This window comes from Phascolarctos cinereus, unplaced genomic scaffold (genome assembly GCF_003287225.1).
Source record: "Phascolarctos cinereus isolate Bilbo 61053 unplaced genomic scaffold, phaCin_HiC Scaffold_1;HRSCAF=81, whole genome shotgun sequence".
NCBI classification, from domain to species: Eukaryota; Metazoa; Chordata; class Mammalia; order Diprotodontia; family Phascolarctidae; genus Phascolarctos; species Phascolarctos cinereus.
Genome location: NW_027555514.1, coordinates 13244291 through 13752895, shown reverse-complemented (window position 1 = coordinate 13752895; position 508605 = coordinate 13244291). Strand labels below are relative to the sequence as shown.

At 43.8% G+C, this 508605-nt stretch overlaps 3 protein-coding genes across 4 annotated transcripts; 1 reads left to right on the top strand and 2 right to left on the bottom strand.

The window, feature by feature from the left end:
* The first annotated feature begins 21385 nt into the window (after positions 1-21385).
* CDCA7L (cell division cycle associated 7 like) lies at positions 21386-55519 on the top strand. The gene is made up of 10 exons (XM_020993275.2): positions 21386-21559; positions 36187-36318; positions 41672-41800; positions 45386-45781; positions 46995-47066; positions 47174-47341; positions 48135-48257; positions 49318-49467; positions 53555-53691; positions 54028-55519. Exons 1-10 carry the CDS (start codon positions 21536-21538, stop codon positions 54056-54058), a joined length of 1362 nt encoding a protein of 453 aa, XP_020848934.1. The 5' UTR covers positions 21386-21535; the 3' UTR covers positions 54059-55519.
* On the bottom strand, positions 55156-375346 carry DNAH11 (dynein axonemal heavy chain 11). The gene is made up of 82 exons (XM_078150757.1): positions 374265-375346; positions 370552-370695; positions 359510-359706; positions 358440-358629; positions 351349-351448; positions 342062-342273; positions 336209-336442; positions 335428-335595; positions 327647-327763; positions 321352-321489; positions 320656-320780; positions 319498-319693; positions 316944-317048; positions 316165-316560; positions 308719-309051; positions 307866-308120; positions 307600-307769; positions 306255-306477; positions 299329-299445; positions 298890-298976; positions 294751-294909; positions 293105-293203; positions 288297-288455; positions 284750-284872; positions 283344-283466; positions 282783-283007; positions 280940-281031; positions 278580-278706; positions 268061-268210; positions 261408-261641; positions 245185-245316; positions 241056-241216; positions 237379-237535; positions 237138-237283; positions 235047-235163; positions 233780-233918; positions 231678-231770; positions 229282-229476; positions 226014-226091; positions 222004-222147; positions 218968-219111; positions 216255-216403; positions 211708-211858; positions 201065-201196; positions 193095-193268; positions 190129-190333; positions 189865-190030; positions 188618-188720; positions 187643-187885; positions 182689-182850; positions 182317-182510; positions 178540-178702; positions 174909-175032; positions 174141-174283; positions 155006-155167; positions 142594-142827; positions 138939-139085; positions 130896-131009; positions 128878-129021; positions 127540-127722; positions 125871-125972; positions 124983-125117; positions 118705-118878; positions 111664-111899; positions 109182-109304; positions 95663-95867; positions 94669-94833; positions 91666-91806; positions 90288-90458; positions 87536-87658; positions 86299-86492; positions 84941-85089; positions 83483-83610; positions 80249-80476; positions 76091-76282; positions 71652-71771; positions 63660-63902; positions 60612-60794; positions 60410-60525; positions 57686-57798; positions 57317-57457; positions 55156-55403 (listed from the first exon to the last, which is right to left on the bottom strand). The coding sequence occupies exons 1-82, from the start codon at positions 374553-374555 to the stop codon at positions 55156-55158; spliced, it is 13518 nt and encodes a 4505-aa protein (XP_078006883.1). The 5' UTR covers positions 374556-375346.
* Positions 375347-388606: 13260 nt separating this feature from the next.
* Positions 388607-445103, bottom strand: SP4 (Sp4 transcription factor). 2 transcript variants are annotated; one of them, XM_020993255.2, is made up of 6 exons: positions 445017-445102; positions 444145-444287; positions 442052-443618; positions 401761-401983; positions 401011-401210; positions 388607-392016 (listed from the first exon to the last, which is right to left on the bottom strand). In XM_020993255.2, exons 1-6 carry the CDS (start codon positions 445021-445023, stop codon positions 391769-391771), a joined length of 2388 nt encoding a protein of 795 aa, XP_020848914.1. In that variant the 5' UTR covers positions 445024-445102; the 3' UTR covers positions 388607-391768. The 2 variants fall into 2 exon arrangements, with proteins under 2 accessions (XP_020848914.1, XP_020848915.1); XM_020993256.2 differs by lacking the exon at positions 388607-392016 and adding an exon at positions 392024-396323 and having other exon boundaries at positions 445017-445103.
* Positions 445104-508605: the final 63502 nt, after the last annotated feature.

Below are 508605 nucleotides of genomic sequence, written 5' to 3'. Positions count from 1 at the left end.
TATTTTAAATAAGCAACAGATGAAATGCTTCCAGTTGCTACTACTGTTTCTGTTGCCACCACCCCAAATGGCTTTTTATTAACATTTCATTGGAATATATTTTGTATTGCTTTCTGTGGGTGCATGTCTATTTCCCCAATAGAATGTAAGCTCCCTGTGGGAAGGTGTCTCTCTCCCCAGCTCCTGGTCCAGTCCATGACTAATTGGGGAGAAAAGCCGCATCATGAGAAGGCCCAGTCATGATGCTCACTTCACTTCTGGCTCACTCTCTGGCCTGCTTCACCCCCATATCAACTTCCGGCCCCTCCAACGCAGATCCTCCTCCCCTCCTTACTCTCTTCTCCCCTTACCCCATTGTCCTGCTCCCCTTTATGTTTTGTCTTCACCCATTGGAAGGTAAGCTCCTTGAGCGTAGGGACCACCTTGTTTCTGTTTCCACGGTGCCTGGCATAAAAATAGCACTTAGTAAATGTTTTCTGTTTCTAATCTACCATTATCTAGTTAATACCTAAGAGGTAGATGAATTTTGGACCACATATTGGATCAAAGTGTTCCAGAATCTTAGAATTATAAATGACCTCATGACATCAGTGTAATGCTGTAGACAGAACATGAGCTTTGGAGTCAGAAGACCTGGCTTCAAATTATGCCCCTGACACTACCAATGTGACCTTGGAAAAATCACTTGCCCTCTCTGGGCCTCATTTCTTCAACTGTGAAAAGACTGGACAGCTTTTTATAGCTCCTTTTAGCTCCAGATCTGTGATCCCATGACCTTCCTTCCTTCTTGTACACACAAACCTTCAAGACGGAACCTCTAAATTGTGAAAATGGATGAGTATTTCATTCCTCAGTTGCCTAAGTGATTCATGCATGCAGTAATGGGATTAGAGCAATGCTCTGATTTTCTGGGTCTGTCCAAGTCCAATTCTAAACAAAAACTAAACTTAGGGGCTTTTACAAATGTTGATAAAGCATAACAGAGAATCTGGATGTGCCCCAGAGACCATCTTTCACAAAAATCCTCTTTGACAGGACCAATCTTAGGCTCTAAACACAACTAAGGGATAGAGGTGCTGATACTGGAGGAAAGAATATGGATTTCCAAAGCTCCTTTGTGGATCAGTGTGATTGCTGGCCACAAGTATGTGAAAGCTGTCAACCCCAGGAAGGGAAGGAGATTTTTAAATGGACCATAGGGTGTAACTAGCAGCAAGGGCATGAAGTGGAACAAGAGGATCCCTGCGGAACAAATTGTGTGCCTTATTAGGTCCATTCCTCCTCTCGAGCGGTTCAGGGCCTCATGGAGAGCACCGTTAACAAGAATATTTGCTTAATGGTATTCTTCATTTTTTTCCACTCCCTTCTCTTATTCTCAAAGCACAGACCAGCCCTTTGTGAAGTAGAGATCCGGCAAAGAGAAGCCATTATTTTCTTTGGGGGCAGTTGAGAAGGCAGATTAAATGAGAGGATTTTACAAGCCTGGTTGCTGAGCACAAGTTAATGAGCTCAGCATAAAAAAAAAAAAAAAGAAAAAAGAAAAAGAAAAAAAAACACAAAAGAAAACAAAAAAGCCACTCTGAAAAAAATGAGCCAGCTTCTGCCCCGGAACAGAAGTTGAAGCCGGAGAGTTGAGTGTTAGGATGTAATCCTGAGGAGTAACATAACCATCCTTGTTCGGAGGGACTGGATGCGGCAAACTGGGGAATGCTTCTAGGGATCAGGTAAAAATGCTTCCTTTTGTGATCTTAACTCATCCACAAAAATAAAGGGCTATGGCCACCTGGTATGTGGACTCCACCAGCTGCACCATTCCAAAAGGAGGTCACGATATGGTTATTTCTGGTCAGTGATAGATTGGCTCTTGGAATGGGTAGGCTGAGAAGAAGGGCTAACATCTGCTGCCTGAATATCCCTGTGGAATCCAATTTGGGTCTGGGCATCATGAAAAGCCTTCTGACAGAAGCATCCAAAGGACTGCCGGAGGAGACGGTGGGCTGCCGCTGCTGGAATGGTGGATGCCCACTTGTCAGGGATCTTGTAGGATTCAGCCCAGTGTCAGGTACTTAATACATGTGGATTGGTTGATTACCAGGGAGGACTCTTTTTCAGTACTTGGTTAGACCAGTTAGATGGCTAATCCAATTTAAATCTGAAATTTTCTGATCCCACGATTCTGTGGTTATGAAGGGTTTATTGCCACAGAATGCCAAAGATTGATCTCCATTCAGCCACGTCTCTGATTTTGGGAGGTGGCGGTGGTTCGTGATGATGTCATGACAAGGACACCAAATTGGCTTGGGGACACTTGGAGTTCAGTTGTAGCACAGCCACTAATTAGCGGTGTGACCTGGGCACGTACCTGGGCTTCCATTGCCTTGCTTGGATGAAATGACCTCTCGGCTGCTTTCCAGCTATACAAATCCATGATTCTCATACAGGACAGAAAGCGAACAGAATGTGAGGTTCATGAGGGCAGGGCCTCTGGTAGTTGGAGGGTTTTTCCTTTGGATTCCAGCCTTGTACAGAGCAGGCTCTTGGTTTCCAATCCATTTCAACAAATAAAAAACCATGCATGTCCAAACACGCAAAGAATGGATTGTGCTCACATCAAGTCATAGGGGTGATACTTTGTACAAGCTTTCTTGTCCACCAGGTTATCAAAAACAAACAAAAAACCTAGGACATAAAAGCCCTTTACTCATAAACAGTGTCAGCCCCCCCCCCCAAAAAAAAAGGAAAAGTCTCAGGCTGTTTATCTGCTGCCACAATAATCTTCCTCAAACATTAGGTCACACTCCTGCTCAAGAATCTTCAGAGGTGGGGCAGCTATGTGGTCAGGAGGACCTGAGTTCAAATCCTGCCTCCTACACTTGATGCTCACTAGCCATATGACCCTGGGTAAGTCACTTAACCCCAACTGGAAGGAAAAAAAAAGAATCTTCAGAGGCTCCCTGTTGCTGTTAATATAAAATGTGAACTCTTCAGTTTATCGCTGAAGGCCTTACGTGGTCTAGCTGAAGCCTATCTCTGCAGGTTCACTGTGCATTACTCCCCGTTGGGTATTTTGTATCACAGCTGAACCGCTCGAGGTCTCAAACATCATCTCCTCCCTGCTGCCCCACCCTCTTGCCCCAGCACAGGCAGAGAGAGTACATTCCAGGCACAGGGAACATTGTGGGTTTTTAGGAGTGAGAAAATGGGCGCAGGCGTCAGAAGCTAATGATAACTTTCAATGGGCTTCATTAAACATGAATGTTATACTCTTTCAAAACTGGGTTGGACTAGTCGGATGGCCAATCCAATGCAAATCTGGAATTCTCTGAGTGCAGTACCAGTGCTGGTGATACAAAGAAAAGCAAAAACATTGATAATTTAAAAAAAAAAGTATTTGGTATCGTTGCTTCTTCCAGATACCTTGGGAATGGAGGTCTCCAGATGGGCAGGCTCTGTTGTCAAGGATGGGGCTCTCTGTCAAAGGATCAGAAGTTTAAAGCAGAAGGGTATTCGGAAGGACAGCCTCATTTTCCAACTGGCAATACACACTGGGGCTCTTTGATTTCTCCACTGTGCCCTCACAGCAAGTGCCTTCCCACCTCTGCCCAAGGGGAGGAGCTGTCTTTCTTTTTCATATTCATATCCCCAGTGCTTAGAACAGTGTCTGGCACACAGCAGGCACTTAATAAATGTTTGTTGACTATTGGCATTTAGACCAACCCATTAATTTCTCATACGGGAAAACTAAAGCCCAGAGTGATCAAGTGAGTTGGCCAAGGTCACCCGTGTGATCAGTGGTAAAATCAGGAGATGAACCCGGGCCTTCCAAGTCCAATCTGGTTCTCATCCCACTCCTCCACGTTGTTGCCTTGTGAGAAGGAAAGAAGAGGCTGGTCCAGATGCTTAGATCAGGCCTCTGGTGTAGATAGTGTGAGCAGTAGAGCAACATTCACAAAAAGAGCCGCTGGAATTCCAGCAGCCCTCACGGGAAGCCTTTTCTAAGTGGAACCGCTGGAATCAGTGATGGCTGGAGCTTATCCGTCCTAGACTGGAGTGCCTCCCTCCCTTTGTCTACATGAGTGTAAAAACCCAGAGCCCCTAACATCTATGGGCCATTGCTGGAAGCCTGGTCATGCTACTGACTGTAAGCTCCAGGGACTTTGAACTTCTGTTTTCGTGTTCCTAGTGCCTAGCACATTATAGGAGCATATACGTCGTTCAGGGAGAACTAGCATTGGTGGGAGGGCTGCTTGCTCACCTTTGGTATCTACCTGTCCCCCAACTCTCACCTGCAGCTCCAAGAAGCTGTAGCGTGCGGCAGCCACACCCAGTGAGACTCAGCAGATGGGCTAAACCAGGTTGAGGGAACTGAGGGGATCTTCAACTGGTTGGTGAGTTATGAGGGGTATCTACTCCAAGCATGTGGAGAGTTCCCCAGCATATTTTTTTTTAATTTTATTTTTCTTTTTTGATGAGGCAATGGGGTTAAGTGACTTGCCCAGGGTCACACAGCTAGTGAGTGTTTTTTGTGTCTGAGGCTGGATTTGAACTTGGGTATTCTTGACTCCAAGGCCAGAGCTCTATCCACTGCATCACCAAGCTGCCCCTGAGAGTTCCCCAGCATAACGGGTGGATGAGAACAGTTTGCTCCAGGGGCCCTGAAGGCAGCTGAAGCAGGTGCTATGGAGTGCTTAGAGCTTGATCAGACATCGGAGGAGCCCAGGCCATCACCAATGGTCCTGACTTTCGTCTTGCCGCTGGACCGCTACGACTCAGGAAGAAAGAGGGAGGCTGATGACTTCTGGGGACTCTGCTTCACTTAAATCCAATCCCTGCATGAGTCAAGGTGTCACCTGTGGTGTCATCGGGCTCTTTTGAAAAGGCAGGATGAACAACAAATGCTTAACAAATCCTGGATGACTGAATGATGGATGACAGTGACATTTACATGGGGCGTTCAGGTTAAGAAGGCTTTAACACGTAGCCCAACGAGATAGTCATGGCGGTTTTCTGGTTTTTACAGATGAGGAGACTGAGGCTCTCAGAGGTTAAGTAACTTCCGCAGGGTCACACTGCTCATAAATATCAGAGGTGGGGGCAAGTGGCCTGGATTTTGGCTGTGAGTTATTACTTCACGTCCCCAACCAGGCCAAAGGGGGGACTCGGGATGGCAGTGAGTGAAGTGTATATATCTTGTACCTTTTGTGTTTGAGGGATGTGTGTGTTCTCAACACACCTGACAAGTAAACCAAGGGTGACGTTTTTGTATTTGTGAAAATCTTGAATCTACCACACCATGTGAATCTGTCAGCATGAGGAGAATGGGGCTCACTGACCTCGTTGTTCCACTGAAGGTATTTTATCCAGGTTCCTTCAGGTGCCCGGCTCAGGGCCTCTTCAGAAGCCTGTGACGCTGATTTTAATGTGACAGGAAGGCAGGGCCTGGGTCTGCAGTCACTCCCCTTCACCCAGGGTGGGAGTATTAATCGAATTGAACAGAAGAAATTGGCAATGGGGGGAGAGGGGGGCAACAGGCGAATTTCTCCTTTAACTCATGCAGATTTGCACTAGCTGAATATATCATCCACATTCTATGTTTGCTTGAAATTTGAAGCAAGAAAGCATTCTCTCGGCCTTCTCCAGTCTGAGGGAAAACATTTTTGGAAGTTTGAATAAATTCTCTTCTGCAAATGAATTATGGCAGACACGTAGAACACATTTCAACTTCCAGAATGAAGACAAGTTACCATCGTGGAGTTTGTACAGATAACACAGAGGCAGCAAGAGGATTGCACTTGGAGCTGGGAAAAAATGGTGTCCAGATCTTGCCCAAGACACTTATTAGCTGTATATCCACGGGCAAGTTACTCGACCTTGAGCCTCAGTTTCCTTATCTATAAAATGGGAAGAATAATCACTGCAGTTGCCACTACATAGAGATCTGGCTAAATGAGATTACCTGCGCAAAGTACTCGGTCACTTGTTATTGCTTAAATGATGAGGAAGGTCCAGACGGCTTTGTGTGCCTAGCAAAGAAATCTGACTTGTATAATCAAGGCAGAAATATTATAAATTGTAACGTGGCTTATGTACGCCTACAACACAGTCAGAAAGCCTCTCTGGGATTATGGGATTATAAAATTATGAAGTTATTTTATTGTTAATTAGTGTTTATTAAGCACCTACTATGTGCCAGGCACTGTGCTAAGCTCTAAGGATACAAAAAGAGGCAAAAGACGGTGCCTGTTGTCAAGGCGCTTACAATGTAATTGATTGTAAGGACTGTAATTGCTGTAACAATTTCTGTGCTGCTAATTCACTGCAGAGGTAAATGTACATCTCTGCTGTGCACACAGGCAGGTACGTGAGCGAGCACACACACACACACACACACACACACACACACACAAAGTCTTCTGCCTATATTCCTTCTTTCTCTCTTTCATTGAAGAAAAACTACATTTTAAAAACTGTTGCAGGTTTAAAAGGGGGCTCATTGTCCCATAACCACTAGCCCTGGGTCTTCCCTAAGTAGAAGGAGGATAGACTAGGCTTGGAAAGGATCTTGGAGGATATCTAATCCAGCCCACTCATTTCTGAGGCCCATGGTAGGGAGGTGACTTTACCAAGGTCACATAGGTACAATAGTCTTCTGGCTCCTTCCATGGTCCCGTGGTATTTTACAATCTCTTTTCCAACCTTGTCCTTTTCACAGTCGATTTTGAGGAAAGGGTATCATTATTCTGCCTCAGAAAATCTGGTGCTAAAGCTATTCACTTCTTACGTAGGGCCCATTAAAGACAAATCTCTGGAGGCAGAGTGGATCTCCAGGGACCAGCTGCAAAGGATCTTGGGGAAAGTTGACTAATGTCTCAAAGAGTATGGTCTCCCAGTCCTGGGGAGAGAAGGAACTCTCATGCAGCTTAGATAGCAGGGCAGGGTTTTGCAAACTTGGGGAGTTTACCTGTGATGAATGATGGGGATTTGAAGACACACATTGATGGGTTGTGGGTAGAAAGGGAATTGTGTTGAGTGGGCCGAAGATCCACTGGGCGAGCCAGTGTCTGTCCTCAAGAAGCAGCCCAGAATGGGAGATAAGCTCAAAGGGAGTGAGTTTCCCCCCCCCTTCCCAGCCAGGCAGCTGCTGAATACCTTCTTCCTTTCCAATCTCCCCCTGCCATTTTCTGTCTGAAAGGACATTTAAATCCAAATTTCTCTCTTTGCTTTAAAGTTGTTCCTTACTTTTCCAACAGTACTTTAATTCTCGATTTCCTAGATAAAGAAAAGATCTGTTTGGTGGCTTACATGTGTATGTCTTTCATTACATTCGCAGATGCAAATGGAGAAGCCTTTTGCTGCTGGGCTACACAGAATTTAACTGGCAGGAAAGTTTCCTTCCTAGTTTGGTAGCCAGGTGTGGCCTGGGGAATGATAAGCCATTGTTTGCTATTTCTAAAATCCTATAAACTTCCCTTGGGAAGACCTTTAACCTGAATCTTGGGCTGCTGTTTACCTTTAGAAAAATGGCCCTATTGTTGGAATCAGGTGTGGCTGATTCCAACTCCAGGGAATAGGCAGGAGAGCTGGCATTCAGGCCCCTTTAGCCAAGATTCCAACCCTCACTGCCTTGGTGGGCAGAGGAGAAAAGCACCAGAAAGTCCTGTCTCTGAAGTGGCTCTAGGGAAGGAGATAGACATGGTCTGGAAGGAGGGAAGAGGACAGCCAACCCACTTTGTTCTCTGTAGACACACCTGGTTACAACTGGGGGATGGTTGAGCTTAATCTCTGATATTACTAGATCCTTACCAGAATGTTAGCCATCAATCCCTGCTCTCCTTCCACTCCATTCCTCCTATTCCAGCTATTATCCTGGAGATAGTTACTTGGGCTCAAAAATAAAAAGTATATGATAGTTCAGTTCTACCACTCAGCTGGTCAGAGCTGAAGGAGACTTTGCTAGTAAGCCCTAGTCCCTGTCCCACCCAAGTAACAGAGTGACATGCTCAAGGATGAAGATAATCAAAGTGGCTAATGTTCACACTGATTTGGAAAAGCTTCGGATTCTATGAAGTACTCCATGAAATCTTGATCTTTCTCACAGGGAATGTTTGCTTCCCTGTAATATACCTACGTCCTGGAATGGTCTAGTTCCCTGGCTTCAAGCTGCGAAGTTCAAGGTCATATCAAATTCCAGAATCTTGGAGGCGGAAGGGACCTCAGAGGTCCCCCAGTCCAGTCAGTTCTTAAACAGGAATGGTTCTACGCAATCCCTAGCGGATGTACATCCCGCTTTCTGGATTTCTGAAGTCTGACTCTGCAATATCTACTCACTGTTCTGCTCTCTGAAGCCAAACGGGTCTATTTTCCCTTCTACATGACAGTCTTTTGGATTTCTGAAAACAAGTATCATATGCCCCCTCCTCTCCCAAGTCTTCTTTAGGATAAACAACTCAGTTCCTTCAACCCATTCTCACATGACATGGTCTTGAGGCCATTTACCAACCTGTCCACTCTCCTCGGGAAGGGTTCTACCGTATCAACGTCCTTCCTAAACGTGGTGCCCAGAGGGAACCACAAAACTCTGGACATGGTAGGTCCACAGCAGCATACGGCAGAACTGCTATCTCCATTGTCATTCTGGGCCTATAGGAAATCAGTATCTGGGACTCTGGGCTGCTGGTGAGATGGGGTGCCTGCTTCACAGGGCTGAGAGCTTCTGGCAGGGCAAGAACTCTGTGTTCCGGAATATCCTGCTATCTACCGGCAAGGTACTCATATCTCATGGTTCAAGGGAACCCCCATCATTGTATCTGGGAACTCACCTAGAATTGACTTATTATAGGTTATCTATTTTGAGGATGTTACATTCAAAACAGGTACAAAAAGGGTGTGTCCATTTCTTGTGAAAATACGGACTTCTAGGGGCAGGTAGGTGGAGTAGTGGATAGAGCACCGGCCCTGGATTCAGGAGGACCTGAGTTCAAATCCGGCCTCAGACACATAACAGTTACTAGCTGTGTGACCCTGGGCAAGTCACTTAACCCCATTGCCTAGCCAAAAAAAGAAAAAAGAAAAAGAAAATAGGGACTTCTGTGTAGTAGGAAAGAATTGACCTGAGCTGGCCAAATGATAGGAGCAGTGATTACAGGTAAGAACCAGCCCCAGATTGGGCCAACTAGGCTAGTGTCTGAGACTAACGCCCAGCCCCCTGCCCCAACACACACTATCACAGCATCTACTGTTCAATCATCTCTGACTCTTCATGATCCCGTTAGGCATTTTCTCAGCAAAGATACTCAAGTGGCTGCCATTTTCTTCTTCAGCTCATTTTACAGATGAGGAAACTGAGGCAGATAGGGCTAAGTGACTTGCCCAGGGTCATACAGGTAGTAAGTGTCTGAGGGAAAATCTGAACTGAGGTCTTCCTGACTACAGGTACAGTGTTTTCTATCCACTGCACCACCTTGCCGCCTAACATCTCAACCAATTCTGACATGATATGCAATATTTCATAGCCATTGCCTCCCACCTCTTTGGAGAAGGAGGAAAGCTGCATTTTATTATCTCTGCTCTAGGGCTAAGTTTAGACATTGTAATTCCAAAACAGTAACTTTCATTCTGTGGGGACGGCTGGAACAGAGTGTATACCAAGGGAGATTCACTCTCAGTAAAAGGGCTGACCCATGAGCCCTTATAATGTTTAGTAAAAGGGAACCCTGGGAAGAAAACCCTGGTTTCTTCAATTTTGCTTTTTCTACTTAGAGGAAAGATATTTGACAGTACAAGAGAAATCATTTTGGGCTTCCCATTTCCTAAATCCTCCGAGGATTTGCAAAATAAGGAGGAGGTGATTTCAATCTTTCCTTGGGTAAAGAAATCTACCGTTAGCTAGTATCTCCTGAGAAGGGGGGAGCATGTAGGCTAATGTAGATGAAATACTTGGCAGTTCTGGAGAGGGGTTGTGGGAAGGAGGTGGGGAAGGAAGCTTCCTCTGTAATATGGGGGAAGGAACCAAACAGAGGAGTTGAGCAAAGATGAGTTTTCTGTTTTCTTGAAAGATAGCCTGGAGATCTCCTGTCTTGGTGTTTTAATTTATCCTGGTAAAGTCACAATGAGATCACATTCTCCCATTTAAAGGGCAGCCTGGCAAGGCTGTGCCCACATGGAGACATTCTATATACATTCCACGGCAGATGATTTCTTTCCAATTTAGAAGGATGTTTCAGAAATGTCTCGGGCCTGAGATTCCCAGCCTTCCAGGCCCAGTGCAGAATTTATGGCTATCAGTTTCATTACATAGTTTCATTTACTAGACCTTGAATTTTATACCATCAGAAATTCTGGTGCTGTACTGAGCAGCAAGCAAGGTCAGGGGCTATTGTGAACTCCAGAGCTCTGAAGAGGTCTACGGGGAATAAATAAAGCTGAGCTGCAAGGCTTGGCTTTTATCCAGCCACAGGAAGTATGGCATCAGTTTGGAGATGCTGGTAAATACCTAGAGGAAAGACAATGACAGAAACCCCTGGGCTTGGTGAAGAATTTGTGGGAAGAGAACAGAAGCTTGGCAAGAAAGCAAGAATACCTGTTAAAAAGACTCCCTGTAAAGCAAGAGATATTTCAGCTGGAGCTCAAGAAGGTGGAATCCCTCCTCATGGCTGTTAAATGGGAAAGAAGATGAAGAAGGAGAGACAGAGAGAGAAGGGTGAAAGATAGGGACAGAGAGTAGAGAGACAGAGATACAAACAGAGACAGAGTCAGAGGAGAAAGAAAGGAATAATGGCAGGAGGGAGAGAGACAGAGAAGAGAGGCACACATACAGACGAGAGAGAAGTAATGGTAAGAGAAAGATGGAGAGAGAGACAGAGAGAGAATGAAAACAAACCATGGGAAAGAGACAAGGAGAAAGACACAGAGATGGGAGAAAGAGAGAAGGAATCACTAGAGTGAAGGAGAGAGAGAGAGAGAGAGAGAGAGAGAGAGAGAGAGAGAGAGAGAGAGAATGAAAACCAACCATGGGAAAGAGATGAGGAGAAGGACACAGAGATGGGAGAAAGAGAGAAGGAACCAATAGAGTGAAGGAGAGAGACAGAGGTGAAAACACCTCCTCCAAGACACCTGGGCAGAGCAGTCCAAGTGTAACACCACACTTAAGACGACCTTCCTGGAAAGATTCAAAGCAAAGCTGTCTAAGCTCCATGTCAGAAAACAAAACAAAACAAAAAACCCAACACAACAGCCCACAAGCCTCCTCTCTTCCTTAGTCTTCCACAGCACCCAGAGATGCTTTAGAAGCTTTCTTTGTCCTTGCCTCATGTTTCTTTCCAGTCCCTCTCAGCCTGGCCAGAGTCTGTTTCTTTTCTACTGAAGTCAGCCGACTACACTAGAATTCGTTATAAAGCAGGTGTGTATCTTCTTCAAGGTCTAGATGAACTTATTCCCTAGCGGGAACACCCTCTGGGGACCCTGGTCTAGGAATGACCAGCTCATTCGGCATGGTTTTTCCTGGGTCTCCTTTCTTTTTCTCCTGGTTTGATTCTGTCCACTCTAACTAGGTGTTCACATTCATAAAGAGGACCTCGTTGGCCATGTAGTCCAACCCAGTCCAACCTGATCTGATAGAATTTCCTGAGAGAACTGTCTATCCATGTGGTGGATCTTTGGCTTTATCTGAGGGATTATAGCCAAGCAGTCTGTCAACTGTGTCCTCAGGAAAGGCAAACATCCAAACAGAATGTGGTGCTATTACGTGACCCAGCTTGACCCCAAAGAAAAGACAGCAAAGGTACTTGCCTCACTTCTTTGCAGAGGCAGGTGAGCACAGGAGTACCATGCTACATATAAAGTTAGGCTTCCCTCATGATTGGTCAGGTTTGCTGAACGGCTTTCTTATTTTTGATTATAAGAGATTGCCCTCTGGGAGGGGAAGGGGGAGGAATATGTTGGGAAACTAAAGTGATATAAAAGCAAAACTTTATCGATAATTTTTTTTTAAGAGAGGGGGAAACAAATGGGATCTTCAGAGAAGTCCTGCCACCACCTCCAGGAAGGTGCTCTCCCTTCTTTCCCTCTGCTCCCTAGTGTGCGGCAGAAGTCAGTCCAATGTCATATTGCCATGGCTTCAGGAGTCTTCTAGGAGTACTCCAGCATGCCAGTGATGACCGTGGGGAGATCAAGTGAGTGATGGGATCTGAATTGAGTTTCCCTTTGTCTTAAGGTTTAGATGCCCTGTGTGACAGGTTGGGGGTTTGAATAGTTTATATATAAAACCCAGAGGCAATGAAACTGAAGACCATGGGGGTGTGACTTGGAGTTTAGCCTGAGACTCAGTTTCCCCATCTTTAAAACAGGAATGATCATGCCGGTCCTACTTAGCTCTCAGAGTTGCTCCTGTGGTTAGTCGACATAAGGTGTTTTGTGCATCTTAGCATGCCGTCTAACCATGATTCCAGTGATACCGTCCATGCTGGGCCTTGTAAGCGGCTCTCTGAATGTATTGTAAATGCTTACGTCAGTATCTGATTAGAAATAGATTACCGTTTTCTTTTATAATATACACGTTCTTAGAAAGGTATGGTTATTGATTTCATCCATTTTCATTTCTATTTCCAAGGCTTGGAGAAAAATCATTTTTTATGTTTCCAGACCTGATTATTAACAACTTAACTATGCATTTTGTATAGACATATGAAGTATAGCTGAATTAATCATCTTTGTAACTCTACAACTTCTTCCAGTGAAGGCAGGCCAAAATGCTTTATTGCATCGCTACATTGATTCTCCCAACACCTTGCTCGTGGCAAATGTAATTTGACTATCAGAGAAACTAGGAGGCAGATGACGTGACCTTTCTGGGGTTCCTGAATATATCCACATGGAGTGGTTCCCTGGTCTCTGTAGGGCTGCCCAAATCCCCTTAGAATTTACCCCCTAGGAGGAAGAGAACATGCAGAGCATGGTATCTACTTTGTAGATGAGGAAATGCATACCATGAGTTAGCATATGTACACAGAGAGGCAGAGCAGGGTGTAAAGAGTGGTGTATTTCAAGTCAGAGGCTCTGGGTTCAAATCCTGGCTCTGCTACTTACCCGCTTCGTCTTCGGGGTAAGTTGCTTCACTGCTCTGGTGTTTCCTCATCTCTAAAATGAGGGGATTGATGACCCTTCAAACTCCAGATCTCAAATCCTAATTATGACCACCAGGACCTACTTAGATTTGACAGGTTTGGACATACATTTGACTTCAATGGCCCAATATCTTAAGACCACTTCCTTCCCCTGGACCTTTTCACTGCGTTCTCTTCAGAACGGTGGCCCCTTTTCCAGCTCCCACCCCTTGCTCTGATAATAGGAATCAAGTCAATGTGACAAACGCTTTTAGAAAGAGTGTGATGACCACTGTTTTACAACACTGGGACTCCCTAGGCCAAAACTCCCTTCTCTAGTCACTGCTCCCCTCTACCATTCTCTGTATTAGAAAGTAAGTTCCTTGAGGGCACAGACTGTCTCCCTTTAGAGTCTGTATGTACTTCAACTAGCACTATTAAGTAGGTACTTAAAAATGCTTATTGAATTACATCTAGTCCAACCATCTCATCATCATTTTACAGGTCAGGAAACTGAGGACCATCTAAAGAGAGTGACTTGACTAACGTCCCATAGATATCAACAAAACAGAGATAATAGTAATAAGCTAACATTTCTTTAGCGGTTTGTTATGTGCATTAATTACCTCATTTGATTCCCACAACAGCTCTGTGAGGTAGGGGCAATTATTATCCTCATTTTACAGATGAAGAAGCTAAGAAAAGTTAAGGGACATGACCAAGGTCACACAGTAATGTCTGAGGCAGCATTTGAACTCTGGTCTTCCCGACCCCAGGACCAGTACGCCATCCCTTGCACCACTTTGAAGAGACATGGTGACTCTAGCTCTTATGACAGCTTTATGAGAGTGATGGAGGCTCTCTTCCAACCAGATAGAATAGAATCTGATTATTGGTCTCTGCACTTCTGATCCATGCCCCTCCAACGGTTTTCCACCAGAGCTGCCCATTGAGTTGGGGGCCTTTCTCTAGGTCATTATCCATTCTGTGGATTCCAGTGTGGCCTGCAGGCTCCCTGTCGCTCCCACCGTGTGACCGGGTGCCTCCACACCCTGTCACACATTGTTTTTTCTATCACAAGAACACCACACCCAACAAGTCTCTGTACTACTCCACATGTGTTAAGCTTCTACCAGGGATACAAAGATGTGATGAACCATATAGTTCCTGTCCTCAGCATGCTTACTACCTAGTGGTAGAGCCCCAATGTGTACACAAAAAAGATAATATAAAACAGATTTTGACAACTTAGCAGGTGTGATGAACTTGGGGTTACTTAAGACCTGGGTTGGAATCCTGCGTTGGATATAAGCTACAAGAACAGAGCAAACCCCTTAACTTTTATGAGCTTTCATTTCCTCATCTGCAAAATGATATTAATAAACATCATGACTAATGTGAAAATATGTTCAATATAAATGCATAAGTTGAGCCTATATCAGATTGCATGTCATCTTGGGGAGGGGGGAGGAGAAGGAAAGGAAGAAAATTTAAAACTCAAAATGTTATGGAAGGGAATGTTGAAAACGAAAAATGAATAAATTATTTAAAATTACATTAATACAGTTATTAATATCATTTTAAAATAATTAATAATAACTGTAGCACCTACCACACAGGGATGTTGAGACTCAAATTCAATAATATCAATCAGTCAACAATAATAGAAAACAATGAATGCTTCTTGATTGAAATTCAGTTACAGACAAAAGTGCCTTGTATGTAAATTCATGTAAAGAAGTTGTTCCTATAAATGCATGAAAGATGTGTAATGGGCTTTATACTTTGGCCTTTGATGAATTCATTATCCAGAAGAGTCATCTAAGGCCAACTAGGGCCTTCCTTAAAGACAGACTGTATTTAAATCATCTAAAACTATTCCTAAAAAAAATCCCCATAGAAAGAGATTCTGTAACTTTCTTTATCAATCTGTTGGGAAGTTTTTCTTCGTGTTTAAACTAAATTTCTCCTGCTTTGCCTGAAACTCTCTTGTTTTTGTTCTGTCCCTAGTGCATTTTTTTTAAACCACAGCTGGCCAGTAATTTCCTTTTAATAACCTTTCATTTAATTAAAGACAGTTATTAAGTCACTCCTGAGCCTTCTTCAGACTAAATAATCCCTGTTCCTTTGACCTTCCTCCTGCCTATGTTCTTTGTTCTGACTCTCACCAGTTGCTCTCATTTCTCTGCAGCTTCCAGACTGGACTCGGGTCACCTTCTCTATCAATGGTCTACACTGGAGATGTGTGGTAGAACCCTGCTTTCTTTGGAAAATTAAGCTGGTGACAGGCCGTGGCTGCAGCTCTGCTGGGCTCTGGGCTCTTCCTCTGCCTCTCCTGATCCCATCGACAGCAGGGATTGAGGTGAGGGAACATTCCCAAGAAGCACTCCCTGGGTCTAGAAAAGTGGACGTTTATAAATCTTCTTTGTCAAGGTCAACTATGAGCAAGATCTGTTGGAGATGCAGATCTAAGAGAGTTCTACTTTCCTGGAGCTTACATTCTAGTGGTAGAGATGAGATAAATACTTATCATACTGATGATGATGATAGTATTTACCTAGCATTTAACGTTTGCAAAGTGCTTTATAATTCTTATCTCATCTGATCCTCATCATAACCCTACGAGGTAGATGCTATTATTATCCCCATTTTATAAATGAGAAAACTGAGGCAGACAGAGGTTAAGTGACTTGGCCGGGGTCATATAGCTAGTGAAGTCTAAGGCTGAATTTGAACTCTGGTCTTCATGACTCCAGGTTCAATCTCTATGCATTGTACTTGAATAGGAGCCCCCTTCAATTCAATTAACATTTATCAAGGGCCTGCTTTGTGCCCAGAACTGTGCTAAGTGCTTACAATCTAAAGGAGTCCATAAACCAACAAATAAGTGCAACGATGAACAGGAGATAATTAAAAGAGGAACAACACTGGCATTAAGGGGGCTGGGGAAGGCTTCCTGTAGAAGGTAAGAGGGCCTGCACCAGGGCAGGAGCCATGTTAGAGCAGAGAAGGAGGCACGCTGGGGAGAAGCTGCAGAGGTGGAGTCCTAGGCGTGAGGGTGAGAGGGTGAGAGGTAGGGGGGAGGCCGGGACGACTCCCAGGTTGGGAGCCTGACAGACTGGGAGGACCGTGGTGCCTTCTCCATCAACAGGGAAGGTAGGAGGGCGAGGTAGGGTTGAGGGGGAAAGATCGTGAGCTCTATTTTGGACGTATTGAGCTTAAGATGTCTATTGGACATCCAGTCTGAGATGTCTGAAAGGCAGTTGGAGATGGGAGATTGGAGGTCAGCAGAATATCTGATGTAAGTATCCATCCAGGGGCAGCTAGGTGGCCCCGTAGATAGAGCACTGGCCCTGAAGTCAGGTAGGACCTGAGTTCAAATTTGGCCTCACACCAAACACTTGACACAAGCTGAGTGACCCTGGGGAAGTCACTTAACTCCAAGTGCCTAAAAAATTTTTTTTAAAAGTATCCATCCAGTCTTTCCCTGCAGCCCTCCAATAACAGGTAACTCACTCCTTCCCAAGGCAGCCTAGTCTACTTTGGAACACCTCAGTGTAAGGTCCAGCTGGTTATCAAACCTAACTTTCCTTTGGAATGTCCTCTTCGCTTCTAGCTCCATCTCTTGGGGCCGAACCGACTATGTCAAGTTCCTCTTCAGTGTCCAATACTTAGAGGCAACCTGTGTCTTTACTCCTATGACAGGTGGACGTACTGGATGGCTTAAAATCCCTGAGTCTAAGGAAATGCCCAGTAAATGATGCTGGCTTTGGAGTCAAAAGGACTGGGTCCATATCCTGCTCCTGCAGCTTACTAGCTGGGCACCCTGAGGCACATCACTTAGGCTGCATGTAGTAGGCATTTAATAAATGCTTACTGACTGACAGAGCCTCAGTGTCTACATCTTTAAGTTTTACAAAGAACTTTACGAATATTATCTCATTGGATCCTCACAACTACCCTGGGAGGTAGGTGCTGTGAACAGCCTCATTTAACAGATGAGGAAACTAAGGCAGACAGCAGGTAAGTGACCTGCCTGGCTAATGAGTGTCTGAGGTTGGATTTGAACTTGGATCTTCCTGACTCCGGGTCTAGCACTCTATGTACTGTATTTGCCTATCATTATTTCTCCTCCTCCTCTTCTCCTTCTCTTCCTCTTCCATCTCCTCTTCCTCCTCCTCCTGTTCTTCTCCCCTCCCTGGCCAAGTCATTTAACCTCTGCCTGCCTCAGTTCACTGACATGTATAAATGAGGTTAATAACAGCACCTACTTCCCTGGGGAGTTAGGAGGATCAAATCAGATAACATTTGCAAAGTGCTTTGTGAATCATAAGGTGCTATATAGATGCTAGCTAATATTATTATAGTTGTTATTAACCCCACTTTTACTTACATTCCCTGAGAGTACACTTTAAAAAACAACCACAAAAGAGCTGTAAGTACAAAGTTTGTCATAGCAACTTTATGGGCAATCCCATGCAATTGTAAACAACCTGAATGTCTAAGGACAGGGGCGGAGTCAGATCGGACTACATAATGTAATAGAATCCTTTGGGTAAATAAGATGGCCGAGTATAAGGGACACAGCAGTTTGGGTCCCTCTATAATATTGTGCAAAGGTGGGGGGGGGAGCAGACCCAGAAGAATAGGATTCACACAAAGCAAATGCTAGCTCAAAAGAAGAAAAGTTAAGGAGAATGAATAGACAAATAGCCCAAGGAGGGCTTAGTGGGGGACTTTCTAATTTTGATTCATGCCTTGAAATGATTGAATTTAGATAGAAATAGGTGCTGGCCAATTTTATAATTGGCTGTATTGATGTATTTTTTATTAAAAACTGTCCTGAGATAAGTCACTCTCCTGCTATTATTTTTCGATGTTTAATGTTTGAAGAATAACTGCACAGATTGATAACTTGTTTGTGGTTGAATAAACCTGTGGTCAGCTCATTCTCCATAGGTTTATTCAAATTATCCTCTGTTCATCTCCAGCAGCAGACAGGACCACAGGGAAGACAGGTGTCTCTTCTTGGTCCCGTGACGTGGATTTCTTCAGCCAGATCTCTGTCTTTGAGTACAAGCCCTGGGAACTGACGAGAGAGCCGTCCCCTAAGCAACAGCCTACTAAAGGCTGGAGAAGCTCAGTGGCAGGTTGGCTCGGGAGGGATGGGTTTTCTGCCTGTAGCCAAACACAAGGCAGTGTAGAATGGCCGGAGCAATGGGCCTAGTGTCGAAGGACCTGGGTTTGAATTCTGGCACTGCCACTTACTGTTCTGGTCACTCTAGGCAAGTCACTTGGCCTCAACTGAGATAACATGTACAAAGCTTTGAAAATTATAAAATGCTATATAAATGCTAACCACCATTATCATTAATAATATTAATAAAATAGAGAATCGGACTAAATGGTCACTAATACCCCCTTCCAGCTCTTGATTGATGACATTAAAAATCTTTATGAAATCAATGATAACAATAAGGCAAAGTGGGGGGATTTGTGCTCTCAAAAACGCATTTCACGGCTGCTTTTAAATTTTATTTTAAGCAAACTTAAAGGCTTCATTCTTTTTAAAATACTAAAATCTCAGAAAGGGAAGATATGTCAGGGACCGGCCAGTCCCAGACCTCCCTGACCAGTAATACCCTCTACAACATCGCCGACAAGTGGCCACCCAGCCACATCTTGAGGGGGAAAGCCCTATACCTGAACAAAAACATCTTTCATGTCTTTGGTTACAAAATTTTAAAATCTTCATAGGAAAGCTGGTCCCATCCACCCACTCACTCCTCCACTGAGTTTACTTTTGATTCTGATGCTTTATTTTTTTGCCCATGGAACACAGACTGAGTCATACTTTCTTTCCTGGTCCTTTCCCATTAACTGTGATGTTTGGATCACTTAAAATCAAACATTAAAAAGGGCAGGATGGAACTTTTAATAACACCAAATAAAATGGTCTCATTAAATGTTTCAGTGAAAATGCGGTAAATTCTTTTCCAGATCCAGTTAGGAGGACTTACCCACTGATCAGGCAGGGGGTCTTGGGGCAGTGCTCCCACATAGGTTGGGTTTTAAAAAGCAACATTTGGACCTCCAGCAATGGTCAGTAATAAACACCCAGAAACTTGCAAGGCAAGTCCAGGACGGTTCTGAACAAAGTTGTTTCAAGAGAACTGACTTTGGCAGGAGCCCTAAACCTTCCCTCATTAGAAGATGGCAACAGTGTGTCCCTTGGGTAACTCAATGGAGGTTTCTGACTGTTTTTTTTCTCTTTTAGAATAAATGTAAATATTTTAATAAAAAATACGTCAATACAGCCAATTATAAAATTGGCCAGCACCTATTTCTATCTAAATTCAATCATTTCAAGGCATGAATCAAAATTAGAAAGTCCCCCACTAAGCCCTCCTTGGGCTATTTGTCTATTCATTCTCCTTAACTTTTCTTCTTTTGAGCTAGCATTTGCTTTGTGTGAATCCTATTCTTCTGGGTCTGCTCCCCCCTCCCACCTTTGCACAATATTATAGAGGGACCCAAACTGCTGTGTCCCTTATACTGGGCCATCTTATTTACCCAAAGGATTCTATTACATTATGTAGTCCGATCTGACTCCGCCCCTGTCCTTAGACATTCAGGTTGTTTACAATTGCATGGGATTGCCCATAAAGTTGCTATGACAAACTTTGTACTTACAGCTCTTTTGTGGTTGTTTTTTAAAGTGTACTCTCAGGGAATGTAAGTAAAAGTGGGGTTAATAACAACTATAATAATATTAGCTAGCATCTATATAGCACCTTATGATTCACAAAGCACTTTGCAAATGTTATCTGATTTGATCCTCCTAACTCCCCAGGGAAGTAGGTGCTGTTATTAACCTCATTTATACATGTCAGTGAACTGAGGCAGGCAGAGGTTAAATGACTTGGCCAGGGTCACACAGCTAGTAAGTGTCCAAGGCCAGATTTGAACTTGGGAATTAATGGATCAAAGGGCTTGTTTTTTGGTTAACTTTTACTGTGTATTGCCAGTATTGAGCCTCAGTTTCTTTGGCTGTAAAATGCCTTTTCTGTGAGCATTAGCTACTCACTAGAAGTGAGCAAAGTGCTTGAGAACCATTTCAGCATTTCAGCTACACAGCATGCTGCATTCATCTACTTTTACAGACAGGAAATTAGGGCCTATCAGGGTCGGATTAAGGGCAGTCATTCCCACTGGGGTCACTTTTGACTGCAGATCCCAAGAAGGGCAGCTGAGGACCTCACTGCTAGGATCCAATTGCATTATGAGAATTTTTTTCCTTTTGGACTCGGCCACAGTAAGTATAAAAATGTCGTCTTGTCACTAAACTGAAGACTTCATTCTAAAACTTCTCAGAAGCTTTCTTTCCCATCCACCACTGGAGGGAAAATTAAATTCGGAGCTGGGTCCTCCCACTTGCTCCTTCAACAATGAGTCCCATTCAAGCCAGGGGTTGGGCGCCCGCGGTGCCAGGGTTCCTTCTGAAGGGTGCAGAGGTGCTTGTGGCAACTTTGTAACTCAGGAAAGAACAGAGGTTGAACATTTCCACGTGATTAATTCTGAGCTTTTCCAAGCGCCATGCTTTGCAAAAGTGGACGGCTACGAGCAAGGACAGCCTTCCATGAGCGTACGCTGCCCCAAATCCTAGAGCTAAACCCTTGCCCGGATTGAGGCTGCGGCGGCCCTGGCCAGGCTTGCAAAGCCTTGGGCACATGGGCGTGCACTGGGAGCCAGCTTTCAACGCGCGCCCCTTCCTAAGTAAAGCCGACCAAAAGTGCAGAGCAGGCCAAAAAGCCCACCAGAAACACCAGCCCGGGGCGGATAGGGGGTACAAGGTCAACTGCCTTGATTGTCCTAAGGAAGGCTACGGGGGTCCTTCCATGCCCAGCCCGCGGCCCAGGTGGCTGCAATCCCGGGGCAGGCGGGCCTGTCAGTGGGGCAGAGCGGGACATCCCCCTAGCACTTCTCCCGCGCAGAAAGCTGATCGGACCGCTCCACTGCCGCCCCACACTACAGGGGGGAGGCCGCCACCTCGGCCCGGCCAGCCGCCGCCCGCGCGCGGCCGCGGCCCCTCCCTCGCGCCCCCGGCCAAGACGAGCGTGAAAGTCCACGGCTGTGAGGCCGGGCGCCACGCGCGGGGCTCGGGGCTGGCCCGCAGCGGGCCAGAGTTTGGCGGCCTCTCGGGCGTTTCCCCCCCACGGCTGGGAGATGAGTGCGATCGCTCTTTGCCCCGCGCCGTAGCCCGCCCGCCGCTCGGCGTTCTACATTCGAACGTCGGCGGACAGTCTGGGCTCCCTTTGATACTTTGTAGCCCGTGCGCCCGGGCCCGGACGTTCTAGAACGCCGCGCTGCGGCTCCGACTCTGCGGCGGTAGCGACTGAGGCGCGCGCCACAGCCCGGCCCGGGCTTTTAACGACATGGAGCTGGCGGCTGCCGCTAAGGTGAGGCTCTGGGCACTTGCAGCCTGAATACACACATGGCCCCGTGCTCCCTCCCTCCTTCCCTCTCTCCCTCCATGCCTTCTCCCGGTTTGCTCCTGGAGCTTGCCTTGCCACGAGCTTTCCCAACCGATGCAGATTTGTTTTTCACATTTTGCACTTTGGCCCGCGCGCGTTTGTGTCCGTGGGTAGGAACTTGCTTAATTGGAAGGCTCGCCCTTAGAGATAGTTCCCATGCTAGCAGCTCCTGGATTTAGAATTTAGAGCTGAAAGGAAGGGGCTTGGTCTCTGTGATTCCAGGGGGACCCTCCCCATCCGCCCAACTGTTGCTTAAGATTGCCTAGGAGAGATTTTGTTGCTTTGGGATCCTAGGGAGGTTTCTCAGATGCCTCCTTACGCTGGGATGGCGTCTCCGACTCTACCCGCTCTGTGGAACTCTATATTCTAGGAAGAAAAATGTAATTGGAAAAGAAAGGCGAGGAACCGAGCTAGCTCAAATGTGGTCCCGGAGGAGCGAAGCGATTGTTTGTAAACTTTTAAAAATTAAAAGGGCTGGAGCGGGAAGGAAGAGGTTGAGGGCTTGCTGTGTGACCCCAGGGATGCTTGGAGGAGGAGAGGAGGCTGTGGCGGGGCCGCACGGCTTGGGGCCCCTCGGACCTGCGAGCTCGGGTTTACCTTCCGACTTCGGATGTGTTTTCCCCCAGTTGCTATGTTATGGGCCCGGGAGCGGGGGAATGAGGAAGGTGGGGCACGGAATTGAGGTGCCCCAAGTTAGCACAGTGACCCAGTGTTGAGTGCTTGGAATGCTCAGCCAGTGTTGACTTTGCTGAAGTACTTCCCTGGCCGAACACCAAACCCCAACTTGGTGGGGTGGGGGTGGGGGTGGGGGGAAGATTCCAGTGGAATAGTTGCTGTTCGTGACATTATTTAATCAAACCGCCAGAAAGTTTATATTTTAACTCTGTGGGCAAGCATATCTTTTGAGGTGTATTTGGTGTTTTAGAAACTTTTTAAATGAGGGGAAGAAATAAAAACAAGAAAAATACATATTATTTGTCTCGGCTGGACGGAGGAAGCCAGAATTGCAAGTAGAGAGCTCCTTGTGTGAAACCTGGCTGCCGTAGTGATGCTTCTGGCCTGAGCTCCGTAGGGACATTCAAGGGGTCGGTGAGTCACTCAGGATCCTGCAGGCTTAGCAGGGGAAGGCACTGGAAGGGTCTTGCTCGGACCCTGAACCCCAGAGGGAGCTGGAAAGCTTTTGGGGCCAGGGGACCTGGCTTCTGATTTTTAGTCTGCATCTTTAGGTCTACCCCGCCTTTGACAAGTCTCTTCCCTCCCTCCTGTCTGTTTCCTCAGCCCCCCAAATGGAGGAGTTCATAGAATCACAAATATGGAGCTAAAGAGATGTTAGACGCCATCCACTCCAGCCCCTCCACTTCTCCGATGAGGAAATTGTGATGCAGCAAAGTGACCGAATGTGAGGGCTCTTCCTGCCCAGAATCTATGAATCTAACTGTGCGAGGAGTGTTTATTAATCTGTGGTGTGTCAGGGCTGAGCCAAGTTCTGAGGGCACACAGACATGATCATAGTACCTGCCCTCAAGGAGCTTGCCTTCTGGGTAAAACTAGACAGAAACATAGGCACACTGCTTGACCCAGCAAGCGTTTAATAATTTTATTTTAATTCATGAACTTATAATTCGCTTTTAGGCAAAACCTGGGAGTCACATTATCTGAAGATAGTATATAGTATACGGGGAAATAGGGGGGCAGCTGAATTGGAGATTGGATTGTACTCTAAGATAGTGAGAAAACCTGTAATCCTCCCTTTTTCTTCCCCTTTTTTTCTCCTCCTCCTCTTCTCCTCCCTTTCCCCCCTCTTCTTCCCTTCCCCTTCCTTTCCTCCCTCTTCCCTGTCGTTCCCCTTTCCCCTGTCCCCCATCCTCTCCATCCTTCCTCTCTCAAATATATCAAATAAACTTTTTGCTGTGTTGAGTTTGATGCACAGATCCCAGCCACATGCTCTTTACCAATTGGAACAAATGGCCATATTGTAAGATCAGGTGTTTTAAAGAACTAACGGGCAGCCCAGATTAAGGTGATTTTTCTAGTGGAAATGTGCCCTGCTTATTTTTTCAGTGAAAGCCACTTATGCTTTGCAATTTCAGTGAGTGGAGGATGGCTCAGGGGGCTGGGACAAAGATGGTAACCCTCAGGGACCGTGTCAGGAGGGGCGGCCAGTAGATGGGTGAAGCTCCTCCCCTCTGTACTCTAGTGCGACCTCAGTTTTCTTCTCTGTAAAATGAATGGACTTCAGGGTCCCTTCCAGCTGTGATTCAGATTCCTTTCCTGCATGGGTCAGGCTGGAGACCAGTGGTCACCCTTCCAACTCTCAAATTCGGTGATTGTATTTGAATAAAACTAGAATAAGATTTGTGGAAAGAAAGGTCAGTTACCACAGCCGGGCCAGCGCTGAGCTCAAGTGAGCCCGGGGTTTCTGTTTGGTGGAACATAAGCTCTGTGAGGGCATGGCAGCTTGTCATTTTTCACTTTGTCCTGAGGGCATAGTGCAGCCCTTCAGAGCTCATTCAAAAGAGGGAAGATGCAGCTTCCTACAGAATCAAAGAGCTGAGAGAAGAAAAACAGAGCTAGTTCTGGGGGTTGGGAAGAGGAAGGAGAAAACACTTCTGCCCTGGAATCCCACCAGTTAATGAGGGATTGGATTAGAAATCCATGGGATGGAGGATTGCTCTGCCCCAGCCCCCTCTGTGGTCTCTGCCCCCCGCCTTTATGGTATGATGGTGACCTTAGCGCAAGCCTCCCCAAAGGCAGCTGAGGTCCTGAGGGGAGAGATACCAGTTTGTAGGGCCTAGGACTTGGAGTTGGAAAGACCATAGAATGCTGGAGGCTGCTAGGTGGCTCAGTGGATAGAGCGCTGAGCCTGGAAGAAGGAAGCCCTGAGTTCAAATCCAGCGTCAGATGCTCACTAGCTATGTGACCTTGGGCAGGTCACTTCACTCTGTTTGCCTTAATCCACTGGAGGAGGAAATGCCAGACCACCCCTATATGTTTGCCAGGAAAACCCCACGGACAGTGTGGCCCCACGGGGCCACAGAGTTGGACACAGCTGGCCCACAACCTAGTGTCTTTCTGTCACCTGGCTGTTACTCTGCACACCTAATCTTAGAAGGTACCTGAGGAATTCATGCTTGTTTGGAATTCTGGACCTGTCTCCCTCCCAGGCGTGGGGATCTCTGGTTTTGACCTTGAGGCTTGTGGCTTCTCCTACGCAAAAGCACTGATAGGGTGAGGAATCCCCTAGGTACCACAAGTGACCCACATTTCACTTAGCCTGGGGACTGCTCCTGGCTCTCCGTGAACGCTACAGTTTTTATTGCTCCAGCTACAAATCTGGGTGAAGAAAGGAAGCAGCTTCTGGATTTAGAGAAACTGGTTTTGACTCTTCGTTCCACCACTTACGAATACCTCATGCACTTAAACAAGTCACTTACATTCTCTGTGCCTCAGTTGCCACATCTGTAAAATAAGAGGTTCAGACTAGACAACTCTAAGGGCCTTTCTTGCCCTAGGTAGAGTAAGATGAGTTGTGGACATTAGCCGCAGTTAGTGAAAGGAGAGCTTGGGGATGTGCCCAGAAGCTAGCACTGGCCTTGCCATCTTGGAGCTGCGTTTTCTAGAATTTTCTTTAAAATCTAATTTAGTTCCATTAGGCACCTGTCACGTGCCAGGCACTGGGCTAAGGGGCAGGGATGAAAAAGAAAAATACATTCTACTGGGGATTGTGGGGTTAGAGAATGTGTGTGCACAGGTCAGCAAATCTGGGGGAAAAACAGAAGCAGGTACACTACAGAAAGGGAGCAGTTGGGGATCAGGACACAGGACCTTCTGAGATGAAGATTGGAGGAACTCGGGGAGTCCAAGAGGAAATGACCTGGAGGTATGGGGGGCAGCCTGCACGTAGGCTAGGCACCAAGCTGAACGTGGGGCCAGTCTGGCTGGAAAGGGGAGTGATAGGAAAGAAGTCTGGAAGGGCAGGAGGGGTCGGGTGGCCCAGAACCATTCCCTCAGAGCTCAGGTTCAGGATTTGGCTTTCCAGGAATGTCAGGGGTAGTTTGTAACGGTGACTTCGCCTGTGGAACTTGGGAAACCCAGAGGAGGTGGTGATTTGTACCATTACCCTCCAAAGAAGTTTTTTTTTTTTAAAGAAAAGGCTGGAAGACCATCCTTTTTCTACCTGTTTTCTAAAGGCCAACCAAGTCCTGAGTTTATATCCAGCCTCAGACACTTCCTGGCTGTGTGACCTTGGGTAAGTCACTTCCTTGATGTTTGCCTCAGTTTCCTCATCTGTTAAATGGGGATAACAATACTACCTGTCTCTCAAGCTTGTTATGAGGATCAAATGAGATAATAATTGTAAATCGCTTAGCACAATGTAGGCACACAGTTCTTAGCACATAGTAGGTGCTACATAAATGCTTATTCCCTTCCTTTCCATTGGAAAAATATTTATTAAGGGCCTACAACGTTGTGCTAGGTACTGGGGATAGAATCAGACGTGCTCGCGAGGGGCTTACAAGTGTTTGTGAGGCCCTTCCTTTGGGCCAACAGCTTTTCTGAGGGTGCACAACCAGGAGACCACCCTGCTTTCAGCTGTTTGCTGCTGGGCCCCAGGCAAACAATGAAATCTCAGCATTCTTGGGTAAATGTTCCTCGAGCTTTGGGAGATGGCAGAGATTTTGTGTAGGATTTGAGGGATGTGGTAGTGACTGAGTTTCACTGACCAGCTAACAGTCACATCACCCTGAGAAGGTGTTTTTAAAGTAATAAACTCATCTTCCTGACTCCCAGATCCACTCTCTGTCCCCTTCACTACCTACTTGTGGCAGGTGGCTGAGGATACCCTGGATACATTCATTCTAAGATCATCTGTTTGGAGCTGAAGGGACCTTAGAGGATATCTCATCATTATTTTACAGGAGAGGAAACTGAGGCAGAGAGAGGTTAAAGTGAATTGTCTATGGCCATGCAGGTAGTACATAGCAGACCTGGGATTTGAACCCAGGTCCCGTGACTCCAAGTGTGATTTTGGACAAATCCCCTGAGCTCACCCAGCCTTACATGATGATGTTTGTAGCTCTGAGTGCTCTGTCTCTTTGTCTCTTTCTCTCTCTGTCTTCTTCCACTCCACTCTTACCATAATCTAAACCCTTAGTATCTCCTGCTGCTTGGGTCTCCTGACAGGTCTTCTCACCTGTCCTATCTTCCCACCCTCTGATGCCACTTTGTCCTATCATACCCTTATCTTCCTAAAGCACGTTTCTGGTAATGCTGTTCTATTAAGAAATTTCCGGAGGTCTTCTATTGCCTGTAGAACAAAGGACAGGCTCCTTCACCTGGAGTTAAGGCTCTTTATAGTCGGCTGCCATCCCTCCTCCTGTCCCCTCCTTTCTCTTTTCTGGTAACCTGAAGTGTAGGAGAAAAGGAGTGGATCTAGGTCAGGGCACCTGAGTTTGGTCCCAGCCTTGCTGCTGACTAGACCCCCTGGGTCACCTTGGGCAGGTCACTCCTCTCAGGGATATCCTTTCCTTGTCTATAAACTCAGTGGTTTGAGCCAGTGAGCTCTCAGAGCCCACTCAGATCTAAATAGGCCATCCTGTGAATATTCCCTGTCATCTAAATAATCCCTGTGCCTTCCTGCCTGTGCTCACACTTTTGCAGTGGCCTCCTTTTCCCTATTTAACCTGTGAATGCTGACCCATCCTTTAATGTCACCTCCTTAATGATCCCTGTCTTGATCTCATTGACTGGTAATGCTTTTCTTCATTTTGTCAAGTGTTTTCTAATTACATTTTAATCTAGCTCAGGGCACTCATGGCCTATTATATAATATAGTTATCTGGGTTTATACCTTATCCCCCCCCCATTAGACTGTAAACTCTTTGAGGCAAGGACTAGATTTTCCCCCTAAGTTCTTTGTCTTTCTCGGCATCTACCACAGTCCTCTTCCCACAGCAGATACTTAATACCTACTTACTGAGCCAGGTGGTAGGGTGCAGTTCTTGATTAAAAGTAAAAAGACCTGAGTTCAAATCCTAGTTCTGACATTTATTCTTTGTGTGACTTGGGACAATCACTTAATCTCCCTGAGCATCAGTTTCCTTACCTATACAATGAAGATACTATTGAAGGAGCCTTCCATCTCTAAATCTGTGCTCCTGGGGGGCTGTGAGACTAATTTTGAGTGCAGCTCTGGGCTTCTGGAAGAGACCATAAGCAGTGAAATGCCAACATTTTGATAATAATAATAATAATAATAATAATGATAATAGCTAGTATTTATATAGAGCTTTAAGGTTTGCAAAGCAGTGCTTTATAACTGACCTCGTTTTAGCTACATTTCCCAATTAGGAGCCACTTTTAAAGTCTATATTATGGCCCCATTCAGGGCTAGGACTGTGCAGAATATAGTGTCTTACACATTTTGTCATTGAATAAAGATTTGTTGAGTTGAATTGGACTTTTTTCCCCCTTAAAAGCATCTAGGAAAACTCAGATGAGTAAAAGAGATACTTTATAATTGTTAACTAGTTTAGTTTTCATCTTCTCTGACTTCTCAGCAAGGAGCTTATTAGCATCTTTACCAAAAAAGAAAAAAAAAAGCTTCTCAGAAGCTTCCATGCGAGTGTTTCAAGTGGATAACCTCTCATGCAGCTTTTCAAAAAAGGGTTTGAGAATCTGCCTTTTCACACCGCCAGCCAAAAGTACCTGGGGGAAGACTGCTTAGATGGCCTTAATAGACTTCTTTGTACAAAACAGTCTCCCTTGCTCCAGTCTATGAGTAGGATTAAAAAGTGGCCTATACACGGGGGGGGGTGGGGGGGGGGGGGGGGGGGGGGGGCGCACACTGTGTTAACAGGGGCCAGCAGCCAGGTGTCTTTAGCGACCTGGGCCCAGCAGGTGGGGGGGGGGGGCGGCCCTAAGGGCTGGATGTCTCCAGAGCATCCGTGGTCTTTGGCATGGCCATTTCCAAGGTCTCAAGCAGATCCGCTCCAGGAAAGTCTGCTGCTGGGACAAGACGTCAGTGTCCTTAGTCCTGGGGTCCAGGAGATTTATGTATTTGCTCTTCTTTTTCCCTTTTTCCCCTTAATGCCTTTCACAGTTGAACACACACATCTATGGAGTGTGTTCTTTGGCAGAGGGAGTGCAAAGGTGATCATCGGTGCCTGGATGATGGCCAGTGGTCCAGTCCCTGAGTGCTTTCTGTCTTGGGGAAGGGTGGAAGGGTCCTGGTGTCCTGTGGTGACCCCTTCCCCTGCCCCATCACCCCACTGGGGAAGGACATGGTGCTGGACAAGGGGCCAGCCCCTCCCTTCCGGTGTCTCACACTGGCTGCAAGTCGGTGACAAGGCATTTTAACCCCTTGGCCTTCTGTTTCCTCAGCTGTAAAATCAGGGGATGGCAGATTGAGCCATGGTTTTGGAGTCAGGAGAGACCCAGGGTCAAATCCTAGCTTCACCTCTTAGCAGCTGTCTTAGCCTCTCAGAACCCTGCTCATTCCTACGCAAGATGGGGGGGGAGGGGTAAAGGAAGTGCTGGGAATATGAAGAAAGGAAAAAAACAAACCAACCACAGCCCCTGTCCTCAAGAAGCTCACCATCTACTGGCTCCTTCCCTGCTGCCTACAAACACGCCCAGGTCTCCCCCGTCCTCAGAAAGCCCTCCCTTCACCCTCCCATACCTGCCAACTCTTGGTGCTCAACACTTGCCCATGGGAGACCTAGTTCATCCCCTTCTTCCTTTTCCCTTCTGAGCTCGGCTCACTGGGTCTCTTCAAAGCCAAGCCGTGATCCACGTGCTGATAGATGAACTCAGTGGCTGAGCGATCCAGCTGCATGTCAGGGTCAAGGCAGTGGAGCTTTTCATCTATTTTGTGTTTATTGTGTGGAGTGTTAGACCAGTCTCTCCTGCGGTGTATCAGAAGTCAGCTTGAAGAGTTTTCCAGATTTATCTTTTCTCAAAGCTTTTAATGTATTGTTTCCTGTGAGAGCCTTCCTCTTTCTTCCATCTATTCTGGACCCATCTTGTACGGGCCCTTTTATATACAGGCAGGATTTATGGAGGATGTCTGGGAAGAGCTTGGGTTGGACAGGATGACCCCTGAGTCTGCCCCTCTTTCCCACTAATCCCAGCTTTAATTAGGGATGACCTCGGGATGTTTAGTCTCCTGAAGAGAAAGTGACAACTATCTTCAGTATTTGAAGAGCCCTTAATCCCTGCTGGAGGGATTGGGTGTTGTGCCTGAGAGGGCAGGAGGTAGAATGATGGGTAAAAGTTGCAAAGAAGGGGGCAGCTAGGTGGCGCAGTGGATAGAGCACCGGCCCTGAAGTCAGGACGAGCTGAGTTCAAATCCGGCCTCAGACCAAACACTTGACACTTACTAGCTGTGTGACCCTGGGCAAGTCACTTAACCCCAATTGCCTTTAAAAAAAAAAGTTGCAAAGAAGAAATGCTTCCTAATACAGAGCTGTCCAGAAGCAGAGTGGGTCACCGCTTCATTGGGGGTTACTAGATCCTAGAATCCTAGGCAGACTTCCGCTTCACCACATACCCACATTTAGAGTTCTGAAATGCATCCCCAACTGGCCTTTGTGGGAAGACTTCCATGGAAAGGGGAGCCCTGAACCTCCTTAGTCAAGCCTGGATTTGTCCCTTTGTGATAGCCACCCCTATTGTTCCAGGCTGGCTGCCTGGGGTGGAGATGAACGGATTTAATCCCTCTTTAGGTGACAGTCAGTGCTTTCCTTCTGCTCTGTCCCTCCTCATAGAGCCTGAGGCCTGGCTGCCTTCCATGTTATCCTTAGCCTTCCTGAAATTGGGTACTCGTGTTAAATAAGGGAATGCCCACACAGACCAAATCAAACAGACTTCCATTGTTGATGTAATCATGTCTCCAAACTTACTGCTGTTGCCCAGAAGAAGGGATACATGATGGTTCTTCTGGGCATCCGAATTCGCTAGAGATGAGCATCGTTTATACACACTCGTGTATATACGTGAGTTTTTTTTTTTCCTGTGGATGAATTGTAAACCCTTTGAGGGCAAGGACTATTTAATTTTTGCCTTTCAAGGCATCTGTATAAGGGGTGTGGGTATGGTAGGCGTGTCTAGCCCCTGCCCAAAGCCCTGCAGTCTGGAGGAAGCCCCCATCACAGGGGATGGGCCATGCTACCCTGAATGCTCTGGTTATCAGGAATGACCATCTCCTCACAGTCAGCCTCGGTCTGTTTCTCTACAACCTCTGACCTTTCACTGCCCCCAATGGGGGGGGTGGACAACAAGAAGTACTCTCCTAGATTGTAAATCATAGGCTCATGAAAGGACACTGGTTTAACCTCAATTTAGAGATGAGGGAACAGGCAGAAAGATGAACTGGCCTGCCCAGGGTCCTGCAGCTCGTGGATGGGCATTTGGGCAGGTGTGTTCTGAAGGTGAATTAGATGTGTCAGGTATGATAAAGGGATGTTATCAAGTGTGGATTGGACCGTGTGATGGCCTGAGACCCCCTTGACCCCTGAGCTCATGTGACTGCGAAGACCCCTCGCTTTGGTCTCCACTGGACCACTGTCTTTCACAGAGGGGCTCCTTCCGTTGCATTGTCATCTGCGTGGCCTTGGGCATTCTGTGCCGCCGTGATTAGAAGAGCCCGGCCAACTCGTCCATCGGGAAACATGCTATCACGTTGCATATTCAGGGACTTCACTTAGAGTCTTTCCAAGCAGGCTCGGTCTTGGTATTTGTTTCCAAAGGGCTGGTGTGTGCTTTGGATTTCCTGACTCCGGATCCTTCCCAGAGCCTTCTCCACAGGCAGTCCTTGTGTATGTTTGTTCTTCAGTACTGAGAGGGCCGTATTTTGGGGCTTTCCAGCATGGAGAGAACTGACTCACTTCCTATACGTTGGAGCTGGCACATTCGGGGGGTATAGACAGAGACGGCATTTTTCATTTATGAGGGGATATATGCTATTAGTGGGGTACTTCTTTCCAGGATGCGTCAGGGGGAGCCTTTCATGAGAGACTTTTTGGCATTGGGGAGTTGATAAACAGTATTAATGACCTGTCCGGTTTCCAAGGTTCCTGGTCGCTCGTGCCTTAGTAATAACTTGAGGCCTTTTTATTCATCACTTATAGGCTGTGATTAAATGGGGGTGAGGCTTTTTAATGAAACATAATTTTTAAAGCCCCTTCTCTGCACCAGGCACTGCTTGGGGGTTGGAGAAACAGGCAAAAGATGAAAGGTGGCCCCCCCCCCCCCCCCCCCCCCCCCCCCCCCCCCCCCCGTCCTCAAGGAATGCATAGTCTGCTGTGGGAGAGAGGGGTGTGGCTTATACACAGACAGGTTATGGGATCATTAGGAGACAGCTGGGGGACCCCCAGGGGAAGCCTAGGGATTCTGAGAGGCCGAGCAGAGGCTGGACGAGCGCTTAGTGGTTGTCTTACAGAGGCGATGCCTTTCAGAACGAGTTGGCCATTGGGGTTTCTTCCAGCTCTCAAGTTCTTTGATTCTCTGGACGTGACCTTGGGCGGATCACTCCGTCTCAGTGTTTTCATCTCTCCACGGAGAAAGTTGGAGTAGATGACCACCGTCAAGGTCCTTTCCACCTCTTAAACTGAGTAATTATGAGATCATTCAAAAAGTGCTGGGAGTGATCAGAAGCTCAGCCGAGTTGGTGCTGGGGACCAGAGAGCGGAGCCCTGGATGGTAGCTGGATCTGGGTGTGAGCACCAGCAAGCCTTGCGGAATGTGGGATGAACTTCCCCATTCTTCCACATGCCAGAGAGAGGAGAGAATCTCACCACTGGGATCGTAGGCCTAGCTGAGGTGTGTACGTGGAATGGTCGTGGTTTGTAAAATGCCTTGCTAATTCATTCAAATCTCACAAAAGCTCTGTGGAGGTAGATTCTGCAAGGGAGTATTATCCCCATTTTACACATGGGGAAACTGAGGCAAAGAACTCAGATCTGAGAGGCAACATGGCTGTTGGAAAGGGCAGTGGCTATAGGGCTCGTCAGCAAGCATTTATTAAGTGCCGACTGTGTGCCAAGAACTGTGTTTAGGGATAAGGATACAAAGACAAAAGATAACAGGTCCTGCTCTCAGGGAGCTTGCATTCTAAGGGGGCGGAAGACACGTATGCCTGTGGGTATGTGGAGAGTACCTAACGACAGCTGGCAGGGGGAGGCACGGAAGGTTTCATGAGCAAGGAAGTGCTTGTGGGTAGTGCCCACGCTGGATGGGCAGGAGATGGAGCCTTCGTCTGGCGTGTGGAGTGTGGCTGGAGCACGGCGTGTGAGGAAGAAGTGGGGGCCATTGGGGTTTGTGGGAGGTGGAGGGAGAGAAGGGAAATTGCAGGTGTGCAATTGAGGACTGAGGTTCTGACTTCTTTGTGACCTTTCGTATCATGGACACTTTCTGGGCCTCAGTTTCCTCATCTGTAAAAGGAAAGGGTTAGTCTAGATGGCCTTCCAGCTCCAACAGTCTACTCTTCCTGACTCCAGTGGGTCAGTCCATGATGGCTGAATCCTTCAGCCCTGCTTGACCACGAATCCATTGAGCTCTGTGTCTAGACAGTTCATCAAGGCCTGGGAATGACTAAATCTAAACATCCTGCCCCAGGAGATGGGTGGGAGGGAACAGGACAGATCTCTGTGCCAAGAGCAGTGTGTGTTGTCCAACCAGGGGGTTGCGGGCGAGGACGTTAGCACAAGGTGTCTTATGTATGAGTCTTCTTTGAGCGTGTCTGTCTACCTTACACAAACCCTGCCTTCTTCTTTGCTTGTTAAATGAAGCCCTTTGCTTGACTGGGGTTGGGGGGGAGAGAGCCTTCTGAACATTTTAATGAGAGGCTTGAAAAAAAATAAGGCTGGAATGGGGGGGAGGCATCTCAAGCTCCCCTTTATTTTTTAAGGTCTTTTGAAGTTCCTTCACACAAGTTACTTTAATCAGAGCCCCTACCTACCCCAAGAATGCAAAGAGGTTTAAAAAAAATAAGCCTTCCACTGGGAAAGTATATTTTTTTCCCCTTTTGTTCCTAATCGGTAATTACACCCCCATAATGGCCCCTCTGGTGCAGATTCAGAAGTAATAGCCAGAGAAGGAGAAATTAGTTGGGCATACAGCAGTCACAGCAGTAGCGAGCTTATCTGCACAATGACCCGGGGGCTAATGCAGGGGTCCCTGGAAGAGCGGATGCATTCATAGAGCCGAGACTCACACAGCCCCTTGTATGCTCTTCCATTAAGTCATTAAAGCCGGGAATGTGCTGGTCTTAACCCTTTCTCCAGGGCTGGAAGGGGAAGATTTTCATCCTGGCAGCTCTGAAGACTCTCAGTCAAAGGAAAATGAAAAAGATTTGCCCTTTTCTTGCTGCTTCTGAGGTCATTGAGGGTCATAGCTGGAGAGCTGGAAGGGCCCTTCTGGGGGAATCATCAAGGTTTACTGCATCATTTTTGCCAGTGAGGAAACTGAGGCCCAGAAAAGCGACTTGCCCCAAGTCATAACTGTCAGAGCCGAGATTCAGATCTATGTCCTTTCATTCCAAATCCTGATTCATAGAATCACGGAATTTTGGAAGAGACCTCAGAAATCTCCTCATTCAACCTTTGCCAAGTCACTTAACTACCATGAGCCTGAGTTTCCTCCTTTATGGAATGAGGGAGACAGCCTAGATGTCCCTCTAAGGTCCTTTCCATTCTGAAGCTATGACCCTGCCACATGAACCACTCTGCTGTCATCCTCTTTGATTTAAAGACCCCCATGGAGGGGGATCCCACAGCTTCCTTGTTGTTATTCAGTCATGGCCGACTCTTTGTGACTCCATTGGGGGTTTTCTCAGCAGAGATATTGGAGTGGTTTGCCATTTCCTTCTCCAGTTCATTTTACAGATGAGGAAACTAAGGCAAACAGGGTGAAGTGACTCACCCAGGGTCAGTCACACAGCTCCTAAGTGTCTGAGGCCAGATTGGAACTCAGGAAGATGAGTCTTCCTAAAGCCGGGCCAGGCGCTCTATGCACTATGGCGCCCCCTAGCACCCATGGCTTCCAGAGGCAGCCCATTACACCTTGGACAGTTCTGAGTGTGTTGGCTGGGTGTTCTCCAAAGCAGCCTTCAGTCGTGGCCCCCCTGTCTCTCCTCTGAGTTCGAAGCTGAACCAGGTGACGGGATCGTCCGTCGAGGCTGGCAGGGACCCTGGAAGTCTTCTCCTGCAGCCCCTTCATTTTAAAGATGTGGAAACGGAGGCTCAGAGTTTAGTTGAGTCCAGGGTCACCCAGCCAGTGAGTCTCCGAAGGGATTTTGGGGTCCAGGTCCTCTGATTCTGACATTCCTGCCCTTCATAAAGGAAGGCTCCGCTGTTCCAGGGCCCCTTAGCGTTAGTTCTGGTACCTTGAGCAAGGGCTTCGTTCTTTTCAGATGGAAAATGATGGGGATTGTGCTATGGCTAGATCTAAATCATGACCCTGGATCTTAAGCTTGTCTGCTCTCTGATTTAGGCAGCTGGGTGGTTCAGTGGATAGAGTGGTAGGCTTGGAGTCAGGAAGACCTGAGTTCAAATCCTGTAGCTGTGTGACCCTGGGCAAGTCACTTAATCTCTTTTGCCTCAATTTTTTCAACTTAAAATGGGAATATAGCAGTTGTCCTTATGAAGATGAAATGAGATCCTGTTTGTAAAGCGCTAGGTACTATAGAAATGCTGCTTCCTCCCCTCCCTCCCCCGTGGTGGTGTTTTTAGTAAGGATTATTGGATTTGGGAAATCAATCCACAAGCATTTATTAAGACTTCATCCTTGCCCTAGGCATTTGGTTAAGCCTTGGAGGTCCAAAGATAAGAGTCTGTCCTCAGGGAACTTACGTTGGAAGGGGGAAGTTGTGTACCAGATAAAATCCCTGTACCTGTGGAGGAGAGATGTATTACGAGTTAGCCTTAGAGGGGAAGGCTCTAGCCTGAGGGGACTAGGCAACATCTGGTTGTCAAGACTTATCCCTTCTTTTTATAGGTGAGAAAACTGTTGCCCGGTGAGCAGGAAGGGTCACACAGGTAGAAAGAGCAGAGCCAGGATGGGAGGCCGGGCCCTCTGCCTTCCAGGCCAGGGTCTTCAGCACACACCCTTGGACTCCAGAGTCCTGGGGAAGATCATAGTTAAATTAGGTAGATCCCGTGAAAATCGGATTTCCAGAAACTGAGGCTTGTGTGTTTTGGGGGTGTCTTTTTTTAGCCTGCAAATGGAAAATTGCTTCTATAGAAAGATTGCCTCATCGTTTTGTGTGACAGTAAGAGGGACTGGTCTCTGGAATTTTACAAAAGTCTCCCCAGCTCCCTCTCTCTGCCCCATTGCACTGAGTAGGTGCCTGTGGGATATCAGATGTTACCCATCCCTCAGTCAGGGGAGTGGGGCTGTTCTTGGCGAATGTAAGAGTGAATGGCGTGTTGATGGGGCTGTGAAAGGGGGAGCTCGATTTCGTCTCGGGCCTTTCTCCCTCACCCACCGCCCCTCCACCCTATGGACCCCACCAGTCACTACTTTTATCATTCTGTCTCTTGAATCTCAAACAGATACCTGAAGAGGTGGCTGACATTTTCAACGCCCCCAGTGATGAGGAAGATTTTTTTGGGTTTGGAGATGATGTTCCGATGGAAACACTGTACCTGGAAGAGAGCTTTGACTCCCCAGAGCCAGGGAAAAAGGTAAGGAGCGTGCATCTCTGTCTGCGGCTTGGTTTACAAGTCACCTTGATTTCAGGGGCTGCTGCAGCTTAGGTGGAGGCTGCTAATTAATTAATTAATCGGCGGTTGTGGTCCTTGGTGCTTGAAGAGAACGGAGGAGGCCTCCCTACAGTGGGGTCAAGGTGCAGTGTGTCTGGCTGGCTGATCAGACCAGTGTGAGCTTGGAAGGTTCTACCACAAGTCGGGCACAGCCAGGCCATGGGGGACGTTTGGACTGGAAATGCCTTGAACTTTGTGGACCTCATGTTTCTGTGGAGCTGTTGCTTTATTGTAGAGTGAAAGGAAATGTGTTTGAATGAGCACACAAGACAGCCTTTCCTGGAGGTTTTGCTATTTGAATCCTTTTTTTTTGGGGGGGGGGTTCTTGATAAACTCTGCACCTCTCAGAGAATGACCTTACAGGATAAAGTCCATTCTCATTACTGCCTTAAGAGCTTGAACCTGCCTTGAGCTGTGATTTAGGTCCGGGAATCCCACATGGTCAAAGGAAAGGGCCCAGCCCTCCGTGGTGATTGCAGCCCAGCAGCTGTGCTGAGGCCCAGGTGAGCCAAGGAGGAGTTAGAGTGAGAGGAACGTATCTCTGGACGTGGTGACTCCTTTGAAGACTCATCTGTAGAACACAAGGGGAGGCCCCTGGAGGGTCAGAGCCCAATGTGGCTTCAGGGACGGTATTCTTTCCTCAGAGTTTGCTGTTGGGATAGCATAAGACTGTTTTCTCTTTCTTATTCCCCACCCTCTGCTGTAAATTAACACTTTCCTAGGCCTACCTGGATGGGATTATTAGTTACAGGTAAGCGGCATTGGCTGCCTGGTTTCTCTGAATTCTGTGTGTTAGAGAGAGGCCACTTGGGATAGCTGGTCCAAGGGCTAAACTTGGGAGTGCTGGCCTCCGGTCCTGCCCCTGGTACCAGTCAGTCTTTCTGGCTCCACAGCCTTGCCCACGGTGGGCACTTAATACGTCTTCACTGAACTGACTTTTTACATCTTACTTTCACTGTCTATAAAATGGCAGTAATAGCTCCTGTGGTACCCATCTCCCAAGGTAAGGCTCATCAAAGTGGAGGATCTTTCTAAAGTATATTAATGTTGTTTTCTGCCTTATTAAGCAGAATATCCTGCTACATGGGATCAGTCTTTATTTCCCGAGGATCCTGTCGGGCCTGCCATCATTTTAACCCTTGGTTCTAATTGGACATATTTCTGTTTCTATGGGATCATCTATTGGGGAAGTATTAGAACGTGTCTTGAACATGTCCTTCCCCTTTGCCCCAGGGTCACCCAGCTTTGGGGTACACTTGGAATCACATCAGGAAACAACGTTAATAGCTGCCTAAGTGGTAGCATCCCGGCTTCAGCGTTGAAAGGGTGATAGAAGACAGCCTGTCTGTTGTGTATTTGCCTTGAGTGACAGCTCCCCACCTTATGTGGAACAGTGGGGATTTTTCCTGGCAGCCTGCTGGGCCTGTCCTAATCCCAGACAGATGGTATTTCAGCAGGAGTGCCCCTCCCTAAGTCCTGGCCTGCCTCGTAGTCTTTCCTCAGCCCCCTTTGAGGCGCAGAGTGGAAGGCTTGGGACGTTGCCTGTGGCCAGCCTCCTGTTTGCCTTCGGCTACTGTGGTTCCTTGTGTAGAGTTTTGCTTGAGAGTTCCTTTTAGGGAATAATAACAATCTCTTTGCCAGGCCCTTCTGCAGAGCCTCAAACGGCTTTTATGTACGACGTGCCTAATATAACATTTGGCTTGAAAAAAAAAAGTCACTTATGCCCCATAAATTCAAGTTCCTCATTTCAGGGCCAGATCTTGACAGGTGAGTAAATGACTTTCTTGTGAATTGAGTTGCTCTGGAAAATACACCAACTGTTTCATGCCAGCTTGACGGGAACAGTAGTTAAATACGTTTTTGGACTAACCTCACCATTCATTGAGATGTCCAAGAAACCTTCCTCAAACACCAGCTTTGTCTAAGGCTTTGGGGGGAGGGCAGCAGGGAGTACTAAGGTTCGTGGGCCAAGGCCCCCATGCCCTTCAAGAGATTCACTTGGATGAGGGCCGCCATCTTGCCTTGGGTCATGACCTTGGGGAAGTTGCTTCCCATCTCTTATTCTCCTCATCCGTGAAAGGAGAGGGTTGTGTGAGATGGTTGTCCCCAACCCTCTATGTGGTGTGTTGAAGCAGAGTACGAGTTTTTGGGAGATGAATCAGTCAGTAAATAGTTATTGAATGCCAACCATGGGCCAGGCACTGAAGATCCAGAGATAGAAAGTCTTCCTTCAGGAAGCCTCCATCCTACTGGGGAGACAACGTGTACTTAGATAAGGGTGTACAAAACACATTCTGATATCAGCCCTTTCCTCCAGGTTATAATTTGAGAGATTTGCTTAAGTCACTGAGAGGGTCACCCAGCTAGCACGTGTCAGGGGCAGGATTTGAACCCAGGTCTCCCGGGCTCTGAGGCCAGCTCTCCATTACACTGTGCTGCCTCCCACAAAATAAATGGGGGGTCTGGGGCAGGCCAAGCCAACAGCTGTTTGGTTCCTCATTGACAATGGCTGGTTAATTGCCCATCTCCTGGGGCGCCCTCAGCACTTGGGACACTTCCTTGTCTTCCTGATTCTTCTCATTTGCGTAATCTTACATCGTTAGCATGCCTGCCGGTGTCTTGCTTCTTCAGCTGGGTCATAAGCCCTTTGAGGACGGGCAGGAACAGTACTTCACTCCTCACGTGACCCGAGGTGGACAGTCGGGCAGGATGTGGACCTGTCGTTGGGGAGTGACCGCTTCTGTCCAGATCACTCCCTTATACTGCTTGTGTTGGCTTCCAAACGAGTTGTGATTCATTCAGACACTGCTGCCCTCTCATCATGGGAGGTGTCAGGCTGCCCTATTGCCCTTTCCCTTGTTGGGGTCAGGAGGTGTGGAAGGGTTGGCTTTAATGGGGATATTGGGAATGGGGTTCCTCCTTGAGAGTGGCTGCAACTGATCATCGTGGTGCTGGCTTGGCTGCTCTGGGTGACTTTGCACCCAAGCTCTGGGGCTCAGTTTTAGACCAAGGTACTTCCAACTCAGTCTGTCCCATTTCCATTCCAGCCAATGGCTCTCTTCTGGCAATGAGTTTCAGTAACTGTCTAAATAGAGAGTTATCCCAGGGAAGGCAGAATGCATCTGCTTGTGAGGCAGTGTAGGGCAGTCCCGAGAGTGTCTGACCAAGGCCAGAGCCCCTGCCAGGCCTCTGGGCTTCCCTCTCGGCTCCGGCTGCCTTCTCAGGCCCCTTCTTGAATTCAGACCTTTTTGCTCAGTCTCTCCCCTAGGATGAATTACGGGAGGCAGGTGGGGGCCTCTCAGAGGGCCCAGCCGGCTGGTCAGCTGCCCAGAGGCAGTGAGGGTGGCATGTACAAGTTCTTTTGTTTGTGGAGAAAACCACCCTCTGGCCTCGGTGCCCCTCTGTGGCCTGGATGTTGGCTGCAGTCAGCCCCAGCAGCTGCCCGGAGCGTGGCCCTCATGCATCCTGGTGTCTTTCACCATGCGATGGACTGGGTCCACCCGAGCTCCCGTTCCCAGGCAGCGGCCCCAGCGGCCGGCAACACCAGCTAGTGAGCATTCTCATATGACTTCTTTTCTGTCAGCTGCACCACGGTTAACTATGGCCCAAGGAGTGGAGTAATTGAAGATGCCTTACAATTATGCACAGTAATTCATCCAGTCTGTTCTTAAGCTTAAAGAGACCCATGCTGAAAACATCCTCATTCGCCCCCACCTGCTTCTTTGGCAGGTTTTTTCCATCATTGCTTCTATTTTTCTCCAGTGATTATCTAAATATGAAATAATACATTATGACAGTTGGTGAAGGGCAGAATGCACAGGAGGGAAGGTGAAGATGCTGAGTCACGTGTGGCCGCCCAAGAGTCGTTTCTGCTTCTCCTGTGGATGAGAGAAACCAAAGACCTGCCTGGGCCCAGGACCTGGCTCTTGCCGCTTAGCCTTGGGCCAGTCAGTTTTCTCTCCTGTGACCTGAGGAAGCTGGGCTTAGCTAATCCTGAGGTCCCAGGTGTCTAGTGCCAAGATCTAGACTGTGGGAAAACGTAGGAAGCCAACTTTAGCCTGGGTGAAATGTGCCTGGCTTTGAGAAGGCAGCTGCACCCATCAGTCAGTCCAACACTCCAGGATCTGTGCAGAGGTGTCAGAGACAGGACAGAGATGGAACGGCGCCTGCCTTCAGAGAGCTTACACTCTAAGGTAACATGTACATACGAGAGTTTAGGTCAGCACCAGCAGCCCCCAGTGTAGGCCCTACGCCCCAGGGGGCACCCTGGCTGATCCACCTGGGACCCTTTGGGGTAATTAAAAGGGGGAGGCAGGTCAGAAAAGGCTGAGCCTCAGAAAGACTCTTAGTCCCTTTCCGTTTGAACTGGAATGGTTCTAGATTAGTCTAATTAGTCTAATCTAGTTAGCCTAATTCCACAGATGTGGAAATCGAGGCTCAAAAAGAACAAGGGACAATGGGCCACGGTCAATAGGTAGCAGGACTTGAGCTGTGAGGTCTTCTGATACCACCTTTCACTTTGCCATTGTCTGCCATTCCCCTCCTCACAAGAGGCGTCAATAAAGAAAAGTAGCGGAGCACAGACCCTGGAGTTAGGAGGACCTGAGTTCAAATCCTCAGACACTAGCTCTGTGATCCTGGGCAAGTCACTTAACCCCAATTGTCCTCACCAAAAAAAAAAAGAAAGAAAAGAAAAAGAAAATTAGATCTTTTTTTTTTTTTTTGAGGGGGGTGGGAATTCAGTCTCTGTGTTAGAAAGGTGCCATTTAGACCCAAAGGAGTGTAGCTTGCTGAAAGCTTCTCCCGGCATCTAAGAGAAATCTCTCTGAGGCCATGGAGGTGGTAGGCTTGAATTTTGCAGTGGCTTCCTTTTTCTAACCAGGAAGCCCTCGCCTTGGGTGGCAGCAGATGAAGAAGAAAATAAGTCATTTCTGACCTGCAATGTCTTGCCTGCGATAGTGCTCTTTTGTCTTGCGCTTTGGAGACAGGCTACCTTGAAGGGACAGCTTCCCAGAGGTGCCTGGGAGTGGGGGAGGGGTTGTCAGCCTCCAGATGGATTGAGCGTTTCTTCCTTTCCCTTGGGTTTTTCTGGTTCTGCATCTATGCTGATAAAATCAAATTCCGGTCTCTGACAGGACTGGCCTATTTCACTGGAAGCTGTAAATCTGCCAGGAAGTGAATCTGAATAAACTTTCTTGTTCTTGTTTTTAAATAAAACTCTCTGAATTTGGTGGGTTAACATCTTCCTTTTTCTTTCGTAATATGCTGGGTTTAGGACATTGGTTTCCATCCCAAGTACATCACAGATGAGCTGAGAAGGATTTTCACTGAAGAGACCGACTCAGAGACAGAAGATTTTGAAGGATTTACCCAGAGTGAGCTCAACAGTCACCCAGAGCTAATGGTAACTAAGCCATCCAGCACTTTCAGGATTTCTCAGTTATTTCCTGATGTTTTCCCCCCAGTGAAAATATTCTCTCTTTACAACTGGCTTTTAAATTCCTCCCCCTGTCCCTCAGATTTATTTTATCCGGTAACGTTCTGAAGGTAGAATGGTGCCTAGCAATGGGTGGCAGTGGGCTTTGGATTTGAAGGAGCCATATTCAAATCCCAGCTAAGCAGCTTGCTACCAGTGTGAACTCTCTTAACTCCCCTGGGCCTCAGTTTCCTCATCTGTAGAGTGTGGGGTTTCTATCAAACGCCCTCTGAGGTCCCTTCCAGATCTACACCTATGACGGTCAGTTCAGCCCAGTAGTCGTTTCTTTTCTGTTTTGTTGGAGTGTTTGCTCACAGAATCATAAGCCCAGAGCTGGCAAGGACCTTGGGGCCATTCCTACCATATGTGCAAGGTGCCAGGGACCTCAAAATAAAACATTTTCTGCCCTCAAGGAGCTTATGTGTTACCCCGTGCTTCCAGAGTGTCACCTTGCGGAATATGGGACTGTGGCCCCCCTTGGATGAGTGACTTTATCCATGTTTTTCTAACCCCTTTTGACCTATTTTTGTTTGTCTCTTATCCCAGCTTGGGTAAACAAGCCTCTTTGGTTCATTGCCATATGTATAAAGAGTTGTTGGACGGTTGGTGTGAAGTGGCTTGGTGTTTCCTTACCTGGACAGGCAGATGGGAACCACCTTCCCTGTCCAAGGAGAAATCCCCATGTGGGAAGGCTCCCAGTTGAACTCGACCTTTTGGTTCTGGTCTGAAGTGATACCCGTAACCACAAGTCCCATTTACAGGTAGCCTTTACGAAGGGGTTTCCTTTGGCCCATCACACCATCAGACCTCCCTCTCCATAACAAGACTCCCTTTCATACTCTCCACCCACCAGACCTCCCCTTGAACTTCTCCTGATGTTGAGACACCCACCCTTGGAAGTCTTCTGGTCCAGTGGTGGCCCAAAGAAGCTTTCCTACATGGAGATGAAATCTGCCTCCCTGGAATTTCCATCTTTAAATCCCTCTGAAACTTTAAAAATACATTTGACTTGAGGAGTGTGACAGAGTCTTAAAAACACTGAAGAGCTGGAGTTCCTGGGTTTGAATTTCTGCCTTAATCACACAAAGTCACCTAATCAATATAAGGTGGATTTATTTAAGTACAAGGCCCTAGGGCTATAAAGACTTAAGCCTCATCTTTCTCTGTTTGGACCTCTAACTTTTTTTTTTCCCAACCTTATACTGCCTAGTTATTTTATTTATTTTTTTAAATTAATTTATTTTGATTTATCAACAATCACTTCCATATGCTTTTGAGCTTAAAATTTTTCTCTCCCTCCCTCCCCACCACCCTCTCCAAGACGGCACACAATCTGATATAGGCTATATATTTACATTCTTATTAAACATATTTTTACATTAGTGATGTTGTAAGTAAGAATTAGAGCCAATAGGAGGAGCCACCAGAAAGAGGAAACAAAACACAACAGAAGAAAAAAAAATAGCAAATAGTATGCTTCTATCTGCATTTGAACTCCGTAGTTCTTTCTTTGGATGTGGATAGCATTTTCCATCACGAGGCCTTTGGAGATGTCTTAGATCCTTGTATTGCTGGGAAGGGTTAAGTTTATCAATATTAGTCATCGAACAACGTGACTGTTTTTGTGTACAACATTCTCCTGGTTCTGCTCACTTCACTCAGCATCAGACCATACGAGTCTTTCCAGGTTTTTCTGAAGTCAGCCTGCTCATCATTTCTTGTAGCACAATAGTATTCCATTACATTCATATACCACAACTTGTTCAGCCATTCCCCAGTTGATGGGCATCCCCTCAATTTCCAGTTCTTTGCCACCACAAAAACAGTTGCTATGAATATTTTTGTACAGTGGGTGCTTTTCACATTTGTATGATCTTTTTGGGATACAGACCTAGAGGTGCTATTACTGGGTCAAAAGGTATGCACATTTTGATAGCCCTTTGGGCATAATTCCAAATTGCTCTCCAGAATGGTTGATCAGTTCACAACTCTACCAACAATGTATTAGCGTTCCAGTTTTCCCACATCCTCTCCAACATTTATCATTTTCCTGTTTTGTCATGTTAGCCAATCTGATAGGTGTGATGTGGTACCTCAGAGTTGTTTTAATTTGCATTTGTCTAATCAATAGTGATTTAGAACATTTTTTCATATGACTATAGATGGCTTTAATTTCTTCATCTGAAAACTACCTATTCATATCCTTTGACCATTTATCAATTGGGGAATGGCTTGTGTTCTTATAAATTTGACTTAATTCTCTACATGTTTTAGAAATGAGGCCCTTATTGGAGAGACTGGTTGTAAAAATTCTTTCCCAGTTTTCTACCTCCCTTCTAATCTTGGTTGCATTGGCTTTGTTTGTGCCAAAACTTTTAAATTTAATGTAATCAGAGTTATCCATTTTGCTCTTTGTAATGTTCTCTATCTCCTGTTTGGTCATGAATTCTTCTGTTCTCCATAAATCTTGTAGACCAACTATTCCTTGCTCTCCCAGTTTGCTTACAGTATCAGCCTTTATATATAAATCATGAACCCATTTTGACTTTATTTTGGTATATGGTGTGAGATTTTGATCAGTGCCTAGTTTCTGCCATACTTTTTTCCAGTTTTCCCAGCAGTTTTTGTTAGAGTGGGTTCTTATCCCAGAAGCTGGGGTCTTTGGGTTTATCATGGACCTCTAACTTTTAATCAGAGGTGATAACCTCTGATTGTTAAAGTGAACTGTTCGGGCTCAGAAGGCCTTCTCTTACACAGGGATGAGCATTGTCAGTTCCTTCAAACATGATTTCCAAGACCTCTCATTATCCTGGCTGCCCTCCTGTGGTTGGCACCTTCTCTTTTCAAATTAGATTTGTAATTTGTAAAATTTGTAAAAAAACCGCAGTGCCTTGCGCTATAAAAATGCTTCTTCCTTCCCCCTCCTCCTCCCCCATCATCAATGAACATGCACTCTAGCTCAGGCCAGACCTGCAGCTACACAGTTAGCAGCCTTCCCTGCCCCCTTTCTGGTGCAGTCCACCCTCCCCCGATAAGACTTCAGCCTCATGAAGTTCTCTTCAGCCATTTTTTCTTTTCCAGCAATAAAATTTGCTGAAAACTCTTAATGATGATACCTGACATTTGCTCAGTGCTTTGTGTACATTAGGAGGCTTCTTGGTCTTTGGGAATGAGTTAGCATTTAGGTTATTCCTTCAATCTCACTAATTCCATCCACTGACCAATGCTAGGGTTTTCCTTCTGTTAATTATTTCCTGTATGTCTGGTGTAATAACTTGGTTTGTATGTATTTGTTCTGCACATTGTCTCCCTAGTTGGTTTGTAAGCTTCTCCAGGGTAGGGACTCGGCCTCTTCTTGTATTCCCAGTGCTTGGCACGTAGTAGGCACTTAATAAATGTTTAATGATAGATTATAGCAGGAATTTTTTTTTTACACCATTGAATCTTTCTAGAGGTGTGTTTGTTTTGTGTTGGTAAACAGTAGACCGGTTTTGTGTTCCTTACCTTTATTAGCTCACGGAGTCAGAAATGAGTGATGAAGATGCTGGAGACAGGCTTGTAGGTAGTGAAGAGGAGGAGGAGGAGGAGGAAGAAGAAGAGGAGGAAGAGGAGGCTAAAACGAAGACAGCCTCCAAAAGAAACAGCTTTGGTCTTCGGGTTGCCTTCCAGTTCCCCACAAAGAATAAAGCTGATATAAAAACCAGGTTTTCTGAGCCATCCTTTTCTAGCTTACATTTTGATGAGAGTGAAAAACCAAAGGCCTTGAGAAGAAAGAAAAATGGTAGACCAGGGAAGAAAGCCACGGAAGGGTCTACCTCCGAGTCTGAGGATGACTCCAGGGACGTGGGCCAGGCTGACTCGGACGCTCTGCTCAAAAGGGCCATGAACATTAAGGAAAACAAAGCCATGGTAAGAGACACCCCTCCCTGCACAGACTTGGTTTCCCTGGTGGTACTTTTGCCTTCATGGGTAGAGAAACCAAGCCTGCTGGGCTTTTCCCGGGTGGGCAAGGTCAAGTCCATTTTCATCATGGGGCCCTGGCAATGAATTACCTTGAGTACCCTAAGTTACAGAAGATCGAAGATTTTAGAGCCAAAAGCAACCTTAGAGGTCATCTGGTTCAGCACCCTCATTTTGCAGTGGAAAATGAGGCCATGAAAGAGGAGGCAATATGTCAAACTTGGAACCTTGACTCTTAACCTTCCAAATCTGCATTGATGGCGGGGAGCTATCTCACTAGGGATTCAGAAACCACTGGTTTGGTCACGCCATGCTCTCTCCCCAGTAAATAAATGAGTAAATATGTATGGGTCTATGTATGTATAGATACACATGCATATATGTATATGTGTGTGTATGTATATAGATATATGTATAATATATAACAGGTATACGATATAATTTATATATCTATACATGAGATGTGTGTATATATACATATACACACATACACACATACACATATATACATACACATATATACAAATGCGTGCATACATATATATGTATATGTGTGTACGTATATACATATGTCTATATCATGTATGTGTGTATAATACACCTCATATTCACGTATTATGTATACTGTATCATGTATATGATATGTATATGCATATAACTATATGTTTTGTACATGTGCATATATACAGATATGATAAAATACATACATATACACATATATAAACACTTAAGTAGCAAACAGCATTCAGACAAAAAGTCTGTAGTTTCTTTGGTGTGTTTACTCTCTGAAAGTTAGTCAAGCATGTCATTCCAGAAATTGGTTTGTGCAACATGAGGATCCTTTGTATTCCACTGACGTAGGAGAGGGTTAGCGTGCCACTTTCACTCGTGTGTAAATTTCAGGAATATGTCACTTTCATCCTGGGGATGAATACCTTTGGTATTGCGTTTGTCATTGGAATACTGTAAATAGATACATTGTCTTTGTTGGGGTTTGACACATGTGGCACCCTTTTCAGGTTATGTAAAGAAATAATTGCTAAAAAATCTGGGTGTTCTTAGATGTTTTGGGGGGCTGGGACATGGATCTGATCTTGAACAGAGCCCGCTTTGTGGGAAAGCAGACACAAGCAGTGACTGTTTTTCTTCTTTTCTGCCTTAGCTTGCTCAGCTGCTGGCAGAACTGCATTCTCTCCCAGAGCTATTCCCGGTACAGACACCGAGTCCAGCTTATGTAAGTGGAAATCTTGTTTTCTGTCCCCGGTTAACGGAATCAATTCCCAGCTTTTGAAGGGGTCTCAGAAGCAGTTTATTGGGAGCTCTTCTTTCCCTCCATTCCAGAAAAAGAAGCCAGTGAGGCGGGCTTTTTCAGAGGGACAGATAACTCGCCGTACCAACCCCACCCGCAGTGCCCGGCCTCCAGAGAAATTTGCTGTGGAAAACTTTACAGTGTCCACAAACTTTGAAGAAGACCTGTGTGCTTTCAGGAGACGGAAAAAGATGAGTGGGGTATGTTTCTTACTCCCGAGGTGCTTATCCCTGACATTGGTGGTTAGGCCATGAGCATAGTCTTTTATCTAAACTGAGCTGCTTGGAAAACGGAACGGACAGCTGAGAAGGAGGATGTGGAGTTTCCAAGACCTTGAGATCAACTCATTACTGGTGCACTTTGCATTAGCCAGAGGTCCAAGGCTAACGGTGCTTTGGAAATATAGGATTGAGTTGAGAGCTGAAAGGGACCTTAGATATCCTTTTTTTTTCCCAGCACTCTCATTTTATAGATCAGAAAACTGAGGCCCAGAGAAAGGCAATGTTTTGCTCAGGGTTACAAAGATTGTAAGCAGCAAAGTCAGGACTAAAGAAAATTAGCAAGCATTTCTATAGTGCTTTAAGATTTGCAAAGATCAGTACGTATATTACGTCATTTGATCACATAACCCATGAGGTAGGTACTGTTATCCCCATTTTGCAGGTGAGGTTAAGATTTGTCCAGTGTCACCCAGGTAGGAAATGTCGGAGGCTAGATTTGAGCTTGGCTCTTTATGACTCCACGCCCAGTGTTCTGTGTCATGTGGCTGCCTCAGGAAAAACGTCCTCTGGCTCCCAGTGCCCCATCCCTTTGGTTACTATGCCTGCTTCTGAGACCTGGGTGGACAGGTGGAAGGTAGAAGCGTTGCCGGTTTGTCTTCTAGCTCTGTCTGACTGTCTGTATATAGTGGATTACAACTGGCATAGGTTGTACTTTTCAAGCTCCTGCCTGCTTCTCTGTCAGAGAGGCCTAATGTGTCTGATTGTTTTCTAGGGTAAAGGCCGTGTGTATAGAAAACGGCGTCTATCGTCATTCCGGCGAGTGGATGAAATCACTGAAGATGACTTAGAAAATATCGCCATAACTGTTAGAGATAAAATCTATGATAAAGTTCTGGTAAGGACTTCGTTATCTGAAAATAATATTTAATATGAGATTCTTCCCCTACATTTGCCACACAGGGGAATTGGTATTTGGAATCCTCTTTTGCATGCTAACTTGCATCAGAGTCCAGAGAGTAGGTGTGAAACTGGGGGACAGATCATCCCTGACTCAAAATAAGGTGACTTTTTAGAGGAAGAGAAATGGGTCATGTATTCCTGTAGTCCTGACAAGTTTTCTGCTTTGGGAACTTGTGCTCTTGGCTTTTTTCAGTAAGAATGTATTAAACACCTGCTGTGTATCAGGCACTGTGCTTGGTGCTGAGGACACAAAAGAGAAATGCAAGATAGCTTCTGCCCTCAGGTGGCTTACCTGCCTGTTTGGTGGGAAAACATGTACACAGATAAAAGATGTATGCAGAGTTTTTAGTGGGACGCATGAACGATTTGTAAGAAGGTGGGGGGGGGGCCATCTGGGAGGTGGCATTTGAGCTAGGATTTAAAAGGGGCTAGAGATTCTATCAGGAAAAGCATCCATGCAGGACAGTAGCAATGAGCTCAGTGTGCTTGGGATGATAGATTTAGAAAGGGAAGGTACCTTGGCCACCGAGTTCACGCCTCCCTTTATTTTGCAGGTGATTAAACAGGGGCCCATAGAGGTGAATTGTCTTGTCTTAGTTAAGTACCAGAGGCAGATTTTGAATCCAGTCACCTGAATTTAGGGCCAGTGCCCTTTCCAAACTGCTTTCCTTGTCAGCTCACTTCATCTGCAAACGTGAAAGATGATTTCAGTCAATCATTAGACATTTATTAAGTACCTTATATGTGCCAGGTACTTTACCAAGTTCTGGGGATACAAGAAGAGGCGAAAGACAGTCTGTCTGCCTGGTTTTATTTGAGGGGGAAGAATGAGCTCAGTTGTGTATGAGAGGCACTTAGTGGGTGCTGGACAGGTTCAGGTGCTGGGTTCTTGATAAGAGGCTGGGGTGGCATAATAGATGTCATTGTATAAGCTATTCTGTCATGTAGAGGAATTGTCAAAATTTATCCCTTTATTGCCGTCTTCCACACTTTAGGGTAATACGTGCCATCAGTGCCGACAGAAGACTATTGATACTAAGACAGTGTGTCGGAACCTGGACTGTGGGGGAGTGAGAGGGCAGTTCTGCGGCCCATGCCTCCGTAATCGTTATGGGGAAGATGTAAGATCAGCTCTCTTGGACCCGGTAGGAAGTCACTTTTTTTAATATAAATTTCTTTGTTTTTAGTTTTCAACATTTACTTCCACAAGATTGAGTTCCAAATTTTCACCCCATCTCGCCCCTCCCGCCACCCCAAGATGGCATGCATTCTCAATACCCCTTCTCCTAGTCTGTCCTCTCTTCTATCTCTCCCCCCCTTGTCTTATCCCCTTCCCCTTCTATTTTCCTTGTAGGGCAGGATAGACTTCTGTACCCCATTTCCTGTATTTCTTATTTCCCAGTTGCATGTGAAAACATTTTTTTTTGAACATGTGTTTTTAAAACTTTGGGTTCCAAATTTTCTCCCTTCCTCCCTCCTCACCCACCCTCACTGAAAAGGCAAGCAACTCAACATAGGTTACACATGTGCAGTTATGCAAAACACTTCCATAGTAGACATGTTGTGAAAAACTAACTCTATTTCCCTTAATCCTATCCTGCCCCCCATTTATTCTATTCTTTCTTTTGACCCTGTCCCTCCTCAGAAGTATTTGCTTCTGATTACCCCTTTCCCAATCTGCCCTCCTCTCTATCATCCCCCTGCTCTCTTGTCCCCTTCTCCCCCTATTTTCCTGTAGGGTAAGACAGATTTCCATACCCAATTGAATGTTTATGTTATTCCCTCCTTAAGCCAAATCCTATGAGAATAAGATTCACTCATTCCCTCTCACCTTCCCCTGTTTCCCCTCCACTGTAAGAGCTTTTCTTTTCTGTTTTTTTTTTGTGAGATAATTTACCCCATTCTACCTCTCCTTTTCTTCTTCTTCTCCTAGTATAATCCTCTCTCATCCCTTAATTTTATTCTCCAGATACGACCCCTTAATCTTCAGTCACCCTGTGCCTGCCCTTTCTGTCTCTCTCTCTCTAATACATACATATAATTTTTCCTCCAACTACCCTAATACTGACAAGGTCTCATGAATTATAAATATCTTTCCATGCAGAAATGTAAATAGTTCAATCTTAATAAGTCTCTTATGATTTCTCTTTCCTGTTTACCTCTTCATGTTCCACTTGAGTCTGTATTTGAAAGTCAAATTTTCTATTCAGCTCTGGTCTTTTCATCAAGAATGTTTGAAAGTCCTCTATTTCACTGAATGACCATTTTTTCCCTGAAGGATTATACTCAGTTTTGCTGGGTAGGTGATTCTTGGTTGTAATCCTATCTCCTTTGCCCTCTGGAATATTATATTCCATGCCCTGCGGTCCTTTAATGTAGAAGCTGCTAAATCTTGTGTTATCCTGATTGTGTTTCCACAGTACTTGAATTGTTTCTTCTGGCAGCTTGTAATATTTTCTCCTTGACCTGGGAACTCTGGAATTTGGCTACAATATTCCTAGGAGTTTTCCTTTGGGGATCTCTTTCAGGAGGAGATCTGTGGATTCTTTCAATTTCTATTTTGCCCTCTGGTTCTACTATATCAGGGCAGTTTTCCTTGATAATTTCTTGAAAGATGATGTCTAGGCTCTTTTTTTGATCATGGCTTTCAGATAGTCCAATAATTTTTAAATTCTCTCTCCTGGATCTATTTTCCAGGTCAGTTGTTTTTCCAATGAGATATTTCACATTGTTTCTAATTTTTCATTCTTTTGGATTTGTTTTACAGTGTCTTGATTTCTCATAAAGTCACTATCTTCCAATTGCTCTATTCTAATTTTTAAGGAAGTATTTTCTTCAGTAATCTTTTGGACTTCCTTTTCCATTTGGCCAATTTTTCTTTTTAGGGCATTCTTCTCCTCATTGGCTTTTTGGACCTCTTTTGCCATTTGGGTTAGGGTATTTTTTAAGATGTTATTTTCTTCAGCATTTTTTTGGGTCTCGTTTAGCAAGCTGTTGACTTGTTTTTCATGATTTTCTTGCATCACTCTCAGTTTTTCCTGTACCTCTGTTACTTGCTTCTCAAAATCCCTTTTGAGCTCTTCCAAGGCCTGGGACTGATTCATATTTTCCTTGGAGGCTTTGGATGTAGGAGCTTTGACTTTGTTGTCTTCTTCTGGTTGTAAGTTTTGATCTTCTTTGTCACCAAAGTAAAATTCTATGGTCTGACTCTTTCTGTGCTGCTTGCTCATGATCCCGGCCAATTACTTGAGTTTTAAACTCTTTGTTAAGGTAAGAGTCTGCTTCCAATGTGGAGAATGTACTGTCCCAAGCTGTTTTCAGAGATACTTGTAGGGACCTGTAAATTTTCAGTTCTTGCAAGGTGGTATGATAAGGGACAAGGTGTTTACTCCTTTTCTGGCCTGTGCTCTAGTCTGTTAGTGACCACAAGTACTGCTTTCTGTCCTGGAACTGTGAGGAGGGTTTCCTCTCTACAGCCACTACGAGCTCTACCACACCAGTACTCCTCCTTACCCCAGGACCACCACCCAGAACTGTGACCCAGATCCAAGCACGGGCAAAGCAAGAGATTCCTGCATCAGCACTGGCAAAGAGATTCTTGCAGTCTCCCTCTGATCAGCCACTCGATTTCCCCCTCAGTCTGTGGACTGGAAGCTCAGGACGCAGCCACTGCCCAGGGACCCACGCTCAGTGCTCTGCACTCTGGGACTGGCTCTGAGACCTAGCTTCTCTCTCACCGCTGAAACAGACTTTTCCCACTGACCTTCTAAGTTGTCTTTGGCTTTCCTGGGTTGAGAAGTCTGGCATCTGCCATAGCTGCGTGTGATTTGTTCCTTTGAGGCCTGCTCCAGGTTCACTGTGGACTGTGCACCCACGCCACACTGCGCTCCTCTCCCAGCCTTACGCGACATACTTGGGCTGGAAATTTGCTTCACTCTGTGTTTTTGTGGGTTCTGCCGCTTCAGAATTATTTTAGAGCTGTTTTTTGTAGGTATTTGGAGGGGTTTGGGGGAGAGCTCAAGCAAGTCACTGCTTTCACTCCGCCATCTTGGCTCTGCCTCCTTTGTTGAGTTTAAAGGGCTTTAAAAATATAGTGAACTGTTAGAAGGAAATAATCTCTTGAAAAGCTGTGGGCAGAGCTCCCAACCAGCCGTTCATTCATCTTGTCAGATTTAGGTTTGATGTCAGGAAGCAAGCTGTGGCACATCCCAGAATGGAAGACCAGAGTAAGGAGCGGAGCTTGCCCAAGAAGTGAATGAGAGGGGGAAGGAGGCGGGCTCCTCCTCAGCTTATAGTGAGAGAGAAGTTAGGGGGAGTCAGAGCTCTCCACTGGTCTCCTTGGGGTGTCAGGAGAGAAAGCAGGGAAGGCTCCCAGCCTGATGGGTGAATGGCCCCTGTCCTTGGGAGGACAGGGACCGGGAGGAGGTTAGGGGAGGCTTTGTGACAGCAGCAGAAGAGGCTGCCCACACACAAGAGGCCTTGAATGAGAAGTTGGATGGCATTCCAGTAACAGGAATGATAATATCTGTGATTATTAATAATATTTTATTATTTGATATTCATCAATAGTGGTAGCTGACAGACACTGAGTAGCACAGTGGATAGAGCATTGGACCTGGAGTTAGAAAGACCTACGTTTGAATCTGGCCCCAGACACTTAGTAGATATGTGACCTTAGGCAAGTCACTAAACCGCTGTCTGCCTCAGTCTCCTCATCTGCAAAATGGAAACGATGATAGCATGTTCTTCTCAAGATTGTAATGTTAATAATCAGCATTTATGCAGCTCTTTAAGGCTTGCAAAGTGTTTTCTGAATATTTTCTCATTTGAGCTTCACAGCCATCCTGGGAGGTGGGTGCTGTTATCGTCCCTAGGAAACTGAGACCCACAGATGAGAAGCTGTGTGCCCAGGGTCTCTCAGGTGGGAAGTGGCAGGTTCAGGATTGGCACCCAGATTGGCTGTTCTGGGAGTCGCTGACCTGTTAGTAACTGTGGGCTTTAGCGCTCTTGCCCTGCGTCCTGTGTCGCCCCATGGATGTGGTGGGAGAGCCGTGCTCCTCTAGGCGTCCTTGCGTTCCGGCCCTCGCTGGCGTCAGTGGGCTGGCCTGGCTCTAGACCCCACCTCCACGCTGCAGGACCCTGGGCATGATAATGCCCATGGAATCCAGCTCACCCCTGGAAGATGGCCACATGGAACCCAAAAGTCAGTGATTACCCCTCTCTTTCTCCCAGGACTGGGTGTGCCCTCCCTGTCGTGGGATTTGCAATTGCAGTTACTGTCGGAGGCGTGACGGCCGCTGCGCTACTGGGATCCTCATCCACCTGGCCAAATTTTATGGCTACAACAATGTGAAAGAATACTTGGAAAGGTGAGGCCTGGCCAGGTTAAAAGCTGAGAAAGAAATCATGGGAAAGGGTAGGAAACCAGAGGAGTTAACTCAACAGAAAATGTGTGTGGGAGGTAGCAAGGAAGGGGAGGGTTGTGCTTTCTTGTCCTCTAGGGAATATACAGTGTGTCCCCAAAGTCTTAGTGCATTTGTAAGGTTGAATGCCCTAAGACTTTAGGGACACTTTCTGTATTACTCTGAGGAACTGTGCATGTAGCAGAGGGAGGTAAAATGTTGGGGGTAACTTTTATTTATAGTATAGATATGGTATAGATTTATAGTAAACAGCTGCATCTTTTTCCCATCTCTGTTTCTCAGCATACAGAAACAGCTGGTTGAAGACCATTAAGATGCAGGAGAAAGCAGCTGGCAAGACCCCCCCCCCCATTGGTGTTCCCAATGTGACCCATTGTTGGGATGGTTTATTTGTACAGGAAGCAGCTGTGGGGGGGAATGAAGCAGTTTCACGTCTTCCTGTGTGCGATTTGTGACGGTTTATTCCACGTTCATAAAAAAGTTTCTCAGGAAAGCAGTCATCTTAGTGAAGGGGTCTGTGTATTGTAGACACCCTATGATAGGCACCCTAGTACATTGAAGTCTTTAAAAAAAGCTTCTAATTGAAAAGCACAATGAGAATAATGGTGTAGTTATCTTTCAGGTTAAGTTTACAAGGAGGCGGCTTGGTGAGCTGCTCCCGCCCTGGGAAGGAAATGCTCAGGTATACATCGTGCCCCAAATAAAGCCCTGATCAGAATGACTGCCTGAGGCCTCAGGTTAGCCAAGCGTGTTTCCCCACAGACTCAGAGCATGGGGGTGTGACAGAGCTCCCAGCCTTAGTCTAAGATGCATTCGAGATGTAGAATCTGGGCTTTTGTTTTCTTTACCCTTTGTTACAAAGTGCAATTACTTGTAAGAACTTGAAAGCATAGAGTTTTATTTTCATCAGAGATCGAGTCCTAGTTTGCTTGTAGAAAAACCCGCCTGGCCGTTGCCCTGTTCCTGTAGGAAGGGAGCCGTAGTTAGGGTTCCCCATGTGAGAATTTTTACTTGGTGCTTAGTATCCGTAAGAGCAGAAATCCCACCGGGGGGATGGGATGCTTTCAGCCTTGTTTTTTTATTGATTTCGTTGGTGAATGTGTTAAGGGGGCACTGTACTTAATTTTTGTTGCTGGGGTTGGAGATGCTTTGTTTTAGCCATAACAGAGGTATGCTCAGAGGGGAGCTAGAAGCGGGGAGAGTGTGGCCTTTGGCTTGGGGGGTCCCACTTGTGTTTACTTGTATGTCTTTTCGTTTTCCTGGGGTTGGAGAAACGATACAGCCTTGGTAGTTTCTGTGTAAGATGTAAAAGTGAAGAAGCTTGAATATCATCCTCGGGGGAACAACTTCCTGAAAAGCCGAAGGATGCCAGATTCCTGTGCTGAGGAGAAGGCCCCCAGGTCTCACCTTTCACACAGACAACAGCAGGGCCACCCCAGCCAGCACCCACTTGGCCGTTTTCTCTTTGCTCTTTAGCCGGAAGGTCCACACGTAGGTGGGGCCCCTGGTTTGGGTTCTGTACACGGGGCACTCGTAGGTCTGCTTTGTTTCCTGTCTGTCCGCCGGAATGGCTTTGACAAAGATGACCGGCATCAGAGATGTCAACTCCTTGAGGCGGGCTTCCACAATGGTTCCAGCCTGGACATCCCATCGGGCGCCTAGGACAGAGAGCCGCACATGAGTCACTGCTGTATGGAACGCTTGGGTTGGGTGGCTAGTTTTCTCCAGCTACAGATCACACAGTTTGATGCAATAAAAGTTACAATTATCATCATTTCTTTTTTTAGCCCATTGATTTCTTTGAGGGAGAGGTGGGGAGGATACCCTTCATAAAATGGTAAGTGACTGAAATTAAGAGCAAAGGAGGGAAGGGTCTGCCCTCCTCTTTCGGCCTTGGTTTCCTCATCTGTAAAGAGGAGGAATTAGCTTAAATGGGGCCATGAGGTGTCTTTTAGTTCTGACAGTTTGCGTTTTCAGTGAAAGAGATGATAATCACCAGCAAGCTTGGGAGATAGAAGAAGCTCCCATTGGCTCTGAGAAGATTGAAACTCTAGAGGTGAGAACTCAAATTTCTGGGGTGCTTACGGGGTTACAGAGAACTCTCTTTGGTAGGAGGGCAAGTGAAAATACCCCATGAGAGCCAGGATTTGAACCAGGAGCTCCTCACTCCAAATCTTGCATTCCTGCTAGACACAGGGGAGTTGACGAGGCTAACATGAGGTGAGTTCTAGGCTTGCCTCGACATCTCCTGCATCTAGGGAAGGCTCAGAAAGCTGACTTTGAATGAGTGTTTTAAGCAGCCTAGGGAAGCCAGAGAGTGTTAGCTTCAGATCCTTGAAGAAGAGATGGACCCAGCCTCGTTTTATGCAGGAGAAACTGAGGAGGCCACGATACAGTCTCCTGACTTCAAACCCAGAGTTTTCTTTAGTGTTCACCACCCAGTCTCCTGCTTTACAGGTGGGGAAACTGAGGCATGAAGTGGTGCTCCCCAGAAATCCTGGACTCGGGGCCTGTTACCGAACTCTGTTGGGCCAGGATTCCATTCTGCTGCTCCTCAGATCTGCTACCATCTTTGGCCACGTTGCTGTGAATAAGCATGTCCACCAGGGGGTGGCCTTGGGCAGGAGAATCAGCTGGGAACCCAGAGAAAGCTGTCAGCACCTGAGCACTGGAGCACCCACAGAGGAGAGATGTCTGATGGCCACAGCATAAACTGCGCAGGAGTTTGGGGTGCAGAGCCCCAAGCTCTCCATTGTGTTACCTGCACAAGGATCGGGCTGCAGTGCATCTCCAAAGGATAGGGCCTGGGGCTTGGAGTGAGGCCTGCATTAAAATCCCTCCCCAGATAACCTTGTGGCCCTCAGTTTCCTCATCTGTAAAATGGGGGGGGTGGTTAGACTTAATGGCCTCCAAGGCTAAATTTATAATCCTGTGATTCCTTCTGGCTCAGTGGCAGATTCTCAGGGACTTTCCCAGAACAATGACTGTAAAGGCAGAAACTACATAGGATTAGAAAGGAAACCTTATGTTGGACATTGGTTAACATTTGATCAAAGGAGTTCATGGCCTCAGGTTAAGAAGCTTTTCTCTAGGTCAGTGATAAAAGGAAGCACAATGCTGTCATTCTGCAGTTGTATTCTAGAAAATCATTTTGGGTCTCGTCCTGTGATTTCACTGTTTCAGGAAACTCCTTCCCTTCCACAGGCACACAGCTGGTGGGGTTTGAGGCTGGACAACTAGTATGTGTCACAGCCGGCATTTGAACCCAGGTCTTCCTGATTCAAAGGGACACATGGAATAATTTGCACCAGTCCTTGGTTGTAGACCTTAGGAGGGCTTCTGGCTAGGTGTGCAGCATTGCTGGTGGGCCAGGGTCCAAGTGCAGTGTGCTCTGGGGGCTGTGTGTTATAGCAGAATGATTCCTTGACTCAGATTTGTGTTCAAATCCAGGCTTTGCCACTCAGCTACCTTGGAGACTCTTGAGCAAGTCACTTCCTTTCTATGGGCTTCAGTTTCCCCATCTGTAAAATGGGACCTAGCACCTGCTGTATAATCCTAGTGAGGCTCTTACCTTCTATGAAGAGCCCATGAATGTATGCTCCTTCCCTGGGGGGGTGGCCGTAATCCTCTTTGGTTTTCTTGGTCACATCAACGGTCAGGCACATTTTGTCCAGAGGCCACTCATTCTTCCGAGCCGTGCTCTGCATGACAGCTTCCGGAGGGGAGAACAAAGTGGATAAGAAAACTGTCTATAGGGAGCCGAGTTGGCCTTTGATCACAAGTGGGCACGTTGGGGAATGTCCCAGGCTTGGCTCCTTCCACTAATGAAGCCCTGTCTGCCTGCTGTCATTTTCTGGGGACCTTGGGAGGGAAGAGCTGAAAAGCCCGCTCCCTGCTGGTGTGAATATTGTGCAGCCGGGTGGGAGAGCCCTGCCCCTACCTGTCAGGAAGGACTGTGGGTTAAAGAACCCGGACAGCCATACGACAGCTGGCATGACCAAGTCCTGGGTCCAGGTGTCGAGCTGTCGGCACCTCATGAGGAGGTCGCTGAACCTGGGGGAAGATAAGGAGAAAATCCAATGGATTCTAACAGGTCCCAATTGGTCCTGGAGAGGTTTTGCAAACTCACAGGTGAATCTGGAGAGCAGGTGGAATGGAGCCAACCTCCACCTCCACCTCCTGCAGATTAATCTGGAGTTTAAGGTTAATTTGTTGGGAATTGGAGGTTTCCTCCTGAGACCACGCCCATAATTCCAAAAACCTGAGGGTTGTATAAATTGGCTTCTTCAGCCTTCTGCCTGGGAGATAAAAAGCAGCTTGGACTCTGGTTATCAGCCTGTCCTTCCAGAGAACAGCCATTTTCTCAGAGAATCACAATTCTAGAAGTGGGTGTGGGTGGTGAGGTTTTAGTTAAATAAAAAGACAAATACACAGTGAATTAGGGTGAGAGAGGCTAATGGCAAATAAGACCGCTGCTACTGGTCACAGTAGGAAAGAGCGGTCACTCTCAGGGGAATTGTGCTTCTAGTTACACTTCTGTTAGCAGAGTTATCTTCTTTAAGTATGTCCGGACTAATATACTGGGGGGTGTAAGTGGTGCGTTGGCTCCCAGGTGGGGCTGTAGTGTCCCTCCAAGATTTCCAAGGAGGCTCATTTTCCCTTTTAGTATAAAAATTGTTTAACTGGTAACTTTGGTCAGAGTTCTCTGTCGAGGTTGTTAGCCTGTCTACGGCCCATCTCCAGTGCCTGCTGTCTGTGGGACCTTGGGCAGGTCAACCTGCAACCTCAGTTTCCCTATCCACAAGGTGAGGAGGACTGCCGCTGATCCTGGAAACATTCTCTCTGTGGTTCCAGGAACTGACCCGTTTCTGCATCTGTTTAAAAACATCTGACAAAGCAGAGGTGTCCCCAAAGTCTTGGTGCAGTTTAATGCTTGAATAGCTTAAAGATAACTATCATAGAAATGCTTAAAAGCAGCACTGAGACTTTTGGGACACCCTCTGTCATGCCTGGCTCCTTGTAGGGCAGCCTCAGTGGGCAGCAGTAGGAATGAGGAGCAGTGGGGTTGTCTGTGTGAGGTGCTGAGCACAGCATCACTCAGCAGATCCCTTTCCTTCCCGCATTTCCAGTTTTAACCCTGGGTGGTAGGTGTTACAAATGCTGCTCTCCCCATTTCACATTGGAGCAAACTGAGGCTCAAAGGTTGTCACGCAACGGGCAAGCGTCGGAGGTAGGTTTCAAACAACAGTTATGAAGCACCTACTGTGCTCAGGATGCGACATGGAAACCTGCATGATCGTTTCAGGGTGGCGGGAGCCCTTCTGGACGTGCGCATTATCGAGCAGTAGTGATAGGTAGCATCTGTATAGGGCTTTGAGGTTTGCGAAGCATTCCAGTTGTGGGCTGTCCAGGCCTCCTGGAGGGGCCTCACTCACCCCGCAGGGGGAGGCTCAGGCTCTGCTTCCACTGACAGCCCACTTTCTGGGTGCAATCTGTGTCAACAAAGAGGCAGACCAGGGTCTGATCCACCTCTGACGGCAGTTAGCCATGTGACCGCAGGTGAGTCACTGCCTCTGAGGCTCAGTTTCCTCATCTGTAAGTTGGGGACAAGACTTTCAGTGCCCTCCTCACCAGGTCATTGTGAGGCCCATGTGAGGTCACAGAATATGACATCGGGGAGGGAGGAGCAGTGGCCACTGAATCCAGCTCCGAGGCCCCAGAGGACGGATGAAAAGCAGTTTAGATGTCAAGAGTTAACCTCTCCATCAAAGGATCACAGGTGTTAGGGCATTTAGAAAAGTGGGGACAGAGAGGTCTCTGGGAAAAGCCTCCAGCACAGAAAAGCTGGTGGTTAAACAGGCTAAGCACAGGAGTTAGAGCTGGGATTTGGGGCCTTCGAGATCTAAACCTTCCCCTCAGTGCCCATTTTATAGCTGAAGAAACCCAGGGCAGGGAAGCAGCCTCCCCAAGGTGACCCTGCAAAGGCAGGTGCTGGGATTTGAACTCGGACCCTGACACCATGCCCAAGGTGTCATCACATCAATGGAAGGAGGCCCAGATGGGGAATCTGAGTTCAAGTCTTCCGTCTGCCACCCATCTACCTGGGTGGCTTTGGCTAACTCTCAGCCTTTCTGGGCCCCTGTTTCCTCATCTTAAAAGATGAGAGGGTTGGTCGACATGGCTTCCAAAGTCTAGGCTGACCAGTGGGGGTCAGAGGAGAGACCATCAGGTCGACGTGGCTTCCAAAGTCCAGGCTGACCAGTGGGGGTCAGAGGAGAGACCATCAGAACGCCCTTATTTTTGCCAGTCGTGAAGGGAAGCCATCATGGTGGCCTGACAGTATCTGACCTGCTTCCTCCCAAGTTTAATCCACCAGTGTATCCTATATGTTTCTTTTCTTTAAAAAGTTGTAAGCATTGATTATCTCTCTTTTCCTTCCCCTTGACAACTGAATTAAAAAATAAAGAAAACAGCAAAGTCCCACAAAACAAACTCCCCCATGGGTCATGTCCAAAAAGGAGTGTTTTGGTCAGCATCTGAAGTGCATTGTCTTTCTGGTGGGAGTGAGGGGTATGCTTTATCTTCAGTACTCTGGGCTCACCCCTTGTAATTCTGAGTGGACAGGAAGGGGATTCAAAGCTCGGTGGACCCTGGGACCACTTACCACTGGGCAAGGCCGTAGGTGGAGGGATAGGACAGCCGGAGCCAGGTGTCGGGCACAGTGTCATAATTCAGTGCTGTCTGCTGGGCTTCCATGTCAGGGGACAGCGTGAGCTCGCCCTGCAGTGGGGGGAGAGAAGGGAATGGCCTACTGAGAGTGCCCCTCGATGGCCAGGCCCAGCCCAGACCCAGGCCCTTCTGCTCACCTTCAGGCCGAGGTCCAGCTGCTGCAGCGACCCCCGGATCTCCCTCAGGAGTAGATTCATCCGCTCGCACTCTTGGAAACACACGAGGACGTATGGGCTGCGCAGGGGGGTTTTGTGCGTGATCTCCGCCATGTCAAACTCTTCTGGAAGCTTCTCCAAGATGTCGTCCAGAATAGTCTTAACCTTAAGTCAGAAACATCAAGCGTTCCTGAGCGCACAGATTGATCTTTCCTGGGATCAGGGCCTGGTGGGGAGGGTAGTGAGCAGTCTAGCAGTCAGAGTGCTGAAGCAGGAAAGCCTGGGTTCAAATCTTACCTCTGACACTTGCTAGAATGCCTTTCTTTGTTGATTGGGAAGAGTCATGAATTACCATGGTGTGGAGCCCAGGAGTCTTTGTTCAGGGGTTTGCTAAATTCTAGGTTGAACCCTGCCTTCAGCATTTCTATGGTCTCCTATGTGGTGATATTGTCAGAAAATGGTGGGCCTGGCCTGACCGGGTCTTGAGGAAGCCGGCTCACTTTTGGGGACTCACCAATAAGCTATTATTAACGGTGCTCTGCTTCCCCACAGCTGCACATTTAAGCTTTTTATTCTCACTAACTCATTGTTAAGTTCTCATGGGCAAATGGTCATTCACCCTAGCGATGGCCCCACTTAAAATCTAATGGTTGGAAGGAGACAATGGTTACTAAGTCAGCATGGCCTCAGGAATAGAGACAGGCTATGACAGGCTCTCCTCATTTCCCTTTAGATGTTCTCACTCCATGAGAACCTGGGAAGATGCTACAGATCAGAGTTTACCCAGATCGGACAAAGTCTCCCAAACCATTCTGGTGGACAAAATGGAGACCGGGGTAGAGAAGAGCACATTTAGGTTTGCCCAGAAGTGGGCAAGTTGGGTGGTGCAGTAGATAGAGAACTGGGCCTGGAGTCAGAAAGACCAGAGTTTGAGTCTGACTTCACATACTTACTGCCTCTGTGATCCTGACCAGGTCATTTAACCCCTGCCTGCATAAAACTAGAACAGGAAATGGCAAACCTCTCCAGCGTCTTGGCCGAGAAAACCCCTTGGACGGTTGGTTCATGGGCTTACAGAGAGTCAGATGTGACTGAATGAGAACTGGCTGAACATCCAGACCCAAAGACAAGTCAGTGGTGGTTGGGTGTGGCCCTGGATTGGGGTCTCTGGTGGAGTGCCACAGACGCTGCTGCTCAGCCCTGTGCTGTTTAATATGTTTCTTAATTTGGATAAGAGCATCATTGATGCCAGTGGCACCAGAGAAGACATAGATCATCACTGGGTGAAAGAATTGGGACCCAAAGTCTCTTCACAGGCTAGAACGTGGGGACAGACCTAACATGCTGAAACTTGAGGGAGTCCAAAGTAAACTTTCACATTTGGGCTCAAAAAGTCAGCTTCACAAGCAGAACATGGCAGATCTCTCCCTAGAAAGCTGCTTGTCTGCCACAGATCCAGTGACTTCAACATACACTTCATTCAGTGTCTTATGGGCAGCCCCCAAATGAACCTTCATCTTCTTAGGTTGTGTTCAGTCTTGAGGAGGGCCCCGGACCAGGGAGGTGAGAGCACCGGTGGCCTCTGCCCTAGTCAGACCTCGTTTGGAGGATGGGAAGGAGGTTAATGAGATGGAGAACTCTGAGAAGACGGACGAGATGAGGCCCTGTGGGGCTGAAGGAGCTTAGGATCTCTAGCTGGAGAAAAGGAAGACTGCAGAGGGCCAGGAAAGCTATCTTGAGTATTTGAGGGCCTTCCAGGGGGGAGAGGGATCTCTGTATTTACTTAACCTACTTTAATTATTTACCTGATTGTTGTTCAGCCTGTTTCAGTGGTATCTAAGTCTTTGTGACCCCATCTGGGGTTTTCTTGGCAAAGATACTAGAGTGGTTTGCCATTTCCTTCTCCAGCTCATTTTACAGGTAAGGAAACAGACAAATAGGTGTGTGACCCTGGGCAAGTCACTGAACCAGGGATGTGTCTGAGGTCGAATCTGAACTCAGAAACATGGGTTTCCTTGACTCTGTGCAGTATGGCGCCACCTAGCTGCCTGTTTACCTAATACTGTGTTTAGTCCAAGATTACCAAGTTAGCAAAGGGTAGAAGTTTTAATCAGGCTAATTTCAACTTAATATTAGGAAAACTTCCTAGCAAAGAGTGCCTGGACATTTGTCGATAGGGCTAAAGATTGGATTCCTGTTCAGGGATGGGTTGAACTAGATGTCAGAGTGTCACAGGCTTATCAGTTTGGAATTGGGAAGGTCAGAGAGTCCACTCGCCTCATTTTACAGATGAGGAAACTGAGGCACAGAAAAGGAAAGGACATGCATAAACCCTCACAGATAGTGAATGGTAGAAGTGGGATTCTAACCCAGGTCTTCTGTTATGACCATTGTTTTCTTGTTCAGATTGTTACCAACCATTAGATATTAAGTATGGCTACTATCAGGGAAAGCGACCAGGGCTAACATTGAGTTAGCAACAACAGTCTGACCTGCGATGCTCTTTCCACTGAATAATAATGATTCCCGTAACATTTTAAGTTTGCCAAGTGCTTTACCAAAACTATCATTCATTAAAATTTAAATCATTAAAAATGATTGATTCTCTTAATCACCCAATCAGGTACTGTGATCATCCTTCAGGAGGAAATGGAGATGGAGTGGTTGCTTGCCTGGGGACGCAGCTAGCAAACACCTGAGGCAGAATTTGAACTCGTGTCTTCCCGACTGCAAGGCAGACACTCTATCCACTGTCCCGCCCAGCTCCGCAGAGCACTGAGCTCGGCCTGTGGCCAGTTGCTCAGACCATAGCCCACCTCTTTGGGCTATTACAGTTTTATATAAGTAACTATAACAGAGAAAGGGAAGTAATGGGGTGGGGGCAAAGTTAGTCGCCTATTGCAATTTAGAAATTTGCCACGTCCTCCTCAAAAGCAGGAAAAATTAAGTTGCACGTTTCTGCCTCGCAAGTAACAAGCTGAAAGCAGCAGGTTAAGCCCAGCCAAGAGGGTAGATCAATTCATGCTGCACCTTTTCCTCTGTGGACTGGGCCAGCTCTTCACTGATCAGAAGATTCCTGGGCTGCATCTCCAGCAGGACTCTGAAGAGCGTATTTGAGGTCACGGTCAGGAATCCGATTTCAGCGTTGGGATGGAGGCCGTACAACACCGGGCTTTCGGGAGGAAGCGCTTCTTCTATGTACTGGTGGTAGCCCACGTAGTCCAGGGTGAGTGGTGCTGGGAAGCCCGGGGCCAGCAGGAGCTCTCCTTCGAACTGTCGCCACAGGGAGAAAAGGGGTTATTCCGCCTCCCAGACAGTCTTTGCCCTTCCTCCTTCACTAGTGTCCTGCTCTGATTCCTGACTGTGGGGTGGGTGTGACCCTAAGCTCCCACTCATTCCCCACGTCCAGTCTGGGTAGCCCAGTGGATAGACAGCTGCCCCTGGAGTTGGAAAGACCAGTCTGAATACAAGCCATGTGACCCTGGACAAGTCACTTAACCTGTTTCCCTCAGTTTCCTCATCTGTAAAATGGGGATAATAATAGCCTCTACCTCCCAGGGTTGTTGTGAGGACAAAAATGAGATACCATTTGTAAAGTGCTTTGCAAACCTTAAAGCGTTATAGAAATGCCAGTGATTATTGTTATTAATTATTGTTAATGATAAGAATAACAATCAGTTGCTAAGTCTGGTTGATTCTACCTCTCGCATCTGTCCCCATCTCTCTCCCTTCTTCAGTCTATCCTTCATCAGGCGGCCAAAGCGTTTTTCTAACGTATAGGTCTGACCATGACACTCTCCTGCTCATGAAACTTCTGTGGCTCCCTCTTGCCTCTAGGATAAGATAAAAACCTCTCCATGAATAGTAATTATCATAGGAACATAGCAAGAAGATCATAGGAACAGAGCTGGAAGGGACCTTAAAGATTTAAAATTTTAATTTAAAATTTTAAAGTTAATTAAAATTTGAGTCCAATTCAATGAAATAATCAAATATTAATAACTCACATTTATGTGGTGCTTTTAGGTTTGCAGAATGCTTTACATACATTACTCCATTTGATTCAAGAGTAATTGAGGACTGGATGATAATGATAAGAGTAGCTAGCATTTCTCTAACATGTTAAGGTTTGCAAAATGCCTGACAAGTATTATCTCCTTTTATCCTCACTACAACCCTGGAAAGTAGGTGCTATTCTTATCCCCATTGTGGGGAAGTGACTTGCCCCGGGTCACACAGCTATTGAGTGAGGCCAGATCCCCACTCTGCTCTTCACGACTCCAGTTCCAGTGCTCTGGCCGTGGTCAGGGCAGCTGCCTCTGAGAGCCCAGTCCCTAGGCACAATGGCGTCTGCCTGTTGTCAGTGCACGGGCTTGACGAGCCTGCTTCCAGAAATGCGTGAAAGATGGAACCTTCCCCTCCCTGCTTCTGGCTCCTCTCGGATTGGCTCCTATCGGCTTACTGCGTGGGAATGAAACTTATTTTATTTTTTGATGAGGCAGTAGGGGTTAAGTGACTTGCCCAGGGTCACACAGCTAGTGAGTGTTATGTGTCTGAGGCCGGATCTGAACTCAGGTCCTCCTGACTCCAGGGCCGGTGCTCTATCCAGTGTGCTGCCTAGCTGCCCCAGGGAATGAAGCTTTTTAAGAAATGGGTTCTTGAGCTGGAACATAGAAAAGGCTTGAATGGATAGGCAAGCTATTTTCTCTGGGGAAGTTCAGGTCTTCTGCCCATTGCCCTGCTGGGCATCCTGTGGCCGTGAAGGCATCACATTTCCTGCCTTGTGGCTGTGCTTTCCTGATCCATGATGAATGCGTATCAGAAACGAAAGGGCCAGGGTGCGGCCCTGTGAGCTTGAACAGATCAGAGCCAACAAAGGTCCCCTCCACAGCTGAGTCTAATGAACGACCCACCCTGAGTGACCTCTTGTCCTAATAGTGAACTATCCTGCAAGGAGCCCTTGTGTCCTGCAAGCTAGGGAGTGATTCAACCATTGGCTATCCCACACTCAGCAGTGACCTTTTGATGGACTCCTTGAAGGCAGGAAAGGATTCTCCATAGAAGGAAGTACCCCTCCCCACATATTTTTTTTGGGGGTGGTTGTAGCAATCACTTAAGTTTGATTCTCCTCTCTCAGGGCCATGTGGGTATGTAGAGGGGGACGGTCCCTGGTTTAGGGGGATGTTGTACTTGGTCCTTGCTATACCTTTTTAGAAAATGCCTTTTGGAAAAGCAAATTGATGTTAATGGGTTAAATGATATTGGGTGAGCACACTAGATAGGGGCTCATCAGCCAGAGTACTGCATAATCATTTGTAGATCCTCTGGCTCACTCCTAGATCCATGAGGGGGGAAGGAGTAACTGTTCTCTGGACCCTCAACCTGTAAGTCCATTGTTGAGCTGGGAGAGAGCGAGCCCCAGAGCTGATGCTTCACGCAGCAAGTCAGGTTTAAGAAACATTTAGACATTTGGACGTTTGGAGGGGCAACAGTTGAAATCTTAAGAAGACGAACCAAAAATAGGTTAAAAATTCACTCTTGATTCTGCTAAGTTCTGTAAAGTAACAAAATTGAAGATTTAAATTCTCAGTTTCAGAGAGCTCTGTCAGGTAATTTCCAAATTAAACACACAAGGTCTAATTTCAACGTGACCATGGAAGACTCATATCTATGTGATTTTGTTTCAGCTTCAGTAGAAAGATTATTAAGCATGATGATATTAATTTCAAGAAGTTATCAAATGGGAATCCTTAACTCAAAAGGTTGGATAATTATCAAAGGTCCCTAAAATGCCATTAATTCAGACTCCACCCAATAGAATTTGTAATCATTTGAAGAAGTTTTAAAGGTTTGCCTTTCCTAGGAAAATCAATTCCTCTTATATCGTAATATTAAATTGTGCTAAAAAAGATCACAGTCTATAAAGCTTGAAATATTAAACAGACCTTTCTAAGTACTTTGGAAGCATCTCTTTACATGAAAAATTAATAAAACTAATTACAAATTTATCCTATTAATGAAAACAAGTTTCTTAGGACTCAGTGCATCTACTACCCACCGAGCAATGTGCTGGACACTGGACAGAGACTACGAAACCCCAACATTTCTTGCCTCCAAGAACATTACATTCTACCGTCCCTGCACTGTACAAATGAAGGAACTGGGCAGTCACCTGCCCATGATGACACAGAGGGATTAGGAGATACTTGTCTATAAGGCAGCATGGTGGAGTGGATAGAGTTTGGGCAGGAAGCTGATACATATAAACAAGTGTGATGCTGGGCAACTTCTATGAGTCTCAGTGTCCTCATCTGTAAAATGGGGTTAGCGCTCATAGAAACTTGAGGCCCAAATGATGTAGCGTACATGCAAACGTTAAAGCTCTCTGGAATTGCCAATTATTGTTCTGTCTTTTGTATTAGGCTTTCCAGAGGATGTCAAGAAACATAACCATGGTTCCTGCCCTCAGAGAGCTTGCCATCCATTTGAGGAGACAAAATCTAAGCAGGTATCACAGACTAGGAGAAAACAGAGTTGGAAGGACCTCAGTGGGCATCACTAGAACACGTCCAAGGAAGAGGAAGCCAGCACCCCTTCCTGTAGTTAGCAAGCAGACAGGGAGTGGGCTTGAAGCCCGTGTTGGGGGGGAGGGCATGAAGAAAGTCACAGACGCAGATGCAGGACTTCCTCTACGAGGAACAACGAATGTCTTTGGGCCTCAGATTTGTGCAGGGACTGAGGATGAGCTGAGGACCTCGGGGGCCACAGGTGGAAAGGGTCCACGGCAAATCACTACGCTTGTCTCTGAATCCTTCTGGCCCTTGACATAGAATGAATCCAAGTTCTTATCCACCCAAACCCAGGGTTGCTTTTTGTTTGTTTTGGCCGTCCAGTTGAATCCTTTCCTGAGTACTTAGCGCGTTAAAAATGTGATTAGTTGTTTGTGAACTTAGCCTTCAAGCTTGTGAGGATCAGAGGATTACAGCCTAGGAAGGGGCTTAGGGCTCAACTCCTCCAATGCAATAAATATTCAGATAAAGCAGGCCAAGTTAATGTCAGGCAAGATTCAAGATCAAATAAGATAATGGGGGACATGGGGGGATTTTAAGCACACACACCAGTTCAGAGCTAGACAGCGGCTCAGAGCCCAATTGAATGTAATCCAATTCAATCAATCAACCAGCTCTTTTTAGCTCCTACTGTATGCAAGTCAGGGTGCTGGTCAGCTGGGAGTTCTCTCTCTTTCTCTTTCTCTCTCTCTCTCTCTCTCTCTCTCTCTCTCTCTCTCTCTCTCTCTCTCTCTCTTAAGATAGACACAGGATTTCAGGAATATAAGGCATTACCTCAAGCAGTACAAATCAGCACTGGCTTGGCCATGCTTAGCTTCCTCAGGGCACTGCTCAGTTAAATGACCTGTCCAGGGTCACACCGAATCCAGGTCTTCCTGACTCCGAGGACAGCCTTCTCTCCCCTTCACCAGCTGCCCTTAGATGGTGAGTTCCCTGAGGCCAGGGACTGACCTTGCACCTCTTTGGTCCTCAACGCTCAGCACAACTAGTAGCCACTTAAGAAATGTTTATGAATTAGATGCCTCCCTTGAACTGGCGATACAATGAATGAACAACAGTTTATTAGGTGTTTGCTCTGCGTTAGGCACTGTACTCAGCTCTCAGGCTACAAATATGCTGAAGCAAGTGAGAGGGACTGCCTTCATAGCGCTCACACTCTAATTTGGAAGGCAGTGCATCGAGGCGCATGAGGTACATGGATACTGACTGCTTCTGAAATGCTGGAAAATGACATGGAAGCCAGATCAAGCCAGAGCTCACCTAGCAGAACTTTGGGTCTCTGGGGCAAAGTCTGGTTTACAGGGAAGAGTTAAGAAGGATGTCCAGAGTATAGCTGGCCTGGTTTGGAAATGGTAGCCTGAGGCCCAGTGAGGAATCTGGAGGTCAAAGCCTGCTCTGTCCTCTGACAGAGAAGCACCATCTCGAGTGACCCCTGCTGGGTGTGAGACACTGGCCTGAGGGGACTCGTGGGCTTCTGCACCCCACTGAAATCACACTTAATGTGCCAGACACTGAGGGAAAAAAAAATCCAAAGGAAGTCATCCTGTCCTAATTACAGCTCTGCACATATGTAAAAATGTTTGACAAACCACAGAACCCTAGGGCAATATCTGTGGCAGTGATCACCGACAAGTGACTAGGTGCTCTGACATCTTTCCTGCAAGTCAGTCCGCGTCTGGGGATCCTACGGAGGCCCAGCCTTTTGAGCATCACGAGGGTGTGGCCAGTCAGCACGGACACCTCCTGGGATCCGTCTGGGAGGCTGGGTCCCTGCATTTCTAAAGGGCATCCCCACACCAGCGATGCCCCTCCAGCTCCATCCCCCCCCCGCCACACTGGCAATCACTGGGATGCCAGTGAAGAGGCGGACAAAGGTTAATGGACCGTCTCGTTTGGCAGCCCTAATTCTCTACTTATCCACAGGCCAGAGAGGAGGACAAAACAGCCGTGTGAGCTTCTCCAGAGGCCCCCCTGACCTCCACCATCATTTGGAGAAATCAGCCTTGCTGGAGGTCAGACACACAGCCCTGTTTATCCTTCTCGTCTCTATGGCAACCTGCTCCCAGGCCCCTTCCGAGGAGTGATTTCCAATCAAGCTATATTGAAAGTGGCTTTCTGACATGTACAATCCTGTTCGTTAGGACTGAGCAAAGACTAAAAGATTGGGAGCTGGGGGCCGGCCCGCGACAGCAGTCAGAGGGGAGACAATAGCTTTTCTATACAGCCCCCACTAAGTGGTATTTAGCGCCATCAATTTTACTGAAGGAAAAAAATATGCATATGTGTGTATTGTTATATATAGTCTAAAATACATGGAAAATGGCTTCATTATCTCGTTCCAAGATGGTGGACTCTGGGTATGTGTCTGTGAAACACACGCACAGAGTCTCCTGTTTTGAAATGACATAATGGAGCCATTTTCATTTATTTTAAATTTTCAGATAGTTGTTGAGTATTTTGAACATTGTATTATTTATGGTTATGTTCCTTCAGAGAATAGAAGCTGCTTGGGGGCAGGTGCTGTGTTGTATTCTCAGTGCTAGCACAGTGCCAAGCACATAGTAGGTGGTTAAAAATATCCATGGGATTGTACTGGAGTTCTTGAATGTGACTTGCCAGGAGTTCAAGTTATAGTTGCTAAATGCATTTCTATCAGAACCTTTTTAGGAAAAGTAGGAAATTCTAGTCTGGCTGAAACAACAGAAATTGTGCAGCTGCTTTTCACACAATTAAAACCTTGAGAATGCTGAGCATTCATTCAGCAAACACTTATTAAGCTTCTAATTTGTAGACAGCATTTCGAGGTGCCTGGTGGAGGCAGAGGGCTGGACAAAGTATGGCCACTCCCTTTGAAGAGCTCTCTATGGAGGAGGGATTCTATTTGTCCTGGGGGTGACCCCGGGGGCTCAACAGAGAAATGGGTGAAAGCAGAAAAATGGCGATTTAGTTTTGAAGTCAAGAAAAACTTCAAGATAATGAAAGCTATCCTCTAACATTTTCTTCCTCCTTGCCACCTGCCAGGTAAACTATAGCAGGCATTCCTTCATATATAGATTGGACCAGATGCTTTTGGGAACCTGTTTCCACTTTATCCACAATTGTTCTCAAAGAACTTGTTTCATGGGGGGATGAAACAGAGACACAGATAATCACAACACACATTAATACATAACAGGCTGATGAGATAAAACAAAAGATTTCTACTGGGAGGGAGGTTTGTTAAATACCTGGGAGAATCATGGTGGTCCCCTGGCTCATGAACTGGGGTATATAGGGTACAAGCAGCTGGATAGCACTGAAAGGCAGGGGCTGTGAAGATTAGCTTGGAGGCAAAGAGCACCGACATAACTTTGGGTCTCCCAGAAGGGATGCCTTCCTAGACCTAGAAATGGCTGTAAAGGATCCTAACCTGGAGTTTTATGAGAGTCAGAGAGAGACAGAGAGCAGGGAATCTCTGTTCCTTTCAGCTTTCTTCTACCTAGAGGAAAACAAACATTCATGACTTGGTTTGGGGGCCCTTTGGCTAGGGAAGAAACCATTGTACAAATAAATATTCTACCGGTTCCAATTCAAGCTCATGCGCATTTGTTACATGCTTCTCACATACAAGGCAATGCATCCTAGCAGATAGAGAACCAGCCTCACAGCCAGGGAGATGAGTTCAAATCCAACCTCTGATACTTACTAGCTATGTAAATCGCTTATCAGCTGCCTCCCTTAGTTTCTTCATCTGTAAAATGGGGATAATAACAGCACCTACCTCCTAGGGTTGCTGGAGCAGCAAATGAGATAATAATGGTAAAGGGCTTAGCACAGTGCCTGGCACACAGCAGGTGCTTAGTAAACGCTTGGTCCTCTCGCCCCTTGCCTCTCTCCCCAAGCAGAGTAGGTGTCCACACAAAGTCCAGCATCAATATGGTGAGCTCCTAGGCAGCCTAAGGATCGATGGACCATCCCAGGTCAAAACCTCTGCACTATTGAGCAGCGGGCTTTGCCAGTGAGTGACTGCTACCCCAACAGCCTGGGTGGCATGGGGAGACTCTGTCTCAAAAAAGAATCCAATCCTGTCTTGGACACACACTTGCTGTGCAAATTGCTCAGTGCCCATAAACAATGGGGACCATGAATTTCGAAGTAGGTGTCAATCTGGACATGTGGAGGGCGTTCTCCACGCCAAGGAAATCACAGTTCCAAACCAATGTGCCAGGACTGAGGAGAAACACAAGAGAATAAAGGAAAAGACAGAACCAAAACCTGGGGAAGAGTGCCTGTCCCCAAGGGGCTTACCTTCTACCGAGGAACAGCGATACGACCCGTCAGCACAGGCATCCCCATGATAAATCAAGAAGTGAGAAACCACTGGGAACTTGAGGGCAGAAGCAAGCAAAGGCTTTGCACAAACTGGATTCTAGTTCAACGCCAGTCACCCGGGGAAATCTGAAGGCAGCCTTACCATGGAGGGGTTCATGAATTCTTCTAAGTAGGCCCGGCACAGCTTGCGATCCCAGTTGTCTGTGATGTGGCCCCCATACATGATCTCCCCAAAGAGATAACGTAGGTCTTCCCACGGGACCTGGGGCAAGCACAGAAAGGCAGGTGAGCCCCCAGCAAGGCCACAGGTAGAAGCAAATGCTCCCTGGCTCAGAAAGGACACGGCACACCTGGAGGTCTTAAAGCGTTCCAAGTTTGTAGCTAGAACCCCATGACAGGGAATTGTGGTGTGTCCTGAGAGAGCTAGGGTTTGGAGACCTCGCCCACACAAATGCTGGTGCTGTGTGAAAATGCCCTCAAAGCACCCTTTACATAAAGTAGAAGAATTGTGTGTATGCAGTACACATGTACTCGAAGTACGTGGGTGTGGTATCTTAATATGTGTACTCCCTTGAGAGGCAGTGTGGGGCAGTGGTTTGCCTCAGGCAGAGACAGCTGGACTTCAAATCTGTACCTGGTCCTTCTTAGTTATGTGACCATAGGTAAGTCACCTGAACCTTCTGAGTTTTTATTATAGGTATTAACTGTTATCGGTCTGTTGCAAGATGCTTCTGATGGAGGGACTCTCCCCTCTTGGAAGGGGGAGGCGCTGTGGCTGTGTAGAAAGGGCACCGGCTCTGGTCCTTCAGAGGACCTGGATTCCAATCCTGCCTCTGATACCTAATTCCTGTTTCACCACGGGATCATCATTCCCCTTCCCCTCAGGCTCAGTTTCTTCATCTGTAAAATGAGTTCTCCATTAAGGTCCTGTCCAACTTTAGACTGAAGACGCTTGGAGCTTACAAAATCCCCAAAGTGTTTACTCCCTCCCTCCACAAAGGGTTTGTGTGGCAGGATTGGAATTAAGAGCGTGCCTTCTGTAAAGGCTTTTCTCTGACCAAGAAGCTAGTGGCAGGCCCAGGCCTGATTCAGACCAGAGAGGCTGTATCTGAGTGGAATCATCTGTACTTCTCACTAGTGCTCTAAGAGGGAAGAGGCAGGGGAGGGTTCCCAAGCCCAGCCCGGCTTTGGATAGATTCTGCAGTCCGCTGTCTGAGAAGGGAAGATGCCCTCACTGCAGACTTCTCTGTGCCATGCCTTCCCGTTCATGACTGGACTATGTTTTACTCAAGCAATCACAGCATCCCCTCTGTATTTGGGTTGGTGGGATTGGAAGGCGTCCTCCTCCACCCTTCGGCTTCCCCCGGGTTTGCAAACCATGCCAGTTTGCAGTGAAGCTTTACCAGACAGAAGCCTTTCTACCCTTGGGGCCAATGGCGGCCTCCCAGCTGCGCACATAAAATTTAATTACAGCCTTCGTTTGGTATATGATGTGATGGAGCTGAACGGGCAGGAGCTTTATGACTACTGGGTTCTGGCATGTGCGCTGCAAGCGACCACAGACCTGAATCCACTGACCTCGAAGGCAGTTTTCCCTTTAAGCTGGCTTGCTCCGATTTCAGTAGATTTTCAGTTGTGTCCTACTCCTTGTGACCCCATTTGGGGTTATCTTGGCAGAGATATTGGAGTGTTTTGCCATGTTCTTCTCTAGCTCATTTTCCAGATGAGGAAACTGAGTTAAGTGGGGTTAAGTGACTTGCTCAGGCTCACACAGCTAGTGGCTTTCTGAGGCTGGATTTGAACTCATGAAGTCTTCCCGACTCCAGGCTCTATACACTATGGCGCCACCTGGCTGCCCCAGCTTGCTCCAGAGGAGCAAATTCTCATGCGGATGGTCAGAGGGACGGTCCTCATGTGCTAGAGCTCCCCAAAGGAATCACTTCTCTTTGACCTGAATGGCAAATAAAGTCCTCCAGTGACATCTGCTATGATATTATGCATCTGGTTGGAAACCTGGCTCTACCCCTCACTACGTGTATGGCAAGTCACCAGCCATCTGGGGGCCTCACTGGCCTCACGTGATTATCCCTGTCACTAAAACCAACACATCGTTTCTCATCCTGACAAACTGTCATCTAATTGATCATCATCAGGTTGACTTTTTGGACCCAGGTCTAAGACTTTACATTTACTCTTAGTGAATTTCATCTCATTCAAGGAAGGTCAATGTTTTAGCCTTTCGAGGTCTTTTGGAATCTGTCAGTCCCTCCTAGTTTCCTGTGACTCGCAAATCTGCTGACCTTCCCTTCCCTGCCCAGGCCTCTATTTTCTCATTGGCAAAAGGAGAGAAGACTTGATGAATTCCAAGGTCCCTCCTGGCCCTTCCGCTGTGATCCTATGCTCTACTGTCTAATGAGTGACCTTTCAATGCTAGTAATAAGCAGGAGGTCTGCTTTTTACGACTCCGGTTTTCTGCCGGCATTTTTCACAGAGATGAAGCCAACAAAAGGGAACTCTGTGCACATCCAGAAAGCCAGTACCCAAAGTGACAGAGGACTTTAAAGGACATCTAGTATTTACCTAAAATCTATGTTTTATGTTTACTTCTTTGTGTATATCATTCATTCAGTCAATCAATAAGCATTTATCAAATACCAACTGTATACATGAGATAAAATTGGTTAAGTACTTTGCAAACCTTAAGATACTATATAAATGCTAGTTTTTGTTGTTATTATTCATATTAGTCAGGCACTTTGTTACATGCCAGGGATGCGAAGCACAAAACAAAAACAAAAAAAAAGCCCATAACAGCTAAAACCCAAACCAGTTATTTTTCACAAGAAGGGTACGGTCTATTGGGGAACATATGTAAACAATGAGGTATATACAAGATAGGTGACACAGTGAATTTTGTTGGGCCTAGAGTCAGGAAGAGCTGAGTTCAAATTCAGCCTCTGATACTTCCTAGGTGGGATCTTGGACCAGCCTCTGTTTTCTCAACTGTAGAATGGACAGAATCATAGCACCTGCCTCCCAGGGTGGCTATGAGGTTCAAATAAGTTAGTATCAGAAGAGCACTTAGCACAGAGCCCAGCACATAGTAGGCTCTTCATTTGTGGTTCCCTTCTCCTACAGAGGAGATGGAAGGTAATTTTAGAGGGAAAAAAAAACAAGGAATAGTCCCTGCCCTCAGAAGGCTTAACTTCTACTGGCTTCCTTGAAGACTCAGGTCAGTGGTGACCTTCTACACAAGGCCTTTGCTGATGTGCCCGGCCAGGAAGCTACTTTCTCCCCACACTGCCTGGCTGCCCTCAGCTAAAGTCCCACCTTTTACAAGAAGACTCATTTGTAAACATACCCTGGGTACAGCTTGTTTGTACAGAGCCTTTGAATGTGTCTCCCCTGTTAGAATGTAAGCTCCTCGAGGGTAGGAACTGTTTTTTTTTTTTACCTTTCTTTGTATTCCTAGTGCTTAGCCCACTGCCTGGCACCTAGTAGGTGATTAATTAATGCTTGATGACTGACACTCTAGGAAGTCACTAGCTGCTGGTGGGTACTGGAGAAGGCCTCTTCTAGGAGGTGAGATGGGGGCTGAGTCTTTAGGAAAGTCAGAGAAATCAGGTAATTTGGGGAGAGAGTGTCCTGATCTGGCTGGGAAGGAAAGGCTTCATATAGAAGGTGGAACCTGGACTGACTCTTGCAGGAAACCTGCAAATTTATGCACCTTCCTTTTGTGGGGAGGGAGGCTGTTGTGACCCGAATGCAGCACTCTGCACATAGTGTGTGCTGAACAAATGCATTTTATGTGGGATCTAGTCCAACACTCCCATTTTACAGATGAGAAAACAGAGGCAAGACCTCCCTACAGTGGAATTTGAATCTATGTCGACCACCTCCAAACCCGGGGTTCTTGCTTCTTTTTATCCAGTTGGGTTTAGAGGAAGTGTTTCCTTGTATGTGATCTTGGTGAAAAATTTCCACCAACAGCCCTGACCCAGAAAGCATGACGCCACGTTGAACTAAAATCATTCCTTTACCTTTAACTCCAACTCAAGGGGAACATTCCTGAGAAAGTCATAGCAAGGTGGCCTCGTTAATACATAATAATGACACGTGCAGGAAATACACCATTATTTATGCATGTGACGTGCTGTAAATTGCTTCCATCATCAGAACTAATTGGAGTGATTATTAATGCAGGGTTATGGACTGTCAGGATTGCTGTCTGTAATTACATTTGTGCAAATGCTTCATTACCTGCCTAATGAATTTGGCATATATGCACATGTAAACCACTGTTTTTGTTAACATAATGAAGGACATTTTTTTCTCTTTTTTGCTTAGCTGCTTATGTGGAACTGGTCTGACCTAGATTCTGAAGTTCAAGGCTCCAGAACTGGAGAACCTTTGATCAGGTTGGTTTCCCCACCCACAGGGGCTGATATGTACTTCAATGGCTGCAAAAAAAAAAAAAGTAACTGCCTGTTGGGTGGACGTCCAGTGATTTCCAAGAAGCTCCAACGGCTCTCGCCCTTCCCTGCCTCTTCCCCAAAAGGGTTATTGACCAGTCCCTCCTACCGTAGGGTTAGCCTCCAAGTAGTTGTAGAGGATGTTGGCACAGATGTTGAGATCTCCCGTGTTGAAAGGGTAGCTCCTATTCCAGCCCTGGGGTCCAAACTTCAGTCTCCCGGCCACACAGGCGTGGAAATAGCACAGGGAGAAGAGGATGCTTTTAAATTCCTGGTCCTTGGAGCAGGATTCTAGGGTGTCCTAGCAGAAGGGAAAAGGAAAAGCTGGATTCAGGTCCCAAGAATTTCTCAACCTTGCAGCTAGGATTTGTTTCTGGGCTGGGGTGAAGCCAAGATAAAATCTCACTTCAGATACTTACTAGCCAAGTGACCCTGGGCAAGTCACTGAGACTCCCTCAGCCTGTTTCCTCATCTGCAAATTGGGGATCATAAAAGTTCTTCCCTCCCAGGGATGTTGTCAGGACACACACACATACACACACATACACACGTATAACAAACACACACACACACACACGGGACACACACAATACACACACACACATATATATATGTATATACGTACATGGCTTGGCACATTTTAAAACTCTGTAAATGCCATATCTACTCATAGAAAAAGGTGAGGAGCTCACCGATAAGCCTTTTTAAAGGATGTCTGGGGGCAGCTAGGTGGCACAGTGGATAGAGCTCTGGCCTTGGAGTCAGGAGGAGCTGAGTTCAAATCCGGCCTCGGACACTTGATATTTACTAGCTGGGTGGCCCTGGGCAAGTCACTTATAGGATGTCTGCCTTGAAACATAAGACAGTGGAGCAAGGGCTGAATTTTGAGCCTGGGGGGGCCTGAGTTCAAAACTCAGCCATTGCATTTACTCTGTCCTGTGACTGTGGGCCATGTAACCTCTTGAGTCTTGGGTGTGAATGTGCCACATGAGGAGGCTGGACGAGACAGTCTCTCTCGTGTTAAAGCTATGCTCTTAAGAGGGTAGTGATTATCTGAGTGAGTCAGGGGAATGTACTTAGTGTTTATCTGAGAAATTATCTGCCTCTGTCAACTGAAGTCAACAATCCTTTATTGAGTACCTACTGTACGCCAAGGAGCTGTGCTAGGGCTGGGGACACAAAATCATCTGTTTTCAAAGAGCTTATATTCTACTGGGGAGGGGAAGGGGGAGGGGGGGCAGGACAAGCAAATGAAAAATAATAACAAAATTCATCTGGAAGAACAAAAGGTCAAGAAGATCAGGGGAATTAATGAAAACAAATGCAATCTAAAACTGTTTTATAAAGCAGCCATCACCAAAACCATCTGGTACTGGCTGAGAAATAGAGTGGTGGGTCAGTGGAGTAGATTGGGTACGCAAGACGCAGTAGTCAGTGTCCATAGCAGTCTCATGTTTGATCAGTCCAACAATCCAAGCTTTGAGGACAAGAGCTCACTATCTGACAACAACCGCTGAAAACTGGAAAAGTTTGGCAGAAACTAGGCATAGACCAGCATCTCACACCATATGCCAAGATGAGGTCCAGATAGGTACATGATTTAAACACGAATGGTGATAGCATAAGCAAATGAGGAGAGCGTGGAATAGTTTGCCTGTCAGATCTATGGATAAGGGAAGGATTTATTACTAAACAAGAGACAGCATTATGGGATGTAAAATGGATGATTTTGATTACATTAAATTAAAAAGATTTGGCACAAACAAAATCAGTGTAGGCAAGGAAAAAAAGAAAGAAGGAAAACAAAACTGGGAAAAAATTGCAACAAATGTCTCTGATAAAGGCCTCATTTCTCAAATATATAGAGAACGGAGTCAAATTCATAAGAATCCAAGTCATTCTCCACTTGATAAATGGTCAAAGGATATGAACAGGCAGTTTTCAGAGGAAGTAATCAAAGCTATCCACAGTCATATGAAAAAAAAAATGCTCTAAATCACTGTTGATTAGAGAAATGCAAATGAAAACAACTCACACTTATTAAACCACCTCACACCTATCAGATTGGTTAATATGACAGAAAAGGAAAATGTTTAAATGCTGGAAAAATTGGGACACTAACGCACTGTTGGTGACGTTGTGAACTGATCCAACCATTCTGGAGAGTAATTTGGAACTATGCCCAAAGGGCTATAAATCCCTGTATACCCTTTCACCCAGCAATACCACTACTTGGTCTGTATCCCAAAGAGATTAAAAAAGGGAAAGGCCGTATGTGTACAAAAATATTTATGGAAGCTCTTTTTGTGGTGGCCAAGAATTGGAAATTGAGGGAATGCCCATCAATTGGAGAATGGCTGAACAAGTTGTGGTATATGATTGTGATGGAATACTATTGTGCTATAAGAAATGATGAGCGGGCTGATTTCAGAACAATCTGGAAAGACTTACATGAACTGATGCAAAGTGAAGTGAGTAGAACCAGGAGAACAACGTACACTGTAACAGCAACACAGTATGATGATCGGCTGTGAATGACTTAACTATTCTCAGCAATACAAGATCTAAGAAAACTCTAAAAGACTCATGGAAAATGCTATTCTCATTCAGAGAAAGAACTGAATGAAGAACAAAGAATATTATTTTTAAACTTCATTTTTCTTGGGTTTTGGGGGGCTTCTTTTGGTCTGTGTTTTCTTTCACAACATGACTAACATGGAAATATATTTTGCATGATTGTGTACCTATATCAACTTGCTTGCCTTCTAAATGAGCAAGGAGAGAGAAAGGAAGAGAATTAGGAACTCAAAACTTTCAAAAACAAATGTTAAAAATTTTTACATGTAATTGAAAAAAATAAAATATTGGAGTAAAATAAGGAATGAATTCAGTCCCTATAGTACCAACAGAATCCATACCGCATAGACAACACATGGCCAGTCGCATCAAACTCAAATAGAAATGGATCCTTACAAGCACACGTTGACTTGGAAAACTGCAAATTAGCATTATCGGTGTACTCCGTCCATGCCACCACCTAGTTGCCCATATCTTATTATAAATACCAAACTTCTTTGTTGTTTTTTTTTTCTGGCCTCGTCTCAGGACTAAAACCCACCATGATTATATTCACCTTTCATCCTCTTAAGTCCAAACAATCACTGTCAGGGACAAACATTTACAGGAAAGAAAAACTGGTATCCCAGCCATCCACAGACCAACAAGCAGTTTCCCTAGCTGACAGTGTCTTAGGAATACAAGCTAGACCTCGGAAGCAGACTGAGCAAGGCACACCTCATTCCTGAAAGGAGCCTCATCTGTCTCATGAATATGGCCCTGGCAGCAGCACATCCCCAGGGCCCCCGTGCTCAGCACCATCCGTTCTGCACGCACAATTACTTGTTCCTTTCTACATAAGTTTGTGGACAAAATCTATGCTCCTTTGGGGAAAACTGGGCCATCTGGGTGTGAGAAGAGCCAAAATATTAGGCCTTTCTGACAACTTTTAGAAGAAGCAGATGCAGGGGCTAAGGGGCATAGGATGTTGGCAACATCCTAGAAGAAATAGTTCTTTCCCTTTTGAACTAAGGGCAGAAAGAGAGAGGATGGTTTCATTTCTGTCTTTATATCTGAGGTGCCTAACAGAATGCCTAGCATATAGTAGGTACTTAATAAATGACTGTTGATTGATGGATTGATTATGGCATAAGGTAGAACCACAATTCTCAGGGGCTCAGGGACATGACTTCTTTTACCGACAATCAAGAAATCACTCTCAAAAAGTGAAGTATATACCTAGTTATTTAAATGTGGTTTTGGCCATCAGAACGCGAGCTCCTTGAGGGCAGAGATCATACTTTTTTGTTTGTTTGTTTTTTGCTTTTTGGTGAGGCAATTGGGGTTAAGTGACTTGCCCAGGCATCACACAGCTAGTAACTGTCAAGTGTTTGAGGTTGGATTTGAACTCAGTTGCCCCTGATTCCAAGGCTGGAGCTCTATCCACTGTGCCACCTAGCTGCCCCAGAGAACATACTTTTTGCCCTTTTTTTTTTATCCTGAAGGCTTAGCACAATGCCAGACACAACAAAGTGTTTGCGAAGTGGCTACACTCTTTTCTCAGCTCTCCGATGGGCTGACTTTGCTCACCTTTGGAAAAGGTGGAGCCAACCTGCTAAAAATAGCAAAATGCAAGGAGAGAGTCCAAGTTTAATCCATCCCTCTGCCAGGTCACAGGTGAGAGGCAGGCGGAATTGCCTGATGATCCTACCTGATCGAAATTGTAGAGGGCGGCGTGCAGGTTGGCGAGCATGCCTGTGGGGGGCTCGTTGGTGATTTTAATGGAGTTCTCCAGGAGGCCTTGAGGGATGATGTGCTCCTCAGCGGTAGGCGCTGGCTCCGCGCTCATGAAGACCCTGTAATCCCCGTGGCTTTCTTGGCCAAGCCGCTCCAGGAGCTCCTCCAGGGCTCCCAGCCACTTGGCCACCAAATGGACATTCTAGAAAATGAGGCAACACTCCCTCTTGGTGAGATGGAAATGTTTGCTAGAGAAGCACTGTGGTGTGGCAGAAAGGGCACTGGGTCTAGGGACAGAGGACCGGTGTTTGAATCCTGACTCTATCTCTGTGACTCTGAGCACACCGCTTGTGCCTCAGTCTCCCCATCTGTAAAATGAGAGGACTCAGCTCCATGATCTCTAAGGTTGTTTCCATTTTTCCCCTCAGAGGGCCAAGGGCCTTCAGAGGCCAGCTAGCCCAGCCTCTTCTGTCTACAGATGAGGAGAGATGAAGCTCTGCTAGGAGCTGCTTCTGCGATTTGGAGAAGTCGCTTTCATGCCTTTCCTCCACTGTGAAATGAGGGGTTTGGACTGAAGAGATTTTCTGAGGTGAAACCGTAGGGAGGCAACACTTCTGTTCCTCTAGAGCATTTATTAAGTGCTTACTGTATGCTAGGCTAAGTGCTCAGGCAGAAAATGCAAGGAAACAATGTATCCCTGCCCTCAAGGAGCCTCCATTCTAACGGTGGAAGAGGACATAAGGGAGAATGAGATAATGAGAGGAGTGCTTGTGGTGGGAGGTGAGAGACAAGAGATCAATAGCATTTAACCCAAGGTGCCACAGGCCGCCTTTGTAGAAACACAAAGTCATTCAGCAAACACCTGTCAAGTCCATGTCACGGTGGCAGGCCCCGCTCATGTCCCACTCTTGGAGACCCCATTTGGCAGAGAGACTGGTTTGCCATTTCCTTCTCCAGATCATTTTTATAGATGAGGAAACTGAGGCAAACAGGGTTAAGTGACTTGCCCAGGGTCACACAGCTAGTACGTCTCTGAGGCTTGATTTGAACTCAGGTCTTCCTGACTCCAAGTTCAGCAGTCTACACACCCCACCATCTCGTAGCCTCATTTATTAAATATCTACTTACACATGAGGCAAGAGGCTTTGTGGAATAGTGAATAGAGAGCCTTGGAGGACCTGGAATCAAATCCTACCTCGGACACTTAGCTGTGTGACCCTGGGAAAGTCCCTTAACCTCCATTTCCTCACTTTTAAAATGAGGGGATTGTACTTGATGACTCTTGAGGCCTTCTCTAGCCCTCGATCTATGATCTGCTTATCTCAATAAATAGATCTGGATTCGTCATTATCAATAGAATCAAAGGGCCAGATGGGGCCTCTCCACGTGGACCTTGAAACTATCAAAGTCTTCCAGGATTTCTTCCAGCAAAGCCGTCGGCTCTCATTCCGAGATGCAGCGTCCAGCCAGTTTGAAGCTGTGCTCATCTCATACAAGGGTGCAAGTCTGATTTTATGTGACTGCTTTTTTGGGGAGAGAGGAGATGCTCCCAGGCCTCTGGTGCCCAGCCGAGAGCTCACTAGAGAGCAGAAAGGGGGCACCTGGATTTTGCGATGCAGAGATGCTGTCAGTGTGAAAGACCTGGCTTCCCACCAGCCAGTAGGGGAGGGAGGCTGCCCACTGCTCCCACATTAAAGTCTCCTTTCAAGTGTCTTAAGGAAAAAAGGGGAGTTAGTAGTTCTACAGAAGATGGCAACACCATCTCTCCTCCAGTTACCGCCTTGTCTCCTCCCAGGGACGTTTCTTCTCTTACTCATCCTAGATTATATGCTCACTGAGGCAAAAGAAATCAGTCCTAGAGATGAGAGAACTGGGAAATCCTGGCCAAGTGGGATGGCCTGGTCTAGAATGCCTGAAGGATGCCAAGGCCCCCTCTGTAAGTATTGGTACCACCGTTTTACAGAGAAGGAGAACTGAGTCTCAGAGAAGATGAATGGCTTGTCTTACAGCCAGCGAATGTTGGAATCAGGACTCCAACCCAGGCTCAGCTCTGAGGCTTCCTCTGCCACAACATCAGATTAAACCTAAGGAAGAGCAGTGACTTTGGGTTAGGTCCAGACATATCTCCCAGAAGTCATGTACATAGTAAGTGGCAGAGCTGGGATTTGAACCTGGGTCCTCTGGCCCCCCATCCAGAAGCCCCTCTCCCACACTCCACCAATGAGCACCATGTTAGCAGCGCTCTGCCTGCGCACTCCTGGTCAGGGCCAGGTGCGTTCTTCATCTTGGTACACTCAGCACCTCGCCTAGTGCCTAGAACACAGTAGGTGCTTAATAACTGCTTGTTGATTGATTGGGTGATTGATAGGGACTTTCACAGCACAGCTCCAGTGCCCCCTCCTCCAACAGGCCTCCTCTGATCACCTCAGTGGTTAGCATTCCGGCCTCGTAAAAATTACTGAGCACACTTGGCATTGCTGTGTGTACCCATCATACCACCAAGGAGAATGTAAGCTCCTTGAGGGCAGGCAGGATTTTGCTTTCATCTTTGTAATCCCAGTTCTGGGGACACAGGGGTGGGGGCTGGGCCTATGGTTTCCTTAGTCTAAGAAACTCCTAGATGACCTCATTGCCTCTATCCAGGCAGTCTGGCACCTTCTCCACCACAGCCAGGCAGCGGAGTGGGCGTGGAGTCAGAAAGACCCGAGTTCAAATTTTGCACCCGATACTTATTAGCTATATGAACCTGAGCAAGTCATCTAATCACTTTCTGCCTCAGTTTCCTCAGCTGTAAAATGGGGACAATAATATGTCCCACCTCACAGGAGTGTTGTGAGGAACAAATAAAACGACCTATGGACAAACCTCAGAACGCTCCGGACGTGCTGGCTGCAGTTATTTATCATCATTATTATTAGTCTTATGGAGAGGTTAAGGTCGTCAGATCCCACCCAGCCAATGTCTGAGGAAGGACCCGAACCCAGGCCTGCCTTCCTAGCTCTCTCTGCAGCCCAGCCTCTACATAAGCGCGTTGTAGGGGCTTCACGAATACTTGTTAAACTGTTGCATTTATTAATGACGATGGCCACGAGGCAGCTGGGACCAGGGGCTGACATTCAGTTCAATCCCATGACCTCCTAGGACAGATGGCGCTCCTAGCACGAGAAGGACCCTCCCCTGGATGCCTTGATGCACTTCCCATACGTACTTGGAGAATGACCCAGTGTCCTTCCTTGGACGCTCTCTCCAAGGCCACTTCTGCGATGCTCTCCTGGCCTTGTCCTAAGGATATGTTATGGAACTTTCCCGAATCAATTGTAAAGCCCAATTTTCTGCCTGGGGGAGAAAGTGAGGAGGAGAGAGAGAGGTAGGAACAAAACCAGAGCGTGAGCCATCTAATTTCTCTCTGACTACGATGCTACTACAGTCTCCCAGGCCTTTATTTCCCCCCCTTTCTGAGGGATCCACATGAAATTCCTTACAATTTCAACAAGCGAATGCTGGGAGCTCCCCACGGTGGCCCCATTGCCATATTCAAAAGGCCTGTGGAAAGTGATGCCTTTGGTTTTGTGATAATGGGGAATTTGCCACTTTGAGAGACGGCGCATTGTTACCTAGCTTCACAAACTCTTCCAGGGGACCGAGCCTCGCCTCTCCTTTCCTTTTTTTTAAAGGATCAACATGTGGTGAATATCGCCACATTTTTGTAACTGATTGGTTCGGTGGGAAAATGCACCAGCCTCTCACCTCGTGAGGCCTGAGTTTAAATTGAGCACAGTTAGGTCACAGCTGTATTAACCTGGTATGCTCGGTACAGTCTGTGGGGAATAGTAATCCAGCGCACAAAACGAGCAGGCCCTGCACAATGGAGTACCCTGGCTATAATGACCATTATTTAGTCACAGGAGGAGGGGGCACAAGATTACATGAACATAGAGAAAATTGCCCTCTGGCCCTCCTGGAGTCAAAAGGTAGACAACAGCACAAAGCCCGGAACATTATGCCAAGCAGAGGAATGTGCCATCGGAAAATTTCTTCAGACCGCTGGGTGATTATCTTTGTACTCTCTGTATACCCAATTTACAATAAGCAGAAAAAGAGCAAAGGCAGATGCAGGGAGGGGTGGGGGGAGGGAGGGGGAGAGGGGGAGGGAAGGAGAGAAGGAGGAAGAGAAGGGGGAAGGTAGGGAGAGGAGAGAGACAGAACGGAGAGAGAAAGGGAGAGGGGGAGAGAGAGAGACAGACAGACAGACAGACGGACAGACAGACAGACGGGGAGAGAGAGAGCAGGAGGAAGGGAGGGAGAAAGAGGGAGAGGAGAGAGGGAGGGAGGGGGAGAAGGGGAGAGAGAGAGAGAGAGAGAGAGAGAGAGAGAGAGAGAGAGAGAGAGAGAGAGAGAGAGAGAGAGAGAGAGAGAGAGAGAGAGAGAGAAGACAGAGAGGAGAGATGGAGAGGAGAGATGAGACAGAGAAAGGAGAGAGACAGAGGGAGGGAGAGAGAGGAGAGAGAGAGAAAAACAGAAAGAGAGGAGGAGAGGAGACACATACGGACACATGACAGACTGACCTCAGCAGTGAGGGGAAAAGGGCCAGTGCCCAGCCCAGAGCCAGCACTGCCTAGTGACCGTGAATGTATGAGGGGGACACCCAAGCCCCCCAGAACCTCACCAAGGGCTTCCACATCCTTGAGAGCGTCGACCCCTGGGGACAGGATGAAGAACACGGGTGTGGCCGGGCTGCTCTCCTCATAGGACTTGCCTAGGTCCAGCCGAGGCCCTTCCACATACTTGGGGCCTAGCTTTTGCTCCACAAAATTCCTGTTTCCAAAGGAAAGGAAGGGCGTTAGTGCACAGGAGTCACATTATCATGGGTCACCAAAAGACTGGAGAATTGACGCTCTGTTGGCCGGAGGGAGGTGTCCTGCTTAATCCCCGAGGCGTTTTTGGTCCTAATCTGTGACTTATCAGTGAAAGAAACTCCCAGTGTGGAAGCTCCCTCCCAAGTACAGCTTGCAGTCTCTGGAATGCCTGGGGGCTCTGAGGGGTAGAGCTTTGCGGGTGGTCACACAGACCTTCTGAGTCACAGGCAGAACTCGGCTCTTCCAGTCCCTCCATCATTCCCCTTCACTCTCTGTTCCAGTCCTGCTGGCCTGCCAGCTACTTCTCGCACCTGAAGTTCCATTTTCTGACTCTGTACAGGTCCCCCCCCATGCCTGCTCCCTCTTCCTCTCTGCAGCAGAACCCCCAGGCTCCACCTCCTCCCTGAGGCCTGATCCTCGTCTTTAGCACTTTCTCCCTCTTGAAATCAGCCAGCCCATCTTTTGCATGTATGCTCGGGTCCACGTTGCATTTCCCTCTCCGCACATTCCACCCCTCCCCCCAGGAGACTGTTGGCTTCTTGAGGACAAGGACTGTTTCATCTTGGCTCCTGCGCCTCGAATACAGTAGGCACTTAATAACCACTTGCTGATCATTATGAAGGAAAAAGTGAAGCGTCCCTTAACAATCCACAAAGTTTTCTGGTTTTATTTTGCTATGGTGGAAAAAGCTGCAGCCTTCTGGGTTTCTCCACGAGGGAGACTCATCTTTTCCTTGACGTGCAACATCTTTAGAGGGGAACTGAGACACTGGAGTGACTGCTCAGATAGCATCCGCTCCTAACCTCTGACGACACTCGTCTTTCTTCCAAGTGGGCTTCCGGCTGTCTCCTCCCCGGCTTTCAGACTCCGGCTCCCCACGAGGATGGGGATTTTGTATAAGATTTTTTGTTTTACCCAGTTTCATAAGCACTCATATCAAGGCCCTATGTACGCAGTAAGTGCTTAATAAACTTAAGCATTTAATACAATTAATGCTTAATAAACTTAATTATTAATGCTTGATAAATGCCTAATGAATTTAAGCACTTTGCCGACTGCCTGATTTTACATCAATGTGGGCTTATCACAGCCTGGTCAGACTCAACCCCAGACCTTCCTGAGGGTCTGAGCTGCCTCTCTAGAGGGTGTTTCCAGGACCCTGTGATACCTGAGCGCGTAGGTCATCCGGTCAGGACGCATGGCTCTCAGGATGATCAGCTTTTGCAGAGGACTTTTATTCTTCCATTCCTGAGGGAACTTTTCTTTTTCTGGGCTTTCGGACTCTACCCACTTTTTCCATCTCTTGGCAGACCCTTCCACATCTCGGTCCAGCCCCCGGAATTCTTCCATTCGGGAAATTGCCTGTAGCAGACAAGGGATGGAGGGAAATGGAGACAAGGGATGGAGTGGTAGGAGTCTGGACATTTGATTTCATCAGTGTGGGGGCCTTCTGGTCAGGAAACTCTCTCCACTGATGCAATATGCAGCTCCTCTGTAACTTATCACCTTGGAAAGGTGACTGGGCACTGAGGGGGTGGGTCATTTGCATAGGGTCACCCGGCTGCTACAGTCAGAAGTGGAACTTGAGCCCAGCCCTCCCTGACTCCAATTTGAGCGCTCCCTCCACCGGGCGGCACTTCCCCTCATTTGAATGAACAGCCCTGTCCTCTTCATTATGTGGGGCTGTCTTGTTCATGGGTGTCCAATGCTCAGACACCTGACTTGTAATTTACAAATTTGAAACAATATTTGATTTTGACAATTATTTTTCCTTAGGAAACTCTAATAAGGTACTAAAAATCACTGAGGACTAATTAGGGTGACTTTAGCTTCCAAGAGCTCTTTCCTCCCTTTTTTTGCACGGATGAGAGCCATTTCCACATGGATCCCACCTGGTCCTTCCACCCAGTTCCAGTTGAATGAAAGCACCTTGAAGGCAGGGACTGTTATGACTTTGATTGTGTATCCTCAGCACCTGCATGCTGCCTGGCACACAGCCTGTGCTCATTAAATTATTGTAGAATTGGTATAACGGAAACAATGCTGACTTTAGAATCAGGGATCTGTGTTCAAATTCTGATTCTTCCACTTGCTCACTACATGACCCTGAGGAATTCACTTTGGATATAACTTTAGAGCTACAAGTGACCTCAGAAGCCACCTAACCCAGCCCCTCCATTATACATAAAAAGAAACTGAGGCTCAGCGTAGTAAAGTGACACTAAATTGCATTAGGGAGCAGAGCTGAAATCTGAACGGTGGGGGACTCGTGAGTCACAGCCATTTCTGCCGCTGAAATGGGGTCTGACAGCTTCATTGGCTCTCTTTGGGCTCCATCTACAAACCTAAGAGAACTGTGATTTGAAATAAGATTTGGAAATTACAAAACAATCTTCCTAACATACCTTAATAGCACTCCATGACGGCATCGTTAGGAAGTCGACAGGACTCTGGTAAGTGTGTTCTACTGTGTAGCGAAGCAGGAAATCCAATTCAAGGCCTTCTACCTCTTTATTTCGCAGCAGAATCTTGACAGTACACAAAATGGAAAAAAGGTCATTAGGTTTTCCTCCCAGTCACTTGTCCTTTTGAGCATTTGCCACTTAATCGGCGGGAGTGAAGAAGCAGGGCAAAGTGTGCTAATCAGAGAATTCTGCCAGCGGCACCACGAAAGGGGTTTCAATGGTGCCAATGTTTTTAAACCAGTAATGGAAATCTAATTTTAAAAAAAGCCATCGCTGATGAAGGCAGACCATTTCCACCCCTCTGGCACCTATTAGAAAAGGTTGGGGAATGATTCTCTACAGGCAGAACTAAATGAAAGGACTTATCTTAGAATGTGTGGTACCAAGGGCAAATATAGTCAGTGTCCCTTCAGAAGCAGGCTGACCCTGACGTGCTGGTCCTTTGGGCTGGGCATAGAAGATCAGCCTTAGTAGGGGGCTGAAAGCTAATGGGGGGGGTGGGGAGTTAGCAAAGCACTTGGGATGGGAGGATTGCAGGGCACAACTCACCTAGGATTAGGCAGCGTTCTGAGACCATGGGTTTGTTAGCTCTAGAAGGGACATGGAAAGTCATGTACTCTAACCTCCTCATTTTACAGATGAGGAAACTGAGGCCTGAGGAGGTCAAGGAATTTGACAAGATTGCACAGGTAATTGGTAGCTGAGCCCAGATTTGAACCCAGGTCTTTTGACCCTAAATTTAGTAGATAGGATAGTTGTGTTCAAGTGTATGATAGAGAGGTTAGCCTTGTCCTGCTTGGCACCAGAAGGCAAAATCATGAGCCATGGGTGGAAATTCCAGAAAGGCAGATTTAGGCTTGATGTCAGGAAGAATATCTAATGAGAACTGCCCAAGGATGGACTGGGCTGCGTTGGGAGATGGTGAGTTCTCCCTTGTTAGAAGATACCTCGGTATCATGGTGGGAGATTCCTTTGGGGGCATCAGTTGGACCAGACGGCTGCAGGTAAAACCTGGAATAAGCTTAGAACTTGAGTTCGGGACCACAAGAGTAATCATACATGGCTAATGTCCAGAGTAATACTTACTTTCTAGGGTTAAAATGGGGGGAATCACTATGCTCTCAACTTGATTTTGTAAAATGAATTACAAAACTGAATAAATGAATCTTAATTTATGGAAAAATATCCAGCCAAGCAATATATAAGCATTTATTAAAAGCTGACTCTCTACTAGACACTGTAGATGGTGCTAGGCTTTTGAGAAGTTTCCCTTCTAACACAGAAGACAACCTGCACAGAGAGGGATAAATAAAACCCAGACAAAACAGAGAGATGGTAACCCTGGGGATGGGGAGGGAGTCACTGGGAGGCTGGGGGCAGAGGAGGAGGAGGAGGAGGAAAAAAGGCCTTGTGGAGGTGGGACCTGATGTGAGTCCCGAAGGAAACAGGATTCCAAGAGGCAGAGAGGAGGAGAAAGTGTATTCCAGGCACGGATGATGACAGGCAGCCATGTGGTAGGGATGCCAAGGAGGCCAGGATCTCTGCACCAGAGAGTTTATGGAAGGGAATAGTTGGAAGAAGGAGGGGGTCAGACCGGGGATGGCCCAGGGTCCCACAGGCAGTAAATGGCAAAGCTCTGGCCCCAGAGTCCAAATTCCAGCCCCTCCCCATACTGCGCCATGACCTTCCTGTCTTAGGAGGTCTCATGGCTTCCTCTCCTTCCACTACCCATCCTCACTGAAGCTCCCTGAAGGAGCTAGGCTTTGACAGCTGAGATGATAAGAACTGGGCTTGAGGTTGGAATTTCCAGCAAGCTGCCATCTTACCAGTTACTTAGGTCAGTTCAGCTGTTTCCATTCAATATAGTTTGATGCTAGGTCATTTTTCAGTCACGTCCAACTCTTCATGACCCCTTTGGGGGTTTTCTTGGCAAAGATACTGGAGTGGTTGGCCATTTCCTTCTCCAGCTCATTTTACAGATGAGGAAACTGAGGCAAACAGGGTGAAGTGACTTGCTCAGGGTCATATAACTAGTAAGTGTTGTGTCAGAGGCTGGATTTGAACTCGGGAAGATGAGTCTTTCTGACTTCAGGCTGAGCACTCTATGCACTACGCCACTCGGCTACCCCATTTAATACAGACAAGATGATAAAATGCCGTGACCTGGTTAGGTGAGAGATCGCCTATTTTCTTTCTCATCATATAGCAATAGGACAACCAGAGAAACCTGGAAAGGTGAGTTGGCTGTGTGTTCTATATACCTTAAACCTCCAGAGCCTTGGAGATTGAGTCAGCTGGGGACCAATGTGGCTTGTGGCTTTGGACCAGAGTGAGCCTAATGACCATCCTGGTCAACTGTGGTGCAAGAGGCCTTCAGGAAATAGTGGCTTGTGAGCCTTCCCTGGAGTGCAGCTCCATTCTATGGTGGGCCCGGAATTCTTAGGCTTGGCCTAGAGGAAATTCCTCGATGGAGGAAGGTTTGTGGTAGGAACAGCTTAATAGACACCTTTCATCCATCCATCACCCCCTTCTCTAACCTAAACCCTTCAGCCTACAGCAGAACTTCAGGGAGTTAGCATCCCAAAATGATCAGACCCGTGATGCAGCCTCAGACTATGTCTCTGGATACAGCAGACCAGCCCCCACATTCACTTGATTATTTCAGGAACCTTGGCTGGACATTCTTTCCTACCTGAAAAGTCATCTGGGAGAGGAAGGTGAGCTTGTCCTTTTCAAACAGTGCCTGGCTGGTGCTAAGGAAAACAGAGTAGGTGATGCTCTCCATCAAGTTGGAGATGCGTTCCTGGGTGTCCTCGGCCTTTCCCGACTGCCCAATGGCTTTATGGAAGAGGGTGTTGAAAGCCTGTGGATGGGTGAAGGTTCTCTTAGGAGGTGGCACCTGTAGTGGCCAGCCCACGGCATTCAGGGCTGGGGATCAGGTATTTTATGGTGAGAAAAACAGCCAGACAGGATGAGAGAATTCTTGGCTCTTAGCCATATGGGTCCTAGCATATATCTCCTCTGTGATACTTGTCAAGTCTAGGCTATATCTGCATCGATTTCCCTCTCTTGCAAATGGGGACAGTAATGAATATGGGGTTTGTTTTGCTTGGCTATATACACTTGTTACAAGGGTTTTATTTGTTTTCTAATTATCGTAGAGGAAGATGGGAGGGAGAGAAAATAAATTCTTGTTAATTGAAAACAAAATTTTAAAAATCAGGCCAGTGCTGTCTCATGGGTACCCCAAATCTCAAGCACAGAATGGGGGTAGGGAGAAGAACTCCTGCCACAGGGTGGATGGTGGCTCTAACTGGTGGTGGTAGAAAAGACTTTGTCATGCCATGAACCACAAATGTCACCTGCCTTTTTCCCCCTGCCTCCTTCTCTCTCTCTGTCTCTGTTTCTCTGCCTCACCCCTAATCTTTTTGTGACTTTTCCCACCTTGTGGAGAGTACAATTTGATTCAACCCAATAAACATTTATTAAGTCAGACCACAGGCTTCTTCATGAGGATGGCAGCTCCTCGAGGCCAGGATTTTTCCACTTTTGCCTCTATCTACTCTACTCAGCACAGTGCTTGGCACATTTTGGCACTTACTAAACGCTCCTTGGTTATGGGCCCTCTGCGTGTGAGGCAGTGTGCCAGGTACTGGAAGACGAAAAACCCACCAAACAAACCAACAACCTCCTCTGCCCTCAAGGGGCCTCCTTCTGCTTTGTGAATTCCGCATAGGCACAGAAGAGTAAATGCCAAGTTCACAGAAAAATTAACAGAAAGTCAAGCCTCTGTTTTGGTATGCTGCAAAAACATACTGTTGTCATCCCTCGAGTGCAATCTTCTGACTTATTTTGTGGAAAATCAGAAACGTAAAACGGCGATGAGAGTTCTGAGCAGAAGTGGGGCAGGGCTGGGGCGGGGCAGGGCGGGGGCGGACAAACTGTTTCCACACCACACAGGGACCCTGCTAACAGCAGCCTCGGCTTTGTAGAAGAAAGCCATGGGCTCCCACGGGGGAGCTTGCTAACATGCCCAGCTTTTACAAGGGCTCTAGCAAATATGACCTTACCTTCAAAGAGAACTGATAAATGGGGTTGATCTTCCGGAGGTCATTCATGACGAAGTACAGAAGGGCTGCTCTGTCTGCCACTGGTCTGTAGCAGTCCCTGGCTTCGCTAATTCGGGCTTCGTTTTCTTTGCCTTCGTCCACCTGGGTTGGGACACATGTTAAACACCAATCAGATCACTCGGGGGCCTCCCGCTATGATCCGAGTGAGGAAGCGACATGTTTGACATGAGACGGCTCGTGGACCGAGTCCAGCAGCTGCAGCATCTTGCAGAAGCGTGGCTTCACAGTTTTAAACACACATTCTCATTGTTTTGTTGTTGTTTAAAACACACAGGGAGAGAGAATGGAGGGGAGGGCCGGCTGTTAGAAGTGGTGAGGGCAGGGCCCTGGGCACAGAACAAAGAACCAACGGGCTAGGGTCAGTTCTGGGATAAGCCGTCACTTGTACTCTGGAGCCCTGGCTTCCTCATTTGTGTAATGAAGGGGGTTGGATTAGGTGACTGTTTCTAGCTTTAGGAAATAATAAAAATGTAATAGCTATTAGCTCACTGTTGTGAGGTAGGTGCTATTATCCCCATTTTACAGTTGAAGAAACTGAGGCAATTAGAGGTTAAATGACTTGTCCAGGGTCTAAGGCAGAATCTGAGCTCAGGACTTCCTGGCTCCAAGCCCAACACTCTGTCCAGTATACCACTCTGTCCTGTAGGTCCATGAATTATCTTACATGATCTCATTTTGATTGTTTATATTGTCAAGTTGAGTTGTGGCAAACTTATGGAGATACACAAGGTGAGCAGGCATGGAGGGAGTGCAATCTTCATCACTGGAGGGAAGGCCCATGCTGGAAAGATCAAATCCAGTGGGGGTATTAAATTACAGAAAGGAGACAAGCTTGATTTTGTTACTACGGTTGTTTGCAATTTGCCATGGGAGGAGAGAGGGGTAGATTAAAGGGGCCTTGGACGTGGCCAGTCTTGGCCCATAAAAGCTTCCTTGGACCTAGGCATGCCTATTAAAATGCTGCTGGGTCAATTCAATGCCAACAACTTTATTGGCCAACAAGGTATTCTGGTCCAACCAAGGTGAACAGTAAATACATCTAATAACCACACTGGACTAAAAAAGAAAATAAAAACTTCTCTATCAATCCCGACTACGTCCTTTGGATTCAGTGGCCAAACTCCCAGAGAATTTTATTAAGACTACGCCTCTGGGTTAGCCTCTAGGCATATTCGGAGCTACCACAAAAGAGAAGCAAGCACATTCATTTCTGTTGGAGGAATGGAACATTCTCTTCTTTTCTTCAGGACTAGATTTTGATCACAGACATCATATTTTTCCAAGGCCTTCCCCTCCTCCTCCCCGAGCCTTTTCTGCAGATCTGCCTAATCCTGGGGGTGCCGGTGTGGGGGGGGTGGCGGAATACGGCGATGTACAATAGAGAGGGATGTCAGGAGCCTCCCAGAGGCAGGACAATGGAAGCGAATGACTCGGGGCTGGGGAACACGGGGGCTGCCCTCCCCGATCTGAAGGCCTGTCACTGGAGGAGGGATTAGTCTTGCTCCTCGTGGTCCCAGAGGGCAGCAGGACCAGGAGCCCTGCAAGGGTGCAGATTGAGGCTTTTATGTTAGGAAAAGTATCTAACAATCAGAGCCCTCCCCAGGGAGGGAGCTGCCTCAGGGCCCCCAAGAGCCCCCTCCCAGAGCAGTCTGGATGCGGCTCCAGAGGGATGTTGTAGCATAGGCTCTGTGGCCACTGAGGTGTCTTCTAACTCAGAAATTCTCTCATTTTTAAAATTAATTTCGAAGCTGGATCTTACTACCCTGAGCCTTCCTATGGAGACTGAGATAGGCGTGTCCAGGGGGCCTGCCTGGTTTCCAATTTCAGCGTTGGGATTCTTAAAAATTCAGTGTTCTTGAAAAATTTGTGTTTGACCTGTGAAACACATGGCAGCAGCTGGGCACTTGGGAGGCACTGCTGGGGGCGGGGGCTGGTGTGGGTCAGGGCCGAGGCGTCAGAGCCAGTGGCCTGTCTGTCTTCCATTGACAGTTCTCCTGTTGTTAGGACCGCTCTCCTTCCAGATCTTTGCTTCTCTTCTCCAAGGCCCAGGAAGCAAACCCAGGATACATTCTCCTGAACAATGCGCCATCATAGACTGACCTCGGAGGCGTTCGAGTCTGACTGGTACCAATCTGAAGCTCACCTTCCACCGTGAGAGCCGAAAGGGACCATAGAAGCCATCTGACCTCACCCACTTATGTTACAGATGAAGAAACTCAGGTTTAAATAAGTTAAGGGACACGCCCGAGGTATCATGGGCAGTAAATGTCAGAAGTGGATTTTAAATGCTACTCTCTCTTGTGCTTCTGTCTCTCTGCTCTTCTCTCTCCTTAGAAACTAAAGCCCAGAGGGGTGTGGGTATATACACACACACACAAACATAGATATGTATTATTGGAATTCAATACTCAAGATGAGAATGCTGATTTTCTCAATTTAAGCACTGAATTCAAATACACACGTGCTACATGTATGTACACACATGCCTGTGTCTACATACTAATATATACATGTATGTATATGCACTTGCATATGCTATTTGAATTCAGTACTAAAGATGAGAATTCCAATTATAAGATTATAAAATGGGGTAATTCTTGAAATTTCTCTGAATATGTATATGTATGGTGGTATATATACACATATGGTGACATGTGTGTATACATATTCTTACACACATATGCTCATTTCTATTTATATGGGCTGGACCTGTGATTTCATCAGCTTCAGGAGGGGCTGGTGAGGAAATTCCCTCTACCAACACAAGCCAGCACTTTGTATGTGATGAAAGCTGTGAGGACCTGTGTTCAAACCCCACTTCTGATGTTTGCCTCTCCGTGCCTCAGTTTACCCATGTGCACAGTGAAGGGGCTGGCCTTGGTGGCCGCTGGGCGCTGCAGCAGCTCTGGGTCCGTCCATGTCTACCATTCCCTGGGAGCCTACCTTGAGCTCTATTTCTGCCGCCATTGACTTGGTGGTTTCCAGTTTCTCCACCAGCTCCGTGTCATCCAGGAAGCTTCCCTCCGCTGTGGACAGGTGGAGGAGAAGATCATCTTCCAGATGCTTCAGCTGGATCTTAAAGTGATTCTGCTGCTTTGTCAGGACCGACTATCAAAAGTTCAGAAAGAAGAAAGGAGAGAAAAGAGGGGAGGCTCTCTTATCTGCCCTGGAGGGACAGGTCACTGGGATTTGGGTCAAAGATCCGATCAGGTCGTCCGTGTGACCACAGACCAGTCACCTGTCTGGTCTCATCGGTCACCATGTTTGATGACCTCTAAGCTCCTGATCTGCGATTTTAGAGTCTCCATGGTCCCTTCTGGCTCCCAGTTTATGACTGCACGTCACTGAGCCCCTCAGCCCTCATCACCCGCTTTACAAACTCCGCCCTGTCTGTACTGGCCAAGTGTCCATGTTCTACCTTCTTTGCTGGTCTGAGTATGGCCTGGCCTTCATCCAGACAGAGACCTCCCCTCTCCTCAGGGTCAGTTATCACAGTTATCCGGAATCATCCATCCTTCCTCTGGACAGTGCCCTCCCTTACACTCTCTAGGTTCCTCAGCACAGCTAGCGGTCCCAAGTGTCTAAACTGGTCCCCATGTCCCCACCTAGCGTGCAAGCTCCCAGAGGGCAGCTTCTCTGGGTCCTCACTACCTGGCACACGAGAGCAATGGGGAAATGGCCTACACCTGCGATCTCCTGGGATGGGGAACCTCTTTCTACCAACGCAGGTAGATACCTTCTTGTCCTGGAGAGCTGCCTGGGGCCCTGAGAGGTTGAGGGATTTGCCCTGCGTTACATAGCTCGTACGGGTTAGAGTCAGGACTTGAACCCAGGTCTTCCTGGCTCCCACACCTGCTCACTCCCCATCTACTAGGCCACGCTTTCTTTACACACTAGGTGCTTGAATAAATTGCTGTGGCCGGCTCTTGTTTCTTACCTTGAGTTTTTCCAGATCGGGCCTTTCCACACTGACCACGTCTGCCAGCAGCTGGGCTTCCAGACCATCCTTGGTGACAGTGAAGTTGAGCAGGGTGGTCTGAGCCTGGAGTTCGGGTTTGTAGTGAGGATTGGCCAGCTTGGTGTGCAGGAGGAGCCGGAAGTGTGGGTGGAACTCACATTCTCTGTCCCCGATCCTGATGAACCTGAGGGGGTGGGGGGGCACAGAGACAGAGGCTCAGAGGACGCAGACATCAGTCATCAGCCTTGACCTTTGGCCTTGTCCATGGCTTGCAATCAGACACCAAGAAGGCTTTACGGTCCTCATAGGACAGAGTTCTTCCCCCGCTTACCCCTAACCACCTAGTACTTGAGTCCCTGAGGTGGCACCACTGTGGATAGAGCACTGGCCTGGAGACAAGAAGCCCTGAGTTCAAATCCTGCCTCATACTTACTGCATGACCCTGGGCAAGTCACTTAACCTCCATTGCCTCAGTTTCCTCCTCTGTAAAATGGGAGTGTTGCGGATTTGGCCTCGGAGGTGCATTCAAGCTTGAATCTGTGAGCCTGTTTGGCACGTCAGCTCTTTCAAGACGGATGGCTTCGTATCAATCTTTGTGTACCCAGGGCTCAGAACAGTTCCTGGCACATGGTAAGTGCTTAAGAAATGTTTGTCGATTGGCTTAATGAGTACAGAAAACTTTTTATCTACAAATGAAGACCTGCACTCTCCAAATTCCCCCCAGATACCATTTTTGGGGTAGGTTGACAAAAGATCCACACTTTACCTAGCAAGGAGTGGCGATTTTGCGTATGGTATTTCAGGAAGGTCCTTGACAAGTTACAGTGCCTAGAAGAGGGCAGTCAGGCCACTAAAGGGCCATGAGTCCTAACCCTGTGAGGACTGTCTGAAGGAACTGGGGATGTTTCTCCTAGGGAAGTGAAGATTCATGGGGAATGTGAGAGTTACCTTCAATTGTCTGGAAGGGAATCAGGTTAAAGAAAGACACAGATTCACTCTTCTGCAAAGGGCAAGATCAGGGACAATGGGTAGAACTGGCAAAGAGCTTAGGCTTGAAATCAGAACAAACTTGCCAACCACAAGACCATCTCAAAAGAGAATGGGCTTCCTCCTGAAGAGGTAGGGAGCTCCCTATCACTGGAGGTATTCAAGCCAAGCCTGGATGACCAACTCTTGGGTAGGTTGTAGAGTGCACCCCAAAAGAGAATGGGCTTCCTCCCGAAGAGGTAGGGAGCTCCCCATCACTGGAGGTATTCAAGCCAAGGCTGGATGACCAACTCTTGGGTAGGTTGTAGAGTGCACCCCAAAAGAGAATGGGCTTCCTCCCGAAGAGGTAGGGAGCTCCCCATCACTGGAAGTATTCAAGCCAAGCCTGGATGACCAACTCTTGGGTAGGTTGCAAAGAGCTCTTTTTTTCTGGTGTGGGTTGGACTAGACCTAGATCATTGAGACCCCTTTCAACTCTGAGATTCTCCAGTTCTCTGAATAAGTCCCCAAACCCCAGAGAGTGAAACACACAGAGAGAGCACAGCTAGGAGGCGCCAGCCAGGGAGAGAGTGTCCTCTCCATCCTCAGACAGACACAGCAGCATTTCTCCTGAAATCAAGCCTGTGTTAGAGGAGGTGCAAAGGGCAGTCCGTCCTGTAAGGGGTCGGGTAGTACCAAGGGCCCAATGCTACCCGAATGAAAGAAGGGCGAGGTCTGGCTATACATCGACACTTTGAGGCTTGCTCTGAAACACTATTTCATAGTTTTGTGATTTTTAAAAAACATTTCCTGGGGATAATCAATTATCCTCAATTGGTATGTTTATGGTCTATGAAAGACAAAAAAATGCATAATGACTCAGTGGGTTTTATCATTACTGCTAGGTTAATTTTTTGTTAATTGCCAAGCTGGGAAAATTAAACGGACCAAGAACACTCTCTCATGATTTGGAGAATCTAAGCAACAACTGTGTTAACCAGAGGGGTGGGAAAAGGATAATAGAATCACGATGCTATTTCTGTGAAAGACATCTATCCAAAGGTTATAATGTCGACGACAGAAGGAGCAGCCACGGGGCTCAGAGGTTGGACAAAGTCAAAGGAGAGACGGGTAAGAAAAAGAAAGTAGGAACGTGGAATGGTCAGGCACATTCTCAAGGAGGAGGGATGCCTCTCGGGCTCTCTAGGAATGGATGGTAAATGACTTTGATCATCTCTAGGACAAATACCGTGGTGGGTTAGTGTATTAGATCGTGTTGTTAATGAGATCAAAGTCACACATTCTCTGCCCAGATTTTAGATCTGGAAGAGAATGTAGAGAGATTCCTTGGGAAAAGCGCTTCGTCTGGAGCCAGAGACCTGGGTTCAAATCCCAAGGGTACCATTCACTGTAAGTATGACCTTGGGTCAATGACTTCACTTCTCATATGTTTCCTCTTCTGTAAAATGAGGGGCCAGGACAAGATGAGCGCTGACTTCTGAGGTCCTTTCTATGACCCTGATCTAGTCATTGGATTGATTAGGAAGCATGGGCCCTAGAAGGTAGTGATCTAAGTCCCACCTCGAGTGGTGGGTGGTTGAGCTGGGACTAGTGCTCAAGGCCCCTGACTCCTGGTCCCAACGTCTGTCCACGATCCCAGGCCACCAGTGACCTTGGGTGCTCTTTCCTGACCATGAGTCCAGCGCCTCTAACTTTTATTAGCCTTACAGTTGGTCCTGAGGGGGACCACGTGAGAGAACCCGGAAGCTTTAACCCTAAGCTTTCTCCACTTGTGGAAAAACTACTCAGAGCACACAGCCTGTGGAGGGCAGGGCCATTAGGGCTGTGCACAAACATCGTAGACACAATGCCTTGCACGTCACAGGAGACAAATGTTTGCTGAACTGAGCCGATGCCACCCCTTCTTTAGGAGGGTTCATACATAACATTGACCTTTACACAGACTCGTAGAATCAGAGGAGGTGGAAGGGCCCCCAGGGGCCTAATCTAGTCTAACTGGTACCTGCGGCACCAAGTCAATGGCTTTGATTAAACACCTACATGTGCCAGGCACTGTGCCAAGCCTGACCCGTGGTCATCCGGCCTCTGCTAGAAGAGGAGCCCTCAGCCTCACCCACTTGGGGGTGACTCTCATCATTTCTTCCCTGTTGTTTCCATCAAGCCAAAATCTACCTCTTGGCAACATCCACCTGTTGTTTCTGGCTGACTTCTGTGATCAGGCAAAATGAAGATAACTCCTCCTCACACGCCTGCCCTGCAGATCCTCAGAGACACCTAGCACTTCTCCCCTGGGCTACCCCCCCCCCCAGTTCCCTCCATCCATCTCACAAGAATGGAGGTGGGGGCTCTTCACCATTGGGACCGCGCCGGCGTGTCTCAGCCCTTCCTAAAATGGCACCTAGGAGGGAAGACGGTACCTTGGAGCTGCCCTCTCCTCCCAGAGCATGATCTTGACAACACAGAGTGTTTAAAGCCCAGGCCTGCCCATCAGCTCTGCTGGCTCCAGACTGCCCCAGGACAAAGCCCACACCCCAGCGGCTGGCATTTAAAGCCACATGCGATCATGGCTCCGTGCCATCCTTCCTTACGTTCCAGCCCAAGGGACTTCCCTGCTGCTTCATCTCCTGCTTCTCTGTAGAAGCAATTTCTCTGGCCTGGAATTCATCCCTCCCTCTCCTCCAGCTCTCCTAAGGGGCTGCCTCCTCCAGGAAGCCTTTCTGGACCCCCAGCACATAAGACTCTAAGGGGCAGGATGGTTTTCTTTGTATACCCAAGACCCAGCCCGTGCCTCAAATGGTGGAGGTGCCCAATGAATACTTGTTAAATTGAGTTCTTCAATAATCAAACTCACACATCCTGCAAGCAGCTCCTTCCTTATGCAGACTTTCATTCAATAATGAACCTTCTCTCCTTCCCTCCCTCCCCCTGATGATTTTTGTGCCTCCACATTTTCCTAGAAGAAGGGCTATCAGAGCAAAGACACACCTCCCCAGGCAGGCCGCAGGGGCTCCATAGTGGGGGGGGGGGCACGCTGCCCAACTCACTACGAAAGCCCTTCCATGAGGCCTTTTCTGACTCACCTCCCCCCCCCCATTGGTACTGCCTCCACTCCAAAATGTGTTTGCATGCGTGTTAGGTTTTAAATGTATTGTTGTGTACCAATTGTTATCCATCAGTAAAATATAGCTAACACTAATAGCCAATTATTACATACTGCTTAGTATATGGCAAGCAAGAGAAGGAAAGGGAACAAGGATGTATTAAGCACTTACTGTATACCATGTGCTGTGCTTAACTCTTTATAATTACTGTCTCCTTTGATCCTCCTAACAGCCCTGGGAGGGGCATTCTCAGAGACACATGTATCCGTGTGAGAATGCCCAGAGAAGATGAGCAGGGGTCTTGAGATCAGATCACAGGAAGGTCAGTTAAGGAACTGAGACTTGCTTAGCCAGGAGAAGAAAAGATTCTTCTTATTTATTAGCTTAAATGAAGGGCTGGCCTGCTTGGCCCCAGAGGGCAGAGTGAGAAACGATGGGTGGGAAGTGTAAAGGCAGATGTAGACAGTAGCAGAACCTCTCAGCTCCCAGGGATCTCAAAGCACCAATACTGCGCTCGCCTGAAGCTGGACCAAAGTCCTCCCTACAGCGTACCCAGTGGTCGTTAAGCTTTGGAGGAAAGACTTTCAGTGAGGGCAGACCTTCTGCTTGAATGCCTCTCTCATCACTGGGAAGTTTGTCCTGATAGCCTGCCTCACTTTCCCTCTTTGCACCCCAGCTGCTTCTCAGACCTGCCCTCTTGTGCCTGCAGAACAGCCCCTCAAACATTTGAGGATGGCTCCGGGATCCTCGACAGTCTTCTCTGCCTCCTTCGGTCAAGTGTCATATGGCCGTAAGCTGAGTTCCTTCCCCAGTGGCTGCCCTCTACTTTCTCTTGTTCATTCTAAAACGTGGCCGCCCTGGAATGGAACGTTAGGCTCCAGCTGGGGTCGGATCAGGGCCCAGAACACCAGGACCGTCACCTCCCTGGTCTTAGACACCAGGATTCTGTTAGCAAAGCCCACGATTCCATAGGTTTCATATCACACTGTAGCTTACTGTAAGAAAAAACTTCCCAGCAAGGAAAATGATCCCAGCATGGCATGAGCTGTCTTAGAGAGGCAGCCGGCTCTGCATGGTTGGAGTCTTCATGAAGAGGCTGGAGGTCTTCATGACTACTTTCCAACCTCTCCGGTTTTTTTTTACAGATGAGGAAACTGAGGCCCAGAGGGTTAAAGTGACTCACCTCAGCTTCCCATCCATAGAAAACAGCCCTCGTCTATCTCTCCAATGATCAGAGAAGGGGACAGAGCCCCTCTGGAGCTGGAGAGGTTGGGATTCAACGACTATAGCAGAGAAGGCTTTGGACTTTGAGGCAGGAAGATGTGGGTTCGAGTCCCATCATAGACACTAAGTAGCTGTGAGGCCCTAGGTGAGCCACTTGACCTTTGGAGACTAAAGTTTCTCCCTCAGTAAAATGAGGCGGCTGGGCCTAATGGTCTCTAGGGTGTCTTTCAGCTCTAAACCCAATGATCTGAAGCCAGTGAAACTCAGCAGAAAAGGGCAGTGTGGTGCAGTGGATACAGCTTTGGGCTTGAGGTCCAGAAGACGTGGGTCTGAATCCTGTCTCAGATAATCCCTGTGTAACCCTAGGTGAGCCATATCGTCTCTGGACCTCAGTTTCCACATCTCTGAAAAGAATACCAGATGACCTTTATACGATTCCCTGATGGAAAACATGGCCCACACAGTCTGCCAATGCTTTTCAATGCATCTCTATATAGGTAAAAGGCAGGAGGGGGCTTCCTAGAAAATTCAATAAAACTCACCCAGCAGGGGTGGGAGCTACCTCCCCTCCCAAACACACATGCTCTCACACACAAAACTCACACAAGAAACTTTTCAATGGACCTCTAAAAGCCTTACGGCCAACCCTGCTGCTCCAAATTAAAGGGGTCTCCATTGGACTAGTGACCTCCAGCCGCTGGGGAGGGAGGGCAACAGAATGGATGTGGACAAGGGAAACAGAGGCGAGGGATGGTTACTTAGCAACCTCAGCAGGAGTGGCCTTGGTCAAGCCCAACTCGGGAAGAAAGGTTTTGGCAGAAAACGACCCAGCCGGCGGGGTACTCGGGGGCAGGAAATATTTCCTGAATAGAAAGGAGCCCACTGTCTTGCTGTTCCAAACAGGTAAGAACCAATGTGTTCCTCGTCATGGCAGAGAGGGCCCTCCAGTAGGGGAAGGGAAACACACACACAGACACACACACACACACATGCACACACGCATACACGCACACATGCACACGCACCATCTGTGTTCCCCAGGTGCTTTTGTATAGAAAACAAAGCCAAAGCTTAAAAAAACAAGTTAACGTCTCGAGCGATCATTTTCCTTTTAGGGTAGAGATATTCAGCAGTAAAACAAGGATGAAAACCACTGGTTCTGCCATTTTGTGCCTTATGGAGCAGCCCCTCCCTCCAAACAAACTTGTGAAAGTCCAACTACAATTATTCCCATTTTATAGATGACGAAGCAACTTGCCAAGTGTCACATGCACAGTAAGGTTTGGAGCTAGGATTCAAACTCAAGTCTTCTGATTGTCAGGTGAGAGCTCTTGGGTTAGAGACTCATAGGCTTCCTGGCTCACATCATATTTACTGGACATGTGGGTGTGGGTGTTTTACTTTGTCAGGGGCTTTTAAAAAACTCTATCAAAAGATAACTCCCCACAAGATAATTAAAAACAATGTAAATCAGTGCTGTCAGACCTATGGAGAAACATGTAGATGGACTAATGGATAAAACATTGGCACTGGAGTCAGGGAGACCTCAGTTCAAATCCAGCCTCAGACACTTACTAGCTGTGTGATCCTGGGCAAGTTATTTAACTTCTGTTTGCTTCAGTTTCCTCATCTTTAAAATGGGGACAATATCACACCTATGAGATTGGCCAACATGACAAAACAGGAAAATGATAAATGTTGGAGAAGATGTGGGAAAATTGGAACCCTAATGCATTGTTGGTGGAGTTGTGAACAGATCCAACCATTCTGGAGAGCAATTGGGAACTATGCCCAAAGGGCTATAAAAATGTGCATACCCTTTGACCCAGCAATAGCACTTCTAGGGCTGTATCCTAAAGAGATCCTACAAATGGGAAAAGAACCCACATGTGCAAAAAGACTTATAGCAGCTCTTTTTGTGGTGGCCAAGAATTGGAAATTGAGAGGATGCCCATCAATTGGGGAATGGCTGAGCAAGTTGTGGTACATAAATGTAATGGAATACTATTGTGCTATAAGAAATGATGAACAGGCTGACTTCAGAAAAACCTGGAAAGACTTACATGGTCTGATGCTGAGTGAAGTGAGCAGAACCAAGAGGACTTTGTACACAATAACAGCCATGCAATGACTTATATTGATAAACTGAACCCTTCCCAGCAATACAAGGGGATCTAAGACATCTCCAGAGGCATTGGGATGGAAAATGCTGTCCACATCCAAAGAAAGAACTATGGAAGTTGAATCACTATCACTTGTTTTTACCTTCTGTTGAGTTTTGTTTCCTCTTTCTGATGGTTCCTCCTATTGGTTTTAATTTTTACTTACAACTTCACTAATGTGAAAATATGTTTAATGGGTACTTAAATGTAAAGCCTATGTCAGATTATGCACCGTCTTGGGGAGGGTGGGGGGGAGGAAGGGGGAGAAAAATTTTCAACTCAAAAGCATATGGAAGTGATTGTTGATAAATCAAAATAAATTAATAAAATTTAAAAAAAAAGAAACACACTGGCTTCAAATGAAAAAAAAAAATAAAATGGGGACAATAATAATAGCCACCTCCCAGGTTGTTGTGAGGCAAAGGGAGACGTCGTGTTATGTGTGACATAAGTAAGGGGGGCCAGAATGGCTGGAAGGAGAATAAGGAACAGTAATGCCAGAAAGGTACGTTGGGTTGGGTCATGTAGAACTTCAAATGCCGAAGCAAGGAGTTTACAGAATGGAGGACATGACACGGTCACACCCACGCTTTAGGAAAATCACTGGTGACTGTGGAGAGAAAGGAATGGAGGCAGAGACCAACCGGGAGGCCCTGGCAACAGTCCAAGCAAGATGCACCAAGGCCCTGGGGTCCTAATTGTTTGAGTGGAGAAAAGGGGACCCCTGGGAGTGAGGTAGAGATGGAATGACAATGGAATGGAGTTCTACAAAGGACAAACACAAAGAAAAATGGAAAGACTTTTTTTTTTTTAGGCAATTGGGGTTAAGTGACTTGCCCAGGGTCACACAGCTAGTGTTATGTGTCTGAGGTCGCATTTGAACTCAGGTCCTCCTGACTTCAGGGCTGGTGCTCTGTCCACTGTGCCAGCTAGCTGCCCCTAGATTGAAAGGCTTTTAACACAAAACAAAAAACGGAGAATCTGAAGAGTATGAACTATGTGTTGGTAATGGTCATGGTGGTTGTTGTTATAAAAGGACTCGTCCCTGGATAGGGACGAAGACTCCTAATGACAACTTAGAGGGAGTGAACGAAAAGGCAGGCCATTTTATACCTTGAAATTCATCTATTTAAGACTAAATGGTTCTCTGAAAAAAGAGATCAGAAGCTCCAGAGTGAAAACACTGACACTTAATCATGCAAGGGTTGCACATGAGTCTCCTTCCTTGTGCTATGATGAGCTTCGAATGACCTATTCCAGTTTTACCCACAGACCATCTGTGTTTACTCTGAGATACATTCACAGAAACCAGATGTGTCTATGAGAAGACAGCCATCTTTGTTTGACCTCCTTGTTTGACCCTGGGCAAGTCATTTCACTGCTGCCGCCTCAGTTTCCTCATCTGTAAAATGAGGATAACAATAGCACCTACCTCCCAGTATTGTTGTGAGGATTAAATTAGATATTATTATCAGATATCATAACTTATGAAGTTTTAACCAGACCCAGGACAATTAGAGTCGGTTACCCAAGAAATTACTTTGTATACATTCTAAATTTAATTATCTATGTCCTTGTTGTTTCCCCCCAATAGAATGTAAGCTTTTCTAGGGCAGGGACTGTGTGACTTTTGTCTTTGTATCTAGCACAGTGCCTGGCCCCAGGAGGTGCTTAATAACTGCTTGTTGTATTGAACTGAACTGACCTTCCGTAAAACCTATCCACTGAACAGGAATTTAAAAAAAAAAAAAAGCTTGCTACTCACAGGGTATAGATGGCCTTGAACATATTTCCACAAAAAAGAAAATGTAGATGATGGTGATCAAAAATGACTGTTTCCATTAGTGAGGTTAGTGATTCATTTTAAGCACATGCTATTTTAATGAGCTCATTAAAAGGTACATTAAACAAAAGGGGAAAATTAGCTTTTCAAACCTAAGAAATTCCAAATATTCACTGCCCAAATTCAAGTTTAAACTGGTTTCCCAGGGATTCTGGAAAAAAGTACAACAGGTTCAACTGAAATATCAGAATGGCCTGATTAAGTGTTAGGGGTTAAGGGATGAGATAGTAGAAAGAATTACAGAAATGAAAATAATCCAATGAGATAATACAGGTACAGAGCTTAACATGATGTCTGGTACATAGTAGGCGCTACATAAATACTTCTTCCCTTCTGCAAACTCTCAGCTTGGCATTTGGCTGCAGCCTACTGTTCTAGACTGATATTACATCATTCCCTTTCACACTTGCTTTTCCCTGGAGTCAGTATCTCATTTCCAGCCTTTGTACAGGCATGTCTAGAACAGCTATGCCTACCTAGAACACTCTCTCTCTTCTCAGAGTCTCTGGATCCTTGATTTCATTCACGGCTCGACTGCTAAGCCACCTCCTCCCAGTTTCCAAAATTTGCTTGGCTACTTCTGCCTCATTAAATTCTTCTATATCTACTTAACATATTGCATGTCTCTTGCTACTTCACACTCTCCAGAAGAATGTAAGATCCTCGAGGGCAGGGCTGATTTATTTTTGAAACCCAAGCGCCTTCCATGAAGAAAGCACCTAACACAGTCTTGTCTTGTCAAATGGGACTCTTGGACTGAGTGAAGAAATAGAACATTTTGTTCTGTGAAGTAACTTCTTCAAGTCCTCACGTGTGAAATCCAGCAAATTTGCTTTGGAAAGAGGACATGTTGATAAATCTTCCCCGCCATGTTTTCTGTCGATTGACATCATAAAATATATTTTACTTAGAATTAGGATTGTCTGAAGCTCGGTGGATTTAATTATTTGTAATTACCCTGTTGTTGTTGGACTGTAGCTGCTTTATGACAGTGGTATCTACTGTGTGGGTCAGGTCCCACTGTATATCTTTTCAAATACAGAATTAATGTACTATTGATGAAACCATTACCAGAACCAAATGAAAGTCTGGGCTGATGGATTGGTCCTTGGGGAGCTGTCAGACATGAAAGGAGTAATTAGTATTCATTACTCCATACTCTACAACATTCCAATTATTCATGAACTTTAACTTTTGGACTATGCCTGTATCTATCTTTCCTGACTTGTGTTATTAGGAAGAAAAAAACCAATGTCAGCTTTCACAAAAACAACCACCAGTAACCAAAACTTAAAAAGGAGAAAAACAAGGGAAAACAAAGCTCCATCCGGGCACAGCCCCACTGACTTTGGAACATCAGCTGCAAGTCCCTGAGTGGGAGACACAAAGAATAACAATTGTTAGATTTACAACCCCATAGGAGAAGTGGACAGACAACCTTCTGCTCAGCTAAGGTCTGAGAGAAGAAGCAGAGTGTGTCATAATCAAAAAGGCTTTATTAAATGCCTACTCTCTGCTAGGATCTTGAGACCATAATAGAAGAGGAATAATTCCCACCCTCAAAGAGTTTACACTCGATTGGGGGAATTAACATGTAGAGGGGGGAATGTTCATTTGCTTGCTTTTCCTCCTGAATGGTTACCAAATACACCTATCTCCTACCTATGTGCCTTTGCACACACTTTCTCCAGTGCCTAGAGTGCTAGATTCAAAGTCACAGACTCAGAGTTCACATTTCACCTCTGTCATTTACTACCTACATGACCTTGAGCAAATAATTTCTCTTCTCTGAATCTTAGCTTTCTCATCTGTAAAATGAGGAGATTGGACTACATATTGCACCATTTGGGCTACCTTCCCAACCTTACACTCCTAGGCTTACGTATTGGATCCCCAGGGGTAGAACTTCTCTCAAGTTTCAACATACCTGTGAGTCCACATGCCTATAACTCTTGCTGATGGGCCCCCATCAGTGAGCTTATCTTTCATGATTAGCCAGTAGACACAATTAGTACAAAACAAAGGCATTTATGCCTCTGACTCTAACACTAACCCTAAACGAAACTATGACTCCCCAGAGTACTTCTCGATGTCTGCCCTGGCGGACTTCTCATGCTGACAATATCTTCACCCCATGGTCTCCTCTTCTAACTGGTGAGTCCTTTTCCAGAATTTCCATTTGAGGAAGTCCCTACACCAGCGATTCTTAGTCCAACGCCAGCCCAGCCTACGACTCGTTGGGATACTTCTTGACTTGGCCCCTGTGCAAAGTATTCCTCCTCTATTTTCAGGTCCCTAGTATTTGTTGTCTTTTCCAATTAGAATGTAAGCTTCTTCAGGGCAGGAACTATCTTTCTTTTTTGCTTGTATTTGCATTCCCAGCACTTAGCACAGTGCCTGGCACAGAATATGCGCTTAGGACATGCCCTATCTCTCTTTATTTATCTATTGGCTAAGACAGCATAGTTAGAACTGTAGCTATCAAACATTCCTATCTCAAACCTGGGGCACACTCTTCTACAAATACACACAGAAGCTAAGGGAAGACTTAGACTCTTATAGGAAGAACACACATGTCCAAGGCAACTCACTCTTCCCAGACCACTGAGAACCTGTGTCTCTTCTCTTCTCATGGTGTCCTCATGCGGCTGCCCCTGCTGATCTTTGTAAAGATCTTAAAATAATCTTAGCTCTTTCTGTCCCAATTACCCATTCTCCTGGGAGCCTCCATCTGGCCAAAACCCAAAGAAATCAGAGAAAAAGAGAAGAATCTGAGGTCCCCCTCCTCCAGTTGCGATCTTGAGGCTGAAGTCAAAGAATATGAGCTAAGGAGTGAGTGGATGCCACTGTTCCCCATCTTTGGTAGGGTCCATCAGAGCCTCCCCTCAAAAGCAAACCCTTCATCGGTTACTGCATACTGCAACAATATATTCTTAATACATCAGCAGTGCTTGCAATTCTGTTGACTTTAGGTTAAGGGATGCAGGATTTGTCAAATGGCTTATTAAGCTATTCTAAATTTATGTCTGAGTGCATGCTGGTTTATTAAACAATTATAGCTTGTCAGTCACTGCAAACAGATTGACTTTATGCATCGTGTACCTTTCACAATAAATAATTTACTAATCAGTTACAGGATCCTTAAGACAGAAGTGGTTACTCTTGTGTAAACCAACTAATGGAGCCATGCTTAAGTCAGTTTGTTTCCAATGAGGTTGACGGGATATTTTAAGAGACCTCTAAAGGAGATAGATACGTGTGTGTGTGTGTGTGTGTGTGTGTGTGTGTGTGTCCAAATACACGTAGGGTGAGAGAAAAGGAGGAAGAGATGGGGAAACAAGGGCAAATGAGGGAAAGGGAAGGGAGTATAATAATGAGCCCCATCTCCTATATGTTTCAAGTAATACTGATTTTCTGGCTGCAAGGTAAGAAGGAGACAAACGGGGGAAAGTGAATATAAGAGTTGGAGTCAAAGGACCCGAGTTCAAATATTGCAGTTGTTGCTGACTGCAATCTTGGGCACGTCCTCCCACTTACTAATATCTGTGGGACCTGTGTCTCTGAGCCTTGATTCTCTCCTCTGTAAAATGGAGGAGTTGGGCCAGATAACCCTGAAGGTTCTTCCACCTCTAAATCCATGATCTCTCTTGGCCCCAGAAGGCCAGATAAATTCAGAAGTTCCTGCCAGCTCCACATTTAGGCTTTCCTTGATACAAGACCTAGAATGTCCATCCCCACTGGTCCACTGGGGAGAATGCTCGAGGGAACGCGTGGTGCTCATGTGAGCCCTCGGGCATGAGAGTAGAATGGCCCTATGGGAAACCATTCCCTCTAGCTTGAGGTCTTTCCCTTTCCCCAAGGGACTCCTTACATGAACCAAGGAATGGGGCTATCTAGACATCTGACTTCTCAGTCAGAATTCTGGTAGAGTGTCCCAGAATCGCCCCCTAAAATATCTTTAAAATAATTTGGACTTCCTACATTTTCACCTCTTCCAGCATTTCAAATGCAGAGCAGAGCTTGAAGCTGTTTTGGTCTCTGGGCCAGTCATGGCATGGCTTTGGGGATTGTTGGTGTCATGAAATTGAAATCCCAGTGTAAAACTCAAATGGTTGTGTAAGACTCAGATGCAGACAAGTGGACTCAAATCTAGAATATTGGAGGAATACAAGGATACTCACTTCCCTCGTTTAACTGTGTTCCTCCCCAGCAGTGGATCCAGGACTGGATCAATCGTTTCATCCAGGTTTTCGATGAGCGTCACATCTCCAAAAGCCAAAGCATTTTCAATGGCATTCAAAAACCTGAGGATTCAGAAAGAATTGCAACTATGGACTGGGAGGGCTTATACTTCAAAATAAATGAAAAACTTGATCTACAATCCATCCTGCATTAAAGGAGAGGCATTTATAATGTGTTAACATCTATAACAAACTGAGAAAAAGCTATACTTTAATTTTAAGAGATCTTGCTACGGGTACAGATATGCCCTCTACTCAGACAGACTGCCATTGCTCTAACATTTGGTAGACTGTCAAGAGTGGTTACTTCCTGTGGCCAAGCTGGGGCTACATCTCTCTGCACTGAGCTAGGCCACTGCTCTATTGCCAGGCCCCCATTTGAAGCCCTTTAAACTTGCTTGGCCCTGGTAGACCCAATGTGGCATCACACTACAGTGGGGGATACAAAATTGTCCATGTTGGCCTTATAATTTTTAATGAAATTTTATTTTTCCAATGAACAAGCATTTATTTCTTCTCCCTCTCTCTCCACCTAAAGGGAGGGAAAGAGAGAAGAAAATCTTCATAACAAATTTTTTCATAATCAAGCAAAACAAATCCTCACACTGACCATAGCCAAACGTGTGTTTCATTCTTCATGCTAAGAATTTAGGCAAACATTATTGGAAACACTCAAGGCAGACTCCATTTATAAACGGCTAATGTAGACAGACTCTGGCACTAGAGCTAAGTGTTTTCAGAAATCCACTGGTGCTCATTATAGAGACAGGGCTGTGGTGACATCAGCGTTTCAGGCACTTGCCATGTGCCAAAGGGCCCCTTCTCACCACTGCCCAGGTGGAAACCTTGCTCCTTCTTAGCAGATCATCCCCAAGAACTGCTAAGACAGAAAAGGGTATCAATCTGAAGTTGGCTCTGAACTTAGCTGGGATGGACCTTGAATTTTGTTTAGGAGATAATTTAAATTAAGATACATCTTAATGGAGCAAAGGAGTCAATATATCAATAAAAAAATTTATCAAAAGGAGAAATTAAATTAAGAAAGATAGGCTAGAAGAGCCCTTTGCCTGGGTCCTGCGGGGGCCTGAATACTACATGACAAGATCAGATAGGTGGGAGGCATCAAAGGCTCCTTCAAGCTTGGGGATCCCACAAGCTGGTTCTTTAAACAAAATGTTTATTGGTAGCTTTGGATTCTGCACCACTTCCATTTAGCTTGGGCCAGGATGATCACCAGGACCATTGGAAGCCCTTCCTGCTTATACAGAGAGCCAGCCTCCAAGGCAGGAAGCCTTGGGTTCAGAGGCACATCTCTGGGACTCTGCTATTCTGAGAGTGCCCGCTCCAGGGCCAGTCCTTCTCTCTATCCTTATCCAGCACGGCAGGACCTGCCAGAGCATGTGCTCTGCTGGGAGCCCAGGGCTACCTCAGGGTCAGAATCGGGCCATCCTGCAGACAAGATCTTGATGTCTGGTGCAGGAGAGACAGTGTGCCATAGCAGAAAGAAGGCTGGCCTCAGTGTAAGAAGACCTGGTCCTAGCCCCATCTGTGACACATAGTGGCTAAGTGACCTTGGATAAATCACTTAACCTCTCAATGCTATAGGGAACTCGAAAAGGTAGCACAGGAGCTCACCTGCATCAGTGGAGCGACTTTCCTTACCGGGAGTTCTCTACACCCCCAAATCATAGGACTAGACCAAAACATGCATGCCACTTGGCTCCAATGTAAAATGCACAAGTCTAGTATTGATCTGAAGAAGGACCACCATGCTGCACCTTCCTGGCCTGGGTCTGAGAACACCTGTGCAGTCTTTGCTCCAACATCAACCTTACTTCACTGTCAGGGGACTGAAAGTGACAAGCTCTACATAAACTACCTTTCCAAGCACACGAGGACAAGGCTCACCTGGGACTTCACCGATGGAATGAACTCCCTCCACCCTTGCAGGTCAGGTGATGGCTGCAGCTTGTTGGCTTATTAAATTGTTGAATGGATGCTATCCTAGGTCCATGAAAGTATTGGAAAAGCATATCTTACTGAACTATGTGGAATGTATATAATGGATAGAATAAATCTATTAGATACACGTATGTACATTTTTATATATACATGTGCCTGCATGAGCATATATTCATACATACATGTATACATATACACATACATACACACACAGGGCTGCCTAGAGCTCTGTGAGGTTGTGACTTGTCCAGGGTCACACAGCCAGCACGTGTCAGAAGCAGGTCTTGAACTCCAAGCCCAGCTCTTTGTCCACATTGCCAAAAGAAGGCTCATTAATACATGGGATGCTGCTCTATTTCAAAGCTTCCATTGGCTCTAACAAATAGCGAGTCTCTAGAAGGAAGGGGGAGCCCCCCTCAAGGCACAAATGCAGGCAGTGTGGGTTTCCAAGTTCACATACCCTTTCTGGCCCAGATGGAGGATTCTAAGGTCAGCCCCATATTTATTCTTGATCCATTTAATCCCCTGCTGCTGTGGATCGATCATCAGGGGCCAGCGTTCGGCATGAGTGAGGATGGTGGCATTTTCAGTGGACGTCCGATCACTGGGCAGCCCCTCATTGTTCCAGGCAGCCACGGTGACATCGTCAGTGAACGTGGTGATTGGGTCCAGGCCCGCTGTTATGGGGATGGGAACCTTGAAAAGCAGAGTAACTTGTAATGAGTTGTCCAGGTTGTAGCATTAGAAGACAAGGCTTATTGCTGCAACGAGCCAAGAAACCCAAGCCAAGAGAGCATTACCATAGGGGAAGGAAAGTCTGTTCATCCAGTGGACCACTGAGCACAATGGAATTCTAACTAGGATAAGGCAATCAGGCCTTTGCCTGGGGGCATAACATTATGGGATACAACCAGTACTTGCACTCCAGCAGTATGGAAACAACAGAGCTTAGCATTTGGCAGCAAGAGTGGTCTGTTAAAATTAGAAGCTACCAGAGGCCAGGCTGGTTTGATCCCTTCCCTGTCCCCATCTCTTCTCCCTTCTTGCTTACTATGTAGTGACCTCCTTGGCAGTAGCCTTGTACTAGTATATAGGGGCTCCACGTCGCACTCCCCACCCCCTGTTCTCTGCCCAAGCCAAGGGGTGCTACATGCTTCAAATTCAAAAATTCCAAATTGTGATTCCAACCGATCCAGAAGTCCAGTGTGAGTCCAATAGGCTCTTACCCCAGACCTATGTCAGCAGTTACCACAACTGGATGATGTGGCCTGGGATAACAGCTGCTTCTTATGTGGTACTGGGTCACCACCAGCAGCAGCAGCAGCATCATTACTATCACTGTTATCATTACCACCACCACCACCACCACCACCATCATCACCAGCAGCAGCAGCAGCATCACCGTCACCACCACCACCACCACCACCATCATCCTTGTGCATTGTTTGAATTCATCACAGCCATAGACTTAGGGATGGAAGAGACCTCAGAGGCCATCTAGTCCAACCCCTCATTTGGTAAATGGGGAAACTGAGGCCCAAAGTATGTATGTGTGCATATAACCAAAGGACAGCTAGCATTTATATAATGCTTTAAGATTTGAAAAGCCCTTTACAAACATTATGTCCTTTTTTCCTTCACAACAATCCTAGGTTACAAGTATTATTATTATCCCCATTTTAATATAGAGAAACTGAGACAGAGAGTTTAAGTGATTGCCCAGGGCCCCATGGCTAGTAAGTGTCTGGGGCTGTGAGAAGAGGGATTTACCTGGCTTTGCTCAGCCCCAGATGACATAGTATCTTTCAAAGTGGAAGGTTTAGGCTGGTTGTAAAGAAAGACTTCTGAACAGTGAGAGCTATCCACAATGTATGCTGCCTCATGGAGTAGTGAGCTCCCCTCACTGGAAGTGTTCAGACAAAGCTTAGATGGCCACTGGTTGAGGATATTGTAGAGGGATCCTTGCTCAGATACAGGTTAGACTGGAGTTTCTTTGAGGACCTTTCCAACAGAGATGTTGTGATACTGGCTTACTTCTCTTCAAGCAGACAGACAAGAGTAGGGCATGGGGAAGAGAAATAGAGGAAACATAGAGGGGGCTGCCACATGGTCCAGTCTAGTGAGGATTCTTTTCATGTGTGTAGAATCCTCCAGACTCAAAATTGTATGAAACAGTCTCTGGGGCCATTGAGAATGTTTTCAATCAGGTTCATAACCACCAGGCAGGAAATCAGAAGTGATGAGGGTCACAATGATTCCACATGGACAGATGAGATGGACCCAGTGGTAGAAGTGAAGGATTTGGAGCTTCCTCTCTGGAAGTGTTACCTGGAAGGGGAAACTCCTTCTCCCATTTGGCTGACACACTTGCTTTGAGCATTAAAGTGAAATTGAACTCATGTATAGAAAAAAAATGTCTATTATCTCCATTTAAGGGCAAAACTCAAATATCCTCAGTTAGAGGTGTCATATATATGACCCACTGGGGCAGCAACACTCTTAAATTAGATGAAAATAGACCTGAGAAATATTCGACAAAATAAATAAAAATGCACTAGAACACAGATAATGTTAATAATATATGGCTTTCAAAGTCAATATGTAGCCTGCAGGGATTCTTATGTACAATTTAGTGGTCCCCATTTCTAACTAACCTAAGCCATCATCTTTCAAAAAACAAATGTATTGCCATAGTCTGCTTTTATCATCCACATTTCCTTATATCCCCTCCCAAATCAACATCTTTAAGTCTTCACCCTCATTCATGGTAGCAATGTTTCATGAACGTTGTTGCTGAATCTCCACATCTGGTACAGAGCGACCAAAAAGAAAGTAGATGAGCACGAGAACGGAAAAGGATGGTGGCATATGGATGTAACAGAAGATTGCCATGACGTAAGAAAGGAAGAGTACGTGGAATTCCAAGAAATATGGGAAGAGATGTACAAACTGATGTAGAGCGGAGGAAGCCGAGCCAGGACAACCACAACCACAATAACCGTGGTCGTGGAAATGAGATGGACGTCAGAAAGAAACCAAAGATGTTCTGTGTGGTCCTAATGCTTAGCACAGTGCCTGGCTCCCCTAGCAGATGCTTAATAAATGTTTGCTGGCTGGTTGATGAGTAATTGCAATGACCCATCTTGGTTCCATAGAACAGTCAGTAGAATATGCTGCCCTGAAGCAGCTGGGGGTGACACAGTGCACAGAGCCCCGAGTCTGGAGTTAGGAAGAAGTGAGCTGAAATCTGGTCTCAGACACTTAGGAGCCATATGATCCTAGGCCAGTCACTCAACTGCTGTTTGCCTCAGTTTCCTCAACCGTAAAACAAGGATAATGACAGTATCTACCTCCCATGGCTGTTGTGAGGATCAGATGAGATAATATTTATAAAGTGCTTAGCCTAGTGCCTGGTATACAGTAGGCTCCATATAAATGCTTATTCCCTTTCCTTCCCCCTTCTCCTTCCTCTTAGTAAAATGGGAGGGGACCACAGGGACAGTATATACTGTCAGATGTGGTTCCTGTAGCCATTGGTTTGATTTAGCTGTTTTTTCTTTGGTACAGAGGTGGGTGGGAAGGGAGGTCCCCAGTGGTGGGGGAGGGCGAATCTACCCCCAGAAGCTGCTGTGATGTACAAATGTGAAAGACAGCCAACAAACATTTACTGACGTCATGTGCCCGGCACTGTGTTATGTGCTGGGGGTAAAAGGAGGAAATGAGATTGCCCTGTCCTCAGGGAGCTTGTATCCTAATAGGAGTGATATCCGAGAATACTCACCAAAATAGAAAGGAAGAATTCATCTGGAAGGTTTCTGGCTTTGTTTTTAAATTAGGACTAAGTCATTTCCCATGACAACATGCATGGCTGCAGCTTCACCTCACTACCTCGGGGTTCTGGGGGGACACATCAATTCATCATTTCCAAATTTTAAAAGGTGGCTTTTTTTCCTCATAAGCCTAATAAGCTTAAGTAAGCACGAACTTCCGACGTCAGAGGGTGTGATGTCCTACCAGCATCAGAAAAATATGGGCAACCTGGCTTGAAAACGATGAGACGGTTTCCTAGTTCTCCAGATGGTGAAGCGTCATTGAAATCAGCGGGTGATGGGTGGCGTTTCACGTAAAGCCGTCTTCAGACAAGCGTGTTGCCCATGACAAAGAGAAGGACGCCAAAGGGGGAGAACCCAGAGACGAAGCTTCAAAACCATGGAGAGCGCAACCTTGCTCTCCCTCTCCATAGCATGACTGGACATGTTTCATTTTGGGAAGGAAAACATTCATCGTATGGGCGCCAGACTGAGAACCTCAGCTTGTCGAAAGAATGAGCCTGAGAACCACTGGGTATTTAGAGAACTGTCTTTGCCGCGGAATCTCCATCGCCTCATCACCTCCCGCTGGGCCAAGGATGCTCGGAATAAACTCTCCTTGCCTTTGCCTCTCCCAGTCCTTCCTTTGAGCTCACCTCAGGTGCCTCCTCTTCCATGAAGTCCTCCTGGCCTCTCCCAGATGTTGTCTTCCTCTGTACCTTTCCCACAGTGCTTTGTGCAGATCTCTCTCTTTTGTTCTCTGCATACGCTACCTTGTACTTAAGTCACCTATCTAAACATTTTATATTTTAGACTTGACTCTCCTTTAGGGTGGGAACTGAATCATTCCCCCCCCCCCATCTTTGCATCCATCGTTAGCATGTCATGCAGTGCCTGGGACAGAGGAAGAGCTTAAAAAGGTTTGGATTCAAATCAAGCATGTACCCCCTCCCCCTATGCCATTTCTTAAAGTACATGTTAATAAGAGCTAACATTTATGTGGCACTTTAAGGTTGGCCAAGCATTTCATGACTCGGCCATACATTTCTTTCATCTTAGGATGGTTTTTGTTCCTAGCCCATTGCAGGTGAGGTGCCATATATGGGCTGATTTACACCTACCATGCATCTCTCCAATGACCCTGGGGAGTTCCTCAGGAGGCTAGCCTTATAGCGGCATCAGATTATTGGTGCATAAAAGAGAGGCCTCTGTTTCAGGAAGAAGACTGGGGTCACTAAAGCACTTCCCCCCACCCCAGAGGGAGTCCAGCCTCCTTTCCTCTCCCTGCTCAATTCTGAGCCTGGCTCGCCATCTTTCCAGGGCACATCTACAACTCTGATCAACAAGCATGGTTTGTCCGGTGTGGATGAGTAAGCTTTAATATCCTGAGGGCTTGTGGCTCTCACTGAGGTGCTTCTGCAATTGGCACCACAATGTCAGCTGCAGATGGGAGCACCTGAAGGACTTCACCATCCATTGGGAACCTTGCTTTCATTTGAGTTTTGAGGTGGACTCTTCCATGACAACCGCAATCACCTTCCGTGAGCGTCCATCTCTCTGTTTCATGTCTCGCCTGATGCTAATAACATTATTCAACACATTTTATCACGTGGAAATATCTTGGTGTTAGAGATGTATTTTTTTCAAATTCAGATATTTCACTGGCTTTGCGATCTCAGGGATGCCAGCTGCAAGACATCCCCGCCTGCCCACCCTATGTTCTCCTTCCACGTCTGCCAATTAACTGACCATAAAGAGCCAACCTAACATGCTGGGGGCTTCCTTCATGTCTCCCAACATTGTGGTGCTGAATTTAAGTGTAGAGAGCAATTCTCTATCACCTGCCATTCTTGAGTGATAAAGATTCTGACACAAATTATATAATGTGGCAGTACTAAAGTGTGGTTTCATTGAGGCTGAGGGGATAGTCGGGGAGTCTCTGCAGCTGTTCCTGCTACGCTTGTTCTTGCATTCTGTGTGAGGGGCCAGATTACATGCATGCAGGCACATGTTCATGTATGTTCAGCCATGTAGCGACCTTCCTAACATGTAGATGACCGTTGTGTCAAGCGTGTTCCAGGTTTCATCTAGTAGACACCATCATTGACCCCAAGTGGAAGAATTTAGTTTTTCTATAAATCAATAAGCATTTATTCATTTTCTCTATCATCATTCATCTTCTTCATATTTCATCCCAAGGTTCTAGCCTGTTCAGAATGTCCTAGATCCCAGTGTGGTCCTCCATACCTTCTAAATTTTGTCACCCACAAATCTGATCGTCGTCCCCCCTCCTCGTTTTGTTAGGGAAGACCGTAAGGCCAGAGGAGGTGAGAGACAGTTGCTCCAACACAGGAGTGAAGAAGTGCATCAACAGAAAGAGAATGTGACGTGGGACAGACTTTGGCTGGAAGAAGCCGCTGAACGCAGAAAAGGTCGGTGGAGGGAGTCTGGATAATGACCGAGGACACGAGAAGGGAGTCCAACGGGGAGTCCGCTAAATGGAAGCGGGTAGGAGGGGGAGGCCACAAAAGATACGGGCCCCAGGGAACGGGTTTGAAGAAAATTGAATCAAAGAGAAAAGTGAAGAGATCATTTCTGGCTTTACATTTCTGATTCTGCTGCAGTAACGTGCATTATCAGTGCTCCAAAGAAGCAGCACAAACCATGCTGAGTCAACTCAGAGATTCATGAAGCGAACATAATAAAAGTGACTAAGACAAACTCCACTGTGCAGGAAGCCTCATTACTTCATATCACAATTTTGTTTCTTAAAGAACGCAGTCTGAACCTTTACATACCACCCCCCTTCCCCCATCAATTTTAGTGCCCTGGGTCAAAGCTCCAGTTGTCCTGCCCTAGTTATGCCTCTCCTGATTCCCCAGAGTCAGCAACATGCCATTTACAACTGCATCTCTAGAGAAGTTATGTGGAACAATAGGAAAGCATTTGGGACCTTGGTCTAGCAAAAGGCACAAAGGGCTTGTGTTCGAATCCCCACTCTGCCACTTAGAACTTTGGGCAAGTCAGGTCACTCCTTTGGGATTCCATTTCTTCATCTATAGAATGAAGGGCTGGATTTCATTATCTCTGCAGTCCCTTTTAGCTCCAAATGCCAGATACCTGATCTCCTAGAATACAGCAACCTGTACATATCCTGCCCTCAGACCCATACAATCCTTGAGCCACATGCAGCTCATTTAGCCAGTCTTTTTTTAAAAAATTATATTTTATTTATTTTGTTAAATATTTCCCAATTAGTTTAATTTTTTTAAACATTCACTTTGTAAAATTTTGAGCTCCCAATTCTCTTCCTTCCTGCCATCCCTGCCACACGATATTGATCATACACGTAGAGTCACGCAAAATCTGCCGTTCTGAGCCTCGGTTTCCTCAAATGTAAAATGGGAATAATAATGCCGATAGTCCCAACCTTGCAGGGTCCTTGAGAGGAAGCACTCTATCAACTCTAAGGCATTAATATGAGTCAATTATAATATCTCTACTTATTTCTACATATTACTTTTCCCCTCTTGAAACCTTGGACCTCAATGCAAGACCACCTGCTGGGAGCGGCTCCCATCCCTGTCTGGGACAAAGGGCCTCAGAAATCCTCAGCCCAGTGCAGACAGTAGAGCCTCGGCGGGATCAGAGTTCCCACTCAGAGTCTCCGCTTGGCCCCACAACAAAGGTACCTGTTGTGACTTCAGGAAAGGAATCCACTTGCATTCAACCAGCTCCCGCCGGTAACGTTTTGTGAAGTACCCGACATAGGACACGAAGGCCGCCATCAGGAGCACGTCCCCACACAACGTCTTCTCTTGGGCCTCAAAGGAGGCAATGGACTGACCCCAGCGGATCTTCTCAGACTGAGAGACAGAACAGAAGCCGATCAGATTCTGAGCCTGAATCCCCCCTTCCCCAGGCCCGCTTCTAACCAGCCAACCCTATATAGTATTTCATCCCTTTCTTTCTCTGAAAAGTGCTCTCTCTTGTTATCGACTCTCATTTACTGGGCTTTCTGAGGCCAAAATCCCCCTTCCCTTTCATTTTCCACCATTCTCCTCTCAATAGCTTTCCCGTTCATAAAGGGATCCAGAGCTCTGACCGAGGCTGCAGGAAAGGTACCCTGGCCTCTCCTCCAGCACGCCACCACCTTGTGTTTGGCAAATGATTATGAGACTTTCACCAGGGGCTGAGAAAGTGCAATGTAGGGGCAAGCATGCTGGCCTTGGAGTCAGGGGACCTGAATTCAAATTCTAGCTCTGACAATTCCGTGGGCAATTCCCTTCCCCTTTTCAGGGCTCCGCTTTGTCATCTGCATGATGAGCTGGACTGGATGTCCTCATAGGCCCCGTTCCAGATCTAAGCTTCGTTTGGGTGACAAGCAAGAGGAAGATGGAGTCCTGAGTCAAGGGGACAAATCTGACCTCTGAGGCAGCACTGAGAGCTGATGAGATGACACCTATAACTAAAATAGTTCTCCACATGGGCATAGCGTGTTAAAGAAAAAGTACAGGTAAAGGTAGGGGTGGGTAACAACATTGTGTATTAAGAAGGTATAATTAGGTGAGAAAATCTCTGAAGGAGAGTGGAGGGTACTTGGAGGGAGAAACACACAAGAGTGCCCCAGGGTTCTGCCCGGGGCCCTTCGCTGTTGAGTAATTTTTGTCAGTGACTTGGATAAAATGATACTACGGTCATCAAATCAGCTGAGGACAAAAAACTGGGGAGAGAGTTAACCCTGTGGAGGACAGAAGCAGGATCCCAAGGGATCTCGCCACACAAGAACACTGGATAAACTTAATAAGATAAATTCACTAGGGAATTAATGTACAAAAAAATCAACCTGGAGGTATAAAGGAGGAGAGACACAGCTAGACGGAATTTTTCTTCTACAAAAGTTATGGAGGTTTTAGGGAAATTCAGGCTTGGTATGAGTCAGCTGCATGAAGTGGTGGTCAAAACAAGCAGTGAGATATTGGGCTGAATTCATAGGGGAAGAGCTTGGGGCAATAAAGGGGTGATTATCCTGCTGTCCTCTGCCCTGGTCAGACGTCACCAGGCTGTGTTCAGTTCTGGGCACCACAGTGTAAGAAGGATACTTACAAACTGGGGATTGTCCAAAACAGGGCAACCAGGCCCTGAGCTATGCCATACAGGATTAGTTAGAGCAATTGCACATCATTAGCCTGGGGAAAAGACGACTCAGGGCACGTGGTAGTTACCTTCAAGTATTTGAAGAGCTGTCCTGCAGAAGAGGGGGACAGATTTGTTCTGTTTGCCCCCAGAGGGCAGAATAAGGAGCAGTTGGTGGAAGTTACAAAGAGGTAAACTGAGGCTCAAGGTCAGGGGAAAAAAGCATCCTAACAATGAGAGCTCTCCCCAAGCGTGAGTTCCCCCTCCTTGGGGGTCTGTGACCAAAGGCTGGACAATCCTTTGTTAATCACTTGGGGATTCCTTTCATCTATAGGTCAGAGTAGCTGACCCCTTCAGCTCCTCAAATTCTGTGATTCTTTGATGTTGTGAGATACGATCTGTGAGTGCATACTCTCTCCAGCTCCGGAGAAGCAGCTTAGTGGTCTGGGGGCTGGAACAGAGCCTGGGCTTGGAGCCAGGAAGCCCTGAGACTGGCCAGCTGCCACACTTCTGCTAGCCTTCATTGTCTCAGGTGTGAAAGGGGGGTGAGGATACTTGTAGACAGGATGGGAAGTGGGGGGTGGGGCTCAAATGAACCAATGTAGGTGAAGATCTTAAAAGCATTACATAAAAACATCAGTGATCATTATTATTTCATTCCTATCTTTATGTTCAATGGACTAAAGTGACATTTTATATGGGTTTGTGTATGTTAGTGAACTTCCCATTATACATATGGGTTAGCATATATATATATACATATATAATACGCGTATATGTTGTAATACAGATACTTACTATTTATACTGTATACAGCTGGCTTACTAGCTGTGTGACCCTGGACAAGTCACTTAACACTGTTTGCCTCAGTTTCCTCACCTGTAAAATGAGCTAGAAGAGGAAATGGCAAACTATTCCAGTACCTTTGCCAAGAAAATTCCAAATGGGGTCACAAAGAGTTGGACATGACTGAAACGACTTAGCCCATAGCTTTGTATATATTTGTTTGCATGCTGCCTCCTCCATTAGATTGTAAGCTCCTTGAGGGCAGGGACTGACTTTTGTCTCTTTCTACATTTAGTACAGCATCTGGTACACAGTGGGTGCTCAATAAATGTTCATTGATTGATTGAGACAGAAATGATCTTTGTTGTTACCTCACTATTCCTTCAGATTTAATGATTGAGAAATAATTGTACAAGTGCATCACCCATAACAACTATTATGATGGTAATAACAGGCAATGTGTCATAGTTAATTAAAAAAAAAACCCAACACTGGCCTCTCAGAGCCGAGAAGACCTGGGTTCAAGTTTGACCTCTGTCCCATACTTGCTATGTGACGCTGGCCAAGTCACCTCACCTCCTAGTGCCCCAGGTGACCCCCTAAGACTCTAAGTTATAAAGAAGGCACCAATTTGCATTGGTAGAGGGGATTTTCTTATCTGGGAGTTCCCTATATCAATGACCTCACAGGCCCAGTTTCTATATGACAATAATAATTGTTGTTGTCGTTGTTATTAATGTTATGAGCTATTAGGGAAGAACATCAGGTGCCTGTTGGTTCACGGTCTTTTCCTGATGCCATCACTAACTCATCAGTTGGCGACAGCCATGACCTGATAGAGAAAGATGGAGCTCATGTCCCTACTGCCCTCCTAAGACTTCCTTTGCTCTTCCTGGGACTGGTGCTCTCAGTGAGCATTTAATGTCACCCCATACGAAGCAACTGGCCACTAAGCCATCTTTGTTGTGCTTTACAAGGCAGCAAAGATAGTAGATTGACCATTGGACTGAGAATTGGAAAGACCCAGGTCTGAATCTCACCTTGAAAACATCTGATTAGGCCATCACCATGAGGTTTGCCAATGATACCTGGATGGAGGTTGGGGTGGGGTAATCTAGCTTGTTGAACTTGGCGCCAATCCATCACTCACTAAATACTATGTATTAGGTGCTAGGGATACATATGCAGAAGTGGGATAATCCCTGTCCTCAGGGAGCTTACATTCTACTTAAACCTAAGGAACGTTTTTCTCTGGTGAGGTACTGGTATAGTTATTAACTATGTGACCTTGGCCAAGTCATTTAGCATCTCTAGGCCTCACTTTACCCATATGTGAAATGGGAGGCCTGGGCTAGAAAGTCTAATCCACCTCTAGCTTTCATCTTCCCAAAGATGTCATTTTCCATGAACTCATCAAAAATATTTAACAACAACTTGGGCTTGTGAAACTGTCCAATTCCACGCTATTTAGGCTGTTGAATTATCACCACCCCCAGGATACACTGGAATCAGGGTTAGAATCAAAGTGTGAAGTTTTCTCAAGGGAAGCCCCTCTCTTTGCAGGACCAAATTCACACATAATTTGCCACTGAAGGATGTCAGACATTGCAGGATTCATCAGCCCCTTTCTTAAGTCGCCGACTGGAGCTTAGCAGGCAAGAAGCCATTAATTTGCCAGCCGGGTCTCTCATTAGTCCGTTCACCATCTCTGTTGTCTTTGGTTGGTGAATGGTAAATAATAAAGGGCACCCACCTCATTCTCCAAAACAGCTTTAACTCTGAAGATTTACTCAACGTAGAATGATGGTCCATTTCCATCTCCGATAATTCTGCAATCCCACCCAAGCCACATAAATCACCAGTGACTCTGGCTAACAAGGGTTTAGGAGTTGCAACATGAAGTGCGATAAATTTCCAGACAGTTAAAAATCACTATAATTTTATTCTAATGCATTATAGATTGCCCGTAATGTCATCCTGGCCGGGGTGACCCATTTCTAATTTTGAACAGCTGTTCAGCTTGGGAGTTAGTTAATGATTAAATATAAATTGCCTGATTTATTAGTCTGAATGTTTGAGCTTCCAGGTCAATGCTATATAGACAAAATCATCAGTCTTGATGCTTTTCAGAAGTTAACTGTCTCCTGCTCTAGTCAGAAAGAATTTATCCTCAAAGGAAAAGCTTTGGCATTCTCAATCAATCCTTTTAAATACCTCCTCCACCTTAGCACACATGCCATCCCACCCTTTCCTTCCCACTGAAAACCTCTAAGGAAAACCCTTGGAAGAGTCTGGATGGGCCTGGAGATGGCGAAGGGCCTCATTTTCTCTCAGTAACACATTCGGCAACAGGCACCAACATTAGAGGGGCTCACCTTCCACCATGAGTCAAGGGAAATGCATTTTCCTTCCCTGCAGGTAGCCAGGAATGCAAGCCTGGAAGGACTACTTGCTTGGTCTACTGGGTCAAGAGTGGTCTATCTGCTCAGAGACCCACTTCTTCAGAAAGTGGACCTGTAGTAGTAGGCGGTGAGTTTATTATCGACTCACCCTGAGAAATGTAAGTGGGACAAGGTCCAGGAGGAACTCCTGGCCAGGTTTGGAAATGATGTGACCTATCGCCTTCCTTGTTACAAGGAGGCTGTGACCAGGGAAGGCCTAGATTAAATGGGAGAATTTTCCTAAACACCCTGATGACAGAAGGCAAAGTGGGGGGGGGCAGGGAGCTGCTGATCCCATTAAGGAGCTAGATTTATCACAAAATCAATACTTCTCTGTCAGACATGGTGGCGTTTCTAGCATTACAGATAGGCCAGTGCCTCTGTCTGCTAATCTAGGGCACTGCCTACTGCAGCACACTGTTAGGAAGTTTATTGTTTTCCTTACGCCGAGTCTGAAAGTACCCCTTCTAATTGTGCCCACTGGCATCAAGCAGAATAAGCTTAGTCCCTCTCTACAAGGCAACTTTTCAAATTCCTGAAGAGATCAATTTTCTTACTTATAGGTTTTCTTATCAAATCTAAGTATCCCTAATTTTTTTTAACCAATCATTGCGTGGCGTGGTCCTGAGGCCTTTTAGCATCCAGCTTATCAATGCCCTCCCTAAAAGGTGGGGAACAGAACTGAACACAGCCTTCAGATGGGGCTCTGGCCCTCAGTATGCCTTTGGTGGCCTCCCATCTCCCCTGCCCTTTACATCACCCATCTCTGGTCATCAAATAATGGGACAGTAGAATCAGCCATCTACTTTAATCCTGAGTCATCCCAGAATAGAAGTCTTCAAAAAACACAGCAGGCAAATTAACTTACATTTTGGTGTTAAAACCTAGTTCTTTGAAAGGAACAGGAAAAATAACCTGAACAAATGTAGCATCCTCCAGGTAAATATAGCCCTAACGTTAATAGGTCCACTAGGAAGGAGTCAGAGCTTCCATCCAGGAAAAATCACATTCAACCTATTCAAGTGATCTGCCTCACCTTGGCATGCTTGGTTGACTCCAGCAGTAACTATGCATGGGAAAGAACGCTGGCTGAACCTCTTTTGATAGGGCAGTTATCTTTGTAATAACTACAGCATCCTCAGGTTCACCTCCCATCTTAGGGAAAACCCACTTTATTTTTATTTTTTTAATCATAATTTTGCAAAATGGAAAATTCACTGGAGATAACACACCCTTAGCTGGCAGTCTCCATCTGTTTGACCATGGATAACAGGGGTGGATAAACGGTGATGCTGCCCTGACCTTGGGAATCATTCAGTCCCTGTGCTCATTAACAGGAGACTGCCCCGGCTGTCAGAGTGTATGGCCATGGCCGGATACTAATGCCCTCAATTACTTAGGGTAAATTTTCCCCTCTGGGGAGCAAAGAAAGAGAAATAGGACTACGGTTTGTGATCCAAGAGAGACATATCAGGGGTCATACTTTCCTTTCCTTTTTCTTGTTCTTGTTAGTTAGTTACAGGGGGGTGTGGAAGAAGAGGGAACATGGAAAAAGAAACGGAATCCTTAGGCTTTGGTCCCCATTTTGGATGGAAAAGTCAACTTGCCTCGAGCTCCCTGACAAGTCTGTTGGCCAGCCCAATGGTCTTGTTGGTCTGGTTCACCTGGTCTTGACACCGGACCTTCTCAGCAATCGCCTTTTCAAAGGATGCTGTAAGATGGCTGAGATTGTCTCCCAGCTCCTACGGCACAGAGTCCAAATTTACTTTTGTCACAAACCATGATGTGCCTTAGTAACAGTGGCTACATCCCAATCCTCCTGGAAGGCACGTCTCTGTCCTTTTAGATTCCCACCCAACTCTGCTTTTGGACCACCCCCCTTGCAGCTGTCTCATCCTGGACTTTCCATGAAAGTCTCGCTGTCCCAAGAGGGAGTTTCTCCTGCAGCCTCCATTTTGTGGTGGGGTCTGGGACAGCCTTTCTCTGCCCACTGACTCTGCTTTGACTTTCCATACTTCAAAACCATTCCTCCCATGCCAAGTATCTTCACCTGCCTCTGAGAGCACCGCCCACTATCCCTTTCAGCTTCCTTTTGTGTAAATGTGATGTAATACTGAACCTTGCAGAAAACCTGAGTTTCTAAGTATGGAAGGAAGGGAAGGAGAACATTCCAGACATGGGGCACCATCTAGGCAAAGACATGGTGGTGAGAGATGAAATGCTACAGACAGGCAGTCAGTTTTGTTCTCCAATGAGTCACTAAAATGAATTGTTAAAAATCAGCAAAACCAGAGGAGGCATGGAGGTTCAAAGGCATAAGCCCCCTCTCTAGGATAACAGCCAACCAGGCTCTGCAATTTCCATCTGGGGGTTACCTGGTGTCTCAGGTAGGGCTTTGGTGTGACTCCGTCTGAAGGGGGATGCCAGAGCTGGCAGGCTATCCTCACTCTCCAGGGCGCTTCTGAGCCAGGCATTCCCTCCCACGTGAGACTTACCTTGAGCTTCCTCCGGATGGCCCCCAGCTTTTCCGTAGCTGCCTCCAGCTCCATGTTGGCTGCCGCGAGAGCCTGGCGCTTGGGCTCCACATCACAGTAGACCTGAGGGAAACCAGACGAAAGAAGGTGCTCAGGCCAAGCTCCTGTGCCCACCTCACCTCGGGCTCCCTGACCAGCCTGTCGGCAGGCCAATCGCCTCATTGGCTTGGTTGTACATTCTTCAGGTGAGAACCCAGCAGTTCATGCTGATATAACTGAAGGTTGCGAGATGTCCAGCTCAGGAAGCCTGCGATGGATTCTAGGTTGTCTGGGATCCTTTTAAAAAGGGGTCATGTTATCTAAAGGCAGGGAAATGGATACGATGAACTTCCAAGGTCCTGGATTATACAAACAGAAGGTCGTAGATTGAGCAAGAGTAGATGTTGGAGGCCATTAAGTCCTCCCTCTTCATTTTTCAGATGAGGAAACTGAGTCTGAGAAGCAAAGCCCCTGGGGCCACATAGAGTAATGGGCATAACTGCTATATTTTGAATACTTCCTACAAGTATATGAAGCATGCGTAGTCAGTTAACTAACACACATTTATTAAGCACCAGGCATTGGGGATGCAGGAAAGGGCAGAAACAGCCCCTGCCCATGTGGGTCTGAACATTCTAAAGACAGAAATAGCAGCATACAAGATCTATACACATTCTATATAGCTGTGGCCAGGAGAGAGGAGCCCCATTTAGAAGGTGGTGTTTGAGCCAACTCTAGAAGGAAGCCAGGGATTCTAAGGGGCAGAGGTGAGGAGGGAGGGCATTCCAAGTATGGGGGACAGCAAGGGCAAAGACGTAGAGGCTGGAGACGAAGCCACATCAGGTACCATCACAGCTAGAGGGGAGTAATGTGGAAGAGAACTGGAAAGGAAGGGGAAGAAGCAGATTTACAAAGACCTTGAAATGTCAAACAGGCAAATTTTTGATTTGATCTTGGAGGAAATGGAGAGTCAACTGAGTGGGGAAATAACATAGTTATGAGGCTCCGAGGGGCTAAGAGAGTGACCAGACCCCCTGAGGTCACTCAGAAATTAAGCAGCAGGGCTCAGATTTAATCCCAGGTCTTGACTCCATAACCAGACCTTTCCCCACTGGACCTCAGGGCTATTCCAAGATTAACCTCCATAAATAAGGGGGACTAGCCATTTGTTTCTTCCCTTGGCCAGGGCCTGCAGACAGGTGAGACCAGGGCATGCTCGACTTTGGACAAATAGCATTCACTCCACTGCATATAAATGAGGCTAACTGCTGTGTTTGGCTCAACAGCAGAAATACTTTTAATGTGAATGCAGACAATTCTCAGGTGTGATGCATATCATTAGTTGAAACCTTCTCTATGTAATAGTGTCATATTAAAATAAGATACCCCCTCCAGCATTTTGAATGTCTAAACAACCCACTCAATCCAACCAGCATTTATTAAGCACCTACTGTGTGCAGGATACTGTGGCAGGAGGTAGAGAAACAGGTCAAACTGAGAAATAGCCCTGCCTTGGAGAACTGCCATGCCCGTGCTCTGTTCTCTTTAGATATCTGTCCTTCTGCCCTCTTTCCCTTTCCCCCTCTTTCCACGCAGGATGCTGATCTGGCTGAGCCCACCCCTAACCTTCCCTGAGTGCCCGCAAGGCTACCTCATAGAACCTGACAATGTTGATGACCCAGGCGCAGAGACCAGCGGCCGCAAAGGACTTGGTGCGGATCAGGTTTGGGTTGAATTCGGGGTCCTTCAAATATTGCTCATTAACCACTCTTAGACAGTTCTCCGGAATGTGCTCTTTGTCGTAGTTAATTAGCGCCTGCAAAAAGTCATCGACCTGCAAAGTGAAGAGACGCATTGCCATGAAGCTGCCACCACTGCCGAGAAAATGCCAAGATCAAAAGTTAAAATCGGCTTTTAGGCCGAAAATCATGAAAGCAAAATTGGCAAGTGGCATTCCTCCTACTGTTTGGCTTTTTCAGGCTTTCCAGTGTGGAGTCAGCATTAGCAATGGACACTTTGAAAATCTCTCCTACCCCAGGGTAAAATATTCAGTCCCGACACAGGAGGCATTCCCATTTTGAAGAGAAGAAAAGCAAGATAGAAAAGAAAAATAATAATAATAAAAAAGCCCTATTGCTTCACCTGCATTTGCAAAATTTTTCCAGAACAAGAAATCCATGTAATTTTCTCCTGCCTACACTTGGCAGCCCTCATAATTGTGCAAATAATTAGTAACTTTCCAACTGACGCTCACGGCGCCTTGAATATGCCTCCCGAACTCTGCAAAGAAATACTTTGTGGTTGTGGGGCTCTCAGCCCTTCCTAGGGGCCTTCCCGCGGTGCACAGGTGACCCCATGTTCCTAAGGTGTAACGCAGAGGACAGCCTTCTGCCAAGCAAGACGGGCCTTAATTCCAGGTTAGCCTTGATATGTGTGGCAGGTCAGGTGACCTTTGATCTTTACAACAACTCTGGGAGGCGGGTGCTGGTTTTCTCCATTTTGTGGATGAGGAAACTGAAGACTGTGAGAAGGGAAGTGATAGAGCAAGGCTAATCAATCTCTTTCACCCAAATAAGTTTGAGGCACTTCACAGCGGCCACACCTTCCCTAGGGTAAACACACCCAGTGCCTTCAAGAGACCCGCACAGGGCAGCCCAAGACCCTTTGCTGGGGCTGCCCTCCTCCGCACATTCTCCAGCTCATTAGTGTCCACTCTTAGCTGTGATCCCCGCAACTGAACATGGTACCCCGAATGGTTTGACCAGGGCAGAGGCCAGAGGCAGAAACCACTACCTCATTTCCAAAGTGCTGCCACCCTAAATGGAGGCAGCCCCAAGATGTCAACCTTGACACGAGCATGTGGTAGGATCCATTGAACAGAGAAGGCTTCTTCTTCTGACAGAAGGTTCCCTTGACTACCCAGCTATGCTTCCTGCCATACTGAAAATCCATGAAAAAAACAACATGGAGTCTGGTAAGGGGCCACTACCTTTCCCATAAAGACTTTGGCAGCTTTCCAACTCCGGTCTTTGGGCACCCGACCCTGCGGAGCCAGCAGGACCATTACGGCTGCAGTGACGTTGGTGACTGCAATGGGTGGATTGGGGAAGGCTTTCAGCTCTGTGAGGTTCACCTAGGAAACAAGAGACACACTCAGGCAGAATCCACTCGGCATTGCCAGGAGCTAGGTCAGTCTTGGGTGCGAGAGGAAGATGGTTAAATGTGTCTTTGGTATCTTCCTTTTCTCTCGTCTCCCCCTCCTTTGTTCACATGGAATGCTCCAGTCAAGCCGCTTCTGGGCCTGGAATCCCTAGGCTTCATCTCCTACCGTCTCTGGTCTCTACCTCCGTTCCCTATCCTCCATCAAAGCTGACCTCTCTCGAGTCCCTCTCCTTCAAGGCCCTCCCCTCTGAGGCTCACCTACTCTGGTTATTGATGGATCTGACCCTTCCCAGGTTCCCTGTCTAGACTTTGACAGGGAGACATGATGTTTTTACTCAAAGGATTGCCTGGGATTGTACAGCTGTCAAGCATGGAGGGCAAGCGGGGGGTGAATATTGTGAGACAGGCATCAGCAGGCATAGATGTGGCTGGTACTGGACAAAAGAAAAATGCAACATATTTCATATGAGACAGAACTCTATGTATCATAGAACTATCATAACACATATCTAGTAGCTGGACAGGTAGGGGGGCATAATGGATAAAGGGTGGGCCTTGGAGAAAGGAAGACTGGGGTACGTGTCCTACCTCTGACGTATGGGGGTTGCGTGACCTTGGGCAAGTCACTTAACCTTGAAGGCAACTCTCTAAGACTAGAGGTTATAGATAAGTTTGTACCAGCATGGACAGCTTCCATGTGAGCGTTCCCTCCAGGGACAAAGTCACAGTCAAGACAAAGACAAAAAAAAACCAAACAAAAACCAGAGCACACGTCTTAGCCCGAAAACTCTGAGCCTCTGGTGGACATGACCCACAGAAGGTGGGAGGCTGGGGCTCTGTGTGTGTGTGTGTTTGGGGATGACACAGGTGTCTCATCCAAGTTCAGACTGGCAGGATGCCAGGGTCCGAATAAGAGGGAGGTGGAGGCAGGCTGTCCAGCCGAGGAAGAGACTGCCTCCCGAGGAGTGAGCTGCCCCTTCCTGGGAATGCTTGAGCCGGGACTGCAGAGTTGTGGAGGAGATTCCCGTCCTGGGAGGGAGGCCTGCCTGATGACCTCAAGGATCATTCCCAATGGGAAGAGGGTGTAAGGGGAGGGAACAAACATTCATTGAAGGCCTACCACGTGCCAGGCACTGTGCTAAGGGCTTCCCAAATATCTCATTAGTATCCCCATTTTGCAGAAGAGAGAACTGAGGCAGACAGAGGTTGAGGAACTTGCCCAAAGTCACATGACTAATAAGTGTCTGAAGCTGGATTTGAACTCTGGTCTTCTCCAGCCCAAGCCCAGCACTCTACCTGCTGTGCAAACTAGCTCTTCCTCCTCTTCCTTTCCCTGCTACTGCTCCTACTGCTGATGCACTGCTATTACCACCCCCACCATTACTAATAACAGTTTTGAGCCATTAAGCTTCAGTGCTAATTAGCACTTCTTTTGACCCTGAGGACCTGGGTTCAAAGTACAGCTCTGCCGCGTACTACCTTGGATGAGTCACTTTGCCAATTTTTTTTTTTGGTGAGGCAATTGTGGTTAAGTGACTTGCCCAGGGTCACACAGCTAGTGAGTGTTATGTGTCTGAGGCTGGATTTGAGCTCAGGTCCTCCTGACTCCAAGGCTGGTGCTCTATCCACTGCACCCCCTAGCTGCCCCTCCTCCTTTGCCATTCTTAAATCAGGTTTGTGCATCTTCCAAATGACAGGGTAGGATTAGATGTCTCCTAAGGCCTCTTTTAGCTCTGAATCGATGATCTTCAGTGATTTACCAGAGTCCAGTTATCCAAACCCCCACTTCTTTTCAGAATGACTTTTGAGGCAATTTACTAATCTGAGAAACTGGTTGACATGTACCCTGTTCAGCGTAACCAGTGCGTTTGTGGCCGCGACAAGGGCAGGCTCCGCTTTGGCCAGGTCAGCCTCACACTCTCTCTGTTTCTGGAATACTTCTGCCTGGATCGCAGCCACCTAAGTGCGAACACAAAACACACACACACACACACACACACACACACACACACACACACACGTGTTAGCATCTTCTCATGAAAGACACAGTTCTGAATGCAACTGTGAATTCCAACAAAATCCTATTTCATCTGTATTTTGAGCAGGTGGACAATGGTGGGCACAGAACCTGGCTCACACAGCAGGTGCCAGTTTGGGGACAGCAGCTTGGTGTAGATTCCCTCTCTGAAGGCAAAAGATACCTGCTGTGTGATCCTGGGTAAGTCACTTCACTGACCTTTTGGTTTCCTTATTTGTAAAATAGATGTTGTCAAACTTACAGCATTACTTATAAAGGAAGTTTTATGGAAAGAATTTTGTAATCACTCAGGCCGGATAGAAGGGTGAGTGAGGATCGTGACTTCAAACAAGAATCATCATGACTATGGGCTTGGGGCTTGAGGAGGCCACACCTTATGAGGAATTATCCAAAGTAACGCACAAGATGTCATCTGACAAACGTACGACTGGAAAAGAAAAGTGCAGAAAGACTGAAGGATAAACTCAGGACTGCTGTCCCACACAGCGCATCAGCATCCACGCAATGTCATGGGACCACAAGGGAGGTCCTAGGATGTTGACTGGACCCCTAGTAGATAGGAGCACACTGGTTCAGCAGGTAGGGATGGGTCATAATTAGCATTAATGAATGGAACACCCACATCTAAGATGAGATTCCAGATCCATCGGTGATAATAACTAATGTTTAAAGCATTTGAAGGTCTGCAAGGAACTTTACCCATAATATCTCATTTGATACTCATATAACAACCATGTACGATTAGTGCTATCATTACCCTATTTTCCAGATGAGGAAAGTGAGGCAGACAAAGGTTAGGTGACTTGTCCAGGGTTGCACAGTGTCTCAGGCAGGGTTGGCCCTCCACTCTCCCCGATTCCCTATTACCCTGACACTTTGCTGCCTCATTAGAGCATCAAAGTCTACTAGGAATAACAAATAACCATTCACTTTCTTATATGGCTCATATATTTGCAAAGCTTTCAATGCCCAACCACCCTCTGGCTCCCACCAGATCCCATATTAACAAACTCACAAAGCCTAACACCCAACGAGCCTTACCTCCCTCCTTACCAGCATTCAAGGCTTTCTACAATCTGCCTTGAACTCAACTGCCCTGCCTCTCTGGGGGATGACAATGACACTGTTTCCTATTGGGATGCTGCTGAATTACGCTCACTCTGCTAAAGCTCATTTCAAAAGCCCTCTCCTCCAACACATTGAGGATGACCCAGGTTGGTAATGACCTCCCCGTCCCAACCTCTCAATTTGTATCATAACTCTCTGCCTCATTTACCATGCCTTGCTATTTAGGACCTGAGTTCAAATGTGGCCTCTGACACTTACTAGCTGTGTGACCCTGGGCAAGTCACTTAATCCCATTTGTCTCAGTTTCCTCATCTGCAGAATGAGCTGGACAAGGAAATGGCCAACCACTCCAGTATCTCTGACAAGAAAATCCCAAAGTGGATCACAGAGTGTTGGACATGACTGAAGAGATTTGGGTAGTCCTCCTACCAACTGGCAGAGGAGAGGCAACTTAGCTAAGTCCTACAGGTCTGCCTCAGGCTCAGAGAGGATAAGGCAAGAGACCTGAGCCACACTTCAGAGATGGGATTGAACCCAGATCTTTGTGACTCCGGGTCAGGTCCCCAGGTCAGACGACCTTTCCTCCATATCATTGTGCATTACGGATTTAAGAGTTCTTGTCTTGTCCTCTTATTGGATTAGACTGTAAACTCCTTGTGGGAAGGAACTGAGGCTTATGGATTATTTTAATTAGAATATTTAATGTAATATTATTTATTTGAATGTATTATCTTTAAGTTGACCTGTCTTGTCCTTCTACTAGATTACTAGCTCCTTGAAGGAAGGGACTGGGTCCTATGTATATTTTGTACCATATCCCAGAAACTAGCACAGGGCTCTGCATATAGTAGGTACTTAAGAAATATTTGATGAATTATTAACTTAAATTGCATCATATGAGATAAACAGAATATGGGGACAGAGCTGGAAAGGAATAAAAACAACATGCATTTATTAAGCACCTGCTTTATACCTGACACTATGCTAAGCACCAAGGGGATTCGAAGAAAGGCAAAAAACGTGGTCCCTGCCCTCAAGACACTCTCCTTTGAACAGCAAGTCAACAACAACTGTGTCTGTAGAGCGGGAAGTGACCTCACTGGGAAGGGGGAGGGGGAGAACAGGAAAGAAATGGAGGCTGCCATTTTGCTGGCAGAAATAGGCAATCCCTGGGAGGAACCCTGGGGACTCATATTCACCTTCTTCTCAGGCTGCTGCCCAGAGGGAAGGGCTGGGGCCCATGGCCCTTGGAAAGGGAGGTCAGAAACCTGACTAGAAGTACATTACTTTCTATGGATTTGCAACAAATCAGGTTTAACTCTACCATAAAATTAGACCCAGCTCACAACAAATTACGTTGTCTACTACATCTTTATTAGCACTAATTACGTTTCCTTTGATTAACCACTATTTTGCTGCCTACTGTGTACTTTCCAAGCACGACTGTTAACTGGGTGGCTGGGTGGTTCCCCCTCCTCACTCCCCACCATGGGGCACCCTCCACCAACACTGCCAGAGGGCCCCTCCCACACACACTCGGGCACATACCCACACGCTGGGGGATAGGGCTTCTGAACCTCTGACATTTGGCAGTGAGAGAAGACTGCAAGTGTTTTTATTATACAAAATTATAAATAAAAATCTGTCCAGGTTAAAAAATCAGGACACTATTACATTTTTGTGTGTGCATATATATGTATATGTGTGTGCATATGTATATATGCAGATAGTGTAGCCATCCGGAGGGACTTCACAATTCTATGGCATTGTGGAAGGTCTGTGAACTGATGTGCATACATCATCTTGTGTGATTCTTATCAAACAATACCAACAAAAAGCCGCATTTGCTTTTGAAGCAGATGTTATTAAACCCATTTTATAGATGAAGGTAACTGAGGCTCAGAGAGGTCTAGTCACTTGCCCAGGGGTCACACAGGAAGGGGCACAGGCAAGATCCAGACCCAAATCTCCCTGGTTCCAAGAAGTTCTCTCCACTAGAATTTGCTGCTTCAAATACTGCCAGGCGCTTTGGTGGCTTCCTCTGTCTCTCTTTGGCATTTAACGCCCTCTGTGGGCTGGCTCTGACTCATAGCACATTGTTCCCCATTGTACATGGCACGCTCCTGCCCAACTGGGCTACTTCTTTTCCTCTCGGAGTCCCTAGCCCCCTTCAAACGTCAGCCCAAGTGCTCCTTCCTACAGGTGTCCCCTTCTGATTCCGCCGGGTGCCAAGGCTGTATGAAGTTTGGATCTAAACTCAGAATAGGACATTAGCATCGATATAGGCACAGTGGATGCTTGTCTGTTCTGTGAATGGTCTGTGAAAAGGACCAAATCACGAGGCTTTAAGAACTCATCGAGATAAAGAGGGAAAGTCTGGCACCATCCAGCCAACAATTCGTAGAAAGGGAATTTTTCCGTAACAAGGAAGGGAAAGCTTTTCAACAATGTAGGAAGGTGAATGGGGGTACTTGGGAGGTCAGAAGTTTCCCTTACTAGAGGTCTGCAAGCCAAGGCCAGAGGAACCCTTATTGGGTATAGAAGGAAGGAACATCAGAGATAACCCAATTCAACTTGTTCATCACAGAAGATGAAGCTGATGTCCAGAGGAGTCATGTGGCTTGCCCCAACACACACAGTGGCAGAGGATTTGAATCCAGGACCTCTGACTTTAAATCTAGTGCTTTCATTAATGTATAGGTTGGACTAGATGTTACTTGCCAGCTGTGACTTTGGGATATTAATACTATTTCATATTGTCCATGAGTCCAAATCTATCGGTTAGAAGCCCACCGTCTGTTAGTGTCTGAACAGTGTGAGCTGGGGGCTTTCACTACTGCAGAATCAACTCCAAATACCTATCCTTCCCTCAGTCTTTCTGAAGCAGAACCAAGCCCCACTTCCACCAGCAGCTTTCAGTTGGCCCAAAGGCAGAAAAATATTAGAGCCGTTCAAATTCAGCTGAAATATCAACCTCCGAATGAGGTCTGTTAGCAATGAAAACTGGAAGTGACCTTCCATCTGGGTAAATACAATCCACAAAACAATGGATGCCCATTAAAAGGAGGCCTTGCTCCAGTGAAGGACAAAGGCAGAAAAGGGCAGCCTAAACCAGCTGGGGGTGGCTGCTCATCCTGAAGAACTCAGAGTCCAGAATCCCAACCACGTGGCATGCCCAGAAATATTTCCCCATCTGATGATGATGAAGGAATTAGTCAATAAGTATTCATTAAGCATCTACTATATTCCAGGCACTCTGTGAGGTTGGAGTGCGAAGAATTTATAAATAAGGATTCACTCTTTTCAATTTTTTAAAATTTCTGATTTCAAATGATTATTTCCATATACAAAGAAGCACTGAAAAAGAGGGTGGCACGTGAAACTCTGAAGCTCTATGATGTAGAGAGTTTGCTCTCTCATTTCAGTTTAAAATAAATTCATAATGTAACTTTCACAGCTGTTCTGCTTGTGTGTGTTTCCTTGTGGGTATCTTACTCTTTTCTTTTGTGTATTTAAAGAAAATGTTTTTATAATTCTCTTTTCTTTCTGGCAACTCAATCACCAGCCCCTCTTTCCTTTATACTTCCCAATCCCCACCCCCAAGAAAAAAAACCCAAACCCTAGTAACAAATACACATAGTGAAGCAAAACAAATACCCGAGGTAGCCACCTCTGACAATCTCATTCTGCACGGAGTCCTTCATCTGTCTCTATCGGGAGGTGAACAGCACACTTCATCACTGGTCTTCTGGAGGCATTGGTCATTCATTTGATCTGAGTTCTTAAGTCTTTCAGAGTTATTTTTCCTTACAATGTTACTCTTCTAGCAGATTACTAACCCTAATTGTCATCCTGGTTCTGTTCCCTTCCGTCTGTATCAGTTCATCTAAGTCTTCCCAGGTTTTTCTGAAACTATCCCTTTTGTCATTCCTTAAGGTGCAATAATACTGCATTTCATACACCACGATTTCTCTGGCCATTCCCCAAGTACGGTCGCCTCCTTCGTTTCTAGTCCTTTGTCACTACAAAAAGAGCTGCTGAAATCTGTTTGTATACAACGCTGCCCTTTCTTCTTTCTCGATCTGTAGGACACAGACCCAGTAGCGGTGTTGCTGGGTCACAGAGCACATACTGTTTAGTAACTTTCTGTGTGTAATTCCAAGTTGCTTCCAAGAATGGTTAGACCACTTCATAATCCCACCAACTGGACACACGTGTGCTTGTTTGCCACAGCCCCTCCAACGACTGTCATTGCTTTTTTGGCCAACTTTGTCAACCTGACAGATGCAAGATACAACCTTATAATTGTTTTCCTTTGAATTTCTCTAATTATTAGTGACCACTGGAACGTGTTTTCTTCCTTGGAGAAGTGCCTATTAATACTCTTTGATCCTTTATCTTTTTAGGGAAATAGCTCAAATTAATAAACAAGTGTTTATTAAGCAACTGCAATTTGTCAGCTCCTGGTCTAGGCACTAAGGTCAGGGAGATGAAAGTGGAGTGATACGACTCTCAAAGCCAAGGAGCTGAAATTCTATCGGGGAGACATATCCATACATTTGTGCAAAATGCATCCAGAGTAACTACCAGGTAATTTTGGAGGAGGAGGCACTAGCAGCTGGGCATCCGGACACACATGTACACACACATGGCCACATGTAGCTTTTACAGTTACAAAGCACTTTACCTACATTATCTTTTTAAATTTTCACAGTAAATAACCTTATGAAGTAAGAAATATAAGTAACAATAATAATGATAGCTAATATGTATATAGTGGCTACTATGTGCCAGGCACTGTGCTAAATGTTTTACAATTATTATCTCATTTGAATCTCAGAACAACCATGGTGCTATTATTAGCCCCATGTTACAGCTGAATAAACTGAGGCAAACAGAAGTTAAGTAACTTGCCCAGGGTTACATAGCTTGTGTCTGAGATCACATTCGAACTCAGGTCTTCCTGACTTTAAGCCCTGTGTTCCACCTTGCTATCCCCTAGAAATCTGGCAATTTCTAAGGCCACACAGCATCCCCTCCCCAGATCTGACAATTCTAGGGTCTGTGCCTGCTCTGCTATGCCATGCTGCATTAAAAGGCTGAATATTCCAAGCCCTGACTGTTTCACAGGGAGGATTCTGATCCCCCAAACCAAGCTATATTTCTCCCTCTGTACCAAGCCTGTGATTGAAGAAGCAAGCAAGAAACAAGTGCTTATTAAGTATCTACTATGTACCAGACACTGGAGTGGTTTGCTATTTCCTTCTCCAGCTCATTTTACAGATGAGGAAACTGAAGCAGACAGGGTTAAGTGACACGCCCAGGATCACACATATCAAAAATAATTGGTATATAAAAACAAAAGACATCAGCACAATTTTTTAAAAAATGGTTGAATGAGTCTATGAGTTTTAGTTTTCATTAACATTAAATGTTTCAGATTTATATTTAAATGTGACAGAAGTAATTAATTCTTCCTACTTCATGGTAGAGTCTGTATGAGTCACAATAAACATTCAGGTATGCATATGTGTTGTTCTATTTATATTTGGAAAACGTTCCAAAGATTTACTGGCAGAGGTGACTTTTACTTTACCAACATCTTTGATCCCTTGTAAGATGATTATAATAACAATAATAGTTTCTACTCATATAGAACTTTAAGGCTTACAAAGCACTTCAAATATGTGATCTCATATGATTCTCACAGCAACCCTGTAAGGTAGGTGCTATTATCGGCTCCTTTTTTTTTGGCTAGGCAGTGGGGTTAAGTGACTTTCCCAGGGTCACACAGCTAGTAAGTATTATGTGTCTGAGGCTGGATTTGAACTCAGATCCTCCTGAATTCAAGGCCGGTGCTCTACCACTGTGCCACCCAGCTGCCCCTATCATCTCCTTTCTACAGATGAGGAAACTGAGGCTAAGGTGAAATGCTTTTCCCGGGGTCATGCAGTTGAGGCAGAGTGGACTTGGGGTCAGGAAGACCAGAGTTTGAATCCTATCTTGGATACATACTAGCTTTGTGGTCCTGGGTGATTCAATTAACCCCTCCCAGTCTCAGTTTCTTAATCTGTGAAATGTGGATGAAAATAGCACTTACTTCACAGGGCTGGTGGGAGGGTCACATGAAATAATCCATGTGAAGCCTTTTCAGACCTCAAAGCACTCGCTACATTAGCATCATCTTCTCAACTCAGCTCTGAGTTCAGAGCACTGACCATTGTCCCACCCAGCCTTCCCTTCAAGATGGTGCTTTGCCAGAAGTCTGAAAGCAAAGAGCTCCCCTGCTTCAGATTCAGTGTCCAGGGAAGCTATAGCTTGTCAGGCCAGGACCTGCTTGACCCTCCACAGAACTCTGGGGCCCCTCATAAAGACAAGAGTGGGCACAGACCACAGCTTGGGGGCTAGTCAAACGGGACCCCTAGCGAAGGCTCCGGAGCTCAGCTTGCCAGCCAATAGAACGGATCTGGTTAACCACTGAGTGGCTGCATTTGCCTCTTGGCCCCAGACCTTTGCAGCTCGGAGGTGACACCCTGACCTTTGCCGTACCACCTGCAGGCCTGCCGTTCAAGGTCCGAATCCATCAGCCACCTGAGTGAGCTCAGCACGATTGTTCCTCCATACTATCAAAGGTTGAGAAAATGCATTATGTACAGAAAGGTCAAGTGGTAATCCCGGCGCGGAGGCTGGCTCCTACGGGAGTAACGAGGAGCTCAGAAAGGCCCACCTGCCAAGGTTTATTTTGTGCTAAACAGAGGCCGGCCTCGAGGAGGGGGACTGACCTTTTGCTCTTCGCCGTCGGCAATGGCCCTCTCCTGGCTCACTTTCTCCGTCTGAAGGCCGATCTTGGTAATCAGAGCCTCAGAGTCCTGGCTTCGCAGGTGGAGCTCTACCTCTTGAGAGGCTAGCTTGCCTTTGAGGTCTGCTACCTGATGTGTCAGAGAGAAGGCGGTGGGTTATTTGGGCGCCGTTTGGGGTCCAGGGCAAAAACTCTGGGAGCAGCAGAAGCCAAGGGTCACCGCTATGAGGAGCTGGAGGGGGAGACTGTCGCCCGATTTCTCTTTGGATCCAGCCCCTGGCCACTTTCTGCCCACCAGCAATAAAAGGCCAGCTATGGTCTAATCTCCCAGAATCCCCAGTTTCCAAATTGTGCCACCATACCCAGGCAGGCTCCCTTATGGGCTGTCCTCCCTGGCCAGCCGCCAGCTCTTTGAGAACAGGGACCACCTTGCTTGCTTGTACTTGTATCCTCAGTGCCTGCTACACAGTAGGCGTTTAATAAATGCATTCTCTAACTGTCCATCCACCCACCTTGGCTCCTCCCCGCTCCTCTCTGCCACAAACATGGCCTTGTGGTAGGCTGGGGGGTTTGCTCCCACCATTCCATCTGGACTGCCCTTGCTAGAGGCTTCCCGACCATCACTCACTACACACTCTGTGACTTTGGGTCTTAGTGGGCTGTCTTAGGGTGCTGAGAAGGATGACTTGTCTAAGGTCACACTCTGGATCACTGATTTGGGGCTGGAAAGGACCTTAGAGGACACTGAATGCAGCCATCTAATTTACAGATTAGGAAAGGGAGGCACACAGAGGTTAAGTGACCTGCCCAGGAACACGCAGCTAGTAAGTATCTGAAGTGGCATTTGAACCCAAGGTTCTTCCTGCCTCCAAGTGTGGTATACTCTATCCTCTCCCCAATGCTGCCTCTCCCAAACAGGCAACTACTTCCCTATTCTCCTGTGGGAGCAACAAACAGCAGGTACACTGAGAGGTCAATACCAAGTAATTTGGGAGGAAGCGGGGGGACGCTCTGCTAAAGGTTCAGAGGAACAAGGTCTCCCTGCCCTTGGGATTTTATGTTCTTATAGGAGCTAGGGCTTAAGCTGAGCACTGAGAGGTTCCAGTGTGGAAGATGGAGGGGGACAGCCTGTGTAAGCAGCAGAACTGCCCCTTCCGGGAAAAGGCAAGTCATGCCCTTCGGCTGGGATGTAGTGTGCCTGAAGGGTGTTAGGTGAAGTCAGCCTACAGCTTAGCCAGAGCAAGACTGGGAGGGGCTGCCACGCCAGACAGATGACTGTCATTTCTATCCAAGAGGCAATAGGGAGCCGAGGAGTTTCTTGAGCAGAGGAGCGATGTGGTCAGAACTGTGTTTTAGGGCTATCACTTAGCTGTGTGGAGGATGGGGACCAGGGAGGAGTCTAGGCTTCATGAAGCAAGCTAGGGGGTAGGAGTAGACAGGAACTGGAAGGAAAGGCAGAGAAGGGACCAGCACTGAACAGAAAGAAGAGCCTGAACTCCACAAACTGCATCAGCCTCACAGCAGCGTCTCAGGTCGTCAGCTCTGATCCTTGCCCCAGCCCTCAGGTCTGTCCCTGGAGCATCTCTCTCACTGTTCCTGGGGTGGAGTTCACTCATTACCTGCTCAGCAGTCAGAGTATCCCAGTGAGACAGTGACTCCCCCAAGGACTCGCTCCTGGTGGAGGACCCCGAGTGAGGAGTCTGATGTCAGAGGCAGCATTCCAGGGATAGAGTGCTTGATTTGGAGTCAAGATCTTGCCTCTGGTGCCCATTAGCTGTGTGACCCTGTGCAAGTCACCTGACCTCTCAGAGCCTGTTTCCCCATCTGTAAAATGGGCAGGTAGATAGTGAAGGTGCCAAAAATCTCTTCTAGCTCTTACTCTGCGATGCCATGAACTTTGCTCTGGCTCCCCCAGACTTAGAGGACCAACAGGCACCCTGACCCTAGTACCTGGAGCCATCTCTAGCTATGGGCAGATGAGTGGTTCTGACCCCCCAGCAGCTGTGCTGGGGATGGGGTGGGGGAGGGGGGGAACAAAGGCTGTCCTGCTGCTTAGGGAAGAGTCTCAGAAAGCAAGAGGAAGAAAATAAGGGAGGAGTTTCCCTGCCCAGTCAGAACCCTCCAGCTGAGACCTCCAAGGATCAGAATAGGAAGTCAGAAGTTAGGAGATCTTCCAGCTCAATGCCATTATTTCACAGATGAGGCAACTGAGGTCCAGTAAAGGGAAGTGATTTAGCTCTCGATTTAGTGATTTAAGCAATTTTAAGATGACCTGAGAGGTCTAGTCCAGTGCCTTCATCTTACAAATGAGGAAACTGAGGCATGGGGAGTTTAAGTGACCTGCCTAATGTCAGCTATTAAAGGCAGAATTTGATCTCAGGTCCTGCGACTCCTAGTTCAGCCTTCTCTACCTCATCTGCCTCACCCAGGTTCTCCACTTCACCTCCCTCACCCTACACCCAGGGGAATAAGAGGCAGAAGTGGTAACTAGACCCTGATTTCTTAACCCCAGAGCCAGCCTGCCCCCACTATAGGGCACTGCCTGCATACCTGAAAACAAATAAGGGACAAAGCACACTTTCTTTGGTGACCCCAGTGCCCAGGGAGGAGCCGTGCCACCCACCTATCACGTACCCTGGTCACCCCAGCCAGGTTGCCCCAGACTTCTCCAGCTAAAGCACCTGGCCTGGACCACAGATAACCCTGCCATGGTTAGCCACTGGCTCCCACATGCTGGGTCTCCTACTCCAAGCACCTTCTGGTCCCACCGTGGCCTGAAGATCCCCACCCAAAGTCCCCGTCTCATCAACAATAGGGCCAGCTGCCTCTGAGGTGGGGAGTCACTGTTTGCTCCCCTTAGTGCCCCGTCTGGATCTCAGTTCACATATCAAAGAATCATTGGACTAAAGCTAGAAGGAGTCCCAAAGACCACCTCGTCTAGCCTCCTCATTTTACAGCCGAGGAAAAGGAGGCCTAGATGATTATGCAACTTGCCCACCATCCCACTAGCAGTCATCAGTTGGGTTGGGATTTGCATCCATGACCTCTGGCACCATAGCCTGTGCATGCCCTTTCTACTGCGTCACACTTTTGGTGTACATCGGGGAACAATCTAAGATCACTGAAAACGCTGTGTAATTTCCCTGAGGCAGTCCTGTCTACTCATTTCCCCAACTCAATTTGGAGGCAGTCCATCATCCATCCATCTCTGGTGCTTGGCCCAGATCAGTGTATGACTGGACCAACTTGAGGGCAGAGTTTTTGGGTAGACCCGGGCTGAAATCTTGGCTGGGCTATTTACTACCTGCATAAGGCAAGTCACTTAAAGTTCCCTTGCTGTAAAATGGGGGCAGGGATGGTGAATTCCATGGCCTTTGAGATCCCTTCTAGCTCAATGATTCTATGGTACACGGGTTCCATGAACATCCGGTCATATGTCAAATTCTAAGCAAATGTATTTTTCATCCACTTGGTGTTTCCTGTGTATATTGTCAGGCTAAGCAATAGACTCCTTAGAGAATGCTGAGTCATTGCTTTAAAAGGAAATAACTTTCTGAATTTGAAAATTATTCCCGGAGCTGTAGACATTTAGAATCCATGCACATATCTCTCCTAGAAAGAAGACAGTCAAATCTCACCTGGGCGGCTGTTGTCGCTAGCTTTTGGAGGCCATTCACCAAGTGTTCTTTCTTCTGGGACACTTCTTTTTGTTTCTTCTTCAGCAGCGTCTTATACAAAGAAATTTGCTCCAGAAAACTCTTGGGGGTGGTATAGTTGTACCTCCTCTCATTCTGGTAGTAGCGGGCGCTCATTTCTTTCACACTGGTGTGAGCGTAGGTCATGAAGGCACTAACAGAATCCTTTACACTGGGCTGGAAAGAGAAAAGGGGGCGATGGAGGGTAAGTCTAAGCAGCTTGGATTTCAGCCAATCATGGAAGGGCTGAGCTGGAAAAAACTCCAGGAACATCTAGCCCATACCATTATTTCACAGATAATAAAACAGTCAGAAGTCAGGTGACTTACCCAGGGTCACATGCCAGTAAGTAGCAGCAGCAAAATTAGAACTCAGAGCTTCTGACTGCAAGTTTAACTTTGAGCTTCAAAAATCAGATTTAACTTGGAAGATGACATTTATAAAGTATTTTAGTGTTTGCAAAGCAGTCTACATTTGTTATCTCATTCTCAAAGCCACATAACAATACCAGGGAAGTGTTATTACTATCATATCCCCACCCCACCCTTTCCTCTCTATCCCTTTATAGATGAGGAAATTGAGGCTTAGAAAGGAAGGGACTTGCTTAAGGTCACAAAGATACTAAGTAACAGAAGGCAGGACTTGAACCCAGGTCCCCCAACTCCTGGTTCGTCATTCAGCTCCACTCAATTGCGCTGAGGGGGGAGTGGATGGGAATGCAGATTTAGGCATCAATCAATCAACAAATACTTATAATTAAGTCCTCATCCTGTGCCAGGGGATGCTGAGTGATGAGTACACAGAGAAAAGCAAGGAATCTCTGTCCTCCAAGAGCTTTCACTTTCCTGGGGGATGGACAATGTGGGGTACTGTGGTACCATGGATAGGGCCTTGCCCTGGGAGCTAGGAAAATCACAGTGTGAACTGTGGTTTGGACACTTATTATCTGTGTGACCTTGGGTAGGTCTGAGCCTCAATCTCCCGATCTGTAATATAGGGATCATCACAGGCCATACCTCTAGGTGGTGTTGTATAGATCAAATGAGATAATATTTGGAATCAATCAATGAGCATTTATTCATCTACAGAGCCAGCATGTGTGATAGAGTTTCCCAGGTCCGATAAAAAAAAAATATACTGGGCAATGTAGATATGAAAACAAAAAATGAAAGAGTCCCTGCCCTCAAGGAGCTTACATTCTAGCAGGGGAAATAATAGGTACACGTAAGTAGCTACAGAAATATATATATATTATATATATACACACACACACATACTTATATATGAATATACATGTATATACAAAATGCTTTATAAACCTTAAATGTTGTTTATTAATATCAACTATTACGATAACCCTGATAACAGCTGATATGGAATGTGTTCCAAGTATGTAACAGCCTTGATCATATTTGAACCTGTCAGAGACTAGATTTGAACCTGTCAGGGACTAGATTTGAACCCAGGTCTTGCTGACTTCAACCCCAAAATTCTAGTCAGGACACCATGTTGACTGAAATCAGTTGTTTAATTCTGCCTTCCTGAAACACACCCAGGTTTGAGTAGCTCACAAGGCCCCCAGCCCCTCCATAACCCACCTTTCTCCCCAGAAGAGTGGAGGAAAGGGGACTGAAAGGGGGACTTTGCCCTGCCTGCCTTGCCCACCACCCAGAGGCCAGCTTTGTATTCTAGGGTGGAGCTAGAGCAATAGCCCTGTTGAGTCCCCACAGCCTGCAGCTGCCCGGCCTTCTCTTGGAGTGGGGCAGGGGGCGAAAAGCTCATTTCCTCTGCAATCCTATTTAAATACAAATCAGGCTGATGGGGCCAGAAAGGTCAATGAAAGGGGTGAAGTCTGGGATGGAAGAAGGATCTATTCAGAATTGGAGGGTTTCTATTTTCTTGGGAAAGCTTCGATAAATGCCCCTCCCCCTGAAAGCTTCCCGGAGAGCCAACCCAGCAGTACGGTCCTTCCAATTTGTCCTCGGTGACTTCTGAAGTAGTTAACTTTGTAATTTGTGAAGTCACATCTTCCTCCTTTTAATGGTTATTTATTGCATTCTGTACAAGATGAACCCAGTTCAATTAATCAAGGGAAGCCTAAAAATCAATTAATATGAATTAAATGAGCTACACCAACTCGGAGGAAAGTCACACATAATTTACCAAAGCGTTGTCAATAACGCTTCGGTATCTCTGGGCAAATTGCTCACGAGTGGCTGGCGATGCAGTTAAATGCTTCCACCCGGCCCCATTAATATTGCCGGCAGAGGACCGAGGACAGCCAGGGTGGAGGGGCGGGCTAGGGCTACACTTTGTAACGTGGTTTTCTTGTGTGTGTGTGTGCACGCGCGCACGCGCGCCTCTCTCTCTCTCTCTCTCTCTGTGTGTGTGTGTGTGTGTGTGTGTGTGTGTGTTTGTGTGTCAGTGAGTGAGAGAGAGATATTTAAAAAGCCATCAATGTCCCAATGGCAGAATATAAAAGCAACAGCTACATATAGAAGGGAGACTGATGGATTTGGAGTCAGAGAAACTGGATTTAAATTCCACCTCTGCTCTTTACTGCTTGGGGATCCCTGGGGACGACACTTCTTTCGGGGCTTTACTTTCCTTATCTGCAAAGTGAAAAAGGCTTTTATGATGGACGGTCTTCCAGCTCCAAATCCTGGATCCTAGGTAATCAATCCACAAACGTTTGTTAAGCACCAGCTCCAATGACCTCTTGGTATCCTGAAAAGGCTACCTGTGCACTGAGTCTCCTTCCTTTCTTCTTTCTCCTTCAGCTAATGAAGGAGCTGGAGAACGAGGGCTTTCTAAGGAGGCCAGACTTCTTCCTTCTCATTGGGCAAAAGCTGAAACACACTAACTGACCTCCTTAGAAACCCTGGGTAACAATTCCCCCAGCAGGCCCCCCACCTCCAGCCTCCGCTTAATTTGAAACATTGTTTCCTACTGAGTAGGGTGTGGCTCATTTGAAACATTGTTTCAAGCTAAATTCAAGGCTCTTCCTGTTCCTCTGGAAGCCGGGAGACCTCCAGCTAAGGGGCAAAGGCGGTCCCTGCCCAGCCTGGAGCCAGAGAAAAGGGTCTGGTGCCCTGGAAAGCACTTTTTAACAACAGTTTCATTTGTAAATTGGAGACGGGAGAAGTGGCTTCCGGAGCTCTGGAAGTGGCCAGAGACAACTTGCCTCACTGGGGTGAAATGACTATTGTTAGGAGGCCCTGCAGGGGGGATTTGGGGAGGGGCATGGGGGGCTGGAGCAGCTGGCCTGGGGTCGGACTGCCAGCGCAGCCTCTAATGGGCCACCAGGCTGAGCAGCGCTCACTGCTGATTGGTCTTCCCCACATTCTCCATTTGTCACTTTCTCTTATGATAAGGTCAGCAGTGACAGCGCTTCCTGACATTAGCAGCTGTGCCTTTTAAAAGGGGCATTGTGGGATTACTAATTGCAGTAATTTCATTAGCATAAATTATTTATTCTGCCATTCATTTATCTCCTTTTTGGGGAAGGGGGTGGCAGAATGGTAGTGGAAGGGCTGGTAATGTGACACTGTATTTTTTTTTTTCCAGTCTAGTCCCTTTCGGATATGGATGCAAACGCTGGGTTTATTGTGCATGGGGCCCTTGGACTGGTAGAAAGGCACCTGATCTGGCTTTGTCTTCCTTTGGCTTCCGATGGCTTGGAAATGGAAAGAAAAAGCAGAAGACTTCCCACTAATCCCCTAGCTCCACACCAGGGGTGTCCTCAAGAGACAGGAGCCCAGAAGCCCAGAATCTCAGAGCTGGGAGGCATCTCAGCTGCCTTCAAGTTCAACCCAGACTAGAACAGAAATGCCCTCTCCAACATCCTTGACAAGTGGTCAGGAATCTGCCCAGGCTGCTGGCAGGCTTCCCTCCAGGGAGGTGGGTCCCACTCCACGCCCAGAAATAGCCCATTTCACTTTTTGGAATCAAATGAGCTCGTAGACTTTGCAAACATCAGGTGCAGGCTGTATAAATGTTGGCTTGTTATTATTATTAGTATTGTTATTATTATTACTATTGCTATTATGATTACTATTATTACTGTTATTATTTGATGATTACTATTGTTATTATTACCACTATTACTATTATTGCTATTGATTTTATTATGATTACTATGATTACTGTTGTTGTTATTGTTATTATTTGACAAAGAAAACAACATTTCATCTGATGCATAATAAATGCAAAAAATGAAGGGTCTTTTCCTCCAGTAGAAGAAAAAACATTGACTTTTTGCTTCCTAGTCAGCTCACTTGTAAACACAGAAACAGAAAGAAACTGGTATGCGGAGTTGAGAGGGAAGGCCTCAAGTATGAGATCTTACTATGGAGACCAGAGTTCAATCACATTCTCTATCCTCCCCCAACCTCTGCACATACACACGCGCTCATACACGCACCCAAGCACACAGCACACATGGTTTGTTTGTAAGTTTATGACTACAGCACCCCCATTACTGGAGACATTGAAGGTTTTCACTTATATTATCTCACTGGAACTTTCCACCAGCCCTATGAACATGCTAGTAAAGAAATGAATTCTTTCCATTTCACAGATGAGGAAACTGAGGCTCAGAGGCAGCAAGTGTCAAAGGGGGAATTTGAACTCTGGGTTTTTTTTTTTTTGTTTTTTAACGATTCCAGGTCCAACACAGCTTCCATTGACTATACTGTTCTATCCTTTCTCTTTTACTTGGTTCTCCCAGGAAGTCTTTGTTTTGACATACTTGAGAACTTTACCATTTATTACTTGGTTTTAAAAGCTGGAAGGCTTAACAATGGGCACTTTACAGCTTTCTCTCATTCTAGAGAAATTCCCTTTTAAAAGGAGACATTCCTAAGTTACCTCTGAAAGGAAAACTGGTTTGTAAAATGTAGTTCTGAGTGACTTAACACACAAACATGAGTGCTCTCATATGTTAGCACTGCTAGAAAGTCCTTATAGCTATACAAGTCTGGGGCAGAACCAGCCTCGTGGATGGGTTAAAATCTGTAAGCGCATGGAGGACTTGCTAAACTTTTGGCTGAGGGACCAGAGAGAAGGGGGCAGAGCTGTTGAGTTAATGATTCCTGCAGGGCATCATTCCCTTTCCTTCCTTTCTGGTCAATGTCAAGGACCTGTGACCCAGGAGGAAAAAGCTGCCATCAATGAATGTAAAGGGGCACTGCGATAATAGTGGCTGGTCTCCAGGGCTTGAAGTCTGGAAATCCTGGGTCTCAATCCTGCCTCAGAAATTTAGTAGCTGTGTGACCTTGGTCAATTTACTTAATCAGTCAATTAATAAGCATTTATTAAAGGTTTGTTCTGTGCCAGGTACTGGACTGAGGCTGAGCTGGGAGATTATGGGGGCAAAAATGAAATGATTCCCCCCAGTGACCTTATGCTCTTTTTCATGCATACACACAGAAGTAAATTAAAGGGAATTTTATGGGGCAGATGTGCTAACAGCTGGAGGAATGTAGTTGAGATGGGGCTACAGCTGAGCTTTGAAGGAAATAACCTTCCTGTGCCTCCGTTTCCTCATGTGTAAAATGGAGATAACAATAGCCTCTACCTCTCAGAGCTGTTAGAAAGACCCAGGGAGACAACGTCTGTAAAATATTTTGTAAACCATGTAGCACAACGTATGGGAAGGTCTTCCTAATACAGATCACAGCCGGTCAGTAACTTCAAGAATGGCTGAAGGTACTGAGTCATTGCTCAGGGTCACAACGCTAATCTTGGGAGACGCCAGGTCTTCCTGCCTCCCAAGTCTAGCAGCCACTCCACTAGGACACGCTGCATCTCTTCCTTCCCTCCTAATATCATCAAAATAAAAGTCCAGCTGAGATAGGTGGGAGAGGTATGCCTGAAAGGACATAGGACCTAGAATCAGGAGAGACAAAGGTTTGAGTCCTGCTCCTGACATCTGTGAACTTTGGGATTCTGAACCATCCATAAAATAGGAATAGATAATAACATTTGCACAGGTGGGGGGATGAAGAAAGTGTTTTTTTTTAAACTTAAGTGCTAAAATGGTGTTACAATGTAATTTTCCATATTTCTTGCTCCCTTGATATCACAGAGGCATAAAATTAGAGTTGGAAAGACAACAAAGGTCATAGAACCCACTCTTCTCATTTTATAGGAGAGGAAGCTGGGACCTAGAAAGGTATCATAGGATTGTATTTTCCTCGATTTATAGATGAGGAAACTGAAGCACTGAAAAGTGAAGTGACCTCAGCTTGAATCCTGCCCTAGCCACTTACTAGCTGTGTGACCTTGGGCAAGTCACTTAACCTCTATCTGCCTCACTTTCCTCTTCTGTAAAATGGGGATAATAATAGCACCTATCTTTCAGGGTTGTTGTGAGGATGAACTGAGGCATATTGGTAAAGCAGTTTGTAAACCCTGAAGAGTTAAACAAATGCTAACTATTACTGCCAAAATTTCTTGGGCCTTTTCCTTAAGGTCATTCTGTGTTCCTGCACCTTTCTGGATGACTCCTTGAGATTTCCTTGTAATGCTTCCTCATACTTTGGGAACTGCTGTTTTCACAGGATGAGAATGTATACTGGAGCAGTATGTCTAGCCCTAATACCAGATTTCCCATGCCTCTAACTTTAGCATCATTTCTTAGCACATAGTAGGACTGAAGATCTAAGCATATGGGAGATCTCAGAAGCCATCTTGCCTAACCTCATTTTATTGATGAGAACACTGAAGACGAGGAAGTAAAGTGACTTGGTAAGGAGCAAGGATGGGATTTGAACCCAGGTCCCTGGATTCCAAAGCCAGTGTTCTTTGCTCCCCTCGCCCTCTGGTTCCCAGCCCACAAGTCCTCCTTTGTCCCTCCCCTGCACCATGACTGCCGAAATCCATCACCAAATCTACTGGGACAGCTTGTGCCAACCCACCCTGAGATAAATGCCTGGGGATATGAGAGTTAAATCGTTTTGGACATTTTGCCAACTGTCATTTATTTCAACATCTGATAAGAAATAGCAGAAATGTTTGTCAGCTGGAGTAGAGTCATTCCCTATTCCTATGGGGACCCAGTGTGGCAGGGATTGGAAATGATAGGTCCACATAAACACCTTCAGGGCAGCCCTTCTGTGGGGCGGGGGTAGGGAGAGGGGCTCACCTTGCATAATACAGCAAGCTCTACTCCAAAGGAGAAGGAGCTTGGGAATTCAGAGATAGTCAAATGGTCCCGAATTATCTTCTTAAAGGTCAGAGAGAGGATTTCAAAAGTGACCACGTTAAAGTCACTCGATTTCTCTTTTAAACCAGCACTACTTTTGGCCCTTGTGGAAAGGTAGGGGAGCCCATTGACTCATCACCACCCCTCTCAGGAGGCCAGTTGTAGGACCACAAAGGAGAGAACTGGGAGGGCTGGCCTAAGGGGCCGGCCACTGAAATGAAGCCAGCTGGTGCACTTGGTTAGAGCCGGCCAGCTCATTCTACTCCAGGGGATCTGGAGTTGTTTTACAGAGGCCCTCTGCTCTTAGATTCCTACAGGAGGCATCCCAGCACTGAGGGACAGGCCTGGCTCAGGGTTTGCTAAAGGAGAGCCCTCCTCGACTTCAGCTGGTGCAAGTCCTACTTCATCCAGCAGATGTCAACAGCTACTGGCAGATGGGACCTCTGCTGCAAGAGCGGCTTGCAAAGGCCAAGGGGGGGGGGGTGGCAGCAAAGATATCTAACACAAGCTTTGCTGTATACTAAGTATTCCCCAAAATGCGATTAAGGCCATTCTCACATTCTCTCTCCCCCCTCTTCCTCCTCCTTCTCTCTCTCTTCTCTTTTCTTCCTCCTCTTGTTTCTCTTTTCCTATCTTCTTTTCTCTTTTCCCCCTTTTCCTTCTACTTTCTATCCTCTTTCCCTTTTCTCCCTTCTCCCTCCTCTCTCTCTCTCTCTCTCTCTCTCTCTCTCTCTCTCTCTCTCTCTCTCTCTCTCTCTCTCCCCCCCCTTCCCCTCTCCCTCTCCCTCCCAGTACCTTTAGGAAGACAATTTCTTTCCTTTCTCATCCCTTTCCCCAAAATTGCAAGGAACAAATCAAAATTTAGGTTTTTTTTTTGTCACAGGCAGATAATGCATGTTCTCTCTCCCTCTTCCTCTTCCCATCTTCCCTTTTCTTTCTTTCCTGTTGCTCCTCCTTTTTTTTGAAAGTGTAAATAACTCAAAAGATAATAACAATTGTTAACATTTTTGTAATGCTTTAAGGTTTAAAAAGTATTTCACAGAATCATGAAATTTGAGAATTAGAAAGGATCATACCAACAGCCATCTAATCTAATCTATACATGAAAGGAAGCCCCTGTCCTGGACAAATGGTCATCTCGGCTCTGCTAGAAGATCTTCCAGGAGAGGGCGCTCTCCCACGGGGCAGTCTGCCCATTGTAGGACAGCGTTGTTGGTTTGGAAGGTTTTCTGGCATCAATTTGAGACTGGCTTCCTTTCAGTTTCTCCGTTGCTCCTGGTCCTGCCCCTGAACAAGTCTAACCTCCTCCTCCTACCCTGAAAGCCTTCCAGTTCCATGCCCTCTCTCCTGTGCTGTCCGAAGTCATCCTTTCTCTAGGCTGAAAATGACCAGGTCCTTAAATGACCTCTCAGAACCACTCCGTGAGGACAGTGTTATTATCTACACTTTACAGATGAGGGAAATGAGGATCAGAGAGGGAGTGTCTCACTCTGCGGCCACACAGCGAGTGAAAGAGCCAGACTTTGAACTGAATCTTCTCACCTTCCCCTTTATGGCAAGCTCCTTCACATCATAAATCCTTCCCCATTTTCTCCTTGGAGGCTTCTCTTCCACTTCTTCCCAATTCCTGGGACCAAGAAGGATCGGTCCATTGCCTGCTTCCCGCTGCTGCTTGGAACTTATCACTGAATCTTTCCTCTTTGCAATTTCAGGCAGTCCTTAATCCCACCCTTTTCTCATCCTTGTTTTTCTCATCTTGTTCACTCTTTTTTCAGTCATGTCTGACTCTTCATGACTCCATTTGGAGTTTTTTTGGCAGAAATACTAGAGTGGTTTGCTATTTCCTTCTCCAGTTCATTTTACAGATGAGGAAACTGAGGCAAGCAGCAAGATGTGACTTGCCCTGGGTTGCACAGCTAGTACATACATGCCTGAGTCCAGATTTGAATTTAGGAAGATGAGTCTTCCAGACTCCAAGTCTGGCGCTCTGTGCACTGTGGCGCCACCTAGCTGCCTTGTTGTCATCTACCATCTTGGCATCTGGTTCAGGGTTTTCCTTTCTACCTCCCCTGCTACCATCTTCAGAGACACTGGTGTTTAAGTTCATCGTCCCTCTAACATCTTGACTGCACAATTCTTCAAACTCTCCTACCCCAGCAGCTTCCTTTCTCTGGCCCCTTCTAGCCGTGAACCTTCAATGTCCTTTGGTACCTTAGACTCTATCAACCATTTGAAAAAAAAAGTGCTTTCTCCAAGATCAGGAACTTGGAAATTCCCTTGGTGACCGCAGCCTCCTCACCTTCCACCTTTCCTACTCCATCCCCCACACTAAACCTGCTTTTTGCCTTCCCTTTCAATCCCTCAATCCTCCCAATCCTTCTACCTCATCTCCCCCACTCTCTGACATCTCATCTCCATGGCCAGCTTTGACCCCCCGAGTCTGCCTCTGGCCACTACCCCAGAAACCCTTGCCTTCCTGATTTCAGATCATTCCCAGTCTGGGAAAGCCCCCTCATCCGATTTGTGGGCTTCTACATCTAGGTGGCTCCATAGTGCACAGAGCACTGGGCCTGGAGTCAGGAAGCCCCTGCCTCAGTGGGCAAATCATGTAACCCTGTTTGCCTCAGTTTCCACCTGTAAAATGAGCTGAAGAAGAAAAGGGCAAACCACTCTAATATCTCTGCCAAGAAAACCCCAAATGGGGTCACAAAGAGTCAGACACACTGAAACGACTGAACAACAAGGCTGAACATCATTGTGAAAACAAAACAGAAGCTCAAACCAAAACCCAACACAGAACTCAGCTGGCCTCAGTTTCCTGTGACCTCCCCGCCCAGGTTTCTTTGGCTTTCCCCTCATTTTCTCCTGGACTGCTCTGCCTCAGCTGACATTATAGACCACCCCCTCCCACTGGACTCCCTCTCCTCTTTGGCTTCCAGAACCATCTCAATCCTCCAGATCTCCTTTGCCTCTTACCAATTCTTCTCTGTCTCTTTTGTCCACTCCTTGACCTTTTCCTGATTCCCCACAGCATCTGCCTTCTCCCAACACAAGCTTTCGTGCAGAGCTCATTCGGGTTCACTTCTGCTTCGCCCAGCCTCTAGCTCCTGCCCCCAGACGTGCGTCTCTAACTGCCCAAGAGCCACGTCCACCTGGCGGTCCCTTCAGGACTCAGACTCAGTGTGCCCCAAATGCTTTATTCACCTTTCTCTCAAAGCTTGACCTTCTGCCTGGCGTTGCTGTTTCTGTCAGGGGCCTTGCCATCTATCCAGTGAGCATCTCATGTGTGAGACCTGTCAGCTTCTAACCTTGGGCTCTTTTCTCTCTGTCACCTCTCATAGCCACTAAATTGACAACCCTCATGTATTTGACTTCTACATTCTTCTCTCTTTTATTCACTTTTTTTCTGTTCTGAGGCAGCATGGTCTAAAGGGAATGCTAGACCACAATCAGGAGAGACCTGGGTGCAAATCCTATTGGCAACTCTTATTCACTGGGTGATAATCATGGGTGAATAACTCAATTTTCTGAACTGACTTTTGTCTTCTACAAAATGTGGATATTTCTAACACCTCCCTCATAGGTTGTTATAAGCACTCTGTAAATCTGTGTGTGTATATATATATATATATACACACATATGATATAAATGGCTATTACTATAATTGTCTGACTGCCCTGCCATGGCCCAAGCCCTCATCACCATCTTCCTGGGTCATCGCAGAAGCCTTTGGCAGGAAGTCTTCTTCCATCCTGTCGCTTCCATTTCCAATCCATCCTTCATATTGCTAACTGGCTAATCTGCCAAGTACACACATCTGGTTATATCCATCCTATGCTCCAGACCTCTCAGTGGCTTCCTGTTGGCCATGGGGTCAAGTCCTAACACCTTAACTTTATATTCTAACTCTCCACATTCCAGGCCCATCTCCTCTTTCCAGACTCGTCTCTTCCTACTCCTTTCCAAGTAATCTGTGCTCTAACCAATCGTTCATTCACCCAGTGATAATTTATTAAGCACCTCATACATGCTCAATTATCTAGGTGGAGTGCTGAAAGACACGAGGAAAGGCAAATCAGACCCTGCTCTCAAGGAACTTCCAACGAAGCTGGAAGAGTCTCCTCTGCGTATGCCGTTTCCCTCAATACCTTCCCATCCTTTGTTACTCTTGCCATGTCCTACCATAAATCTACCCAAAGCATTCTCCCAGCATGTGGGATTCCTTCCTCACCTGGCAAGAGAGGCTCTGAACACACACAACGGATGTGTAACAACCGCTCATTGAATCAAACTGTTGGATAACACAGGCCTGTGTGTTACTGTAGTCTACAAACCACCTCTTGGAGTGTGATGGGATAGGTTCTGGACATGTCGTCTCTCCCACCCAAACCAGAAACTCTACTGGGGCAGAGACTGTTGTCTTATCTCAGGTTGGAGTCTCCCCCATGGCCTTACACATGTTCATTGCTTTATAAGTATTCCTGGAATGGGAATTTGCTATGGACCTCCTGCTGTTGGCTTACATATATTAAATTATAATGTGCTTGCAGATGTAAGGAATTCACTGAGAGATCAGATACCAAAGCAGACAGATACCAGGAAGGGAAGAAAGTAAGAGGCTTTCCCCCCTCCTTTCTTTTTGTAGGATAATTTCTCACTGATTTAGTACAAGAGGGGGAATAAACCCCCTCCCAAAGCCTGAGGAAAGTGTCTAGAGAGCCTTCAGTCTTGTTTTCCTTCCTTCCTATTGTTTTTACTTTTCTGTTTTTACTTGTGTGCTTAAAGGACCAGGGGAATTCAGAAGGACCAGGACCCTGGACTTCTGCCTTCAGCCTTAGCAGCTGATGCATATGGAGGTGTTTTATTTTTCTCCTGAGGGAATCAGTTGCTAAACTTTGCTCTGGACACTGGCTCTCATGTTTCATTGAGAAGCAACTGACTTCAAGGGCTTTTGTCTTTGTAAAATTACATTGGTATCAGAAGGAAATTCTCTTGAGAGAGGGGTGGGTTACTGCTTTAAAAAGGAAATCAATCTCTCCAGAATTTTTAGGGTGTGTGTGTGTGTGTGTGTGTGTGTGTGTGTGTGTGTGTGTGTGTGTGTGTGTGTGTGTGTATGAATGCCTGAGAAGCTTACATAGCTTTCTTACCTCAATTCCCTGAGTTTCCTCCACAAACCTCCTGCTGACAGAGAGCAGCGCCTCCTGTGGCCACTCATGGAACCAGTCAATAGCTGTGCAGTTTACCAAAGCGGGAAACTTGCGAGATCTCATTCTCAGAGTGTGACCCACAGGAGAGAAGCACAAAATAACCTGCGGAGAGATGAGGGATGTGGAGAGAAATCAGGGGAAGGTGCAAATAATGATCTTTCTACTTAGAAAATGGAAGGGAGGAAGGGCTGGTCATGGCAATAAGGCCCCTGAGTAGTCATCCTGATGAAATCTCCCTTCATCCAATGAAGATGACCTTCCCTAATGAAGACCACATGCCCTTACCCAGAAATGGGTCTTTTCTATAGAACCCTGACTGCTTATTAGTGCCTTCCCCTCTGGAGTTACCTTTCCATCTACTCTGAATGTATTTTGAATGGACCTATTGATAAAAACCTGTTGTCTCTCTCACCCATTAGAATGTAAGCTCCATGAGGGTAGCTACTGTTTTTTTGTTTTGCTTTGTTTGTTTTTTCTTTATATTTCCAAGTCTTAGCACAATACCTCCCCCACCGGAGGCAGTTAATAAATGCTTGGTGATTAATTGATATAGGAGCAACAGTAAGTTTTTGCCTTAAAACACTGGCCCTCTCCTTCCCCCTTCCCCCTTTTTCTTTTTCACACATTTCTCAGGAGGGGTTCTCATCTGGATAGGTTTCAAAATCAGGAGGGCAATCACAAATGGGGATGCCCACCCAACAACATGAAAGTCAAGGAACTAGTCTGAAAGCTGGGATCAAAGACTCAGAGGCAGAAGGGGCCTTAGACCAGCCATTTCAATATAATTCCATTTAATTTAAAAAAAGAAACTACGTAGTCCATGCTTAGGGCACTGAATTTTCCCACTTGACTTGAAGTCCTGGACTCTTAGTTGAAACCTTGGCTCTGTCACTGACCACCTGTGTGACTGTGGACAAGTCACTTTCTCCCAGTTTCCCCAGATATAAAATGTAGGAGTTAAATTAGATCTAAAATTATGGCTCTAAAGGTGCAAGAGTCTCTGGGAGTCATGTGGTCTAACCCCCTCATTTTATAACTGAGGCTTGAAGAAGTCAAGTTACTTGCCTATAGTCACATAGAAAGTAGAGAGCAAAGATGTGATTTGAACTCAGGGCTTTTGATGCAAGAACTAATATTCTTTCCATGTGACCTTGATTTCTGGTGTTTCTTCCAGCCCTATACATTACTATAATACTATGATCTGAGGTGCCAGGCAACTCTTTTACTTTGCAGAAGAGGACAGAGAAGCAATTTGCCCAGTTTCACATAGGTTGTCAATGAGTCTCTGCTTCCAAATCAAGCATCTTTCCACACTTTGGAGTCAGGTTAAATAACATTGTTCCCCCAACGGACTTTTATTCTCTTGCATATTCCTAAAGTAATGAGGATTTCTACGAAAACACACTCCCATAGTGAACAAATCTAATTGAAAATATGTGTGCACACAGAAAGATAATTTCTGATTTAAGGTTTTAAGAAGACTGATTTATTTGCAATGGAAGGGAGTCTAGCTTTACCAGATCTTAAACTGTATTATAAAGCAGCAATCATCAAAACTGCTTGGTACTGGCTAAGAAACAGAGTGGTAGATCAGTGGAATAGGTTAGGTATACAAGACAATGACCACAGTAATCTGCTGTTTGATAAACCCGAAGACCTCAGCTTCTAGGATAAGAACTCACCACTTCACAAAAACTGCTGGGAAAACTGGAAAAGAGTATGGCAGAAACTAGGCATAGGCAAAAACCTCACACAACATACCAAAATAAAGTCAAAATGGGTACACAATTCAGATATAAAGTCTGATACTCTAAGCAAACTGGGAGAGCAAGGAATAGTTTACCAGTCAGATTTATGGAGAACAGAAGAAATTATGACCAAACAGGAGATGGAGAACATTATGAAATGTAAAATGGATAATTTTGATTACATTTAATTGAAAAGTTTTTGCACAAAGCCAATGAAACTAAGATTAGGAGTGAAGCAGAAAACTGGGAAAGAATTGTTACAACCAGTGTCTCTGACAAAGGCCTCATTTCTAAAATATATAGAGAACTAAGTCAAATTTATAAGAATATAAGTCATTCCCCAATTGATAAATGGTCAAAGGATATGAACAGGCAGTTTTCAGAGGAAGAAATTAAAGCTATCTACAGTCATCTGAAAAAAATGCTCTAAATCACTATTGATTAGAGAAATGCAAATCAAAACAACTCTGAGGTACCACATCACACCTATCAGATTGGCCAACATGACAAAACAGGACAATGATAAATGTTGGAGAAGATGTGGGAAAATTTAAACACAAATGCATTATTGGTGGAGTTGTGAACTGATCCAATCATTCTGGGGAGCAATTTGGAACTTTGCCCAAAGAGCTATAAAAATGTGCATACCCTTTGACCCAGCTTCTAGGTCTGTATCCCAAAGAGATCATAAAAATGGAAAAAGTATCCATGTACAAAAATATTTAGAGCTGCTCTTTTTGTGGTGGCAAAGAATTGGAAACTGAGAGGATGCCCATCAAGTGGGGAATGGCTGAAACCAGTTGTGGTGCGTGAACGAATGGAATACTGCTGTGTTATAAGAAATGATGAGCAGGCAGACTTCAGAAAGGCCTGGAAAGACTTACATGAACTGATTCTGAATGAAGTAAGGAGAACATTGTACATGGTAACAGCCACATTGTGCAATGACTAACTTTCATAGACTTCGGTTCTCTCAGCGATGCAAGGATCTAAGACAACTCCAAAAAACTCATGATGGAAAATGCTATCCACATCCAGAGAAAGAACTTTGGGGTGTGAATGCAGATTGAAGCATATTATTTAATCCCTTTTTTCTTGTTGTTTTGTTTTGTTTCTTCTTTATTGTGGTTCCTCCCATTCGTTCTAATACTTCTTTATGATGTGACTGATGGGAAAATATGTTTAATATGAATGTACATGTAGAGCCTATATCAGATTGCATGTTGTCTTGGGAGGGGGAGAAAATTGAAAACTCAAAAGCTTATGGAAGTGATTGTTGAAAATTAAAAATAAATTAATTAGTTTTGTTTTTTGTTTTTGTTTTTTTGGTGAGGCAATCAGGGTTAAGTGACTTGCCTAGGGTCACAGTAAGTATAATGTGTCTGAGGCCAGATTTGAACTCAGGTCCTCCTGACTCCTGGGTGGATGCTCTATCCACTGTGCCACCTAGCTGCCCCCAAAATAAATTAATTAGTTAAAAATAAAAATAGATTGATTTTTTTTATGTATCACAAGGCTTTACTGAATACTAGTGATAACAATAGCTCATATTTCTATTGCTCTTAAACATTTGAAAAGTGCTTTACATATGTTATCTCATTGGAGTCTCTCAACAAGCCTGAGGAGTAGGTGCTATTATTGTCCTCATTTACAGATGGGGAAACTGAGGCTCAGGGGTGAAATGACTTGATCACATGCTTTGTGAATTTTTGAGGCAAAGTTTGGATACAAGTCTTTATGACTCCAAGATCATCACTCTGGCCAATGTGTTTGTATCCGGGTGGGGAGGGAGACTCTCCTTAGATAACTGGAGATCAGAGGATGACAGAGTCATAGAACTCGACACATATGCCTTCACAGAATATCCAGGCCTGACCTGTTATAGGACCTTGGACAGCAACTGGACCATAGTAGGCACTCAATCAAGTGCAACGAGCTTTGAATTCAGAGCAGGAGGACTTGGATTCAGATCCTGATAGTATGACCTTGGACACACCATTTCACTTCTCCAGGACTTCCTTTCCTCAATGAAAAAAGAGGGGGTTGGATTTCAACTAACAGTTTCTACTGTCCCTTCTAGATCTAATTTTAGGCTTGCCTTCTGGCAGCTTAAAATCTAGGCAGGCTGTGTTTCCTCAGCAAGCCTATCCTCTCTGCTTCCCAGGGCTTAATCCAGACAAGGTCACACTTGTTCCCTGCTCTGAAATCTTTTAGGGTTAGCCAGGGCCAGGCCCATCTAGGGCCCCTTTCTTCACATGGTGAAGGAGGAGAAAGGGCCTCGTTTTCTGTATTTGTTAATAAAAAGGAGTCTTTGCTCTTTACTACCATGTGACTTTGGGTGAGTTGCTTAAATAGATTTCTGCCTCAGTTTCCCTATTTGTAAAGTAAGGAGATTTGGACTAGATGGAAGCTGAGCTCCCTTATCGCCCTAGATCTAAGATCTTATGAAAGTTTTGGGTTTTTGCCACTATATCACATGGCCTCCTTGTACTTATGAATGGAATGTTAACCAACAGAATATAGCATCTACAGTTTTATTTTTGCCAAGAGCTAACAACTAAGTTGGAAGGCTTCTAATTTGATGGCAAGCTGTTCAAGAGAAAGGTTCCTTGTCACCTACTCCTCTTTCACTCTTCATGGAAGCACATGAAGGTGCTCAACAGCCTTCCTTTTTAAACTCCAAACTGAAGGAAAGAGTGACAGATAACAGCAAAGATGGCGTTTATGCAGTGGTTACTGTACGATGGGCATTGGACAAAGCTCTAGGGATACAAATATGAGACAATACCTGCAGGGGACAGAATCATGTAGAGTATGGTTTGGAAATGGCTGGGAAGTGAGGAGGCCTGGATCTAGGCAAATCAGAGCCCAGGGACTCAACAGGGTCAGAACCTCAGTGATTCTGGTGGGAAGGGCATCCAGCCATTCTTCCAGACTCTATTTCCTGCCTCCAAATGTTTGCAGAAAGGCCCCAAACCGTGGAATAGCCTTCCTTCTTTTGTGATGCTGGGATCCGGAGGGCTATCTCCTTAGCCCAGCAGAGGCTGCCTTGGTAGCTACATGGTCTGAATGTAAGCCCTTCCCTGCCCTTCCCCCAGGAACCCAAGGACTACTCCAGAGAAACCACACAGGATGCTATGGAAACTCCCAGAGGGACCAATCAGTGCTTCAAATGTTTTCTTAGGGAATCCCTCCACGCTTCTGGGCTGATGGAGGCTTAACTGCTGAGTCCCCTGAAGAAGCCTGTCGGTGTTGTTTAGATTTTTTAAAGAGACAGGTGCTCTTTGGTTGTCTACCCTTAGCTCCTGGCAAATGAAGCTGGCACGGTGGGAATTAGCTGGAATGAACTGAGTCCTGTCCCCTTAAACATGTCTTCTGGCTCAAGAATTTTCCTTTGTATCTGGAATGATGGCATAGCCTGTGGAGCTGCCTCCAAATTCAAGTTGCAAAGAGCCCAGAAGAATTCTTGTTGAGATAGGAAAAATGTTGGTAGTCATTAAAATACAGGATCTGAGCTCTGGGAAACCCTGGGTCTTTGGAAAGCTTACATTAGCTTTACTCATTATTATTGTTACTGCTGTTGGTAGTCCAGTCCCCCAATTCAAAAGCTGAGGAAACTGAGCCCAGAATAGTAAAACAACTTACCCAAGGTCACACAGAGAGTTAATGAAAGAGGTGGGATTGGAACCTGGCTCCCATGCCTCAAGACCACATTCTTTGCCACTGAACTTGGAGTTATGAGACCTGTGTTTGAGAGCCAGTTTGACTATTATGACGGCGTGATGCTGAGATAATCACTTCCTTTCTCTGAATCTGTCTCCTCATCTATGAAATGAGGGGGCTGGATTCTGAGGACACTTCTGACTTTAAAGCTGTATGACCCACTATGTTCTTATGGCCAGTTCTTATCTCAATGGGAAACACAGGGAGTCTACCTGCTTACATAGGCAGTGTCCCTGGTCACCCAGGAAGTATGTGGGAGAACTGAACTTTGAACTCAGGTCTTTGGGCCCCAAGATCAGCTTCCTTAATGCATGTAGGTCATTAGTCCAACTCCCCTTCATTTTCCCAATGAGAAATATAGAAAGGAAGGGGTTAATTTTTAGAAGTTCACACTAAATGCACTTGGTTCTCAACAAATCAGGTAAAAAGGTGACATTGGGACCTAGATTGTCTGGATCATCACTTTCAACTGTTACCCAGCTTGTCCCTTGGTTTTGCCACAAAAATTGTGGTTGAGAACTTACCGAGAAGGCAGGCAGAGAGCTGCGCAAGGATGTGGGTGCTTTTGCACAGCGGCCCACAGTAATTAGTTACCATGTGGTCTAGGAAAGTGCATTAGTTTTTGCTGGGAATGCATGGGTTGACATGTAAGGAAGTTGGCCTTTGAGTGCATGTGCCATAGGCTAGAATGTGGCAAGGACGTGCAGAGGATAAAGAATTGTATCTGGTTTGAATGAGTGATGCCAAGAATGAGAAAGCTAGAAGCAGGAAAAGTGGTCATGAGAGGGGGAGGTTTGTGTGCAGGTTTCATTCCCAGGCAACGTGAGGTGGCCACAGGGGTCTTATAGGCTGGATCTCTGGAGAGTTGCTAGCTTCTTCCATCCCCTCCCCCCCCACCCCCCATCTTTATTAGAAAGTGTAGGACAGCAAGAATGAAAGCAGAGGGTGGAGGTGGTGGAACATTAAGGGATGAAACTGATTCTCACAGAGTGACTAACATCTGGGTCAGTGATAGTAAGCTCTAAAAGACGTGAAATTGTGAAGAGCAGAGCACTGGGTCCCTGGCCATTGGAGGATCACAGATTTGGAGCTAGAAAGGACCCGAGAGGCTATTCAATTCATCCTCCCTCATCATTCCACAGATGATGCAACTGAGCCTCAGAGAAGTCCGAGGGCTTCCTCAAAGTCAAGAGGAGAGCAAGCAGCAGAGTCAGGCTGATATTCAGACCTAGGTCCACCAACTCAAAACCCAGTATTCTCTACTCTGCACCATAATGCCTCAAGAAGAGGCTTCTGCCTGATCATGGATTTGAAACCTGGACTTTCAGATGAAAAGTCTGAGGCTGTGACTGAGATATCCAAGCTACTGATCAAACACATGATAAAAAGAGAGCAGGCTGAGAATGAGAGTGGGGTATACACAGATCCATCATGGTACCATCCAAGGGGGTCTGCAGTATGGTGCCAAGTGGGGGTGGGGTGATGGCAAAAGAAGCATCATACTGGTCTGATTCGTGCCTAGGTCAAATTTTCTCCCTGCTAGCCACCTATTCTTTCTTTCCTTCTCCTCCACAGTAATTCTAAGCTAACTTTATCTCCAATAATCACACTGGAACACAGGAAGGGGGAGGCATCTGACCTCTGAAATGACCTGTACACCAGGTCCTCTCTATTAATAGAGTAAAATAACGTTTATGATCACAGTCATTCGTTCACTTATTCAGCAAGCATGTATTAAATCTGACTACCTGCAAGATGTGGGAGATACAGAGACAACCCGCCCCCCCCCCCAATTCCTGCCTTCAAGCAGCTAACCATCAATAGCATTCCTTCCCGTTGCCCACACTGGGCACATCACTCTATAGTGCTTCCCATTCCATCTAATTATCCACTCCAGCTGCCTCCTTGATATCCATCTTGTTGCTGCTTTCTCTAGATTGGCATTTCTTAAACTGTGGGTTGTGACTTCATGAAGGTTTGAAAAATTTGTAATGGTCAAAAGTTTCTGAACACACAACGATCCAAAATTAATTAAAAATCAAATGCATAATGAATCTGAGGTGTTTCTGAAGGTGCTTGTCTGTAGCATCATGCAGCTTCACTGCAGCCTTGGTTCTGAACACAAAACACGGGCATTTTGCACCCCACACACCCTCAGGCCATGCAACAGCGGCAAATGCTGCTGAAAGGTGAAAAGGGGTCAGGATTGGAAAAAATTTAAGAAGCCTTATCTAGACCACTGGACCTCCAGAGGCCGCTCCCTGGGTGACAATCCACCCACCATGGAATCATTGCCCTCAGACCATGCTGTGCTCATCAGTGAAGACAAATGGTCAGCCATCCATGGCCCATTCTATCAGCGGGCTCCAGCTTCAAGACCATGCTTCAACCCCCTTCTCCTCCCTTCTGTATTTGTATCCTCAGTGCTAGCATACTGCTTGGCACACAGTAAATACTTCATATACCCTTTTGCTTCATTCATGTGAATAATCACCATGGACACTTCCAACTCAGAAAATCTCTCCTAAAAAATGGGTCTGAAGGTCCCAGGGAACATGAGAAGCAAAGTAAAAAGAAAGAAAAATAATGAAAGATAGGGATAGAAGACTGCTGAAACAATGAGGATAAGAAAGAAAGAAAGAAAGAAAGAAAGAAAGAAAGAAAGAAAGAAAGAAAGAAAGAAAGAAAGAAAGAAAAGAAAGAAAGAAGAAAGAAGAAAGAAGAAGGAAGGAAGGAAGGAAGAAAGAAAGAAAGAAAGAAAGAAAAGAAAGAAGAAAGAAAGAAAGAAAGAAAAGGAAGAAGAAAGAAAGAAAGAAAGAAAGGAAAAACACCTGTCAGTGGAGCGACATTCTTTCTTAAAAGCAAATATTCATATGTGAAAATGAACCCTTAAATGAGCCCCTATGTGCTTCCTGTGGCTGTAAATGCAGGGATGCCACAGCTTTGCTTTTGGAATCTGTACCATAGAATTTCTATTCTCGTCACCTTTTCTTATCCACGCAGGTATTCATTGTGACTCCTTTGTAATAGTCTCGTTTTCATTGTGTGTTGGACTGTATTCCAATGTTTTTGAGCTATGATCTCATCATGAGTATTTATTTCTTTGTGCCTCACCAACAGGACTCACTCTATTTCATCGGGTAATGGAAACGTCAATTGCCAAAGCTATCCCATTTCTCTTCCAGTTGATTGAGTTTGTTTTTAGACTGAAACAACACTTTCTTTCCTATTTACCTCATAAAGGTTTTACCTGGAAGTCCTGGGTGCATTTATCCTCAAAGGCTCTCAACAGTCTTCAGGAATAAGATGTGACCCAAGGACGAGTATGCCTGGAGGAGTCCTGGGGCCTTGATGAGAAACATTCCCAACATGTGAATGCTTTATCCTCTTAATATTGAGTCTTCCAAAATCCCCCTCCAGGTTTTCTTTGGATAGGCTTTCACCCGCTTCACTGATGCTATTACCTGTCCTTTTGACTGAGTCCAAGCTTGACAGAAGAAATCCTTTTATGAAGGGGATTTGTCTGTGAAGTTGGGATTCAGTCAAAGGACCGTCCTTGAGGACCCGGAGGGCCATGTGTAGCCACGAGGCTGCAGGTTCCCCACCCCTGTTTAGGCCTTTCTTTCCCAAGTAAAATAAGCCAGAAGAGCCAAACACAAACAGTGGGATAATTAAAGCTAAAACCTCCTATACTTGGACTTTTCTGGGTAGCGTAACATAAGGCAGGTGCAGGGACTTTCGCTTGTGTGACCAGAAGATACATGATGCAGTGAAAGAGGGATGGATTTGGAGTCAGAGGACATAGGTTCAAATCCTGACTCTCTGTGAATATGTATAACATGTATAACCTATATCAAATTGGTTGCCTTCTTAAGAAGAGGGGGATGAGCCAAAGGGAGGGAGAGAATTTAGCACTCAAAATTTTAAAAAAATGTTACATTTTTTACATGTAATTGGAAAAAATAAAATATTTGAAAAAATTATTCATGATATGACTTCACATATATAATCTATATCAAATTGCTTGTCTTGTCAAGGAAGGGGAAGGGAAAAGAAGGAGGGAAAGAATTTGGAACTCAATCTAAAAAAAGAAGGTAAACATTTTTGTTTACATGTATTTGAGAAAAAACAAACAAAATTTAAAAAATAAAAATAAAAACAGTGTATGGCATATAGTCAGGAGGCTTCTATATATCCTAGAAACTTTTATTTTATTAGATTTGGCCCAAACTTATGGCCTACTGAGACTTTTTTGGACCTTGACTCTACCACCTAAAGCAGCAGCTGTCACTCTTAGCTCTGTAATTTTGCTGAAGTCATTGATCAAAATTTCAAGCAGTCAAAAACCTCCTTAGGGCAGTCCAGAGCCAATGGACAGACACCTCCTTCCAAGCTTATGCTAAGCCATTAATGGCTCAGCCATCATTACTCGAGTCCAGACATTGAGCTGGTTCCAAATGTACCTAAATGGACTCTCCTAAGGAAAGCGTGAAGGGGTGATATTCCAAGTAGCTAGTTTTATGTAACTAGCATTTACATAGCACTTCATGGTTTAGGCCATGAATCTCATGAAATCTCAAATCCTCTCACACCCCTGGGAGGTCGATGCCATTATTATTCTCTACAGATGGGGAAACTGAGGAAGAGGTTAAGTGACTTGACCAGGCTCACGTAGCTAATAAGTGTCTGACTCAGTTTTTGACTCAGGACTTCCTGATTCCAAGTCTAATGCTCTATCCACTATGCCACTTAGCTGCTAAATATATTTCTTCACCCATCTTCATAAAGAACTGTAGATCAAGGTTTATAGAATGTCTTGCTCTCCCCAGATAGTCAGTTACAAAGTATTATTGTTCAACCAATTAATCAGTGAATCTTTATTGAAGGCCTACTATATTCAATGTGAGTTCAATACAAGGTAGGCTGGGAGGGAAGGCACTAGCATTTGGGTGCGGGGGGTCAGAAAAGGCTTCGTGGTGCTTGGGATGTTTCTACATGAGGCAGAGGTAAGGAGGAAATGCATTTCAGGCATGAACGATGGCCAGTGGAAAGATACAGGTATGGGAGATGGAGTGTCCTGTGAGAGGGACAGAGACGAAGAGAGTTTGGCTGGATTCCAAAGTGTGGGAGTAGGAGGGATATCCAAAGAGGCTGGAATTTTTGGGCTGGGGTCAGGTTGGGAAGGATTTTGCAAACTAATCAGAGAAGATGATATTTGATTCTAGAGATAATAGGGAACCACTGGAGTCGACTGAGGAGGAGAGTCAAATGGTCAGATTTGCGCTTAGAGAAAATTACTTTGGAAGCAGTTAGGAGGATGGACTAGAGAGGGGAAGGGCTTGATCTCTGGGTTCTGAGAGTTTCCTCATTTTTCTTACTAATCTACTCTCAGGGGTCCATAATTTCATCCATGTGGCTAGTCCCTCTTCCAACAGAAGTCATAACCTCCTCCATGTCTTATGATTTCAATGGCAGAAAAATGGCCATCGTCCAATAGTCCTCCTTCTGGCAATGAGCCTCTCTGAGCTTGGCCAGGCCTGTTGTCAGCTGGCAGGTACATTAGCTATTGTAGACATGAACTTAATGCCTTTCCAGTTTGGTAGAACATGCTGGGGCTTGAAGGCTTGCAGAACAACCCTTATGACCTCAAGGTCATTGTCATACCACGATGAGGGGTGGGAGCAGCTAAAAGTCTTTAAACTACAGCTGGTTTTTAAAAGTATAAATTTCCAAACTGAGCTCAAAGCTGAGAAAGACAGCTATCTTCATCTTGCATATCTCATATCTAGCCAAATTTCTCCTTTGTCACTCATGAAGGAATGACTTGTGCTTTTAAACGTGAACCAATAACTACTACTTTGTGATAGTAGCGACAGAGGGCACCCAGGGACTCTGAGCCAGGTTTTAGGGGGCAGAAGCAGGGACCAACCCACTGTTGCTTAAGTAAAGTAAGCTTCCTGGGCCCTGTGGCAATCAGCCAGAATCTAAACCAAGGCAGGCTGGAAGGTGGCTGCATCAAGGAAAGCCAATAAAAGAGAGATTACAAAGGGAAGCTCTCATTCTGCAAGGAAAAACACATGGGCACGTGGCCACAACTTTGAGATGATGTTTGGCACCCATCCATCAGCTCTGAATGGGAGCCGATGACAGACCGTCTGGATCATCCCGCAATGGGAGCTGCGCCATGGGGCTTGTGGGTCACTTCTCACTGTCCCTGAATTCCCACTGGGAATTGGTGTTCGGTGGTGAGCATGGCTAATGGGGTGGGAACTCCGCAGAACTCAGCTTGACCTGCCAGGTGGGCTCACTGGTCCTTGTCAGACAGTCAGCTTGCCTGGCTCAAAGGAGATGGAAGAAGGTTCCAAGTGAAAGAAAAGAAAAGAAAAAGGCATAGTCTTGGAGAAAAATTATTTTCAATGAGTCAGAGAGGACAAGCCATCTAAACCCAAGGCTGAATGAGGATGACATGAACTGACCCTGACATGTACCATGTCATACTGTAACATCATTGGTTCCCTCCTGCTGTACCAAAGCTGAGCATTTAGGGCTTTGCCCCAGGCACTAGCAGGTTCAGTCATTTGACAGCTGGTATTTGTGCCAGTCAGGATCTGAATCCAGATCTTGCTTCCTGTAAGGTTGGTCACCTACCTGTTATGCCATTCCAATCGTCACAACAAACCTTCAAGATGCAGAGGGGAAGTAGGAGCCTTATTCCAATTTTGCAGATGAGAAAACAGGTTTAGAGACAGTAAGTGATTGATTTTTAATAGAGACAGTAAGTGATTTGTCCAAGGTCACAGAGAATCACAGGATCTCAGGGTCGGAAGATACTTTCAAGGTTATCCATCTGGTCCAACCTGTCCCTAAATGAGCCAGTGGTATGTGAACTGAGCCTTGAGAAGATTCAGGGATCTCAAGAGGCAGAAATGCGGAAGACAGTGTTCCAGACACCGGGAGGGGACTGCCAGCCCACGAGGCAAAAGTCCAGAGACAAGAGATGGAACATCACGTGCAAGGAAAAGTGGAGTGGAATGGTTTGGCTGGATGAGAAATAGCATGGGAGGAGTGGGGTGGACAGACTGCAGAGGAATTGGCATTCTTCCTAGGGGCCCAAGCGGGTCCTGATGCTTTGTGCGCAGCGGAGCGACACATCAGTTTGGTAGCTGTGCAGCAGACGGATAGAGCAGGAAGAGGCCAGAGGCAAGGAGACCAATTATGAGGACATTAGCAGAGTCTAGCCAAGAGGTGATTGGGGCCTGAGCTAGGGTGTTGGCTGTGAGAGATGTGGAGACACTAATGATTGCCTTGTACAGGAAAGGAGCATCTCTCCTCACGTGTGAAGCAATGCCTCCTGTTATTGTTTCCAGAACTGTGAATTTACATACAAAGGGACCTACAGAATCATGTCAAGGTAGCAGGCTGGGGGGAAAGGAGAGGAAAGGGCGAATCCCTGACCCTTTTAGGCAGTAATGGATTCATGGGGATTATAGGGATAGAGGAGAAGGTCAGAGAGAAGAAAAATTAGACTTCCATTTCCAAGGACTTTATCCTTATTTGAAAATCACAGACAAACTGATTGCACAAAGACGGAAGCTGATACTCTGATGCTGCTGATTCATGTGGTGTTGCCTTGCCTTGGGTCCAGCAATCAATCGGGCCAAGGGTTTCATGGGTATGAAAGGGCATTTCTAAAGAGGTTGCAAGGTCTGTGATTAGGGAGGCTCCTCTACTCTGGGTTTGTCTATAACCTCCCAGTCAAATCATTTTCTCCTTTCTGTATTTGCTTTACAATAATGTATTGTTGCTTCAAACTGAGCTCTGATGGTGCCAGGATGGGCTCCAAGGTGTCCTCTTCTCCGTGTCCCATGAAGATATCCATGAAGATTCCAGGGTTCTCCTTAAGAAATTCTAGACACCAAATGCTTTAACTCTTCTGTGATCTCATACTCCCTCCAACCATATTTGCCTTTTTATACTAGACAACTCCTATCCATGTCCTTCTGTAAATTCTTCATGGGGAGATATTGGAAGGGAAGGTGCTGGTCTTTCTCAGGGTCTTGACATTACATAGGTAGTGATGGACCATAGACACGGTGCCATCTGTTATCTCTTGCTCTTACTACAGGATGGTCCCACATTTTCTTCCTGTCAGACCTGTCTGATACCCTTTATGTCATTACTTACAATTCCTTGTTGGCAATGTAACAGTCTGCTTGTACATGCCACGCATTTCTCCATTGCATGGATGACTTTGGATGACTTGCATCATGAATCTTTGGAAATTATGGTATTACAGTATGTAATTTGTAGCCATACAGCTTTGTTGGAAGAGTATTGCCGTTAAACAAAATGGGGTTTTTGTATGAGAGCTAAATTAGGGGTCATTAAAAGCACTAGATTCCCAAAGGCAATCTAGCCCATTTTCTGCCCATTCCATCAACCATCTGCAATATTTGTAGGTGTGCACGCAGACGGATGATTGCAATAGGCTGCCTATGTAACTTCACATAGCAAACTAAACGCATACCATTTTCATCCACTTGGTTGTTTTTGTGTGGATAGTTTGATAAAACGCCTCCAAAAAGGAAAACAATAGAATTCCAAGGGTTCTTGAAGCAGACAGTCAATTCTAGTAGGCAATCCGCGAATTTCAAAAAGGGACTTTGGTCCTAAAGTTCTCATAAGCCAAATTACTAGTAATTCACAACACATTTCCCTGAAGATATATTATAAATGATCTCCAACTTAGCCTGCAAAAACCTGTGAAACTCATTCACTTATTCACTTAACAAGCATTTATTAATATGTGTCAAGCACTGTGTCAGGTTCTAAGGATATAAAGACAAAAATTCTGCCCTCATGGAGCTTACATTCTACTGAAATACTAATATTCAGGAATATAGGAAGATATGAATTCAAACCTAGCCTTAGACATTTACTAGATTTGTGACCCTGGGCAACTCACTTAACTGTAATATGGGGATAATAACAGCACCTACCTCCTAGAGTTGTGAGGATCAATGAGATAATAATCATAAAGCACTCAGCACAATGCCTGGCACATAGTAAGTGCTATATAAATGTTAGGCATTATTATTATCATTATTGTTGCTATAGTATCTTGAAATACAAGGCTATCCTAACTGTTCTGTATAAACTGATCAGTGAATGAAGGCATCAACAAGCATTTAAATGCCTATCCCATGCCAGGCAGAGTACCAGCCGCTAGGTATTCAAAGACAAAAGTAAAAAAGCTTACAGTCTACTGAAGGAGACATCAGGTACGTATATAATTCTCCACAAAACATATGCAGATAAATACAGGGCAATGGAGAGGCAAGAGAAATGCAAGCCAGGGATCAGGAAAGGCACCATGGACAACACGCCATCTGAACTTGAAGAATGTTAGGGATTCCAAGAGGTACAGAATTGTGAGGAACCCCATGTGAAGAACATTTCCATGAGGATTTAATAAGTGCAGAGTTACAGTTTAGTGGAAGGGGTGCATCTCCCCCAAGCCCTGCAGTGAAAACTGACCCCTCCCCAAGTCCCATCTGCCACAGAGTAGAAGAGAAAGGGCATTCTCCTAGCACCAAGCCATTGGGGATATCTGCAGAGCCTATGGCAGTGTGTTGGCTAGGAAAGAGTGTAGGGTAAAGAAGGTGACTTTGATGGAATGAGGCAGAGGAACAGTGAAGAATTGGGACCCACTGCAGTTGGGCCTCCTGCTGGCATAGTCGGGGGAGCCCCCTTTCAGTTCTGGTTGACTCTATGCTCAGCCTCACCCACCTGTGCTTCTACAGGCTGAGACCCAGACCCACCATGCTTTACTCTCCTTACTTCAACTGCTTTCTCACTCCCCTCCTGAGGCTCCATTCTCCCATCGGTGAATTTCTCCCACAGCTTCCATTTTGCAGGAGTGTCCAGACCAGCTAGCCTTCAGTCCCTAGATTTCCCCACCATGCCCCAATGAGGGCACCTTCTCCCCACCGCCTTTTCAGCTTTACGTTGTCTTCCCTTGTTAGAAAGTGAGCTCCTTTGAGGGTAGGCACTGTCTTTTGCCTCTCTTTGCAGCTTCAGAGCTTAGCACAGTGCCTAGCACATAGTTCTTAAATACATGTTTACTTGAGAGATTACACTTCCTGATCTCCTTTTGACCACCACCACCCTTCTCTTCATTACTCCCACCCAAATCTCTGGCCCACTGTGGAGCAGATTCTGGCCTCTCAGCTTTATTTCTTCCTGTTCTTAAACCAAGCATACACAGCCCTTATTTGGATTTTATGAGGGTTTTTTTTTTAACTTGCTGAGAATGGAAATGGATCACTAAAACCCCCTCCTACCTGTCCCTCTTCTTTGCTCTATCCCAGAGAAAGTTGCTCTTTGCTGCTACTGGCTTATGGAGTCTTTGGGTATCTAGGCTAACTGGAGTAAGATTCCTCTTTCCTGGGTTTGGATCAACCTGGGTATTTTAGCACTGGAACTAAGGAGAGGTGTGAGGAAGAAGGGAGGGGGGCAGGTTGGGGCAGGGCTGAGCAGGTGGGAGGAAGCAAATTTAGGAGCCCTGCCAGACAAGCCCAGTGCTGGAATTGGTGGGGAGGGGAGAGAGAGGAGCAGCCTTAGAGGGGTGGGTACTTTCTCCTTTCTCACACTGTCAGCTGCCCCCTTGGGACTGACCCTTAAAGTGAGAACATTGGAACAGGTAGAAGTGAAGCAGAAGTCCCAGGAAACAGTGGGTTGGAAGGAAAGAGAGAGGAAGGGGAATTAGAGATAGGGTTTATACCGAGTAGCAGCATTGGAGAAAGAAGGAAAATTCCTGATTGTCTCAGGTACCTAGGCAGGATAGTTGTTTCACGAACAATGGCAGAATGGAAAAAGCCCTGCCTCTGAAGACAAAGGACCTGGGTTTAAATCCTGCCTCTGACACTTTACTGCCTGTGGTACCACATCATTTCACTTTTCTGGGCCTCAGTTTCCACACCTGTAAAAATGAAGGAGTTGGCCTAGCTGCCCCCTGAGACCCCACCCAGCTCTAAGCTGTGACCCATGAACCATTCTTGGATACAAGGGATGGACACGCGTCAGTTCCCAGGTAAGTGGGAAAGACTGCCTGCCAGGCTGCAGACAATACATCAGTCTCCATGCACATCTTTCCATTTCAACTATTATTCTAGGATTTTATTGGAAAGTACATTGCAGGTCAGGACAACCCAAAGCAGTGTGTTCTGCAGAAAGCACGAGGCACTTGGGAGGACAGGTACTCAGTGCTCTGAAAGGACACCCTTGGTTACTCAGTGGGGGCTGTAACTGCTGCATGATTTTATCTGCGCAGGTGGGAGGGACATGTCAATAGAGCTCCCTCCAATGGGCCGCAGGGCACGAAGCTTTGGTGTGGAGTGGAAGCTTGGCAGCACCTCAGCTCATGCTCACCCCTGAACGTGGTCACATGCACCGCACAGGTTAGGCAGCCTCCAGCTGTCATTCAGACAAACAGGCAGGGCAGACCCCTAAACGGGGAGGGCCCAGGAGACGCAGTGGCAAAGTGCTCTCAAGTTATGGCCACTTCACGACCTGTTCCTGTCCCCTCTAAGAAAACAAAAAAGCATTCACAAATGGCTCAAAGGAGAATTTTTTTTACATGTTACAATAATTTGATTATTTTGAAAAATGGAAAAACCATTCTTAGCTTGCGGGCTGTACAAAAGCAAGCGGCCAGCCAGATTTGGCCTGCGGACCATAGTTCACCAAGCCCTGTTCTGAGTAGTCAAGATCTTGGTGGATCCTGATTCCAAAATCCAATCTATTTCTCACAGCCTTGTGTCATCTGAAAATCTGGCCAGCATTCCATCTCTGCCTTTCAGATCACTGATAAAAATGTTAACTGATACAATATCAGGGGCTCTCTCCTAGGCACCTCCCTCCCAACTAAAATGAAGCATTTTTTAATGACGACTTTTGAGGTCTGCTCATCTAACCAGAATCCCAGAATTCCAGACCTGGAAGGAACTTCTGCAACCATTGAGTCCAGTTCATATCCTAAAAACCCTTCCCCACTAGAGCACGTGTGTAGGTGGTCGTCTAGCTGTTGGTGGAATATCTCAAGGGAGAGGACACGCCCTTACCTTGGGAGGCAGCCCAGCCCCCACTGGCACAGCTCTGCTTCTTAGGAAATGTCTAGCTTTGCCTCTTCTGCTGCTGTCCATGGTTCTGAGTTCTGTCCAAAGCCACCAAACCCTACTGTCATGTAGCCCGCCCATCTCTCTCCTTGTCCATAGGAATACCAGGAGAGATTGTGAAATGTTTATCACCACAGTTTAAGAAGAACATTGATAAACCAGCATGGTCGAGGGCCTAGAGTCTATATCACATAAGGACTGGCTGAAGTAATTTGGGATGTTAGGTCTGGAGAAGAAAAAACTCAGGGCACACCTGGGAGCCACCTTTCAGCACTCGAAGGCCTGCCCCATGATAGAGGGATTAGGCTTATTCAGCTTGACCTCAGAGAGCAGAACAAGAAGCAATAGGTAGAAGTTGCAAAGAGGTAAACTGAGGCAGCATGTCAGGAAAAAAAGCCTTCCTACAAATTAGAGTTGTTCTAAAGGGGATTGGGCTGTCTAGGGAAGTGGTGGGTTTCCCTTCTCAGGTCTTTAGGTAAAACTGGATGAACCTTGTCAGATATGAAGATTCCTTTGGAGTAGAGGTGGACCAGAGAGCCAACAGGGTCTCTTCAAGATGGAAATTCAGTGACTCATCTGAAGTAGTCTTGAACAACAGATTTTAGTTCACTAAAAATCCTTGGGGCCCAGGTTGGCCAACTTTCATCCTCTCACAGACGGACCTCTTCACCCTGGAGCCTTCTCAGTGCCTGAGGCCTCCTCACCCTGGACAACCCTTCATCATGCCAACCCACTTCTCTCTCTGGTGTGTTCCTCCTGGTGCCTCCATTTTAGTAGGGGCTGAGGCCAGCCAACCTTCATTCCCCTCCCTCATATGGGCACCTTCCTCCTGCCCCTTCAATTTTTAGGTCCCTTTTGTGTGCTGCCTTCCCTTATTAGAATGTAAGCTCCTTGAAGGCTTATTTCTTATTGCTTGTAGTGCCTGGCACATAGTAGGCACTTAAGAAATGTTTGTAGCCTGCCTTGCCTGCTTATCTGCCAGGGATCTGCTCCCACCCCAACCCCTCAAATAGGTGGAGTTGGTTGGGTTTCTTGCAACAAACTGGGATGACTGGAATCTAGTCACCTATTAACCTCTCTAAAATACTAATGCAACATGCAAGCTTTGTCCTTTTCCTGTTCCAAGTAGTTTATGTTTTGGTATAAGTTCTCATCCCAAAGGTGGTGGCATCCCAGGGCTGGGATGTGCCCTCTACTCTGCCCTCAGGACTGTCAGGCTACCAAGATGATCTGATGTCTTGGAACACATGGATGAGTGACTGGAGACACAAGCCAGACCCTGCCCTGGGAAACCCATGCATTCTTTCAACATGAACAGCTGACCTCTGAGTCCACATTCCCAGTCCTGAAACAGGACCTTCCCCTTTCCCCCAGCAACCCCCACGATGGCATTTTAACTGTCTTTCACAGAGGGTGCTGAATCCTTACTTTGAGCTGCCGCCGCACTCTGGCCAGAAAGAACTTCCAACGGTTTTCTCTTGTGTCTAGGATGCCTAGGTCACGGACCTCATTATGAACTCCAGAAATTATCTTGTCCACATCCTCATCACTGAAGAGATCTGGGATTTCCCCTGGTCCCAAGAGAGTAACAAGAATTAAGAGGCCATGTCATGTTTAGTAACAGAAGAATGTGAACAATTCAGGGGGTCACAGGGTCATAGGTTAGAGATGGAAAAGAGCTCCGAAGCCATGTAGGCCAGTCACCCATTTTTTAAAATGACAAAACTGAAACAGAATGGGGGAAGTAACTTTCTCAAAAACACACAGGCAGCAAGAAGCAGAGACAGGATTCTCTGACCCCAAATATCACACACTTCCCATTGTACCATAAATCCAACCTTCTGCCTTCTATAGCCTAGATTCTCTGAGTGCTGAGGAAGATATTAGGGAATTTAAAATGCCATTTTACTTTATAGAATGTGCAAAAACCTCATGGGGAGGATAGCCTGCAACTCATGTTCAACTTGCCCATTTGGAATGACATTGACCTCACTAAGCCTCCCTCCCAGAGGCTCAGCATCTGTGAGCAGCCTGAAAAATCAACACACCCCAAGTTGGCTGGATCAGTAGGGTTCTCCCCAAGGAGCGCCCCCAGGGAGCACAGCAAAGACAAATGATCTCTCCTTAAAGTTCACCAGCACCACAGATCATTTGTCATCAGGGAAGATCTTTCTGGGGACGTGTTGGCTTAATCACCTGATGCCAACAAGTCATTAATCAGTACGAGGAAGCGTTCATCCAGAACCTGGGCATCTGTCAGCAGAAACACAACGGGCACGTTCTTGGCTCCTGTCTTCATGTACAAATTGGCGAGATCTACCTGTAAGGAAAGGAGGCCATCGGTTATATTGGTTAAAAACTGGGACTGACACTGGGGTGACGGGAGCCAGCATGGCAATGACAATGATACCCTGGGCAAGTCACTAACCTCTCCGGACCTCAGTTTTCTTATCTGTAAAATATAATGCACAACAATGAAAACAACAGCACTCACCCCACAGGGTAGGTATGAGGATCAAACGAGATAATATTCATGAAGCATTTTGCAAACTTTAAAAATTCATTTTTTCAGTATTATTCTCCTCACTCACTTCTTTCTCTTCCATTAAGAGGAAGCAATTGCAAAGGAAGGTGGCCTAGCAATTCCAGATCTTAAATTCTATTATAAAGCAGCAATCATCAAAACTGCTTGGTACTGGCTAAGAAATAGAGTGGTGGAGTAGTGGAATAGGTTAGGTACGCAAGACACAGCAGTCAATGACTATAGTTATCTACTGTTTGATAAACCCAGAGATTCTGGCTTCTGGGATGAGAACTCACTATTTGACAAAAACTGCTGGGAAAACTGGAAAAGAGTATGGCAGAAACTAGGCATACATCAAACTCTTGTACCCTACACCAAAATAAAGTCAAAATGGGTACACCATTTAGATATAAAGGCTGATACTCTAAGCAAACTGGGAGAGCAAGGAATAGTTTATCTGTCAGATTTATGGAGAACAGAAGAATTCATGACCAAACAAGAGACAGAGTACATAATGAAATGCAAAATGGATAATATTGATCACATTACACTGAAAAGTTTTTGCACAAACAAAGTCAATGCAACTAAGATTAGGAGAAAAGAAGAAAACTGGCAAAGAATTTTTACAACCAGTGTCTCTGATAAAGGCCTCATTTCTAAAATATATAGAGAACTGAGTCAAATTTATAAGAATACAGGTCATTCTCCAATTGATAAATGATCAAAGGATATGAACAGACAGTTTTCAGAGGAAGAAATTAAAGCCATCTATAGTCATATGAAAAATGCTCTAAATCACTATTGATTAGAGAAGTACAAATCAAAACAACTCTGAGGTACCACATCACACCTATCAGATTGGCCAACATGACAAAATAAGACAAAGATAAATTCTGGAGAAGATGTGGGAAAATTGGAACACTAATGCATTGTTGGTGGGGCTGTGAGCTGATCTAACCATTCTGGAGAGCAACTTGGAACTATGGCCAAAGGGCTACCAAAATGTGCATACCCTTTGACCCAGCAATAACACTTCTAGGGCTGTATCCCAAAGAGATCATACAAATGGGAAAAGGACCCCCATGTACAAAAATATTTCTAGCAGCTCTTTTTGTGGTGGCAAGAATTGGAAATTGAAGGGATGTCCAATAGTTGGGGACGGGCTGAACAAGTTGTGGCATATGAATGGAATGGAATATTATTGTAGTATAAGAAATGAGGAGCAGGCAGACTTCAGAAAAATCTGGAAAGACCTAAATGAACTGATTCTGACAGATATGAGCAGAACCAGGAGAACTCTGTACACGGTAACAGCCACGTTATATGATGACTGACTTTGATAGACTTAGCTCTTCTCAGCAACAACCAAGACAACTCCAAAGGACTCATGATGGAAACTGCTATCCACATCCAGAAAAAGAACTATGGAGTTTGAATGCAGATTGAAGTACATTATTTGATATCTCTCTTTTTTCTTTTGTTTGTTTGTTTGTTTCTTCTTTCTTGTGGTTTCTCCCATTGGTTCGAATTCTTCTTTACAACATGACTAATGTGAAAATAGGTTCAATATGAATGTATATGTTGAGGCTATATCAGATTGCACGCTATCTTGGGGAGGGAAGAGGGGAGATAGGGGGGTAAATTTGGAACTCAAAATCTTATGGAAGTGAATGTTGAAAACTAAAACTAGAGGAAGCAGTGACATATTTAGCAGCCAGCATGCTGAGCTTGGGAGCCAGGAAGATCTGAGTTCAAATATTGCCTCAGATACTTACTAGCTCGGACCCTGGGCATGTCATTTCTGTCTTACTTTTCCCCACCTGTAAAATTGAGATAATAAGAACACCTACCCTTGCATGGTAGTTGTGAGAACCAAATGAGATAGTCTACGTAATGTATTTTGCTAACCTTAAAGCATTATATAAATATTACTTATTATTGTCTTCATCCACCTTTCTACATACATAGGCTTCTCTGAAGCTGAAGGTGCATGGTGTGCAGTAGCTAGGGCGCTGGGCATGGGTGCAGGAAGAGGCGGGTTAGAATCCTCCCTCTAACACTGGGCAAGTCACAACCTCTTTGAATGTCAAGTTACTCTTTAGAACTCTATTAAGTCCTGGAGTAGGGAACTATATTAGGGAGGGATTCCTCATCTCTCAGTGACCCACTGGAAAGCAAAAAAGCATCTCAACCTCAAGCACATAACTATTTATGATATAATGAAGTGATGAAGGTGTAGTGGGAATTGACACAGAGGCCCCTGGAACAAGGAAATCCCTGAAAGGAACACTGTCCTTGGTGCTGATCAGGCATCTCATAGACCTCAGGCTCCATCTACGGAGGTCCTAGAGACCATGCTTTCCATTTCTAACACTCCTAGTAAAATGCCCACCACTTTGGTGTTTATATACTCAATGAAGTCATTGAAATACATAACAATTTCTGCTTAAAAGGAAATACAAATGGAAACTAGTGTGATTTTCTTGAATTTGCTTATAGACCTGGGCCAGCTCTACCTCTACTAGACCATATTTCTGTAAAGTTAAAATAATAAAGGGCTTTCGTGGAAGCAAGGACATAGGGAAAAAAAATTAAGTCAAGCAAATGGGACAAGGGTTCATCTTGGTGGAAGACAACAGAAAAAGCAGCCAAATGAAAGCCATAATCACTTCTCTCCCCAGTAGCCTAAAAACAGCAATAATGAAGATGATAACAACAACAACAATATTGTTAATAGAATAGTGATATTAATGGATAAGGCCTGGACTTGTGATTACACTGGCACAGGTGACTCCCAGATGTGGAAATTCCTACTATCGACGCAAGTCAGCACCTTCTCTGTACCATGTGGTTTTAGAGAACCACCTAAAGTACTAAGAGGTTAAGTGACCAGTCCAGGGTCACACAGCCAATTCATGTCAGAGATGGGACTTGAATCCAGGTCTTCCTGACTCTATTCACAGATAACAACAGCAAGAAACAATAAACAAAGCCACAACAACAATGAACAGCTTCTATAGTGCTTTAAGGTTATTAATTTGTAATCTCCTTTGAGCCTGGTAACTGTCTTGTGAGTATAAGACTACAGGGTGTTATTATCCCCATTTTAGAGGTGAGGAAAGTGAGGTTCAGAAGTCAAGCAGCTTGACTATGATCACACAGCTATTTAGGGGCTGAATCGCAAGATGAATCAAAGTCTTCCCAACTCTGATCAAACTTTGAGAGGAGTGAGCCTGGACTTTGAGCTAAATCATCTTGGGTTTAGGGTCTTCTGACAGAACAATCAGAGAGTTCTGTACTTACCTTGAGGTCCTGGAGTCCATAGTCTTTCCTCAGAGTAATCTGGAAAACCTCAAAGGAGCTGATGTAAGCTGCGAGCCGAGACAAGCTCTGTTTGCCACTGCCTCCCACCCCAATCAGAAGAGAGGAACCCTGGGAGGTATGCAAGATTCTGCTGATGCGGCACCTGGGGGGGACAAAAGGCCTCAAGATCAGCTCCAATTAACCAATAGATCTGGATTAAGTGCATCCCATGTGCCAGGCACTGTGCTAATAGCTGGGGATACAAAGAAAGAGCACAGTGAACATAACTTGTTGTCTATGTAGAATTCAAATGTCTAGATATTTCTTTTTCGATATTTTAAATTTTAGCTTCCGAGAGATGGCATGATTTAAGGGGCTAGAGTGAGGGGAAGTTAGGATACCTGGGCTTGAATTTGACCTCCAAAGCTTATTAGGTAGCTAGGAGCACCAGAGTACAGAGATTGGAGTCAGGAAGACCTGAGTTCAAATCCTGTGTGACCTTGGGCACCTCTGTCTGCCTCAGTTTCCTCAATTGTAAAATGGGGTCATAATAACATCTATCTTTCAAAGTTGTTGTGAGGATAAAATGAGATACTATTTATCAAGTGCTTAGCACAGTGCTGGGCACACGGAAAGCCTTTAATAAATGCTTGTTCCACCCCATGTGACCATGGGCAAATCATTTAACTTTTTGTTGTTTTTTAAATTAAATTAAATTTGTTCCAATTATCAAAAATCTGTTTCCCTTCCCAACTCAATTGATAAAAAGGAAAGCCCAAACCAAACCTTTGTAATACATATGAAAAATCAAGGAAAACCAATTCCTGTCCAGCAACTGTGTCCAAAAAGTACAAGTTTCAATCTACATTCAAGTCTATCATTTTGTGGTTACTTTTCAAACTTCTAGGTTCCCCACCTCTAGAATGGGCACAGTGAAACCTGCACCAACCCATGTTACTGGGCTGTTCTCAGGAAAGCAACTCTCACCTTTGAAAGCCAAATGTGAGAAAATATCCTGGAGAGTGGACATTATTTATTTTGTTATCCGCATCCCCAGGGTTTCGCATCCAGCAGGCACTTAATAAATGTTTCTTGCATTGAGCTCAAGTTTACCTTTGTGGGCATGTCTTTGGTGTGCTCACATTTAACTGTCTAGTTTCCCTGGCTTTTCTATCCCAAGGCAGAAAAAGTGAGAATTTGGGCTCTTGAAGGGACCTGATGGATACTTTAATATTAATAGCTGGGACCTCGCTGGACCTTCTTTTCCTAAAGTTAACATGCTTTCTGTTCAAAGTAACTTCTAAGATCTCATAGCAAAAGAAGAGCTGAAGTCCGTCCAAAGTGACCAAAGTGAGAGCTTTTGGCTGTGAATGTCAAAGCCCAGGAGGCTTTTCCTGGGCTGGCTCCAGCTCTCAGAGGCCACATCCCTTCCCTTGCCTGTCTGGGGCAGCGAGTCATCTCTGCCACAGACTGGCAGGTGTTCCCCCATCCCTGATGGGAAAGATGCCATTTCCTCATGAGCCACAGGGAACTCCATTGTGTGCCCTGACTCTTGGTGGTCCTCTATCAAGGCAGTCATGGAAAGTCTTTGTACCCAAGTCATGACACAGGACATTTGGAGCATCCCTAGTGAGCTCAAGTCCATTTGAGTGGGACTATACCATTGAGGCCACGTGTAAAGGACAGATGACAGTCAGGGGCCATAGATTCAGAGCTAGAAGGAATCTCACAGACTATATAGCTCGAATCTCTCATTTTTACAGATAAATAAACTGAGATGCAGAAGGATCATAACTCTGGAGTGGAAAGGGACCTCAGGGGAAATCTAGTCCATCCCCCTCTACTTACAGATTAGAAAACTGAGGCCCAGGGAGTAGCTATATCACATAGGCTAATGAATGATAAATTAAAAAAAAAATTTTTAAGGTAATGAATGGTAGGGCCAAGATTTGAACCCAGGATGTTAGCACACATGGAACCAAAGCTGGAGAAAGGAACAGAATAATGATGGCCACTGCTGGCCGCAGGGCCACTGGGTCTCAGAACAAACATTTCAATCTCACAGACTAACCATTTTAAACAAAAGTCGGTGATTCTAAGGGCAAAGTTTCTGGTTGAAAGAACCTTCAGCTACCAGATCCCAGGAAGTGCTTATCTTTTTATTTTATTTTGTTCAATTGGCCATTTTATTAAAGTCCATTTCATTTCTCTAATTTCTCATCGCGATTTGAAGGTAAGCCTGAGTTCTTGAAGGCTGCACAAGCCCAGGAGGTCCTACCAAGCTGGAAGGGCTCCAGGTGTGGGCCCAATGATTGCCTGTATTGTCTCAGGATCAACCTAATCGAGTCTGGAGATGCACATTATAAGGATGACCATAGTGGGAGGAATTTTTCAGCCACAGCAAATCTTAAAGACCATCCAATGACTGAGTTACAGAGGGGTTGCAATTTGTGTGAGTGGAGGGAGTATCCACACAGAGAGATCAGGCTTCCTTGAAGTACTGATTATCTCACACAAGGTCCAGGTTTCAGTATGTCAAGGACCTGTGATTTAGCTGCTATAGGAATCTCATGTGTGGGAACTCCCTCCTCTCACACTGGCTGCAACCTGCTTACATCTCAGAGGGTTGTCTGAGGATCAGAGAGTGAAGTGACTTGTCCAAGGTGAGACATTTTGAAAGTGTCAGAGGTGGTATTTGAACGCAGATCTAATCAACTACAAATCCAGCCTGTCTACTACACCATGTGACGGGGTCAACAGCGCTAGCATTTACTAATGCTTTACAATTTACAAAATACTTTACATATATTATCTTATTTGATCCTAGCAGCCCAGTAAAGTGGATGTTATTATTGTCCCCATTTACAGATGAAGAAATTGAGACTAAGACAGGCACTGTGGCCTGGTCAGGTCACACAATTAGTAAATGTAGGAGGCAGCATTTGAACTTAGCTCTTTCTAACCCCAAGTCCAAGACTGTCCACTCTGTCTCCTGGCTGCTTGTAGAGCATTCAGATAAACAGAACCTAGTTCATTTAATATGAACTAAAAGCTAGAACTTTGCTAGAAATTATATTGATTCAATTAATTAATCGGTCAATTTACCAGGAAACCCACTCCAAAACAAACCAAAAAATGGGACTAATTTCTGTTCCTAATTACAGGCCCCCAGCTAAGTGAGGGCTCTAGGAGATGGCTAATTAGGAAAACGTTTTGTGTTTTTATGTCAGCAACTGCTCGAGATGTGATGGTCCAGGGGATTTGATGTGACTAAGTCTTCCCAAAGTGTTATCCCTTGGAAAAATTATGGAATCACAGGACCTCAGAGCAAGATGCGACTTCAGTGACTATCCAGTGAAACCCATTCTTGAAAAAGAATACCTCTCAGCATATACCTGGCGATTGATGCTCAACTCTGTGAGAAGACCTCTGATCATGGGGAAGCCACGACCTCCTGAGGCAGCCCAGGCCACCTTTGGACAGCTGCAACCCAGCTGGTCAAGCAGCTCCAATCACTAGGAAGCTTTTCTTGATATCATGTAGAAATTTGTCCCTTACAAGTTCGTCCACTACTCCTGATTCTACCCTTTGTGGTTAAACAGAACAAGATCTACATCCTTTCTAAAAATAGCCCTTCAAAGACTTAAAGATAGCTCCTGGGTCCCCCTGTGCTTTCTCTTCTGAAGGCTAAACACTCCCAGGTTCTCAGCCACTGAGACCACTTTTCCATAAGGTTCTTCTCATTTCAATGGAAGATGCCATCTTGCATCAACTTACACATGTTGCATGGCATCTTCAAAGAAGACCAGCGGCATGGCCGCATTCAGCTCATTGTAGGTGCTCAGGGTCTCTGTTAGCACTGCCTTCAGTGTCTCCCAGTCCTTCACGGGCATGTAACATGGGTCTCCCACACCACTGGCAAAGTGGCAATAGATGAGGGGTTGCTGGAGCAGAAGGGACTCTTCTGTGCCCTGCTGGATAGAGGGAGAGAAGCAGTGACTTCAGAGACCAGGGCCAATCAGAGGAAAGGGCTGCAGACCTCTCCTTTGGCCAAGCACAACCTCAGAAGGACAGCTCCCTCATAACCTCAGCTGATCTGCTTCTGCAATACTGCTGGTGGTGGGGAGGGCCCAATATTGACACACTTACCTCAAAGTATCTGTGAGTAGTTTCTAGCAGTTTCTTCTGAAACAAATCACAGTCTTTTTTGTCTATCAGCTTGTCTCCATATACTCGGGATGATTCGTGAAGCCAAAGGCGTATGAGATCCAGGGGTGCCTTTAAGCACTCAGGAGAGGCAAATAATATTCCCTACAAGAAAAAAAAAAGGCAGAAAAACAAGGCTAGGCCAGAGTTTGCTCTTTTAGTCATTAACATTTTCTTTTGTTTGGGAAGTTTAAATAAAAAATAAGAGAAATATACTATTTAGAATTTTACATACTTTAATGCCACATTCATATATATGTACGTACATAGTCATTAAATATTTCCCAATTACATGTAAAAATGCTTAATACCTATTAAAAAAATTGGTTCCAAATTCTCTTTCTACTTCCTGCTCCTCCCACACCCTCTAGGAAGGCAACCATATGATATTGATTATGCATATGAAGTCATGCAAAACATTTCTATACTAGCCATGTTGCAAAAGAAAACACACAGGCGAAAAAATCAAGAAAGCAAAAAAAAGGGCTTTAATTTGCATTCAGAATTCATTAGTCATCTCTGTAGAAGTAGAGAGCTTTTTGAATCACGGGGCCTTTGGAATTGTTTTGGATCACTGTCTTGATCAGATTGATAAGTCTTTCACAGCTGTTCATCATTCCAATATTGCTGTGCAACATTCCCCTAGCTCTGCTCCCTTCACTTTGTATCAATTCATATAAGACTTCCCAGGTTTTTCTGAAACCAGCCTGCTTATCATTTCTCATAGCACAATAATGTTCCATCACAATCATATACCACAACCTGTTTAGTCATTCCCCAACTGATGAGCATCCTCTTAAAGTCCAATTCTTTGCCATCATGAAAAGAACTACTAAAAATATTTCTGTACCCCTTTCTTTGATCTTTTTGGGATACAGACCTAGGAGTGGTATTTCTCTCTCTTTTTTTTAGGCAATTGGAGTTAAGTGACTTGCCCAGGGTCACACAGCTAGTAAGTGTCAAGTGTTTGGTCTAAGGTTGAATTTGAACTCATGTCCTCCTGATTTCAGGGCCAGTGTTCTATCCATTGCACCATCTAGCTGCTCCCTAGCAGTGGTATTTCTGAGTCAAAGAGTATGCACAGTTTTTTAGCTCTTTGGGCAAAGTTCCAAATTTTTCTCCAGAACACTTGGATTAGTTCGCAACTCTACCAACAGCGCATTAGTGTCTCAATTTTTCCACATTCCCACCAGCATTTGCAATTTTCCTCTTCTGTCATGTTAACTCCTCAGATAGGTGTGACGTGGCATCTCAGGGTTGTTTTAATGTGCATTTCTCTAATCAATAGTGATTTAGAGCATATTTTCACATGGCTAATGATAGCTCTGATTTCTTCTAAAAACTGCCTGTTTATATCCTTTGACCACTTATCTATTGAGGACTTTTAAATTTTTCCTTTATTTTGTATTTTATAAAGTTAGCTCACTTCGCTATATATTTGGGAAATGAGGCCTTTATCAGAGAAATTTGCTGTAATCTGCCTTCCCCCCAGGTTCATTTTCCTTCTAATTTTGCTGCATTCATGTTGTTTGTGCAAACCCTTTTTTAATTTCACATAATCAAAATTCTCAATTTTACCTCCTGTGACCTCTTTGTGTCTTTCCTTATTCATAGATCTGACCGGTATATTTTTCCATGCTCCCCTAATTTTCTTATGATATCACTCTTTATGTCCAAGTCATTTATCTATTTTGACCTCATTGGGTGTGAGATGTTGGTCTATGCCTAGTTTCCGCCAAACTGCTTTCAGTCAAGTGGTGAGTTTTTATCCCCAAAGCTTGGATCTTTGGGTTTATCAAACACTAGATTACTATGGTCATTTACCACTGTGTACTGTGTATCTAATTTGATTCCACTGATCCACCACTCTACTTCCTTCTTATCAGTACCAGATTGGTTTGATGATTACTACTTTGTAATGCAACTGGAGATCTGGTACTAAGGCACCTCCCTTTTTTCATTGATTCCCTTGATATTCTTGACCTTTTGCTCTTCCTGATAAAGTTTCTTGTTCTTTTTTTTTTCTAGCTCTATAAAGTAATTCTTTGGTAGTTTGATTGGTGTGAAACTGAATAAGTAAATTAACTTAAGTAGAATTATCATTTTTATTATGTTGGCTCAGCCTCCCCAGGAACAATTAACATTTCTCCAATTGTTTAGATCTGTAGTTATTTATGTGAAAATTATTTTGTAATTGTGTTCATATAATCTGGGTTTGTCTTGCAAGTAGACTCCCAAGTCTTTTATATCATCTGCAGTTATTTTAAATGCTATTTCTCTATCTCTTGCTGGGTTTTGTTGGTAGTATATAGAAATGCTGATGATATATGTGGATTTATTTTACGTCCTACAACTTTGCTAAAGTTGTTAATTGGTTCAACTAGTTTTTTAGTTGACTCCCCAGTGTTTTCTAGGTATACTATCATATCATCTGCAAAGAATAATAGTTTTGCTTCCTCATTGCCTATTTTTATTCCTTCAGTTTAACTTGACTGGGCCACACTTGAGACCTTTGCTGGGAGGCAAGCAGCTAGATAGCCATGATTCTGACACTTCCATTCTCATCAATCCCTTCCAGTCACCAATATCCACACACCTGTCTGCCAGGGTTCTACTCTGGGTCTTCCCATGCCCTAAACCCCAGGACGATGAATTTTGCAATCAGAGGTTCTCTTGAATAGCATCTATATGAACCTTTGCCCTTGACCCACTCAAAGGCTAGTGCCTTCCCTTCCTCCCAAACTGCTTTATATTTATTCATTACATATTTATGCATCTACTGGCATCTCTCCTGTTAAAATGTTAGGCTCTTTGAAAGTAATGGTTGTTTCATATATTCCTAGCATCTAGCACACTGCCTGGTATGTAGTGGGTGCTTAATAAATGCTTGATAATTGATTGATTACTCTACTAAGTCACTGAGAGAGCAAAACCTAGTGTCAACAGAAAGAATATCTGCACCAAAAAATCATGGTTGCTGGCAATATGGAAATATGAATATCAACATGACCATTTCATGGAAAGGTAAACAAGGCAGTAATTGTTTCTCAGACCTTCGTGGCAATTGAGTGACCAAAATAGAAACTAAACATAGCATCTGACCCCCAACATTTGTTGTGCTTTAGTCTCCCAAATGATTCATTTTAAATTTTGACGAAGCTTAAATGCTAAGCCATCTGTCCTTACCCTGGATGGAGGTAATCTGCTTTTTCTTTTTTTTGAGCTCTGTGATTCTGTAATTTTCTGGCACCCCCTTATTAAAATCTAGACGTGGTAAATATCTTCTGAGGAGGCCAGAGCAGAAAACGCCAGCAAGCCAAAGTACTTGAGCAAGCATCAGAAGCAGTGCTTCTTCTTGGAGCTAGTCATACGATAGGCACTTAACAAACATTTGTGGACTTCATCGCCACAAGGACAGGTGCTTGTTTTTAACCACACACAAAGGAACTGCACTGTTCCGCAAATCCCTGAAAGTCAGAAGGTCCTGGTTCTCCCACTCACTCTGCTGGGTGACCTTAAGTAAGTCACTGGATATGTGCAGCCTCAGTTTCCTGATCTACAAAATGGGAATAATAAGACCTTCGCTGCCCACCTTCTGGCTACGTCACATGCTGCAATGACGACTCAAGGGGCTGTGATTCTGGCTGCGGGCTCTCTCTCTGCTGATGCTGTGGAAAGCACACTCTTTGACCAATCATTTCCGTATTCTTTGAGGGAAGGGACTTTGTTTCAGTCTTTGCAACCACCACCACCACCACCACAGCAGCTGACCTTCACATAGCACTATACAGCTTGCGAAATGAGGTACGAACATGACCTCACTTAATTGCTACAACAACCCTCTGCTAGGCACTCTGGGTGTTGCCAGGATGCCTGGCTGGCACATTCGGTAGAGCACTGGAGCCAGTATCAGGAAGACCTTAGTTCAAACCCTTCCTGAGTGCCTCTTGACCTCAGTTTCCTCACTTGTAAAATGGGGATCATAATGGCATTTGCCTCTCAAGGTTGTTGCGAGGATCAGATGAGATCACATGTGTAAAACCTTAACATGCTATATGACTGCTCTATTACTATCATCACCATTTTACAGATGAGGAAACTGAGGCTGCAAATTTCATCGGTCTGTCCTTGGTCATATAGCTAATAAAATGTCTGAGGTGGGATTTGAATCCAGGTCTTAAGTCCCATGTTCTACCCATCCCCAACAACTAGCCTAGTGCTTTGAATATCGTAGGCACTTAAGATGCTCATTGAATTGAATTGAATGCAGATGATAACTTCTCTGCAACTGAGGCAGCTGGGGTGCACTGGATAGAGCCCCAGGCCTGATGTCAGAGAGACCAGAGTCAAATCCAGCTTTGGACAACTGACTAGCTGGGTGACCTTGGGCTAGTCACTTAACCTCCATCAGCCTCAGTTTGCTCATCTGTAAAATGGGGATTCCCAGGGCGGTTGTGAGGCTCCATGGGGATAATGATTGTGAAGCACCTAGCACAGTGCCTGGCACATAGTAAATGCTTTATAAATGTTAGCTACTGTTGGCAGACGGCTTTTGTGCCTTATTGTGGATAAAAATGTCATATTCCAGCGTGTGAAATTCCAAAAAGCTGACTCTCCCCCTGTAGGGCTGAGGCAGCAGATAGACTGCCTGGGGACTGGCCTCAAAGCCTTACTAATTAGTAGAACCCCCAATCCTCTGCTGTCGTCGCCTTTGAGGGCCCACCTTCCAAGCCCCAGCGAGGATTCAGGGCAGATTTCAGGGGCAGCCTGGTGGTGGGGAAGATTATTGAAAAGAAATGAAAGACACAGTTTTTTAAAAATCATGCTAAACTGTCCCAATGTAAGGGTTGGTTAACGTGGTTCTTCTCACATCCCCTACCCCCCACGCTCCAGGTACCTGGAAGACGTTGGAGAGGTCTCTCAGATTGAAGGTGTAGTGGAATTTCATAGCAGTCGGGAGGAAGTTGAGAATCATTGTCTGATGCAGGCCGATGGCTGCCTGGACCAGTGTCGGGCCTCCACGGAGAAGGAAGGAAGCGCTGAAGGCTTGATGCTGGAAATGCGAACTGAGCATCTGGCCATAGATGGTGGTGAGTGAGTCCAGAGAAGGGAAGTTGTAAGCAAACACTGAAAAGTGTCTCTGGAAGGGAAAACAAAGCCAGGATTTCCTCAGCAAAAAGACAAACAGGGCACAGAGCAGGCCTGTGGGCCTGGCCTAAAACGGTGATGTCTGTTCTCTATGATATCACATCAACAATCACCAATGATGAAGATGAAGATAATGACAGGCAGTATGGCATGGCAGACATGCCATATAGGTAGAGTTGAGAAGACCTGGGTTCAAATCTCGCCTACTAGTTAGGCTTTGTGACCTCTAACCTCACAGTGCCTGAACCACTACAAGGACAGTGGAGATCTGCATTGGTAAAGGACATTCCCTCACCTGGGAGCTCCCTATATAAATGAACTAAAAGTGCCTTATCCTTATGAAGCACATATGACCAAAACAACATTTATTATGTCTCTTTAAAGTCCACAAACATTATGGAAGTTTTTTCAGTTTGAGCTTTGCAACAATCCTGGGAGGTATACATATCATGCCCATTTTACAGAGGAGAAAACTAAGGCTTAGAGAAGCCAAGACTTCCTTGAGCTCTCACAGCTAACTAGAGGCATAACTGAGAGGATCTGAATCTTTTGGAGCATCTGCAACTGGCAGAAACACAAGCAAAAAGTCGCCTCCAAAGCCCGTAAGGGCAGAAGTGAACTGGTTACTGAGAAGCCGCCAGCCGCCAGCCCCCAGACCCTGAGTGAAAAGCTGCCCCTGTGGAGGTACGTTTGGATGGGAGAGCGGGCGGACCTTTGGCCATACCTGGAGGCGGGGACTGATGGCGAAGCTGCCAACCAGGGGGTTCATGCAGGCCACATACTGGCAGCTGTGAACTTCTTTTATCTCCACCTTCTGCCTGTCGTACCTGTGGGCAGAAATAGAACCTCGCATCTGACGCATGGGAAAGATGAACTTCAAAGCTGTGGCCCTACTGGCTGCACTGGGTCACTGGTGTGGCCTGCCATCTACATGGTCTGCTCTGGGACAGGCCTTTCTCCACCCTCGCCCCCGATATCCAAGGGCTACTGTAGAGCCAGCTCAAGTTGGCCCTCCTGGGACAGGGACACTGAGCTCCCCTCCCAGACTGGAACCCCCCTCCAGCCCCACAATGTCTCAGCGTCTGCTAAGCGTGGAGATGGAAGGCTGATTCCTCAGCCCTGAGGTCTAGAGGATGGTGACAGAAAATGGCAACAGCCATTCCAGAGAACCATCGCAATGCTGGCCCTCTGTACCCGGCGGGGCAAACACTCATGGCCCCCGAGGAGAGCCAACATCCCTCTTTTTTAAAAGGCTTAGTAGGATGTCAGCTTAATGCTGCCAGAAATGAGGATGACTGCGGAGTTCTATTCTAGCTTGTGACTTTATAGCTCCCTCATGCAGATTGTTCTAGAGGCGGGACTACTGCTAACTAATAATAATAATAATAATAATAATAATAATATCACAAAGCACTTTACAAATCTTATCTCACTCAAGCCTCACAATAACCCTGGGAGGCAGGTGCTATTATTATCCCCATTTTACAGATGAGGAAACTGCTGTAAAGAGATGTTAAATGACTTGCCCAGGGTCATACAAGTAATAAATGTTTGAGGCTAGATTTGACCTCAGATCTTTCTGTATTCTATCCACTGCACCAAGCAGTTCCTTGTATAGTGAGGAGGATTTCTTCTGGGGCGTGGGCATAGAGGGAGAGTCCAGACTATATGGAGAAGTTCCAGTGTGAAAAATCCTTCCAACGATGCAGATAGAAAACTCCTCTGTAGCTGGGTATTACAGCATTGCTTGAGGCACAGAGGTTAAAGTGGCTTACTTGTCTGGGGCCATACAGCCAGGATGCTTCAGACAAGAAACCTCTTCGATACAAAACAAACAGAGATTTTAGGTCATTTTTATAGTTTCATGAGAGATCATGTGAAATTCTTTGGCAAGGTCAGAGGGTTACCAAGAGATTGTTTCTGGTCATTATTGGCTTGGGGCAGAGTACAAAATCATGGAGATATGCTCACCAGTGTCCATAATCAATGTGCTGTCGAATCAATGTGTGAGGCTGGACTGTGCCATACACATCCACTTCAGGCATATTCATGTCATCAATGAAATAAATGAGTTTCTTGTTTCCTACTGGCCCATAGGTACGCCCTGCTTTTTTCTCTAGTGGTTTCTCGAGAATCCCTGAAACAAGGATGCCATCACTGGTCATCAGCACATCCTCAGTCAGTCGATCAATCATTCAACTTTTATTAAGTGGATTCCCTGGGCCAGGCACTTACTTTGCAGAACGGCTGACGTTGTATAGTAGTTGAAAGGAACCTTGGCCACCATGTAATCTTCGGAAAGGCCAGCAAGTGTGTCACTCACAAAGATGGTTTTCCCCACTCCTGCACCTCCAACAAGCATTAAGGGCTTCCCTTTTGCCAGCAGCAAATCGACAAAATAGCGGAGACGTGTTGTCTCCTGAGTGGGGACAAGGACTGTCTGGAGAAAAGTAGAAGAGAGAGGGCAATGGGAGGAGAGACAGAGCATTCTTTGGCTGGAGGGATCATCTCATCAAACTCACTCATCTTACAGGTAAGGAAATGGAGGCCTGAAGAGTGGAGGAGGGGCAGGCAGTGACTTCTGTCTATTCTGAAATTCTGCAAGATTTTTAGTTTAAACACAAGAAGAGCCTAACACAGGCAACACATGGAAAGCAGCAGAGATTGGGCATAATGGTACAAGCCAGCCAGGCACCACATTCTAGGCCAACAGGTAACAACTTGGGATAAAATGTGGGGTGATGGCATCATACTTGGCCTAGAGAAAGGAAGACCAGGGCTCCAGACCTGTCTCTGATTCTTGCCAGCAGTATGATTTCCAGTCAGGCCCTTTTCCTCCCAGAATCTCGATTTCCTCATCTTCAAAATGGTGATAACAAAACCCTTGAAAGGTTATATTAAGGAAAGTATTTTGCGAACCTGAGAGTGCTATCAAACTGGGTTACAGTTTTTCAGCTTGGGTACAGGTGTAACTACCATGTGTACCATGGTCAAAGCACTGAAGATTTAGAGCTGAAAGAGAGCTTAGAAAGCATCTAGTCAATCTCTCTATTTGTTGTTTTTTTATTTTTAATGTTTTAATGCATTTTTATCTTCTTAAATTTCTCCAAATTAAGTGTTAAAATTTTTTAACAATTGTTTTAAAAAAACTTAAGTTCCAAATTTTCTCCCTCCAGCCCATCCCCCCTCCTTGAGAAGGCAAGCAATTAGATATCAATTATACATGTGCAGTCATGCAAAACATATTTCCTTATTAGCCATATTGTAAAAGATAACACAGACAAAAAAACCCAAGGAGAAAAATTAAGAAAGTAAAAAAAAAATATGCTTCAATCTGCATTCAGAGTTAATTAGTTCTCTCTCTCTGGAAGTAGATAGCATTTTTCACCACGAGTTCTTTGGAATTTTCTTGGATTATTGTCTTGATCTTTTATTAAGGGGATTTGTTCTGTGAAGTTTGGATTCAGTCAAAGAGCCGCACTTGAGGACCTAGAGGGCCACACATGGCCTCGAGGCCACAGGTTCCCCACCCCTGAGATAGAGGCTGGATGGTCCCTGTATCAGAGAGCTTTGGTATCAAACTCATAGAAATGGAGGCCACTGAGCTGTCCATAAGGCTCCCCGCAGGCCACGTGTTGACTTAATTTTAAGTATGTATTATTTCTTTTTATTGCATTTTTATTCATTTTTTAATATTTCTCAACTACATTTTAATCTGGTTCAGCCACACTAGGGAGTGTTGTTGGCTTCATGGCCCGTGGGCTGCATGGTTGACACTTCTGGTGTCGAGAATGTCCTTGGCCATGTATGGTTTGGACTACGTGGTCACCAGGTGACTTGCGATGTGGTCACTTGCAACTCTGGGATTCTGGGGCTGATTCATGGAAATATTCTCCTGGACATAAGTTATATCTGTCACCTTCCAGGGTCTCTTTCACTCTTATACTGTTTTTGCAAGTTATTGTTTTTCCTCAAATATACATAAAGACTGCAAAAATTGGACTTGGTCAAAAGGCCGCACCCAAGGACCTAGAAGGCCACATGTGGCTTCAAGGCTGCAGGTTCCCCACCCCTGTGAATCTATCTGAAGACCTCCAGGGCTCCCTTTCTTATTTCCCAAGGTATTCCATGCCACTGCTGGACAGCTCCAAATGTTAGGACAGATATCTTGCCTTAAAACTACCAGACTATGCAAATGAAACATGTTTTTCTTTTTTTTTTAATTTGAGGAAGCATGGAAGGAAAGAGGGCTGGGGAAGGGTGGGTATATAATATACAAGAGTGACAGAAATTTTAAATGCTGGGGTCTTCAGAAAGAAAGTAGCAGCACCAGTCCTAGTGAAGCTCAAGATACTTTGAAGAAAACAGGCAAAAAGAGGTCATCACAGAATTAAGCTCTAAGGAGAAGATGTGCCCCAAACACAAAAGGACCTCATAATGAGAGGCCCTGCCTTCAGCAGAGATTCTTCACACTCAGGAAAGTTGCCCTTACTGTGGACATTAGAACAAGTTGGATGTTTCTTGTATACTGAAAATCCCTTGACACCTCAAAAAAAATTCTACTTTTAGGGTCCTCCAATAAGAAGAGCCCTGAGACTCCATGAAGTTCCCCTAGGGTGTCCTCACCAGGAGCTCATGAAGTTCTTAAAGCACTACTGTGACAGAAACTCACTACCACCCAAGGTACCCCATACAAATTCCATAAGCAGTGATTATTAAGGAATTTTCCTTTATATCAAATCTAAATATCAAATCAGTTCTCTGCAACTTCTCCCCATTCCTCCAAGTTCTGCCTTTAGGGACAACTGTCCATATGACACTTTCAAAAACCTGAAGAGCCTTATGGTGCTTCCTGAATCCATTGCCACATTTCTTCTTTTCTAAAGGCTGAACACCCCTACTTCCTTTAATGGACCCTCCTATTGCATGAGTTCAAGGTCCTTCATCATCCTATTTACCATTCTTGGGACCGTTCTAGCTTCTCAATATCTTTACTGAAACCTGATATCTAGAACTGAAAACAATACCCCAGCTGTGGTCTGAGTAACACAGTACACGAGGTCCTCTCTCTCATTCTGGATGCCATAATTGGTCAATGCATCAGAAGTTTGCACTCATTTTCCAGAATTCCAATTACAATAGAAATAATGACTCTAAATACAAAAATATACCTTGAAAGTTGACACATTTTATGCACTTACCTGTAAAGGTGTATCTGGATTCATAGTCAATTTGGGAACTTTATCAGCCCAAGGCAAAAACTTCCTGGTCTTGGGGTCAAGATAATAATCGAAAATTGTCCCCTGGGATGGAAACTTGACTGCTTTCATCTGTTTGAGCCACCACCGACTAAATTCAATTGGATAATCTGAAAGCTAAGAAGAATAAACACAAAGGGTCACTGGGTTGGCTAATGCGACATTATGACAGCCTAACGTGAATGAATGAATGATGTAGGCTTCAATTTCTCTGGACCCTTAAATCCTATTTGGCACCCAAAGTTTTTACAGAGTCAACCCACAATTACTGGTGAAACCTCTAGCATCAATCCCATTAATTCTCTATATGTATAGATTGGGGGGGGGGTACACGTCATGAAAAGACCATATGTAGGTGAGAGGGAGCAAGGTAACGTCTGTCAAGGAAATATTTCCCTGACTCAGAATCACAGAACTAAAAGTTGGAAGGGACACCAGAGGCCATCTAGCCCAAAGCAGAAATGCTCACGAGCTCTCTTTACAACATTCCAAATAAGGTGTCATCTCACATTTGCTTAAAGGCCTGGGGGCCCAGACCCAGTCTCTCCTGGAAGAGGGAATTCCCAGGGGGCATCATAGGCGTGTGACAAGGAGTTAGAGCTTGGAAATTTGGCTGCATGGTTGCCAGTGGCTATGAGGTATTTTCCCCCAGTCTGGAAATCAGAGCAGGTTGAGGTTGACAGTGCCCTGTGGCCACCTCTGACCAGAACATCTCATTATAACAGCTGGTGTTTGTAAAGCCCTCACATGAGCTTCCCAACACCCCTGTGAGGGAGGGACTATAGGTATAGGTATAGGTACATCCCCACTTTACAGGTAAGGAAAATAAGGCTCTGAATGGTGAGGTAGCCAGCTTATATTCATGTAGCTAGTGTCACAGGTGGAGTTCATACCAGCTCAGATCTCTTCTGACTCCAAGTCTGCATTGCCTCCTGCCAAATGAGGAAAAAAAGGAAGGAAGTGGAGAAAGGGAAAGAAAGGAGAGGGAAAGGGAGAGGGAGGGAGAGAGGAAGAGAGAGAGAAAGAAAGAAAAGGAGAAAGAAAGAAAGGAATGAAGGAAGGAAGGGAGAGAGAGAAGGAGGGAGGGAAGGAGGGAGGGAAGAAAGGGAAAAAGGAAGGAAGGAAGGAAGAAAGCAAGAAATCAAGCAAGCAAGAAAGAAAGAAAGAAAAGAAAGAGAAAGAAAGAAAGAAAGAAAGAAAGAAAGAAAGAAAGAAAGAAAGAAAGAAAGAAAGAAAGAAAGAAAGAAGAAAGAAAGGAAAAAAGAAAGGAAGGAAGGAAGGAAGGAAGGAAGGAAGGAAGGAAGGAAGGAAGAAAGAAAGAAAGAAAGAAAGAAAGGAAAAAAGGAAGGAAGGAAGGAAGGAAGGAAGGAAGAAAGGAAGAAAGAAAGAAAGAGAAAGAAAGAAAGAAAGAAAGAAAGAAAGAAAGAAAGAAAGAAAGAAGCCAATGCAACCAAGATTAGGAGTGAAGCAGAAAAGTGGGAAGGAATTTTTACAACCAGTGTCTGTGATAAGGGCCTCATTTCTAAAATATATGGTGAATCAAATCAAATTTATAAGAATACAAGTCGTTGCCCAACTGATAAATAGTCAAAGGATATGAACAGGCAGTTTTCAGAGGAAGAAATTACATCTATCTATAGTCATATGAAAAAATGCTCTAAATCACTATTGATTAGAGAAATGCAAATCAAAAGAACCCTGAGGTACCATAGCACACCTATCAGGTTGGCCAACATGACAAAACAGGAAAATGATAAATGCTAGAGAAGATGTGGGAAAATTGGAACACTAACGCATTCTTGGTGGAGTTGCGAACTGATTCAACCACTTTGGAGAGCAATTTGGAACTATGCCCAAAGGGCTATAAAAATGTGCATAACCTTTGACCCAGCAATACCACTTCTAGGGCTGTATCCCAAAGAGATCATAAAAATGGGAAAAGGACATGTACAAAAATATTTATAGCAGCTCTTTCTGTGGTGGCAAAGAATTGGAAATTGAGGAGATGTCCATCAATTGGGGAATGGCTGAACAAGTTGTGGTATATGAATGTAATGGAATACTATTGTGCTATAAGAAATGATGAGCAGGCTGACTTCAGAAAAACCTGGAAAGACTTGTATGGACTGATGCCGAGTGAAGTGAGCAGAACCAGGAGAATGCTGCACACAATAAAAACCACATTGTACAATGACTGACTTTGATAGACAGCCCTTCTCAGCAATGCAAGAATCTAAGACATCTCCAAAGGTCTCATGATGGAAAATGCTATCTACACCCAGAGAAAGAACTATGGAGCTACAATGCACATCTAAGCATACTATTTGTTCTTTTTTCTGTTTTGTTTTGTTTCTTCTTTCTTGTGGTTCCTCCATTGGTTCTAATTCTTCCTTACAACATGACTAATGTGAAAATACGTTTAATAGGAATGTATATGTAGAGCCTATATTAGATTGCATGCCATCTTGGGGAGGGAGGGGGAGAAAAATTTAAAACTCAAAAGCTTATGGAAGTGAATGTTGAAGACTAAAAATAAATTATAAAAAGAAAGAAAGAGAGAAAGAGAAAAAGAAGGAAAGAAGGCAGGCAGGCAGGCAGGCAGGCAGGCAGGCTGGCTTCTTAGCTTTCCCAGCTGTGTATCTTCTGGGGTCTTGCATTCTCACTTCCCTACCCCCAATCACCTGCTCTCCTTTTCATCAGGTCTCTTATGGTCTCCTTCTCTGCTTCTGGGTTAGACCACAGACATGACCATCATGTAGATCCACAGTAGGAATAAAAAGAAAGGATGCTGGATTTGGAGCCAGAGAAACTGGGTTCAAAGCCTGGCTCTGCCCCCTGGCATGTTACTTTGGGCAAGCAATTCAGCTATCTGTGCTTTAGTTACCTCATCTATAAAACAGAAGGAGTTGGACTGGCTGCCCTGTAAGGTTCTCTCACTAAATATCTTGTCCTATTAATGAATGAACAGAAAATTCAATTTAGCAAGATCTGATTAAATGCCTACTGCGTGTGAGGCACTGAGGATACAGAGACAAAGGTTGAACAGCCCCTGCCTTCAAGGACCTTAATGGAGAAGAGCAAAGTCTGGGCAGTGCCCGCCATCACTTTCCCAGCCTGCCACAGTTTGAGAGTCTGGACACAGAGACATTGGTCAGCTGTGAACAAGTCTGAGGCTCACATGCTAAGAAAGGGTGGTCGTGAGTTGGCCATCTCCACTCAAGCTGCTTCGGAGAATGTTTCATTCAGAGGAAGTTGGCCCCACGCTCCTGTCTCAGGCAGCGTCAATAGAGAACTCTCATCTCTTTGGGGGCTTGTGCCCTTGCCCTGGGAATCACCCAAATGCCAGGGCCTGCTCTGCCCTGAAGCCCCAGTAATGACATCCAGGCCTTCTCCCCTGCGGATCACACAGAAAGGCCCAGTTGTCAAGATCTTTCCTCATCCAATGTAAGTGAGCTAGAAGGTGTCATAGGTCATCTAGCCCATCCCTTCATTTTACAGAGGAGAAAAGTGAGGCCCAAAAAACATAAGTGGCCCCAAGGCCAAAGGGATTCTAATAAGAGTTAAAGAGTCTGATCTGGAAGCACCACAGTACCAACGTCTTGTGTAACCCCTCACTTAATAGAGGAGGAAAATGGGGCCAAAGATGGCAGTGGTCGTAAGTACCAGAGCCTGAATTGGCACCCAGACTGCTGCTCCGATAACGATTCTTTCCTCTGTGCCTTCCTCATCCCACTCTGAATGGACAAGACCCAAAAGCACAGGAAGAATCAATCGCTTGGTTGACAAGAAGCAATACTCTCTACCCAAAAGAGAATAAAGCAATTTTGTGCATGAGATTGTGGGAAGGAAACCACATATGGTACCCTGCTGGGAGACGATGATGGTCTCTACAGAAAGATGGCCACCCATGAAACCCACCTCCATCCCCAAGCTGTACAGAGGCCCTCTGTCAGTAAAACACTAGAGTGTCCCTGCAATCCAATCTGATCTGATCCAATCTGCATTTATTAATTGCCTCCTATGTGCAAAGCACCTGGGCCAGGCACTGGGGATCCAAAGAGAAGACAGCCGATGGCCGAATGAGAGACTGTCCCTTACTGTCAGTTTGGTTACCAGGAAGGGGCTCCCTGGGATTTGGGAGGACGGCTGCTAGAACCACGTTAATTATAGAACACAGCTCTGGTAACCTAGTGACAAGGAGAGCAGCCCCATGGGCATGAGTGACCTCATCGTGCTATTTTAGGCTCTTGCCTCATCCCAGCCAGAGCCAGCTTGGAACCAAGAGAAGAGAGCCTTCAAGGACAGATTCCTTTTCCTGCATCCTCTCCTGGGTTCTGGGGGTTCTAGGCAGGGAGGCCTGGAGACAGCATAGCTGCGATCAACTGGCAAGGACCTAATAATGGGAGGGGAGGGAGAAAGGCCATTTTACACAAACCCCATGACTGACTGGGAGGCAGCAAAGATATCCAATTATTCTGCAAATATCTCATACATACCTCTTTAGGAGCATACTGCCTCCACCATTAAAATGTAAGTTCCTTGAGGCCAGGGACTTAGCCTGGCACAGAGTAAGTACTTAAGAAAAGCTTGAAGGATTGCCAGCTAGGTAGCAGCATGGATGCAGTGCTGGGCTTGGAATCAAGGAGCACTGAGTTCTAATCCTCTCTCCTGCTTCCTAGTTGTCTGATCCAGGAAAAGTCCTTTTACTTCTCTCAGACTCAGTTTCCCCATCTGTAAAGCTGAGATTATATAGGCACCCAACCCACAGGGTCTTTGTAAGGATCAAATACTTAAGAGGCTTACAAATGTAAGAGCTTTCCAATCCTTAAGGAATCGTATAAACATTGACCATGATTATTATGATGATTACGTGTTCAGGATATAGCAAAGGTGCAGCTGAAGACACTGACTCTGGATTTGGGGTCAGGCTCGGGCCAATGCCCAGCACCAACCCCAACCCAATCACGACCTAGATGGAGCTTTGGCCATGCTGTTCCATCTCTTAGGGCCTCAACCTCTTCATCAAAAAGTGAACAGGAGGGTGAGAATTGTGTCCATGGGTCTACATAGTAAATACCAAAAGCAGGAGCTGAACCCAGGTCTCCTTTGGCACCACAATCCATTGTCTCTCCAATACGCCCCCTCTGTAGTAATGGAAAAAGGGGCAACGTGGCCTCAAAGGTGGTCACTGGACTTGGAGTAAGAAGCATCTGGGGTCATATACTGACTCAGACACTTGCTAGTTGACCCTGGGCAATGCTCTTAACCTCCCTGGTCCTCAGTTTCCCCATCTTTAAAATGAAAGGGTTGTTCTCTATGGACTCTCGGGTTCTTCCAGCTCAACATCTATGATCTTAGAGAATGATCACCAAACTGAGCCCCATAAAAGTGGGTGATGGAATTACAGCTCTAGGGTCAGAAGGGAGCTAGGAGGTCATCTGGTCCAACCACCTCATTGTCCAAATGAGGACCAGGCCCAGAGAGATTGTGACTTACAGAAGGTCACATAGGTAGTGACAGAATCAGGATTTGGACCTATACCCTCAGACTCCAGAACCAGGGCACTTTCCATTACACTACACTATCTTACAGCTTTGAATCAATGATTGGGAGTTTAGTGCCTTTTATCAGAAAAAAAGGCATAGTACAAAAAAAGAAGTGTGTGTGAAGAAGGAGGGAGAAGGAGGGAGGGAGAAGGGGAAGGAGGAGAAGAGGAAGAGACAAAGTGAGAGAGAGAGCGGGGAGACATAAGGAAGAAGGAGAGAAATTCATTTTGAAATAGTTTGGAAGTCCACCAGTGACTTCATCCTAGGGTCATGATACAGAAATACTGCTATAGGACTGGTCCCACTCCCCTGATCTCCCAATCTTCCTGAAAGCAGAGAAGTAGCCCATCTGCACAATGCCCTTCTCCCCTTTCCAACTCCAGCTGTCTAAGAAGAAGGGGGAAAGCAGGTGAAGCATGATTCAGATTCTTTCTCCCTCTGTCTACACGCTGAGAGCTCCCTGCTAATGCCATCAGCAACTTTGGCACCTCTCCATTTCTGTCCAAGCTTGGGCAGCAGCTGCCTTTCTGAAGGGCCAGGAAAGGGGACTCACAAAAAAGGCTTTCCTCTGTGTGTGTGTGTGTGTGTGTGTGTGTGTGTGTGTGTGTGTAAGACAGGGCAGTAGAGTGAAAAGTGATAGACTTGGAGATAGCACGGAGCTGAATTAGAATCTTGCTTCTGACACTGCAAAGCTGAACGACCACCAGCAAGTCCTTAACCCATCTGAGCCTCATTTTTCTCCTCTGAACAACGTGGATGGGGTAGCAAGCCCTGTACCTATACCTACCAGGGTTGTCAAGAGGATCAAGTGAGATTTTTGGTCTCACAAACCTTAGAGGGCTACCTGAGCATCATAATTTTGGAATTGGATCTCCCTATTTCCCCCAGGCTGAAAGTACGGCAGCCAACCAAGGACCCAATCCCACTGCTGATCATGACAGAAGCCTTAATTGGCTCCTTTTCCCAGCCTGAGCCCATTTGCTCCCCTCCTTAGGCAGTCTCTGCTCTGGAGGGTCGCCATATTGGCGTAAGGTTTTGTGAGGATACGTGATTGACTTTAGCCCTGCTCTAACTCAGAACTCTTGTACTCAAGCAATCTACCCACCTCAGTCTCTCCCAGACACGTGCTGCCATATAGCAGCCGTTATTATAGCTGGAAGGCAAGCTCACAGCTTTCATTTGTTTGTTTTATAAGCACAAAACTTCCTGGTGTCAATGCATGGGCACCAAGGAAGTCATGGACAACAAGAAAGGCCCTATAGACACCAAAATTCATAGCAGCCCTTTTTATGGTATTGAAGAATTTGGAAACAAAGTTAATGCATATTATTTGGGAATGGCTAAACAAGTTGTGGTACATGAATATATTACTGTATTGTAAGAAACAATGGATATGATGATTACAGAGAAGCCTGTGAAGACTTATATGAATTGCTGCAAAATAAAATGACAAGAGTCAGGAAAACACTGTATACAATGGCTGCAACAACGTGAAAAACCACCACCACAACATAATTGAAGCTGAATGTTGTGAAAGTTTGAATAAGGACATGGCCCAAAAGAAGAGAGATATGAGGACATCTGCCCTGACTCCTTGGCTGAGAGAGGGTAGGAGTTCATAGGTAAAACACTCAGTGTAACAGCAGGTTTTTTTTTCAATGTGTTAAACAATTTTGGTGAGGTTTTTTTCTCTTCCTCTTAGAAAAAAATTCTTGTAATAAGAGATACCTCTATGGAAGAAGTAGAATAAGGAATACAGGGGAAAATACATGTGGTATAAAAACAAAAAAAATTTATAAAATCTATTATTTTATTTTAAAAGGAATAGAACACTCTTTATCATCAGATTCTAAAACCACCTAGCTAAAGAACCAGCTAAGTCATCGTGGGGCTGAGCCCAATAGTTCTGGCCATAGAGTCACATCCCTATTCAGTTAGCCCAAGATGGCTCTCAGGGTGGGGGGTACAAACCCTTTTACTTAAACGGCCACAGAACATTATGAACAGACTGTACTTTCAGTGAGAGGTGGGAACCAGTCTAGAGTACCCCACATTCCAGGCTAAGGGGTTTATTTTGTCTCCTAGAGGCAATGAAAATAAACTAAAGCTTATTGAGGAGGGAACTGAAATTTTGGACTTTCGAATTATCACCCTGGCAGTTCTGGGCAGGACAGATTAGTGGTGGGAGACTGGAAGCAAGGAGGCCAATTAGGAGTCTGTCATAACAGCCAAGGTGAGAGGGGATGAAGGCCAGAACTACAGTGGTACCTGAGGGGAGAACCCATTTCAGGTGGTTTGCAAACCTGTACATCATAGTTTAATGCATCTCATGGTCTATTTCTATCACATTCGTTCCCCAACATGTACCTGATCTTGGAGCAGGGCTCCCCCAAAGGCCCAGATACATGCAAAGACAAAGTAGATCTCATAGACTTCCCGTGGGCTTTCTGGAGGCACATTTTCAGGGGTCAGCAAACAATCCAAAAGAGAGCAAAGAGTCTAAAAGAAAATTAGGAAAAAAAAGAAAGAGCTGTCATGAGATGGGACTTTAAGCTTGGAATCATAGGAGGATTTTTTAATATAAAATAATATAAACAATGCGCTGTGTGGCTGAGAAATGTTGCCACTTCGAAACATCACATTGGCAACCTCTGGAGAATCCAAATCGTGGCTAACCCAAGTGACCATGGAGAGTTACCTAGTGGGTGTGAATGGACAGCAGCATAACACTTTGGGGGTGCTCTAAGGTTTGCAAATCACTTTACATGCATTAGCTTGTTTGATCCTCAAAACAGTCTTGTGAGATAGGTGCTATCATTACAGCCATTTTACAAATAGTAGCAAGGTAGCACAGTGGATACAATGCTGGACCTGGTGTCAGGAAGTTCAAATCTAATCTTATATACTTACTAGCTGGATCACCCTGAGCAAGTCATTTAACCTGTCTGCCTGAGTTTCCTCACCTATAAAATGGAGTTAATAATAGCACCTATCTCCCAAGGTGGTCATGAGGATAAAATGTGATATTTGTACAGTATTTTGTAAACTTTAAAGTGTCACATATAGGCTAGCTATTGTGTTGACTATAATTTACAGTAATGGACTGGAGTCAGCATGGCTACTCAGCAGTTGTGTGATCTTGGACAAGGCATTTTCCTAGGCTTCTACTTGATCATAAGCTCATGATTTTTGTAAACTAAATTTACGATTTCATTAGTGTAGGGCTCTCCGGGTAAGGATTACTCTGCCTCCCTTCGCCTTCCACCAATGTAGATTGCTTGTTGTTCAGTCATTTTATAATGTCCAACTCTTCTTGGCCCCATTTGGGGTTTCCTTGGCAAAGATACTGGAATGGTTTGCCATTTCCTCATCCAGCTCACTTTACAGATGAAGAAACTGAGGCAAACAGTGAAGTGACTTGCCTAGGGTCACACAGCTAGTCAGTGTCTGAGGCTGTATTTGAACTCAGGAAGATGAGTCTTCCAGGCCCAGTGCTCTATGGTGCCACCTACCTGCCCCTAATGTGCCAACGCAGACTGGCATATATACTCAGTCTTAGAGTTACTCAAGACACCAAGATGGTAAATGATTTGCCTAGATTCTCTAAGATCATGACAGAAATACAGCTTTAGGGCTGGAGCTTACATCTTATCTAATCCAATTCTCTCATCTTGCAAATGAGGAAACTGAGTCTAAGAAAAGCTAAATGACTTGCTGAGGATCATACAGGTATGAAGTGACAGAAGTGAGATGACATCAAACACAGTCAGGCCGTCAACCCTCTTCATACCCACTATGGGCATCACTCATAAAAAGAGGTTTCTCATTTAACAAAACAAGGAAAAATACAATAAAACATAGATAATGTTAGCATGTGGTTTTGATATAATGTTTTACCTTATTTTGTTAAGTATTTCCCAATTATATGTAGAAATGTTTAATAACCATTTATTTGAGTTCCAAATTCCCTTTCTCCTTCTGGCATATGCCTCCTCCTTGAGAAGGCAAGCAATTTGATATCAATTACATACGTGGTCATGCAAAAATATTTCCATATTAGCTATGTTGCAAAGGGAGCTCAGACAAAAAATAAAACAAGAAAAATAAAGAGAGTCAAAAAAAAAGGTAAGCTTCAATCTGCGTTCAGATTTCATTAGTTTTTTTCTCTGGAGATGGATAGCATTTTTCATCATGGGTTCTTTGGAATTTTCTTGGATCACTGTCTTGATCATCCTTAAAATATTACTGTTACTATGTACACTGCTGGGTCAAAGGCTATGCACAGTTTTACAGTCCTTTGGGTGTAGTTCCAAATTTTACTCCAGAATGGTTGGACTAGTTTACAACTTCACCAACAGTGCATTAGTGTCCCAATTTTTCCATATCCCCTCCAATATTTGTCATTTTCCTTTTCTATCATGTTAGCCAACCTGATAGATGTTAGGTGGTACCTCATTTTACTTTCCATTTTTCTAATTGGTGGTGATTTAGAGCATTTTTATGTGACTCTAGCTAACTTTAATTTCATCTTCTGAAAACTGCTTGTTCAAATCTTTTGGCCATTTATCAACTGGAGAATAGCTCTTATTTTCACAAATTTGGGTCAATTCCCCATATAGTTGGTAAATGAGGCCTTTATCAGGAAAACTTGCTATAATCCCCCCCCCAGTTTCCCATTTTTCTTTTAATTTTGGCTGCATTTGTTTTGTTTGTGCAAAATATTTTCAATTTCATGTAATCAAAATTATCTATTTTACTTTTTGTGATCTTCTCTTTTGTTTGGTCATAAACTCTTCCCTTATGCATAGTTTATCCATAGTACTTATCCATAATTTTCTTATTATATTACCCTTTATGTCTAAATCATTTATCCATTTCAACCTTACCTTGGTATAGGGTATGAGATGTTGGTCTCTGTCTAGTTTCTACTATACTGCCTTTTTTTTTTTTGACAGATGAGGAGTTCAAAAGCTTGGATCTTTGGGTTTATAAAGAATTAAATTACTATTGGTCATTTACTAATGTGTATTGTGTACTTACTCTATTTCACTGAACCATGACTCTATTTTTTAGCTAGTACCAGATGGTTTTAATGATAATTATTTTGTAATATAATCTGAAATCTGGAACTATTAGGCCTGCTATTCTTTTTCATTGATTCCCTTGATATTCTTGACCTTTTGTTCTTCCAGATGAATTTTATTATTACTTTTTCTAGCTCTATAAAATTTTTGGCAGTTTGATGTGATGCAGAACAAGTAAGTTAATTTATGTAGAATCGTTATTTTTATTATATTGGTTTAGCTTACCCATGAGCAATTAATAGTTCTCCAATTGTTTAGATCTATCTTTATTTGTGTAAAGTGTTTTGTAACTGTGTTCATAAAATCCCTAGATGTCTCTTCATAGGAATACTCCTAAGTTATATTGTCATATGGCATTTCCCTTTTTTGGGGGGGATTTAAAAAAAATTTCATTTTTTAAAAATATGTGGAATAAAACAAGCATTTCCATTATATAGTATAGTAAAAAAAGATGGGTACACATGAAACTGCAAATCTATTATGTACAACTTTATTCCTTTTAAATATATAATAAGGTTATCACATACATTTTTTTCTCCCCTCTCCCCCTCAGAGATGGCTACCATTAGACACAAATATGTAGGGTTCTCTAAGTATACTATAATATCATCTGCAAAGAGTGATAGTTGTGTTTCCTTGTTGCCTATTTTTATTCCTTCAATTTCTTTTCCTTGTCTTATTTGTTGTTGTTGTTGTTGTTGTTGTTGTTGTTTTTGCTAGGCAATGGGGTTCAGTGACTTGCCCAGGATCACACAGCTAGTAAGTGTTATGTGTCTGAGGCTGGATTTGAACTCAGGTTCTGCTGAATCCAGAGCTGGGGCTCTACCCACTGCACCACCGAGCTGCCCTTTCCTTGTCTTATTGCTTTTGCTAGTATTTCTAATACAGTACTGAATAACAGTGATAATAACTGATATCCTGGCTTCACCCATGATCTTAGTGGGAAGGCTTCAGGTTTATTCCATCATAGAAAATGCTTGTTCTTAGTTTCAAAGAGATACTACCTATCATTTTAAAGAAAGGCTCCATTGATTCCTATGCTTTCTAGTGTTTTTTAACAGGAATGGGTGTTGTATTTTGTCAAAGGCTTTTTCTGCATCCATTGATATAACCATATGGTTTTTGTGGGTTTTGTTACTGATATGGTCAGTTATGCTAATAGTTTTCCTAATATTGAACCAGCCCTTCATTTCTGGTCATAGTGTACGACCTTTGTGATATATTGCTGTAATCTCCTTGTTAGTATTTTATTTAAATTTTTTGTATCACTTAAGGAAATTGGTCTATAATTTTCTTTCTGTTTTTGCTTTCTCTTGTTTAGGTGTCAAAACCATATTTGTGTCACAAAAAGGAATTTGGTAGGACTCCTTTACCTATTTTTTTTCAAATAGTTGATATAGTATTGAGATTAATTATTCCTTAAATGTTTGGTAGTATTTGCTTGTAAGTCTATCTGGTCCAGGGGATCTTTTTCCCTTATGGAGCTCATTTGTGATTTGTTCAATTTCTTTTTCTAAAATAAGGCTAAGTATGTTCTTCTTCTGGTAATCCAGGCAGTTTATAATTTTATAAATACTCATCCATTTCGCTTAGATTTTCAGTTTCACTGGCATATAATTAGGCAAAACAACTCCTAATAATTTTTTAAATTTTATCTTCATTGGCAATGACTTCACCCTTTTCATTTTTGATACTATCAATTTGGTTTTCTTCTTTAAAAATCAAATGAACCACTGGTTTATCTTTTTAATTGTTTTCTCCCCATAAAATCAGCTCCTAGTTTTATTAGTTCAATGGTTTTTGTACTTTCAAATTTATTAATCTCCCCTTTTGTTTTCAGGATTTCCATTTTTAATTGAGAATTTAAAACATGTTCTACTTTTTAAAAAAAGTATTGCATGCCCAATTCATTGAACCGCTCTTAGTGTCCTTTATTAATGTACTTGCTTAGAGATAGAAATTTTCCCCTAAGTACTGCTTTGGCTGCAACCCAAAATTTTTGAATGTTGTCTCATTGTTGTCTCTTTAACAAAATGATTGTTCCTATGATTTGTTCTTTGAGCCATTTATTCTTTAGGATTATTTTGTTTCCAATTGGTTTTTAATTTATGCCCCCATGGCCCTTTACTGAATGTAATTTTTATTGCATTATGGTCTGAAAAGGGTTCATTTAATTTTTCTGTATTTGGTTGTGAGGATTTTATGCACCAATACGTGGTCAATTCTTGCGATGGTACCATGTACAGCTGAAAAAAAAAGGTATACTTCTTTTCACTCTCATTCAGTTTCCTGCAAAGGTCTATCATATCTAATTTTTCTAAGATTTAATTCATCTCCTTTACTTCTTTCTTATTTATTTTGTGGTTAGATTTATCTAGCTCTGAAAGGGAAAAGTTGAATTCCCTAACAAGTATAGTTTTACCGTCTATTTCCTTCTGTAATTCATTTAACTTTTCCTTTAAGATTTTGGATGCTATTATATTTGGTGCCAATATGTTTAGTACTGATATTACCTCATTATCTATTCTATATTATAGCAAGATGTACTTTCCCAGTTTATCTCTTTTAATTTGGTGTATTTTTGTTTTTACTTTGTCTAACATCATGATTGCTAGCCCTGTGGTTTGTTTTCACTTCAGCTGAAGTGTAATAAATTCTCCAGTCCCTGCTTTTAACTCTGTGTGTCTCCCTGATTCTAGTGTGTTTCTTGCAAACAACATATTGTTGGTTCTTGTTTCTAATTTAGTCTGCTATTCATCCCATTCACAGTTATGATTACTACCTGTATATTTCCCTTCCTCCTATTTTCTTCTGTTTATCTTTCTCACTTTTTATCTTGTCTCTCCTCTTAAGCCTATTTTGATTTTATCTGCCTTCCCTTTTATCATCTCCTCCTTTCTTTTATTCCCTTCCCCTCTCACTTCCTTGTTGGGTAAGACAGATTCCTATTACCAATTGATTACATATACATATTTTCCCTCTTTGAGACAATCTAGATGGGAGATTCAAATATTTCTTGCTCTCGCACCATTTCCCTCTCTACTGTAAAATCTCTTCCTTGTGTATTTTTTTTTAATGTAAGATATGTTTTCTCTCTCTTCCTTTCCCTTTCTTTCAGGGCATCCCTCTTTCTAATCTATCCATTTTTTTTACACCATTCCAACATAATCAATTTGCTCACCTCCCTTCTTCCTATGCAGAATCCTTTTAAATGCCCTAATAATGATAAAGTTTTCACAAGTTACATGTATCATCTACCATATAGAAAGGTAAACAGTTTAACTGCATGATTTCTCTTTCATGTTTACTTTTTTATGCTTCCCTTTAGTCTTATATTTGAAAGATACATTTTCTATTCAGCTCTGGGTTTTTTTTTTTAAATCAGGAATGTTTGAAATTCTTCTATTTCATTAAATATCCATTTTTGCCCTTGAAGGATTATACTCTGTTTTGCTGGGTAAGCTTTCCTTGGTTCTAAATCCCAGCTCTTTTGTCTTCTAGTGCATCATATTCCAAGCTCTCTCATCCTGACTCCATTATATTTAAATGACTCCTGACTGCTGGTATACTTTCTCTTTGACCTGGGAGCTCTGGAATTTGGCTATAATATTCCCTGGAGTTCTCATTTTGGGATCCCTTTCAGGCGGTGATCAGTGGATTCTTAAATTTTCTATTTTACTTTCTGCTTCTAGGATATTGGGACAATTGTCCTTTATAATTTCTTGAGATGTGAGGTCTAGGCTCTTTCTTTGACCATGGCTTTTATGCATTCCAATAATTCTTAAAATGTATCTCCTCAATCTGTTTTCCAAGTCAATTGTTTTTCCAATGAGATAGTTCACATTTTTTTCTATTTTTTCATTCTTTTGACTTTGTTTTATTGTTTCTTGATGTCTCATGGAGCCATTAGCTTCCAGTCTCTCAATTCTAATTTTTAAGGAATGATTTTTTTCAGTGAGCTTTTGTATCATTTTCCCATTTGGCCAATTCTGCTTTTTAAGGAGTTATTTTCTTTAGTATTTTTGTGCCTCTCTTACTAAGTTGTTGTTTTTTTATAATTTTCTTCCTTTACTTTCATTTCTTTACTAAAGTTTTCCTTTACCATTCTTATTTGATTTTGAAAATCAATTTCTAGCTCTTTCAGGAATTCTTGTTGGACTTGTGTCTGACTCACACCTTTTCTTTGCAGTTTTTTTTGTAGTTGTTTTGACTTCATTGTCTTCTTCTAAGTTTGCCTTGTTCTTCCTGTCACCACAGTCATTTTTATTGTCAGCTTCTTTTGTTGTTGTTTGTTCTTTTTTCCCTCACATTAGTCCTTGATTTGGAACTTTATGTTCAAGTTGGACTCTGTTTCCAGTGTGGGTGGGGAGAGGTACGATCTCAAACTTCAGGTTTTTTTGCATTGTTGTTTCCAGAGCTAGGTCTAGGGGTTTGGAAGTTTTTGGTGGTTCCAAGGTGGTGTGATATAGGATGAGGTATGATCACTGCTCTCCTGGCCTGCACTCTGGTCCTTACCCAGGAAGGGCCTCTGATCCCTTGGAATTGCAATCAATACTGCTCCTCAGGGTCCCTGATCACTTGTGACTCAAAGCAATACTTCCTCTCAGGGCTTCCACTTCCTCTTGACTGGGTCACTTGAACGGTGACCCAGAAGGTATAGACAGTAGATATGTCAAACAGCATTTCACAGGTAGTCTCCTGTAATCTTTCTGACCAGTGGCCAGGTCCCCTTACTGTCTCTGGCTTGAGAGTTCCCGAAGCTACTTCTATTTCTATCACCACCACCTAGCCCTACCACTATTGTTTTGGCCTCCAGCCCCATGTCACAGATCTCTCTTCCTGAACTCCTAAGTTGTCTTGGGCCTGTCTGACCCTTTGTTGGTTCTGCTAGTTCAGAATTCGATTAGAGGCATTATTTTGAAGGTTTTGGAGAGGAATGTTATAAGAGTGACTGAGTGCTCTACTCCGCCATCTTTGCTTTGCCGGTAGAAGTGTAGTATGTGGTTTTCTAATGTAGTATGTGGTTTTCTAGGTCAACATGAGCCTACAGGGGTCCTTAAATACAACCCTGTTTGAGTTTGACACCACTGATCTAGCCCAAACCCACCATTACGGAAAATGGACATGACAGACTGGAAAGAGTGTGAGACTTGTGGTTGGTAAAGCCTTGGGTTAAAAGTCCAATGCTCCAACTTATTAGTTGTATGACCTTGAGCAAGCCACTGAACTCTGAGCCTTGGTTTCTCCATTTATAAAATATTTTGAATAATATCTGTAGTACCTGCCTCACAGGGCTATTAGGAGGAATATAGTTGTAATTTTTGTTTACACATACTAAGTATTGTTATTAACATTATTATAATAAATCATATGCTTGGGAGGGAAGTGTGAAGGGAGCCATGTGTTTTATTAAAGCCATTCTCTTTTCTACAAACTCTTTTTTAAAAATAATAATAATAATTTCTATAGCGCTTTAAAGTTTGCAAAAGTCTTTACATTTGTTAACTCTTTTGATTTCTTTACAACTGCCCTCAGGGAAGGCACCAGGCTTTGAAGTGGGGGAATGGTGGAAGCTCAATGAAACTCTCAGGAGCTCCAAGGGCACTAACTTGCTTACAAATACAGAGGAATTATAAAGCCAGAATCATCTTCCTTCCCACTGACCTACTTTCACACTACTCTTGAATGAAAAAGTTAACACCAGAAAGAATCACACAAGATACTAAGTCCACCCGAGAAAGAATGTCATCCTGCTTTTAACAAGTATGAAACCAGGAAGACTAATTAGATCAGCCCCATAATTAATGCATTATGAATAAATTCAGACCTGCATTCAACACTAAATTATACTTTGAATAATAACTGCTGAAGGCTGCTGTTGATTTAATTGGTGTGTGAAGTAGCCTAAACCTCTGAATTGGGGGTTAGGGTTTTATTTGGGGGGGGCTTGTATGAAATAATTTTCAATTTAACTTCATTGTAATTCAGTCAATCTCATAGTAACACTGGACTCATATCATGTTGACTAAATTGTGTGATTTCCAAGCCAAAAATGATACTTTTCCACTACTCACTGTATGATGGTTGAAATTTTACCATTCGAGCTTCTTTCCTTTAGCTTCAAACATTTATACTCTTTCCCCCTCCTCCTCCTCCTCTTTCTCCTCCCACTACTAGTTCTTTCCTTCTGAGATCTAGTCACACTGTATATATCTGGAGTGTGCATTTTATCCATCGTGCTCCCCATTAGGATGTGAACTCGAAGGCAGGTGCCGTATTTTTGCCTTTCTTTGTACCCTCGGCATTTGGCACAGAACGTGGCACATAGTGAATGTTTAATGTATGCTTGTCAACTTACAGATTTATCCTTAGTGCAGTGTAAGTACTCCCGGCTAACACACATACCAGGGGATATCTAGCCCAATGTGGGATTTTGACTTTTTTGTCTTTTACTGACCTAGAACTGGAAGTGACTTTCGAAGTCATCTAGTCTGACCACTTCCTTCCTTTGTGGAGCTAAGCTCCCAGGCAGGAGAGGATCTCGCTTAGGGTCACTCGAGTAATAAGTACTGGCTAGGATTTGAACTCAGATACTTCACCTCTGTGTATAGTACCCTTTCCCCAACCTCACCCTGCTTTCAGGGCACTATCAGTCAGAGGGCAAGTTGGCACTTTTGCATCAATAAAAAGCTGTCTGGGTGAAAACTTGCTCCAGCCTTGGCACAGTAACTGGCTGTGTGATCTTCGGGAAACTCTCTCATTTCCCTGAGCCTCCCTTTCCTAAGCTATAAAAACCAGGGCATTGGCCTAGATCAGGGGTAGGGAGCCTGCAGCCTCGAGGCCACACATGGCCTCCTAGGTCATTGGGTGCGGCCTTTTGACTGAGTCCAAGTTTTACAGAACAAATCCTTTTATTAAGAGGATTTGTTCTGTGAAGTTTGGACTCAGTCAAAGGGCGGCACTTGAGGACCAAGAGGGCTGCATGTGGCCTCGAGGCTGCAGGTTCCCCACTCCTGGCCTAGATTGTCTTTATGGTTTCTTTTAACTCTGAGATTCTGATTCTAAGGTGAAGGGCCAACAGCTATGGCTGGGGTCAGATGGAGGACCATGGATTGGGGAGGCCATACAGCATAGCGGAAGCAGCAGACTGGAGCAGAGAGAATGCTGCACTCAGAATCAGAAAAGGCTGGGTTCAAATCCTGTTCAGAGGCACCTAACCAGCTTCGTGAGTGACTCTGGGCAAGTAGCCCAAGATCTCTGCCTCATTTTCCTCCCTGTGTGAAATGAAGATAATAAAATCTAACAACGAATTTTGCTCCTAACTCTCTGGACTCTGACACTTTGGTCCCAGCAGCCTTCTCACCCTGTAGATGCCTCTGTCCTGTGGCTGCTTCCTCGGATCTGTGAGTTCTCTCCTGAAACCTCTGCCCTCTCTGCTCCTGATTCTCTAGACCTTTACCCCCTGCCCCAGGCATACCCCCTCATGAGCTCACTCATAAGTATTGCCCTTCCCCCTTAGAATGGAAGCTCCTTGAGGTCAGGGGGCATCTCTCTTTTTTGCCTGTATTTGTAACCCCAGTCCTTAGCACATAGTTAATGCTTAATGAATGCCTAGTCTGTGGCCCCTGTCTCACAAGGATGCTGTATTATTAAAAGAGGTAACATATATTAAACATAATGTAAAAGCCAATTACCATTAGTCATCCTTTTCTTAGAAAAGCATTTTTCAAATATTTTCTACAAACTTTCTTCAGCTGAATTGGAAAGAAAGCAGTTTAGAAAGGGGGCATTCTCTCCCTGAGTAAGAGGCTGAGACCAACCCAGGGAAAGACAGGGAAAACTGATAGTGGAGAAGGAGAGAAAGAGAGAGGTAGCCTGGACTGGAGAGAGAATTCTTTTTCATTATTACCAAGGTAAGACACAAACCTGAACCAGGCTGTTCTCTGGAATCAAAGTGATGGTTTTAAAACTCGTCCTCAATTTATCCAAGCATGGGGGAACATATTTATCAAAAAGGATTGTCAGATTGGCCTTTTCCGACTGATGGCTTCTCTTATCAATCCAGCTAGCCACATACCTGGAGGAGAGAAGAGGAGGAAGATTTGACTGAATCCTGGGTCTGTGAAGTCGGGTTTTATAAAGCAGACATAGCTTGGTACAAACATTTCAGAGACATGCTAGTGATCATGTTATGTTCCCCTTCTCTATTTGTAAACGTTTTTCCCCAACTTGGAGCATTTGCATTCTCTCTCTCCCCCTCTCTTCCTCTGTCCCTCTCTCTGTTTCTTTTCTCTCTTTCCTTCTCTCTCTGTCTCCTTCCTTTCCTCTCTAACTTCTCTCCCATAGTTATACTTTTTCAGGTATATACATACGTACATATACATACATAGAAAGATACTGAGATAAATAATCAGCATCAGAGTCATATTGTACAAGACAGAATGAAAAGAGAAGAGAAAAAAAGCAGTCCAGCCAAGCTAATGAAGTTATTCATCGTGTTTGATGGGGCTCCTCATGCCTAGGGTCCCACCTCTGAATAGAAGGGAGGGGTTGCCATTTTATTGGGGGGGACCTCAGATAATACTCAATCCCACTCTTACATGAATAACCTCTCCCGGTACTGCATTCCCAATAAGTTCCCACTTTGTCGCTGCTAAAAGGTCTCTCACCAGCTCCCGACAAGCCGCTTGTACTCTGACCCCAAGCTTCACTCTGCTTCTACATTTCTTGCTCCCAGTACTGCTCTCCAGGGCCAACAAAGGAGGTCTATTTTCCATACAAAATCCTTTCAAAGGGCAGAATTCACACTCAAACCCTCTGACTTCACATACAACACCTTTTCTATGGCACCTTCCCTTTCATTTCCCAAAAGGTTCAAACTCTTTTCTGTGACACGTGCCAAGTTTATGGAAATAACTCCAGAGTGCTTTTGGAGTGTTCTGACCCCAATTATTTTGAGATCTGAAATGAGGTTATTAATAAGTGTACCAGTATAACTCCTTGCAATGATCCTCTGATGACCAATGTTTTTTGGGGTAAAGAACCCAGAGCATGCTCACCAAAGGGCATAGAGACAAAGTTGCCTACTCATCATTCTCCATACAGAATATTCCATTTCCTGCCCACGAGCCTTTGTCCAGGCTGTGCCCCCTGCCTGGAATGCCCTCCTTCCTCAAATTTGTCTTTCAGAATCCCTCATCCTCCTTAAGGTGCAGCTGAAGCGCCAGCCCCGACAAGGCCTTTCCTGACTTTCCCAGCTGTGAGTTCCTCTCCCCCATTTTGTAGACGCTTCCACCCACCAATCAACGAGCATTTATTACGCGCTTCGTGTGGGTCAGGCACTGACTACAGAGAATGAAACAAGCCCCATGCTCCAGGGCCTTCTGTTCGACCAAGTCAGATATATACGTGTGTGTGTGTGTGTGTGCATGCATGAGTGTGTGTGTGCGTGTGCGTGTATGTATGCACATGTGTGTGTGTGTATACGTGTGTATATGTGTGCATGTGTGAGTGTGTGCGTGCACGTGTGTGAGCACCTGTTTGCGCATGCGCATGTATGTGCACACACATGAGTGTGTGCGTGTGCGTGTATGTATGTGCACATGTGTGCGTGTGCATGTGTGCACGTGTGTGCACGCATGCACGTGTGCGTGTGTGTGCACGTGTGTGTGCTTGTGCGTGTGAGTGCCTGTTTGTGCATGTGTATGTATGTGCACATACACACATGTGTGCGTGTGTGTGTGTGTGTGTGTGTGTGTGTGTGTCTGCACATGTGCTATTTCCACTTAGTAGAATGAAAGCCTGCAGGTGGGACCTGCTTCATTTCTCTTTTTATATCACTTGCGCATGCCACGGGCCTGGCACACAGTAGGTGTTTAATAAATGCTCGCTGAATTTTGCTTCACATTAACATGATGGGCAGAACGGTTAAATTAAAAGCAAAAACACAAACCACAACCACACCAACAAGAAGAAGCTTAATCAGGAAAGGCGAATCTTCTAGGAGGAGAGTCTGCAGGGGAAGACCAGGGTTACAAGAGCAGGGAGGCTCAGCCAGGTTCTGACTTTGCTGGCTGTGGGGGCAGAAACGTGTTCAGTCCGTCCACAGAACACGCTTCAGGAGGAATCATTCACACATCCTCACATGGAGATATCACCCACCTTCTTCCATCCCTCCTGAAAAGAGGCCAGTTATGATGGCGCTCTATTCTGTCCCTGTGAAGGCACACCTGTCCTGGAGTGCAGGGCACCAGTGCCGGGCCCATCCAGCTGCAGGGCGGCCTGCCAGCGCCACCGAGGACCTCCCTCTGGCCACGACAAGGCTGTGCCCACACCTGAGCAGTCCTCTGGCTCTGGTCTGAGGCATTTACAAAAAGGCCCCCCTGAAATCCGTGTGCCGCTCCTCCCTCAGACAAAAGGACCCCAGAGGTTCACTCTGGGAATGCTGGGCCGCCTCACACCCATCCCCAAAGCTGGCAGGTCTGGGTCGCTCTGCTGCAGAGGAACACAGCCAGCTGAGCTGGTCTATGATCCCGGGGGATGCTGCCTTGTGTCCAGCCCCCTGACCTCGTGGGGTCCTTTGCCTCTCAAGCTTCCCCATCGCTGCAGGAGGCAAATTCTCTGTCAATCACGATGATCCACATACAGAAGATGAAATCAGGAGGACCTGTGAACCAAAGAGCGGGGTGGCTACCGCCAATTTGTGTCTTCTACGGGAGAAGACAGAGAACCCCTGCCCCCAGCTGGAAGAGACAGCAGAGGGAGGGGGATGGGGCCAGCGGGAGGTGGCAGGAATGTGAAGTTTGACAGGGACAAGAGGAAGTCCCCAAGTTTTCCAAAGGAAAATTAAAAGGAAGAAAGATAGCACGCTGTGACGCTGGGAAGGAGTTCTCAAGCCTTATCCGCCAGCCGGCCCTGGGGGAGCCTCAGATTCCAAGGGCGCCCTGCTTGTCTCTGCTCTCAGACATCATCTGGTCGGCCTCATTTGACGCTAATGGCCATAAGAGCTGATGCTACATTGCCACCGCTTTCCCTTTGCACGTTTCTTTGGTATCTTGGTGCCAACTAATCTCCCCCCACCTCCTTTGTCTAACACTGATAGGATCACAGGAGCATAGATTTAGAGCTGGGAGAGCCTTGGAGGCCAACCACCTCATTTTACAGATTGGGAAACTGAGACAGAGTTTAAACCACTCACCCAGGGTCACACGGCCAGTACGGGGCAGAGGCAGAGAGCTGACTCAGGAGTGGGAGGCTGGCTCTCTGCCTGCTATTCCACTCATACATGTGTCCACAGGTGACCTCACAAGGCATCACCCAGGTAACCTGCCTCCCACCTTCACCTTCTCCAGCGCACACACCGTGCTGCCTTCTCCTGCTAGGCATCCTGCATTCTCCAGGCCGGCATCCTCCTGCTCCCGCCTGGCCCGAGGCGGGTCTCAAAGGACGTCCCGTCGTCACCTGCCTGTGGCATTCAAAGCCCTTCATGGCCGGCCCCCTCGCACCCCAACAGAATTCTGACACCTCACCCCCTCATCTGCTATTCAGTCATTTCAGTCGTATCTGATTTGTCATGACCCCATCTGAGGTTTTCTTGGCAAAGATACCAGAGCGGTTTGCCATTGCCTTCTCCAACTCATTTTGCAGATGAGGGAACTGAGGCCAAAGGGGTGAAGTGACTTGTCCAGGGTCACACAGCTAGGAAGTGTCTGAGGTCGAATTTGAACTTAGGTCTTCCTAACTCCGGAGCTGGCACTCTGTGCACTATGGTGCCATCTAGCAGCCTGCCATGCAGTGACACCGGCTTCCTGGCTCCTCCTCACACAAGACACCCCATTTCCCCACTTCGCCAGCCTGGGATGCCCTCTGTCCTCACCTCTGCTCCCTGGCTTCCGTGGCTTCCCTCAAGTTCTGCCTGGCACAGGAAGCCTTTCCCAACCTCTCCTTCCTCTGATTATCTCCATTTTGTCCATACAGACCGATTCTCCAGAGCCGTCTGTATGTTGGCTCCCTTAGCAGGTGGTGAGCACTTTGAGACCAGGGGCTGTTTTTTGCCTTTCTTCATTTAGCACAGTGCCTAGCACACAGTAGGTGCTTAATAAATGCTTCCTGGCTGACTGACCACCTCCTTCTCCATCACTAGAGTTGAGCTCAGGCCATAATGGGTAGAGCCCTGACTTAGGGTTTGAGGACCTTGGTGCAACTCTTGCTTATGTCCTAGACTTCTTAGTTAGCAAGGTTGCTAGACTGGTCAGTCAATAAACATTAAGTAAGCACCTACTATGTGCCAGGAACTGAGATAACGGAGGTAAATCACTTTACCGAGACTATGAAGCCTGACTGGTCAGTGCCGTTGTCCTTAGGTCACCAAAGCACAGTGACTTAGCCAAATGCTGCCAATGCCCCCCGAGTCTCTGCCTCTGCACATATGCTGTGAAGACTTTCCACATCGCACCTGAAGAAGGAATACTCACGGATTCCACCCCAAGTCCTGCGGGTTCACGTACAGAATCCCAGCTCTGGACACAGTCGCAGGGGTCGCCATCCGTAAGTGGCTGATCTCAAACAGGAGCCTCATGTGAGGGCTGAGGGCCACCCGCTCGTTACTGGCCAGCGTCAGGACCTGGACGAGAAAAGGCCACAGTCATTCCAGGGAGCAGGCTGGCGTTCGAAGACGCTGGAGACAAAGCAGGACAGTGTCCAACCTGTGGCACGAGACAGCTGGCCCTGCTCAGGTACCTAGTGGGGCGGGGTCTGGGGTCTGTGCCCACAGCCCTGGCCAGCATCGGTGCTGGGCTTTGATGGAATCCACCAATCCCTGGGATTTCATCAGTGGGAAACTCCCTTCACTGATGCAGATTGGCAACTTGTCTGTACCTTAGTCTAAAAAGAGTCTGCCACGTGGAGAAGTGGAATCAAATGCCTGGGGTTTCATGGTCAGTACGTGTTACAGGCAGGATTTGAACCCAGGTCTTCCTGACCCTAAGGCCCTCTATCTACTATAATATGCTTACACAGGAGGAATCATTCACATTCTCATATAGAGATATCATCATCCTGTGTCATCCAGAAAGTCAATTGTTTTCCCAGTTGTTAATCTTTTACTTCACCTGGACCAACTCCTCCATTTTACAGGTGGGGAAATGAAGGTCCAGAGCAGAAGTGACTTGCCCAGGGTCACACCTAGTGAGGGTCAGAGGCAGGATTTGAACTCAGATCCTCAGACTCCAGGTTCAGTGCTCTGTCCACGACTAGAGATTGACTTTGTGTTTTGCATTTCCTGAGCCAACAACAGATGCTTCTCGAGGGCAGAGATGCTTTTGTTTCTGCCTCTGTGTTCTCAGCACCTCACACAACACAGTAGAAGGAGGGAGGCCCTGAATTAATGCTAGTTTCATGGAGTAGCCCCTCCTAAATCAGTGCTCCTTAGCACAGCTCCCAGGCCGCCTTAGCCAGGCACATTAGGAGCTGCCAAGGTCAGAAAACCGTGGCCTGGTGGCTGACGGCAGCCCCTCTTCCTCCACGTCCCCACCCCTCCGCCTGGCCCTCAGACGGCAGGCACGTCCCAGCTCCACTGCCATGGTCAATTCAACTCTGTTAAATGTCAGCTCCGTGCCAGGCCTGGCTGCTGGGGATGCAGTGACAAAAGCACCAGGTGGCTGCCCCAAGGACCCTGCACTCTGTTCAGGGAAGACACCACGTACACCAGTCCATACATAGATTTTGGAGGGCACCAGGCTAATTGAATCTAATTTGATAAACTATGGGGAGCCAGGGAAGACTTTAGAGGAGGGGTGGGAGGTGATCAGAGCGGTCCATTCAGGGGAAGGCTTTGCAGCTGAGGGGAGGACAGATCAGAGAGGGACAGACTAGAGGTCCAGGCAGGGAGAGCCTCAAATAATGAGGAACTGAGAGGAGGGGGCAGGTGGGGGAGGCCTTGGCAGGAAGGGACAGTCCAAAGACCATGTGGAGGGATTGCAGGTGGGAGAGGGGAGTTGAGGAGCATGGCGGTTTGGAGCTTCCACAGGGACAGTGATGACGATGGAGATGATGCCAGCTGGTATCCATACTGTGCTTCAAGGTCTACAAGGTACTTTATAGATGTAGCTCATCTGAACATCACGGCCCCGTGAGGCAGATGCTGTGATCATTCTCACTTTACAGATAAAGAAACTGAGGGATTTGCCAGGGGGGTCACACAGCTACTAAGTGTCTGAGGCAAGATCTGAACTCAACACTCTATCCACTGTATCACTTGGCGGCTAATTAGATCACATCTATTGACTTGAGAAGCTTTGGCATTTGAGGTTATAAACCAGTTAATAGCTGGGTTCCTCCATTCTTATGGGGACAAAAGTACTTCATTCTTCCCGGGGAGAAAACAGTTATACATTTTCCTTATGAGACCTAAAGTCCAGAGGTGGAGCTCAAGCAATGTTCACCTGCTGATGCTGATTAGGCATAAGGGTGGGGAGGAGGCTCAGGCTCACCTTGTGGGGGAAGGCAGAGCACTCTGGGATGTCTAGAGGATTCTATTCGATTGTGGCTGCCAGTGGGAACAGGTGTCATGCAGTTGGGGATGGGGTTCAACAGGGAAACAGAGGAAGCAGTGGGCGAGGGCCAGGAGTGGGGTGGGCAATGGAGGAAGGACGCAGGTAGATTGGGCTACCATCAGGAACAGGGTAGACTCAGAAGGAAATGTCACTAGGAAGGTGCTGTCAGCTCCCTTCCAATGACCCATCCTGGAACAAAGACCAAAACGCCCTGCTCTAGTTCTGGTTTTCTCATGCTAAGAGGCTGTCTTGTGACACCCACAGTCTTTCTGCACTGTTTTCTTTGTTATGACGGAGAATGGGCATATTGGGGGCTGGAGAGAAGGGTGCTATATTGGGGCATCACTGGCGTGAAACAGCAAAAAGCATCAGTGAGCCTTCTTAAAAAGAGAGACAGGTTTCTAACTTCCATTCACATTAATAAGCATTACGTGAGTGCTGAAAGGTGTACAAACTGGCCCAAGCACAGATTAAGCAGAAGCAGCCCCAGAGTACCCCGAGTCATAACGGTGCCCCAGCAGCAACCCAGGGTCAAAGACGATGAAGTGAAACTGAGCTCAGTGAAGGAAAAGTGTTTCTTGAACAGAGAGGAGACTCCGACAAAAGCAAAAATCACCCAAGAAGGGCAGCTCACCTTGTTATCGTCCATCACTGTGTTGAGTGACTCAATCCACATCGGATCGATGTCTCCATCCAGAACTATCCATTTGGGCCCATTGTGCAGAATACTGGCTTGCTCTCTCAGCAGTGATGAAAAGAGCCCTACCAACAAAGAATGCTGAAAATTCTAAATTCATCTGTGGCAACAAAATGATTCAAAGTGATAAGTATCAAACTCGATTCTGAAGAACAGCCTCTCCCGGCTTCTTTGGAGGAGTGGGGATCTAGGGATGTGGAACACTGCACATAATGTCAACCTTTTTCCTTCCAGCCATCTTCACTGATTTCCCCCCATCCCTGGATCACTCTCCCTCTCCCTCCTCATCTCCCCCCTCCTGGCTTCTCTAACTCCTTGTACCGGCTAAAATCCTGCGTTCTGCAGGTCTGTCCTGGTCTTCCTTAATCCAGGAAACTAAGATTACCTCCAAGTTATCCTGTATATATATCTTGTTTGTAGGTGGTAGTTTGCTGGTTGTCTTCCCTATTAGACTGTGAGCACCTGGAGGGACTGTCTTTATCCCCAGTGCTTAGCGGTACTCAGCACTTCGGAGGTGCTTAATAAATGCTTGCTTATTGACTGACTTTTCTGATCTGCTGGTTAGTTTTGCTGATCCGTTTTCCCCCATTTTTATAAGAGCTAGCTTTTGAGGTAGGTGCAGATTAGGAAACGTAAGTGGTATAAAAACAGGAAATCAATAAAAATGTATTTCAGAAAAATTCAAATGTGCCATTTTTGCTATAAAATATTTTTATAAATAAATCATATGTACCTAGATTATTTCTTCTACATCCTCATTAAGGGAAACAGGTCACTGACAAAGTTTTGTTCAGCCAGGTTTGGTCAGGGGTATTGACAAATTGTGAGGTATTCCTGTCATGTATTTATATTTATGTAAATATATTTTTGTAGGATAAATGCATTTATATTAAAAATAGAGTATGTATTTCAAACCCGATTGTTTTAAAAGAAAGGTGAACAGAGAGGAAAAGAGGGAAATAACTTCTTTACTACTTTGTGGCACAAAGTCCTACTCTGATATTTCAATATAGTGGCAGCTCTGGGTCCTTGAAGGTCATGCCAGCAGAGTGGCTGGTCCTATCCTGCTGCAAGGGCTTAGAAGATTGTCCCAGCAACAGACTGGGTATGTTTCTCCAGGACCAGGTCAGCTAATTACACAGAGAGACTCATTCCCATTAGGCTCGCCACTGGGTAGTTACTTCCTTGGCCAAAACAACCCATGAAACAGTGAAATATACAAAATGGCCCTCCGTCCTGGGTGGCCCCTTTTTTGTCTCTGTGGTGGAAAAGGGAGTGGCTGAAAAGCACAGAGTTTTTAGACCATCTTTAAACTTCAACCTGGCTGTTGATACTTTACAGTGAGATCTTTGTCCGATGACCAATTAGTTGACCTTCTACTGGAGGGACTAAATCGTATCAGTCTTGGCATTTTCACTATCATCAAAACCAGAAGACAGAAGGAGGTTTTAGCTCAACAGGGAGACAACTCGGAGGTTCCCCTTGGAGATGTAAATGAAGGAATTGGTGGAGATGGAGTTAAAGGCAACATCATTCCTGAATGGTGTGTGTCAATCTACTCCTCTATGACCTAACTCACCATTCCACAAACTTCCCTCATCATCACTACCCTGTGTGAATTGTCAACCTCATTTGGATATAAACTCCTTGAGGGCAAGGCTTGTCTTTGCTTGTATATTTATTGTTCTTTTTTATTCTTGATGAGGCAGTCAGGGTTAAGTGACTTGCCCAGGCTCACACAGCTAGTGAGTGTCAAGTGGCTGAAGCTGAATTTGAACTCAGGTCCTCCTGACTCCAAGGCCAGAGCTCTACCCACTGTACCACCTAGCTTCCCCTGCTTTTATATTTATAATCTCCATATTCTTGACACATAGTAAGCACTTGGTAACTGCTTTTTTCATTCATTTATTCACTCATTCATTCCATAGGATTAGAGAGGTCACCAATTCCAATTCTCTTGATCTGGAAATTTTTCTCCAAGTTGTAGTGTTTTCTAGTCTTTACTCAGTCTTGATTTCTTTCCTCCCATCCTGCCCCTCTCCTCTTAAAATGATGTGTTCATTTAGTTGGGTCCAGACAAGTATCCTGATCACTGCTTAAAAGTGATTGGCTGGTACATGGAAGAATCAGCTGCACCCCAAAATCCTGTGTGACCACGGGCAAATTCCTCTTACAAAATCCTAAAATCCCCGGAGCTTGTGACTTTGTGATGCCTTTATGTCAACTCTGTATGTAATTCTCAGAGAAGAGTTTTGAGACAGCAATATTACTAGAACAAGAGTGTTGGTCCCAAAGGGACAACTCTGAAGTAGAACAATCTTTTGGAGAGAAAAGTTTGGGTCTATTGGGGGTTCTGTTAATCTTCCTTGTCATACTTCATGATCAGGAAGAGGTAAGGCTTGAGATAATGACAAATGAAAGGAAGGAGGGAAGATGGAGACCACCAAAGAAGGAATTTCAATAGGTTCTCTTTATTCCCTTAGAACTCAGACTTATCTGCTGGTCTCTGGGGAAGTGTGGTATGATATTTGTAAAATTCCATAAATGTCAATGAAATACACCAAATTTATTTTATCTTCACTTGAATTCAACCCAATGGGTCCCTACGAAGTACCTACTATGTGCATGGAATTGGGATATTCAAAGTCCAAAAGGAAAAATCCTCCCTGTCTTCAAGAAGCTTACATCATATTGGCGGGATACATCATGTAAATAAGCCAGCATATACATGACAATATGATGGGGGATATAGCCTTGACAACTGTAGGGGTGGGAAGTGGAATCAAGGAAGGCTTCCCATGGGAGGTGGCACTTCTACTAAACCTTGGAATAAGCTCAAGATGCTCAATCATAAAGATAAAGAGGGAGAACATTTCAGCCTTGGGGAACTGAGTGTTCAAAGAGATGGAAGTAGGATGCCCCCAGTGCAGAGAATGGGTGGGAGAGGGAAGGGACTGGGACATGAGAAAGGACCCGGGACTTGCCATCTTTCCATTCTCGAGTGGCGTGGTGGATGCAGCCAAAGAGCTCGTCCGTAGTCACAGCCTTGGGGTTTAAGTCATTCCAAATGGGTTTCTGTTTCATGTTAACATACGTTCGATTCAGAGTCCTTAAAATCTAGAGAGAAAAGGCAAGAGATGCAAGATAATTTATTTTTATTTTTCATATATCCTCACAAAAAGGAGTTGCCTTTATCAGTTTTTCCAAGTTTGAGTCTTAAAATACGGAATCAAAGGATAACCAATTTAGAGCTGGAAGGAACCTTGGAAGTCACTCAGAACACTCCCCTTATTTTACAGGTGAGGAAACTCAAAAATGTCTGTCTACAAGATGATACTGGAACCCAGGTCTTCCTGATCCCAAGTCCAGTGGTTCACCCACTCCACCCGGCTGCCTCTCAACGAACGTGACGTTCTGCCCTCGCAGGCACCCACCTCTCTGGCTTTACTTTCTGTTCTCCGTGACAGGTCATTGCATTTTACTCAAGTTCAGCCGCCTTCTAGCTTTGTTGCTTTTGCATGCTTAGTTATTGTGTAGACTATTCTCTCGGCTCTGCTATCTTTGCTTCACAATTGTTGTTTTCCAGTCATTTTTCAGTGGTGTCCAACGCTTTGTGACCCCATTTGGAGTTTTCTTTACCAAGATACTGGAGTGGTTTGCCACTTGCTTCTCCAGCTCATTTTACAGAGGAGGAAACTGAGGCAAACAGGGATAACTGACTTGCCTAGGGTCCTATAATAGTATGTGTTCGAGGCCAGATTTGAACTCATGAAGGTGAGTCTGATTCCAAGCCCTGTGCTCTGTCCACTACACCCCCTAACAATGAGTAAAGCCAAAGGGAAACAAAAATTGCTTAAACTGTTCTCTTTGTGACCCATCATATACCATGCTTTGTAGTATTCACTTCTGAAAGTAGAAAAAAAATAATCTTTGTATGACCATCATGAAAACATCTGTGCCCCACATGATCTCTTTTCTCCTTGGAGGAAAGTAAGAGGCAGAAGATCTGGTGATGAGTCCACAAGCCAAGGAGATGGTGCCGCATCAGACACTATGGTCAAGTGAAAAGCGCTCCGTTTAGAGTTCCTGGAGGACCTGGGTTCAAATCCAAGCTCTACTGCTTGGGGGACCTCCCGCAGAACCTTCCCCTTTCTAGGCTTCAATTTCCTCAGCAATTAATCAACAAGGCCATGGAGCTGTTTTGCCACGTAAGCAAAAGGAGTCACTTCATCTTTGATGGAATGGGGCCAAGCAGGGCTGAGGATTCAAGCAATTCCAGGGAAGGGGAAAAAACCTCACTGTGAAATTCAGATGACAGCTTCCCTCCTCACCCTGCCTGGCGTGCTCTCTGCCTCTGCTTCACTCTCTTCCCAGGCTGCACTGAGGGATGCAGGAATAACGCCCTGCTACTTTGGGTGAAATAAGGAACGAAATCATGGCTTCTTTACCTTGGTTGTATCTGGACCCCTTTGGCATTCATCGAGTCTGGGGAAGCCTTTGGGCGTCCTCTCAGAATCATGTTTTTAAATGTTTAAAAATCAAATAAACTGGATGGTGAAGGGAAACAATTATATTGAAATTATCACAATACTTTTTTTTAAAATCAAGTTCATGGACCTCTAGCTAAGAAGCCCCGAGCTAACTACTGGCAAGGCTCCCGGTGTGGCGTTCTGACTGCTCGCAGGAATGATGGTGAACAGAAGAGAAGTCACTTGGCTTCTGAAGGAGATATGAGGAGAATGCTTTTAGCAACTCCAAATCAGAGAAAAGCCATAGGACTTCATGTGTTTTCTTTCTTGGTTCACATCTGAAACTCACTCAGACACAATCATGGGCCTAGGAGAGAGCCCCTGGAGTGTTTCCTTCATATGGCTTTTTCCCATTAGAAGTGTCCCTTTGCAGACCTTCCCCTTTGCTGCAAGCATTAGGGAAAGATGCTCATGCTGGTGGCTGCCCACTCTCATCATTTTTAGTTGTTGGCCTCTAGATGTGTGCCAGCCTAATGCCCTGGAAATCCAAGCCATGTGATGGCACAAAGACTGTGTACTTTGGAGTGACAAGGAGTGAGTGCCCTGGCCTTGGAAGAAAGTAAAGCCTGGGAGGATGAGAGCTACAGAGGAACCGTGAAGATGCTGCTTTCTCCTTTATTTCTTTTGGGTTTGGGTTCCATTCACTTTCATCTAACACTTATTAAGTACCTACTGTATGCCAGTCACTATACGAGTTGTTGAGGACACAAAGACAAAAGAGAAAAGGTTCCTGCCCTCAAGGAGTGAATGTTCTATGGGGGAAGGGGGTGCAACAGACCCAGTATGTACACAGATAAAAGTAACACAAGGGAGACAGAGACTGGGTAAAAGACATCGTGCATTAGGAGCACTTGCCCTGTAGTTATGAACAAATACCAAATCATTCCTTCATTGGTCAATCAACCAACAGCCGTTTATTAAATGCCTACTGTGTGCTAATAGAAAGTATGGTAGAGAGCCAGCTTTGACTCCCGGAAGATCTAGGTTAGAGTCCCAGCTTTTGACACATTGGCTGTGTGACCTTGGGCCAGTCACTTGACTTCTAAGTTGCAGAGAGGATGCTGACCTGCATTGGTAGAGGGACTTTGATCACCAGGGTTCCCTATCATAAGTCTGGTCCCTATCTCTACCCAACCGTGGGCCAGACCCTGTGCTAGATGTCAGGACTACAGACAACACAAGGCAACAATCCCTGCTCTTAGGAGCTTCTTGCAGGTACCTTCCTAGCGCTCAAACAATCCTAGATGTGAAACTGGCAAGGAGCTCAGAGACCACTAGTTGGCCTTTAGGGTCCCTTCTCAATCTAAATTCATGATTCTCTGTTCATTTAGTGCGACCCCTGTCTTTATAAAACAATATGCCAAACATTATTAAATACCTTCTATGAGATTTTATATGTCTTGATTTACAAGTGAGGGTGCTGAAAGGCCCAGAACTGAGTGGCGTGAGCAGGGGCAGGACCCGAACCCAGGACCTGTGGCTCTAAATACCAATGCTCTTTCCATTATAATGTGTTCTGTCTCATAGGGAGAACAGAAATTGAGATGGAAAAAAGGAAAAGGAATAAGCATTTATATCACACCTACTATGTGCTGGGCATCGTGCTAAGCACTTTTCATAAATATTGCCTCATTGGATCCTGATTTGATTTGAGACGGCCAAGGGAGGTGAAGACTTGACAAAACAAGGCACAAATCAGATATTGGAGCCACACTTTTCTTTCCTAATAGCTTCTGAATGCTCTGTTCATCTTACACAAAAAATATCAAAAAACCTTAAAAAAATGAAGATGTATAAGACAAGGTGTCAAAGGCTAGCCATGGTCATTCTAGGTTTACTTTTTATTTACATTTTATTTTTTGCCAAGAAAGGAGTTGATGTTCAATTTTCCCCTCAGCCCACCAACTTTACTGCCAAAAGAGGGCCATGATCTTGGCAATTCATGAAAGAGAATTTTTGTGATCTTAATATGCAAATGCAACACAATAAATGAACGCAACCCAACGCGTCTCCAGTTCTGACACCACAAACTATGATCAAATCAAATCTGATGTTGTTCCTCGATGGGGTGTGTCAATCTACTCTCTAGGGCCCCACTCACCAGCCCAATCACAGTCACAACCAAAATCCCTCCCTAGTTGACCATTTGGGCAGGTATGTCTCTCTCCCTATGAGAATGTAAGCTTTTTGAGAACAGGGACCATTTTTGCTTTTGTATTTGCTTCTCCAACTAGAACTGTGGTTGACATATAGTAAGTGCTTGATAAGTGCTTTTTTGTTCATTCACATGAATTAAGAGGAAAAACTGTTATTTACATGGCAAAAAATAAAATAAAAAATCTTTGTGTAGCCATCATGAAAAAATCTGACCCCAATACAGTCGCCCTTCTCCTTAGAGCAGAGTAGGAAGAAGAAAAGGATCTTGTGAGTAGCCCACAAGACAGTTTGTCTCACCTTGCTCTTTCCTGTTCCTGCATTTCCTACCACAAAGACTGAGTGCCGCACAGCTAACAGCTCCTCTAGTTGAACAACCTGCAAAATCAAAATGCCAATCATTATTTTCTTTCAATGAGGTGATAAAGAAAAGATGATGGGCAAACATTTCTAACCACTGCTCCTCTAACCACTGAGCCTCCTCCATCCTCTTTGATCACCTATCCATCCCTCCAGGTTTTCATGCCCTTCCTCTCCTCCCTTTAGTGGTTCAAATCCTTGAAAAGTCCACCTCCAGGAGGTACACCCACTTCCTCTCATCTCTGCAGTCTGGCTGCTGATCTCATTATTCCACCAAAGCTGCTCTCTCCAAAGCAACAATAGGAACGTACATCTCTTGTTTGCCCAATCCAGTGGCCTTTGCTCAGCCCAGATTCTCCTTGGCCTCTCTGCAGCCTTTGACACTGTTGTTCACTCTCTTCTCTCTAGGTTTTAGAGGCACTATGTTTCCTGGTTCTCCTCCTACCTCTGTGACCACTCCTTCTCTATCTCCTTTGCTGGACCCTTCTCCAGATCCCACCCTCTAATCATGGGTGTCCCATGGGGCTCTCTCCTGGGTTCCCTTCTCTTCTCTCTCTAGACTGCTTCACTTGGTGACTTCACCAGCTCCCAGGGATTTAATGACCATCTCTATGCAGTTGATTCTAAAATCTACCTTTTCTGCCCCAACCTCTGTGCTGACTTCCAATCCTGGCATCTCCAGCTGCCCATTAGACATCTTGACTAACTTTCCCAAAGACATCATAAACTTAATGTATCCAAAGCAGGACTCAGTGTCCTTCCCCTCACATCATAGCAGCTTTTACCACAGAGGGCACCACCATCCTCCCGGTCCCTCGGGCTTCCCACCTTGGAGCCATCCTGGGCTCCTCATCTCTCTCACCCTCCAGATACAAGCTACTGTTGATCCCACTTTTGTAGCATCTTCTTTCTTGTGACACGGCCCCACCCTAGTGCAGGCCCTCATCCCCTCACACCTGGACCATTGCGATAGCTGTTGGGGACTTGGGCTGCTACCTCAAGTCTCTCCCCACTACGGTCCATCCTCCACCCAGACACTAAAGTGATTTTCCTAAAGCACAGGTCCTACCATGTTGCCTCTCCACACACACACTCAATAAACTCCTATCACCTCCAGGATCAAATATAAAATCTTGTTTAGCATCCAAGCCCTTTATAGCCTGCTACACGCACCCCCCCCATCCAGTCCTCTCATACCTTACTCCTCACCCCCACACCCCCCATTCTGTGATCCAGTGATGCTGGCCTTGTCATTATTCCTGACCCCAGGCATTTTCACTGGCTGCCCACGTGTCATCAATGTTCTTCCTCCTCATCCTCACCTCCTGGCTTCCTCTAAGTCCCAGCCCAAATCCCTCCAACAGGAAGCTCTTCCCATCCCTCCTTGACTCTAACAATTTCCTTCTATTGACGGTAACCCTCAATTTACCCTGCCTCTGTGCTGTTTGCACACAGCTGTCTGCATGTGGTCTACCCCATTAGACTGTGAACTCCTTGAGAAAAGATGCTGGATTTCGCCTTTCTTTGTATCTCTAGCATTTAGTGCCAGGCACACAGCAGGCACTTCATGAGTGCTTACCAATGGATTCTTTTCTCCTGATCTGAACAAATCACAAATAACGGGACATCTTATGTTTTCGCTCCCTCTTAGTTAGTAGAGTGCTTACGAACACGGAGTCTGCTGTGGAAAATCATCTGTGAAAGCTTCCCTGGACCTGGCTTTAAATGCTGATACTTACTGGAGGTATGACCCTAGGCAAGTCACCTAAACAGCCTCAGCCTCAGTTTCCTTAGCTACAGAATGCGCGTGATAATAGCGCCTACTTCACAGGGTCATGATGAGGATTGTGCAGTCAGAGATTCAGAGGTGGGAGGCCCCTGGAGGCCATTTAATCCAAACCCTTCATTTTATAGAGGCGACTGAGGCTCAGAGAGATTAAACGACTTGCTCAAAGTAGGACATAGAAGGAGCAGGATTTGAACCCAAGTCCTTAGCCTCTAAATGCACACACTTTCTACTCTGCACCAAGCTTTGAGGCTCTCCATGGATGTCAGCCCTTGTGACCTGCTATGGTGCAAGCTCAGATAATTCCCCCCCCCCCCAGCGTTCTCTCAAATCTGGACATTTGTTTCACATCAGAGGCATTAAAAATTCTCCCCATCTATTTCTAAAACAGAAGAGAGGCGGAGCAAAAGGGATGTCTCATGCCAAGAGAAATTGTCTGATGTCACCCACTAAACAAGGAGGTGACAAAGCACGGAAGGTGGGGCCCTTGCCTTTCCATGTCTCCAGCCATGAAGAGGATGTGGCTTCAGAAAAAAAATCAAGTTCCATCCCCTAAGCTTCCTGACCTAGGTAAGGGGATACCCCAGAGGAGCCCGGCCTGCAGGCCCTGTCAGGCTCCAGAGAGCATCAACTAAGCCTGGGGCCTAAAAATGACAACAATCACTCCCATTTCTACAGGTTTGCAAAGAGGCTCATTCAAGCCTCACAACCACCCCAGAAGCTCTTATCATCCCCATTTTACAGATGCCTGGCACAAAGTAAACAATCAATGCCTGTTGCCTGTCTACAGTTAAAGAACCTGAGACCAAAAGAGGTTAAGTGATTTGTTCAGGGTCACACAGCCAGTAAGTACCTGAAGGAGGATTCAAACCCAGGTCTTCCTGAACCCAAGAACAGCACTCTGTCCACTCTTCCTTCCTGCCTCTAAGTCACTAGAAAGTAGTTATTATTCTACAAAATCTAAAGGGATAGATTGATAAGCAAGGTGCACTGGAGCCAGCTCACAAAAGCCAGTTGTTAAATTCTCAGTGGGAGCATTCACACCTGGGAAATCAGCAAATGCGACAGATTAGGGCTAATGTTTTGTTGATCATCTAGACTGAAGAAAGTGGTGGAGAAAATCTTAGGCATGCAGATTAAAATTAAAAGGGTGTTGATTCTATTTTTATAGAGCTGATTGTTAAACATTTATTAACACACCACAGTAGTATATGTATTTATATTCTACAGTGATACATGCATAAATATTTAAAATATGTGTATATATAATCATCTTTACATATATGTACATGTGCACCTATACATATATGTACACATAATACATGTTAATGTTTAAATGTTTAACTTTTAAAACATGTATGTCTATGAATATGTTTGTATAGGTACATGCATATGTGTCTACGTGTATGCATATGTCATTACTTTGAGGATGAAGCTCTCTTCCGGCTGCAGGCAGAGCTCCAGGGTAGACTGGCGAACCATCTGCTCAAACTGTATTTCCCTCTTCCTGGGCACATCCAGGGCTGGAAAGAGGTCGCCAATGAGCCCCATGAACACGGGAACGTCGTCCGCCACCATCTTGGGCAGGTTGAAGTCCCTTAGCGCCCTCATCAGCACCTGGGGGAGGGGTCAAAGGCCCATGTGTCAAAAGCAGACCCAGCCACACCTGTCTGGTCTAAGACATTCATTTCAGACAGGAGAAGCTCTAGCTCCATTCTGGGCCAGGCTGGGGTGCTCTTTGTTTGGGGAATTTAAACACTGCTCAGCCCATCAGGAGAATCACTGCTCACAGCTGACAATACACATCAGTGGGAGAGAATGAACAGAGATGGCCCAAATGCCTCCTTCCTCTGCTGTCCCCAACCAGCTTTGGATCAAGGCCCAAGCCTCTATGTACCCATTTCTCAGCTTGTGAGGCAGGAGTGGTGGCTGATGTGGGCAGGTCATTTCAGGAAAGGACTTTGAGATCCACAGATGAAACAGGCTTCCTGGACACAGATCCTCCAGTGGAACTCTCCAGGGCCCCTGGTCAGGACACTTGAGGACCACAAAGTCCCTGGATTCTGAAAGCAGGGCCTCTGAATGGGCATGGGCTACTGTGGAAAGAACACTGACTTTGGCATTCGATGCTTGGATCTCCCTGAGTGCACTAGCCCTCTCTGGCCTCAGCCTCCTCATCTCTAAAATGAGGGTGTAGTGTGCTAAACACCTTTTGGGGTCCTTTCAAGCTTTAGCTGTCTGGTCAAATGGTGTCTTACACACTCAGATGAAGAGAAGGTGACACATGAGAAGTCTAGAAATAAACTAAAACCACGTCAGGAAATGGCCACCCAGGTCAGAGTGCACCCCATGGAAATAAAGAGCCATAGTGGCCGTTCTCAACGTTCACCCTGGAACATGGGAAACTCACGGTGGGCACCAACATTATTGGGGGAATCCCATAATGGGCGCCAGCATTACCATGGCAAGCCCATAGTGGCTGTTCTTGACATTCACCCTGGAACGTGGGTGCCAACATTGTAATGGCATAGAGAGGAAAAGAAGGCTTGTTCTCCAGCCATTTTGTATCACAGGGCAGAGGCCTGGTGGTGGGGGTGGAACACTTCATTTGTATCATCATTCAAGGCCACCTGGCCTACCTATGTGAGTCATGCAACATGAAGAAAATGAGATGAGATGAACAAGCAGGATCACAAAACCTGGAAGGAGCTTCAGAAACCCTCTGACTGAAGGATGCTGGGAGCATGGGGCCAGAGCAGGAAGCAACACAAAGACCACCCCTCTCATTTTGGGGATGAGCAGGTGGAGCTGAAGGGATTCGCTCACTTAAGTTCTCCGAGGCAGCGAGCGCCAGGCCAAGAATCTGAACTGGGGTCCTTGACTCTGGAGCTCTCTGTCTTACCATGGTGTCTCCTCCTTTGAATATTTCTAGGCCTGTTTCCTTACTGTGAATGAGGAGATTGGACCAGGTGATAATAACAAAACCTACCTCCCAGGGTTGTAGTGAAGAACGAATGAGCTGATGTTTGTAAAGTGCTTAGCCCAGCACCTGGTGCACGGTAGGTGCTTAATAAATGCTTGTTCCCTTCACATAAGATGACTTCAAGTTCCAAATCTATGACTCCATGAACCCAAATCTCAACCCCCACTACAACTGCTCTAAGAAGTTCTAATCCATCCTTGGCTTGAGCATCGATTTTTTAAACATATGATAAAAGCATTTATATTAGCACTTTATGGTTTACAAAGTGGTTAGAAAAAATAAGTAAATACTCTCATTAGATCCTCAGAACAATCCTATGAAGGTAAGTACTTTATTAATCCCATTTTACAGATGAGGAAACTGACACTGAGAGGTTATAATAAGTGTTTGAGGCAAGATTTGAACTCAGATCTTCTAGATTACAAGTCCCAGTGTTCCACCCACTATGCTACCTAATCAGTTTTCTTTAAGATTTCCCAAATACTTTTCAATTACAAAGCATTGCTAGACTCCAATTTCCTTTCCCCAAGCTATAGCCTTCATCTTAGAAGCCTTGGGACCTGTTTATCAAATACAAACCTCACTAGCCTTCCAAATACCCAAATACATTAAAAATATATGTGTGTGTGTATATATACACACACACACAAACATATATGTATATGCACGTGTACACACATACACACATATACATGTAGATACACATACATGTGCAACATATACAGTGTATTTTTAAAACCAAGCAAACTGTAGCCAGTTCAGGACCAGATGGGCTTCTGCATAGAGCACTTTGTGAAACTCACTCTCCAAATCCCTATCTTTGACAATGCAGTACCTGGTCCTCAGGCCGATTTTTGTCTCCTCGTTTCAGGGAGCCAGCTACAACCAAGACCGATTTCACTGCACGAAGTCCCCAGTCATAATGATCCTAAAACCAAACACAGAGAAGCTTTCTGAAAGATCTCATGAAGTAAAAACAACAAATAGGAAGGGCAAAGATCCAACTGGAATTACAAGAGAGATTATTATGCTTCCTTCTGTCAGGGACAAGTTCTCAGTTACAAAGATGCAAATTTTGGTAGGATGTGAAGAGAAACTTCCTAATAATCAGAGCTACTTAAGAAGGGAAGCTGCTGCCTCAGGAGAGAGTGTACTGCCCCCTCAACGCAAGCACAGGCTCAGGACCACTTGTCACTTGTCAAGCACGTGGCAGGAATTCTTTGCACAGTGTGGATTGGCTCAAATGGCCATTAAAGGTCATAGAATTAAGATTCTGAGCTGAAAAACATCTCAGATGCCTTCTAGTTCAATCTCTTTATTTTGCTGATTAGAAAACTGGTGCAGGAAAGTTAAATGACTTGGCAACAGGCATTGAGGTAATAAGTGTCAAAAGTGGGATTGGAACTCAGGTTTTCTGACTGTAGAACCCCTGCTCTTTCCATCTCTTATTCTATTGTATTCTATTCTGACCTTCACGAATTTACACTCTACTGTTTCCGCTCACCCTTTCGCTTTTCTTTGTATCCTTAGCACTTTAGCTCAGTGCTTAATGAATGTGACTGACTGACTAGGGATTCTAGAGGGTATTTTGTCCAACTACTAGCCTAGCATTCTGTCTCCTACATCATCCTGCCTCTTGAAGGTTCATCATCTCCTTCGCTTGGAATTATATGGAAAGGATGGAGAGAATTGGGGAGTCTCATCATCATTTGAACCCTAGTGCCTTCCCTGAATGCTATAACAGCCTTGTCCCTCTCCTACTGAAGCCAGAATCTGAAGGGTCAGCATCGATCGTGAAATTCTCATTTCCTTACCTAGTCCTGGTCTCTGTTCTTCACTTAAATCCTAGTTTAGCATAGAAAAACAAATGCTTCACAACAATTTCAAGAGCGTTTATAAAGATCAATGTTATTCCAATACATAAAGGATACAAAAAGGTCAGTATTTTTCCAATACATAAAGCATCTATAAGAACTCCCTTTCCAGGGAAGAAAACCCTCAATGTGGGAAATCCTTCCAAGAACACAATTTGCAACCCATGGATGACTTAGCAAGTAAGTCCCTCTCCCAGAAGTTATTTGAGGGATATAGAGATTAAGTGACAGCTAAAAAAGTGTCAGAGACAGGATTTGAATCCAGTTCTTTCTGACTGCAAATCACACTATTTACTGTGCTAATGTGACCTCTACAAATCAGCACCGAGGTTGTTTAGTCATTTTCAGCTGTGTTGAACTCTTTGTGACCCCTTTGTGGGATTTCTTTGTCAAAGATATTGGAGTCTTTGCCATTTCCTTCTCCTGCTGATTTTACAGATAAAGAAACGGAGGCAAACAGGATAAAATGACTTGCCCAGGGTCACACAGCTAGTAAGTGTCTGAGGTGCGATTGGAACTCAGGTCTTCCTGACTCCAGGCGTGGAACTCTATCCACTATGCCACCCAGCTGCCAGTCAGTATTGAGGACATATAAAGAAATGTACAGCCAAAGAAAAAGATGAGTGGAACATTTAATGAGAGCAAGTAACAGCTTGCACGCCTCCCTAGAGAAAGTAAGAAGGGCCCCTGTGTAGAGGCAGCCTCCCTCCACTGCAGAAATGGGAAAAGTGCTGGACAAGATTGGCGGGATGGACCACGCTGCGATCAGTACTGTTGAAGGACTCCCCATCCTGACGACAGGTCAATTGGAACAGTGATTAATACGGAACTTTTAAAATCCAAGACATGAAAGTGAGAGTAAACACACTATATAATAAAACCCAACGTTGTTTCATGGATTGCTTATTAAAAAATAGGAACTGGAAACATAGCTGAAGGCCATTCTTTTTCTCTTACTGACAGAGGGAATTCAAATGATTTGTTACTGAGCCTTGGCATTTCAAAATGGATTTCATTTACGGCAACAAACAAAGGCTTCCCAGGTCCCCCTCATGCCTCTCACCTGCTTGGAAAGCAGCTCCCGGCACAGAGTGTACAAGGTAATGAACTTGTGGGCCAAGAGGCGGGCGTCCACAAAGCCCTCGGCTACCAGCAGGATTTCACAGATCAGTTCAACGTCAGGGGCCACCATGGCACAAGGTCTGAGAAAGAAACACACAGAGCTGCCATTCTTAAATGGGAGAAGAAGGTGAGAAGGACAAATTACTTAAATCCAGTGATTAATTTGTACCAACATTCTAATGAGCTCTAAGAGTTGCCAATTGCAAGTGTCAATCAGACCTACTGAGAAAATCTTTACTTTGAATAAAAAATTCACAATTAGTCAGAAGCTGAGAAATGCAAATCCTTTGGAGTTGGACCCCATGGAAAACTCATAGCAACGTTCCTTAAAATTGTGGGATACACAGAAATGCTGTTATAGGATTAGAGCTTTAGAAATGGAAGTGTTCTTCAAGGCATGTAGTCTAACTCCCACATTTCGCAGCTGGCATAATGAGGCCTACAGAGGTCACACAGACAAGAGGCGGAAGCAATATTTGAACCCAGATCTAGAGACATACTATCACCCTCTTACAAGTAACCACAGTTTAAGGTCTTGTTTTGTTTTATTTTATTTTAGATGAAAATCTTCATGTAAAAGTATGGGATTAAAGAACGTTAATTGTTTTCTCCTTTATACATTGACCTCTTAGCCTTTCCTCTCTTGTTTATTTGTTTGTTTTTTAAGTCATTTATGGGACCTTTGGAAAATCTGTTTAGTTTTTCAGAGCTGGGAAAGGAAAGCAGGGAACAATCTTAGGAGAAAAGTGCAGTGTAATGGAAAGGATGCTAAGCTGGGAAAGGCTACCTGTGATTTCATCAATATCCCCATGAGGAAGCTCCCTGATGAAGGCAGGTAAGCACTTGTCTAGAATTTATAGCTGTAAAGATGTGCCTGGGGCACTGACGTGTCCACGGTCACATGGTCAGTATGCACCTTTGGCAAGACTTGAACCCAGTTCTTTCTGACTTTGAGGCCATGACATCAGGTTGACTCTTGGTGTCAGAAGAACTCTATTTTATTCCGAGCTCTGACTCATTAACTCTGTGACTTTAGGCAAATTGCTTCTCCTCTCTGGCTCTGCTTGTAACTCTCCCCATTTTTTTCTCACCATCTCCCACAGATTCCCTTCCCCATTGAGGGTGGCAGGGAAAGCACCCACAGAGGACAAGGAGCCAGCTCTAGAAGTGAAGGAGGGCAGCCCACGAGGCCACACGTGAGTGCTTGCCTGAAAAGGGCTTTGAGATTCTCAGGCAGCTCTGTTCGACCAGCATAACCGGGGTTCATGGTGATGAAGATGCCAACCGAGGGTTTGAGCTGGATGTCTTCACCCAGGAACATGAATCTACCAGGATAAAAACACAACACCGTATGAAAAACATGTGGACGCTGTTTCGTCTGTGTTTGGAGGGCTAAGCCCTAAATCCATGTCCTTCCTATGAAGGTAAAGTGGGTGACTAATTGGGAAGGGCGAGGCAGAGAGCAGAGAAGTCAAAGTGAGGCAAAAATTTTGAGGGAGGCCATTAGGAATTTGGGAAGTTTGAAGGGAATGGGAAGGTCATTTTACTTTTGCAAATATATTGTCACAACCTGAAGAGGGATATTGGAAAGGGAGCAGTCAACTGGACCTCGAGGCAGAAAGAGAAAGGAAGCAAAGGGAAAAAAAAGGAAGAAAGAGGAATAAGGAGATGGGAAAGGGGGAGGATGGAGAAGGAAGAAATAGAAAAGAAGAGGATGAAATAAAAAATGTTCATCCGAACCTTTTCTGCAATCTTAGCCTTAGACAGCTAGCTACCTGAAGGCTCTAATCTAGTGGTTCTCAAACATTTGTTTTAATCCCTAGACTTCTTTATATTCTTTTTTTTTTCCAAGGCAATCTGGGTTAAGCAACTTGCCCAGGATCACACAGCTGCAAAGTGTCAAGTGTCTGAGGCTGGATTTGAGCTCAGGTCTTCCTGACTCCAGGGCAGGTGTTCTATCCACTGTACCACCTAGCTGCCCTGACTTCTTTATACTCTTAAAAATCATTGAGGAACTACATGCACATGCACACACACACACACACACACACACACACACACGCACGCACATACGCTCATGCACACACATACTTGCTCTTTCCTTTATGTAGGTTATATCTATCAATATTCACTATATTAAAAATGAAAAACATCTTAGTTATTATTATGAAAATAATTTTGGCCACATTTTTTTATGGAACAAAATGGTTAAGGGAGTATAATATTTTCTGACTTTGGGAGTTTAAAATCCTTTAAGCTTTGTCAGAAGAGAGCTGCCCAGACAAATGTTCAAGTCTTCGGTTGAGGAGTGAATGGCAGTGGAGTGGACTTGGAATCAGAAAACCTGGATTCTAATCTTGGGTCAGACACTTACCAGCTGTGTGATCCAGAGCAAGACCCTGAACCTCTGCCTCAGTTTCCTCATCTGTAAAATGGGGATAATAATAACACCCAGCTCTCAGGTTTGTTGTGAAGATTGAATGAGATAATAATTGCAAGATACTTATATCAAGCACCATATAAATGTTAGTGACTGTTATTATTGTTATCCTGTGATTTACCCAGGATCTCACAGCTAGTATGTATCAAAAGGCAAGACCTGAACCCAAGCTATTATGACTGAGGCTGGCCCTTCCATCCATGCCATTATACTACTTCCTGGTAAAATGGAAGTCACCTAAGAAAATCATGATGGGAAAAGGAGACCAGCCAATAATGCAGAGAGAGTAAGGGTTAATGGCAAAGTCTGAGGTTGCTTAGGCACCCACCGAATGCTGATAGTGCGCCTGGGAGGAGGGCCCCAGGTGGGTCAGGGTATGACTCTAGCTGAGCATCTATGGCAAAGTGTGAATGAGAATCGCCCAGGATGAGAAGATGCCCGCAGGGTTTAATCAGCACCAAGGAGAGAGCACTCACATGAAAAATGCAATAAAACTGACTATTGAAGACGTGCCAAGGACCACCCTGGCCCTGCAAACACTGAAACAGGCTGAGCACCAGAGGACAGACAGAGAAGGCAGGGGGAGCATAGAATGCCAGAGCTGGAAGAGCCCTCGAAGGCCATCTTATAGAACAGATGAAATCCTAAAGGAAGCCAAGAGATTGATTTGTTGGAGGTCACACAGGGGGTAAAGGCAGAGTTGAGACTGAGTGCAGGTTCTCTGAGCTCAGCGCTGACATCTTTTCTGCTACCTTATCAGCAAGGAGAGGGAGGCTGACTTGTGCATCTCTCTCTCTTTGCATTTGGAATTACTGAGGGGAGGGGGAAGGAAACCACCATGAAAGGGTGACACACACACCTCTTCCTCTTGTTCCTGATGGCATCGTGTATCATCTTTACTTGTACGGCTACCACAGACAGAACCTCCACCGGGATCCGATTGAATTCGTCAAAACACCCCCAGGCTCCCGTCTGGACCAAGCCTTTGTAAATATTGCCTATGGACTGAATGACACAGTCAGAGCCTCGATGTGAAGCCTCCTCCTTTGAGGGGGATTTTTTCATACTCCTTCCCTCTTAGGGGACACTCCCCACTTTACCTTATAGTCCATCTGCTCGGAACAGTTGAAGACATAAACCATCATGCCAAGGGCATGTCCCAGGTCCTTGGTTGTCTCAGTCTTTCCTGTGCCAGCTGGACCGGCAGGAGCGCCACTCATGGTGAGATGGAGCGACTGGGTTAAGGTGATGTAACACCTTGAAACGAGAGAAGACAGCGCTATTATTAATAGATAACCAAGTGCGTCAACTGCTGAGACCTGCCAAAGCTGTGGACTTGAGCAAGAAGCTTCTCTCTAGCTCACTTTGTATGGATTTGTTTGCTTAGAGTATAAGCTCCTTGAGGGCAGGGACTATCTTTTGTCTTTCTTTGTATCCCCAGTGCTTAGCACACTGCCCAGCACATTGTAGGCACTTAATAAATATTTATTTATTGATTGATTCCAATCAGGCCAATGGCACAAAACCAGGGAGCCATTCTATTTTTGGCTGATGTGACTAGTAATTATGGTGCCCAAGGCAGCTAAGTCAAAAGCTCCCTCAAATCAACTTGTGAAAACAACATAAGAAGTCATAAAGACAAACTCAGTTGGGTGACAGGGGAATAAATTATCATGGTTACTAGATTTTACAGCCTCCAAATGTTTATTCTTTGGAGGAAAAGCCTTGGTAGGCCGACCCTAATCACCATGCTGATGTGATACTGAAATACTGCAGTAATCAACTTTCTTAAAAAAAAACAACCCAGAAGCTTTGAAAGATGATTGAGAGGCACGGGACGCTTCATTAACTCCACTCTGTCCTAAGAGCTGGGACTTTGGGTGCAGATATTTGGTTGATTTGATGCCTTTAGGAGCTAGCTCTTCCCTCCCAAAGTTCTTATATGATTAATTCACATATTCGTGTTCTGTGCACATCTATGAACACGCATGATTTTCTCCAGTCCATGTAAACCTCTCAAGGATGGAGATTCTAATTTTTATCTTTGTGTTTCCAATGCCTGACACACAGTAGTCACTTAATAAATGGTTCTTCAATCATTGGTTGGTTGACACCACTTGAAATATGTTCAAAATGTTCTCACATTCCCAAGAAAAGACTACAAATTAGCTGGCAATTCTTAAAACATTATTGTTTATAAGGAAAACTGAGACTGACATCTGGGTGATGAAATAAATAGCTAAGAGTTTACTTTGCCAAGTTGCTAATCCATTTAGACATTTAAAAATGCAACAAATCCATCACATGGGAGCAAGTTCAATTCAAATGGAATGTAGGACATCGGTTTACATAGGGCCTTGCATTTCATTGCATTACTGTAATGTTATTTCTGCAGGGCAAAATAGAAAGGATTTAGGACATGAGGGCACAGTAAGTCAGGAGAAAACAGAAGAAAAGGACATTGAACTTAGAGGTGAAGATGCTATTTGGAATTCTGTCTCTCCTACTTGCTACCTTGGAGGGAAGAGACCTTGGAAAAAAAAATTATCGTGTCAAGCCTCAATTTCCTTATCTGTAAACTGAAGAAGTTGGAATGGATCTTATCTCTAAGGTCTCTTCTAGTTCTGGTGCTCCTTGGGAGAGCCCTTAACATCTCTAGATCTTGATTTTCTTATCCATAAAATTGGGGGAAGTGCTGTAGTGCATAGAGCTCTGGGCCTGGAGTCAGGAAGACTCATCTTCCTAAGTTCAAAGCGGAGTGCCACAGAACTGCTGCTTTTGAACTATGCTCCTGGAGAAGATTTGTGAGAGTCCTTTGGACATCAAGAAGATTAAATTAGTCAACACTTAAAGAAATGAATTCAAACTATACACTGGAAGGACAAATACTGAAACTGAAGCTTAAACACTTTGGTCACATAATGAGAAGATGGGACTCATTGGAAAAAAAAACCTTGATATTGGGAAAGATGGAAGGCAAAAGGAGAAGGAGATGGCAGAGGGTGGATAGAGAGATAGTGTCATGGAAGCTATGAACATGAGCTTGGACAGATTTTGGGAGATAGTGGAGGGCAGAAGGCCTGTCATGTCCATGCGGTCATGAAGAGTTGGACACAACTGAATGACTGAACAACAGAATTAGGGGCTGGGATCAGAATATAACCTGTAAAACCCTGTCACATTCTGAGATTCTGATTCTTGTAGCATGAATTGCTTATTGGTGATGAATTATTGGTAATTCAGAGGCAGGAGGAGGCATGAGGAGGAAGAATGAGATCACTGGAGTCCTGCCTCCAGGAAAGCACCCATAGCCGTGATCTGGCGAGGCAGGGTGGCTTCTGGGTAAGACTTGCTGTCTGGCCAGCATCAGAGCCACATGGATGAATTTGCTCCATCCCTTTCATGGCTGGACTTCCTCAATTTAATTATTTCCATTTTTAAAGCTTTCTATAGATATTATTGGGCTTTTCTTTATCATTTTTCTTCATGTTTCTTTTACCCTAAAGGCATCTCCCCACACCCTGGGTAATTTTTTTTTCTTGCATTACTGTTACCCAATTTCTCTTTTTTCCTACTGATTTATCTTCCCAGATGTTTCTTTTATCAGAGCTGAAACTGGACAGGGCAGCTGGGGCTTTCTTCCCCGGGTAGGAGATTTAGAGGTCATATACATAACTCTGGTCTCCCACCACTATGACCCATCCCCAGGCCTATTTCATCCATTTTTAAAGTATAGAAACATCCCAGTATCTAAGAGCAGGCTTCTTCTCCCAGGGGTTACATGCTTAGCTTACCCTTTGAGGGGAACTGAGGGGATTAGGACAGCAACGGGCTAACTGTGGGAACTGAGTGAAACATACTGATGCCATCTTGTGACTCAATTCTGGAGTTAGCTCTGTTCCATTTCTATTCAATTATGGATCTAGTCCAAATTCTGCCTTGTGAGAAAATTTTATTCAATTGTGGAAAATGGGAGAAAACCGTATTGCATTGTTTGAACTTAGCCCTGTATGCTTGGGAAGCTGGACCACCTCTACCTGCTGCTCACAGACCCTTAACGAAGGACCTCAGTTATGCTGACCAGAAGGTCAGTCACATCCAAAGATTGACGCAAGGAGTTTTCTCACAACTGCACATCTCAAGCAACCCATGTGTCTTATCTGAGCCCTGGCCCCATACCGATCAATCAGTTATTTCCACGTTCCTTTGATTGTTCACAGACACTTGGGGGTAATGGGACACCTCTTTTTCTGAATTCAGGAAGTTGTATCTGTTCACTCTTTCCTCCCAACTTGGAAAGTCCCTAATATTTCATCTAATTTCCTTTTAATTAATTGGCCTTATTTTGTTGTTTTTTATTATATAAAAGTCTATCTTCCCCTGTATTTGGAGTCCAGGCTTAAGCTGAGGAGGTCTGGTCCTGCTTTGTTGTGTAATCGGCATGCTTTGCTTAATAAACTGATATGCTTAGAAGATCGCACCTTTGTTTCCTGAGTCATTTAATCTTTCACCCACCAGTTTTTGGTGAGCTGGCTAGCCAACCCTGGTAAGTCCTTCAGCAATGTAGACTGCTGAACTAGGAAGAGGGCTTTTCCTCCTCCAGGACCACACTCCAGGGAAGCTCCCCCAAGGCCCACCTTTAGCAACTGTTCCAGGCACAAAATTCATGAGTGACAGCTTAGCCCTCTGTCCCATTCACCATCCAGCCCAAACCACTGTCAAGGGACTTCCCACCCCTCCCCAGCTCTTCCCCATGATGAAAATGTAAAGCTATTACCTGTCTGTTAGAGGAGTAATGACGAGGCGAGGACTGTTTCCCAAGTATTCATAAAAGTATTGGAACTGAGCGTCGCAGATATTGACAAAACAGTGCTTCTGAGCATCATCCCATCGGTGCCGGAGTTGGGACAGCCATGCAAAAGCCTGGGAACTGACGACCTATGGACAAGGCACAGGGATTCTGGGCTTATGGGCAGTTGGAGGTGTTGTTTAAGGAAACAGGGACTTCAAAATTCAACTCTACTGACAGGCATGTCACAGGCACTCATCAATCAAAAGTTCAGAGTTATTGCAAATTAGAATCACAGTCAAAGAGATGACGACTGGCTCTGGACCAGGAATACCTGTGTTCTAGGCTTGCCTGGGTCACATACTGACTGTGTGACTGAGGACAAGTCATTTAACTTCTCAGGGAGCTAAGCAGTTAAGACTATAAATAGTACAGAGTCAACCAATCTATGTGCATTTATTAGTCACTCACTGTGTGCAAAGCACTGTGGTCAATGCTGAGACCGCAAAGAAAGGCAAATGCAGTCCTTCTCCTCCAGGAGCGCGCATCATAATGAAGGAGACAATGTGCAAAACAACTGTTTACGTACAAGATATGCACACCATAAATGGGAAGTAATCTTGGAGAGAAGGCAACCAGCATTAAGGGAACCAAGAAAGACCTTGTGATGAAGGTGAGATCACCCCCTTACGTTGGTACAGACAGTGTTCTCAACCGGGAGGTCCCAGTGCTGATGAATTCTCATGTCCAAATCTTTCCCCATTCCTACAGAGAGCTAAGCATGCAGGGGGAAGCCTTTATTTTAATAGCACTTTTAATTCCAGCACTCATCATCCATTTGTTCAGGCAATGTCTCCCATCTTCCTCTGATGACCCTCAAGCAATTTGACCATTGTGAAAAGCTTTTCTGGGGGACCTGAAGCCAGATGGGCTCAGTTGAGGTTACAGTTCGTCATGGCCCTGGATTAAGAGTCCTGGGAGGTCTAACATTCCTGTGTACTCAAGGCAGCAGACTCAGTGGGAAAGAGCCATACAACCCAACACCATTCATTAGACCTTAAAATGAGCCTAATGCTGCCTTGGCTAGAGAGCTTCATTCTTTATTAAAATGGATTAAAATAACTGATTAGAAAGATTTTGGCCGTCTCTCTTTTTATGAACAGATACCTTGGGTTCTGGCACCTTTCAGAAGCTGCTTGACCTCACTCACCAGAGTTATGGCCTATTATTACTTGAGAGAATGAAAAAAAAAACTATGAGGGCTTCCTAGGTCGGTAAAGTCTCAGGACTGAGGCCATATTTTAAAATAGGGAAGGAAGAAACCTGCAGATCATCCACTTGGCAATTTCACTGCTCTCTGTAAAGGGAGAGTGGGTGTAGCATGGTGGCTGGAGGACTGGCCTCAAGCTAGGAAGGAGCTACTCCGAGTCGTGCCCCTGACACGCCAGCTGGGTGATGACGGGCACATCATTCAATGCATTAATAGAAAGAGGTTCCTCATTAGAACCTCTCTATGCCAACACAATACAATTACAAGTCTGGAGGCAGCACATACACAAAAAATCAAGAGCATCTCACACCTGGAAAATAGTAGGTGCTTAATAAATGCTTTTCATGAAATCATTTGCTCATTTATCCCATAAAAAGGAAGCAAGCAGCATCCACAGTTATTGTGTATGTAAGGGCAGTTAGGGCTTGGGTATCTAGGGGTCTAGGTTTCTGGAATAGGCACTTTTTCCATTGGTGCAAATGGCCTGAGGCGACTTGTCCACAGTTTCCTATGTACTCTGCAGAGAGCCAATGACCACTCAGGAGCTTTCCCCAGTCCTCATGGTACACGCAGGCTGTCCTGTGACTGCTCCATTCTGCAGCATGAGTGGGTTGCCTTCCTTTCAGGGCCCACATAAATCATTGCTGGTCATAAGCTGCAGCATTTTTTGTGGCCTGCTATGCTGACTTGCATTGATGGAGGGAGTTTCTTCATCTGGGAATTCCCTAGACATGAAGACAGCCCATATTCCATCATTTACAGCAAGAGAGCATCCCTAGAATAACATTTGTGGTTAAAATAGACACCCTTTTGTTTCAGGGAGAAATCACGGAAAATGTGGTACAGTCTCATGGAACAAATTCAACCTTCTCTCTTCCTCCTATTCAATCCTCTAAGATGTACAAACTAGCCAACCAGCTTTACGGGCTCCCCATCTACTTGCAAGTCATAACCTGAACATCAGGTCTTCTTCCTCCTCTTTGTTTTTCCAGAGTGAATTGGTTGGAAGGCAAATCTCTTCTGATTAAACATGGAACTTACTCACAAGGCTCTGCAGCACTCTGGGGCTTGCTGAAATCCTCATGAACCCATCTCCAAACCTATGAGACCCTCTGAAGGACCTCACCACCCACAAAGGACGCTTTTTTGGTTTGGGCTGCACTAGACACTCTTAACACCAGTGGCCAGCACGTTTGACAACCAGGGGTCTGAACAACATCGTATCTGCTGTATCAGATATCAAGGCTCTTAGATGATTTTAACATATGCATGGGATTCACCCTGTTGGATAAGTCCCTTAGGGTGGTACTTTGCTCTACTGAATCCAATGCTTTTTTACAGTCAGCCAACAAAAAGCACAATGAGATCATTTATTCTCTGCACACTCCCAACACATGACTGTCAGGATGTGGCCTGCTGTACAATCACACTTGGAAAAGCCTGGCTGTTGCTCCAGCAGCCCTGGCTATTGTCTTTCTGCTTATTATCCAAAGCCCAGCCCAGTTGTATGCACACAGGCTTAACATCTGAGGTGTGCCAACAGGATGGTAGAAATTTTTGCCCACAGCAGCTCATGAAGATGGTCTGCTATGACGTGATGGTTGATGAGCTGCCCCATGGATTGAGGGCCTGCATGGAGGCCATGATGAGAAAATAGAAATTCTTTGAGGTAGAGGTAAGGAGGGAACATGAGGTAGGGACTAGGGGATGGTATAAGTCCCTAAGGGCTCTAAGAATTAGAATTTAAAAAAAAAGTGGTAACTGATTGGATGGAGGCAGTGTAAAGAAAGAGTCTCGAATGCCTCTAAGGTTGCAAACTAGGTATCTGGAAGGATGGTGGTATCCCCAGTAGAAATCAAGAACTCTGGAGGACAAAAAGATTTCAGAAAAAGAGATGATGAATTTCCTTCTGGACACGGTGAGTTTGGGATATTGATTGCCCTGAGGAAGACCGAAATGAGCCAAAGAGAAGAAGTTACTGATGTTAGAGTGGTTAATGAGAAGCAGAGTAGCACAATGGGTTAAGGACTGGCCTTGGAGCCAGGAAGCCTTGCGTTCAAGTCTTGCCTCTGACTCATATTGGCTGTGTGACTCCAGGCAAGTGACTGAACTTCTCAGTGCCTCCAGAGACTCCTTAAGACTAGAACACAGGTGCCAATTTGCTTTGGGGGAAGGTTTCCACCCTGGGAGTTCCCCATTTCCTTGAAATCACAAGCCCGTACAAAAAAAGTAAAAGAGTTTGTGGTTAAACACATTTGGCAACCTCTAATTATTGGGATGTTTGTCCTCAATGTAAGGAAAACTTCTTCACAATTAGAGCTACAGAAAAATGGAATGAGCTTCTTTGGAAGTGGTGAGCTCTTCCTCAGCTGAGATCTTCAACCAAAGCTAGGTGGCCAATAGCTATATTGGAGAAGAGATCCTGGCTGGTTGAACTGAATGGATGCTGAGGTTCTTTCCAGGTCTGACATAAATGTGTATCTTGGAATGAGGTCCAAGGAGATCTTGTGACACTACCCCCAAGGGCAAATCAATTGATGAGATGGCCTCTTTGGGTTCCAGATGTTTTTTTTTCCCTTTTTCTGGCAATTCATGAGTAAAGAGAATGGAGAACATTAAAAATGTACTCTGAATAGGAAAACTCCACAGACGATTACAATTTTGCAAACCCAAATATCAGAGCAAACATCTCAGGGCAGCTAAGATCTTCACACTTACACCTCCTGGAAATCAGAGGCTGACTCAATGTTTTTTGAGTCATTATTGAACTATTTTGAAAGGAGACAAGTACTCTGTGAAATGTACCCAGGACACATCTAGACCCCAAAAGCCCTTGAACATAATTACCTTCTGAGAAACCAGCTTGGCCACAACATCCCGGGCATGGACATCAATGGTACAGATGGTCATGATCTTCTGCCGATCTCCTGGGGTGAGCTCACCCAGCAGCAGGGCAATCAGTGCATTCAGTTGAGAGACCTCAACAGATAAAAAGAATTCTATTCAATACAACCATTTGACCAGCTCCATCTGCCCTGTCTCTCTGGCAGATGATTCATGTACCCCAGTTTACTACAGGAAATCACTTAAGAGGACAAAACAGAAAAGAGTGAAAGTGAAAAGAAAAGAAAGAAAGGATGATGCTCAACTTGAGCTGAGTCACCCTCTTGGATGAAACCAAAAAAGATTAATAATAGGAATTCCATGTGACGTTTCTATGATATCCTAAGCTTTGTAACTTGCTTTATTTATATTTCCTACTTGATCCTCACAATAATCCTGTGGGGTGGTACTATTATTATTCCCATGTTATATATGAGGAAACTGAGTCTCAGAGATGTAACACAGCTTGTCTGAAATAAAAAAAAACAGTAAATGTTAGACATGGGCATCAAACTCAGGCTTCACATAAATATATTTAGCCTTCCTTCTGCCATGCCTGAGGAAGCATTCATTCTATGGTACTTCATTCATTTATTTAATTCTATTTTTTTAAAAATTACATTTTGAGTTCTGTGTTTTCTTCTTCCCAGCCCCATGTTAGAGAGGACCGATATTTGATATAGACAAATGTGGAACCATACAATACATACTTCCATGCATCAGTTCTTTTTCTGGAGGTAGAGAGCATCTTCCTTCATGAGTCCTTCATAGATGATTTCAATGTTCTTATTACTTAGAATAGCTTAGTCATTCACACTGACTCTTTGAACAATACTGTGGTTACTGTATAGAACATTTTCTTGATTTTCCTTGTTTCATTCTGCATTATTTCAGGCAAGTCACTCCACGTTTTTCTAAAATCAGTCAGCCCATCATTTCTTCCAGCACAGCAGTATTCCATCACAATCATATATTACAACTTGTTTAGCCATTCCCCGAACCATGGGCATGCCCTCACTTTCCCGTTCTTTGCCAGCACAAAGAGAGCTGCTATAAATAGTTCAGAACATATAGTCAGGTCCTTCTCCTTCTTCCCTGATCACCTTGGGAAACAGACCTAATGGTGCATTGTTGGGTTAACTTTATAACTGGTTTATAACTTTTGGGGCATAACTCCAAATTGCTCTCCAAAATGGTTGGATCAATTCACAATTCTACCAATAGTGTATTAGTGTCCCAATTTTCCCACACCCCCTCCAACATTTGTAATTTCCCCCTTCTATCATTTAAATCAATTTGATAGGAGTGAGATAGTACCTCAAAGCTGTTTTATTTTGCATTTCTTTAACCAATAATCATTTAGAGCATTTTTCCATATAACTACATATAGCTTTGATTTCTTCCTGCCAAAACTGCCTGTCCATATCCTCTGACCACTTATCAATTGAGGAAAGGCTCATTCTTATAAATTTGACATAGTTCTCTACATATTTGAGATATGAGGCCTTTATTCAAGAAATTATCTATAAAAAATGTTTTCCCAATGTTTTTGCTTTCCTTCTAATCTTGGCTACATTGGTTTTATTTGTACAAAACCTCTTTAATTTAATGTATTAAAAAGTACCTATTTTATATCCCACAATGCTCTCTCTCTTTCGTGTATTCATAAATTTTTCTACTATCAATATGATAGGTAATATGTTTCATAATCTTCTAATTTACTTATGACATTGCCCTTTATGTCTAGGTCATGTATCCATTTTGACCTTATCTTGGTAAACAGTGTAAGATATTGATCTATAACTGGTTTCTGCCAGACTGCTTTCCAGTTTTCCCAGCAATTTTTATCAAATAATGAGCTCTTATCCCCAAAACTTAGGTCTTTACCTTTATCAAACATAAGGTTACTATAATCATTTACTGTACATTGCATAACTACTCTATCCTACTGATTCACCTTTCTATATCTTAACCAGTAGCAAATAGTTTTGATAATTATCACCTCATAACACAGTTTAAGATCACTGCTAAACCTCCTTCTTTTACATTTTTAAAACTAATTTTCTTTTGATATTCTTGACCTTTTATTCTTCCAAATAAATTTTATTATTTTTCTCTAGCTCAATAAATTAATTTTTGGTAATTTAATTGGGATGGCACTGATTGCATAGATTAGTTTAGGTAGAATTGTCATTTTTATTATATTGGCTTAATCTACCCATGAATAATTGATATTTCTTCAATTATTTAAATCTGACTTTATTTGCTTTATAATTATGTTCATAAAGATCTTGGATTTGTCTTAGCAGGTATATTCTCAGGTATTTTATATTGTGCATGGTTATTTTAAATGAAATATCTCTTACTATCTCTTCTTGCAGGGATTTATTGGTGATATACATAGAAATGCTGATGATATATGTGGGACTGTGGTATGTTATTAATAGACTATAAGAATAATTGATTCTGTCAAAAAATAAAAATGATGACTATTGGGAAAATCTGAATGATAGGGATCACACAAGATTTAGCAGCTGCCACATTAAAGGAAGAGAGGATTTGGAATATGATATTCCAGAAAGCAAAGGAGCTAGGATTTCAACCAAGAATAACCTACCCAGCAAAACTGAATATAATACTTAAGAGGAAAAGTGGATGTTTAATGAAATAGAGGACTTTCAAGCATTCCTGATGAAAAGAGCAGAGCTGAATAGAAAATTTGACATTCAAACACAAAACTCAAAAGAAATATAAAAAGATAAACGTGAAAGAGAAATCATAAGGGACTAAATGTGGTCAAACTGTTTACATTCCTATATGGGAAAATGACACTTTTGACTCCCAAGATCTTTATCATTATTAGGGCAGTTAGAAGGAGTAAACATAAACAGAGGGCATGGGTGTGAGTTGAATATTGTGGGATAATTTTTAAAAATTCAGGGATAAGAAAGAGGAATGAAATGAGAGAAGGGGGAAAGGAGAGGAAGAATGGGGAAAATTGTGTCACATAAAAGGTGCACAAAGAAGAGCTTTTACAGTGGAAAGAGAAATGGGGGGTGGCGGCAGACAATGCTTTGAGCTCGGCTTTCTTGGAATAATGACATATGCAATCAGTTGGGTATAGAAATATTTCTTACCCAACAGAGAAGTGGGAAGGGGATTGTAATATAAGATAGGAAAAATTAAGGGAGAAGCAAAATGGACTAAATGGGTAAAAGTGAGGAAGAGAAGGATAACAGAATACATAACAAGGAAGGAAAGACACAGTTAGAATCATAACTGTGAATGTAAATGAGATAAACTCACTTATAAAACAGAAGCAGATAGCATAATGGATTAGAAACCAGAATCCAACAATATGTTATTTATAAGAAACACACTTGATATACAGGGACACCACACAGAGTTAAAATAAGGGACTGGGGGCAGCGAGATGGTATGGTTGATAGAGTACCGGTCCTCGATTCAAGAGGACTGGAGTTCAAATCCAGCCTCAGGCATATAACATTTACTAGCTGTGTGGCAAGTCACTTAATCACATTGCCTAACTCAAAAAAAAAAAAAAAGAGATTGGAGCAAAACCTATTACACTTCAGCTCAAGTAAAAAAGACAGGCATAGCCATCATGAACTCAAACAAAGTAAAAGCAAAAATTGACCTAACTAAAAGGATAATAAAGAAAACAACATTTTGAGGGCAGCTAGGTGGTGCAGTGGATACAGAACCAGCCCTGAAGTCAGGAGGACCTGAGTTCAAATTCGGCCTCAGACCAAACACTTGACACTTACTAGCTGTGTGACCCTGGGTAAGTCACTTAACCCCAATTGCAAAAAAAAAAAACAACAACAAAAAACCCCCCAGCATTTTGCTAAAAGGTACCATAGACAAAGTAGTATCAATACTGAACATATATACACCAAAATGGCATAGCACCCAAATTCTTAAAGGAAAAGTTTAAATGAGTTACAAGAGGAAATACATAATAAAACTATACTAGAGAGAGACCTCAACTTTCCCCTCTCAGAACTAGATAAATCTAACCACAAAATAAAAAAGAATGAAGTTAAGGGGATGAATGGAATCTTAGAAAAGTTAGATATACTACTAGACCTCTGGAGAAAATTGAATTGGAAGAGAAAGGAGAATAGCTTTTTATCAGCACAAAAATTGACCATGTGTTAAACTTATAAATAAATGCAGAAAAGTAGAAATATCAAAAGCATTTCAAATCATAATGCAATAAAAATTACATTCAATAAAAGGCTGTGAAAGCACACATTAAATATTAATTGGAAGCTACATAATCTAATCCTAAAAAATGAGTGAGTCAAAGAACAAATCATAGAAACAATCAGTAATTTCATTAAAGAGGATGACAATAATGAAACAACATACTGACATTTGTAGGATGTGGCCAAAGCAACACTTAAGGGAAAAACTCATGTCTTTAAAATCTCTGAAATTTAAATCTCTAAATATCAATGTAAGAAAGAAAGCACAGATTAATGAATTGGGCATGCCACTAAAAAAAAAAATAGGAAAAAAAATAAATTCCCAATTAAAACACCAAAATAGAAACCCTGAAAATCAAAGGAGAGATTGACAACATTGAAAATACAAAAGCCACAAAAAACTAAGAGCTAATTTTGTGAAATGGAAAAAATCCTAATAAAAGAGATAAACTATTGATTGATTTCTATTTTTTTAAAAGAAAGAATAAAACCAAGTTACCAATATCAAAAATGAAAGGGGTGAATTCACCAATAATGAACAAGAAATTAAAGGAGCTATGTTGTCCAATTATATGCCAGTAAATCTGACAATCTAAGTTAAATGCATGACTACTTACAAAAACATAAATTGCCCAGATTAACAGAAGAAACAGAATACTCAAATAACCCTGAGTAAAAGAAATTGAAGAAGTCATAAATGAACTGCTTAAGAAAAAATCCCCAGGACCAGATGGATTCACAAGTGAATTCTATCAAACAATCAAAGAATAATTATTTTCAATACTATATAAACTATTTGGGGGAAATAGGCAAAGAAAGAATCCTAACAAATTCATTTTCTGACACAAATATGGTTCTGATTACCTAAACCAGGAAGAGTAAAAACAAAAAAAGAAAACTAGAGAACAGTTTCTCCAATGAATATTAATGTAAAAGCTTTAAATAAAATTCTAGCAAAGAGATTATAGCAACATATTACAAAGATGCTAGGACTAGGTGGGTTTTATTCCAGGAATGTAGGGCTGGTTCAATATTAGGAAAATTATCAGCATAATTGACAATATTATCAACAAAAACAACAAAAATCATATGATTATCTCAATAGATGCAGAAAAAGCTTCTAAACAAAATACAATATCCATTCCTATTAAAAATACTAGAAAGCATAGGAATAAAGGCAGTTTTCCTTAAAATGATAAGTAGTATATATCTAAAACCATCAGCAAGCATTATCTGCCATGGGGATAAAGCTAGAAACCCACCCAATAAGATTAGGGGTGAAACAAGGATTTCCATTATTACCACTATTGTTCAATATTGTATTAAAAATGCTAGCTAATAGCATTAAGAGAAGAAAAAGAAAGTGAAGGAATTAGTATCTGCAATGAGGAAACAAACCTATCACTCTTTGCAGACAATATGATGGTATACTTAGAGAACCTTAGAAAATAAACTAAAGACTGATTAAACTAATTAACAGGTTTAGCAAAGTTGCAGGATATAAAATAAACCCATTTAAATCATCAACATTTCTATATACTACCAACAAAACCCAGCAGCAAGAGATAGAAAGAGAAATTCCATTTAAAACAACTGCAGACAATATAAACTACTTGGGAGTCTATCTAAGAAGGCAAAGCTAGGAAATATATGAACGTAATTATAAAACACTTTTCATACAAATGAGGACTGATCTAAACAACTGGAGAAATACTAATTGCTCATGGGTAGGTTGAGCCAATATAATAAAAATGACAATTCTACCTAAATTAATTTACTTGTTCAGTGCCATACCACTCAAACTATCAAAAATATTTTATGAAGCTAAAAAAAGAATAACAATATTCATCAGGAAGAACAAAAGGTAAAAAAATGTCCAGGCAATCAATTTTTAAAATGTGAAGGAAGGCAGCCTAGCAGTACCAAATTTCAAAGTATATTACAAAATGGTAATCATTAAAACAAAACAAAACAAAACAAAACCAATCTGGTACTGGCTAGGAAATAGAATGGTGGATCAGTGGAATAGATTAGGCACACCACATACAGTAGTAAATGACCATAGTTGTCTAGTGTTAGTTAAACCCAAAGATCAAAGCTTTAGGGGTAAGAAATCACTATTAGACAAAAATTTCTGGGGAAAATGGGAAGCAGTTTGGGAGAAACAAGTGTAGATCAATACCTCACATTATATACCAAGAGAAGGTCAACATGGGCATATGATTTAGACATAATGGGTGACATAAACAAATTAGGGGAACATGGACAAGTTTACTTGTCAGATTTATGGATAAGGGAATAATTTATGAGCAGAGAAATGGAGCATTATGGGATATAAAATGAATAATTCTGATTATATTACATTAATTTTTTTTTGCACAAATAAAACTAATGCAGTCAAGATCAGAAGGAAAGCAGGAAACTAGGGGAAAAATTTATAACAAGTTTCTCTGATAAGGGCCTCATTTCTCAAAGATATAAGTAATTGAGTCAAATTTATAAAAAAAAAATGAGTCATTTCCCAAATGATAAATGGCCAAAGGATATGAACAGGCAATTTTCAGAAGCTTTCTATAGTCACATTAAAAAAAAACCTGCTCTACGTCATTACTGATTAGAGAAATGCAAATCAAAACAATTCTTAGGTTGGACTACCTCATATCTATCAGATTGACTAACATGATAGAAAGGAAAATGAGAAATGTTGGAGGAGATGTGGAAAAACTGGGACACTAATGCACTGTTGGTGGAGTTGTTAACTGATTGAACCAGTCTGGAGAACAATTTTGAACCATGCCTAAAGAGCTCTAAAACTGTGCATACCCTTTGACCCAGAAATACCATTATTAGGTCTTTATCACAAGGATGACAAAACAAAAGGAAACACACCTACATGTAAAAAAAATATAGTAGCTCTTTTTTTGTGGTGGCAAAGAATTGGAAATTGAGGGGATGCCTGTCAATTGGGGAATGGCTGGACAAGTTGTGGTATATGTGTAATAGAATATTACTGTACTACAAGAAATGATGAGCAAGATAGTTTCAGAAAAACCTGGGAAGACTTATGTGAAATGATGCACAGTGAAGTGAGCAAAAACAGAAGAACATTATACAAAGTAATAGCAATATTGTGTGACGAACACCTATGAATGACTGGGCTATTCTTAGCAATACAGTAATCCAAGACAATACCAAAGGACTTATGATGAAGAATGCTATCTGCCTCCAGAGAAAGAATTGAAGGAGTCTGAGTGAAGATCGAAATATAATCTTCTCACTTTATTTCTCTTCCCTTTTTTGCAACGTGGCTAATATGGAAATATGTTTCATATTATTTCGCGTGTATGATTGATATTACATTTCTTGCCTTCTCAATGGGTGAGGGAGGAACAGGAGGGAGAGAGAAAATTTGAAACTTAAAAGGAGAAAAACTGACGTTAAAATAAATAATTTTACTTTTAGAAAAATCTTAAGCATATTATCTCTTCCTAATGGAAGAGCTAGGTACCAAAGCTTCAGGACCTCCTGCTTCCAAGTAGATCATAAGACTATTACATGATAGAGACCACAAGTGGACACAACCGAAAAGAAGATGGTAAAATGGCTTCTCTTTTGTCATACTCTCCTACTATTTTCACATGGAATTTGTGAGATTTGAATGTATACCTCAGGAATGTGGTTGACCAGAGGCAATATGGCGCAATGGACAGTGCAGTGCATCTGTAGACATGGGGTCACAGATCTAGAGCCCAAAAGGATTGTAGAGGCCACCTATTCCTCCTCTCATTCTGCAGATAAGGAAATGAAGGCTCAGGGAATTTAAGTGACTTTCCTACAGTCATCCAGGCAGATGTCAGAAGCAGGACTTGAACCCAGATTACTGCCTCTGGATTAGAGACCTATTATTCCTATTCAGTTGTTTTTAAGTTGTGTCCAACTCTTCATGACCCCATTTGGGGTTTTCTTGGCAAAGATACTAGAGTAGGGTTTCCTATTTCCTTCTCCAGCTCATTTTACAGATGAGGAAATTGAAGCAAACAGGGCTGAGTGACTTGCCCAGTATCACACAGCTAATAAGTGTCCGAGGCCAGATCTGAACTCAGGAAAAGGAGTCTTCCTGACTCTCAGATCAGCACTGCACCATCTAGCTGCCTCAAGTTAGAGACCTAGCATTGCTCTTGTCTTATCTGTGTGATTTGGGGAAATCACTTCATCCTTTGGGGCTCAGTTCTTAAATCTCAATTCTGAGGTCCTATGGCTTACAAATTGGCATAAGACCATGAACCAATACCTGGTCACTCTCTCATTTCTAAACTATTTAGTCTTGAAATGGATCCCAATGTAGATATTTAAGCCTGGCAGAGTTTACTCCATCAGAAAGACCAGTGGCTCTTAAACTTTCCTCACCCCAAGTGATCCTTATCTGGGCACCAAGAATTCCTGCAGTACTTCTTACATGTTGCACAAAAGCCCTCATGAAATCAGCAGGGCACAAGGCTAATGTATGTACCATAGGGAGGTACTCAATGAGGGAGAGGGCTAGTGAGTGAAAGCATCTTTGGGGCTCATGGCAGATGAAGGTGAGGGCTGGGGGGCAGGGATCTGGAAGTCAATGCACTAGCCCAGGTGCTTGGCCCAGCAAACAGAACTGGGGACTATAGGTGGGAGTTGGAGAAAGACAACTTGAGTCTCAGTTCCAGGCCAAACTTCACAAGTGCTACCCAGAAGTGACATGGCTTGTCTTAAGAGGTGGTGGGTACTCATTGCTGGGCTTCAAGTAGAGGATGGATGGCCCCTTTGTGGGAAATATTGCAGAGAGGATTTAGTCAGGAATGGTTAGACATCCATTGGGGCAGCTGGGTGACACAGTGGATAGTGCCAGGCACTATGTGGAGTCAGAAAGACGCATCTTCTTGAGTTAAAATCTGCCTCAGATACTAGCTGTGTGACCCTGTGCAAGTCACTTAACCCTGTTTGCCTCAGTTTCCTCAACCGTAAAATGATCTGGAGAAGGAAATGGCAAACCCCTCCAATATCTCTGCCAACAAACCCCCAAATGGGGACATGAAGAGATGGACACAACTAGGGGAAAAACAGCTACACAACAAGATATCCACTGAGGTCTCTTTGAACTTTGAATTTCTGAGATGGCCCATTCATTCAACCTAACCCAATCCAACAAGCGCATTTCTTAAGCACCCTGAAACCTGAACAAGTCACTGTGCTCAGTACTGGGGCTACAAAGAAGAGAGAAGCACAGCTCGTACCCTCAGGGAACCTATGATATTCTATTCTCATAATCAAGAGAGGCTCTAGAACAAGAGAGAAGGTTTCTTATTCCCTAAACAAGCATCCTCTCTACAGCATCCCTGGCAAGTGGCCTTCTGTCTACCTTTTGCTAGAAGCCAGTGACTGTAAAGTTCCTGCCTCCCTCAGCTGCCCACAATACTGTGGATAACCTCAAACTCTTAGGAAGCTTCTCCTCATAGTAAGCTGGAACCTGTCTCTCTGAACCTCCCACTCCCCCTTCTTCCCCACAACAGCCCTTCAGATACTTAGACAGAGCTAGTGGGCCCCTCCACTCTGCGACCTTTTCCAGACTAAGCAGAACATCTCCAGGTCCTTCAGCCAATCCCTATTTGGTACAAACTCAAGACCCTTGGCCAGCCTGCCTGTCCTCTAGCTTGTTAATATCTTTCCTCAAAGGGGGAACCCAGGACAGAACACTTTGCTCCAGATGTAGTCCGACTGAGTGTGCAGACACATGGACAATTTACACAAACACACAAACGTGCACACATATACATATACATATACATATACATATACATATACATATACATATACATATACATATACATATACATATACATATACATATATACACAATTGAATATTTAAAATGAGGAAAACCACATAGGAGAGTTGAAACAGAGAAGTATCAGTTTAGGGAGGAAGGTTCTCCTTTGGCTAGGGTGGACCAGAGAAAGTCAGAACTGGGCAGTCACTTAGAGATGATTTAATACAGCTCTACTCCTCCACCCCAGAAGGCCTGGGAAGGGAAGTGATGTGCATCAAGTCACACAGATACCTAGCAGCAGGGGGGAGCTCAGTGCCCAGCACACAGTAGGCACTTAATTATTGTTATATTGATTCACTAGAACCCAGATCTCCTGACTTCTACCCCTTTGGGTCTTCTTTCCACTGCCTCATGATGCCCACGATGTTTGATAGGTCCCTGTGAATTCTATCATGTTGGGTCCTACCAAGCATGTTGTACAAATACAAACCTTCTTGTGTGAGAATAGGTACAGTTGAGTCTATCTGCCCATATCCAAAGCCCACAATCACACAAGAAACCACAAACATTGAAGCAAAGGATGTGAAGACCTGGACAGTGGTAGAAGACCTTCAATTTCAATAAAGTACAAGGCACTGTCCTTGGTGCTGGAGATAGATAGGAAGAAAATAAAGTAGTCTCTGCTTTGGAAGAGCCCTACATTCAGCTAAGTGGTGCAGTGGATAGAGCACTGGCCCTGGATTCAGGAGGACCTGAGTTCAAATCCGGCCTCAGACACATAAAACTTACTAGCTGTGTGACCCTGGGCAAGTCACTGAACCCCATTGCCTACCCGCAAAAAATAAAAAATAAAAAACAAAGAGCCCACATTCTCCTGGGAAATACAATATGTATACAGATATGTATATATCTCAATACAAAGGAAAGAAAATATGCTAAACAACTTTAAAAGGGAGAGACTTTTAACTATTAGGGGACTGGGAAAAACCTTTTGGAGATGTAGGCAGCTGAACTGTGCTCTAAAGGAAACTAGAGTCCATGCGGTATAGGTGAGGTGGGCAGTGCATCCCCCGACATGGAGGTGGGAAATGGAAGTTTTGTATGAGGAATGGAATCAATAAATGTGAGTTCATCCAACCCATGAATAAAAGGAATCCCAAGAATAGTAGATCACAACAATTTTCCTGGAATACCACACATGTGAAGGAAAGCTATAGGAAATCTAGGCGGAAAGGTGAGTCAATAAATATTTATTAAGTGCCTAATGCATGCCAAACACTGTGCTGTGTGCTGAGGTTACAAAGGACATCGGAGAGGGCTTTAAACGCTGGGTTCAACATTTTGTGTTTTTTCCTAAAGGCGATAGGGAGCCCCTGAGACGTTTGAGCAGGGCAGTAACACGGTCAAGTCCCACTAGCATAAAACATAAATGACCCAACCCCCACTCATTGGCCAGCATCAACTCAGAGAAGTTGATGAGATACGTATGCACTGGCACAATGGGTAGAATGTTTTTTTCTTCCTAAAATTGGATCCTCATAAGTCCAGGGACAAACAAGGCCCAGAACAATTTTCTTGGCTTAGTTCTTGTGCTACCAGCACATGTCAGAGACCTGGGGGGATGCAGGAGGGCGGGGTGAGGAAGGGCTGACTCTGATCTCACTTTCAATATTAAGCTTGTTTTTAAGGGTTAAAAGTCCATTAGAAAATAAAAACCCCAACATAAGTAAGAATGATGCTAATCAGAAAAGCCCTCTAGCAGCTGGTCCCTTTTCAAACCGAACAGCAGGTAACATCCACCTTCCCTGAACTCCACTGAAGGAGGCATCAAGCTGTGGGCTCCCACCTCCCCAGCAGACCAGTCTCAGGCAGGGGAGGCAGTCCTGATTTCAGGGTCTCTGCTGTGGCAGAGGTGTTACTGACAGACTGCCAGAAGAGAAGGCTTCACCCAGAGATGCGGATGGGGATCTGCATTCTACTAAGGGCTGAAATAGTTGGTAGCTGAGAAGGAGGAAGAGCCTATTACATGAGTCCCTATATCCAATGAGAGGGAGCCTCTATTTAACAAAGGGAATACTTTTTAAACAAAATACTTCATTCAAATGTTCAGAGAAGAAGGGGAAAACAAACAAACCTCCAGCCCAAGGCCACTTAAGGAAGCTGGAGTGAGCCACTGGAAAGAGTGTCTTTGGTCAGTCTTCTAAACCAGGAAAAGAGCTGAGCTCCCAGCCTCATCTTCCTTAGGTACTTCTCTGCTCAGAATCCTTTGATCCTTCCCCCCCTTTTACCTACTGAGTCCAGTTCAAACTCCTTAACTTGGTATTTCAGACCCTCTGGCCATCTGAAGCCATCCTATTTTTCCAGTCTAATCTCATATTACCGCCCTTGACACACTCTAGATTCCAGCCAAAGTGGACATCTTACTGTGCCTCTTAGAAAGCCACGTTTTCCTACATTGGAGGCTTTGTACATGCTGTGTTGTTCCTGGGCCAGCAACGCTCCTCTGTCTCCCTCCACATATTTGTTGAATCCTACCTGTTTTTATAATCCAATTAAAATGCAACCTCCTCCAGGAAGTCTTCCTGAATTTTCCTTAGGCACCAACATCCTTCCCCCAGCTATATCTATTCCCTACCCCTCCCCATAAACTTTCCTAATACTATTTTGCAGTAGAGTTATCCATGTACATCATAAGCCTGCTATACAGTCAACTCCATGAGTGGGGACTGAGTATTCTCTCAACATCTTGCCACCTCTATAACTTAGCTCATAGCTGATAGCAGAGTAGGCCCTTGATGAAGGTTCCTTAAATTGAATGCAATTTTAATTTCCAAAACAGTCAGTCTGTAGTTTATTAATAATGGTATAGCAAAGTTCCATCTGGCTCCACATATGGTAGAGAAAGCTGGCCTTGGGTCATAAGAACCTAGATTCAAATCCTGCCTCAGACATATACTGGCTAGTTGGTGATGCTGGGCAGGTGACTGTCCTGAGACTTGGCTCTCTTATTAGTCTTTAGTGCCCACCACGCAGGGCTGGTGGGAAAGCCTTGGTGAAGTTGTGTAGGTTAAGGGCTTCAGAAATCAAAAGTACCATGCAAATGTCAGTGACTCAGAGTGAGCAACAGAATGGATCCTGAGCCAGCCTGAGGCTGGAAGACCTGGGGATAAATCCTCCCTTGGACTCTGGAGCTGTGAGCAAATCACTTCATCTCTAGGTGCCAATCTCTAAGACCAGAGATTACAAAGCAGCTCCCAGTTTGCATTGGCAGAGGGAGTTTCCCCATTAGAAATGTCCTACCAGGTGTGGGGAATACAAACTTAAAAAAAAAAGACACTTTGCCTACTATCCAGAATATTATGTTACAGACTGGGGTTCAGAGGAGATGTAGGGAAGGCCTAGCACAAGGGCGAGGAACCTGTGGCCTCAAAACCACATGTGAAGCAAAACATTGGGGGGGGGAAGGAGAAAGAAAAGCATAAACAGAGGGAAAAAGGATGGAGAAAAAGACACAGATAGTAATCATAACTGCGAATGTCAATGCGATGAACTCTCCTATAAAATGGAAGCAGATAGCAGAGTAGATTAAAAACCAGAATCCTACAATATATTGTTTATAGGAAACACATTTGAAAAAGAGTGACACATACATGGTAAAGGTAAAAGGCTGGAGCAGAATATATTATGCTTCAGCCGAAGTAAAAAAAAAGCAGGGGTAGCAATCCTGATCTCAGACAAAGCAAAAGCAAAAATAGATCTTATCAAAAGAGATAAGGAAGGAAACTACATCCTGCTAAAAGGCACCATAGACAATAAAGTAATATCATTACTAAACACATATGGTATAGCATCCAAATTCTTAGAGGAGAAGTGCAGGGAGTTACAGGAAGAAATAGACAGCAAAACTATACTAGTGGGGGACCTCAACCTCCCCCTCTCTGAACTAGATAAATCTAACTACAAAATAAACAAGAAAGAAGTTAAGGAGGTGAATAGAACATTAGGAAACTTAGGTATGATAGACCTCTGGAGAAAACTGAATGGGGATAGAAAGGAATATACTTTTTTTTTTCAGTGGTTCATGGCACATACACAAAAATTGACCATGTACTAGGGCATAAAAACCTCACAATCCAATGCAGAAAGGCAGAAATATTAAATGCATCCTTTTCAGATGATGATGCAATAAAAATTATATGCAATAAAGGACATGGAAAGATAGACTAAAAAATAATTGGAAACTAAATAATCTAATCCTAAAAAATGATTTGGTCAAACAACAAATCATAGAAATAATCAATAATTTCATTCAACAGAATGACAATAATGAGACAACATACCAAAACTTATGGGATGCAGTGAAAGAAGTTCTTAGGGGAAGTTTTATATCTCTAGAGGCTTACATAAATAAAACAGAAAAAGAGGAGATCGATGAATTGGGCATACAACTAAAAAAACTAGAAAAAGAACAAATTAAAAATCCTCAATTAAACACCAAATTAGAAATATTGAAAACCAAAGGAAAAATTAATAAAATTGAAATTAAGAAAACTATTGAACTAATAAATAAAACTAAGAGCTGGTTTTATGGAAAAAAAACAATAAAATAGATAAACCTTTGGTTAATTTAATTTAAAAAAAGAAGAAAACCAAATTACTAGTATCAAGAATGAAAAGGGTGAAGCTACCACCAAGGAAGAGGAAATTCAAGCAATAATTAGGAATTATTTTGCCCAACTATATGCCAACAAATTTGACAATCTTAGTGAAATGGATACACATTTACAAAAACATAAATTGCCCAGATTAACAGAAGAGGAAGTAAAATACTTAAGTAACCCCATCTCTGAAAAAGAAATTAAACAAGCCATTGATGAAGTCCTTAGGAAAAAATCTCCAGTGCCAGATGGATTTACATGTGAATTCTATCAAACATTTAAAGAACAATTAATTCCAATACTATATAGACTATTTGGGAAAATAAGACCATATGCGGCCCTCTAGGTCCTCAAGTGCAGCTCTCTAACTGAATCCAAACTTCACAGGATAAATACCCTTAATAAAAGGATTTGTTCCGTAAAACTTGGACTCAATCAAAAGGCCACACCCAAGGACCTAGAAGGCCACAGGTGGCCTCCAGGCTGCAGGTTCCTAACCCCTGTGACCTATACCAATAGAATCATAGGTCTAGTTAAAAAAATAATATAATTACATGTTGTGTAATAATACAATTATTATATATAATGATGTAAGAATAATTATTATTACTATCAGGCAGCTGAATGGTGTAGTAGATAGTGCACTGCGCCTGGAGTCAGAAAGACCCAAGTTCAAATCCTGTCTCAGACACTTACTAGCTGAGGGACTCTGGACAAGTCATTTATCCTCTGCCTGCCTCAGTTTCCTCATCTATAAAACTGGGATAATCATAAGCACCTCTTTCTCAGGGTTTGTTGTGAGGATCAAATGAGAATATTTGTAAAGCATTTTACAAACCTTGAAGGGCTAAATAAATGCTAGTTGTTGTTATTAAAAGAGTTTTATGTTATGACCTCCATCTTTATAGGATAGAATACCATCTGCCTGGAGTAGTTATAGAATAGCTTCATTTATATTTGCACATCCTGACTCCTTTGATGGAATGTAACCTACTTGATAGCAAGAACTATTTAGTTTTCATTTCTGTAGCCCCAGCACCCAGTAGGTCCCAGACACACAATAGGTATATAATAAGTGCCTATGGGTTGAAAGGCTGGCAGAGAAGCAAGAGTTTAAGTGAGTTTCCCTCAAAGGTCTCTCCTGACCTATGATTTTATGACAATGAAATACAACAGTATTTAAAGGAGCTGGAATTTCCTTAGCATAGATATTCTCTTTACTGCCACAGACTATAAGCCTTCTGTGGTGCAGTGGATGGTCTCTGTGACTTAAAATGAAAGGAAAATGTGTCTCCCTTCAGCTTACTTGGTGTTGAGCTTCTTGGCTGGTCCTCGGGTGACAGACACTTACCTGGTCTGTTACCAGGTCATACTCAAAGTCTTTCTACCTTGGCAAGACCTTCATGAGCTTGCTTTCTACTGGATTAGACTTTGAGACCTCCAAGTACCATCTAGACAAACACGAGTTGGAATTGGTGTGGGGGTTCAGGGGCATACCTGCTTTTTATTGTAATCCTTTAAGGCTGTTTCATATCCTTCTTCCAGTCTGCTGAAGGCTATCCCCACATCGGTGGTCCACCAAATTTGTGAGCTGGTCAGTGCAACTTGGGCTGGGAAATCCAAAATCCACTGCTCCCTGGGCTTCTCTTCAAAGGCAGCTGTAGCATCTGTGATATAACAGCGTACTGTTTCCTGCATGGCTTCTTCAAGACTCTGGAGCCATGTTTCTACCTTTTGACAATAGAAACACTATATTACTGACATAACGCCAACACCAGCATATTCTGCAGATGCTCTGAAGGGACTAAGGCAGTATCCCTACCTGGGAGACTGTAACACTTACTGAAAGCCAATTACGTATTGCAGAGTGTGGTACACTAAATGTGGAGTCAGGAGGAACCTGGAGTCCTAATCTGGCTCTGAGCCTATCCAGTTGGGCCCCTTCTCTTCTCTCCATATACTCTCTCCCTGGGTACTCAGATCCACTCCCAGGGCATCAATTATCACCTTAAGGCTGATGACTCCCAAACTTACAGCTCTACTCCCAACATTTCCCCTGAACTCCAATCCTAGATTTCCCTCTGCTTGCTGCATACCTCCACCTGGGCATTCCTCTTGTCCCTCATAGTCATCAAGCTCAGAAATTAACTCCCCTTAAAACTCCCCCTCCCCTGACTTCCTTATTTCTGTTTATGTCAGTACTATCATCCCAGTCACCTAGACCCTCTACCTGAAACGCTTCCTGTTACCTCACCCTCAAATATGATCATTTGTCAACTCCTGTTGATGCCACCTCACTAAAATCTCTTGCATCTCCCTTCCTTTCTATTCATGCTATAATGAGCCTAGCTCAGGTCCTCACCTCTTTTTAAAAATAGACTTTATTTACTTCATTAACTATTTCCTAATTACATAAAAAATTAACATTCATTAAATTTTTTTTTAATTTCAATTTTTAAAATTTTGAGTTCAAAATTCTGTCCCCATCCCAACGCTCCCTGCTCTTGAGAAGGCAAGCAGTTGGATATTGCTTATACATGCCCTCACCTCTTGTCCAAGTTACAGTAACCTTTTCCAGTCATCTTGCCTCATGTTTATCTTTTCCTCTAACTTATCCTCAAAACTACTGACCCAGTTATCTTCCCATTGAACTGTTCCTTTCAAATCATTCCTCTACTTAAAAACCTGTAGATTCTCCTTATTATCTACCAAATAAAATACAATATTCTGATCATGGCGTTCAACTGGAACTGACTACCTTTCCAGCCTTAACACTGATCCTTGGAATGTCTTTTCTGCCTGTATTTGTTACTCTCTATGCCCTATGCCTTTCTGCCCTCACCCCATCTTCATGTTTCCAATAATGCCAGTATAGACTCCTCTCCACTCCAATCTATTGTAGTTGCTCCCTTCCTCCCTTCACTTTTTGCTCCAAACCATTTTCTCAGCTCACAAGCGATTCTTTTTTCAAAAGTGCAGGTGTGACTACATCACCCCTCCTCTTACTCAATAAATCCCAGTGGCTTCCTATTATCCCTAGGATCAAATAGAAACACTGTTCAGTTTCTGAAGCCCTTCATGACCTGGACCCTTCGTACTTTTTTATTCTTCTTACACTTTATTCCTGTCCGTGCACTCTGTGATTGGGCCATCTAGGCCTATTCTCACATATAGGGATCCCTTTCCTTTCCCTGTGTCCTGCATCAATGTTCATCCTCTTTGCCTTCCCTCTTAGAATCTCTTTACTTCCTTCAAGATTCAATTCAATCACCAGATTCTTCAAAAGGCCTTTCCATCTTTCTGGTATCATTATTGTGTCCATGTCTCCCTCTACCCACACTCCTGTTAGACGGTAAACTCCTTGAGAACAAGTAGTATCACATTTTTATCTTTGTACCACTAGGGTCCTAAGCACAGGGACCAACCCAGAGTACAAAGTATCTAATACATTCTTGCTGAATTTATTTGGACTTGATTGAATTCAATTGGTTTAACATCAACAAACATTTACTAAGCTTCTACTATATGGCAGTTATGCATGCCAAAGGCAGCAGAGCCTAGTGGGTAGAGAGCACATCTTGGAGTCAGAAATACCTAGATTGAAATCCCACCTCTGACAGATACTGCCCATATGACCCTGGGCAAATCACAATCTCTCAGTACCTCATAAATTTCTAAGACACTAAGTTTCAGAGGGTGTGATGATCTGAATTGGTAAAGAGAGTCTCATCACTTCCACAAATCTAGAAGACAAGTAGGATGGGTAATGAAGCAGGTAGCAGGAAGAAGTCCAACTTAGCCCTAAGCACTGCTGCTCTTCAACCAAAAGTCTAGAACATATATCAAACTGAGTAATGATCAAACAAGAAAAAATAACACTAATCACATTTCCAGCCCAGGTCAGTATAGGGAGACAGACATAGAAGTCTGCAGATATTGGGGATGGGGGCTAGCCTCCAGCAAGCTGGAATATTTCAGCTCACATGAACTGAGAGACATGATTTTGCACCATGGAAAGCAGAGGTCCCAGACCCATACATGGGTCTTCAATCTTGTGCAGGGTGCAAGAACAGGTGCCAACTGGCAACTCTGTTGCTCACTACTCAGTTATGGGTCAAAGATCCAGGACAGGCTGAGGAAGGGACCTGTGTCTAGGCATGGTGGTCAGGCATGAAGGGCACTTACAAGCTCTAGGCTATGTACTGTGTAGGCAAGGAACAAGTTCAGAAACAAATAGTAGCAGTGTGGCTAAAACCCTTATTATTGTGGATCAGGGTCTCAGCTTCAGCCTCCAGTCTAGTCTGAAGTAGAATAACTAGGACAGAAAGCCCAGACCAAAAGGGACCTGACAATCTGTCACTTTGAACCTGTAGATCTTTCTTGTTGGCTAGTTGGTTGAATCCAATAGCAGTTCACTGAAACTTTAACCAAGGGCAAACCCATAGCTGTGTGGTGCAGCACCAAACTCAGGTCAGAAGCTTGTACATTTCACAACAGGAGAACAATGTTCAGACTTTGCCCTGGATGAGACTACTTTGGGAGCTCTAAAAGTTTGCACACCCCCAGCCTGAGCAGTCCCTGAAATCCTGGAATAACACAACATCCCAAGAAAGTAGCACAAGTACCAAAGCTGACACAAGGTTAGCCCAGACATTCCTTTCAGAACTGTGCTGAGCCCTACCCCAATATCAAGTCTGAAGTCAAGAAGTAGGTTGGAAAAATGAATAAATAAAAAAAGAATCCCACCATAATAACTTTTATGGTGACAGGGATGCTCAAGACACAAACCCAGAAGAAAAGAATGACTCCACAATATCCACAAACAAAATCTCAGAGAAAAATACAACTTAGGCACAAGTACAACTAATATTCCTGGAAGAGATGAAAAACAGTTTTCGAAAAGCACTAAAATGATTTTAAAATCACTGGGCATAAGCATGCTAGAGGAAAAAATAAAAAAAAGAAATGAGAGCTAAGGAAGAAAGAATTAGAATGGGAATTAACAGCTTGGCATAGGAGGTATGAAACATTACCCAAGTAACAAACTCCTTGAAAACTAGAATGGATCAAATAGAAGCTAATGGCTTCATGAGACAACAAGAAATTTTAAAACAAAGTAAAAAGACTAAAAAAAGTAGAAAATAGAAGGTACCTCATAGCAAAAACATTGACCTGGCAAATGGATCTAGGAAAGAAAATGTAAAAATCTTAGACTACCTGAAAGCTATGACTGAAAAATCCTACAACCTACACATCATATTTCAAGAAATCATAACAGAAAACTGGTCAAATCTCTTAGCACCAGAGGGTAAAGTAGAAATAGAAAGAAACTATTAGGCAACTTTTGAAAAAAATCCCCAAAATGAAAACTCCATGAAATACTACAGTAAAAATCCAAAGCTTTCATGTCTAAGAAAAATACTACAAGCAGTTAGAAGGACAGAATTCAAGTACTGAGCAGCCACCATCAGGATCACACAAAATATAGAAAACACTGTTTTAAAAGAGTGGAAAGCTTAGAGTACAATATTCCATGAGGCATAAGATATGGATTTACAACCAAGAATAGTTTTTCCAGTACAACTGGGTCTAATCCCACAGAGGGAAAAAAAATGGGCCCTTAATGAAACAGAGGACTTCCAAGGATTCCTGATGAAAAGACACGAACTGCACAGATACTTTAAAATACAAACATAGGAGTCATAGAACTGAAACCAGGGCAGGGAGGACAGCTGTAGTTTGCAGCCACAAAAGGGACCACAAGGAGCAATAAAGTTTCTAGGATAGTGTTTTTGGAGGCCCTACTTGTGGCTCAGGGGTGGGCAGGAGTGCCCAAGGTTGGGCCCCAGGCCAGAGCTTAGAAAATAACAGTCGGAAGCACCTGAGGCTTGGGGCATCATTCCCCATACCTTTGGACTAGAACTTGATTAAAATAATAGCTGCTAAAAACAAAATAAAAATAAAAATGAGTAAGCAAAGGAGAGAGACCCAACCATAGAGAGCTACTATGGGGATAAAAAAAGATCTGGGTTCCTGTTCACAGGAAAATGGTAGGACTAAAAAATCACTTCTCTTTTTTTAAATGAAAAATGTTAAATGGTCTCAATCTCCAAAAAAGTTCTTGGAAGAACTTTAAAAAAGACTTTAAAAATCAAATGAGAGAGATAGAGGAAAAATTACAAAAAAATGACAGCAATTCAAGAAAATTAAGAAAATTATGAAAAGAAAGTCAACCAGTTGGAAATAGAGAATCAAAAACTTAAGGAGGAAAATATTTCCTTGAAAACTTGCATTGGGCAATGGGAAGTTAATGATGTTATAAGACAGCAAGAAAAAATAAAACCAAAATCTAGAGAATGAAAAAAATAGAAGAGAATATGAAATACATCATAAGAAAAATATGCAATCTGGAGAACAGGTCAAAGAGAGACAATATAAAAATAGTCAGACTACCTGAAAATTACAATAAAAAAAGGATCATGATACACTATTATAAGAAATTATCAAGGAAAATTGCCCAAAGTTCTAGAACAAGAAGACAAAGCAGAAATAGGAAAAATACCAATCATCACCTGAAAGAGATCACAGGAGGAACATTTACAGGAATATCATAGCCAAATTTCAAAGCTCCCAGGTTAAGGAGAAAATAGTGCAAGCAAATAGGAAGAAAATAATTTAAGTATCATGGAGCTACAAAAAGAATTACACAAGGCCAAGCAGCTACTATGTTGAAGGACCATATGTCTTAGAACACTATATTTCATGGAGCAAAAGAGATGGGGTTTCGACCAAGGGTAACTTATTCAGCAAAGTTAAGTATAATCCTGAATGGGAAAAAACCAGAAATTTAACTAACTGAAAGACTTTCAGGTATTCGTAACAAAAACAGCAGAACTTGATGGAAAATTCAACATGTGAGAACCAAGAGAAATATAATGTACACATTAAAGACCAATTATAAGGGATTTAATAAGGTCAAATTGTTTACTTCTTATATGTGAAAATATCAGTATTCTTATGACTGTCATTATTTGGGTAGTTTGAAAAAAAAAAAGGCTTAGTCTGAGCTGTGTATGACCAGGTGATTCTAAAAAAATAAAACTGTAGGGAGAGATGAAAAGAAGTAATCATCTCATACAAAAGAAGCATGAAAAAAAGAACTGATACAGAAGAATCAAGTGGGAGGGGTAGAGGACAAAGGAAATTATATCTTGCAAAAAGGCACCATAGATAATGAAATAATATCCATGCTAAACATATATGCTTCAAAAGGTATAATATTTAAATTCCTAAAGGAAAAACTACATGAGTTATAGGAAGAAATAAATAAACTATACTTGTAGGGGAATTCAAATTTCCCCTTTCAGAGCTAAATACATCTAACCATAAAATAAATGAAAAAGAAATTAAAGAAATGAATAGAATTTTAGGAAAGTTAGATATGATAGAAATAAACTGAATGGAAATAGAAAGGAGGATACCTTTTTCTCAGCTGTACATGGCACCTTCACAAAAATGGACTATGTATTATGGCAAAGAAAAAACCCCTCATAACCAAATGGAGAAAAGCAGAAATTGTAAGTTTACTCTTTTCAGACTATAATGCAAAACAAAATTACCTTCAATAAAGAGTCATGAAAGTATAGATTAAAAATTAAACAGAAATTAAATAATCCCCAAAATGAGTAGGTCAAAGAACAAATCATGGAAACAATCAATAATTTCAGGTTCTGCCTCTGATACATCCTGGCTTTGTAACCATTGGAAAATCATTTAACTTCTCAGTGCTCTAGGCAACCCTCTATAGATTGTAGAGAAAGTATCAACCTGTATTAGTAAAGAGAGTTTCCTCACTTGTGAGTTCCTTATGTAAATGAATTTACAAGTCCAGTCCCTATGTCAATCTTTATATCAAACAACAAACAAAATAAGTTTGGAGGATAAATAAATTTAACCAAGATAGATGGGGGTGAATAAATAAAAATTATACACAAAAAGGTGGGAAGTAGTAGCAATTCACTTTGAACCCAGGTCCTGTGACTCACAACCTTTCTCCCTTTCCACTGCCATAAGAGCACTTTTTTTTTCAGCCTCTGGGAAACTGGAGGCAGCATTCCCTCTAGAAAAGTAACTCCTGAATCTTTGCTTACATGGCCTGTACATTCACATCCAGTATAGAGGGGAACATGTTCCTTCTCCTTGCTGTACATCCCGATGGCTCTGCTGGCTGCTGGCCACTGGCTGTCTTCAAACTGCAGATCTGTGATGCTGTCAAAGAGTTTGGTCAAGTGTCTCGTGACCTAGAACAAAGCAAGGAGACAGAATGAGAAGGTATTTTTTTTAAACTAAAGATTCTAGTATTCTAGAATAATAGGGAAAGGCAAGAGGGTGAGGTAACAGCATTTTTCTTAAAATGATTTGTTAAAACAAACCAGAGTCAATAAGATGCCTCAGAAAAAGAACAGGATTTGGAGTCAGAATCTGGGTTCAAATCCTGATTCATTGGAATGATCTTGGACAAGCCACATTCCAACTCTTAAGGCCTGAGTTGCTTTATCAGTAAAATGGGAAGGCTGAGACCTTAGGGGTCATTGAGTGTCTTCTAGCTTCTAAATCTATAATTGTAACATCTGTCACTATTTCCCAGGTACAAGCAAGCCCCTGGAGGGGAAGGACTTTGACATTTTTCCTTGGGCCCTCCAGGCTCGCCTCACTTACTACAACACATCTTCCACACAGCTGCCAAAAGGCTTCTCTGAAAGCTCTGGCCTGACCATATCATTCCAGTGCTCAAGTCCTTTGACTTCTTATCTCTAAAAACAAATATATCCTCCTTGGTGAGGCATTCAATTCCCTTCACAACCTGGCCTCAACTTATCTTTCCAGCCTTATTACACATTTCTCCCCTTCATGTACTCTCTCTATGGTCCAGCTCAACTGGTTTCTTATCCATGAAACTCCATCTCCATTCCTGAAACATACTCCTTCCTCAGCTCCAGTTCTTATAACCTCAAGTTTTCTTCAAATCTCAGCTCAGAGGCCGCCTTCTTCATGAAGCTTCCTGACCCTTCTCCAGCTGCATCAATTATGTGCATGCTCCTATACACTTACTTGTTTCTCTCTCCCTGCATAATGGAAGCTCCCTGAGGGCAGGGACTACTTCACTTTGGTCTTTGTGTCCTTAGTGTTTAGCACATGATAAGTGTTTGATTATTAATTGCCCAAAGCTCAGAATTCGGCCCTGTGCGGTGTGTAGACTAAGTGCTCAATCAATGTTTGCTGAAATGGTGAGTCATTTTTTTCCCCTACGTCAGCTGAATCATTTCAAGAATCAACAAAAGTTGGAAATGAATATCTAACCTCTGGGGTTTCCCTTCTGTAAAATGGGTATTATCATAACACCTGTCCTGTCTCCTTCACAAAGTTGTTAGAATGATGAGATAAAAGATTTTAGAGCTGGAAGCAGGCTTTGAGACTATCTAGTTCAGTTCATCTCCCTAATTTTACCCTTGAAGAAACTGAGGCCCAGAGAACTAAAGGAAGTTACCTTAAGTCACCCAGCTAGCAAGTGGCAGAGCTTGAACCCAACTCCTTTGAACCCTTCCACTGTACTACTACGATAAAATATTGCATGAATGTTGGCTATAATTCTGCTCAGTAGAAATCATATTAACAGGATCCCCTTGGGAGTCCTTGCCTGTTTCCCCTTCCCTGGTTTGCTGCTGCATGACCACTGCTGATCTCTGCTGCCTTGACCTGTTATGTGAGTTTGAGCCACAGTATGGTACGGTGACTGTAGGTCCTGATCCATCCTGAACTCAATACAAACTTTTGCTCTGCCTCCAGGCTTTGCCACCAGCCTTCCATTCAGGTGCTGACCCCCTGGCATTGTCTAACCAAACACAGTAATAATAGTTAGTCCAGCCTTCTGCCTCTAGCCTGGTGAATATCAAAACCCTTCAGATTCTCTATTCTTCACTTAACAACCTCACAATAGAGGACCTCCACCTCTACTGGGAATTTTCTTTTTTTTCTTTTTTTTAAAAAATATAAATTTATTTTTACTTTTCAACATTTACTTCCACAAGATTTTGAGTTCCAAATTTTCTCCCCATCTCATCCCTCCCCCCACCCCAAGATGGCATGCATTCTGAATACCCCATCTCCTAGTTTGCCCTCTCTTCTATCTCTACCCCTCTTCTCTTATCCCTTTCCCTTTCTATTTTCCTGTAGGGCAGGATAGACTTCTGTACCCCATTTCCTGCATTTCTTAATTCCCAGTTGCACATGAAAACTTTTTTTTTAAACATGTGTTTTTAAAACTTTGGGTTCCAAATTTTCTCTCTTCCTCACTCCCCACCCACCCTCATTGAAAACACAAGAGTAGACATGTTGTGAAAAACTAACTCTTTTTCCCTTAATCCTATCCTGCCCCCCATTTATTCTATTCTTTCTTTTGACCCTGTCCCTCCTCAGAAGTGTTTGCTTTTGATTACCCCCTTTCCCAATCTGCCTCCTCTCTATCATCCCCCTGCTCTCTTGTCCCCTTCTCCCCCTATTTTCCTGTAGGGTAAGACAGATTTCCATACCCAATCGAATGTGTATGTTATTCCCTCCTTAAGCCAAATCTGATGAGAATTAGATTCACTCATTCCCTCTCACCTTCCCCCATTTCCCCTTCACTTTGAGAGCCTTTTCTTTTTTATTTTTTTTAGATAATTTACCCCATTCTACCTCTCCCTTCTTCTCTGAGTATAATCCTCTCTCATCCCTTAATTTTATTCTCCAGATATGACCCCTTAAACTTCAACTTACCTTGTGCCCTCTATCTATCTATCTATCTATCTATATATACATACATATAATTTTTTCCCTCCAACTACCCTAATACTGACAAAGGTCTCATGAGTTATAAATATCATCTTTCCATGCAGGAATGTAAACAGTTCAACTTAATAAGTCTCTTATGATTTCTCTTTCCTGTTTACCTCTTCATGTTCCACTTGAGTCTTGAAAGTCAAATTTTCTATTCAGCTCTGGTCTTTTTATCAAGAATGCTTGAAAGCTCTCTATTTCACTGAATGACCATTTTTTCCCCTGAAGGATTATACTGAGTTTTGCTGGGTAGGTGATTCTTGGTTGTAATCCTATTTCCTTTGCCCTCGGAATATTATATTCCATGCCCTGTCCTTTAATGTAGAAGCTGCTAAATCTTGTGTTATCCTGATTGTGTTTCCACAATACTTGAATTGTTTCTTCTGGCAGCTTGTAATATTTTCTCCTTGACCTGGGAACTCTGGAATTTGGCTATAATATTCCTAGGAGTTTTCCTTTGGGGATCTCTTTCAGGAGGAGATCTGGGATTCTTTCAATTTCTATTTTGCCCCTGGTTCTAAAATCAGGGCAGTTTTCCTTGATAATTTCTTGAAAGATGATGTCTAGGCTCTTTTTTTGATCATGGCTTTCAGATAGTCCAATAATTTTTAAATTCTCTCTCCTGGATCTATTTTCCAGGTCAGTTGTTTTTCCAATGAGATATTTCACATTGTTTTCTAATTTTTCATTCTTTTGGATTTGTTCATATCTTGATTTCTCATAAAGTCACTAGCTTCCAATTGCTCTATTCTAATTTTTAAGGAAGTATTTTCTTCAGTAATCTTTTGGACTTCCTTTTCCATTTGGCCAATTTTTCTTTTTAGGGCATTCTTCTCCTCATTGGCTTTTTGGACCTCTTTTGCCATTTGGGTTAGGCTATTTTTTAAGGTGTTATTTTCTTCAGTATTTTTTTGGGTCTCCTTTAGCAAGCTGTTGACTTGTTTTTCATGATTTTCTTGCATCACTCTCATTTCTCTTCCCAGTTTTTCCTCTACTTCCCTTACTTGCTTCTCAAAATCCCTTTTGAGCTCTTCCAAGGCCTGGACTGATTCATATTTTTCTTGGAGGCTTTGGATGTAGGGGCTTGGACTGTGTTGTCTTCTTCTGGTTGTATGTTTTTATCTTCTTTGTCACCAAAGTAAGATAATATAGTCTGACTCTTTTTGTGCTGCTTGCTCATGATCCTGGCCAATTACTTGAGTTTTAAACTCTTTGTTAAGGTAAGAGTCTGCTTCCAATGTGGAGAATGTACTGTCCCAAGCTTCAGGGGTTTGTACAGCTGTTTTCAGAGATACTTGTAGGGACCTGTAAATTTTCAGTTCTTGCAAGGTGGTATGATAAGGTGTGAGGTGTTACTCCTTTCCTGGCCTGTGCTGTGGTTTATTAGTGACCACAAGCACTCTTTTCTGTCCTGGAACTGTGAGGAGGGTTTTCTCTGTACAGCCACTATAAGCTTGACCACTCCAGCGCTCCTCCTCACCCCAGGACTGCCGCCTAGAACTGTGACCCAGATCCAAGCACGGGCAAAGCAAGAGATTCCTGCCTCAGCACTGGCAAAGAGATCTCTGCAATCCCCCTCTGATCAGCCATTTGATTCCCCCTCAGTCTGTGGGCCAGAAGCTCAAGAGGCAGCTGCTACCCCCGGGGCCATGCTCTGCACTCTCAGGAAATGGAGCTGTGACCCTGTGCTCCTCTCAGCACTGCAGAAACAGACTTTTCCCACTGACCTTCTCAGTTGTCTTTGGTGTTCATGGGTTGATAAGTGTGGAAACCTCCACAGTTGCCCACGATTCAGTCCTGTGAGGCCTGCTGCAGGTTCACTGCGGTCTGTGGCCTAGGCCACACTGCGCTCCTCTTCCCACCTGGCGCGATATACCTTTCTGATCAACCATCCAGGTTGTCTTGGGCTGGAAATTTGCTTCACTCTGTCTTTTTGTGGGTTCTGCTGCTTTAGAATTTGTTTAGAGCCATGTTTTACAAGTATTTGGAGGGGTTTGGGGGAGAGCTCAAGCAAGTCACTGCTTTCACTCCGCCATCTTGCCTCTGCCCCCTGAACTGGGTATTTTCTCACATTTTCTTCTATCCTATTGTACATAAGAACACACTTCTATGATTTAACAATGAGAAAACTTACTAAAATAACACCCTTGACTGATCTAAGACCAGCTGTCTGGGACCTTCTTCTTCCTGGGCCCTACATCCGGGCCAGAGAATATACATTCCTACTTAAGCCCCATGGGATGGGGAGAGATTGATACCTTTGATTTTATTCTACAGAGGTAACAGCCCTCCCCTTGACTTTTTCTTGAAATATCACAGAAATGTAAAACATAGTGTTCCAGAAATATGAGAGAAGAGTAACTCATAAGATCATAGCTCTATAGGTATAAGGGACCTCAAAGGTCAGCTACTCCAACTCCCTCCATTTCATACAGAAGAAAACAGGATTAGAGAGGGGAGATGATTTGCCCAAGGTCATATGAGTGACAGAGCCCTCTAACTCCACTTCCAAAGCTCTTTCCACTATGCTGCCTCCTCCAGGGGCTGAGATTATTTATGGGGGTGAGTAAACTAAGGCAGAAAAGCCAAAGTCTGCCTCACATGGCCAGACTACTCTGCAAATGTCAAACCAACCCTGATGGTTCTACCGTCCTTGAGAGGAAGGCCATCTTTGGGCTCCAACCTTGGAGGTTTTTTCTAGTTTATTCGCTGTCAACAGAGAAAAGGGGAGGAAATCACTTTAGAAAACCTGGTGAAAGTTTGAAAAGGATGAGTGTTTAAGACTCTGGCTTTCTTTAAACTTGAATTGATTTGCTGTGTCCTGGTCTCTGCTTGAGGGATCTCATCCTCCCACATCTCTGTACATGGCCCCTCTGGGATTCTGGACACAAAGAACTCTCTCCAATGATCAGACAATTTATTGTCACACTGAAGTGGCCATTGGGAGCTCAGCCATTCTGTGGTTTGTGGATAATGCAGTACAAAGGGCTTGGATAATATTCTAGTGCAGAGCAGCCATATAAACGAGGCATTAACCATCACACAAACTCAGGATTGTCGATTTGGGGAAGGAATGAGACTGATGAGTCCCCTGACAGGAGTAGGACCATGGCTAGCAGCTCAGTCAGGGGAAGAATGCACTGCTCTTCACTCACTCAGCCAATTCTTGCCAGTTCAACCTTCTTGAGAGCTTTGTAGGGAACTGGAAGATCTTTCATCTTAATAATGGCTAATAATAGTGAACATGTATATAGTGCTTACTACGTGTCAGGCACTGTATTAAGCAATTTGGAATTATCTCATTTGATCTCACAATAACTACAGGAGGTAGATGCTATTATTATCCCATTTTATAGATGAAGAAACTGAAATGAACAGAAGTTAAGGGCTTTGTCTCCTCCTTTAGTGGTTTTTTTCTTCTTTAATGGGTTTTTCCTTCCTGTTATTGTCTAGCATGAAAGATATCTTCTTTTTCTGAATTATGACTTTTCAATAAGATGCTTCACAACTATTCTAGCAGAGAGGACTCAATGCTGAGGAGGGTTGTCTGGGGAGGAGAAGAGTACTATGTGGAGCTGACAAATTAAAAGTAAAAGCTGTCAAGTGGGACATAGCTTATGGTAAAAAAAAAAAAACAAAACAGCAATTAGCAATTCAGACCCATTTCAGAGAATCATCAATTGAGAACTAGCTGAGATTGAGAGCTCATCACCCTTTTGGCACCATCCCCTTTGGCAATAATAAGGTGAAGCCTAGAGATGCCTTCTCAAAACAAGGTTTTTAATGTATAAAATACATAGGGTCACAAGGGAAACAAGTCATGTCAACATACGATTATCAAAATGTTTTTTTTAAAAACAAGTTGACAGACCTTAGGTTAAAGAACCCCTGATGAAATACAAACCCCATTTTACAGGTAAGGAAACTGAGACCAAAGAGAAGTAAGTAGCTTGAGTAGCCTTTCATTAGGATGAGGAATATCATAGCCGTTATTTCCATCAAGCACTCAGCAGGTTTCCAGAAGGATACGTACACACATACATACACACATACATACACACACACATACACATACACATACACATACACATACACACATACATACACACACACACACACACACACACACACATAGATTTAATGACATCCCATTCCCAGAGCTCACAAGAACTCAGTGCATCCGTCTATCGACAAGGTGGCCTCTGGGACCTGTGTCTATGTGGCAATGAGCTATTCACATCTGGGGAAATTAACATTTCAAAACAGCAAGTCCGTTCAGCAATCTGCTCTGTCACCCACATCTGTTCTCGCAGAAAACAGGGGGAAAGGAAGTGTAATTAACACGCCTCCCATCAATCACATCCTCAGGGCTGACCCCCCTGCAACTCTCATATACTCTAATTATCCATCTATCCCAGGAACGAGGCACAATCATTCAGCATCAAAGATGGTCGGAGCTGGGAGGGACCTTAAAATGGATAAAAATGATGCTATTGATCTGCAAAAATCCATGACTGAGAAACAGAACTCATCTCCCTTCTCAACACTTGCCCAGTTTCCTCAGTTCTGTGTTTTTGCTGAGGACGCCATTGTCTTTCCAGTGGCTCAGGTTCTTAACTTTGTAATCATACCCAGCCCTTCTCCCTCCTGTACCTCATGGAGCAATCCACACCCTCCCAAATTAATCTTCCTAAAGCACAGGGCTGACTATGTTACTCTCCTGTTCAAGAAGCTACCGTAGCTCCTTACACCCTCGAGGAGAGAATAAAAAAGCTCCTCTGCTTGGCACTGAAAGACTCTCACAATCTGGCTCCAATTTACTTTTCCAGAGGCATCTCCCGTTACTCTCCTTCCATTCTATCTCCTAGTCATCCTGGCCCCATGCACTACAATCCGCTTCCCACCTCCATTTCTTTGCATAGGCCTCTTCTCTCATTTAGCTCATAGAATCCCTAGCTTCTTTCCAAGCACAGCTCAGGAGTTAGCTCCTAGAGGATCCCCCTGGCTGTTAGTGTTCCCTTGACTGCCTCCACCTCACCCCTGACAACACCATTTCAGACGAGTTCAGGTGTATTTCGCATATACTTATTTGTGCACACACTGTTTTCCCCAGTGGAATGCAAGCTCCTTGAGGACAGGACTGCTTGGTTCTTGTCTTCTTTTTGTCTCTAGCACAATAAAGCACATAGTAGGCATATAGCAAGTGATTTGTAAGTCCAATTTTGCAAATCCCATTAGTCTTCATATTAAAAATTGATCACCCAGCTAGTTAGGAGCAGAAGGGCTTCTAATTTGGGGGCCATTTCTCTACAACTAGACTTCTTCCTGTGGTATCCTTCTCCTGATGCTACCCTGCCTCCCCCTTTAAAAAGTCTAGATATTGAAATTGGAGCAGAAGATCTCCGAGGACCCTCCTGGTTCTAGGTCTTATAAGCTTATGATTTCCCTGAGCCTCCGTTTTATCATCTATAAAATGGAATCGGGAAGACCTGAATTCAAACCCAGTCTCAGCCACTTACTAGTTCTATGACCCTGGGCAAGTCAATTAATCTCTTTTAGACTCAGTTTCCTCATCTGTAAAATGGGGCTGATAACAGCACTTCCCCTCCCATAAGATAATGTTAGTAATGTGCTTTGCAAATGTTAAAGTGCTAGCTGTTATTACCATGACACTTGAGGTTCCTTTCACCTCTGAGTTTATGAAACTAAAAGGCCCTTTTCTCCATTGGGGGTGGGATGGGGAGTAGAGAGCAGGGGTCAAGGACTAGAAGAGTCCTGATCACTGAAATTATACTGGGCCAGCCCAGAAAGTCACCCTGATTCCATCTTGATTTCTTTGGTGACCAAGGCAGAGTAGGCCTGCCCTCCTCCCTCCTGCTGCTAAGGACTTGGGATGCCAGAATTCTGATCTGGAAGGAACTTCCCAGTCCCCTGGTTGTCCCTGAACAAAAGTCAAGCCTGAGGTCACAGACCCAGGAGTCCATCAAGGTCCTCTAACTCCAAATGCAGCCTTCTCCCCACCAGATAGATGGCCTTCATTCAAGGCCCAGGGATTAGCTGGAATGAAGTGGCTGCTGCCCCTTCCTCACTGTCCCCTGGGACCTGGATGGAGAGTAGCCCGCCCAAGTGAGGGTGTCGGGGAGAGGCCCTTCTAAGCACTCTTCTTTTGCCCCAAGACTCAGAGATTCATAATTTATATCTCCTGATATTCATGAAGTACAGGTCTGTCCACTGCCCTTCTCTACTCAAGAAGTTTCTGTGGCTCCCTAGCACTGTGACAATAAAACACACTGTCCTCCATCCAGCATTAAACCCTTCACAATCAGACTCCAGACCCCTCAGGTACGCTGCATTCTAATCAAAGCAGCCTTTCTTCCCCTCCAGCCTTTGGCCTCTCAGCTCCCTCCTCCACAGCTCTGACTGTGACTGCACCTGAAAGAGCCCTTGCCCTCCCCCTTGGCCCCTTAAAATTCTTAGCTCCCTACAGGGTTCAGCTCCAGTACGGCCCTCCTGTGTGAGGCTTTTCCTGACCCCCCCCTCCAATTACTCTGTAGTTTTAAGTATAGATAATATATTTAAGTATATACATATATGCATGAACTTACACATGTATATATATCATCCGTATGTATGCATATGTGACACACGTGTAGGTATGTATATGCATGGGCAGCCAGGTGGTGCAGTGGACAGAGTACCAGGCCTGAAGTCAAGAAAACATCTTCATGAGTTCAAATCCAGCCTCAGACATTTATTAGCTGGTCACCCTGGGCAAGTCCCTTAACTCTGTTTGCCTGTTTCCTTCTTTGTAAAATGGGCTGGAGAAGAAAATGGCAAACCACTCCAGGATCTCTGCCAAGAAGACCCCAAATAGGGTCATGAAGAATCAGACATTGGGGCAGCTAGGTGGTGCAGTGGATAGAGCACCATCTCTGGAGTTCGGAGGACCTGAGTTCAAATCCGGCCTCAGACACATAACACCCACTAGCTGTGTGACTGGGAAAGTCACTTAACCCCAATTACCTCACCAAAAAAAGAGAATCAGACAGGACTGAAAATGACTAAACAAAAACCAAAAAAACGTATAAATAAATAAGTATATATTTATTTTACATGTAAACTCTACTTATATCTTTATTTTAGCTATTTATATAAAATATATAATTATAAATATGTATGTGCATGTGTATATACATATGTATATCCATACATGTATGAACTGTATTTAATTATCTGTGTAATGTGTGTTTCTTGCCAACCAGATGTAAGGCTCTTGAAGGGAACCATTGGTTTATTCATTCTTATCTTGGCATCCCCAGTGCCAAGGATCATGCCAGGTACCTAATAGGTGCTTAATAAATACCTATTGACTGAATTGGAGGCATGGTCATGTGTACAGTGGAGAGAGTAGCTGATTCCGAGTCAAAATTTGAACTGTATTTGAATCCTGGCTCTCCCATCTTACCTATGTGACCTTGGGAAGGTCACACAGTTTTCTCATCTATAAAATGAGGGGGTTGGATCAGATGATCTCTGAGGTTTCTTGGAAAATTGTTCTTTAGAGAGCAGGAAAGTGACTGGCCCAGGGTCACCCAACTAGGAGGTGTTGGAGGCAGGACACAAACCCTCCCTGACTCCACACCACCCCACACTGCCTCTTCTGACAGAATTCCTGCTTTTCTCAGCCACACCTCTGCCCTGTGGGAGCCAGCAGGGCATACCAAAACTCTGCCCCCACTAAATGTCCCATCACGGGACGCTCGGTCCCAGCAGGGGAAGCAGGGGGGACATTACCCGCTTTGGCTGGTTCCCGTTGGAGAGAATGTCAAGCAAGTGAGCAGAAGAGACAAAGTAGAACCGAGGGAAAGCCAGGCGCTTGGTCTCCAGGTATTCAGAGAGAGCTTTTTCACAAAGAATGAGCCTGCAAAACAGAAGAGAAATGACACACTGGGTCTGGGCCAGCGGCTTATTTCTCAACCCAGGACCTTCCTTCCCTGGCCCCAAAGAGGGAGGGCTCCCCATTCTTCCTCTCCCACCATCTTCTTGGAGAGTGATCCTTAACCCAGACGGCTCCTGTCTCTACAGAAGGACAACCAATGCTGGTGGATGCCTGCCCACAACTTAGAGCCTTAGGAAGCAGCGCGGTCACTGCCCAGGATCCCACAGCTGGTCTGTGTCAAAGGGAGGGCTGGTACACAGGCGGGGGTGTGCTAGTAAATGTTTAACAACTGGCTCTCCTAAAAAAGGTCCACATGACCCACTTCCAAGGTTTAATCTGCATCATTAATATTTTCTCCATCATGTTCAGTCTAAGGACTCAACAACAACAAATAATTAATTCAGCCTTGATTTGAAGCACTGGCCAGTTTTCCAGGCATAAATGCTCACCCTGGAAATCTGACATCAGCTTGTGCTTGTTCAGCACCCTGAGCCCGAGTTGTCTGGACTCCAAGGTTGCCTCTTTATCTACTCTGCCACACGATGTCTATACTGTTATCATTATTACAATTATGCTTTATCATGTTATTATTGGTGGCAGTTTCTCCAGAGAGACCATTAGGCTGCCCTACAGACGCTCTCCAGAGTACCAATGGATATAATAAGCTCCCAGTGCTCTGGGGAATCCCAATGATGAACCCGCCATCCAAACAGGTTTCCACTGTTTCCTCCCCTTATTCAAGCATGGTGTCATGTTTGGAGAACCAGAAAGACCCGGGGTTAAGTCCCATGTCAGACACATCATGGCTCGGAGGGCCACCCAGCTCCAGTCATGCTAAGGGTATGATCAGGAGTGGACCTGCATTACTTAGAGAAGTAAAAACACAGCTCTGTCTCCCTCCCCCACCCCCTTCCTACCTAGCTCCTCCACCCTATAACAGGCAGCAGAGATGGATGCACAAAATTCCAAATTCCGTCATCTCAGAGCTGACAGGGGCCATCTCTTCCATCCTCATGAATCCCTCCAACAGCACCCCCAACAAGTGGTCAGCAGCTTTTGTCCCTGTATCCCAGCACCCAACACCCTAAGCTAATACTTACATATTAACTGATTGGCCTCCAGGGAGAGGATATCCCCTCCCAGCCTCCAGGGCAGCTCACTCTCCATTGGACTGATTCAATCCTCAGAAGTTTGTTTATTGGCATGGGAGGGGGGTGGGCCTTATTTCCCTTTTCTGTTACATTGCTCCTGGGCCTGGCCTCTGAGTAGGGCTCAAGGCACTGCTAGTTTCCATGGAATTTAATCAGAAATAATTAACTCCTTCAGAAATCTTACTGCCTCCCCCTTTTAATCAAAGTCTATTTCAACTGTGAACATTATTTCTGTTGGAGAATTAATTTCATTTTATGTTCTGCCTCTAGTTTGATTCTATTCAACAAACATTTACTGAGCTGCTCCCGTGTGAGGCTGGGTAACCCCTGTAACAAAACAGGTTCTTGGATTAAAACGAACTTTTTTTTCTGTTTAAAGCAGCACACCTGTATGTTCCCAACAAGGAAACAGATTGCTTTCTTTGCTGCTAGAGAAATCACTCTATGATCTTCAGCCTAGGATTTCAGGAGGAGGGACTCACTTTGATTTCATTTGATTCATATTTAAATTTGCTTAAATGTGCCCTGCAACATTCTAGACTTCACCTTGGAGAGGCCTGGGTGCTGGCCACAGAGTCAAGAAGAGTCTGGAAGGCCCAAGTTAGAGTCACCCCTCTGGCACATTTAGCAGTATATCCCCATAACCAAAGTCACTTAGCCCTCTCTGAGCCTCAGCTTCCACATCTGTAAAATATGCGCAGCTTGGAAGCATTCATAGAGCTCTGGGCCTGGAGTCAGGAAGACCTAAATTTAAATCTGGCCTCAAACATTGACTACCTGTGTGGCTCAGGGCAAGTCGCTTGACCTTTCTATGCCTCAGTTTCCTCATCTGTAAAATGAAGATGATAAGAGCACTTACTTAGGTCTGTTGTGAGGATCAAAAAAGATAACATACATAAAGCATGGTGTAAACCTTAAAGAACTATTAGCGCTTACCCTAGAATTGGCCTCAGGGGTTGTAGTAAGGCTGAGACACGGTATAATGGACCCAAGAAGTGCTCCTCAAACCTTGCAGAGCTATGAGCCCATTAGTGACTATTTCCATATTCTCCATTCAGCCTCACCTGTCTTGCAAGTTCTTCAGTTTTTCATACAGGTTGGGTCGCCCCGTTGCTTTCAAAGCATTTTTCATCTTTGCGGTGTCAAACAGCAATTCCTGCACGGAAGAATGTGAGTCAGGCATCAGCATCAAGGTTTTCTCTAAGCCTGCTCCTTTCTCTGCTGGGCTTCAAGCTGTCTGCGTCCCTGGTGCCTAGAGCGTACTCCCTCCTGACTTCTGCTTCCCAGCATCCCTCAGCTCCAGCCCCACCCCCACCTTCTGCCTTTCCTGATGGCTCTGGCTAGTGAAGTCCTCCCCTCCAAACATCCCTTGGGTCTGTCTTTTACTTTGTGGTTCAGTTGTTTCAGTCATGTCTCACTCTTCACGACCCTATTTGGGGTTCTCTTGACAAAGAGGCTATAGTGCTTTGCTATTTCCTTCTCTAGCTCATTTTTACAGATGAGGAAACTGAGGCGAACAGAGTAAAGTAACTTCTCCAGGGACACATAGCTAGTATCTGAGGTCGGCTTTGAACTCAGGTCTTTCTGATTGTGGCCTGGCACTCTATCCACTGCACCACCTGGCCACCCATCTTGTACAGGCTTTATATCTACTTGACATCTCCTGTGACAGGACATAAACTCCTTGAGTGCAGTGGTGACTTTACTTGTATCCCTAGTGGTCAGCACAGTGCTTGACATATAGTTGGCATTTAATTAGCATCTGTTGATTGAAAGAGATCACAAATTTCATAAGGAACAAGGCTAGATGCTTTCTCCCTGAAGAAATCCTTTGAGTATCACCACCATTCCTGGCAGTACCCAACATCATTGCTTCTACCAAAATAATCAAACAAAAAAGGAAGGGAATTAATAACCAGTCTTCAGAAGCTGCCTAGTACACATCACAGTAAACAGGGCATAGATACATAGCACAGAAAAAAATTGGTCACACTTTGCCCTGCTTCAAAATGGGAGAAAGAAATGGCCCCAGGGGGAGATGGAGGAAGAAAAGACTGTATCTCACAACTTGGTGATGGCTGAGGATGTGGGCCAATTATTCTTTAAGTCAGGGCTTTTTTTAAAAAAAAACCTTAATTGCCTTTGCAGTCTTCCAGGAATCTCTCATGATGCATCTCTGTGGTATGGAGGTGGCCACAGACTGATAGAGGCGTCAGCCTCCTGCAATGACTCATACTGTGTGTTTGGCATCTCAGGACCAGCCTTGCTAAGTTCACAGTGGTTTGCCACTGCACTGGCCACTGGGTGATGGATTTTTTAAGTGCAAGGAGGCCTCAAAGACCATCACGGAAGGACGCTCAGGGCTCAGAGGACTTGTGTTTCAATCCTGCCTCTCATGTTTACTCTCTGTATGTGACCTTGGGCAACTCACAACTTCCTTGAGTCTCAGTTTTCTTCTCTGTAAGGAGGGTTGGACTAGCTGACTCTGAAGTCCTTTCCAGCTTTGGTCTAGTATCCCATGATCCTATCATGTTTCATGTGCCACATACCACCCCACCTAGTTTTAAGCAAGGTATCTCGCCTGTTAGGGTCTCAGTTTCCTCATCCATAAAATGAGGAAGAAGTTGTACTCTAAGATTCCTTTCATTTCTGGTTCTATGATTCTATAACACTATGATTCTGTATCTGTTGCTCCCACCCATATAGCTTTGGGGACGATGACTTAAGCTGTCTCTAGATCTCAGTTTCCTCATCCATAAAATGGGGAAGTTGGATTAGTGGCCTTTGAGGTTCCTTCCACCTCTTCTATCTTTGGGTTAGTGAAGAGATGAGCCACAGTTAAGAAGCCTTGGCTACTTCATCTCTGCTCTCATCCCCTGAAAACATCTGACAGCATCCTCATGCTACCTTAAAGTCAGTGTCAATGCCATCAAATCTTCTTGCATCTTCATCGAGCTGGATTCGGATGTCCTCAGAGCCTATAAAGATGCTCTCCAAATGAGACCAGGTCCGTTGGACTTCCAACCAAAGGAAGATGATGGCATCTGCTGCATTTAACTTCTTTTGCCAACCCGAGGCTTGCTCGATGAAATATTCCACGTACTTGCTTTGTAGGATCGTCTGCAACTGAACCTAAGAAGGAGGGCATGCAATTACAAGCAGCAAACGCGATTATAACGAAGTGCAAGTCACTCGGCACACATTTAAAAGTCTCTTGCTGGAATGAACAACGCAAGTAAATCTCTCCCTCGTGTAAATGTGTCAGTGGTAAATAGGACCATGTGGCTCTGCAGCTGTTGGAAAAATACATAGGATATGAGGTTGTCCTGACTTGGGACCAGAAATGTTCACTGAATTCTGGGAAAATCTATGTTCTTGTTCAATCTTGGAGCTCAAAAGTCTCAAATCTCCATTTAAAAAGAATACTGTTTCTGTAAAGGAAGGAGGGGTGAGAGAAAGGCATCTTACTTGATTGTGTTCTAAAGTCTCAAAAAGTTGTTCATCAGATTTTAGTAAAGGGATGCCTGTTCGGTAGTGGTCTTCATACGAAAACTCCATCGTGGACCAAGTATAGCTGATCTCAGTAAGAATCTGTTTAGAAACAGGATGAATTGGCTGGCTTAGTATCATATAAAACAGACTTCACTGTCAAAGCATTTTGCAAATTCCAAAGAATATCCAGGTTACATGTGATTACTCCCATTGCATGAATCATGACACTGAGGTGTGAAGAAACCAATGATTCTGGCAGAGCCTAAGAGCAGAGCTCACTTTCAAGGCACCAGGCTTCTGCCTCTCAGAGCTAGGACAAGCTTGGCTTCTTTAAAATTTATAAGAAGTGTTTTCTTCCTAAGGACCAGGAGAGGTAAGTGGTGCACGTATATTATACCTGTTTTACAAACGAAGACACTAAGGCTCAGAAAACTTCAGTGACTCATCTGAGATAACTCACAGTTTAGTAATTGAAAATTGTTGTTCAGTCATTTCAGTCATGTCTGACTCTTCATGGTTCCATTTGGGGTTTCTTGGAAGAGAGACTGGATTGGTTTGCATTTCCTATCCAGCTCATTTTACAGATGAGGAAACTGAGGCAAACAGGATTAAGTGACTTGCGCAGGGTCACACAGCTAATAAGTGTCTGAGGCCAGGTTTGAACTCAGCTTCTCCTGACTCCAGGCCCAGTGCTCTATTTACTTTGCCACCTAGCTGAAAGTGCCAAGATTTAAACCTTCATATCCAATTCAGTGCATTTTCTTTTTTCTTTTATTGCACTTAATATTTTATTTTTTTCCAATTACTTGTAAAGATAGTTTTTGACATTCATTTTTGTAAGATTTTGAGTTTCAAATTTTTCTCCTTCCCTTCCCCAAGACAGCAAGCAATCTGACGTAGGCCATACATGTACAATCATGCTAAACATATTTCCACATTAGTCATGTTGTTAAAGAAGAATCAGAACAAAATGAGAAAACCATGAGAAAGGAAAAACAAAGTGAAAATAGTATGCGTCTATCAGCATTCAGACTCCACAGTTCTTTCTCTGGATGGGGATAGCATTTTCCATCATGAGACTTTAGGAGATGCCTGAGATCCTTGCATTAATAAGAAGAGATAAGTCTATCAAAGTTAGTCATCTCACAGTGTTGCTGTTACTGTATACAATGTTCTCTTGGTTCTGCTCACTTCATTCAGCAGCAGTTCATGTAAGTCTTTCCAAGATTTTCTGAAATCCACCTGCTCATCATTTCTTATAGAACAGTAGTAATCCAGTGCATTTTCTACCATGCCATAGGCACTTTTCCCTGAGTATGCATTTTTTTGTACAGAAATAGGCCACCATCAAGAACATGAGGATGAAAATCAGAAAATTCTACCTTTTCAGTCCCCAGCTCCTTCACAGCTTTGTCCACAATACTCTGGACTTCATCTTCCACTTTATGTAGTTGTAGTCCCAATAAGTCTGCCAAAACTGTACCTTCATTGATTGAGAACTTAACCTAGTGAAAAGAAGAAACCAACAAGAAAAATCTGAAATCTAAACACATATTTTTAAAGGTAGCTTAATAGCTAAGAGGCAAACCTCAATTGATAAGTAGAAGAATGCACATTTGTCAAAACATACAAATCATCAACAGCCATATGAAAAAATGCTCCAAGTGAGAGCTCAAACTACTTGTTAAGCACCTACTATGTTCCAGGCACTGTGCTAAGCTCCGGGGACATGAAGAAGGCAAAAACAAGGTCCCTGCCCTCAAGGAGCTCACATTCTAATGAAGGAAACAATGAGAGTGTATAGTCCAGTGTAGATGGAAGGTCATCACAGTGGGAAAGCAGTAGCAGCTAGAGAGACTGGGGAAGACTTCCTGCAGAAGGGGAGATTGGAGCTTAATCTTGAAGGAAGCTAAGAGGTAGAAGAGAAGAAGGAGATCGTTACAGGAATGGGGAATGGTCAGTCAGTCATTGACCATGTCATTGACAAGCTTTCACCATGTGCCAAGCAGAAGGGCCCAGAGTTGGTGGATGGAATGTTGGGTGTAAGGAAAGGGAAACATAGAATGGGTAGAAGAGAGTGGAGTGTTAGAAGCCTTGAAAGGGAGCAAGAGGCCACCTCACTAATAAGAGAAAAACATTAAACAACTCTGAGGCTTTACCTCATGCCCATTGAATTAGCAGAGGCAAGGAAGATCGAAGTAGTAAATGCTGGTGAGGCTGTGGAAAGGCAGTGCCTGGTACACCGATGTATATGTGTAATAAAATGCCTGGTGATTGAGTGACGGAAGGCAAGCATTCTAGTATACCAGTGATGGCACTGTGAATTTGTCCAACCTTTCCTAAAAACCAATTTGGGATCATGTGACAAAAGCTCTCAGCTATACTCACATGTATACACACATGTCTATAGGAATATATACAACGTATGCATATATGTATATGTCCTTTGACTTAGCAATGGCACCAGCAGGCACACACTCTGAGGTCAGCAATGGAAAGGTCTCACATGTGATCAAATATTCTTTGCAGCAAGTTCTGTGATAGTAAAAAATGAAACAAAGGAGGTGCCATTGACTGGACAAATTGTGACAGAATGATGCAATGAAATATTATTGTGTGATATGAAAAATTCAGAGAAACATAGGAAGACTTGGAAGTATTGTTACAGAAGGAAGAGAGCCAAACCAAGAAGGCAAGCCTCCAAAATGACCCCAATGACATAAACAGAAGCAGCCCTAAGTGGCAGTCAAGTATGGATTAGATACAATGACCAACCTTGCTGCTGGAGAACAAGTAATGAAATGCACGGCCTTCTTTGCACAGAGATGGGGGCTTAGGGGTGCCCACCAGTGCGCATGCTAGCAGGGAGAGTGCCATGTTTGTCTTTATTACAAGGGACAGTTCTATTGGGAAGCTGGGTAGGGGTAACATTCATCACAGAATATATCTATTTTGTGTATAAAAAAAGGAATTCAAGAAAACGTTTTTTCTAAAGTTAGCTTAACAAAAGGTCAAAGGAATCAGTCAGGATGACAATTAACATATATAAAAACACAGACTGAGGATGAAGGGAGTTGAGAGACCATGGAGTCCAACCCAGGCATTTTCCAGATTAGGAAACCAGGGCCTAAGGCCACACCCCTTGTTAAGACAGATGCAAAAACAGAACTGGGTTCTCCAGTTCCCAGTCCAACACTTGCTCTCCTATACCATGTTGCCTTTCTCTAAATTTCAGATGGAACTCAGCCTTGGTTCCTAGATATGCGTAAGGACTAGAAGCAGGGGTGGGGAACCTACGGCCTAGAGCCCACACGTGGCCCTCTAGGCCCTCAAGTTCAGCCCTTTTCCTAGTCTTTGACAAACCCTTATATTAAGGGTATTTGTTCTGTGAAGTTTGGATTGAAAGGGCAGCACTTGAGGACCTAGAGGGTCCCACATGGCCTCGAGGCCCTAGGTGTGACTGTTAAATACTCGAATAATAGCAGAATCTTTCAGTCTAGACAAAATGTTGGAAAAACTGTGGTCATCAAATCCTCCAAAATTATGATTTTTAAGGCTTATTAACAAAGTACAAAAGGTTCATTTAAAAAAAAAACTGAGATGTTTCAGAGTTCCTCACTTCACAGTCTGAAAGACACTGAATTCAAGACATGTAGTCACTGAGAAAGAGGCAGCCTCAGTGCTGACAGCATGCTTTTCCTTTCTTTTACCACACACTTCTCTCATCTCTTCTGTCTACAAAGCCCATTACAGAAGGATCACCCAAGTCACTTGTTAACATCCGATTTACATCCCAAGAACACAGCGATTGTCTCACTTGTCTTTCATTCTAAACTACTGGAGTCATTTAACAAGATTTCCAGTCATTTCTTTAATTTCACCAAGACTTTGTCAATAAATTGATCTAGGATTCTTATTTTAAAGCCTAACATTAGAATTTCTACACATTTCTCTTGCACAAAAACCCCACAGAGGTTCTTTGGGGAACAAAAGCTAGCTGGAGCCTGTACCATCCACCATGCCTGTTAAAGACCTCTTTTGCTGACTATCCCAGAGACCCTGATCTTTTCCCTGAGATCTCTCTTTGTTCACTCAGTTATGCCCTACTCTCTGTGACCCAGTTGGGGGTTTTCTCAGCAAAGATCTTGGACAGGTTCATCATTTCCTTCTCCATCTCATTAACTAACCCTACATCATAGTTCTCACTTCTCAACTTAAAAGCAAGAAGTCTACTCTCTGACATTTCTGTCACAATGTTCAATAGTCTCATCCATTTCAAACTCATAAGAAGGGTTGCTTCCCTGATGTTCAGAGTGAAGTTTTCTGTAAGTTTGGTCCCTTTTCTTTCTTAAGGAACAAACAAAACCACACACAAACACAGACTGTGATAAGCAGATCATGATATATGTCATTCCTCTCTCAGCTGGGGAACCATTAGGGCAGAATATTGCACCAACTGGTAAATGAGCTCATTATATTGGGTATTTTTGCTTAATTGTTCTTTGTTAAAAGGAAGGGTTTGGTTCTAGGATGGGGTAAGTGATGTTTCAAGAACTGATTGTGATAAAAAAAAAGTTATTAATAAAACTGAGGGGGAAAAAAACAGCCATGAGATTTGGAAGAACAAGAAAAGTAACTTTAACCAACATGGAGACTTATGTAAAATCAAGTATCTTTAGACAATAAAACAGCTGTGCTATTAGAAGCATTTCTCCACATCATGGTGAGCCACTTCTCCTGATGGATGATGAAAGTGATCGCAGCTACCTTCCATCTTTCCCCAGGCTCCACTTTCCATGGTACTCCTGCCTCAATGTTGATCAACACCCCCCAGGCACCTTCCTTATTTCCTGCCAGAAGGTAGCTTTCAAGGAATACTTCAGTGCCCTCATCATGCTCCTGAACTGGCTGACTTCACGAGATCCTCACCCCTGTGACATCCATCAGTTGGTGCCAATGCCTCTCCCTGATGGCTGGGTTCTGTAACTCCATCACTGCCCTCAGAGATGCCAGCAGGTTCTTCACCATCAAGTCCAGTCCCAAGTAAGCATCCCAGAAGCGGACTTCCTTATCGAGTGACCATATGTCCTGAGGAATAGAGATTGTTGCAAATTGTTAAACCATCTCTCCTGTATTTTGTTGTGCAGTGGATTAATCATTGGGCCTGGAGTCAGGAGGACCTAAGTTCAAATCTAGCCTTAGACTCCTTCTAGCTGTGTGACCCTGGGCAATTCCCTTAAGCTCTGTTTACTTTAGCTTTCTCGTCTATAAAACATAATAATAGCACCTACTCCCAAGGTTGTTGGGAGGATCAAAGGAGATGAGAATTGTAAAGTACTTCGCAAATCTTAGAGCATTAAATACATTCTAGTTATTATTGTTATCATCATTATCTTCTCATCTGTGGAAGAAACACTTTCTCAACTTCAGTGCAAGGAAATGAAAGCATGTAAGATCAATGAAATGTTTTGGTTAGGGACTGCAAGCAGCTCTTGGAATGTTCTAGAGTTTGTCATCATCATCATTATTGTTGTCATCTTCACTGTCGTTGTCTCTTATGTCTAACCAAAGAAATGCCATGGACCATTTGTGATTGCTGCATTTTAGGGAGCATTGATAAACTAGAGACTTCTATAAAGAGTAAAGCAAGATGTTCCCCTCAATATGACTGTATTCCTTCTCTATTTACTTTCAAATGACTGTATATGACACATAGATGTGTGCATACATGCTTATTTGTCTCTAATGATTTATATGTTATTTCCCCCATCAGACTGTAAGCTCCTTGAGAACAGTTATGGTTTTTTTGCTTTCCTTTATATCCCTAGCCCTTAGCCCAGTGACTAAAACATTGGAAGCACTTAATAAATGCTCAGTGACCCACTAGTGAAAGGTCTCAACACTATAACATATAAAGATTGATTGAAGGATCTGGGAACATTTAGCATGGATAAGAGAAGATTTGGGGGACCAGAGGACAAAATAACTGCTATCTTCTCTGTGGAAGAGAGATTAGAAATTGGTGTTGGGGTGCCCATCATTTGGGACATGGCTGAACAAATTATGGTATCCACTTGTACTCTAAGAAATGATAAAAAGGAAAGTTTCAGGGAAACCTGGAAAACTTGTGTGAAATGATGCAGAGGGAAGTGAGTAGAACCAGGAGAAGAATGAGTATAAGAACAACAACTTCCAAAGACCCCAGCTTCTGGGATAAGAACTCAATATTCTGGGATAAGAACTCACAAAACTGCTGGGGAAACTGGAAAAGAGTGTGGCAGAAATTGGCCACAGAACAATATCTTACACTCTTTACCAAGATAAAGTCAAAATGGGCATAATATTTTGATATAAAAACTAATACTATAAGGAAACTAGGAGAGCAAGGAATAGTTTACCTGTCACATCTATGGAGAAGGGAAGAATTCATGACCAAACAAGAGACAGAGAGCGTTATGAAATGCCAGATGGATGATGTTGACCAACTTAAATTGAAAAGCTTTTGCACAAACAAACTCAGTGCAACCAAGACTGGAAGGGAAGCCGAAAGCGGGGAAATGACTTTTCCTGCCAGTGTCTCTGATGAGGGCCTCATTTCTAAAATATCTAGAGAACTGAGTCAAATGTATAAGAATACAAGTCATTCCCCAATTGATACATGGTCAAAGGATATGAATAGGCAGTTTTCAGAGGAAGAAATTAAAGCTATCTATAGTCATATGAAAAAATGTTCTAAATCAGTATTGATTAGAGAAATGTAAATCAAAACGACTCTGAGGTACCACATCACCCCTATCAGATTGGCTAACATGACAAAACAGGAAAATGATAAATGTTGGAGAAGATGTGGAAAAAATTAGAACACTAATGCATTGTTGGTGGAGTTGTGAACTGATCCAGCCATTCTGGAGAGCAATTTGGAACTATGCCCAATGGGCTATAAAATTGTGCATACCCTTTGACCCAGCAATACCCACTTCTAGGTCTGTATCCCAAAGATATCATAAAAATGGGAAAAGGACCCACACATACAAAAATATTTATAGCAGCTCTTTTTATGGTGGCCAAGAATTGGAAATTGAGAGGATGCCCATCAATTGGGGAATGGCTGAACAAGTTATGATGTATGAATGTAATGGAATACTACTGTGCTATAAGAAATGATGAGCAGGCAGACTTTAGAAAAAACCTGGAAGGCCTTATACGAACTGATGCTGAGTGAAATGAGTATAAACAGGAGAACACTGTACATGGTAAAAGCCACATTGTACAACGACTGACTTTGATAGACTAGGCTCTTCTCAACAATGCAAGGAACTATGACAACTCCAAAACACTCATGATGGAAAAGACATCCAGAAAAAGAACCATGGAGTCTGAATGCAGATGGAAGCATATCATTTGCTCTCCTTTTCTTTTGTTGTTTTGTTTTATTTCTTCTTTCTCATGTCTCCTCCCATTAGTTCTAATTCTTCCATACATCATGACTGATGGGAAAATATGTTTAATATGAATGCATGAAATATGTATGAAATACATATTAATATGTATGAAAGTAGAACCTGTATCAGATTACATGCCGTCTTGGGGAGCGGAAGGAGAAGTAGGGGGGAGAAAATGTAATCAAAATCAAAATTCTATGGAAATTAATGTTGAAAACTAAAAATGAATAAATTATTTTTAAAAACATATCTTTTAAAGATTTCAGAATGCTGATTAGTCCAATGACCAACTGTGTCTCCAGAGGACCCATGATGATGCTACTCACCTCCCGACAGAGAGGTGATAGACTCAAAGAACAGATCGAGACAAATAATTTTTGGACATGGCCAATGTGGGAATTTCTTTTCTTTTTGCATTTAATAATAGTATTTTTTCTAATTACATGTAAAGATAGTTTTCACCACTCATTTTTGTAAGATTTCGAGTTCCAAATTTTTCTCTCTTCCTCCCTTCTCTGCCCCCTTCCCAAGACAGCAAGCAATCTGATATTGGTTATACATGTACAATGATGTTAAACATATTTCCACATTAGTCATGTTGTGAAAGAAGAATCAGAACAAAAAGGGATAACCATGAGAAAGAACAAAACAAAAAAAGGGAAAATAGTCTGCTTCGATCTGCATTCAGACTCCATAGTCCTTTGTCTGGATGTGGACAGGATTTTCCATTGTGAGTCTTTTGGAGATGTCTTGGATCATTGTCTAACATGGGAATGTCTTTTGCTTGGCTATGCTTATCCTTATTTGTTACAAGGACCCCAACCCCCAATTAGGGGATGTAAGAAATGAATAAATGTATCTTAATTGTAAAAAATTAAGACAAAAGGTTTTTTAGGGATTAGACTTTTTCTGCTTGCTCCCAGCAGGCAAAACTAGTAACAGTGGGTGGAAGTCACAAAGCAGGACAGACGGTTGTCTAACTCTCACCAAGGAATGGGCTGCCTTGGGGTGAGCAAGTTCTCTCTCACTGGATGTTTTCCACCCAGGGCTGAGTGATCCTGACCAAAGACATTGAAAAGAGAATTTTGTTCAGCTGTGAGCTGGATTAAGCCCCTTCCAGCTCTCAGATGTTGTGATTCTGAATTTGTAATGTTTGGGTCTTACGGTTGGCTTGCTTTTGCTAATATGCTTCCTTTATGTGGGAAGGCATTCACTTCCTAGCAAAGCTGTGCCTATGGATGTAAAGAAAGTAGAGAATTAAGGATGCTTCCATCATTCAATTCCCACCCAAAACCTTAGTGCAATCATATTCTAATTTCAGGTAAATATATACACTGGAAGAAGCCCCAGTTCTGGAGTTGAAATCTCACCTCTGGTGTTTACTACGCTCATGATTTTAGCAAGTCACTTAACCTCTCTAGGCCTCAGTTTCTTCATCTGTAAAATGAGGTTTGAACTACTTGACCTCTGAGGTCTGTTCTGACTATGTATCTCTGATCCTGTGACCTGTGTGACCTTGGCAAGTCCCTTGAGCTCTCTGAGACTCAGTTTTTTCTTCTGCAAAATGAGTGGTTTGGATTAAATGACCTCTGAGGTCCCTTCTGGCCTGAGAACCATGATCCTTTTGAGTCTGTACTGTCCTCAAAAGGAGCTTTCCTCTATTTTATTACCTGCTCTCTTCATTACTGTTATCAGACCTTATCTTCAGTTTATCAGTGGATATAACATGCCCACTGTCCAGCAGGATATAAACTCTATAAAGGCAAGAATTCATCATCTTTTCTTTGTATTCCCAGTTCTTGGCCTAATGTCCTGTGACAGTAGGTGCCTGATAGATGCTTGTCACATTGGATAGGATTTAGATGGTTCCATATGCTCTCCAGAGAGGAAATACTTCCGTCAGTCGTTCTAGAACCAACAGAAGTGCCCCATATTTGGCTTAGTTGTTGCTTCCAAAAAAAAGAAGCCAAGGGGTACCACAATCTGAGGCCCTTTCCCACCTCCACGTACAGCCCTTCACATCTCCAGTCACCTTCACTCTCCTCACCGACTACAAGGAAGAATGTTCATACCCTCAGGGGTGACTTGTAACTCATGAACTACAGAAAAATTGAACCAAGCTATTCATGGACAGACAGTTCTGGTTAAGAGTGTGACTGGATGATAGTAAAGAAATACCACCTCAGATGGTCGTGTTCAAGCTAAGCAAGTCCATGTGCCAAAAACCCATCAGAGCCCGGGTAGGGGAAGACAGAAAAGAGGCGGTGTCGAGAAAAATAAATTGTGGTAGTAGACAGCTTCGGAACTTGCCTTGGCAAACCTTCTCAGCTCTCCATCCATCTGTTCCACATTAATCTGTCTCCACTGGGTTTTAGTCCAATTATCGATGCTTCTCTGAAACCAGAGGAGCAGATAAAAGTGTCAACAACATTTGGTGAAAGTGAGTCTCAGCAACATAGCACAGAAATTGATGATACACAGTGGCACCATTGGCCAGTGGAAATCCAATTTCTTTAATATTAACTGTCCTTGTCAAATCCCCCCTAAGTCTAGAACAAGAAGTTATTGGCGTGGGTCAGATGTACCCCCAAAACAATCTGATGCATCACTTTCTAATCATGGTGAAAAGTTACAGACACCTATTGATGTTATCATGTATGCAGCAGGTATTTAGTTAGAATTACATCTGGAAGAAGAATATTCCCATGACTTTTAAAAACTCCCAGGATTCTTTCAAGACTGAGCTCCAATTTCATCTTTTGCAGGAGACCTTTCTGGGTCCCCCAAGCTACAGTCATCTTCCCACTGAGAGCATCTTCTACCAACCTGCATATATCTTGTTTGTACCTAGCAATTTATATGTTCAACTCCTTGATTGCAGATTGTTTTTTGCCTTCTTAGTAACCCGACTCAAAGTCCCTTAAGAAAAAGAAATGTTTATTGACTGACTAAAACCCTAGTACTTTTTGATCCTCAAATGAAACAGAATCATGCTTCCAAAAACATAATCTGAATTCATCAGTGGCCAGCCTCTGCTCTTAGGTGTCTTGGTCAGATTCTGGGTCTCGGGACCGTGCTCTATCTCATACTCCAATGGTTACTTTGTACTCTGAGGTCTCCTGTTGATACTATAGGTCTCTGTGGTCATAGTTATTGTAGGACTCCACTGATTTCCCAGCAGTGAGCACCATGCCTGATACATTGCAGTCACTTCACAAATGGTTACTGACTTGAGTCAAGGGATATGTCTTATAATGCATATAAATATAGTAAAAGAAAAAAGCCAACCATTTAAAAATTTTTATTATTAACTTAATAATTGCCAAAAATACATACGATGAACAATAAAAAAAAAATTGGGCATGGCACCATGAAATTCTGTTAGTTGTGGAGGGTTTTTAAGAGCATCTATTCCAGTTACCAGGCTGTCACACTGCTGTCGTCCTTGGTTTTGGGTTCCTTACTTAGTCTTCCACATTTTTGCGTATTTTCAATATTTTCTTGATACTCCATTACCCCATCACTTATCACTAGCTCAGCTTCCCCTTACCCCTATACACAATGGTGCCCTCCCTTCTAACAAATAAAACAAAATATTTTCCACAGAAAATTAATATCATTTGAAGAGTGCTTAATACAAATCATTTTTTAAAATAACTTGGGGTTAAAGCAGGAATCCCTCTGCAATGTTGTGTTAATGCTGAAATGAAAAATAGTGATGTTTTCAACTGAATATTTTTCTAGTAGAGAGATGTGAATAACTCAAAGACTGACTTTTAAAAAAAGAAGAAAAATTAAAGTCTGAAAAAAATATGACAGCCATATAATTATTAATGCCATAAGAAATAAGCACCCTTAAGTTCACCTACATACAAATACATGCAAGAAAGAAGACTAGACAAAGGGATATAAGACAATGATTTTAAAAAGCAAACTCTCACTTGGATATAAATAATCAGATCCCAGAGGCCCTTGAGCAGCCGAATTTCCCTGCGGCACTGTTTGATTTGTTTATAGTCTGGAAAGGCCACTTCAAAAAGACTTGTCGATTCTTGCATCTGCAACATTTCTTCTTCTAATGCCTCGAGCTCTTCATTTTCCTTGAAGAAAAAAAAACACATTTCACTCATCCTACCTGTCAAAAAAGAAACCACCTGAAACAGGCAAGCCTGCCCAGGCTGCTTGATGCTCTTGCTCAGGTATGGAAACATCCAGCATCTGAAAAGTTCCACAAGGTAATTAGTCCCTTAGGTAAGTGGTGGCCAGGTGGACTTCATCCTGCCACCTTTAATAATCATTCCATGATAAAAATGAGAGAGTAAAGCACCATCAAATATGGTCATGAGACTGACAGCTTCCTTCACTGAAAACTTTCTTAGAGATTCTACTAATGGAATTGACAGCCCCCGCCCCCAGCAAAGTGTTTTGAGAAGCCAATTTCTAGGGGTCTTATTTTTTCCCCGCTGATTTTCATTGCAAATTTGAACACTTTACTGGAAAAAATTGTTTCCATGGGATGATAAAAATCATACTTAAGAATGGAGCAAGTCTTTTTAAAAACTCTACATTTAGAGGAAAAAAACAATCTAAAAACTGTCACTCTTATGAACAATGACACTCAATTGTACTTTAAGTAACATATCATAAAAACATCATAAGTGAAAGTACAGTACAATGCTAAATACTTAGACTATTATTGTCAATGTCCTTTCCAAAATGTAATGCCCAAAACTGAATATAGTATTCAAGATGAGGTGAAATTTAAACTCACAGAGTACTGCTACCACTACTACTACCACGGCCACCACCACCACCATCACTAGCTGGCATTTATATATGTGCTTGAAATATGTTATCTCATTTGTCCTCACAACTACTATTCAAGATAGGTAGCATTATTATTCCCACTTTTACAGATGAGGAAACTGAGGCCAGGAGAGATTAAGTGACTTGTCCAAGGCCACATAGCTAGTATCTGAGGCAAGATTTGAAATTGCATCTTCTTGATTCAAATTCTAGCTACTGGTGCTGAGAAGTATCTTAGAAATAGGAGGCCACCCTTCCCCCATACTGTATTTGTGAATGATTTTTGGACCATAGGTGGACTTTACATTCATCTTTGGTTAGTTCTATCTTGCAAAATGCCACCAAATCCTATCATCAGCTAACGTGATAACCATGCAGGCAGTCTCTACCTTCATCCAAGTCATTAAAAAAAAGGTAAATAGTATAGTATCAAGGAGAGATACCTGGAAAACTCTATCAGAGCCTAATTTTCAAGTTGACATTGATCCCAAATATTAGTAAAGTCATTTTTAATGTCATTTTTTAAAAAGTCATTTTTAAAAATCAGAGCATGAGTTACATGAAAACAAAGCATGTGTCTGCCATAGGCAAATAAGGATGCTGGTGCTTCTCTGATCTCTCAGGCTCTAGTACTGGAAGGCACCTGAGAGCTCACCCAGGCCAACTGGGCCAGACCAACCTCAACAACTGAAATAACATCTTGACTTCAGCCATTTCATAGCAAAAGATGCCATCTCTTTCAGTTAAATGCCTTTTCAACATGTTCTGTTTGATTAATCAGGTCATAACTAGAAGAGAAGACTTTTTTAGCCAAGTCACCTTCCAACAAAAAGTTTCGAAAGAGAACCCAGTCCTACTTTCAGCTTGTCCATGCCTTGCACTGGTGTCAGAAGTGACGAGTTCACTCCCAGAATGGCTGGGGCAGACAGTCAAGGAGGAAAGCTAGGAAAGCTGGACAGCTCCAAAGCGTCGGAGGCAGACCTGCCCACCAGAGGTGTAGTGCTCTGTTTGGGGTGCTCTGCATTCCTACAAATTCCAACATGCAACGAAAACATTTTCTGAAACCAGATGTGTTGTTTCTTAATCATTCACCCCTTCAGTTTATCTGCATATCTACGTCAAATCATGAGATGCAACACAGTGATGACTACATACAGTCCAAAAGACTTGGTTCAAGTCCTGCCTCTGACAAGTGCCACAGTACGACCCAAAGGAAGTTACTGAACCTCTCTGCACCAGACAACTCCGCAAGGCTAACCCACTAAACACTTGTTGCTCTGTGTTGGATTTCCCTATGCCAATGAAATAGCAGGTTCATAGGATCATTGATGCAAAGCCTGATAGGGCCTGAGAAGTAGCCGTATCCAGCCCCCTCATGTTACAGATGAGGAAACAGAGAACCGGCCAGTTTAACCAACAAGAGACTTGCCCAAGGACACAAAGCTGGCAAGTGTCAGCAATGGGATTTGAAGACAGGCCTTCCTGACTCCTAGCCGAGCACTCTATCCACTGCAGCACCTCTTATCAGAAGAAAAATCGTCAAGTCGGTCAACGTAATTACTAGTATCAAGTTTGGCATTAAACTCTTGACCAGAACAAGGTTCCCAGATGATCAAAGAATTTCTTCTCCCTATTCCTACTCCACAGCATATGGGATCAGGTACTGACTTGACTCAGCTTCCCAGAAGTCAAATGCAAGATAGAGGAAATTACTGTCTGCAAACGCACTTGGCTATTTGGAGAATTGCTTGAATAAGTTTTCAAACACCAAAGAGACGGAAAGCCCCTACTCTGGTGCAGGCCTCCTCACTTCATACCTAGACTTCATCAATAGCTGCTGGGGTGGGGGTCCACCTGCTTTAAGCCTCTCCCCACTCCAGTCCATCCTCCATTCAGTCACTAAAGTGATCTTCCGAAAGTGCAGGTCTGACCCTGTCACTGCCTCCTACTCAACGAACACCATCAGGATCAAATACAAAATCCTCGATTTGGCTTTCAAAGCCTTTCACAGCCTGGCCCCTTCCTGTCTTTCCAGCCTGTTTACACCTTGCTTCCCTCTACTGCCATTGGTCTCCTGGATGTCCCATTGATTGACTCTCCATTTTTTTCCCTGGCAATGCCCCAGACCAGACATTCTCTCCTTCCTCATCTCTGCCTCCAGGGCTCTTGTCTTCCTTCAAATCTCGACCAAAAGCTGACTTTCTGCCTTTGCCAATTACCCTTAATTCCAGCGCCTTCCCCCTGAGATGACCTTTCGTTTACTGTAATATCTTGTACATACTGGTGCTGCCCTCCTAGATTGTACATTTCTCAATGGCAGGGACTGCCTTTTACCACCAGCAGAATGCAAGCTGCAAAGTGCTTCATAAATGCTTCTTGACCTGATGGGACTAAATGGATGCTTGTTGGCGCATTATTATTAGGCATCTTCACCAGAAGTGAGAGAACAGACTACATTCTTCTAGGCACCTTGACCCAGCTCTTAAGACGCGGTTGTTCAACTTTCTGTGTGAGCGTCTACACCTCGGAAAGTGGCAAACACCACAGATCAGGGCTTTGTTGTTGTTTATTATCTACAATTAAGAAAGTGACAGAGAAAATACTAACAACACAGATTAAGCTAAAAGTGTGCCGTGTGTAAAGTGCTTTCCTGGAGAGCCAGTTGTTAAACATTTCCCAGCATGCTGCTGCTGTAACACATCACAGAAGGGGATCAAAAAGGCACCCTAATGTTGGTGAGCATAACATCTGTTGACTTTCCTTGCAATGAGGAGAGAGACACAGAGGATGATTGGAGATGTGATTTGACTACCTATCTGATGAAATGATCAGTGACTAGCTGTGTGTTCTTGAACAGATCACTTCTCTTCTCTGGCCTTTATACCCACCTGTAAGATGATGGGGGTGGATTAAATAATTAGCCCTAGGTATTTTGCAACTCTAAATTCTAAGACCCCAGGAAGGGGTGCAGCATTTGGATAATTCAGACTTAAGGAAGCTGAATCTCAGTTTGTAGAAGGATGCGATCAGCAAAGGCAGCTTAGAACAGCAGGCACAGCCTGGGCTCTTGGTCTGAAGGCCAAAGGCTCAAAACTCTCTCTGACACAGCCTACCCTTGTGACTCTGGGCAAGGGCTTACCCTCATCTCTAAAGCGAGTTGAGCTACATGGTCTCAAACATCCCGTCCAGCTTAGGTCTTTGGCCCTGAAGCTAACGTGCCCAACCTCAATGTCTACCTACTGACATAACCCATTACCAACTTCAGGATTGTTACCTTGTCAAGGACTTCATATGGCTTTTCTGCATTAAAGCAGAATGGGGCTTTTCTTCTGAATCTCTCTCTAAACTCCACCTGTTTCCCCTGATACAGAAAGAAGAAAAATAAGATTAGAGAAGAGAATTTCATTAAATAAGTTAGGTTTAGAACAGCTCTTTAAAATGTTCTCATCTCTTCTTCTGGTAAAGAGGTGGTGGACTACGGGTATGAAACTTTGCACATATTGTATTGATTTGTTTTATCTATTTTTTTTTAATTACAAAGGAAATTGCTTTGATGAAGGGCAGTTATTGGTGAGTAAGTGTGATGTAAAATACCACCTGCCCCCTTGAAAAATCCATAAACCATTTTTGAAAGAAAATTCAAATTTAAATGAATAAATACATAAAACAGTCTTGTCAAAACACTTCGCTCAGGAGGCTTTGGTCTCACTTACATCAAACAGAACACACTTTCTCCTGATGACAGTAACCTCTGCATTCTGAAGGGGAGCAACTTCATGTCTCGTGGCCACAGCATTCTTTTTGGTAGTATTCCATCTTTCAGGCAATTCCTAGGAAAAATAAAAGTACATGATGAGAGACCAGGACAGTTGCCATGGAAATTCAACCCACAACAAGTAGCTTTCATTGAGTTGGCATTAGGGCATCCTCACCTTATTCTTCCTCCCAGGCCAATTGCATGATTATATTTATTGCAATGTTTCCAGGGCCTGTGATTTTTGTGGTTCTGGGTCCTGTGTCCCCTACTCTAGCAACACCTGCCTGTGACTTAGCAGAGAACTTTGAGAGCTGCTGCATGACTGAAAAAAAAAATCTACCCTTCTGTGGCCCTAGCATCTCATCTCAACTTCAAAGCCTTTCCAATTCAATAGGGCCTAGCAAAGCTTGGGCTCCATTGGTGGGGCCTTTGAAAAATCCCCATGACCATCACGCTACCTCAAGGTCCTAGAGAAAGATGTTACTGCAGGCATAAAATGCTATCAAACTTACCCTGAAGAGGACTACATTTTTCTTAAATTTCCACCAGTATCATTGGTCATGGCTTCCCCATCATACATTTTTCCTAACATATTAAATTCCTGCATCATTTGAGAAGTTCTTTCCTCATTTTATATCCATGAGGGCTGTAGATTTAAGAAACCAGGCCAGTTGTTTTGACCCACCATGGCCTAAGAATAACAGTATCTGAGTGTCACACCTACTCAAGTGCTCTCCCCAACTTGTACCCTCCCTACTGGGTGGAGCTATCAAAGAGTAGCTGCTACCTTGGGTTCTAGGGGCAAATTCATGAGTGCTTCTTCTATTTCTCTTGTTCAAGAGCTCCCATGGGCTTGAATGGACAAATGAATGAACAGTAACATATTTATAAAGTGTTTACCATGTACAAAGCACCATGTTGGGAGGGACACAGAATGGGGAAGGGTGGGCAGGGTGCAAGGTGGTTGATGACGAGATCACTGGAGAGAGGAATCCAAATGAAGCATGAATGGGGTTTTCCTAAAACTATAATCCAGGGGCAACTAGGTGGCACAATAGAGCACTGGCCCTGAAGTCAGAAGGACCTGAGTTCAAATCCCACCTCAGATCAAACATTTGACACTGTGACCCTGGGCAAGTCACTTAACCCCAATTGTCCTGCCCCCCCAAAAAAGATAAAACTATATTCCAGGAGAGACAAGCACTCATCAGGACAGCAGGGCCCCAGGGAAGTAGATTGGCAAGGGGACTGTTGGCACAGAGATGGCATGAGAGGAGATAATGCCTACTCACCCACTCCCTTTGCTGCCCCCCTAAAATACAGGAGAAGAGGTCTGCCTCTACAAGCATTCCTGAGCCTGCTGAAAGGCTCTGCTTTCATATGTGAGCCCAAAGGGCATGACTAATCTTCCTACCCAATCACTTGAGGTTTTCTCTGTGTTGCCAATTGCCTTCATCCAGTGACCAAGGCCCTATAATCCTCTCCAGCTGATTCAGACTTATTCATCCATTGTTGTAGGGTTGGAGGAAAATTCCTTAAGATCTATTTTGACTTCGTATTCCAGCATCTCACCCAGTGCCTGGCATACGGTACACAGTGAGGTGGGAGGGAAATGTTCCCATTACCTGGGTATGTATTGGAACTTTTATAAGTCAGACAGTATGGAATGAGATGAATACTCTCACCTTATAAGCTAACCATGTAAGAATAAGGTAGGGTTTTTTTTCCTGATTGCTGTATTACATTTGGCAAGGTGTGATGTGACCCATGGAGCATCCCATCATGTAACAACAGGCACTTCTAATTGGGATCTACTGGATTAAACACTTAATTTTTTTATAAATAGTAAATGCCTTTATTTCTTATATATTTTCATGGAATCATGGCATTTTTAAATTGAAAGGAACCTCAGAAACCATCTAGTCCAATCCACACAAGAAAAGGAATTCTCATCTGTATAAATCTGTGATGAGCTATCTATGGATAGCTCCTCTTGTGGAAGATGAGAGGACTAGACCACATGGCCTTGGGGGTCCTCTCTAGCTCTCCATTCGTGATGCTACATTTTCAACTCCATAGATTTCTCTTCCAGACCCACTAGAATAAAAGCTCCATGTGGGGCAGGGACTTTTTCATTTAGTTCTTCCATCCCACCCAGTGCTTGGCCCATAGTAGGCATGTAATAAATGCTTCCTGCTCCCTTTTCATTTAAACAATGATTAGGTTCCCATTATCAAAGGAGACAGTACCAGTTACCATTATTGTGATAACAGAATAGTACTCTAAATTTGGATAATATGTGTTTACTGCTGTTGGCTTTAGTGGCCAATTATAAATTGAATAATGGTCCACAAGAAGAAAGGAAAATGAACAGGACATAATCATGTAGTGGAATGAAAACAGGGCTCAGAATCAAGGGGGTTGTGTGGCCATGGACAAGGTACTTAACTGTGTGGTTTGTCCACACGGTCTGAGTCTCAGGGTCTCTATTTGTAAAATGAGGACAATAGTGAGGCAGTGCAGGCTCTGGGGCTACTTTCCAACTCCCACTCACATTGGCAGGCTGGGACCCTAGGGGATGGCTGATTATCCTTTCAGGATTCTAATAATGTAAGGAAATGGAAGGGGTACTAGGACTATAACTCATAAGCCCCCACTAGTGTGCTACCCAATACAATTTAATCAGTTAACATATCAATTAACAAACATGATTTTTTACAAACACCTCCCATATCAATGAACAAAAATTGTCTCTTGCAAAGAGATATTACAGAAAATCTACAGTAAGAATCAAAATACAACAACATCTACCCAAAGGTATGTGGGAGTCTGATGGGACAGTATATGAGAGACACATTCTCCCACAAATATAGAGTCCTGGGGGAAACAGACTTGATCTTAAAGGGCACACGTAGCAAAGATGTAAGTCCTAAGTCTCCCTTGGTGGAATCCTCATGAACTTGCCTTTCCTCAATCTGGCTTGTTTGTCCTCAGTGCCCAGCTGGTGCATTGTTTGCTACTTGTTCAGTCTCTCCAATAAAATGGTCAGGGAGTGGGTTGGGGCAAGGGATAAAGAGAGAATGTCATGCTCCCTCTGGAATTACTACCCTTCTTGTTGCCTTCTGGTAAAAGCACAGGGGGCCACATTCCCAGAGTGCTCCCCAAGGTTGACTCTCATTTCCCAGTTCATGCCTAGCTTATATCTTTGACCAACTGATTGATTCAATGAAGGCATCCACTGAGTACATGAGAAGTCCATCCACCCTTGCAGAGACAGACAGAGCAGGGATTTGTAAAAGCTTATTCTGTACTAGTCCTTGTGCTAACATGATACAAATATAAGCAAGCCCCTGTCATGCTAAATGAGAAAGACAACACATGTCAAACTAGAAAGTGGGGAAGGAATATGCAGGCTGAAGATGGCTGAGAAGTGCACAGAGACTTGGTTTGGGAAAGATGAGAGGAAAACTCAGCAGTTTTCAGAGCCCAGCTTGGGGAAGGGGGTAAGGAGGGGGCAGAAGCCAAGGTGCCAGTGGGAGGGAGATGAGGATGAAGGCGGAGCATCATGTGTACATGGGCAATAACACTACCTCTACCTTCTTCAGGGGCTTGGGAAGAAAGTATGTTTACAAACCAAAAGTACTGTGGGCCTTTTTGCAACTCCTCAGATGCCTCCTTCCATCTCTGACCTCTGGACTTTTGTATAGGCTGTGCCTCATACCTGGAATGCACGCTACCTCACCTAAAAATTTCAAGTTTCTTTCAGTGCTCAGCACAGACATCACCTTCTACATAAGACCGTATCTACTGCCCTCCTCTTATACGCATTTTGGATCTATTTCAAACACACTTACATGGGTATGTGTTGTTCCTCTCTCTAGCACATAAAGTCTTTGAAGCCAAGGATTTTTTTTTGTCTTTGTATCCCTTAGCACAGTGCCAGGTACACAGGAGGTACTTAATGTTTGTGGATTGATTTATGCCCCTTAGTAGAATAGATGCTCCCTGAGCACGATGTCTAGCTTGCAGTAGGTGTTTAAGCAATGCTTACTAATTGATTGATAAAGCAAAGCCTGACAGGCCCTGGTCAGGTATGTTATAACAGGGATTCCTTTTGTGAATGGACTGAGTTCCCTTCCAGTGCTTAGCTTCTTCGATTCTGTGAAATGTGAATTGCTTTTGTGTTGTTATTAGTGACACTTTCATTATGGTATTTTTCTGTAAATAATTTAGAATTGATCTATAAATACTAAAACAATGTTATGAAAACCATTCCAAAGACAACACACAAGTTACTTTTCACTAAAATGCTCCTAGGAGGTAGTGATAGGCTTCCCCCAAAGCAGAGGGCAAGTTCCCCCTGCTCTTTGTAAATATGACTCACAGACTACCATAACCTCAAAGGAAGGTTGTCGGAGCTGTGGGTACAGATCAAAGAACAACCTAAGTATGGGAACAAGGAAAGGCAACTTCTAATTAGAATGTAAAAATCTCCTGCTTCTAGGTACACACAGACATACGAAGTACATTCCACAATTCTTTTCCTAGTATAATACCCATATGCATAACATCTGAGGACACAAGCAAAGCTGAAAAGATGTGTGATCACTAATAGAAACATGTTTTAACACAGAGATCTGCTAAGTGCAAAGCATACACAATACACGCTCTGAATGAATGAATGAAAAATCATTCATTGAGCTCTTACCATGTGCTAGGCACTGTGTTAAATGCAGAGGAGACAAAAGCAAGATGATGCATGTCCTCAAGGAGGTTACATTCAATGAGGAGAGCAATACAGAAATGGAGCTGGAGAGAGGTGCAGAGCACAGGGGGCATTTGTGAAGGGCATGATTTGGAAACTGTCAGGAAGTTGGCTTGACTCCAGGCAAGACAGGTGAAGGATCACTTATCAGAACACAAGGTTCCAGAGGCACAGGCTGATTTTCATCAAGAGGCAGATAAGGAAGATGACCAGTACGTAGGTGGCACAATTTGGAAATGTCCAGAAGTACTAAGGAAATCCATCCAAACCCCAGGGAAGAGTCCATGTTCTGACAGGAGAGAGTATATCCACATATATTGAAACCCTCCTCTAATGATTCAATGTCATATGGACTTGACCTTGGATTTTTCATCTAGGCCAGTGGGAGTCCAACCCCAAGATGGACACTAGAGAGGACCATCTTGGCCACAGAATGATTAAACATTGAGCCACAGTGAGTCACCAAGCCTGTATGCCAAGTCAGAGGGAGCAGTAGAGAGAAAACTCACCAAGAAGAAATCACCAACAGAACTTCAGTGCATCCATAATTTGAAGCGGTGTCGTGGATAGAGTGCTGTGCTTGGCCTCAGGAAGATGTGGGCTCAAGAACTACCTCAGATGCTCACTAGCTAGGTGGCCATGGACAAGTCATTTATCCAATCCAATCCATGAAACATTTATTAAGTGACTAGCATGTGCCAGGCACTGTGCTAAGCTCTGGAGATGTAATGAATATCTGCCCTCCAGTCCTCCATTCAGAGGAGAAAAGAGGCTGAGGGGGGTGGTATCAATCAAGCCTTGAGTAAGCAGCATAATGATGGGCTTAGAAGTGATGAGCTAACCTGGGAGGGGTGTCTTGTTCCATGGAATTGAAACTAGGCAGGAGAGCAGAAGCAAACCGGCTCCCTGAGCCTTGGGCAGATCTTCCAGAGCCACAGATAAAATCAGAGAACTCTGAGGGGTGGATGAGACCTTAGCAGGCATCTAGTCCAATCATTCTAGTCTAGTCATTTGGAGTTGAGTGACATGGGAGATGCTGGCAAAGGACCGCCCAACATGGCACACTCTCATCAAAGAAGGTGCTGTGCTCTGTGAGCAAAGCAGAAGTGAAGTAGTTCAAAAGAAACCCAAAATACTCAAATTTAGAGAATCCACCCCAACTGTTCACAGGGACTATTTGTGCCTGACCTGTGGTAGAGCACCCAAGCTCCTATTCATCTGATCAACCACAGCTGGACACACTGATCCTTGACCCCAATGTAATGATGCCATTTTGGTCCTCTTTGAGAACGAAGGACAACCAACCAATTAATCTAGTCTAATCCATACACCAAAGGAAAACCTGATACGACATGCCCAAAATATGGTCACCTGCCCTCTAGGATGCTAAGTTATTGGTAGCTTACATCTGCAGAAGGAGCTTTGGCATCAATGAAATCATGAGTCTTAGCTATACTGTGTATACACGTGTATGTGCGCATACACATATACTTATGAACATAACGCATACAGCTGCACCTGAACTCGCCTGTGTGCATTGCCTCCCCCACTGGAATGTGAGCCCCGAGAGCAGGGTTTGTCTCACTTTTCTAGCTCAGCATTCAGCACATTGCTCGGTACACAGTAAGCACTCAATAAATGCTTTTCCATTCCATTCCCCTTATCAATTAACAAAGCATGCATATGCAAATCTGTTCTTTATAATATAAAATGCATATATGCATACACATGCTCAGATGCAAACTTCAATTTTTTCCCTAGAGTTCTAATAAAGCTGAGAATAACCCATAAACATGAATTCTGCTTTAGTTAAGTAGTTCCATTCCATCAGGAAATGGTAGGACAACAATAAATGCCCTGGAGAACCAGTCTCTTTTACCACTTTTTTGTACGTCAGCATGAATCCTACACAGCACCCACAGAAAGGCTCACGTCTAGCACTGGCTCTATAATTCATGGATGCCATCTCACAGATGGAGAAATTCAACATGGGGACATAAAGACCTCAAGAGCTGTGGTGAATTTCAGCTTTGAAAGTGAAAGTAAGCATGAGGACCAGAAAGTAACCCACTAGAAACAGAAAGCATAACACCAGTCACTGAGGTACTAGCACTCACCTCTAGGAGAACGTAAACGTGGTCAGGCATCTTCTGTCCGTAGCTCTCCAAGAGTGTGATGGTAGCTTTGAGGGGGTCAAAGAGCTCATCAGTAGCTCCCTGCCTGTTTCTCACAGCCAGGAGGTGGCCCATGATCTCTACTAGGCCATTATAGTCACCTTCTTTCAGCTCTCTGCAGAATCCAGCATTTGTCACTTTAATAAACTCTTCCAGGTCAGTCAGACTATGAAAGGAAAAAAAAGGAAGGGAGGGAAGAAGAGGAAGAAAGAAGGAAGGAAAGAAGGAAGGAGAGAGAGGGAGAGAGAGAGAGAGAGAGAGAGAGAGAGAGAGAGAGAGAGAGAGAGAGAGAGAGAGAGAGAGAGAGAGAGAGAGAGAGAGAGAGAGAGAGAGAGAGAGAGAGAGAGAGAGCGAGCGCAAAAGAGAGGGAAAAAGTGAGAAACAGAGAAAGACTCTTACCAAATATGTTCAGTAAACCTGTTATGTGGAATACGGAGGTGGCTTTGGAGTCAAAAACTCTGGGTGCAAGACCTGCCTCTGACATAACCTGGCGCATTACCCTGGGTGAGTCATTTCACTTCTCATTATCCCAGAGAACTCTCCAGTGTTATAAACTGCTAAGCAGGAACCTGTCTTCTTTGGCAAAGAGAGGTTTCCTCATTGGGAGTTAGTATTCTGTTTCAATGCAATCACAGCTCTGGTTCAGTAAAACCAAAAACCAAACCTTTTCTTAGTATAAGATATAATTTGAAATTCTCATCACTTCAGGTTGTGATAAATAATCATGTCAAGGTTCTGTGATTTCATCGGCATGGGGTCTCATCCCCCTGAAAAACAAGTTGATAAGTCTTAGAGATCTCCCAGAATCAGAGAGTCCAACAATCTGTCCATGGCTTTTATTCATTATAAAACTGAGGAGTGGCAGGATGTAGAGGAGGCAGTGAAGGGTTCAGTGGAAAGAGCCTGGATTTTGACTTCAGACAGCTTTGGCTCAAATCCTACGTCTGATCAAAATTAACTGTGTGACCCTGGGTAAGTCCCTAGGTACCATCTCTAAAATGAAAGAGTTGGTCTAGAGGCCTTTGAGCTCCTTTGCAGCTCTTGGACAATGATCCTAGGAACTCTCAAGTTATATAGAACATTCAACATAAGAATGCTCTCTGTTATCCCACTTGTGTATATAAATGACCCTTTTAAAGATACTTAGCGTAATATCAATAGGGCATCTCAAACAAAATTTGTTAAATCCATAGCCCAGTCAATGGTAACCCAAGGGAATATGAAGGAAAGATCTGCAGTTTCATCTGAGCAGATCCAGCATCCTGGATGAAATGAGCAGAGCTTTTACCTGTCAATGACAAATCTCACAAGATGCTCTTGGAACGTCCAGCTCCACTTTTTAATCGTGTTCAGCAAGCTCATTTTGAAGGGCTTCATGTCCACCTTAAACCAGCTGTCAAAGACCCGGAAGTCCTCAAATTTGCTCATCTGAACATACAAAGCTTCATAGATGTCAATCTACAGGAGAGTTTAAGAAAAGGGACACATAAAGTTCAGCACCAACCAGCTTTGAAAGTCCTGCCGCCTACACAGTCCATTTGCCATTTTCCTTGCCTGTTCTTTGAACTGCTCGATGGTGGGTGGCTGTTCTGGGAGGCCTTCATTGGCCTGAATGTCCATTTCTTCTGCAGTTAACGGGTGACCATAAAGAAGAAATTGCTTCATGAACTCTATTCGGTCGTCCACCCAGAGGTAAGAGTAGGCATCCAGAGAGCTCTTATAGTCTAGAACCTTGTTGATCACTCCTGACACTCTGTTCATGATCTCCTGCCTGGTCTCTATGAGGTCCAACATATGGTCCATGTCATTCTAAACATCAAAAGAAATAGTGAGTTACCACAAATCATGATCAGAGGTCTGATTTTATCAAGTTGACAAAATTGGAAATCATCTAGGCTTTTTCTTAGATTTGGAATCCTTTTCTACCCCTTCAAAATAGATAATTCTATAGACAGATAGTTCATCTCCAAGCAAAGAGGCAGCCTGGTTCAGGGGATAGAGGGCAGGCCTCAGAGTGACAATAGACCTGGGTTCGAGTCCTGCCTTTGAACCATCTGGGCTGTGTGACCCTGAGCAAGTCATTTAACCTCCTCCACAACTCTATAAAATTAAATATGGCAAGCAGGTGTGTCAATCTGTGTTTGTGGAAAGAATTTTCATTTAAGCAATTCTTCATACTAATGAAATAGAGGCTTTGCCTCCCTGCCCTCCCATAAAAACCTTTTAAGTAATCATCTGCCTTGGGAAAAAAATGTCTGAACTTCTTTCCTCTTTCTTCCCTTTGCTTTTTAATGTTCTGTTCATGTCCTCTCTTTTTGTATCTCCAGGATTCCTTCCCTCCCTAATAGACAATGTCTTCCACCCCCCACCCCCACACACCTCATTACCTTTTTCAAAAGGAAAATACCTGGTAATTTGGGATTTCCAGATGCGATGCCACTCTCTTCATTTGGCTAGACATCCTAAAAATATTGCATAAAATCTCTTCCACAAGGTCATACAGGCCCTCCCCAGCCTCTCTTTCTAGTGGAGGTTTAAACATGATCTCAGGAGCCATGAGGACCATTTGTGCTTGAAAGAATGGAGCAGATTTCAGACATTTCTCCGTGTTCATCAAGAAGAAATCTAACTCATGCATGATGGCATTGAAGAAGCCATCAACTACAATGTCATCCAGGAACTCCAGGTAGATCTTCCAGGTGTCTGACATGGCACTGGCCTCGAAGAGCCTCAAGTTATCCTGGGGACACAGAATTCTAATATAAAATCACAAAATTCCATTTGATCAAAGGAATTGTTCAACTGATTCACATCCCCCGAGGAGAAGCCAACAGTGGCCGTGGAGCTAGCTATGTTGTTGTTGTTGTTTTTTAATCAAAGTTGTCTTTGTGTTTGTATTTTATCTACCGACTAGACTGTAAATTTCATGAAGGCAAGCACCACCTGTTAAACAATGTATCTCCCTCAGCACTGAGCTGAATAGAGGCCTTGAACCCAGAAACCATGTTGAGCAAAGAGGAAATGACAAAGACAAAACAGTCCCCACCCTAAGAGAACTTAGATTCTATTCAGGGGGAAAGGCACAAGACGAGGAAGCAGCACCAGGACGTCTGAGCTTCTCAGAAGGGGAGGAGAGTGGGCTGCAAGCAGGGACAAAGGGAGGGGCTACTTCCCCAAGCTAAGTATAATTATGAGCACGTGGAGCTTTGTCCAACTCTTTGACCCACTTATAGAACAACCGGGCCGGGCAGAACTTGCTGCCACCCTGGGAGCTGGTGAATTTCTCCCCTCTGCTTCCTCCTCTTCCTCTGCCTCATTACTGCCTGGTGAACGGATCTTGTCTACTTCAAAGTCTCCTCCTCATATTTAATTTCATTTATTTACTGTCTATACTTGTATAACGGGCTTTGTCTCTGGATAAAGATGAGTTGATTGTTATTTCAGTTTGGTCAAGTATTTGCTATACCTGAGTGGAGCCATTGGATCAATAGCCCCAGATCTAGCAACAAGACCATGTTAAACTCACCCTCTCCTCTCTCTCTGTCTCTAAATATAGGTGTGCGTGTGCGTGCGCGCACACACATACGTATACATACACACACATATGTATACATACACATACACACACATACGTATACATACACACATGTATACACACACGTATACATACGTATACATACATATACATACACATATGTATACATACACATACACACATACGTATACATACACACATGTATACACACACGTATACATACGTATACATACACACACATGTATACATACACATACACACATATGTATACATGCACACACATACATCTACATACACACACGTATACATACACATACACACATACGTATACATACACACATACATATACATATACATATACATACACATACACACATACATATACATACACATACACACATACATATACATACACATACACACATATGTATATATACACATACACACACATACGTATACATACACACACATACATCTACATACACACATACATATACAGACACATACACACATACGTATACATGCACATACACACATATGTATACATACACATACACACATACGTATACATACACACATGCATATACATACACATGCACACACACGTATACATATACATACACACACGTATACATACACACATACGTATACATACACACATATGTCTACACACACATACATATACATACACATACATACGTATACACACACACGTATACATACACACTTGTATACATACACATACACACACATACGTATACATACACATACACACACACACACACACACACACACATATACGCGCATGTGTATATCCCTCCCCCAAAAGAGCAGGGCTTCACCAAGCTGGGAGAACTTTTCAGAGTTTGCACTGATACTCAAGGAGAATGCGATGCTTGACAACGGGTGCCATTTTGTTCTTGTTTTTTGTATTCCCAGGACCTAGTCCACTAGCACACAAGGGGTGTTTAACGAGTGCATGGTGAACTGAATCAAAGATGAGAAATCTACTCTAGTTTCTTGATATGGGAAAAGCTGAGGAGAACTGATCAGAGAGAGCGGCCGTTAGTGAGCAGATGGAAGCTGGTGCTGCTGGGGCATTTCACTAGCATGGAAGCTTCTTGAGGACAATGATCCCCAGCACTTAGCACAGCACTTGGCACGTAGGATGCACTTACTAGATGTTGGTTCTTTGAAAAACTTCAAAACTCTGGTCAATGTAATGACTAACCATGATTCCAGAGGACTGATCATGAAGCATCCACCTGTCCTCCTCCTGGCAGATGATGGACTCAGGTGGGGAGAACGAGACACTTTTCTGGGGCATGGTGTCCAGGGTTTTGTTATTTTCAACTATTCATATTTATTACAAGAGTTTGGTTTTATCAATGGGGTGAGGGAGAACATTGATTTTTGTGAATTGAGAAAGCAAAATTTTATTTAAAAAATAAGCATTTGTTGAGCTGGATGGAATTGAATTTGTTCTGCTTGTCACCTCCATGCCACAATGAAGCATCAGAGGATGGCATTAGAAGATTGTGCATACAGTAGGCACTTAATAAAATTTTACTGAATGAAGGAATGTTGCTATCAACAGCATAGGACAAGAGAGTAGAAAGCAGTATTCTATGATGAAGGCAAAGGGGGAAGCTAATTTCCAAAATGAAGCTTATTAAAACCTGAACAAACAGGACACCAATCCTGCTGTTTCAAACATAGAAGAAAACTTGCCCTGTTGGCTCAGCCAGCTCAGTCTCCCCTTGGGGTGGCCCTGGACAGGGGTGCCCAGCAGATCTCATGGTAGACACAGGTCATGGGTTGACCTGGGAGTGATGGACAGGGCTGGAAAAGATAGACAGGTGTGAGGGCCTTATAAAGATAAGCCTCAGGCAGCCATTAAAACAGGCATGTGCACAACATCTGACCTTTGGCAAAGTACGTTGCAAACAGTCTCACTGAGCCTCACACAAAACCTTTGAAAGTATATACTATAATCAAGACCATCCCTATTTTCTGGGGGTGGGGCGGGGAACAGAGGCTCACAATAATTAAGTGATTTATGGTAAGGTCACACCCCTAATAAACACTGAAGGAGAGATTTGAACCCAGGTTCTCCCTAACTCTAAATTCAGTACTCCACCCCAGGGCCATACTGCCTCTTGATATGGACAGAAGGTCAGTCTTGGAGTCTGAAAAAAACTGAGTTCAAAGTTTGCCTGTTAGTCATGTAATTCTGAGCAAGTCACTTAGCTCTCCGGTCTCAGTTTCCTCACCTGCAAAATGGGGGTTAATCTTACCTATAGTGCCTACTTCGAATGGAGTGCTATAAAAACTGTGATGATGATGATTTCTCAAGGATCTCAATAAGCTGACTCATAGAATAATAGGTTCACCCTGGAAGGGCCCTCAGGGCCTATCTGATCCAATTCCTTCTTGTTGTAGAGAGTCTGAAAGGTTAAAGGACTTGCCCAATGACCCATGGGCAGTGTTTAGAGCTCAAAGGAATCCTGGAGTCTTAGTCAATCCAAATTCATTTATCAGGCTCTTACTAAGTGCCAGGCACTGGGCAAAGAGAGATCCAAAGAAAGGTAAAAGCCCAGTCCCTACTCTCAAAGAGCTCCAGTTCCATAGGAAAGATGACTGTCCATGCAAGATGTTCAGTCCAAGCCTTGCCTATGACAGATGAAGCCCCAGGAGATCTATCAACTTGCCCAGCATCACGTAACTAGTGATGTGTTAGAGGCAGCATTGGAATGCAAGTGTTCCTGACTTGAAGTCCAGCCTGCTGCTCTGTGTACCCGAGAACACAGATTTAGAGTTGAAAGGAACTTTCTCAGCCCAATCCCTCTATTTTACAGAGAAAGAAACTCAAGTCCAGAAAAATGAAACAAATTGACAGGATTCAGACTCAGCTCCTTTGGCTCCAAATCTGGGGCTCTTTCTGATCCATCCTACTTCTTGGGTTGGCTTATGCCCAAACCAGAATCCTTTCTCCATCACCCTAGTGCATGGTTATCCAGCCTCCACTTGATGAAGGGATTCATCATCTCTCAAAGGAGAAAGGAGTCTTGCTGCCCCTTAACTACTCACTTACTCTCTCTGGCTTATCCTGTGTCTTCAAAGGACACCCCCTGAATGCCATTAGACTTCTGTCCCCATACACAGATGGGGAGCGTGGAGTGGAGAAGCCATGGGGAGAACTGCTCAACCCTCTGATATCTTGCCAAGACTATGGGAAAGAACCTTCTCTCCTTAGTAGGGATGGGACTCAAGGTCAAAATCATGTACTGGAGAAAATAGTATGCTTTTTTAGAAAAAAAAAAGTTACAAGAAATGGAAAATGAATAACAGCTTTACTTCTGTTTTAAAGTCCTGTGGTGTTCCTTCCTCATGGTCCCCAAAGACTGTTTCCCCTGTTTTTGAATTGAGAAGGGCAATTTCAAAATTTCTGAGTATCTGACTCAAGGAAATATGGGGGAGGGTCAAGTTCCTAGCAGATAAACCCCAACCTGATTTCCAATTCAATGTTACAGGCACTGTATTGTTAATTGTGTCGAGCTATGCAATTGCATTGGAGACTATTTTCAATGCATTTTAATCAGGGTTCATAAATCTTATGGGTCTATAGCCCCCAGATTAGTGTTTTGGGAGTGAATCTTTAGATCCTGAAAATTTAACGGAAGAAATTAATTGTAATCCATCATCTGTCCTCCATCAGACAGATTCTTATGCATTAACAGCTGTAGAGGTGTCCTGAAAGTCAACGAAGGAATAATTCAGAGCATCCCAGAAACCAACCAGGAATAAACAATGGTGTGACTTTTGATAGTTTTTTAAAAGAAAATAAAACTTAAAAAAAAAATAAATATAGGAAGTTTCTATTGGGTAAGAGTTAAAAATCTGTCCCCTCTAGTTACAACAAATGCATTCAGTAAACATTTATTAAGCATCCACTGTACATTCGGAGCTGAGCTAGGTACTACAAAGGTATAAAAAGACAAAAATGAATCAGTTCCTCCCTTCATTGAGCTTATAGTCTACCAGAAAGATACAGTATATAAACAAATAAGTAAATAAAAGATCATTTGAGGGGGGAGAGACCTCTGGTGATGTGGGGGATCAGGAAAGGATTCATATGGGAAGGGACACCTGAGCTAAACCTTGAAAGAAGCTGGGTTTTGTGAGAAGTGGAGGTGAGGGGGAATAATAAGGTCCAAGTGTCTGGCCCAGTCTGTGTCCCAAAGGCTTGAAGGTGGGAGAAGGCAAAATAGAAACTCATTTGCAAACTGAGTGTAGGTATTTCCTTTATATGACAAGTTGACATGCTATTCAGATACTTCCTACATGTTCTTTTCCCTACCATCCCCTAGTCATGTGTTGTTTATTTTTTGCCTTATTGAAAATGGCTAGCCACAAGTTTGAAAATTTTGTCTATGCAGAAATCCAGTAAAATTCAAAAAAAGGTGGAACCACTTGGAGCACCTTTATAGAGGTGCAATTGAAATCAGCAGGTATGAGAGTCTAATGGCTATACCAGTTGAGCCCAGGATCATGGCACAAAACAGCATCATTTGTCTCTTTAACATGAATCTCATAAGCCATATGATACTTGTTTTGCACTGAAAACTCCAAAGAATTATTTAGAAACCGAATGCTACTAATTACTTGCTGCTAGACCGACATTAAAGGCTGCTTTCATCAGTATTCCGATATGAATGGAGAAAAGGAGAAGGGAATGATTCCATCTGGATACCTTCAGTCAACTGGGCATGGGTCACTTTCCATGTCTCTCTTTCAGGAACTTCAGTGGTAATTTTTGCAGATGTTAAAAGGCTAAACAAAGGAAAGACTTCCCTGCCTCTAGATCACTTTTCATCACTGGAAAGAAAGCACTTTCATCACAGTCCCCTTCTCTAGGCCTCAATTCCCTTATCTGAAATATGAGGAGTTAGACTAGATGACCTCAGAGTTCCCTTCTAGCCTGAACTCTGTGATCCCATAAGCTTTTCTGGGCCTCAGTTTTTTCATCTATAAAATAAAGGAGGTAGGATCGGCATAGTGCCTGGCACATTGTAGGTGCTTAATAAACCTTGTTGACTGACTGGACTAGAAGAGATCTAAAATCTCTTAGTAGTTCACTTACATGCATTTATGGACCGCAAGAAAGTACCTCCTCTTCCTACAAGAAACCTTCTGAGACACACGTCACCAGCTAAAATTAACTTGTTATTTATTTCATATTCATTTGTCTACATACACGCGTTGTTTCCCTTGAGAGAATGTAATCTTCTTGAGGACAAGGACTGTTTCAGTTTTATCTTGGTATTCCTACTCCGTAAACAGTGCCCGCCCACATGGAAGGTACGTGGGGCAACTGGATGGCACAGAGGACAGCACCGGCTCTGGAATCAGGAGGACCTAAGTTCAAATCTGGCCTCAGACACTTGACATTTACTAGCTGTGTGACCTTGGACAAGTCACTTAACCCCATTGCATAGTAAAAACTAACAAACAACAAACCAACAACAAACATGTCAGTTACATCATGAATGCCATAGCTAATGAGAAACATGTGTCAAGTACTTAGGAAACCTTAAAACACGAGATAAAGCTTGGATACCATTATTCAGGGACCAATTGGCTTTACCCTAAAGAAATTAGGAGTTTGGGGAAAAATCACCTCTAACTTCTAGAATCTATAAAGTACATAGAAAACCTTAAAACATCAGATAAATGTTAGCTATCGTTACTGACTAACTTTTTCCTAAAGAAATTAGGAGTGAGCAGGACGCTCTCAGAAAAGCCTGGAAAGACGTGCACGGACAGATGCAAAGTGAAATGTACTGTGTACAAAGGAACAGCAGTATTGTACGATGATCAGCTGCGAATGACTTAGCTACTCTCAGCAATCCATTGATCCAAGACAGCTCTGAGGGACTGATGATGAAGAACGCCATCCATCCCCAGAGAAAGAACTGACAGCGTCTGAACACAGATTGAAGTAGACTCTTAAAAATTTTACTTTCTTTACTTTTCTCGAGGTTTTTTGTCTGTGTTTTCTTTTATAACATGACTATTACAGATATGTCTTGCATGACTGCACATGTATAACAGATATTGAATTGCCTGCCTTCTCAAGGTGGGGAGGCAGATATGGAGACAATTTGGAACTCAAAATTTTAAAAACAAATATTAAAAATTGTTTTTACATGTAACTGGGAAAAAATAAATTATGAAATAAAAAAATTAAAATAAAAAAAGAAATTAGGAGTAAACTCAGAAGAAAAAATTCCCTCTAATTCCTAGAGCATTGCTCACCTCTACTAAAGTGTGTATATGGCATCCACCTTCTTGGATCAGTCTGTATTTCCGAGCGAACGTGTCTCCTTTGCCTTCCAAACTAAAAAATGCTTCTTTTCTATGATCTCGCTGAGAAAAGAGGGTGTGCTCAGCCCAAGTTTTCATGATCTGCTGGATCAGTTTGACATTTTCCTGAGTCTGCTCCACTCTCTGCTGCAGCTCAAAGACATCCGCCTTCACCTTCTCCATGTACTCCCAACAGTCAGGTGAGTGCCAGGTGAATGACTGCTCTGCCTCCTGGAGCCGGCCATCTATGGCCATTAGCTCTTCTTCTATCAGAGGCTGCTCGACCTCTAGAAGGCTTAGTTTCAGCTTGTTATATCCCTGAACGAGAAGCTCGAGACTTCTAATGTACTGAACAGAAGCAGAAAAGCAAATGTTAAAGGAAACCATCATGAGAGGCAAGTTGGCAGAGCAAATAAAGGGCTGAACTTGAAATCAGGAAGACTTGGTTCTGAGGCTGGTTTCAGAGAGTTAGTGGCTGTACAAAGCATGAGGGGAGAGCCTTTGGGATATTAAGTGGTCTCCCACAGAGGATTTTACAGGAGGACACAGGCAGGTGTCGATGGGTAGGTTGCACTCCATGCCACTGGAGAGAACAGCTCCACTGAGGCTCCAGAGCAGCCGCATTTATCTATGGGCACATATTAAAAGGTCCCCAGACACAATCGCATTCCGATCCAAGATGTCCCTTTACAGAAGCTTCATCAGAAGTCCCAACACCTGAAGACACAAACCTTTAAATAAATGTTTCTTTTTCCATAGATGACTAAGGCGGACTCTGGGATATCTGATTTCTCCAGCATCAGGAGATATTTCACTTCTCTCAATACAGCCACGAGCTAGAATACAAAAAGTAGGGAAAACCCTCTTTGTAATGTTTCATAGAAAGAGGTTTTGGGATGAGAGAATGGTTTATTTCCATTTATTAAAAAAAGGAGGGGCTTAGACAATTCCTCTTGAGGTCCTCTATCTTAAGAGGTACCAATGTGACACCAAATCTATCTGTCAGAAGACTTTCATTTCTGTGTCATACTCTCCTCCACGTTATCTGAAGGTGAGGAGAACAGAGTCAGCACAGAGCAAGCACAGGCTTACAGTCAAGTGGCTGCCGAGGTCCACCTGGGAAGTCGTTGGAGAATGTAAGTTCCTTGAGGGCAAGGGATGATTTTCATTTTTGTCTTTGTATTCTCAGCCCCTAGCATAGTGCCTGGCACACAACAGATGCTTAATAAATGTTTGTTGAATTTAATTTAAATAAACTACAGCAAAACTAGGTTTTCCTGTGTCTTTCATTGATACCATGATGGATCCTCATAGGTAACTAAGGGGTACCTAACAGAGAGAGAACTGGGCCTGGAGTCAGGAAGATCTAAGTTTGAATCCAGCCTCAGACATTTAGCTGTGCGACCCTGAGCAAGTCACTTGACCACAGTCTAATTCACTTTGCTCATCTGTAAAATGGGATTAATAATAATGCCTACCTCTTAGGATTGTTATGAGGATAAAAGGAGATAATTGCAAAGTATTTAACAAAACTCAAAGTGATATATATAAATGTTAGTTATAATAATTATCATCATAATTGTCATCATTATAAGCCTCATTGGTAAAATAAGGACATTGGACTAAAACTTCACGCCAGATCTTATATACTCTCCTAGGTGGATAAAGTCCTATGAGTCTACGATTCCCTAAATCCTAGATTTTACACACACACACACACACACACACACACACACAGCACTCTGGAAGGCCTGGGATTAACCTGCTCATGACACATAATGGCAGCATCAAATCACTGGTTCTGGAAAAGTCATTAAGCTCTCAGTGTTCCAGGCAACACTAAGACCGTAAGTTGCAGAGAAGGTTCTGACTTTTGTTGGTAAAGAGAGTTTCCCACGCTGGGAGTTCCCATTAAATCAATGAAATCCTATGTCCAGGCCTTACCCCCTGCTAGATATTGGTTCAAATTCAGAATTTCATATTGTAAATAATTACAGGTATACACACATCAAGCCAGTGAATGTCGGGTAACAGCTCTTAAAAAGAATTATTAATGCAAGATTTGCTACAGATATTTTAATTTACTTTCGTATTTAGTCATTTATCACAAAACAAGAAGTGAGCATCTTGGAAAGATAATAAAGAAAAAGCCTATTTTACAGTTCAGAGTTGATTATCTTTCCCCACAAAACGCTTCTCATTCTGACCTCACTGTTTCTTTTCGAGGGATCGCAGCTTGCCCAGTCTCCCATCTTGGAATTCCAGGTGCCCTTCCTTAACGCTTCCCTGTCCTTCATCTTTCATGTCTGATCAGTGACTGAATCCCACACAACATCTCTTGTGTCTGCCTCTTCCTCTGTCCTCCTGGTGCTGTGGTCCTGGCCAGATCTTCATTCCCTCGCGCCTGGACTATTGCCATCCCTTCCAAGTAGGTCTTCCATCCTCCAAGCCATGTTTTATACCCCTGCCAGAACTATCTTCTTTATGCAAATACCTGGTCATGTGAAATCCTCTGTTTGAAAGTCTTTAATAACTCACTTCTAGCTAAAGTTCAATTGACTGCAAACTAAAGTTCAAAATCCTGTGCATGACATTCAAAGTGGTCAGAATCTTATGCCATCCTACCTTTCCAGTTACCTCCAATGTGCTGTCTCCATAACCTCTATGGTACAGTTAACCCCCTCCAAACACACACCTGGTGTTTTCCCACCTCCATACTTTTGCTTATGCTGTTCTTTCCAGAATTCCCTCCATGCTCCACTTTGCTTGCTGAAGTTCTAATGTTACTTTGAAGGTCATCTCAAAGGCCACATCCTTCATGAAGCGTTCCCTGATCTTTCTGGCTAGAAATATCCTCATCCCTCAGACCTCAAACACACTTTGCTTACAGGAGTCAGGAAGACTGGAGTTCAAATCTAACCTCAGATACTTCATAACTGTATGATCCTGAGTAAGTCACCTAACTTTTGTCTGCCTCAGTTTCCTTCTGCAAAATAAGAGTAATAATAGTACCTACCTCCCAGGGTTGTTGTGAGGATCAAATGAGATATTTGCAAAGTGTTGTGTAAACTTTAAAGCAGTCTGTAAGTGCCAACTCATAATTATTATCTGTGTTTATGTCATATTACCCACCACTGGAATGTCAACTACATGATAGCAAAAGCCAACTCTTATTGGCACTTTGTATTTGCACTGGTATTTAGCATAGAGCTTTATATACACTACATATTTAATAACTATTTGCTTAATTAATGTAAGATATATTTTTTAAAAAATCAACCATACCTTTGGATCAAAATTGACACTAAGGAGACCATGGGTGGCATTGTATTTTATCAATGGCTGGTTCAAATTGAATTCACAGATTTCACCCACTGAACTTTTCCATTCTGCATAGATACAATCCCCAAATTGGTCAAGTAAATTGAGCATTTCTACATACTTCTGATGTAGTAATATAGCATCAGGTCCTTCCAAGATCCTGTGTGGAAATGATTTTAAACCTTTATTTGACAGAGTAAAACAGTAATTGTTTAATCATTCTATCAACCTTAAAATGTCAAAATTTAGAAAAGCATTCATAGAAAAAAATTGCTTTGACCAGATCAGACATGTTAATGTTTCTAAAGCCAATGGAACATTTTACCATGCAAAAGGAAGAAACTTAGGTCCCCTTCAGAGCAGAGTTTAAAATCAGAAACAAAGAAATGCATAGAAAATTTATTTTTTATTAATTTTAAATTTAAATTAAATTTAAAATTAATCTTATTTTTATTAATTTATTATTTTAAAAAACTTTTAGCAAGCAACAGAAGGGAAAAAGGAAAAATGAGGAAATAACCACATTGATATGGGAACAGGGAAATTAAGAAAGGTGTTAAAATGGTCCTGGAGGATGGGGAGGGAGGGAAAAATTAGAGAAGAAGGAAGTAGAAAGAAGGGAGAAGAAAAAAGAAAAAAGGAAGAAGAAAAAAGAAAGAAGAGCTGGTTTTTATAAAGCACTTTAAAGTCTGAAAAGCACGTTAATTTCATTTAAGACAATGAGAGAAATTATGTAGAAGAACCCATAGGATTGGCGGACTCTACCCAAGCATAGCAGCTAGTTGGCACAGTGGATATGTATTAGACCTAGAGTCAGGAAGACTAGAGTTCAAATTCTGACTCAGACACCTACTAGCTGTGACATCCTGGGCAAGTCATTTAATATCCATGTGCCTGAGTTCCTTCACTTGTAAAATAGGCATCGCTACAGCAGCTGCCTCCCAGGGTAATTGTAAGGATCAAATAATAAAAGGACTTAGCAAAATCAAAACATTTGTAAATGCCAGGTATTCATTTTACTGTTAGTCTGAGAATTAATATCAGCTCACTCACATTCACATAATCCCACCAGGCTTGCTGGGATTCTGCTGCCCAGTAAGCCCTAAAATATGAATTTCTTACGGATGCTGAAGATGCACCAAGTTGGACCAGAATCCATCAAGGCGGCCGCGTACTTCGTTGGCCCATTTGAGATTTCCTGAGGTAAATGGCATATTCTTGTTGAGAACTGGATTCCCGATTTCAACCTGCGTGTAGGAAGAGTGAGGGGGTGGGGGGAAGTCTAGTCAACTAATGTGACTCAAACATGTTAGGCCATTCCTCATTCACTCCTGTTATACCAGTCAGTGGGAAATAACTTAAATCAGAAGTACTTTCAATTCTAGACTGTCCCAGAATGTCAGAGTGGAAAGGGGCCCCAGAGGCCATCTGGTCCAACCTGTAGCTGACCAAAAGCCCCTTGTACAACCTCCCCATCATGTGGTCATCCAGTCTCTGAAGACCTCCAGTGACAGGAGGCTTACTACTTCCCAAAGCAGCCCACACCATCAACTGTTAGAAAGTGTTTCCTTATACTAAGCTTTAGTCTGTCTCTGCAAATTCCATTTGTCAAACCTCCTTCTCTTAGAACAGCCCAAAGATATAAAAGCACATGGCTTGAATGGATTATCAGAAGACCCAAGTGGGACATACTGTCATCCTCTACATTTGCTTCAGAAAGTTCTAAAACTCTGCCCTTACCCCTCTTCTCCCCCCTCCCCACATCAAAGAGTGATCTCAGGGAAACCCAAAAGCACTCCTAGGGACTTTAAGACTTGCCTGCTTCACGTGCTCACTGTACAGGTGCTTACACTGGTCCAGCTCCTCATGAAACATTTGCAACAACTTCTTATAGTGAGGGCTGAAAATGTCCATGACAACTGGTTTGACCAGAAAATTCCCAAATATGAACAAGAGCTATTAAACAAAAATTCAAATTAAAGGAAGATCCAGGCTTTGTAGCATACCCAAGCAATTTCCTAATTTCCCCCTAAAACTCTGGCACAAGCATAACCATGGCCATCTCACTGTGATCCCCTCAAAGCTAACAGAATCTGGGTTCTTTGTTTCTCCCCAGAATTTCTGTGTCCACATGCAGGGATGAAAACATGACCATGATGAAACGGAGACTCAGGGTTTCCTAGAGAATCCTCTCACTGGAGTTCTGCTATGTATATGGAAATGGTCTCTTTTTTTTTTTGGTGTTTAAGTTCCTAATGATTTTTTTAGGTTACAAAAAAAAGTAGTTACCAGGATTCAAAGTTAGCCACGTACTTCCTCTGCCCCAACAAAAGCAAAAGGCGTCAGAGGTATACGACAATCTGTGCCAATGGGACTGACCACCCACTGCCTTGCTACCCTACTAAGAGACAGATGCTGTGCTGTTTATTGAAACTGCAGATTAAGACAGTGTCTGTATTTTCCCAAGTATGAAAAGGCTACATTAGGAGCTGTACGTGGAGGGATGTGACGTATAAGTTAAAAGAATAAAGGAACAAAGTGGGGGTAGATTGATTCCAGTGCACCCAGCCCAATCTGTATATACTTTATAGCATCTAAGAAGTGGGCACAGAACTACGGCCACATTTATGAGCTTGGGCAAGTCACTTCTTCCTCTTCGTCTTGGTTCACTCATCTTTAAAATGAGGAGGTTGGGCTCGATGCTCGCTGATCTCCCTTCCTGCCTTCATCTCCCACAACTCTGTGACCTATGCCTTTGTGGGGTGAGCTGTGCACTAGTGCAGGTCACTGCCCTTTGGTTCAGGGAGGTCTTAATGAGGGCCGACTCCACGCAGGGCACTGTGTTAGGTGTGGAAGACACAAAGGGAAAAAAACAAGTCGTTTCTGCCCTCAAGGAGATTCCAATGGACCACTGGCTTCTGAGGCCCTTTCCTGCTCAACACTCATGATTCTGGGATCCCATGATCCTGTCTTGGGGCTTCAAGAGTTTCTTGGCCAAAGAATTCATCAGCCTCTGGCCAAGCTAGTGATGAGTCTCTAAACTTGACCAGCCCGTCGGTGGATGCGGACATGCAATGCTGAGTGGGCCTCACCTCCAGGCCTCAACTGCTGCCAGAGTTTGGGTTCTGCTGGCCCTTTTCTCAAGAGCCCAGAGCCCTGCCTACCCAGGCCAGGATGAGATTGCCAGACAGGAGCTGACAAGGTCTTCACAGGTTCCCCTGGAACTCAGGGGCTCCTGGGAAAGACAAAAGCTTGGCATTGCATGTTTGACTAATGGCTGTGAAATCTGAAACAACTTTTCTTAGCTGAAGTAGAGCCTCTTACTTAAACAAACAAATGAGCTTTGAGATTACAATTATCAACAAAACCCAGCTTCCTGAATTTGCCACTTGTGTTTCTGGTCTCTAGACACAAGACCCACAGCGGACACCCTGGACTGAGAATCAAGGCCAGGGTTCAAATCTGGGCTCTGCCATTGGAAAGCCCTGGGACTCTAACAGAGTATCTATCTCTCTGAGCCTCAGTTTCCCCCTCTATAAAAGGCATTACCTACTTCACAAGATTGTTGTAAGGAAATCACTTTGTAAACTTTAAAGCACTAACGATAGATGTGAACAATCCTCACTATTCGGAATTCAGCAGTGCTCCTCAACTTGGTCATGATATGAAATGGCAACAGTAACACAGAGGGCTGTTATGTATGCATACTCCATTGACTTTATAGCACGATATCTACCAAGTCACCCAATTACAGGGCATCGGGGTCCTGTGAAATGAGGATGGCTAGAGGGTCAGAAAACGGGTTCAGATTCCACCCAGATGCTTCCTATCTGCATGACCTTGGGAAGCTCACCTAACTTCCCCTGGGCCACAATTTGCTTATCTGTAAAATGGAAATCTTAGATTAGATGGACTCTGAGGTGCCTCTATGATGCCTTGATCAGTGTTTCTTAAACTGTGGATTGTGACCCCCATGGGTGGTGAAAAATTTGGCAACAGTAAAAGGTTTCTGAATGCACGATGACCAAAAATTAATTCAGAATTAAATACACAATGAATCCAAGGTGTTTCTGGCAGCGCTTGCCCATGTTTCATCATGTAACTTCACTGCGGCCTTGATTCTGAACACAGGGCATGCACATTTTGCACTGTGCATGCCCTCAGGTCATGCAACACCAAGGAATGGTAGCAAAATGTGAAAAGGGGTCCCGAGTGGAAAAAGTTTAAGAAGTCCTGTTCTGGCAAAGGAAGCAGTTCCAGAGACCAACCCGCTCAAGGTCAAGAAACAAGTGAGTGTAAGGTAAAAGGCGAAGAGACAAGCTTCCTGACTTCCAGCCCCATACCATGGGGCTTCCCCCCATACCATGCTCATGTCATCTGCATCTCTTGGAATTGAGGGGCTATTTTATTTGGGGAGTAGAAACTCAGACCAACATCTCTTTCCTGAGAAAGTGGGAGATACACCTGGCGTGTTGTTCTAATAAGGCTGCCACCTCTGTTGAGGACATGGAGTAATGGGGAGAGAAAGGGAAGTGAATGAGGCTTCACTTTCCTTCTTGGAGTATTTAAAAGATTGAAGATGAATAAGCATAAGGACAGAGGGGATAGACCTGTGATGTCATTGCCATAGGAGATTCCTAGATCAGGAGCCCCTAATCTGTAGTCCATGAACTTGTTTCTGCTAAAAAAAAAAATCCATCTACACCCAAGTCTTCCTAGCTCCAATGCCGGATCCCTAGCCATTATAAAGACAATGAAAAAACCCCCAAACTGTCAGGTACTGCTCATCAGCTAAACTCACTGGAAAAAGAACCTTCCACACACCAGAGAAGAAAGGATGAAAACAAAGATGGAAATGTAATTGCGTGCCATCAATGATTAACTTTCTCCACCCAACTAGTATTTTGTAAGGCTTGTGTTTAGTATTCAAACCCCAAGGTAAACACTCCTTCCAGGAGAACACAAGAAGTGTTTGCAGTAATCATGGAAAGAAACATTTATCACCAGCCTTGAGTTTCTAAACACTCATTGAATCTCTGATCACAAGGACAAGCTCTTACACGGCTTCCCGGAGATGTTTGAGAGGCCCACATCAAAGTGTACAATGTACCTAGCACAAGCTCATCTCATCCTTTGAGCCAGTTATGCCACCACTGCTGGGCATGTACTGCAAGGAAGAAATGAGGGAAAGGATATTCACAGCAGCACTCTTTTGGGTAGCCCCAAACTGGGAACAAAGGGGATGCTCACAGACTGGGCGGTGAATGAACCAGTCGGGGCAGATGAATAGAAAGGAATGTTAGTGTGCAGTAAAAAATGACAAACATAAGGAAAAAAGAAAAGAAATGGCAAGGTTCATACGAACTGATGCAGAGTAAAGAAGAGAGTGTCGCTACTCAAAGCCTTTAATAAGGGAAGGTTTTAAATAAGAGGAATATTAAAAAGCAGCCTGACATTGCAATGGCAATGACCAATTTTGGTCCCAAGGAACAGATGAAAAAGAGTACTTCTCTCCTTTTGGTAGACAGTCAAGTCAACCATCCTTTATTAATCACCTAGGATGTGCCCTGCAGAGAGGAGGGCAAAAACAGGTGAAGAAAATGTCAATATTTGCTACCTGTTAGATCCCTGGAAAATTCACTTCACCTCTCTGGGCCTCAGTTTCCCCATCTATAAAATGAAGAACTTTCTAGTTAAATCTACGATATTATAAGCATTCAATTTAATTCGAGAAGCTTTTATTAAACATCTAGCATACTGTGGGCATTGTACTCAGTAGACTTGTTACAAGATACAAAGAAAAAGCCCAAAGCAGCCCTTCATCTCATGCAGTTTACATTGTTACAAGATACACACTCTCACCAACATTTTGACAATTTCACCCTGCTGTTCTTTGGCTCTTCCCTGGATCCATCATCTAGGCCTCATAACAAACCTACATTTACTTAGTTGCAAAGATCTAGGATACCTCGGATCTCTAGTGATCTGTTACTTGGACTTTTCCACTTCAAAAGACACTTTGGGGGTGGGACCCTCCTGCTTATCTTCAAATAAGTTATTTCCGTCTTCACTGCTCTCTCTACTATATCCTTGTCCTCTCTGGGCATGGTCATGAATGGTCCCAGACGTCTAGCTGCCTTTCTCCCTCTGACATGGTTAAAGAAGCTTTGGAGTCGCTTCCAGGGTGCCCTTCAAATTGGTTTTTAATCTGTGCCAGCTCTGCCCTCCTTCCCTGTTCCCTTTTCCATCAAGCTTTCAAATTGGGGGGTCTTCAAAATGCTTTTCTCCCCCCTAGGAGAGACTGATTTCCTTTTATACACCTTTTCCTCCATTTGGTACCCAAACTGAGACATACTTTGAGCATGAGATCCTAACACTGATGAACAAGAATGAAAAAAATAGAGAGGAAAGTTCAGATGTGACCCTGGCAAGAGCATGCAAATGTCTTCTATTAGGGAGGGTCCTGGCTTTTCTCTGTGGGTCCTGGGGCAGACCAAATTTTATTTAAAATTGAATTGGAAGATAAAATCCTGGGCACCTCAGCAAAGTTCAATGCACTGATGCTCTAAAAATAACTTTTCCTGGGGCAAGCTTGATGCTTTATTAGAATATCATTCAACGTGTGCCACTCACAGTCCCCCCAGCTTCTGGTGCCTTCTTTCCCCCTAAGGTTATCTCCCATCTATAGTAAGTATGGATCTTATATGTTCCTACTTATGTACATGTTCTCTCCTGTTAGAATGCAAACTCCATGAGGGCAAGGGCTGCTTTTGGCTTTTTCTTTGTATCTCCAGTACTTAGAAGAATGCCTGGAAAATAGTAAGCACTTAGTGAACGTTTGCTGATTAATTGGTTAATCGATTCAATAAAGGAGAAACAGACAAACAATGTTGGACAAAGAATGAAACAATCAGAGTCTGTGTGACATAAAGAATAGGACACTGGACTAGAGTCAAAAAGATCTGGATTAAAATCTTGCATCAATCACTTAAATGTGTGATCCTGGGCAAGTCACTTAACTCTGGGCCTCAGTTTCCTCATTTGTAAAATAAAGGGGCTGGAAACCTCAAAGAAATCAAAGAAAGAGGAAAAGGATCCATATGTGCAAAAATATTTCTAGCAGTTCTTGTATTAGAGTGCAGACCTGAAAACTAAGGGATAGCCGTGAAACGGGCAGTAGGTGAACCAATCCTGGCACAGGGATACAATGCAACATTGTTGTGTCATAAGAAATGGTGGAAGGCATGGCTCTGGAGAAGCCCGGGAAGATTTGTCTGAACAGACGCAGAGGGAAGGGAACAGACCCAAGAGAACAATGCGCACAATAACAGCAACACCGTGAAGGCAAACAGCTTTGAAAGACTTGAGAACTCTGATGGTGCAATGACCAGCCACGACTCTTGCTGCTTACCTCCTGAGCCAAGAGGGATGGATACGAGGTGGAGAAAAAGACACGTTTTCAGACATGGCCAGTGTGGGGATTTGTTCTGCTGGCCTTCACTTGTTCCACTTGGAACCCTTCATTACAAGAGTTTTCTTTTTTCAATATGTGTAGGGATCGGGAGAAAAAGAAGGAAGAACAGAAGGATGATGGTGGTGAGGGGAAGAACATTAAAGCACTTTTTAAAGCACATAAGAAGGGCTAGAATGAATTACCAATGAGCAGGAGGTCTTTGAAAGTCATATATTGAATTTATTTTATATTTCAAAAGAAAATCAAACTGGACACAACAGAAATTCATACTTTCATGTACAACCTTTTTTTCTATTGTCTAGATGGAAATTCTTGACTTACTGTAAAGTTGAAAAGAAAAAAAAATAAAATTATATAAAAAGTAAAATGATAAGTTAGATTCAATGACCACTAAGGTCCTTCCTTTTCAGTTCTAAATCTAAGATTTTTGTGTGTTGTTCCCACCCCCTTCAATCAGATTCTAAGTTCCTTGAAGGGAGGAATTGGTTTTCTTTTTCTTAATTGTATCCCCAGAGCTAACACAGTACCCAACGCAGAGTTGACTCTTGATGAACGTTGATTGGATTGAATTATTGGATGATTCTATCTTCCCCTAACAATTAAAGTCATTTTGGCTGATCATTGGAGGCCAGTACTGACCTTAAATGCTGATTCTAAGCCTGAGCAGTCAAGGAAACCTGCACAAAGGACAGCGCCAAGCCTTCTGTCGAAGTCCAGAATTTCAGCCTTGAACTCGGTATAATCCTCTTCAAATTCCTGGAACATGGAAATTTACATGTGAAGTTGGGGGTGAAACCTCAGCAACCACATGGGATTCAATTTATTTCTTCTTCTTTCTTTGATACCACCATTTCAGTAAAGAACAGCCAGTAGGTCCACATACTCACAATCACACCTGAAATTTGCATCCCCCTCCAAGATCTACAAAGTGCTTAATGTCCAATTCTCACAATCACCTGGTGAGGTAAGCGCTATTATTACTGTCCCCATTTTAAAGATGAGGAAAATGAAGCTCAGAAAGATTAACCCAGAATCTGAGACAGACTTTGAACCCACATCTTTCTGACTCCCAAGTCTATAGATCCTCTATCTACTCTCCCATGTGGCTTCTCGTGATCTCATTCAATCTATTGATCAATAAGCAGGCATTGAGTACCACACGAATACTAGATACCATACTGGGCCCTGGAGATAGGGAGATAAAAATGAAACAGCACCTGCTGTCAAGGAACCTACCTAAACACACACATGAACACACACATATGTGATTATATTATGCATATATATATATGTATATATATGTATACTATACTACATATGTATACTATATATACTATATATGTGTACTATATATGTATTTTATATATATATATATATACACACACATATATTATATATGAACTTGTGATTTAATTGGCATAGAAAACTCAAAATGTGACAGCTTCCTCTGCCTATGCAGACCACCCACTCGTATGCAATTAAAATCTTTGAGACTTGCCCATGACCTTACGAGGTATAAGGGACTTAATGAAGGTCACATTTGCTTCTGGTATGTGTCAGAGACAGGGCATGAACACAGGCCTTCCAGACCACTACACCATGCTGCCGCTGACTCACAGGTATTATTGCCCCCATTGTACAGCAGGACTGGGGTTCAGAGAGGCTGTCCAAGGTGACAGCTGGTGAAGTGGCAGGCCGAGGCATAACCTCAGGTCTCTTAGCTCCAAAGCCAGGGTTCTTTTCACTAACCCAGGCCCACAATGATGGGAAAGAGTCCAATGGGCAGAACATACTCTGGCTTCCAGCGTAAAAGAGAGCTTATAGGCCCCACGGCCTAGATTCTCAGGCTGCCTGACGAAGCAGCTCTATACTCGAATAGACATCGCTTTGTGGTTCACAGGCTCACAAGCTAACCCTGCCAGGCAAAGGGACCCACAGGCCACATTCCCCACCAGGCCTCACCTTCTGCCCAAATAGGGCATGAGACGAAAGAAGAGCTTCAACAACAACAACAAAATCCTTTTCCACCTGCAGCTTTATTCTCACTGCTATTTGACAATCTAACTTCATTCTCTCTTATACTAATATCCATAGTTTTTATTTAGGACAGACATCCTACACAAAACAAGTAGATTTGTATTTTTTTTAATCTAAGAGCAAATCCTAAAATTCAGGCTCCCCTAGATAATTCACCATTACTTTGATACATTCAAAAACCCTGCTGCTCCAAGACCCCAGAACTCACAGAGGTGGATGCTCCCTCCAACAAGACAGATTGCAACCCCTCTGTGAATCAGTCAGCACTTTAACAGTTACTGTGCCTCAAAAACACATCACCCTGCGGCCAAGCTGATGGAGAGCCTGTGTGAACGCTGACAGGCCCACATTTAAAGCTGTTGTTTTGGGGCATCACACCAATCTTGGCATGAGCTGCTGGTGCTTTTAGTCTGTGCTAGCATTCAACAACACTCAGCTCAGATCCCAGCTTGTGCAAGGGCCCCTCCTGGCCTCTTCCCCCAACCCCTGCTTCCTTCCCTTCTGAAATTGCTTCCCATTTACACTGTGTGTATATACATGTATGCATACATATAGACATATATGTGTGTATAGGTTTTATACATGTAATTCTCATATGTGGGTATATAAAAAAGACGTGTGTATGTGTATATAGCTAGGTGAGCTGTGGATAGAGTGTCAGGTTAGAGTATGGAAGACTCCTCTTCCTGAGTTCAAGTCTGGCCTCAGAACCTAGCTGTGTGACCCTGGGCAACTCATTTCACGCTGTTTGCCTCAGTTTCCTTATCTGTCAAATGAGCTGGAGAAGGAAATGGCAAACCACTCCAGTATCTCTGCCAAGAAAATCCCAAATGAGATCACGAAGTCAGCTATGACTGAAAAATGACCAAACAACGTATCTTGTACGTACATAATTATTTACATGGCATCTCCGCCCTCCCCGCCAGCATTAGAAGGTGAGGTCCCTGAGGACAGTGACCATATTTTTTGCTTTCGTTGTATCCCCAATGCTCAGCATCATACCTGGCACACAGTAAGTACATAATAAATGCTTGTTTACCGACAAACATAGCAAGTGTCTGCTACGCACCCAGGCACTGTGTTCAGCGTAAGGCACATAGAAATCAAAAACGAAATATGTTCTACCCAGAAGCAGCTTCTGATACAGGGCCTTGAAGGAACAAAAGGTCTTCCCATACCCTTTTAGGATGAAGACTTCAAAAATTGGGGCAGGGACCCCAAGCTACACCTCAAGGTTGCTCTCCCCATGAAATGGCCTTAATGCTGAAACTGCTATTAACACAGTGCCTGGTACATAGAAGGTGCTTAATAAATGCTCAGTGACTAACTTGACCCAATCCATTAATCAACCATCATATATTTATGAAGCACCTACTGTAGGCCAGGCCACTTGATCTAGACGGTAGGGATGTACAGACAAACTCGTCCCTGCCCCTTGAGGAGCTTCCATGCTGTCCGGGGAGATAAAATATACATCCCAATATTCACAAATTAATGCTCACATAGACTGAGAAGTGCCCCCCATCAGGCAGAATTCGAATCTCCACTGACCTGGATGCCCACAGCATTAAGTACTAGGATTAAGTACTAGGGTTTGTTTTATTTATATTTAGCATCAAGGAAGAAGTTTCCATTTCCCCCAAATCAGTACAAACGTCATTCCTTTTCATTCACATGCCATTAGGTCTTTGAAAACAGACCTTCCCCAACAAGTCTGAACACGTCTAATGTATCTCTTCTCTCCACATCCTCACCCAAGACTTGCTGACCTGAGATCCTGGAACATTCTTGAAAGGGCTGAGTAAATACTCGGTTGGCTTGGGAGGAAAGGGCTGTTTGACTTTGTTGATACCATCTACCCTGGAGCCTTGCTTTTTAGCACAAGGAGAAAATTTCACATTCCAAAAAGGAAACACTACAAACTATTGGTCATCAGCACCACAGATTCACGAGAAACCACTGGGCAAAAGTCCTCATAAGCATTCTGTTCATTGTCCAACAAAATGAAATGCTAGACTCTTTCCATCAGATTGTGAGCTCCGTAGGGACAGGGACTGTCATTTGCCTCTTTCTGTGTCCTCAACACTTCTGCACAGTGCCGGACACATTGTAGGTACTTAAGAAATGTTGATTAATTGAACAGCCCCTTGTGAAGGAACTGTGTCTTTCCTGCTTCCTTGTGTGAGAGAGGGGTTAACTGGGGAGTACACCAACACTCTCAAGAGAGAAGTATTCAGTAGGACCTAATTACCAAAAGCTCCAACCTAATGGTAATGCAGTGGTTCCTGAAGCAATTTTCACTTTTGGGGCTGGTACACCTGCGAGTTTTCCCCTTCCCAGTGATGAGGCAGGAGACATGGGGTCAGTGAAAGAAAGGGCATCAACAGAGGAGAGAGGAGATCCTGAAGCTAAAGAGCACAAGGACTTATCCTCAGGAATAAATCTAAAAGGGTTTCTCCCTGGCTAAGTACTGTTCCTTTTCCTTTTTAGCATTTCCAGAATCAAATGAGATCACTGAATGTAAAGAACTTTGTAAACGTCAGCCTCCAGTACTCCCAATTGCTGTGGAGGGCACCAGCGTCCTCCCAGGCATGCTGGTCCGTAACCTCAGATTTATCTTTGACTCTTACCTCTCCCTCATCCCTCATAGTCAATTAATTGCCAAGATTTAACAATTCTGCCTCTGCGACATCATTTGCACCTATCCCTTCCTCTTCATTCACCTAGCCACCACCCTAGTTCAAGTTGGCCTCACCTCTGGCCTAGATGACTACAATAGCTTCCTAATTGGTCTCCCATTCTCAAATCTATCCCCACTCCAGTCGTCTGCCACATAGTCTGACCTTGTCACTCTTTAGCTCAAAAATCCTCAGTGTGTCACTGGTGCCTTGAGGCAAACTCCTCAGCTTAGCATTAAAAGTCTTTCACGTGTTCATGGGACCTCCTTTTTTGGAGGAGACCTCTTCAAGCCATATTCTGCTCAACTGAACTAAATACTCATTTATAGTCCTCCAGCAATAATCTGGAACCATCAACAATATGGTGGAATCTTGTCATCTCTATTTCTTTCTGTCACTTATGTGTCTGCCAAGATGTGGGCTGCTATAAATATCATTTGCAAAGGCCTTCCAGTTACTTTCATCATATGCCCATTTTCCCACCTCAGCAAAATCTTTACAACAATAAGTTACAAACACTTTGAGATGTATATGTATAGGTGTTTGTCAAATGGGAAAGTAAGCACAGGGGTTGCTCATTACTGATATTTTCCTGATTGCCTTTCCTTTCAGCAGTGCTAATGTCTGTGCTTTCCATCCTCCCCTTGGGCATTTGGTCCCCTCCCCTATTTCAAATACCTGGAGAAACCTTTACAGCACTATTCTATGTACATGACAGAAAGCTACCACAGCAGGCACATTTTGATCAGCTGAGATCTGGGACAACAAGACGAGTCTGCTGAGAGCCTGGCACAGGCTGGAATGGCCGCTGAGCACAGGCACAAAAGAAAGAGATCATTTGTTTTGGTACCTTTCTTACTCCTTTCCCCATTGGTCCATTAGGGAAAGAAATTAAAGTTAAATCAAGAGCGACTATTTCATTCAATATTAATCATAACTTGGGAACTTGAACGCTCTTTCCAGGAACCAGCCTGAGAAAATCCCTCTATTCTGTAAATGGTCTAGAAAAGTTCTAAATAAGGGACCACTCAGTAATTCCAGGTCTGTGAGTGATGGACAAGCTTTTTCACAAACATCACCAAGACAAAGCTTTCAAACCTATTAATCAGCTGAGGTTAGTCAGGCATAAGACTTGGAAAAGAGAATAGCATTTCAAACAAACACTGCCTCAATTATGCTTCTCATGAATGTCATAGAAGTGAGGAAGCCTGGCAGAATAGATGGAGAGTAGGCCTCAGGACCAGGAAGACCTGGGTTTAAGTTCCAGGTACATCCTGAGTGTGTGATCCTGGGTAGGTCATTTAATTTCTCAGTACCCCAGGCACCTAAGACTTAAAATTCAGAACCACTTCTAACATGCATTTGGTAACAAGAGTTTCCTCCCTAAGAGTTTCTCATATCAATGAAATTCTAGGTCTGGACTGTCTTGCCCACCTACACTAAAAGTATTATATAGTATTATAGACATAAAGGGGCATAGTGGATAAAGATCTGGCTTCAGAGCCAGAAGGGCCCGAGTTCAAATCCCACCTTTGATATATATTGTCTGGGCAAGTCATTTAACCTTTCAATGATCTAGGCAACTCTCCAGGATGATAACTTGCTGACAAAGTGCTGACCAGCATTGGTAGAGGAAGTTTACTCACTGGGAGGTCCCTATACCCTTGAAATCATTGGCTTGTTTCCCACCCCTTTCTATATCCCTATGGCAAGTCAAGGAATAACAAGGAATAACGGAGCCTTTTGGAAAGGCTCCATGTCCTTTTCCCTTCCTGCCCGATGGTTGAGGGGGCTGAGGTCACGTGGCCCCTATCTTCTAGGTGTTCCCTCCATAGCTGTACTTTCTTGGCTGTAACTTCCTGTTATAAAACTACCACAATGGGGAACGCATGGGACTTGGAGTTAGAAAATCTGGGGTGAAGCCCTGGCTCTGCCACTCACCCAGGTCGTGTTCTCCTGAGCTAGACAGTAACCTCTCTAAACCTCGGTTTCCTCATTTGAGAAACAGGAGTGGGAATAATAAGAATGATAGCCAGCATTGTTGTTGTTCAGTTGTTTCAGACTCTTTGTGATCTAATTGGAGGTTTTCTTGGCAAAGATACTAGAGTGGTTTGCCATTTCCTTCTCCAACTCATTTTACATATGAGGAAACTGAGGTAAAGTAGGTTAAGGGACTTGTCCAGGGTCACACAGCTACTGAGTGTCTGAGGCCGGCCTTGAATTCAGGTCTTCTATCCACTGTACCACTTGGCTGCCTAATAGCTACCATTAGTTTAGCCTTTAAGGTTTGCAAAGAGATTTACAAATGTCATCTTGCTTTACTAGGGGGGAGATGTACGTAATGGATAGAGGACCAGTCTCAGAGTGAAGAAGACCTGAGTTCATGTCTCCCTCTAAAACACATTGGCTGTGTGACCACAGGCACGTTGATTGGCCTCTTGGAATCTCCAGGTACTCCCTAAGATGATTAGTTGTGGAAAGTGTGTCAATTTATACTGGCAGAGAGATTTTTCACACCAAGACACTCAGGACGTCACAAGTCCAGGCCAAAAATGAGCTGTAAACAACAACACTTTCACGACCAAGCTTATAGGGTTATTGGGAGAATAAAATGAGATGATGTATGTAGAAACTACATTAATTTGTATAAAACATATGACTATACATCTTATTGTTATTGTTGTGATACATTTTAAACGTTAGGGAAATGTGTGAAAGTGAAGATTGCTCAATTCAAAATAAAAATGGAAGAAGTCACAGAATCTTAATGAGGAAAAAGGTTAGATGTTCACTGTTCTCCCTCAGTACTTAATTGGACCTTGGCAAACAACTGATAACAAGGAGCTATTTTTAACCCAGTGCTGCGGGGATTCTTATAGGTAAATCCCAAGAGACCCAGATGCTGGAAGACATCTAAGATTAGAAGAGGCTAAAAAAGCGATCGCTCCCATGACTTCCCTTTAGGGAAAGGAATAGATTACAAGTCTGATTTTTTCCCCTCTTTCCAAGAAAAAAAAAGGGGGGGGGGTTGGAGTAAAATGGAAAAAGAAATTTAAGAAGCCATTCACCAAACCATAAAAATCATGGCTTGGAAGGCAGAGGACAAACTTCTTAAACAAGGAGAAAAAGGAGGATTAATCCAGGGCAAAAGAGTCTCAAGTGATTCACAAGAAGGAAAAACAGGAAGAATGAGCAATGCTGACCCCCAGGCCAGGTAAGAAAGGCAGGAAAGAGGGCAGAAAAGCAGAAGGAAAGGAAGGCAGGTAGAAAAGTAGAAAGGCAGGAAGAAAAGAGAGAAATTGAAAAAAGAAAGAAAGGAAGAAAAGAAAAAAAAGAAGAAAGAAGGGAAGAAGGAAAGAAGAAAAAAGAGAGAGAGAGAGAAAGAAAGAAAACCAAACAAAGGGACAGGAGATGTTGGCTCCAATCCTGGCTTTTGCTATCAAACTACCTACATGACCTTGGGCAAGTCACTAAATCCCTGAGGCCTCACTCAGTTTTTTCCCCCCATAGAATGTAAACTCCTTGAGAACAGACTCTTTCATTTTCATCTTGATAAACCCAGCACTTGGCACACAGCAGGTACATAATAAATGCTTGTTGACTGATCAGTTTCCTCAGGAGCTGGAGTTGAGATTGGTCTCTAAGACCCCTCTCAGATCTTCTATTCTAAGATCTGATGGAATGAGACTCAGAAAACAATATTACCATGTTGTTGTAATCCCATGGATCATAAGTTCTCCGCTGGAAAACCTTCCAGATCTCCACAAATTCTGCACTCATTTCACAAATCTCATCATTCAGAACAGTCCCCTTGGTGCCGCCAAACCCAAGTCTTTCCAGCTTCTCCAATTCCAGTATTGTAGAAAATATGTCCTTGGTAATAGACAAATAAATAACATGGGAAAGATTCAAACCAACTGCTCAGCCAATGTTCATTTCCAACATTTAATCAGACACTTTAAAAACCCGCATTTCTGTGTACACAGAAAAAGAAAAGGAAATAAAAATTCTATTGTAGACAAGTAACTAGAAAACAGTCAAAATATATCAGACCTCAGGTTTTCCTCACTCTGGGGCTAGCTTTCTATCCCTCTCTAATCAAGTGAGATTATGTATGGAATGACATACAATGACATGTATATGTCATTGCAAACCTTAAAATCTAATTTTTCAGGGCACCAGATACATTCCATTTCAGGATTTTATTTAAAGACTAGCTTTCATTACATATGGATTTCCATCTGTACTCAATGCAATGTTTACAGAATAATAAAAAAAATGATATAGAAACCAAAGAAAATCTAGGAAGACCTGAGGAGATAACGTGTTAGTGTAGAGGGGCTCTCCCTACGATCTTCTGCATCACTCAGAGAATAAATTTCTCACTTACCCCATGGATGATAGTACCTGTAGGTTTAAAGGCATTGGAAAATACATTGATTTTCAGGTCTATAACCTACAGGAAGTAAGAAGCAACAGACAATACCTCTAGTTTCATCAAACGGTCAAAAAACTTGTCAAATCTCCAAAACACCATGTGGGATCGGAAATCCCATGGCTTCATCTCCTGGCGTCTGATGAAATACCTTGCCAACCCTTCCCTATAGCTGAAGAAAGTATTTTTAAAAGTCTTTAAGATGCTTATGGCCACTTGCACCCTTTCCAAGGATTCTTCAACTTCTCCTTTCAAAAGTTCATCCTGGGAAAGGTAGGTGACTGCCTAAGAGGCAATGAGAGAAACACAGTGGTCAGGAATACAGAAACAACTTTTCATTGGCTTCACTTTGTAGTTGAGGTTGTCACAATTTGTTTTAAAGTGACATACACTCGGGGAAGCTAGGTGGCGCAGTGGATAGAGAACCAACCCTGGAGTCAGGAGGACCTGAGTCCAAATCTGGCCTCGGACCAAACACTTGACATTGACTAGCTGTGTGACCCTGGGAAAGTCACTTAACCCCAATTGCCAACCAATTAAAATAATAATAATAATAATAATAATAATAATAATAATAATAATAATAATAATAATAATAAAGTGACATACACTCATATTACCTCTAAATATCAATATAGTCTTGGAAAGGGTTTTAGATGAATGATACAGGGCAGGGCAAGTAAGGGAAAGGAAAAATCGTAATTGATTCAATCAGCAGTAAATAATTCAGTTCATAAACACTTATTGGGTACCTAACACGTGCTAGGTGCTATGCAAGGCACTGAGCAGCTTATTTTGTCTTAGAAAGAAGTAATACATCCACAGACCAGTAAGTAAAGATTACACATAACCCGATACAAAGTAATTCCAAGAGGCAGATAACACTAACAGCTAAGTGGATCAGGAATTGGCACCTAAACCAAGGATGCTAGGGATTCTGAGACAGAGATGAGGAAGCAGTGAGTTTCAGGCCCAAAGGACAATGCATGCAAAGGCTCAGGGAACAGCAACCAAGCCAGTTCTGCAGAAGCCTTGCGCAGGTGAAGGCGAGTTAAGGCAGAATCAGTTTGGAAGGTGAGGCTGCTGCCCCGTGATAAAGGGCAGACTCCGATTCTACACATGAGACAGCCTCAGTCTGCAGACGCTCCCACAGAGGTGGGAGAGGGAATGTCATGTCCAGGGAACAGCTAGGGAGTCTATTTGACTGGGTCAGAGAACGTATGAAGGGAAAGAGCTTCAATTCAGATGAGAAGAGGAGGAGGGAATCAGACTGTGGAAGCCTTTTAATGGTAGGCTGAAGATTTTGCATTTTGCTTTTTTAAGCAGAGGGGAAATGTGGCTGGTTGTGTTTATTACAAAGAAAGATGAATTTAATGGTTGTGTGGAGGATAGATGGGAGCAGGCAGATCCCAGAAGCAGGAAGACTAATTAAATAGCCCAGGGGAGAGGTGATTGGCCTCTGAACTAGGCTGGTGGCTAGAAAAATAATGGAGGGAGAAACCAGGCTCAGGGTCTGCCCAGGTGCAGAGGGTGAGGGACGAGGATGAGTGAAGGATGGCTCCCAGGAGGCAAAGCTGAGCACCTGGAAGAATGGCACTTTTGGAGGAAGGAGGATCTAGTGAAAGAAATACTTTTGTGGTGTGAAGAATTGCAGTGCGAGAAAAGGGAGGATTTGCACCAAGAGCTGCAGAGAGCAAAGAGCAAAAAGCCACCTGCTACAAATAAAGACAATGCTAAGAGAGAACCAAACTTGGGGCACAGACAAAAGGCAGTGGTGGTGCTAAGCCGGAGTATACAAGCTCCCTTTCTGTTAACAACTGGCAAACTACAAGTGTCATCCTGTTTCATAGAAGAGTTGGCCCAATTTACAAGAACAGAGGTGAGGATTTACATGAATTAGCTCCCTGACTCCTATATCAGGGCCAGAGAGGTGGTCATTCACTTTTTAAGGACACCAGGAAAGCCTTTGACCTCCCAAGTCTTTCACACCCCTTCTACCACAACTGGCCACCATTGACGTCTGACATCCAGAATTACCTTGGATTCAGGGATTAGCACCACTTAACCTATAAACGTCCCTACAAAACAGACTGAATCTGGAGCCCATGCCTTAGTTTCTTTGCTGAATGTGTGGGTCTTGTAGAGATCTTTCCTACCCAAGCATCATAGAATTCTTCTGGCCTCATAGTGCTGCAAGTCACCTTAGTTCTCAGAGCCCAGAGGGGTAGGGGTTGGGTGGCTGGGTGGGAGGAGGGGAGCACAGGGGCCAGCTTGGACCTCCGATCCTTGCTAGCCCCTTGAGATGATAGCCACCACACCTGCTGGGAAAGCATCTGACCCAGTACCGATCCCAGACATGCAAATGGTAAACTTACGTGACTTACAATTTCATAATTCAACAAGTACTAACTAAATACCTACTATTTATCTAATCTACAGAAAAAGTACGAGGGGCAGCCCCTGCCTCCCAGGGAGTTTATGACTCTCACTTCACTTACAAAATATACATGCCACAAAAAATAACAATGAAAGGCCACTATAGCATAAGGACCAAAGACTGGTCTTGGGAGGAAGGACCTAGAGCTAGAAAGTATCTCAGGGACCATCTAATCTCACCTCCTTTTAAAGATAAGGAAACTGAGGCCCAGGTTAAGGGATTTGCTCAATGATAGCAAACCACAGAAAAAGCCCAGGGCTTCTCTTACTACATATTATAAGAGTACAAGTTGAATTGTATATTGTAGTTATTTTTGAAAAATCCAATGGCAAACTCTATACTAGCATTTTCATTTTTAAACATAGCTGAGATCTTATCAGTGTAGGGAGCTCCTAGTAAGGCACTTTCTACAGAGATCAGCACTTGCCAGTGGCACAGAGAGATTACATTACTTGTCCAGAGTCACACATCAGGAGTTTGTCAGAGGCAGGGATTGAACCCATAAAGCCTCAGAGTGGTTTATTGGCCTATGGGACAGCTAGATGGTTCGGTGGGTAGAGTGCCAGCCAGGAGTCAGGAAGACTCACATTCCTGAGTTCAAAACTGTCCTCAGACACTTAGTAGCTGTGTGACCCTGGGCAAATCGTAGAACCCTATTTGCCTGAGTTTCCTCATCTGTAAAATGAGCTGGAGAAGGAAGTGGCACACTGATCCAATATCCTTGCCAGGAAAATCCCAAATGGGGTCACAGAGAGTTGAACATGACTGAAAAACAACTGAACAACACCCAAGTCCACGGGGCTGGATGTGTGGGGAGAAAGTTCCACAGGAAACCCACACAGCTGCAAATGGTGCAACAATTATTAGTGTGAGAAGAAACTCTTCCAAGATGCAATGAAGCTCAATTATCCACAGCCTGTACGGAGAAGAAGCCATACTGACCACTTAGAGAAAGGCAGCTCTGTAGGCAAAGACCTCAAAAAGAGTGTGTCGTTTAAGTACTGGGGTGGCAAGCAGCGTCCGGCTCAGCAAATAAAAAAAAAACCAAAACAAGTTGTCTACACTGAGGGGCCACAATTTAGACAGTCTGGCTTTTAACTAGTTAAGTCAGTTTAGGTACAAGCACTTAAAAATCTCATCTGAATTGCATCTGATACCGCCCCCACGCCCCCAACCCAGCTGAGAGAGAACAGTCTCAGCAAATCGAGTTTTCGTGGGAGGGAAGAAAAGGAGCCACAGAGGAGGATTGGAGGAAGCTGCATAAGCCAAACTTAACTCTTTCCAGTCCCTCCCTAATTATCCTTATTATAGGCCCCCTCAGATCCCGGATACTCTAGTGCATTGCACATAGTAGGCATTCAATCAATATTTGTTTAACAAGTGTTTATTTAATAGACTAACCTCTAGAATCTATTACCCAACTACTCTAAGGGCCTCCTGTGTTTAATTTACTCACACACTACTTTGATGTTGTGACTTAATTGATTGCTCCTTAGAAAGTAGAGACATCTCAATGGAGAGTGTAATGGAATCCATTTGAGTGGGATGTATTAGTAATTAGTTGAAAGGATTTCCTTCCTGCCCCAATTTATGTGTCCTATTATCTCCCTTCCCACTTGAGCTAAGCTCTGACATCTTAAGCCACTTAAGATGGGACTCTCTGCCTAGAAAGCAGGCGTCCAGGCATGGAAAAATAATCTCCCATTGGAAAAGAAACTCTAGACGAGGACTTCAAGAATGGAAGGGAGTGGGGAACGACCTGCCAAATTGGCATGGGTGACGTTCCATCTAGAAACTCTACCGGCGAGAAGTGTCCAGTTCCTAGATAGCCTCTCCATTCCTCATCTTCCATCAAACACAGTAAATTGTCATCAAAAAGGAAGCTGTCAGTTTCACACAGGGCAGAGAAGATGGCAGCTCAGAGCTCCCCAGCATGATGACCTTTAGATATTTACTACTTTATAATGTGGGCTGGGGCTCATGCTTCATATCACAGTATAACAAAATGGAAAAAGCACAGAATTGGGGGAGGGGGTCAGAAGGCCTGGGTGTGGATCCCAGATGTGCCAATTACTCCCTGTATGATCTTGGGGAAGTCACTTTGATTCTCCAGGACTCGGGTACCTCAGCTGGTAAAAGGTGGAGGGGTTAAGTCCTTTCCAGCCCTAAATCTACAATCCTATGGGATATATGGTATGGTATAACACACCCTATAGCATATGTGTATACACTTTTATATACCAAACATATGTATACACACACCTGTTACATAGGTGTATATATTACAAATAATAATTACATTATTCAGGAGTAGATCAGGGACTTAGGAACATCTCTCCACAGCGACTCAATATCCTCCCATTTCAGTAGCTTTATTAATTATCTGTGCCTGAATAAATTTCCCTGGAGTAAATCATTCTTCTAGACATTAAAATATTTTTTGGATTGATGTAGGACACAGATGAGAAAATTCACAGCAATTTTGTCCAGCTTAAAGAGAATTAGATCACATCCAGCTCACCATGGAGCTGTCCAACATCACCTGTGACCATGCTGCAACACTGATAGCCAAGCAACTTCTCTCCATGGAGGAGGAAAGCAGAAGGAGGAGAGGGAATGAAGAAGAAAAGACAGGGAGGGGGAAGAGAAAGAAGAGGAGATGGGAAGGGGGAGAGTTGAAAGAAGATGAGGAGAGAGGAAGGGAGAAGGATAGAGAAGAGTTTTTTCCTCAGATTCTTCTCATTCTCTTCATCTCATGGGCTCCTCCTGTAAGCCAAAGTTCTTTCTCAAGTCAAAAGGGAGACTTCTAAACCTCTTCAGATATATACATTGTTTCCTCTTCAACCCAGATGAGAGTAAGGTTCCAATATTACCAGCCCTCCACCCCACTTGCTTCCTGTCTGTTAGTTCTTCCTTTCATGCCCTGTTTTTATGAGTTCTTCTTTTGACCTTTTCCTACCCAATTTTGTTTTTTAGAATCACCTCATCATACACAGCTCAGCCCCAACAATTGTACAATCATATTTTTTATTGTACTACATTACCGAAATGCTTGTTTTATTCCATAAATTAAAAATAAAATTAAAAATTATTTTTAAAAAAAGAATGTACTGCCCAACAGGAAAGAGCTGAGTGACTCTTAGAGTTTTATGGGCTCTCTATGTAAGCTAGGTAGCATTTGTTACAAGCAAGCCTTTTTATATCCGGGTGCCTGCAGAGCATAAGTTTCTTGATGGCAAGGGTTATATTTTGTTTTTGCCTTTTATCTTCCTAGGACAGGGCTTGTAGAGAATAGAAACTAAGTCAATATTTACTGAATAAACATCCTTTCTTTAAAAGAGGAGGGTCACCTTGGGCCCCCAATTTCTGCCCCAATTCTTTATTCCCCACTAGTTCTAATCAGAATCTGAAACATGGGAGAAAATCCTCTTCCTTATTCTTGAAGCTTTTTCTCAAATGTTACATACCTGGTCAATAAAGAGATTGCAGAACTCCTGCAGCAAGATGATTATCTGGGCAGGTGTGTTATAAAACCTGGAGTGACTCCAAATCAGGCAGATGGTGTGAAATAAAGGAGAAATCAAGAAGTGGATGTGAGGGAACTCAGTCTGCTTAAGATGCTGAATGTGTTTTTTCAGTGGTCTCAGGTACAGTTCTATATCTTGGGCTTCAAGAAGAGCTGTAAAGGAAACACCAATGGAAACCCAAGTCAAAGTCTGGAGACTTTAGACACTAGATATAGTCTCTATGCTGACCTGAATCTGTGGAAAGAGTCTCCATCCTGGGAGTTCCCTCACAAGAACGAAATCATAAGCCCAGACCAACCTTACACCTCCAAGAAAATGAATGAATCAACTGATTCAGCCTCCAAGTACAAAGAGAAACAAAAATGTCACAACCTATCATCACTACATTGGATTGTATATCCTTTTGTACTATCTATACAATAACGTAAATTGAACTTTAACCTATACATAGAGATTAATGCTAGCTTATTCATGTGGAACAAGTTTTTCACCAATTTTTTGTGTGCCCTGGACTTTTTTGTTGATCAGTCTATGAACCTCTTCTAAGAATACCACTTATAAATGCACAAAATAAAATACATAGAATTACAAAGAAAACCAATTATATTAAATAAAATAGCTATCAATTTTTTTTTAAAGTCACAGATCCTAGATTAAGAACCTCTGATCTACACCAACTAAATCATGAGTCTTCAAAAAGACTGGATGGACAACTACAGTGTGAAGCATCATTTTAGATTTGTAATCTCCTTCTTGGTCAAAGAATTCATCTAATGACTGGGCAATTTCTGTCTTCTCTAATCAATCAACAAGCATTTATTCTGTGCCCAGCACCATGCTTGCAATTACAAAGATAAAAATCATTTTAATGGAGGAAATTACATGTAAATAGATAGGCACATACTACACACACACACATGCACACATACTCACCACACACCAAGTAGATAGAAGATAACATACTAAATGTTAAAATCTCAGAATCTTTCAGAAATGGAAGGGACCTGAAAAGCTATGTAGTCTAACCCATGCCCAATGTCTAAATATGCCCAATGAGTGGTCATTCAGTCTTTGCCTGAAGACCTCCAAGGAAGGGGAGCTCAGTACTTTCCAAAGCAGTCAATTCCAACTTGGGATAGCTGTAGTTGTCAGGAAATTTTCCTGCTACCAAACTTAAATGTGTCTCTTTCTACTTCTGCCCAGTATTTCTCATGTTTTGAGGCCAAGGTGAACAAGACTAATCTCTTTTCCATGAGACAACCCTACAAACATTTGCCATCAGAGGGCTTGTCCTCTCTGTCTTTTGCCCTCCAGGCTAACAGCTCTCCCACTGCTTCAGTCCATCCTTGAGTGCCATGTTTGTGCAGACCTTCTACTCTTCTGGCTGACCCTTCTTGGAAGTGATCTCCAAGTTGTCATTGTTCTCTCTAGACTGTGGCTCCTAACATTGAACAGAAGCCTCCACATGGGCCCTGGGCCCCTCCAGGGTCAGGGCTGCTGGGATGATCCCCTCCCTACCTTGAGACATCAGTGGGACTACACCATCCATGAAAGTCTTTCCTGCTTGATAAAGCCATCCAGAGCTGAAGTTCAGCTGGCAAAGCCTCTGGGGCCCTAGGGGTTCCTTCCTCATCATCAAAGCTGGCCTTTGGTAGAGGAGAGAAAGAAATGCCCCAGTGCAGTTTGGTGGCTTAACTGTTACAGAGTCATAGGGTGAGATGGGACCTTGGAAATTAACTCGTTCTTTGTTATCAAGTCCAGTTCAGTCCAACTCTCTTCTGCTCTCCCCAGCTGTGCCAAGAACCGTCAACCCTGAATCTGAGGTAAGGGGGGGGCAGCAGGAAGACCGGAATTCAAATCCTGCCTCGGACCCTTACTGGTTGTGTGACCCTGGACAGGTCTCTTACCCGCTCTCGTCCTCAGTGTTTGCTCCTATTTAAAAAGAGGCTAATAACAGCACCCACCTCACAGGGGTGTTGTGATGAGCAAATGAAATAACATGTGGGAGGGGCTTGGCAAACCATCAAGTGCCATATAAGGACTGGCAGGAAAAGGGCTGGATTTGGAATCAAAGGACTTGGGTTCAAATCCTGACACTGCCACACTCATTCCTCGGCAACCTTACCTTCTCTGGGCTACCATTTCCCCATCTTGGGTTGGATTCAGTGGCCTCCGAGGTGCTTTCCACTCTAGCTCTACAACCCTCCAGTCTCAAAGGTCCCTTTCTGCTCTGACTCTAGGATTCTATTACAATTCCTAAATCAGTTTCAGATCTGTCTTCAAAGCTTCCAGTAATTCATAAAATTGTTGGATTTTAGAATCAGGAGAGAGCTCAGCATCATCTCAGCTCATACCAGCCAAAGAATTCTTCTACAATTTTTCCAAAACTGGTCACCCAGCCTTTGCTTGAAGACCTTGAAGAACTCGCTCTACTGGAGACAGTGCTGCTAATTAGCCAAACAACAAAGCTCTAGTCTTTAGGAAGCTTTCTGGTTTGGCTTCAGTTTTTCTCCTTACATCAAGCCTTGATTGACCACTCTGATTTCCACCTGTTCTTTCTTTTGGGGCCAGATGGAACTAACATAATTCCTCTTCCACCTCTCAGCTCCTCAAGTCCTTGAAGGTAGTGGTTTTATTCCTCCTGTTAGAGCTGCTGTCACCTTGGGCTGATGGAAGAAATAAGCGAGCTGTTGGCTAGGATTTGGTCACACTGGGCCTTAATCAAGAACCTTGCGCTATCCACTCCTTCCTCACCCCCAGAGGTAAGAGGCAGCAAGTTGGAACAAAGGTAGGGTTAGTTTAGAAGCCAGAAGGCCTGGGTTCAAGTCTGCCTCTGACATCTACTGACCCTGGACTAGTCACTTAACATTTCAGTGTTCTAGACAAACTCTCCAAGACGGTGCTCACCTATATTGATAGGGGGTGTTTGTTCATGCAGGAGTTCCCTATACCAGTGAAATCAGAGGTCAGTGTCTATCCTTACCTCACTCCTAGAAGGCCAAGGTCACCACTCCAGATGGTGAGAAAAGAAGAGCCTGAAGGAAGGTTGAAAAAAAAAAACTGATGACACACCTTTTACTACAGAGAAGGTCAGGAACCATTTAACTGATGAAATCAGACATCTATTGGAAAAGAAATGACTTGGGAAGTAAGCTCCTTTCTATTCTCATTAAGGAGGAAAAAGGATAAATTGGTGTGAATCATTAGAAGAATGGTTTTGGTTTGATATGATAGAATTACCGAAGTAGAGCTTGGGAATTATATGACACTGTGATAGGCAGGCTATAGTGACAGGCTGTGGACTTTGTATTCCTGAGAGCTGAGGTTGTTTTTAATAAAAATAATAGTTATCAATTTGAAATAGTTTGGTCTCCCCTGAAGGCTAACAGACTAGATGATCTCTCCAGGTCCTTTCATGCCTATTATTCTGCATAATAAATGGTACTACAATACTTAGGGTTCATTGTGTTATTCCTTTAAAGGCTTTTTTAATTAATAGAACTCTCAAAACATTTTTTAAAAATCCCTTAAGTAGGTCGTTACCATATGACCAAGCTTTCATCCATTCTTTCTCATACATTCTGCTTCCTTCGTCAATTGGCACCTTACAAAAGTTGCATTTGCATTCCTAAAGGATGATGTGTTGGGGGGGCGGCAAAGACAAATAGCAAAACATTCCCTGCCCTCGGGAAACTTGCATTCTACTGGAAGGATAAAATCTGTACACAGATAGATATATACATAATCAGGAGAGGCACAGCTAGGCATAGAGACAGAGATGATAAGAGACAGTGTTTATTAAGCACATTTTATATGCCCTGCACCATGCTAGTGCTGAGGATTCAAACATAAGATGAGCAGTCTCTGCCCTCATTGCAATGGAGGGAGGGTAACACCTAAAGGGAAGGGGGCAAGGGGTAGGAAAGGGGTGGGCAACATGCGTGGTTCAGAAGTAGTGGTGGGAGATGATTCACAAGTCTGGCTCTGGGTACTGAAAGGCAAACATTTGCCCATTAGAGCCCAGGGTAGTTCCAAGGGCAGAATCCAAGGTTCTAATCAGGGGAAAGGAGGGACAGGAGGGTCATGGCCCTAGGGCAGGTGGTATGGTATGGAAACGGCGACCATGAAGTGACATGGAGGGAACTCAAACCAGGACTTGAAGGAAGAGATGGAGATGAGGAAGGTGGGCATGTCAAGCATGGGGAACAGCCAAAGCAAAACCAAACCATGGCAGTAGGAGACACCATGGCCAGTGCCAGGGACAGCTAGCAGGCTGGTTTGCCTGGAACAGAGAATATCAAAGAGGAGGGAGGGGAAAGAAGGAAGGCAGAGGGAAGCCACATTGTGAAGGATTTTCAAATTGAAAAGTTTGGATTTTCTCATGGAGACAATAACGGGGCACCACACAGGGAGGAGAGAAATGATGTCAGCCTGGTGCTTTGGAAAGATTAATGTAGCAGTTGTGTGAAGGATGGAATGGAGAGGAGATTGACTCAAAGCTAGGAGTCCAATGTGAAGGTCCCTGGGCTCTGTTTACTCCAGTATGATAAAAAATGGGGGGAAGAGTGGTGGGAGAAGGAGTGGGGGAATAGCCTTTCTGAAGTTGGAGGATTTGAGACCCAGAAAAGCTAAGGGATTTTTGTTGTCTTTCAGACATTTTTCAGTTGTATCTGACTCTTTGTGACCCCACTTGGGGTATGCTTAAAGATACTGGAGTGGTTTGCCATTTCCTTCTCTGGCTCATTTTACAGATGAGGGAACTGAGGCAAATAAGGGGAAGTGACTTGCCCAGGGTCACACAGCTACTAAGTGTCTGAGGCCAGATTTGAACTCAGGAAGATGAGCCTTCTTGACTCCAGGTCGTTCGCTCTGTGTACTATGATGCCACCTAGCTATCCCAAGGTCATATCATCAAGTCACCAATAATGCAAACCAAGACTCCAACTCCTGGCTAGTGTTATGAATGGACAGCCTCATGGAGGCCCTATCCGATGAGCCAAAAGGGCTAGCCAAATACCCCTTCTCTCCTTAACCCTGGCAAGACAGGCCAGATTTCTCCAGTGCCTCCCATTCCTGTCGGTGCCTTCTTCCCAAGAGTCTTTCCCTCTGTGTCTCACTGAAATTGTTGCTGTTCTCTGCACCGTGCAGGTCACTGACTCCTCAACGCTGCCCTCTGCCCTCTCCTTCATTTGACTTCCCACTTTCTTTTATTCCGGAGCAACTTCCCAGTGACCTGATTATTCAGCCCATTTGTTGACCTGTGGTTTGGCTCCCCAGTTCATCTGCTCTCCATGAAAACAAAACCATTTATGTTCATTAGAAGCTATTAGACACAAGGACACTTGGCACTTTCAAGCAGACTGTGAAGCAGCCTTCAAGGACTGATGGCATATACAGAGGTTTTAATGATTGGGGGGAAAATGCACCAATTTAAATGGATATACAGAGGCTTAATCTTTCTCCTGTGTGACATTTAGAAGGGCAGGACTTACCACAATTACCATACTTTTTGAAAAGCTCAGTTAGGTCCCTGGAATTTGTCCCTTGTTTTCTGTAAGGACTAAGGTGAGATTTTTCCCCACATGAATTCTTGGCATTAAAACAAATGAATAGATAGATGTATGATGCTCACGTATAGCTGCTCACTATTTTCTGTGGTGGCCGAGTTAGGGGCCTAGCGTTAGGTCTGAAAAAAATAACATTTAAATTTAAAGGAAGAAAAAGCCATGTTGAAGCCCCATTGTAGAATGTAAGCTCCCTGAAGGACAGGGCTGGTTCACCTTTGTCTCTGTGTTCACTGGCCTGGCAGACAAAGGCACTCAATAAATATTTGTGGAATTAGAGATAAAATGCCCTTGAGGGCAAAGGTGACTTTGTTTCCGTCTTGGCATTCCCAGCACCTAAAATGGCACCTTGAACACAATAGGTGTTTCATACATAACTATTAAACTGAACTGAACCCTGTCATCTCACCTACAGAGCAACCAGAGTGGTCCTTATCAATTTTTTGACTGGGAAATAGAAATAGAAGAGATCACATGCTCCTAAAACCCCTGCAAAAATCACCTGCCATTTTGATGGGACACTGTGGTACAATGGCTAGAGGTCTGGTCAGGAAGTCCTGGGTGCAAGTCCTGCCTTTGACATCCTAACCATGTGACCCTGGGCAAGTCACATTAACACCCCAAGCAACACTCTAAGACTATAAATTTTAGCAAAGGTGCCAATCTGCTCTGGTGGAGACAGCCTCTTCATAGGAAGTTCCCTACACTGATCAAATCAAGAATCTGGTCTGAAAAAGTAAAACGTGGGACAGCTAGGTGGTACAGTGGCTACAGCACCAGCCCTGAAGTCAGGAGGACCTCAGTTCAAGTCCAGCCTCAGACCAAACACTTGACACTTACTAGCTGTGTGACCTAGGGCAAGTCACTTAACCCCCATTGCCTAAAAAAACAATTGGAAAAAGAAAAAGGTACACTAGCCTATGAGAAGAGGGAAAGCACTCTAAGTACCAAGGTAGTAAAGGACTGCATCTTATTTTGCAATCACAGAGAAATCAGTGACCATATTTATCAGACTACAAGATGCCATCAAATAACAGATACAACTAGATTTTAAAAGAATTAAACACGGCGGCAGCTAGGTGGCACAGTAGATACAGCACCGGCCCCTGAAGTCAGGAGGACCTGAGTTCAAATGTGACCTTAGACCAGACACTTGGCACTTACTAGCTGTGTGACCCTGGGCAAGTCACTTAACCCCAATTGCCTAAAAAAAAAGAAAAGAATTAAACATGGAGGAATGAATTTGATCAGAGCTGCTTCTGTTGCTTTGCAGGTGGGAAGTCAGGGTTCAATTCAGTTCACCAGTTATGTATTAAGCACCTTCTAGGTCCAAGGTGCAATGGTACTGAATGTCAGCTCAGAGCCATGGTGTCTGACTTCTGCTTCAAATGGAGGCATTGAAGGTTGCCAAAGAGCTCAGCTCTGCCCCTGCATATACCAGCACAAAAGAAAAGCACTTGATCAAATGATAGTCAAGAAATGCAAAGAAAAGCAGCCCTTATATTCAGAATGCATGCCATCTTGGGGTGGGGGGAGGGGTGAGAGGAGGTGAAAATTTGGAACTCAAAAACTTGTGGAAGTAAATGTTAAAAACTAAAAATAAATAAATTTTTACTAAAAAAAATACATAATTTCAAAAAAAAGAGATGATTAGTTAAGCTGCATTTTACTAAAAGTATCATAGACCATGAAGTAATAAAATAATGTTTAAGTTTTTTTTTTCCAAAAAGAAAAAAAAGAAAAGCAGCCCTTTGCTGCACAAAAGCCTATAAGCACTAGGACTGAGGTCCTGCTTTACAAAAAAAAAAAAAAAAGCCAGCATGTTCACAGGGAAACAAGACGAGAACCTGCCAACCCTTGGACTAGAGATCTCCAAGGCTCCTGAAGCCTAGGTACCATGGACAGGGAAGCTTGGGGGAGGGGAAGGGAGGGGAGGAGGAAGACACTCATGGCCTTGGGACCCCCTGACCTGGTCTGCAGGGCCAGGCACAAGCAGTGCTAGGACCAGGACATCTAAGAGCTCCAGAGGTCCAGCTTTAAAGGGTTTCCAGAGCTTGACCTAGCTTGGTACAGCCTTCAAGAACCCAGGCTCACCTCCCTCCCATGCTAATGGATTGAAAGAGGCATTCCATGAAGATGCCTCCCCAGCACCTTGGGAAATAAAGGTCTTGAGGGCAAAAGGCCTGATTGGGGGAGTCAGGGAATCCAGTACACTGGAAGGCCACCTCAAGGGAGGCTGTCCCTGTGGGATACCTGCCCCTAGAATTGCAGTGGGGGCAGCTGGTAGCTTCCCCTTTTCACTCATTGTTCTTGCTTCAGTAAGCATATTGTCTACCTGCTAAAGCAGGCACTGTTGGTACCCTCAGACAAAGCTCTGTTCACCTCACTCTAGTTATATCTCAAGCCCATTGTTCCAATTCAATTTAACAAACACATATTAGATATCTGCTATGCACCAGGCACCATAAGGACAAAAACAAAATAGCCCCTGCCTTCAAGGGGGCTTACATTCTCCTGGAAAAAAAAACATGCACAAGTAAATATAAAATATAGACTCAATCAAAAAGTATTCATATAAAAATAAAACGTAATTTTAAAGAGAAAGAAGGGTATATATGGCATTGACCATGTCTCTCCCTACCCAAAGGAACAGTGTTCCTTATATCTTCAAAGTATATTTAAAACTATACTTTAAAATGCTTATGACTTAAACATATTAAGTGGCATAGATCACTGGGCAAGGAGTCAGGAAGACCTGAGTTCAAGTCCTGCCTCAGACACTGACTACCTCTGTGATCCTGGAGGAGTCACTTAGCCTCTGCCTGCCTCAGTTCCCTCATCTGTAAAATGGGACTAATACCACCTGCCTCCTCAGGTGGTCATGAGAAGCAAATGAGATAAGGTTTGTAAAGCTCTTGGCAAACCTAAAAGCACTAAATGAATGCTAGTTATTAGTAAGGCACTGTGATTAGAGTAGACAGGAAAGATGCTAGGTAGCTCCACACCAAGGGCTCACAACACAGACAACCAGGACTGTTCAAGTGAATGTTAAAGCCAGCCACCATTTTTTACAAAATCCTAAACTCTTAGAACAATAAGAGACTATAACCTCTGCTGGATTCCAGTAAAATAAAGTTCAAATACAACTCTAGTCTGGCACCATCAGGAGCTGTATTCATCATCAGAAGACTTAAATGGAAGCATTAGACGGAAGTTTTTTAACCATCTATCATTATGTTTTACTCATATGTCATTGATATATGTGCAAAACACTGACTCCTCAGAGTGAGTAATTTCCTTACAGTAACAGGTCTACTGTAGCAATAAATCTACAGCCACAGACTGAGTACATGCACATCGTGGCCGACATTCTGTTTTACATCAGTTATCTCTAATTATCACTATATTTTATCCTGACTTTTATGAAAGGAAAAAGTATCAACATAAACTTTACAGAAATAAATTAAATTGGTAGAACTCAAGCCAAGTAATAATGTATTTAATCATGCATTTCAATATTTGGATACAGATCTAGTACACAGTGATGAATTCAAGCTATCTATTAAAGAAGATCAATTGATTATACAAGAACACACACACACACACACACACACACCCCAACAAAGGTCATACATAGCTTGCTGACATCCAGATTGTCCTTACCAGCTTCAACAACCATGAAAGTGTCCTCAAAAGTAGGGAAATAACTGCTCTGTTTCGTTTTCAGGATCTGGACCATTTTCTGGACAACGGGAGCCTGAAGCTAGAATTAGGTTTAAGAGGGAAAAGCAGGGGGAGAGAAAGATAATATATTTTATAACTAGAACTGGATTAGTGGGAGTTACAAATGTGATTCCTGGGAAAAAAATAATTTATTCAATTAGATTTTCCTTTATACAATGTACACCATGTCTAACATCCAAGGCTTTTGATCCAACGTCCAACAGACAGCAGGATGGAAAAGCAAAGAAAGCAAAATAACAATATTTTCTATGCTCACGTACTACTTGCACCCCCATTTCCTCAGAAAGGAGGTTAAATAACACCAACGTTAACATGAGGATGCTTCATTGCACCTGTGGCTTTAGCCTATGAGGCCTCTCTTCCTCCTTTGGGGCAGGCTCATGTTGCATCTCTGCCTCCACATCCTATTGGACTCTCATGCATGAATTCTCCAAAATGCATCTTATACCAGCCTCCACAAGCTGGAGGGCATTTCCTCATTTCTCTGACATTTAATGGACAAAAAGCTCCCCACCTCTAAACAGAGAGTCGATGGACTCAACACGCAGTGTGAGATATACTGTCCTGATCATGGCCAATGTGGGAATTGGTTTTGCTTGACTGGGCATGTTTGTTACAAGGTATTTGTCTTTTTCTTCTTCCAAGGTGGGGTTGGTGTGGAAGGGAGGGAGAACAAATAGATACAATTATTAATTTTTATTGATAAAAATGTAATTAAAATATTAAATGAATACTAGCTCATTTGGGCTGTCCATAATCCTTAACTCTCATCACTGTACATAACTGGTCTATCCAGTCTTTTCTAGTCATGTGTTCTTGATTATGTCTTTTATGTACCTCTCATGAAAAAGCCATCACTGATGAAATGCTTTCCTAATCACCAGTTTTGCACCATGTATCTTTCTATTGACCTTCGTAAAGATTACAATTTTGGCTTTCCTAAGACTGCAATGTTTCATGAAGCCAGATAAAATCACAAGAATACTGATATCGAAAAAGTAGGTCTTTGAGGCAGACAACATGGGGATAATTGGAAGCACTATATAACTTTCCAAACACCTTTCCAAACAATCAAATCCAAGACAGAGACAGAGAGAATCAGAGACAGAGAGAAAGAGACCGAGACCAAGAGAGACAGAGACTGAGAGAGACAAATACATTTATATGACTTTCCATTGTGCTCTCTGGAATGCCCATTCCATAATTGACAAAATTCCTTTCATTTTAAATCTTCTCTTTTCTCTCTCCTTCCATCTGCTGGCTCTTGAGACCTGGCTCCCTCTCGTTGACAACCCTGTATCCTTGGCCACCTTTTCTGGTATTGGTTGCATTTCCGCTCAGCTCTACCCTCCTCCAACTCCCTGGTCATAGTGGGGAGTCAGCCTTGCTCTCTGTAGACATTTCCACAGTCCCCTTCTACCACCATCAGCTCTTTTCCAGGTCATCACCTCTGCACTGGCTACATTATTCACCTTTCACTATCTTGACCCCTTGCTGAATCATTTTAGTTCTTCACTCTCCTCTACCCTCAAATCATTTGCCCCGTAACTGATCACACTCTGTCAAACCTCAGCTGTGGATTACTGCCATCATCCTCACTGACATTCCTAATCACATACTACTGAAGGAAGCTGAAGCAATCATGAAATCATGCTCACTGGATCCACTACAAATTTATGTTACATAATCTCAACTGGACCCTCAGTGTGACGAAGCAATCCTTTTATACATTCCTAATTGATGAACTATCCCATTCACTACAGAAGGTGCTCCAAAATTTCTCTTCCAGCCTTCCATGGTACCTCCTCCCTTTCTGCTGAGGACCTTGTCTCATATTCTACTGAAAAATAATTGAGGCCATTAGCTGAGAGCTCTCTCTTCTTACGTCACTCAGGTGTATTAGTTCACCATGTCCTCCTTCCCCTGTCTCACATGAAGTTGTCCTTTCCAAGGCAAGCCCTTTCATCTGTACGCTTGATTCCATCATTTAGCCTCTTCTAAAACATTGACACCCTCCAACCACTACCACCTTCACTGTCTCGCTAGTCTTCAATCTCTCCCCATATACTAGCTGCTTTCCTGCTGCCTACAAATATGCTTATTTCTTTCTCATTCTTTAAAATCTTCACTTGATCTAACCATCCCTGCTAGCTACTATATCTCTCCTCCCCTTTGTGGCTAAAGTCTTTGAGAAATCCACCTATACTGTACCTCTACTTTCTCCCCTCCAACCCAATTGTAATCTTGCATTATGGCTGTTGCCCTCATCATCCAACTGTAACTACTCTAAAGTCAACAACAATCTCTTCATTGCTAAACCTAATGGCTTTTTCTCAAACCTCATCCTTCTTGATCTCTCTTTTCTTTGGCAATCACTATTCTCTCTTGGTTTGGCTCCTACGTATCTGACCTCTCCTAAGTCAGCTTTTCTAGATCTTCATCCAGGTTGCATCTATTCACCATAGGTTTCTGCTGCCACCACCAAGGCTCTGTCCAGTCCCATCTTTTCTTCTATGTTATTTAATTGAACCTTGATGTTCTCATCAGCTCCCATGGATATCATCTTTATGTGGATGATTCTAAAATCTACTTATTCAGCTCTCTCTAGTGATTTCAAGTTTTGCATCTTCAGCTGCCTTTTGGACATCTTGAATGAGATATTTTATAAACATCTCAAATTCACTTTGTCCAAAACTAAAATCATACTCCCCCCCACCCCCGAACTCTCTCTTCTTCTGAACTTTCCTATTACTGTGGAGGACACCTGTCCACCATCCTCCCAATGACCAGGCTTTCAACCCCAGTATCATTCTCAACTGCACATTTCCTCCTCATATCCAATTTCTTGTCAAATTTTTTCATTTCTACCTTTACAACTTCTCTCCACTTACCCAACCAACACCCTGGCACAGGTCCTCATCATTGCACACCTTGATTTTTACATTGGCCTTATTTCCCTGTCCCATCATTCCCCATTCCACTGCACCTTCCATGGAGTGAGTACGAGTAGATGCACAACCAGGAAGAGAATCAAACATAAAGACCTCTCTTTGGTACTTAAAGCCCTTTGTAACCAAACTCCATTCAATTTTTTAATTTTCTCACATTTCATTGCCTTCCACACACTCTCTAATCCAGCTACAATGGCCCATGAACAATTTCTAGAACAGGAAACTCCATTCCCCAACTCCATGCCACATTATTGGCTGCCTCCCCCTCTCTCCCCCCACCCCCAGTGTGGGATGCTTTCCCTCCTAATCTTTGCTCTTGGTTTGCTTTAAGACAATCCAAATTGTGCCTTAGCAAGAGGTCTTCCCCTGCCTTCCACTGCTAATGCCTTCTTTTTGAGATGACCTTCCATACTCTTATCATCTTCATCAGTTATTAGGAACTTAGTCATTTATATGCTGTCTCTCCTATTTGAATGCGAGCTCCTTGAGGGGCAAGGGCAGTATTTTTGCCTTTCTCTGGACCCCCAGAACTTAGTAAAGTGTCTGACATCTTGTTAGTTCTTCAGAAATGCCTGGAACTGACCGACCTTTAAATACTATTTGGACTTCTCCACATCAAGTACACTAAGGCTGTAGAGTCCAAATGGGCTGGTTCCATTATCATTGCTCAAGACAATGGATGACTTCTAGACACATCTCTAAACTGGTTTCATTTCATACACTTTGGTGGTTCTTCCATTTTCATCAAATGTTCAGAGGATGGTGGGGCTTATCTAGAATGCAGGTGAATCTCTCAGTAGACTCATTTTCCCCTCACCTGCATCTCATTGTTTAGTGACATAGGAACTTAAACATACGGCTAGAAGGGCCCTCAAAAATCAGTTACTCCAACCCTCCCATTTCACAGCGGAGGAAAACAGTATTCATCTTCCATCTTCCTCCTCCATTATATTCTGAAACAGTGGTTTGCTTTCACTGCCAGTGCTGCCCTGGGATGTCCTATCATCCTGCTGAGTAAATGGATTAAATCTATACTGGCTGAAGTGGCTTCTGAACTTTTTGAGCCAATCCAAACTGTGGCTGGGCTTTGTATCAATTTTCTATTGTTCAGTCATTGTGATATCCAACTCTTTCACGACCCCATTTGGGATTTTCTTGGCAAAGATATGGAGTGGTTTGCTCTTTTTTTTCCCTCCAGCTCATTTTACAGATGAGGAAACTGAGGGAGTTTAATTGTACCAATTAAACTTCTCTAAGAAGAGCTTCTGTGTTTAGTTCAGTCCCTTTCCTATTTGTCAGAGTTAGCAGCCAATTACAACAAGCTAGGGACTACCTGCTGGGGTTGTTCCCCATGTCTTCTCATGAGTATTTTTCCTACCTTAAAATTGATTTCCACTCCTTTCCTTTGGCCTGTCAACAATCTGACCGCATGCAATCAGCTGGTTCTGTGCTGGTGACTGTAGCTGATGAACAGTTGTTTTCTTGTCTGTTAGGATGCAGCTGGTCTGAGGAGTCATCCTGTATTTGGCAGGTTGCATGCCTTCCGAGTCTCTTCTTGAAGTAGGATTTCATGGCACACCAGCTACAGAATTCTAAGTAATCGACAAGTTGCTGTCTCATCATTTGGTTAAGATAATTTCTTGATCCCAAACTTTAATTCTCAGCATAGTTTTCATTGTTCTCCCCTGTGCCCATCTTCTCATTGAGGTCACCAAGTGTTAGGGTACATACCGATTTCACTGGGGATCTCGTCCTCTTCATAGGATGTTTCCTTCTCATTCTCTGCAGCAGATGCCAGGGCTTCAGCTGTACTTATTATTTTCATGGTGCTATTGTGGCCTATATGCATCTTGAGCATTTCCCATGAAATTTCCCACGAAATCCTCTGCTCCTTGTTTCCTCTGGGTGCATGATGAAGCCAAGCTCAGTCATTCCAGTTTTCGTGCCTCTAAATTCAATCTGACAGCATTCCTTCCATCAGCTGCCATTTGCCTATGCCTTTCTCTTCAGAGAAAATATCCACATGGGTATGGCTTAGTTCCTCTAGTAGTATGACTTACTGGCCATCGGACAAACATCTCACATTAAAAGTACCAACTGTTAGGTTAATATTTATAGACTAACAACTGTGAGATCTTAACACCATCTGTCTCTTCTGCTGCTGCTCTGCCATTATCACTCCAGAAACAGAAAGAGGTCACACAAGTTCTATGAAACAGTTTGGAATTTTTATTTCTTTTACAGGGTTTAGAGTCACTGGAAGGGGGTGGGTATGATGGGGTGGAAGTATGGTAATCATACTTTGGTGGAGTTGTCCCAGGGCAACTAAACAGCTGTGGGGAGGGGCGCAGGAAAGCAGTATGTGCTGGGGTTGGGGGAGAAAGGCAAGACAGGAACCCAGGTGGGGCAAGGCAGGGCCTAGAGAGCTATGGGTGGCTGGAGCAGAAGCCTGGGTACACAAAATAAATACAAGATAATCTGTAGGGAAGGTTGGAAGGATCAGGACAGGTTTGATGTCAGAAATGGCACTTGAGACGAGTAGTATAGTAACTCACTAGAGTTTGTGTTTCACTGGTTAAGCTTTTGAGAATCCAGAGTCATTTCCAGGTCACAAAGAAAGCCTAAAGTAGGACTTCTATGGACAGGAATAAAGTTTTTAAAAGCTCATCATGTTATATAGATAAAGATTTTCATTAAGTATATTAGCACCCTGTGAAATAAAAATTTTAAATTTAAAAAAAAAATTCCTCTTATCTCATTCATTTTCAACAATTCAACAAACATTTATTACGTACCTATCATATACCAGGCACTATAATAAGTGTTGGGGATCCCTACTATGTGTGAGGCACTGTAGTAGGTGCTAGGATACAAAGGGGAAAAAGAACCAGCCTCTGCCTTCCAAGAGCTGACCTTCTGCTGAGGGAAGTCTCTGGCTATCTCTGTAAGGCAAGAATTGAGGTTTCTATTTAAAGACTAGCAGGGGTCAGTGATTTGATTCAGGTCTTGCAGTGACAAAGATTATACAAAGTCAAATCTTCTGACAAAACTCTCCCCACCAAGCTAGACCATATTGATGAAGGCAACGTTAAAGTGCTATACAAATAGAAGCTATTGTTGTTGCTTCCCAAATTCAACAAGCTGATCAGATTAATTGGCTCTTCACCTGTTTGAGCTTCCCTAGAGAGCTGTCTGGAGCAGTAACCCCCAACTTCTGGTCTTGTGATTCCCCTAGAGCGGCTAAAACTCTTTCAAAGAGAATCATATCACTGTCATCAAAAGTTAGCAAGACAAAATTACTTTCAATCCACATTTTTAAAGTACATATCACATGCAAGAAGCAGGATAAGGAGAATCATCAAGGGAAGGTATCACCAGAAAAGGGGGTAAGCTGGTTATGGAGAAAATGAGGAATTAATCAACAGATTAATTCCTGTGTTCCTGACATTGGAATAACAGATGAACTACCCAAGTGCTAAGCCATTATCCATGAGATGTTAAGGTAGAAAGGTCTCCAGGACCCTGGACAGCTCTTCTATAGCAGCTATGGGGTGGATTCAGAGAGCAGGGATAACTAAGAACGGCAAGGGGTGGGAGTGAGGGGGTCCTTGGGAATGCTTGTGCTATCAAGAGAAACCAAGATGGAACCCTGTGTGAACTTATGGAAGGATGAGGACGAGAGGAATACAGAATTTGCCTGTATAGATGGGGTTGCAATCTGTACACTGGAGGGAGTAGCCACGTTGGTGAGATCATAAAATCACTTGAAGACTGTAGACAAGGATGGCACAGAACCAGAAATCCAGATCTGCACTGTTGACAAGAGAGCAACCATCCAGGACATCGCAGCTTCGCCCCCAGCGGACCAAAGTACATACCTCAGATAGCACCCAGAACGGGGCAATGGCAGCCGAATCATAAAAATCGAACAAGACTCCCACCCACCATCCACCCACCACCCCAGCAGTGGAGATCATGGGTTTAGAGAGTACAGTTCATGCCGGGCTTACTCATCAGCTTGAGAGACATGGGCAAGGAGTTCACTAGACTTTTGCTTACTTGATCATAGATGCACAGAAGGTTATCCCGTCTTGTCTTCCAGAAGTCTAGTTCTGTCTGAGGGTCTGAGTGAATGCCCTTCAACAGAGACTGCCCCGAGTCCTTCTGGAGGACTTTTTGGATTTGATGTGACCATGTAATAACCACAGATTCAATGGCATGGAGGATGGCCCTTTCATGTGAGTCTTGTCTACAAACATCAAAAGTGACAAAGGTTATATAGACTACCCCCTGCTAAACAGAGGGCAGAAGCAGAAATCCAGTACCCACATTCTCCTCCCCTTTGTGTGACATTCCTCAAACAGCAAATGTCTTTGGATAAGCCCTGTGTGCTTTGTGGCCTCTCATGAAGTTATGTTCACATTTCTTTCTTTGTGGCAGAAAAACATCTCCACAGGCCTCTTACAAATTTTTTGATGGCAAAAAGCATTGTTCTCCCAAAGACTGAGCTGCTCTTCAGCGCTTACGAGAGAAAAGGGAAGTGAAACAATGTGGATACCCCTGCACCAATACGAATCTGCAAACTGTCTATTCAGAGTGTTGGAAGGTGCCTGAGACTCTGAGAGGGTCAATAGTTTGCCAGGGGCTTACAGAGGCAGAATTGGAACCCAGGTCTTCCTGTTTCCAAGCCCAATATGTGTTCTAGTATAGCACTTTGCCCCATATACATTATGCTGTATCCATCTACATACATATGCCGTCTGCAAATACTCACATATGTGCTCTGTACGTATACACACAGACACTGCACCACACTGATCAGTGAGATCAAGTAATTTGCTCAAAGTCACACAGCTAGGAAGTGGCAGAGGTGGGATTAGAACCCAGTGCTTTCTTAGCTCAAGTCCAGCACTCCCTCTCTCTACTACAAAGCCCTGGCCTCTTCCTTGGGAACTGTTACAACAAACACTATCTATCTTTAAAAGGCTGCTTTGAAGAAAAAGTCAGGAAATATTCATGTACCCAGGACATACAAACATCTAATTCATGTAAGTTTCGACTACTCTGACCAGGATCCAGCTCATCCAGATACAATGGGGCCACAGTCTGTGGCAGCAGTGGGTACATACATGATCTCTGTGCAGCTCAGCTCCCCTTCAATGCTCTCTGCAATGGTAGGGATTGGAAGCAGGGTTCTTCCTGACATTACACCCCTCAGAATGTACATTTTGTTTTTCATGCCTTCCACATGGCTTCCCAGGTCTTGGGAAACAAAACAGGGCCAAACTGCATGGTTCTTCTTGTTCAAGAGGATGGGAACAGCAACCTAGGGGAAACATGGTTAGAAATGTCATAGAGCTCAATTCACCTGGTGCCAATTAAGCCACTAGGAGCAAAACAACAACAAAATAGAGACATAGTAAAACCCCCATTAAAGAAGGGCACCTAGGCCAGGAGACCAGCTCTTCACCACTGAGGTGAACTCCTTTGGACACCATCATGCCCTGAGGAGCTGTATCATCCTGAAAAATCACATCAGCCTTGGGATTTGCATGTCATCGGTACCCTCCATTTTGGGGACCCCGCAACATGGAGATTAGAGCAGAGAGTGCCCCCCAAGCCTCCTTGGAAGGAGGGTACCCAGGCTGGCCAGCTCTGCATTAGCCACCTAGCAACTCTCCTTTGGGTTTTTCCATCATGCCCCCATTGGCCTCTTCAGCTACTATTTGTGTGCTGTCTTCCCCATTAGAGTGTAAGCTGCTTGAGAGCAGGGACTGCCTTTTTCATTATTCTTATTGTCAGTACTTAGCCCAATGGCTGGCACATAGTAGGTGCTTAATAACTTTTTATTCACAAGTGCTAGGGGTAAAACAACAAATAAAGTAAACATCTGTTAAGTACCATCTATGTAACAGGCAGTGTGTTAGGAACAGAGGGAGGGTACAAAGACAGAATAAGCATGTATTAAATACCTGCTGTACTGCACTAGGAGCTCGAGACATAAAGACAACATGAAAAATAGGCCCTACCCTCAGGGAGCTTACATTCTACTCAGGAAACACTATATTGGTCCAAACCTGTGACTCAGAAATATAGGGAATTCCCAGTGACAGAACTCTCTCTGCCAACGAAGTTAGGCCACTCTTCCGCAGCTTTAGAGTCTTTGGGAGTCATCTGTAGTGTCAAGTGAGACTTGAATCCAGATCTCCCCAATTCACATGGTGGCATCATCCCTGGCCTCCTTGGCCTCCCTCCCCTCACATATCCGGTCCATCGTCACACCCGGCCACTTCTGCCTTCCCAGCATCCCCTCCCCCAGGGCCACCTTAGCTTGGGTCTTCTTCTGCTTCTCTCCTCGATTATTGCAGCTGCCCCTTAATGGGTGTTCCTGCCTCAAGTCTTTCCCTGCAGCAAGCTGCAGCAGCTAGGTGACCCAGAAAGGAGTGTGTGTGCCCCTGGGCACAGTAACCTGTCTGGGCGCACTGTTCTTCTCTGGAGCTCTTGGGAGCAGGATTAGTTGGCTCCTGCTGCTACATGGATGATCTCTGTGATCTCAGTCCTTGCCTCAGTAATTCACTAGCTTGGGTGGCCCTGGGCAAGTCACTTAAGCTCTATCTGCCCCAGTTTCTTCATCTGTAAAAATGGGATAACAACAGCTCCTACCTCCTGGGGTTGTGAGGATCAAATGAGATAATATTTATAAATCTTAAAGTGAGATGTAAATGGTAGCTACAGTATAATATTTCTTAACCACTTACCAAGATTGATTCGCTCTGTCCAGACTGTCGGCACCACTCAATCTTTGGGGTGTTCTAGGGGATATTCTGGGGGAGGGCCACAGGTGAGGAAGCATCAGGAAAGAACCCAAGCACACAAAGGCTCCCAAGGAAGGCACTTATCACTCCCAGGCAGGGGAGCTTTCCCTCCCCTCCAGTCCTGTGGGCCCACAGTGGTGATTCAGGTGTACAAGCAGGATGTTTACCCTGATCCATCTCCTGAGTCTCTGCTCTAATGAAGGAGCTTTTCCGAAAATGTCCTTTTCATACGCTTAAACAGCTGCAGACCCATCACACTTTGTGGAGGCAGTAAGGTGGGGCCAGGAATGAGAACAGCAGATATGACTCAGAACTGGGAATCTAGGGGGAAAATTATTTCCCTAAATTTTACACATCAGTAAAATAGAGAAAGAACAGATTGATGAATTAGGTATGCAACTAAGATAAAAACTAGAAAAAAAATTAAAATCCCCAATTGAGAAGCTAATTGGAAATCCTGAAAACCCAAAGTGAGATTAATAAAACTGAAATTAAGAAAACTATTGAGCTAATAAATAAAACTAGGAGCTTGTTTTATGAGAGGAAAAAAACCCCAATAAGATAGATAAACCATTGGTTTTAATTTAACTTTTAAAAAAGGAGAAAACAAAATATTCAGCATCAAAAATGAAAAGGGTGAATTCCCCACCAATGAAGAGGAAATTAAAGCAATCATTAGTAAATATTTGGCCAATTATATGACAATAAATCAAACAATCTAAGCCAAATCAATTAATATTTACAAAAATATAAATTGCCCAGATTGGCAGAAGAGGAAACATAATACTTAAATAACTCCAACTTAGAAAAAGAAATTGAACAAGTCATCAATGAATTCCCAAGGAAAAAATACCTTGGGCCAGATGTGAATTCTACAGAACATTTAAAGAACAATTAATTCCAATAATAAACTGCTTGGAAAAATAGGTGAAGAAGGAGTCCTACCAAATTCCTTTTATGACATAAATATGGTGCTGATACCTAAACCAGGAAGAGCAGAAGCAGAGAAAGAAAACTATAGACCAATTTTCCTAATGAGTATTGATGCAAACATTGTAAATAAAATACCAATAATGAAATTATAGCCATACATCACAAGGATCATACACTGTGACCAGGTGGGACTTACACTAGGAATGCAGGGTTGGCTCAATATTAGGAAAACTATCAGCAGAACTGACCATGTCAATAACAAAACCAAGAGAAATCATACGATTATCTCAATAGATGCTGAAAAAAGCTTTTGACAAAATACAGCACTCATTCCTATTAAAAACACTAGAGAGCATAGGAATAAATAGAGCTTTCCTTAAAATGTTAAGTAGTATCTATCTAAAACCATCAGCAAGCATTATCTATAATGGGAATAAACTAGAAGCCTTCCCAACAAGATCAGAGGTGAAGCAAAGATGTCCATTGCCACCACTGTTATTCAATATTGTACTACAAATGTTAGTGCTAGCAACAAAAGAAGAAAAGAAATTAAAGGAATTACAAGAAGCCATAAGGAAACAAAACTATCACTCTTTGCAGATGATATGATGGTATACTTAGAGAATCAACTAAAAAAGCTACTTGAAAAAAATTAACAACTTTAGCAAAGTTGTAGGACATAAAATAATTCCACATAAATCATCAGCATTTCTATATACTACCAACAAAGACCAGCAGCAAAAGATAGAAAGAGAAATTCCATTTAAAATAACTATAGACAATATAAAATACTTGGGAGTCTACCTGCCAAGACAAACTCAGAAACTACATGAACTATAAAACACTTTTCACACAAAGTCAAATCTAAAACAACTGGGAAAATATCAATTGCTCATGGACAGGCAGAGCCAATAGAATAAAAATGACAATTCTATCTAAACTAATTTACTTATTCAGCAACATACCAATCAAGCTGCCAAAAATTATTTTATAGAGCTAGAAAATATAGCAAAATTCATCCGGAAGAGCAAAAGATCAAGAATATTAAAGGAATTAATGAAAATAAAAATGCAAAGGAAGGTGGCCTAGCAGTACCAGATCTCAAACTATATTACAAAGTGGCAATCATCAAAACTATCTGGAACTGGCTAAGAAAAAGAGTGATGAATCAGTGGAATAGGTTAGGTACACAAGAGATGGTAGTAAATGACCATAGTAACCTTGTGTTTGATAAACCCAAAGACCCCAGCCTCGGGGATAAGGACTCACTATTTGACAAAAACTGCGGGAAAACTGGAAAACAACATGGCAGAAGCTAGGTACAGACCAACATCTCATGTTGTCCACCAAGATAAGGTAAAAATGAATAAAAGATTTAGACATAAAGGGTAATACCATAAGAAATTAGGAGAGCAAGGAATAGTTTGTGTCAGATTTATGGAGATGGGAAGAATTTATACCAAACAAGAGATAGAGAACATTACAAAACGTAAGATAGATAACTTTGATTATATTAAATTAAAAAGGTTTTGCACAAAGCCAATGCAGCCAAGATTAGAAGGAAGGCAAAGCTGGCAAGTATCTCTGACAAAGGCCTCATTTCTCAACTATATAGATAACCAAGTTAAACTTATGAGAATGCAAGCCATTCTTCAAATTGATAAATCGTCAAAGGATATGAACAGGCAGTTTTCAGGTGAAGAAATCAAAGCTATCTATAGTCACATGAAGAAATGTTTCAAATTACTTTTGATTAGAGAAATGCAAACTAAAATAACTCTGCACCACCTCACACCTATGAGATTGGCTAATATGATAGAAAAGGAAAATGATAAATATTGGAGAGTATGTGGGAAAATTGGACACTAATGCACCGTTGGTGGAGTTGTGAGCTGATCCAACCATTCTGCTTTGGAACTATGCCCGAAGGGCAACCAAACTGTGCATTCCCTTTGATCCAGCAATCCTTCTACTAGGTCTGTAGACCAAAGAGAGCACAGAAAAGGGAAAAAAGACCTACATGCACAAAACTACTTATAGCAGCTCTTTTTGTGATGGCAGAGTTGGAAATTAAAGGGATGCCTCTCAATTGGGGAATGGCTGAATAAGCTGTGGTTTAGGAATGTAATGGAATACTACTGTACAACAAGAAATGAGCATGCAGATTCAGAAAAACCTGGAAAGACTTATATGAACTGACACAAAGTGAAATGAGCAGAAGCAGGGGATCATTGTACACAGCAACGGCAACATCGTGTGATGATCAACAATGGATGACTTAGCTCTTCTCAGCAATGTAACAATCCAAGACAGTTCCAAAGGACTCATGATAGAAAATGCTATACACATCCACAGAAAGAATTGATAGACCATGAATGCAGATCGAAGTGTACTATTTTCACCTTCTTTATTTTTTTTTCCTTTTAATCTGTTTCTTTTTTCACAAATATGACTTACTTGGAAATATGTTTTATATGATTGCACACATATAGTCTATATCAAATTGCTTACTGTTTTAGGAAGACTGGAGGAAAAAGAGGAAGGGAGAAAAATTTAGAACTCAAATTTTTGTAAAAATGAATGTTAAAATTGTCTTTACATATAATTGGGAAAAAATAAAATACTATTTAAAAACAAAAAACGATAACTGGGAATCCCTACTTTCATCCTTTCTGTGGATGAGTCCCTGAACCAACCTGACCCTCAGTTTCTTCAACAGAAAACAGAAATAATGATACTTACTGCTTGGCCTTCTGAAGAATGGGCTTTATTGTTGTCATTATCCTATGAATGGTCTATTGTTTTTCCCTCCACTAAAGCCCTCCTCTGATGCCTCAGAGGGCCATCAAGTTGACCCTGCATTCTCAAAGGCCATTAGAGGATAATGTTGGGTCAGGCCTCAAGAAGGAAAGGTTTGGAGTATGGTGCCAGGAAAGAAAGGCCTCTAGTTACACCATTCTGAAGACCAGCCTAGCTGAGATTGAAGAGGCTCATCAGCAGCAGATTGGCCCTCCTGGATCATGATTCTTTCTAATGGCCAAAGAAACTCAGAGACCGGTGATTCAGTCTCAGAGGGGTAGCTATCTGCATCAATGGAAAGAGTACACACCTGTGAAATCCTCAATCCCCAAAAGATTAAAGTGTATTACTCAGCAATCTTCATTCAACAAACATTAACTAAGCCAATTAGATGCAAGGTGCTGAGGGATAGGAGGATGTAAAACGTGACTGAGCTTACAATCTACTGGGGTTGCAGATGGGTGAATGCATGCACAAATGTATTAAATATAACACAAGGTGGAATGTGACAAGGGGTCTAGGCAAAGGGCTATAAGCAATGTCTTTAGTGACAAAATTGGACGAGGATATAGACAAGAGATCAAAAAGGAGACCCAGAACCAAAGAAGTTCTATTTTGTTTTTTGGTCAAAAACACACATGCACATTGTGTGTGTGTGTGTGTGTGTGTGTGTAGTTGGGGTGTTATCTCATTATCACAAAATACGGCTTTTTCGCACCATTTGGAAGAAGCGTCAGCAGCCCAGGACAAAAGCTGTACTCACAGTAACCAGATCCAATTTGCCATCTTGGCCCTCACGTACTTCCCATTGCCTCAGGGCAGATCACTCAGCCTCTCTGGTCCTCAGTTTCTTCAACCGAGGAATGAAGGGTCTCTTGAACCCTTACCACCTGTGAGATGTTGGGCAATGTCCTTCCCTTCCTTCGCTCTTATCTTCCTCAACTATCAAATAAGGGAGTAGCCTCTGAGCTGCCTTCCAGTCCCAAATCTACAATCCCAAGATGACTCACCAAGCTCTCAAGAAGTTCCAGTTCTATGAGCCTTTTGGTCTCCATTTCCTCTATTCTTCTGGTCACAGGCAAGCACAGTAGCCTTTGCTCCGGCACTTTGGGACCAAGCTCTGTCTTCTTAAAGACCAAAGATTTGTTGTCCTACTGGCTAAGTTCTAGACCACTGAAGTTCTTTATCACTTTCTTAAGCCTAGACAATTAAAAAACACTAGAAGCCAAGCCCTGATTTACAGCATTTGTCTATTTACAGGTGTAAATGCTCACAATGAAACAGTAACAAGACAGTTCAAGCTGGCTCCCACACACTGCATGGGATACAGGCAGGCAACGAGGACTTTGCACCAGGGCATCAAAATTTAGTGTGTACTTGCAGTATTTACCCTGCATTAGCATAGATACAGCTGAGTTGAGCACCTAGGTTCTTTTTTGTTTTGTTTTGACCAGGCCTGTGACTTCATCTGCATAGGGGGCTCTCAGTGAGAAATTCCCTCTATCAGTTCAGAACTGAGCTTCTAGCCCTAGAGAGCCTCTGGGGCAGAGAGGTGAAAAGTGAGCTGCCCAGGGTCACCCAACCAGGATGGGTCAGAGGGAAGGACTGGAGCCCTCCTCAAGGCCTTCCTGACTTTAAAATTAACTCTAACCCCTAGGCTTCACTCCCTCTCCAACTAGATGGCAAGAATAATTACTTAAGAGAAGAAGCAGCTAGGAGGTGAACTTCTTCCCCTGATGTCCACGGCTCAGGTGAGCTCTTCTACAGCCCACTCTGTCCCTCTCTGTTCACCAAAACTTGTCAATCAACAAACCTTTGTTATGGACCCACCACGTGGCAGACACCATACCAGATGCTGAGGATACAGAGACAGCAACTGCAATCTCTTCATCCCAGGATCTCTTCCAGCCTGAGCCCATTTCCAGGATCACTGCTCCCACAGACAGAATCTTGTGGCCAGGTCTCCCCCACCTCAACTTATCTTTTAAAAGTTGGTCATTAAAATATTATTTAAAGGTTAAAAAGGCTGATCATAGGGGTTACTATGGCAAGTTCTATAAATCTTGATACTGGTAGCAAAATGACTAGTTATGGCCCAGCCTCCGGTAGAATCTGCCACATAATCTGGGGCTGCATGGGACACAATGGAAGCATCGTAGTCATGATCCTTAGAAACTCCGCGTTAAAGCCTCCACAACATCCCCAGAGGGTGACTCCCAGCCTGTGCTCAGGGCTGCATCAGGAGCTGTACACAAAGAAACACCAAATTGGCAGAGGTGCTGTCCTTGAGAAGCTCACAGCCCCTTCTCTGCACCAGCACAGCTCGGAACATCCGTGCCCAAAGCACCGCTCATAAACAAGGAAGATGCCAAAAGGGTCACCTTGGTGGTCGTGTCTCTCCAAGGTACTTTCGCACCTACAACCTCAGAATGTCAGAGCTAGGAGGGAGCTTGGAGTCATCTTGTTGGACCTCCCAGTACCTGGGCAGGAATTCTCCCTGCACCATTGGATTCATCCAACCTTTGCTTGAGCATAGCCTCAACTGCTTGTCTCCCAAGGCAGCCCATGCCCCATGAAGCCAGCTCTCATGGCGAGGAAGCTTCACCATGCCTAGCCCCAAACCTAGATTTGCCCATTATACCAAGCAGTACTCTGAAGCCAAGTAAAAGAAATATAACCCTTCTACAAGTCAATTCATTTCAACCTGTGCAATTCTGGTGTGGATTCTCTTGACAATCTACCAGACTAATCTGACCAATAGGCTGCAGGGAGGAGGGAAGGTCTCCTTTTGGGAACCTGCACATTTCAGAGATGTCAGTGCAACCCTAGAGCAATGCATGTGTCATCCTGCCCTCTTCCCGCATGACTAGCTTGACACAGTGACCCAAATGTCATCTCAACCTCAAATTCTGAGCTGCAGCTATGGCTATAATAAGCAAACAAAGGCAAATCCTTTACAAGACATATAAGGAACAGATTCCAATTTATAAGAACAAGAGTCACTAGCCAAAAGATGGATGGCCAAGGAATACTAACATACAGCTTTCAAAGGAAAAAAATTACAATCTATTCACAAATATAAAAAAAGTTCCAAATTACTATTAATAAGAAACATGCAAATTAAAGCAGCTCTGGGGTTCTATCTCCCAGTTATCAGATTGGCAAAGGTGACAAGACAGGACAAATTTCAGAGGCACTGTGGTGAATTTCACTGCTGGTGAAATGGTGAATTGGACCAACCATTCTGGAAAGCAATTTGGAGCTATGCCTCCTAAAGGCAACTAAATCAGGTATACCTTTGACCCCAAAGATTCGAGATCAAAGAAAGAGAAAAAGCCTATAGATACAAAAAATATTTAGAGCAGTTCTGTTCATAGTAGCAAAGAACTGGAAACTAAGGGGGCACCTATCTGTTGGAGACAAGCTAAATAAATTATAGCACATGAACACAATGCAATGTGATTGAATAAAAAGACAAATGAAATGGATCATTTCAGAGAAACCTGAAAGCCCCCTATGATTTGATACAGAATGCAGTGACCAGAACCAGAATCATTAATAAAACAACACTCTAAAGAAAAACAGCTGTGAAAGACTGGAGAACTTGGATCAATGTAGTTATCAACCATATTCCCCACCTCCTGACAGAGAAATGATGAGCTCAGGGTTCAGGAGACAGACAATTTCGGAGGCAATGTAAACATTAGTTTTACTTGGCTATGCCTATTTGTTACAAAGGTTTTGGCTTTTAGTTTTTCCTCTCTCAGTGAGGTTGGGAATGGCAAGGGAAGAGGGAATAAGGTGGCTTTGTTTTTTTTTCCCCCAAAAGAGACTCACTGAAGCATCTTTTAAAAAGAATGCATAGAAGAAAACAGAAGTCAGACAGAAACACTGAGAAGCAGACAGCTTTGAAATTTAGTGTGAACTTATGATGTACTAAAAAGAAAAGCCAGCTGTACATAACAGAGATATGCAACCCTCTTTTTTTCTGCTCTATGATGTATATGGAGCTGCTTATTTTAGCTGGTATTTTTTAAGTTGAAAATATAAAAAAAAATTAAAGTGATATAAAACAACATTTTCTTTCTTTTTAAGAAGAAATCCCTGGTTAGGGTCTGAATGGCCCCTGAGGTTTCTCACAATGCTGAGTTTCAAGACCTCTGAGGCTCTAGATGGGAGGGTGTCAAAGAGACATTTCCAAAGACCAGCTTTGCTCCTTTGTGATTGCACCTGCTTTGAATGGTGCTTTTGGAGTGCTTGTTTTAAAGTAATGTCTGTACTAGAGAAAGAAAAGAGGAAGATGAGGAGAAAAGGGAGAGGAAGGGGGAAAGTGAAGGAGGGGAGAAAAGAAGGAAGGAGAGAAGCATTATCTCCTCCCCTGCCTCTGACTTTCTAATAGTCTGTGCAGAGACTTTATAGCTTGAAGAGATGTTGGCATCTAGTCATAGGATCTTAGTGGATCATGGCTCTGGAGTCAGAGTCATGTAATCTAATCCCCTCATTTTACAGTTGAGGAGACCAAAATCTAAGGAGGTGCTGGGCCTTGCCTGAGGTCACATCTGGCAGGTCTAGGCCTCCAAATCAAACATTCTTTTACTCTACCATGAAAAGTTTGGCCCCTACTACTCTCTGCCCCTGGGTCACTTCAATAGCATTCCTCAGGGTTAGGCATAGGAAAAGTGAGATGATAGAATGAGAACAGTCCTAGGAGTCAGGCAACTCTGGCTATTAGTTCCAGCTTTGACTCTAGTTAATGATAAATTTGGCCAAACCACTAAAGCTTCCCAGTTCCCCATTTTCTCATCTGAAGAATGAAGAATTTGGATGGGAAGCATTCTGAAGCCCAAAGAGTCTCTTAGAACCATTTGAAAAGGGGATGCATTTGAGCATAACTATTTCTGTGACCTTCTTCTTCACTCCCACCAACCAGAGCTAAAACTAGGGTGGGGCAACTGAAGCTTTAACCTATGACAGACTACTTCAGACAGCTCCATCCATAGATCTGCTTCCTTGTCACCAAAGGCACATTCCCCCCCCCCCCACCATCCTGATATGAGATGAGCCTATACCCATCCCAGGCACAAAAATTATTAGCTATATCTCTGCACCCACCATTACAACATATAACAAGAGTAGCATTTCCTCACCAGGGAGACACCTGCGCTGGCCTCCAGAAGGCCATCTCCCTGTACTAAAGGGCACATTCATCCTCATAAATGTAAAGTTCAAAATCTGTGCAACGCACACCCCCCCCAGCAAGGAAAGTACAGATATTTTATCCAACTTCCTAATGTCAGTGCCATGCACCAGGTCTGTAAAAGAAGAGTCAGACCAGGGGGTTGCCAAGGCACAGTTCAGCACCACTCCACATTCTATGAACCTGCATTTATTATACTTTAGGATCTGATGAGCAATTAGATCAAAGACAATGCTATTACTCACTATGGAAAACAGCCTAGTCATTCTAACTTTTCATCCGCTAGGCTCAAGCAAACACCGACTTCTCTACGCTGTCTTTTCTTTGAGTTTGAGCCATTGCATTTTTGTCTTTACAGTAATTCAGAATCTGTGAGGCATAACAACTGCTGAAAGGCATAGATCTTAGGTGAAGTTACAGCGAGTACCTCATCCATGAAAGCCTTCACAAGTTCAAGAGATGTGCTGGGGAGCTGTCCAAACACTGAGGAGTTCTGGTAATTATCTGCTCCAATGCTTGCTTCAATCATCTTTGCAACATAAACAAGCTTGTGTTTTGCATCTTGTGGGACCTAAAACAGAACAGACAGTCAGTTCCAAGGGTCGTGATCTAATTTCTGCTTTAGGGGCACAGGGTCTGGCACAAGACCTGGAACCTCACTGGCATGGGGAATTCTGGAAGGAGGAAAATCCCTGTAACCTGCAGGTTAATTTCCATGTTAAGAAAAAAAAATTCATCGGGGGTAGGGCCCTTAAAGCCCAATCTTCCTGATAAAACACTCATCTGCAAACCTTAAGGACTTTTCACTAGAAGTTTCTGTAAGAGTTTTTTGCAATGGTCAATTAACTATTGGAATTCCAGTAGAACGTAAACTCTCGCTGGGGGGCTGGATCTGTTTTTGTCTCTGTAGAGGCAACTGGTGTCACAGTGGATTGAGTCCCAGGCCCTGGAGTCAGTAAGAACTGGGTTCAAATCCAGCCTCAGATGCTTGCTAGCTGTTCAACCCTGGGCAAATCACTTAACTTCTGTCTGCCTTGGTTTCCCTATCTGTAAAATGGGACAAATAATAGCACTTATCTCCCAGAATTGTTCTGAGGAGCAAATGAAATCATGTTTGCGAAATACTGTGCAAACATAAAAGCATTCTGCAAATGCTAGAGATTGTGCCTGGCACCTAGCAGCAGGCTTGGCATGATGAAAGGAAGCAGATTCCTCAATATAGAGGCACTAAAATGTGGGTAACCAAAATGTCAGCTCTGCCATTTTGCTTTACAGATCAGACGAAACCACTGTTACCTTGAACTTTCCAAGTGTTTATTGATTGTTAAATTAAACACATACTTTTTGGACTGGCCCTGTGATTTCATAGGGTTAGGAAACTCCCAGCAAAGAAACTTCCTCCACTAGTGCAAATCAGTACCTTCTCTGCTACTTCTCAGAAGCTTACAGCACTTAGAGGACCAAGTGACTTGCTCAGGGTCACAGAGCTAGTAAATGAAAGAGGCAAGATTTAAACCCAGGTCTTCCTGATCCTATGGTCAACTCTTCAGTCACACCCTGGGGATACAAGAGCAAAAATGAAAATAGTCCATGCCCTCAAGGAGCTGCCATTCCACTGGAAGGAAACAATTGCATGCTCAAATAAACATAAAATACAAATAAAGCCACATCTTGGTTTGGGAAGGAAGCACCCATAGTTGGGAGAATAAGGGAGGGCCTCCAATAGAACCAGAGTTAGAAGGGCCCTTAGATATCCAGCCCAACCCAGACAGAAGAGGGGAGTGACTTGCCCAACATCACAGAGGTAAGCAAGTGTCCAAGGAAAGATTTGAACCCAGGGCCTCTGATTTTGTTCCATGCCTCCCCCCTAAAAAGGCAGCATTTGAATTCAGCCTTAAATGGAACTAGAGGTAGAGAGGGAAGAAAGGAAAGCATCCCAGGCCAAAAGCATCTCATGAAAAGGCACTGGGGCAGCAGAGAGCATAACATATAGTGGGTATAGCAAGCTGGACCAGACCGTCCAGTGCACAAGACAGAGTAATGTGAAATCAGGCCAGAGACAGATTCAAACCAGCTTGGAAGGGCTTTGCATGTCACAGAAGTTTCTATTTTATCCTAGGGGTAAAAGGAAGTCATTGAAGCCTCATGAGCAGGGGAGTGACATTCAGACTCTGCTTTTGAAATAAGCAATTTGGCAGATGGAGAGGGGAGAGACTGAAGGCAGGGCCACCAATGTGAGGGTCTGGCAATAGTCAGGCAAGAGGTTAGGAGAGTCTGGGACAGGGTGGTCACTGTGGGAGTGGAGAGAGTGCAAGAGTTACTATAGATACAAATGGTGAGGGGAAGAAATCCAAGACGATCTTGGGGTTGCCAGCACAATACCCAGAAGGTAGCAGTTCTACTTTTCATGGCAATTCCAAAAACAGGGAAGGTTTTGGGGGGGAAATCTAACACTCTGTTTCGGACATGTGGAATGTGAAAAGGTCTATGAGATATCCAGCTGGATTACTGAGAGAAAAGAGAATTCTGGGCAGAGCCCTGGAGTCTACCCACACAGAGGAGACAAGGCTTGAACCCACAATTCTGCAAAGGAGATAAGAAGGATCAGTTAGATGGGAGAGAAGACTGTCACAGAAAGCCAGAGAGGAGGGCTAACAGCAAGGTCCAGTGCTCAGAAAAAGACCTTCGAAAAGGCCATTGAGAGACCTGGCCTAAGCCTGAAATGAGAGCAGTTTCCGTTGAACAAGAAAGACTCTAGAAGTGAGAGGGGACTGTAGCAAGTGAGGGCTCCCGCCCTCAGACAACATGTTCTAGGTGCTGAGCTCTCAAGGCCATGTGAATACAATGAGGAAGAGAGAAAGCGAGAGAGAGTAGGTAGGGGAGAGACTCCTAATCAAACATTTTCCTCTGTCCACTAGCTTGTTATTTTAAGTTATATTTTGATGGGAGGGCAAACTTTAGCATTCTAGAAGAGAAAAGAATCACAATCTGAATAGCTGTCTCCTCTCTCTTTCTCCTCCTTTCCCCCCACCTCCACTTCGACTACAGATCTGAAAGAAGATCCTGACCAGTCAAATGATGCTTTTCCTCCCTGGCATCCTATCTCCAAACCTATTGTAATCCCCATGGCCACCGGCCCAGGTGGAGGTATTGTGCCACCTTCTTAGTATGTGTGTCATTTAGTAAACCTGAAACCCTAGAGAAACCCTGTCTGTGCTTTCTTGGGTTCACAACCCTCAGTAGACAATTATTCTAATTGTGAAAAAAAAACACAACAAAATTAGCCTGTCAACAACAGATAAGAGGTTTCTTTTGATCAGTGTCTCTCTGGGGGAAGTTATGGGGTCAGGAAGTAGGTGGGTAAAGTCTTTGGGGTAGAGGATACAGCTCATTTACCACCTAGGGAGAAAAGGCATCAGCCTGGCCAGGCCTCTCTGGTCAAGCCCTAAACAAGGATTCTGGGGAGAGTTCGTATTGGCAGAGCATATAGGAGGGGAAAGGGAGGAAAAAGGGAGAGAGATCGAGACAAACTTCTGAGCTTCTCTTCTTTTGGTTTCTTTGAAATCTGCAAATAACTTAGGAAAGCATTGCTATGAGCTGTGAAACACAGACAAATCACGGAGGCAGCTTGATACAGTAGAAAGAAGACTGGCTCTAAAGTCAGAGGACCTGGGTTCAAATCCTCCCTGATGCTTTTTGCGTGTGTGACCTTGGTCGAGCAAGTTCCTTACCCTGCCTGGCTCCCCGTTTTCTCGTCTTCAAAAGAAGGGGAGTTGGAGTAAGACTCACTCCGAAGTCCTTTCCAGCCTCCCAGTGTCTGCTCTGGGAAGTCAAGGAGGGGCTCCCAACCAGGGATGGCAAACACCCTCAGCTCTTCAGTCCTACCTAGCATTCGGGGCCCACCTGGAAATAAGCAAAGTGCAGCGGCCACGGGCTCCACGGGAACGTGGCAGAGAACCACAGACTTTACACCCGAGTTTCCTCCTCTCTTCCCCGCCCGCCCCCACCTTCTTGGGAGGGGGCAGGGCTGCCCTTGCAGCTGGGGCCTTTCCACCCAATCACACCCTCGCGCGGCCACCTGGGCTCAGCGCGGCTGCAGACCGCCACAAGGCCGCGCGGATTCACGGCCGGCGCCCCTACCTGAGAACCAGAAGTGAGGCGTCCAGCGGGAGAGCAGCGGAACAGAAGGAGAGCGGGGCCCCGGCGACCCCAAAACTCCTCCAGCGTTTGCCGATTCTCCTCGTCCTCGAGGTACTGTGTCCACGTCTCCGCCCGGACCCTGAGAATCTGCCCGAGGCGGCGTCCCAGGAAGCTGACCCGCGGGTCTCGGGAGAAGCGGAGAACCCTCTTGGCTGCTGCCTCTTCCTCTTCCTCCTCCTCCGCCTCTTCTTTCTTCCACTCGTCCTCCAACCGCAGCTCCAACTCCATCATCTACAGCCGCGGAGATGTGCCTAGCGCAAGGGCGGCCAAGCCAGTCGGGTCTTCGCACCCTAGCTCCGCTCTGCCCGTGGGCGCTGACTGCCCGATTGGCTGCGCTGAGCTGGGCTAGGCTGGAGCACTAGCCCAGAGGCGGCAGCTTCGGCGGACGGGGGGCTCCGGCTCCCCAGTCCCTCGCTCACGCCCTATCGCCTGCCTACCCCAGTCTGGCTGCCCTTGAACCCGCGGCCACTTGGGGCCAAGGCGCTGACACGGGCGGGGCCCCACCCACGGAGTGGGGATAGTAAAGGAGAAGGAGGAAGAGAAGAAGGAGGCAAAGCCGTCCTGGCTACAGGGCCCTGAGCTCTGGGCAACAGCCCAGAGGCTGCAGGGACCGCGTCCCGTTTCCCTGGGGACCAGGCAAAGGGAGGGGCAATGCTCGCTCTCCCGCAGGAGGTGGTGCGGACACAGCCTCCCATTGGCTGCAGCTGGGGAGCTGGGCAAAGGAGGGCAGGAAAAGAGAGGAAGGAGCCCAGGGCTGGGGGGAGGGGGCGGTCCTCTGGCTCCTCTCCCTCCTCTCACTCCACCTCCTCTCCCCCAGCCCTGGGACCAGCTTTGGTCAAATTGTTCCCCACCAACCCTCTCCCCACAGTGCCCAGACTCTGCCCTCACATCGCCTGACCTCTCAGACTCGGAGGGAGATGGGAATTTCCGGAAGAATGAAGGATCCCGGGAACATGGGGCTGAAAGAGGCTTCAGAGACCAACTCGCCCAACTCCCTCATTTTGCTGGTGAGGAAACTGAGGCCCTGGAAGGTTATTTGCCCAAGGTCACTCATCGAGGAAGATTAAGGATTTAAAGCCACTATCTCTGCGGAGCAGACTCTGCGGTACAAAGACTGTATCTAGGAGCCCGATGATGAAAAGGAGGGGGAGATGAAGCAGACTTGGGGGCCTGGACGTCCACTAAACTTGGAGTCAGAGGACTAGGGTTCAAGTCTGGATCCCTTGGGCAAGTCACTTTCTCTCAGTTTCCCTATCTGTAAAATGGGGACAGGAAGGGACTAGATAAACTAAGAGGTCCCTTCTAATTGTAAAATCCTACCAGTTCAAATTAAGAGGATAGGTTTAGAATTGTAAGGAACCTTTGAGGTCAAACTCATCCAACTCCCTCATTTCAAGGATGAGGAAACTGACCCAGAGAGGGAAAGTTACTCTCCCAGGGCCACTAAGCTAGCAAAGTCAGGATTTGAAGTCAGCCCTCTTCCCTTTCTACCAGCCTGTTTTTCTGTGTTTCTTTTTCTTCCTGCCAAATTTCCAGGCAAATAGATACACTCACTAGAGGTCTCCAGGTAGCTCATAACTTTGTTAACAGCAAAGAACATTAGTGTTCATTTCAAACATACAGTCTCCGCTGTAACTGTCCACAGGGAAGCGGTGCTTAGAAATGTGTCCAAATCCCCACTGCCTGCAAAAGGTTGAAAGGAGCCCTTTCCCTATTCCTTCACTTCAGAACAAAGATTTCCAGGCTTATTGTTCTTTGCCTGGCAGATGCCCTCGTCCAGATCCCCTGTGGAGAGGGGAGCAGGCTAAGGAGCACTGAGAATGTACCCATAGGAGCATTCCTTCCCAAGAAGCTAGATGACTAGTCTGGAGCCAGCTCACTTTGTAGGCACCCCATCCATTGCCCACTGACATTCTCACTTATGATTCCTCAGAGGCTTTCGTGTTCTATGACTTGCTTTGTAAACTTTACAATGCTATGGAATGTGAACTATTATTATAATTATTAGTTAATAAGATGGCACAAGTAAATGTTTTAGCCACAGTAGCTAGAACACTAGGCCTGGAGTCAGGAAGACTCCACTTCCCGAGTTTAAATCCAGGCCCAGACACGTACTAGCTGTTTGAGCCTGGGTCAGTCACTTACCCTGTTTGCCTCAATTTCCTCATCTGTAAAATGAGCTGGAGAAGGAAATGGCAAACTACTCCAGTATCTTTGCCAAGAAAACCCCAAATTGGTTCATGAAGGGTCAGCTGAAACCACTGAAACTTATTAACAAAAGTTAATAAGATGCAGAGAAAAGATTTAATGCGGCTGCCACTATAAAACAGAAACAGGTCATGCTGCAAAAAAATCACAGCAAAGCTTGCATCTCTTTTCCCAATGCCTTCCTCGCTTTCCAGACTGAAGAAGTGGCTGAGGCTGGAGGGAAGCTTTGACATGCTCCAGGAAGGTACTTTACAAGGCCTTTCCAGGAGGTACCTATTGGAGGAGGACAAGAACTCTGCATTTCCTGCAAACTTCCCAGTTCTCTCCAGAGGAGAGGATGCGTCCCGCCCTCCTGAAAGGCAAGAGGGATTGGCCCCAGAAGTGGGCTTTTTATTTTATGGGATGAGAGGCATCACTCAGAGAATCTGGGAAGAGCCTTGTTCCATTGGTAGAACTCTGAGCTATGTCACAGTTTTGTAGGAAAACACCAGCTGGAGAATGAAGGTTCAAATCCTGTTTCTGACCAACACTTGTGACCTATAGAACCTAGGCAGGTCTCTTCATCTCAGCTTCAATTACCTCTCAGTTGGGAATAATACTACTGGCACTCCCAGGAAGGAGCTTTGTGAGCCACTGGGGTGCACTGGAAATGTGAATTATTATCATATGTTACAAAGCCTTGGTCTTCTATAGGAGAATCATTCCTTTTTTTGTGGTTCATGCTCACAGCTTACTAGGCATGCCTTTTGTGGTATTTCATTCAATGACTTTCACTCTGTTTATGATTTTAAATGCAATTTAACTAGATTAGCAAATGTATAGTAAAAGCAGGCTATTTCCTCAGTTTTTGGATGACAAAATTGAGGCCAAGAGAAGTTAACTGACTCATGCTAGCAGAGCTAGGAAGTATGTGGAGTGTATTGGGGTGTTCAAGGAGGACCAGCAGCTCTGGTGGGAGGGCTTGCTGAGCCCTTTTCAGGGCCATTGATCTGCCTTGGCTATGTAGCTGACCCTCCGCAGCCACATCCCAGGAAAAGCATCTCAGCAGACAGGCTAACCCAGGGTGAGGGCAGGCAACGGGTCTCAAACCCCTCGGGGAGTTGGCGGGATGTCTCCCCCAAGCATGGAAAGCTTTCCCAAGCGTGATGGGCAGATAAGAACAGTCTGTTCCAACGGCCATGAAGGCAGCTGAAGCGGCCACTGCGGTCAGACATCGAAGATGCCAAGGTCATCCGCCGCACCCTGGGCCTTCCCCAGTCCTCTTGGCTTTTGTCCTGCTGCTGGATCACAATGATTCTGGAAGCGAGACTGAGGCTGACAACTTTGCGCAGCTCTGCTTCCCGTAAATTCAATTTGCCTGTGAGTTAAGGCCATCCAGAACAGCTCTGGGAATTTTCCTGGCATCTCCCTAGCTTGATCAGGGCATCTTGGCACTTGCTTATTAAGGAAGTGCAGCGTCTTTGCTTTACGGAATCACAGCTTACCCCATTGACTTCTACACGTGCATGCCAACCCGGGCTGGGGGTGCAAGGAAGAAACTTTCACAAAGATTCCAATGTCAAAAAGAAGAAGCCCTCAGCTCACCAACGTAGCTATAGATGTGTGTCCCCACATCTAGCAAGCAACGTCAACTCTTCTGTATATTCCTTGGAGGAAGGTTGGCACTTGGGGCTGCAAAAATCCCACCTAACAAACATCCTTGGGTACATTATTGCCAATGACCAGATAGTACACAACGCCTTGTAGCAGCTAGAGCTTCACTGGCCCTGTCAGTGAGGAGAGCCTGAAGGTGGCGGCTATGTGGTGGGAGTGACTGGGAAAAATTCATGGTGAATTGTTTGTACTAAATCACCAAAAATATGAGAGTCAAGGCAGTGACTCTGAGGTCATGAACTTGGGTGAAGAAGAACAGCAACGCTCTCCACAGAGATAGGGACGTGAGGAAGAAGGGTGGGCTTGGGAGACATGATGAACCTTGTCTGGCACATGTTGAATTTGTGATGCCTGTGGTACATCCAGGTGGAGAGGAAGAAGAGGTAGCTGCAGTTCCATTGAGAGGCTTAAGCTAGGAACTACATAAAGATGACAGAGTTGAGTGAATGTGGGGGGAAGAGGGGGGTGAAAAGGAGAGGAGGGGAGGGAAGGAAAAAAGGGAAGGAGAGGGGAAGAAAGAGGAGAGGAGGGGAGGGAAGGGGAAGAGAGGGGGAAAGGGAGGGATGGGAAGGGAAGAGGAGAGGGGAGAGGAAGAGAGGACAGAAGAGGAGGAGAGGGGAAAACTAGGGGCTCAAAACAGAGCTCAGAGCAACGGGTAAACTGGCATTACAGAAAGGAAAACCAATAGAAATGGCCATGTCACTCATGTGTTTAAAAATCTTTCATGGTTTTTGCACAAACAAAGCCAATGTAACCAAGATTAGGACGGAAGCGGAAAACTGGGAAAGAATATTTGCAACCAGTGTCTCTGATAAAGGCCTCATTTCTAAAATATATAAAGAACTGAGTCAAATGTTTAAGAATACAAGTCATTCCCCAATTGATAAATGGTCAAAGGATATGAACAGGCAGTTTTCAGATGAAGAAAGTAAAGCTATCTATAGCCATATGAAAAAATGCTCTAAATCACTAGTGATTAGAGAAATGCAAATCAAAACAACTCTGAGGTACCACATCACACACCTATTAGACTGGCCAACATGACAAAACAGGAAACTGATAAATGTTGGAGGAGATGTGGGACAATTAGAACACTAGTGCATTGTTGGTGGAGTCGTGAAATGATCCAACCATTTTGCAGAGCAATTTGGAACTATGCCTAAAGGGCTATAAAAATGTGCATAACCTTTGACTCAGCAATACCACTTCTAGGGCTACATCCCAAAGAGATCATATAAATGGAAATAAGACACATGTACAAAGATATTTATAGCAGCTCTTTTTGTGGTAGCAAAGAATTGGACATTGAGAGGATGCCCATCAGTTGGGGAATGGCTGAAGAAGTTGTGGTATATGAATGTAATGGAATACTATTGTGCTATAAGAAGTGATGAGCAGGTGAACTTCAGAAAAACCTGAAAAGACTTATATGAACTGATGCTGAGTAAAGTGAGCAGTACCAGGAGAACATTGCACACAGTAACAGCCACATTGTGTGATGACTAACTTTGATGGACTTCACTCTTCTTAGAGATGTAAGGATCTGAGACAACTCCAAAAGACTCATGATGGAAAATGCCATCCACATCCAGAAAAAGAACTGTGGAGTCTGAATGCACATGAAGCACACTATTTACTCCTTTTTTTGTTCTTTCTTTCTCCTGGTTTCTTCCATTGGTTCTAATTTTTCTTTACAACATGACTAATAGGTTCAATATGAATGTATATGTAAAGCCTATATCAAATCACACACTGTCTTGGGGTGGGTGGAGGGGAGAGAGTGGGAGAAATTTTGGAATTCAAAGTATGATGGAAGTGAATGTTGAAAAACAAAAATGAATTGCTTAATAAAAAAAAAAGAAAAAACAAATCTTTCATGGTTCCCTCTTGCCTCAGGGACAATATACAGAGTCCTCAGACTGGCATTCAAAGCCTTCCACAATCTGGATACCACCTACCCTTTCATGTTCTCTATAGTCCATCCAAACTGGTCTGTTTGCTATTCACCTCATTCAACACTCAATCTCTCACCTCCATGTCTTTGCACAGGTTGTCTCCTGTCTGGTATGGTCTCCCTCTTCACCTCACCCTCATAGAATCCCTCTTTTTCCTTCCAAGAACAGCTCAGGCAGGTACCGTTTCCTAAATCATGTCTTGCCTGACACCTCCCTCCTTGGTCTCCTCTCCTCTCCCCTCCCCCCACGCTCTCTCTCCCTCTCTCTCTTCTCCCCTCTCCAGCCTTCTCTTCCCTCTCTTTGCATCCCTCTTTCTCTCCTCTTCCCTCTCCCTCTGCATCTGTCTCTCTTGTAATTGCTTTCCTATTACCTTTTATTTTTCTACTTGTTTGTATATGTTATACTCTACCTCCACCCTCCAGTAGAATGGAAGGTTCTTATGGACAAGTACTATTTTCTTTGTGTGTGTGTGTGTGTGTGTGTGTATTTCTAGTGCCTAGCACATAGTGCACCTTTAATAAACTATAACCCCTCCCAAACTGTTGCTCCCTCCCTGAGTTTCTGTAACACAAATGATCTTCCAGTGTAGCCACAAAGACGGCAAATTCAGTGTTCCCATTGTATCAGTAAAGAGAATCATTGTAGACAGGAGATGGCTCATCAACCTTTGGGTCCTAATTGTTCCTTATGCGGTCCAAGAACGCAGTCATCTCAGACAATGAAGTCGCTCTCATTATCGCTCGATGCTTTCTGGCTCACTCCCTTTCCAATGCCCAGCTGGCACCAAGGAAGCTGGGGCTGACCTTCAGTCGCCATCGAGAGCTCAGTCAAGGGAAAGAGACTGTTCAGATGTCTGTGCGAGGGCTGTTCCTGATGAAGGAAGGAAAGACTTGAGGCCAGAGTGGTCAGTCACAAGTGTCAGGCTTTGTTTTCCTGGAAAAGGAGAAGGGGGGGAATCCAGGAAGCTGTTTTTGATAATTAATCCTATGATAGCAAATATGCAATTACACAAAGAATATGGGAACGACCTGTGAGTTTGGCAAGCGTGTGTTCACTCCTGGGGTGGAAATACCCCCACCCAGGCAGACGGTGACCATTTCTGCATCACTTGCTAATTAAATCCTAGGAAGCTGCCTGAGGCACACTAAGGTTTAGTGACTTGCTCAGGGCCACACAGCTGCACACACAGTGTTGTTCAAGCTACCTGGGACAACATCAAACTCTTCAACTTACTGAGGGGCCATACATTTTATAACATTTTACATCTTAAAAAATAATCTGCAATATATCCTCCTTTTTCTTCAGTCACTTGTTTTACATGGTTTGACCTTAAATTCATAAGACTTTGACACACACTCTTTAATATTCCTCATGAAACCACACTTTATCACCCTGGATACTAAGCATACCTTTGACAAACATTTCATTTTTCAAAGTCATCTTGATTACGGTCCACAGATTTTCAATCAGTTGAGTTTTCAGGCCACTGAAGCACGTTTGGATAAATTTCTCAACCTTTTCTGACATGCTGCATAATATGACATGGTCTTGTGAGATCCTATCTCCATTTAGGGATTTCTGTAATCTTGAGATAATTCAACTTCTTCTCGTATCAATATATTTATCAAGAGTCCATCATTCCCTCACTGGGGATAAGACTTCCAGGTCAAATGGAAGTAAAAGACAAACTAAAACAAAAAATAGCTCCAAAACACTTTGGAGACAGGGGCAGCTACTTTTACAGTCTGATAAAGACATCCAGGTTTAGGGTTGCCTGAACTTCTAAAAAATGATTTTGGCGAAGCCTTGAATGAAACAGTGAGTTTCATCTGTCAAAATGACCTTTAAAAGAAATCAGTACTCTAGTCTTTGCATTATCTTTATCATCACAAGTAATTTTCATTTTTTATTACATTTTTTCCATGAACATAATTTTATTTTTTGCCCTCCCATTCCCCCCAAAGAAATTCAAACCCCTAGTAACAAATATGCATAGTCAAGCAAAAAAAAAAAAATCCTACATCGGTCATTTCCAAAAAACCCGTCTCATTGTACCCCTAGTCCTTCATTACTCTGTCAGGAAGTTGGTGGAATTCTTCTTCCGTGGTCCTCTAGAGAATCTGGAATCGTGGTTGCTTGTCGCATTGATCACAGTTCTTAAGTCTCTCAAAGTCCGTGTTTACAGTAATGTTGTTGCTGTATCAGTTATTCCAGTTCTGCTTCCTTTACTCTGCATCAACAAGACTTCCTAGGTTTCTCTGAAACTGACCGTTTCATTTACATACTATAATTGATTCATCCAACCTCCAATTGATAGGCATTCCCTTAGTCTCCACCTAAATTTTCTTTTCACTCTGCTTGCTCTCTTTGGGGTACAGGCCCAATAGCGGTATTACCAGATGAAAAACTATGCAACTTAGTGCCTGTGGAATATTTCTGACTTTTTTTTTTCAGAATGGCTGGATCAGTTCACAGCTCCACCAAGAAAGATGCATTCATTTGCCTGTTTGCCCACAGCCCCTCTAACCTTCATCATTTTCCTTTTTTGTCAACTGTGCTAATTTGATGGGTATTAGGTGAAACTTTTGAGTTATTTAATGATCATTAATTTTTCATGATAGGAATGGTTGGCAGTTGTTTGTTTCTTACTAGTATTCTCTCTGTTCTTCCAACTTTAGGAATCCTATGCCATGGTAGAAAGAGTGGTAACTCCTCCCCTGCTGTCACAAAATGAAACCCTATCAAAATTACTTGGGACAAGCAATATAATTTACACACTGCAATGACAGCAGTACAAATCTGAACCCAGGACTTCTGAAAGAGTCATGACATATTAGAACTGGAAGGGTCCTCAATGGTCGTGTAACCCATTCCAGAAAAATCCTGAAACATCTGAAATAATGGACCATGCAATCTTTGTTTTGTTTTTAAGTGGGTGAGTGGGGCAGAGAGGGGAGATATCCATGCTTGGTACAGTGGAGTCAGAGGACCTGAGTTCAAACCCTGAACTATAACTCTGACTATTCATTAAGGCAACAAACCTAAGTTCATGCTTTTCTGCACCTGTTCTGCCCAGAGCTCCACAAAGGGTCTCTAATGCTTTACCCAGGAAAGGAGGTCATTCTGAAACTTCTCGGTCATCTCAGTGGATGTAAGCTCTCATAGATTCCACCTCTTTTAAAAGGCCTTGGCGACTCCCAAAGAAAGAACTGGACGATTCCCAAAAGACTCTAGGATCAAATGAAATATTCTCTTTGCCATGGTTTAAAGTCCTTTATAAGCTACCTAGCCCCCCCCCCCACCCTTTACACTCTATTCATCTTCTCGTACTCTTCTAGTCAAGTGACACAGAGCTCCTTGCTATTCTAACTTGGGGCATTTCCTCCCGTCCCCCATACCTAGAATTTCCTCCCTTCTCATCTCCCCCTTCTGGCTTCCCTGGCTTCCTTCAAGTATTGCTAAAGTCCTATCTTCTATAGGAAGCCTTTCCCAATCACCATTAATGTTGGTGCCTTCCCTCTGGCTGATTATCTCCAAAATTATCCTATCTATGTATTGTTTGTATGTAGCTGTTTGCATGTCGTCTCCCCCAACAGATTGTGAGCTCCTCAAGAGCAGAGATGGTCTTGCCTTTCCCCGGCACTTAGCAGAGTACTTGGCATACAGTAAGTGCTTAATAAATGCCCTTTAACTATTGACTGACTGCAAAAAGTGGATTTCAGTTCTTTGCCTATGTTTACTCCCTTGATTTCTTTCTCCTATCTCATTTCCATCAATAGCATGTTTAGCAAACTGTTAGATAGCAGTGACAAGAACGGCTATGGTTGTTTCACCAACAGCTTATTGGGAAGGTTCTCTGGAATGGTTTATCCATTAGAGATTATGTTCACTCTTGGATTTACTAGACAAATACTTGCCACGTGAAGGAAAAGTCCATTTATTCTTACGATTTACAGGTTAGAACGGAGCAAGTGCTTAATAAATTTTTGTTTCCTTCCTTCCTTTAACAAAAATGGATGTTGGACCTTACGCAAATGTATTTTCAGCATCTAGTGGTGTAATATGTAGTTTTTATTACTTGTTATTAATATGGCTTATCATGTTTCTAGTTTTTTTAATGTTGGGCCAATCCTGCATTCTTGGTAGAAGCCCAACCTTGTTATCATATAACCTTTTAAATAAGCTTTTGAAGTCAATTTTCATTCAGTTGATACGTATTTATTAAGTACCTGCTCTGTGTCAAGCACTGGGCTAAGTACCAGGGACATAAAAAAAAAAGGCAAAAGACATTTTCTGCCATCAAAGAACTCATAATCTAGTAGGGGAGGCAAGCAAATACGTACGAACAAGCGCATATATAGGATAAATAGGAAATACATGAGAGAAAAGGCACGAAAATTAAGAGGGTTTGGGAAAGGCTTCCAGTAGCAGATGGGATTTTAGCTGGGACTGAAGGAAGCCAGTAGATGGAGATGAGGAGGAACGGCATTCCAGGTATGGGAGACAGCCAGAGAATGTGCTTGGAGCTGAGAAACGGAATGCGAATATTGAAGATTTTTGCATCAATGTTCATTAAGGATATTAGTCTCTAGTTTTCTTTCTCTGTTTTGTCTCTTCCTGGTTTAGGATTTTAGAAGGGTTCTTTCTTTTCCTATTTTTACAAATAGTTTTATGTAACATCAGAACAAATTGTTCTTTGAATGTTTTGATATAATTCACTTGCAAATCCATGTGGACTTGGAGTTTTCTCTTGGTAATTCCTATGTGGTTTAATTTCATTTCCCCGATAATTATTTAAATAATCCATTTTTTCTGTTCATCTGGGTATTTTATATTTTTGTAAGTATTCACACATTTCACCTGTTATCAGCTTTGTTGGCATATAATTGGGCAAAATAATTTGATAGCTGACTTTATTTCTCTTTGCAACTTTTTAAAAAACTATTCCCCCCGAGTCTTTTGCAGTCAGACTTCTAGAAGGAACTGTCTGCCCTCTCAGCCCACACATCACTCAATCCTGGGCACTCTGGCTTTTGATCCTGCTGCTCAACTAAGGCTGTCCTTTCCAAGGTTAACAGTGATCTACTAACAGCTAAATCCAGCCGCCTTTTCTCAGTCCTCCTCGATCTTTGCAGCACCAGACATCCTTGACTACCCTGAAATACTCTCCCCTTTCTGAGTTTCTTTCTGGTTCCTTCTACATTTACAGCTGCTCCTTACCCTCTCCTGCCTGCCCCCTTGCCATGGGTGTGCTCACGACTGTTGTAGGTGCGCCTGAGCTCCCAGGGACTCCGCCTGTGCCCCAAGGTTTCATGATCATCTCTGCAGATCTCTCAAAGCCACTGTCCTGCCCCTCCCGCCCCCCACATCTCTGCCTTCCTGCTCTCCATCTCTCCCTGCAAGTCTCAGTGCTATCTCAAACACTTTTCCCTCCACTTCTCTCCCCTTCTCCCAACTTCCCGATTTCATCCAATCTGTAACTTTGCATCTTTCCTCTCCCTCAGCATCACGTCAGCTGTCATCTCATTGGGTCTGCTCACCTCTCTTGGTCCTGTCCCCTACAGCTTACCTTTTAGTACAGGCCCTCATCAGCCCTTGTCTGGATGATGGCAGCAGCTCCCTCATCCTAGATCTCACTCCCTGTGGCCCCTTCCCCCTCAAAGGAGTGTCTTAAGGCACAGCAGAGGTCTAACTACATCACTCTTCTGCTCAAAAATCCTCAGGGACTCCCCATTGCCACAGAACCAAACACAGATTTAGACTGGCATTTAAAGCCCTCCATAATTGGGGTTGGGGGAAAAGGAGTAGGCATTTATATAGCACCTATTCTGTGCCAGGCACTGTGCTAAGAGCCCTTAAAAAAAAAAACAACAAACAAATCTCATTTAGATCCTCACAACAACCCTGGAAAGGTAGACTATTATCCCCATTTTACAGATGAGGAAACTGAGATAGAGGTTACGTGAGTTCCCCAGGGTCACACAGCTAGAAAATGTATGAGATAGGATTGGAGTTCAGGAGTTCCTGCTTCTAGGCCCAGCTATATTCACTCCAATAGCTATATACTCCTTACTCTCTCTTCAGCCTTAATTTACATTCTTGTTCCTAATCTCTATATTCTAGCTTAAGCGGATGGGCAGTTCCCCCAAAACAATTCCATTTCCCACCTTTGTGCATTTGTCCATGCTGTGTCTCAGATCTTTATCTGGTTCAAAACACCACCTCTTCTGTGAAGCCTTCCCTGCGATACCAATCGCTAACGCTCCCTTCTTTTTCAAGTTATCTCATGCTACACCAAGGTCTTAAATTGGTATCCACAGACCATTACCCCTCACCCTAAACCTCCAGGGGGAACAGATTTAAAGGAGTCCCATGAACTTGGGCAGCAAAAAAAAAAATACATTTTAATTGCCACCAGTATCTGAATCAGATACCATGCACTCTTTGGCAGGGTTTTGATAAAGTCTATGGACCCCTCAGAATAATGTTTTAACCAGTACAAGGATGTTTTTAAATGCATACAATGAACTACGACTGCAGAGAAAATGAACTATATTGAAGTAGAGTTATAAAACTACCGTTTAAAAGCCAAGTTCACAGACTCCAGTCTAAGAGCCCTCTTCTAACTGAAAGTTAGCATTTCCTTCAGTTATTTAAAAACACAGTTCCGAGGAGAGGCCCACAGGTCTCGCTATACTACTTATTCAAGGGGTCCATGTCACTGAACACATTAGGAACCCCTCTTCTGCACTCTACCCGGAGACATTTGATACGGGCCCAGTAGAATGGAAGCTCCTTGACATAGGACTCTTTACCAGCTATCCTCAGTGTCCAGCAACAGTATAGCCTTGTATACTATAGGCACATAACACATATTTGTTAAAATGGAATTACTCCATATGTCAATGAACACACTTCAAATAATTAAAGTACACTTATTGTTAAAATGATATCAAACAATTTATTTTCTTTCATTTGGAACATCTTATCTGCCTCAAGGTTGTTATTTTCATAAACATCAATGATTATTTTACTGTAGGTACACAGATGTGTTGGTCAGACTTCCAGTTAATGAATGCCAGATAAATTAACTTTTATTCTTTCTATGATATAGAATCATCTGGCAAAAATGGAGCACTGAAATCTTCACTAGTTTATGCCTAGGCATCAAAATCGCGCTTTTAAGACGCAGATTTGATGAGGTCCTGGAGGTTGAAGGAGAGCTTTAAAGAATATTAAATCCTATGTTCCAATTAGCTTCCTTTATGTGTCTCATGCATTTATGCACAAACCATCTTTGTGCCCAGTGCATCACTGTGGGGATGCATGATGGCAAGCCCAAGGAGCATATTTTAAAAGGAGAAATCATTTTGATGGAATTCTTCAAATTAAGTACTAAGAAGGGAGCTAGGAGCAGCGCAAGTACTTCTGCTGGTGCTTTGCACACTACCTGGAGGGGTTTGCGTGCTCCAGCAGCATGAATGCCGCAGAGGAGGCAGCGGCGGCATTCACCGCCAGACCCGTCCTGTCAGTCACCCTGGGAACACCGGGGGCTTCGAACAAACACCTGCAAACACATGCTTTGAAGGACTTGCATACGATTCTTTAATCAGCTGAGTACATCGTGAATGCCTAATGTCCTGGGCAGCAAAAGCAGAAGTAACTGTGGACGGAGCTGTGTGTGCAGGGTGAGGGAGGCTCGTGTCATTCTAGATTCCTGGGAATCCCAGTTTCCCTCTAATACTCTGTTCTGTCAAACCTCTCCCCTGCATCCCCCCCGCAATGCCCGCAGTACGCCAAAGAACGCTGACATCATGTAGGTGCAAAGTTGTGCTCTCCGCCATGCTGTCCAGTGTACTTTATTACGTGGCAGTAATTCATAATTCTAACAGGGGAGTTGCAAACTTCTACAAAACCAAGATTTTAGGTAGTGTCTATCAGCTTGTTTCCTGAATTACAAATCCCTTAACAATCCAAGTGCACCCACCGGCTTGTACAATCTGTACACTGACTGAAGTGTTCATTTCTGTTAAAGATCATGCATCGGAGTTTGAGAAAGTATTTGCTCTGGAAATGAAAACGACAACTCTGCCATTTGTTGCGCAGTGCACACCTACTGACTCGGAGGTCTGTTTCATTTCCCAAATTCCATTTGCCTTTAACAGATTTTTTTTCCTAAGCTGAAGAAAAATAAATTTCTCTCAGTCTGATTTCATTTCAAATGAACCAAAACCATTGGTTACAAATTCCTACTGAGTGTGAACTGGTAAATTTCTCTTGTAGGGTGAGTTCTATTTGCTGAGAAATAGTGACAGGCAAACAGGTCTTAATTACATGAAACTGCAGAAGTGCCCATCCTTTTCTTGGTGAGAAGCATTTGCCATCCAGTGTTCATCGTGGTGAGCAGGGTGATCATTCAAACAATTTATTACTGCTTCATGGCATACGTAATTAAATGAAGAAACATTTTAAGCTCAAGGGAATTTTTAATAGGTTACTTGCAAATTATTTTTGCAGGCAACAACTTGTACATGATTTTATTTCCAAATCCACAAAAACCAAATGTTATACAAATGAGCTCCGTAAAAATGTCAGCGGAGCCCCGGGCTTAGACAGCAGATAGTTCCAAATCTGAATCTGTGGCAAACAGCTCTTTTTTTTTTCCTGCTTGGTTTCCTTTTTTAAAAATCTTTTTCTTTTTTTCTAGAAAAAAATTTACAAGTGAAATGTTACTACAAAACTTTTTATAAGGAATTTTTGCAAAACATTTACATTTTACCATCAACTATTTCTGTTTCAAAATCATTATATAGATTTAATACCCTATGCTGCACATCAATTTTTGTGGGATGACAATTTAGTGACATGCATAAAAAAACCCACAAGGCATTAAAATGAAGACTTAAATACAAATATTGTTGCAATAAAACAGTTATAAAATTGAAAAATAGGACCTAAACATCATGCTTACCCTAAGTTTGACAAATTAACTTTTTCTCCTAGATTACACACTTTTATTACTGCTCTCATGAGTGTGATAAATAATGACAACATCAAGTTCTAATGTAATCGGCAACACATATACACAAACCTAAGCAAAGAAAGCATCTTGTAAGAAAAAACTACTCTAACATTGGAGTTTTACCATGATAAATACATAGCTTTGCACTGATAATTACAATAAAAACAAACCTGTATAATGGTGGCAAAGGGAATGAACAGTGAAATGCCATTAAACAGAATCCTATGCACAGCTGTGCCCTACTGCTCACACCAGCTCTATCCCACTGAGTCGAATAAAGGACGATGAAATTTACGATCCTTCTAAGACAGAAAAGTGGACTTTGAATGGTCTGCAGAACAGACTGTCAGAATGTGTCTAATTCCAGTGGTGAAATGTGCACCTGCTAACACACGTTAATATACTGTATATGCTATAAAGCCATCCGGATTCAGTTGGATAAATTTACAATAGGCCTCACTGCTGATTAAAAAAATAACTTCCATTTCTATCAACACCCATACATAGATATGCATAAGCAGTGGGTTATGGAATATGCTGCAGAATGCCCATACCTCCTTTAACAAAAATGTTACTACGAGGAAACATGATTAGAACATTAAGAACATCTCTTTGCATAAAGAAATGTATAGCACTGATTGCGTAGCACAAGGACAGATCAAATAGATGTATTTGATGTTTCAGTTCCTATCTAACCAAACCAACAATGAGCACTAGAGCTAGTGTTCACTTGGACTAAAGAAAACATCTACCTGCTCTGGAGGCTTCAAAGCCAGACGCATCGATCAGGAAAGAGTACATTAAATAAAATGTACAAAACAATGTACAAAACCCAACTAAAATTTAAAGACTTTGTTACAAGTCTACAAAAGCTTTAAGAAACTTGAAATTTATAAGCACAGTGTAAAATTGTTTTTCCTTTAATCTCAAAGCTTTTTATGCAAACTGAAAGCACAAAAGACCTTCAGCTTTATAGAACGCTACAAAGGGCTGGCCTCAAGTGGACACAGTGTAAACAATGATCAGGACAGTATTCTTCCTTCTTCAAAAATACATGAAATACGACCAAGTTTGGAAGAGAACTCACATTAGAATATTTTTTTTTCTGAAAGAGAAAAATGCACAAGACAACAGTTACCTAATATTATACAGTCCCCGAATTTCCAATTTTTAATAAACTATTCAGGGAAAAAAGTTACCCTATATAAAAGGATCAGTTTCATTAATTATTTTCTGTGCAAATCTTAAAAAAAAAAGCAAGAACCAAAGGTTAAGCTACGGTTGCTACAATCTAAAATTTTCACATAAAACTTTTGGCCATCCTTCCTGATCAGTAGTGGCAGACTTACAGAAAAGATGTGATAAACTTTACTTTTTGCTTACCATTATATTAATTTGATTTTCCTTTCTAGTTTAGCGTATTTCTCAGGCTGCCTTATAAAGGTTTAGTTATTAACATAATATGAAGAAGTGTAAATATTAAATTCCTTATCAAATTATTAACCCACTATTTGAAATTAAATGTAGCTGGCCAATTGTCAGAAGAGGTAAAAGAACGTTACAATTAACTAATAGATTTTCTGCTGGCCTTTAAAAAAAGTGATAATCCATACTTTTCTTTGGCTACCGAGTAAAAGTATAAAGAATTCTGCACAACATCAACATAACTTATATTTACAGAATATGAAACTACAGAATGAATTACACCACTCAGGTAACAACTCTATCTACGACTTCCAATAGAAACATTAAAATCAATTCTGTGATCAAAACCAGGGTTAGAAAACCCATGAATTCTAACTCCAAACCTTTACGTCTAAATTGCCACATTTTATTTTCTTGAAGACATAATGAGTTTCATAAAACCTTTCTAGCATTTTTCTAAAGTTTAATCTAAGATTCAGTTTTAAATTCCTCTTATGTCTCCAAATGGAGAAATTAATTGGAGTTCCCTGATTGTCGGAGTCCACACTACTATAATGTAGTGGTCATAATTATCTGAGATGTTCCTCAGATTACTTTGACAGCACTAACCTAATTACGTTTTTGAGGAATCTCTAAGCTGAGAAAAGACGGCCAAAAATATTGTCAGTTTGCTTACAGAAATCAAACTAAGGAAACACAGCAATATCCCTATCCTTTTCAGTGCCATAAGGGAAAGGAAACGCATGTAAAACATTACTGATTCAATTTATAACAAAGTACATCCAAATGAAAACAAGTCCAGTTAAGGTCCAGCCTACAAACTATTGAGGTCTGTCTTTATAAACATATTAACATACATTGTTAAAAGAGGGGAAAGTTTCATTTAGAAAATTTATGTGATAACAGTTCCAAATAACTAAAAAGTACAGTATGGTGGAAATCCTTTTCCAACATGTTTTTTCCAGAATATCAATTTGAATTTTGTATTTTTGAAAACTGTCTCGATGCACCTGCATACACTTCCCGTGCTGACCCTAAAACTTGGTATTTTTTTTTTTTAAAGAAGCCAAGCATGAAAACATGATTTCCTACTCTGTAATCCACTTTACCGGCCCATTTCCATATCTTGAAAGGTGTGTAAACTGAAGTGCAGCCCTCGATGTCTCTGCGTAAATCCCCTTTCAGAACTCCTCCATGTTGGTCGAAACATTAGGAGTTGCTGGGTTTGAATCTTGTGAAATGGACGCAACTGTCACAATTCTCGGGGAGCCGAGCACCTCGGTCACAGAGGCGTCCAGTTCCCCAGAGGTCACAATGGCAAGGGCTGTGCCGCCGCCTTTCTTATTCTGATGAGTTTTGACGTGTTTGGAGAGGTGGTCGCTCCGCATAAATCTCTTAGAACACTCTGGGCACTCAAACCTCTTTTCACCTAAATAAAAAGCAAAGACAAGCAGAAATGATAATCACACCCATTTCATTTTATCGTCATGCTTTGAATCTGCTCTTCTGTTTTACAGTACAAATTGGTTTGCTTGGGGCCATCAGACCCCTGAGTACAAGGATATTTATTGCCCTTCCATGACTTTCTTTCCAGTGAGGCACCAGGTACCATGTACCCTTCGGAATAAGAAGAGTGGCATAATGGAAAGCAAGGGTCAGACACCCCCCCCCCCCCGGGCGGGCTGATTCCAACCAAGCCCTGACGCCAAAATGCAAGGTCACCTTCATCTCTCTTTTTTAAAGGTAGACTGTCAATGCTGGTATTGTATGAGAAAAATTCATATGTTATCCTATTATTCCAATGGAGTGTAGTATTTAAAGTAAAAATTAACTCCCAAGTTTTGAACAAGTATTTAATATTATTGTCCTTGCTACTCAGGGATTTAGGTTATAGAGGGAGGGAGGAAAGAACATTTATTCATGAGCACCTACCACGTGCCAGGGCACTGTGCTGAGCACTTCACAAATATCTCTTTTGTCCCCAATTGATAAATGGTCAAAGGACATGAACAGGCAGTTTTCAGAGGAAGAAATTAAAGTTATCTACAGTCATATGAAAAATGTTCTAAATCGCTATTGATTAGTGAAATGCAAATCAAAACGACTCTAAGGTACCACATCACACCTATCAGAGTGGCTAACATAACAAAACAGGACAATGATAAATGCTGGAGAAGATGTGGGAAAATTGGAACACTAATGCATTGTTGGTGGAGTTGTGAACTGATCCAACCATTCTGGAGAACAATTTGGAACTGTGCCCAAAGGGCTATAAAAATGTGCATACCCTTTGACCCAGCAATAGCACTTCTAGGGCTATATCCCAGAGAGATCATACAAATGGGAAAAGGACCCACTTGTACCAAAACGTTTATAGCAGCTCTTTTTGTGGTGGCAAAGAATTGGAAATGGAGAGGATGCCCATCAACTGGGGAATGGCTGAACAAGTTGTGGTATAAGACTATTAACAGAATACTGTTGTGCTATAAGAAATGATGAGCAAGCGGACTTCAGAAAAACCTGGAAAGACCTGTATGGTCTGATGCTGAGTGAAGTGAGCAGAACCAGGAGAATGTTGTACACAGTAACAGCTACACTGTGCGATGCCTAACTTTGATAGATTTAGCCCTTCTCAGCAATGCAAGGATCTAAGACAACTCCAAAAGACTCATGATGGAAACTGCCATCCACATCCAAAGAAAGAACTATGGAGTCTGAATGCAGATGGAAGCATACTATTTACTCTCCTTTTCCTTTGTTGTTTTGTTTTATTGCTTCATTCTCATGGTTCCTCCTAGTAGTTCTAATTCTTCTTTACAACAGGACTAATGGAAAATATGCTTAATATGAATATACAAGTAGAGTCTATATCAGATTACATGTCATCTTGGGGAGAGGAGAGGAGAGGCTGGGGGAGAAAATTTAAAACTCAAAGTCTTATGGAACTTAATGCTGAAAATTAAAAATAAATCAATTAATTATTAAAAGAAAAAAACCCCCAAACATATCACATTTGAGCCTTACAGCAGCCCTGGGAGGGAGATGCTATTATCATCTCCATTTTACAGATGAGGAAACTGAGGCAGATAAAAGTTAAGTGACTTGCCCAGGGTAACACAGCCAGTAAGTGTCTGAGGCCACATTTGAGCTCAGGTCTTCCTGACTCCAGGCCTAGCAAATTTATCTACTTCATCACCTAGCTGCCTAAAGTTACTACAGTTTCTTACATTACTTTAAAATAACTAAGGGATTTCAACAATGACTTTTCATAGATGTTTATCTATTATATAAAATAATGCTCTATTATGTGCCCCAGAAAGATTTTTAAATTGGTTATTTACAAGCCTACAGAATCATTCCAAATAAGAGTATTTATTCAATATGATTCTGATACATTTGTTTGATAGATTTTTTTCATTTAAAAAACAAACCGTATCAGATATTAAGAAACGAGGTCACAAAAACCAGAACCTAACTTTGGTAACTGACAATGGTGAAAACTGCTAAGTGTCATAAATGATAAGCTGCAAAGCAAAAAAAGGAAACCCGGGAAACGGAGGAAACCATTGGGTTGAACTGGCCCTATTTCCTAGCTGATGCCCCTGGGCATGGCGCTGGGAAGAGAAACAAAATGGTGTCCTCTGTTTAGGGAGGCCCAATGCTGCCAGCCATGCAAGGCTGGGTGGGGAAGTCAAAGACATCAAGTGGTCACACATTTGGGAGGTTCTCTAGCTTATACCTCCATTGTAGGCAACGTGCAGTCAGAGGGCCTTGTTTCAAAGTTCCCAGTCAGAGTGACTTGGGACAAGTAAATCACTTAACAGGCCTGAGGTCAATGAGGAGATGGTAAAGTGCGGTATATGACTATTAACATTTTATTTTGCTGAAAGAAGTGGTGAAATAGAATCAGTGAAATGTGGAAAGATCTGTAGGAACTGATGCGGAGTGGAGTGAGCCAAACCAAAACGTAGAGATACCAAACGCACCACTGAGGGCAGCCTGAACCAGGTTCAAATCTAATTAGGACATATTTAACACAACAAAAAATACAATGGAACAAGATAACAATAACTTTCAATCTTAGTCAAATGCACACCACAGGAGTTTGGATTAGAGGCCCCCATTTCCACAGGAGTTTTGCCTCTCTGATCTATACAACCACAGCCATCTTGTAGAGACAAACAATTCTGAAAGCCTCCAGTCCTCTGATCAGTGCAGTGACCAGCCATGATTCCAGAAGATCAATGATAAAGTCTGCCCCCATCTTCTGGTAGAGTTATGAACGCCAGATATGGAGCAGGGCACTATTTTTTGGAAATGGTCAATGTGAGAATTTGGCTTTACCACACATATCTGTTAACATGGGCTTTCTTTTTCTTTTCTTCGGGAGTGGAAGGAATGTGAAAGAAAGAAACTAAATGTTCATTGTTTAAACAGGGTTTAAAAACTGAGGGACTGACACAATGTCCTGAGTCCAGGATTCATGGTGGAGCAGAGCTGACCCTGGGTTCTCCCAGGCCATGCCAAAGGAGTTCTGTTTTTGGCAGCCCCACCCAGCAGCCTCGCAGGCCTCGAGTGTGGATCTGCTGGCGGGCTGCTCAGGTGACACCCTCCTTTCCAGAGGGTGGGACCTCAGGTGAGGCCTTCTACTGAGCGGCAGGCTGCAGTGTGTCGCAATGCACCAAGCTTCACCACCCCACAATGGCATCATTTAGCCTTGAAGGCCTGAAGAATCTGCCTAGGAAAGGGAAATCACGCAGCACTTGCCATGAACACTCTGACCAAGGACAGCTGGATTCTCCCTCTTTGCCCTCTGGACACTCCCCAGGCCAGGTGACTTTTGAGATGACCATTAAGGTCATTTCCAGCTCTGAGATAACTTACTGAGCAGGATGGAAGAAAATCTTCATTACAACATTACCATAGGATCTAGTTTTACTTGAGGAAGCTCGGTTCAGAGTCAAGAACATGTTTAAAAGTTCAGATGAAAATCAAGGATTTGGACTGGACTTGTGATTTCAGTGCTGTGAGGTGCTGTGCAGATGAGGGCACTCCATCTATGCAGGCAGGCAGGCAGACTGGTACCAGCTCCAGGGAGGTGCCAGGGGCCCAAGGCCATTAGGCCAAGGCTGTCTCTCCGGGATAAAGTGTGCTTAAATGCACACTTAAATGCTCATAGCATGCTGGCTCCTTGAGGGCAGGCCTTACTTGTGATTTTTCTTGGTATCCCAGCACTTTGAGTGCGGCCAGAACAGGGGAGGTACATCACAGATGATGACACGGAAGTGTGGCTAACAATATAACCCTGAGAACAGGCCACAGAGACAGAAGAGGAGCTGTCCTCACTCAGCATGTCAGGAGGACCCAGGAACAATGTCTTCGCCTCACACTCACAACTCTGATACCTCAGTTATCAATTCCCCAACCAGGTAACTGGGGGACTCCATCCCGCGAAACAGGGACACGCAAACTTGGTGCAGGTGGCTCAGCAGGGTTCCTCTGGATGACCACCGCCTCAACGGCTGGATGCTGCGTCTCCCCGGCTGCCAAAAGCTGATGGGCAGAAAGCCCATGGCACGGGGTGGGGAGGACTGGGGATGGAGTCAGAAGAAGTGGGTTTAAAGTCTGCTGACTAGCTGTGTGATCCTGGGCACGTCACTGAACCTCTCCATGCCTCAACGTCCTCATCTGTAAAATGGGGCAGCTCCTAGGACTCCAATGGCTGGCTGATTCTTCCTGACAAGATAAGACAGTCCATTTTGAATGATATTCTTCCCCCAACTCCCTAAGAAAGTCATTTCAATTAAACACTTAAGTGCCTATGAGACGCACGGCAAGATGCCTGACTGACAGCTCCTGGTACAGCCCACGGTCCAGAAGCAGACGCTGCCCTTTGGTCTATTTGGCTTTGCCTTTGGGGCTGCCTGGACCCCACAGCCCAAGAGCCCCTTCTTCTCTCCTCCTCTGTACCCCTGTACTTCCAGGGAGGCCAACAGTGGCAGCACAGAAGTGACAAGCGTCCCAGGCCCAGGGGCTCCAGGCAGACCACCTACACTGGGTGTCTGGACAGAAGCAGGTGCTGGTTTACCTCACTTGCTCCTGAATGCAGTCATCTGCCACGGCGTCCATGGGAACTTAACCAGCCAATTCTGTCCAATTTCACACTGACTTGTTGGTGGACTCTACAATCTGCTCACTCCTAACAGATGCTGGTATTCAATTAATAACACTGACTATAATCCTTCAATAAGAAAATGATGTGCATAATTAAAATACTTATTCACATTAGAGGAATTTCTTTTCTGGGTAAGCTTTTTCAGGAAGTTTATTCACAACACATCAGGAAGAAACAAAACCATATCTAACCACGGAAAATAAAACAACAAAAATGTGGTAACACAAAGCATCTAAGGAAGAGGATGTTACCCGAGGAACACGAATCCTGCCCCTGGTGGGACGTCCAGATACCATTAGAGCGGCCTCTTCTTTACATCATTGTTTTTGATGCTTACGTTCTTTTTAAAAATGCTATTCCTAACAGAGGATTCAAAGAAGCTACTGACTTGCAGACATTCCTCTTTCCGGTGCCTACAAGTACAATATTGCCAAAAGCAGCGACTTTTTTGGACAAATTCTGTCTCAACATTTCAAATGGATTTGCAGACGTGCCTGCAATGAGCAGGCCAAAGAATAAGAACCCAGGATGTTGGGGCTCTAGGGCCCTGGAAGATCATCCATCCGAACCTCCACTTTATGGGGGAGGCCTCAGTCATCCTGAGTGACACGCCCATAGTCACACAGCTAGCAAGTTTTGGGACTGAGCCTTGAAGCCCAATACTCGATCCACTGTCCATGCTGTGCAGACTACATAAAAAGGCTGTTCTTACCCCGCGCATCTACAGCACTGCTCACATCTGGTCACTTCTCTTTACTTCCAAGTCCACCAGCCCAGCTCCCACCCCACGAGATCAAAGGCTATTTTGGAGGGAACTTGAAGTTGGGAGCCGAGTTAGAAGAGAGAGAGGCTTTCTTAGGGAGTTTAGCCATGGAAGGCAAGAGATGCGGGGGACCTAGGGTGGGTTAAAAAAGGGTTTTCTGTAGCCTGCAGAAACAGTCCCTAGTGTGGACACTGAGGCAGCAGGGAGGCAGCCCCTCCCCATGGCAAGCAGAACGACATCCTTAAGGCTCAGTTCTGATCAGGTCATTCTCCTGCTCAGTAAACTCCAGGGGCTCCCAATTAATCTATGAATCAAATACCAACTCCCCTTGGTGGCATTTAAAGACTTTTGCATACTGGCTCTGACCCACCTTTCCTACCTTATTATAGATTACTACCCTTCCCCTGTTGGTTTCCTCATCTATGAAATGGGGATGATAATGAGCACCTCCCTCCCACAGCTGCTGTGAGGATCTTGTAAAGCACTTAGCACAGCACCTGGCACACAGTAGGCACTCTGTCACTGAGAGCTCTCATTCACATACTCTTCAGCCCAGCTGAGCTGGGCCCCACTTCCTCGTGTGAAGGTCCATCTCTCCTCTCCACACGCTGGGCAGATCTGTGCTCCAAACCAGAACTCACTGCTTCTGACCTTGGCCTCTTAGAACCTGGCACCTCAAGCTCAGCTCACATGCCAGCCACTGTGAGGCCACTCCTGATTTCACCCGAGGCCAGTCCTCTCCCCACCCTAAGTACCCTGGCTTTCCTTGGCTTATATCTCCATGTGGACATCTCATCTCTCCCTCTAGAGCACGGAAACTCCTCGGGGACAGGGACTCGCCCTTCCCATCTTTGTATCCCCAGTACCTAACACATGGCGCTTAATGACGTTTGCTGCTTGAAGCTGAAGGATGGAGATTTTGTTCTATTATAGAGGTAAAGAAACATGCAGTCATTAAAAGCTATTACAATATGGTGCTCACTGTCTATCTTTAAACATTACCCTAAACTCCCTGCTAATAACATTTTACAAGTGATTCCACTGGGACTGAGTCATCATTTCTAAAAATTAGTTGGTATTTAGTCAGTCTTATGAAGCTAAGACACCACCATAATTTTTAATTAAAACCAGTTCAAAACAAAAACAAACTGGTATTTGCAAGTACCTGAAGTGGCAGCAGAGTTCAAGCACCATTTCCAGGAGACTCCCTGGCTACTTTCTCTAAGTGGAAGTGGTGTCTATGGCCTCTAAGTGGTGATGGTGTCCTCAGGGAGAGGAGAGGAACACCACAGGACCCAGAGGTTTGGGGGAAATGAGAAAATGTCCAACTCCGCCCACCCCCACACACATGCATCCAGACCCACATACACGAACGGGCTCAATGCCATCATGTGCACGGACTGGAGCTCAAAGGCCACAGCGATACTTCTTCTCTGCGAAGCCCAGCCAAGGCTCCATAAAGGAGTGGTCACCTTAGCTGCTCCTGGAGGGACAAGCAGAGGGACAGGGAGAGAAAAGAGAGGGGTGTGCGCAGAGACAGGTCGGCCACAGGGTCTGGGAAGAGGAGGAGTCAGGGCTGGAAGGACAAGCTGGAGCCAAGCTGTGCAGGCCACCGAAAGCCGTGCGAGAGTTTGGTCTGAAGAGAAGCCACTGCCCAGGCCATGCCAGGCCTCTGAAATAAGATCGTTCTGAAGGGAAACTCACGTGCAGGATCTTGTTCACAAAACAACCACAGATACCCTAGTTGCTGCATGTGTGTGTGTGTGTTCATTAGATATCAGAGATGTGCTGCCAATTTTTCTTTACAATTCAAATCCTATGTTTCCCTCATTTTGATCATCACCTCTCTTACCTTCTTGGCTCAAGGCTATGCTCAGAGTTGTATGAGCCAGGCTCAGCCCTAAATGACCCTCAGAGAGTCAGTCACAGGGAGCCATGGAAGGTTTCTGAGCAGAGCCGTCTAGTGACTGATCCTGTCTGTTAGGAAGTTGGATGAAGGGGCAGCCTCATGGTGGTCGTGTGAGATGAGAGTGAAGAGAGCTAGGTGGCCGCCTTAGGGCAGCAAGGGCCTGAGCTAACCTGAAGGACAGAGAGGAGGCAACAAAGAATCCCCCAGCCGGAAGGACCTGGTGCCTGGCTGCAGCAAGCGGGGCGTTTCCAGCACCAGTGTTAAGGTCTAGAGGTGCACGCAGTTCTGAAAGGCAGCTTTCCACATGGGACCCGATAGGATGCCCACAACGGCTCCAGGAGGCAAATGCTGTGACCTTCACTTTACAGATGACAAAAAGGGGCCTGCTTGGGTGCACAAGATTCAGACTTATCCGAGGCATGATCTGAACTCAGGGCTTTGATTCCCAGTCCGACCCTCTACCAACTCTGTCACCTAGGTAAGCAGGCGGGCGTCAGGAGGAGGACGTCAGTGGCCCATGACTGCCAGCTCATAGCAGCAGCATCTCACAGCTCTTGGTCTTTTTCCCACTTGGATCACCGACCTTCCTCAGGGTAGGAGCCTCAGGCTGCGTTCCCACGTTCCTGAAGGAAGGGGTTCTGGGGGGCTGCACTAACAAGTGGGGTGACAGGTACCTGTGAATGTCTCAGATTCCATTTTCCCACCTGGACCCCAGCTCTTGGCCCCTCCTTCCTTCCTTTTGGCCAGCCGTTACGCTGACGAAGCCCCAGACAACTGCATCAGCCTCATCTGGTCTGCCATGTTAGGGCAAAATAAACTCACTCCTTTGTTCAATGTTCAGTGACTCACAAGGGCCTCAGTGCTTCCCAACATGGACCGTGAGCTAGGACAGCGCACTGCCCCAGTTGGAGCTGTGCTCACGACCATCCCCACTCTTCTTCCAAGACCAGCTCAGGTACCATCTCCTCCAGGAAGACCTTTGTGAGCCCTCTGCTTGGTAGAGCCATTGTGACCCTCCCCCCACTCCACTGTCTTCTATTTCCTTGGCTATTTATATATTCTAGCCCACTTGCCCCCAGCCCAAGCTCCTTGGGGGGCAGGGCTTTTTATGTGGGAAGGAGGGACCATGAAAGATGAGTTCTGTATCATCTCCCCTCACTCTCAGGGCCTAGAACAGTGCTAGCACTGCTGAATTTAAGTGAACTTAAAAAACATGTCACCCTCAACGTGAGGTCAACTAAACAACCACAATTCAAAGTCTCACCTTCTAATTTAAAAACTGTCACAATAACATGAGTAAACTCAACATCCAGGGATACTTAAAATCCTATGGAAGAAAGTCAAATATGTGAAAATGTTGAGTTTTTTCCATAGGTAAAAACTTGATCATAAAAACAGATAAAAAGATTCTGATTTTAAAAGTCTTAAATAAAACTTTCAAAACTGTTATGCACTGCCAGCCCACTTTGAGTGTGACGAGGCTGTCTGGAGGGGGGAGAAGTGCAGGCCCTGGAGGGAGGATGGGGGGGGTGAGGGTGGGAGCGCGGGGCAGGTGGGCGGGCAGGCAGCCGTGTACCTGTGTGGGTCCTCCGGTGCCGCTGCAGCTCATCGCTCCTCGTGAATCTCTTGCCACAGAAGATCCAGTTGCACACAAAGGGCCTCTCGCCGGTGTGCCAGCGCAGGTGGGCCCGCAGGTGGGACGTTTTTCCGTAAACTTTCCCGCACCCTTCAATGTGACAGATGTGCTGCTTCTTTTTTCCTGGCTCATTAGTGCCTCTATCAAGAACAAGACAAACATTCATCTTCCTTCACAAGGTTAGCTGACTACCACACAAAACCCCGAATGAATTTCAGAGACACTAACTTCCACAAGGCTGGCCAGCCCGCAGGTGTATGACTGACAGACGAGGCCATACTGCCCCAGTAAGACCCAAGAGCATGGACTCAGGACCCAGCTCTAGGAACCTTTCAGGTGCCAAACTGTCCTGAGAAGACTGGGTCATGCTAAAGACCCCTACTCTCAGGGAATGGAAGGAAGCCAGTATTCCTCAAGTGTGTCTGCCAGGAGCCCAGCACCAGCTAAGCCCTCTATAATATGACCTCATCTGATCCTCATAACCACCAACAAGGGTGGTGCTGCTATTCTGAGGCTGGATTTGAACTCAAGTCTTCCTGACACCATGCCCCATGGAGCAGCTGTTCCCTCAGTTTAGGTGGACCCCTTGGATCCTATTTCCCACGTCACCCCACCTGAAGGCAGGACCCTTTGCTACTGGAGGAAGAGCGGTCCCACAGACCTGGGCAAAGGTCCCCCCTCAGTGCTTACCTTCCTTCTCCCTCTCGGCAGTTGGGGCAGGAGCAGGCCACTCTCCGCAGCCTCTTGCCGGGCTGGACCTCTTGGTCTGACGTCTGCTGGGCTTGCTGCAACTGAGTGATCTGGTCAGGGCTGACGGCGCCTAATGTGGCGTTAGCGAGGCCCCCGACGGCCACCGTCACCGGGGCAATGGTTGCCTGCTGCACTTTCACTCCGTCCTGACCTTGCTGCTGACCTGTTGAGAAAAGGCGCCCATCAAAAGCAGCCCCCGAGAGTTATAGATGGGGATCATCAAGGCTCTGGCAAGCAGACCCTCCCCACAGCCATACAAAAGCCACCTTGTGGTGTTTTTTGACTAGAATCCCAGTGTCCTTCCATTTCCTTCCAATTCTAACATACTGAGTCTTACAAAGGGTAAGGAAAGGAAGGAAAGGAGAGGTTAGGAGAAAGGAAATAGAAGCTGGTGGAATGACTGAAAAGGGGCCGGTGAATTGCTCAAAGGTTTTTGCAGTCACAGGTTTTATTTTGTTTTTATATATAATAAGGACAAAGCCTGGACTTGGGACCTCACTGGAACTTCCAGGTGAGGACACTCCCTCTCCCAGTGCAAATCTGCACCTCTGTGGGTCAGCCTAGATCACAAGGCTGGGATGTCCCCCACTACACTAACTGGCCTTTCACTCAGCAATACAATCACTGTAATGATCACACGCTGCCAGGGCCAGTCAGGCAGTCCACAAACTGAGAGCAAAGGCCCCTGCCTGCCTTTACGGAGCTCATGAGCTACCAAGCAGACCGGGAAGGCCCTTCCGTTCAGCAACTGAGCCCAACCCTCAGCTGGGGTAGGGATGGGGGGAAGGCCATGGGGCAAGTCGGCTCCCTTATCCCCCTTAAAGAGGATACAATGCGCATGTGTGGTGTGAGCATAAGAGGAGCCCTCGAGGACACACACAGTTTCTGAGCACCCATCCCAATCCTCAGAGGTCATTTTCATTCCCCTATTAAGCCTTCAACTCAACAAGACTTTTCCTAGAGCCATGCAGGGACTTAATGTAAGGGGGCCGAATGCAGAAGATGGACCTAAAGTACCAAACCGAAGGGAGACCTGACTAAAACCAAGGAACAGAGGGCAAGCAAAGGCCAAGCTGGGAAGAGATAGGGGCTCCTGGGAACCAGCCAAGCGGACCTAGCAGGACCAGGTTTCTAACTGCCACAAAGCACTTTTTACTCAAATAATTTGTTGTCGGTTAAGAAACAGAGAGATCAGTCAGTGTAACAGATTAGGTACCAGCTACTGTGATAAAGACTCACTATTTGACAAAAACTGCTGGGAAAACTGGATAGCAGTATGGAAGAAATTAGATTTAAACCAATACTTCACACTTTCTACAAAGATAAGCTCCAAATGGATACATGATCTAGATATAAAGGTCATGTTAGAAATAAATCAGAGAAACATGGCGGAAAAATTTTCCTATCAGATCTATGGATTAGAAAAAAATCATGACCAAATAAGAAAGAGAGAGACCACAGAGGATGAAACGGACAATCTGAATTGCATAAAATTAAAAAGGTTTTGCACAAACAAATCTAATAAAGCTAAGATTAAAGGGGAAACAACTTGGAAAAATATTTGAGGCAAGTTTCTCTGATAAAGGTCTCAATTCTAAGATATAAAAATAACTGATTCAGATTTATAAGAAAAAGAGCCATTTCCCAATTGATAAATAAATGGTCTAAAGACGTGAAAAGATAGTTTTCAAAAGAAGAAACACAAGCTGTTTATAGCCATATGAAAAAATGCTCCAGATCACTGCTATATAATTAGAGAAATGTAAATTAAAGCAATTCTGAAATTCCACCTCATGTTTATCAGAATGGCCAAGATCACAAAAAAGGAAAGTGATAAGAGTCAGAGATGGTGTGGGACAAAAGGCTACTGATGTACTCTGTTGGTGGACCTGTTTATGAAAGGGGACAATCATTCCAGAAACCAATTTGGAATTCTATACAAACCATTAACTATTGTGTGCCCTTTCAAGCCATAGTGTGCTTTACAAAATGAAGAAACAGATGATTCTGGAAAAACATGGTAAGACTTACATGAGCTGATGCAGAGCAAAGAGAGCAAGCGCAGAAGAACAATTTATAACAAGAAAAGCTAATATTTACATAGCACCTACTAGGTGCCAGACGGCCCATGCTTCGCACCTTCCTTTGATCCTCACAACAACCCTGGCAGGCAGCTGCTGCTATTATCCCCATTTTGCAGATGAGGAAACTGAAGCAAAAAGAGGTTAATTAATGTGATCCACCAAGATCAGGAAACCCAGAGAAAAATCCACATTTGAACTCAGGTCTTCCTGACTCCAGGCCCAGTGCTCTGTGCACTGCAGCGCCCCCTAGCTGTCTCTCACTATGACATCGATATCATTCAAATGAATCATTTGGAGGACTTCTATTAACTAATTAAGAAAGATATTACTAGATTAAGGAGAATAATTTATATATAACAATTATAAAGCTGTAAAAACAAACAACTTTGAAAGTTATAAGAATTATGATCAACACAATCACTACTCATGATTCCAAAGAATCGATGATGAAACATGCTATCCATTATCCTCTCTAGGAGATGAATTTAGGATGTGGAATGATTCTTTCTCTCTCTGTCACACACACAAATTTGTATACAAATTTGCTTTGCTTGACTCCATATTCTTTTACAAGAAAGATAATTTTTTATTTTCTTCTTTTCTTTAATGGAGTAGAGGGTAGGAAGAGAAAACAGGTTGTTGTTTGTTTGTTTTTTTTCAAATAGAGAGGCCTAGATGTAAAATTTTGCATGAACTTTCAGATGTGGTTACTGTATTCTTGGTTTTATTTTTATTTGTTAAAGAGACTGCTCAAGAAGCAGGAGCATCCATACATGCCTGTCATGTTAAAACAAAACACCTCAATAACACTGGGGAATGAAAGACGGGGGCTCTAGCATTTTAAATGCCCCCTAAAAAAGAAAGATGGGGGCTCTAAGACACAGTTTTGACCAACCAGGTAGGGATGTGACAATCCCTGAAACTTAGGATTGGCAGAGATGCTAGCTAGTTCCGGCCACAATGGAAAGGGATGCCCACAATAAAATATACAACTGAGGGCCATCCAGTTTCTGCTTGAAACTCCCATAAAGTAGAGTTCATGGGCCTCCTGAAGGGCCCGAGCCTCTCTGGGGAGGCTCTAATTTTTAGAAAGTCCTTCCTGACCCCCAGGCCTAAACTTGCCTCTTTGCAACTCCCCTCTGCTCCTGGTTCTGCCTTTAGGGACCAGACAGGGATGGCTAATTTCTCTTTATAAGACAGTCATGCCTGTGTTCCCTTGCAAATTTTTTTCCATGCTAAACAGCCCCAGTTGTCTCCAATAAACCTGTTTAGACACCAGTCCCTTTGCTTTCCTGGTCTCATGTCAACATTTTCTAGCTTCTCGCCCTGTGGCACCCCAAACTAAACTCCATACTCCTGATGTGGCCTGACCAGGGCAGACCGCAAAGTCACTATCACCGCCTCATTTCTGGAAGTGATAACCCTTTTAAAACCTGACTGCATTAACTTCTAGTGCTGCCACATCCCCCTGTTGAATCATAATGAGTTCATGGCTCACTAAAACCCCCAGATCTTTTCCCAAATGCCTCCTTGAGCTTGTGACAATGACTTTTTGAGTCCAGGTGTAAGACTTTACATTTATCCCTAATGAAATTCCTCTCCCTAGAATCAGCTCAATGTTAAAAACAGCCCTAGTCAAGAGCCCTTTGAATTCGGGTTATATCATCCTATGGATCTGCTATCTTTCCCAGCCTGGCATCATCTTTCAATTTCCACAGCATGTGGTATTCTCAAATGAGATAATGTATACTCTAAAGAGCTAATATATACCTACCAACTATCTTTCAGATTACCCTCCCAATTTCTGAACTTTCTAGTTCTCTTCAAGTTTCTGTTGGGGGCATAGACAACATCCTGATGGGTACTACTGAACTAGAAGCACCGAGCATGGCCCACTGGTCATTGGGAAGCACAAATTACAGGAGGTACAAACTGTAGAAAACTAACACATTGTGTTAGGAAATCTTAACAGAAGACTCTGACATTAAAAAATTGCTGACAATAACAAGTCTCATGATAACACATAATTTCAATTTTTTTTTTAAAAAGCAGAAAAGTACAAGTACAAAAACACCAAAATAATGGACGTGGAAAACATGGCAGACACAATGGGAAGATCTGGAGGTCTGAGTGTGCTGCAAGTTCCCCATAAGTCAGTAGTGTAAGATGGCAGCCAAATGAATGACTCTGCCGTTAGGCTGCCTAAAGAAAGAACAGGGTCACAGGAGAATGAAGATGACAACTTTCACGCCACTTTTTCCCTGGCTGGACTCCATCTGGAATACTCTCTTTTGAGTCTTACAACAATCCTGGGAGGTAGGTGTTATTATCCCCATCTTACAAATGAGGAAACTGAGGCAAAAAGAAGTTATGTGACTTACCCAGGACCACACACCTCTTTTCATCTCTGTTTCCTCACCCCATTTGTAATACTCTGCGTAGTTCTGGATGCTACATTTTAAGCATACTGAGGGCACTACCAGCGAAGGCCAAATTCGTACAGTAAGGAAACTTAAAACCATGAACTATCTGAAGGAAGTAGCAATGTCTAGTCTGGCTCCTGGGAGACAAGATCTCTTCAGATTTCTTAAGGGCTCTCATGTGAAAGAAGTTTGAATTCTGAGGTTTGACTCTGGAAGAAAGAACTACTATCTATGCCTTGAAGAAATGTGAGATTGTGGAGAATAGAAATTTTGGCTCAGTATAAGGAAAAATGCCCTAACAATACATACAGCAGCACCAAAGTAGAGTGGACTAGCCTGGGAAACAGGGAAATTGCTGCTGGAGGTCTTCATGTGGAGCCAAGATCCTTTTTTTTTTTTTCCTGGAATGCTGCAGAGGAGATTTGTGTTTCATGTAGGGATGGGATGGGAGCTTAGGCAACCTCACAAGCTCTTTCAGATTCTAGGATGTTATGATTCTATGAAACTGATTTAACTGACTCCCTTCGAGTAGATGGGACATTTCCGAATATGTTCGTACTTTTGGTTATTTTAAATAAATCACTGCTCCTCTTGTCCCTCTTTTGTCTCTCTCCAGTTTCATCTTTCAATGCCCCTGGAATGACTCTGTCCAAGCTTTCTTCATGCTGGTTTTGCCCTCCATCACTTCTCCCTGTTTTATGAGGCCATACAGTTCATAATCTGCTATCATTCTCCACTGGTGTATTATTTTTTCATAAATGAGTTTACATTCTAAACTGCTAGTGTCTTGAAAGCCACATCTCTATGGTTTGCAAGTCAAGTATTTATCTGCTAAGGTGGCAGGACTCTCTGGCCTTGCTACAGCACTTAGTTACATCCCTATAGCCTATATGGAATTATAATCAGTTCCGATGCCACCATTTCTTCTGTTCATGCTCCAATTTTCTGCATCAAATGATCAAGCATGGTTAGAGGGTATACCCACCCTGATGAGATCATGGATTCATCTGAATATTTCAGAGGAAGATGAATTAGAGAGAAAAGTGACTGGAAGTAGGGAAATCAATTAGAAAGCCATTACAGTAATTGAGGGAAGAGGTGACAGAGGCCTAAACTAGGGTGCTGGCCCTGTATGTATAGAAAAAGGGGACAGACTCGAGATATTATGGAAGGACAATTCAATTCAATAAACATCTATTAAGCATCTACCATGAGAAAGGCACTGCAGCAGGACTTGTCTATCTGGGAGCTGGAGAGGCAAGACTCAATGGGCCTCGTGATTGGAAGCTGGGTGACTGGGGGGAGGGTCAGGACCAGAAAAATGGCTTCTGTCTGGGGGAGCTTGAGCTTAAAGTGTAATGGAATTTCCAGATCAACAGGCATCTAATGACTGGATGCTAGACAGGAGATCAAGGGAGAGAGTATCATTGGATAATATAAATTTGGGAGTCATCTTTGTAGAGATAACGCTTGGCCCTTGGAGAACAGATGAGACTACGAAGGGAAAGAGTGTGAAAAAGGAAGACAAGAGGGCCCATAGTAAAACTTGTCATTGCAGAAGCAATCCACTCTGAGAGAGGTTTTGTAAAACTGTGGTTAAGAAGAGTGTTTTCTCAGTGTCATCAAGAAGCCTTCAAATTTCTTTAGGAAAAGACCATTTAAATGTTATTAAAAAAAGTAAACTGTTACCTAGTTAATCTTAATAGCCTTTCAGAAAATGAAAAAGCTTTCTGCTGAGGGATCATTCTCTAGGGAGAGTACTGGAAATCTGACAGTGGAAACCCATCAATTTTGATTCAGTTTTTGTGGGTGGAGGGTGGGAGGGGAAAGGAGTGAAGTATTTCTTGTTAGAAACTGAACAAGATGGAATATACACACTCATCAAGGCTGACCTTTTTGCCATCAAAGATTGGGAAAATTTGGGGGCAAGGAAATTAAATTTATTTTTGTGCTGAAAATTGTCATGTAGAGAAACTACCTAACACAATGTCATATTTAACACATTTTAGTGAGCAAAGCATTGCTGGCATGAATATTTTCTCGTCATTCAGTTGTGTCTGATTCTTTGTGACTCTGCAGACCAGACTGTTCATGGGGTTTTATTGGCAAACGTACTAGAGTGATTTGCCACTTCCTTCTCTAGTGGGTTAAGACAAACAAAGGTGACATGACTTGCTGAGGGTCACACAGCTAGTAAGTGTGTGAGGCCAGATTTGAACTTAGGTCTTCCTGACTCCACTATCCACTGAGCCAACTGAGCTGCCCTGAAAACTTTCTTATGGAACCCTTCTTCATATTACCTAGAACCCAGTTTGGGAAACACTGCTTTAAGCTTGACTACATGCAGTATCACTCTAAGCCCAGCCAGACCTTTCTCCCCTGGTCCTGCGCTCACTAAGCAACCCTCTGACGACTACCTGTGGTTTCCCAGGTAACCTGATATGCCTTGCTTATCAGACAAAAGTATTCTAAACACTCTGAAGATATTCTTCCCTACCCACAAATTAATAAATTGGATTCTTGCTTGTTTATCAACCAGTCTTTTGTGAGCGAGTACCATGAAGCAATTCCTCAAAGACTGTTTAGGCCCAAAGAATTTCTGAAATCCCAAGGCTGATGAACAGAACCTGGAGCAGCGGCAGCCCAATGATGCAGCAGACACTGTGGAAAAACGATGCCACCAACAGCGTGACCTGATGACAGGCCACATCGTTAGGGCTGGCAAACATCTGGCCGCCACCTATCCTTTCACACTTCTCATGTTATTACTACTTTCAGTCTCCTCAGAAAACTCCAATTTTTTTCTCCTTATTGGAATGATTTCCATTTGTACCTTCAGAATTTCATTCCTGAGAGTTTCCCATCACTCCAGAGTTGACTTCCAAAGCAGAATTTAGTCAGCCAAGTGGCAGAGTAGATGGAGCGAGGACCTGGAGTCAGAAGACCTCCGCCACTTATTAGCGGTGTGACCCTGGGCAAGTCACTTAATCTCTGTCTGCCCCAGTTTATTCATCTGTAAAATGGGCATAATAGCACTTATCTCCTTAGGTCATTGCAAATATAAAATGAGATAATATTTCTACAATAACTATATAAATGTTAGCTGTTATTCTCATTATTAGAATTTCAGGCCATGAAATCCCACCTACCCTTTCTATTAGACCTTAGAAATTTGCTTTTGCAAGTCTAGGGTATGTCAGGTTCTACATAGTTTTCCTCTCCTCTATCAAACTCAAGGAGTGTGTGGTCTTTTATCATAGAAAAATATTCAAGTGTCTGAAACACAAACAAAAATGCTCCCATCATTTCCTCCCCCTCTTCCCCCTAGCAACCAATTCCTCCTCATTAATGAGAATCAGAATTAGAGCTGATTTGGGTCTGAATATCCCCTTGTTGGTTCCTATCCCTTTTGCAGGACGGCATTACTATTAAGGCAAGAAGTTATGAGCTGCTCTGCTTCAGGCACAAAGACAACAACAACCCACGTGTGGACAAACAACCTCTCACCCCATTACTAACTCGATCACGCCTTCCCCAACCCCTCATCTATGTCCACCCTGTTGTCCAAAAGGTCTATAAGCATATCCTGATTACAAAATGAGTTCTGTTTTTCCCAACATTGATGCTTATCCAAATTCTCTCCCCCATCTTTCCCCCCATTCTGGTTTCTGGATTTCCTCACAAGTTTACACTTTCTTAATAAACAAGGTTCCTCCACTGACCTTTTGACCTTTTACCTGTCCTGTATTTCATCTCCCCTGAGCGGTGATATATTTGACCATAAGCAGGTAGGATAGGCTGCTCCAGCTGGAATTCAAGGGTTACACAGGCTGACCAAAGCTTCTTCTCCATAGGATTTAGGGTAGTTACCCTAACACTACGTGGGACCTCTTAATATCCTCATCTTGTCAGCAGACCTCCTTCCTCCCTGCTTTGGTTACTACAGAGCAGTGTTTGAACAGCAATCATCAATGATTACTTCTATTAAAAGGAAAGAGACAAGTGTGAGTAGACACATTCTGGGATAAGGGAGTTTTTCTAGTTTTTGGTGAAACTGACTCCTTCAGTGAATCTAGGATCTTACCGATATGGGAGAATGCTGGATGTAAGCACAGTACAGTTGGGGCAGCTACTTATCAAATGTATATTTGAGAAGAGGAAAAAGATTAGAAAGTGGCCAAATTTACAATGGAAAAAATGAGTACATCTTGCCAATAATTATGCAGTACATAAGATAGAGAGAGCACCAATTGGCCTGGAAAATTTGGAAAGGAGTTTAGATAGATTAAAATTTACAACAAAAATGTACCAAGGCAGGCACATCCAACTGAGTTGTATTTAACAAGCAATGCCTTATCTGGGAGAAACATTTATTAAGCACAATGTGCTGGTAATAGATATAAACAAACAACAACGTAATCCCTGCCCTCAAAGAGCTTATATTCTACTGGTGCAATATGATGTGGGCATAGAGAAATAAATACAAGGTAACTAGAGGAACATTAACAACTGGGGCATCAGAGAAGGCTCTACAGAAGAAGTGACATTTGAGCTGAGACCTGAAGGAAGATAAGGATTCTGATGTAGAACTGATGGAGTAGTGAAGTGTGCATTCAAGAGATGGAAAAATGTGAGAAGATGCTCAATATTTTTCACCTTTTAAAGTGGCTAGGTCTAAAATTTAGCTATTCTCAGCCTTTATATGATGCAATTGATTATGAAATTCAATTCTATAATTACTATTAAATTGCAAATCCTTTAAGTATTCTAAAATGAGGCAGTTAGGTACCAGTGGGCCTAGAGTAAGGAAGCCCTGAATTTAAATCCAGTCTCAGTCAGTTATTAGCTGTGTGACACTGGACAAGTCACTTAACCTCTATCTCAGTTTTCTCAACTGTAAAATGGAGATAATAATAGCATGCACCTCCTCAGGTTGTTGTGAGAATCTAATAGGATGAAATTTACCAAGTGCTTAGTAAACTGTATAGTAAGTGCTTAGTAAATGCTTTTTTCCTCCTTCTGTGCTTAATAAGTGTTTATTTCCTCCCTCCTTCCTTCCTATTTCATATAACTGTTAATAATTTAAAAAAAAACTTTAAAAATGCACTCTCACATTTTAATCTACAGACAATGATTATATGTAATAAAATGTGAGAGGACAATGATGGCAAGGTGATGGTGCAAATATGGATACTTGTGAAAAGCAACCTGGAACAAAATGTGGGAAGGGCAGTGATGCACAGTAAAGCTGGAAAGACAGGCTGAGACCAGGGTATATGAAGGGCTTTACAGCTAAAACAAGAGAGTCTCTCTTTGATCCCAGAGGTCACAGGAAGCCACTGGAGTTTGTTAAATAGAAGACTCTAGCTCTTAAGGTTAACCAGCTGAGAGCTGGAGCCTGGTAGGCAGTGACAGAGAGTGGCATCAAGGCAGGGGACGAGCAGAAGGACTGGATGCATCTGTCAGTGGTCAGTGCATCTATGTGCACTGCTTGGCTCTCAGAGTCCTTGCCGGCCTGGCCCCGCTGGCCTCTGCGATCTGACCACCCATTCCTTGCCCTCCTGCCACTGTGGCCCAGACATACCTACTTTCCTGGTGTTCGGCAGAAACTGGCTATGGCTTTTGCATCTTATTTTGAGTTTTGTTTTTATCAGTCCCTGTTTACAGATCCTTTCTGATCTGCAGAAGTTCAGTGTCCTATTTACAAAGCTTGAGGACGGCCGAGTTTTTCGCGCATCATGAACACGGGCTTCTCTTTCATCCCTGGGAAAGGAGGGGTGACGGCCAGGGCACCTCATTTCTCATCACTCCAGTTCGGTGAAGCACAAAACAGAAGGTAGCTTTTACTTTGTAAAAAATATCGAATGCCTTCAAATGCTATTCCCTCAGGTGAGTTCTGATCTTTCCTCTCAAAAAGTTCCTATCAATCACTTAAAACAACATGACCTGCTACAAATAAGGCAAAGGGAAAACACTCAGGTGTCCCTGTCTCTCTCTGAGGGGAGAACATAGAGAAGGAAGGCCCCCCCCCCACTGCCAATCCAGATTCTGATAGAGCTCCTTTGAGTGCTGGTGGGAGGGTTGTCAAGGTAGGCAAACACACCACTGCAGCATGGAGAGAAACTTTAATCCTAAAACATAAAAAAACATTGTTCAATAGCTCCCTTTTTAAGGGTTATAAATAACAGTCAAAACAAAATGGAATAGGTATTTGAACAAATTTAAGGATTTCACAGCATTTTCTAGCTGTTCAGGGATATACAATGAGTATTCCTTTATTTAACAAATAACATCTCCACACATCTCCCCCCATTCCTGCCAAGTAGGATTCTGGTATGCCTATTACAGAAGAAATATATCAAAGTCCCTGAAATACAAACATTTCTTCTAAGTGATGACAAAATGGTAAAAAAAAAAACCCAAATGAACCACACTTCCATGTATTTGAGATCGAAATATGTATGTAAACCTTTTGATAAGCATTACTAAAAGCACTAGCTTCCTATGTGTAAATCAGTGTCCGAAGTACCAAGGAATATTAAGACAACAGTCTGTCTTCAAGAAAGAGTACACATATGGATCTATACAATCTCTATTAAATTCCATTTTCAATAGACTTGTAGCCTTCTGGTTTATTAAGCTACAAGGGCCAGAAACAGTGGCATGCAATCTGAGCAGGGATTTTTAACCTTTTATGCATGTATTCCTTTGATGTCTGGTGAAGCCTATGGACTCCTTCTCAGGGTAATGTTTTTAAATGCAGAAAATAATATACTATACATTAAAATTATAAAAGAACTCAATTTTCATGATAACAGAGAATTAGAAATTGAGATGCCCATCCAGAAATTTTAGTGCAGTTTTAAGCACTAATAGCTTAAATGATTGAAATGCAATTTATTTATGTATGCATATATATTCTATATACACATGCATGCAATGTATATACTCATTTATAATAAAAAATCATGACTCCCATGTGAAGAACTTCTGATTTAGGTCTATATTAGGGGGGCAATGAGAACAGATGAGAACAACGGGAATGGTGTAAGTGTTCTCAGACTACTGAGATAATACCTGAAGAATTCATTTCTGCAAGGTGTTATGGTACAACGTACACTTTATAGACAGCTAAGTCCATATCATCAACTAATATTAGCATATCTTAACTTCTATGGATCCACTGATCACCAGCGTAGAATGTAACCTCCTCCTCTCCAAAACAAACCCATTAAAAAAGTTAAGATCTTACTTTTAAAGGTTTCCACAGACAAACCCACAGCTTGCTTAAATAATTTTTACCACTGCTTGCTTAATTACTTGCATTACCAAGGTTTTCCTTTTAGCTAACCAAAATTTCATGTTACAATTTAATCATGTTTCATTTCTTTAGTCCTCTGAAGAATTATACTTTCTAATCATTATCCTTTATATAATAACCATTCATTATCACAATTTAAAAGGCCTTCAGGTGTCAATTTTCAAGATCTCAAAATAATGGAACAGATCATCACTAGTATTACCAAAAAGAAACAGCCAAAGATTGCCAACTACCAACTTCTATGCCCATAAAATCTCATTTTAAAAATAGTATTTTATTTATTTTCCTATTACACGTAAAGAAAATTTTAACATTTATTTTTACAAAATTTTGAGTTCCAAATTTTCTCCCTCACTCATCACCCCCCAAGATGTTTAGCAATTTGATACAAGTTACATATGTGAAATCATTTAAAACTTATTTCCATATTAGTCATGTTGTGAAAGAAGAAACAGACCAAAAGAAAAATTGGTGAATAGCATTTTTTATTATGAGTCCTTTGGAACTGTCTCAGATCCCTGCATTGCTGAGAAGAGCTAAGTCATTCACAGTTGATCATCACACAGTGCTGCTGTTACTGTGTACAATGTTCTCCTCTGCATCTTCCCTTTGCATCCATTCATGAAGTCTTCCCAGGTTTTTTTTTTTAAATCCACCTGCTCTTCATTTTTTACAGCACAACAGTATTCCATTATATTCACATACCACAGCTTGTTCAGCCATTTCCCAATTTGGTGGGCATCCTTTTAATTTCCAACTCTTTGCCAACACCAAAACACCTGCTATAAATATTTTTGTACAAATAGGACCTTTTCCCTTTTTTAGATCTCTTTGGGATACAGATCTAGTAGTTATATTGCTGGATCAAAGGGGAATGCACAGTTTGGTTACCCTTTGGTCATAGTTCCAAATTGTTCTCCAGAATGGTTGGATCAATTCACAACTCTACCAACAGCTCCTTAGGTTTCCCACATCCATTTTCCTTTTCTGTCACATTAGCCATTCTGATAGGTGTAAGGTGGCACCTCTGAGTTGTTTTAATTCGCATTTCTCTAATGAGCAGTTATTTGGATCATTTTTTCATATGACTATATATACTTTTAATTTCTTCATCTGAAAACTGCCTGTTCATATCCTTTGACCATTTAACAACTGGGGAATGACTTATATTCTCTATATATTTGAGAAATGAGGCCTTTATCAAAGACATCTGCTGTATAAATTGTTTCCCAGCTTTCTGCTTTCCTTCTAATCTTGGCTGCATTGGCTTTGTTTGTACAAAACTTTTAAAATTTAATATAATAAAAAATTATCCATTTTATATCTCATAATGCTCTCTATCCCTTCTCCATAGATCTGACAGGTAAAGTATTCCATGCTCTCCTAATTAGCATTTACGTCTAAATCATGTGCCCATTTTGATCTTATAAGTCTATATCTAGTTTCTGTCATACTGTTCTCCAGGTTTCCCAGCTGTTGTCAAATAGTGAGTTCCTGTCCTAGAAGCTGGGGTCTTTAAGTTTATCGAACACTAGATTATGATGGTCATTGACTACTGTGTCTTGTGTACCTAATCTATTCCACTGATCCACTACTCTATTTCTCAGCCAGTGCCAGATAGTTTTGATGATTACCACTTTATAATATAATATAGTTTTGAGATTTGCTAAGGTCACCTTCCTTTGCATTTTTTTCATTAATTCCCTTGATATTCTTGACCTTTTGTTCTTCCAGATCAATTGTTGTTATTTTTTCTAGCTCCATAACATTTTTTTGGTAGTTCTGAGTGGTATGGCATCGAATAAGTAAATTGATTTAGTTTAGAACTGTCATTTTTATTATATTGGCTCTGTCTATCCATGAACAACATTGACATTTTTCCAGTTATTTAGATCTGACTTTTATCTGTGTGACGTGTTTTGTAACTGTGTTGACATAGTTCCCAAGTTTGTCTTGGCAGATAGATTCCCAAGTAGTTTATATTGTCTACAGTTATTTTAAATGGAATTTCTCTTTCTATCTCTTGCTGCAGGTCTTTGCCAGTAATACACAGAAATGCTGATGATTTATGTGGGTTTATTTTATATCCTGCAACTTTGCTAAAGTTATTGTTTCAACTAGTTTTTTAGTTGATTCTCTAAGTATACCAATCACATTATCTGTGAAGAGTGATAGTTTTGTTTCCTCATTGTGTATTCTAATTCCTTCAATTTCTTTTTCTTCTCTTATTGCTATAGCTAACATTTTTAGTACATTATTGAATAACAGTAGTGATAAAGTGCATCCTTACTTCACTCCTGATCTTACTGGAAAGGCTTCTAGCTTATCCCCATTACAGATAATACTTGCTGATGTTTTTTAGACAGATACTACTTACCATTTTAAGGAAAGCTCTATTTATTCCTATACTCTCTAGTGTTTTTCAACAGGAATGGGTGCTCTATTTTGTCAAAAGCGTTTTCTGCACCCATCCAGATAAACATATTTCTGTAGGTTTTGTTATTGATGCGGTCAATTATGCCAATAGCTTTCCTAATATTGAACCAGCCTTGCATTCCCAGTATAAATCCCATCTGGTCATAGCATATGACCCAAGTGATATACTGCTGTAATCTTCTTCTTAGTATTTTGCTTAAAATTTTTGCTTCAATATTCATTAGTAAAATTGATCTATAGTTTCCTTCTCTGTTTTTGTTCTTTCTGGTTTAAGTATCAGCACCATATTTGTGTCATAAAAAGAATTTATTAGGACTCTGCCTATTTTTTTTCCAAATAGTTTATATGGTATTGGAATTAATCGTTCTTTAAATATTTGGTGGAATTCACTTAATTCATCTTGGCCCTGGGGATTTTTTCTTAGGGAGCTTACTGATAGATTGTTTAATTTCTTTGTCTAAAATGGAGTTAAGTATTCTGTTTCCTCTTCTGTTAATCTAGGCAATTTGTATTTTTATAAATATTCATTCATTTTGGTTAGATGGTCAGATTTACTGACATATAATTGGGCAAAATAGTTCCTAATAATTGCTTTAGTTTCCTCTTCATTGATGGTGAATTCACCCCTTTCATTTTTTATATTGGGTATTTGGTTTTCTTTATTTTTTGAAATCAAACTAATAATGGTTTATCTTATTGGTTTTTCCCCCCATAAAACAAGGTCCTAGTTTTATTTATTAGCTCAACAGTTTTCTTACTTTCAATTTTATTAATCTCACCTTTGGTTTTCAGGATTTCCAATTTGGTGTTTAATTGGGGATTTTTAACTGTTCTTTTATTAGTTTTTTTAATTGCACGCCCATTTTATTGTTCTACTCTTGCTCTAACTTACCGCGGTAAGAGTTTAGAGATATAAATTTTTCCCTAAGTACTACTTTGACTGTATCCCATAAATTTTCATGTGTTATCTCATTGTTGTCATTCTCTTTAATGAAATTATTGTTTCTATGATTTATTCTTTGACCCACTCATTCTTTGTGACTAGTTTCCAATTATTTTTTAATCTATCATTCCATTGCCCTTTATTGTGTGTAATTTTTATTGCATTATGATCTGAAAAGGATACATTTGATTATAAAGTTTTGATACTCTATTAATACATGGTCAATTTTTGTCTAGGTGCCATGTACTACTCAGAAAAAGGTAAACTCTTTTCTAGCTCCATTCAGTTTTCTCCAGAGGTTGATCATATCTAACTTTTCTTAAACTCTATTCATCTCCTTAACTTATTTCTCATTTATTTTCTGATTAGCTTTATCTAGTTCCGATAGGGGAAAGTTGATGTCCCTGTCTGTTTCCTCCTGTTAACTCCCTTAAGTTCTTCAGGAATTTGAATGTTATACCACTTGGTGCATATATGTTTAGTATTGATATTACTTCATTGTCTATGGTGCCTTTTGGCAGTCTCCTTCCTTATCTCTAATTAAGATCCATTTTTTGTTTTTGCTTTGTCGGATATCATGATTGCTATCTCTGCTTTTTCATTTCCTCCAGCTGAAGCATAATAGATTCTGCTCCAGCCCCTTACCTTTATTCTGCATATGTCTCTCTGCTTTAAGTGCATTTCTTGTAAACAACATATTGGAGGATTCTAGTTTTTAATCCACTCTGCCATCTGCTTCCATTTTATGAGTGAGTTCATCCCATTCATATTCAGTTATGGTTACTAACTATGTATTTCCCTCCATCCTATTTTTCCTCCTGTTTATCCTTTTCTCTTTTACCCTTTTCCTCCTCACCAGTGTTTTGCTTCTAACCACTACCTCCCTCAATCTGCCCTCCCTTCTGTGTCCCCCACACACTACCCCTTTTCTTAACCCTCCTGCGTCCTACTTCCCCATAGGGTAAGATAGATTTCTATACCCAACTGACTGTGTATGTTATTCCCTCTTTGAGCCAATTCCAATGAGTAAAGTTCAAGTGATGCCCACCCCTTCTCCCATCTTCCCCTCCATTGTAATAGATCTTTCACACCATTTCATGTGAGATGATTTATCCCATTCTATCTCCCTTTCTTCTGCTCCCAGTGTAATCTGTTTCCACCCTGTAATTTTTTTATATCATCCCAGCAAAGTCACCTTATACCCACACCCTCTGTCTATGTATACTCCCTTCTAACTGCACTAATAGTGATACAGTTCTTAAGAGTTACAAGTATCACCTTCCCATGTAGGGATGCAATTTAGCCTTATTGAATCCCTCTTTCCTGTTTACGCTTCTCTTGAATCTTGTATTTGGAAATAAAACTTTTTGTTCAGCTCTGATCTTTTCATCAGGAACACTTCAAAGTTCTCTATTTCACTGAATGACTATTTTTCCCCCTGAAGGATTATGCTCACTGGATTCCTGCTGCTTGCAATATTTTCCCCTTGACCTGGGAATTCTGGAATTTGGGTATAATGTTCCTGGGAGTTTTCATTTTGAGATCTCTTTCAGGTGATTGGTGGATTCTTTAATGTCTATTTTATCCTCTGTTTCTAGGTTTTCTTTGATAATTTCTTAAAGTATGATGTCCACGTCCTTTTTTTCTTTTTCTTTTTTTTTTTTTTGATCATCACTTTCAGGCAGTGCAATAATTCTTGAATTATCTCTCCTTGATCTATTTTCCAGGTAAGTTGTTTTTCCAATAAGCTCTTTCACATTTTCTTCCATTTTTTTGTTCTTTTGATTTTGTTTGATTGATTCTTGATGTCTCATGGAGTCATTAGCTTCCACTTGTCCAATTTTAATTTTTAAGGAGTTATTTTCTTCAGTTACCTTTTTTTAAACTTCCTTTTCCATTTGGCCAAGGCTACTTTTTAAGGAGTTTTCTTCAGTAAATTTTTGTATAGCCTTTTCATTTTTTTGTATTAAGCTGTGAATCTTTTTTCATGATTCTTTTGCATCCCTCTCATTTCTTTTCCCAGTTTTTCTTCTATATCTCTTATTTGAGTTTTAAATTTTTTCTCACTCTTCCAGTAGCTCTTTTTGGGCCTGAGAGCAATTCACGTTTTTCTTTGAAGTTCTGCACGTAGGCATTTTGACATTATTGTCTTCTTCTGAGTCTGTGTTTTGACAAATTCCCTGTCACCACAATAATTTTCTATGGTCAGGTTTTTTGTTTGTTTGCTCATGTTTCCCAGCCTATTTCATCATGTTTAAAGCTGAGCTCTGTTCCTGTGGTGGACAGGGCATTGTCCCAAATTTCTTGTGCTTGGGGCTGTGAGCCCTGGCTGCTTGATTGGTCCTGCGCTAGGGCTCACGGGGGCTGTGCTGCACCAGGGCCATGGGTAAGGGTGGGGGAGGGGCCGGCTGCTCACCTTCTGCTGCACCTGGGCGCAGGGGGCCTCAGCCATTGACTTGTGCTGGATTGTGGGCCTCCCATCGGCTTGCTGAGGCAGGGCCTGTTGCTGGCTTGCTGGGACACTGCTTCCCTTGGACTGTGTTCCCCTATACCCAAGTGAGAGAGAACTTTCCTGCCCACCTTCCAAGCTGTCTTGGGCTGGAAAATTGTTTCACTGTCTTTTTGTTGGTCCTGCCATTCCAGAATTCATTTTAAGGCACTATTTTAGAGTTGTTTGGAGGTGAATTTGGGACAGTTCTAGGTGATTTCCTGCTTACTTCACCATCTTGGCTCCTGCAAATGTGTGCCCTTAAAAATCTTTATGAAAATGGTCTTTGCTCGAATCCAAGTTATGCTTCATGGAAACATGAGAATGGAGTAAGACAAGATTTCATGGACCTGTGACAGGCTAGATTTCTGTCACAAGCGACAGTTTGCTGCAGACAATATAAGATCTCACTGTGCACACACAATACAGTTTTAAAGGCTCTCCGTTTCAAAGAGTCTCCTACAAATTAAGATCACATAACCTTTATAAATACATCCAGAGAGAATTTTGTCAATGATCTTCTAACTATCAAGTATCTTCTAACTATCATAAAACATGCTCACTCAAGATGCTGTGTCAGTGTCATGGAGGACGTTCCATACAAAACGTAACTAGGAAGTAGAGAGGTGACCCTATAAATGGGGAGGTTTTCCAGAGCCTCCTGTTTAGGGATGAAGTTTTATTGGTTGCACTGATCCCTCAAAAGGGACCAGCCCCAGTAAACCATAAAGAAAAAATCCAACAGATGAAGAATGCATACTTCACAACACAGAGCTGAATGGGCAGCCAGCTGAATTTGTCCACCTGTTAATATATCTGGAATAAGCATTACAATAATCAGAACAAAGATATCCCTAATAGAAGCCTTTAGGGAATCTTACCCTCTATAGGGAAACCTCTTTTCCATCTGAACTGGTACAGGACATCCACCGTACTTCTCTTGGTGATGTTATAAGAGCTGTGAGTTATGGAACACAATGACCTCAGAAAACTGAAAGGGTTATGTAAAGACATATATATATGTACATATATGATGTCAGTAGACTGTAGCATATTACAATCTACATTTCAAGGAAGAAGTGGAATAAAATACATAATTAAGAGCATAAATGTTTGGAAGAGGAAGTGAGCCAGTGATGTATCCAGAATGAGGTATGACAGATGAAGTGTTCAAAGGAAGCGCTCAAAAGCAGAGTGGACATTCTTTATGGTACATTTATGCAAAGAAGGGCAAGGCCAAGAACTGCATCAGGTGAGAATACACGGACTGATTACCCTTCATAGTAAGGGAGGGGCACCTGTATGGATGAGGCCACAGATCCATTAGAACTTTAATGCAAAATCACAGACACCTCTCCTATTCTTCTCCAAATTAAATCATTCTATTTGCTTTTTAAATTGTCTGCTTCCAACTCCTAGCCTGTTTTGTTGTCTCTGGATCCTCTCTCAAGTGAGGCAGTCCAGACTAGAGGAAAGACGAACAAATTTGAGTCCTGAGGACCTGAGCAAAAATCAGTCGCTCACCACCTGTGTGACTTTTGGTAAGTCACGTAAGCTCTTTGAGCTTCACTTTCCTGATCTAGAAAACAAAAGGACTGGACTCAGTCAGTACACAGTCCCTTCCGGCTCTAAATCGACGGTCAGATGATGAATTGTCTTCGTGTCCCTCCTAGAAATCTGGAAATCTAATGGATACAATTCTCTGATGAGGGCCTAACTGCTTAAAGTACAGCGGCAAAGTACACACCCTAGCTTTCGGGTAACACGGACCTGTTAATACAGTCCAGCTTCTTAAATTAAAATGTCCAAGTCATTTTCATTATATCTCTCAGGTATGTCTGCACCTCGCCCGTTATTCTTTGTATGCCTGTATAAGATGAATGAATAGGGGCAGGTGTGTCAAAATATCTGTAAAAAAGAAGGCAAGAAACCTCATGATGGAAGAGGAACCAGATGATTGTTCTAAGCTGAGGGGCCTTCTGAAGCTGTTCACACCACAAAAACCCAGAAGCAAAGGCTATGTTATTGACTGATTTAGGCCACTATAAGAAGGCACAAAAGAATCCGTGGTCAATGGTTTCTTCATAGGAATATGTGTGTGTGTGTGTGTGTGTGTGTGTGTGTGTGTGTGTGTATGTGTGCGTGTGTATATATGTGTGCGTGTGTATATGTGTGCGTTTGTATATATATGTGTGTGTGTATATGTGTGTGTATATATGTGCATATATATGTGTGTGTATATATACATACACATATACACCCACACACACACGCATGAATGGCGTTACTCAAAGTGTAACAAGCTGGCCCTGCTGCTTAGTAACTGGACCATTACAATACAGAAGGGGAAAATGGCCACGAACTTCAGGCCTCCTTCTCCCTTGGGAAAGAGCAGCAATGAGGTAGGCTTGTCTCTCCTCTACTTCCTTTGAAACAGGAGGCATGTGATTTTCTAATGGAGACTTCAGAGGCAGTGCTTGCGGGGCTCCCATTCCCCTGACTCACCCTATGCTGTAGACAAGAGTTACTGAAATATGGGCGGCAATACTTGCTTCTTGTTTGCTTTCTTCTATGCTTGCCAAGTACAAAATGCGATTAAAACAACACTAGGCGGAATTCAGAAGACTTGCCTTTTCTTTCTAGCTCTGCTGCCCAGTCACTTTCGGACCTTGGAAAAAATTACTTTACTTCACTTTTTCATTTATAAAATGAAAGGGTCAGACTATGTGATCTCTAACGTCCTTTCCGGCTCTGAAAGTCTATGATCTTTCCTAAAAATATCGCTATGAATTTGTCATCAAGTAACTTCTGATATGGCCTTATGCCTAACAACTTTCCCTTGAGGGTTTGGGGTTCTAAATCTACCACTTCAGTCACAGAAGGGAGTCTTGGTGTGTGAGGTCCCTCCTTCGATGCAGACCAGCACTCACCTAAGTGGCTCATATACAACTGCTTTGTGAGAGACAGGCCTTGGACGCATTTCTTTCTGAATCGAGAGCTGGCCAGCACTGCAGCCACCCCACTATGCTGCTTCTCAGTAATTTCCAATGCCACTTAGATGAAGGGTTATAAAATATCGGTAGAAAATGGGATGATGAAATGTTATTTATGCTAAACAGCTCCCTGTTGTCTCTATAATAAAATAAACTCCCCTCTCGTATTTAAAGTCCTTCGCCCCTCACTCACCTTTCTTATGCATTATTCACCTTTTCCCACTCTACCATCTTGTCAAACTAGTCTTTCTGCTGTTTTCCATACATAGGAGGTGTATATTATAACCCCATTTTACAGATGAAGAAATTAAAGACAATGTTTAACTAGAAAAAAAGAGGGTGTGCTAATCCCATAGCAAGAGGAACATATAACAGATGGGCATTAAAGTGTTGCACTGATATCCATAACCTATTTAACAGACAAAGTTTCCATTGCATTGGGTAAATCCTCCATAAAAGTCAGGACTTGGACAAGAATGGTACATGATTAGAAAGAGCTGGGGATAGGGATGGGGGTAGGAGTCAACTGCACCAGGCTATACAGTTTCCAAAGTATTCAAGTAAGTGCCAGGCCCAAGCAGGCTCATCTTCCTGAGTTCAAATCTAGCCTCAGACATTTACTAGCTGTGTGACCCTGGAACATGTCACTTCACTCTCTCAGTTTCCTCAAGTGTAAAATGAGCTGGAGAAGGAAATGGCAAACCACTCCAGTGTCTCTGCCAAGAAAACCCAAATGGGGTCGTGAAGAGTTGGACATAACTGAAATGACTTAACAACAAGGTATGAAATGACCATTGTGAATACCAAGACTAACATGGGATCATAGATTTAAAGTTAGGAGAGATCTTAAAGGTAACTCAGTCTACTCCCATTCCACCCTAGGGACAGGAGGAGGTGAGAAGGTGAATGGCTCGCTGGCCATAGGGCTGGTGAGTGGCAGACATCCTTTTGCCGACCTTCCACATAAAGTGCTCACGTGTAGGGATGAACAGTGATGAATGCACAAACAGAAGACACACATCAACTCTGTGAACAGTGTCATTATTAGTAATGGCAATAAAATCTAAGAGGAAATCTACCACATTAAAATCAGGAGAAGATGTGGACACGTGAAAGGGGTTGTTATGACTCTCTTCAAGTTAATTCTATACATATTTTAAGATAAATTAAAAATAATTTTAATTTATGGCTTTGTGACATTTTTATTTAAATGGTTTTAGTGATGGTTATTAAGGTGGAATAAACACTAAAAATTAATAATGGCAGCTGGCATTTATATAACTTAAATTTTGCAAAGTGCTTCACGTAAGTTATCTCATTTGATAACAACCCTGGGAGGTAGGTGCTGTTATTATCTCCACTTTACAGATAAGGAAACTAAGGCAGAGGTTAAATGACTTGCCCAGGGTCACACAGCTAGTAATCTGAGGCCAAATTTGAACTCAGATCTTTCCGATTCAAGGTCCAGCACTCTTATCTACTGAGCCATCTAGCTGCCCCAACTACTTTAGAAATGGTTAATTCTTACAAATAAAAAGGCAAGTAAAACATAAAAAACAACTCATCTATATGCACAATCAGCGAGTACTACCAAAAAGCAATGGGATAAATTAACTAACCTTTTGTGTTTACTGAAATTCACCTTCATTATGCTGGCTATGCAATAAAAAAAAAAATCAGCAAATACATATTTACCAAGTTAAGAAGCATGATCCTCAAAGAGTCACATAATGTTATCAAAATTGACAAATGAAAATTCACTCAGGCTCACACCCTCAACTCTTTGCCTTTCTTTTATCCCTAGCACTTAACATATTACCTGATACACAACAGGAGCTTAAAAAATGCACACCGACCACTGGGCTTACTCTCACCTCACAGCTCCACCCCACGGCCAAACCTGGACACGCTCCCTCTCCCCTCACACGACCACCATCCTTGTTCAGGCCCCTTCATTTCTTGCAGGGATTGTTTCAACATATTCCTGACTGGACTCACGGTCTCAAGTATCTCCCCACATTAATCCTGCCTCCACACTTCTGCCAAAGTGAGTTTCTAAAGCATCGATCTGACAGCATCCTCCCCTGCCCCAAGGGGCTGGTGCCTTCCCTCGGAGAGGACCTTCCATCGACTTTGGATTTATCTTGAATGTACTTCGTATTTCCCCTTAGAATGCCAGCTCCTTCAGGAGTGTTCAGGGGATATCTGGGGGATGTTTCTGCCTTTCTTTGTCACCTCAGTCCTTAAACAGTGTCTGGCACATAAGCGTTTAATAAGTTTGCTGACTTGACCAGTATTAAAACTTTCCAAGTGGGGAATGGGCTGTCTCACTGAGTTCTTCAAGCCAAGGCTGGGCAGCCACTGGGCCAACATTGCAGAAGGAATCCCTGTTCAGGTGCTGGTAGGACTGGCCGGTCTCTGCATCTCCTTCCAATGTGGAGCCTTGAATTCTTCACTGATTCCCTCCACTGATTCTACTTCTGCACTCAGAACCAACTTTATCCTTTTGCCTAACACATTTTTTTCCACTGAGCATTGTCTCTAAAAGGCCCTTGTCATAATGCATGTATTACCTAGAAATTTGAGCCACAGCCCCATGACACTCCTACAGCCTCCTCCAGTCTGGTCATTAGTACACTGATCTTATCCGATTAGTTAATTCTCACCTTGAAGGGCAGAAGGCGACTTCTGAGGAACGACACAGAAGACGAATGGGGACGAGAGGAGGAGGGAAGGCAGCTCATCAGAAACAATCAATCCATAAGCATTTATGAATACGACAGCCAAGGAGGGGAGACCGAGTCGGGCAGCCACCCGGGCCTCTGTGCTCTGGGCAGTGGGACAGAGAGTGTGAGTTCTACTGTTTGTGGTATGTAACCCATTTGGATGTTAATGAGATGAATCAACCCATGGTACTGAACTCATTCGTTATTTTTGCCTAAAAAGCCACATAGGTTTGTGCATAAAGACCTGAAAAGTGCTGCACGTGGTTCCCAAGCTTCCAGCTCCCAACAGACAAGCTGGTCCAAGCTGTACAGATAAGGAAACCAAAGCTGAGAGAAGTGATCCATTTGAGGTCCCACAAAAGGTCCTTCTTAAAATGGGGAGACAAGTATGGAACAGAATATTCTGGATAAAATCTCATTAACACAGAATACAATGGGAGTATTACTTCTCATATCTGAACCCTATTAATGCTGCCTAAGATTGTATTAGCTTTTTTGATAGCGGCTATATCCTATTGCTGTGAAACAGGAAGACCATGGGAAAAAAAAGTATAAACTTAATTAGCATGAAAAAACTGAATAAAATCACAAATGTCTAGTTAGTATGTTAAAGTTTTTTTTTCCTTAAAAAACAAAAAAAACCACCCTTTTTTCCTTCCACTGGTCTCTCATCTTTTTCTCTGTGTATTCATTTGATTCTGTCACTATTGCTTGCACACAGAATCACACATGCAAGGATTATCTATGCAGGGGGCTCCCAGATCTCTGCAACTTAGAGTAAGTTTTCTGGGGCCTCGAGTGAATTGTTCAATGTCACACAACTATCATCTGTCAGAGGCAGGACTTGAACCCAGGTCTTTCTGACTCCAAGCGGGTTCTCTCTCCACTTTGTTACTCACTTGCATTGTGCTTTTAGGTTTATAAAGTCTCCCTCACAACAACCCCTTAAGGACACTGGTGCAGTTGTCTTTATTCTCATTTTAGAGGCCAGGAAATTAAAGCTCAGAGAACTTATCTGTCCAAGTTCTTGTCCAGGAAATTGGCTTCGTAGGGAGAGAGAAAGCTGATTAAACAGGAGAGGGTGAGCTCCCCCTCTAATCCCACCCCCACCCCAGGTGAAGAGCAGGCTTAGGAAGGGAAGGTGACTGACTCAAATTGGAACATGTTGGGTTTGCGATGCCAACAGGACAGCAAAGCAGAAAAGCCAGTCAGGTGGAAATGTGGCCCTCGACAGAGCTCTGAAAACAGGCTGGGGAGGGACACAGTGCAGAATCATCCAAACACAAAGAAAATGTGTGAACTCAGAATCCACAATCAGGGAAGAAAGAGCCTTAGAATAATGCAAGGTTCTGGAAGCCCAAGGAGAGGACCATTGCCAGAAACCTTCAGGAGGCTTCTCAGTTAAGGCTGAGAGACGCTGAAACACTCCCCAGGACCCTTCAGGGGTCATTTCAATGGACAGGACAGGCCAGAAGTCAGGCTTACAAGGAAGGAGAAGTGATGAGAGAAGGGTGGAGCACAGCAGGAATTCTTGCTCCTGGGAGCTGGAGGGCGGTGCTCCATTTGAAATCAGGGGTTCTCGGTATCTGCAATGAGCCTAGCACCTTTACGGAGAGGCCTGGGGGGCAGGGTGCCCAGAGTGCCCAGAGCACTGGACCTGGATCAGGAAGAGCTGAATGCAAACCCAGCCTCAGACACTCGATGGGTGATCTTGGGCAAGTTACTTCACCTCTGTCTGCCTCAGTTTCTTCAACTGTAAAATGGGGATCATAAAAGCACCACTCTTGCAGAATTAGCAGCATTGAGCACAGTGCCTGGAACCTATTAGACACTAAATAGATGCCTTTTCCCTTCCTTCCTTCCTTCCCCCACCAGACTGTCCCAGGTCAGAAATGGAGCAGACCACAGCTTATGGGAATGCCAGGGGCAGCTCACTCCTATGAGGCGTCATTGCAGTTCCAGTGTGGCTAAGACAGAGACACCCAGTCTCAAAAAAAGTAAAATGGGCAAGAATAATCTACTCCAGAGATTCTCAAACTTTCTCCATTGCTAAGGATCTTTGTGTCTCAGCAGTTTTTTCACAGCACCCAAAAGAAATATCTAACAGTTATCCTCATTAAGTAGTTAGGGTCAAACAACTTAACATGCATTTATATTCTAACAACTTAACAATCATTTGAAAAAACAACGCACAAAAATTGAAAGAAAAAATATTTTTATTTCATTCTTAAATCATGACTCCTTACTGTGGGATGTGTGCTCCTGGTGGGCACTGCACAACTTCTCAAACCTGGGTAGCAGATTGGACAGTGGCACCCTCATTTCCTGTTCCACAGAGACTTTCATGCAGGACTTGCTTTTAACACAGCAACTGTTGAAAACCCACCTTTGCAAAAATATATAGTCACAAACAAGAAAGTTCATAGCTGAAAGTACAATTCAACAAAAAACATATCTCAAACATTCAAGAATGTCACTGATCTAATATGCTGGACCCAAGAACGACACATCTTGACTTCTTGGACAAGAGGGGCCTGGCAGATGTCTGGCACCACAGATGTGTTTCCCCTTCAATTTAAAATACCCTATGATGCTCCACAGGGTCTACTCTTTGAAGACATTTCGAAGAGCAGGAGAATAGCTTGAAGATTTTTTTCTCCAAAGGAATGGGAAGCCCTTGGTGTGCTTTTAGGCAGAGGGGAAAGAAACCAGTGGCGAGAACAAACACAATATGAAGCTTCCTAAAAGGCTCCTGGATGAAGACGATGCTCTAACAAAGTGGAAAGCTGTGCGCATCCTTCCCTCTTTGTCATTCCCTAACTCGTACTTTTCTTCTCTTCTGGAAATTTTAGGAGTTGTTTAAATGATAAGTGAAGAAAGATACCTTAGTGAAATGAAAGGGACAGGCCAAGGGGAAAGAGGCTGGAAGACTGCATGGAAAGGAAGAAAAGGAAATTATGGAACAAAGCCTAGAATAACCCTCTTGGAACTAGATAAAAGAAATAAGTTTGTACATGGGGACAAAGTGGACCAACCAGCAAAGAAGGATGAGGTAGTCCAGGAGGACCTGCTAAAAAGAGCTGATCATACAGAACCTGGAAATCACTACTGCTTCCCAATGTGAGAAATACTATGGGTAAGGCTTGAGTTTAAACTAGAAGGGAACAGTACTCAAGGATGAAAGTTCCATTAGGATCCCCTAGATCCACTTTTAGCTCAACCTCTTCTTTATCCCATCCCTAATTTCAGGGAAACGACCATTATGGAAGGGGGTACTAGTACAAAGTACACAACTTTTAGCATCATTACAGCTGAGAATCAGTAACAAGGAATTCTACTCAGAAATGATTATTCAAAAACAGTATGTCAAGAAGGCCTCTTTTCATAATTCTAGCATTACCAAATTTGAAGATTATAGAATTTGAAGCTGAAAGCAACCTTAGAGATCATCTAATTTGAGACTCAGAGAGGTTAAAATATTTGTTCAGGGTCACAAATTGAGTAAGCATGTGAAAGTTGCATGTTATAATGGAAAAGGATACAAGACTTGGGGGTTTGAATACTAACCCTGAAGCCCCATCACAGGCAAGTCATTTAATTGGAAGAACAGGTGCTTCCTTTGAGAGAAATAGGGAAGTTTGGTAATCTGTTAGATTTGGGGTCAGGAGGACACCATGTTTTTTTACTTTGGACATGTTTAGTTTGAGACATGTCTGGGACATCTAATTGGAAATGTCCAAGAGGCACCTGGTGATGTTAGACTGAAGCTCAGGAGATGGGGGCTGGATAAATGGATTGGGGACTCATCTGCATAAAGAAAATTCAACCCATGGAAATTGAAGAAGTTACCAAAAAAGAGAGTCTCGAAGAAGAGCCTACATTTGGGGGTGAAATATGGATAATGGGCCAGCAAAGGAGACCGAGGCAGGTAGAAAACTGGAGAATCAAGACAATTGTGGAGGTGACTATGGCACAGAGAAGTCAAATGCAGCAGAGAGGTCAAAAAGGATTAAGACTGAAAGAAAACCACCAGATTTGGCCTTGAAGAGATTACTGATCTACTAAAGCACACAAAATAATTGTATCAATTCAACTGGAAAGTGTACTTTAAAGAAATAAAGACCAACTCAAATAGCTGGGAGAATATTCAGTGTATGTGACTGGGCTAAGGCAATATAATGAAAATGCTAGTAACCCAAGGTAAAATGAGAGTTTTAATGCTAGACCAAATGATGAAAGCTTGCAGAATGTGACAAAGTGGTAACAACATTCATCAGAAGAAACAAAAGATCCAGACAATCAAGGGAAATGATGAAAAGAAAAAAAGTCTGGCAGAAACTAGGCTTAGACCAACATCTTATGCCATATTCCACAAAAAAAATAAAAAATGGATGTGACCTGAATATTAAAGATCATACCATTAAAAAAAGAGAGAGAAGTAGATTATATACTTCTCACAGCTACAGGAAAGAGACAGACATTTTAACTAAGAAAGGGATAGAGACAATTACAAACAAAAAGATAATTCTGATCATAGGAAATCGAAAATTTTCTATACAAGCAAAACTAATGCATCCAGGATGAGAAAGGAAACAGTTAAATGGAAATAAAGTCTTAATATAGAAGAATTTCTCAGGTAATGATTTGGTATCCAGGATATACAGACAACTAGTAAGTGTGTGTGTGTGTGTGTGTGTGTGTGTGTGATCTACTTATGTGTGTGTAAATATATTTTTCTCAGACAGATAAGAGGTGAGCCATGGATTCAGAGTTATGGTTGCCCCAATTCCAAATCTAACCCTAATCCATGTATGTATACATGTAAATGTATCCATATACACAAATATATACATATATTTATATATGAACTGTTTGTTAATATTATTTGACCACTTATCTGTCAGGGAATAGCTTTGGGGAATATGTGTGTGTGTATGTGTGTGTGTGTGTGTAACAACTAGTATTTCTATAGTGCTTCAAGGTTTACAAAGTACTTTACAGACATGATCTCATTTGATCCTCACAACAACCCTGAAAGATGGGGGCTATAATAATCTCTATTTACAGAGGAGGAAACTGAGTCAGAGATTAAGTGACTTGCCTAGAGTCACACAGCAAGTTAAGGGTCTGAAGCTGGATTTGAGCTCAGATCTTCCTGACTCCTGGACCAGTGTTCTATCCGTTGTGACACCAGTTGTCTTTGTATATACTTTATAAAAGATTAACAGTTCTCCAAAGAAGAACTGCAAACTACTGACAGTCACATGAAGGAATGTTCCAATTCGCTAAGAAGAGACATGCAAACAAAAACAACCCTGAGGTTTCATCTCATACCTGGCAAATTGGCAAAGAAGAAGATGGGAATGGTCTTTATGGGAAAATGGGCACTATGGAACCCACTATGGAAAGTAATTTGGAGTTATGCAAATAAAGTGACGAAAATGTCCATATTTTTGGCCGAGATACTCTGCTGCTAGGTACGTACATAAAGGAGGTTACTGATAAAAAGAAAATTCCCATGTACATCAGAATATTTATAACACCACTTTCTTGTGGGAGCAAAGACATGGAAACAAAATAGATGCCCATCAAATGGGGAAAAGCTAAACACTTTCTGGTGAACATAATGGAATGTGACTGTGCTGTAAGAAATGATGTTCGTGATGACTACAGAGAAACCGTACGGATCTATGTGAACTGATACAGAGTGAAGTCAGCAGAGCCAAGACAACAGTAAACACAATGACCACAGCAATGCAAATGGAAAGAACAACAAAATAATAAGAAAATGTTACAAAACTATGAACAATAAGCAAGGCCCCAACCATTGCATATTTTCCTACTTTTTTTCTTGTGTACTCATCAGTTTTGCTGACAGATTATTCTTTTAAAATATTCCTTGTTATATGAGATGGCTTGCTAGGCAGGGGTTGGAGGAGATTCGGGGGAAATGTAAGTGATATTAAAACAATAATCAATAAAATTATTTTTTAAAAATGAGATCTAAGTTTGGACATGACAATTTCACTTAAGTGATGAGGCTGGAAGTCAGCTGGAGAAGAGTTGAGGAAGGAGAGCAGAGGAAATGGAGTCAACAAATTGCTTTTTCTAGAAATTTGGTGGAAAAAGGAAGGCAAGATAGAGGATGGGTAGGCTGAGGGGATGGTCCAGTCTAGTGAAAGTTTATTAAGAATGGGAGTCTAGGACATGTCTGTAGGAAGTAAGAAAGGAGCCAGGAGAGAGAAAGACTGATGATTCTAGAGAGGGATAATTGAGGAAGCAATTGGCTGGAGAAGATGGGAAGGGATGGGCCAGAGGGGTGGTCATCTCATTGTCAGAGACAAAGAGAAAAGGAGGAAAGAGCAGAGTGGTAATGTCAAGAGGTTCTGCCGTGAAGAAAAGGGGAGCAGAAGCAGCTCCTGTTCAGGTCTGGACAGCTTCTGAGGAGAGTGAGGAAATCAATCAAGGAGTAATAAAATGATTACCTTGCTGCAGTGAGCCATAACACTGCATGGAAAATCAGGAACAGAACATTCAAACAAATAAGGCAAGAGAAAAGATAATGGAGTGGAGCAGATAGAAAACTTGGAATCTGGAAGACTTGGGTTCAAATCCTCACCGACACCTACTGGAGGTGTGATCCCAGACAAGTACTTTCACATCTCAGTTCTCAGTCCTCATTAACTTTCTAAGACAATGAGCTGCAGAGAAGCCTGGGATCTGCTTCTGTGAAGGGACTCTCCTCTCTGGGAATTCCTTATACAAATGAAATCACAGGTTCAGATTCTCTCACCCCAGATAACTAGTTCAAAATGGGAGCAATTGTCTCTAAGTTATCTTTTAGAGACTTGAAAAATGAATGTGAATATACAGTATTACACCACTGGCAATTCAAATGAGATAATGTATACCAAGCTCTTTGTAACTCTTAAAATGCTGCATAAATACAATCTTTATTATTCATTCATTTCAGCCATTCATTGTGTGCCAGTCACTGTGCCAAGCAATAGGGATACAAAGATTAAAAACAAAAAAAGCAAGCCTGTGAGGATGCTTTTTTTTCTATTGGGACAGAACTGCCCTGTGACCAGAGAATATAAAGTAAGCAGAAGCAATGTCAGGAAGGAGAGAGCCCTAGCCGATGGGGAAGCTCTGAAGGAAGCCTGGGCCTCCACCAGGCAGCCAGGAGGAGAGTCTGGTCTGAACTTGGGGACCTCTAGGTGGTACGGCAGGACACGGAACGTCACCCAGAGGAAACGGCAAGTAGGCCACACTGCATCAGACCGGGCTCAGCTACGGCCAGTTTGGCCGGATTAATAAGATTAAATAGATCTGCCTTCTCCAATTACATTGCACAGAGGTGCCATGAAAGATTTAAAGCAAAAGATTCCTTTCACAAAAGCAGAAATTAGGCCAGTATTTTATTATTTGTCATTATTCCTTGGCAAAGTTAGAAAGTCAAAGTAAGCTTCCCAGCTAGTTTTGTTAAGCCATTAGGTACACGCCTCAGAGTGCTTGCTGTGAGATCCCCACATAACAAACACCTTTGGAAAACTCTGTCACCCAAAATTCCCTTTGCATAGGAGCAAGAAGGTTCTACCTCATACATTTTCCTCTAAAACAAATGATTAATGAGGTCTTAGAGAAGTCCTTTATGGTTATGGGGAAAAAATGAATATACTATGAAAAAGAAATGACACCAATATATGTATGTAGACACATGAATGTTTATATGAAGTATGCCCCTTTTAAATAAAATCCCAAATAAGAAGATTCAAACATATAAGATGAGGGAACCTCAACATATTAATAGCTCTGGGTAAAAAAAATCCACAGGGGTTGGCTGAGGTAATGCAGTTGCTAAATGTAGGGGTTAAGGCAAGGTTTTCAGATTGAGTATTAATCCGAATGCATCCCTCAGGTACTCATTTTCACCTACAAGAAGAACTAGCTGCCTCTTTCATCCCTGAGCTCAGATGCTACATGTCCCTAGTTTCAAGCTTCAAACTCCCTAGAGAGGAACAGGGAAGCAGAGGAAAGTTCTTGAAGAATCACCACTGTTTAATTTACGAGCCTGAACTTTCCCTGTGTGAAAACCAAATTAATCTTCCTGGGAGTCTGGGATCCTGGGTTCTCATGGTGGCTAGGAATGACTGAATCGACAGGTCCTAAGCTATTTAGGTCTCAGCCCCATTATCCATACAGTCACAGAGCTGGATGCAATTATATTGTCTAAGAGTCTTCTAGTCCAAATTTGGTGACTTCTGGTGGAAAATGCTAGCTAGAAAAATTTGGGAAATGAAATCCAGGTGTTCAAGCATGTCACCAACAACCTTAAGCTGCTCTAATATAAGCACGGCTTAAAAACAAATTGACAAAATGCTCCTGACTTTAAGATAAACAGCTCTGGTCAGTAAACAAATGTAAGCCACAAAATCCCACGTTTCTAAGTACCTGCAGTTACAGAAGTTCACTTGCTCCTTAGACTTGTTCCTTAAAGCCCTCTGGCCACAGAGGTACTGTGGGAAAAGCAGCTGATCCTCTCTTTCAGCCAACAGCCCCCATCTCTGGGCTACATCTCTTCCTGTCTCTAAGATGGGCCAAAGGAAAACTGATGCTGTTAAAATTCCTACACTATTTACTTTATAGGAACTTAGGGCTTAAAACTCATATAAGGTTTTAACACCTAGAGCTGTCTTGTACATAATAGGTACACAACAAATGTTCACTGGATTTTTTGTTTTTTCTTGCTATATCTCAGAATCCCAAAGATGATGTATACTGGAATGTATTCAGCTAACAATTATGATGAAAAGAACACGATAACAATAACTGTCAGGATTTCTTCAGCACTCATTACATGTAAGGCACTCTGCTAAGTGCTTCACTTATTTATGTATTATTTATATTTTTTTAGCTTATTCAATCCCCAAAACAACACTGTGAGGGAGGTTGTATTTTTATCCCCAATTACAGAGGAGGAAACCAAGGCAGACAGAGGTTAAGTGACTTGCCCAGGGTCACAGAGCTAGTAAGTGTCCGAGGCTGGGTTTGAGATCAGATCTTCCTGACTCTAGTCCAGCATTCTCTGCCTCCAGACGTCCTCTCTTGAGATTCCAATTCAACTGTATTACCATCAGACTGGGGAAGGAAATAGTGATAAGCTATCCTGACTTAGGTAAAAGTCAGGCCGAATGGCTTGCCAGGCTCTTTTATTATTGCTTGTCCTTCGTTTTCAAAGAGGACCAATGACATCATGAGGTAATGTCTTGACTCCTGGGTGAACTGGATTGCAGCGAGGCAGTCACACAGTCATCAGCCTCACTCTCTCTTCCCGAGTCACTGAAGTCTATTGAGAGGACAAAAGTCCGGACAACTGGTCACGGCCCGGGATGCAGCGGGTGACCTTGGCCTCCTGGATGTCTGACCAAGCTCTAAGCGCTCCACAGCACCTGTCTCAGCCACCTTCGTAGCCACTGGAACACAGTGTCTTCATCTGCCCATTATGCCAGGGGAAGTCTTCACACGCTTGGGACAGACACCCCACCAACGAACCAACGGGTCTGAGGCCTTTTGGTCACCTTTGACCTGGCTTAGCGAGGCTGCTGAGATAGTGTACCAGGGTGTGGCCACTGTCCATCGCTTCCTGGAGCCACAGGTGAGAGCCAGGTGAAAGGCTGACACCACAGGTGGATGAGGCTCTTACGTACTAAAACTAGGAATTGATCCCCTGCATCAGAGCAATCCCCAAATAAGAGCCATGAGAGCGTCATTCCGCTTTGCTTGGCTGAATGAGTTACAGCCATTCTCCTTCCCCCAGTCCGACTTTCCCTGCTTTCTCTTTGGCACCCTCTGCTCCTTTGGGGTTCTGCTGCATCACCAAAGAAGGGTATTAAGGGGTAAGCCCAGGACCCAGGATTATCTTGCATTTCTCTTTGTTTCATGGGCTGCAACAGCCCGTGAGGGCAACCTCTCCCAAGGTAATGAGCCTCTTACTTCAAGAGGGCCAGAAAAATGTCATCCGCAGCCACAACCATCCTCACTGCCGTGTCAGCGCTGAGCTTGGGAGCAACCACCTGACGCTGCCTCAGAAGGGCCATGTAACTGCTCCGCCACAACGAGCAGAACTTGTACTGATTTTAATCTGGCTCACAATTTTATTAAAAGTGTGATCTTATCAAAGGGCAATAAAGGAGGAATGTTAAGACATACCCTCCCTTCTCCAAATCAAATTAAGTTTATCTACATTCTACTTTTAAGCCCAACCAACAACGTGGAATTATTAGTTTAGACACTTCCCTCAAACCATAAGTAGCAAGAAAGGCCAAAAATGGATCATAGGATTCTAAGGGTCTTGGGGTCTTCAAGGTCATCAAGTCTGAAACCAGAACATTTTAGAATGAGGAAGTTCAGCCCAAAGACAGGAAGTGACTTGTCTAGCACACAGTAAATCAGAGAGGCTGGTCTTGAACCCCAGTCATCTTGGAGTCTTGCCCAACTGCCTGAGCTCCTCCTGCATCTCTGCCCTATCCACAAGCAGGAGTATCACCGGGCTGCACTCTGTGCAATGACACGAGTGAGAAAGCAAGTTTCCTTCTAGGTATCTCGGGGCCCCGCCACTGGGTGTGCACTTAGTAACTCTTCCTAATAACCTCCTCTCTAACTTCCCTAATTCTGACAAGGGCACCACCATGTTTCAGTTCACTCAGGTTGCCAATCTCAGGGACATCCTGGACTCTTCATTCTCCTTCACACCACATATCCAACCATTCAGTCACCAAGTGTTGCTCTTTCTATAGCCACAAAATCCTTCACATGTGGCCCTTTCTTTGCCTTCCCACCACAACCACCCTCATTCAAACCCTTATCACTTTTTGACTACATTTTTGCAAAATCCTCCTAATTGGCTTCTCAGGCCTCTAGTCTCTTCCTTTACCAAAAGGATATTCCTAAAGCAGTGATCTGATCATAGCACTCTCGTTCACGGTCATAAACTTTAGTGGTTCCCCAGGCCCCTAGAATCAAATGCAAACAAACTCCTCTTCTTGGCATATAAAGCCCTTCACAACGTAGCTCCAGTCTACCTTGTCAGGCTTTTTTATATACAGCTCTCCCTTCACATACTCTATGCTCAAGCCAAGCTGGCTGCTTTGTTGTGACTCAAACATGACCTTCCCACTACCTACCTGCCATCTCCTTGATTCGGTATAAGCTGTAGGTAGCCCCAGGCCTGGGCCTGCCCCACTCCATTTCTTAAAATCCATTAGCTTTCTGCAAAGCTGCCTCATACATAAGGCTTTTCCTGCCCCCCCCCCCAACCTGGTGGCACCTCCCCCTGATACTTATGTGTACTGGTTTTCCCCTCCAATGGAACCTGAGTTCCTATTCTGGAAGTATGCTAAGAAAGGGACTAACACCTCCATACTCCTTCACCCAAAGATTTCACCGCTAGACATATACCCTGAGGAGCTGACAAAGATAAAAAGGTCTCATGTGTGACAAAATCTTTATGGTAATACTTTTTGCAGTAACAAAGAACTAATAAAGTAGATGTTCCCCCTCATCAAAAGGGGAATGGCTAAAGAAAGTGCGGTGTGTGAAGGTAACGAAACATTACTATACCCTAAGAAATGATGAATAATTAAAACACAGAGAAGCATAAGAAGATTTAACACGAACCGATACAAAATCAATCAACAAATATTTAAGTGGTAAACTTATGATGTTTTAGGCATCATTGTAACAATGTAAGTGAAAAGAATAACCAACTTCCCCCTACTGAAGGATGAACAATTCCACTGACCAAGCCTGGCCCTGAAGAAGTGAGAAAAGGGTCTCTGAAGAGATGGCAATGATTACAGGTGTGGAACATTACATACGTGGTCAGCTTCTGAGGACGTGTTGGTTGGTTATGTTGAACAACTTTCTTTTTCTCTTATTCTTTGTAGAGAAGGGCTATCCGGGGCGGGGAGGTGCACAACAGGATATGAAGCGGAAACAAAACAAAATATTGAGAAGTCTGGGTATCTCAAAAGTACTGGTGCACTTTTGAAAAAAAGAATGTAAGCTCTGAGATAAATTACTGTTTCACTTCTGCCCCTGTATATGAAGTGTCTAGCACAGTGTCTGCCATGCAGCAGGTACTACATAAATGTATCTGATCAACTGGACAAATCATTTATACATGTGACATAGCTTAGTATTGATTTGGATTCTCAGCATTTAATGCAGCTCTGGACAAAGAGAAAATGCTTAATAAACACTACTTTATTCATTTAAAAAGTTTCAATGACTAATAATTTTGTTCGACAATTGGTTATAAATACCGCAAATACTTAGAAAAAAACTTACGGTACACAAAAAAGTCTCAATGAATTTCAGCCTTTTCCTTTACACTGAAATTCTCATTCATATCATCAAACGAGAAAACGGTACTATTTTTTAACTGCAAAGTTCAACATAAAAGTCAGCTGTTATTTCCAGTATTTGCATGAAGGGCAGGAGCCCTGAGGTCTTATTTCCTAGCCAGCATCCTACAGCGCTTTCCCTGTAACTCTGTAGTGAAGCGAAGGTGATCACTGTCACCTCAGGACGACACGAAGGAAGTTGAAAAGCACACCAGCACAAGTCTGATGGGGAATAATGACAAGGCCGGCCCTTTTAACGTGCATCACTGCTCCCCCCAGTCTGGGGTGCTGAACAACAGAAGCCCCTTACACAGAGGGACTAAATGTTTGACCAGACCGTTCTGTCCCCCGCTCAGAAGGCCAGCCCCACCTTAGGTTGCTAACATTAAATCCAGTTCAAAAAGGAAGTCAAAGATTACAAGGCTATATTCCAAGGTAACTTCAGCTCTCTCAAATGGGCACTTACTCCCTCCCAAGGAAACTTAACTGGCCCAACAGTAACTGTGCTTTCTTGTAGGACCCATCAATCAACATGTAAATTTCTTAGGGACCTACCAGAGGCCAAGCACAGGGCTAAATGCTGGGGATACAAGTACAAAAACTGCAACAATACCTCCTCACAAGAAGCTTGCATTCTAATGAGGGGAGAGAGGTACGTAGAAATATATGTAGACAGACGGCAGACACACGTAGTACATATATACAGTACAAATATAAAGTGAATAAATACAAATATATCACACTCATACACAAAGTAGTTAAATACAAGACAGTTCAGGAGGGAGGACGCTAGCAGTGGGGAGGATCAGGAAAGATGTCACGCAGAAGATGGTGTCTAAGCTGTCTATCTGGTTTTTTAAAATAATTTATTTGTTTTTAGTTTTCAACATTCACTTCCATAAGATGTGTGTGTGTGTGTGTGTGTGTGTGTGTGTGTGTGTGTGTGGCAACTGGGGTTAAGTGACTTGCCCAAGAATCACACAGCTAGTGAGTGTTATGTGTCTGAGGCCGCATTTGAACTCAGGTCCTCCTGACTCCAGGGCCGGTGCTCTATCCACTGCACCACCTAGCTGCCCCGAATTCTGAGTTTTAACGTTTCTCTCCCTCCCTCCCCAAGACGGTGTACAATCTGATACAGGCTCTACTTACACATTCCTGTTAAACGTATTTTCCTGTTAGTAGTGATGTAAATAAGAATGAGGACTAATGGGAGCAAACACGAGAAAGAAGAAACAAGATTTTTTAAAAAGGAGAGCAAACAGTCTGCTCCGTGTGCATTCGGACTCCAGAGTTCTTGCTCTGGATGTGGACAGCCTTTTCCAGCCGAGTTTTCTGGAGCTGTCTGAGATACTTTAAGCCGTCTATCGTACAGAAGAGAGGGACTCTGTGGGGTAGAAGGAAGGAGGCCGAGTATTTCAGGCATGGAGAACCACCATGCAGCTGCCCAGGGACCGGAGAAGGGGTCTTGTGGGTGAGGACCAGAGAGAACAAGTGGACATTCACCCTGGGAAGGAGCGTCCAAAGGGACTTCGAAAGATGACGCTGGGCCCAGTTACGTAGGGCTTTAGAAGTTAAACTGAGACGTTGACATTTTATTCTTGAGGCAATGGAAATTACTGGGGAGTCACCTACGAATTCAATCTGAGCTTAAGGAAAATGACCGGCAGCAGCGTGCAGGACAGCCCAGAGCTGGGAGAACCTTGGGGCAGAAAGACTAACACTTAGCAGGCCGTGGCAGGATTCGAGATGAGAGGTGATAAGACCATGATCAAGGTGGCAGCTGTGTGAATGGAGAAGAGGACGTCTGACAAGTGACTACATGGAATGAGGATTATAATGGGAGATCCTGAACCAGAGACACTGGGACTGCTGACAGGAATAGTTTGGAAGAGCCACAGTGACATGTTGCGCACTGAGAATGTTTTCACATCATAAAATGAGAGTTAAGAAGCATCCTAGGAAACTTCAGCAAAACGCAAAAAATCTTTGGCTGCATATGCTGTATTTAAACTTTCAAACCCTCCCCCCCAAAAAAAACCTGGAGTATAAACTCAAAAAACCAAATTCTTCAGATACTTCAATGGCACTCTATAAAAGAATACATACTGGAGTTCCCAAAAGTCCACTAGCAATTACCTATGACAATGAGAGAAACAGAATGGATTAAACCGTTTTTAGGCTCCATTCAAAAACAATTCATAAACACATTCATACTGTGCAACGGCCTGCCAGTCTCAATGCTGGCGATGAATGAGCAGGACATAGGGAAGGAAGCCTTAGATTGCAAGACACTGTACACTTCACTAAGCTTCGTGAGGGCGGCTGTCATCCATTTTTGGTTTTCGTTTTTTTGTTTCTGTTTTTGTTTTTTAAGGCAATTGGGGTTAAGTGACTTGCCCAGGGTCACACAGCTAGTACGTGTCAAGTGTTTGGTCTGAGGGCAGATTTGAACTCAGGTCCTCCTGACTTCAGGGCCGGTGCTCTATCCACTGCGCCACCTAGCTGCCCCTCTCATCCATTTTTGTTTCCCCAGAGTGCCTACCTGTGCAGCAGACAGCCAAATGTCTCAACATCCACGTAATAACAGTGGACTGGTTTCCTAATCCAAACCCTACATAACCTTACCTCTTACATGCACCCAATAATTCATCAATCACTACAAGATAAATACAGGCCACTATAAGTGGATGCTCAAAGATTAACTTTTGGTGGGGAACAGGAAATACTCCCCTCCAACCCCTTAAACAGGACTCGTGCCATAGAGAACCCATTCAACAGCCATAACTCAAATTTCTAGATTGCCGAAAGCCTGGCACTATTTTGTGTACATTATCCCATTTGACTGAAGAAAAAAAGCAGATTATTAAGTAAAAATTTCAAATCTAGCCAGATATTCTGAGTTGCAAAAGTTGATTCAGAAATTCTCAAACTCATTCAATATTGCTATACTTTGTACTCTTTCACATTGTGTCTAGGAAGTGAGTAACAAAATCAGGATTTCAAATACAGAAGGTCTCTTTGAGTTGTCAACCATAAGAGAATTGCATCCACACAAATTTGGTTCACTTTTTTCTAAGAAAAAGATTACTATGCAAGATAATGTAGGACTTATCAAAATGGGACTCCTTACCTAAAATGGCTGAATAAATAACAAAACCACCAAGAACTCCTTTAATCCAGAATTGATACTTGGGTTCAAGTTTATGTTCCCTAAGAAAATCAATTCTTAGATTACATTATTAATTTGTATCAGTGAGGCGACCGTAGGTCAAGTTTAAAATACTGAATAGAACTTTCCAAGAACATTTACATGCAAAACTACACTAATGCCAAATTAAACCTACTAAGGAAAACAGGTTTGCCCAGAGTGCCTCTATCAGGGCCAGCAGCAAGATTGTGAATGCAGCTGAAGCTTTGAAAAGTTACAAAACTCCATTTTTGGGCAAAATATCCCCAAATTCATAGTAACCTCTTCTCTAGCTATTACAAATTAGAGAAGTCTTCTGCACACTGTTATTCTTAACTGCCCTTCCACCACAATGAAATACTGAAAAAGAAACCAGAGACCTGACCTTCGGACATCAACACACCAACATACAACATGATGGAGCTTTGCTGAAGATAGACTTTTGCAAATCAAGCCTGTTGGGGACAGCCCTACCCTCCCACTGCAAAGATGACATTTCAAAAGTCTTTCCACATCTCCATTCTGGCAGAACAATCATCATATAAGTTTATAAAAAAAAAAAATCTGCAGCTAAACTCGGTAGCCTCTCCCACCTGCTGCCATTTGTCGTTGGTTTCAAAGGATAACCCAGGGCAAGGAAACGCTGACACGCGGGCAACAAAACAATGAAACATGAGCCATCACGTCGAATTTTAAAAATGTTCTGTGACCCGATACCAGAGTAGCCTTAAAAATCCCCAACACCCAATGAAGCACAGCGCTTTTTTGGCTCATTCATGCTCCATACACACTCTTGAGGGCAAGGCTCCTTTGGGAGTGGAGGCTCAGCTCTTGACCTGGGACTGCCCGACAATGACAATGAAGCTTGGAGGAGGAAGCTAGCGCTTAGACTGGAAACTTTACGAAAGGACCCACAACTCAACCTTCTGCCTGTGAGGTGCTACCAGCAATCTCTTTCCAGTCCCTGTGCTGTAAACCACAAATCAGAGGCGAATCCTGCACATGGAGCATGCTGCCAAGGTGAAGTGGGCACAGTGGTGCCTACCGACAAAGCTGAAGGAGTCAACGGAGTTTTCCAGGGTCTCTGTACTTAAGCTCTTCCTTCTCCTCTGCTCCCCTCACAGCAGCAGAGGTCAAACTGAAGGGTTAGCACAATTATCAATAACCTTTGCAATTATGACAATGGCCTAAAGCGACCGAAGAAGATGTGGTCTGTGACTTACCGGCCACACTAGTGATTGTCACTGGAACTCCCTGCACTTGGACACCTGCAGCCCCCAGGTTGGCCACGCTCACCGTCTGAAGGTTAGGCACGGACGCAAGCTGGGCGGCGTTCAACGTTATCGGGGCCCCAGCCACTGCCACTGGGGCAATCTGGGCCAGAGCCGTGCCACCGCTTGAAGACACTGGGGTGATGGTGAGTTGTTGGGGCAACCCAGCATTCTGAACTTGCAAATTGGGAAGGCTCTGAATATTCTGAACCTGCACAGTTTGCCAACTGATCTGCCCTGACGGGGTTAAGGTCGGTGCTCTGATAAGCACCTGAGTTGGACTTACAGCCTGAAGCTGGACGTTCTGCAAAGGCTGCTGCTGGATGGTCTGCAGGGTCTGTCCTGCCTGGAGCTGAAATGACTGGGGAGGAATGGCCTGAATAATCTGCTGCTGAGGCTGCTGAATCTGGATCTGCTGCAAGATGGGCTGGCCCACAATCTGCACTTGCTGGAGGGAGCCGGCCTGCTCCTGCTGGGGTGCGTTCTGAAGGCCGTTGGGCTGGAGCTGACCAGAGTTCTGGGCTTCAGCTTCTGGGGCAGGGGTCTGAGATTCTTCAAGGGCCCTTTCTGAAGCGCCCGCCGCGCTCACATACTGGCCCGAGTCCACCGAGCTCACTAACGGGTCGCTGCTCGTCAGAGCCGTCGAAGCCGTGGACGTGCAGGCGGTGGAGGAGGAGGAGGGGGACTCGGGCATGGTGCTGCTAGCAGAGGCCGTGGTGGCAGGGGGCGTGGGGGTCGGGGTGGACACTAACTGATTCCCATTGGATGCTCCCCCGTCAGCAGCAGCCTGGCCCATCTGTCCAGAGCCTCCTCCGGCAGCCACACTGTTGATCACAGGCAAAGCTAGAGTCACTCCTCCAATGTTGATAGGTAAAGTTGTCACAACTTGAGCCTGAGTGCCCGGAATTGTCTGTAACTGCAATGGTATGGAGACCCCAGGCCGAATTTGGACGGGGACCGTCTGATTCGCCAGGTTTTGAGCAAGAATATTCCCAGAAGCTGTCCTGTTAGCAGCTGTGAGGATAGCTTGATTATTACCTGCAGGAATGAGCTGGATCTGACCCTGCAAATCCTGCAGAGACGCAGCATTGCCTGGGTTGATCTGGATCTGCTGGCCCTCCACGGCCTGCAGCTGTGGTATCACTTGGTATTGAACGTTCCCACTGGGGTTCTGTACCTGGATGACTTGAAACTGACCCGAGGCGGAAGGCTGGCTGGGCTTGGCCTTGGTCGGGGAGCTGCTCTCATTGGTGCTGCCGGCAGAGCTGGCCGAACTGGAGGCTGCCTGGGAAACGGTATTTTCCTTCGAAGAGGGAGGTGTAGCGGTGACCAGTTGCCAAGCATTTCCCGCGAGTTGCGTGGTCACCAGCTCCAGCTGCTGGGGCTGGTTCTGAAGCTGTACCAGCCCCTGGCTCGGGTCAATGATGATCTGCTGCTGCCCGGAGGCTTGATTTTCACCCGGAGTCCCTATCTTGCTGCAAGTGGCTGCCAGGAGAGCCAGAGGAGAAGGCTGAGAGTCCTGCCCACAGAGGGGATGGGAAAAAAGGGGCGGGTTTAGTGGAAGCCACCAGGGGGGGAGTTTTTTTTTTTTGACAGTTCTAAATATCAAAACTTACCCAGGAAGTGGCAGAAATCAAAGAGTGCTTTGAACCAATAAAAAAAAAAACAGTTAAGAGACCTGAGAAGCCCGAGTGAGGAAGTGGGACCTTCTGTGACCCAAGCTTTAAAAATGAGGGTCAATCACTGGAAAGTTTTTTGAAGCCAAGATAGATTACTTTAAAAAAAGAAAAAAACAAAAAACTCGGAGGAGGGGGGAATCTCCTTTCAGGGCTTCTGGATGCAATTTTTAAAGCATCCCCCAGAGCCTGAATCCCGCATGTTCTTTAGCAGGTAAACCATTTAGCAGTGGGGGGCCCCCACCCCACCCCACCCCCACATCCAGGGGGAGAAGCTTTGAATGCCCTCACCAACTCCCCCTTCCCACAGCAGGCAGTAGCTTCCCCTTCCCCAAGGAGTTGGGGTGGGGGGTGGCAGAGAAGCTTTACCTGGGAACCGGCGGTTTTGGCTTTTTTATTGTTGTTCTCCGGCTCTGAAGTCTTCCCTGCTTCGGGGGCCATGGCAGCCCCGGCAGCTGCCCCAGCCACTGCTGCTGTGGGGGGGACCTCGTCCTCCTCCTCCTTCTTCTGATCTGCAAGAGCCCCCACCCTGCCTGGTTAGTGGGGAGCTCGCCCTGGAACTCCCTCCCTTGCCCAGTTATTGGGGCTCACTCAAGGGGTGGGGCTCCTTCCTGCCCCCGTGCAGTTACTGGGGTTCATCCTGGGGTGGGGTCACTCCCTTGGCTCGGTTCTTGTGGTTCATCACGGGGGTGAAGCCCCTCCTTCGGCCCCCCGAGGTTCTTGGGGTCCATATGGCAGATGGGGTATCCCCCTCGGCCTCCCGCCGGTCTACTGGGGTTCATCCTGGGGGCGGGGGTCCCTCCCTCGGCCCCCCGCGGTTGTCGGGGCCCATCTCTGGGACGGCTCCCTCCCTCGGCCTCCCCAGCTGGTCTCCTGGGGCTCATCGTGGGGGCGGGGGTCCCTCCCGCGGCCCCCCGCGGTTCTCGGGGTCCGTCCCGGGGGCGGGGGTCCCTCGCCCCCTCCCTCCCCGGGGCGGGCGGCGGCACAGCGGCAGGCAGGCGGGCCCGGCCGGCGGGGAGGAGGGCCGAGCGCTCGGAACGTGGTTGGAAACCCGACCCCTCGGCTCCAGAGCAACACCCAGAAGGCGGCGGCAGCCGGGCTCCGCGGCGGAGACAAAACCCGGGCGGCCCGCCCCGCGCGGGCCGCCGCCGCCCCCGGCCCCTCCTCCGCCTCCTCCCCCTGGAGCATCCCGGCCCGGCCCGGCCCGGCCCGCCCGGCCCGGCCCGGCCCGCCGAACGTACCGCTCATCCCGCATTCACGGCGCGGCCCGAGGGCGGGCAGGCGGGCGGGGGCCGGGGCCGGGGCGGGGCGGGGAGGAGAGGGCCGGGCGGGCCGGGCCGGGCGCCCGCCCGCGGGAGGAGAAGGAGGAGGAGGAGGAGGAGGAGGAGGAGGAGGCGGAGGCGGCGGCGGACGAGGAGGAGGAGGAGGAGGAGGAGGAGGAAAGGGAGGAGGCGGCGGCTCCCGAGGCTGCGGCGGCTCCGGCCCGCCCGGCCCGGCTTTGGGCGCAGGGCCGCCGCGGGGCTGTGGCGTAGCAGATCCTCTCTCCGCCCGGGCCCCGCGGACTCGCGCCTGATTGACAGCAGCGGCGGCGGCGGCGGCGGCGGCGGCGGGGGCGCGGGGAGCCGGCGGGGCCGAGCGGGGGCGGGGCCGGCGCGGGGCGGGGCCGCGCGCAAAGCCCTCCCGCCCCTCCCCCGCCCCCCTGCTCCCCGAGGTCACCGCCCAGGCCCCGCCTCCGGCAGCCGATTGGCCACCGCCGCGCGCCCACTTCCCCCCCTCTTCCCCGCGCCTCGTTTTCGTTCTCGCGCTCGGCCTTCTTTCTCCGCCCTCGGCCTAGCACCGAACCCTGGCCTGCCCACTGCCCTGCGCGAGCTCCCTGCTCCGCGGCCTCACGTCCCAGCCGGCCCACCGGGGGAAAAAAGACAGTCACACACCTCTAGGAGCCGGGGAGAAGGCAAAGGGCCCCGCCCCGCCCCTCTCCGGTAGCTGAGGGCCCCGCCCCCGCCAGCGCCGAGCAAGCGTGGCTCCCACAGGCACCACCCGCCTCAGCTGCCTCTTTCTCCTAGCGGTCTCGCTATTGGCCGAGACCCAAGTGACGCGCTCTGATTGGCGAGAGAGGGAGGGCGGGAGCCGAGGGGGCCGGCGCGAGGCGGACCGGCCGTTGTCATGCAGTAACGGCTCGTGACGGCAGCGGGGAAAGGCCGCGCGCTCTCAGGAGGGAACGCGCCCAGGGGCGCGCGCGTGCTCAGGAGGGGGCGGCGGCCGAGCCGGCCTGGCCAGGCGGGCACGCACGCACGCACGCACGCCGCTGTCGCCGCGCGCCCGGGAGCGCGAGCGGGGGGCGGGGCGGGCATGAGCGGGCGCGCGGCAGGGCGGGGCCGGCCGTGGTGGGAGGTGAATGGGCCGAGGGGAGCAGCCGGGCTGGGGGTCTGGGCCTATCCCGGAGAGGCCCGGGGCCGTCCAGGCCCGCCCTGCAGCGGGAGGCCGCCGCCCAGAGGCGGGCCCGCCCCCTTGGACGGCTGGGGAAACTGAGGGGCGGGGGCTGGTGGGGGGAGGGAAGGGGCTCGGGCTTTTAGGGTTAGAGATCATCTAGTCCATTTTACATTCTAGATCGATTCTAGATCCAGACCCATTTTACAGATGGGAAAACTGAGATTCGGAAGGCGGGTGACTTGCTTGGTCACTCAGCACCCAAGGCAGGATTAGAATCCAGGACCCTGGGAAGATGCGCATTTCTCTGACGCTTCCCTTAGAGCCCTGGGATAGATGAAGCGTGGGATGCCCAAGCCCTTTCCTATCCCGAGGTAGAAACTGAGGCACGCGGAGCTGGAAAGAGCCTCAAGTGCCCCTTACCTGGCGCCTCCCCTCAGTGCCCTGGTTGCAGGGCTGGGGTGCAGGGTCCGGCCCGAGCTGTGGGCAGCGGGCGCCCTCGTGGCCAGCCTCTTGGGAAGCCCTGGGCTGGACGGCAGGGGCCATAGAGGAGCTCGGGGGCTCCGGGCCAGAGGGGGTCTTTTAGCAGATGCCCCCCCTGGGCCGGAGTCTGGAGCTGCCTCGTGGTCAGCTACTAAATCCTAACTGAACAACCCGGATGATTCGAATCCAAGCCCCGCGGCATCCCCCGGAGCGTTGCCTGAGTCCTAAGTAAGGCATCTCGAAGCTTGCAGGCCTCGGCTCGGTCTGGAGCTGCGGGTGCAGGGAAGGAGCCCTGGACCCGGCCTCGGGGCCCTGGCTTCTCCTGCTCATCATCTGGTTCAGACGCCTTGGCCGAGTCGCGGCCCCTCCCTGGGCCCGGCTCATGGCCTGTACCGGGTCGGGACCCAGCCCTGGACCGTGGAACTGGGGGACTTAAGTGTTCAGTTTTCATTCTGTAAAATTCTGAACTTAAACACCAAATAAAAGGAGCATCGCCGTATACATCGTAGAACAGGACAGGACTGTACTTGAATCTGTGCATAATACCATCTATAAAGAGCTTACTTTGCTATATAATAAATTATATAGAATAAAATTAATTATATAGTATATAATAAATTCAACATGTATCCTTCAAAGCTGCCTTGCTTGTTAGGGATTCCTTCTGACTTCAAATGAAGTAATTGACAAAAAGTGATGGGTCAACTTGAAAGCCTTACTTACCCCTCTCAAGACATAGAACTTCAAAAGAAACCAACTACCTTTAAACACAGGTATCTTTTTTTTCTAAGTTCCTAGACCACAGTGCCTGGCACATAGAGAGTGCCTAATGTGTTAACTGTGCTTCATGTGTGTTGACTTTATTTGACCCAGGTTAAGAATCACCATCTCTACCTTAACCTACCTCTTATGCAAGTGTAATATTTTAATAACATTTATTGAAAGCAATGTGCCAAGCATAATTAAAACATGTCCCCTGCCCTAGTGGAATTTAAAGCCTTGCAGGTAGTTTGGAAGAGGTCAGGGAAGAAAGAATTTTGGATCGGGTCCAAAAGAAAGCTTCGCAGAAGGGTGATGGAGTTTGCTGGGCCTTGAAAGAAAAGGGAGTTTCAGAAGGTAGAGAGGAAAGGATAGCCATTGTAGGCAGGGGCCGCATCTCCAGGAGAGGAACCAGAATCCCAATAGTAGCAGGGGGGGGGGGGGGGAAGGGATGGGAATAAGCCTGTTTGGCTGAAGCCTAGCTCAGGTGTGGGAGTGGCAGAGGTGACTTCCTACATTAGCTCTCTATTATTTGATAGCAATATAGGCTTACAAAGCACTTTCGTATGTGTCCTCCCTTTAACAGGCAGGCAGGTGTTGTTATCTCCTTATTTGCAGAGATGAGGCAACTCATCTGTGGCTGCATAGCTAGGAAGTGGTGGAGAAAATCTAGGCCTGAATCTTCAGTTGCCGTTGTGGGAGTGACTGAATGAATAAAAAAGCCCTTATGAAGCACTGTGTGAAGTGTGTGAAGCGCTGCACTGAGCTCGGAGAATGCAGGTGGAAAAGTCAAGGCCTGGTCCCAGGGAGCTCCTGTTTGGATGGAAAGGCCCCTTGCTCCTTAGGGTGCTATAGCAAACCAGAGGGCAATTCATCTTCAATGTCATCTGCACTGATGAAGACATTGTGCTTTCTGCTATTGAACCATTGACAGGGCCAAGGACTGTGGTGGTCAGACCACTTTTTTCCTGGGTTTTCATTAGTTGTGTCTGGGGCCTCTGCAAGAGCAGCTAGCCGATGATCTATCTCTCTTCGAGGCCTATTTCCCTGGGATGATAGTTCGGGGGATGGGGCAGGGAGCAGGAGTAGAGGTGTGGGTGTTGCTGTCGCTCGTGGGACTCCTGGGCTTACCTGCCACCAAGTGGTTTGACTTTCCTGTCACATGCTAGGCTTCCTATCTATCCTTCAGCTTCACTGCTTCAGCTAGACCGCCTTGCCCGCCCCATTCATTCAGATCCTCCTGGCCTTCTGAACACTCACCTTTTCAAAGGCTGATGTATGCTCACTTTTTCTTAGAGCCTGCCCTTCCTTGTTCAAACCTAGCCCACTGAACCCAGAATTCACCTTACTGACATTCATTTCTTGAGTTTGCTAGAGTGAGTAAGAGATAGGGTGTTTCCTCTTTTTTGTTAAGATAATGGCGATGTTGGCAGATAGCAAGTTGTGTCGGCAAGACAAAATTATTCCAAGAGAATTACATCATGCTATCTCCTCCACTGAGATGGATGAGCCAGTGAATCCAAGCTCTGGAAGTTTCTACCAAGCTGGAAGGGCTTCAAGTATAGTGGGTGATAGGTATATGTGTGTATGTAGATATATATAACTATATGTGCTATGTACACATACATGTACATGTATATATATGCATGTAGTATGTGTGTATGTATGCATGCATGTGTATATGCAGTAGGAGGATCCCCCTGGCTAAGTTCAGAAGAAGTCCTCGGAGAGGAGGCTGGTTGACTCTCAAAGACTCTGCTAAACCCCAGAGAGATCTATGAAAAGGGCAGAGTCATTATGAAACTGGCACTTGGCTCTCCAGACCACTTTGATCTCAGATGGAAGAGAAAAGGGGACTAAGGATAGGGGGAGTGGTTACTTGCCCGGCAGTACTACTCTGCCCCTGGTTATTGAAATTGCTCCCTTTCTCTGTCACCAAAGACAGCTGGCTCTGAGAACGGTCTGGCAAGTAGGTAGGTCAGTGCATTCAGTGAGGAAGCTGGTGAATTATCACTGACCTATGATCTGCACGTGCGTAGGGCTAGCTTTTGCTCCCCAATGCATGTAGCAGATGCCGACCTCGTTATGGAAGGACTAAGTTGGTTACTGTGGTTGTCTGTGATGGCTGAGAGTGATCAAGGAGTATATTTCCCTGCTTACAAAGTTAAGAATTGGGCTGAAGCCTGAGAAATTAAGTGGAACTATCATTTTGCATATAACCTCCAAGGGGCAAAGAGGACAGGAAGACCTGAGTTTAAAGCTGCAGGGAGACAAAGGTTGCTGATGTCAGTAAAACATTCCAAGGCTATCTATTGGAAAAGTTATTAGAACTGTTGTGAGCCATTAAATAAGAGGTAGACCTGGCAGAAATTGTTCCGCTGCCATGGATGAGTTTAAAATTATAGCCCCACTCTCTGTTGATTTAAAAGCTTTTTTGGGGTTCCTTCAAGAAGGAGAAACCCTTCTTGAAGAAGCCACAATGTGGTGGAGTGGACCTGCAAGTCTTTAATTTTTCCTATAAAGACTTTTGGAGCAGGAAATCAGAATAGCGTGTGGGTCGAGACAACTTGCCGTCAGAGATCTGCCTGATTCTTTTTCTTTTTGAGAGATATGCAAAGGCTGTGCCATCAGCACCCTAATCCTGCTGTTAGTGTTTTGAGCGTATCTCTTTGCATGTCCATTCTGGGGCATTACCTTCACAACACCTGCTTGCAACCACACCTGTCCTCATCCTCTGGACGGTTGTTCCATGTCCAACATGGAGTATCAAGAGGGATCCACAGTAACGGAAAACATCAGCACCAACATGACAGTGGGGAATGGTGTCACCTCCAATACCCCTGACTTTCCAGCAGAGAGGAACACGCACATTCTTCCTTTCTTAGACACTTAGGGGAAGGAGAGGAGATACCATTTTTTCACTTGACTGAAACACAACAGAACCCTACCAGATCATAGCCACAATTTCTCAAGGACCGCCAAGGGCAGCCAATTAAAAAACTAGGTTGGACTTTGCAAAAAAAAAATGTATATGAATGGCATGATTATTAAGAGTAGGCAAAAGATTGTTGGGCTTAGACAATGGTGGGAAGAGATGAGAAACCCAGGCCCCATCTTCTTGTACATGGGTAGTATCCTTGTCCTGCTTCAAACTTGCCATCAGAGATCTCGGGACAATTGGGAAAACCTATCTTTGTTCGGCTCCAGATAAGGAAGTTGGGGCCTGAAGAAGGTAAGTGACCTGCCCAAGGCTATATTGGTCATGAGCAGCCAGATGGAGCTTCCTTCCACCTGCACTACTAGGCTCAGTTTCCCCATTTAACAAACAATGCCTACTTCTCAGGCTCATTACAAAGTTCAAATGAGATGATATATGAGTAAGCCCTAGACCTGGCAACCGTTTCATTTGACACATTATGTTGGCCCTCAAACCTCTTATGAGTGAGTTGGCAAGGAGTATTTATCAGAATCATTATTCTGATTCCTTGATCCCCAGAAAGACTGAATCTAAATGGGACAGGCTTGGTGATGGACCGTAGGCTTATAGGGAGGAAACTAACTGACAAATTGAGGTGGGAGCAGCATCTCAGGAGGGAATAGGGCTTCAAGTTCAAATTCTTGTCACTGGTGCAGGGCTCAGCTGTGATGCCTAATCTGAATCAACAGACTTAGCCACCTTTGTGGGCAGGTAATATTGATTCATGTTTGTTTATTTGTGTATCTGCTTGCGTCCTCATTAGAATGTAAACTCCCTGCAAGCATGGACTGTTCTTCATGCTTGAAACCCTGGCTCTAGTCCAGTGCCCGGTGCAGAGCAGGCCCTTCGTGACGTGTGAAATGATACCTTGTTACTTGGCCATTGACTCAGGTAAAGGAAAAAAGGGTGGAGTATAGATTTGAATGTTTAAGGGGCCTCCCAACCCCCACTCACCATTCCTTAGGCTCACCGGGATTTTAGAAGCCGTTCAGCCCAACCCTCTTATTATACACACAAGGAAACTGAGGCTGGAGAAGTTTGGTGATTTGCCTAAGGTCACACAGCTGGTGCCCCCTCTGCCCTAGGCTGCATTGTCCTTTCTCATATTTATTCTGTGTTGAGCCTGGAGTGTGCTAGTAAGTGCTTGACAACTGCCTCTCAGAGAAAAGATGTACCCGGGATAGACTTGGAAGTTTGATCTGAATTATTCACATTGTTCCCATCATAACTTAAGTCTAAATGATCAACCAAACAATGAACCAAACCCTGATTTGTCGATTTCTGAGGTGAACATACTCGCACTGGAAACGAGCAGAGCAGTCCAGCGAGGCATCCAAGTGTTCCAGGCCATCCGGGCCATGGCTGTTGCCTGATTCCGTCCTTCTTGGGCTGGGGGGCATCCCCTCTTCCACTTTGCCTCTGAGCCTTGACCTTCCTGCCAGACTCAGCTCAGGAGACCTCTTCTTGGAGAAGCCTTTCCCAAGCCTACCATTCTCTTCTCTTCTCTTCTCTTCTCTTCTCTTCTCTTCTCTTCTCTTCTCTTCTCTTCTCTTCTCTTCTCTTCTCTTCTCTTCTCTTCTCTTCTTCTCTCTCTTCTCTTCTCTTCTCTTCTCTTCTCTTCTCTCTCTCCTCTTCTCTCTCTCCTCTCCTCTCCTCTCCTCTCCTCTCCTCTCCTCTCCTCTCCTCTCCTCTCCTCTCCTCTCCTCTCCTCTCCTCTCCTCTCCTCTCCTCTCCTCTCCTCTCCTCTCCTCTCCTCTCCTCTCCTCTCCTCTCTCTCTTCTTCTTCTTCTTCTTCTTCTTCTTCTTCTTTCTTCTTCTTCTTCTTCTTCTTCTTCTTCTTCTTCTTCTTCTTCTTCTTCTTCTTCTTCCTCTCTCTCTCTCTCTCTCTCTCTCTCTCTCTCTCTCTCTCTCTCTCTCTCTCTCTCTGTCTTCCCACCCCCTTCTTACACAGGCTCGTCCCCACATTAACTTATAAGCATCCTGAGCACAAAAACTATTTTGGGGTCTTGTAGGTAGCACAACGCGTTGCACAAAGAGGATGGTTTATTGAAATGAATTGAATTTTCCCGTGTTGCTTTTAATACTGCCCATTAGTATTCACATTTCTTTCCTGGCCAGAAATCAAAATGTGTTTGTTGGGGACTACTCTGTTCTCAGCATGATGTGGAGTGTTGAAGTCAGAAGAGCTGGGGGCTGGAGTCCCCACTCTGCTATTTGCTTCGTTGGCCAATTCTCTTCTGTCCCCTCATGTCTTTAGCAGAGATAAAGATACTTGAAATCACTTGCGTGTCCTTTGTGGGATGGTGGAAACGGGGCTGGATTTGGGGTCAGAGGAGCTGAGTTCAAATTCCAGATTGCTCTTTGCTCTGAAGGACCATGGGCAAATCACTCACCTCCCTAGGGCCCAGCTTCATACACATGAAATGATGCAGTTGCACTATGACCCTGAAGACCTCTCCAGCTTTAAATCTATAATTCTATGAACCAGATTCAAGTGAGATATTTTATATAAAGGACTGGGTAATGAGAAACCAATCAACATCTATTAAGCACCTACGATTTTTCAGATACTGTATTAATGAAAACTCACTATTTTTACCATCATCTTTATGCTGCTGTGGAGACAGAGAAGAAGTTATCAGAATCAGGTGTCATACCTCAAGCAGCTTACAACCTAGCTGGGGGGAGAAAAGTCTCTGCGGCAGGAGTTAGGAGAGTGGAGGGTGTGGGCATGAATCCCATGCTGTACAACTAGGTTGTCACAGCCTCTCCTCACCTCAGTTTTCTCATCTGCAGAATGGGGATAATAATAGACATGCTTCAAGGTTGCAGAGAAGACCAAAGGAGAGGAAGAGAGAGATTGTCCTTTAAGTCCTAGGGAATGCCAGTTAGTATCAGGACGTTCTCTAAGGAAGTGGGTGACTAGACACTCATCCTCTGTGTATTGCTGAGGTGGCTGGTGTGGTGGGGAAATGGCCTCAGGCTGAGAGGCAGGCAAAGGCTGACTTTGCCGGGACAAAGAGCTTTTGAGGCTCCCCATCCAGTCTGACCTCCTGATCTGACAGCTGGGGAAACAGCAGCAGATAGAAGGGACGTGCCCCAACGTACAGACAGAAGAGTCTCAATTCGAACCCTGGGAGTTGGATTCTGCATCTGATGCTCCTTCTTTCAAAACTTCAACAAACAAGAGAGGTGTCTACAAGTTCTGCGGGTGGCCTCATCTTGATCGTGCCTCGGAGTCTTCAGCAATTCCTTTAGGCTACACATTGCAGATGAGATGCCCGTTGGCAGCAGTGGAAGGAATTTTCATACTGGAAGTCTCCATCCCCCCCCACCCCAATCACCAATCTAACTGAAAGAACAGCAAACACTTTATTTGGGCCCGTCAGGATACTGCTGAGCGAGCTGCCTCCCCTAATCTCTTCCTCTGCCCCCTCCTTCCCTCCCCTACCACACCAAGGACCTTCCAATTAAAAAAATGTTACACAAAATCAGCTAATGTCGCCTTTGGGGCTCACGGTAGGGGCAATTTTCCATTTTTGCAGTTTACCGTGTGTTAACAGAAGAGAAGGACGTGCGCCCTGATTTCAGTGATGGGGGACCGTCACCCCGTTTTGTTGCCTTTGGATGTTTTCTTGTTGCAATGATTGCATGGATTGTTCTTTTTTGTTGTTTTTTCAGTCTGCAGGAGCTCAGACGAGTCTTCCCATGCTGCTCTGAATTCTGATTCATGATGTCAGTGGTCTCCAAACTTTCAATCACACAGCCGTCTAAGTAAAAAACTGTTAGAGAGCGTGCTTCCAGTTTGTGTCTGTTTATTTATAAATTATTTATAAATACATGCACTAGTATATTATTACATTATATGCAGTATAAAACACATACAAAATAAAAAATTTTAAAGGATGGAATATGTATTTTAAATATTTTTTAATTTTTCTTATTAATGATATAAAATAATTTTGCTCTCACTAGAAAACTTTGAGAACAATTTGATGATGCTTCGTTTAGAAAATCTTGGTTTAGGACTTTGTGACCCAGGGATTCAAAGGTCTAGTCCTAAGATCAGTTTATTTTCCAATTTGGCTTTGATGGCCATCATACCTAAAGAAGTGATCTCACAAGGAGAGCTAGATCCCAATGGAAGAATAACATCATTGGTGGCATTTACTAAATCATGACCGACATTATTCAGTCTTAGCCACCGACTGCGTGAAAGCTTTTGTCGAAATGCCGCTGGTAAATTTCCATCTTCCCTGATGTCGGGGAGGAGAGGGCAGGATCTGGAGACTGGGAGTGGGCTGAGACGAGGCCAGAGTGAGGGGTTCGGGTAGGTCCTAGGGCAAGACTATTCCAGGTGAGGAGAAGGGAGTCACGGCAGCACAGAGGGCCGTGGTGTCCTGCTGGTGGATGGCTTTTTTCTTTGGCTTCCCATCTGTCCGCTGGGGAGGAGGATGTCTTGGGAGGAGGGCTACTGACCTGAGGCTGCTGCTGCTGCTCTTTCCTCCTAATCTACTGCAGCTCATCCTGAGCCTCTGGTGTTCTCTTAGGGACAGAGGAAGACAGGAGGCCAGGCAGGCCTCGAGGAGACCTAGGAAGCGTGCTTGGTGCTACTGCAGTGCAGGACATCAGCTGCCTTCCCGTGAAACTCTGGACAAAGGCGGGAGTGGCACGTGGAAAAGGGGGCCTGACCAGCCACGGGCTGCTCTCAGTTCTGACGTTCTTGTATACCCCCAAGAATGATCTCGTGCACTTCCTGGGGTGCATACATCCTGCTCTGGAGGCCATTGCCCCAGGCACAATTTCATTAATATTGATGTACCACTCGGTCTTCAGCATCCCCCACCCCTGGGGCTTGTGATCTGCTTTTGCCTTTGTGTTTACAGAGAGGCACTGTATATTTTGTTGCAATCTAACTTTTTCGTTGGGTCTATAAACCCAGTGGGGGATGCTGGATCGGAGAGTATGAACTGTTAGGAACCTTTCTCACAATTCTAAATTCTTTTCCAGAATGGTTCTCAGCTCACCAGAGGTGGATAAGTGTGATAAAGTGAACTTTTTCTACCCTATAATATCTTTGCCCATTCAGGGATAAGCTCAGTTTTTTTGAATTTGCTTCTTGGTCAGTGATTTTGAACATTTTCCCATTGGTGGTTGCTATTTCTTACATTGACTCCTCTTCTAGGGAATTAACTTCAGCGTTCTTTCCGCTGAACTTTCTCTCTCCATAACTAGCTGTGTAGCAAGTCATTTAGACCCTGATCAAAGGTTGTAAAAGTCTATAGTTCTACAGTTAACTTGTGGGGAAGAGTTTCCAAGTCCAATCGGTCACTCAAAAGCATTTATTAAGTACTTACTCCATGTACTTCGGACACCTAGAAAGGCAAGCATAGGCCCTGCCCTCAAGGAGCTTCCATTCCGAGGGGGTAAATAATAAGGTATAGCACAGTCTAAATCCGGATGGCTGGCAGGCAGTCTGAAAGAAAGGTGCTAGCAGTGGAGTATGAGGGAGGGGCTGGAAAAGCTCCCCCGGAGTACCTGGAATTTGAACTGACTCTAAGAGGAGGTCGGGGAATGAAGAGGCTGAGGGAAAAGGGCAGAACATTCCAGGAACGGAGAGGTGAATAATGGGGAGACAGAGTGTCATGTTGGGTGAAGAGCAAGGTGACCAGTGACACTATACCATGGGATGCATATGAGGAAGGGTAACATTGGAAAGGTAAGAAAATGAAGCCCTTTAAATTTTCTTATTTAGTATTTTATTTTTCCCTAATCACATGTAAAAACATTTTTAATATTCATTTTTAAAACTTTGAGTTCCAAATTCTCTCCCTTTCTCCCTCCCCACCCCACCCCCTTCATTAAGAAGGAAATTCTATACAAGTTATACATGTGTAGTCATGCAAAACACTTCCATAATAGTCATGTTGTGAAAGAAAACATAGACAAAAAACTCAAGAAAAATAAACAGAGTTAAAAGCATGCTTCAATCTATGTTCAGACACCATCAGTTCTTTCTCTGGGGTTGAATAGCATTTTTCATCATCAGTCCTTCAGAGTTGTCTTGGATCATTGGATTGCTGAGAACAGCTAAGTCATTCACAGCTGATCATCTTACAATATTGCTGTTACTTTGTACACAGTACATTTCACTTTGCCCATGCAAGTCTTTCCAGGTTTTCCTGAGACATCCTGTTCATCATTTCCCATAGTACAATACGTCGCAATCACATAGCACAATTTGTTCAGCCCTTCCCCAACTGATGGGCATCCCCTCAACTTCTAATTCTTTGCCCCTAGAAAAGAATTGCATAAATATTTTTGTACATATAGGTCCTTTTCCTTTAAAAAAAATTTTTTTGGGATACAGACCCAGTAGTGGTATTGCCAGGTCAAAGGGTATGCATGGTTTTATAGCCCTTTGGGTGTAGTTCCAAATTGCTCTATAGAATGGTTGACTCAGTTCACAACTCCACCAACAATGCATCAACCTCTCATTTTTTTCCACACACCCTCCAACATTTGTCATTTGCCTTTTCTGTCCTATTAGCCAGTCTAATAGGTATGAGGTAGTACCTCAGAGTTGTTTTAATTTGCATTTCTCCAATCAATAGTGAGACTTTTTTTTCACATGGCTATAGATAGCTTTGATCACTTCATCTGAAAACTGATCAAATCTTTTGATGATTATCAATTGGAGAATGACTCTTACTTTTATAAATTTGACTCAGTTATCTATATGTTTGAGAAATGAGGCCTTTATTAGAGAAACTTGCTTCAAATTTTTTTCACAGTTACTATTGCTAACTGTATTTCCCTCCATTCTATCCCCCAAACCTGCACCCATTTATTCTATTTTCTCCCTCCTTTTGCCCTGTCCCTCCTCAGTAAGGTTTTGCTTCTGACTACCCCTTCCCCCAATCCTCCCTCCCATCTATCACTCCCCTCAAATGAAGCCCTTTAAACACCAGAGGAGTTTATATTTGATCATGAAGGTAATAAGGAACTCTTTGACCAGAGAATGATGTGCTCAGACCAATGCTCCAGAAAAACCATGTTGGCAGATACATGGGGATAGATTGGAGTGGAAAGACAACTGAGGCAGAGACCTTTTGAAGGGATTGCAGTAATACAGGTGAGAGGAAAGGCAGGCAAACATTTATTTTGTTTCTTTTTTAAAAAAATTATTTACTTTTAACATTCATTTAAAAAATCCATTCCAAATTCTCTCCCTCCATCCAGTTCTTCCTCCATCCATTGAGAAGGCAAGCAATATGATATCAATTATACTTGTGAAATCATGTAAAGCATATTTCTGTATTAGCCATGTTGCAGAAAAAGCAAGAAAAATACAGTAAAAAAAATTATACTTCAATATTTACTCATAGTCCATCAGTTTTTTCTCTGTAGACGGATAAAATTGTTCATCATAGGTACTTTGCAATCATGCTGGATCATTGTATTGACCAGAGATGTTGTTGTTTAAACATGTCTTACTCTTCATGACCCAGTAGACCATGTTGTCTGTGAGGTTTTCCTTGGCAAAGATACTGGAGTGGTTTGCCATTTCTTTCTCTAGTGGATTAAGACCAACAGTTGCCCGTGGTCACACAGCTAGCAAGTGTGTGAAGCCAGATTTGAACTCAGGTCTTCCTGACTCCAGGCCCAATGTTCTATTCACTGAGCCACCTAGCTGCCTCAATCGCTCTGGAGTAGCTAGGTCTTTTACAGTTGATTATTGTTACCACATTACTCTTATCGTGTACAACGATCTGGTTCTGCTCACTTCATTCGCATCAGTTCGTGTAAGTCTTCGCAGGTTTTTTTCTGAAACCACCCTGCTTGTTATCTCCTGTAGCACACCAGTATTCTACTCTATCATAATCATGTGCTATGGCTCCTTCAGCCGTCCCTGATTGATGGGCATTCCCTTGATTTCTAATTTGTTGCCACCACCAAAAGAGCTGCTGTAAGTATTTTTATAACCAGCATTTACTAAGCAGTTACTATGTGCCGGGCTCTGTGCTAAGTTCTGGGGATACAAATACAAGCAAAAAGAAAGCCAGCCCTGCCCTCAAGGGGTTTACATTGTAATGGGGGGCAGGGGGAAGGGAATGGAGGTCCCTAAGGAGATTCACAGATGAGGCTGGCAAGGCAGAAGGCTGTTCTAGGGTGAGAAGGCAGTGGAGAAGGACGGATATTGCAGGGTCAGAAGGTGCTGGGGGCATGATGAGGAGATGGGGACATGAATTAGAAGGAAACATGTAAGAGGTGCTGTGAAGGGAGAAACAGTGAGGTTTGGCAGCAGATTGTAGGGGGACGAGTCAAGGATCGTAGGATGCTAAATAGCGAGAGGGGACCTTAGCTGTCTCCTTGTCTGTCCCCTGATTTTATAGACAAGGAAACCGAGGCCCGTGGAGGCTAAAGGTCTTGCCCACGGCTATGAGCATGAAAGGCACACTGTCTGAACCCGGGTCCTCTGACTTTACAGCTGCCCCCTTTCCTCTCTGATATCGCTCCCCACCCCCACCCCACCCCCCAAAAATAGTTCAGAAAAAGGGAAGGTTAATACCGGACTTAAGTACTCACAATAGGCTTCTTTGGAGAGGTGGGACTTAGTCTTGAGCTTGAAAGTGGGTAAAATTTGGACAAATGGGAAATATTTTCGAAAGGGCTGCTTTCCCTCTGAGGTCCCCCGTGAAACATATCATGCTGTTCTGTATATCCCAGATGTCACAGGGTCTCATCGAGCTCTTTCCTGTGGCTCTATTTTGTGGTCAGGGTAGGAAATGATCCCGGGAGCATCTTCACTTAAGAACACTTTTGACTCTAAGTACACACATTAAAAAAAGTGATATATTCAGTTCTAAAAATGAGGTTCATTGTCTCAGTACAGGCAGATTTAACAGATTTTCCTGGTAGGGAAAAAAAAGGTGTATTCTTGGTCTCAAATGATCTGTAGGACCATGGGGAAAGATTATTTAATAAGAGAAATGCCTAGGTACATTCTGCTGAAAGGAAGTCCACAGTTCCCTGACACAAGTGAAACAGTTTATACAAAGAAGAACTGCCTGAATAAAAAAAATTCATTTGTTAAATGCTCATGTGGCGGGCACTGTGGTGACTTCTGTGGGCACAAATGCAAGCCAAGACAATCAGGACAGAATCTGAGCTCAAAGAGTCTATATTTAAGGAAGGAAAAATAATTCCTATGTGGGAGGGGTTCTTCACCTTTTTGGTGCCTTGGACCCTTCTGGCAGCTGGGGGAGGCTATGGACCCTTCTCACAATATCGTTTCTAAGCAAAATACAGAGTATTACAAAGGAAAGGAAGAAATGACATTGAAATGTAGCTATAAAATAGTTAAAATATATTTTAAAACATTTAAAAAACAAATTTGTGGGTTCCATGTTAAGAACTTCTGATCTAGGAGAACGATTTCCAGGGAGGAGTGTATTTGATAGGAACTGCAAAGTGGTTTGGGACTGGAGTCCTGGAGCAATGGATTAAAACCTCCTGACCAACAATGGTCACTTCTATTTTATTACTGTTCCAAGCGATAGAGTTGGAAAGGACATGGGGCATGTAGCGACAGGTGGGAAGTTGTGTGGTGGGTGTAAAGGGAAAGATATGTAAACAGACAGACAGATACAGACAGATGATAGATGGTAGATAAAGCTAGTTAGATAAACACATAGATATAGATAGACGATAGATAGCTAAATAGATGATAGATAAGACATTTATTAAAGGCTTACTTTTTCCTAGGCATTATACTAAGCGCAGACACACAAACAAAAACAAGACAGTTACTGCCCTCAAGGAGCTCACACTCTGCTGGGACAAGACAACACATAGAAGGGAGCCTTCAGGAAGTGGCAATGAAAACTCACCAAGCAGAGACAGACTTTCAATGATACAGACCAGTCTCGCTTGTAGAGGTTCCTGTCTCTCATAATAGAAAGCCACCCCTCCCCATATGTCCCTTTCCCCAGGATCTAATGGTCTATCTGGATCCGGAGTATGTGTGTATATGTGTATGGATGTGTATGTGTATGTGTGTGCATGAGCCAGCAAGATGGCACAGTGGATAGAGCACTAAGCTCAGGAAGTCAGGAAGACTTGAGTTCAAATCCAGCCCAGCGCACATACTTGCCAGTTGATCCTGGGCAAGTCACCGAACTCTTCTTTCATACTTAGTTTCCTCATCTGTAAAACGGGCATCACAATGGTGCCATCCAAGGGATGTTGCAAAGGTCAAATGAGATAATGTTTGTCAAGTGTCTAGCACAGTGCCTGGCATGCAATAAATCTTATACAAACATAGTCATCAACACTATTCGTCATCTCCCCAGTTGCTGGTTCCGCTGCTCTCTCCCAATTCCTTTGCATCATCTTTTTTTCTCCGCTTTGCCACCAGGACCAGGAGCCATGCTTTGATCTGTGTGACCAGTGGCCATCTGGAGCAAGCTGGTCAGACTGCTCCATTTTCAGTGTGAGCATTTACACCTCGGATGGAAGCTGGCAAATGCCACAAGTCAGAGCTTGAGTTGTTGTTCTGCTCATGTCTAGACTTAAGAAATTGGTGGAGGGAAAGCTGATGAAGCAGATAAAACTCAAGAGTGTGTTGTGGGAACAATTTTTTTTTTCTGAAAGCCAGTTCCTAAAAACTTTACCATCGAGCTCACCACTGTGTGACCCTCTCCTCTGGGGCCTGCTGTTCTGATTGGTGAACTGCCTTTCTGGGACCAGACAGGCCTTCATCATGCACACTCTATTTTCTCTTCCCCTCAACACTGCCATTGCCCCTGAAAAACACATGTCCATCCACTCCCTCATGGTCCCATTCACCAAATGAGTAGCCTTCCCTGGCCACAGCTCTTCAGTACGAGCTGTCTTCCTCTGCAGGAATGTAAGCTCTTTTGGGGAGGGACTGTTTTTGCTTTATTTTCATATCCCAAACTTAAGCTCAGCTCTTAGAATGTAGGAGATTCTTAATAAATGTTTTTTCCCATAATTTTATATATATATATATATATATATTTAATCTTCTTTATGTGTGTGTGTGTGCTCAATAGAATGCAAATTCTCTGAGAACAAGGATTGTTGGTTCATTTTTACCTTTATATGTGAGAGAAATGATTATTAATAACCAATGATTTGGGGAGATACAGAGTTCTCCCCCTTTTTCTAAACTCCTCATTTCAAGGCACAGCCTCTGAGGGACAGGAGTGATGATAGGATGAACATTCTCCTCGAGCCACCCTACAACACAGTTAGTCTAAGTTGAAACTCCGGCCCACTGTTCTGCTTAGGCCTGGGTGGGGGAGATAGATCTTTGTCTAGATTTCCCCAAGGCCAGGGGTGATTTGGAAGTAAAGGATCCGTTGTCCTCTAGCCCCTCATTGGAATTAGCCCATTTATTATTATAATATTCATTCTCTCATTATAATACTTCTTCTCTCCTTGTAATATTCATTCTATCATTAACTGTTAACCAGAGTTGATTGCCACCCACAGAAACACCCACTCCTCCACCGGCATATAAACTGTGAGCCCACCACCATGAGTCATCTTTGGTCCAAGAGAGATGACCTGATGACCTTTCCTTTTATTGATAATACGCTAACATTATTACTAACATGATTAATTACCTAGAAATTCTGTCTCTGGAACTTTTAAAAGTCACATATATCAGTGCCCAGTACACTACAGAGTAGGCATTTAAGATATGCTTATTGAATGAATGAAGGTATGAATGAAGGGAGGGAATAAATGAGTGAATGGGTCAATGGGTGAATGAATGAATGAATGGAAAAGGCTCTGAGCTGTGAAGGCTGGGGTGAGGTACGGGCATTTCCCTACTACCTGACTGGTTAAGCCAACAGGATTTTGCTTTGTCTTTTTTGTACAGCGAGGACCAGGTGAACTCTAAGAAAGGCACGAAGCTTCCCTCCAATGAGCTGATTGCTTTGAGTATGACAGGACGGTTCTCTGGAGCTAGCATCGTGATGAGACAGAGTCTTCATGTATGGAGGCACGTTTATATTAGCTTAGTCACTCTATCAAGGCGACGGATCAATACCTTAGAAGAGGCTGCATGGCATAGCTTAGCACAGTGCCTGGCACATAGTAGGAGCTTTGATGTGGTTATGTAGTAGATAGGGAGTGAGGCTTGGAGTCTGGAAGGTCTGGGGTCACTGCCAACCTCAGAACTTTGTGGTGTGTCTGACACACAGCCACTGACCTCAGGGAGGCAAAGTGAAAAGGGAACTAGATTTGGAATCAGAGGACCTGGGTTCAAATTCTGCCACTTAATAGCTTCCCTTCTCTGAGACTCACAGAATGTTCTCCATCTATAAGTCAGAGCCTTGGAGGGAATTCTCTGTTCCCTCATGTTGAAAGTCCTCTGTTCTGGATACTAATTCGATCTCCCATAGTGAGTGAGCAGATAAAAGTAAGAGCTCCTGTTTATTAAGGTTTGCAAAATGCTCCACATATATTCTTATTTTATCTTCCCGACAATCTCGGGAGGTAATGCTATTATTAGCCTGGTTTTAGAGATGAGAAAACTGAGGCAGAGAATGTGGCCAAGTAACTTGACCCAAGTCACACAGCAAGGAAATGGAAGAGGAAAGATTCCAACTTAGGTCTCCCAGGTTCCACAGCCAATGCTGTATCTACTAAGCCATTCTAGGGTTTCATTAAGACCTTTATTCCTAAGAGTTTCAAAGTCATTCGGGATAGCTTTACAAATTGTGTTTTTATTTAAGTTGCTTTCTTGACTAATCCTTACCGAGTCTGACTTCTGACCCGAATTTCTACAGATATCCACCTTTTTCAGCTAGTTCTGACAGGTCTCTTCTTCACGTTAAGGCCCTTTCCTCACCCAGAATTATTCATCAGAAAGTGTGGATAGCTCTCTCAATGATCCCATAGCATATTTGTTTCTGGTGCCTAAATTAAATGTTCACTGCCATGCTTTAGAGTCAATCGAATCACTATATTTTAAAATGGTAGAGCAATCCAGATTTGGGGATGGAATATGGACAGAGGCATGCTGGCTGATATTTAACAACCAGCCTGGGGTAGGCAGTGAATGCACATGGGGCAGTATTCTAAATTTAATCTTCACTATTAATATTTTGTCTGTCACTTTCTTGAGTCTAGACAATCAATACATCAAGCTCAGATTTGTAGGGTTTGCAGACTTGTGAGGTTTACATGCTCCCACTGAAGATCGAACAGTGGGGCTCTTAGGAGCCCCTGTGAGCTGGCCCTAGCATACCCCTAGTTAGTGGTGTGGATTGCCACACTCTTCCCTCCAGACTCCTAGGACTGGCATGTCATCGGGCATTTCTTCTTCACTGAAGCTCTGTCCTCCAGTTACCAAGGGTAGCATTCCACGGCAACATGTGTGTTTGTTTGTTTTGGTTCCCCGATTGTATTCAGGTCTATTTAGCATTATTTAGTCTTCACAAATCCATCCCGATTGTTGGTTATTAAATTGCCTTTGAGATGTTGATATTTGATTTTTATATTTAACGTGCCCTAATTTCATTAAACGCTGAAGGAATTCTAGAGTTCAAGATGCCCACGGCTTATTCATTCAGTGAATGGTAGTCATGTGGACAGTTGATGCTGTTATCAGACCACAATACCTATCTTTGAGTGTTAGTCAACTAGGTGTCCTTTTGCCGATTGCTGTTTTAGCACAACCAACCAGCCCGTTGCGTCTATATGATATTGTTCTTCAGGTCCCTTCCTCTCACTCTACCAACCCAGTGTCTCAGACCTGGCCCGGTCCCTAATTGCAGTCCCGATAGATGGTTCAGGTGCCGCCGCCTCCTCACCATTCCACAAACAGCTGGGCTGCCTCCTCCTATTGGCATCCCCTAGGCTTGGTTTTGGCATCGGCTCCACTCTCTCCATTGCCAAGGAGCAGCAGCTGTCAGCCCATGGAATGACCTTCACCCCCTGGCTCTTGGCCAATGTGGAGCGGTTGCTATTTAGATTGGAACTCATCTGGGCTGGGTGGGAGCTCCACAGGCCGCCATCATCACCCATTGTTACTCAGCAGTGGGCTGGTCAGCTGCTCCAACCTGTGGAGCAAGCCACCCCAAACTGGTAGCTCTCATGTTATTCTTGTGTCTTTCCCTGCTTTGCCATTATCCCAGTGACAGAACGATGATTTTTCCTTTCTTTCTTAAAGACTGCAGGAGCAGTAAACAAAGAGAAAGGAGAGGAATCTGGAGGCCAGGATGTTCAGTTGAGTCACTAAGTGCCAGACAAGAAAAGTCGGCTGTAAAGTTAATGTCTTTGGTTTTCCAATGGCAGTTAGTATCCTTTTCCCTCATTTTCTGGGCCTCAGTTTTTTCACCTCTATGTAAAACTGGGCTCAAAGTCTCCTTAGGTAGAGGGGTGAGGGGTCCCAATGTGAGAGTGTTCCTAGGCACTAAATGTAAAATGAGAGGGTTGGGCAAGAGAATCTCGGAATTCTTTTCTAGAATTAAGACCTTATGATCTATTACTTTGCAGATAACAAATTTTAGCCTGGAGGCCAAAAAGAGATTACTTTCTCATGAAAGAATGGGGAATTATACTTAGGAGTGTTAGGTAATGTATCGGTTTTTAGAGTAAGTATACCTGTGCATGGCAGTGTCTTTTTGACCATAGGGGAAACATCAATCTTGATATTTAGTATTCAGCAATGTCTCTCCCTGCCCCCCTACCCCACCACTCCAGGAGGAAGCCTTTGTCTGTATGGTTACTGGCAAGAGGATTTTTTCCCCTCTTCTTCTTGAGTTTGCAAGGAAACTCAGAAACTAACATGGGCTTATTAGTCAAGAAGTTGTACATGGCATGCTAAGATGGTACTCATGACAGTCTCATCAGTGGTACAGTGTAGCATGCCCTGGTAGATAAAGGATATCTCAGGAGTCAGCAAGACCTGGGCAAGTTCTACTGAGTCGTTTAATTGAACCTCTTGGTACCACTGATAACTCTCTAAGACTATGAGTGACAACTGAGTTGCTCATCCACAACAGGGATGGGAATCTCAGTCAAATGTAATCAATCACCGTTTTCATGCTTTGCATTGCCTAATAAGTATGTGTTGAACTAAATGAAATGGAGTTGAGTTTCCGTGCTTGTGAAATCACAAGTTTTAGACCGAAAAATCTGCATCTGTATCTATTTCTATATCTATCTCTATCATAATTTATATCTATAGCTATATCGCCTTTTCAGATACATGTATATCTGTGTATATGCATACATGAATATACACAAATACATGCATGTATAGATAAATGACAGTGTGTGTGTGTGCACGCGCGTGTCTAGGATCTGTTCTCCCAAATCAGACCCAATGAAATAATGTTTGTAAAAAGTACTTAGCATGGTGACTGGCACACAGTAGGCATTACATAAATGCTTATTCCCTCCACCTTCTCTCTGTCCCATCAGCCAACTGGAGCTGCCATACAGAGTTGCCTTAGTTGAATTACTAGGGATGGGGTAGGAGATTAGATTATGAGAGGTCACCTAAAGATCTCACTTAAATCATCAAAAGCATCCTGATTTGACTAGGCTAGATAAATATCCCTGCTCTCCTACTATTGTAGAAATAGCTATGTGTTTATTATTAATGAAAGAAAATAGCAAGATAAAAATGTGTACCTTTAAGCAAAGGAAAAAAGTCATCTCTCTAATTTAGTTTTGGAATTTGACACTGGCATTGTGTTTGAATCGATGTTTGGAAGTGAATTCTTTTTCAAGCACAAAAAAGTGAGAGGCAATATCATTTGCAGGAACGAAGAAGAAAGTCTTTGGAAACACCTCTGTGACCAGTGAGGTGAGAAACCTGCATAAACCTGAAATTTCTTTGGCTTGTCTAAAATTGTGGAATATCTTGATTTTTTAAAATTAATCCAAAATATGTGCAGGATAAAATTTTTCTGTATCAAAAAAAAAATCAGACTTGACCTGGCCTTGCCAACTTCAAAGATAGCAGCTGGTTAAAAAAATTATTGTGCAGAGGCAATAGTATTGGTCAGTCTCTCAAATGACTTGCACGGAATTCAGAACTGGTGGAGTCCAAGTGCCCACCCACCTGCCGGCCTGCCATCTTTACCCTTCTTTTGCTAAAGCTTTTTGCTTCATCTGAGGAGGGGAGCTAGTTCTGTGGGCAGACACCCATTTTGTAAATGGAGACAATGCAATAGCATGGTTGTGAAGACCAGAAGGAAGCTGCTCTTCTGTTCAGTGCCAAAGTGCCACAGAGCTGAGTGGAAACCCGCCCTTTCACAGCAGGCATGGAGCTGCTTCCTGTGTGGTTGGCGTCTTGATGTGTTCCTTGAGATGAGGCCACCAACCACAGCCTTGGCTTCTTCATTTGCAATCTAAAAATGTGCCAGCCAGCTACAATTTCCTTTTTGACAGCATTTGTGATCTTGTCATGCAACCTTGTTCTGTGTGGATTGTCTTGTGTCCATGTATGTGTGTATGTATGTATATGTATATCTCTAATCACATCTAAAATGGTAATCACCAATGAGATGAGAAAAATGTGATCATACCTGGCAGTACGATGGTAACTCCTTGTATCAAGTATCAGATCATTTATTTGTAGCCCTCCATTCTTCTCACTCTCTAATGACCATTCCCCCTGGAAGATTGAGTCTCCAGAATAGCAAACACTACTGTTCCCCTCAGGGGATAACTCTGAAGAGATATGCCAGTAGTACTGTTGCTTATGGACCCCCATCTTGTGTGATCTGCAATGCCAATCAACCATTTGACATTAATTGGCTTTGTCAAAAGGGACTTTTTTTAAAACTGAGAAGTTATGAAAACATCCCCAAACTCAGTCACGCTTTGTTCTTGCTACCTGGGGAGAACAGGCCAGATTAAAGAGGTTTGTACAACGTACTTCCCAAACTGGAAGCGGGCTCTCCCTCCTGCACAGATAAGATCCTTGGGAGGAATGGGCTCAGATGTAAAGATAAAAGGTATTGAGACACACATACATATTGGGAATACATAGGGCTGAGGGAAGCCCCACAGCTTCTGGCCCTGGGAATCCCTCTCTCCCTTCTCAGAGTCTCCATCAAATCTACTTCTGGGCATGGTGTTGATGATAGACAAGTTGCTCCCTTACTTAGCTGGGCTAACTCCTTGGAAGGTTTGGTACCTTGGTTGACAGGGCAATCTATTGTTGGGCTGGGTCGAGGAGCCTGTTCAGCTATCGTACCAGTTCCGCATCCGACCCAGATGTTGTTACTATCAGCTCTGGTTGATTCTGACAATGACTCTGGTTGCTCATGAGATGCCTGACGGCTTTGTTGGATCTCCTGAACTAAACAGTCACCTAGGCACTCCTCTTCTTTACCTACAATTAGGAAACAATGAACAGAAAGGAAACAGAACACAGGATAGGGTGATGGGGTGGAGGAATACAGCTGGCCACTGCTCTCCTGGCATCTCACTGCAGTCCTGCCTCCCTCATCACCAGGAAGGAAAAGAGCAAAAGAGACAAGGGAGGGACACATTGATCCTTTCACAAGTGAATTCATTTCTGGCTTAGTGCCTCCTGAGGTAGCACTCTTTTTGATTCCTCAGCCAACCAGAAGTTTCTTCGTCACCCTCCAGTGCCGGCCCCTCATGGCCACAAGTGGACTCATCAAACCTCCACTTGTTAGATTAGAACCACACACTCAGCCTCTCTATAACCCACCAGGAAGGGGAAATCTGATCATGCTCCAAGGACTGGGAACTTATTGGCCAGTATCCTCATGATGTAAAGAATATTATTGGTACTCTGCTAGAAAACAAGCCATCTCAGAATTGTGGCTCATTGTTACATAGATATATCTGAGATCTTGTTAGGGCAATCTCTCCTTCTATTCCAAAACAATTCTATGTCTTCCTGTAAGTTATCCATAAATGATTTGCCTAAAATTTATGATTTTTCATTTAATATTTCAGGGTTAGCACTAGGTTGCCCATCTCTAAGTCCTTTAAAACTTTTATTTAGTTATTTAATTTTCTTAATTACATGTAAACTTTTTTTAACATTTGTTTTTTTTTTTAATTTTAAGTTCCAAATTCTCTCCTTCCCTTTTCCCCACCTTTCTTGAGAAGGCAAGCAATTTGATATAGATTATACATGTACAGTCAAGTGAATCATATTTTCATATTAGCCATGTTGCAAAAGAGAACACAAACCAAAAAAAAAAAAAACAAGAAAAAGAAAGAAAATTAAAAAGTATGCTTCGATCTGCATTCAGACTCTATCAGTTCTTTCTCTGGAGGTGGATAGCATTTTTCACCACAAATCTTTCGTAATTGTCTTGGATCATTGCATTGCTGAGAAGAGCTAAGTCTATCGAGGTCAGTCATCACACAATGTGGGTGTTACTGTGCACAATGTTCTCCTGGTTCTGCTCATTTTACTTTGCGTCGGTTCATGTAAGTGTTCCTAGGTTTTTCTGAGAGCACCCTGCTCATCATTTCTTCTAGCACAATAGTATTCCATCACAATTCTATAGCACAATTTGTTCAGCCATTTCCCCGTTGATGGGCATTCCTTTTATTTCTGGTTCTTTGGCACCACAAAGTCTTCTATAAATATTTTTGTACCTGTAGGATCTTTTTCTTTTTATCTGAGCTCTTTGGGATACAGACTTCGCAGTGGTATTGCTGGATCAAAAGGTACGCACAGTTTTATAGCCCTTTTGGCATGGTTTCAAATTGTTCTCCCAAATGGCTGGATCAATTTGCCACTCTACCAACAGTGCATTCGTCTCCCAATTTTTCTTAATCCCTCCAATACTTATTTTTCTTTTCTATTATATTAGCCAGTCTGATGAGTGTGAGTTGGTACCTCAGAGCTGTTTTAATTTTCATTTCTTTAATCAGTAGGATTTTGAGCATTTTTATATGACTATAGATAGCTTTGATTTCTTCTTCTGAAAACTTCCCATTCATGTCCTTTGACAATTTATCAACTGGGTAATGATTCATATTCTTATAAATTTGATTCAGTTCTCTATATATTTGAAAAATGAGGACTTTATCAAAGAAACTTGGTATAAATATTTTTCCTCCAATTTCCTGCTTTCTTTCTAATCTTGGTTTTGTTTGGGCAAAACCTTTTTAATTTAATGCAATCAAAATTATCAATTCTGTATCCCATAATGTTCTTCATTTCTTGTTTGGTCACAAATTCTTCCCTTTTCTATAGATCTAACAGGTAGACTATTCCTTCCTCTCTTAATTTGCTTATGTCACCATTTATGTCTAAATCATGTCCCCATTTATCGCTAACTCTGACTGGATAACCAGTCTACTTCCTTGTCCTGTCATGAACTTCCTTCATAATACCATCATACTATGACACAGCCAAATCATCAGTAATGTGCAGCATTACACCTACCATATATCATTCTACTGCCTTTACAATACCTGCAATTTCATTTCTTCTGAGTTCATGGCATTTTATGATTTACAGTCAGATTACTGGGAGAATATTGGTTTATGTAAAGAGAACTGGATTTTGAGTCAAAGGACCTGGGTTTGAATTCTGGCTCTACTACCTACTGCCTATGTGATTAAGGGATAAAAAAAGTTAATGTTTTTGGATATCAGTTTCCCTGTATGTAAAATAAGGAGGTTAGATGAGATGAGCCCTAAGATTTCTTTTGACTTTAAATATGAGTTTATAATCCTTTAAAACTCTGAAATACTATGATTTCCCATAAGATCAGTTTTTGTGGCTGTGAATAGTCTCGGGTTATTAAAAGAGCTCTACACTTCCCCAAACCTAATCTAGCCCCATCTTCTAATGAGTCCTGCCCGTTGCCTTACTCCAGTGCCTGTCCAAGATAGAATCATTCAATAACTCCCTACCCAACTGCGTTGTCCACAATATGCCTTTTTCATTCACTCCTTTTCCTCCATGGTGGATGTAAGGGCTGTGAATTTCACTGAGGGGGCCTAGTATGTTCCGGGACTGTGGCAGTTAGCAAACTCTTCCCTGTGAATAGGAGTAGGAGAGCTGTGCCATGGCACAATCTGAGGACTACAAGGAAGCTCAAAGTCCATCTCGTATCCATTCCATTGCCTACCTGATGAGTGGCCATTCGGCCTTTGTCTGAGGATTTCTGGTGACAGGGAACCCGCTACTTTCCAAGGTAATTTATTTTACTTTTAGATAACTCTGTGTTCTGTTTTCCATTTTAGCAAGCTTAAATAAACCTCTTTGCAAAATCTGCCCATTGCTCTGCTTTCTAACTTTTGGAACTAAGCAGAGGAAATTTAGTTCCTTTTCCCCAAGAGTGTCCTTCAAATAAACAGTGGCAGATATGCTCCTCTAATTGTTTTCTTTTCCAAACTAATCATCCCCACTTCCTTCCAACACTGACATAATCTTAAGGACCTTCATCATCTTGGTTGCTCTTCTGTGGGTGCTCTCTGACTCATCAGGATCCTTCCTAAAATGTGGCGCCTGAAACTTATTGACCCATACCTCAGATGTGCACTGATCAGGACAGAGCCTGGCCAGATGATCACCTTCCCAGTCCTGGACATCATGTTTCCCTCAATGTAGCCTATGGTCGTATCAGTTGGCTGTCATATCTCACTGTTAACTCTTATAATTCTTGATCGTACAGTCTACTAAATTCCCAAGTTCTCTTTCAGACAAACTACTATCTAACCATGGCTCTCCCATATGAAGTTGATTTTGGGAACCAAATTATAGCCCTATTGCTATCCCCATTAAGTTTTATCTCAATAGTTTCTCCATCATGTTTCTACTCATAGAATTTTCTGATATAACCCCCTCACCTTTCCTGTTCCTTTTGAATGATAAACACCCTCTAGAGTCATATGCCAGTCTTGGGTCTCAGTGATGCCAGAGTGATGAGGCAGAATTTTCTTTTTTGTATTAGTGTTTCTAGCTCATCATCTTTAGCCATACTCTGAGCACTTCTGGATGGACGTTTGAGGGGTGGAGTTTTATTGCTGGTTCCTTTCTTGGATTTTGTCTCCCTTTAATTTTTGGGTGTCTATTGCTATTCTTCCTCCTACATTATAGAACTTCTCTGTGCTGTCTAGCTTGGTGAGAGAACATGGACAGCTTCCTCCCTCTTCATTCTTTTTCATTTCAAAATTATCTTTTATCAGAATTGTTAGACTCAGGAAAACATATTCTTCTCAACACTAGTTCAGTGTATACCATTCCTGGCCAGAAGCGTATCATCTCTTTATTTGAAGCCATTCTACAGAAATCTAAATCTTATTTTCAGATAACATCTTGTTAACCCTTTAGTCACATCTCAAATCTGCCTTTCTCTTCTGAAGTCTTTGCTGTAAGATTGCCAGCAGTGATGAAAAAAACCCCAAAACAACCTATGCCCCTAAAGGCTTCAACTTCTTCACATATATGTTTATGTCTATATCTATATCTATATCTATATCTTTATCTATATCTATATCTATATCTATATCTATATCTATATCTATATCTATATCTGTATCTGTATCTGTATCTGTATCTGTATCTGTGTCTGTGTCTGTGTCTGTGTCTGTGTCTGTGTCTGTGTCTGTGTCTGTGTCTGTGTCTGTGTGTCTGTGTCTATGTCTATGCCTATGCCTATGCCTATGCCTATGCCTATGCCTATGCCTATGTCTATGTCTATGTCTATGTCTATGTCTATGTCTATGTCTATGTCTATGTCTATGTCTATGTCTATGTCTACGTCTATGTCTATGTGTCTACGTGTATGTGCATGTGTCTATGTGTATGTGCATGTGTATATGTGTATATATACACACACATACTCATATGAATACACATATAAACATAGTGTATGCATGCATGTGTATATATATATATATGTATGTGTGTATTAAATATAAATATATGAATATATATGTATACAGCTGACTTGTATTTTCATTGGTGTAGGGAGGTTCCAGTAAGGAATTTCTACCAATGTAATCCACTCGTTCTCTGCAATTAGTCTTAGAGTTGCTATGATTATGATGTTGATGCTGATGATGGCTAACATTTATATAGTACATACTGTATGCTAGGCACTGTGTTGAATGCTTTCAAGTTATTATCTTATTTGGCCACTAAAGGTTAAGTGACTTGTCCAAGATCACATAATCTGTGTGTGTCAGAAGAGGGACTTGAACCCGCTTCTTCCTGATGGCCACTGTGGATCCAGGTTTTCATTTCTTGAAGGACAAGCTCCTGCATCCTCTTCTGAATGGTCAGCTTCCTCCTCCTTGGGAAATGCCTGGTCTCTTTCTCTCAACTCCAAGTGTTTGGAGGTTCTTCCTCCTATTGGCTCTCTGCGACGTTCTTTTGCCTTCTGGCCTTTTGACACTGGTCAAGATTCCCTTCCAAGCCTTTGAAACCTTTTCCTTTTTTTTTTTTTGTTTTGTTTTGACAATGACACCCTTTTTCAAAGCTTTTTTTTTTTTTTAAGAAATGCTTCATTCTCCCTGATAACGGAAAGATTTGTTCTTTGAGGATGTCTACCTTCCCTTCTAGCGATGAGATCAGCCCGAATTTTTAGCTTGGATAGGAGTTGCTTGGCCCTGGCCTGAAATGCAGATACTAGCCTCTCCTTGTGGGTCACTGCTCAGTTCTGCTTTTGGCATCTATCACCTGTCAATAGCAAAGCCCTCTTCTTGGGAGCCTCTATACTATGTCCTTTGTGTCTCTACCACCTCAGCTGTGAAGGTATTTCTCAGATTCATGATTTATTTGATGTTGCTTCTTTGAAGATGATGGGACAAAGTGAAGGTGTGTCCACTGGCCTACAAAACAACCAGTGGAAAACTGGAGAATTCTGACTCTTTGGCATCCCATGGATGCTCTGTTGAATGTAACCATTAAAAAAAAATCCCACTCTGAATTCAATCAAAATGGTTTGTTTGTGTAGACACAACCCGTATTTAACACATGGGTAGGTAAAGAATCAAAGGGAAAAAAAGAGCTGTTGACATGTTGGAGGCATTTTTCTTCCATTTCTTCCCATAATTTGGTTTTTTAAAGAAAACCTCCACAAGTGAATAAATAGAGGGATTGATGAAAGGCTTTATATTTTTCTAAAAAGCTAGCAGTTTCTTAGGCAGGGCCTTTGTTAACACATTCAAACACGTTTCTGCTTGTTAGGCTACAAAGGCACTAATCAGAGAGGGGGAACCCACACACGTCTTTGTTGGGAGCCCTTGCTTATCCTAACGTCTTTCCAGACATTTCAAGTACAATTGTAAAGTTTGGGGACCGAGGACGGTTCAGGAGGAAATGTTATCATCATTCTGTAGGTGGCCCAGTGGCTTCATGTCCAGTCCCCATCTGCGGATTGGCTGCTGTTTTATGCAGATGAGATCACAAGGCTGCTGCAGACTAGCCACTTGCCAGTTCATAGCAGAATTATAAAAATGACAATCCTACCTACTCCACCGAGACATGAGGCTATCCCGTGTGGGCCCTGCTTAGACACCGAAGGTATTTAAAAATCTGTCTTCACGTCATGGATTAGATAAACTGTTAACTATAAAAGACACCAACTTACAGGAAGCTTTCTGAGGGTCAGATGTGCAATCTGCCCGGAGATAAAGAGCAAGAGGTGAACATTACAACATGGACGGACAGGCGCCCATGTGACCACAAAGAGATCAAGCCCCGTAATTAGAGACAGGGCAAAGAACCAGCCAAAGTCATACAATTGGCAAGAGTTTTGCTCCATTTCTTTTCCTCTGAAAAGTACTTCATTTGTTTGCAGAGTAATCAATAAATCAGCAAACATTTACTAAATTCCCTCCATATTCCAGGCACTGGCATGTGTGCCAGGGATACAAAACCAGAAATAAAACTATGTCCTCTAGGAGCTGGTTTATTCCTAATGAACTGTTTGACAGGGATAGAATTTGCTTGTTTGTCATCTAGAAAGGAAGGAGGAATCAGGCCTCACGAGGCCCATTCATGGTTCACATTACTAATATATTTACCCTGATTTTCTTAATAAGTATATTGCATGCAGATGAAGAATAACAGATTATTGACCAAACAGCTTGGGAGATGATACCATTTGCTTGTGAAAATGTTTTTCCTTTTCCCCATTTTGGAGTATAATAGAAAACTAGGGTCCTGTGGTGATGGGAGGTGGGAAGTTACACAGGATGTATCCTGGCAGCTTCAGGGGAAGCTTCCCTGAAAGCAGGGGTTCGACCCTTTTGGTTCTCTGGTGAGGTGCAATCCTTCATAGAATTGTGTTTTTAAATGCATAAAACAAAATGCATACAATTATGAAAAACAAAAAGGATTGTGCAAACGAAAATGTATTTTTCCCCCATCCAGGTTCATGGACCTCCTGAAATCTATTTCTACATGGTGGATCTCAGCTTATAAACCCATTATCTTAGACAATTCTACCAGCTCAGGGAAAGGCAGAAGTGAGTGAAATCAGTCAGCCAGTTCATGCACAAACTATAGTATGTCCCTATAGTATGGAAACAGTTAACATGAACATATCTGCTGTATTATTTAGAGGTCAAGATCTTAGGAGGGGGACTGGTGTATGTGGAAATTGGCTTGTATTTGATGGCGAGAGGGAGAGAGGAGAGTGTGCCAGGGAGGAGGGCTTTGGCAGGTCCACTAGGGTTTGGCCTGGGTTGCCAGCCTTGGGCTGTCATGGTAATAATGTTCGTGGCTATTAAGGTTGATGGGAGCTCTGGTTCATACTGCTTCAGAACTCCAGAGGCGGCATAAGGCATCCAGAAGAACAATAGTGTGGGAGTCAGAGGACCTGAGTTAGGATTCCAGCTCAACTGCTCTTTACCTTCCTCACTGTAGGCAAGTGGGTTTGTCTCTTTAGGCCTCAGTTTACTTATTCGTAAAAGGAAAGGTCAGGGCTAGCTGATCTCTAAGGAGCCTTCCAGTTTTCAGCCTATGATCCCATGATCCTTGGATACCTAACCTTCAGTTAGGGTTAATTCATAAATAAATGGTGGCAGTAAGCTGTGGTGGAAGCCAAGGTCAGATATAGCCTGGCATTGTTCATCTAAAAGGTTCTAGCTGAGCTGACTCCCAGGTTCCCACCCCTAAAGAAAGGTAGCACAAAAAGGCAGCTATGTATCACAGAGGATAGTGCTGATCTTGGAATTAGGAAGATCTGAGTTCAAATCTTACCTCAGATACTTACTAGGGGTGTGATCTGGGCAAGTCACTTGACCTAACCCTTAATGTTCAAAAGTAAGTCTTCTAGCACAGATGCTCAAATAAAGTGCTTGTTGTGAAAAGTTGATTTTCTTTTCTTTTCTCTTTCTTTTTTTTTTTTTTGTAAAAGGCAATCAAGGTTAAGTGACTTACCCAGGGTCACACAGCTAGTAAGTATCTGAGGTCACATTTGAATTCAGGTCCACCTGACTCCAGGGTTGGTGCTCTATCCACTATATCACCTCACTGCCCCATAGACTGATTTTCTGATTGAGATACTTTAGACAAATAAGTTTTACATTTCAACTGTCAAATTTTGATCATACCTAATTTTTGTCTTTTAATAGTTCAGTGAACCTGTAATTTCCTCAATGAAGTACACCCTCCCATAGTGCAGATTGCCATTCATCCATACCTTTCTGCGCTCTAGGAGCCTTGTCTGTGCCTGGTCCTAACACCTCTGTGAAGACTTGTGCTGTCTTCTAGGGGCTCAGCGTCCTCTGTGTCTTTTAAGACCACGTGAACCCTAAAGCCATGCGCAGGTACTCTTTGGCCTTTTACATGGGGCCAGCCCATTTCCCTTTCCTTTTCTGATGGTATCTTTCTATAATATACCACTTCCTGCTTGTAGTCCATAGATAGGATTACACCGCAGGCCTCACCCTTGTGCCTTAGTGACACACATTTTTGATGTCTCAGAAATTGTGAAATTCCACGATAGGCAGCCATATTGTAGCCCTGAAAGAATATTGACGGCAAAGAGAGGGAAGGCTGGGGCCATTCACTGTATGATTCCCCAGCAATGCAGCCCTCTCGCCTCCTCCCATTCAATGGTAGGCCTCGCTCATTTTCCATCTGCAGTGACTGTCATGTGCTACATGCATGGAATAAACCAGCTTCCCTGGCAGTCTATTCAGCTGCATGGCAAACTCTGGGCCTTTTCTTGCTGTATTGTGAGGCTGAATTCTTTTGAGGGATTATGAACCCTGATTAAGAGGTTCTGCAGTGTTTGGGGGCTTGAGGCCACCAATGCAATGTAAATGAAGCATCTGGAGGACCTCTCTATTTATTGGGGAACCACTGGCTTTGGGACAGTGCCCTGTTGGTAGGAGGCAAGCTTGTCAAACGTTTGTCATCCCATTTTGTGCTTTAGTAGACACTAATAATCAGAGGTCCTCCAACCTTATTCAAGACTTCCTTAATTGTTTAGGTACCATCCAATCACCTAAGATTAAAACATCTCAGCCATCAGCCTCAACTCAACCCTGTCCCACATCTGATCAGCTGCCATTTTTTTTGAGTCATTTTTTCAGTTATGTCCAGCTCTTTGTGACTCCATTTGGGGTTTTCTGGTAAAGATACTAGAGTATTTGCCATTTCCTTTTCCAGCTCATTTTACAGTGACTTGCCCAAGGTCACACAGCTAAGTGTCTGAGGCCATATTTGAACTCAGGAAGATGAGTCTTCCTGACTCCAGGCCTGGCAATCTGTGTGCTGTGGTGCCACCTAATCGCTCCCTCTGTTGGTTTTACCTGAGCATGATTTCTCACGTCTATCCCTTTATCTCCATTCATACCCAAACCAACTGATGTCAGATATTCCTCCAGTCTCACTTAGGACTTTAGAATAGCCTCTTAATTAAATTATTTACATCTGGTTTCTTCCCTCTCTCATCCTCTGCATAGCTGCTAAATGGCTACTCCTAAAGTACCCATCTGACCACTGCATTCCCTTACTCAAGAGCTACTGGAGGATAAAATGTAAACTCTGCTGTCTGGCATTTAAAACCTTTATTTTTTCTTTTTAAAAAATTTTTTTTCCATATGCTTTTGAGTTGAAAATTTTTTCTCCCTTTTCCTCCCCCCCACCCTCCCCAAGACAGCTCACAATCTGACATAGTCTTTACATTTACATACCCATGAAACATATTTTCACATTAGTGAAGTTGTAAGTAAAAATTAAAACCAATTGGAGGAACCATCAGAAAGATGAAACAAAACTCAACTGAAGGTAAAAATAAGTGAGAGCGATTCGACTTCCATAGTTCTTTCTTTGGATGTGGACAGCATTTTCCATCCTGAGGCCTCTGGAGATGTCTCAGATCCTCGTATGCTGAGAAGGGTTCAGTTTAACATTCTTAGTCATTGCATAATGTGGCTGCTATTGTGTACAAAGTCCTCTTGGTTTTGCTCACTTCACTCAGCATCAGACCATATAAGTCTTCCCAGGTTTTTCTGAAGTCAGCCTGCTCATTATTTCTGGAATTGCTAGGCCACCTTCCCCTGCATTTCTTTTCATTAGTTCCTTTGATATTCTGGGCCTTTTGTTTTTCCAAATGAATCTTGTTATTATTTTTTCTAACTCTATAAAAGAATTTTTTGGTAGTTTGATTGGTATGGCACTGAATAAGTAAATTAGCTTAGGTAGGATTGTCATTTTTATTATATTAGCTCAGCCTACCCATGAGCAACTGATGTTTTTCCAATTATTTAGATCTGATTTTATTTGTGTGAAAAGTGTTTTGTAATTGTGTTCATAGAGTTCCTGGGTTTGTTTCGGGAGGTAGACTCCTAAATATTTTATAATGTCTACAGTAAGTTTAAATGGGATTTCTCTTTCTATCTCTTGCTGTTGGGCCATTTAAAACCTTTTACGATTTGGATCTCACTCCACCATTCCAGGATTCTCCAGTGCATGTTACATTCCAGTCAAACTGGTCCACATTCCATCTCCCTTCTCAGTGTGTACAGGCTTTGTTTTCCTTCAAATCCACTCCAGTTTCCCCTTCTCTGGGAAGCTTCTGCCCTCCCCCTTCCCTTGGGTGGAAGTATTCTCTTTAGCCTCCAATTTCCAGAGATTACTAGGTCTGGCCCCCAAAAGGGAGCTTGATGTATGGGGAAGAGCTCTGGACTCCACATCAGGAGCTACCTGGGTTTGAATCCTGCCCTTGCCATCTACCAGACACATGCCCATGGCAAATCACTTAGCCTCACTTCCTTTGAAAATGGAGGTAGCAATGCCTTTAGCAAGCAGCCTGCGAGGAGCTGAGGAAGCTGATGGGAAGAAAGCTCTTTATAAACTTTACAATTCGGGGTGGGGGGTGGGGGGTGGAGCCAAGATGGCGGAGTGAAAGCAGTGACTTGCTTGAGCTCTCCTCCAAACCCCTCCAAATACTCATAAAAAATGGCTCTAAACACATTCTGAAGCAGCAGAACCCACAAAAAGACAGAGTGAAACAAATTTCCAGCCCAAAACAACCTGGATGATTGATCAGAAAGGGCTGGGAGCACAGCGTGGGCGCGCAGGCCGCAGCAAACCTGGAGCAGGCCTCAGAGGACTGAATCGCGCGCAGTTGTGGAGGTTTCCAGACACCTCAATCCACCAATGCCAAAGACAAATTAGAAGGTCAGTGGGAAAAGTCTGTTTCTGTCAGTGCTGAGAAAGGAAGGTGGGGTTTCAGCTCTATTCCCCAAGAGCATGTGCTGGGGGGCCAGCTGCTTCCCCGAGCTTCCGGCCCACAGACTGAGGGGGAATCCAGTGGCTGATCAGAGAGGGACTGCAGGGATCTCTTTGCCAGTGCTGAGGCAGGAATCTCTTGCTTTGCCCGTGTTGGATCTGGGTCACAGTTCTGGGTGGCGGTGCTGGGGTGAGGAGGAGCACTGGCGTGGTGGAGCTTGTAGTGGCTGTGGAGAGAAACCCCTCCTCACAGTTACAGAACAGAAAGGAATACTTGTGGTCACAGGCCAGGAAAGGAGTAAACACCTTGCCCCTTATCATACCACCTTGGAAGAACTGAAAATTTACAGGTCCCTACAAGTATCTCTGAAAACAGCTGTACAAACCCCTGAAGCTTGGGACAGTACACTCTCCACATTGGAAGCAGACTCTTACCTTAACAAGGAGTTTAAAACTCAAGTAATTGGCTGGGATCATGAGCAAGCAGCAAAAAGAGTCAGACTATATTATCTTACTTTGGTGAAAAAGAAGATCAAAATATACAACCAGAGGAAGACAACAAAGTCAAAGCTCCTACATCCAAAGCCTCCAAGAAAAATATGAATCAGTCCCAGGCCTTGGAAGAGCTCAAAAGGGATTTTGAGAAGCAAGTAAGGGAAGTAGAGGAAAAACTGGGAAGAGAAATGAGAGTGATGCAAGAAAATCATGAAAAACAAGTCAACAGCTTGCTAAAGGAGACCCAAAAAATACTGAAGAAAATAACACCTTAAAAAACAGCCTAACCCAAATGGCAAAAGAGGTCCAAAAAGCCAATGAGGAGAAAAATGCCCTAAAAAGAAAAATTGGCCAAATGGAAAAGGAAGTCCAAAAGATTACTGAAGAAAATACTTCCTTAAAAATTAGAATAGAGCAATTGGAAGATAGTGACTTTATGAGAAATCAAGACACTGTAAAACAAATCCAAAAGAATGAAAAATTAGAAAACAATGTGAAATATCTCATTGGAAAAACAACTGACCTGGAAAATAGATCCAGGAGAGAGAATTTAAAAATTATTGGACTATCTGAAAGCCATGATCAAAAAAAGAGCCTAGACATCATCTTTCAAGAAATTATCAAGGAAAACTGCCCTGATATATTAGAACCAGAGGGCAAAATAGAAATTGAAAGAATCCACAGATCTCCTCCTGAAAGAGATCCCCAAAGGAAAACTCCTAGGAATATTATAGCCAAATTCCAGAGTTCCCAGGTCAAGGAGAAAATATTACAAGCTGCCAGAAGGAAACAATTCAAGTACTGTGGAAACACAATCAGGATAACACAAGATTTAGCAGCTTCTACATTAAAGGACCACAGGGCATGGAATATAATATTCCGGAGGGCAAAGGAGATAGGATTACAACCAAGAATCACCTACCCAGCAAAACTGAGTATAATCCTTCAGGGGAAAAAATGGTCATTCAGTGAAATAGAGGACTTTCAAGCATTCCTGATGAAAAGACCAGAGCTAAACAGAAAATTTGACTTTCAAATACAGGACTCCAGTGGAACATGAAGAGGTAAACAGGAAAGAGAAATCATAAGAGACTTATTAAGATTGAACTGTTTACATTCCTGCATGGAAAGATGATATTTATAACTCATGAGACTTTGTCAGTATTAGGGTAGTTGAAGGAAAAAAATTGTATGTATTATGTATAGATAGATAGAGGGCACAGGGTGAGTTGAAGATTAAGGGGTCATATCTGGAGAATAAAATTAAGGGATGAGAGAGGGTGATACTCAGAGAAGAAAGGGAGAGGTAGAATGGGGTAAATTATCTCACAAAAAAAAACAGTAAAGAAAAGTCTCTCACAGTGGAGGGGAAACAGGGGAAGGTGAGAGGGAATGGGGAAATCTTATTGTCATAGGATTTGGCTTAAGGAGGGAATAACATACACATTCAATTGGGTATGGAAATCTGTCTTACCCTACAGGAAAATAGGGGGAGAAGGGGACAAGAGAGCAGGGGGTGATAGAGAGGAGGGCAGATTGGGAAAGGGGTAATCAGAAGCAAATACTTCTGAGGAGGGACAGGGTCAAAAGAAAGAATAGAATAAATGGGAGGGCAGGATAGGATTAAGGGAAATAGAGTTAGTTTTTCACAACATGTCTACTAAGGAATTTTGCATAACTACACATGTACAACCTATATTGAGTTGCTTGCCTTTTCAATGAGGGTGGGTGGGGGGGGAGGAAGGGAGAAAATTTGGAACTCAAAGTTTTAAAAACACATTTTTAAAAAAAATGTTTTCACATGCAACTGGGAAATAAGAAATACAGGAAATGGGGTACAGAAGTCTATCCTGCTACAGGAAAATAAAGGAGAAGGGATAAGAAGGAAGGGGAGAAAATAGAAAGAAGGCAGACCAGGGGAAGGGGTATTCAGAATGCATGCCATCTTGGGGTGGGGGGAGGGGTGAGAAATTTGGAACTCAAAAACTTGTGGAAGTGAAAAAAAATAAATAAAATAAATAAACTTTACAATTCTGGGCCTGATTTTCTGTGGATGATTACTGGGTCTCATCATGCTTTGTGTGGACTTCCTCTATTGCCGTCTGAGTGAAAAGTTGTGCCACGGAAGGACTGTGCTATTTTGTTACCTCTGTTTCATAAGCACTTTGTACAGTGCCTTACTCACAGTACAACTGAGTCCTGATTAGTGTGAATAATTAATAATAGCAATTAACATTTAGAGAGCTCTTTGAGGTTTGCAAGTGCTTTTCAACAACAATAATAATGATAATAAAAATTAATAACATTTATGTAGTGCTTACTTTGTGGCAGGCACTGTGCTAAGTGCTCTTACAAATATTTTCTCATTTGATCCTCACAATAACCCTGGGAGGTAAATGCTATTATTATCCCCATTTTCCAGATGAGGAAACTGAGGCAGAATGAGATGGAGGGACTTACCGAGAGTTCCATGGCCAGCAAGTATCTGAGGTCATCTTTGAACACAGGTCTTCCTGACTGCAGGTCCAAGGCTGTAACCCTAGACTACCTAGCTGCCTCGTTATTAGGGTTAGAAGTGGAGTCCTCAGATTGATTCCAATTTGCACTCTTTGAAGTTATAATTATGTAAGCTATGGCAAATGGTTTCAGCCCAATGGAAATATACAATGTGAATCTGAATAACGTGACCACTTCGTGAGAGTCATTGTATGAGCCAATCCAGCTGTACTGCTTAATAAATATTCAATTTAATTGAATGAATGAATTCTCAAAAATATAATTTATTTTACTATAGTTTTCATTGGTAGATAAGCATATGTCTGAAATATATGTAAAATCCCCTTTACGTGAAAATTTAGTACCTTAAAATATTTTTATTGATGGATTTCTAATTTGACCCATGCTTTCATTACAATTCTAGAGGGATGGTCGCTAATACTCCCATTAGGAGTATTTTCATTATCTTCTAAATTAAAGAAGGAAGAAGTTAAAACAAAGAACATATTTGTATATTCAAACTTAGTAAATTCCAACCATTAAAAATATTTATTAAAAATGGTGAATTTAAATGTGTATATACAAAAGAGTGTATACAATATCTCATCTTGGGTCTTTGAAATGATTTTATCATATGAAGAGGAAATAGGTGAAAGCTGGTGATGTTGGATTTGCCAGGGCTGGCCCCAGCACAGGGTGGTCACTATGCCCATTGTTTAGGTGGGCTTACAAAATCTCTTGTCCCCATGAGCCAGAAATATTTTTTAAAAAATTCCTTTGTGTTTAGAGGTGAGGTTTAAAAAATGAATATGAAAACAGCACAGTTCCTCTGCACTTGTGACTAGACCTTGCAAATAACAGCTCATTAGAGTATTTGGCACGTATTTGGCTCTGTCAAAACTATACTAGAAACTTTTTACTCACCTAGTTACAATGACCCATTGGAGATGATCCCTGTGATCTTTACATTCTCTTTCTCCTCCTAAATAAAAAGTATGGAAATGGAGTGTGAATTTGTGGGAGGAGCCTTACTTTTTGTATGCTTAATGCTGAAAATTATATACCAGAGGAAGAAACTCAGAAAGTACAGCCCAAATATCCTGTGTTTTGATATGAAATGTAACTATAAAGAAATGATTTTTTTTTACTGAAAGGTGTATTCCTTTCTATTTCCATTCAATTTTTCCAGAATTGTTTCAAGAGAACCAATGTTATTTTGACTATTATAAATACCCAAATTAATTATAAAGGACATATGAAGAAAGATGCTATTTGTGTCTAGAGAAAGAACTGATAAATAGAAGTATGTATAAAATAATTTTACATATATACATATACATACATACATACATATACATATGTGTATGTATGTGTGTGTGTATATATATAATATATATGTATATATATACATACCTATATATACCTATTTATGTCTAATGGTAGCCATTGAGGGGAAGGGAAGAAAAAAAAATTTACATGATAATTTTGTTGTATATTTGAAAGGAATAGCAAGTTGTACATATTAGATCTGCAGTTTCAGGTGCAATCTTTTTCTATTCCACTTTGTTATGGAAATACTTATTTTATTTCTTAAATCCAGAATAAAATAAATAAATTAATAAAAACATCTTTGCTGCTTTGCTGTATATTTGAATGGAATAGCAAGCTAGCTATAATAGATTTGCAGTTTTATGTACAATAATCATTTTATTGGACTATGTTATAGAAATGCTTGTTTTATTCCATAAATTAAAAATAAAATAAAATAAAATGAATTTTTTAAACTATTTTTCAGAAAGGAGAAATTTGGCTTGTGATTTCTTTAGTACAGGGAATTCTGGGAGAGGAAACTCTCTGTACCAATGCAGAATGGCAATTATTCCATAACTTGCCATCTGAAAGCCTTTCCTGGTGACCTGAAATGTTGCTCAGCCTTACAGACATACGTGTGAGAGACCCAACAAAGACCTGGGTCTTCCTTTGTCTGCTAACCCAAGCTGCCTCTCATAACAAATTCAGCAAGAATTTACATCCTAATGAGTCTTATTCTATTCCCGAGAGGCCTTTCATTTATTCCAATATTGCTGGCCAGTTCTCAAAACATTTTTTGGAACTCTTAAGAATGGCTATCAGAGTCAGCTTATGAATTGTACTGGAAAAAAAATACTTTCTTCCTATGGGGTCTTCTAGGCTATGAATTTGGGAATAGCATCTGGAGCAAACCAAGTCCATGTAGTAAAGTCTATTCTGGAAACAGCTCAATTCTGAAAACACTAAGGCAAGGGAGGGCAGCAAAATAATTGTTAATATTCAGAGATGGTGTCATTGCCTAAGAAATTCAACTGAGAAGACATCCGTCTAGGGCAATATATAAAGGTATTGTGGAGGAGGTGGAGAGAATAGCATTTACAGAGGTTCAAATCACATTTTAATAATGTAACAACTGGAAAGAAGGAATAAGGTTGTTTTATTTTATTTCTATTCTGATATGTGTATAGCTACACAACTGATTCAGTCCATAGTCAACAAGTATTTTTGAAATGCCTACTATGTGCCAGCATCATGATAGGTGATGAAGCTAAAGAGGAAAAATCCCAACTAGTTTCTATTCCAATGCAAAAACAACCATGTAAAACAAGATGCATTATAGGATAGTTATTTGATTTAAAGGGTATTAGGAAAGGCTTTCTAGAGAAGGGGGGATTTTAGTTGGGACTTGAAGGAAGCCAGGGAAGCCAGGAGGCAGAGATAAGGAGGGAGAGCGTTCTAAGCATGGGGGGGTGGTCAGCGAAAATGCCTGGAGATGGAGTGTCTCATTGGAGGAGAAGCCAGGAAGCCAGCGTCTCTCACTGGACAGCTAAGTGAGTGGTGTGAGGGAGGAAGTAAGATGGAGGAAGGAAGACTGGAAAGGCAGAAAGAGATCAAGGTATGAAGAGCTTTGGAGACACCAAGTCGAGGGCTTTATTTGGTTCCTGGAAGTAATAGGGAGCCACTAGAGATTCTTGAATGGAGACGGGGAGGCTTTAAGACGATCACTTCGAGAGTAGGGTGGAGTGGGGAGAGACAAGAGGAGATGGAGAGACCAACCATCAACCTACTGCTGTAGTCCAGGTGGCAGTATCAAAAGTTCATGCAGAATTAGTCACTGGTGAGTTAAAAATGATAATTATTAACTATTTGTTAGGCAGGAAAATAGATGAATGGATGAATGAACAAATGAATAAATGAATCAATCAATAAATAAGCTGTCATTGATTTAGACAGAGTTCTAGAAAAGCCCAAGATAGCTAAAAGTCAGGCCAATAGTCCTGAACCATGAAGACTGTCATCTCTTCAGTCTTGGCCATGCCTATTTGCAAATGGGTGGAGGAAACTTTCACATAGTCAGAGTGGATGTGGCTCTCTTTCTGTCAGTGATTTTCCTGTGGCCATGATGAAGAGAGATTAAAAAATAATTTTGAGAAATGTTCAAACTTTTAATAAAATACTGTTTTGGTATTTGGTCTTTTCTTTGCCAGCAAATTATGGGAGGCAGGATAAGAGGCTGGAACATTCGGGGGGCAATGTGCTTGCTGTAGAAAATTGGTCTTGATTTTTCATGTTCTTTTGGACTCTGGGAGGAAGATTGGTGGGTGTGGCAGTAGAGGAAAAAATGGGACCATGTTGGGAAAGATGGTAGGGGCTATGTTGGAAGTTCTCAGCCTTTGTCATTTCAGAACCCCCTCACATTCTTAAAAATTATTGAGGATCCCAAATAGTTTTTATTAGGTTGGACCATATCTATTGATATTTGCCATATTAGAAGTTAACATTTATGTAAATATTTATTCATTCATTCATTTAAAATAAAATAATAAACTCATTATGTCAACATAATTTTATGAAAAATAACTATTTCCCAAAAAAAAATCTGTTAAGAAAAGTTCCCGTCTTACATATTCTTGCAAACTCTTTAATGTTCTGCTTATTAAGATAGCTCGAATACCCTATCTGCTTCTGCATTCAGTTTCTTGTGATAAATTGTTTTGTTTGAAGACCGTGAAGGAAATCCAGGTTCACACAGATATACAGGTGGAAAAGAGAGGAGTGTTTTAACAGGATGAAATTATATCTTAGTGTTATTTTGAAAGGAGTTTTGACATCTCAGAGCCCCTAAAAGGGTATTGGGGACCCCCAGGGGAACCCCACTTTGAGAACCACTGTTCTGTATAAGGACTAACCTACTATCAGGTCTCCTTGTAGGGGGGGAGGGAGTACTTTGGATGTGGGCTCTGTTCAGACTCAATCCTGAAAATCCTCTGAGAGCACCTTGAACTGGGATACTGTTCTATTCATATTCATACAGAGCTTTACAACAGAACGTTTCAAATAGACAGGACCTTCCCTCTCCCTACCCCTAATTAAACATTCCTATGTAGACACGGATCCCTTTAAAAGCTAGAGGGATGATGATTTTAATAACACACAATATGATTAAATAGAGTACAAATATCCAGACTTCCTAAAATAGCTTCTTTAGATGTAAAAATAGAAAAAAGGGGCTGCTTAATCCAACATTACAAGTGGGGGAATTGAAGCCCAGGTGTAATGGCTTGTCTGATAGTAAGCATTTGAGGTAGGATTTGAACCCAGGTCCTTGGACTCCAAAGTTAGTGCTCTTTTCTTTGTATCGAGGTAAAGCATTGCTTTACAAGGCATACAGTGGTTTTTACTGTATCTTAATACAAATACTTAGGTACCAGGTTAGGAGCTTTGAGTCTTAAATGGTAGGAAGGTTGAACTCTAGCTTAGATGATGATTCACCATGTGACGGCAAGAGAACTAGAGTCATGGGGGATTTGCACCCACCAAGGCCACAGCAGAGAAGGAGGAATAGAGGCCACTTAGGCTAGGCCAGGCTATTGGCTAGAGCCAGATGGAGAAAAAAGGAGGGAGGGAGAGGAAGAGAGAGAGACAGAGAGACAGAGATAGACAGAGACAGAGAGACAGACAGAAAGACAGAGAGAGACAGAGGGGGAAAAAAACACAGAGAGAGTGAAGAAGAGAGAGACAGAGAGGAAGAGAGAGAGGAAGAGAGAGAGGAAGAAAGAGACAGAGACAGAGACAAAGAGACAGAAACAGAGAAGGGAGGAAGAGAGATAGAGAGACAGGCTCAGAGAAGGAGAGAGATAGAGAGAAAAGGGGGAGGGAGGAGAGACAGACAGGTAGACAGAGACAAAGACAGAGAGACAGAGGGAAGTTGGGTAAGAGTGACCTAGAGTCGGCTGCCAGCTTCTTGTTGATTACTTCAAAGAGAAAAAAAGGCAAACCTTTCTTCTAATTTTCGTATTTCTAAGTGCCAGCTCATAGTAGGTGCTTAATAGTAAGTACTGGCTGCCTGGCTCTCTGATTTTGTCCAAAGGACACCCTCTGAATATTAAACATGAAACCTAGGGGTTTGAGGTCACTGTCACCGTACAGAGAATATTCTGAGGACTACCTGCTATGACCTTGCTGTTACATTCTGGAGGAAGCTCTTCCTTAGTAATGACCCCAGGTGGATTGTAGTGAGAGCCTGCTGGGCAGACATCAGAGCCGGAGGTTTACACTGCCTTTAGGACAGGTAGATGGGGAGTATGGGTATTGGGGTGTATGGGCATTCTGGCAAGACTAGTACCTCTGGTATGAGGGCTTGATGAACCCTTTTCTGGACAGCTTCCCACCTTTGGTGTCTCTGCCACCCACCTCTCACCTGTGGCTCAAAGAAGCTGCAGTATGCTCAGTGGCCACACCCTGATAAATCGTTTCAGCAGGTTGAGGATAATTAAGGGGCCTCAAACCGTCAGCAAGTTAGGTGTCTACCGCAGCACATGAAGATTTCCCCAGTGGAACGTGCAGATGTGAGCAATGTGTTCTAATGGCCTATGAAGGCAGGCAGTGTAAGCATGAGCTGTGGAGTGCTTAGAGTTTGGTCAGACATTAAAAATGCTAAGGTCACCCACTGCATCCCAGGCACCCCCCAAGTCATCCCCAAAGCAAGATGGCTACCAGAAGGCTTAATGACAACGGGCACTTTTCTGAGCACGAACCGTTTGCTGCTAACTTGGAGGGAAAGCTGAACCAACACACAACTGGCAACAGCAGGGCAGAGAAGGAGGGGGCAGCTTTCAGAGAGTCGGTGTCCAGCAGCTGCATTTGCTCATCTGGGTCAGAACACTCACAAACGCCAAGACTGGTCTGACGAAAACGATGGGGAAACTCAGAAGCTATTAAACAAAACGAAAAATGAGAACTCCGCAGGGTTTACCATCAGGATAGGTCATCCATCTCTAAGAAGGCAGCATTTAACTCCATCAAAAGTAAAGTGCAAGTGAAGCTTAGAGAGATGCAGGATTCTTGGCTCAGTAAGAAGGCAGATGAAATTTGGTTTTACAGTCATAGTGACATTCTAAAGCAGTTTTACGATGCCCTGAAGGCTATTTGTGGGCCAAAGACCTATGATGCATCTCAAGTACTCAGCACTGATGGAACCATATTGATTAATGGTAAGGACGTGATCCTGGAGAGATGGGCTGAACGCTTCCATAGCATTCTCAACAAACCCTCATCAACCAATGCTGAAGCCACCGACTGCGCACCTCAGGTTGAAGTCAGTCCCCCTCTAGCCAAACTTCTAACTGACGAAGAGGTATTGAATCACATGAGGCACCTCCCCTGTGGCAAAGCACCTGGTGCTGATTCTATTCCAGCTGAGATTTACAAGGTGGGGAAGGGGATAACACTTCTTATAAAAAAAAAAACTGACAGAAATTTTCCAAGTTGTATGGCAGGAAGAGGTTATCCCCTAGGAGTTCGATTGTCCATCTCTATTAAGGTAAATTGGAAATGGATCGTCCTGTGACAATCACAGAAGCGGACCCGGGTCTGTGCACAGTGCTTGTTGATCTGACTAAGGATTTTGATGCTGTCAGTCATGAGGGCTTATGGATAATTAAGTCAAACTTTGGTTGCCCAGAGAAGTTCATCAGTATGGTATGCCAGTGCTTGCCTGGGTTCTGATAATGGACAATGCTCTTGCACTTTCCCAGTCACTAATGGAGTGAACAAGGCTGTGTGCTTGCTCCCACTCTTTTTAGTGTGATGTTTTCAATGGTGCCGTTGGATGCCTTCAATGAGGGCAAAACCAGCATCAAGGTGAACATGTGCGATGTTAGAAGCCTTGCCATGTGGTTTGAATGCCAAACATATGTTTGCCTAAAAGACTGTTTTATGGAGAACTCACGAGGCAAGTGCTCACATGGAGGTCAGAAGAAGCGATACAAGGACACTCTCAAGGTCTCTCTGAAGAACTTTAGGATCAACCGTGAGACATAGGAGACACTGGCACAGCATAGTGTGCCTACATCAAAGAAGGTACTGTGCTCTATGAAAGCAGAATTGCAGTAGCTCCAAAGCAATGTGAGATGTGGGAATTCAGAGACATCTCCACTCCAAATGTTCACATGGACTATTTCTTTTTTCTTTTTTTTTTTTACTTCTTTTTCTTAAATTTTTTTCTTTTTTTTTTAAAATTTTTTTTCCATATGCTTTTGAGTTGAAAATTTTTCTCCCTTTTTCTCCCCCCCACCCTCCCCAAGATGGCGCACAATCTGATATAATCTTTACATTTACATACCCATTAAACATATTTTCACATTAGTGAAGTTGTAAGTAAAAATTAAAACCAATAGGAGGAACCATCAGAAAGATGAAACAAAACTCAACAGAAGGTAAAAATGAGTGAGAGCGATTTGACTTCCATAGTTCTTTCTTTGTATGTGGACAGCATTTTCCATCCTGAGGCCTCTGGAGATGTCTCAGATCCTTGTAATGCTGAGAAGGGTTCAGTTTAACATTCTTAGTCATTGCATAATGTGGCTGCTATTGTGTACAAAGTCCTCTTGGTTCTGCTCACTTCACTCAGCATCAGACCATATAAGTCTTCCCAGGTTTTTCTGAAGTCAGCCTGTTCATTATTTCTTATAGCACAATAGTATTCCATTACATTCATATACCACAACTTGCTCAGCCATTCCCCAATTGATGGGCATCCTCTCAATTTCCAATTCTTTGCCACCACAAAAAGAGCTGCTATGAATATTTTTGTACATGTGGGTCCTTTTCCCATTTGTTTGATCTCTTTGGGATATAGCCCTAGAAGTGCTATTGCTGGGTCAAAGGGTATGCACATTTTTGTAGCCCTTTGGGCATAGTTCCACATGGACTATTTCTGCCCTACCTATGGTAGAGCCTTCTGACTGTGCATTGGTCTGGTCAGCCACAGTTGGACACACTGCACCTTGACTCTGACACAGCGATGCCATTTTGGTCCTTTTCAAGCACGAAGGACGACAACCAATCATGGGGAGTTACAGGTGGGTAGTTAGGTGGGCACACCTGAGCCACGATTACAATATTTTTCAGATTCAATCTATCAATCACCAAACATTTATTAATATCTACTATGTGGCAGACACTGTTTTAAGTGCTGGAAAATTCAACCTGAGAGTCACCTACATGGGCTTTTAGGTCTGAGCTCAATCCCTCCTCACCGGGGAAGCCTGACCATCAGGGGCTGAACTCAAGTCGTGCTTCTTCTTCTTTTTTTTTTTTTGTCTTTTTTTATATAAATTTATTTATTTTTAGTTTGCAACATTCACTTCCACAAGTTTTTGAGTTCCAAATTTTCACCCCGTCTCACCCCTCGCCCCACCCCAAGATGGCATGCATTCTGAATATCCCTTCCCCTAGTCTGTCCTCTCTTTTATCTCTTCACACCCCCCCTTCTCTTATCCCCTTCCCCTTCTATTTTCCTGTAGGGCAGGATAGACTTCTGTACCCCATTTCCTGTATTTCTTACTTCCCAGTAGCATGTAAAAACATTTTTTTAAACACATGTTTTTAAAACTTTAGGTTTCAGATTTTCTTTCTTCCTCCCTCCCAGCCCACCCTCATTGAAAAGGCAAGCAACTCAATATAAGATGTACATGTGCAGTTATGCAAAACACTTCCATAGTAGACATGTTGTGAAAAACTAACTCTATTTCCCTTAATCTTATCCTGCCCTCCCATTTATTCTATTCTTTCTTTTCACCCTGTCTCTCCTCAGAAGTATTTACTTCTGATTACCCCCTTTCTCAATCTGCCCTCCTCTCTATCATCTCCCTGCTCTCTTGTCCCCTTCTCCCCCTATTTTCCTGTAGGTTAAGACAGATTTCCATACCCAATTGAATGTGTGTGTTATTCCCTCCTTAAGCCAAATCCTATGAGAAGAAGATTCCCTCATTCCCTCTTACCTTCCCCCATTTCCCCTCCACTGTAACAGTATATATAATATATAATAATGTAATCCTCCCTCATCCCTTAATTTTAATCTCCAGATAAGACCCCTTAATCTTCAACTCACCCTGTGCCCTCTATCTATCTATCTATCTATCTATCTATCTATCTATCTATCTATCTATATACATACATATATTTTTTCCCTCCAACTACCCTAATACTGACAAAGGTCTCATGAGTTATAAATATCATCTTTCCATGCAGGAATGTAAACAGTTCAAACTTAATGAGTCTTTTATGATTTCTCTTTCCTGTTCACCTCTTCATGTTCCACTGGAGTCCTGTATTTGAAAGTCAAATTTTCTATTCAGCTCTGGTCTTTTCGTGAAGAATGCTTGAAAGTCCTCTATTTCACTGAATGACCATTTTTTCCCCTGAAGGATTATACTCAGTTTTGCTGGGTAGGTGATTCTTGGTTGTAATCCCATCTCCTTTGCCCTTCCATGCCCTGAGGTCCTTTAATGTAGAAGCTGCTAAATCTTGTGTTATCCTGATTGTGTTTCCACAGTGCTTGACTTGTTTCTTTCTGGCAGCTTGTAATATTTTCTCCTTGACCTGGGAACTCTGGAATTTGGCTACAATATTCCTAGGAGTTTTCCTTTGGGGGTCTCTTTCAGGAGGAGATTGGTGAATTCTTTCAATTTCTATTTTGCCCTCTGGTTCTAATATATCAAGGCAGTTTTCCTTGATAATTTCTTGAAAGATGATGTCTAGGCTCTTTTTTTTGATCATGTCTTTCCAATAGTCCAATAATTTTTAAATTCTTTCTCCTGGATCTATTTTCCAGGTCAGTTGTCTTTCCAATGAGATATTTCACATTGTTTTCTAATTTTTCATTCTTTTGGATTTGTTTTACAGTGTCTTGATTTCTCATAAAGTCACTATCTTCCAATTGCTCTATCCTAATTTTTAAGGAAGTATTTTCTTCAGTAATCTTTTGGACTTCCTTTTCCATTTGGCCAATTTTGCTTTTTAGGGCATTATTTTCCTCATTGGCTTTTTGGACCTCTTTTGCCATTTGGGTTAGGCTATTTTTGTGTTATTTTCTTTACTTTTTTTGGGTCTCCTTTAGCAAGCTGTTCAATTGTTTTTCATGATTTTCCTGCATCACTCTCATTTCTCTTCCCACTTTTTCCTCTACTTCCATTACTTGCTTCTCAAAATCCCTTTTGAGCTCTTCCAAGGCCTGGGACTGATTCATATTTTTCTTGGAGGCTTTGGATGTAGGAGCTTTGACTTTGTTGTCTTCTTCTGGTTGTAAGTTTTGATCTTCTTTTTCACCAAAGTAAGATAATATAGTCTGACTCTTTTTGCGCTGCTTGCTCATGATCCCAGCCAATTACTTGAGTTTTAAACTCGTTGTTAAGTCTAAGTTAAGAGTCTGCTTCCAATGTGGAGAATGTACTGTCCCAAGCTTCTGGGGTTTGTGTAGCTGTTTTCAGAGATACTTGTAGGGACCTGTAAATTTTCAGTTCTTCCAAGGTGGTATGATAAGGGGCGAGGTGTTTACTCCTTTCCTGGCCTGTGACCACAAGTATTCCTTTCTGTTCTGTAACTGTGAGGAGGGGTTTCTCTCCACAGCCACTAAAAGCTCTACCTCGATAGTACTCCTCCTCACCGCAGCACCAGCCACCCAGAACTGTGACCCAGATCCACACATGGGCAAAGCAAGAGATTCCTGCCTCAGCACTGGCAAAGAGATCCCTGCAATCCCTCTCTGATCAGCCACTGGATTCCCCCTCAGTCTGTGGGCTGGAAGCTCAGGAAGCAGCTGCCTCCCCCCAGGGCCACGCCCTTGGGAAATGGAGTTGAGACCCCACCTTCCTCTATCAGCGGGGACAGAAACAGACTTTTCCCACTGACCTTCTAAGTTGTCTTTGGCATTGGTGGATTGAGGTGTCTGGAAACCTCCACAGCTGCCCATGATTCAGTCCTCTGAGGCCTGCTCCAGGTTCACTGTGGCCTGCGTGCCCACGCCGCACGGCGCTCACAGTACGGCGCGATACACCTTTCTGACCAATCATCCAGGTTGTCTTGGGCTGGAAATTTGTTTCACTCTGTCTTTTTGTGGGTTCTGCTGCTTCAGAATTTGTTTAGAGCCATTTTTTATGAGTATTTGGAGGGGTTTGGGGGACAGCTCAAGCATGTCACTGCTTTCACTCCGCCATCTTGGCTCTGCCTCTCCTCAAGCGTGCTTCTTACAAGACCTTATTGACCCTCAGCCGGCAGTGCCCCCCTCCTGTTAACTTGTACTTTTGAGCATATTTGTATGTAAACATGTTTCCTCTACCTGTCCTCCTTTAGAGTGTAAGCTCCTGAGGACAGGCACTGATTCCTTTGCATCTATATATCCCTAGTACCCAGCACAGTGCCTGGTACATAGTAGGTAATCAAGAAAAGGTTATTGATTGACTGTGTGGTGACAGCACACAGAGTGCCCTCAGTGGTGGTATGCCCCCCAGCTGTAATACTGGCCTGTTCCTTTCCTCCCTCTTAAGGGTAAGGTGAAGAGCCCATTCTCCATCTTCCTAGTTCAGTTATATGTGATCAGGATCTCGTGATCTTGGGGGTGCAATTCTAAAGGTCAAATGAGATTCAGAAGGTATTCGTAGGAAGCCATCCTTCCAATTGGACTACCCTGCCTGGACAATGCCCCATCTCCCTCAAACTATTTGTGTGTGCCAGAGGCTGCGGGTGGGGGTTGGAGGTCACCATGGGGTGACTGCACAGTCCAGTATTGGAATATCGAAATGGACAAGTAGGGAGGCTTCTAACATTACACATGGGCAAATGTCCACAAATAGCCTGTAATGTAGACATTGCTGAGAGGCCAGGAGGGAGAGGACAGAAACCTGAATCCAGGGACAGAGAGGGAGTCAGTCATATTCCAATTTAATCTAGGGTGTGTCATTTTCAAAACAGGACAAGGGTATTGTAAGAAGTCAAGAGTTTTGAGAGGGTTTTGGCACCCCAAGGTTCCAGGACTTTGAGACTCCCAAACTAGCACTTCTACCACAGTGAGCTCCCTACTTCTTTACTAATACTGGGGTCAATGCCCTTCAGTTCTGAATGTTCTGAGTAAATGGTCTTCCATGTTTTACCATCATGAACCAGGAGAATACTATTATTAAAAGGTGGCTTCTTGTACCAAGAAATGGCTTGGGGTCCTTGAAATCTCTACACAGTTTCCCAGTCCAGCCTGCTTCTGTCCTGCTATTCAATTCTGGTCCCAGCTCATTTGTAGCATTTGTCACCAATTTATGTGCTGTTGTCTGGACAATGGGCATGCATCATCCATTTGGGTTGTCCTGAGTAAATTGATAAGTAGGTCACTCCCTTTTGTAGAATTATGGATCTCAGTGAGAAAATCCTGCTGGTATTCTGGACCTGGAGGCAATTATGCAATTAGAATAGTGTGGGAGGACCCTCCCTTGACAGGTCCTCACAGAGGTTCTAGATGTTTGGCCTCAGGAGGGCATTTGCCATTCTTCTACTCTGCATGAATGATCACAGAAAGGGTCATTGTTATAAGGTCAACAACATTCTAACTGCTCATATTCCTACCATAACATCTGATCACCATAGGTCTATGCCCCTGTCAGTGACGTATATGAGGACACAGTTTTGCAGCTACAAAGTGTCGACCTTCTTCCCACGAATGTTGGAAAGTAGATTTTGACTGCTAGAGTACATATACAAGCAATAGTAGCTGGCTAAATTGGTGAACAGAGCCCTTTTTCTCCTTAACATCAGAATCCTTGCGATAGTTTTCCCCCTCCCACATGCCTTCCTCCACCTACATCGTCATTCAGGTGTAGAATCCAAGGGGAAAATATATAACTCCTTAAGGCAATGATACCATTGTTATCTCAAGAGAAGTAACTTTCAAGGCAGTTCCTTAGGGTGGATGGGCTAGTTAGAAACAAGGACAACTCATTAGGATCTTTGCATGTCCTCCCCACTCCCACTCACTTTCACTATTTGGCTTTACTGTTGGGAGATTAGTGAATGAATGAATAAGTTTTATTAAGCCCTTACTCAGTGCTAAACTCTTGTTTTATTGTCATAAGACTTCCACTCAAAGAACATGCTTCAATAAACCTTACAGATTCCTAAGTTTGATGCTATTGAACTGTTTCTTTCATCCCTGGGTGTGGACATTAGTTTATGATAAATCATTCATTGCATTATGGCATTTGCAATTACAAGTAGGGTTTTAGTCAGCCAGCATGCCTTTATTAAGTGTCTATCATGTGCCAGGCACTGTGCTATGTGCTAGAGATACAAAGAAAGGCAAAAGACAGTCCCTGCCCTCAAAGAGTTCACAGTCTAATTGGGGAAATCACAAGCAAATAAATATGTCCAAGCAAGATATAGAAAGGGTTGGAGGTGATCAGTGGAGGGAAGGCATCAGAATTAAGAGGGATCTTATTCTGTGCATGAGTCCTTCATCTCTCCATCCTTAAGCAGATCACATTCTTCATCAGTCCTCTGGAGTCATGGTTCATCATTCAGATGATCAGAGTTCTTTCAGAATGATCCATTTTTACAATATAGATATTATTGACCCTAACCCTAACCCTAACCCTAACCCTAACCCTAACCCTAACCCTAATTGTGCTCTAACCCTAACCCTTCTAACCCTAACCTCTGGCTCTGCTCACTTCACTTTGCATCTCTTTGCACAAGTCTTTCAATGTCTCTTTGAAACTGTCTTTTCTTTTTTCATTTCTGACAGTATAATAGTATCCTATTACATTCATGTGCCATAATTGATTTGGCCACTCTCCAAACGATGGGTACCCTCATGGTTTTCAGTTCTTTGACATCATCCAAAAAAGCTACTATGAATAAACAAATATACACATACATATGTATGCATGTATCTTACAAATAGGATCTTTCTTCTTTCTTTGATTTCTTTGGGGGTAGAAGTCTAGCAGTGATATGGGTGTGCAGGTAAACGCAGGTGTGTGCTGGTCAATGTTTGACAGCTGACAGGCTTTTAAATTTAATTTGCTTCATTAGCATTTTCTCCATCTCACTCTTAAGTTTCAACAATCAAGAAAACATTGAGCTAAGCCCTGATTTGTTGGGTTTGCCAATTTCTGAAGTGTGAACTCTCATACTGGAAATGGAAGGATTGCCTCTTAGGAGCTGGTAAGAGCTGGCTGCAGCCCACTCCTGGAAAGGGCATACATGGTTTGGTAACCTTTTGTGCAGAATTCTAAATTGTTTTCCAAACTAGCTGGATCAATTCATAGCTCTACCAGCTTTTTATCAACCTGCCTGTTTCCCAGCAGCCTGCCAACACTTGGCATTTTATTTTCTTGTTACCTTGGCCAGTCTGATAGTATGAGGTAATACCTTAGAATTGCTTTAATTTACATTTCTCTAGTTATTATTAGTGACTTGGAGATGTTTTTTCATATCACTGCAGATAGCCTGAGTTTCTTTCCTTGGGAACTGCCTGTTTTTATCCCTGAACCATTTCGCATTTGGGGAATGGCTCTTATTTTTATAAATTTGAATCAGTTTCTTATGCATCTTGGAAATAAGACTTTTATCAGAGAAACTTGCTACAAAGATCTTTCTCCAATCAACTGTTTTTCTTTTAATCCTAGTTACACTGTATTTGTTTGTCAAACACTTTTTAATTTATGAAATGAAAATTGTCTATTCATATATATATATACATATATATTTTTAGGCAATTGGGGTTAAGTGACTTGCCCAGGGTCAAATAGCTGGTAAGTGTCAAGTGTTTGGTCTGAGGTCAGATTTGAACTCAGGGCCTCCTGACTTCAGGGCTGCTGCTCTGTCCACTGCGCCACCTAGCTGCACCCATATGTATTTGTCAAAAGCCTGCATATATCAGGAGCTGAATGGTTTTATATATAATAAACCTCTTTTTTCCATTCTTCTTTGAATATAGAAATATTCATATTTCTTAATATGTGTCAAATTCATAATAAAAAAATCAAGTATTTCTCTTCTTCCCTCCCCTAATAAAAGGAATCTTAGGAAGGAACCCTCAATAGAATAGGGGATTCCAGAGGTCAAGGTGGAATGGGTAGATAGAGCAGGATACAGATTATGAAAAGGTAGAGCTGAAGTAGAGAGGAATAAGAGTATGGGGAGAGATCAGAGGAGGAGAGAATTTTCACTTCCTTTTCTCAATAGACATTGACTCAGGATCCCAAGGAGAAGGGGAACAGGAACTGGGAATCTGCCATCCTTAGCATGGGGAAAGATCAGTGGATTAGGTCCCAGATCCCCAGGATCCTAACAATGTACAATCAGTATCAGCTAGATTTGCACTGGCTCTTAATAGCCCAGGATAGCTCATAATTGTTATGATTATCATTGGGTCCCAAGGGGATAGACTGACTTCACGCTACACACCCATACTGCCAAGATGGTAGGAGGTGAGACACATCCAGAGGATGATGGCTTACAACTGTTCCCACCCCCCATTAGAGTCAGCCTGCTACCCTATCTGGTCCCTTGAGCCTGAGACCTAAAATGTTACTACTGATCTGGTCCCTGGTGCCCTACTTGAAGGAATCTTTTACAGGGGATATTCCCTTCAATATTGGTCTCTACTGGTTCTGGGTCTCACTAGCGCTGGCCATCACACATTTTCTTTGCTTAGAGGCTCCAGCCCAGATGACCAAGGCTGGTTTAGAATCCTAGCGCCTCTCTCCGGTCAAGCTCTTCTGATAAGCTTTGTATTTTTACTCATCATACTTATATGTCAGGACACTGTGGGCTGTGCTGTAAACACTGTGTGATAACACCTAGTTCCCAAGATCGAAGTTATCTCTCCTATTTCATCCCAACACTTTCCTGAGATGGGGCAAAAAAAAAAACACCTCAAGATATAAGACATCAGCGGGAAATTGGTATTGTGTGTGTCGGAGAACCTGGGGCACTATATTAAATTTCAAAATAAAAAAATGATACCGATGGCAAAATTCACTTACTTCCCCCACAGAGGTCAACAGGTAACAGTGGGGAAATGGAGAAGCTATTTTTCAGGTGATCTGTAAATATTTCATGTGTTTAGAAATAGATGTTGTAACCTAATCATTTTGGTGACTATAAATTCTCAGATACACTCCGTCCTTTCTCTTATATCCAAGAAGCCACGTGTAAGGAAGAGAATCAGAACCTAGAGGTTACAAAAGTGGCACATTTCCCTTGTGTATATGTAAGAAATAAAAATCAGAGTTTCTTATTATATGCAAATTTACTATAACCTAAATGAAAACTCAAAATTAGCATTTTTTCCTTTTCATTTATTTTTAGATATCTTTCTTTAGTCCTTGGAGCAGCCTGGAAGTCCATGGGATTTAAGATCTAGAGCAAGAAGGGGATCTCTCAGAAGCCTCCCAGAAAGGTCTCCTCATTTGTAAAAGGGGGATACCAGAGCACCTTCAGAATAGGGTTGTTCTCAGGATCAAATGAGATAACATATATAAAATGCTTTGCCAAGCTTAAAGCACTGTATAAATACTAACAATGATGATAATGATGATGACAATTATGATGACGATGGTGAGGCTGTGATGATGATGATGATGATGGATCACTTTGCCCAGGCCATTCTCTAAGACTGTAAGTTGCAGGGATGATACTTGTCTTCATAGGTAGAGGAAACTTGGCAGCTCCCTATATCACTGATGAAATCATGAATCTGGATGAAATTATCATGATTAGAGCAGGGACGGTGCTTTTTGTAGGCTCAGTATTTCATTCAACAGTATGAGAGTGATTAAAAATTGTAAATGATTAACAATATGATATCACTTTTACTATTATTAATGATAATAAATATGGCAAAAGTCTATTGAAATTAATATTGAAGCTTTCTCCAAGGAGGGAGAAAATCCTTGTTACTTCATTAGTTAACAAAATGGACTTACTTTTTATTGTCATTATTATCAAAATATTTATGGCCCAAATGAAGCCAATGACCATTTTACTGGGAAACAGAATTTCTTAACTCTTGGAATGAGGTTCCATCTTTGAGATTCCATGAATCTAAGTTAACTAAAATGTAAAAATTTCCCTTGGTCAACTTTACACATAATAAATTTCCATAAAATGCAAAATCTGAAGTTAAGGATTAAGGATTAACTAAGTTAAGGATTAAGTTGAGGATTCCAAATACGGTTTAAGGAGCTCAGTGGTCCATTTGAAAATCATTCCAAGACATTCATTTGAAAAGGTCAGGTTATATATGGTCTCCTCTGGTGACCCTGGAGCCATGCTCAGCATCTTTGCTCGCCTTCAGACTTTCTACTTTTGGGAAGTGGGTTACAACCCATTGTGTGCTTGCTTTCCAAAGCTGATTTAACACTTGGAGCCAGTTAATCCAGTGCATTCTCTGGAATATAGCCCAGGAGAGAGAAGACGAGGGTTTGAATGTGAGCTAAGGAAGAAGAGCTGATGAGATCACCAAGGGAGAAACTGTAGAGAGAGAATATAAAAGGCCCAGCGCCAGTATAACCTTGGAAGAAGGGAATATCTGCACTTAGTTGACAAAAAAGGGTAAATTCTTCAGCAAAAGAGAGTAAAGGAAGGTCAAATATTTGGGAGGAAAACAAAGAGAGGAATTTTACTGAAGCAAAGGGAGAAGACAGTGTTCAGGAGTGACAAAGCCTGCAAAGATGTGAGGTAGAGGGGCAGCTTGGTGGCACAGTGGATAGAGCTCCAGCCATGGAGTCAGGAGGACTTGAGTTCAAATCTGGCCTCAGACACTTGACACTTACTAGCTGTGTGACCCTGGACAAGTCACTTAACCCCATTGCCAAGCCAAAAAAAAAGCAAAAAAAAAAAATGTCAGGTAGAGTTGAGCCCTGGGAAAAGACCATTGGTTTGATCAGTTAAGCAGCAGGGGGAAAGATAGTGAGGTCACTGAGAGGAGTGAAGTCTCTCTGACCTTGCTCTTGACTCAGTGGCATCAGCCCAGAGGCTGTGCCCATGCATGGACCTGCATGGTAGATTTTATGTTACATTTTATCCTCCAAAAGGAGAACCATCCTGGGCCCTTCGTATTCCCAGAGAGATTCTCAGATGGCGGGAGAACTTTGCTCACCACCTTATAACACATGATCTTGAAGAGTTTTCCATGTAGACTTATGGAACCCTATCACAAAATGAAATGACGAATGCCAAATTATCGCAGTGAGTCAATTTAGATAAACATGCCATATATGCCGAATGCAATTTGTGGGTGCATCTGTGGGCATATCTCCCTGATCTAAATGCCTCAGTCTTCCAAGAGAGAACTATTGTTTGCAGATGCTGATACCAACTTTAGGTGTGCGTGTGGGGGAGAGTATGTTAGCTATTTCCAGAGCAGCCTTTGCAGAATGTGTGTGTGAGTGTGTGTGCAAGTGTGTGCGTGTGCGTGTGTGTATGTGTGAAAACAATGGAAGTGAGAGGGCATAAATCTTCAAACTAGATTAAAAAGGTTAGTGCAGGTCAATGATCCTGTATTTAGATGAAAGGATTCCCTAAATCAAACAACTCTGAGTGTCTCTGGAGACTATTAAGGAGTTATCCAGTCTGAGGACAGGAAAGATGTGGTGACATTTCCTATTCTAGAATGACTCTCTCTGGTTGACTTGAGGAAGAAAGAAGGTCTGTCAGAAAGTAGAAGGAAAAGCAAGTTAGCTCCCTAGATTCTCAGTGTGAACGCTGCTTGGAGCATGCTCTGTGATGCAATGAATGAGGGATGTCCATTGACTCGGTACAAACGGGGAGATCAGGTGAGACTTTTGATTAATATTTAGGGACAAGAGAGCAAATATAGATGAATTCAGTCAATCAACCAGCGCTGTGTGCCAGGAACCGGGCGTACACGAGCAAATATAAATCAGCCTCTGCCCTCAAGGAATTCATAGCTTGGGAACAGAGACAGCATATACCAACACAGAAATATACAGCATTTATATAAGGTTGTTTCTGAGAGAGGGCACTAGCTCCTGGGGGCGTCAGAAAAGGTTTTATATAGAAGGAGGCTGCTCCGTGGTGGAGTGAATAGAAGAAGTCAGGAAGTTCAACCAGGAGTGGGGAGCCTGCAGTCTTGAGGCCACATGTGGCCCTCTAGGTCCTCAGATGCAGCCTTTTAACTGAACCTAAACTTCGCAGAACAAATCCGTTTAATAAAAGTATTTGTTCTGTAAAACTTGGACTCAGTCCAAAGGCCGCACTGAAGGACCTAGAAGACCACATGTGGCCTTGAGGCTGCAGGCTCCCACCCCTACTAGACACTATGTGATCCCAGCAAATCCTTTCACCTGTCAGGGACTCAGTTTCCTCAGTGTAAAATGAGGGAGTTAATAGAATCTACTTTATAGAGTTGTTGTGAAGATTAAATTAAAAATATGCTATGATATATGCATTATATCTATATACATCTATATCATTTCACAAATGTATCATTTTTCTCAAATGTTAAGGTGACATAAATGCTATGTATTACTATTTTTTCTTTGTTTTTCTTTATTAGTTAGCTATTACTACTATGGAGGCCCTTGAACTGAGTCTTGAAGGAACCTGGGGATGCCCAGATACTTTCATGAGTCTATGATATCACCAGGTGATGGTAGATGGCACAACCCACCCATCCCTTCCCATCCACCATGACTTGTGCCCAAATCCTCCCATGAATTTTCCTTAGGGGGCCCAATCAGTGTGCTAGGGGCTTATTCCAGAGCCCTGGACTTGGATGGAAGCCTTGGCATGTACAATGTGGAGTGGCACATGGAGGTGTGGGCAGGCTATAGCACATTAAAAATGAAAAATTGCATGGGAGAAGTGGTTTAAAGGATGTCTTTGGAGAGATGTATAATCAGATTTCACCTTGTATGAGAGAGGGATTACTGATTGCTCTTGGTTTTCTACTATTGGGTAGCATGGGACAGTAGAAGGAATCGTGGATTTAGAGCCAGGAGGACTGGGTTTGAATCCTGCTTTCTATCTATGTGACTTTGGACGAATCACTTCCTCTTTCTGGGCCTACTTTCCTTATCTCTAAAGTGAAGGGTTGGACCAGACAACCTTTAAAACCTTCTCCCTATTTTAGATCTAGAGGCATCTGACAAGCAGCCTGGGTTTTTTCATCCATATCTATGACTTCGTTGGAATGAGGGAGTTTCCCAGTGAACAAGCAGCCACTGCCACCCATTCTTATGAATCTCAGAGAGTCGCTTGGGCTTCTGAGAGGTCCAGGGACCTGCCCAGGATCAAGCAGCCAGAAGGTGTCAGAAGCAAGGCCCGACCTTGGATCTTCCCCACTTCCTCACTGGTGTTCTTTCCCTACTGCCAAGCCATCACTCCTATGCATTTATTGAGATGGATACTTCTGTATTTTCCTTTAATAGTGAATCACTAGGAAAGAACAGGCTGAAGCTTCTCACACATAAAGGCTGTAACTGTATTGAAATGACCGAGCTGAGACTCTTGGATAATTTATGAAAAATAATGAAATCTTTAATGATGACTGAATGCCAATAGCAGTAGGACCAGCCCTGCAGCATGTGGGGCAGAACTGCTCTCTAGCATGAAACAGAAGAGGAATAAGACAGAAATAATCCACGGAATGCTTTTTACCGCAGTGGGAGAAAGCATTTGTTACTCTGGTTACACTTAATACTGCACTTTTCAGGTGCCCACAAAATTCCTTGACAATGCTTTAAGCCAGAGGGATTATGTTGTTTTGACTAGATATCATCCTTCCTCTAAAAGGCTGGAAAATCTTTTTGCGGTGGCAAAGAATTGGGGAATGGCTGAAGAAGTTGTATATAATTGTAATGAAATACTACTGCGCTATAAGAAATGACACGGAGGATAGTTTCAGAAAAACCTGAGAAAACTTACATGAACTGATGCAATGAGTAGAACCAGGAGAACATTGTAACACAGAAACAGCAAGATTGTACAATGAACAACTGTGAATGACAGCAATTCTCAGCAATACAATGATCCAAGACAATCCCAAAGGACTCATGATGAGAAAGGTTATCTGCCTCTAAGAGTCTGAATGGTTGTCTGATGGATGTCTGACTCCTGATGGAGTCAATACAGACTGAAGCATGCTATATTTTTTTTGGTTTTGTTTTGTTTTCATCTTTCTTTTCCTTCCTTTTTCTTTCTTTCTTTCTTTCTTTCTTTCTTTCTTTCTTTCTTTCTTTCTCTCTTTCTCTCTTTCTTTCTCCTTCCTTCCTTCCTTCCTTCCTTCCTTCCTCTCTTCTTTCTTTCTTTCTTTCTTTCTTTCTTTCTCTCTCTTCTTTCTTCTCTTCCTTTCTTCTTCCTTCTCCTTCTTCCTTCTCTTCCTTCTTTCTTCTTCTTTTTTCTTTCTTTCTTTCTTTCTTTCTTTCTTCTTTTCTTTCTTTCTTTCTTTCTTTTTCTCCTTTCTTCTTCTCCTTCTTCTTTCTTTCTCTCTTCTCTCTCTCTTCTCTCTTTCTTTCTCCCTTCTTCCTTTCTTCTTTCTTTCTTCTTTCTTTCTTTTCTTTCTTTCTTTCTTTCTTTCTTTCTTTCTTTCTTTCTTTCTTTCTTTCTTTCTTTCTTTCTTTCTCTTTTCTTCCACAAAATGACTAACAGAAATGTTGTCTTTGATTGCACGTGTGTAACCTGTATTGGATTGCTCACCATATCAGGGAGAGGGAAGGGGAGGGAGGAAGAGAATTTGGAACTCAAACTTAAAAAAAAAACCCCACAAATGTTAAAAATTGTTTTTCCATGTACTGGGGGAGAAAATAAAATATTATTTAAAAAATAAGAGCTTTCAAACAAAATTTCGAGTAGGATGGGTCAGTAGCCAGTTGGGAAGTTAGTTCATCTTAGGTGTGCACAGTCTAAATGGACCTGCAGAAGGCTTCCAATTTTGGGTGCAGGTGCAGGAGTCACTGGAAGGGAAAAGTAAGGCCTGGAAATGAGACGATGACTTGGTACCTACGCTGCTATGGGCCCAAAGGTGTTCTGTATCTCTCCCCAGTCCTGAAGCCCCAGCAATGCCCTTGCTAGAACCCTGCCTCGCTTTTAGGTGCACATAAGCCCTGTAGGGAGGTTTTGACTGTCGCTACTCTTGTGTTTACTCTTAGGAGTGGCAGGTTACCAAGAGAACTTCCGAGCTGCCATCGACATCTGCTTCTATGATCCCATAAACTGAATTGAATTGCCTAGATAGATGACTTCTGCTTTCTTTCAGTGCTTAGTGTAAGATCCCATGGTCCTGCTTCTCCCTCTTCTGTGTATGCTGTAGTTTCCAGGATCTCAGCACAATGATGCTGTATCTAGAGGAAGGGACTGAATTCAGAATGGTTCTTGGGAGTACTGGACAGTCCTCAGCCACTCTGAGTACAGGAAAGATGCCAGGTTTCAGGAAGATCTACCACAGAGCAGAAAGGGAAAAAGTAGTTTTCTTTTCTTTGGACTTTCTATTGGAATTCAATCCAGGGCATTATCTGCATGATGGGGGCTTGGGGCATGCTCAGATCGCCTAACATGGAGGCATCCGTAGGGGAGATGCTGGGGACCTGCTTCTGGGAAACACAAATGCTAGAGCACGTATGGACATGCATCATTGACCTCTTCTGTGGTTAGGAGCAGCCTGTTTCCTGGAACTGGTTGTGTCCTTAAAACTACTTGACTGGGACAGGCTCTATCTCTTTTCCAGTGCTTTCCAGGGATGAAAGACTCAGTTTACTCACATGTTCACCCAGTAAGTGGGAAAGGGAAGGTCTTTGAAGCAAGGATCCTGGACTATTGGTCCAAGAGGGGCCATTGACTTGCAACATAGTGGGAAAATAGTGCGTATTATACTGGCTCCCCTCACTCCTAAGATGCCTGCAGTCTCTCCACATGCCACAAGTACCCAAAGCTTCTTTTTCAGAAAAATGTTTTCAATGTCATTGGATGGCAAACATCCAGAAATTAGAATACATTGAATAGCCCACTATTATTCTCCAACAGCATACATTCCCAGAAAAATTGAAAATGCTTCAGTTTCTGCAACAGTAGGCATTAAAGAAAAAGTATAGTGACTAAAATTTGTATCATAGAGTGGAACTCTGATCAGTGCATTTTGTAAGAAAAAAGACCCTTCGTAGAAGGTCCAGATAATGATATTTATTTTCTTGAAAGCGATAATTCTGAGATAATTTGGGTTGTTTTGTACACCACATTTTAAATTGTTATTTTAAAATAGTATGGAATATTAATGCTCTTTACATATCATAATGCCCTGTTTTTTGAAACCTCAGGCACAATAATTCTATTTTTCTTCAAATTAAAATGGTCATTTATATATAAATACTTTGAAATTATGTTAAATATATAAATACTTTGAAATTATATAAATGCTTTAAAATGATAATTGAAGCAAGTGAAATCAAGTGGGCCTTACTTACATTTCAATTGTTGATACAAAGTTATAACAATGTCCATATTTTTAAAGCATACTTTTTAATGCACCATTGTTTATAATACTTTAAACAAAGGAACAAGAAAAGTATTAAATTTAAATATTACAGTCTACACACAAATTATCTAGGTTTTCATATATTGAAGATACTAATCTATGCAGTAGGGTGAGGAAGGGGTCACATATGCACAGTGATGGCAACCATCAACCAACCTTTGCCTTAGATGGGAAAATTTTAAATTTAAGATTATTGCCTTCATAACAGTAATGATCACAATATAGTTTTAAAACAAATTTAAATAAGTGGTGTCTTATTTTGTGAATTATCCCTCAGAATTTTTAAGTAGCCAATGGCAGACAAAATAGAAATTCTAAGAAGCCAATTTTATTGCTGTTGTGTCTGACTCTTCAAGACCCCATTTGGGGTTTTCTTAGCAAAGATACTGGAGCGCTTTGCCATTTCCTTCTCCAGCTCATTTTGCAGATGAGGAAACTGAGGCAAACAGGGGTAAGTGAAACTTGCCCAGGGTCACACCGATAGGAAGTGTCTGAGGCTGGATTTGAACTCAGGTCTTCCTGACTCCAAGCCCAGCTCCCTATCCATTGCATCGTCTCACTGCTTCCCTAAGAAGCACATACAGGGCATCAAAAGCAGTTTACTACTAAGAACATAGGAAGTATGCTTTTGCTGTCAATATTTAAAGGTTAATATTCTCAAATTGCCACATAACTTATTTTCATGCCATCAACCTGAAACAAACATGAGACGACAAAAGAAAATCCTCATCCTTACTATTTTATCCATTAATTTAATATTAATAATTATTAATAATATTAATAAGCTCTTAATTTAGGTCAGAAAAACAGACTATTACCACCTACGTCATCCATGCTACACATTTGTGATTGCGATTGAGTGCTGGCCAAGTATCTGAAATTGTTCAGTGTTTCTCTTCTAAAGTCGCATCTTAGAACAGCACAGAAGATCCTTGCTTTATGTCATTGTTACCTGTGTCAGTGTGCATTTATGTTATCATTAAATTTATCATCCTTGACAATGTATTCAGTCAACAGTATACATTGTACTTTCAAGTGACTTGTGACAGTTAACAATGAAATAGGAATCTAAGAGAGCTTATGCAAGTCTGTGGAAATGCTCTGGGCAAACGAGGGCTGTTTTCTGGGATTCTTCATTATATGGGGATCTGAGGTTATTGGAACACAGAGCCAGCCTGTCTCATCCCAAACGATTGGCTGGCTTCATTTAGGTGTATTCAGACGCTCCCGTATATCCTATACAATATATCCGAAGAACTCACACAAGGCAAGAGCTCACATGCAGGTGAGAAGAAATGATACAAGGACACTCTCAAGGTCTCTCTGAAGAGCTTTGGGATTGTGAGACATGGTAGAAGCTGGCGCAAGACCACCCAGCATGGCATGCCCTCATCAGAGAAGGTTCTGTGCTCTATGAGCAAAGCAGAACTGAAGTAGTTCAAAAGAAATGTGGGATATGCAAATGTTGAGCCATCTCCACTCCAAATGTTCACGTGGACTGTTGTGTCCAGCCTGTGGTAGAGCACCCTCAACTCATGCTGGTCTGATCAGCCACAACTGGACACACTGTACCTTGACTCCGACGTAGTGATGTCATCTTGGTCCTCTCTGAAAACGAAGGACAATAACCAACCAGTGATACATCCCTTACGAGTAAGGTAGCATTTATTTTGTTTCATAGGTCATTCATAATTATTTTGCCTATTTCATTTCTTCTTAATCATCTTTTGTGCCAAGATGAGCAGGGTCCTTCCAAGTGGGAGACCCTGAGGCTGGGGTGGGGTAGGGGATCCCCCTTGCTGGGGTCTAAGGTTGATACTGCCTGTCAACATAAGCTCTGCCCTCAGTCAGAGTCTTTTCCTTAGCTTCTCCTGAGGGCCGGAGAATTTATGATCCTTCTATGTGTTAGGGTCCATGTGAGACCTCAGAGTCATGGAAGTTTGTCTCTTTTCCAGATTACAAGTCTGTTTTGAGTCTGTGGGCCCTTGCCCTGCTAACACTGGAAAGCCATAAGCTCAAATGAGTCACATGTGACATTTCCTGAGACCTGAGTGTCTTGCAAGAACCAGGTGGGAAGGGGGCTAAGTAAGGAAGCTGCTCTCCCACTTACAAACAGCTAGCAGGTTACCTGGTATCAGCCGTAATTAAGGTAGTGGGAAGGAAGGATTGTTAAGCAGACAGGATCCTGACCAGCTCCTCAGTCACAAGGGTGGGGCCTGATTACTTGCAAAGTCAGTCTCTTCCAGACCTTTGATTCTAGGGGGCTCAATGAGGGTCAAAGGTATTGTCTATGCGCATACCATCATAGCCTAACAGATTTAGGGCTAGAAGAGACCTTCAAGCCCATTGAGTTCAATCAAGGAAACTGAGGCCCAGAGAAATGGCTTGACTAAGGTCACATAGGCAAAAAGCAGAGGAGCCAGCATTTGAAACCAGGGCCTAGGACTTCAAATCCAGTACTCTTTCTGAAGTACCCACACTATAATTTCTCCAAGGAATTTAGGTAAAATAAAAAGAATACACACACGCATTCTTCATATAGGATAAATCAGCAAGCATATATCATGTCAAGCAGCTAGGTAGATAAAGCAGTGGACCTGGAGACAGGAAGACCTGGATTCAAATCCTGTTTCAGGTACTAGC

Coding starts and splice junctions, on each gene's coding strand:
- CDCA7L (XM_020993275.2), top strand. CDS start 21,536: ATGGAGCTGGCGGCTGCCGCTAAG. Junction 41,801..45,385: donor ACAGTCACCCAGAGCTAATG/GTAACTAAGCCA, acceptor TACCTTTATTAG/CTCACGGAGTCAGAAATGAG. Junction 45,782..46,994: donor TTAAGGAAAACAAAGCCATG/GTAAGAGACACC, acceptor TTTCTGCCTTAG/CTTGCTCAGCTGCTGGCAGA.
- DNAH11 (XM_078150757.1), bottom strand. CDS start 374,555: ATGATGGAGTTGGAGCTGCGGTTGGAGGACGAGTGGAAGAAAGAAGAG. Junction 335,596..336,208: donor ACCGTTTGATGAAACTAGAG/GTATTGTCTGTT, acceptor TCTATTACCAAG/GACATATTTTCTACAATACT. Junction 87,659..90,287: donor TCTCCCAGATGACTTTTCAG/GTAGGAAAGAAT, acceptor TGTACTGTCAAG/ATTCTGCTGCGAAATAAAGA.
- SP4 (XM_020993255.2), bottom strand. Junction 443,619..444,144: donor CCAAAACCGCCGGTTCCCAG/GTAAAGCTTCTC, acceptor CTCTGTGGGCAG/GACTCTCAGCCTTCTCCTCT. Junction 401,984..442,051: donor GACAATCACTAGTGTGGCCG/GTAAGTCACAGA, acceptor TTTTCTCAACAG/GTCAGCAGCAAGGTCAGGAC.